The 537,089-nt window shown below is 37.3% G+C and overlaps 3 protein-coding genes across 22 annotated transcripts; 1 reads left to right on the forward strand and 2 right to left on the reverse strand.

Annotated features, from left to right (window-relative positions):
- Positions 1 to 9,802: 9,802 nt before the first annotated feature.
- VPS13B (vacuolar protein sorting 13 homolog B) lies at positions 9,803 to 446,549 on the forward strand. Of its 11 annotated transcripts, XM_061373223.1 has the most exons (63): positions 9,803 to 10,052; positions 10,739 to 10,916; positions 17,036 to 17,179; positions 50,195 to 50,318; positions 52,568 to 52,735; positions 53,821 to 54,002; positions 56,647 to 56,821; positions 63,747 to 64,015; positions 66,671 to 66,766; positions 67,122 to 67,244; positions 69,766 to 69,903; positions 71,111 to 71,198; positions 75,704 to 75,895; positions 76,510 to 76,679; positions 78,921 to 79,115; positions 80,684 to 80,808; positions 99,257 to 99,441; positions 141,658 to 141,792; positions 142,682 to 142,855; positions 201,155 to 201,264; positions 208,602 to 208,749; positions 219,751 to 219,878; positions 228,380 to 228,614; positions 236,772 to 236,992; positions 241,469 to 241,675; positions 248,823 to 248,994; positions 249,975 to 250,089; positions 252,038 to 252,179; positions 253,949 to 254,357; positions 259,378 to 259,489; positions 280,781 to 280,984; positions 290,844 to 290,970; positions 292,673 to 292,816; positions 329,289 to 329,991; positions 339,632 to 339,769; positions 352,370 to 352,777; positions 364,584 to 364,783; positions 367,357 to 367,564; positions 367,903 to 368,087; positions 383,635 to 383,831; positions 390,683 to 390,864; positions 392,635 to 392,984; positions 400,079 to 400,240; positions 409,319 to 409,474; positions 410,684 to 410,947; positions 411,102 to 411,185; positions 411,341 to 411,516; positions 412,021 to 412,191; positions 412,837 to 413,038; positions 413,683 to 413,871; positions 414,269 to 414,415; positions 415,497 to 415,780; positions 417,303 to 417,430; positions 418,013 to 418,212; positions 420,785 to 420,903; positions 422,096 to 422,919; positions 427,331 to 427,507; positions 428,417 to 428,587; positions 434,932 to 435,108; positions 437,561 to 437,663; positions 438,300 to 438,549; positions 444,496 to 444,753; positions 446,104 to 446,549. In XM_061373223.1, the coding sequence occupies exons 2-62, from the start codon at positions 10,770 to 10,772 to the stop codon at positions 444,739 to 444,741; spliced, it is 12,105 nt and encodes a 4,034-aa protein (XP_061229207.1). In that variant the 5' UTR covers positions 9,803 to 10,052; positions 10,739 to 10,769; the 3' UTR covers positions 444,742 to 444,753; positions 446,104 to 446,549. The 11 variants fall into 11 exon arrangements, 10 of the variants coding, with proteins under 10 accessions (XP_061229207.1, XP_061229212.1, XP_061229206.1 ...); XM_061373228.1 differs by lacking the exon at positions 252,038 to 252,179 and adding an exon at positions 251,229 to 251,295 and having other exon boundaries at positions 444,496 to 446,549; XM_061373222.1 differs by having other exon boundaries at positions 444,496 to 446,549.
- A 2,378-nt stretch (positions 446,550 to 448,927) lies between these two features.
- LOC133222995 (cytochrome c oxidase subunit 6C) lies at positions 448,928 to 454,753 on the reverse strand. The gene is made up of 4 exons (XM_061373250.1): positions 454,615 to 454,753; positions 453,640 to 453,767; positions 451,882 to 452,020; positions 448,928 to 449,050 (listed from the first exon to the last, which is right to left on the reverse strand). Exons 2-3 carry the CDS (start codon positions 453,751 to 453,753, stop codon positions 451,901 to 451,903), a joined length of 234 nt encoding a protein of 77 aa, XP_061229234.1. The 5' UTR covers positions 453,754 to 453,767; positions 454,615 to 454,753; the 3' UTR covers positions 448,928 to 449,050; positions 451,882 to 451,900.
- A 12,277-nt stretch (positions 454,754 to 467,030) lies between these two features.
- On the reverse strand, positions 467,031 to 530,784 carry RGS22 (regulator of G protein signaling 22). 10 transcript variants are annotated; one of them, XM_061373234.1, is made up of 29 exons: positions 530,507 to 530,783; positions 529,814 to 529,842; positions 527,227 to 527,289; positions 519,216 to 519,437; positions 515,684 to 515,769; positions 514,104 to 514,269; positions 513,594 to 513,756; positions 510,075 to 510,744; positions 509,361 to 509,522; positions 508,206 to 508,386; positions 506,813 to 506,952; positions 503,461 to 503,566; positions 501,482 to 501,607; positions 499,821 to 499,922; positions 493,739 to 493,933; positions 489,425 to 489,517; positions 488,749 to 488,915; positions 485,542 to 485,704; positions 484,769 to 484,927; positions 482,912 to 482,971; positions 480,741 to 480,902; positions 477,727 to 477,906; positions 476,067 to 476,207; positions 474,779 to 474,850; positions 473,888 to 474,022; positions 473,236 to 473,370; positions 471,697 to 471,816; positions 470,059 to 470,161; positions 467,031 to 467,216 (listed from the first exon to the last, which is right to left on the reverse strand). In XM_061373234.1, exons 1-29 carry the CDS (start codon positions 530,529 to 530,531, stop codon positions 467,197 to 467,199), a joined length of 4,146 nt encoding a protein of 1,381 aa, XP_061229218.1. In that variant the 5' UTR covers positions 530,532 to 530,783; the 3' UTR covers positions 467,031 to 467,196. The 10 variants fall into 10 exon arrangements, 9 of the variants coding, with proteins under 9 accessions (XP_061229218.1, XP_061229217.1, XP_061229221.1 ...); XM_061373233.1 differs by having other exon boundaries at positions 471,697 to 471,819; positions 530,507 to 530,782; XM_061373237.1 differs by lacking the exon at positions 473,236 to 473,370.
- Between the last annotated feature and the right edge of the window lie 6,305 nt (positions 530,785 to 537,089).

Raw genomic sequence — 537,089 nt, forward strand, 5'->3', positions numbered from 1 at the left:
AGACATTTGATATATTTTCCACATACCTTTTAATGATTGATGGCATGGTACAATCTCTGTACCAAAACTTAAAGAATGAAATTAACGTTTGATGATTTTGTAATGCAATACTTTTGACTCAGTTCTGTCCAGATTTACTACATGCAGGGCTCAGTTGTGTCCTGATCCTATTGAGCTCATCAAGACTCTTAATGATGAGAAAATGAAATTGCTATCTTCCTTGCCTGGAAACAAATTTTCCATTCATCCACATTCTTTCCTGTAGGGAAACTGCCTCAGATACAGGTTTGTTTGTGGTTTTTTTTACCAGGTTTAGTCTCATGGGAGACTTATGTAAATTACCATGTAAGGTAATTTATTTTTTGGCATCAATCTGCAAAAAGTACGTTTTGTGACTGCAACATTCTTTTTTTCCATGGCAGTAAAGTACTTAAGAATTGAAGCTATCCCTTGAGCAAGAGAAAGATGTCCAAAAGCAGCAGTATCATGCCTCCTATGACACAAATATCTAAGAGGAAGATCTTACATCTTTGATGATTTGGAAGCAACTTACAGCAAGTACCTGAAAGACACTCTAATGACAGAGACCAACCAAACTCCAGGAGGTGCACTGGACACACAGAACTCTCTATACCACCCTTTTAAAATGTATAACCATGGGAAAGGTTGCAGAGAAGCAACAATGTAATTTATGCTGCTCAGTTTAAAAGCATCACATTTTTATACAATAACAAAAAAGCAAAGAGTCTGAGTCATTACAAAAATACTTGCACAGCTGGTAAATTGTATTTTCTATGGACCCTATATATGTGATTCTAAGCGCTAAGTATACACATTATTAGGGTCAATCCAAATCCAGGCTGCTGAAAAATCCAAAGTGTTGGAGGATTTAGGATCTTCCTGTGGATTTTGTTGTAGCCTCCACAATCTATGCTTTCATTAAAATAATATATGTTCTAACTTTCCAGGTTCTGAAAGGAGCCTTTACAATGTTAACCAGTACACTGTCTCCCGGACCATACAGCCAACAGACTGACACAATACTACCAGGATATGTAGAATAATAACAATATTTATTCTGTATTTTTTTCTTGTTAGAATGGATTAACCACTGATTCAGAAGCAAAGAACCACTGTGACATGCCCCTGGCTTCTCACCCAGTTGGAGATGGTAATGTTTAAGTGGCTTTAGTGCTAACCGTCTATGAAGGAGCACAAAAGGTAGCATACCCCTGGAAAGCAAGACTGTCAGTGTCTTTGTGTTTGTTACAACTCTGTTAAGGGTGATTGTACTACATTCTGTTCTTTCATCTTTGCAAAGTGAGAGTGACCCAGTCCATCAGAAGTTTGCTTAGCTGGGAAAAATGACACATCTGTTGTCCATTCCTTTTTTGCCTCAGTGTCTTAAAAGAAGTGCTTTATTTCTTGTTGCATCTGGACAAAGACAGACCTACTGGAGGTGCTCTCAGCTCCCTGAAGTTTCTAGGATGTTTTGGTTTAAACTCCTGCTCTACTCAGACTTGTGTTCACTTACTTTGTGAGTCGTATTTACACACCACATTTCTTTTGGCTGTATTTCTCTGCAGTCACTATATCCCTTTCTTTATCTAGTGTACAATTCTGAGAACTGCAGTGAACAGGAAGGCTTTTAGTCCTCTTGCCAGCTCACATAGTCTGCTGCTGAGAAGCCCTTGAGCTGGAAGAGATTAGAAGCCATATAATCCTCCATGAGCCAATGTCCACTGCTTTTAACTCAAAGAGTTTTAAAGGCCATCCAAGTAATGCAAACTGAATTTGCATGACTCCAGTCCAATGGGTTGGATCTCATTGAAAGGGTTTTGCTACCAAAATTATTTGCACTGCAGCAGAGCTAAAAGCTGCAGTCAGAAATCAAAGTAATATGTTACAAGGCACTGCACAAACTCAGAAGACAAAGATGGTCAGTGCCTGAAAAATACACAACATAAAGATGTCATCTAGCTTTATACTTTCCCCAGATGTAACAGTTGGCATGTGTTTTGCACATCAGCTTTGCCACAGGAAAAAATGTTGCACCTAATTACATCCTAAGGTAACAGGTAACATGGAGATATGACTGATGGATGGGGAGCCCAAGGACATAATCGTATGACAGTGATCCACCAGACAAGGGAGGGTATCAGTTCCCTTGCTCCTAGCTGTTGTCATTTTGGTAGACATCCTGGTGACGGTGAGTTTTAAGAAAGGAGATGACAAAGTATAGTGAGGGTCTTTGTAGATGTTTAAAACATGTCTTTATGTATGAAAGACTTGCTTAGGTGGTAACACATGAAAAACTTAGTGTTGGAATGGTGACTTGCATCAGTGTCAGAGCAGAAGTGAGTATGGATCTGCTGCAAGAATAAAGGAGAGAGAGTAAAGGTAATGTGCTTAAAAGAAATGCAAAACACTGAAAATTAAAACTCAGAGAACTTAATGGAGGGATGCAAAGGGAAGTTGGTACTTTGTGGAGAAGAGGAATGGTGCAGATTTGTAATTGTCAAGTGCTTTAGAAAAAAATGCTGTGGTACCTCAGACATGACGTGATGAGAACATGAACTTCACCTTGGCTAATTAACAGCAGCTGCTCCATTTTCAGAAGTTTTCCATTAGTGAAGTTTAGATTACTTTGGTAATTATTTTGTCCAGCTGCCCTAAAACAAGTATTCATCCTTTCTCAGTATCAAATTTGTATGTCTGAAAGAAGCAAATACACTTACCTATGAAATACAAGTATTTCTCTCTTTTCATGTAGATTTATTTCTTGATGAAGAAGAAACTGTGTGAAACAGAGTGGAGGTACAAACAGAAAATAGCCTAAATTGGCTCATTTCACCCAGAATTAAAATCAGCAGCTATGTTCTGTTCAGAAGTGAACACCTTTTCAGTATACTAAATTTAGACCTAATTTCAATTTCTAGAAATGTCATGTGTTTGAGAACATAATAAAGGTGATGACAAAACAGCTGGATATAAGGTTATGAGACCTGCATCTATGTTTACCATAAAAGAGGTGATCATGTGTGGTCAATCTTTGAAAGAGAAACTAAGAATTAATTTTTTAGCATTCTTTCCATCTCATAGACTCATACATACTTGTTCTTAGGCATAAGATGTCTATCTAAAGCTTGAACAAGCTATCAGAAAACTAGTGTCTGGAGGCCAGCAAGCTTTATTTTTGCAGTCTGCATCACAAACATAAATTACTAACAGGGTTAGTCATATTTCCTTAATTTCTCACAGAGAACTTCAGAATCTCCAATATGGAGCAAGATTCAGAAAAGAGTAAGAGCCATCACTAATAAAATTATTTGCAATACCTTATACAACATTGTAACAACTCACAGTGTCTCAAAACTTTGAACAAACCCCAAAAACATCTCAAAACTGCAACCTGATGAATAGATGGCATCCCTATTTCCTAATTACCTTTTCCAAGTCTCTTCTACAACCTCTGTGTTGTAGTCACCTGTTCTGTCTTTTCAGTTTAAAATTCAATTGAACCACCAGGCTTTAAGCATTGATACAGTCTCCTTTCTGGTGTCAGGGGATGGCCACTCTTTGCCTACCTTTTCAGGCTGTAATTTCCTCCAAACCTCCTGCTGTGTGCAGATACTTTTCTGAGATTCTAAATCTTGTTTCTCAGGGGCAGAAGGAATCCTGAGCACTCCTTCCATCATAAGTGGCAGCCTTGCAGAGCTTTTATTGATTTTTGTAGAGGTGTGAAACAGCTACTTAATTTCATAGAAAATATGTAAGAAAATAATTAAATGCTAATATATGTGTATTTTTTTTTGAGAGAGAAAAAAAATATGACTACCTAAGGCTTCTAAGTTATATGCTAGGATGGAGAGCTAAACATTACCAAAAGAAGTTCTGTAAATGACAGAAAGCTTCCCTCACATAAAAGACACAAATAGCTCAATTACATGCTTTACATGTCCTCTTTTCAGTCCCTTGTCTCTTTTGCAGACTGATTTCAATTTATACAGACTGATTTCAGTGTTAGGACTGATGTTTAGTTATCTATAAAGCCCAGGAAACCCAGGTGCTGAAATAACAAAGATTTTATTCACATGGAGCTGTGGATGCCAATCAGGTTCCAAGGGTGGCTGGAGCTGACATGTTTTCTTGGCTTTGCAGTTCTTGTAGCTGTTCAACATGTCTGATATTTATTAATATTAGCTCTACAATATACAAATAGAATCTAAGGATGTTTTCATTTATGTTAAGAAGAAACTTTAGAACAGACTTCAGCTCCTGCAGAAATGCACCCAGCTTCAGCTGCAGGAAAAGTCAAAGAAGGGGCATCACAGAGGGTTACAGCTTCACTGAGAAACTAATTTTCCTGATAAATGAAAAAGGGAACTGGATTTAACACAATTCAAGCAAAATACATTCCTGAGCTTTGCCATTTCTCTTTTCACCCTCTAAAGAACTAAACAATGATACAGAAAGAAGCTGTCAGTTATATTTTATCTTTTGATAACATATACTATTGTTAAAATAAATATGTATTTGAAACATATTTTTGTATATTCATGTATTTATTATTTATTGGAAATTATTTATAAATACAAATACATATAAAATTATATACTTCTAAAGTTTTGTAAATAAAAATGAATAAATATCAGAGAAGTGTGGTCATTTAACTCTTGAAACGCAGGACTATTTTAAAAGAATGTAAGCTAGAAGTTGTCATTAGAAATACATATGTTTTGCATGAACAGTACAGCAACAGTCAAGCAAAACCTGTGTGAAACTTTTAGAGCATAAATCTCTTTGTGCCTGGGGGCAGTAATAAATTACATGTTTCTTTACACAGACATTTAAAATTGTCAAACATACATTTCATGTACTAGAATCAGAAATAGTATCTTCTTGGCTGACTTTTTTTGATGTATTCCATAATTAAGTGTAGAAGTCAAAGGTACCTCTTTATACCCAAAGGATACATAAATCCTTTACACATATTAGAACAGGTCAAATGTCTTTATATACCCCCAAATTTCAGTGCTGCAATACAGGTAATTGTTCTGCTTTGTTACCAATTCAGCAAAAACTTGGAAGACACTTTCAAGTTTCAAGTTCCCTGGTTTAGATGGGAATGCATGCCTCTCATGATTTACTTGGAAATTATACTCCCAGAAGATCAAAACTGCACTGCTTGTACATTCCCATTCTGTTCCATTCATGTTTCCCATCTTGTCTTTCATTCATTCTGGTGTGTGAATAAAAGTTCAGTACCACAGGTATTCTGGAAATGCAATATTGCCTCTACATCAGAGGTTTAATAATTCCCAAAGCAACCTGAACGTATCAGAAAGTATTTATGCCTGCAGTTTACATTTTAACCCACCACACTTACTGTGGTGGGTTAAATGCATCCTTACATTTGCGTGCACCATCACTATCTGGACCAGTCCCTTTTCAAACCAGCCATGCTCACAGGGGTTAAATTGGTTGTTAGTCTATTGTACATCCTTCTGAAGAGGGGGTTCATCAGATCTTTGCCCTGTTAACTCAGAACGAATGCTCCCTGACAGAGGAAACACGGGGGGAAGCTGGTAAACCCCCTGAGCTGGGTTAGCACCCAAATCTGCATAAATGTGTCTCGCACCCCTGTGTCCTGAGCATTCTATCTCCAAGCTGCTACAGGGATTTAAATTTACCAGATTGAGAAAGCGTTGGGAAAAGTGATTTCCTAAAAAGCCAGATGAGGCAGCAATGAGCTGGATTATATATCAAAAAGCTAATTCTTCCAGAACTTTGTGACCTTTGTTCACTGAATTAATACTTTCCAATTTTACTTAGCGTGAATTTAACTGTTTCAACAGACTCTTGCTCATAACCACAGTTACAAATTCTAAAATTTTACTTTTCTTTTAATACTGATTTTCCACTTTAAAAGTGCCACAATTTAGTCTATTTTCTTTAACACTCGAAAAAAAATTACCACTGTAAGCCTATAGCTGAAAGTTTTTTCAGTATAATTTAAGGAATAGAAGAACAAACAAAACTTATGATAGACAATCATTTGCACCTTTAAAACTAGAATACACCTAACATTCAGATCACAATGAAAACCTATGTGCAATTTAATTTTTTTATTATTATTATCTGGTTTTATTTTTTTTCAGATTTCAAATCTGTGTGAATTTTGGTCAACTGGAAAATAACTTCAAATAATAAAAGTGGTATGGCAATTTTTATCTCCCAGTTTTTGATAGCTATACATGATTTAATAATTAAATAACATCACATTACTAATAAGCTATTCTAATAGTAAAACATTGATTTATACTGCTTGCTTTTGTTGATGTAGTTTTTAAATGTCTGGAAAATATTAGAAGATAAATAAGTTTGGTCAGTTTAGTCATGAGCTCAGGAAATTCCCTGTAAAACACAGACAGCAAATCTTAATATATTTATGTATAATAAATGCACATTTATATACATATATATAAGATATATAATGCACAATATATTTTGCTACAGATAATAATTTTTAGTAGAAACAGAAAAAGGAACCAGGAAACATTACAAATTAACTAGTCCAAGTTTTAGCACCCAGAATAGGAGAGGAGGAAGAAACCCAAGTAATTTTTATTTCCTTCACAGGTGTTTCTAAAATATCTTTATTATATTGACTATTTAGCATTACCATCTCCTTCATGCTGTCAGACTCCTGCTGTCTACAGGGCACCTCAGTAGGGCATAAAGAATCACAGAATAGCAAAGTCTTCTCCCACTGCCCACATTCATGCCACTGTATTTGGAAGCATTGAAGCAGGACAGGCAGAATCAAGGCAAAGATACACATAGACATCAGTAAGCTAACTCAGTAAAGCATTCAGTATTAGCTAAGGAACATAATGATGGAAAAGGCTAGAGGACTGAAAACTTTTTGCAGTGAAAAAAAGGAGCTTCTTACAGGTTGTCTCTCAGCCTTCCTCATCAGTAACCCCAGAGTCTCTCAAGTCCTGCAAAGAGCTTGGGCCAAACATTAAAAAATCTGTTTAGATGTCTAATTTCCTTGTTTTTCCCCTTGACTCAGATAGTGGGACAGTCACTTAATCATTCTCTACCTTTTCTTGACTTTACTAATTTTTTAGGAACTCTTTTTTCGCCATCCGTTTTGCACTTCACTGATCCCACTTCTGCTGACGAAAATGGCGAATCATCCATAGCAGCAGCAACACTCTGAAAGGTTCTTTTACCAAGCTACTGTCCCCTTCAAGTAGATACATTTCCTGAGGACTCCCCTGAAGCTCTGTTCCCTTTTCACTTCCGGAGAAATGTTACACAATCTTGCCTTCGTCTTCCCAGTCTCCTGTATCTACTTTTGTTAGCTTTTAAGGGCTTCAGAATTCCTCAAATTCTATGAATGAACAAGGTATGTGCACCACTAGATCTGCACTTTTTGCTTATACCTATCCTGCACGTTTTTCACCGAATTGCTGACATACTGAATAGATAGTACTGCCTCAGTCAGATGACATTTCCAGCAGACATGCCCTCGTTACATTTGTGTGCCCAAGTTCATTACTACACACCACCTGCCTGTTATCTTTAATTCCCATGTACTCAGCTCTCATCCCTTTGTACATAGGAGACCTCTTGTAACCCTCTCCAGGTGCTTACATTTCATGCCATCCATTTCCTTTCTGCTAAAGACTGATTCCCTCATGATCCCTTCCTCCCATTTTTTGTATTTATTTTTTTTTTCCTTCTGTAGGAAATAAATTATTCAGGGCGTCAACATACTTGAACTGAAATGGAAGTAGTTATAATGAAATGCTAGCAACTGCCAGGAAAATTACAGAGTTGTTCTGAGCTGCTAGGTCTGCCAAGCAGCTGCCAGGAGCACTACATGTCTCCCCTACTCTTGTTCTAGTTTACTGATTTTTACCAAACTAGGGCGTTGTTCTTCAATTCCAAACTTTCAGAAAACATTCCAGTGTCTGTTGATTGCATGCGTCATTCAAAAGTAATCACATAATGGACAAAGAAACAAAGGAATGCTTTTCTGTTGAAAGGAAGTCTTTTGATGCACGCTTAGTGTGTGCTTCAGCATTGCACTTATCTGTCGGCCCATCCCTCTGTTGTCAATGCTACTCTATAGGGAGGATGTGCTATAAAAAAGGTTGCTTCCATTAACATCGATTAATTCACGGCTTGCTGTGCAGACTCCCCAAAAGTTCTACCAGTAAAATTCACCACTCCCACAACTCTATCAGAAGGGCAGAAACGTGTAGCAGTTGTGTAAAGGAACTCTTTGAGAATATTAGCACTAGATAAATTGTAAGTCAGAAGCACATCATAGAATCATAGAAAGGTTTGGGTTAGAAGGGACCTTAAAGATCATCGAATTCCAACCCCCCTGAAATGGGCAAAGACACCCTCCACTGAACCAGGCTGTTCAAAAACCATCCAGCCTGGCCTTGAACACTGCCAGGGGCACCCACAGCTTCTCTGAGCAACCTGTTCCAGTGTCTCACCACCCTCACAGTAAAGAACTTCTGACGATGTTGAAACACGTCTGTTCTTAACCTACCTGCTACCATCTCTTAGCCACAGGTTACCATGCCACAGCTGCTGAAGAACAGTTAAAACGTAATGCTCTAGTATATGCTGTGGGAGTGGTGACCGTAGTAAGAGGAAAAGAAACTCAAGCTGCTTCAGTCCTTTGTGAAGTGAATACTGTCTTACAAGCAGTGATTCATGAGTGAAGATGGCACAGCAAATGAGGTAATGGTGTTTGTAAAATGAGAGTAGATTCATGACTAACTTGGTATGTGTATACCAGAGGCAGAGCAGACAGCCAACCCATCAGGAGCTGGAGCCTTCAGACCTGGATTAGTTTAGACATATTTCAACATAGGTACTGCTGTGGGAGGTGGACTTCTGCCTCAGCCCTCACTGGCTGGGCCCAGCTTCACACAACCCCACCCTGCGTGCCACATGCTACTCTCTTTTTTTCTGTTTCCAGCCACGTAACACCATGCAGATAGAACACACAGGATTTCAGATTTCCAGGAGGAATGTGTAACTCAATGGAGATACCCCGGGCTTTTCTTCAAAACTCAAATCAGAGGCCTTTGTAAAAAGTTTTTCATTATCTACATCAAAGCCATGCCCACAGGCACTGCCTCCTGCGCTTCACCCTGGAGAAAACGGTTCCAGCTCTTTTCCAGATCATCTGCCCGGCCAACCTGTGAGGAGCCCATTACCTCATACTTTTCCAGGGAATTCACTTGCTCCCTGGAGCAATCCCCAAGGGTCTCAGGGCAGCAGAGAGGGCTCTGCTCTCTGATCAACATATTCAGCTCTGGGAGTGCACAAAATCGGAGGTATTCCTATGTTACTTTCTTCTCAAATGTGGAATGGTGACACTCAGTACCCAAGCTGGTTTGCTTTCGAGTGAAGTTCTGCTCCCATTCTGAGCGGGTGCCTTATTAAACACAGTGAAAACACACAACATGCTTGCCATCACCATGACTGCCCCAAATCCTCATTCGTCAATAGAACACTGTGAAACAAAACCTGGAGCTTCAACACACCCCACGGACTGATGGTGCCACAGGTTGAAAACCAGCCATCTACCCCCTGCTCCCCTGCGCTGCGATTTACACCTCCGTGAAGGAAAGGGCGGCCGCAGCACCTCGGGCCCTCCCTCTGACAGGGATCCACCACAGGTCCGCCCCTCCCACCTCCTCAAGGGCCCTGGCCCCGCCGGCCAGTGCCTGGCAGCTGGCGTCACCTCCGCCGGCTTCACACCCGCTTTCCGGCCTCCTCCCTGTGCTGCCGCCAAACCCTTCCGGCTGAGTCGCAAACCCGGGCCCGCGCGGGACTTTCGGTGGCGGACGCTGGAGGAGAGCACAGGCGCAGGGGAACCCGGAAGTGCCCGTGCGGCTGAGCCGGAGCGGGGCAAGGTGGTGTCTGTGTGGGGCTCCCGCGGCCCGGCCGGCCCGGTGAGGGCGGAGGCACGGCGCCTCGGGGCCAGGGCCTCACACCCCTCGGAGGGGCAGGTAAAGGGGTGATGAGAGGACGTGGGGCTGGGGTGTGTGTGTATATATATATGTGGGGGGGGGGGGGGGTGTCCGGCTTCGTGGGTGTGCCCGGGAGGGGCTGCGGTGGTGGTGGTGCGGGGTGGGGTCCCCTGAGGACCGCGGGTGCTGAAAAGGCGGGAGGGTGGCGGGGATTGGTGGCAAGCGTCCATGCATCTTTGGCTTGGGTTGTGAAGGGTGCTGGTTTGCTTGGAGTTAAGGGTGGCAGGAAGATGGCGTTTTTGGAGTGCACACGATGTTATCAGGTCGGTGAGGTGTATCGAAGGGGGTGTTTTAATATGGATTTCTGTAAATTAAAAGTGACAGGGTTTGTGTCATTTAAGTTTTATATGAGAGCATGGTAGACTGCTCGACCTCCTCTTTTTGGTTCTGTTAGGTTGACTTTTGATGGTGAACAAGCCAGTTTTTAGTTCTAGTGTATGTATGTGTATAAATTGGAACTTTGTAAATGCAAATAGATGTGCTTTCATTTTGGTATGTATTTCATCTTTATATGTAAGTATATGTATATTTACGTATAGACATACACGTTTACAAAGCAGAGTCTGAAATCAAAATTTTCATCCATTCAATGTAACTGTTACTTTATTGAAAATTAGGCTGACAGATTTATGAATAATATCTCATTGTCTTTTTTTTTTCCTTAGTGCTTGCCCTGTAATACAGAAATCTTCCAGAATGCTGGAGTCCTATGTTACTCCTATTCTAATGAGTTATGTGAATCGCTACATAAAGAATCTGAAGCCTTCAGATCTACAGTTGTCACTCTGGGGAGGAGATGTCGTACTTAGTAAACTTGAATTAAAGCTAGATGTGCTTGAACAGGTATGTTTATAGTAGTTGCAGTCTATGTCTTTGTCCTAAAAGAAGTTGACTAAATAATTTAGGTTGGTCTGCACAGATAAATGTTCAATTAGTACTTGCTGGCTTTCTTCTTATGCAAGCCCTTTATTTTCCCTGTATATAGTTATTTTTGCTTTAATTCCATGCCATTTGTTTGGCAATGAATGGTAATTCTTTGCACGCCCTGTAAGTAATGGGGTGTGAAAAGAATGGCTTTTTGTGGACATGTTTCTTATTTCAGTAACTATTGTTTTACAGTATGAACATAAACTTAATTGCTTTTCCAGTCGTATTTACTAATTGCATATAGTAACTAATTCAGAATGTCACAAAGTAGGAGCTCTCTTTAATTGTGCAGATTTGTGTTCTCTGTATTTTATAATTCCAGGTTTCATCATTCCAGTTGTATTTAACTTCAGAGTAACTGAGGGACAGTTATCAACTGGTTTGTGTGGATTAGATCAGGGGCTCTCGGCCTTTAAAAGACAAGCTTGACCAAATAAAATGCTTGATACAGAACTTGGAGCCTACTGTCAATATGAACTGATTAACTCTTAAGGGAGGGATCATTTCCTTGTGTGCTTATCTGAGTTGACAAGGAGTTGGATGTGTGAGACCAATAAAGCTGTTTTATGTTGATGTAGTGAGTCTTAGCTGGTGTCCTGTGTCCAGATGTAGTCCAAGTGAAGGAGCTGAGAGAAACACAGCAAAAATAATGGGAGATTTAGGCAATATGGCCACTGAAAGAAAAATTAAATAGACAGGTAATGTGTTTTAATTTTGAATAAAAAAAAAGTGAGACAAGATACGACAAGAGTTATGGGGATGAGACAAGGAAGAATGGAATAAATTGCATTTGGGAAGACTTAGATTGGACGCAAAGGGAAATTTCCTCGTTTTAATCAGATTGAGGCATTGGAGAAGACTGAGGAGGCTGCATGGTCTCTACTGGGAGACCTTTTAAAATGTGAAAGAATGTGATCTCTGATCCTGTTCTTGAAGAGGAGACAACCTTTCAAGAGATCCTATCCTGTCTTCTGCGCTTTTGTAAAGAGCCTGATTTGTCTTATATGAAGTATCTTGTGGCCTGTGTATTTTCTATCAAGTTCTTCATTTTATTGGTACAGCTTGTCCGTACAGCTGATGTGGGTACTAGACTTCAGTTGGTACGATGTGTTCCTCCCATGAATATTTGAAGACTTTTAAAATGTATATATTAGGAAATCTGAGAAGGGTTGATTGGAAAGGAATTCTGGAGGTTATATAGTCCAACCTCCTCTTCTGAGCAGGGCTCTTACCAGTATTATGTCAGATCAGCTTGCGGTTTTCTCCAGTTGAGTCTTGAAATCTCCTGTACTGGTTTTGAAAACCTTCACTTGTTCTACTGCTATACTGTGTAGAGAGAAGGTTTGTCCAAATAGCAAATGGTGACTTGGGATGGATATATCAAACTTGCTACATTACCTGGTACAGTTAGAATTTTGCTGCTGTCACTTATGTTGTTCCCTCTCAGATAGTTGCAGTTTGCTGGTGGGTGATCTCTTCATCTTTGCCTATTTATCAGCTAGGTACCTAAATGTCCAGTGTGATCTGTTAATGTCATGGCTCTTGTAGAAGCAAATGTTCCCATAATATACCTGTGCTAATGTTCTATCAGCTTAAATGGGGATGTGAATATGCAGCGAATACAGAATTGTTGGGCAGAGAACAGATTCAGAGCAGCCCTGCAGAGAAGGACTTGGGGGTGCTGGTCGATGAGAAAATGAACATGAGCCGGCTTCAGTGTGTACTTGCAGCCCAGAAAGCCAACCGTATCCTGGGCTGCATCAAAAGGAGTGTGACCAGGAGGTCAAAGGAGGTGATCCTGCCCCTCTACTCTGCTCTCGTGAGACCTCACTTGGAGTATTGTGCACAGTTCTGGTGTCCTCAGCATAAAAAGGACATGGAACTGTTGGAACAAGTCCAGAGGAGGGCCATGAGGATGAGTGTGGGGCTGGAGCACTTCTGTATGATGACAGGTGGAGAAAGTTGGGGCTGTTCAGCCTGGAGAAGAGAAGGCTGCATGGAGACCTCATAGCAGCCTTCCAGTATCTGAAGGGGTCTACAAGGATGCTGGGGATGGACTCTTCATCAGGGACTGTAGTGATAGGACAAGGGGTAATTTGTTCAAACTTAAACAGGGGAAGTTTAGATTGGATGTAAGGAAGAAGTTCTTTACTGTAAGGGTGGTGAGGCACTGGAATGGGTTGTCCAAGGAAGTTGTGAATGCTCCCTGGCGTTATTCAAGTCCAGGTTAGATGGAACTTTGGGCAACATAGTCTAGGGTGAGGTGTCTCTGCCCATGGCAGAGGGCTGGAACTAGATGATCTTAAGGCCCTTCCCAACTCACACCGGATTCTATGTTAGTACTTCCACGTCATGTTGCTTACTTATGGGTCACCAGACACTCGGTACTTAGTAAAAGGGGAAAGACTGCACAGAAAAGGAGGACAGAAAGAAATGGTCTTTAATATATTGTATTATGAGCAAGTTATCAAATCTGGCACACATTTGTTTTGTATTGTCTACTGAAATAGCACAACAAATATTTGTCTGCATGGCTTTAAGAAAACTTGGCTGTGCAATTAGGATACTGTCAGGCAAATTCCTTTGAGAAAGAACTGTCTTCTAAGTAAACTGTGCATTTGGTTGTATACCTCATTTTGAAAGAATTCATGTTTCTGTTTCTTTAACTGTCTTACAGTTAACTAGACAAAAATGAGAATATGTTAAATCTATCCAGCAAATAGTGGAAAAATATCTATTCTAGAGTACCTTTTGAAGTAAACTGGTAACTTACACATGTGAACACAAGTCAGGTTATAAATAGATGTTGAGGTATTGATGAATGACATAAAAATTACGTGCCTGCAAGTCTGAAAAGGAATTTATTCGTATTGCTGTTAATAGTAATAGTTTGCTGTCTCGATTCATGAAAGCATTGTGTCCTAAGTTGGAATGTATTTTTAGAGTCCTTATCTTTTTGTGAGTGCCTTCCTCCCTCTCTTCCCCCCAAGCTGCGGGACATAAGGTCCTTTATCATTTATTGTATGACCAGTGTAGTGATGTCTGTACTGAACTGCTCAGTATTTGCTATTCAGTGGCATGACTGAGACTCTGTGGGTTAAAATTTTGCTTGGGTTGACTGTAAGCCTAAGGCTAAATTTTTAGGAGAGAGGCTTTCAGCTAAAATCCTTCAGTATGTTAATGAATGAGATGAAGAAAAAATGTTTTGTTTTGTTTTTTTTTAAAGTGACTATTTACTGTGAACTATTTTCATGGGAAGCCTGTGACTGTCACCTTTTGGACTGGGGACTTGGAATTAGATGTGACTTTCTGTAAGCATGGCTGAGGTAGCAGTAAGGAGGTTCCCTGATACGAGACAGTTGTGTGGGGTTTTAAATTAGTTAATGAAAGCTTAGTAAACCCTAAAACTGAAACCCCACAGACTGAAAGCTTTACGACAACAACAGCAAAACGTATAGCTATGATCTTGTGAGTTGTCTTCTCTGAAGATTTTGTTAGGAGTGAATATACTTCATCTACTATTAGGTCTTGGATGTAAGATGAACTTCTTAGTCATAACAGTAGAAAGGCTAAAGAGTTATCTGTAGAATGGAGAGAGTGTTCCTTAACGTTGCTCCTATTAGGAGCTGTTGTCACTTTGATGGTGCTAGGTATTTGTGGGTAAGAATAGGTGGCTTCTCTTTTGGATGACTAATTAGAGTCAGGATGCTAACCTGTCGCAGTTGCAGTGATAGTTATTTCAACTTGGAACTTACGACATAATAACTACTATGAAAAATATTTTAGCGGGCTTCCAAACATGCTATTAAGATTTGAATACATTTTCAAGATGTTAGGTACATAATATTAACTAGCTTCACAGACTGCAGACTTATATATGCCAAGTATTAAATGCAAAATATATTGTCCTCAAATTTTATTATTGTAGAACTTCTATACAGCAGGGTTAGGACTAAAGTCAGGCAGTGCAGGAGAATAGGCTGTCTGGATCCACTTCTGGATGTTCGTCTAAAATTCCCTACCACCTTACCTGCTTGATCTCAGATTTTCACGGACCTTCTCTATTTAACTTCTACTCATTCATAGGAGTACTGAGTCAAAGCATGCAAGTACCTAGTACCTAAATTGAGCCAAGTGCAAAGGTGCTTAAGTCCCAGGTTGCCAGGGAAATTCTGCTGAACAAAGGTTTATGTCCCTGAGTTTACCAAGAAACAGCAGGCTCAGTGTGCATCAGCAGTGTGCCCTGGCAGCCAAGATGGCAAACCACATCTTGCAGTCCATCAAACAAAGAATAGCCAGCTGGTCAAAATTGGTGACTGTCCTGCTGTATTTGGTGTTGGTGTGGCCTCATCTTAAGCACTGTGTGAAGTTCTGGGCACCCCAATTTAAGAAGGATGTGGAGGTCTTTGAATGTGTCCAGAGGAGAGCAACAAAGCTGATGAAAGGGCTAAAAGGAATGTCCTGTGAAGAATGGCTAGGACTTCGGGCTTGTCTAGTTTGGAGAAAAGTAGGCTGAGGGGTGACATCATTGCTCTCTACAGCTCCCTGAGGACAGTAAGCAGAGATGGAGTTGCTGAGTTCTTTCCATGGTATCCAGTGATATGACCTGTGGGAATAGTTCAAAGCTGAGCCAGGGGAGGTTCAATCTTGACCACAGGAAGAATTTCTTAACTGAGGGGGTGATCAAACACTGGAACAGTCTTCTTACGGAGGTGGTCAATGTCCCAAGCCTGTCAGTGTTTAAGAGGCATTTGGATAATGCCCTTAATGACATGCTTTTGGTCAACCCTGAATTGGTCAGGCAGTTGAACTGGATGATCGTTGGAGGTCCCTTCCAACTGAAAATATTCTGTTGTAAGGGTGAGAACTATTGCTGAATATCTGGGAGACTTAGATTCACTTCTTCCTCAACCTGAGAATATTCACACCTGTAGTTCCCAGCATCTAAGGTGAAGACACAAACACCAGGCTATAAGCAACTCCAGCTAAAGACATCTGTTGTTCTTTCCCCATTAAGACTTAAAACCTTTATAGCCAAAAATGTCAGGATAGGAGATCAGGAAGTACATTTTCATTGAAGCCTTATCATTAGAATATTTAGTATTGAAAATGCTGACTTAAAATTCTGTAATAATATCAAATATAGTTTATTTATTGTGCACTAAGCAGTTATTTCCTTGTTCCAAATCTTCATGTCTAGCTCTGGGACCAGGTCTCTAGCCTGACCGTTTGTCCGATAGGCATGAAGCTCCTGATTCCTAGGAGAAACCCCTGGAGCTACTGGGGGAATTTCAGCACTTTGTATCCAAAAAATTTAAACCATGGTACCTTGTTTTCTGCTGACTCACTGCATGCAGGAGCAGCTGGCTCACTGGGGCTGTCCTATAGAGGTGTGATCTACGTATTGACTGGGTGGGGCCCCAGGCATTTGTTAGGAGTTCTAGGCTGATTTGCACCAGTTTTTAGAGCAGTGTGTTATACACATTAGGCCTTGGTGAGGAGTTATCGAATTTGTGAATGAAAAATTTAATAACTTTGTATTTACTGAGCAATTTGTTGTGAATGTGGCCGCAGTGGGCCAATCTTAAGCTCCAATCTCTTATAACTAAAATATTTTTGAAGAAATTGACTTGCTGTGGCTTTGTCAGTGTTTGTTTAATTCCAGTTTTGTGGTCTTCAGAATAATGCAGGTTGTGTATAATTTTAAGTATTTACTTTCACATGGTTCATTTCTACTTGTCCGTTGAACAGTGACACATTTTGTGGTAGCTTTGTGCAGAAGAGATGGCTTTAAATTGTCTTTGATTATTAAGGACATGATAATCCAAATGTTTCCTTTGAATAGACTAATTGTATGTGTGCAAGTGATTGTAAAGCTAGTTGTCAAGGCCCATGCCTTGACACTGCTAATGTGGGGAGACCAAATAAATTCTGACTTGCGTTTTGTGCTAGAACTGTACTATTTTAAGTTACAAATGTGCCTTCAATTTTGATGTGTTTCAGTATTCATTCACCATTCTTTTTGTTGTTGCTAGGAGCTGAAACTACCATTTACCTTTTTAAGCGGGCATATTCATGAACTTCGGATTCATGTGCCATGGACAAAATTGGGATCAGAGCCAGTTGTTATCACCATCAATACAATGGAATGCATCTTGAAATTAAAGGATGGGGCTCAGGTAAGAAATGTGATGAATGCATTTCTAACATTGAGAGGTTGAAAATAATAGCTTCTATGATGACCTTCTTCAAAGCCACCTGAAGAATCAGGCACGTGAAGGTGCGGTCCCTGCTATTTTTTTAAGAGGCTGATACTGTTCTCATCATGGCTAGTGTCTTCGTTTATGCTTATTTTTAATTCTTTATTAGCTGTAGCCATGTTCTTGCGGATGTAAGAGCATGTTAATAGTGCTTTGCTGGAATTTTCTTACGACTTGACAAAAAATGTATTTCAAGAACAGTGTAGTTTCCTGCACACTTCCAACTTCTTCCTCCCAAGGAGCAGTGCTGCTTGCTTGAGACAGATGTGAGCAGCACCACTGAGTATTGGGCATTTTTCCGAACATGTGGTGTTGTTATTAAAGGAGTGCTTTAAAGATCCAGAAGTGTAATTCTTTTTTCCCTTCAAAAGTTGCAATATTTGCTTGAATGTACTTAGAAGCTTTCTTACATGAAAGGGTCTCAAAGGGCTTTTTGTTTTGTTGCTTGCAATAATTTGCCATTACACTGTTTGACAGGCTCAGGAAAGATTTTCTTCTGACACAATGAAACTGAAATATGCAGTGGCTCAATTTTGTTATATGTGTAACTTAGTTAACAAAAAGTACTTTGGTATTTTAATGTTGAACTTGGTTTTTTTTTTTAGTCAGTATGGTGCTTTAACCCTAGAGGTTTTGTGGTTGGGTTTTTTTTTTTTGGTTGTTTACTTTTTAAAGCCTTGTTCACATTTTAATTTCAACACAGTCCTCCAGCTATATTAAGCATAATGCAAAAGAAAATTCCAGCTTGTGCAAAGCTTTCAAGTGTTTGGTAGGGTGCTTGATGAGCTGTTAACATTTAACATCAATAATTAGACATGAGCCAGCAGAAACATTTGAAAACACGTTTCCATTATGTTTAATATTTCTTGTAATATTCTTTTACTGTTACAGAGCTAAAAAGCTTTTGTTGCTGGAATAGAAATCTTTAGACCTATGTGTGCCACCCACAAAGCATATACTTGCATTCTGTAGCTCACTCCATGTGCATGTGTGCATCTACACACATGCATGCACACCAACAGCCAAATGCTTTTCTAATGGTAAGGTAAGATTTTGAGGCCAGATGTTCCATAAGAAATGTTTTAGAAGCAGCAAATTGCAACTAATTATAGAAGCTGCAGAAGAAGATCTGTAGCCTATGACTTTGTGCAACCCAGAACTAATTGATACTGGACCACGCAGATGGCTACTGCTGGAATGATCAGATTTCCTGCTTGCATGGTATTTGATACTTAAATTTTGTGGTGCATACAGTAAAAGGTCAAATGTCACAAATGTAAAGCACTCTCAAAACAAGTATTTGTTACAGATGTTTAAGATTCAGAGGCAAGAAAGGATTTTTGAAAATTGCAACTGACATTTGAACAAATTATTCAGTGGTATTTAGTGGAAGCTAAAATTTGGGTCTGTGCCATGGGAGGTTTATCTTTGACTAACAAGAATGTAAATGAAAACAGTTTTATGCTGTTTTTTGAGGATGTGTTTCTAAAAGTTGACAGCTTTAATTTTATTTCTTAAATTACTATTTGAAAGTTTTTTGTAAAAAGAAAATGTTTAGACAGATTCTTGTATTCTAACTTCCATTGTGACAATGTGCTTGGCCAAAGCCAATTGTCATAAAAATGTTTGCAATCAGTGAGTAAAAAACCTGAGTGAAATAAAATATATCTGTGGAATATAGTAGTAAAATGAACTTTCAGTGGATTTAGCACCAACTGGAGCTGTTCTGCCAAGAACTTCATATCAGTGAAGAGTGTAATTAGCAAGAAAGTTTAGTTCTCAAAAATTGATTGGCTTGATCCTGCGTTTCCTTCCTCAGGTCAAACTTCTAATAAGCACATGCATAATTTCACCTGAGCAAAAAAGAAACTTTCTGACCTCAGTTTAGTGTGATATGTATTCTTTGGAAAGGGGCTATTTCAAAGGTTATTGATTTTGAAGATCTGTGGGGATTCAAATACACAGTGTTGTTGGAAGCTATTGTCAAGTGGACCCTACAGTTTTTTGTAAGCAAAAAACCCTCTCTCCTTTTGTATGTTTTTGAGGAGCTTCAGCCCCCTGGGGAATGCTTTTGTAAATCTGTGCTTTTACTCTGATGCTGTGTCATAGTTCAGTTTCAGTGCTAGGTTGGCTGGCTTTTTGTTGTTTATTCTATTGCAGCATCTCCTTAGCTGAAATGAAAGTTTGGAGCAGACAGTAATAGCTCAACTTCTAGTTTCATGCTAATAGTCTCCTTTTCTAAGGAGAAATGTTGTATAACTGGCAAGTTTGCCCAGTGATATGCAAAATCCACAGTGTAGAATTAGTGATATTGTCAGCGAATTTCAAAGTTTGAGCCTTTCAAAGGTCATTGCTTTTCCCCTTTAAATTCATATGATGCAAATTGGCCAAGATAAGCCTGTGCGTGTTTTGTTCACCTTCCTGATATTACAACTAACGACAAGACTAATCTTCTCTGTGTTCAACCTTGAATTCTGTGGGTTTTAGTTTTGGAACTGATGCAGATCAGGAGATTCAAGGAGAAATGTTTCATCTGTGTTACTGCTTCACTTCTGTGTCCTTGTCTTTAATCAGGACAAAGTGCATCGGGAGTATGCTAATGCAGATGAAGATGAAAACTTTCCGTACCCCAAGGATAACTAATTATGGAATCATGGAAAACTGTTAGATAGAAGTGCTCATGGGCACAGGGAAGCCAAATAGTTGTTTGGATCAGCGTACAGACAATTAGCCACTGTTCTTTTTATGAGATACTACAAAGGAAGTTTTGAAGGAGTGTAATAACCTTGTGGAAACAGTGGAAAACAGCTCACAATCATGACTGTCAGAATAGCAGACATATTCTTATCTGACAGTCAGTAGAGACTGCCATCAAAGAATACTAAAAATAGAAATTGATCATGACTGGGAAATGGTTAAGATGGTAGATAGGGTATGCAGGACAGGTTATGAAGGACCTTGAAAGTAAAGACAGAAAGCTTGTGTTTAAAGATATAGTTATATGAAGTTTTTGGTTTAGGTGGTAAAGCTAGCTCTAGGTCTGAGACAGTGCTTTGCTGTTTTTCTCTTTCTCACCTGGGCTGTAAAAGTTCAATTGAATGTGGCTGTATGGACAAGCAGTGCTCTTTATCCCTTCTGAGTATGTAGGTATGCTGTTTAGTGACAGCAGAAACAGACTTGAAGTCAGAAGACCAACTGAGTTTGTCGCAGCCCACCATTCTGCTTTTCATCTGCTGATGTAGAAGATCAAGGTCTTTGTTTGTGAAATATTTTCATTACTTATTTCCATAGTGTTATCTTTAGTTCAGTAAATCTGATACTGAGTTTTAATACTTGTACGTGAAATTTAAGGTGAAGGTTGTATCAAGAGCTGTCCTACATGAAGCAAACTGTGTGGTCACTATTGTTGAGTTATGATCTCAGGTTAATGATGAGGTTAATACAAAATTCATCATGTAGCAGCCAGCTCATGTTGCTTTTGTTTGTGTTTTAATAGCTTAATATAGCAAAGGGGATTTTATCCATTTGTCTCTGTGTGTGCATACAAGTAAGTGTATGTAAGTAATAAGAATGGTTTTGCCTATTACTTTAAATGGAAAAATCCTATATGTAAATTGGACTTTAAGTAGTTGAATCTTTTCCAAAGGTTTAGGAAGTTTTGGCAGAGCCTTTGGTTGGATTTTATGCCATTTTCTGTCAAGACTCCAGCCTGAAGAGTTCTTCTCACATCAAACTGTTCATAGAAAACATGTGTTTTAGGTAGGAGATTTTCTTTCAAGGATATTATCTTTCTAAGGGAGAAATACCATGTCCTACAACTCTCTTGCAAAAATATTTAGTAAACTTAGTCTTTCAGCAGAGGAAGCAGTAAATGCACCTGCTAGAAGAGGGCTCGGAGCATTTGGTTAACACACTTGTTGTCTTTGAATATCCAGTGTTTTCATGTGAGTGGCTGAAGAGGAGGTACTGAACAGCTTTGCTCAAAGATGGATTAATATTCATATGTTCTAGCTGGGCAAGCAAGAGTGACCATGTAATTTACCTCTGTTTCTTCTAAGCACATTCATATGAAAAGACTTTAAAAGCAAGGTATATGACATTGTAAATTGCAGCAATTCTGCTGCCAAAATAAGAAATTGCCTTTGCTGTGAATTTGTTCAGATGCCTGTGGACACATTTCTTAATACTCTAGCTGTACAAGTCAGTCCACTGACTGTCCACAGTCCAGCCATAGCATTGCCTCAACCTGAATAGCTGGCTTGCTTACCTAAGTCCCTGTTACCATTTTAGTAATTTTGGGTGCTTTTCTGACCACACAAACTGTAGATGACCAGGCACAACAGGGAATGTAGGAGTGCCCAGTGCAACTGAACTTTGTGGTTGTTGTAACATTCCCCCAGTTTATCATAACAGTACACATGTACATGAAAGATGGAAACAAGATATGTTTTCCTTTCTTTCTGCCAGCTTGTCTTCTAAGCAGTTTCCAACTGGCTGAAAATTAAATGCTTGTTAGAAAGATTTAAACTTGATAGTTTCAGTCCTTGAAATATTTAGGCCTGAAAATGTCAACATTATACATCTCTAAAAAGAGAGGCCAAGTACACTGTGTCAGGCATATTTTCTGTGGGACCAGATTCAGGAACAGAAAAGCAGTCAAAAATGTAGTTGGGGCTATATTCTTGCTAAGGAGGTTGGATTTTTGAATACAGTTCAAGAAGGATATTGTCAAAGCTATTAATGGTTGGACTAGATGATCTTAAAGGTCCTTTCCAACCTAAATGTTCTATGATTCTAAAACCAGCCTGGTTGTTATTACAAAATTTATTGAGATTGTATAATAGCAATGATTTTCAACAGGTTGTGGGTTTGTTTGTGTTTTTTTTATGTTCAAATGGATGCACTTCACAAATGGCAAGTGTAATGAACAGAATGCAAGGCAAGGGTATGGCTCTGTGCTAGTGCTTGGTGTTGCAAGATAAGGAAGCTGCCAGGAGGTGCATGTAGAGTTACAGTTTTCCCTTCAGTGCCTGTAGCAGTTGGAGCAGTAGTATCTAGTGAGTAAACGTTGCCTTTTCTCAGCTTGCCTGTTGCTTTCTGAACAAGACCTTATCTGTGTACCTCTTGTGCTGTAGTTCAGATAAAATTTGTGCTTTTGAGAAAATCCGGCTGTCCAGTCTTACTGTGCTTTGACCTCTGTCATGGGTTGGTCTTGGAACTAATGAGATGGATCCCTCTTGGATGAAACAAAAAGGAAAATGTATTCAAGGAGCATGATAATGTGCTCCAGTAGTTAACTGAAATTAATAAGAGCAATTGCCTTGTGCAAGTTTTTAATAGAATCAGTGTTCTGTGATCACCAGCCATGGTGTAGTCTCAGATTAGGGGCATGGTGAATCCTACTAGACCAGTTGTGGTCTTTTCAGATGTTGCTCTGACTGACTTGGTTCATAAAATCTCTCTAACCCACACTTAGTGCCTACGTCTCTGCTCTTTATAGTTAACATGTCTGTGCCATTAGTAATCTCACAAAACATCTACTTAGTGACATGGTGCAAACACCACTTCTCTTATTTTCTTTTCTTCTCCTTTATGAAAACACACCCCCTAGCATCTTCTGAGACTGTAGTAAAAGTGAATGTTCCTCTTAGCCAGGGGTTGAGGAAAAAGGTAAGAAAGCAGAATCTAAGCTTCCAGAATGATAGATTTTTATCACTCTCAATTTTTATAATGATTTAAGTAGCAAATGTTCCGCAAACAGTCTGTAATTGCTCCCTCAGAATGTAATTTCTCTTAAACTAGAAGAAAACTAACTGTGGTAGTCAAGCAGGTCCTGTTATGCAGGCAAGTACCAGCACTTGGTATCTATGTATTTGGCATGGACAGGAGATGGCACATTAATATTCATATCCTACTTCCAGCAGTGTCCTGAACTCTGTGTATAGAGCAAAACCTTCTGGTATGAGATCACTTGTCAAGAAAACTTCAGAGTTAATTGGAAGAATTTTAGGCAGGTGAGGATGCAGTGATTAACAAGGAAGGTAATGAATAATGGCACAACTAAGCAGTGCAGCTGCACTTCAGACTGTCATCATGATATTTCTTTCTTAGGCATGAACAAGTGAAGTCCTGATGTCCTTCATGTTGACAGACATCAAAGTATAGTCTCATTACTGTGCATAGACACCTCATAAGGGGTGCCACTCTTTGTTTTGTGCTCCTGTGTGCTGTGGGAATCTAATTCAAGTGCTGGTAGAGAGCAGAATGTTTCTGCTTTTCACATTTTGGAAGTGTAGCTCTAAAAATCCTGCTTTTATAGCTCCCTCTCTTCCCTGAATTGGCTCTTTGTAAACTGATGGTTTGTTTCAGTTTGCAAAAATGACGGAAAGACAGTCTTGGCAATGCAGTGCTAGTAGCTCTAAAGCTAATTTGACATGTATAGATTATCTTAAGTTGCTATACTGGTGGAGGACCACTGTTTAAAAACAAGTTTCTTCCAGAAGTAAAAATGTCAACTGCTGGGGTTTTGAAGTTCAAGACCTCAAATTCCCTAGGTGCCTTGTGATTTGTGGTACTTTATATCTTTTGGTATACTTATACAGTTGGTTTGATAGGCATATGGACTAGGCTTCCTGTCATCTGTTCTAAATTGCTTTTCTTGTTTTCTAAAATTTAAATCTTTAGAATTAAAGATTACTTGGTTTTTAGTACTATTAAGCTATATTGGCTTAGACTAACACATTACCTTTTTAAGATGGCTGTTGTGTGTTGGGAAATGTGGCCTACACAAGGAGGAAGGAACACTTCTGAAGTTTTAAACAACCCATTGGCCTCAAAAATTAGTCTACTTGTCCTTTAAATTTGAGGACATAAATATAGATTCATAGAATCATAGAATAGTTAGGGTTGGAAAGGACCTTAAGATCATCTAGTTCCAAACCCCCTGCCATGAGCAGGGACACCTCACACTAAACCATGTCACCCAAGGCTCTGTCCAACCTGGCCTTGAACACTGCCAGGGATGGAGCATTCACAACCTCCCTGGGCAACCCATTCCAGTGCCTTAGCACCCCACAGTAAAGAACTTTCTCCTTATATCCAATCTAAACTTCCCCTGTTGAAATTTTAACCCCTTACCCCTTGTCCTATTCACTACAGTCCCTAATGAAGAGTCCCTCCCAGCATCCCTGTAGGCCCCCTTCAGATACTGGAAGGCTGCTATGAGGTCTCCACGCAGCCTTCTGTTCTCCAGACTGAACAGCTCCAACTTTCTCAGCTGATCTTCATATGGGAGGTGCTCCAGTCCCCTGATCATCCTTGTGGCCCTCCTCTGGACTTGTTCCAACAGTTCCATGTCCTTTTTATGTTGAGGACACCAGAACTGCACACAATACTCCAAGTGAGGTCTCATGAGAGCAGAGTAGAGGGGCAGGATCACCTCCTTCAACCCGCTGGTCATGCTCCTTTTGATGTAGCCCATGATATGGTTAGCTTTCTATTTACTTATGTATAAATATGGGTTATATACATTAATATTTTAATTCTTTATGCATCTAACTGCACGTGAGCTTCATTTTAACTCCTAAATCAATATCCCAGGTTTGGAGACTAAAGTTTGATTTTTAACAGAATGTTTGCAGGATATGTGCATTTTCAAGATAGTTCTTCTAGAGTCATTTCTGTCTTGCTATAGAGCCCTAGCATATTTACAAAAGTAGGCACTTAACATAATAAATCTGATAGAAATTGTGAGCTTAGCACAAGGAACATGTTTGTAGCATACATTTTAAAGTTAGTTGGCCTTATGCAGGACATCATCCTGCTCTTTTGCTGGAACCTGCTGTGTCCAAATAGGAAAGGAATGATGCAAACATTTAATTGCACATTGCCTCCTAGTGTTTACAGGCTATTAAGCTGAATGCAATGGACACATATGTCACTAATATCAGTCGGAAGCCATTAAAAATCCACCAGCATCTTCACTTGCAACTCCACCAAGGGTTGAAAATTTTCTTCGTTATTCAAGCACAAAAGGAAAGGACCAGAGTATTGTCACTTGGATCCGTTAAGGCCAAGTTGTTCCTAAGTTTTATAGATCAATAATCATCCAAAAATCTTACCTTTCACAGAAGGTGAGGGGGATTAGGAATTGTAAATTATGATGAACATGTTCACGAATTTTGAGATTTATTTCATGACTGAGATCTTGTCTATGGAAGGCACCCTGGAATCAGAACTACACAGAAAGCATAGCAGTTTGACTGAACCTATTTTAACCTATCAGGCAAGAAATTACAATGCACTTGCTGGAACTTTAGATATCCCAGAAAAAGCTTACTTTCAGTAGCAAAGTTTGAAATCTAACAATACTTGAGTCGTTCTGCTGTCCAAGACTGAAGAATGAGTATGGAAATTCTGTTAACAATTTTCTGGATGGGTAGAACGTACCCCAGACCGAATGACATAGCTCATATCGTAGAATCATAGAATAGTTAGGGTTGGAAAGGCCTTAAGATCATCTAGTTCCAACCCCCCTGCCACAGGCAGGGACACCAGACACTAAACCAGTTCACCTAAGACTCCATCCAACCTGGCCTTGAGCACTGCCAGGGATGAAGCATTCACAACTTCCTTGGGCAACCTGTTCACTGCCTCACCACCCTGACACTAAAGAACTTCTTTATATTAACCTGAATTTTGCCTGCTTAAGTTTCAATCCATTACTCCTTGTCCTGTCATTACAGTCCCTAATGAAGAGTCTCTCTCCAGCATTCTTGTAGGCCCCCTTCAGATACTGGAAGGCTGCTGTGAGGTCACCACACAGCTTCTCCAGGCTGAACAGCCCAAACTTTCTCATCCTGTCTTCATACAGGAGGTGCTTCAGTCCTCTGATCATCCTCGTGGCCCTCCTCTGGACTTGTTCCAACAGCTGCGTGTCCTTCTTATGTTGGGGTCACCAGAATTGTGCACAGTGCTCCAACTGGGGTCTCATGGGTGTAGAGGGGCAGGATCACCTCCCTCGACCTGCTGGTCACACCTCTTTTGGTGCATTCAGAGATATTTTTGGCTTTCTGGGCTGCAATTGTTTTCTGGGACTAGAGATTATTCAAGATAGGATGTCTGTCTTTTGCAATGCCGTGTCAATGCACTTTGCAGTTTCAGCTCAACATAGGGAATGAGGAAGCAGACTATGTCCTTTTTTAAAAAAGGAGCTGATTGGGAAATAATATCATGAGAATTCAGAATCTCAAAATTTAGTGTTAAATCAACATATGTTCATAAACATGTTCGTATGATTTTTCTCAATAGTATTATTGTTGGTGGAGAATAACTATTTGATGAAAATTGAAGTGTTCTGAGCTTATAGGATATATGCTGCTGTTTCTGAAAACAAGAGCTAGATGTCAATATATAACACTTTGCCTGGAACTGGAGTGTATTACGGGTAGAGATTTGTTGGTGTAGAAGCTGCAAACCCTGCTGGGAATATGTCCTGGCTAAAGTGTTTCACCAGGTCTTAGTTGTGGAAACGTGCATATTGTTGAGAATATTTTATTGTTACCAAATAGGGAACGAGTAATAGTCATTTTAACCCATTTCTCTCTCTCCTTCTCTTCTCTCCCTCCTTCCTCTTTTATTTTTGCGTCTATAACATTCTCTAAAATGGATTCTGGTATTTGGCTGTAACTTGCCAGTGGCAATTTATGTTCTATAAAAAAAAAAAAAAAGGAAATCAAACTATGTACACCAACAGCTAGTAAAGCTCCTTGGCCCCCAAATGTGCACATTTCTCTTTAGTCATGCCCATGAAAACTTATAAATGTATGCCAAATGCCACTGTTAACAAAATATGTGTTGTTTATTTTAACCAAAAGCAAGTGCTTCTCTTTTCTGCATGTTTCTGTGCTCATCTCTGTATGAATCCTACCATGCAATTTCATTTGAGTGAGCTGCTTCTTACACATTTATTTGACACTTAACATCAATACATCTCCCACTTCTGTTATTCCCACTTTACCTGTGAAATCTGTCAGAAGTTGACGGTTCAGTAGTGTTGCCCATGTGGAGGGGAGAAGTTTTTTGTTTCAGAGGAAGCTGATGTTGTTTCTTTTACTAGTTTAAAACTGAAGGTCCCTATTTCCTACTTACTGCTTTAGATACTTAACAAGTAAGGAAGCATCAGACCTACTTACCTGTTGTGCTGCACTGGTGTAGAAAGCTGTTTTTTTCTGTGTGTGTGTGTGTGTGTGTGTGTGTGTATAAATGCACGTTAAAGGCAGCTTTCTATCCAAGTGCTTTTCATTATTGCTTGAGGGTAAAGTGGAATAGTTGGGACAAGAAACATTTATAGCACCTAGGACACAGTTGCTTTGCGTAATCATAATTTCCCTGTTACTCCAGTTTTTTGTAAGGCAGTGGTAGCAGAGTAAAGCTCTTTTCTGACTGTTTTGTGGGTAGACACACTCTTGCCTGTGCCCAGCTGAATGGTAGTCAGTGTATGTTCAACTTATTGTCTTCCTTCCTTCAAACCAGCCAAAACAATTTTTCTTCTGGAGTTCTTTTATGGACCATCGTCGCATGCTCTGTAATCACTAGAAGACTGCAGACCCCAGATTGAGTATTTACGCTATGTAGTACAGCTATTTTCTAGAAAGCTTACATTAAGATTGTGAATGTTATGTTTTTTTTATAGATCAAATCGGCTGAATTTGCATTGTGGAGAGAAAAGGGGAAGAAGACATGCAAGGGATTTTGAGGCTGCAAAATGAACTTGGAAAGTGAATGGCAGGTTGAACTTTTGGCAAAGCATCAGTTAGAAAGTGCATTGTTGAAATGTAAATAATAGTTTTCTTCTGTACCAGCTAGGGTAGTATCTATTACTTTTTTTTTGCTTTGAAGTACTTGGTAATTAAGGTGATTACGTGTAGCAAACCAACATCATAGTAAGAAAATGAATGGCATAATAAGTTAAACATGTAGCAGTGACCATTGTAACTTGCCTTTCAGAACTTTGGAGTAAGCTGTAGATCTCAAAGCTGTGGTGGATTTGAGTATGAGTACACTGGAATTACTGTTAGTGCAGCTGAATGTGGTATGTTTCTGGAAAAAAACAGTCAAGAGATTAGTAGGCTGAAAAAAACTTTTTATACACTTGATTGCTGAAAGTAGAAACCAACAAAAGTATTTATTTATTTTACTTCTGCAGGTGGGCAAGTAGATATAGGAGCTGAAACTAGATACTACAACCTTGCTGATTTATATTCTAGAAAATAGGTTTACTAAGGCAAACGCAAATACTAACATGTAAGTGGTGTATTTCTTTTTATAAAGTACAGAGAAGCTGCTCTGCTGTGTAGATACAGGTGTATAAAGTAGAAAGATTAAGAGTAATCCTTGTACCTTTACTGATTTTTACTTTGCTTTTTTTCTGAACTACTTGCAGCGAGGGAATGCAGTGCCAATAGTCAGTATCTTTGTTCCAAGCTATAGGGTGAAAGGATTTATATATCATCTTTGGCATAATTCCTAGAAGTCTAGGGTCGGATTCTGATTCAGCTTTCCCTGGCGTAGGTCTGGAATACTTCAATTGATTTACTTTGGAGTAATTCCAGATTTGTCCCAGTCCAGCTGACATCAAATCAGGACCCTACAATCCAGCTTTGTTTTATGTAGCCAGGTGAAGAGTTTGGATTGGTATGGTTTAACAGGGAATGAGGTGAGGTAATGCATTTAAAAATATTTCCTTGGAGAGGAAGTAGTTTTTCCTTATTTGTTGATAGATTAAAGCATAGTTAAATTTGTTGGAATGTATTTTAGCTCCTCATTATAGCAAACCCTACTATTTCAGAATGGGCATGATTACAGATTTTGTAGTGGAAAAAACCTGTAATTTATCCACCTTTGGTAAAAGCATCTTAAAATTCCAAACGACAAAATACTCTTAATTCTTTCATGTACAAAGTGTACTCTGAAATTATAGCTTGTTCCTTTTGGAAGGAGTGATATTTTCTCTGAAAGGGTGTGATTCAATTATAATTTATTAGATACAGTGATTAAACTTAGCGGAAAAATTCCCTGTGTTCACCTTTTGCTTGTGACTTACCTTATACTACCTGCACTTAGAGCAGTCCCTGCTAAATAATTTTGATGCATAACTGATGTAGGTTGTATTTTATTTTGAACGCTTTACGAGCAGTAATAAACTCTTATCCCAGTGAGCTGCACTTCTTCCAAAGAACAGGGAAATGTTCACGTTTACATGGGCACTTGCTCTTTGAAGAAAAAAATCCCTGTCTTACCTTTTTTTAGAGGTCTTAGAACCCCAAGGAAATTGTACTGGGCTGTTGGCAATACTCTGGACTATCCAATTGTTTCAGTCAACTCCCTAATTTAACTACCAGCTGTTAAATAAACATGAACTTTAACTGTAAATATTTATTTCTTTACCTCTGGAGAAAATGGAACAAACTTGATCCCTCTATTGAAGTATATGATTTTTCTTTTTTTTTTTTTTTTTCCTTCTGTCCTCTCTTTGGCATGTTTGTTTAGTGGTTCTGCCTCTTGACTCGGTAAGAAACCATGTCCTGAGGCCGCGACCTTGGCTTACTGAGGATCCTAATTTGGTTTCATTTACCCAGGCACCTGTCAGCTTTGGTTGGTGTCTAGTAGGGCTGTTGGTCAAAACACAAAGGTCTAAAGAGCCCTGAATGCTGTTGGCTGTTGTCCTTCTTTTTCAATGTAAGTCCTTCCACATTGCACCTAGGTGGAGGGTGAATAACACAAAGAGCTGCTTTACACGTTTTTATTTTATATGCATGACTCATTCTTCTGGAATATTTTGTCATGTAAGGGGCTCTACTGGTTGCAGTTGCTTAATTTGCAAGTATTTTCAGTTCAAGCTGAAAACGTGTTTTGGTTTCATTAGACAGCAAAGCACCTTTTTTTCTTTCTTTTTTTTTTTTTTTTCCCTTTCTTGTTAGCCTGTCAGCATTATCCAGTATTTCAGGTTAGTGAGGATTCCCTGAAATGAGCTAAAAGCTGCTGCAGCAGCACTAATGTATAATTATTTAGAATTAGGCCCAAAGCTTATTAACCCTGAAATTTTACAATTGTGTGAATAGTAGGGGACTACTTTCCAACAAATCACAGTGGTTTTCCATGCAGTTCTGTGAGCTGAGTAGTCTCCTGTAAGTGCTGCCCTGCTTGTCTGCTGTTGGGAGCAGTTGTGTTCCAGTCCTTTGGGTGGGTGGGCTGCTCTTTGGTTTGCTTTTTATTCCCAGTGGCAGGAGAGTGTTGTATTTCATGGCTTCTGGGACACTTTCTGTAGGTGAGTATCATCTGGACTGTGTTGTGTATGGGTGTAGTTCTGCTGCCTCCTGGAAGCCTCTACATTTCTACTGGATTCCAGGTGTTTAAGCTTTCTGCCCTGCAGTTTTTCCCCAGCAGGGCCTGATGAAGATCTGAGAAAGTGGGCAGACAAGTGTGCTGCTGACTCCATACAAATCATTCAGCCTGTTCCTTATAGACCTCTTTCCCATATGTTCCTCAGATGTGGACAGTGACAGGGCTGTGGGGTAAATGCATTGTTCTGGCAGTGGGAAGCGGCCATCTTTCCTGGAAGCTCTTCAACCCTTTTCCCAGCGTGTATTTAAATATGGGCTCATTATATGATGGGGGAGAGGCTACAAGCCTCTGAGATAAAATGGTCGTGGGGAGCAGCAGGCTGCCTGCTCCAGAACAGTCATCTGGTGTGCAGCTGAAGCTCTTTAGGAGAGGAGGCCAAAAGGAACAAGCTAGATGAATTGTATTGCCATGCTACATATGGCCTGTGGGCTATAGGTTGTTCATCCTAGATACTTGCTTACAGTCGTGAAGATCATTGGGATTTTGCAGTATAACTGTAGAAGAACACTTAACAGCATGAGAAAAATCTGCTTAAGCCACAATGAACTCTCTAATTCTTTTTACCAGTCTTCCACAAGGAGGGAGCATCTGGTGGACAGAATAGATCAGAGTCCCAAGTGCATATGTTAGTGGTTTCATTGTCATCAACAGACTTTACATTTTTGTTGATTTATTTTGTGCAACAAATAAAACTTCATTTCCTGCTCTGTTAAGGATGTTCTGCTTTGCTTGACATGTACAGAAATGAACTATGGTTGTATACATATAAAAACTGAAAGCAATTGGGTGGCATGGAGTGAACAGTGGACATTTTTTCTTATCTACCTATATACACACAACAGTTTTTTCATCTAAAATCCTCTAGTTATCGGTGATGCTAAATCTTAAGCAGTTAACTTTCCCTCCTCAGGACTGTTATCTAAAGGTCAAGATACTCTCATATTTCCTTAATTTATTACGTATCTAAGAGTATTCCAATCATAAATGTGGCTTATAAAACTAGTTTATTACAGTATACTAATTGATTAAGCAGTTCTGTTCTCAGTTAAGTAAAACCAAGTGAACTGTGCCTATAGTTGTTAGAAAAGCTGAGATTAGCTTCTATCAGTGTGTGTATAACCCAAGTTAACTTGAAGAGCATGCTATAGCTGCTCAGTCATTTAATTTTGGCATTTTTTATGAAAACATATTTCTGCAAAATTGTGTTTTCTTTCTAATGGTGTTACAGTATTGTTTTAGCCTTTCTTTCTCTTTTGTCTTGGAGGGGGGGTGGGACATAGAAGAAACAAGATACTGTGTTTGGAAAAACAGAGCAATATTTTTGTGCTTGTCAAAGCAGGACCCTCACATTTTTGGGACTATTCAGTGTTGAGTTGTATCTAAGCTGCTGCTCTGTTGTGTGTGACTTGTAGCTTGGATGTCTGTTTCTCCATTCTGGACTGTGTTTCTGGCTGTGTTTCCTCCAAAACATTACTGGTGTCTTTTTCACTGAAGTGCCTAATAAAGGACTTGAATCCTGTGCTTGTACAGGGAACCATCAGGGAGATTTTATTTGGAGGAGAGCTGGGCACACTCACAACTAGTGTGTCTCGAGGCCACATTTCACTTCCTGGGTTTTTTTGCACACACAGGTATTTTGATCAGGCAAAATAAAGATGTGTCCATTTCAGGAATATTGGAAACATTTATTTGAAACCAGTACCAAAGTACAGTGTTTCAAAAATCTGAAAGTAAACTTTGGTGCTTCCAGTTACTGCTCCCTGCCCCATTCTTATCTGCATTAAAGTACATTAGTGCTAAAAGTAAGTTATCAAGGTAACGAGACCACATGAGTCTGACTGCAGTGAGTTGGCCAGTGTTTTAGCAGTCAGTGAGGAATGAATGTGTTTCAGAATTGCCAGCTAATGAGCACTGATCTTCACTCCAGCCATGCTGGACCTGGCTAGAAGTTGATTGCTCTGGCCCAGAGATTCTTAGTTTGGGATGCAATTATATGATTCTGAGGGTAAACTGCAGCTAGTTTGAAACTGGTGCTTCATGTCTTTATCCATTATTAAGCCAATCTTTGGTTATACTAACACCAAGATCCTGCCAATTCCTTGGCACCAGTGGGGTTGGTAAAAGTCCTCTGTGTGTTACTTGCTCATAGAAGATAGATTACAGCTCTTGAAGTAATTGTTTATGATCTGCTGACACTGGTCTTTTGTGATTCTGAGTTGCAGAACAAATGATGGGTAGTGCCACAAGAAGAGAAAGCTGTGGGGATTGCTGCTAGCAGTTCTGAAGAGATCCCCTGCTAGTGACATTCTGCTGTAACAAAGACATCAAGGAAGTGTGGTCTGGTGGGTTGAGCTCTTTAGTGGTGGTGCCCTTCCACTTCAGACTTTGTCCTGTCCTGCTCTGCTGGAAGGCTGTCAGAGAGCAGCACCGCGCACATACATGTTCCTTCCTTTCCCCCTGACTACCATGTGCCTCATCTCAAAATTATCCTATATTTGTGTCCCGTCGTTCCCCCCCCCCCCCCCGTTCTAGTGTTAACATTTGCTCATTTTTTTGATGTCTGACCTGTGAGTTTTGCCCATCTAAAATGTCTAGTGTATGACATTTTAAATTTTATGAATACGTAGTACTGGTTTTCTTCACCCAGTTAAAAATCTTTATAGTGATGATACTTGAATCTTTAATGTGTAGCATGTTTGTGTTTTATACTGTTGTTTTTTCATTTGAAGAAACACATTTCTTAGATCTGTACAAAAGACTCATGTATAATAATCCTGTAAAGGCAGAAAGCAAGAACATATTTAAATGTCGTGTTCTACTGTTTTCTCCCTGCCCTAGGGAGACATATGGGGGCATATAGGGATGCTGGGGATGGACTCTTCATTAGGGACTGTAGTGATAGGACAAGAGGTAATGGGTTAAAACTTAAACAGGGGAAGTTTAGATTGGATATAAGGAGGAAATTCTTCCCTGTTAGGGTGCTAAGGCACGGGAATGGGTTGCCCAAGGAGGTCGTGAATGCTCCATCCCTGGCAGTGTTCAAGGCCAGGTTGGATGAGGCCTTGGGTGATATGTTCTAGAGCGAGGTGTCCCTGACTATGGCAGGGGGCTTGGAACTAGATGATCTTAAGGTCCTTTCCAACCCTAGCTGTTCTATGATTCTATGACATGTACCATTTTTTAAAGTGATTTCTAAAAGTAGCCTTATGAATACCTGACAAGGTCCAACTGGATAAAACCCGGTGTTGGACATACTTTGCTTGTGATCCCCAGAGTGAAATTAAGATGCAAACAAGGTCAAGTACCACAATCGGTCTCTTTATTTAGTATAAAAAATATTATAAAAATATTGTTATAAAAAAGATAATAATAGGTCAGAAAAAAAAGATAGAAATTAAGCAAGCATTCAGAGAGAGATAGTCAGAGATAGTCAACACCATGGATCCAGTGGTGTCCCAAGGGTCCGTAGTTCTCTTCAGTAGTTGGTGGCCCCACGGCAATTACCTTTTTCCCCTTTTGTAATACGTTAGGGGGAAATACCTCTGTTCTTAATGTCACATACTGCACAGTCCTGGTGGGTCATGTGCATCCAGTTTTGCCCATCTTGCAGCCAACTCTTCCACTGCACATGCCTGGTACCAATCCTTGGGGTAACAGCAATTCCTCACATCAGTCATTCAGTGATGGACCTTGGAGTCTTATGTCAACTCCTCCTACCCATTTCTCAGGTGGAGTCCCATTTCAGCTGCTCACAAGCATCTCTCAGACAATGAACAGACAAGTCCCATTTCAGCTGCTCACAACCATCTCTCAGACAATGGATGGTGGGGTCCCATTTCAGCTCCTCACAACCATCTCTCAGGCAATGGATGGTGAATGGAGTCTTATCTCAGTTCCTCCCACCTATTTCTCAAGACAATGAATGGTGGTGGAGTCTTATCTCTGGTCCTTGCACCCACCTTTGACATAGTGGACCTCAGCTTCTCACACCAGTCTTTGAGACAATGGATGATGGAGTCTGATCTCAGTTCATGTCTCACACCTCGTTCAGGTCATAATAGCTTCCTTTGTATAGAATTATATTATTTTTGCTGGCTGATACAGCTTTTTGCACAAATCAAAATATTTTTGGTATTTATTCTTGAGTATAAATGACATGTTCTGTCATGTTTACTCTTACTACTTGTAGCTGGATTTGCCTATCCCACATTGGCCTTCTTAGTCATCAGCGCGCTTGTAGTAAGCGTGGGTAAATGCCCTTCCCAAATCTTCGTTCGCGAAGTCAAGCCATGATGATGATGACTCTTACTACTGAATAAGAAATAGGTTTGATCATGCAAGGTTATCCTATTTTTTCTGCAGTATAAGAAACAAAATACCCATTCTTCCTTTGCTCTGGTTTTGGTTGTCTGTCATGTGTAGCCCATTCAGGAAGAAACAGTGGCTTCATCTGTCTTGTTCAGCTTCTGAAAGGCACCAAATAGTATATTCCCATGTGTTGGGGTTACACTGTCTGCTCGGTAAATCAGTTCTTTTGTGCCCATGTAACAGCAGCTGTGACAAACTTCCAGCAATGTGTAAGTCTTTGGAAAAAGTCTGTAATAAAACTCATAGGTTTATCAAACCTTAGAACTAGTTTATAGTACGTAAACATATTCAGAGGTAGTCCTCACTGTGGGTCTTAGTCTCTTGTTATATTGAAACTACATACCTCTTGGTGTTCACTGTATAAATAGCTAATATTCTTTTTTGTTTGAGCCAAGCACTGGCTCTGTAGGTTGTGCAAAAGGCTTCTTGTTGCTACAGGGTGTAGTGTTTAAGGTGTTGCAGGAGATCAGGTTGAGGACGGCAATGTTGCTGCTTCACTGCCCTTGTACATGAGAAGTCTGCAAAACCCCTGACTCCAAAGGTTGGCATCTCATCCATTGCTATCTGCAGCCCTTCCCTCACTCTGTGTGTGTCCCAGCATGTTCCCCAGTTGTCAAAACTCACATGTAGTTAGTTCAGTAGTTTTACCCAGTGTGTTTCCTGTATTGCTCTTGATTAATGCAGTTCTGAAACCAATAGTTTTGTAGCCTGAAGATTAGTTCGAACATATTTAGCCATTTGAATTTCCTATGTATGAGTGATGTCTGCACAAAATACCATGTGAGTAGCAGGTAGCTTCACGATTCTCTGGAGGGCATAGTTTGCTACAGCTGGTTTTGCTGTACTTTTATTCAATAAAATGTTTTACTGAATAGTTCATAACAAGGTGCTGTTATACAGTCATGGTGGTATTTTGTAATATAGCTATAATAATCTACCTGCATAGACTTCAGCAAAAGGCTTAATGAATTGAGTCTTCCCTTGTTGCTGGCTGCCTCCTGCTTCCCCACTCTGAGGAGAATGTCCCAAACTCTACTTGGAGTGTAATACTGGGGCAGAGTAACTTGGAAGCTCCTTCCATCTGAGAAACATAGCTCCTTCCTTCAGAAGGTGCTGGTGGGGGAAGGAAAAAATACAACCTTGCTAGGTATGGAGGGTTAACAAACATGCCTTTCATTGCTTATTGGAAATGCTTGAACACAGAAGCTCCATTCTAACTAGATTGTCTTACATGGTCTGGTTTTATATCAAGAATAAAAGGATGTGTCTGAGGTGCATCCTGGCACCCAGTTTCTGAACACTGTGCTGTGGGATATTTGGATGTTTTAAAAGGTACTCATCTAAACAAGTGTACATTAGTATGGTGAAAAACCTGTTTCCAATAACTTTTATAGATCTTGCAGTATTTAATATACATCTAGTAATAGCTGTGTATGTAATTGTCTCTGTATGATCAAAATAAATTATTGGACATACTTTTACGTTCAGATGCCAAATTGAAATTTACTGTCAAATGTGAGTGAGGTTTCTTTTTCCATTTAATAATGCTGAAACTAAGATTTACCACTCTGTGTAGTTCAACTCTAGTATGTTGTAGTTGACTGAAGTATTGCTGTGAGATGCTTACGGGAATTTTCTCATGCTAGTTGGTTTGGCTGTTGTTCAGAAATCCATTTTCGTAACTTCTTCCAAACTGTTTTGGTGAACTTACAGACCTTACATATGAGCCATATAGAAAATTTTAGTCCTTTTAAAATCTTTTAGAGAGACAATTGTGCAATGGAGGTTTACACAGCAAAAGAGATACCAGTGAAAGAGAGGTAGAGCAATACCTACTAGCTGTGTCTCCTCCTCCCCCTTGGATTAAGCCAGGTGCCTGGCCATGCTACGACTCACAATTTTTGGTGAAGATTGTATTTCTTCTATATTAAAGATACTGTTTTAAAGGAGTAGGGGTTTTTTTGCTTGTTTTTTTTTTTTTTTTTCCCCTACCACTCTGCTTTCTTCTTTCCTGGTAAAGAAGTGCTGAGTATGTTTGTGCTTCTTGAGTCCTGTGGGATGTGATGTGCACCATGTATTTCTGCGTTTTCCTCAGCACTGTGTGGAACATGCCCGGTTTTCAGACTGGAGAAATGGCTCTGGTTTTATGTGTTGGATTCAACTGGAACACCTTGCTACTTTTCAGTGCTTGCTCTTTCATTCCCGGCAGTTTTCTATCCTTCATGCCACTGATGCAGCAGTCGGCAAAAATTCCTTTTGGAGGCCCTTAGTTTCTGGTGCGTTTGAAGACTTTTAAAGTTAGAATTGTGTTAAAATTTTTGGTGGGGACTTAATCTTGTTCAAAAAATTTAAACCATGCAGGGTGTTCTGCATTAGAGAAATGTTTCTGTTGTGTTTGGTCATTTGTCCCTTGTGATAGAACACAAAGCTACTGGGAGGAGTGATGCAGAGGGTTGACCAATGTACAGGGGGGTTGTACAAGGGGGTGTTACTCTGTTGCTTTCTGCAGCTGTAAATCAGAATAGATTAGGAAAGAGTATGAAAGCGCAGTAGCCTGAAACTTGGTAATTTCCAGTCTTTCTTATGTGTGAATCCTCAGCAGCCTTGAAGTGCTTTCCTGCTGTTGGGAATTGTAAATAATCAAAGCTGTCGCTATCTATAAATGCAGCCGCTTGAAAATCAGTGCTGTGCACCTTAATTAAACATCCCAGTGAGAGACAACAAATATGATTTAATCGGAGATTTACATTAATCAAACCTCTCTGAAAGTGAAAAGCTAATGTCTTGGTATCTTGACTCATCCTTAGCGCCTAATTAGAGCACAACGCTTTTATTCTAGAACAAATCCCAGTTGGCCCCATCATGTAGAAACAAGAGAAATGTGTTCAGTCTTCTGCTATCTCACATCATGCCTGTTACAGACATTCAGTTTTTGTTATGTTTGGAGCTTAAGAATTTTTCCACCTGATACTAGAAAAGTGTAATATTCCAAATCTTGTTATGATTGACCTAAGTGGTGTAGTGGTGAGAGTGGCTTGCATATTACAAGAAAAATCTAAGCCTCTGTAAATAAATAAATACGATTTTCATTACATATTTTCAGCACTGTTGTTTTATAGTCTTAAAAAGTCTATATTCTCTATACATTTAAAAAACCTGATCAGACAGGGAAATGTTTCACACTGAAGTGTAAACCTGAGTAGGAGGGGAAAACAAACCAGGCCAAGATCTTTAATTTACAAGGGTAGTTACGAAAAGTTACGGATGTTTATTACAAAAGTAATAGACAAAAAATACTTTCCCTGGCCTACAACACAATCCACATGCAGTTTTTTTATTAAATGCAAGGATATTTTTCTAGTAAAATATCACATTGTGAATACCACAGATGAATATCAAGTGATACTTGTCACAGGAAACATTTTCACACACAGTTTTGCTAAGCTGAGTACAGGAACACAGATTACTTGTGGAAAATGTTGTGCTGTATTTGGGCCATCTGTGTTTTTTCTCTAAAATTTATTTTGCAGACAAAATCTAGGGGAAAAACTGCACAGTATGAGTTTTGTGCATGCAGATGTGTATGAGACCCTTTTGTTTGTGGAAGTAGTTGTAAAAATAATGTCTGAATAGATAATGATATTAGAAATCTGACACTTTTGTTTAAAGTTCATAAATATATAGTATGTACATAGATACACAGACTATATGTAAATACCTATCAGTTTAGCTATAAGTATACCCACTTATGCTGTGTGTATATTAATCAGTTTTTATATACTGCACAATATCTTCATGAAGTAGTCTTTCTTGAAAAGCAGTCAAAAGACTGTAATATAATCTATCTGCACGTAGGAGCAGAGGGTATGGGACAAGCAAGACTGCAATGAATGTGATTATACTCCAGGTACAAAAGAGCAAAGGTGGAAGTTTCCTTGTTTTTTGTGATCTTAGATGTGGCAGGTTAATTTTTTTAGTTGTAAGTGACATTTTAGAAAGCTGCATCTGTATGTTTAGAAGTACTAATAATGTAAATTTGGAGATAAGTTTATCATTGATACTTGTCATGTAAAAATTTATAAGGACTTGTAGATGATAGCACTGTGACTAGTACTATTTTTGCTATCTATTGTTTTTATGAAAATCATAAAAGTATATATACAATTGATAACTTTTCTGTATTCTGTGTTGTGATTTGGCATGAAATTTTGGCTTCACATAATATAGGTGTTCTTTTGTTCTGTATTGTTACTGTTTTATTTTTTCAAGAGCTGCTAAACCCCACAGGTAATCTATCTCCAGTATTCCATCTCTTGATTTTTTAACCTTTACATTGAAACAGTAACTTTTTAATTCTATTTTAGATAATCTCGTATATTGTTTTTTCTTTTTTAACTCTATTGTTCATCCTAATGCTTGTAGAGTATGGGGTAGATTTAAAAAAGACTGGTGGAAAAAGGCTGTTCACTTACTTAACATGTAAGTGCACCTTTGTGCTTCCACAAAGGCAGCAGCATTAAGGTGAAGTTCTAACTGCCAGATCATATTTCTAAAAACTGAAAGTCACAATGTAGGAAACACTGTTCAGTCTATTTTAAAAGATGAATATTTAGTTATCATAGTGTGACTATATTGAGACTCATATCGGTATGATGCACTAATTCAATCATGTCCTGTGGTATCTTTCATAATATGTAGTGTATTGTCTACTTGAACCTTGTATATTATACCATAGAAACTGATTTTGAGGGTCACATAGATATAAAATGTCTGTTGCAGCAATTTGTGCTTTAGTTTTTGTTCAGCATGAAGTGGGGGTTCTTCGCACCCCAGCTTTTTGACTGGGAAATTTGGAAATAATGATCTGCCAGCCTGTTAGCTTAATGAAAACACTAGGTGTGTTTTTCCTTATCAAGTATAAATCAAATACTTAACTTCTGTGTGATGAATTACAAACTTGTGTTTCTCCCCACCAGTAAATCTTGAGAAAGAGCAGCTCTTGGACAAGTAGACAACGCTTATTCAAGATTTCAGGAAAAAAACGTTGCTCAAACTGATGTGTTTTAGAACTTTGTATTTCCAGAGCAGTTCAACAATGTGTATCAATGCTATATGTTGAAAAAACACATTTTAAAAATGTTATTTATTCATTTTAATGATATGTAGGACTCATTCAGAAGTGATAGTTGCAATGTCCAACTTTGTAAGCACACGTGTGATACAGCTTAACATACACTGTGAGATGTGGGGTGAATATTTGGTCCACAGGCTGTTTGAAGGGAAAGGAAAGACAGTAGTGAAATCAGCCTGGAGAGAGTAAGTAAAGGGTGTCTGTCTGTGTGTGTTGGTTCCAGGAGTAGATGGACTATGGTCTGTTCCATGGGAGGGTGCTAAACCCTGATCCCTGGGAGGTTGACATGAGTGGATAATACAGGATCGTTTTATGTAATACCAAATCCTAGTCCTGAAGGCATCGGTATTATGTAGAATTCACATTAAGCCTTTTTTTATGAAGTACCTTCTAAGTAGTTGTATTATCTGCTGCAACTGCTCTTCAAGACTGCAGATAAAAAGCGAAAGTCAAGGAAAGCCCTCTTCATTTGGTGTGAATGTAGATGCATTTAAATGACTTCATAGTATTATGGGTAGTATGCTTGAAGTTAGTTTTTGAAGAAGCTAAAACTATCCTCTATCCCAACCAGATAAAAAGATAAACGTTAGAGAAACCTGAATGAGTTCATGACTTACTGGTGTGTTACCTGTGATTACTCATGTCAACCTTAAATTTATAAAACAGATTTCTTAATATAAATTAATAGACAAAAACCTGATAAATTGTAGATGTAAGAGAATATTTTTGTGAGTCTAGCTTTGAATATATTCCTTAGCCTGTGCTATTCAGTAGTTTTGTTACAGATGATGTTCCATGTTTTGATTTGAAAAAGGATACATGATTTTTTTCTTCCACACTAAATTCTTGCTGAGTGTTTCTGCTTGGCAGTGTCTGAGATTAGAGGATGTTTCCAGGTTTTTAACTTTCCCACATACATATTTTTTCCCCAGATTCTTTTGAATCTTATATCTCCACCCTGTTGTCCAATTTTTAATCTCTTACTTCTGCATGTGGCTGGAGTGCACAGCTGAGCACAGCCACAGTCTTGTCTCCCCAGCTCCTTATGTTTTGTACCCTTGGGCACTCAGCTTCATTTCTTGCTGACACTTTCCTCCCTTATTTTAAGCCTGTACTAATTCTTTAATTGCAAATTAGACCAGGAATGCAAAAAAAATAATATTTTCCATTCAAAGTGATTGTCACATATTTGGAAGAAGGGGATTTGCTCTGAATTTTACGTAAAGGAAAAAAAAGGAAAGAGAGAAGGTTCCTTCTGATCAGCTTGTACCAAGGAGGGTACATTCATTTGAGGAATTTTGTATGTCAAAATCTTTGCTAGAAAGGAAGTGGCATGCACATGGTGATCGCTAGAAAGAATAATTATTGTTGGATGCTGATAAAAAGTCCCTACTGCCTGCAAGGAGGCACGCTGTATTTTAGACTAACCAGTGTGACTAAAAAAATTATGTTACGTTATAATTTCAGGGGTATTTTGTAAAACTTTGCAACAGTTGTAGTGTTGACAGCTACACTTCTCTTAATGTGTAGCATTCTGGTAGTTGCATGTGATAGATTGCTGTTTTAGAAGATAAATTATTGCTTGTTTAGGTTTAAGGGTAATGTTTCAAAAGCTTCCTTATTTAAAAAGCAGTACGTTGTAAAGAGCAATAAATTCCTGGAAATGGTGTACACATCACAGACTGACAGTTGCAGAAGAAATGACTGATTATAAGTAAAAACTCCTTAATGTACGTGTTTTGAATACGTTTGTTGTACCTGCATGTACTTTTTTTACATTGATTAACCAGGAAGCTTTTACAGCCACTTGTCCAGCTTTGTAGTTTAGTCCATTTTTAACACTATTTAAATGAGATGTAATTGATAAATTACATATAGTGAAAAAGTATTCTTCCCCATATTGGTGTTGGAAGTTAACTTAAAATTTAGTATTTTATTTTTATTCTGAGTTGTTACAATTCCAATAGGGCTATTAATGTATAATTGGAAGTTTAAAGACAAACATTTTGATAAAATCATGATCTTGCTTTTATAGAAGTTTTGCTTGAGACAACTAAATAGTGAAATCCTTCACTAACTTGGCTTCTGTGTTTAGAATTTGAAAAGTTAAAAATCTAAATTAGGACAAATGATGTTTCAGCCAGGTGTATGGAGGTCTCTAAAATTTATCATTATACTCGCCCAATAGATTTTGTTAAAGCCATTTGAGTATTATTCATATATTTGCATACATGTATGTTCATATAATGCACAAAAAGTATGCTAACTACTGGAAATAAGTTAGGAAATGAAATTTTGTCCTAACATGGCACTAAAAAGCTATTGTAAGTATTCTTTTTTGTGAAGAATAGCTCTTAAAAAGAGGAAATGTATTTTTGCTAGTGTCATGATGATGTTCCAGTCTCCTGCTGTAGATTTTACTGCTTGCTGAGATCTTACTTTTTTTAAATGAAATTCCTAATGCTTTTGAATTTGTAGAATGCAGTGAAAACTGTAGAGTGTTTGAGTATTGCTATTGAGAAATCTCTTCTTGCTTGAGCCTCCCTGTACTGGAAAAAAATATCTTGAAAAATACCATTCCCAACTTGTGAAGAACTCAGTCATTGTTATGAGGAAAATGGCCATAAGCTTGAATTTGACTTGGACCCATCTCAAACAGTAACTGAGGAAGAAAGGACTGATAGGCTAAAATCTGACCCCAGTACTTTTCAGTTGCACTGGGTTTTAAGTTTGGTGTCTTAAGGAAACCAGAATGATTTTTTTATTTTGTCTGTCATTCAGTCCTGTTTTCCTCTTTTTTTTTTGCACTGCTCCAGTGAGTTTTGAAGCTGTTGACTAGTTTAAAGCAATTTTGGTGGAGAACTATTTGCTTTAAGGATAATAACCTATAAATTTGTAAAAATCAGTGGCAGCTGGGGAGACCCTAGAGGGTATACTAATCCTTCTGACACTGACATGTATAATCAATTGCCAGTTCATTGCTTTTCAACCCCCAGTAGCTGCTGAAGGCACATGCTGCCAGAATGATGCCCAGCAATGAAAAGATCTCTCATGGATAAGTTCTTCTGAGGCACAGACTTTTGCCTGGTCTTTCCCTGTCATATGTCAGAATTTGTTGTGATGTTAGAAGTTTGAGAGCTCGGTATTACTCAGTTTGCTGGGTCCTGCTGTAGGTATGCTGCTCAGAAGTGGGATTAGGGGAAAACTTGGTCTGGACAGTATTCTACCTTTCTCTGAAGGAAGTGGGTGGCAATGTTATGTTGTAATAAAAACTATTACTACATCCTTGGCAGGTGCTTGGTGGAGGGAATTCTTGCATGTGGAATCTGGCTTTCTAATAAATTGGAGTAGGAAATGTGTTGGGGTAAAGTACCCCCTGAAGAAAGCGTGAAATGGAGCTGCTACCCACTAGGACAGTGGGGGGGAAACAAGTACCCTTAGTAATCTGCCACCACAAAGGAAAGTGATGGTGAAGTGTCTGGTGCCAGATGAAACAGGGCTGGGGACTACTGCTAGCCTTCTAGCAGGTGGAACAGATTGCAAGAAGAGTGACCTGGATATGCCAAGTTTTTGCTAATGGTTCCCAGATGCTGTGTGATGAATTGCTGAGGTGATTGAGCCATGCTCACCATGGTTGTTTCTGTCTTCCTGCAGTGCACAGGACAACTTACTTGATAAGTGCTAGAGAAATGTGCTATTTAGTATTTCAAAGGATCTGTCACAAGCATGAGAGTATGTCCTGTTTTCAGTACAGGATCTTCCAGAATAGCACACAAAAAAAATATAAACTCTCTTAAATACTATTACTGTACACAGAGGAAATGCAGTGGTTTAAGAAAAATGTGTTTGTGGTGGTGCTGACCAGTTCAGTGTCTGGATTTGTCTGTGGGTGTCATGGTCCTGTAACAATCCGTGAATTGTGTGTTAGGCTGGATGACAGCAGAACAGTCAAAACTGGTCTGGAGTTTTTATGTATGGCAGTAAACTGTTTCAATTTGAATTATATATTCCTTTTTGTTCAGATTAGTTTTCAAGATTTATTTTAATAAATAGCAGTTCTTTTAATGCTGTTAATTTTATTAGATTTGGTGGTTTCTGAGCACAAGTTGAAAAAGAGAACAAAAATATTGTAGGTCACTGCTTTTGCAGTATTTTCCTGACAGGGACCATTTTTAGCCCACATCTATCCTGTATGAAGGATGTCCCACATAAGCAGTTTTGGTGAAGGAGCTTGCCTAACATTAGTCTTTTTGCTGTGTCTCTCTTCCTGAATCTTTTCCTTTCAAGCCACCCTGGATTGAAAATTACTGAGTGACAGAGTTCTGTATACAGGAAGTTTTGTGGAACAAACATTTAGGAGCTGCTTTTTCTGTTTTCATCCCTTCCACCTTTCCTTCTGTAGTAATGCCACATCTTTATTATAGCTGCCAGTTGCTACTGTAATATTTCTTACTCTCTTGTTTTCTTCTTTGTTGCTTTGAGACCTCTAGTCAAAGACCAGGACTCCCCTGTGCTGGGTATTAAACAAGCACAGAATAATGTTACAGGAGTAAGATATCCCTACAATATCACCCCAAACCAAAGCTCAGCTCTGGGCAGATTTCCTGTAACATGAGGAAGAGTGAAATCTTTAAAAATCTTGTCATAGGAGAAATTGCAGAAAAGCCATTTTGAGATGTTTATTTCTATTAAAAAAGCATTTACATCACGGTAGGTGGTCTCATAATTAAAAAAAACAAAACAAAACAAAACAAACCACAACACAATAACTGTATTAAACTTTACTAAATGATCAGTTAACAGTTCATAATGTAACTTTCTTTCCAAAATAGAAGATATTCGTACAACTCATTTCCCTCAAAAAGACTTGCAAAGTATTTGGGTGTTGAAAAATTGGATTGTATTTCTTAGGAACTCTTACTGAGAATAGCCTGTTTTATTTATGTTTGGCTATATAGCCTTATCACCATAGGCTTTCAGGCACTGACAGCTCCCTTCCTTGTAAAAAAAGGAACATTCCTCTCAAACATCTCAGCTAATCAGCTAATGAAAACAGTAGCAACATCACAGGGTGATACTATTACCCAGAAATCAGTAGGCAGACAGCAGACATTCTGCAGGATCACTGCAACAAACTTGCTACAAGCTTCTTGGATTTCATCTGAGGTGCTGTGGTAGCATTTCAGCCTGTCCACAGCTTTCACGTGGATTTTTAACTCATACTTCTGTTTCAGAGTACATTGTGTTATGCTACTATAGGATTAACAGAGCATGGCTTATGATAAGAGGCCAAGAGGTAGATCTAGTGTAGGTCTTTTAGAGTGCCTTGCGGGTCACTGCTGATACTGTTTTCTCTGAATCTGACATCAGCTGAGATCAGATGCAACAAGATGCAAATGCAGGCAAAGACCTTGTTAAATTATTTCTTTGTTGCTCCAGTTTGTCCATTATTCTTAGCCAGGTTACCCTTGTTGGTTCTCCCACTCATCAAGGTGTGTTACCACTGCATCTCTTCCTCAAATTCCTTTGTATTTCTCTTTCATAGTGGAGTACATAATTTGAAGAGTTTATTTTTGCCATGTTCCTAAGGGAAATAATACTGAAAAAAAATCTCGTAAGAAAATAAAGGTCTTCCATGATGTTCTCGTCTGCCTTAGAGAAAGAGAGAGCTTAATCTGTGAACACTCATTTTGTGTGGTTTGCCAGTTCGAAAAGATTCAAAACTGGGTTTTGTGACAGCAAAAGAAAGAAAATGGCCTGTCTTGAATAGATATTCGAAGGTGTAATTTCCATATATAATACAGAATGCCTTAATAATTCTACAAAATAGTAACACAGTCTGATTTGGCTAAATCTTCTTTTCTGTATTTTATACTGTCATTTTTAAGTATACATATAGGTATATAATTTTAAAGTTAATGTGCATTAGACTTAACACTTTCAGAAATACAGATGTCATGTTCAGGTCACTGATTTTTCCCTGTTTCATTGTTGTTATGCTAGTTTGCTGGAAAAATAATATTAATTTTCTGTCTCCATATTTCAGTTTGTTATTAACTCTTAGTAAAGTTTTCCTTGCAGGATTATTGTGCAGTGGATTACTGAGACTGTAGAAAAGTTGATGGCTTGTTTGCAAGTAATGCTTGACCTGTGCCAGGCAGCAGAAATGTTGTTGCAAAGTTAGTGTAATATGATTTTTTTTTTCTCTCCAAGAACTTGTTTTCTTTAACTTGATTTGATAAAAGCAGGACTGTATTTGCATAAATAGCTAAGTGATCCCCAAGGTGAAGCAATATTTTCCCATAAAGCATGCATAAGGTGTGTTTTGGAGGCCTTGCACATTTATGTATTTTAAAATGAGAAAGTGTCATTTTAAAGAGAAAAAGTAGTATGTATTTTGAATTTGGAAAACAGAAAAACAAAGAAAGATAATAAGATCCACCTGTTAGGAAAGATGATAATAACCCTCATCTATTATGTGTTCAGGTGTTGTCAGCTTTAATTTGCTTTAAATCTGGCAATAACTGTTTTATATTGCAGGAGAAAATTGTTTGAAGAACTTGCATGTGAATTTACTAGCCTGGGTGTCTTTAGCAAGTTACTTATGACTCGGATAGTTTTAGAAGTAACCATAGTGCTCTATAAAAACATTTAATCTGAGTACCTGCTGTAGTGCATTTGCCAAAAGAGAAAAAGGAGCAGGGCTGTGCAAACTTCTATTTGTCCTAATCCAAGGTATATTTGTATAACACAGGCAGGACCTCATGTTAAATTTTTTTAAAGTTTTCTAGGCTTGGTTACCTTTTTCCACTAGCTTGTATCATATTTTTGTAAATGACTGACATTTTCTTTAAAAACCATCTCTGAATGCATCATGAGTATTTTAGTTTTCTGATGTTATGACTGTTTTTTGTAATCACTTGTTACTGCTAAAATGAACAGGCATTTGTCAAATCTCATACTATAGCTATAGTTATTAGCACTTTTAGAATGTAACTCCCTTCCCACCCCCAGTATAATTTTGCCTTTAACTTTCAAATGTTTGTCATCTGGTGTGAGGTGGATTTATGGGAGTGCAGTAGTTTTAGTGCCTTTTGGCTGAGTGTTTCTGATGACATCACTGTGATCTAGACACAGTGTGTGACTCTAGTTGGTTCCAGTGTTAAATAGTTTCATAATTATGCTAGTTTTGGCAGTTTGCTTGGAACTTTTCCCCATCTCTTTAATGAACATGTTTTACTTCTGGGCTTATGAGACAGCCACGTTTGAGAAATTAATAGTGTACTCTTAACATTGAGCAGGAGCGTGCAGATACAGAAAGCTTTTGGATATATATCTCCATAGGAATGTAGTTCCTGTAAGGTCATGGCCACTGTTATCATCTTCCGGTAATAAAGGAGTACAACATTTTGTTTTATGAAGTATTAGTAGCTGTGTGGAAATTGGTGTGTGTTCATGAGCAAAAAAAAAAAAAAAAAGAAGCTGTACAGCTCTGAAGGCTTTTTGATAATTGTGTAATATAAGGAGATGAACGGATGTTATCCCAGATCAAAAAACTTATTTCAAATGTTTGGTCAGGTTGAATTCTTCTTAAATGTAGGTATGCTCTGTTATGTGATGTGGATTGATTTCTGAGATAAACTTTTGTGTTTTATTACGGCATCATCTTGGAAGATGTATATTTTTGTTTTGGTTGCTTTTAGGTCCAAATTCTCTAAATGGTTGTAACCATTTTCCATTGCAACAGACTTGTAGATCAGGGAAATATAGAAAGCTTATTGTGCAGAACTTATTTATAGGCTAAAATCGGAGACCTTCAAAACTAACACAATGTAAGGGTTCTCTGCCTCTTTAAAACAAACCTCCTCGAAACCAAGTGTGCTCGTATGTTTTCTTAACTCTCTGAAAGTGGTAAAAGTGTAAACCACCTTTATTTCATCTTCAAGCATTAGTTATACACTGTATGGTTAAAATATCACATAGATTTTGCATGAAGTTACGAGAAGATTCGTTTAATGCGGTCGTGTCAGTATGAAGATAGAAAACTTACTCTTGAATATAGTTGATACAGTTAACAATGCAAAAATAGACTGCCTTCCCCATCCTCTTGACCCCCCTTTCTTTTCCTCATAGCCAACGTAAATATTAAAAGGCAAGCGTAATGTGATCCTATCAGATCAAATCACTAAATAGTCCCACCACAGCATTCTGTGCAATCCATAAGTGTACTCAGGAAAGGAGGAAATGTGCTAATTGAGCTGTTTGGTCACTCTGACATCTTGAGGGTATTTTGCAAGTTCAAAACATAAATAGCAGCATGACTCACCTGAAAAAATATGTTCATGCTACATATGAACTGGTTTCCAAGAAAGAAGGTATAGTTAAAAAGGTATTTTAGAAATCTTAGCTTGAAAGTCTATGATCTAAGTTTTCTCAGTAAGCTGGAGACATGAAGGGGAGCTGGGCTTTTCTAATTACAAAATATACATCGAATCGTAGAACCAACTAGGTTAGAACATACCTTTAAGATCATCAACCATTACTCCAGAACTTCTAAGTCCAGTACTAGACCATGTCACTAAGGGCCTCATCTACATGGTTCTTGAACACTTCCAGCGACAGTGATTCCACCACTTCCCTGGGAAGACAGTTCCAATGCCTGAAATGGTAACTCAGCCTTGTTTTAGAAGCTATCTAGGGTCTGTCTTCTGTCTTCTGCAATTTCTCCAAGTAAACTCGGTTTTATTCCCTGCTCCCCTCCACGTGCCCTGCTAAGATTATTGCTCATCTTTTTTTCTTACTGAAATGATATTTCAGCTTTATCATAGAATTACCCTTTGTGTTCTGTTTTTTTTTTTAAAGACAGACTGGAAGGAAAGAAGCTGTCTCTTCAATTGTTTTTGAAGTTGTAGACTTATTTAAAATGCATCATTACATGTAATGTAACTTTTTATTTTCTTATTCTTTCATGCAAAAAACTCTGAGAGAAATACGAGAAGCATTATAAATACCAGGCAGCATGCAGGGAAACACATGATCTACCCTGTACAAAAACTCAGCAGAGTTTAAGCTGTCTGCTTTTTGGAGATTAGAGGACTTAGAGAATATTACAGTTTCATACTGCAGTATTTGACATTTGCTCCCCAAACCCTTCTTTTGTGAATGCATTGTGATCCTAGCAGTGCCGTGACCCAGAGAGCATTTTGTTCCTTTTCTGCAACAGACTGCATCAGTGGAAGAAATATTTTGGCTTGGGCCAAAAATTGTAATTTGCTTCTTTTATAACCTGCTTTTCTAATACAAGAATATTTGCATTACTTTTCTTGGCTCTCTATTCCACTTGAGTCTTGTAGTTAAACTGTCATTCTGGAACGTAATGGGAATACTAGTGAGGTGTTTAAAACTCTGAATTCAGCAAATTAAGATTTTCTTGTATCTGTGAATTTTATCTTGCAAGGTTCATATAATCTACTCTAATTGAGCTATGTTTCCTGCTTCTGAATTCCTTCAGGTGAATAAGTTATATATAAGCCCAAGATGAGCAGGTGTCCTCAGTTCATGTATCTTTTCTGGAGCTATTCTGAAAGTCTGCAAAAATATTTTGCTTTGTGAATCAGCTTCAATTAGCTGAAGAAGGACATGACTGACATCTTGGAACCGTGTGAGGTGGTTTCATGTGTAGCTGTGTGAGCTCATAAAATTCAGTATTTTCTTGTATTTATTTTGGTAGTCTGCAGGGCTGTCTCTGACGGAATGTTTCAGCAGAAATGTGGCTAAATGAGAAGTGTTCAATTGAAGTTAATAATTAAATAGTTTTTAAAAATAAAAGTGAACTTATTAATTACAAATTTTTTTTAATGTTGTCTAGGTAGTTTTGTAATGATTTGTGCAGTTAGACTCGTGTATAGAACTGGATTGATGGAAAAATAATAACACAAGTTTAGTTTACCACAACTTCACCATGTTGTTCTTCCCATATTTATTTTCTTCTTTTTCTTTTTGGTTGACTCAGCTGCTTTCTTGTCCTCTAGCAGGAAGACCACGAAAGTTGTGGTTCCAGTTCAACAAACCGCAGCACCACGGAAAGCATGAAATCAGCAGTAAAACCACGACGTGTTCAGCAGTCAGCTTCTCCTGACCCTGATTTACCCCCAGGTAATACATAATTTAAAAAGCTGAACTGTATTTGAATGATAGAAAATACCTAAATTTCATTCAGGTGGCCACAGTGTCTAAGTTAGACTATGATGTCTTTGTTGACCTACAAATCATGTAAAGTTGAGTGAAATCCTTGAATATTATGAAATAGAACCAAATTGCAGTAAAATGTGGTTAATCCTTATATCTTTCCTTCCATTTTGTTGAATAAATTTACAGAGCTAATTTATAGTTCATGGTAGATTAGAGTGAAAAATAAACTCTTGGGTTAGTGTGTTAGCTTTTACCCTCTGCTGCTTTGGTTCTTCTGTTTAATACTACTCTGTTTTCTGCTGCTTATTAACTGCTCAGTGGTTCACATGAAGTCCTTTTCTTGGATGTTTTCAGACAGTTTGTTTTCACAACTATTCTTATAATACTTTAAAGGTATGGTTTTTTTTTTTCTTTATGAGAGTAATCATTCTGAGGGGTGTTTCTTACCAAGTCCTGTATCTACTGGTAGAAGTGTTCACTGCCATCCTCCCCACAACCTTCTCACTGATGTGGAATTTGGCTCAGTTGAACTTTGGCATTTTTGTATCATGTAAATATTTCCAAGGAACTATATGTTTGATTACTGTTGTCTCTGAGTTTGCACAAAAAATTGGAGTATGAGGTGTTTTGTGCAGAAGAATGAAATTTGAGAGTACTGGAATGAATTGCAATTTGCTTTCTTGGGGAATGTATTTTAGATGGGTTAAAGACATTACAGTTTTTTGTGCTAGGCTTTTTTTTTTGTCTTTTCATAGAATTATAGAATGGTTTGGGTTGGAAGGGACCTTAAAGATCGTTTAGTTCCAACCCTTCTGCCATTGGCAGGGACACCTTCCACTGGACCAGGTTGCTTAAAGCCCTGTTCAAGCTGGCCTTTAACACTCTTTTTAACAGAAAGTTTATGCTTTGCCTTGAATCAAAAGATAATATTGAAATTTGTCATGTGGAATATAATGTACTGCAGAGCATCATCTTGCTTGGAAGTGGGTACTTGAGGAGCCAGATCTGGAAGCTCTCGTAAAGGTCTTGGATCCAGTAATCTCTGGTGGCCTGGAATTGCAGGGCTCTTGGCATCCACAATTTGCTACCATGGACAGTGCTTCAACTCTGGCAGTTCTGTGGTGCTTGGCTCTTTGGGTCTCACCTATGAGTCAAAGCCTTGCCAAAGAGCTGGGTGATTATATGGCCTTCAGTGACAGTTCTTGTGTTTTGTTTCCTCAAGTTTGTTTCTGTCAGTGCTATCTATGGGCTCCCCAAAAGGTGTAGTCTTAGACAACTGAAGCCTCTGAATTCAAAACTGCACCATTAACTGGCTTTTTTTTTCAGCATAGTTACCAGACTAGATCTCTATGGAATGTGTTGAATGTATTAGATAGAATGTGAGTAATGTTATAAATTTTAAAACATGGAAATTTTTAGTTTTATTTTCTTTTCCCAGCAGAAATGAGTTAGCTCTATAGTTACATTCAGTATACATAAAATGCACGAATATGGGTAGTATTTAATTTCTTTACCATGTTGGTAAAATGTGTTTACTGCATGCTGGGAATTCACAGACAAGATCATTTTTCCAATCACATTATGTCTGTAAAAATGTAAATGGATTTCTTCCCAACAGGCATCAGTGCAGGTGCTTACTATTTGGGTTGTTGACAGAAATTGATTTTGTTACGTCTCACAGGGGTCTTACTGAGCATGATGTGGCTATATTAGCTTTTAGAATTAAAAACTTGTTAGGCATATTAATGTTTAGTTAACTTCTAAGAAACTAGGTGAGGGGGCAAATAGGTGTAGTACATGTATACTTGAAATGTAACCTAGGAAATGCTGTTCATTTTTCCAAACCTATGTCTAAATGTCTTCCAAGTAAAAACGTTACTGTCATTAAAATTCTTCGTCTATAACAATCCATAGTTTTCCATTTTCTTTATTAGTTTAAAAGTTGATTCTTGAACCAAAAATTTATTTTTTATTCTAGGGTGTGTTCCTAGTAGTTACACTTTTTTCCCTATAGTTTATTACATTTCCAGGATTCTGATTGACTTAACTGCTCTGAATGTTTAAAGAGTTCTAAGTCCTGTGATTTTTGGATAAATAAAGGCTAGTAATACTTTGTTTTAATTTTGATTTTGAAAAAAAAGTACAAGTTGGAAAAATGATTTTAGTAATAAATGTCTTCCTTACAACTCCTAAGAATTTGTTTCATTTTATAGGTTATGTTCAGAGTTTGATCAGGCGTGTTGTGAACAATGTCAACATTGTGATCAACAATCTAATATTGAAGTATGTGGAGGATGATATTGTTCTCTCAGTGAATATTACTTCTGCAGAATGCTATACAGTGGATGAGTTTTGGGATCGAGCATTTATGGATATCTCTGGTGAGTGGATGTGTTTTGGTTTTAGGTATCACTGTAGAGGCATTCAAATTCATATCAAAATCAAATCAAATTAAAGTGGCTCTTTGTCAGAAGATACTTCCTGCCTGTTTTAATTTCTTCTCAGTTTTTCCCTTGTCCTTCATTTTGAAGAGACAATTATAATTATATTGATTATTATCTGTAAGCACAAACATCCTTCAGTTTTATGCTTGCTGCTGTTAGTGAGAGCTTAGGGAATCTATTTCTATTTTTGTGAAAGAGCAGTAGTATCTTAAGGCATTCCATTACAACTCTTTGTGATGATCTTAAAACTCTCTAAGCAGGCTGTCTAGAGAGGTAGTAAAATGTGCTGCACTGTAGTGAGCGTGGCATACCACTGCAAGATGTGCTTCATCTTGCTTCATATTTTCAGGGAAAAAAGCCCCAAATGGCAACTTCTTTGATTTTTGTGTTGGTCTTCAGTGTCTGAATGTCTCAGTCTTTGAATTACCAGTGTTTGCACCTAAGTCCAGGTGTTCTTACTGACATTTGTAGAGGTGGAATTTGGGCACAGTAAGAGTACTCTAAATCACACAAGATCTCTGTTAGAATGGAGAATTTACCTGATGGTTTCCTGACCACTGGACCCATTTCTTTGTTCTGGGTAAAATTAATACGACAAAATTACAAAGTATGTTTCTTGTTATGATTGCTGCGATAGCTGTTGTTTGCTTTGAAAGATTCGAAGGAAAACTTTTGGGGAAGACCTGCAAGATTCTTTCTTGGAGAATGATGAGAATAATATTTATTTGTCTTATGCTTGCACATGAAGCAATACTCTTATTTTATAAATAGATCTAAGGTACAGTGAAGGGACATAAATTTGAATTGGGTGTAACTAATTTGTCCTCACTTTCAAGTATTCAGCTGAAGAAGTCTGTGACAGATTATATTATTCTCTTTAGTCACATAAGCAAGTACTTAGCTCATGATTTAAATAATGACCACACATCCATTTTGTATTGCTTTCTTCTACATAAGAACATGTATGCCTAACTTATTTTTCTTATGCATTCTGGTTTTTAACCTATATACTTCTTTTAAAGCCAACGATCTGGTACTGAGGAAGATGATCAGCTTTTCTGACTGCACAGTATGTCTTGATAAGAGAAATGCTAGTGGTAAAATTGAATTTTACCAGGAACCTCTGCTGTACAAATGTTCCTTCAGTACTCGTCTGCATTTTACCTACGATAACCTCAACTCCAAAATGCCATCTATTATTAAAGTAGGTATCCAAAATATTTTGGTGCTTGATTGTGAAGTTTTGAGGGGGTTTTGAAATATACTTTGGGATTTAAAGTAAAATGAAAAGCTAATGCTGGTGGGTTTTGTTAATGAGATTTCGTGATTGTGTTTTGTTCGTCTAACGCAATTAGTCTGTGCACAGAAACAGCGTGTAAAGAGGGAAGTAATGCTCTCTACTATGCTTTGTTTTTCCTGAAGTTTTAAAAAAGAAAACATAATAATTGTAAGGGGAAAAAAGATGTCTACAGATAATCTGTTTAAAAAAAAAAAAAAGCCCAACGTGCCTGTGATGAGATGGAAATGATTTTTTACTGATGTTGTTCTTTCAAATGTAGCTTAAACTCTTATAAATAACAAGAAACTTCAGTGTATTAACACTAAGAAGTGAACCATGTGAAGTGGATTAGCAAGCCAAGCTCAGTTCCTAGTGAGCAGGGGTGCAATATTACTTGTGGACACCTGACATGAGGTGATGTTTCCTTTTTGCAGTGCAGAAGCAAAACACTGGGATGGTGGAGAGACTAAAATACCTTTCCCTCCTACTTTTCTTTTTCTGCTCTGAACAGTCTTACATGTAAGATTCCTCCTTCCCTTCCTCCTTCCCTTCCTCCTTCCCTTCCTCCCCCCTTTCTTGATGAATGCCGTTAGTGGCCATTTAATTAATTGAGAACTCTTCTAAATTAAGACACGGTATACTAGGCTTTTCCTGTTTTAATAAAAAGTAAGCTTCAGGTATATCCACTGCAAAACAGTCAATTTTGAGATAACTTTTGATGGACATTTCTCAAGAATATGATGTCAAAGTGTCACTCTTTCAGTTAGGATACTGTATTTGTTTGGCTCATGATGTTTTAGGAAGTCCTAGGCTGTTCTGAATTTAAGGTTGAGAGTTAATTAGGAATCATGTCCAATTTGGAGAATGCCCCTGTTTCTTGTATGTGCTGCACAGCTGTATGCCTCTGATTACTTTGGGCAAATTTGGAGATTTGTGGATATGATAGTGGCTTTATCCGGATAATAATTGTCACAAAATGCTGGTTATTTCTTTTTTTTTTTTGGCTCAGGGTAGCTGGTAGTAATTTTGACATGTCCTTGTTCCAAGTTTTATAAACAAAAAGTTATGTATTCAGTCGTAATAAGACTTAACTACATGCCTTATAACTATGGAATATCTAGACTATAGACATAACTATGGAATATTTAGATTGGATATAAGGAGGAAATTCCTGTTAGGGTGGTGAGGCACTGGAATAGGTTGCCCAAGGAGGCTATGAATGCTCCATCCCTGGCAGTGTTCAAGGCCAGGTTGGACGAAGCCTTGGGTGATATGGTTTAGAGCGTGGTGTCCCTGCCCATGGCAGGGGGTTGGAACTTGATCTTAAGGTCCTTTCCAACCCTAACTATTCTATGATTCTATGATCTATGAACTCCAGTGATAATAAGGAATCATCATAGGACTGTCTATAGTTTACTAGTTGCGGTCTTTATGTTCTGCAGTGACAGTATGATTATTGCATATGGACAGAGAATCTGAATGTTAAAAAGCCTGATTTTTAAATTAGCCATATAGTTCTGTTAATTTTGGAGACATATTCTGTGCCTGGGTAAGTCCTATATGCCAGTTCTGCAGAGCAAAAGTTTATGGTCGAATTATAAACTTCTGACAGCACACGTTAATGGAAATACTGACACAGTCTTCCATATAGTTTAAAATGATACTGTTGTAAAAATGACGATTATTATTTTTTCATTATAACTTAATATTTTCAGTGGATACTGGACTAAAATAAAACACATACTAGAACACTCTCAGGCAGTAGTAATTTAATTAAATTTGTATTAAACTTTTCTAGATATCTTTGTTGGTGGTCATTTATTGCCCCTGTCCCTTTTTAAGGCATATTTCAGCTGGTTCAAAGCTGTCTTTTGCTTCTCCCCCTGCCCCCACATAAACTCTTAGGTATTTTTATTTTCTACATAGTTTACTTACTTTTAAATCTTTTTTTTTTATGTTTCTTCTTTCTCTTACCTTCTTTTTTCTTCATTTTTTCAAGAAGATACTGTTTCTGAACATATTCAGAGATGCACGCAATTGAAACATTTAGATATATATATGATGGTAGATTAATATTTAAGTGAATTAATATTTGTCTATCATGGTCCAAAGAATAATGGTCCAAAGGTGAAGAAAGAAAAGGTGGTAAAGAATCAAAATGAAGGACCTTGTATATTAAAACCAGTGTATTTAAGTTTTCTTTTAGCATGCAAAGACTTTTATGAAACTGTGTAACAAAAATGAAAGTTTTATCGGATGTTCTCATGTGACTTATGATTTAGAAATTTCTTCAGCAACAGCTGTAAACAAACAAGCAAAACATTCTATATATATATATATATGCGCAAAATGTATCACATCTGACATTTCAGCCTGCAGATTGCTTGTGCAGCAACCCAAAGAGATATGCTTTTGACAGCTGTTGTTTGCAGCCCTTTGCCTTGTGTTGTATTGCAGATTTTGTTTTTAGAAATCAGAATGCTCATACAAAATGAATATGATTTAAAAGTTGGCCTTAATAATGACAGAGCTTTGTTATTATTTGCTTTTGTTCTCTTTCATTTTATAGATTCACACATTAGTTGAAAGTTTGAAACTTTCAATCTCTGATCAGCAGCTTCCTATGTTTATACGTATAATGCAACTTGGGATTGCGCTTTATTATGGAGAAATAGGCAACTTCAAAGATGGGGAAAGCGAAGATTTGATTAGCCACACTAAAGATATGTTGGGAAGTATCACAGGTAAATGCACTTTTACATTTTAAAAAGAAATGTTAAAAACATTAATTTCTTTGCTTTTTATGAGTATAAATGGCAAGGCTAGTCATTGCAAAGTATCTTGGCACTCTGTAGTTTGTTAGAGGCAGTTCATTGTGCTGGATAAGTATGAAGTGCTCTAATATATTTTTTTTTATGTTCTATTCTGACAAGTATTCTGATGGTCCTGACTAAACTAAGGTTAGACATTATCCACGACCACTGTTTTAGGAATTGTGACACAGTAGGGTGCTTTGGGTTTATCTGTCAGTACCATGCAACAGTGATGCTCCTGCTATGTGGAACTGAGCAAATGAGATGTCTGTAAACAGTTCTTGTATTTTCTGTAAGCCTCAAATAGCTTTCTGCACTGGAAACTATTTGCCTTACAAGAAATGTGGAGTTTGTTACCCAAGACATATGATTAGAAGTACTTAATATTCTAATTGTCTTCATGTTTGAACAACTGTGAACATGACTTCCTAGTTTTTAATAAAATAGTAATCTGAAAAAGAAATAGTATCATGTAACTTCACACTGATGTACACACGAGTTGTCAGACTAAGGTTGCAGTGATAACTACCAAGGAGGAAATCTGTAATTTCATATGAAATTTTTGTTCAACTGCATCGTGCTCAAAAATTGTCATTGAGCTTAATTATATGCTCATATATATGTGACAGAACTGCCCCCTCCAGAACACAAGATGACAACTGTTGAGTCGCGAAGCTAGAGAACTGTCGAAACAGTCCAATTCTGGCTTTCCTGCAAAATGTTTTGCCACATACAGGCTAAAACCGATACCATTTGTGCATTCATAACATTTATGTTTGTTTCCTACACAGAGTTTAGTATATGTGTAGGCATACATGCACACACATAAATAAAACTTCTAAATACCTAATTATCCCCCCCCCCTTGTTCAGTGCAGTTAAGCGGGAGTGCCAGATTGGCATTAATCAGGTTACCCATGCTATCAGTTTGTGACTTTCTTTTTTCTTCTGACTTCATATTATGTCTGTGTCCGAGAAGGGAAACCCCCCACTTTCTTAGCACTTCATGGGGCCTTTGTCTGCAATTTTCCAACCACAAATTTGAGCTTTTCTGAAGAAACTTTTGAATGTGCTACTATTTTCTGGAAAAATAAAAAGAAAAAGAAAAAAGTGATCAAGGCCAATCCTAAATGACAAGTGTTATCTGCTGGGCTATTTTAGCTACATTTTTTTTCCAAGAGTAACGCTTCATGAAATCCAAGACTAATTCTACTGGAATTGTGCCTAAATTCTTTACAGTTTAATAATGTACAGACCTCCGTCATAGATTATATTCTTATAACTCTTTGAAAGAGTTCTGGAGATTCATTAAGCAGTTTGACCCAGTATTTATTTGTAAGCAATCCCAACCCTTCCAGTTTAAAGAATTTACTGGGTTCAGCTGTCACAAATTCTTAGTCTTTGGGACAGAACTTACATTTATTATGTTGCTGTTGACATAATAAAATCAGTCACCTATGCATATGTAAGAATATTCCAGCAGCAGTTGGCTTATTCTTGTATACCCCAATGTAATACCAAGACCTAGAGATTTTTCAGCAGGGTAGCCTGTGTCGTGAACATGTATTTTGCTACCTGAAAAAGTCTGCCAACATTCTGTTTAAGCTGAAAGCATTCAAGATACACAGGTAAAATTACAGGTAGAAACTCGCTTTGATGTGGTCTGAAAATTCACTTAATACTGTATGCACACTGGACAATGCTTCTGCTCAGGGCTTTTTTTTCTGATGGGCAGAGGGCTGCCTAAATTGTGGCCCTGGATGTCTGTCCTGGTAATGCAAAGGACGAAATTGATGTATTTCAGAGCAGAGACAGAGAAAAGTGAGAAGGGTTTGGACAAGAGCCTGTGGCAGAACCAGTGGTTGCATTTGTGGTAGGGTTGGCTTTGAGAATAAGCTTTTGCTTTGTGGTGGAAAATTTGCTAATGTAACTAGAAGTGTAAACAGTTTTGGCATGAAAGAGGAGGACAAGAAGCCAGGATGCAAGGGAGAGGCTGGAATTTAGTTGTATAGAACTGTTGAGGTTGATGATCTAAGGCTGAAATACTAGAGCTGGTTGAGTAAAGAATGATCTGAAATGACTGAAGAACAGAAAAAGCTCAGGCAGAAGTCTAGCACTTGTTGGGTGCACAACAGTGGACTAGAAATGGAAAGTTGCATTGCCGAGGGAGGGATGCAGGGCAGCTGGGCAGACAGGTGAGATGGGTCTGCATGGTGATGTTAAGAGATGCTGAATAGGAAGCTTGGGACAGATAAGAGAAGCTGGAATCATGAGCAGTATGAGCTACTGAGCTTCTGAGAGTGGTTTTAAGAGTTTCTGGTGCTACCTACTCTGAATATTTGCCTTAAGAATCTGTGTTATGGAAGTTCAGGTTTTTTTTTTTTTTCTTTCATGAAATGAAATCCATGGCAGATGTGATTCCAGCATATGAAGTGTATTTTTCAAGTGTAAAATGTCAGTAATAACAGTAACTTTCCATCCCAAAGGATGGAAACATCCCAAAGGAATGTTACGGTATTTTCTAATATTTGTAAAGCACACTGACCTTATCATGATCTTTATTCTCAAAAAAATAAGTGAAAGTAAAGTAGGCCTTTGAATGCGAGATGTTAACACTTCTACAACAGGAAACAGAATAAAGTGTTGCATAGATCCTATGAAACTCATTTTCTAATGGACTGATTTGCTCCTTACTGAAAACTTTGTGGTTGGAACAGTAGTGTGAGGAATTTTTTGGATACCAATGGAACAGAAAGCAGGTCATGAGAATGAGTTTACTATATTGTCAGCTTTGGGCTGCATATGAGATTTGAGTTGACTGAGAAAACCAGGTACAAGTAATCCGTTACACCAAGAAATTCTAGGTGAGCATTAGTTGTTGAAGGAATTGATTCTGCTATATTCTAATAGGACAAAAATGGAAGAACTGAAATTGATTGATTTATCAATACTTGATGAGGAAAAGCAGCTGCCCCCTGTGTTAAAGGGCTTGGGTGGGGGAGTGGAGAAACATAAACAGTGGAGAAAATGACCCCTAGTTTGACTGAAATGATGTCAGGAAAAAAGGTCATGTGTGCAGTTACATTTTCCTATGTGTTTTTCTCATCCCTGCACTTTCTGGCTGTCTTCTCATAAGGGTTAGAAATTGACATATATGAGATGATCTTTGTACCAGGCTATATAATATTATTTCAGCTTTTTCTGTTTTCCTGTGTTTTATGGGGTAAATGACCTGTGCAGTAAACCCCTATAATCTTTTTCTACCTCCATTATTGGAGGGTTTTTTTTTGCCTGTATATTTTGGTACCCTTCCAGGAACAGTAGGTATACTTGCAATTTGTATTTCAACAGGCTGAAGATTCAGCATAGACAGATACCTCTGGAATGGGTTTTTTGGAGTCAATCCATCATGCAGGTGTCTGATAGTGTGACAGTAACTAACTCTGTTGTAGTCATCTATAATAACGGATTGTAATAGTTGCTGAGATCCCATTAAAACATTAATGCTTCTTGAGTAGAGACCCCTCAAAATCTGATTAAATCTTTGAAATATAGGAGTCACACATTGGCCTTTAGTTTTTACTTACAAGAGTTTAAGTATCAAGACAGTTTTTCTGCTGTTGATTTTAAAAGTGGTTTCATGTAGATGGCAGAATGCAAGCAACTTTTTTTTTTCAGTGCTTCCTATGAGCAAAGTGTATTTCCAGTTGATCTGCTTGAAATTGTATGTGAGATATAAAAAAACCACTTTTTGGTTTGGCATTGTCAGATAACTAACATCTTCCTCTCCCTATTTGGTATCTACACTTATGTATCACTTTAATATTAACTGCCTAGTGTTTTGTACCTCAACCCAGTGGCACTTGCCCTTTTGTTGTGATACTTCAAGTTATTTAGTCTCCTTTGCCATTAAAAGAGAAAATCCATCTTCTACCTCTTGTCCTGGCTCTGGTGTTTTAAAATCACTGCCACTTGTTTTGTGTGTCACCATTAAGTAACTCATACATCTGCTCTGAATTTTATTGAGGTTGGGATATCGTTTAAGTAATTGGAATTTTAAAGTAACTGATTAGCACCACCAAGTAATTACATGGGAAGTACTTTGTTAGTGTTATTCCAGCACTCCAGAATTGTTGTGGCATCATTATTTATTGGGTAGTTTCAACTTAGAGTAAGACAAGACAGGTAGAGTAGGAGTAGAAGCTTGGGGAAGTTTGTTTAACAGATGGAGATACATACCATGAGAAAGCAGATTCTCTGGAGCTGAACCTGAAGGTTTTTTATAATGTTACATTCTCATTCCATATCCAATGGACTGTGCAACTTGGTAGTAAAAAGGAGTTATGATTTCTTCCCTTGATTTACAGCTGTCTGTAAGGTGGAAGTGTATTCTAGTGTAGGACCCAGGGGATCAAGTTTAAGGAAGATTATATTATCAATGGAGAAATAAGAACTCTCAAAGTTTTACCTGTTTTGCAGTACTGGTACCTTGGCTATGAATCACTGTAGTGGGTTGTTGTCTACAAAATAAGTGTGATACCTCTTAAGTGTATCAGTATACAGTCACTTGAGTGTGCGACTTTGTAATTTGTGCTACAATTATGATGGCATCAGATTTTCAACTAGAAAGTGTTGGATGTACATTTGCTTTTAAAAGGAGATGCAGAATGGCTTTCAGACTAGAGCTTAGTGCATAAGATTTTAGTTTCTACTGGTGTTCATATTATTTCCTCCCTGTATCGTAAATACATGCAAAGGAAAGTCATACAGGAACTGTTTATTACCCTGAAAGCATATGTGGTGTTACATTTGTTCTCCAAGGACAGGTCATGCTGCAAGGACAGATTTAAGGGCTATCTCATTCTCAAGGGCAGCACCAAAAACATCTGTTATCAGTCAGATAACTCTTGTTCCTTCTAAATGTCTCTCTTTTTTTTTTTTAATATGATTTATCACTTTTTTTTTGTATTCATGATTAATTATAGTGTCCTAGCTGTGAGGTTGCAGTCACTTCTTTAACTTATAACAGCTAAAATATGGATGAGGAAATGAATTTAGTATCTACATTACTTAGGAATACAAGAATTAACATCTACAGCTGTGTTCTTGAAGTACTCACCAAGTTTCATTCAGGCAGTTTCATGGTTGATTCAACCGGATGAAAATGCCTTCTACTGCCAGCAGGCATGGTGACGTATTCCCTCCCTCTTCCCAGAGTGCCAGCTCTTGTACTTAGGTAGCTACAGTCTTAGCTGGTTCAGCTTTACCTGTCTGCAAACTAACACAGGCAGTATTACTTTGAAGTATCTAGAGGATTTTGTGGGTTGCTCACTAGACTGATGTGTGTTTGTTCCAAAATTTGACTGTTGATTACATAGTGTTTGTAGTAGTTTTAATTCAGTGATGGAAGATAGGTGTATCTTCCTCTTTTTCTGTCTTCTGTCTCATAGTATATAGGTATCGCCACTGTAGTCTAGCTACTCTTGTGTATGATATTGGCTTCTAAAATACTAAATAATGTTATAAACCAAACTATTATTTGGCATCTTTTACTGTTGTCTCTGTGTGTACACATCCTGCAGCAAGAGGTATGCTAGATGATGGCTGAATTTTATGGCTATATAGACGAAATGTTATGCATGACCCGGGTCCTACACCTCCACTTTTTTTTTTTAACTCTCTTTTGTCAGACCTTCTGCCATTTCTTCTGCACTTGCCAGCTATAGTCTAGGTTAAACTACTCTAGTCATGCTCTTTATCAAGTTCTTTTTCGTTCTGTATCTGACAGTAAGTCTTGGCCATTTCCAAGGCTCTGTGTGCACCTCTTCTGTATTTCCTGTGTTTCAAGATTTACATTTGGGTTGAAATCTGATCTCTGACACATAAAGAGAGCAGGAAGGAAGCTTGCATTACCCTTGTGGGAGGAGGTGTCCTTGCCTCTAAGTATCATAGAATCATAGAATAGATGTGCAGGGAATTCTTATGAGGGGTTTTTCATGTGCTTTCTCCCATTGCACAAGTGTATAAATAATTAGACTGAAAGACTAAGACTAATTTGACTAAAGAGTAAAAACTCTGAAATGCATAGGAATTGTATCTCCGAGTATGGGGTATAGGGGTATGCCTATTTTTGTTCTTGGATAAATAATACATTCAATACTGTATCTGTCCTGTACTGTAGCATTCAGAATGGTAATTCTGAAGTAGCTAATACCCCTCAGGAGTCTCATGAGAGTGGTGATGAAGCCAGACAGGCTAAGCTAATTGTGCTGTTTTCTACATGCACCATGTTACTGATTTGGATCATGAATCTTAGACTTGTATCTTTTGGATAATCCTTATTTTGTCCTAAATATTATCTCCTCCGTTGGTCTTCTATGAAAAAAAAACGTATTTTTTTGTCTTGCAAGCGGCATACCAGCTTTTTTGAGTCTAGACAAACCTGTACCTTTGAATACCTGAAAAGTTACTTTTAAACAAAGTTTTTTTCCTCATCAGGGCTTTTACAATTGAGGTCCTTTTTTAATTTAACATTAAAATTGAAAATTACAAGATTGTAGTAGATCATTATTTAGAAGTCGTCTTGAAAACATGACAAATTCTGGTCTTACTGCAGATGTATGATAATAGAACTATTGCAAAGACCGCTTTTTGAGGCAAATGTTAATGAATCAAACAAGTGTTTGCAAATTTATATTCAGAAATTTAAAATTTGTGTATTTTCTATGATCATAAATCAAGTATCTGATATGTGGAATCCTGTCCTAGATAAATTTCACATACTACAATTTCGAGTATAATAAATTGATTGTCAAGCATGTTTGATTGGAAATTTGACTTAGTTTTTGTTTTAAAAGGTGCGGAAGATGAAACAAGCTCAATAATGCAATATCCTACACAGTATATTAATCAAGATCCTTACTTACATCAAGATGATGACCAGCAACAAGGATGGGTTTCTTGGGCTTGGTCTTTTGTTCCTGCTATTGTGAGTTATGATGGTGAAGAGAATGATTCTGGTGGAACTGATGATGGAACAGTGCTGCATCAGCAGAAATCTCAATCCCTCAAGGATCCTATTGTTTCAGTTGGGTTTTATTGTACAAAGGCAACAGTAACTTTTAAGGTAAGTATTTCCCTATGTTGTATAGGATTTACTTAGCTTGTTGAGAAAGCACCTAAAGGTTATCTGAGTGCTTGTGTAGTTTGACTTGAGACAGGGAATACTACATTAACAAATAACAAAAAATGTGAACATTGAAGGTGTGGTGTTAACGCAGTGTAAGGTGGTTTTGCCATTTGAGCTGGAATTTGAGTGCAGACATTTTCATCTTAAAAAGAAACTAGTTTACTTAGATTTTTTTTCCTTTTTTTTTTTTGGAAGAAAAAGCCTAAAAGGCTTTCTCTGAACGTTTATTGCAGATTCAATCTACCTAATGTTTGTTTATTTCTTTATAAAAAAGCCTTAGTATCATATAGTTCGTAAATTATAGGAGTGCTTTTTTCTTTTTTAAGCTGTAATATGTGCAAATATGCATTTGGATTATAATGTTGAAATTATTTTCCAGGGGTTGGAATTGAAATAAAGAAACAAAAGGCTAAATGGCATAAACACTCTGAGCTATAAATTATGTATGTGGAGAAAGATTTGAGTATTTTCTACAAACCAATCTCAAAACAGTTGCTGAGCTTCTCTCTGGTCCTTTCATAAGTTTGCAGAAGCGAGAATACGGAAAATCTGAATAAGATACTGACATGTACTGACAGAAATGAAAAATTAAGTCTCTGAATTAGCAAAATACTTTTGACACATGTCAAACTATATGCATGCAGTTCTGTATGCAGAGCTATAGTAGAAACTGGCTCTTGGTTGTGCAATTAAACATATGTTAAATCAAGGCCAGAACCCTTCAGAACAGGAAATATTACCGTTTCTATCAGAAGCAGAATAACTAAGATTGATTTTTATGACTTTGAGCCTTTCAGATTAACAGCAGTACTTTTCATAATCCTTATATAATGTTTATGTGCATGATTATGCCCTCAGTACCATCAGCAGCTCCTTTGTTGCCCGTTTGGCTTGTCATTTGTGCAGAAGAGAGTGCTTTAAGGGGCTTCATGGCTACTTTCTCATAACTATTTTTGTTTGGCAGAGCATTTAGCTGCTCAGCAACTGTCGGAAAGGATGAGACAAGTGACTCCGGGAGTTGCAAGCATTCCGTGGGGGAGGCTAATGATTTAAGTCTTCAGTCTTCTGGCAAATTTGATTGCAAAATATAACTTCCACAAACATTGTTTTGTTATTTTGTGTTAGTCTGCTTCAGCCTTAGTTTAAAACAAAGCAAAAAACCAAAACAGCAGAAAAGCCATGCTAAAAATAAATAATGGAAAATAATTTCTTCCTCCTTTAGTTAAAAAACCCCAAACTTAAATCTGAACAATCAACCAAATGTCAAATTTCTCATTTTTCATGGCTCAGAATCTTCTTTCTTTTGTGCTTTGTCATACAGTAGTAATTTTATGCTCTCTTTCCTCACATAAAAAAACTCATTAAAAATAATATTAATTTATCTTTAGAATATGATTTGCTGCATTGGGCTTTTCCAATGTTTCACTGGCAAGTTTACACATTTTATATTAAGAAGTGATAAAAACTACTTAAAATGTGACATCTTGCATTCTGTAAATTTGAAATGTGATGTATGATACTAATATGGTGACAGTTGGGAGGAAAACAGATTTCATTGTTCTGCTTGCATGCAAAGAATGTATGGAATTAATTTGTGGTTCATATTTTGGTTAAAAAATAAGGTCAAGTTTCTGCATTAGCATTCTGAACAGTTGATATCATTCCAGTTAAAAATCATGCCAAATTAAATGTAGCATTTTTGATAATGGTGAAAATTATTCTTGTAATGTCTGAGTTCTTTTAATCAATTAATTGCTTTTCCTCTACAGTAATTGCACACAGCTGAAGGGTGATCAGTGATACTATTTTTTCTTCTTCATACAATTTTCTTGGACATTTGGATTACAAAATTTTAATTTGAAACAACATCCATGTGTATCCACTCTTGAAAATAATGAGAGCTTGTGAATATTGTGGATATTTTTATAGAAAATTGGGAATTTGAACTGTTCAGGCTGCTCAACACAAATAAGGAACTATTTTTTTTTAATGCAAAACATGGCACCTTCATTATTTTGTGCCTCTTTTTATCTTTTTTTTTTTTTTTTAGCTGCAGGTTATATGCTTTTTAACCTGAATGTGGGTTTTACCACTTGAAATTTTTATATTGAAATCATGCAAGAAATATAAATACATATTTTTCTCAATTCCCATGATGAGAAACAAAAATGAGTATGGTTGTAATCAAAATGCTTCCTTAATATTATCATGCTGTTTAATTATTTGCTGGGAAGAGTAAATAATGTATTTATGGACTTTTACAGCAATTTATAAGCTAATTTGATACTATGTTAATAGTGCAGCTGTGTATCTGTTCCATCTTTTCACATCGTTTCTCTTTAAATAAGCAAACTAAAAATACTGCAGTGGATTTAAAACTTTCAGTTATGGCATACTTCAACCAGAAGTTGAATATGAGAAGTTCTAATATGGATAATGTGTTACAGCTGTTTAACTGCACCTGTTTCCTGCTTGTTAATACATTTTGGCTCATAGTTTAATTTGTCTTCATCACTTTTGTGTATTAATGACATTACTGCTGTTTAATACTAATATTGACTTATATAAGGTGTTTATCCTGTTGTTTCATAGCTCACTGAAATGCAAGCTGAAAGTAGTTATTACAGCCCTCAGAAGGTTAAGTCCAAAGAAGTTTTATGCTGGGAACAAGAAGGAACCACAGTTGAGGTAATTTTCCATTGACAGGGTTTTTTGATTCATTATAAATAAAGTCCTAAATAGTTTCCAATAAAATATTTTGAAATTACTTCATTACTGATTTTTTCATATTCTGCTGTGTTGGACGTGTTTGTTGTAATAATCCCTTAGATAGAAATTCCCTAAGGATCTAGTTCTATAGTAATCAGACCCCAGACTAATACCTTCCTTCTAAGTGCCCTCTTTGATGAACTTGCTATTTATTAAAGCTTTAAATAGATAAACTTAACCATATTTTGGTTCACTTTTGTCCATCTTTTCTATTTCCTGTTGAGCAGAATTCTTCAGAGTTCTTCAAAATACAACTTTTTTTCTCCCTCACTAGGTCCTTATGAAAGGTGAACTTTTCTTTGATTGCCAAATAGGTTTTGTTGGTTGCCAAGCTATGTGCCTTAAAGGAATCATGGGAATTAAGGATTTTGAAGAAAACATGAATAGGAGTGATGAAGTAAGTATATTGATGTATCAGTTGACTTGCTGAATAGGCAGTTCTGGTATGCTTCATTAAAATATTTGTTTGCAAGAATTGGGAAGGCTGCTGTTACCAATTGTGATTTAAATTTTTTGAATGTGTCACTTGAATATAGAGCTCAGTGTCTATTGCTTACAGTTGGAAAGACAAATATCCAAGAGTGAGAAGCTGTAAAACATGAGACCTTTTTTTCTTTTTTTGGCAACCTGACTGCTCCCCATCATTTTGTTTATCTGCATGCTTTAATGTTGTATAACAAATTAAAACAGTTGAAAACCTTTCAAAGTATTTAAATCAACAGAAGATTTGAAGGAAAGATATGGGAATACTGTACGATGAAGATGATAGAAGTGTGGCTCAAATACTGAATCATTATTTTGCCTAATTTTTCAGTAAGGTTGGTGAGAACAATATCAAGTGAAGGAGTAAAACAGTATTAGTATCTATTTTAAGCAGAAGCAGAGCTCCAGTTGCTTAAGACAAAATCAGATATCCATATGAATTACTCTTAAAATGTTTAATGAACCAGTGCATGAAATTTCAGTTTCAAGAATGAGGATTTTTGGTTGAATTATAGGTAGAATAGTGCCCTAAATTTCTGGAGAACAGAAACTGTTACCTGTGTTTGAATCAAAACTAATAATGCAGCCAACAACAAACCTTGATGTTAATGCTCTGTGAAGTCTTAGGAAGTATTTTAAGACGAAAAATTAAGCATATGGAAGAAAATATAAAGTGCCTGTATACTAATGTCAAGTATCTCCTCTTTTCTAAAATGATCATATATTTATATATATCTGTGATACGTATGATTGGACAGGTTCTTTTGAAAGCACCATGTCTTGGTGTCCATCTCAAGCATTTGTATACAAATGTATGCAGCACAGGAAACAAACAAGAAGAATTAGATATCCTTACACAGCTGTAAAGTGCTTATAGAGGTGTGTGAGATACACTGCATGACTGGTGTGCTGTAATGGATAGATATAGGCTTTTCCAGAAAGGAAAAGCAAGGATGAGCTAACTGTAAAAGATGCTCTGCTGACCTTGGTGGATATAAGAGAGAAATAGTTGGGGATGTGAAGGTGAACAGCAGTCTATGTCTGTATCACCTATGAGACTGAGATATCAAATAATGAGAAGTGATTTTTGGTTTGGGATGGGGGGGTGAGTGAATGAGTTTCCTGTAGTTTAGTTGTTTGTTTTGTTTTGTTTGTTTTTTTGTTTGTTTTTTCCCAACCATCTGTTCTCAGTCTCATGTAAATAACTTTTTGGACTAATAAGTCTTGATGAAATAGTTGTATTGATTTAGGAAGGATCGAGGTTTTGGGGTATGGAGAAGGGATGTGAAAATTTAGATGAATAAACAAGAATGCTAAGGTAGTGATTTGGAGAAAACTCCAGGAACAAACTTGCCAACAAAGTTTTCAAGCTGACAAGCAGGTATTCTTTATTGCGGCTCCAGGAGACACGGGGGATAGCTCCTCCTAACGTGTGTCCCTGTATCGCTACACAAGCCATCCTTATACAGTCCCTGGGCATACATACGTATTCATGAGGCTACGTATGGATTACATAATTTTCCAGGAAGTTCCCTGCATGCGTACAGAATTGTGGTGGTGGTCTCTGAGGGTTGTTTAATTCTTGCAACAATCTTCATCACTTCTGGCAGCCTTTGAAGCATGCACAGTAGATGCTTATACCAGTTTAATTGGTTCGTTAGCACCACAGACATAATAACCCTCCTGTCCTACTGCTTATCAGTTACTTTAACTGTAGCCCATCCTGGATACCTGCCATTCCCAGATACTCCTTATCCTTGCGTCCCGTTCTTCTAGCCTGTTCTTCTTATATTCATTTTGTACTAAGGTCATAGGGCCTAAAACTACATCAGCTATAATGGTTTATCTTATACAAGAATTCTCAGTATGTTCTCTAGCTGTACTCTGTTGTTTTTTTTAATGTGTATCATGCATCTCAGTAATTTTCCATTGCTACTGTTACAAAGTCATCAAACTTAACGTTACTTAAAACTGATTCTAAAGGTTTATATATTCCATTTTGCAGTTTTGTGCCCCCCCTAGTCTCAGTAGTAAGCAGGTCATACACTGAAATAACTGTTTATGAAGAGGAGAGCAAAAGTCTGAAAGGTGTTGGTCAGCCAGTGAAATGGATTATGTAGTGATAAGCTTGTGTATGGTTAATACGATGGGGCAGAATTTGGAATAACAATGATCTGGGGATTTTTTCTGTTGAAATGAATCTAGCATATTCTGTATTATAGCTCAGGCCATTTTTAATCATTTGAAAATAGGGAGGGAACGGTCAGGAACTGGAGTGTTATTTGAATGACATTAATTTTCTTATCAGTATTCATTATGAGATATGCTCTTGAGGGATGCTACCATGTCAGTAGTGTGTTGCTGAAGCTGCTTTGCTAACTTGATTATATTTTTTTTCTCTCCCTTGCTGTACTAATTTCTACTACCTCATAAAGGAGGCCTACTTCTTTAATTGTGGAGAAAATTTGAGTGCAAAAGGGATGACATACCTTACCAACTCACTATTTGATTACAGAAGTCCGGAAAATAATAGTATTCGTGCAGAATTTATATTGGATGCTGCTCATCATAAGGTCAGAGAGTTACATGTTTCTTAGAAAAACGTTTCTAATGCTTTCTAATGGATTTCTAATGATTATTTCGATTTGTGTACTATTAGAAGACTGATTTTCATTACTTTGTCCTATTTAACTGAGTCTTACTTCGCAGCTGATCAAAAAAAAAACACACAAAAAACCCAAGAAAACTGCAAAGACATGTCCAGAAGAAACCTCTCCTGCTCCCAAAACTGGATTAATGCCATAGTTTCAAAAAAGCACTAGCTACAGAACACCTGCATAGAAAACAGACGTATGAGAGAATGTTAGCAAAAGGTCAAGCTTTAGCAGCACGTACTTCTATAACCCAAACAGGAAGTAGTTCATGGTCTTCAGATTAAGAAGTGCTGTCTTGGAAACCAGATCTTGGGCAATGTTAATCTCATTGTCTAGGTGCTACAGTTGTCTACTTAGAGGAAGTTTTGCTAGTTCTGCCTTTTTTAGAGACAAATTTTCAGTCACTGATAGTCGCTGTTGTAAATTGTGCAGGAAACCTTTATTCCCTGATTTGTCTGCAGTTAATAGAGACTGGATGTGATGACCCATGTGGCCCCTTCTATATGTGTTCATAGGGGAAGTGAAATCACAAGTACTTATATGTATTCAGACATTTCCCATAGTGTGTTTTAGTTTTAAGTTTTACTTTTTCCTTGGCCTGTCTTCAATGCTGCTGTGATTTGCCTTTTTTTTTTTTTTATTTATAAGAGGGGAAGCAACTTTGCTGTGTAGTAATGGATTATGTTATATGTACATCCCAGTAATGGCATAAATTCTTAGTAAGTTTCCTACTGTTTAAAGATAAAGCCACAATATTCCTTAAAAAAGCTAGAATGAATGAGCTTCAGTTTTCAGTGTATTTAATTAGACAGATCTGTTGAATGCAAGAGGTCAAGAATATTTACTCCATTAAAGCTACTAATTAACTAGCTGTTATTGATGAATTGGTCAGCATGTCCACTGGAATTATGGATGTGCCTTTGTGTGGCCTCAAATAGAAGTTACATTACCTATTGGAAGGTGAATTCTTTGGGGGATAACCTCTGTCCTTTGTTTTGATAAGCCTTTCCATGTGTTGATGCACAAATCCAAACATGAATGTATCTTGCTCATACCAGCCTATCAGTTGGTAATCTCAAGATTCTTTCCTTATACATTTTCTTTGTTTGCTTTGCTTTGTTGGTAGGAGACATACACAGAGATAGCTGGAATGCAGAGGTTTGGGGCTTTCTACATGGATTACTTGTACACAGTGGAAAGCACTGGTGGCAAAGGTACCTTTTTGTCTCTGTTTACCATGTTAAATAATAGAAACAAAGACTTTTCTTACCCAGCTAGTCCTTGACCAACTGTCCTCTAACTTGCATTTAACATCAGGTTCTTCATTGAAATGGTTTTATCTTCATTGATGTGGTTGAGATTAGCTGTTCTGGTTAGCTGTTGATTATGATCTTTTTTTTCCCTGCCTAATTACTTACATAACTAATCACAATGATATCTTTTATAGTCAGTTGCTAAACTGAAAATAATTCTCTTGTGGTGAATTCATAAACTATGGTTTTTAATTTTTTTTTTTTTTAATTGTCATTGTTGAGTTTGGGGGTGGGATGGGAAAAGCTCTTCTGGGAGACCCTGGTTGAAGACTCTACTTGGAGTAGAAGAAGAAAAAGGGACTGTAATTTTCTTCTGTGAAATAAAATTCAAGGGTGAGAAAATTAAATATACATGTCTGAACAATGTTGTGAGCAAATATTAGCCTAAAACATGCACACATAGATAGATATTGGCTAGCTCCAAGTAATTTTTGAGATTCATACAAATTACTTTCTAAATCTGAGACAGTACAGTACAGTACAGTTTAATGCAGTAAGTATATCTACTTTTGTGAGTGTCATAGAAGCCAGGACAAAGGAGTTAATGTGTCAGCAATTAGTATGTATCTATCTTTATGTGGATATTTTTATTATGAATTGCGATGTGATTTCCCCCTGCCCCCAGGAAGATTGTCATCTACAACTGCTGCTCTGCAGCTTTATTGCCTGAACAATACTTTTTTTCCCCACCTAAGTGTTTATTATCATGAAGTCAACGTCTGTGGACATCTGTTGGGAACTTCTTGCTGTTTTGTGACTGAACTTTTTATGTGTTCTTACAACCTAGTCCAACTCATCTGGAGTTTTTTGCGTGTAAGAAGTCTCAACTCCTGTTTGTTTTCTGGGCTTGTTGGATGTTAAATTTAAAAGGAGTAAGTAAGAAAAACTTCCAGTTTGGTTAGGGTATGGATCATATAAAGCTTCTAAAAAGAAATAGGTGATGCTATTGCCTTTGATAGTAGAAGGATTCACTAGGTAAATTAACAGCTCTTTCCTTGCTCTGAGGCTTTCCTCTCTGTACTGAGTGTGATGTGAAGTTGAGAAAATGTACACAAAGTCGAACTTCTTCTACAGTCTACTTCTGGTTCTAATAAAAAAATAACTGTTTAATTTCACACAGAACTTTTATATAAAGTTCTGTGTAAAAGTTCTGTAGAAAAGTTGAAGATGTAGGGTAAGCTTTATCCCCTTTTTGAATTTTATTATAGAAATTTTAACACACACAGGCTATTTTATTATGAGGAAAAATTGATTTTGTGCAGTATTTTGTCTTGTTTTTTGAATGCACAAGGAATGTAATGTAATGTGTAACGGTACAGCTTTTCCTGACCCTTTTCAGTTCTGTTCTTCAGAAAAGCAAATGTGACATTTTCTGCTAGTTTTCTAGCTAATTTTTCCATACTACAAGTCAAGTATATAGTTATTGAAAAGATGAACAAGTAGGTGTAAATTATTTCTTTATAATGAAGATATAAACCCCTCAAGATTTTGAAAACAATGTAAATCTAGCTACAGTTTTAATATGTGGTGTCTATGTTAAAGTATTTCTGAAAAAGTTTGCATTACACTATTTCTTGTTTTGACATTAACTATGTTTAAGTTACAATCAGTGCACACCACCTTCCCCTGAAAAAACTAACCCAACTTAAGTTATAGGAGGCAGTTGCTGTGATTGTAAGATTTTTATCTGTCAAGGCAATTTTGGTTTGGCACATTCTTTGTACCTTTAACCTTTCCTGAAGCATAGGATTACTGATTAAACCACAAGTGCCTCCTGGATAACATTAACCTCAGGAGTTTCATCTGTCACTTACAGAAATGCATTAATCACTTCTAGTATTTTGAATGAAAACAGGACAGGTAGTCCTGCACAGTAGTCTGATTTTGGAATTCTTCCTGTTCTTCCCTTCCAACTTTATTTTTCTATTTTCTGCTTTGTATTTTAGTGCAAAACAGTAATTTCCCTGGAACATTGTGTAGCTTACCTGTTTCCTAATCACTGATTTGCATGACCCATATGCCTAATGGGGTATACTTTTGAAGTTACATTTTCTTCATAATGTGTACCCCTCTTATACTGGTGGCAAGTTTATTGTGCAGCACTCTCATTTTTAGATTTTATTTTTTTCCAGTTAGACATATGGTTTATTGAGAGCTCAGTGATCAGAAATTATTTTCCTGTGTTTGCGAAGTTTCAAAAGTAACCTGCACTCATCTACTTCTGTAGAATCAATAGGTTTTCTATCACATTCTCTTCGGACTTAGTTAAAATTAAATGAAACTATTCCAGAAAGTGGTTTGTATAAGTTCTGTCATTTCAGTATATTATTCATATACATACAATATATACAAGTGAGTCTTTTGAAAAGGTAGGCTGTTATTACTTCTAAGGGCTTTTGGCCTTGATATTTTTAATGTATTGTAATATAATGTTCTTTAAACTTATTGGTAGCATTCATCTGAACTAGATACTGTGTAGAACTGGAAGCACAAAATTGCATGTTAACTAGACATTAAATAAAGCATACCCTGTAAGCCTGCTGGATGCTGGCTTTTTAAAAAACCCTGTCTTTTTCAGGATCTGTTAAAAAGGTTATAAGTTCAGCTCCATCTGAAGATTTGAATAGATTTTATCAGGTAGTATCTTTCTGCCCTCTTCTTTTTTCTAGTTATCTTTTTCTTCTTAGAAATAGTAAACAAATCACTAAAGGAAGCAGTGGCTATAAGTGCTCTCATCATCACCTGCTGGGTGTTTAGGGACCAAGTTAATTCTTCTGTTGAGTCTGAAAATGTTAGGGCAGGTGTGCTTTAAATTCAGCATAGTTTTGGTTTATTCAGAACCTTTCTCTTCAACAGTCCTTAGGGGCAACAACATTTTATGGAGTATGATTCAAACATAAGGAGAAAAAAGCCAATCTTATCTTTTCTACCTTTTCCACAAAGCTCACTTCTACCATTAAAGACTGTTTTGAATTAGTGCAGGAAAGGAGGATGGGAAAAGGAAGTGGTCCCCTGAAGGGCGAGAGGCAACTAGGTTCCTCACAGGCAACTGGAAATAAAACATGTTCTTCCACTTGATTTCAAAGTAAGATTTACCTTGAAATTGTGAACCACACCATGCCAGGCTGCTTAACCACAAAGTCTCAGCTACTCAGAAGTTGACAGATCCTGCATCCCTTTGACAAAGTGGGTAGGTCAGCTTTCTGCAGCAGCTGCATTTCCCACTGCCCAGTCTGATGACCCAAGCTTGTCTTGCTGTTGACGTTAGTAGAGGCAGGTTGTGTAAGTGAGGAAGACGGTATAATGGGAATTTGGAATTGACAGATTTTCCTGTCGTTTTGGGTCCTAGCTCTCTACAGGTGTGTTTAGTTTGTTACTGTGACAGAAAGGCAGGAGGTTATTAGATTTATCGAAGGAAATAGGTTGATTTGCACAAGGCATATTGGTGAAAAGAGGAAGGGATGGGATCTGTCTTTCACTGAGTAGGTGTAAAGATCTGCATTGGGTAAGAGCTTGGAAATCACTTGAAAAATATTGCCGTTGAGAAGGATCATTAGGGAACAAGTCAGTCCATTGCTTACAGTCTTTGGTTGCTGTGTCATGACATGATCGTGAGTACAAGGAGAGCATATCAAAGGGACATCACTGCAATTGCAGGTGTATTATATTGTGGAAACCAGGGTGAATTTGATGGCAATGGCTATACCTTTCCTGGCTTTCTTCATTGTCACAGCTTTGACCAGGTGGATTATGGTGTACTGTGCTAAGGAGTATGTGCTATCCAGATTCTCTGTGTCCGTCCTTCTAAAAATGGTCTGAGACATAATGATTAAAGATTTTTTTATTCTCACTGACCATGCTTTACCTAATCAGTGAATGAGAGGAAGGGTTTATCTTCAGTTTTCAGTCTGGTTTATGACAGTGCAGTTGTGTGTGATTTTCATTGCTATTCTAGCCCAGGTACCAGCATTTCAAACATTTGAAAGGCCCTTATCTGTAGTGTCTCTGCAGCACACCTCTTCCATGATTGTTTGGGCTTGATATCTTTGTGATAAACTCTAGAAGGTTTTGAACAGCACGGCTGTCATTGGCACCTGTAAGTTGCCACAGAAATCTGGACACCTCAGAGAATCACAGGCTTAGAGATGCAGAGTTAATGGAAACATTCCTAAGTTGCGCTGTGCTTGGAGTCAGGGCAGAATCTTGCCCTGTTTGCTCTGCATTGAAAGGAATAACGTTTGTTTAAGCATGGCAAGCCAGTCATGGTGTATTTATGTGTTCAATTTGCATTGTTGTATTTTCTCTAGAAGTCTGTGATCACAGGATTTGAAACAAAAGTAGCTGATAGATTTTATTATGTCCAATTGTTTGGTATAATTTGTTGTCATTTCTAAAACTTCTTTTAGTTTCTGGGAATCAGCAAGACCTTTCTTCAGTAAAGAGTGAAGATTTTGGAAATGTTCAGGAGATGTCTACAAAGTGCCTCATTGTGGGCCCACTCAGACTTCGACTGGATAGCAGTGCAGTACATCGGATAATGAAAATGATAGTTTGTGCTCTGGAACACGAATATGAGCCATACAGCAGAACTAAGCCAGGTTTGCTCCTATTGCATATATTCAAACATACAGAATTAAACCAGAATAAGTTCAGTGTTCTTGAATGTGTGACTTCCAAATAGTTGAACTCCAAATATGTCAAGGAATTTTATGAGTCCAAAGGCAAAATCTAAAAGATAAAATTAACTGTATTATCCCCAACAATGTTGGAAATACCTCTGAGATAATTTCAGACGCTTTGGCGGCAATTTGTTTCAATCACAAGCCTCCTTGGAGGGCTTAAAGAGGGCTTATTTCATTGGCAAATCTAGCTTAAATTCAGAGTCTTAGAGAAGAAAGTGTCCCTGGTGGTATGTATATATTTGAAATTCTAGTTATGTAGGGTAAAAATACATGGAAACAAGCAGTGGTAAACTGTCAAAATTAATTTCTAAGAAAGAACTATTCAGATTTCAAAGTAAGAAAAATCCGCTTATGGCATTAGCCTTAGGTAGAACTAGTGTGGAATAAAATTATTAAATATAAAAGGTGTGGGGGAAGCTGTTAATTTTTTGCTAGTCCCTAACCATTTCTGCAACAGCAACTGTAGGAGATGCTTTATCATGGCTTGACTTCGCGAACAATCAGTCATACATAATCTTGATTTACTGTAGATATTGTGGATGGAAATAGAGCTATGCCAAGTTCAGAAGAAGTAGCATCGTTGGAGGAATACATTCCCACTCGACTTACAACGTTCACTGTTCTTAAATGTACAATTATAATCCCTGTGGCAGAATTCAATTTACTAGACCACTTGATGCCAATAATCATGGGTGAGAAGGTATGTATGCACAGATATTTATTCAGGTATTTATATCAAGATGTACTATTTCATTTAAATTTTCTCACTGGGCTTTTATTCCATGTGCCAGATATATTGCTTATCAGTTCGGTGTCCAGGAGCTTTAACATCAAATACCCAAGGCAAGTGCTGTGTGCAGCAAATAGCTAGACTTGTTGAATCATGTATAAATTGAAGGTGTTGTGAAAATAACTGTATTTGTGAAGCATTTATATGTAAGAAAGATGAAAACCATTTGAAAAAGGTGTGGGTTTTTTGTTTTAGAGATAGATTTGAGTAGTATTAGATGATGGAAAGAACGATGACATTCTTGATAACGTAATAGATACATGCTGACTAGGAGAGCACCAACTTGTGCTGTACTTTCTTATTGAATGTGCTTATTTATAGCATATTGATGTGAGTTAAGATCGTGTATGTGCAAGAGGGCAGAGGACAAAACTCTTCATTTATGGTATTTCTTATAGTGTGCTTGTATAGCCATTTTCATTGGTGAACTGGAATACAACATATACATTAGTACTTCACCTGATTCACTAGTTTTTAGGCAGCAGCATATATCAAATGTTAAGCATGTGTCGTTCCATAAGTATATTTAAGGTTGTGTATCTTTAAAATTTAGACTGCTGTCTGGAGTGGGCAAACTGGTTATCTGTTATCTCTTGGGCAAACTGGTTATCTGTTATCTCTTGATGTATTAGGGTATAGGCTTGTGAGTGTTAGAAGATGGGACAATGCTGGGTGCCTAATGGAAGTATTTCCTTTCAGCCTGGAGTAGCCCAATGGGTTGCAGTGCTTTTCACCTTATGGACGTGGACAGGTGGTGTTTTTATAATGGGTGAAGCCAAGCATATTCAAAATAGTAATTTTGAATTGGAAGTCATGCACACATCAATTTATTGTCCTAATTTGATACAAGTTTAATAGGTTAGACCCATAAAATAATTTGGATTGGAAGAGGTCTCTGGAGGTGATTTCCAGGAGTCCAAAGTCCTGTTCAAAGCAAGCCCAAGTGGAGCAGGTTGCTCCTGGGTGTGTCTGGTGTGACCGTGAGTGCATAATAATATATGACAGTGTAAAGGTTAGATCAGCATGTGTTTTGTGATAGTGCTTTGGAGGGATAAAAATGCAAACAAATATTTGATAGAACAAAATATTTAGACTTGCATATTTCTGTAGTGGATTGACCTTGGCAACTTCCAGGTGCTCACCCAGCCACTGTCCTGCTCCCCCTTCTCAGCAAGACAGGGGGAGAGAATAGGATGGGTTGAGATCATGAATGAGGGAGAAAATACTTACGAGTTACTGTTATGAGCAAAGCAGACTTGACCTGGGGACAATTAATTTATTGCCAATTAAAATAGATTTGAGTAGTGAGAAACAAAGACAGGCATCAAAATAAAATCTTTCCCTCATCCCCTTTTTTTCACAGGCTGAACTTCACTCCTTCATTCCCTGACTTTTCTATCTTCAGGCCCACAACACAGGGAGGTTGTGGTTAGTCCATAACTGTTTACCTCTGCCACTCCGTCTTTCTCACACTTTTCCCCGGCTCCAGTGTGAGTCCTTCCCACAGGATGCAGTCCTTGAGGGAACAGTCTGCTGCAGTGTGGGCTCTGCACAAGGCTACAGGGTCCTTCAGGGTATATCTACCTGCTCAGTGTGGGGTCCTCCACAGGCTGCAGTGTGGAGGTCTGCTGTGCTGTGTGTGGTCTCTTCCATGGGCTGCAGGGGAATCTCTGCTCCTCTGCCTGGCACAGCACCTTCTCCCCCTCTTTCTCTGACCTTGCTGTTTCTCACTTTCGGGTTTTATTTTCCTGACTCCTCTCAGCCTGTCTGCTCCTTTTACCTCTTTAAAATACATTTCCACAGAGGTGCTGATGAGCTCAGATGTGCCTTGCGACGGAACCGGCCATGTCCATCACAGGGCAGCCTCTGGTCTCCCCTCACAGAGGTCCCCCGCTGCAGCTCCCTCGCTGCCAGCACCTGGACACTGATGACCAGGACAATTCTGGATAAAAGTTTATACATATATTTTAAACTTTGAAGAAATGTTTTTGTAAAGGTACATATTATAATGACTGTAAGGCCATGGTATCTATAAACACTTTATTACATGTAGATTTCCTTGGGTCGGTGGGAGGACAAGAATATATAAATACGGTAGAAAGTACATATTAGTATAATAATTGTGTGGTTTTTTTTCCTCCTCTCCCTTAGAATGTAAGTGGCCAGTTAAATGCTGCAAGCTTCCAGCCCCTACGGCCTTTACCTTCCATCCGAATTTTTGTGGATAAGGTTAACCTGGAGCACTCGGTGCCGATGTATGCTGAGCAATTGGTGCATAAGGTCAGCAGCCTTGGCCAACCATCTGACAACCTGCTCCATTATTGTTACTCACACTGCTATCTAAAGGTAAAAGAAGGCGTGAGATCTGTTTCTTACTGCAGTATGCTGAGAAAAAGTTAATACCAGTATAGATAAACCTGAGTGTTAGCAGGGTTCTTGGGAGAAGGTTTTCAGCTTATCTGAAAGGACGTAGAATGAACACATTTTGCAGAATGTCATTGTTTGGGATTGCTGCTTCTGACTTGAGCCAAATGTTTTGTAACATGAACAGAGAACTTCACAAAAAGGAACTATGCAGACTGAAGCTCTAAGGTCTTTGTGGCAAGGCTGAGTTAAAATAGTTTGGAAAGAAGCCTTTACCCTCTTCTAGGATAGTGCTGATAGAATATGTAGATGTCAGTGAATTACACTTAGAAGCTTTACGGGATGTTATGAGGAAAAAACATCACTTCTAGCAGTATTGATAGAGCAAAACCATGATGGTGAAGGTGTGCAACCAAAAACTGTTACCAAAGTATTTTTTTTTCATTATAAGAGGAAAAACCTCTGAATGTTCTCAATTAAAGATCCATTATGTGGGAGGAGTTTTTATTGTGAGGTTGGAGATTAAGAAGCTACTGAAAAATTGCTTTGAGATGTTAGTAGAACAAAAAAGTGAAATCTCAAGAGGAGTTTTAAAAAAGGCCTTCCAGGCTTTTAGGATGTGCTCAGGGTGTTCAAAACCTTTTGGGTGCTACTAAAATGTAAATATTTACTACTACCACTACTGCTAATTTTACTTTTTTTTCTTTTTCTTTTTTTTTCCCAATTATCTATTCACTTCTGTGCTTATCTATTCTGTCTCAGAATTTTATGGCAAGCTTTAAGTTTTCTGGGTGATATGTTTACCTCATTTAAAGTGACTGGGATGGCAATATTGCAAATCATCTGTATGTTTTTCAGTTTGAGAGGATTTTTTTTCTATTCAGAAAGTTTTTACCAGTTGTTTGATCAGTTTTTGCAAAATGGGGGCTTCAGTTTTGACTTTTATAGGGTTTATTTGCTAGCTTTAATAAAGGCCAAAGTGTTCTGTTCTTATGTGAATTGTGATACATCATGTTAAAAAGTTAACTCTAACACCATTTGTTTTCCATATTGAACAGAGAAAAATCATAAAGAATAGTTGTGTTGAAACTTTCTTTAGATGCTCTTAATACGAAAAAAGGTTTCTAAGGGAAGCTTCTAATTTCCTTAGATACCACTTTTTTAGGCCCATGTTGTTATAATTACAAGCAATTACTTATTTTATACGAAAGGCAATGGGCAATCTGCAGTTTAAAGGATATAGAATAATGTATTCTAGTTAGTAAATTATAAATTGGCTATTTTTTTTTTTTTTTAAATTCAGAGCACAGTTAACCCTTATTTTTTGAGTGAAGAAGATACTCTTTATATGCATTCCTATTGGGACATTTATTTAGGTAGATTTGGGTAGTTGTATTTGTGTTTGAGGGGAAAATAAAGTATCTAAAAATAATGCACAGTTTATGTCATATTTGAGTATATTTAAAAATGTGTGTATCATGTTATAAAGTAAATTGAAAGTAATCTAATCAGGCAATAGTATACCCTTTGACCAACCCAATTTGTTTCAGATACTTGGTTTTCAGGCATCACTGACTTCTTTGGACAGTAAAGGATTGTACTGCATCCCTGTTCCAGTTATTCCCCCATTCAGTACTGCGGTTTATGGCAAGCTGGTCAAGTTTCCCAAATATTGGTGAGCATTAAGCATATACAATTTATTTACGTAATGTACTCAGTTATGTTGGGGTTTCTAATGAATGATTTAAAAATACCAAGTTCCTTATAAATCCCCTAACTTTGCCATTTCTTCTGCCATATTCTCCTGTTAAGTTTGTTATGAATAACAGATTTCTTTGTAAGGATAGCTGAAACCTGGACACTGTTTTAAACTCAACGAAATAAAAAGCAAAAAATGTGGGGAAGGAACCCAAAACACCACAACCCCACAAAAAGACAGTCTGTTCTAGACTTTTATTTCTGTTGGTCATTACAGCTGGAAGTGTTTTAATATTGTGATCAGGTTCTGAAAACAATTTTATGCTTTTTTATGAAATGAGCTGTATAATTTTTTTTTTCTTTAATGCCACGGAAATTCAGGTTTTAAATTCATCTCTACAGGTTAAATCTTGTGAACACTAATGTCAGTATGTAATAGTTTTTATTAATTAAAAATTCTATTTTTAAAAACTATTTTAATGGAAATGTGTATTGGCAGTACTTTGGGCAGGACGTTAGTTTTCTTTATCCCTCATTTTAGGCAGTAGCTATCTGCTCAAAGACTACATTGTGACTAAATGCATATAAAGAATCTTACATGAAAGAATAAGACAACAGAAAAGCAGATTAATGTGTTAAATATTTTGTTTTCAAGCACTGTGTTGTATAGCTAATTTGTAACATTTGTGAAAGTTTATATACTAGTTCATGTCTCATACGTTGTGACACAGTGTTAAATATGAGGTTTTTAGCATAATCAGCACACCACCAGGTGGTAGTAGCCCAATTGACTTTCTCATATTTGCCATCAATAGTTTAAAAAAAGTATTAACTACTTCAAATTAATTGGTGTTCTGTTACGGCAGTTCGCTAAAAAATAATAGATGTTACCAGGATGATCTCTATAATCAGTTCTAATCAGAGTACTTCAGTACTCTGGTAGGATTGAGAGTCCTTCCTAACATGACCTGATATTTAACACTAAGCTCTGGTCAGTGATCCTTGTTAGTAAACTGAAGAAATAAATTAGTGTTTGGTGGTAATCTTAAATTTCTTTAGTACATCATAAAACCCATGATTAGGTGTGTGAAACAAAAATAATATTTTAGAGATGAAAAGTCGTTGGAAAAAAACTGTCATCTGACAACTTTATGGTATTCAAGTGCTGGGGCTTTCTTACGAGTGCCCTTGTGCTCTCTTTTGTGTGTTTGTGCTTGTTGCAGTTGATCTCTTGCTTGCTCATGCTTGGTTTCTTGTGCTTTTCCACATGTGCTGTTGCATGCTTGCCATCATGCTCTGTCTCATTTGTGCATGGTCTTGGACTAGTGTTCTCTCCCTTTCTCAGCCATTCTCTGTTTCTCTCATGCTTTCTGTCTTGCTCACTTTCTCTTTCTTGAAAACACATTGCATTACGGTGTGTGCCCAGCTGGAAAATAGAGCATGGTAGACTAATAACATACAGAAATAAAAGCAAACAGTAGTTTTGGGGTGTGGAGGCAGGGGAATGGTCCTGACTTAAAATAGCAAATGATCTATCAGCACTTATTAACAGATCTTCTAAGATCAGTGCTTATTGTGGTCTAGTGTATTTTAAAATAATTTTAATAATTTGATCACATTTTTCCCTGTGATAGAATATCTTTCTAAAGCTTATTTATTTATTAACAGTGTGAAATAATTGTATAAAATTAACTTATTCCAACAATTTATCTAAACTAAGCAACACCAATTTGCGGGTAATAAAGTAGAAAAACAAATGAGTACAGCAGCAGCTTGGTTAAATGAAGTGTAGTTTGAAGTGAATAAAACTCCAGATGAAACGCATCAAATAGCACTTGAACTAAATCGAAATCAGCATGAGGACTGAGAGCTTCATTGAAGTCATGCAGTGAGTGAGAATTAGTCTGGTAGGATAACCTGGTAATGTCATTAAACTCGAATTCAGTCCTCCCCCCCCAATTATACCACCTGCTTTATTTGGACTTTTAGATTTCACATTCCAGAGTTTCTTAAAGTACACACATCTGATGCTACATGTGTTCCTCTATTTCTTCATAGAAAATATATACCACAGACCATACCTTTTAAAAACAAAGACATTTTATGAACTGTTATGGAATCCCTCAGGTAGTGTGTTTTGAGTTAGCAGTGAAAATCTCAACTTTATTTCTGACATAAATCAGTGGAATAGCTTTCTTTTCTAGTTTCAATATAATAATCTCAAAATGTATAAAAAACTGCAGTAATATTTATTTTTTAAAACTAATTGATAAACATAGGTAGCATCTTTTAACAGATGAAATTTCAGCAACATTTTCCCAGTAAAGTCCATTAAATAACCATAAATGTTACAAAAGTGTTGTTTCATTTACCTACTAGATTGATGTCTGTTTTAATTTCAGTTAATGCACTTTCTTCTTATAAAAGAAATACGCTCAAGCTCTCTACTTAACTAAGTCATAGACATCTTTTAAATTGTATAGCTAATCTATTTTTATATGAAAGGAAAAACATCTGGTCTTTTTGTCAGACATAACAAGATGCAAAATACAATGTTAATGTCAATATTTTACAACTACTTTATGTAGTGTTGCATGCCAGATTGTAAAGCAGCTTTCAAGAGGATGTCTAAACCCAACTGAGAATTAACAGAATATGGTTAAAAGCCTATAATGAACGACAAGAATGTTTATTGCCAAACAGAAATCTTGAGAGGAATTAGCTGATTTCTTTTTCTTTTTTTTTTTTTCTTTTGGCTACAATCAATGTCTGTGGTAACAGATGAGGTAATTTAGTGTAGGACATTTCAGTGTTACAACACTGTGTCACTTATATCACTTTATTGTAGTTCTGAAGAATATTAAAGTAACATTAAAGAATATAGATTCTGAATAGCCTTCCTTTATTTTTCTCATGTCTGGATTGATAGTGAAGTATGTTGTTGATGCATTTTTAGCTGGATATTGTTCCAGTTATGTGTATTATTTTATTGCTTTTTCTCTTTTCTTCACCTGTCTAAATTCCCTTCCTATGACAAGTGTTCAGACTCTAATTTTCCTTTATCAGGACTATGTGAAGGTTCTCAGTTACTATCTCCACCTGTGACAGGCTTTGAGACTTTAAATATTGGTAGAATAAGGTTATAAATGGGGGTGATGTGATCTATCCCTTCATCTTTTCTATTCAGCTTCTTAGTCCAGTAGTCTACTTTGAAGGAATGTGTTACACTGATAAAGAGTTTTTCTCATTTTGAGACCAAAGCAATAGCTGCTGGCTTGCTATCTGCAAGGAAACATGAATACAGATTTAACTAATAGCTGGTCATGTTAAATTTTAGTGTGTGAATGAACCTTTTATCAAAAAGTTGAGTGCTTGCTGGGTAAATGAGTATCTAGGATTTCATGGCATGCACTTTAATGATTAGAGTACACAGCAGTTAATTGATTGTTCTGAATTGTTACTCTATCAGAACAAATCTGGGATAGACACTTGCAAGTAGATCTTATTAAACAAAATCTTTGGGAGGCTCATGGATACAATTTTTGCAAAGATTCTTTCTTTTGAGCTGTTCTCTGCAAGTAGTGTCTTAGGAAATAAATTTCAGCTTAAACGTAGGCAGTGTGCTAATAGTCATGTAATTCCGGGTGGGGAAGGATTCTTGATAAAGTAAGATTTGAGTTGTGTTGGAACATGAGATCTGAGTTGTGTTGAGATTGAGTTTCTTTCCTTTAGTGTTTTTATTGACAAAAGCTGACAAAAGTTTAAAATTTACTTTTAAAGGAAGTCATGTGTTTCATGTGCTGGGCACCTCAGCTGCTCAGAGACACGATGGCACTTACTTCACTTATGAAAGACATGGGTTTACAGTCCTGATGTAATTATCTTATTAATATGTGGCCTCATAGTACTGGAGGATCATTGTGGAATTGTAGATAAAAAGATCCTCACGTGCAATATATATGTGTATTTTCTGTAGGCTTTGTTTTTATGAACTGTTAAGAACATTTATATAATATGTTCTTAATACTTGAACACAGATTTAACTGTAAAGATAAATATTTACTGTGTGTCTAGAATCTGTTATATTTACATTAGAGTGGCACGTTAGGTCATGCCCTCCTTTTGGCTAACTATTATACAATGCCATTGAGAAACATACTTTGCCAGCAACCTGAACATCAGCAATCTGTGTTTCCTAATCTGACTTCCTAGCTTTTATTTTGACTTTGTCACCATGTAGTTGCCAAATAGAATCATAGAATAGTTAGGGTTGGAAAGGACCTTAAGATCATCTAGTTCCAACCCTGCTGCCATGGCCAGGGATGCCTCCCACTAAACAATCTCACCCAAGGCTCTGTCCAACCTGGCCTTGAGCACCACCAGGGATGGAGCAACTTCCCTGGGCAACCCCTTCCAGTGCCTCAGCACCCTAACAGTAAATAATTTCCTCCTTATATCCAATCTAAATTTCCCCTTTTTAAGTTTTAACCCATTACCCCTTGTCCTGTCACTACAATCCCTAATGAAGAGTCCAACCCCAGCATCCCTGTAGGCCCCCTTCAGATACTGGAAGGCTGCTATGAGGTCTCCACGCAGCCTTCTCTTCTCCAGGCTGAACAGCCCCAACTTTCTGAGCCTGTCTTCATATGGGAGGTGCTCCAGTCACCTGATCATCCTTGTGGCCCTCCTCTGGACTTGTTCTAACAGTTCCATGTCCTTTTTATGTTGAGAACACCAGGACTCTACTGGTTACTATGTACACATAATTTAATTTAATTTTTTTAATTTCTCACTTAACATTACAAAACCTGAATATTCTAAAGACCTTGTGTTATTGCTCTTTGGATTTCTGTTCAAGGTTTCGCTCCTGTAAAGGTCTTTGTGTTATACAGCTTTATGTCCATTTTCTCGTCATGTATCCCTTACAAGGCAAATATCGCTCCCTTAATCAAGGCCATATAGTTGTATTCTATGCAACTGTATTCTTATTGACAGAATTCATTGTTAGACTCCTTAAAGAAGCCTGTAAACTCATTTAAGCTCCAATATGACTCAGGATGTGCACTTGCTCATGTGTGCTTTGTGGGTCATCTTGAAAATCCCATGTGTTTTTAATGGTATCAGGGAATTTATACCAGAGTGAGAGCAGTTAGTGTTGATCTACAAGCAATGTAGTAGATGCAGATCTGGCTTACTGCACAGTAAGAAGTTATTTAGCAAGGAATTTAGCTCCTGCTTATGTGGCCTTTACCAACAAAGTGCTACTTCATTAAGAGCAGGACATTTCAGGATTCACTGTTCACTAACGAGAAGAACAGAAGTATATAATGGGCAATCAGGTGAACAGTCTTTATTACTTTTTTTGATTGAAACATCTTTTATGGGCATGTCCAGTGGAGTAATGTTGCTTAGAACTAAAAATCACCGATTTCTGACTCTGAAAGTCATGGGACCTACCCGTATCATGCAGTTGTTATACTGAGACGCACATACATCTGTGCAGTTGTTATACTAAGGCAAGCAGGCCCTGCTGGCAGGAAATGCAGAGCCAGATATGCTCAGACTGTGAACATTAGATCATAAATCTAGGAAGTTTTCCAATAAATTGACACTTGGGTCTTGATTTTGGCAGCCCCTTTTTATTGACTAGTCACAGTAAATCAAGAGTAATGTCAATTTAGTTTGGATGTGGATTGTGTTTCACATGGGCAGTTGAGGGGCATGCTCGTTTCCTGGGTCAGAAGCAGAAACAGGTTGAAAACACATGAAACTCATTAGGTGGCCTTCAGTTGTGACTATTAGTTATGTCAGTAATTGGATATAACTGCCAGATGAAAATTCAGGGTATCCTTCGAAACAGGAAAGATCTGAGATTACATGCCTGAACAGATGCCATCCGTGTTTGGGATAGGAAAGGGTTTCAGGCACATCAGCATCATGTGAGTTAGAGCTAGCACATGTAAAAACCTGTTTGAACTATTGAGATATGCCAGTGATATGGGCTGTGCAAAAGCAGACAGAAATAGTCATTCTCTTGGGTTCTGCAGAGGTGGTTGTGTAAAATTGCATCAGATGTGAATGGTTAGTCTAGGGAGTACACTGGATTGCTTCAGCCCTGTGTACTTCCCTGCTTCCCTGCCATCACCTAGAAAATGCATCAGAGAACATAAACACTAGATCAGTTTTGTTTGTTGTTTTTTTGTTTGTTTTTTTGTTGTTACTAATTTATTTGTAGGTGTTTTCAGGATGTTTTCAAATTCACTGTTGTAAGCTGTGGATTTGACACTGTAAGAAATCTGGTTTATTGTGCATCTTTGTGTTTGAGGAGTAAGCATGTATCATAGCAACTTGTGAATAGTAATATGTATTGATTTAAGACTTAGTTTTAACAGAATGATTTGTTATTGATAACATGGTTTAACATATCTTTCATTATAAAAGTTGAAGTAGGCCATGTTTGTGTATAAGGATGAAGGTGCGTAAGGAACTTGTGTGACACTTGCTAATCTGCAGTGAAACTGGCATATCAAGTTTCAACATGAACACTTTGAGGCACTTTCTCTTCTGGAAGGAGCTGTTGTCAGTTACCAGGAACAGCCCTCTGTCCAGGAGGCGTTTTGCATTCTGACTGCATGACTTGCAGCTTGATTAGTGTGACTACAAATTAACTTCAGTTGGAAACCCCTAGTTTAATTTTCTTTTTTTTTTTTTAAATCAAGTCCAGATTTAATGTCACTGCTTCTCAGCAGATGTGGCAGGCGGCATTCAGCAAATCTGTTAAAAGTGCACTTTTAATCAATGTAAATTGGAAGCAGTTGTATTTTTTTAGTATTGTCCATGAAGAGGAAAGTCAGCAGAGCTGACAGTAAAGGGTGGTCATCTGTAGAGTTTTTAGTGTAGTTATTTAGACTAACTAATTGTTAAGGCTCTTCACTGAAAGTAAATTAAGCCTGTTAACTAATATCTGTCTGTCCTGGGAAAGTGACTGCACATGGTGAATACTTTATCCAGTATTGTCTGACATTTGCACTGGAAACAAGCAAATGTCATTTATTTCAAAATGCGTAGGATCTTAAGAGTTAAAGCCACATTTTGCTTTACTTGAGACTGGTAAAATGTATGAAAGACTTACTGTCTTAAAGCTGAAGTGCTGCTAAGGAGCATAAATAGTAAAGAAAATTTGAATCCCTAGTATATATTCCTTTTGTATTAGATGTATTAGAAAATTCTGTTGCTCTTAGTGTTATCCTTATATGTAGAAAGTATCTGGTTGGTACTTTCAGTAATATTCTTGGTTATGAAGCTTTACTCTGGACAGAAGGATCCACTGGTGGCAGTTCACACACGTTTTGTCCTTTATTTCTTGAGATTTTTGCCTGCAATTTGGTGACCTCTGCTTCCAGCCTTCCCCCTTGAAGTGAATCTGTGAATCACAAAGAAGAATACAGTTTCTGAGCTGGCGTGTGTTCTACAAAATAAAACATTCCAGAAAGCAGTCTGTGGACCTGAGGCCTGGTGGCCTCTGTGTCTCAGTTGATAGCCACATGCCCACCAGTAGCTTTTCCTTCTGCTCCCAAAAGGAGAGAAAAAACCCCAAACAAAACAACAACAATAAAACACTTAAGAAGGATATGGTCAGACTTTGCACACTGTGGATGGGGACAGCTTCTGGCATGGTTGGTCTCTTCAGCATTGCTTGAGAAGGTGCCAGCTGCTGTGGCCTGAGACTGGCAGGGACCAAGCTTACAGGTAAACTGTATACACAGCCCCAGGCCATTACGGAAGCTTGCGCTTGGCCTACGTTAGTTTGCAAATAAGGACGTAACCTGCTTGAAACTTGTACCCTGAAACTGAAGGGCATGGAGGTCAATGGTGGTGTTATCCTGCTACCTGCCCCATTCAAATGTTGGTTAGCACACAGGATTTTAAAGGAGTGAGCTTTAGTGTTTGCAGTTGTTCTCTTCATCTTTGCATTTCTTTTTAAGAATATACTGTGGGTCTTGATAGGATTGAAAGCACTATTTTAAAAGGTTGTAGTTGTTAAATACTATGACTTGGATATAAGGAGGAAGTTCTTTACTGTAAGGGTGGTGAAGCACTGGAATGGGTTGCCCAAGGAAGTTGTGAATGCTCCATCCCTAGCAGTGTTCAAGGCCACGTTGGACAGAGCCTTGGGTGACATGGCTTAGTATGAGCTGTCCCTGCCCAAGGCAGGGGGTTTGGAACTTGATGATCTTAAGGTCCGTTCCAATCCTAACTATTCTATGATTCTATGAAGGGAAATGTAGATTGTCTTTCATGCTTTAGGACTTCTGGTATAGTTCCCTATCGAATTATGTTTCTGAAATTTTACTATTCATGTTGTGTACCAAATAATCATCCTTTACCAAAGTTGTATGTTTAAGGGCTTCTTGAATCAGTTATATGCTTATTGCACAAGCTGTATAGAATTGTTGATTTTGTTTATCTTTCTAGTTACCTTTGTTATGCTTATGGAGCCTTGTCGTGTTGCTGGGCAGCTGTAGTGTATTCTTCTTTGACTTGCAGAGCTTCACTCTCAGGTGGTAGGTGTCATTTCCACATGGAGTGAAGTTGCAACAATTTAATGGTATGAAATTGTGCAAGCATAATCTATACAATTAAATTGTACAAGCAAGTTAATGTCACACTCAGTTGAATTTGGTAACCATGATAGGTGGTGACTAAACCATTTTATTAAAAAGCTATATTTGTCTTCACTTGGAGCAGCAAATAAACCAAAAAGAAAAGCTTCTGTGGATGTTCAGCAGTCCATAATACCATAGAAGCTTTACTGCACCTGTGTTCATCTCTAGGCAGGAGCAGCATACTGTCCTGTGTCCAATATCTTTTTTTTTGTTGTTGTGTTCTCCTCATGCTTGTTCCTTTTGAGACATAGACAGGCTTTTTCTTTTCCATGAGATTAGTCCTTATAGATCAGGATCTGTCTTTGGTCCTAGGCTAAGTGCTAAGATTAAGTATATTGTTTTTGTACAGGGGAACTTCCTGACCATTTTTACTCAAGCACTTTCATCCTAGTTGTTTATAGCTTTGTATTAATTTTTAAAATTACTATTTCTTTAGTAACACCTTTAAAAATAAGTTTAAGTAAACCTTTCAGCTGTACATACTGAGTAACAGGTACTGTACTAAAGACATACTAATCTTTGGACCTCCACTGGGCCTATATATCTGGAAGGCACTGCCTGATTTTCGTTAGGTTTTGATCTTCTATGTTATGTTTTGATCTTCTAAATGGTATCAGCTCCACTTTCTGAACTATAATTTTAGTATATGTTTTGGATGAGAAACTTAGAGGGCAACTTGAGCAAAAAAGGAAGAATGAGAGAACAACTGAAGTTAGGCTCATGTGAGATGAGGCCCTTGAAGAGTAAACTGTGAGAGTAAAATCAGAACAGGTTTGGAAATCAGTTATACCTGTTGCAGGTGCTTCTGATATTGATGCAAGAGATGGAAAGGATTATGTTGACTGAGACACTAATAGAATTAATTTTTTTCAACTAATCAGAACTTTTATCCATTGTGAAATGTATTAAAAAAATTCTACAGTATTCTATAATAAATTTAAATTAGTTTTATTTGCTGATGTCTAAATAGCTTTTCCTTTGAATTTAAAAGCTGATTCCAAAATGAGTAATCGAGTAGAAGGAAGTGTATTTAGTAAGCATGATGTGAATATTCTTTTGGTAGTCAAGAAATGTGCACGTACATGCAGAATGGCAGAACTAAGAATCTGATTTTTGTGTTTTAAAGGGGCAAATTGAAATGGGATGGTTATAATGCTGTCAAGGACTTAAGTTGCTTGCTCTTAAGTACATGTATTTGTAATACTCAAACTTCTATTTTGCATAATTCTTGGATTTGGCTGTGGACATACTTTACAACAAGAAAATGTTTTTCTTACGTGTTTTACTGACCGTATCTTTTCTTCAGTATGTGTGTATACTGTATACAATGATTTTGATGGTCTTGAAGACTCAGTTGGGCTTGTGGAGGTTTTTAAGTAATGAAATAGAGGTAGTGAATAGACCAAAACTGAACACAAAGCCCCCTATAGCCATAGAATCTGCCTGAAAGTTTTTGTATTATATTTAATGAAAGAATGGTGTAAAGTCAATGCCAGAGTCAGTGCTTAAGATGGTAAATTTAGACTTAACAAAGGTTGTAGGCTTTGAAGTAAAAAGTGCGTGCGTTTACTGGGATTTAATGTTTTGTTTTAAATAGTTCTGGTAGCCTTTAAAATTCTTTTGAGGTTGCAAATTAGTGGGGCCACAATATAATAATTTTAACAGCCTTTATGCTTTTTCTGCTGTTGTGCAGTGTATACACGTGAATCATTGTCTTCTGGGATGACAGCTTTTCCTCTGCATAAAACACAGCTCTGCACTCAAGTTTTTCCTTCCACAGGGATAAGCTCATCTGGTCAGCTGTGCTGGCTCTGGAAAATGGAAAGGTCCTCACCACAAATAGGGTCCATGAGCTGGGCTGTAGTCTTGTAAATAATGTGTATGTAATTTTTGAACATGTTTGACTGGTAATTATCAAAGTGGTGGAAGAAACAGGAAAGAAGAAAGTCTCATTGGAAATTTGGAGTAGAAAAAGAGTTTGAAATTTGAAATCATGACTAGAGTGGAATAGACTAAGAAATGAAATACCTGTGCATTTTGAAATAAACTTGTTAAAAGATAACTACTTTTTATCTAAGATGCCAAATTTTGAGCTGTGCTAGGAATAAGAAAGGTAATTTGACAGTAGCTTAAAAACAAAACAATGACTGCAATTTAAAAAGATCATAGAATCATGTTGGGTAGAAATCTGTATAAAAAGTCCTTATTTGTACTCCTAGTAATTCAGCAAAATTCTATCCTACAATATAATATCCTGTACCATACAGAAATATTTTGTAAATAACGATTATTAGCTACTGTATGAATTTCCCTCAGATTGAAGGGATGGCTTCTGAGAGCTGCTGCTCTTACTTCTGACAGCATGAAAGGATGATGAAAGTAGATGCTGTTCTCAGCATCTCATGGCTGCAGTTCTCTTGCTCTCCAGATAACACTAGATGAAGTGTTCATCTCTTTGCCAAATGACAGGAGCCTTTGTGTCCTATTGTTTTGTGGCATCGTGTTCAACAGATGACTTTGCCAGTGTAGTTTTCTTCACTGAGCACCAGTGTGTTTCTGAGCCCTCCTGGCTCCCTGTTTTACCTGCTAATGGCAACCAAATGGCCCGTGTGGCAGATTTAGAGGATTGATTTAATAGCTATTGCTGCTGCTTCTGAGTGAAGGGGGAAGGAGTAGAGGAAAAGGGAGATGATGAGCTGCTTCTCTGGACAGTAAAGCAGGCTGCTCTGTGGGAAGGCATTTTTCCAAACCCTGTTCCAGCCCTGTGGCTATTGAGATGAGATTCCACTGCAGTATCCAAAGCAATGATACTGGATTTACAAAAAAATACAAAGTTTTAGTAAACACAGATCCTTGCTGTTTGGAGGTTTATGGCCTCTAGCAGTTTTTACCTTTTAAGTAAGCTCTAGTGGTTTTGGTGGTCTTGGTCATCTCTAGCTGTTTAGTTACAGCGTCTCCAAGTTCCAGGTGATTTCACCCCCGGAAACTACCATTTACCAGGAGGAAAATGGTAATGATTACATTTATTTTAGCTTTGCTGCTTTACTGAGTAAGAGCTAGTTCTCTGAAACATATAGTAGATGTAAAAGTGCTCTGCTTCTGCTTTGATTCCCTCTCTACTACCTTCATCAAACCAGTGGTTCCCTATAAGAAGTCCTTGCTTCTTTCCAAATGTCTTTCTGGTGGTTTTTCTTTTGTTTTGTCTTTTTAATTATGTTTTATCTTTGGTCACTGTAATGCGTACCAGTTTTTCTCATGGACCTTGTATTTGGATCTCTTTGAACATAATGCAGCTAAATGTCATATCCCTTCTACTAATATTCACAGTCAATGGCAATAAGTTTCCTAAATTCAAGTAAAAAAGCTACAGACCTCACAGAAGTAAAGAAAGAATAGATGCTTAAAGTGAAATAAAAAAATGGCCTTAATTGGCATTAATTGCCTTCCATGAGGAGACTTCCTTATTCTTTGTTTTCTGATTTCCCATAAACACCTTGTGGAGTTCTGAAGATGCAGTTCTTCAAAGATGTAACTTTATGCACAAGATTCAGTTGGTTGATAATGTGTCTAAAGCTAGCCATATATGTTAAAGACAGAAAGAAGGCTGAGGGCTCATATTGTAATCTCCTCAGAGCAGAGAACTTTGAATTTTAGTCTTTTATAGATTGTCTGTATCACTTTAATGGTTCTTTCTGGAGAGGAGTATTAACTAGTGGTTAGGAAAGGATTTCTTCCCCCCCTCCCCCCCCAAGGAAGAAAGAGTACTTAGTGTCTGACCTCCACTTGCAATCTGATGGGAGTTCACATCCTTAGCATCTGTCCCATTGGTGAGTTTTCCCAAAGCCAGTAAGCTGATTTTGATCTAAACATCCTAAATATGTTTTTCTAATGCAGCTGCAAGTTTAACATGTTCCTGCATTACAGTTTTAGCAGCCAATTTGGTTTATTGCGTGTCCAAAATCCTGAAACCTCTCCCCTTGTTAGTATCAACACATTTTTATTTCAAATCCTTTGTATTTTGAAGTGCATTGGCAGTAACTTAACTCGAAGTGGAGATAGGCTGCTTTCTTGCCTTTTTTTTTTCCTTAAACTTTCAATCCAGTGGGTGGAAAGGCTAATCTGATGCTCAGTGTGGTTGGATTCAAGCTGAGGGAAATGAAGACTTTCCTACCCTCACATTCCAGGTCATTTGTTTTTTCTTTCAGCCTTCTACATTTTTCTCTTTGTGTCTCACAGCAGATAAAGTTACAGTAACCACCCCACTGAGGTCACTGCTTCTTCGCTTCCTTGTTGCTTCACAAACCAGTATTGTTATCTGATGATGGTGCATGCAATGATCATCAGTTTTAATCTAATGATAATAACTTTTAATGTCCAGATGTAACAAAATAAACTAAGTTATTTTAAAACCAAAGTTTAGAGCTCCTTACATGTATGTTCAGAGTCCTGCATTCTTTTTTCAAAGGGTTTTTTTTTGTAAGGTTTCTTCCTTTTAGAAATTTGATTATATTAATTATTTTCCTTCATAATAATGCATTTCTATTTGCTTTGCTGAATAAAGCTAGGTTTTATTGTTCCATTAAAACACAAACTGTACCAAAAGTTGAGAATGGATAATCTCTGTTAATCTAAAACATATTGAAGCTTGTACTTGCCTGCATTACTTTGTTACTATCATTTCAAGTAAATCTGTGTTTTTACTGAAGTTCAGGTATGAATTAACACTTTACAAATGTGTTTCATCACTGACAATTTCAATTCCAGAACTCATATTAAAAAAAGTAGTATACAGAAGTGAGTTTTCAAATGATCATCTTGTTCCCTTCTAACCCCTTATTTAAAGTTCTCAGACAGAACAAGTTGTTTCGTTTTATTCATTAAAAAAAAGAAAAAAAATGGTGAAACTTGAAGTTCTTTGTTTTCTCCCTTGTAATAAATTGTATGAGTAGAAGTGTTTCCTACAAGAGGCTAAGGCACCTGGAGCTGCTGAAAATTCCTCTGTGTAAGACAGGACAGAAGATGTCAGGCAGCCTTTAGTGAAGCCTATAGAAGAGAAGAAGAGGTTTTGAGGACATCAGTCTTGCATATATTTTTGAAATGGAGAGTTCCAAAGCAGATTTAATTATTTATTTAACAGTTATTGATTTATGACTTCATTCTTGCATTAGAAGAAGGAACAACAGCTAAATAATTCCAGGATTGTAGTAGTTAACTTCCTTTCCATTTCTTCTTCTCCGTACAGGCTCTCTTCAGATTTTTGATATTTGTCATAAAGTAGGTAGGCATTGTTTCCCTTACCCAATTGCTTAAATATTAAGTAAAAGGATCAATGTTATAATTTTCTTTAAGATGGTGTGAAAGATCAGATTAAGTAGAAATATGGATTTGTTATAGGTATGTAGATGAAGCCTTTGGTCATGTCAAATATAAAATGAGCATAGGTTGTTTTTTTGCCTAAGAGGCAAGGAGTGCAAATGGTGACTGAAGTTACTTAGGCATTTAAATTACATTCAGGTTCTTCTGAGACACAGTTGCTGGGTTCTAGTAGCAGGTTACTGGTTTTGTTATTTTGGAAAAAATGAACTAATCGTATTTTACTGTACAGGATATGAGTAATAACAAAAATTAAATTTTTGGAAACATTTTGCAGGTTCCAGCCTTGCAGTTGGGGACACTATATAAACCTCTGGACCCAGCTGTTCACCACTATATTCTTTCAGTCACTCCGAGTGTTGATTTTAAAAGAATGAGTTGCTGTTCCTGAAGTCTACAAACTGAAGATATTTCATAGCAGGCCTATGAACATACATGGATTGGTTATATTGGTGCCTATGCACAGGGTATAATAAGGACCAATTCCTGTTTTCATTCAAAAACAGTGAAGAAAACTATTTTCTTTAATGGTATACCAGATATATCCAAATATTTCAGCAAGTCTGTATTACAGTTTGTCAGCAAACTGGGGTACAACCAAAGTGTATTTAAAAATCATTTAATTAGGACAGATTCATTTTCACTCCATGCCACTACACAGCAAGACTTGCTTGTTCATATTTCCTTAAATTTATTCTGGAACTTGTCCAATTTCAGCTTTAATGAGTAGCCTATCCTGCTAGTTACATTAGGATTTATTTTCCCCTAGAGAAGAGTGTTTGAATTGGTAGGTTTTTAACCTGTTCAGTTAAATGAACATATGTTCAGAACTGCATCTTAACTCTTGAGTGTAAAGATTTGAGAAATAATTATTTCTGTTGTTGTTAAACTTTTAAAGTGCAGTTTAAATAGTGGTTTTAGACTCCAGCTATGTGCCATAACTGTTTTAACGTGGTGATGAGTTTTGATATGAAGTTATATTCAGATGCTTAATACAAATTTAATGATACAATATAGAAACACAGATCTGACTTGGTTTACTGAAAAAATTGTTTGTACTTTTATTTTTCACTTATTGCTCGAATATATCTCTTGGGTCATAAAACTTGGTTAAATATAGCTCAGTACCTTATTAATGATGGACTTTCTGTATTAACAGATGCAGTCTGGTAGCAAACTTATATTTTAAGTTCTTTTAAATGCATTATTTTTTTTTCAAATCTATTATAATAAATTCTCAATTATAAATGTACCTTCATCACTAGCCAGGTCTAGTTAAAATTTCCTTTAAGCAACATTTGCTGCACACATGGTATAGTACTTCGCCCTGGTTTGCTTTCTTTTTTTTCTATAAAAATAGCTTTATTTTCTTCAACTTCCCATTCCTTCAAAGGAATGAAATGTACCTGAAAAGGACCAGTAGACTTTACTCCTATGATATTGTTAAAATAGAGTAAGTGTAGAATTTGCATATTATTAAAAAAAATCATACACTGTTACTACCTCTAAGGGACTATTTTATGTGAAACTTTCAAGTTTCAAATTTAGCAAATTCAGTACAGTAGCTGTAATATGTATTAAATGAGTAATGAAACTTTTTAAGAGAAAAACTTTTTCACTGTCATATTGTCACAGTTTTTCACAGATGTTCCTCTTCTTCCCTTAAGTACTTGAATTTGTTAATGCAAATGTGTTTTTTCAGTTGGAATTATTGCAGAGTCATGTTCATCCTGAATTTTATTGAAAAAAGTTTTCTACCTTCTTCCTTCCCCATCTTGCATCAGGGAACTTGTCTTTTGAAATATTCAGCAACTTTTTTTCTGAAATGTTTAGTTTTAATCCTGCAAACTATTATGCAGAAATAAGAGGGAAATAGTAGAAAATGTAAGTTATCTGAAAGGATAACAAAAGGAAAAAGAACATGTCGTGATTTAAGACCAGCCTGTTGCTCAGAAGCCACGCAGCCATGAGCTCACTTTGCCCCCCCTTCCTCTCCCCGCTCCTGGAGGGATGGGGAGGAGAATCAAAAGAACATAACTCCCACGGGTTTAGATAAGAGCAGTCCAGTAACTAAGGTATAACACAAAACCACTACTGCTGCCACCAATAATAATAATGATAAGGGAAATAACAAGGGAAGAGAATACAATCTCTTGGCATCTGCCACCCGATACACAGCCCGACCCAAGCAGTGATCTAACCCTTCCGGGTAACTGCCCCCAGTTTATATACTAGGCATGACGTGCTGTGTTATGGAATACCCCTTTGGCTAGTTTGGGTCAGGTGTCCTGTCTCTGCTTCCTCCCGGCTTCCCCTCCTCCCTGGCAGAGCATGAGACTCAGAAAGTCCTTGGTCAGACTAAACATTGCGTAGCACCAATTAAAAACATTGGTGTTATCAGCGCTGTTCCCAGGCTGAAAGTCAAACCCACAGCACTGCACCAGCTGCTAAGAACGAGAGAAATGACTGCTACTGCTGAAGCCAGGACAGAACAGAAAGGAATGTTGAGTGCATTTCTGTAATGAGATAAATAATAAAAAAATCACAATTCATGGCTTGAAAAGAAGCAATACTGGAAAAAAAATCTGATTGATATCATAGAAGCACAGAATGGTTTGGGTTAAAAAAGGACCTTAAGATCATTTAGTTCCAACCCCCTGCCATGGGCAGGAATGCCTCACACTAGACTGTTGCCCATGGCTTACTTTTGGCTGTTATTGGCTGACTGATAGTTTTACTGAAACGTCAGGCTGCTCTTGTTGTTTTGTTGTTGTTGGGTTGTTTTTTTTTGGTTTTTTTTTCCCCTTCCTTCTGAGGGTAATTGCTGGTACCAAACACAAGGCTGAGTTCTCCCTGTGGAAGATCATGAAATGGTTTTCCTTAATGGTTTTTCTGCAAATGGCATTTGAAGGTGGCAGCACAGTTGTGTTGTTAGCTTCAAGTGAATTCCAAGTTGGAAATTCTTGTTGGTGGTTTCCTCCCCCTTTCTCAGCGTTTTTTCAAACAGGTAATCCTGACTGCAGGCTTTATGAGGTTGAAAAGCCTTGGTGTATAGAATACTGATTACTATTACAGAAGTCTACAACATCTGTTTTTGTTTGTTCTTTGGCCTTCATTTGTATTAACATCCATTTTCTGCGAAGCTTTCCTGAATATCCTTCTTTCATTGGAATCAGTTATTCTTTTATTCCCTGGTTTTTATTTTTAGTGAGGAACAATGGAATTGGCTTTTGTGGATGGGTTTGATCTATGAAACCTTATTCTACGGTGTAGACATCCGCACCTGAGATAATTATTATAATCTTTGTGGGCAGAAATAGTGACCTGTAGGAAGCAGTTAATTTAATCTTCAGATCTTGAGTGAGTGGCTCTGTTACATATATACGTGCTGTTTTCCTTCGTTTTACCTTAAAAGGGTCTGTACAGCCAATTTAGGTACGGATGTTTGTTTATACTATAGGTATCCAACATGTGATGAGATTAATTACTCTTGCTCCAGATAAAATGGTTTTCAGTTAGCTGTACTGACAAGGAATTGAGGGAGAAGATCTTTTGACAATATGACAGTATTAAAGGACCTCTACAGCTTTTGTTGGATGTAGTAAATGAACCTGTTGCTTATTTTCAGGTAATAGTGTAGAAATGAAGAGGAAAAGGTGACTTACTGGATTTCACTATAGTTATGGCGGAGCCTTCTTGTTGACAGTGGACTGTATTTTCACAGAAGATTTTATTTCCAAACACAATGTCCTTTACCTTGTTCTACTCCCGCAATGGCTGTTCCCACCACTTCCTACTCCCCAGTTATGTGGAAAAAGGGATTGGAGACTATCAGAATCACTTAATGAGCTCTGTGTCAGCCAGATATAGAATATGAGGACAAATATGGAATGCAAGGCTCTTTGTATTTTGTTGTATGGATTTTGTCTGTATGTGATTTTCTTTGAACACTGAACATATCTAATTTAGTGATTCACTGTAAGCTTTTAAACAAAAAAATTCAGAAAATTCAATTTTTGAACAGATTTCTTCTGTGTTTTTAATAACTGCATGATTTTATGAGTAGCTCTTACTTTTGTGTGAGCATCTGGAATTGCTTTTGTTAAATATTATAAGCCCAGGAGATAATTAGATAAAAATATGTTATTTTTTTCCCTTTCATGTTTTGGAGAGAGATGCAAAGTTAAATCATGTAACGGAAGTCCTGTTTAGGGTAAATTTCAGTATTAGTAGAATTAGGTTTTAGGAGAAATTTAACAGGGGCGCAGCTCCAACCTAACAAACTGACTGCTTGTAGTCTGGTATTTTATGACTAAGTTTTTAAATTGTTGCTTTTATGCATCACAGTAATGATTTTCCTTTTGTTTCTCTTAATATTTCAATCAGGACCAAGCGAGCTCATGTCCCGCTGAGAGAATGCATATTTGAGCTTCCTAATTTGACGCTTAAAGCAACTAGAGCTCAAACCCTTCTGCTTCAAACTGTTTATCAGAGCTGGTGTCATCCTGTTGGAAATGTCAGTTCGGTGGTGGTAAATGAAGCTTTACTGAGTGAGGTTTTCCGAACTTCAGGTAAATATGTGATGCATTTGGTTAAGTATTTATTATTGCACAGAGCACTGCTAGTGAATGTGCATACTACTATATCCTTTAAATCCATGCTTTTACTTGCAGTAGTTAACAGACAGAATGTTTTTTGTATATATATGGTATTTATAGCTTATGCTTAAAATTCAGGATGTAAGCTAAGCCACCAAACTTCACTCCTTGGCACCAACCACTGGATGTATTTAATTTTCCCATATAGGATAATTTTTCCATGCTTCCCTCATCTGAAACATCCACCCTTGCTGCCTTATATGGTGCAATGTTGTAACTTCAGATCATTCAAAGATGAAGCTGGATTATTAAGGGCTTTATTAATCAATGGTATACACTGAATTTTTTAAAGGGCTGCAGGTGTTTCTCATCCAGTTTCGTAAATAAATGTTACTGAACTGTTGTGAAACGGCTGAAGATATCGAAATCTCAATGATGATGGTGATATAAATAATGAAATTTGTTGCTGTCATACTTTTGCAAGATACCTATGGATTTGTAGAGTAAATTCAGGATTTTGACCACCTTACTGTAGTCTTCAAGAGCATAAAGATCATCCAGAAGAATATAATACTTATTTTTTAATATTTCTGTGTAGGCTAGAATAATTTAGACCCATTATTGTTTATCTGTCATGAATAAACAACAAGAATAATTGAGATCATTTGGAATTTCATTATCAGTCTTGGAGAATGTGTTAGAAGATTGTTTCAGATGTAGTAAATCACGACTTGAAGCAGAATAGTAGGTTAGACTACTACTGGAACATTTTATCAGTTGTTTTTCTCAGTCCTATTTTTCTTTTTCAATCTACTTGTTTTTTCAAGTCAAATCTGTATTGATTTAATGGTGAAAAAAAACCTGTTATATTTCTAGGTGTGTAACCCTTGGAATAACTGTTTTAAATGCCTAGTTTTTCCTTCTTTCCCAAAAGTCACTGATTCTCTTCATTCCTAGATTGTGTGGGTCACCGAAGGATGAGATTGTCATGTTCTAATTTTCAAGTAATGGTGCTTCTGAAGGTAGCAGGTTTACAATCCACACTTCAGAGAAATGTGGAAATACAGTCATTTGATAATTTCACATGGTCCTAGGGTTTGCACAGTTCCAAACTGACCCGTTCCATCATTTGACATGTTTCAGTCCTTCAGTACAATGACCTGTGATACAACCATGGAAGCAGTGTATCAGCAGAATAGAAATCTGGAGCACATATTTTAAAGTAAATGAACAGTACAGTACACATATTTTGATCTTCTTTTGTTTATGGCTTAATTCTTGACCTGGTAAATTTTACACTTCTGTCCTTGCACTCCACATAAACTAGTGAAGGTAGCTTTTAGTTCATGGCTATGAAATGATTGCTGTCTACCGTTAAGTCTTAATTCTTAGCTTTGTTCTTTCCATAAAACTATCGTTGTATAAAACTTAATACCATGCCTTGTTGAAAATCGTCCTTGTACTTAGTATCACCTTAACAATATTATGTATGTGTATAAGCTTCTAAAATAACCTGACTGTAATTCTACAGGTAATTCGGAATTTCAACTTTCTTTATCCTCATAGTTACTTCACTAAAAAACAATAAAAAAGTAGTCAACAAGGAACTTTTCTGTGAACAAGGCACATGTGTTAATCACTGATACTCTTTTACTAATATCCAGCATAGTTTCTCCAGCATAAATCAACAGCTGATTAATGTTCCTCAGGAGTCCTTGATTTGGGTTTCCTCTTGCCATTGCATGGCCCTGTGCAGCCTTTGATGGGCTGAAGGCTCCTGTGATGGGCCTGGGAGTAGCCTAGCAGAGTTTTATTTGGGCTCCCCCTCCTGCCTTTGTCTCTCTGAGCATTTTTGTGGGTGTAGAGATGACCTTTTCCCTAATACCTCACAGGAATAGCTATCTTTCTATCACTGGTACTGTGTTTTCCTTCTGATCATAGCTTGTGCACAGCATAGCTATGCACAGCAATAAAGAAAATAGCTTTTGATCCTGTTGTGTTGTGGATGTTGTTTCTTTAATCAGTTTTGTACAAATAATCCAAGTATTAATATATTTGCTTTATTTTCTTTTATAGCTCTTTCACTTTGTTCCTTAGCTTTTTCTGATATTTGTTCCTATGAAACTAGTATTTTTGCAGGAAAAATTAACAATAGGATTAAAGATCTCCTTACCTTCACTTTATCCTATTTTCTGTGGGATCTTTCTTGAAATTCATTGCTTTATTCTGCTGTTACAAATATCAGAAACTGTGTGTTTCATGAGTACTGTTGCCCAAGTTATCTTCCAGCTTTATATTTTCGAACTTCCAAAAAACATCTTTCAAACTAATTAGAAATATAGCAGGACAGCTATTTCATGATCTAGATTATTATGTCTCTGTTAAAAATAATTAAGAAAGCCCTGCCCAGACATGACATTATTCTCAAGAACAGAAAAAAGAAGAAGAAATGGGTTGTGTAGTTTGTCTTTCTGTTTTTAATGGTCTGCTGTTAGCCAGAGATTTCCAGCAACCTTGCCTTCCTAACGTCTGGATCACAGGATTTTATACATTCTTCATACACAGCACACTACCATTCTTTTTTGTCCTTTGTGAACAAACTGTGCCCTCCTATAGAAATGTTCTAGTTATGCATTGCCATTCCTGATGCAATTTTGAAAATGTACTGAGATGTCAGGTTTTTCTTCTATAGTCTAACTCCTTGTACGTAGGTCATCTCAGATGTGTTTGTCATTTGTTTACATAGCCTACATGTTTCTCAGCTGCCTCTGTCTGTATTGCCACTTTTTGTGTGGTGACTGAAGAGACTTAATGGTCCAAAACAGTTATTGCTAAGCTCCCTATGGCTCTATTGCTGCTTCGTGTCAGGTGCTTCTGGGGGTGGTGTGTCTCCATAGCATTGATTTAGTATTGCTTGACTCAAAAGTGATACCACAACCCTTTGCATCTTCTCAGCATAGATTTTCATTTTTTTTAGCAGGAATTATTTTCCCTAGTTTTAGGCTTTTTCCAACACAGCCGTCTCCAGTTTTAAAAATCCATCACTGAAACTGTGCTTTACAATATAAGATAAGACATGCTGTAGGGAAAGAACAGGTGAATTAGGGAAAAAATAAAAAGAAAAAATGCAAAGGAAAGAAAAAAGAAAAAAAAAAGGAAAGAGATATGCAAGGGAAGACAAAGCGAGAGAGAAACAGGCAGAGAGAGTCAAAGTAGAAAAGCAGTAAAAGATAAGAAAGCCAAAATTTGATACAAGTACAGATACAGGAGTTGCAGGAAAAAGAGAGAACATCACAGAAGAACACATGACTGTTGGCCCTTTGACATGTTGTGGAGAGTATCATAAGGTATGAATAGGCCTTTTTGGGAACCTGTCTGCTGGGTAACTCCTGAAAGATTTTCTCTGGACGTAGTTTAAAAAGGGGGCTCTGCACTGTGCAGCTCCAGAAACAGGATTTATAGCTAGTATGTGGGGCTCTGTCCTATGGTTTTGTCTTTTGTCTGGAGCAGAAATGTTTTTTGGAACTATTTTATGCTGAAGATGGTGTAGGGATTCAGAACAAACTCAGTCTCTTTCCTGTACAAATTCTTGTTGGGAATAAATGGAATACCAGGAGGGCAAAATGCTTCAAGATTAGCAGACTTGTGTTCCTCACCTACCTTCCTCCCCCTGCTCTTCAGAAACCTTTTTCTACTAGGACAAAACCCCTGTCGTCAAATAATTCATAGTTTTGCTGGTTATTAGACTTGCTGCCTTCATCGTGATCTGAGACTTTCTCTTTTGATTAACTTGTCCAGAGGCAGGCTGTCTGAAAAAATAAGTTTTGAAGTCTCAGAAGGAAGTTGTGTGTGTTTGGTTTCTGACAGAATTTAAGAATGAAGTGCCTGTTCTACTTAAAGTTTGTGTTTGTCATACGTATCAGTAAGGTCTGTTATCTTAAAACAACAGTAGAAAGATCAGTATGGTACTGAGAGCAGCTAATTGAGATCAGAATTTGTGAAGAACTCATTATATGAGTATTTCAAGAAGGTTATATGGGTTTGCACTAGATACTTATTGTAAGCTTAAATATTATGCCTGCCTTAGCTTGAGGCTGTTTAATTTTGCTAAGAACACATTTTTAATTATGACTGATTTGGAATTCAAAAATACAGGTAATGACTTAATGGGGTTTTTGAAAGCACCTAACTCTTCATTGGAGTGACACGGTAACACTTTTGTAAGCCATAGTTTTAAGTGTCTGCATGGCAAAAGATGTTTTCAAATGTCAACTGGTATTTTTGGGGTTCAGAGAAGCCAAGACAGTAAAAAACTTTATGTAAGTGTAAACCATGGAACTTATTACTTGAATGAATAGCCTTTAACATTAAAAGTACAAGAAAGAATAATGCTGCCTAAAATAGATGTTATGCAAGAACAAAAGCAATAGAAAATTTAAAATAGTAGATAGGAATACAAGGTGATAAAATGCAAAATAAGAAATGGATAAATAAAACAGCTGCAAACAACTCCTTGCTCTGTTTCATGAGTGAAGAAAAAGGCATTAGTAAGTTTTTGATAATGCATTACATATAGAAAAAAAAGAACAAAAGCTCACACAGAGCTCTTTGGAAACTTATGTTTGTGTTGTGGTTTCATTTTATAATCCTTTTGGTATACAACCACAACAGTAGGTTCCATGTCAGTTCAATTATATGTTAGTTCTTATGATTGCACATGTTTGAAGCATCCTGATTCTGCATTTCATCCACTAAAAATGTGGAAATAAATGTGAATCTGAAATGCATTATGCTTTCTACATTTTTGCAAGTTGATATATTGGATGCACTGATGTTTATAAAATCCTTTTACAATTATTATTGTCCTTTATTTTTCAAAAATAAGTGCACAAAATACCAAAATTTTAGAACAATAGTGCCAGTTAAGGTCTTCCAAAGGTTGAGTGTAGTTAATCACATGGAATAACTTTACTGTATATTTTTTCATTATTTGTTAGTAGGTACCTGAAGCGCTCAGTTCCTAACCATTTCAGCCAGCCAAGAAAACATATACACAGTCACACATGGCTTTAGTTTACTCTGAAAAACTGGAACTTGCTACCACTTTTTCCTTGTCCTATTCAGGTAGTTCATTATTTTGTTGACAGTTCGGTTCCATTAATCTGGTATTTTGGGGAAAATTGCTTGCAGACCTTACATTTCTCTATTGAAGGTGATCAAATAGGCATTTGAATCCCTCATGTAAATGATGTCTTAAAGTTAAAAGAAAATCTACTTTCCAGAAAGTAACTGTAAAACTATTTTATGCAAGATTTCATGTGGGATACCTTAATGGTTGAATAATAAATTTTACCTCATAAAAATGAAATTCAATAATACAGTAGCTTTCTCAGCGCAGTAGCATCTGGTTGAATCTCATGAGAGCCAATATTTTCCAACTCATTAGGATCATGTCGTTCTGTATGTCGTCAACATTGACTTAGCCAAGCTACCTTTACTTACATAACCGCCAAACTATTAAATAGGTCTCTTGTGGAGTGAAGTCAAATATTCCTCTTATTTTGCTTTTGCCTTGGAAGAAGAGAAGAAAATGTACATACTGTAACATTTAAACATCTGGTCTAAACCACATCAGGGTAACGCTGAGGAAAGTAACAGGATTCAGTATTCTTCCCAGGTGTACATATAAAAAAGGGTTGTGGAGCTGTTGCATAGTTTTTTTAACCACTTAGGAAAAAAACTGAAATAAGTGACTTGCCTTTCTAATACCACTGTTTTAAAAACTATCTTTTTTTTCCTCTTACCTGCTCCCTGGCCATGAAACCCCCAAACACAAAACCCACCAAAAGCCCAACATTTTGAAGCTGGTGATAATGCAGGTTGTTAAACTGTAGTCATTTCCTTGCAGCATATTGGCATTAATCTCTCTTCCATGTAATATAGCCAGGTTTTGCGTTCATTTCTACTTAAACTTTCTGATTAAAATCAAAGTGTGAGAGTGTATTCTGTTAAGTAATTGCTGGAGAGTGGCAGGACACAGAGCTGTATGAGACTTGCACAGTGTAAAGAGTTGTCCTGGGTTCAGCAGTAGTAGTTTTTTCTCCTCCTTAGTGGCTGGTGCAGTACTGTGTTTTGGACTTTCTGGTTCTGAGTTACCAGCTGGGCTTAAACCATGACAACAGTTTACTGTCTTGCATGGGTGATTGTATCCACATGTGTCCTTGGCCTTCAGGTAGGATTCTAAATGCAGTGTGTAAATAAATTTATTTTTATGCATTGTAAATGTCTTTGGAAGTCTGATAGATTATCAGCTCTAATTTCAGGTGGAAAAAGACTGTGGATAAGTGATCTAGTCACAATTTGGCCCTTAATTATTTGAACTCAATATAGTTGTGTAGAATCCTTTATCTCCTCTTCTTGTAAACATTTTCAGTTATATTCTTAAGTCATGAACTGACACTGAACATGGGATTGGCGGGACATATCATCTCTTTGAGATGTAATCTGTGGAGTTCAGCTTGTTGAGTAGCTTCTTAGTAAATCCTCTGCTTGAAGTAATGATTCTGTAGTGGCCTGAAATGAGGAACTAACATGTGAAGTAGGCATGTAAACCAGTCATTAGAATTGCCTTTTTATTTTTTCTGGTTAAATTAGTATATACTATTAAGGTTTGAAATTGAAACATACAGCATTCTGATGAAAGAATGGTGGTAGGCATACTTAGAGCATTCACACGAGCTTGATTCTGATTTGTGACATCATGCTGAAGAATCTAATGTATGTAAGAATCCACTTGAGACTTCTAAAATGTTTGTTGTGTTGAAAGTGGATGTATACTGAGAGTCAACAGCAGAATCACAGAGAAAATGAAAAGCTAAAAAAAATCCATAGGTTGTGAAAGCGATACATGAGATCTATAAAAGTACATATACATATGTAAGCTTCTTAAGTTGAACTGTGTTCCAGAACTGCAGGAGAGCTCAGTCCAGTGTCTATGTTGAAATTAACAGGGAACTCTTGTTGGGTATGTTGGTGGCCTACAAAAAACAAGACACCTAAGCCTAGAGCTATAAATAGTCCCCTTCCTCCAGAGCCTGTAGTTTATTTGCACAAATAGCAATGGAAGCTGTGACTGAGAGCACCTGTTTAGTTTGTTCAGCTGTTAGCTTTATGTTACTTCTTGCTGCATTAAGAAAGGTGTGTTTGGACAGCAGGGAGGTGGGCTGCCTTTTTACCTTGTTCTAGCTGCCATGTACTGTATCAGGTGAAAAACTCCACAGGGAGGTTGAGCTGGTAGCTTCTTTTCTAAGCAGCAGAGCATGTTGAGGCTAAACTACTGGAATTCAGTGTTAAGACAGTTGGGAAGAAATAAGTCGTGAATCTGCTGCATGATAGGAGCTGCAAAATACGAGAAGAGCGTAGAGCAGACATGATAAAAAGCTTCAGATAACAGAAGGAAATATTCTTTTCTGGGGGATGACCCAGAGAAGTTGCTGTCAAATTTAGGGTAAACCAGGAAGCCACCAGTGGTTGCTAATATAAGAGTAGAATGTGAATGAGAAGGTCATGTTTTTTTTTTTTGGTGTCTGTTTTAAGAAGAATGTGCCTGCAGAGGTCCTGCAAGAGAAGTATTGACCCCAGTCATGTTACCATTAGCTGAACAGTGCCTTTCAGAAGAGCAAACGGAAACTTTTTCTTTGGTCCTGACAAAAAATAATAACGTCATCAGAAAATTCAAGTTGGAAGGACAGTAGGAAATCTCTAGTCTCATCTTTTGCTGCAGTCATGGATCAGGCCACGTTCCTTAGGGCTTTATTCATCCAGACTTTGAAATCTCCAAGAGTAAAAATACCTTGCCTCTCTGTGCCACCTGTAGCCTTGCTTGACTGTTCCAGTGGTGAAAAAACTTTTCCTCCTATCCCAGCAGAACCTTTTTTGTTTCAGTACGACCATTTTCTTTCATCATCCTGCTATGCACCACTGTGAACAGCCTAGCTGCGTCTTCATCACAATCTTCTTGTACATATAGGAAGGTCGCTAGTATGGCCAGTGTATTACTGCGGGTTATTACCTTTTTAAGCATTAGAACAGAATTATAACAGAGGAGTCCAAGCTATTTAAAACTCAGTGATGATGCTCTGGGATCTGTTTCCTGTTCTGGTTCTCAGGCCTACTAGATATAACCTGAGCTTTGATGCTATAAGTATGTATAATATAAACTCAGTCTCGCTGTTGTTTAATTAGGAAGCGTACTAATTTATGACATCAAATACTTCCGATACCATCACTCTGGTAGTTTGACAGTTGTGGAAATTTCAGAACTCAGCATCTCTCCTTTTCCTATTCAGATTAAGGAATCCTCCTCTGTAAGATATTAAATCACTTTATATAGTGAGATATTCTGAGAGGGAAATGAAAATGCATGCAGGTGATACAACAGGAAGAAATGATCAATAATTTATATCTAGTAATTGTATAATATTTTCTGTTTATGGTTTCATGGACCTCCTTTCATCTTAAAATGAATACAAACCTGTTGTGAGGTGTTAAAACTGCCTGTTACAGGGTTTTGTTCACAATTTTCTGTTCTCAGGCTTTTGTAGTTGCTATTTACTATTAAACACTATTAAATACAGTAGAAGCATGTTCTCTGTTTGCAAACATGCAGTATTGAAGGATGATCTTGAGTAGTGAGTTTGCATAATGTATGTAGCCTTGATCAGCTAGAAGCTGAAATAAGTTCAAATCATGTGGCAGATTCCAAGTATTGGACTGTTGCTGAAAACTCATAACAGTGCCTACAATGCAAATAGTTTACGAAATACTAGTATGCTGTAACATTACTTTCCATTTGTGGGAGCCTTTTGGTTGTTGTGACAAGGTAAGATGATAGGTACTAATGGTTTTCCTGCCATAGAAAATTTCCAGAGTATTAAATACTGCGATAGCAATTGCTAGTATGATGCCTCCATATGATTTATTATTATATTAAATCAGGCTTTGTAAAAAGCTACATATGATTATTTTAAGACTAGAGATTATAGATTCAAATCCTACTTTGTAATTGCATGGATAGTCAAGGAAAGTATATTTTCCAGTATATATCGTGGGAGATTAAGCTGTTAAGCTGTTCAAATGCAGACTGAGGAATGATTATTGTGACCGTTGCAGTAAAGAATAATGTTTCTCCTACATATATAGCCCACCTCATACAATAAAATTAATGCAAGGTACATCTAATAAAGTAATGGTCAGAACAGAAAGTGAATTTTTACTGGACAACACTAGCTGACAATTAGAGTGGTGCTTTGACCATGATTTTTTTAGGTACCATTATGTCCCTAAAGGTGTGCAGTTCTTTTGGAGAAAAATTCTACCAGTGGTAGAAATAAATAGGAATATTAAAAAGGTACTAACAATAAGGCAGACAAAGTTAATGAAATATTTGAATCTCAGGAAGCAATAATATGCAAGAAAATTTTTAAATTAATATTTTACAATTTTGCTTTTGCTTTTGGAATTACGGAGGAATAAAGGAAGAAAGGGAGGTGTTCTGTTATGTTATTATTTAACAGTGTTCAGTGAATGTCCCTTCTGTTTGTGTGAAGCATTATAGGAAAATTAAATATGGCACAGCAGATGGAACTGCTTTGATCTTGCTTTGAAGTGTGGCACTATTGTAGGAAAGCACTCCTTACTTTGCAGTACTGTTATGTAGGTTTTTTTTACATTAATAAAGATATGTGCCATTCTATGTGGTATGTTAATTAAAAGCTTGAATTCTAAAGAGATGTCATAATTCTATGTATAACCACACGTCTTGAATTTTGGGAGATTTATCTTATGCAGAATAAAGAGCTCCTACATCTGCTTAACATACTCCAAAACATGCTTTGCAACCAGGGCTGCTGTCGATTCAGGGAAAGTAATCAGAGCTGTTTCCAAAACCACCTTTGGTTTAGTTGGAGATCATCTAAATAAGCATAGTCCCCAGTCTCAGCTTAGTTTTTCTGTTATGATTATATCATAAGGCTGGTATGGATACACATCAAAACAAATGTGTGGTTTACATTTTCACTGTTTTTCCCCTTTTCATCCTTATTTTTTGCTTCCCCCTCTCCCCCTTTTGTTTTGAGGGCAACATGGTAAATAAATCCAGATATAGCACCTTCTTATGCTGATTTCTCCTGTCTTTACACCCTCATTTGTTGCTGCATCTCATTCATGATCGTGATTTTCCTCCTTTCACTGTTTTTATGTCACATCCCTGGATGTTCAACCTGCTTTAATGGTCTTTTGTTTTGATTTTTTTTCCTTTCTCATTTTGATTTGGCTGTTTTTCTGCTTTAATAAACAGCAAGGGATCTGATCAGTTAGGTATGGAGGGTAAAACTGTTGCTTTGGTGTAGCTTCAAATGTTTTTTTCATTAAAGATGCTTATTCTGGGGATTTTTGTACACACTGGGGGCCCCCCCCCCCCCCGATTATCGCAGGGTATGTGGAGTAGCTATATTGAAAATACAGAAATTAAGATGAGATACAATCATAGAATCATAGAATAGTTAGGGTTGGAAAGGACCTTAAGATCATCAAGTTCCAACCCCCCTGCCATGGGCAGGGACACCTCGCTCTAAACCATATCACCCAAGGCCTCACTACAGTCCCTAATGAAGAGTCCATCCCCAGCATCCCTATAGGCCCCCTTCAGATACTGGAAGGCTGCTATGAGGTCTCCACGCAGCCTTCTGTTCTCCAGGCTGAACAGCCCCAACTTTCTCAGCCTATCTTCATACAAGATGTGCTCCAGTCCCCTGATCATCCTCGTGGCCCTCCTCTGGACTTGTTCCAACAGATCCATGTCCTTCTTATGTTGAGGACACCAGAACTGCACACAATACTCCAGGTGAGGTCTCACGAGAGCAGAATAATGGGGCAGGATCACCTCCTTCGACCTGCTGGTCACACTCCTTTTGATGCAGCCCAGGATACGGTTGGCTTTCTGGGCTGCAAGCGCACACTGCTGGCTCATGTTCATTTTCTCATCGACCAGCACCCCCAAGTCCTTATCCGCAGGGCTGCTCTGAATCTCTTCTCTGCCCAGCCTGTAGCTGTGCCTGGGATTGCTCCGACCCAGGTGTAGGACCTTGCACTTGGCATGGTTAAACTTCATGAGGTTGGCATCTGTCCACCTCACAAGCGTGTCAAGGTCCCTCTGGATGGCATTCCTTCCCTCGAGTGTATCAACCGAACCACACAGCTTGGTGTCATCGGCAAACTTGCTGAGGGTGCACTCAATCCCACTGTCCATGTCAGCGACGAAGATGTTGAGGAAGACCGGTCCCAACACCGATCCCTGAGGGACACCACTCGTTACTGGCCTCCAGCTGGACATTGAGCCATTGACCACAACTCTTTGTGTGCGGCCATCCAGCCAGTTCTTTATCCACTGAGTGGTCCATCCATCAAATTGATGTCTCTCCAATTTAGAGACAAGGATGTTGATTTGGATGGTGTCGAACGCTTTGCACAAGTCCAAGTAGATGACATCAACTGCTCTACCACCGTCCATCAGTTCTGTAGTCCCATCATAGAAGGTCACCAAATTGGAAATGCAGCTCTTGGGTAGTGTTACAGAAATGCTTTAAGTCTAGACTGATAAAAAGGTGGTAAGGTGTTTTTTTTTTGTTTGTTTGTCTGTTCTTTAAAAAAAAAATTGCAGTAATTTTTCAACTTTTTCTATTTAAGATGTGGACATGGTTTTTCTCTACCTGCTATTGGAATAAGAAAAGCTTCATTGCTCTGAGGCATCTGGTCTTGTTAAGAAACATTTGGTTCTTCCATATGAATTCTCACCTTAGTAGGAGTATATTCTCTGGCTCTATCTTTTCTGAAAAGTGAATACTGGATGATTCTGAGGAAGATGCAAGAATCATAGAACCTAGTGTTGTATTCTTGCACCTCTGCAGAAACTTTTGAGTTCCCTTCTGCTGTTAGATGTCTTGTTTTTACCTTGCTTGAATAACATATCACAGCTGAATACAGCAGCTTTGTGCCAACTACTTTTTTCTTATCTCTGCTGTCTTTTTGTTCTCTTGTATGTAATCTCAGATTTATGATGTAGCAAAGAAATCTTAAACTAGATATTTTAGTAACTGAAATTGCTAACTAAAAGTTTCTAAAGGAAAGTAATAACATGTAAAACTACTAATAAACTAGTCACATTTTACTACAAGCTGACCATGAAAAGTTTCTGTGCTCACTTAATGAGCTGCTGCAACTTACCATTTTAGGAAGTCAAGGAGTCCTTGAGATTTTCATTTTGATATATGTTCTGTAATGTTTTTCTTATCTTTTTACTATCTTCTCAAAATCCTGAAAAATCCCTTCCCTGTTATCTCTGCATCAGCCTATTTAGTGTGCTCTCAGTGGATTGTACTCAGAAGCTGTATGACATCTTTCAGTTTAGATAGCAAAAACCCATCCTCTAAGTGTAGTTATACCCCTCTGTGTGATAACTGGGTCCATTCAGCTTTCTGACTTTGTATTGTCTGATATTTTGACCGTCAAAGGAATATGTTAAATTTTGTTGCTCCCCTTTAACATATATGTCAGCATGCCATCTGAGAAATCCAGACCCCAACTAAATTTGGGGATGCAGACTTATTCTCTTTTCTGAGTACCTTCAGATTTATTACCACTATGAAGAATTAGTCAGCCATCCATCTGCTGTGAGTTCAGCAACAGGAGGAGTTTAAGTAAGAAATTGAGTTAGGGTTTTACTTGGTAAAGGATAAGGTTTCAAACTTCTGCACTTCCAAAGGATGACTAGACTTAGAAATAAAATAGATGTTTTTCAGAGGCTTTGGACATCACATGAGTCTGTTGTGACTTGATACCAGAAGTCAGTCCATTTTTACCCAGTAGAATGGAGACAAGTGGTAGCTGTGCCTGCCAGAAGTTAACAGTCTCTCCTTCCATCCAAAATGTACCAAAGTGCAGGGTTCTTTTGGTATGATCTGTTAACAAAACAAGGAATCGGGAACAGGGATTATTTTTATCCCGGGGCTTAAATGCAATTTTTGAATGAGTGCTTAACAGTGAATACTTGCTGTTTAAGTAGTTACAGTCATGTGCTTGGTACACTCTTAGCAGTAAATGCCTGACTGACTGGCAAGTTTAGAATTGTAGGGTACACAGTTCTAAATTTACGCAGTGTAAAACACCTGTTAGATAGCTGTTATACTTAAGTCTTTTTCCAGATTGTTTTGAAGTCCCACTATCTTCTAAAGAATACAGTTTCTGTATGTATTCAGTAGCTTTTCAAATGCTGTTAAATTGTGTTACAACGAAGATAAGGTAGAGTTCAGAAGGATGAACTGCACTATTCTGGGCATGCTCATAGGAAATTGCATCTAAAAATATACTGTTTGTGCCAACAAACCAGATCACTTCAGAAGCATTAGGAGTTCATAGATATTTGTCTACTCTTTTTAGACTGACTGTAAGCTTTACAGCAAACATTTGAGGCACTGACATCCCAGCATTTGTGGTTCTGTTGAAAGCTCATATGATTGCATCTTGCTATAGCTCTCATAGCTTCTGGTTTCATAAGCTAACTCTGTATTCCGTCCACTGAGCTTAGATGAGGTGGTTGTGATCACCGAAGTGCTAAGCACTTGATCTTCTGTCTTTCAAGAGAGCTTTTTATAAAACTTGCTTTGATGTGTACTTCGTGTCCAGGCTACTTTCCCAGTGGGATCACTTTTATGATGCTATCCATTCATATGTTGCAGTATCCCATATGTTATCAATGAAACACAGCTTGCCAGCAGATTTGTGCTTATCACCAAGATAGTACCTCTACCATATTCAGCAAAAAGAACAACTGCTTCTTTAATTCATAAAATTTGCCTTCTGTAAATTTGCACAAGGGCTTGAAAAACTACCCTTGCATCTACAGAGTATTTCCTCAATACAGAGAAAAAAAAGCTGAAAAAGGGACTAGTACTGAACAAACTGTTGTTATGATCTCAGTCTTCCCAGCTCATGCCCTTCCAGTTCCTTTTTTATCTTAATTTGAATGATTTGTCTGACTTTGAATATAAACCTTTAGGGATTTTTTTTTTTTTTAAATGATGTCAGTGAAGAGCTGTTCTAACTTAAAAACTGGAGGGGAAAATGATCAAGAGAAGGAGCTGGTGATCAGTTATTAAGGCATTGCAGGAAGCACTGTAAAGTCTACATGTATGGTTGTGAGATGAATAAATAAATACAGTTCACAGAAGCACAGATTGGTTTGGGTTGGAAGGGACCTGCAGGATCATCCAGTTCCAGCCCACATGCCATGGGCAGGGACACCTTCCACTAGACCAGGTTTCTTAAAGCCCCATCCAACCTGACCTTGAACACTGCCACATATTTTTTTCTAATATTCATCTGTTAAGCATTCAGTCATATGCTATATTTGCTATGGTAGCTTTTGATGAGAAGACTGGGCTGCAGAAAAGAAGCTGCAGACTTCATAACAATACCTTGAAGCACACGAACAAGTAAAATGGATGAATTCATAGAGAGCTAGATTTGTATATTTCCCTCCTTGTTATATTCTGATGCTCATCTGAGTTATGAAGATTGTCATATGTTTCTATAATACTGCCTGGTCTTTTCTGGAACCTGTCTAACAGTACAAATCCTTCCAGGATGAGCATGGGACTGTTTTAATTGCATCAGGTGGCTTTGTTCTTAGGCTTTCAAAATGACATGGTTATCTGTGTATTAATTAGTTTTTGGTGAGGTTTTCTTTAGTGTTCTCTTGAAATTCTTAGTTGCTGTAATGCAGTCAAATTTGTGTGTGGAATAACAATTTCTATTGCAAAGACCAGTGAAACTTGAAGCTTTAATGTGCCAGCCTCAGTATTTGCCTGAATACCTATTTGGAATTCCAGTCCACACTTCATCTAAGAAAGTATAAGCTTCTGATAAATCACAGAAATACTGCAGGAGTCAGTTTGAAAACATTTTGAAGAATGGCAGAAAGAAAAAATTGTTCAAGGTGGCAGGATATTGAAAAGACTTGATATAAGAAAAGAAAAAAGGAAAGACCAAAGTGATAATGAAAAATGAGCAGAATGTGTTTATAGGTAAAAATAGTGAAAAATAGGTAAAATAGCACCATTAACTAGAGTGTAGTTGTTTTCTTTTTAGCCAACTCTGACTTCACTTTATTGCTGTTTAGAAACTTTTTGTCATTAAGAATACACTGTTTAGTAAGTTGTAGTCAGAACTCAGTACCTCAGTAGACGTCTTTCTAGCATCTTATAATCTAAAGGGAAATATGCCCTTCATTTCTGTAAAACTTTTGTAAAACTCTTAAATATTCCCCTCTCCTTAGAAGTAATTTTCTATTTCATTGAGGTAGTAAAGAGCTTTTTTGTTCTAGTCAATTAGAAAATTACTTCTTGGTGCAGTTCCACTTACAATTCAGAGCCTAAGTGCTCTTATGGATGCTTCCCTGTTTGGACAAAGCTTACCAGGGGGAGCTCAAAAACTTGCTGGCCATAGAGTCAGGATGCTTTGTTCTTTTCACAAGGCATTGAGTTATTATTTAGATGGGAGTGTTCAAATATGTAGAATTTTGTAATTCACTGTTACCTATATAAAAGATACACACATACACACACACACACGCACACTCTTTTGGGTAAGTCTTTGTATTCAAGTGGGGAATATCTTTTCATTCCTTGCCCTTTTTTCGTGGCTTTCAGTGATTTTAAGCATATGAACAGAACCAGCATATGCTGAGAAACAGCTCCAAGGTTGCTTATGTCAGGTTAGTGCTGTACATTGTTTTGTCCTCCCTCAGAGAGCAGCTTGACTTCCAAATGTTGGTCAAACCACCATTTTGGCATTTGAAAGGCCACTGATATTTAGGCTTATGTGGACTTTGGAGTGGGAAATGATATTCACAACAGAAATTACTTGCAAACCTGTAAAAGTTGCTTTGTAAGAGGCAAGTCTACTGACAGTTATCTGCATCGTGTATTTAGAATAAAACATTTCTGTCTAGCAAATTGAAGTGTAACAAATTCCGGCAGCCAAAAGAAATTCCAGCTAGAAGATGCTTTTTTATATTGACAGTAGTTAATGACTGCAGCAACTTTCTGAGATTGCAAGGGTTTTTGTTTGATAGATGCATGCTGCTGTTTAAAACACAGGAGAAGAATTGTGTGGCCTGCATTTTAAAAGAACTGAGGCTGGATGATCACAGGGCTTTTTTCCTTTTACTTTTCATTCTCTGTTACTTGATGCTTCACAAATTATTTTCTGTTTGAAATGTTATTTCCCTCAGATCTCTAACTGGAGCCAGCTGATTTCAGAACTGGCCTCTTGATCAGGCTGTGTCTGTTTAATGCAGTTGACCTGTGTTAGCTTTTGGTACTAGCTGAAGTTTATATTTTGCTATTGGTTTAGATTGAATTTGTATCTTGTGTATATGTTTTCTTTATGTGAGGCTTCTGTTCATTTTGTTGCATATTAACTTTATAGCTTTATCTGTAGTGAGCAGTGATTGAAAAATGCAATGTTTCATCAGTATTATGAGAATCCAGGCTTACAATGCCTAAAGTTTACAAAGCTTGCTGCCTGTGACATGTTATCGAAGTTGTCTTGTCTTTCTTTTGCTTTGCTGTTTTAAATACAAGTTACTAAATGCTGTTAGAAAAAAACCCATAAAAGTGACTTCTTGAAGTTAAGTAGGTCTAATACGAATTCCTGATGATTGCCATGTCATTCTTCAGTGTAATCTTTAAAATAAAAAAAACCCAACAAAACAACTACCATACTCTCATATAGTGACTCAGCCATTTCATAAGCTACTGGAAAAATTCTTTAGCTTAGAAAGTCACCAGGCAAGAGCTATTGAATCTGTATTTCCAGTAATTCAGAGATATTTTGTAACTTTAGACAGTGGCAAGAATGCATCTCTCCTTTTAATTGAAGATTTTTCAGTTGTTTCCAGTTAATTCAGTGGTTTTCAATTGTGAGGCATTTGTATTTAGCTGACTAGCTGAGATATTTTTCCTGGTTTGCACAATTTCTCTCTGGCAAAGGAAACTTTCTGATAATAAGAAAGAGGAAAAAAAGTAGATAAGTAGATAAAGTTTCAGCACCGTTCTGCTTGCTCAGTGTGTTCTGCTTGCTCAAGGGTGGAAGAGATAAATTGTGTTTGTATGATTTCAGAGATTTCTAACATGGCTGTTCGTACTGTTTCCTTGCAACAAAAGTTAATGGGTTTATAAACTGCCATTGGTTATCACTTGTCGGTTATCCTTGCTCTTGGGTTTGAAATGAGATTGTCTTGGCACTGAAACCTTTGATGTTGGGAAGGTCAAGTAGCGACTTCTTCACTTTCTGTCCTTGATGTGGGCGATCAGCTTTACTAGCATTGGAATCTAAATGTGTCAGAGGAATTCCCTGAGCCTCCTGTGAGTTGCCTGTGTTTTATCCTGCTTTTCACTGTACAACATAACGTTGTGCAGTGCTACTATTTTTATACTTTTAGTTCTATGCCCGTCTCTTTGTAAAAAATAATTAAAAAAAAAAGACTTCCAGTATATCTAAGTACAGTAGAGTTGTCCTTTAGATCATTCTCATCTGTGTTAAGAACTGTTTGATATTTCAGTTGTAGGACTCTGTTTCCCAACAAAAGTCATGTGACATCAGCAGTGAGGTGCAATAAGAGCTCTCTTAGGATTACTTTAAATAGAATGGAAGACTTTGGGCATATAAGGTTGTGTGGCCTTGAATGTGATTTTTATTTGATATATGAGCTGTGACATAGCTATTGCATGACTGAGATGTGCCTGTAAGCGATGTAGTGTACAGATGGGGTTTCTCTGAAACAAAGCCAGCGACTAAATCTGAATGTGTTCATTTAAAGAGTAAAGAATACTTCATAAAACATATGGAAACATTTCTATGTTTTTTCATTAAATAAGCTTCTTGCTCTTTATGCATTTTTTATGATTGTTCATACTAATATGTCACTTACCTGACTCAAGACTGCCTGTGCATCTGTTTGGTTTAGTGGCATTTGCATGATATTATGAATATTTTATTTATAAACACACTGAATATACTTTTCTATTTTAGTATTCAGAACTTTTCAGAGGTGAAATACTCATTTTCACAGAACTGTTGAAATAAATACCTCTCACCATTATATATTGCAAAATATATGATTTAGTAAGAATGTCAAATGATAGTAATAGGGCAGTTGCAAAGTATGATTTGAATTATATGGTTAATGGGATCCATTGAAGTAAAATTGAAGATTATGTACATATGAACAAGAATTTTAGACCAAATTTATAGAAAGAGTATCTCTTCAAAAGTATGGATGCTGAAAATGTGCAGGGATCATAGCAGCCCACAACTCAACAGGGACTTTGTGTCATGCTATGTCAACAGGAGAATTGAGAATCCAAAGCATCTGAGCTTCCTCTGAGCATATGTGATCTGTAATTACTTACAGGGACCCTGTTGAAAAAATGCATGTTATTGATTTTTGTCATTTAATTTAAAAAAAATCAAATCCAAAATTTCTGAGCACTAATTTCTAATATTTTTCTAGTTAATTTATTTGCAGGGATGCGAGGTGGAAACTCCTGAGTTTGTCAGTCTTGCCCACACATCTGTCTCTTCACTTCCCTGATTCCAGATCCTTAGACTTCAAGTGCTTTAAATTCAAAACATCCTTTACTAATATGTGATAGTATCTTCTGGATGTAATTTTTTTTTTATTTGCTATGATGGTAAATCCATAATGGTTCTTAACATTTAAATATTATATTAATATAGTGGTGGCATTCATAGCTGCTCTTCAGAATCACTAGTTCAGAATCACTAGAAGTACAACAGGGCTCTGATGCTTGACAGTAGCTCAGAACAAATACTTTCTAGGTTTGTAAGGAAAGATATTAAGTACATTTTCCAGAAGCAAAGCAGTAGTTTGTGTTCTTTCTTGGTAGTTATCATCTTTCATTTATAACGGATTCAGAGTTTTGCTTTGTCCCCCTTCAGCCCCATGGTTATAGTGTGTTTGAGCCAGTTTTTTTTTAAACTATTTTTTTCAGTCTAGTCATACTCTTAATGGAAGGCTTTAAGGGTTCAAGGAATAAACACCTAAACCCTGGATCTAGCTCTTACAAAGATACAGTCTTTTTTAAACTTTTGGCACTTGTTTTTTCTTGTATACACTGTTGAAGTGTTTTGGTGCCAGATTTTGATTGCAGGCATTTTCATGAGGTTAAGAGGGTTTTAAAACCTCTCCTGTACTGTCTTACAAAGGATGCAATTTCCTATTAGTTTTAGCTGATGCAGGAGCATACTGCTGTGTTAAGAGGTGATTCTCCTTTGCACTCCTGACAGCAGTTTTCCCACACCTTCTAATGATCAGGCAGATACGTGAGCAGTTAGTTCAGCTTTTGTAGATCCAGCTGGAAATTTCTCCTTCTGAGGAGGGGTTGTTTTTCAGTCAGTATAGCCATTTATCTGGCTTATAATGTGCCCACATGAGAACTAGAGACAACTCAAGGCAGAGCGAATGATGGCATTGCCCCAAGAGAGAGACCTTAGAGTTGAATGAATGTCTAAGCTGATCTTGTTATTATGCTCTGCAGTAATCTCAAGCTCTTGTTTTAAGGCATCAGTTTATTTCTTTTACTTTCTAAAAGTTGCATAATTTTGCAGGTTAAGATTGTTTGCAGTCTTTGTGTGTTAAAAATAATTACTAATACCCACTTATTGTTTGTGCTCCACTAATGTAAATTGCATAGGATTCTTTGTGCCTTGTCTAGTACTACTGAAGTCCATACTGCCTCAATCACAAATATGTCAAAGTTGATGAAATTCTACATTCTGCTATGCTGTAACATGCTTGTAGCATTGTGCCAAAAAATACTTGGGGCATTAGTCTTGAGAGGTAAACCAGCTGAAATTTCTTTTAATAACATCCCTACAGTGAAAATTTATGAAGCAAGTATCTGTAGTCAGCATGTAGGTAAGACTTAGTCCTCAATTTTGAAGTGGCAAGTAACTTTCTGTAAAGTGTTTTCTTTTATATGCTACTACTATTTGGTGGTCATTTTACAAGTTGTCACTTAGCCAATCTCATATGGTGGGATTTCTGCAGATAAAACAAAATCAACTGGGTTTTTTTTCAGGCCTTGAGGAGAAAAAAAGTCAACACTGAAAGATTGTCATCTTATCTAGGAGATGTAAAAGGAGAAATTTACAGTAGGAGTCAGAAGAGATTTTTGATTATGGAAGGTGCATATGCAGACTGTGTTTGCTATGGTATCTTACAATTGTAAAGAGTTGTAAAGCAACCTTTCTACATTTGCATGGGTATGATGTGCAAGGAAAGCTACTATTTGTATCCAGAACCATTATCCACGTATAAAAGCAATTATAATGTTCTTTGTAAGAGCTACCATACCTGGCCTGTAGGTAATTCTTAGTTAAAAAGAAAAATCCTTCTGCGGAACAAATACAAATTTATTCAGTTTGTAGTCTGGTGTTTTTTGAGGGTTTGGGTTTTGTGTGGGTTGTTTTTTTGTTTGTTTGTTTTAATTTTCTTTTTGAGGCTGGTGGTGGGGTTAATTTAATTTGCTCTGTGTTCTGTGCAAATAGGTAACCTACAGTCTCCTTGAAGTCTCTCAGTCACATCTTCTAATTAAACAATTGATTTCAGTGTTTTGCTGTATTTGCTATCTGACAAAATTTCTCTGTACATCAGGCTGTATGGCTGTATTTTGTGGTATTTCTTACTGAAATTAGTAAATACATTACCTCATCTCTTAATCAGCCAACTGTGCTACTGATGACCCCATACTTATGGTGTAATACTGCTGCTGTTGAAGCTCAGCCAGACTCTAGGGACCTCTCTGTAATATGCTGCTGTAGGCAATTCTTAGGGTGTAGAGCCAAATACCTTTTCCCTTGGTTTCATTTCCACTTTCATTTCCTTTGGGATTTTTATTTTTAAGGAAGGTTGGCCTTCAGTTGCTTGAATACATAAATGGTCTACCTGTTTAGTGATCACTGGGTGCAGTTTGACCAAGAGTGTTTGTCTTCGTTTTCATCCTTGTTTTTTTCGTTTTTTTTTTTTTTACATTCCCCTTGAGTATGCCATGTTTTTTCTACTAGCAAAGTAACTCATCAGCAACGCAGATGAAATTTCTTCAGGTGGTACTCTTCTAAGATGCATAGCAATACTTTTCTTGATTTTCAAATTTCTGCTGCAGTTGCATAGACTTCTGCAAAACTTTAGGGAATGTAACTGAGAATTGTCAGCTTATGTGTGGCAGAAAAGTAGATTAATGAATTGCAAAACTGCTGTGCTCCCTTCTTAAAAAAAAGTGACAAGTGCATTAACTGAAAGGGATTTGTTGGAGTAGTTCTAAATGAGCAGTTTTCTAAAATTGCCATCAGTTTTTAACTCCATTTTTAACATATGTCTTCTGGAAAAACAAAATCTGATCAGTGAGATTATTCTTAATCTTTCTTATTAAAACACCTGGGTATTTTTGGCCTCACCCTACAGTGATGGCATAGTTAGCAAGAAAATGAAAAAAAACCGAACCCCAAAGCCAAACAGAACACCTTAAGAAAATTCCTTATACAGGATGTCTGTCTTATTTTTTTTCTTGTATTTTACACACTGCACATATGTTTGTCCATATCAGTACAAACATATTTTATTCTTTAAAAGGCATTTAAGTCTTAAGTATTAGGGTAGTATTTCTATTTTAGCTTTGTCACCAGTGTTAGAAATATTTACTATTTTATTTTATATGGGTCACTGTTATGGGGCAAATTGACTTTCATAAATCATGTTAACACCGTCCTCTCTTTCCTTGGTTTCGTGTTGTAAATAGTTTATGCCTTTTGTATGATGTATTTTTAGTGTATTGTCTTCCGCTGTAGTGAAATACTTCAGGTTAGCAAGATAGCAACCCCTATCTTTCCACTTGTGAATGTATTGACAGATGTATAGTTTCCCATGATAGGCTGAAACCTATTGAAAGTTTGTGGGTTTAACATCAGTTGCCATTTCATGTAGCTGGTCTACAAATTGCTTCTGTGTACTCTGTGAAAAGGTTATTAGTGCACTGTTTCCTCTGGGAATTAATTTGAAACATATGTCTTGATTATTAATTATGCATTCTGGTCAGTGTGTTGAAAAAAATTTTGTTCCTGTATTTATTGACATTGTCTGAAGTCTTGGAACTACACTCTGATATGTTGTGTAACCACTACAAGAAGTAGTTAGCACATTGTACATGGAGAAGCGTGACATTAGGATATTTTATTTATTCTGTCATATAGCTGAACTTACCCTTGCTCCTCCACATCTATACATGTTCTTCAAAGCATGGATGTAACTTGAAAAGTTTCATTATTGTAGTTTATTATCTATTTGCTGAGTAGGGGCTTTATAGCACTGTGAAATTAATTTCCGTTCCCATGTGTGAAACTTCTGTGTTTGTTGTATCAGTATAAGGAGAAGTCCCGAAATACGATGCAAGTTAAAGCTTAATTTAACCTATCTTGTAGTATGATCTTCAGGGAGAATGTCACATAGGTCTACTTGCCTCTTACTAATCCTTTGGTGACTTTTCACAAGATAACCTGTTTTTTAAAAAAAAAAAAAAAATCCATTTCTTCACAGTGAAGGGCATAATAGTTGAGCTCAGTTTGCCATGGTGAAAAGAGCCATGGGTTTGCTCTGGAAATAATTATAAATGAGCAAAAATACTGCTGCTGCAGACTCAGTAATTTTATTTTTGTTCCCTATGCAAGTGCCCTCAGAGTTGAAGTTAACATGAGCATTGAGTATGGATAACCCAGATACAGACTGTATCTGGAGCAATTTGTTTCCCTTCAAAAGTCAGCATAAAGAAAAGCAATATTCACAGCAATTCCTAATTAGCATTCTTGCATGGACCCCTTAGCTCTGACTTCTGCAACGCTAGCAAGTATGGATTCAAGATATGTATATACATTAAATGTAGGTTTAAATTTTTTTTTGTGGGGAAAGAATCTGGTAAGAAGAAATGTTCTCTGATGTGTGTGTTTGTTTCTTTCTTGAAAGTGACTGGAGACTATTGAGATCAAAGTCTGTCAGCAGGAGTAGTTAATGTGAGGTATGTGGAAATGCATGGTAAAGAAGTTTCCATGTTGATTTTTATTTTATTATGTTTTTAGGATCTGTATATGTTTCTTTTCAGGGAAGGACTTATGGCTTACGTTGTTAGAATACAGTATTCTAGACACGAATGGCATCTTTCTACAGCTTCAGTGTGTGCTTGTGCCTGTAGGACAAAAATAAGGCAAATGAAATAATAAACATCTTTTTAGTTGTTTATTATGTTCCAATTTTTCTGCATTATGAGAGAGGGAGGTTTTTTCTGAGTGTGACATGCTAAATATTGAATTAATTTCCAAAGGAATGTCTGCCTTTCATTTAGAAGATGGTACTGTATTTAATGCATTCTAGACATGTGAAAATGATTATGGAAATGAGGGTATGTGATCTGAGCTTCACCACCACTTTGGTGTGCAGTGTAACTTGTGTTAAAGACCATGTTATTCAACACTTCTACTAATAAGGACAGTTTTCTGTTAAGCACAATAATTGTCTAATTTTATTTTTCTTTAGGAGACATAATTAATATATCCAGAAGTTATAGTCTCAATATTGAAAGTTGTACTGAGAACACCACTGTTGACTTTTTAATGTTTTTATCTGGAAAGTGATTTGTCGGAAAATATGTTCTGTTGTAATTGTAGAGTCTTGTATCTTCATATTTCCCTCTTTCTCCCCTTCACCTCTCAAAAAAAAGTTCCAATTTTTGTATCAGTGTTTTTGCAAATATTAAGTAGAAAGTTTCTAAGTAGCAAACAGAAGACAGTAGCTCTTCTGATTTGGGATACTAGAAGGGCTGTTGGCGTTTGCCTTTCCTGTTATGTATTGTTTTTGACTAATTTCATGACTAATCTCTCGCATATGAATCTTCTCACTCTGCTGATGGCTATAACTAGCAAAATTGTGGTTTGATAGTCCCTGGGGAAGAATAGTAGCGTCTTCTTACAGTGAAGCTGTGTAAAACTGACCTGAACTCTTGACCATCCCTTAGTTTACTGTTAACTGATTATGGTAATTGGAAAAGTTTATTAATTAACATAGCTTAGTCATAAATTAACGTGTTACAATACAGTGAGTGAAAAACTTCATTTGGAAAACTTGAAGGATTTATGAGAATTGAGTTCTTAACTTGGGACAGCAACAGGTTGGACTGCTAGAAAGAAAATAATTCTCACCTGTGAGTTCTCTGTCTTAAATTCTGAGAGGAAGCTCCCCTGTGTTTTCACAGATCTGTTGATTTACATAGAAGAATATACAATGTATTGTTATATAATGGAGACATTTAGTCCTCTTTAAGGATTTAATTTAGCTAGGATTTAACCACAGATTTATAATTAGTATTTAAATACTTAAAAATGCTAGAGAAGCAAATGGGTTTTGAAAATTAATTATCTGTTTGTTCTTCAGGACTTCAGAAGAGAGAGGAAAAATAGTTTTATTTTGGTAAATAAGCCTCTTCATTGTCGTGTTGAGGAACTTGTACATAAAGACTACAGTTAAGGCTTTAAAAATCTACTGCATGGAAATATATGCCAGGAGATTTTTTTCTGTAAAACTGTGTAAAGAAAGCATTACATTAAGCCCAGATCTCATGGGCGTATTGTGGAAGGAAACTACTTATCAATGAGCATCTTATGCAGGTAGGTAGTATGCAAATACATTATCCTGTTTTCCTCACAGTCATATTTTCCCTGGATCTTTTGAATAAGGAACATAAAGTTAGAATTCCATTTTATGTGGAAACAGAAAGAACATTATTTATTTATTGAGTTATTTTGCCTTAAATAGTATTATAAAATACAAACCAGTGGTAGTTGCTTACTGATTTAATTACCAGTAGATGTAAGAGATACAATTTACTACAGAAAAAAGTGAAGTCTCAAAGGCAAAGCAGTTGTGTAGTTTCCAAGCAAGTAATACAGGACACATTTTAAAAAACCCGTAAGAAATGGTTTAATGTCATTAACTCTGGTCTAATATGTTGTGTATCCCACTCTTGGTAAACCACAGCAGCATTTACTGGCTATTGCTTCAAAGCACTACTGTTTTTCATCCCTTTTCATTGGCCAAATGTGTCATAAGAGCATTAAGTGAAGTCTGGAAAACAGTTCTCATGGATTTTGCTTTAATGATAAATCTAGCATATAGTGCACTTGCTGATATAATCAAGTGAATGGAATTTCCAAAATCTTGGCTTAATGTCTTTTAAGTATGAAGCAATAATGTTTTTATGAAGTAGCTTTTAAATGGCATTTGTTGAAGTGGAGAGCAGCTGGATTAGAAGGGCCTGTTTCTAACTGCAATCAGCAATGATCATAGTATCATATTACAGTCACCCTATAAAATAGCTTGTATTTTAAGAAAAATGGGAAAAAAGTGGAGGTAGAAATGGAGAGAGAAGTAAACATGGTTTGTGTGATGCCCAAAGGGTCTGGAATTGGTTACAGTTTGATAATGTTGCTTCAGCTGTTTGGGCGACAGTATATTCTCAATATAGGAAGTTCCATTTAGGTTTTATCAGTTTTTTTAAATGTTGTGGAAATGCAGTCAATATGCATTTCTCAAGCATTTTAAGATGTTAGGTGGCATTTTAATTTTAATGTTTACCAGGTTAAGATATAACTGCAGTAAAGACTAAAATTACAGAATGTGTTGCAGTTCTCCCTTCCATTTCTCTACTACAATATCTTTTTTACTACTTTTGTGTTTATATCCATTTGTATAAATGGACTGTATCTCTGCCTGTCCCACCTCGATCAAGACCCTTTTTCAGTTGATAAGCTCTTTGAACAGGGACAAAATTTTCTTTGGTTTCTTACAGAACATTAGTGATGGTAGTGATGGCGTGTTCTAAAATTTGAAAGTCACTGCTGAGACTCAAACTTTAATTTAGGAAACTACTGCACCCTTCCAGTAATTGTTTATGAAATTTCTTCTTTAACGCGCTGTATGAATGGATGAACTTAACAGCGAGCCATTTTTTTTGTTTCAGCAAGAGCTTGTAGCTTTCCAGCAGTAGGCAAGATGTATATACCTTACAAAATTCTCAAGCTTTGCTGGCCTACATTGTGCAGGAATGTCTTAAGTATTTTAAGTAATTATCTTAATAAAAATTAGCTTAAGTAATTTTCAAGCTATGATATCCTCTTATTCATCAGTGCTCTTTTTCATCAGTATTCTTGAGTACTTCTCAGGTGGGGGTCTTATATGCTTTGTTATTAATTTGATAAAAAGAATTTTATGCTATCTGCACCAGTTTTGATTTATTCTAGAAGGGTTTGACACAGTCTTAGGCAGGAACTGATTAAGATACATAGAATATAACTGTGCCTAAAATCCCTGCCCACTAAGGTGGACAAATTGTCAAGTTTGATTTTTAAATGAAAAGTGTAGATGACTTGATTGTGGAGAAATTCTGAATACTGTTTGATTTGTCCAGGCAAAAAAAAAAAAAAAAAAGCACTCATCCCTGCCCATTTAGCTGTACAGATAGATATCCTTCATCATCAGAGTAAAAACTGCAGTTCCCTATCAGTTATCTCAAGGTTTTTTTAGTTTTTTTCCTTCCTGGAAAGGATCTTCGATTGAAAGTACTCCCTTGCCTGAGCTGTTTAGACTTAGAAAGATGGTCTGTGGCTTGATTTAGTTGTACTGGAATGTGGTTACATGGAAAAGAGTAATTCCATTGTTAAAGCTTTAGGCATGCCTTCTTTTGCAAGCTGTAGATCCAAGATGGGTGCAAAATACGTATCCCTGAAATTACAGATCTTTCTGTTTTGATACAGAAAGATAGATTTGGTAGCATAAAGGGAATAATTAATTGTGCCATTTCTGTTTTCCCTGCAGTCTAAATATCCATTTTTTTTTTGTTTTGAAGTGTTTCTTTACAATTTTGTTAAGCCACGTTTTAGTGGCTCTAATACTGAGTATGTCTGAGTATTGTTCGTCTCTGTCTTTGGTCCCACGTGTGCCTTTTCAGCATTTACTACAACCTGTTGGGCTTTAAAGAACAGCTGCCTTTATGTCACATGATGAAATCTTTATGTGATTGTTACTTATCTATCAGTAATTTCAATAATTAGATCTTATATATTACTGTAATGTTAACACAACTCTCATGTACACTACTGAGACACCAATAGTGATATTTCTCGTGGAAGACAAATACATGGTCATGAAATATCCTTAGGTCATGTTTAAGAAAGCGACCTTTAGGAATACCTTCTTTCTTGGAATTATGCAATTATAACTCAATGAAGAAAGCCAGTTGGGATGGATTCCTGCTCACAGTGTTCCCAGGTGCTGCCGAATACTGCTGTACACAAGGAAAAATGTGGTAACATTATCAGTGTTGGTGGACGTCCACCCTACTGATGTGTTGAAATGACATCTTCTTCACAGCACGTGAAACCTGAAAGAGTTATTATGAATGTGTAAATGTATGGTCTTCAGAGAAGAAGGCTATGGGTAAGATCTTGTGATTTTTTGTGATTCTAAACAAACACCATGGAGAAGCAAACACATGTGCTTGCATGGTATCTTAACTCAAAGTTTAATGGATGAAATGTATGTAGGATTTTTTCCTGATAGTGTTCATAGTTTCTTATATTTTCTGAGACAATTTTTAGATTTAAAAATACATACCACACACTAACAATCTGGATAAATATATAGCAAATTGTTTAAAAAGTTTTATTCATTTTCTCATTGATTTATTTCATAGTTGCTTTTGACATATGAAGTCTCTTAAAGGAAACTTGCATAAAATTAGGCTTACTGGTTTTTCTGGTTGATTAAAATTCTTTTAACATCTGTATGACCACCATAAAATTCTGTGGATGCTGATGTCTTCCAAACAGTTCTGAGAAAGAGTGACTTTTGTTGTGTTTGCAAGCAAGCAAGCTAGTTACAGTAAAGTGTTTATTCTGCATTTTTTTATCAAGTGTTTTTAAGAGCTCACCTGTGATCTAAGCAGTTAGAACAAAAAACATAGAGATACAAAAATGCTATGTAATTATAGTAAATGTGACAAAGTATAATATATAGCTAATAAGAAACTTTATGATACACTAACTATAATTGATTCCAGTGATTTGTCTGTTGAAGCCAATGCAAATAATTGTAACATCTGTCAAAAACCAACCACTAGCATAAAAAACCTTTTAACATTTTGCACTTAATAAACTATTTTATACATAAACTACCTTATTGTTTATATTAAAAACTAAAAAACATTCAGTCTGTTCCAGCCATTCTAACAAAAACTTTAATAAGTAGACATTGCATAAAAATGACACAATCCAGCAGTTATTTGGTAAGTCCAGCATAATCATAAATTTACCATCCACGCTTTTCCAAAAATACTAACCCATATTGTTCTCCCTGGACCTGTTGCAGGGATGACTAATCCAGCTGCTGAGGTCTCCCTTTATGTGTTTGATGGAACACTTGGCTTGCTAGACTACAGCTGTGTGTTTATGTGCAGTGCACACCTGCAGAGGCCTGACAAATAGCTGTAGTATGCAGAGTATACAAAATTACCCTGGCAGTGCTGCAAATAAGGAAGTTTCTGTTTTGAAGTCCATATGTGTGTGAGCTTGAGATGCCAGCTGGGGTATTTATGTTGCATTGCACAGATGTAAAACTGCCAACTGATTTTATACCAAATAAAGGCTAATCTTTTTATACATACTTGGTGTCAGAGTTATGAAGTGGTACATAAGAATGTTCTCACGACTTAGCTCTTTTAAAATAAAAGCTGATGTTAAAAATGCTCTGACTCACAATATGCATAAAGGGTAAAGATAAAAACATACTTTATTTACTTAGATATCTGCTAAAGCACAGTATCTTAAGGGTTTTATTATTAGTGATGTATAGTTATTAGCTGCACATAATCAGGGCTTGATTTATGGTATGCATATGCACTGTACTATATATTCTTTTTTCCAGGTCACTTCAGCTCTGTATTGAATCCAGTTTATTGGTTCTGAAATGTGAAAGCCCAGTTTATATAGCTACTTAAGTTGAAATCTTTGCTTTTCTGTTTTCAAATGTGTTTAAGCACAGTGATAACTTCTCATCAAATTTAATACATATTCTGAAAATTGTTAGTAGATCTTATTTGTGAAGATACTTTTAAAAGTAATATTTGCTTTCAAAGACAAGCTAAAATGGAAGTACTCATTTCATTTGCTAAAAATAACAAATAGCACAGATATGCCTCGATTTGTTTGATCATTTCAGTCACTACCTTGACTTTTAGTATGAACTAGTTGCAAAGAAAACAAGGTGAAATGAATAGTTTTCATTGTTCACTTCATATACTTTAAAGCTGCGTGCTTCATGCTTTTTAAAAGCATAAAAGGAAGATTTGGGGAAGAAGGGGTTAATGTGCAGATATGAAAGTGAACAGTTTCCGTGCTTCTGACTGCAGGCTTTGAAAGTTCCTTAAGCAGTTACATTTTTAGGCTTAAGATGCTTTCTCTTCAATTACTTTTTTTGTTTTTTTAATCATTACTGTTTTTTTTTTTATTTTTTAATATTTTTTTTCCCCTGGGCTACTAAAACATTTGAAGATGTGTAGAAATCTGCTTTGGCTTACTGTGTCACAGCGTGTACTTGAAACACGTTTGTGCTAACTGTGTAAGAACAAAGGAAATGGGAGCAACATTGAAGTAGAATGTGTCCCAGAGGATTTAGGAATTTATTTTGCTAAATGTAATTGTACAGCTTAGAAATGACTAGCCATCACACACAGCTCCCGGGTCTGGTGGAGCTTTTTTAAACCAAACGAATTTCATACATACACACATGTGCACGGACAGGCTCACCCTGAGATAGCAGTCGTGGACTTTCTGAGCTTAAAATTAACATCTGCAAATATCACCCAGAAACTCAAACATTATCCAGGTTTACAAGGTTCAAAAATAAACTTTCGTGCTTGGTGAATTTTAGAGCAGAAGTTCAGGCGTTAAAATTAGTTAGCTGAAGAGGTAATGATGTTCTGCAAATGGAAGGAAGAGGAGCTGAATCCCGAATATTTAGATTAGACATGTCTCTGTGTCTAATGGAGTGAGAGTGGCTGTGGGATGCTCAAACTACCATTAACTGCTGAGAACCAGTCTACATAGCAGAGGAGGCCGAGAAACAGTACAAAATGCCCAATTTCAGTGAAAAATGGAAACACTTCAAAAGAAGTTACTTCTGCTAGATGAGTATAGGAAGTCCTAATTGTTGTTGTATCCTCTATTTAGGAAGTATATTTAAGACTGAAAAAGCAGAATTCTGTTGGTGTGTGAGGAAATATGTTGCAAAGATGGTTTAGTTATTTTGTGTCAGGGCCAGCTGTCTTATAGAAGGATATCACTTCAAACAGATTGCCGCCACTGCAGGTTGCAAACACACAATTGAAGGCTTCTAGTTCTCAGCTCATGCACAGATGTCTTTCAATAAGTTTACCCAGTAATTTCTTCAAATTGCTCAGTTTATCAGCAGCACATGTCATCAATCCTGGAGTGGTTGCTCCAGTCAAACTACAGAATCCTTAGCTTACAGACACAGCTGCAAACAGGTGAACAGGCAGAAAGTAATTTGTGCAGCTTGGTGGCTGTCAGACAAAAGACAGACAATCTGTGTTTAAAACAGATTGCAGGCCTTGCATGAGCCAGACAAAAGGGATTTCTACAACTGCAAATAATTCCAAGGTTAACATATTTTCCTTTCTGCCATTAGGTGATTTGTTAAAATTGGAAACAATGAGCATTATAAATCTACACAGAAACTAGAGATAAGATGAAAGAGAAAAACAGATCGCTAAATAAGTTTACATCCTTCTGTTGAAAAGCGTACAACTGGCATTCATATAGGCCTCCTTTTATGAACTAAGCCAAGCTATAATACTTATAAGGACATTCAGTACATATTTGAAATTATGGTAAGGATGTCTAATTGGCAAAAGAAACAACATTGAAAAAAGAGTAAGTTCACTGTAATCCTCCTCTGTGTTAAAAAGCAGACTTTTTTTTCTTCTTTTCTTTTTTCTTCTTTTCAAATTCTCCCTTTGGTATCATTCTAAGACACTGAAGATTTATCAGGATTTCATTTTAACTTTGAAGTCCTCTGTTCCTCAGATGTTTCAATAGTCAGTAGATTTACCAAGATTTACTGTACTAAGTATATTGGAATTAAAATTTGTAGCAAACAAGCTTGCTGTAGTGCTAACCTAATTACAATAAGTTATAAAACATGTACTTCTCCAATCACAGATATTACTTCTTCAAATGTGTGGCTGTCGAATATCTCTTCCTTCCACTTCTCATGGGGTCTGTAAACTTGCCTTGACCTCAAAACTTCTTCTGCAGCGTTCCATGAGGTACTAATCAAGCTAATGTTCATGGGGCTCGAACCCTTTCTTCCTGTTTAGTTCAGTGAGTAAGTACTTAAGTGCAGTAATATTGACAGGTAATTCTATGCTTGGTTTAAGTTGGTTTGGCAAATGTATTTTCCATGTTATTTAAAACTTAACAAGATAGAGATATGTGCGTGAAAGAAGATGCAAAGAGTAACTGTTTAAGGTAGCAGCTGGTTTTGTGAAGATATGATTTTGTGTGTAGAGGATAAACCAGTCTATTAAAGACACACATTGAAATTGATGGACTTTCTTAGAGTAATGTAATAATAAGTAATACAATGAATTCATGAATACAATTATATGACTGCAGAAGTGTTTACAAAATTATTTAAATTGACCTGTCCAAATTTACTGTTGTTTTTTAAATGGAAAACAGGAGCTTACTTAAAAATAATGTATTTTTCATTATGTGGTCCTGCCTAAATTACATAAAGTCCATTATGAATATTGTCATAATTGAAGAACACTACTGTTAGGTGATTGCAACTATCTACTTGTATCAAAATACCGTACTAAAGAATTCTGCAGGGAAGCCTTATGCTCGAGGGCGCGTGGAACTGTTCCTGAAGTTTCTCAGCTATAAGGGCGTAAGTCCCAAGCATGTGCTTTTATAAGCTATATATACAGAAGTATCCTTTTTCATGTTTTTTTTTGACAAAATGCTGCTTCTGAGATTGAATTGTGTTATTACTTATTATTGTTTTGGATTTAGATTTTCTCTCTTATATGATAATAGGAAGATTTCTGAACCCTTCAAAAATTAATTATACTAGTGAAGATTTTTAGATACTTTGGCCAGGGAAGATAACATATTATCTTTTTCTTGATAATGCTGACTGTGTGTGTGTTGGTTATGCAGGGTATATGCTGTAGATTGTAGCCTGACGTTGTTATGGTGTTAGCATGTATGGGCTTCATGTATTCACTGTGAAGGTGAGATCATCATCTTTAAAGGATGGTTTTAATTTGCATCGGTGAATCAAGTGGATACTGTATTTAAGGAGGGGAAAAAAGTGTACTCATGCAGGTTGCTGTCTGCAGTCCAAATTGCTGATCAGAGAGTCTTTATACACATCGGTAATGTGCTGTGCAATATAAGCTGAAATATATTCCACAAGGGAGGAAAACGGAATAGGTTACATACGCTGTTCCTAAGTGCAATGAATATAAAACTCCATTACTCACTTTAAGCAGGTGCTTTTTATATGAGGCTTTAAAGAAATATAAAACTGCTGGTGAAATGATTGGTTTGTACAGACACGACTTAACTTCCAGTACTTTGACCAGATAAAGAGGCTAAAAATATTTCTACAAACATTTCTTTAATGATTTCAAAGATTAAAGGTTAATATCCTCCTAGTGTAAGAAACTGCCATTCCAGACACTAAATGTACTATTTCTCTTAAGTCCTCAGTAGTTCAACAGAATATTAAAAAAAAATAAACATTTTTGTTAAAATTAGAGCATTGTGTTTTTAAATTTATATCCTACACAATGTATATTTAAATTGCTGGGAGGAGCACAGCACTATAAAAGAAATGCAGTGAAATATAGAAAACTCTGATTAAGAATGATACTCCAGTTGGAAAGAAAACTTCTCTTTAAAGAAAGTGAAATCTTGTCATCTATGCACGTGGAAAATTCTGGGTGAAGGGGTAGCTTCAGATCTTTTCTCGTCTTTAAAACAGCATATATGGCCTGAGAAAGAAAATCATGGGTAGACTGTTCAAGATAATACTGGTTTACTGTATTTTAATTTTTCCGTGTAATCTGTATCATGTTTTACTTGCCCACCTTGTCTGAATTAGCCTTCCTCACATTTTCTACTCCTTTATAGTCAGCATCCCCAGCAGCAACCTCTGCTGTCAGTCTTTTAACCATGTGACTGCTGGCTTTCTTCACCTCCCAGGTGAAAGATGTTAGTGTTCTCTTTTGCTTCCCCCACTGTCCTCAGCAACTCAGGAAATAAAATTGTTGATTATACCTTAGATGTTCTTTCTTATTTTTGGTAATACTGTTACTGAACACATCTGCCCTTCTTTTGAATTTTTATAAACCTTTGCAGTTTCTTCTAAGGAGTGACTATGTCCATCCTCTAAAATCCTCAATCTGTTGACTTTTTTATGGGTCTATAACTGTTCTGTCCTAAATGCAATTATCTCAAATTGACCTTGTGAGAGATTTCAGTCACTAGATACTCTGTTTGACAGCAGGCAGGTGGTCAGGTGTTATGTGTGCTACAGGGAAGCTCACAACCATGTGGATGAGATCTGGCATTTCTTTTCTCCTTCATAGTAGGTATGTTACATAGCACTATAAAGTTTGTATCTTCTCTGTTGAATGAAGCTTTTTAACTTCTGAGGAATACAAACTTGCAGGAAACCAGGCTTTATTAGTTTCATAGTTGCCAAATAGCATATTTAAATAGATGTGTCTTTAAAAAATGAGCTTCACAGTTGAAATGGAAGGTGATGAGATTTGAGATGTCCTCAGGTTCCTCTAAGACTTTATTCTTTCATCCTACATTTTGCTGTCCTAGAAAGCTGTAGATGCCTGTTTTCTCTAATTGCTACACACCATTTTTTTAAGAGAGTTGTGAAATGCAGGCTTTTTTCAAGAGGCTATGATGTAGTGCAACTTATGCTCAGCATATTTGAAGGTAAGGCGTTTGAACTGGTACTGGATTGAACTTGAACTAGACTTAATAGAATCTCAGGACAAAATGCAGCTCATGGTTTTTGTGATTTTATTACCATATATTAATAAGAAATAGTGTTTTAATATACTTCATGTGTTGAGTTTTTTCATGAGCTGTTGAGCTTATCCTCAAATATAGCAAAAGTACTATATTTGAAAGGGATAGAAGACTTCTACAACTAAGATGGAAGCAACCAATTGTGAATGCATGTCTCCAACCAAAGGGTGTATTACTAGGGATGGAAACTGTAAGCTTTTTCCTCTATCCATCTGTCTGTCTTTTTCAGGATTTTGTTTCAAACACTTCATGGTAAAAGTTTCTCAAGTTCTTATTTATCTGTATTGTGGAAGCATTCCACACATTCCAGCATGTCACTTCAAGCATTTGTCTCCTGACAATGTATAACAGAAGGATTGATAGGCCATGATTTTTGAGTTAGAAATTCAGATTCAGATGGTTTTTTCTATATTTTCTTGGAAGACAAAAGTTATTTTAATGCATTAACTTGGGCTTCTATGATTTGTCTCAAATGATATTGCAGTATCCGAAATGCAGCTCTTGAGTTATGCAGAAAGGAAAATCAATCCTTCTTTATGAACCTCTGTTTACAAGAACAGGAACAGTGCCACTAAAGCCACTTTAATCCTGTGTCCTGACCAGTATCATGTTGTCAGATCTAAAATGATAGCTTCAATTAGGAATGCTTACAATTGGGAATGCCTAAATAGCCTGAGTGTTAGCAATAATAACTTGCCCAAACCTACAATTTTCACAGTAAGGTTTTAGAGATACTTGGAAAACTATGTATTTTTAAGGTGGAAGGTGGTATTCCTCTCTGAATGTTGGCTACTTGGATCAAAAAGAGCAGTAGTCAGATTATGCATGGTTTATATGTCTGTACCCTGCCCTGAGAATGGTTAAGGATGGTCCTTGTCCTTTTGATAGGTTGTGGTAGGAGGCCCATCAGTATTTGCTGGCTGGCTTTAGTATGGTGGGTAAAGGGAGTTTTGAACCATTTCCCAGCTCTGATGTATTTTCAGAAAAGTTGTTCTGATCTTATTGCAGCTATTTTTTTGTGTGTGTGTTTTGTGTTTTTTGTTTGTTTGGTGTGTCTGTGTCCTGTTTTCCTCCTCCTCCTCCACCCTCTCCATCTGAAGCAATATTTTTGGAAAATCAATAAGTTTGTGGATTGGTAGATGAGACCTGTATGAAGACCATTGCGTGGAGTCTCAAAATGGGAGTGTAACATCAGGGACTTGCCTACTCCTCGTAGGTAAAATACTGTAATACCTCATAGGTAAAATTCTTTAACAAGCTGGGAAATATTTTTGCAATATGTAAATCTCCATTACTAAATGATGGTGCTATATCTGGTTTAGTGTTTTGGAAATGGAGAAACCTTAATTACTTTACAGGCAGTTTAAGGATTAAAGTGGTTAGTTACAGAGATTTTAATACTGATCTCCAAGGTGGAGACCAGTGTATAACTGGCTGTGTGCTTGGCTCTGGAACCTGCCCACGAAAATACTGGAAGTACATGAAGAGATTCATTTTTGTGTTGTGCATGTGTGTGCATCTGGGTTTTGCAGCTTATGTTCTGATGAAGAGAATGGTAGATACACTGATAAATATTTTGTCGTTACATATTTCAGTCTGTCAGTAACTGTTTTCACACTTCTATTCACTTACTTTCTCTTTGAGTGTCGCGTTTGAAGAGAAAATGGAAGCAAGAGCTTTTTTTTGGGACAGGTTTCTTTTAGCTCTGGAACTGTGGCACAAGAAGCTCAAGATAGTACAAAATCGGTCTAGCTCACTGTACATTAGAGGCAAGACAAGCCTGCCACAATCCTCTTGTTATTGCCCTTGAGTTTTGGAAGTGGGTGGGGGTGAAACAGAAATGGCCTAGAATGGAGGAATGTAGACTGAAAACTCGATTGACACAGATACAAGAAAATAAATAATTATGCTAATCAGAATAGCAACAGTAATGCTAAATAAAGTTCAGTTATTTTAAAAAAATAATAAAATAGACCCATCCTTTGACACCTCCTTGAAATAAGCTGCTTGAATTACTCTTTTGAAGAAGAAAGAAAATAGTAGCCTGTGTACGTCTGTGGGAGGGCTGCAAAATGTGGTTTGCGGACTATGGTGACAGGTGAAACATGGAATTGTGAAGACAGTAAGATGTTTGGGGAACTTCATCACAAAGATTTAGTTTTACTACAGAAAACTGAGAAAGTATTTAGAAATTTATAACGTGGCTTCTACATTTTAGAATCTAGCTCTCCTTTGTTCTGTTTTTCTGATTTAAAAAACCTGAGGCAACAAAACCTCACAAAATCAAAGGAAGAAAAAAAACCCCTAAGTGTTTTCTCTTTATGTGTTGTATGTGAGGAAGCACAGGAATTGAAAGAGATGTTGAAGTTCCTATGCTGCTGCTGTTTTACTGCAACAAAGAATGCAAAAGGTCATGTTCCCTGATACTTCGAACATGAAAAGTAGGACTGATGCCAGTTAGATCTGGTCTTTGTGGCTTCTGTTATGTTCATACTGCAAGGAGGAAGGAATGAAGTTTGGTTGGTTTTAGCTTCAAGTTCTTCAGAAGTGCTGTCTTTGTAACAAAGTTCACTACAGGCTTTTAGTAAATTCTCACTGAGGGCAGTGCTTAAGCAGGGACTGAATACAAATGAATATCTCTCATGAAAGAAATCAGGTTTCTCTTATGCTTTAATTTGATAACTAGTTTTTCTGTTAGATATATAAAGCTTAAATATATGTTTCTCTGAAAATAATTGAGTATTTTTTCTTAATTCCAGTGAGACGTAGGCCTGGATGTTATTTCATTTGGTTAATAGCTCCTTGCTTATTCATGGATTCATCTTTTTACTGAGTTTGAAATCATTTTGACATGTATGAGACATTCTTCTACTATACTGTGTGGCCAAACCATAGTTTATTGCTACTTAATGCTTTAAATATTGAAAATTTTCTTTCTCAGGCCATAGCCTAAATATGAAGAGAATTCATGTGGAGCTGCTTCTAGAAGTTTTAGTCATGCCTTATTAATTTCCTATTTCATGTTTTGCAGTTCTTTCTTTTACGATCTTTCTGAAGAATTATTTATTGTATCTCAGGGATTTGGTGTCACACAGTCCTGACTCTTGTCCTCAGAATCAGTAACACACCTCTTCTGCTGATTTCCTGTCTTCTGTTAACAGTTTAGATTTTGTCTCTTGGTTTTCCATTAATCATTGCAAATTTGCCTTATTATGAATGGATTGGTGAAAGATGTGTAGGCCATTGGTAAAAATCACTAATTAGTTAACTTCATTAACAGGTCTTAAATGATTGCTCAGGATTAATAGGCTTGTTAGTATAAATCCTGGACTGATCTAGAAAGGTCACTGCTGTGACCTGCCTTTAGGAATGTAATTCCCTCCTGCTTGCACATAGAATGTCACTGAATGCAGGTACTTCAGGCAGGCTGCATGGTTGGGTGGGTTATATACATGCAGAGAGACAAAGCTATGATGATCAAAGTTGGGGGGAGGATGTGAATGCCTGCTATAAAGTGTGGGAGAACCTTCCTCAACAGTGTGATACCTTTGTGAGTGTTTCTAGATCAGAATGGCTCTACTGGCTTGGAGTTAAAGTGAGTTAGTGTGCACCAGGTGTAAATTGTCAAGGTGTAGTAGATTTTTAGGTCAGAAAATCTGTCTGCCTACTTTAGGTTTCTGCAGTATGGAAAATCTAGCTTTTTAGGAGTTTGAAGATGTGTTGTATTCTATGTGTGATAGACTCATCCACCTAACACAGATAATACTTGATCACCAAGTATAAATAGGGTTACATCTTGGGAAAGAAACACCTGATTGTTACGCCAAATAGTTCTCCAATGGGCAAGATGTTACCAGTACAAAAAACACAGCTATAAAATTGTCATTTTCATCTGAAGCAGCCATAGGCTATATTTGGTGGAGACAGGTGTATGTGTCTATCTCCATAAAGTCTCATTACCATGCTCCTGATGAAAATACTAAATGAACTGAAGAATTTGAGGTGTACTGGAAAACAAGCATGATCACTCTGTTCTCCAATTTTGTCTACACTGAGCAACAAAGTCAAGTAAATGACAGTGCTGGCTTTTGAAAGTATGATTCCAGAAGAGTGAGTGTGGCACAAATTTTGCTTTGTTGTCTCGCACTATGGAAATAAGCCTTCCTCATGCTTCGTTTCCAGGTCATTGAATTTGAATAATGTTGCTGTTTGCAATGATAGCTTTGATTTCTCTGGTTCCTCTTTGAATTCATGTTCAAGATCTTAACTAAGTGGAGTGGTTCTCTCCATACTAAGTTTGAGTTGGTATTTGGAGGCATGGAGTATTTCTTATCTAGGAGTTTTAACATTTTCCTGCTCAATCAATCCCTTGAGAAGACACTGCCTCTAAAAAGATGAACATAGAGAGGAGGGAAGGGAGCAGCAGTCTTCACTCGCTTAAACATTCGTTTGCTGAAATAGATGTTTAAGGAACACTTTAGCTATTTGTACAGCTGTTAAGACTTTGATTTACAGTGATATTCTCATAATGAAAGCGATAATAAAGGAGATTATTTAGGAAGAGCTAAAGTTACAGGGATGGAAACTATAGATAGTCAGAGGTATGCATAAGAAACAAGGATTCTTATCTATAGAGTAGCTTCCCAATTTGACAAGTTTACGAGGAATGGTTCATAATTTCAAAAAATTTTCAGAGAGTGAAGAAAATGTGCTGCTTCCCTATATTAAACCTGTTCATTTTAGATGGTTCACTAGAAGTTTCCAAATTTCCTGTGATTTCAAAAAGAGACTTGTAACTTGGCAGGGAGAATCACCTTAGGTTTAGGTGATTTTTGTCTTTGTGGTGGAGGTCTTTTAGGCCTCCTAAAGTCCTTATTCCTCTTATGTAGGTTATATAACCATTAATAAATTGGTTTTCTGAGTATCTCTCATCTTTTTCTTGGAAATTCTTCTTGATTACTGTGGAGTGCTGTGGTTATCAGATGTTAAAATTAAGAGTAGGATTATGTTGCCATTTGATGTCAAAGCAACCTTGAAGAGGAGGGGCATGGTTATGCTATGTTCTCCTAATACTGTTCTACTTTCAAAAAATTGAAAACAACTGAGAAAGTGTTAATCCCAAAAGAAAGCTTATTACTGCTGTCAGTTACTTCTTTGTATGCACTAAAATGTAGTTATTAATTGTATGATTATATATTGAAGGTTTGTGGGTTTCTGCAAGGCCAAGCCATTCAGCTTTCCTAGCTGCCCATCATGACCCCTAACTGCTGGCTGAGTGAAGCACAGTGCACTGGCTAGTTTTGAGTGATGCTTTCCTGACTGTCGTGAATATGCTGACTGACTGGTCAGCTAAAAGGACAAACATACCCACAAGTTTATTAAAATTGTAGGAAATAAATGTCTTTGATAACCTTGCATATCTTGCTGAAATTCCAAAGGTCCAGAAGTTATTTGGTGAGGGAATAGGAGTGAAAACAGAAACAAATAGGAAGCATGGTCATGTGAAACTTGGTTCCTTGTTTTCAAATATGATACTAAAACAAAGTTCAAGTTGCTCATCTAACTAGCATGGGAAGTTTTAATCTTAAATGCAAAGAGATTGGCCAGGGCAATGCATGTAAAAGTAGACTCCATTATGAAAATATTTAGTTTTAAAAGTACTTAATCTTCCATGGTGAAGTGAAAGAAATGTATTGGACATCACACCTTGTATTTTAAGGGAGAAAAGAACTGCTGAAAGATGGAAACAGCAAGAAGCTACCAGTTTTGAGAAGACTTGAAAGGTGGGGGTCAAATTATGAACTCAGATTTGTTTTGCTTTGACCATAATCTTGGCTGCTACTAGCAGTATTTTATAATCTTTGTTTTGGAATAGGCAAAAGACAGGGAAAAACTTTTTTTTTTTTTACTTCTCTTTATATATATATATGTGTGTGTGTGTATATATATATATATATATATATATATATATTCCTCAACACAATGGCCTTTATTTGCACAAGTTTATAGGAAGTCTGAAGAGCCAGAGCCAAGACTGGGAAATGCCTACAAATACTGTATCTGCTTTTAACAAATTCATGTGTTGTGTCTGATACTGTGCCTCAGATCAAGGGGGATTTTCAGCTTTAAAAGAGGCTTACCCCAGGCAGGACTGGGAATGAGAGTGTATTCAGGAGACTAAAACTGGTAGCTGATCTTTCAGACTAAGAGCTGACGGGATGTTGTAGTGACAAGCACACAAATGGGTTGCAGTGAGCCTTCTTTGAGCCTGAAGCCTTCCTGCATCACGTGTTAGGAAAAGGCTGGGTATAGCTTGAACACAGATCAAATTTTGATACGAACGTATGCTTATGTGTCCCTTTGTATTATGCTTCTCCCTCCCTACCTTGGAAAGTACTTCTAATTCAGAAATTATTTTGATGTCTTACCAGAGCAAAAGTTACATAAATACGTTTAAGAAGTACATCAAGAAGTCTGCTTACCAAATGATTTTATATGGACCACCAAATACACTTCAGTGTTTAGGAACTGGAATAGGCACAGTGAACTAACACAGTTACCACGCTTAATCCTAAATCTGGTATTTCCTATCACATTTTAGGAATTTTTCCTTACTAGTTAATATATATTAAAGGTTGTTCTTTGCATTAAGTCTTTGAGAGATTGTGGAAAAAAGCTAGTGAGTTCACTCTGTAGACAATATATTAAGTTCCTTTTAATGTGTGTAACTATCTTGAAATACATAGCAAAATGCTTTTAACTTTCTTTTTTTTTTTTAACCTGATATTCCATAATAACTTTCCTTGCATAATTATGGATTTTGGAACACATTCTATGTTACATATGCAAGGAAAGGGTTCCATAATTATACTAACATTTGCATAATTAACAAGCTGTTTGCCAATTTTAACGGACAAATTCCAAGTCACTTGTGCATGAGGGGAAAAGAGCCCATAAAAAATGGTAACTTCTGTTAGTTTTTCCTTTCGTATTTCTTACAGGTGCTGAAACTATTTGTAATTTGCAAGTAAATGTGTGTGTTTTTTTCTGATGGGCAGTGCTGTACAGATAGGAGGGCTGGCTTCCTCCGCCCATGCTCTGGGGCTGTTTTGGGGGCTGCCCTTGAGCTCTGCCAGCATATCTCAGTCCTGACTTGTAAGATCCCCTGCTGCTGCTTCCATGGTTCTAGGCAGCTCTTTAGAAGTGACTGCCAATAGCACTGATTTCTTCCAACCTGTGCAGTAGTTTTGTGGTGTGCACAAATGGGGGCTGCTGAGGGAAGACCACCAAAACTTGTTTCCAGTTGTGACCTAAGAACTCCAGTTTCCGTTGAAAAATGGCAAGTGCGCCATTGGCCTTCTGTGCTGTTCAGCTGTACAGATTTAATGCTTTATGTTGCTACTGAGTAAAATGTTGTTGTCTAAATGTAAGCTGAAAACACTTAAGTCATTTTGAGATCCTGAAATGAAAAGGTCACAATAAAAACATGAAAGAGAATAGCAGAGGTGGCGCTTACGAAGTGAAAACAAAAGTGAATGTATATGTATATATACGTATTTTTATTCCAATTTCTAAGTGGCCTTGTGTTTTCCTCACAGTACCTCTATATATTTTATGCGTAACTGTTTGTATTAAAATGCCCATATATGGCATTCTCTCACTTCCATTTAAAAACTGTGAATCACAACAAAAATGCTATAAGAACATCTAAGGTAGATAATTAAAGTATAATTAAGTTTAAATGCCTTGGTGAAGGAATATAAAAATATTTAAATTCAACAGGCTAGTACATTTGCAGTTTTCTTTTATTAGGTGTGAAATCTAAGAATCTCCTGCCAACTCTTGAGGGCTCAATCCAGAATGTTGAATTGAAGTACTGCGGCACATCATTGGTCAAATGCGCCTCTGGGACCGTGGGATCAATAAAAATTTGTGCCAAAGCCCCAGGTATGTGCAGCTGGACCATGTAAAACTTTATTGCCTGTATAGGAGAATTGGCCTTGCTTTTTACAAGGAGAGTTACTGAAACAAGAATTTACTCATTGTTCCTATGAATCAGAGAGAGGTTTTTGTATTCTGGTTTGAGGGTTTTTTTATTGTTAATTGTGCCAGGATGATCTAGTCTGGGCCCAGTATTGTCAATTTTTACACTGAATAAAAGCTTAAAGGTGTTTTGGTGTTGTTTGTGGTTTTGGTTGTTTTGTTGTTATTTCCCCCCCCCCGCTGAGAGTAATGTTAATCTAAAAGAATTAAAGAAACTGGAATAACTGCATTTTTGTATTGCACAGAATAGTTGCATTTTGCTGTGTATGTAGCATAATTTTGATATATTCTGTTTATTGCCTAAGGTCTCATTTTCCATTAGTGCTACAAGCATATATTTTGATTGTGAAGTTTTTGAGGGCTCTGTGATAAATAGTTTTGAAATTTCTTTAACAGAATTTTCTTGAAGAGTATGCAGGAACTTTTCTGGTCAATGTCTATGATCTCTTTATATATATAAAGACAGCTAATGTCAAGAACATTAAAAATATAGTGTATCGAAGTCTAAATTGTGTCAGTGGTGATTTTTAAAGATACTATTTTATAAAGTTGGGATGGAAAGTACTATTTTAAGGAGAATTGATTGTTTGAAACCCTCCTGAATGTGAAGACATTTACAAGATAACATTCGGGAAGTTGTTTAATAGTTTATATGAGATTGCTCTTTCTGTTTCCTATTTTGATTCTGCACTTACAATGTTAATAGCTATTCTCTTTGAACTAGTGAATGTTTCTGTGTTGAAAATTTATCTTGTAACATTAATAGCTGTAACAAGTCTAATCTTTATTTTAGGTGATGGTGGAAAATATAAGCTGATTCCTTTAATTCAAGGACCTTCTGACACCAGAGACTTGCACAGCAGTAAATGGCTCAATGAGAGTAGAAAGCCAGAATCTCTCTTAGCTCCAGATTTGGTAGCCTTTACAATCCAGATTCCACAGTATATGGACTACTGCCATAATTCTGGTAAGTGCAAAACTCTTGTTAAGCTGGTATCACATTACATTTTTCCTATCCAATGTAATTTTCAAAAGAGGGCTTGATATAAAATGTGCCAAATGCCAAAGTGTCTTTTACACACACTGGACACGTTATAACTGTAGCTCACTTTGAGATAGAAGGCATAAAAGCTGTATTTTGATGTGTCCTCTTCAATAAGGAATGTTTGTTGATTTTGGTTGCCTTTTAAATTATTTATACAAAACCTCTTGTAAACTTTTTTGGGGCAGGATCCATGCTGAGAAGACAAGTTTTATTCTTTCTTCCCTGTGTCTATTAGGTGGAGCTTCTTACACAGAAATTTACATACTGAATTCAAAATGGTTCATATAAATTTGCAGCATAATTTATAAATAAAATAAAGATTTGACATAAAATTTGTTAATAATAAAATAGTTATTTAAAAATGCTACAGAGCACACATTTGACACCATCAAACTTGGTGTTGTGGTGGATTTGAATGAGAAACAAGTTCATATTTTCAGAGAGTGGATTGGATAAATTTAAGGGTGTTGTTGACTTTGTGGGCATAAATACTTTTACCTGACATTCTTATCGTTTCTGTGGGCTTTAAACAAAACACTGGTCTGTTTTAAGCAACATTGAGAATTTTGAAATGATTTTGCTGTTGGTATGGTGCATTTTAAAAACAATGCTTTCATGTTCTTTAAAGTTTACCCTGTTGCTGTGATAAGAGTAGAATCAAATAGGGGAAGAAAAACAAACCCCAGAATAATCTAGTTTAAGGAAAGCAAAAGAATTAGCTGATCCCAATATTAAGAAACATGAAAATAAACTTTGAAAGTGCTTTTTCCCTCTAATTTTTTTTCATGTGTAAGGGCGGTTGAATGCCATTAGTCTGAAAAATAACAGTGAAGTTATGACCATCTTTGTAATTTTTCCGTGCCTATGTAAGCAGTACTTGATTCCTATGCAAAGTAAATATTTGTAAGCGCTATGCACTCCAGCAGTTGTTAGGTTATTTTTTCACGAACTCTACTTGTATGTTTCTTGGAGAGCATCATGTTGGAAATGTTTACAGCACTGTTATTATAACAATTATCTTAAGTTCCTGCCCTTAAAGCATTGCCCCAAAGCATTTCATGATTCAACAGTCTCTGTGTTAACTCAGATGTGGGTTTTTTTGTTAAAGAAAATCTTTGTTGCACCTGTTGCCTTAAGTAGCTTTTAAATACTCATTATAATAATACTTATTGTTATTGATTGTTGTATTTTCTGCCCAGTTTTAGGATCTTTTCAGTTTAACTTTCTGATTTTTATCTAAAAATATTAGTTACATTTTTAAAGGAGCTGTGCATACCTATACTACAGAATTACTGCTTTTTGTTACAGGTCACAGTGATGACATACATTTTAGCTCATCAGTATTATGGGTAGTCCAATTAGATAGTAGAGAGTACTTGATAGTTTGTGACAGGAGATGCCTAAGAGAATTAAGGCACTGACAAATGAAGTGCTGGCCAGAGTCATATGCAGGGACTTTGAGAGGCAGAAAATTGGTTTGTAATGGACAAGTGTCTTTTGTAGATGAATGGAGCTACATTTTAAAATGCTAAGGTTTTAGAATGGAAAATTTACTGGAAACGTCACTCCCTCTCCCCCCCCCGCCCCCCACCAAAGTGCCTCAGGAAAGTTGTACTGATTCTGTGCGCTCAGTGGTAGTTGCTGACCTGCATGTTCAGACTTTAGCTCTGCTTCTCTGCCATCTATAAGGTGGCACCTGTGACGAGAAGTGAAAGGGAAAATCTGACTACTATGCTAAAGCTTTGGTCCCAGTAAACATGAAGAATAGTGTACTGCAAATGATTTGGTAGGATTTTTAAAATATAAATTAAAACTAGGAGACATTAATGTTTAAATTGTCTCAGCTTCAATACAAAAGATGAGGGAGTTAATTAAAGCCTTTGCTTTCAAATACTTGCTGAAGTAATGAAGGCAATTTAATACGGAGATATGGCTATCCCTTTCATTATGACTGTGAAAATTACATGGAGAGAAAACATGAAGTGATTTGAGAGCATAAAAATGCTTTTGCTGTCAGTTGCAGTCATTTCTGGGAATTAAGAAAGCTATACTGTATAATTTCACAGCAAATTCAACTTATGGCTCAGGGGAATAAAAAGGCTGTCTAAAGCTGTACTACTAGAGATGATTGTGCAGTACTGAAGTTGTGCTATTTGAACAGTTTATCTTAATGATGTTAGATACAATGTTCAGGAATAGGAATTTGGACTGCAGAGAAGAGTGAAGAGATTAGTGCAACCTGCTTATAGAGATAATAAAACTATCCGGGAGAGATGAGAGAAATCATCTAGAATTGTTCAGTGATACCAGATTGCTGGAAGTAAGGCCAGTGTTGGACAAATCTGCTGACTCTACAAAGTACATATACAAATACCTGTATAGCTGGTACTTTACAAATACACACACTATTTCTCAAAAGAGCCAAGGGAGACAGCAGTTCCGGCTGAATGGGATTTGGTATGTTGTCAAACAGCACTCGGATAAATCAGTTTACTTCTCCCCATATACGAGATTCGGAAAACTGCAAGCTCAGTGTAAATGGAGCTGATGGTCACATCCCTGCAGCGGGGCAGGAGGTGCATTGGAGCTGTACAAAGCTAAAGAACTGCAGGTTAGCCTCCTCTGCTAAGAACTGAATGATACAATATTTTGTTGAGTGTAAAACCAAGAGAAGCAATTTCAGGAGAATTTCTGGGTACTCTGGAAGAATCTTGGAATACAATACAATGGCTGTGTAAGTGATTTTTAATAATTTTTTGCTTGTATAAAAATTAATGCAGGAAGAGTAACCATTTCATTATACATCTGTGAAGTTGAAGGGAAAACAACGTGATCTAAAATCAAAGCTATTATTTGGGTATAGAATGCCAAGGAGAAGGTTGTGCAGATGGCATGAGGTTCTTGAATTTAGCTGGAGAACAGGTAGGGGACCTTTCCTATCCTCTCCCTGTCGAGTCAGCAACTGTCTACTGTCTTGTGCCACTTGAATTGTACGATCCAGGCTGATCAGGATGGTTGTGCAACTTCCTTTTACTGCTTGCCTGCAAAGATTGAGGGTATATTTATAGTTAGAGTGATAAACACTTTAGAGTAGTGTTCTTCTATTTCACTTCTTGCTACTGAGAGGAAGAGAAAAAAAAAATCACAATTCTAGTAGTGCTGTGCTGCATTGAGGATGACAAGTTAAGTAAAAAAACTATAAAATGTAGTTCGAAAAAGGGCAGCATTGAAGTGTGTGATGTACAGCATATACAGACAGAGTAAGTATTATATATTAGAAGTGCATGTACTCATGATTACTTAGCAAGAGTGTTTTACTGTTTGGTGCACAAAGTGTCATTAGCACAGTGAAAAACTGAACCACCTATGTTAGAGGAAGTATTTAGCCACGAAGAATATAAATACGATTTTGTTCAGTCCTTAAATACTGGTGTTTAGTTTAGGATACTTTTTTCTTATATGAAAAACTGTCCCAGAAATCACTGTGCATAGCTGTAAAAATCAGTTGATATGCTTCCTAGTCTTTATCTCAACTACAGCATATAAAATAAGTACAAGAGAGGAGATTATTCCATTACCGCAGGGCTTTAGAAGGTCATCTTACTTCTTCTCTGAAATAACGCTGGCTTTATTAACCCTTGGAGCAAGCTGCAGAGCTTGTTTGTTTCACCTGGCCTTTGAGAGAGCAGGGGAGATTGCAAAATGAACGCTGGTGTTAGTATTTAATTATGAACAGCTGTTGAATAGATGAGGTGAGCTGATTAAGCTCTGTTGGCTTTGCCATATTGAATAATTGGGAGTGCGTGCAGAGCCGCTGTATGGAGAGCATTGTTACATCTAAATCAAGAGGAACTAAAATGAAAAATACAGCTAATAAAGTTTTCTTTGAGCTGATCTTGAATTCAGTAATGCAGCAGTGGAATAAGGGAGTAACCAGAAGTACCTGTATTAATATTATGCTTATGTGTGGTAAATTGATACACCCAGTGGAGTAAAGAAAGAGTGAGAAGGCTTCTCTAGTTTATGAAAGCTGCATGAAGGCTGAAGAGCAAATATGCAACCTCGTAAAAGTTGTTATTTCTCATTTGAGTGATATGTTTCTTAAATGTACAGATTTTTGGATTTTTTTTCCCACTATCAATATTTTGTAAATTTAGATAAAATCACTCCATTTTCTTCCTGTCCTCAAAAGGAAAAAATAATTTGTTAAGTGAAAGTGTTTTTAAGACTGAAGGAATCATATCTTCAAGCATGAAAAAAGTACCATAAATGTACCAGGAGGAACATGAATTTTTTTCTGTAATAAACCAGCAGATTTTTATCTGCTAGAACTTACTTGAAAGCAGTTGAACGATTTTACATATGTTCGTTTTTATGCATGCACACTTGTATATGCCCCCACTCCCCCTTTCTTGCAGTTAAAAAAGCCTGTCATTGGCATTTTTTTAATTGAATTTTGACTGCCTAGACTGGGGATACTGCAAAATCTGGATTTTAAAACTGGAACAATGATATTTTTCAAGTTCTCAGTTCCAATTTAAGTGAATGTTTGTGCTAGTAAATAAAAAAATAACACTTGTAAAAGAGAATTCATAAGCCAATATGGAGTATTTTGGAAAGATTTGACACAGTGAATGAGTAAAAATGCTTAATATATTGGAGTAATTAAAGACGAGTCACATTTGTGGTTTGGGCATAAATGTGTAAAAATTATACCCATCTATCTTATTACATTTCCTTTTCTCTCCCTGAGGATTTCACAATGTACTTTATCTGTAATTGTTGCCAGTTTTCTATCAAGTTCCCACTGGGCTTCTGGTGCAAAAAATCTTATCCTCTCGATGACAGAGCTTGCCTGAATGATTTCATGCTCTTAGCATTTTTGTTCACGGGAATTAGGGGCAGAATGTAGCTGCAGCTGAACATAGCATCTATTTTTGTAATTTTGAAGTTTAGACTCTGTTATTGGAACTAAATGAAGAGATGCAGGTGTTCTCCAGTTCAAGTCCTTTGGGATTTTTGATGGTAGATGCTTGAAAAGAAAATGCATGTGTTTCCAGAGTCAAACAGCAGCTGTGGACAAGGATTTATGTTTTTCTCAGAACTTTGGGATTTCAAAATGTTACATTTAATCACATGCACAGAAAGGAGAGCAAATGTTAAAGATGTTACATATAAAACTAGGGGACTGATCTTTTTACCATACCAACTAGTTGTGGGAATAGAGGAACAAAGTGATCTTTAATCTTAATATGCACGATTTCAAAAGGATTATGATAGTTGCCAGGACTCCGGTCTTTTGAGATCTGTGCTCTTGCAGTGCACAACATTTATATCCTCTTAATTGCTTTTAAAATCTGGCTTATTCTCATGTTTTGCCTTGGAAAAATATGAATGCTAATAGTATAAGTTACTGAAAACACAGTATTCATGTAGTCTCAAGTCGGAGCAGGGTGAATTTAAGTATATGCTTTTAGAAGATTTTTTCTGGTGGAACCATAGAATAATTAGGGTTGGAAAGGACCTTAGGATCATCAAGTTCCAACCCCCTTGCCATGAGCGGGGTACACCTCACACTGAACCAAGGCTCTGTCCAACCTTGTCTTGAGCACTGACAGGGATGGAACATTCACAGCTTCCTTGAGCAACTAATAATGTCCTCTAGTTTTCAAAATTGGATTAAAAACAGCAGTTCAACTGCTTGAACTGTAAGGCTATATTTAGAAGCTTTCAGAATTATAGAAATTGTGGGTGGAAGTATTTTGTGGTAATTCAGTTTTCCTCTCCCTTTCTCTCTATTATGGTTTTGAAATTAGTTGTAGTAAAGAAAATCTCTGACATCTTTTCATTTTATCAGAAATTGAAATGGGGGCCGCAGATAGTGATGCTACTGAGCAGTTCAGGAAGGGAGATTGGTGTGGGAAAGAGCAAGCTGGTAAATGCAATTTAATACCAATCTGAGAAAGGAAAAGCCTCTTTTTAAATGCATTTAGTTTTCCACGTTCACCAGTTTGTGTGTGCCCCATCCTCCCCATTCCCCTCACAGCTCAATATGTCATGCACTACAGCCAAGATAAGTATCAAAAATTTCTCCAGACCTGAATGACTTTTGTATATAGTGCCTTACAAAGATCCAGCACTTAGTACTTTTTCTAAGAGGGAAGTGAACTTGTCCTCAAGTGCAGTCTGTTGCTCTACTGGCTTGCATTATAAATTTCATGTCCATGGGAGTAGCATCAGGGAGGGACATACTATACTACACTAATATTTACATTATTTCCGTTATTAACATTACTGTTGGGTTGCATAGCTCTGGCAACTGGTGTTAAGTTCTGGTTATAGAAAGTATACAGTGCAGAAATAAGGCAAGTTGTTCAATTTTCCATCATGTAATTGCAAATCCTCTTGGGGGAAGAGTTGTTCTAATCTCTCTGCTGATGTTGCATTCAGTTTCTTGTAATATGCTATAAATCAGTCAGCAATACGTGTACCCTAAAATTCTGAAATTGTAACTAAATAGGATTCTGAGTTTTGTAAAATGGTAGTTGAAAAATTTGTATTGAAGAAAGAAATAGACTGCTCTCTGTCCTATCAGTTGTTAGGAAGTCAGCCTGTATAGTTAAGTCCCCTGAAAATATTTGTTTTTCCTTCAAGCCTGATTTTGAGGTGTACTGTTCAGCTGCACTATGGAAGCTGAGAAGTATCTTTAGGCCAAGATGTGCTTTTGCCTTTTTCCAGTTTCCTTTTCTTAACAGTAATATGTCAAAATAAGAACAAAACTTGAACAGTGAAGATGAGGACTCCAAATAGCAGGAGCCTGAGACACAGCATTAGGAAATCTTTTGAATGAGGGACTTGGAACTCTGGGTTCCTTTTTCATTATAAACTCATAGCCTGATTTTCTAATTTTTTCAAACTCAGGATGACAGCATTCTGCCTATAGGTAATGTAGTTGATCCTTAGGTCCTTGGGATAAGAGTTTGTGCTTCAATACTGGCAGCTGAAGATTTGAGGTCTTGAGTGGTGGGTATCATCAGGTTTACAGGCTTTAAAGGACATAATGTAAATTGTACCTTCTCTTTAAACAGCACATAACCTAGAAAATTCTGTAGGAGAAGCTAAAAAGAAAAAAAAAGCCTTTTTTAACTCATTCAATGTGTGCAAGTTAGGGAATTGCAGATACGGAATTATTTCTGCTGCCTTTATTTTGTATGTATGCATGTGTGTTCCATAGGATTTTTGTTCACTTAACAGTCTGGCAGCATCAGAGTGTTTCATATGGCCACCAAAATCATATTTAACACTTCTGGCATGAAGCATAAAAAAAAAAAAAAGGTGGGCTCAAATGATAATTTCTGTTTCCATAACAGTATAGGATAATGTCGCTGTGCTTCACGTGCTTATGAGAATACATTCACCTTTTCCACTTGAGCGTGACTAGATACTTATTGATGGTGTAGAGAGTTTTGGAAATGTCACAGGCATAGGCTCTTAGCAATTGCTGACACATAGCTTTGGACATTGAAATCTGTTTTTAATTGAGAAAATACATGTTAGCCAACATATTGGGATAGCTCCTACTCATTTAGAAAAAAATGCCATGAGATCTCTAACTTTCATTTGGATGCTTCCCAGACATGGGCATAAGGGACTGTAACTGTTTGCTTTCAAATGGTGTTTAAACTGTTTCCAGCTTTTATTATTGAATAATATTGGTCTCAGTACAGCTTTGATGATCTAAATGATTCATATAACATGGCTATTTTTTTTTTTTAATGAAATGATAAATAGGTATCACTGAAAATGAGTAGACTTTTGCTGATAAAATCTAAATGCAGTTTGGCCAGGTCAGTTTTTGTTTTTCAAATTTTAGTAATAAGTGATTAAGTAATATCTGAACAGAAATATAGCACATTTGATGAAAACCAGCATTAAATGAGTTATCTCAATTATTTTTAATGCAGAAATGATCAAAATTTGTATTTGTTTCTAAACCTACAGGTTGCTTTCTCAGTAATTTTAGTGGTTCTGCTCTATAGTAGATTAAAAAGAAACTACAGGTCATGCCCAAGATTTCAGTGTTCTGGATATAATCATAGAACCATAGAACAGTTTGGGTTAGAAGGCATCTTAAAGATCATCTAGTTCCAGCCCCGCACCATGGGCAGGGACACTTTCCACTAGGTCAAGTTGCTCAAAACCCCATCCAACCTGGCCTTAAAACACTTCTGCAGGGGAGGGAGAAATACACAATACAAACAAATGTACTACAGTTTCATTTATATAGTTTAGGAAGCAGTCTTAAATACAGAGAGTGAATATTCAACCACATTGTCCCCTTCTGCCCAAGTATTACTGTCCTGAAGTTCCCACAGAAATTCCTTTCGATGATGTTAGAAATAGCTATTGGTGGTCAGAAAATAAAGTTGTGCCATTACCAAGTGACTGCCTAGTTAGTATGGTGAAGAAAGCAACAGTTCACAGCCAAGATTAGACAAAGCAGATTAGAATCTTAGTAGTATGTTGATTTTTTTTTTTTAATTCCATTAGACAACCCCAGTGATGAGCCCCAAGCTAAGACACATTCCTGTAGCTGGCCAAACCAAAAGTGATTTTGCACAGATTATCTTTAATGAATAAAACTTCGGAAACATTTAAATTAGTTTAATTTTCTTCATGTGCTGTGAAGGTTCTGAAAAATCAATCTCTTTTTTTATCAAAAGTCTGCAAACCGTATAGAAATTGGTACGGCAGGAGCCATTAGCCACTTTTAACCTTTAGACCATTTAATCACTTCTGTGATGTATGAGCTGATTTAGTTTTTCTTTTCCCTGTGCACTGAAATAGAACTGGTATGTGCAAGTTACTTGTGTATATTCTTTGATGTAAGGTGGCAGAAGTACTTAAAATCAATATGATACACAGTACACTGTGTAACTTTTCTATTTAATAACTTCTGTAACGAGCATTAGATGTTGAGTATCTCTGTATAACACATTTTGAAGTACATCAACTTCAAGCATAAATACTGTATATTTGAGGTATCTTGACATTCTCGGTATCACGTGGAGTACTAAATCTATTTGAGAAATGCAGTGATAGGATTAGAGTGAGTGGGTATATAATTAAATAGCTAAATATTTTGGATTCTTAATTTTAATCTGATTTACACACTTCAGTAGAGGAAAGACGTTTAGAAAATAAAAAAAAAAATTGTTTTTCTGAAGCTGTGTCTGAAAGAGAAGATTTTAGGTGTTGCCCTAATCTAGTTGAAAAAACATGTGCTGGAGTAAAGCAATTTGCAGTCGTGAGTCCTAAGTACTCTTTCAAACACTGTTCTGCTGCTAATTGTTAATACTGTGCTCCACACACAGCTTAGCAAATTAATGCAAAGTCTGGTTTCCCAAGTGTTTTCCCAATTCCTGATGTATTTTCAAGATGAAGTAGGTGGGTCTGGAAAAAAAAAAAAAGAGTGATTTTCCCCTAGAGATTTAGAAAATTGATTCTTTGTGTCTGCAAGCAAAATAGTGAATCACTTTGGGTTTGTGCTATCTGAAATTAATGAGAACATTGCATGGTTATGCATGCAGGAATGGCTGGCCTGACAATGGGAACTGAAGGGAGGGGAAGTCCTGAACAAACATGTCAGCACTTACAGCTGGCACAGAAAGAGTCTGCCTGCATCTGCCAACTCTTTCACTTTTAGCCCCTGTGAATTATCTGTCACTTCTTGGGCCATTTGCCTGGGATCGGTGCCAAGGTGGAGAAGTAGCTTTGACTATGCTGCCTCATGTCCAGAAATCTGTGGAAGGTAGACTTGAAAGGGGTCAGACTGATCTGAGTTTGATCTGTATCTTTGTGAATATCAGTGTTGATAACTGTCATGCCAGAGGGAAAAAGAAATCCCAACCCAATACCAAAACCCCATGTTCTAATAATATGATACAAACCATAAATGAAAATAAGGTGTAATCTGAAAATTAGTGTTCAATATTGTAGCAGTAGGACAAGTGGTAATGGGTTTAAACTTAAACAGGGGAAGTTCAGGTTAGATATAAGGAAGAAGCTTTTTACTGTGAGGGTGCTGAGGCACTGGAAGAGGTTGCCCAAGGAAGCTGTGAATGCTCCATCCCTGGCAGTGTTCCAAGGCCAGGATGGACAGAGCCTTGGGTGATACTGTCTAGTGTGAGGTGTCCCTGCCCATGGCAGAGGGGTTGGAACTAAATGATCTTCAGGTCCTTTCCAACCCTAACCATTCTGTGATTTTTTTTTTGATTCTATGAATATCAAATAATAATCTGAATAATTCGGGGTCTGACTGCTTCTTCCCATCTCCTCCCAACCTCAGAAGTGCTTATTCTTTTCTTATTTCTGGAATAAAAATATTTAAGCTATTCAGAATCTTTGCTTAGATACAAGATAAAATGTAATATTAGAATTGGTTATCATAGGGATTCAGACACCACCACCACTCCCCCCAAAATGCAGACAATAATGGAAATTTTGTAAATAGATGCAGTTTTACTTGAAAAAATAAAAGATGTGATTGGATCTAATGAAGCATTAAAATACAGTGTTTGGCTCAACATTAGTCACTGAACAGGGTTATGGAGCACGTGATGGATTTGTCCATGGCATAGAAGGTAATCAGTCAGATGTAATCAATCATCTTCTAAACAAACAGGGCATTTTTTCCTCTCTGGGCTTTGAATAAATTCTGCAATATATGTTTTATATTTAGTGTAACTATGTTCATATTTGGTTATCTATGAAATGGAAATATGTTAAGGAAAGGAGAACATAAATTTTCTTCTCCCTCTAATTTTGATGTCTCTTACAATGACCCTGCTGTGATAACAGGAAAAGGAACTCAGTATTGATCAAATCTTCTTTCCCTGTTGTGATCTGCAAATGTATACAATAGAAGATACTTGATATGTATTTTTGGCATTTTAAAGATATTTTAGCTCAAGCCCTGGATTCATATATTCAGACATTAAAATTCTTGCATAATAGTTGTTTTGTACATGTTTGATAATAGATTCATTATTAAAGGGTAAGCTTAAAATTTATTTATTATATTAAAGTTTTGTTTTTAAATCAACTTTTGCAAAACTTGATGGATATAAAGTAATCTTCAGTATAATGGAATTATCTGAAAATAGATGTGTGTGTTTTAAAGAGAACATATCATTCCTTTAAGTTGCATGCCAAAAGTAATGAAATGAAACTTGAGTGCAGATTGCAGTCAGTTGATAAAATTGTTTTTAATTGAAAACCAGGAAATAAGAAAGGTTTATTTGATTGTATTTTGATGTTTTAAGGCAGGCATAATGAAAATATAATAATAATAATCTAAATACTTATTATATTTAGTGTAAAGATTTTTGTAATAATATACTCTTTTGTTTCTTCACCGATAACATAACACAGAATGAGTATAAGCCTGTGAAAGGGATGACTTAACACAACTGTTGATGCACTTCGAGTGGAACATCTTTATCAAGTTAATACAAGAAGCAGTCATGCCCTCCTTGAATTACTCATTTATATTGGCTGAGCAACAGCCTGGATGTGGACTTTGAAATCCTGGGAAAATAAGAATGCATGCATGCATTCAAATGTCTAAAGTCTTTGCTTTAGAGCAGCTGTAAAATGTTGAAGTGAGATGTCAGCTTCTAGCTGTTCTCTACATTTTTAGTCTGAAAGGAGATGTGATCATTTACTGCTAACCAAGTTAGTGTTACTTTAATCGTTGCATCCTCAATTCAAGACTTTCTGTTTTAAAGAGCCGTTTCAACATCTAGGGCCTAAGTATTTAGGTCCTAAATCAGAGTATTTATTTGCTTTTTGCACACTTTTAATGCACAGATTATTCCAACTGTAAGACCTTATTTGCTTTGTTATAAATACACAGATTTTTCTGTAACTTTTATTGTGCTTGTAATGAGGAAGTAGTGATCTTACAGAATTATAAACTATCAAAGCACATGTAAGGGTAGCAGTTTAAAAAATGCTACCTGCATCTTCACTAAGAACGTAAGGGTATAATAGCCTGTAAAAGCCATGTATTAAAAGGATGTCTGCCTCTTTGCACTGTTAGGATGTTGCAGCTAGCAAAATTTTTTGCAGATGCCTGCATTGCCAGGTTCTTTGTCTTCACAGCATGATCCCATGTTTCCTTTGAAAAGGTAGACATGTAGGAAATTAACTATTCAACTTTAATTTTTCTTCAGATGGTTGCACAATGCCAAAGAGTGTGCATTCCATTACACTTGAATGGGATCACAGTCACAGATATTTTTATCACAATCACAGATTTTTGATATGAAGTGCCAGATGTTGCGTCTCAAGTATCCTTAGACTTTCCAAGTCAGCAGTACAGAGGTAACCGCTCTTCTGCTGCAGGAATTGTAGGAGCTGCCATGGCATAAGGTGAGTGAGAGCAGGAACATCCACTTTTGCTTGTTGAAGCATCTGTAAGAACAACATGAACTTTGCTTTTGTGTTGTGCTTTGGGGGCAGACAACAGTATCCATGTTGTATCTGTCCATGTATACTCATAATAATCTTGCAGCAGTTGAGACTGCTGCTGAAACTGCAGGGATGCTTACTTAAGGACCATTCAGAGATTGATCAAGTAGTTTTTTCGGGTTTATGTCTGTTACAAGTAGAATTAATGATTCCTTGTCCTTAATTTCAGTCTGTTTTCTGGAACTGGGTATCTCTAACATGCACCATACAAACTTGTTTTTTCCTCTGGAAAATCACTATCCCAGAATAGTGATGGAAGGAACAGGTGTTTTCTACCCAATGGCAGCAAATTCGGTCACGAACTCAGAGATCGTGCATTCCTTTGTGTTAATGGGAAAACTGAGATGCAAGAATAATCCACCTCAGAGGTAGAAGTATGACGGTTAAAATCTTCATTTATGTTTGTCCAAGGTAGCACTACTTAGAGGGGTTGGAGATATCTCTTGGAAATTACTCTTTGCACAAGAATTAGCAGGGCTTATTGAAAGATCTTTAAACTGGATTTGAAGGGGGAAGGAGATAAACCCAGGCTCACTAGAGATGGCCATGGGGGCAGCACACCAGTGTTTGAGGGGTGGTGTGCTATCATGTTCTTTTGATCTGCCATCTCTGTGGCAGAGGAATCCATACAGTAGCAAAGATGCAAGAGTTAGTGGTGTGTTAGAAATAACAGAAGCACCTGAGAATGGAATGTTTGCATAGGAATTAGGGCTTCTCCCCCCAAAAAGGTGGTGGGATCAATAGCTCAACTGAAGCGCATCTACACCAATTCACACAGCATGGGCAACAGACAGGAGAAGCTGGAAGCCATTGTGCAGCATAGTTGCTGTCATGCAAACATGGTGGAATGACTTGCACAACTAGACTGTTGCAGTGGATGGCTACTAACTCAGTGGATGGCTGTAATCCCTTCAGAAGAGATAGGCAAGAAAGGAGAAGCAGTGGAGTAGCCCTGTGTGCTAGGGAATGTTTTGACTGTCTCAAGCTTAATGATGATGATGATGATGGGATTGAGTGCTTATGGATAAGAATCAGGGGAAAGTACAAGGCAGATATGGTGAGAGTCTGTTATAAACCACACAACCAGGATGAAGAGGCAGATGAAATACTCTGTAGCCAGCTGGGAGAAGTCTCACAATTACTAGCTTGTGTTCTCATGGGGGACTTCAACTTACCAGATGTCTGCTGGAAATACAATATAGCAGAGAGGAAACAGCCTAGGAAGTGCCTGAAGTATGAGGAAGATAACTGCCTGACACGGTGAGTGAGCCAACTAGGGAAGTCACCCCACTGAACCTGTTTATGCATAGAGAAGGAATTGTGGGTGGTGTGATGTTTGGAGGCTGTCTTGGGCATAGTGATCACAAAATGATAGGAGTTTTCAATTCTTGGACAAGTAAGGAGAAGGGGGTCAGCAGAACCTATTTAAGGGCCTGGTTGACAGAGTCCCTTGGGAGACAGTCCTGAAGGACAGAGATGTCCAGTAATGGCATTGAACATTCTTCATAAAGGAAATCTTAAAGGCACAGGACCAGGTCCCATGTGCTGGCGGGGAAGACTGACCTTGGTGAACAGAGAATTTTGGCTGGAACTCATTAAAAGGAGGAGTGTTTATGACCTTTGAAAGAAGGGTCAGGCCACTCAGGACTACAAGGACTTTGTGAAGTTATGCTAGGAGAAAATGAGAAGGGCTAAAGTCCAATTAGACCTTAATCTGGCTACTGCTGTAAAAGACAATAAAATATATTTCTATAAATACATTAGCAACAAAAGTAGGGCTGAGGGGAATCTCCGTCCTTAATTGGATTTCTTTTTTTGGGTAAACAGTGACAATGGATGAGGAAAAGGCTAAGGTACTTAATGCCTTCTTTGTCTCAATCTTTAATATTAAGATCAGTTGTTCCTTGGGTGCCCAGCCCCCTAGGCTGGAAGACAGGGGTGGGGAGCAGAATGAAGCAGAATGTAATCCAAGCGGAAATGGTTACCAACCTGCTACACCACTTGGACACACAAGTCTGTGGGGCAAAATGAGATCCACCCAAGGGTACTAGGGGAGCTGGCAGAAGTGATCACTGAGCTACTTCCCATCATTTGTCAGCGGTCTTGGCTAACTGGGAAGATCCAGTTGACTGGAAGTGAGCAAATGTGATGCCCATCTACAAGAAGGGCTGGAATGAAGATCCAAGGAACTACAGGTGCGTCAGCCTGACCTTGGCACTGTGGAAGGTTATAGATCAGATCAGCTTGAGTGCCATCATGATGTGCAGCATGTGAAGGACAAGCAGGTAATCAGGCCCAGTCAGCATATGTTTATGAAAGGCAGGTCCTGCTTGACTAATCTGATCTCCTGTGGCAAGGGGACCTGCTTAGCGGAGGAGGAGAAAGCTGTCAATGTTTTCCACCTCGACTTTAGTAAAGCCTTTGACCCCATTCCCAACAGCATTCTGATGGAGAAACTGGCTGCTGGGTGGATGTACTGTTTGCTGGGTAAAAAACTGGATGACTGAGCCCAAAGCGTTGTGGTTAATTCCAGTTGGTGTCTGGTCACAAGTGGTGTTCCCCAGGGCTCAATGTTGGGGCCAGTTCTGTTTAATATCTTTATCAATGGTCTGGATGAGAGGATTGAATGCACCCTCAGTAAGTTTTGTTGGGCAGGAGTGTTGATCTGCTTGAGGCTCTACAAACGGATGTGGACAGGCTGGCTGGATGGGCTGAGGGCAATTTTAAGAGTCTCAACAAGGCTCAGTTCTGGGTCCTGCTCTTGGTTCACAACAGCCCCATGCAATGCTACAGGCTTGGGGAGGAGTGGCTGGAAAAGGACCTGAATGTGAGTGTGCACAGGTAATGCACACCAGCACTGTGTGCACAGGTAGCCAGGAAGGCCAACAGCATCCTGACTTGTGTGAAATAGTGTGGGCAGCAGGGCCAGGGAGGTGATTGTCCCCATGTACTCAGCCCTGGTGAGGCCGTACCTTGGAATACTGTGTTCAGTTCTGGGCCCCTCACTACAACAGAGACATGGAAGTGCTGGAGTGGGTCCAGAGAAGGGCAACAAAACTGATGAACAGTTTAGAGAACAAATCTTATGAGGAATGGCTGAGGGAACTGAGGTTGTTTAGTCTGGATAAGAGAAGGCTCATGGGAACCTTATCACTCCCTACAACTACCTGAAAGGTAGCGAGGTGGTCTCTTCTCCCATGTTACAAGTGGTAGAACAAGAGGAACTGGCCTGAAGTTGTGCCGGGGGAATTTAGGTTGGATATTAGGAAAAATGTCTTCACCCAAAGGGTTGTCAGGTATTGGAACAGGCTGCACAGAGAAGTGGTAGAGTTACCATCCCTGGAGGTATTTAAAAGATGTGTAGATGAGGTGCTTGGGGACCTGCTTTAGTGGCGGACTTGGCAGTGCTGAGTTAATGGTTGGGCATGATGATCTTAAAAGTCCTTCTCCAACCTAAACAATTCTACGTAGCTTGGGAGGACAGTGGTTATCTTACACTGTCGCGAAGAGTGGAACATTTTGGAATGGTTTGCACTGCTCTTCTCCACCGACGTACTCTTAACGGGCTGCCCCGAGAAGATGATGGAGGGATATTTCCAAGAAGGATGTACTAACCTATCTAGCCTTGACTGTGGCTTGGCTCTATTTGGCTTTAGCTGCCACAGCTTGTCACCTCTTCTCAAATGGCAGCAGCTCAGCTAGCTTCAATAAATGGTTTCTGTATATTGAGGTGTGAATATACTTGAGTAAGTGACTTCAGAACATTTGTTTTTAAGAGCATAGAAATTAGTAATTAAGAAGTGTACTTGTATAAAAATAGTATGAGGTAATGTTAAGGGAACAAGATGTTTTTCATTCATTTTCTGTGAGGTCCCATAGTGAAGCACTCGCAAGTAAATGCTGTTATACTGGGAGCCACTATAGCTCGGTATTAGTTACCAACATCGTTTTGATTCTGGCTTTGAGGAAATAAAGCACCATCTGAGTTCCTGCCACACTTTCCAACATGGGGCCAGTGTTAGAAAATCTCAAAGGTCTGCCACTTCTGTCTAATACAGATACCTCTGTGTGTTCCTTTTTCTTAATGCTCTTTCTAGGGGAGGTTATTGGCTCATAGTGTAGCAGCCAGCATGTAGGACTGCTGTTTGCATGCTTCCAAGCCTTTGACCTAGCCTTTGTGGATAGTTGTTAGGGGTTCATGCTGCAGAGGGCTTTGACTCACAACAGCTTTGGAACATAAAAGCCTCCCTACAGCTGCTACTTCAAGGAAGTATAACCAGTGCAACAAAGTTCTTTTAACTATTAAAAATGTGAAGGTAACCCACCTTACAGTCTCACTTATTCTCACAGTCCTTATTCTTTTTCCCGAGATTTTTTTTTCTTTTTTTTTCTCAGGGAATGATAAAGACATCTTCCTACCATTAATTTCTTAAACTGGAATGCCAGAATTAGAAGTTGAAACAGCCAGAGTTAATTTCTTAATTGCAGTTGAGAAAAAGTGAGAGCACTCAGTTACTTCTTGTCAGACAGCTGTCATAATTTTCCCCCAGCTATCTTCATGTTTAGATGTATGTATATATAGATGTGCATGGGTAAAAGTGTAAGGAGAGAACAAGATAGCTATTCTCAATGTATCTGTGAATAGGATGTTATCAATATTGTTGAGATTTGGGGAGAAAGCTTAGAGAAATGATCTTGTGGTCCACAGGACATTGTTTGACCTGCCCCTATAAATATTTCAGAGAGCTGCAATGTGAGAGAAAACAGAAGTGTTTTCAGCTCTTGATGCTTGTTTCCCAGAGGATTACAAGAAGAACAGGAGGACAGTTTCTTTAATTCCTTTATCCATAACTCAGTCCCTTTGGAATATCTCCAGTTGGTTTTTCACACCCCAGGAAGAATGCCAGCCAAACACTTGGTGTTTTTTTGGCAAATCCTACCTAGTTTCTGTCAGTACCAGGGCAGCGTGGTTGACATCTCTTGGGGAAATGCAAATTCTCCATATATATACAGCAGGACAGAAAATAGAGTGGTAGTTGATGGATGTTCTTCAGTAGTTTGTTCATAAAATAGGACAATAATAAAATATTTTATGACATAATAGTTTCTTCACAGTTCTTTTAAGGATTTTTTACATGACTCCACATGGCCTTGAGTTGTCATGACTATATGACACGGGCAACACTTCAATGAAGTTTGCATGCCACATTATTTTATACATAATAGATGTAGTTTATGTAAATCTGTATCAATGCTGTTGGCTGAACTTTAAAGAAAATCAGTATTTTGAGCTTCATATGGCTTCTTTACTAAATTTCTGGTGTGCTTTTATAAACTGATTTCCAAACAAATAGGCTGTACCTCATAATGATATATATCATTCCACTAGAAATTCCAGACAAAAGCTATTAAGTATGGTACCCTGAGCTATGCAGAAGGTGGCTAGGAGCACTGCTTTTATTGTGGTACTTTAAGAGTAATGTTACACTGACTTACAGTGGTAGAATGTGCCTTGCAGGTCAGTGTGCCAAGGCAAATAATGTTCAGACTTTTCTAAGGCTTTCTAGTATGTTTCTTCTGTGAAGTGCCATTTAATATTAAGTTACTGGTAGTGTCTATTATTATTGTTATGCTTTGGATCAAGGAAAAGATAAAATAATCTGAATTGCAAAGTATTCAATAGCTTGAGTTTTCTGCCTAAGGAGTAACAGAATGTAGCAGGCTGAAGTGCAAATTTATATAGTGAATAAGTCTGAGTAGTTTTCTGTGCCATTAGCGGAACAAATTAAACTTTCGCTGGTTGAGTGCATGTACCTAAACATTGTAGTGTGGGAGGATTATCAGCCAGTTAGTCTTATTGGTTTATTGGCAGCAGAGCAGATTTAAACCAAATTTTCCCATGGCAGAGGTACTGTATCAGTGATCCCAGAAGTTTTCCTAAAATTTATGAAGTGGTATGAAAGTAAATTACTGAAGAGCCATCAAAGCAAGTATGTTATTAATTGACAATTTATTGACTTCATCCTCACTGCTAGTTAAAAGAAAGGGATTAGGATTCAGCCTACACTTTGAAAACTGCGTGAGGTCTTTTGTACAATATTTCAGTTAAGCTGTAATTAATTAACTTAATTAAACAAATATTAGTAAAAGAGTAAAAGCACACTTATTCTGATGCATCTATAAAAGTAGTCATAAGATCAATGTAAATAAGTAATGGAAAGTGTGAATCTGGGTCTGGTTAGGGCAAAGTGTAACACCAGTTATCTTTGATCTTCTGAGAAACTTAGTCCTTGCTCAAGCAAATCTCTCACTGACTAATTGCTGAAGAACTGCTGGGTCTTTACCCTTCAGGTCAAGGTCAAAAATATATTGCTCTTTATTACACTGGTCATTTTTTTCCCTTAGTTTAATGAATTTAATTCAAGCAACATTTCAATTTGCTTTTATTGTTTATTATTTTACCTATATTTAAAAAAATTGGCTAGTGGTTACAGTAGAAAGATGGTGTCTTGTTTTAATTCCTTTTTCTTCTGTTGACTTACTGGTCCTGGCTAATTATTTAACTTCTCTGTGTATCATTTAATCTGTAAAAATACATGTTACCATCCACACAAAATATTATGGGAATTACCATAGGAATATTGTCAGATTCTCGCTTGGAAGATTTTACATGAAGTCTGAAATTTTATAGTGATAGTAGTTATATTTTAAGAATTAGTGAGCATGCTGTAGGTTTTTCAATGCATCTTATATTTGAGATAGGAATTCCTGCTTATGATATGTGGAAGTGGAGGTCTTCTTAAGCCCTAAAAATAAATCCAAAACAAAACAAAAACCAGCAAACCCAACCCCCCAACCCTAAAGCTGTTTTACTCAGATTGATCATTTATAATTTAAATTTATAGGTTTTTATGTCAGTCTTGATTAAGACATGTAAGTTTAATGAGGAATATTTTTCCTATTACTAGTAGTCCCTAAAGCCTACTGCATGTAAACCACATGAACTCTCTCCCCTTCTGCTTTTCTGATGCCTGTGAACTTTTTCTGTTGCTTTAAATGTCTGATAAATTGTTCGCCAGGTAGGAGGGAAAATGCTTGCCTTTGACTTAGAGTTGAATTTCTTGAGAAAATACCATTCTGAGCAGTGTGTCCACAATGGGAGCTATTACAGGATAGTTTACTTCACTATCAGGTTTTTTGACCAGTTTACCCATGAAAGCAGTCTCCTAGAAATCAGTTTAATCAGCAATACTGTTTTGAAAATAAACATTGTGTAAGGATCTGTCCATTTCTATTAACAGCTCCAAACATTCTAAATAAATCTAAGTAGGTTTTTTTCAGTCACCCGTGATATACTTCCCTTCTTTGATACTGTCAGTTTTACCTACTTTGTTCACGGTACTTCAACTTTGATCTCAGCTAATTGCCATTAAATTCACACTGCTTACTGACTTGGCAGGCCAGAGCAAGTTAATGCTGTTCATCATAGGAGACCAGTTACTTTATTCTGTCCCCTCTGGGCATGAGCTTGTTTGTTTAACAGCAAAATGATTTGAGCAGTTTTACATATGCTGCTCATACATTTTCCATATGAAAATCAATAACGTAGTAGAATTCTGTAGCTGAACAGTTTTAAATGTGTTTATTGCTTAAGACATAAGTATATTTAAAGGTATTTTTTGTGCTGTTTCAAATGCTGCTTCTACCCCACAGTGAGATTTCACAAAAGGGATTTGGAGCTTGTCCGTGTGTTAAATAAGGATTTTTGTTTGTTTGGTGGTTCTTCTCCAGAATAAAGATTTCTTTTGCCTGCTTAAGGTATTAAAATGCACTTAAATGAAACAAATGCAGTTTTTTTTCTGTGGTTATTTTTTTCCTTCTCAAATGCCAGAGACTGTCCAATCTTCGGTGAGGAAAAGACAATCTCCTAAGTCAGTGTCTATTCTGGGTTATAGATACTGTCCTCATCCAGCTGACGTTGTGATAACTTCTGGGTACTGCATTATTTACCAGCATAAATAATGCTGATAGGGAGGAATTAGTTTATTAAATGTGTATTTATTAATTTTAAGAGTACTGATGAAGCAAATATGTTGTAAAAAAAATATCAAATATATTAACTTAAGCTTTTTTCTCCAAAAGGAGGAGGACTGTCTTAGCTGGGAACTTGGATAGTGGTTCTTTTGAAACCACTTTCTGGTTTAAAAGTCTGATAGTGTGCAATTATTACCAATAATACCAATAACAGTTCCTTTCCCATAGGATGAAATGACTGTGTACATTTGCAGCAAGGTGTAGCATTTAATGTATTAATAATGAGCTAAGAATAAACAGAAATCATGAAGTAAAATTTTATAATCTGTGTTGTTAAATTGATTCTTAGTTTGAAATCGAAGAAAAACTTCAAATGTCATTACTAAATCCTCCTGAAGGCAGCTGGGGAGATAGTAATAGCAGTTCACATGTTTGTTACTGTGTTTGTTGAGTCTTTCAGAACTTCTTTGACCTTAGTTAATAATAAATTTTCTGCATTGTGAGAGGAATCTTACTAATATAATCATCTCTCTTCAGGGAAAAAAGAAGGGTGAGGGAAGTAGATATGAAAAAACACATTTTTGTTTGTAGAAAAATGTAGAAACCCTGCTCACCCCCAAACATTCAAATTGGATTTTCTGATTTGATCAGAATTACTTGTTTGTGGGTTGTTTGGTTTTTTTTTTTAGTAAGCAGTTGTTCTTTGGTGAGGACTTTTTTTTTCTTATTTTGGTCACACACCAGTCCTTATTTCCTCTTAATGGTACCGTCTTGTGTCCTTCAGTATCTGCCTTAAATCTGAAAAATTAATCTTACTGGAACATTCTTTGAATCTTAATCTGCCTAATTTTTTTTTAATGAATGTTTATATCACTGTGTGGAACAGCTGAGCTGTCTACTGCAAAGTTTTACGCATTTTGATAACTAAGACAATTTAATTATCTTTAAGTCTTCATGTCCCATATATGTAATGAATAAGAACTTGGAGAGGGAAAAAAGTTAACGAGTATGATGGGGAAAATAAAGGATAAACCTGAGCTTGCAGTAGACCCAGCAAGAGCTATTAGGCAATAGTTCTCAAGAAGTGCTGGAAAACTGCAGTGTTGTGAACTGCGTCCAGACGCAATGTTATTCTCCATTACTTGGTTAAGTTGTGGGGTTCAGTAATTAGTGCAGCTCTGTTGTTGCTGTTGTTTTTCTGAATAGTAACATGTCTTAAGGAACAGTTTTAGAAGAAGTGCTCCATCATGCCATCATTGTTCAAACAATTTCACAGCACACCAGTTTGCATGTAACGTGCATGCAGTGGAAATCAAAGCAGAGCTCAGCCAGGAGCAATATAGCCAACTGTGGAAGTAGAAACCTTGCCTGAACTGACTTACTCTATTCCTTCTAACATCCCACACTAATAAGAAAAAGAAATGATGGAAACAAGAGTTCTGTCAGGTGGATCTGCTAGAAATTGTAGTTTGAGAACATTAGTAATAACATCAACATTAAAGATTACAAACTACTGTGCAGGTGTATTGCATGTTCAGGACTTGTTTGGGTCCTTAGGGTCCTTGATCTCATTTTGGAATGATGTAGTGTAAAAGCTTTTTGTTTATTTGTTTTGGTTTTGTGATACAGTTTTCTCGTAAGACCCGTGTTAATGTTCAGGAAGCAAGATTTAAATAAGAGACTGTTTCTTGTTTTACTAAAGTTTGGATTCTTTCTCTAGAAGAATAAAATGTGATGTGAGACAGTTAAATAGAGTAAAAACTGAAATAAGCTCTCCAAGCTAAAATTACTAGACCACCCAGGTCTTGGACCACCCAAGGGACCAGCAACAGGCAGTTGCCTAAAAGAAGTGGCCTTTTACTTGAGGTTGAACAAGTTGTAGTTCAGATCTTGGAAATACTTGGTAGTGATTTCTTGATGCAGTTGGCTACCTATGGGAGATGGTCCTTATCCTAAGTTCCTACTGTATAAGCAGTGTCTCTGTGAAAATACATCTCTTTATTTACTTATGACCTTAACCTTTAACATTTTTTTTTCCTCTTTTTAGGGCAAAACTAAAATTAGTAGTTTAGCAATGTGTCTACTGAGTAGGGATTTCAAATTATTTCAAGTTACATAGCGTTTGTGTAATGTCACATGCAAATGAGATTTTTGAATGAGTGATATTTTATCCATGCCACATTTAGGACTTGCAATGAGAATCAAATCGGTAATGTAAGTAATCTTACTTGAACTGCTTGAACAGTTCTTGTGTTTGTGAGAAATGGTACAATATGAAACCAGGTAACCCAAGATTAGAATTACTGTGTTTCCAAGCTTAAATGACCTTTGGAAAATACAGAATATCTCTTTGAAAATTATTGAAACTAGTAGGTTTTCTCCTTAAAACCACAGTAAAGTGACGTATATGAGCTGTGTAAATATTTTCCATGATTGAAAATAGACACTGTTGGGAAATTCCCTTGAATTGGTGTTTCCTGTGGCAATCATCATTTCAAGATGTTTTCACATTCTGTTCTTTTTTGAATATTTGAGGTAAAGTGTAAATTATGTAATGTAACCAACCCAAACCAACATTTTCACGTGTCTTTGTAGCACGTGGTGTTGGAGTGATGATAATTTAGACATAAAGGTTTGCTGAGAAGTTGTACCTGAATAACAGTTACGTTGTTATTTGGTTGAGAATTCCTCCATAAAATCTTACATTTCTATAACCTTATAATTTTATCAGCTAGATAAAATACCTAAAAGTGAATATTGTGCAAAACATCTCTAAAGCATATTGCTTTATTTCTTTACCATTCTTTTCCATTATACGTGTTATTCAGCATCTTTTTTTTCCGATTTTTCTTTTCATCCTTCCTTAGAACTGAAATAACGGTAGCACCCAATATCTCCCTTTTTACAAGATGGGTAAAGCACTGGCCAACTCCTAAGGGAGTGAAATTTATTTTATAGATAAAAATCTGTGTAATTTTGTAGTGTTTTCTTCAGTCTAAAATGAATACAGGTGTTCCTGTGGCCCTGTTGAAAGATACAAAGAATTGCTGTTTCTTCGCAAAATAGGAAGAAACTTTTGAATAAAGAGGACTTCAGTTGGAGTCCTGTAAGCACCTGAGGTGCTTCTAGAGCAGCAAGATACAAGCAACACAGGTCAGATGATGTGGGTGGTGTGGAGGGAGTACTGATGCGATCCAGTGTAAATGCATGTATGTTGTGCCTGTTTATTACTGTGGATGTATGTATAGGTGTATACACTAATTATGATCTGTGCATTAATAATAGTTTAAGTATCAAATTAATATTATTTATACATAAATTCCAGAACTATTACTTTCTTCATTTAATTCTGTTAAATACTAATGAGGCAGACCACAGTATAACAGACCCAGCCTGGTTTTTATTGTCATGATGATGAAGATGTTACATATGTGGTGTATAAGAATATGTATTTGGGTCATCTGTATCACCAAATGAATTGCAGGTACCAATGTAATAATATTTTTTTAAGTCAGAACAGTTCACAAAACATTCAGTCCACATGTCCTAAAAGCCATAAAGCCTTTCCTTTTACCACCGTATAACAAACTGATCAAAAAGAAAAAGAAAAAAAACACTCACATGAAGTAATAGAGTATACTAATTATGTTTTTAATTTCTTTTAATAAACAGTTACATCATTAAATAATAACAGTGATGAGGAAAGTGGTCAGCATTATTTGTAGGTATAGATGAGTTGTATATTTTTATTACAAACATTTTAACTTTTCTCCAGTTCCATAATGCTAATAATTCGTTGCAAATCTATGTAAACAGACTCCCGATGAACAGTTTTACTGAGGGGAATGTTCTTGGCAGGGCTTTGTTAACCTGACATTCTGTGGTTTCGCCTCATAAAACTAGCAAAGGGCTCTCTGCATGGAATGTTAATGGGGTGAAGTAATGAATGCAGGATGGGATGTAAGATTTGAGCATGCATGAAGTCCTTACTTGGGGCTTTTGGAGGAGATCCTTGCAGACAGTAGCTAAGATAAAAACATTGGGATTTCTTATTTCTTAAGCTAACACTTGGATCTCTTTCCTGGAAAATGGGCTTTGAAGTTTACTGGTAGTATGAATGGAAGAAAGTAATTAAAAATTAAGCTCCATACATTTCTTTTCATTTGGTGTTGGCAAAAGGAGCAAAGTTGAAGGTCATCCCCTTGGTTGTAATGCAGTCCTTAAAATTGTTTCTGTTTCAAAACGTCCTTATAAATTATGTCCTTTTCAGTTGTGCGGTAATATACTAATGTGATTTTCCTTAAGAGGAAGGTTGCTTGTGCTGTACCTTTCCATTTTTTTTTTTTTTCTTTTAAAGTAGTACTTTGGGAAACATTTGACTAAACTAACTTAAGTTCCTGGAATTTGTAATTGCTTTTCTGGGGAAAATATATTCACTACTTTCCTTCACAGTTCCCAAGGAACCAAGCAGCTGAAATTTTTATACCAGTGCAGTGCTAATTAGTTATATTATTCAGACATGACCTGGTCTTGAATTTGGTGTAAGGAGAATGAAAACATGCTTGGATGAGCTGTTTCTTGTTCTGTGTAAGAGTGATGCTTGTTAGATGAGGGCCCAGATCAGGTCTGGTGAAGCAGGTGTACTTACTTGTGTTAGAGTAAAGCTCACTGTCAACTATCAATTTGATCAGATCCTCTCTCCTTAACAACTTGGTCACGTCATCATCTCACTACTCAGTTGTCAACTGCTTCTCGTTCAGAATGGCTTACTTGAAGGGCCTTAAGCTCTCTGTGTAACATCATTAGATACATGACAGTGAGAAGGGATGGATAATTGTGATCTGAAACAGATAGTCTTTGGTTTGGAGTGGGAGTGCCTTTTTCTTGCTGATGTGTTGTTTTTTCTGGGTATATGGGTGAAGAAGAGGAGGGGTTTAAAGAGAGCCAGTATAACCTTTGTAGTATTGGCATTGCTGGCCAATACCAGTTCTAGATAAATTATGGAATATGCATGTGGAATTTCATGTGCATATAGAGTACAATTAATGCTAGTAAAAATGATCATGAGGGAAAGGGAAATGTGAGATGCTTACTTCTGTCAGCCAAATGCTGTAGTAGTAGCACAGTAAATATCACATTGTAATGCTGATGATATGTGGGCTTGTGTGATTTACCCGTTTTAAATAATGATGCCTCAGTTTATTAAGATTATTAAAAAGGCAGTTAAGAGACAGCTTTAGAATTGATGAATTGGTAAGGAAAGAGATTTTTGATTGTTTTCAGAATCTAGCAAATTGAACTGGTTTAGGACAGTTTAAACTCAGAGGTGTGTATTTTAGTACAGGTAAGGATTAGAACAATTTGCAAAGGACCATCGATGTATTCTCTATTACTGGAAATGTTATAACCAAGTGGGGGCTTTTTCAGAATATGTGTTCAAGTACAGTTGTATGTTTCAAAGCTAATTTTACCACTTGCTTTTCAGTAGAATTAATTAATTGAGTGGTTGGATATTACTGCTCTCTCTCAGTACATGCTACTGATAGGATTTCTATATAATTAAAGACTGTAGTAAGTCAGCAAATACAGAGCCATTGCTAGTCTTCCTCAGAGCTCTTTTTCTAAATTCTTAAGCTGTAGAATTCTACAGCATTTGCTGTTCCTCATGGATTTTGGAAATAAAAAATACATGAAGAAAAATCTTTAAAAGAGTAGTACGTAACAATGTCTTGGAAGTTATGTTTTACATGCTAACACAAGGAAGATAGGTACTGGAGAATATGATTGCAGCTGGCACCACTCTTGTAGGTGTTCAGGTGTGCTTTCTGTAAGAAGCAGTCAAGTGTCACAGTTCATTCATGATTGTTTCTGGTCACTCAGATTACTTCAAAAGTTTGGGTTTTATGGTTTTTTTTTGTTTGTTTTTTTCCTATGCAATAGCAAAAGTTAGAAGTTTTGTTTAAAATGCAGGCTTGAAATACTTGAATTTTAACAACCTGTTGAGTATGGTTGTATACTGTTCCATGGAACAGTGATTGCATTGCACCGACAGCACCCAGTTACATATGTTCCCTTTGGATAGTGCCTTTGTCAGTGCCTAATGAAGATAGGATTTGGATGTGAACAAGCTGGCTGAAAGCCAGATAAGATGAGGTGATGTCAATTGTTTGAGAGAAGCAGCTGGAGGAACCCTCAGAGGTCATGTTATTCTTGAAGAAATGTAATCAGTATTGATTCTCAGAGCACAGTGTACTGACTGGATGCTTATTAAGCCAAACTGGGCTAATTTCTGGTTTTACCTCCAAAAAGAGGTGAGTGGGCTTAATGGGGTAACTTTTGCTGACAGTGATAAAACAGAATATTATAGTTTCAGAAACCAGTGAGATGGTAATGGCAACTCCAGATATCGTACAAACTGGTCTTAGATTCATAAAATAAAAAATAGACGAAGTTCGTTCCTTCGGGTTGTTGTTTTTTTTTTTTTTTATTTGTGGGTTTTTATGCTTAAGTATTTAAGTCTGTCTTAAATATAAGGAGATTCTCAATCACTGAAATGTTGGAATGGGTCTTTAATCAAGTGTTCACTTTTACTTAATGATTATAAAATCTGGGGCATGAAACCTTTTTTTTTTTTTTTTTTAACTTTCATTAAAATCATAGAATTATGTAATGGGTTGGCCTGGAAGGGACCATGAAGATCATCTAGGCAGACACACATATAATGGTGCATTGTTTCTGTTGAGGCTTTTAATTTGCAAGATCCGCTCCTTAATTAGAATCTTTATTACTAAGGATAATTTATCTGTATAATTTACCTTTAATGTAGATAATAAAGTAAAATATTAGCTAGCTATTCTTAAAGAACAGTTAAAAACGGGGTATAATGATTTTGATAATGTATTTCGTCATCTCTTTGAAGAATTTGCTTCGTACCCTACTTCAGATAAAGCAAAGAATGGTGGTTACAGATGAATATTTTAGAGGTTGTGCTTCACATTTCTTTTAAAAAGGTATATTTATTGCTTGAATGATGGCAAAACATAGAAATAGTATAAATTGCATACCTTAAAACTTTTACTAAAGGATCAGTGATATTTCAGTTTAAAAACTGTTGTTATTTCAAAGCAGAATCTTAACTAGAATGTGAGACACCACAAGAATAAGAGACAAGCAGACAATGCTTAGTTATATATTTATTCCTACTTCACTAGAAGGAAAGAATCAGTGTTAGTTTTCATGGGTAAAAGATACAAACCTTCAGCTAATGTGACTTTTTAATGTCTGTCCAGGATTGATGGCGGTACAGTCTGGTTTAAAACTGGATGATAGAGCTTGTCGTGAGAGCAGAAGCCTAAAAACAGAAGACAGCCAAAAGTGGATTGCTGCCCAATCTCTAGCCACATTTAATTTGCTTGAATGTGTGGTATTTACCAATAAACCCACTTCGCTGGCAAACCTTCAGTGATTTGAGCAAAAAGTTTCCTTCACATGGAATTTAATAGGGGATTTGAATAGTGTTATATTATTTGTGAAAAAGCATTGTATTGATTTGTTCCATTTGGAAAAAAAAAAGTGAAGAAAAAAAAATTGTGTACACAATTAGTTTTTTAAACAGTGTTACAGTACCTCCACTCTATCCATCGTTTAGAGTTCTTGAGCTCACAATCCCCATTCAGTGCTTGTGATTGTCTCCCACTGAAGTTGTGGGGAGGTTTTAGAAGTCTTAGAGCTCATGCACTCCCCTGAGCACTAGCACTTGGGGAAGACATAAAAAATCCCTGCATATGTACTCCCAAGGCTCAGGAGTGAGCTCTTTCCCAAGGAACTAAAGATAGTTCTTCAGCTGTTCATAGCAAGAGCCTTTCTATAATACTTTTAAACTTTTCATCAGGGTTGTTTAATGCCAATACTAGTAAAACTTATATTTGTTTGCTGAAAAGGTCATGAACCTAGTAAGATTTGGGGCCAGAAGAGAACATAGGAAGTCTCCTAATGATAGTACGGGTTGGAAGGCAAGCTCAACAAAAGCCAGATTAGTCTACATGTAATGCAGGGAGCCTCGTAAAAGGGGAATGTTTCCAGTATTTTCCTTTACCTCTTTCTACTGTGCTTCTCTAAGCCCAGCAATCACTGTATTTTTACCTTGTGAGTATCATATATACCTTTTAAAAATAAAATAAGTGCATTAGAAGGTTTTAAAAAGAGAAGTTGGGGGCTAGTAAGAAACTTGCAGAAACTGTGAAGTTATATTGCATCTCAAATTTGGAAGCAAACATTTAAAATTAATCATCTGAATCCTCAGATTCAAGTTGTGACAAATATTTTATGTGGTGACTGTCATTTAAGAAGTGTTTAATATATTTACGTTATTCATACAGATCTGCTCCCATGTTTTGTTTAAGAAAGAATAATTTCTGGAAGATATATATTGCTTAATCATATAAGCTATGACCATGGCATCATAGGAGTCAAAGTATCAATCTACAATGAATATTTAATCTTAAAATGGGGAGTAAGCAAATTATTCAGCTGCTTTTCTTTACCCTTTTACTGAAGCAAAGATTCAGCAAAATTATTTTGATTATTTTGTTTGCTTTTTTTTTTCTTTTTTTGTTTTTATTACATTGGGAAAGGAAAAAACATAGGAAGCTTGGCTGTAACAATTCTTTTTTGTAGATAATCAGAATTCAGGGACACATATTTCAAATTTGACAGAAAATTAAGTTAAAGCTTAGGCCTAATATACCAATTTGTATGTTCTTTTTATCTTGAATTTATTGGACAGATCCTAAATGTCTCTTAAGGAGGACTACTTTCATAGTCCCATAATTCAAGTGTTAAATAAGTAGAAATAGTTGGATTCTGTGATGCTTTTATCTCTCTTACTATTAAGTGCCTGATGCTCAGAAGATCAGCTAGCTGCTGGTAGGTTTGCTCTTTCTGACTTCTTGGTTTGATAATCCCAATCAGTAATAATTCTACATCACATGTCAAAGGCCTAGATCTGTCTTCACCTGATAAAGAGCAGGCATTCGGGTGTTAGAGCTGTCACTGCAGTCTCATTGGATTATGCAGCTAATTTATAGATTTGTCTGTGCTACAGCACTTTGACAGCAACGTCCTTTGTTAACACCTTTCTTATCAAGCTTTTCTTTCTCTCCTGCTTATTTGTTTCCTCTTCTGTGAGGTCTGCTAAGGAGAAAGTAATAGACATTCTGCTGCTGTGGGGAGGAGTGTAATCAGTAGCTGCAGTGATAACATTAGCAGGGTTAGGGCCGTGCTTGAAACTAGTGGCATGCAAGTAAATTTGGTTTTATTTGGATAGAGTGAGAAGTTTGCCATACTTTGCCAAAATAGTGATAGCACCCTCGTAAGTATAACATTAGACATTACTGTCTTGAGAGGTGTCCTCAAGTGCTTAGTTGGTTAATTTGTGCGGTTGTTTTGTTTATACTTCTTATGTTCTTACAAGATTATAAGGGGGAGAATCCTAAGCCCAGATGGTAAAGAAGGCAGAGTGAAAAGGAGAATGATATAAAAATAAGGGGAAATTATCTAGTAGTATTTTTACTGTGATAAGGATATGTGTTTTTTATAGGAGGGTGGAAGGGAAGAGAAGGATATTTATCTGGTTGTGAATCCACTAGTGAAATTAGTGTAAATTTTAGAATTGCAGACTGCAGGGCAGGCTCCTTACAATATTTTTGCAATACTGGGAAATGACAATACTAGCATAGTTATTTATATGCTTCTGTTTATGAGATTTGTAAGAAAAGATAAAAAACCTTATTACAGGATTGCAACAAGCTACTTTTCCTAACCAAACTTTTACTGGAAAAGAATGGGGATGTGGAACACACCTTCTTTCCTGGAAAATAACTTTGATTTTTATAACTGAAAGTATAAACACTCACACTGCTTTATCTTAAGTAGCAACAATGACAGATTGTTACTTATTAATTGTATTACTGGAAAACATTGTTGCAACCTGAAAACTGGTTTCACACTTTCCATCTATTATTTTGCTGAATTATTAATAGATCCTTGGCTGTATTATATTGCTCTGAAAGTGAATTTTTTGTGGTGATAGAAAACTCAACAATTATTAGTTCTAGATGTGTAAACCCACGCCTGTTTTCTAGTCACCAAAGAGATTTCAACTAGTGAATTTATTTTTTTAAATGGTAATATTATTTAAAATTTGTATTTTGTAGTGTGGAAAGTATATAAGGGCAAACCACTTCTGTTTCATCTCTTGCTGAAAAGATGCTGAAATGGCCAAGAAAGTCACTTTCCTTTGAAGTAGGAAGGACTGGCCAATCTCCCAAATGTCTTTTGTTTTCATGAATTTCTTTATTCTTGTCTTGTTGTGCATTGCATTTCCCCATCTCCGTTGAAATTCCTTCCAAAACCTCTCATTTTGTGAGCCTGTCAACACAGAACCAAGAGGTGGAAAAGGCTTGTTAGGTCACCTAGCAGCCTTGCTGCTGGTCAAGTGACGAGGGGTCAGCAAAGAGGGAAGTGTTTCCTCTGGTATGTTTTCAAGTAACTACTTTCATATTACAAGTAAAGCCCAGCATTTACCTGTGTTTTCTGCTAAGTATAAATGGACCTGGCCATGTAACCATAGTCAAAGTTTCCAGCATCATACTATGAATAAAACTTTGAGATATAATAATGAATCTGAGATCTGTGAAAGAAACTGAATGCTGATAGTAAGAAGCATCTCTGTGCGGAAGATGTAGATAATTTATATACGGTATGTATGCATATGTTCCTATATGTAAGGTGGGAAAGCTTCTTGTCCATATGTTGTATCCGAAGAGGCTGGAACAGTGTCTTACAGCTGCTTGGGATATAAGATGATAGCCACCCTGACTTGGGGGGGGGGAAGGGCAGAAGGCAATCTGAGGTGCCCAGAAAGAGAATCAAGCCTAAATACATAAATGATATGGTGCCTAATTATCTCACATGAATAATGGATTTCATTGTTCCATCATCTGATAAACACTCTGCACTAAAGATAAAAAGTAATGCAATCTGAACTGGTGGTTTGATGCAAGTGCATTATTTTCATGTATGAAATTGTTTAACTGTGTAATAAAAACCAGGTGGATACTAGACTCATTTAAAGGGGGGACAAAAACTTTGACCAAAGTACATGCTCTATCTATATATATGTATGCATTTGTGTGTATATTTACTTTTAAGAGAATAGGCAGGGCAGTATCTAATCCTATAATTTTGTTGTTGGGTTTAGCTGATATAATTAGCTGTCATTATATAAGGGTGATGCTCTCATTACTGTGAATATTGCGGGTGCTGTGGTTGGGAGCACATAGGTTGGTCACATCCTGCTGTCAGTGTCAGAGCAGTCCTAGGTTGGGTTAAATGCATATGTAACCTGATTGGATAATTAAGAAAATTAAAGATACCTGATAGTTTCATCCTGTCCCTGTGAGAGTGGGAACTCTCAGCGTCTTCTGAAATAAATTGGAATGTCTGACAAGAATCAGAGACAAAAAATCACTCTACATTCCACTCAACTTGGGCAGTAAATTTTATAATAGCCTGACTTACAACCTCTGGTGGAGTTCAGGATTGATTAATTTATTGTGGTGTGCTTACAATTACTTCTAAACCCTGAATATGCTGTCTTGTAGGTAACAGCAAACTTTCTGACCTGTAGGAAAAACTGGGTGATGTGTTTTAGTTCCTTGCGGTAAGGGAACTAGCCTAAATGAAAAGTACATATGCCAAAGTTTGTTCCCACCCTCTCCTCCTTCTCTTTCTTCTTCCCACTCCTCACAGGTATCGCTTACCAAGAAAAATTCAAAGAATAATAGTACCTGGGGCCTGTTGCCACATTGTTCTATTACTTAAGGAGAACACAGTATCTTTCTGATTTAGGTAGACAAGTTAGTGCTCCTGAGTTTTTACCAGGACCCGGGGCCCCCCCCCCCGTATTAATATATAGTGAGATTTCTTTCTTTCAATATGAACTTGTGCACCAGGGATGTTTCATGTTTGCTTTTCAAAGCTGAAACCTTTCAGCACCTCTTTTCATAAGCAAAATTAGAATTGCTGGTGCCAAATCCAAAATGTTTATCTGAAAAATCCTGATTGAATAGGACAAACAAATGTCTGGGGAAAGAATTTTATCTGATACAGTAGCTCTGCTAGTCTAGATCTCTGTGGGTATTCTGGTCAGAAGTGCAATTAAGACAGTTGTTAGCATTCTCTCTCTTTGTACAGGTTCTTAGCATTAACAACCAAGATCCTTCTCAAATGTCCAGAAAAAAAATCCATCTGCCTTAAGAGGAAACTCCCTGTTAGTTCCAAATTATGAAGAAAGCTGATACCTTTGCAGCCATAAAGTCAACTTCATGTGTAATGCACCCCACAATTCCCCCAGCTGTCGGCGGGCATGATAGCTATCAGCGTAATCACTAGACATGCTCTGTGGCTCTGACCCTTTTCTGCCCTTTATATAGGAAAGTGTCTGTTCCATGAGCTAATGATCAGACACAGATAATAAGGCTTTCCTTTACTTGCCCGGAAATCTGCTTCAAGGTTGTCATTCTCTTCTAAGTAAGGGTGCTGTTTAGTCCTAATACAGTCCCCACTTGCCTCAAAAGTAAAAGAACTCATCACTGCTGGTTTGAAAACTGCATGTCAAGCTTTGGGTTTGAGCAGTTACTTCAGAAGCGACTCAAGCTATTGGGTCTTCAGACTGACTAGGTGGCTCCCATGTATTTGTAATGATATTGAAAGTCTTCTCCTGTCCCGTTACATATTTTCATTCTTGCTAACTCTCAAAATTTTCATGCATCAGAATCACTGGGTGACATTGCCAGGCATAGTTACTTGTCTAATACGGTAAGAAATAAGGAAGTTTTCTGCTCTTTTTCCGTTTAATTTTCTATGGAAGCCACAGACATTCTGATAAGTCCCTAGGAAAGAAAAAGTAAACAAATATAAGCCATCATCATCAAACACAAATTTATTTTTCTCTGGGGATTGAATTACATCCAGTACCTTGTGGTACTGCATGTCATTTTGCAGATCTCATTAGAATTTTTCAAAGCTAGGTTTTAAACTTTGACTTCTGTTTTCTTGTAGAGACAACTAAATAATTTTTCTTCTTTTCAAGTGGCTGGGAGATCAGCAAGCACATCTTGTTGATAGCAAAGCATTTTGTGTGGTTGTTCCACATTTGTATCAACTACTCTATTGCTTTGTAGAGTGTGTCAGCATATTTCCCAGTGTAGTGGGAATGAAGAGGTATTTGGGATTTTGAGTCCTGAGGTAAAATGAGTTTTAAAATTAAGAGTGATTCTGTTTGTAGTATCATTCCTGGAGTCTGATTTTCTCTCTCTCTCTAAATATTTAAATATATAAATTTATGAATATATAAATGCATATGAATATATAAATGTACAATATGAATTATTACATATAAAATAATATAAATACATATATTTGCATAAGGTGTATCTATTTACACTTCAAAGGAATCTTATTTCCTTTTTCCTTACTTTCCTTTTTCACTCTGCTCTGTGAATTTGTTGAGAATAAACAGAAGAAAAATCTGTGAATAATCAAATGAAAGGTTGAGAGAGATTTATGATGGAGGAGATTGCAAGGTGAAAAGACAAGAGATTTTCCTCAGGAAATGCAGAGTAAGGGAGAAACAGGTTCAACTTCATTGAAGGGTAATGGGAATGGGCTGTTTTCATCCTGAAATGTATACACATTTGGAAGCATGGAGCATTAATGCAATTGGAAGCAAGGAGCTTCCAGTCAATTTTTCAAAATTAGATATACCTTAAATAATGTAGGTTTTAGGATATGTTGATTTTTAAGTCAATCATCTGATTCTTTGTGAGTCAGACTCAAGATCTTTTACCACCAAGGTTGATGGTATTCAGAGCCAAGAAAGCATTGTATAATTTTGGAAGATTCCTTTTTCATTTCCATTCCTTTTATAATTTCCATTTCCAGGTAGCACAGCTATGATAGTGGTTTGGAGTTCTGTTGGTATGAATAACTCCCCTTTTGTATGATTTCTGTCCTGCATAAGCTACTAAGTAGTTGTCATTGAATCTTGAACACAAAAGAAAGTTTTTGTGTTAAACTAGAGGGTTTCAAACTTCTGAGTGGTATGAAGACTGTGTCTGAGTGGGGGGCCCTTTCTCACAGAGGTGCACCTCCACAACGCTTTTACCACACAAAGCTGAAAACTCTTGTGCTAGAAAAGTCAGAAAGTTGTTTTGGGGATTTTAATGGTAAGTTTTAATGAAGGGATCAGGATAACGATCACTGTATGTTTGACATACTTTCTGGGTTTTGATTTTTGTGTAGAATTTTCTGTGGAACATTGCAAACATTTACGCTTCCATAGCTCATATTCCTGGTCTGTCTCTTTGAATAAATTGCAGAGTTGGTTGTTGTGCTCTTACAGCCTTTTACCTAACAATGACTCCTTCCCTGTTGATTACCGGTACTTTTAGGAAACCATTTAATAATTGGTGGTGATTTAATAATCGAGTTTTGTGAAAAGGTTGTCTTTTTTTTCAGAGATACGTGAGAGTGTTTTTTTACATCTAGTTTGGAAAAGTGTGCCTGAGGGGTACAGGATGACAGTTGAAAGGACATTCGTTTGTGAGTCTGCAGGGCTGTTGATTCAGGCCAGCTTCAGTTCAAGAGAGAAGATGATGCTCTGAATGTTTAGGCAGAAGTTATCCCACCAAAGTTCCCCTCCATGGAGGGGAAAGGCAGGTGATCTGATAGAATAATTTACATTGAGATAAAGTTATCTTAATCCAGGAAGTGTTACTCTGGTGACAATACATAATAGCTATTTCAGCACCTTTTTCTTTCAGACACAGTGGATGAACAAGTTCTTCCCCATCTGTTGCCTGTCCTAGGGTAGTGCTACATTATAGGTACTGCTTTAGGTTTAGTAAGTACGATGCAGAGACAGTGATAGATTATTCATAGGAACAATAAAATACACCAAGAAATAGATCTAGGCTCTGGATGATGAAAAGAGCCATTACTCTGTGGTAGCCCTTTAAACAAAGTTCTGAGGAGCAGTAGCCTTCAAATTTATTTATTTATTTACTATTATATTCAGAGCCTCCTGTTTAAGAAATTGTCTGTGAACAACTTAATTAAGGTGACTACTTTAGGGTGGTTTATTTTGTTTAACATTACTGCCCCCATATGGATATAGTCAGAATGCACAGCGATGTAGGGAAAGCATTTTGTATATAAAGCAATTTCAAAAATATTTTTTGGTCGATTCTAAGCTCTTAGATTTCAACTTCCTCTTACTTGCTTGGCATTCAAACAAAACAAGGTATGGCAAGGGAGGTGCTGATGCTCGCGACAGAGAAGTTGAAAAGAAATGCACTTTAAATGTAATTATAATTGGTAATTTTGCAAATGCACCTGTAGCCTACAAGTTTTCTAGGAAATTGTCTTACTGCAAAATGGAGATTCAAGTACTTAAACTTTCCCTGTAACTGACTTTTATGTAAGTGTAGCTGCAACCTCTTAAAATCGGTTTCAAGATTTTCAAAATAAAATTTGACAGGTCATCTAACAATATTTGAATGAAGTCATATAACTGGTACATGTGACTGAGTTAAAGGTGATTTTTGTTAAAGCTAAGCATGGTAATAAACTGCCTCTTCTCATTTAGGTTATGCAATTATCTATTGTTATTTATTATTATGCTCAGATTATTATGTATTACCATGCTCAGTAATAAACTGAGCATCTTTGCATTTAGATTATGCTAATTTTATTGCCACAATTAACTGGTTTCTGTTAAAAAAAATTTTTTTTTACAGTGCGTTTGTGTGGTTGACTCTATAGTATATTTTCAGTTCTGAACTGGTTGGATGGAAGGATTATTTTTAACAGGCCTCATGCAGGAAAATCCAAAAATGAGGAATTAATAAAGATTTACTATTGCCACAGCAGCATTTTTTTAAATGGCCATTTCCAGGCAACTGGGGGAACAGTTAAAACTTTTTTTTTAATCAGTTAAAGTGTTACAGGCCAAGTTGAGTGTTCTTACAGGCCAAGTCGAGTGTTCTTTATTTATTCCAAGTAGCTCATTCAGTAAATTCTTTGAGTGTCCCAAAGGGCTCTGTGTGGAAAGGATGTTTACAAGTACAAAGTCAGTGTTATACTTACACTATATGCTTGCTTAACTCCAGTATGTTTTAAACACACTGATATACGTTACCATTTGCAACATTAAATTTGTTCTGCACAGTGACAACAATTTGTAATCTATTAAATGTAGTCAGTCATTATTTTTTGGTTTCTTCTACTTTTTGAGAGCATAAAATTTGCACTGAACAACCATTTTTGCTGCATGCTGTAATATCTTTCTCCCGTTTGATGTCTAGGACATCTTTCATTCTCTTCAGCTGTATATATAGAAATTTTTATTTTATGTTCATTGAGTGTGTATTTTCATAAAATTCATAAAAGGCATGATCTTGCCTCTGAACTGTGAATTTATTTGGAAAATAGGTGGTAGTGTTTGTTCATTGCCTGTAGGAGAAGGAATGGGCATATGTAGGCATTTACAACAACTTTTATATCTACAGTAAACTTTTGTAAATACTAGTAAATTATCCTTTCAGTAACTCAATTCACTTTTCAGATTTGCCTTAAGATTGAGGCTTTCATTTGCAATATTGGAATTAAACTAACATGAGATAATGTAAATAAAGATGAAATGAAAAAAGGAATTAGAAATGTCCCCTCATTGTAAGGCTAGCAAGCTCTGCATGTTTGCCTGTTCGCAGCAAAAGTGTTCGTTCTCTGTTCCAAACAGGCAGTGCTGCAAAGTGGCACAGGTCAGCAAATCATGTGCCTGCCAAGTGTGTACTGCTGCCTTTTACTGCAATGAACAGAAAAGGAATGGAAACATTTATTTTCTTTTAAACTATGGAAAATGAAACAGTAGCTCGGCAGCATATTATCCATGTCCCTACGTACTGATAATTAAGGTACGATATGGGTTAGCAGGGGTAATAATATTTCGGGGAAGAATTAGGTTAAAAGAATGTTTACTTCTGAACTCACTATGTGTCCAGATAAAAATTAAAGTCATGTTCAGTGCTAATGAATCTGCTGCTTTTCTGTGCCATTTTAAGGCAGATGAAAAGCCAGTTGCAAAGGAGATAGCAGTAAAATGACTACAGAGAAAAATTAGCTGACAAAATGGAGTGGAAGAACAGCTGTTGAAGCGGAGCTGAGTGACATACTCCTTGTCTTGTGCTTTCTTATACCTAAGAGAAAAGACTTGAGATCCACACGGTCTGAGTTAACTGATTCTTCTGCAACACCATTCCAGTGCCTCTCTGAAGTGAGAGTCCAAAATATGTAGAAGTTTCTTGCCCTATTAACCACATTAATTATTACATATATATTACATATATTAACCATAACTTGTATTGAAAAAAACCAAAATACCATATCAAAGTTTTGCTCTCTTTCCCTGTTTCTGAATTTGTGGCTCTTTTAATTCATGTTCCAGTTGAATCTATTCAACTGACAAATATATTTGAAAGGCCATTTTGGTGTGTGGCTTACAGCATCAAAATGTATGCAGGGCAGCAAATCTGCTTCCTTCATCATTTTTGTTTAAATTTCAAACAGAAATAAAACAGATCTAGTAGGAACTTAATACATGAAATTTCCCAAATAAGACTTGTATATAATGATGGTTAGAAAACTTCAGTTACCAAAATTGATTTTCAAATTGGATGACAGTAAATTATTTGTCATACTATAAAAGTAAATGATACATTAAAAAAATAAAGTGTATTACAGGGTCACAAAGCTCAGCATAGTGAAGAAACAAAAATGACGGGGTAGATGTAGGACAACATGTCTGTAAGAGTATGGGGTATGCTGATGGGTCAAAAGTAATTATGTTAATATTAAATGTACTTAAGGAACTACATTTTAAGAAATAGGGAAAGATACTGATGAGAATAAAGGTGTCTGGTGTGCTGGGAATAATATGATGTGAGTTTGCAAAAGGAGATGAGGCAGGTAGAAGAAGCCTGTTGTATAACAGAGTGGATGGAAGAAAGGTTAGAACTGCACAAGACATAGTTAGAGAGAAGGTAAAAACATGAGTAATGATGTTAGTATATTAAGACCCTGAATTAATTATGCCTTAAAAATTTGTTTTTAAAGTTTTCTTTTGGGGATCCAACCCAGTAGATCTTGCTGTACACTTAAATATTTTGGGAGGCTTTTGAATTCTGGATTTCCACTGAGATCAGCAACATTGCCAGAATTTCCCAATCTGCCGTTTTCCATTGTTTCTCCCAAACTCATGAAAGGACCGAAAAATAATACAAGTCTGCTGCACTTAGTTGATTTAAATCGCATCAGCCTATGATGTTCTTATGGGAACCTGCCATATTTTTGTGGGAATCTCTTACATAACGTTTTTTTTTTCAAAAAGGGGAGGGGGAGGCAAACAAGAAAACAAATGCCTCTTCTGTTGTCCCATCCTTTAAAACTGCTCTACCTACTGCTGTCATCTTCAGTGTTAGCAAAGGACTCACAGCGTGTGACAGGTATTTTAGACAAGATGCATATTGGTGCCTTTTTGCCCCCAAATGCAGATATAATTTCTGTTCATTCAAAAAAATTAAATTTTGTAGCTGAAATGTCCATGGCAGGAGGGTTGGAACTTGATGATCTTAAGGTCCTTTCCAACCCTAACTACTCTATGAGTCTATGATTCTATGTCACAGAACAGTACATAAATACGCAAATCGGATGTGCCTCTTTGTAATTCCTCTGGAGCTTTTTCAGGGGCACTGGTCCATTGTTCTTCCCATGTAACACAGCTCAACTTGACCTGGATCACCAGAGGGCACTGCTGGGTCTCTTTAGGGGGCCATACTGTTCCCTTATGCCTGGGAGATAGTCTGCAACTATAGAGGAAGTTGGAACTTTTTCATAACTTACTGTCTGGTAATACTTCTTTTACTTTTTGATCTAATAAGCAATCTGGAAAGAAAAAGATAGAAGATACATTTTTTTCAGGTTTGATGTGGTGATGTTCTTCCTCAACCCTGTGCCGTCCCTCTTACCATGGAAGCCTACCTCATGTGTTCCTACTTAGGCACCTAAGATACGATACATGGGCTGACATTTAGGATCCACATTTTCCAAGTGATCGATTAAAAAGTGCGCTTCTTTGTGGCAGCTCAGTGTTCCCATTGGACAATGCAAAAATTGCATTGCCTGTGAAAAATACCTCAGTAAAAGGAAATTATAGGTTCTTTCAATATTTTTAATCTGTTTTGCGCATTATGCCGACTTGGTAATGAAGGAATGATGAGGAAAAGTTTCTTTCCCAAAGTCTATCTGTTAAAATCTTCATCTTATAGAACATTTACAAGCATTTTGCACTAATGGAAAATACTTAAAGGATATTCAGAACTGTAGGTTGCTTCCAAGTGTGGTAGTAGTGACAGAAAAGTAAACTTCCATATAATAAAGATTTACATTACATTTGAGCTTTATTATTAGACTTAAACTATACAGAAGCTTGAGTACTGTGAAGTGTGTGGCTAGAATAAATGCCTTTTTTTTTCCCTGTGAGACATCTAGTGTGATTGAAATATCAAATCACAGAATAGTTTGGGTTGAAAGGGACCTTAAAGATCACCTAGTTCAATTCTTGCATATACTGTGAAAGTTACTTTTGTAACTTCACTTCAACCAGCTACCTGGAGATAATGCTGTTTTTGGTGTTATCTGCCATAGGCAGATAGGCACAAGCAGTGCATCTGTTACGTGTTTTGTTAGAACAAGATTGCTTCTAGCATATGAGAGTGAAGGAACGTTCAGAATTAGTATGTGCCAGCCAGAGTGCTGCAACAGGGCCAGAGGCTTGTGAGTCTGGGAGGATGGGCTAGTTCTGCTGGGAACTCTGTTTTTCAAGTGGCATCCATGGAGGATTCTTATCCTTTTCCTGAATGTAATGGTCTTGAGGCAGGAGTCTTTCTTAGGGTTAGAGGAGTCAGTCTGCAAATCCTGTGAATAAATATGGTATATGATTTTTGAGGAGTGTTTTAAATAGAATGTTATCTCTTCAGTTGAAAAGAAAATAATAAAAAAACCCTACATCTCAGCATTTCTGTATGTTACAGTATCAGTGGTATCTCTGTAAAATACATTACAGCAATTAATGCTAAGTGCCTTTCTGATACGGGGAAGAAACTGTTCGTGGATGTTCTTCTGTAGAATAATACAAGACTGAATTAATTTGTGAGTATTTTTTTTATCCGTAAATGGTTATTTAATTGCAAATACTGTGGGGATTATCCCCACAGCGTTCTCCTTATCATAATAATGTTTCAGAGTATAAAATGTGCTGTATATCAAATACAGGATGTTTCAAAAATCATCTGTGCAATGCTGTCTTTCTTTCAGTGGCTGTAACTGCTTCAGAAGCCACTGCAGCTTGGAGAGTATAAGATATGGGCACAACTAAAAAACAGATTAGACCCACAGATGATGTAGTCATTAATTTGCTTTATTCCGCTTAAGTGAAAATGTCATGTTTAATATAGAGGTGTATAGTAGGTCCTTTGATGTTAAAAATACTCATCTTTCATGTCCAAGAACCCTTTTGCCTCAATTTTTAAGCACAGTTAGTATTCATTAAGTTGTGGTCTGACACAAAATAGATGTTTAAGACAGGTTATTTTTAACAGGTGTATTACCTTTATACCATACTTCTGTGTCAGGATACTTACAACTTTCATATATTATGTATTATATTTAAGGAATATCTGATCTGGTTGTAGCTGGTAAGTGCATGACCTAGGACAGATACGTAAAAGTCAAAGTTTAAATAAGGCTACTATTGCCATCCATTTTTACTTTGAATTTTGTACTTCAGCATCTTTTTTGACATTGGATACATTTGCTTATTGTATTCTCACAACCAAGATTCATTTACATTTAAATAATACCTTTCTGTTTTCTTTCACTCCGACTATGCTACTGTGATTGCATTGCAAGTATCACAGTATTTCTTTTTAATCACTATTAAAATTTTGTCAAATATGGAACATCATTTTCTTAGTGCCTGGGAGTTTTAATAAAATTCCGTTTTAGCCTGTTTTAATCAAAAACATCCATTAAACACCCAGTAAAATCTGTTACCCTGCTCTTGTTTAGCAGAACATATTGACAGAGGAGAACTAGATAATCATATACTCAAAATTACAAATTCTTGAGGCTGTGAGATAATATTGTTTGTAAATTTGTAAGCATGCTGCAGATTGTTAAAACACAAAGTCATAATGGAGTTTTGTGGTAAGGATTTCCTGCTCTGCAGGAAGATGTTCTGAGTTGTGTGCTCTTGTGAAAGGGATTAATACAGAATTCAGTTTATAATTGCCTTGAGTTATAAAGGATATGTAAAGGTACTAGGGACACCTCTATTTAATGAAATAACTTCGGGTACTATCAGGTCTTTAGAGATTTGACAGATGCAGACACTAATGTAAACACTCTCTCCTAACCAGCAAGCAGTACAAGCACAGTAAGGTGCTGGCTTGCTTAGTGTACCTTGCTATTTTTGTAGCAATCCATGCAGGAGCTTTCTGGCTGAGGGCACGAGAATTTAGAACAGATTCTATTAGGTAATGTACTCCCAGTATGTCCTAACTGTACCAGACTGCTGTTGTGAACTTCCCTGTTTCTGTCTCTGAGGCACACCACTAACACAACTGGACTGATCTGAATAGAAGCTATTTTCCTTAAATTAAGGAGGTATTCAGGTTAGTTACTGTGGAAAACCAACTTGGATATTCCTAGCTATTGGCGACATTAAATTATTTTCTGGCAAATGATATGGATTTTAAATAGAGACAAAGATTCTTTTCTTTACATATATCTGTAAAACAAGAACATGAAATTGGAAACGTTCAAGGCAGTCATGTTAACTATTCATCTGCTTTTGTCTTGGACTGAAACCAGCTAAGTAAACAGAGTTATTTTGAACTATCTTGACACGTTCTTCTGTTGGACACACACAACTGTTTAGTATCTAGCTTGTCACTCTGGAGATAGCTGAGCATAGATTAATATTTACAGAAAATTTAGTGATTTTAATAATCTTTGAAATTGATATAAATTTACATACAAGGAAGAACCAGCTATGCAGCAATAGTAACAAAGCAGGTGAAGCTTGTTCTATGTAAAAGAGGGAGAAGCAACTGAAACACTGAAACACAGCATGAATGGTACAACTCCTTTTGTTAACAGTATGTATCAGCTGGTTTTCTCTTAAACCCATGACTTAATGAAACTTAAAAATTGCTCAGTCCATGATCTAAGGTGGAGTTTTGCTACGATGACGACTGCATGCTTGAAATGCTTGTGTATCAGTCACTTTTTTAACAGTTTTTAAATGTTCTCACCAGTTAAAAAAAACAACACACCAAGAAGCACAACAAAAAAATAAACTATAACCCCCCAAAAAGCCCTCAACCCCAAACCAAGTATCCTCTTAATATCAGAAAATGTAAAGCTATAAACAGGCACAAGACTTTCTCCATGGTTTCTACATGCAGTGTTATAATTGTAATAGAGAATTATAAGGTTAATGAGCTGGGGAAGAAGCAGCTGGTCAGAATTATTTCCCTTAATATCAAGAAAATGAGGTAAAATCCTCTAGGTTTTTTCTTCTTACAGGTACAGAAATAATGGTGTGTTTGCTGTTACGTTCACCTTTTGGTTTTAGAACTTGAACCTCTCCAGCCCAAGTACAGAAATACAGCACTAAGATACATGGATTAGCAAAGAATTTGTTTAGCTAGTGCTATGTTTACATGGTAGGGACCATATATGTGGTGTCAGGCAGAAAATGTGAAATTGCGTGGAGTATCTAAAGCACGGTTGTAACTAAACATAAACAAGTCTTTTAACGCTTAGAACTCTGATTAATTTCTGATTGATTTTACCTGATTTGCTTTCTTTTCTGTTACAGTTTTTAATCTGACGTGTACCTTAAGAAATGCAGTGAATGTTGATCTACATAGTTTGTAGCAGGTACAGGTTCTGCAGGTCTCTAAAATATGATGCAAGAGCACAAACCGCTTTTATGGAGCACATCCCAGAAGATCTGCTTCGAAAATTAGTATTTTGAGTACATCATGATATATCATTAGCCATCTGCAAGAATATTTGCTTTGTAAGTAAACTCCGTGTTCTTATAATGCTTGTGCAGATGTTTTATACACTTAACACATTTTTTGCTAAAAATCTTAAATGAGCTTTGTGAAATCCTAAAGCTGCAGCGTTCAAGTTACTGCCAAAATAATACTAAAGGTTACATGTTTCTGTTTATTTGTAACATTACTCTCAGAAGACATTGTAAAAATGTGAAAGCTGGTTTCACTTAAAAATCAGTTTTTCAAGGCAACATATTTAAAAACTCCCACTGTGGCCTGAATGTATGACAGCAGCTTTCTGCACTTCTACTAGTTAAGAGATGCAGTTTTGTAATTTGCCTTACCTTGGATTTTCCAGTGCCTGTACCAGAGAAGTATCTGTGCTTTTTAAAACTAACTATAATAAATAATTTTTTTTTGGTAAATAATAGCCAACTGGACAGTGCTGTTAAATTTAGTGAAGAGAACCACTCAACCCCAAAAGTGAAAGTAAAATTCCTGCTCTCAGTTTTACTAAGAAGGGATTTTAAACACTGACCGAACTAAAAAGCATTTTGAATACATTAATCAAAATATATATAATCAGTTAAATTTTACCTTGTTTCAAAGTTTTTAAAAAGTTCAGCAGTGATAGAAGAGGCTAAAAAGCAGGTTTGAAAACAGGTATATTCACATAATAGTATAACTAACTGTTTAATACATATTTAGAATAGTTAACCTAGTACAGATTTCTTGTAATTCATAAATATTAGTTCTGAGATTTAGCAAGCCTTTCACAAATAAGTTCTTGATTAGATCCCCATGAGTAAGAAGATACTGATCATAAATCTTGACACCATTCAAGAATGTGTATTCAGTCTAAAAGAAAATGAGTTTACTATATTAGGTATTTCAGTTCCTTGGATGCATCATGTTTAGCTCTTCTGAATTTTTAGAATAATTTATCTTAACAGCTGATGTTAACTGTATATCTGAAATTTACAGACATGCTGGCATTGAGAAGAATAACGTAATTCTGCATCAACTAAGTGATATAATAATTTGGAACAACTAGTTAATACTAAATAACCATCTCCCTGATCACTGCAGGTAGAAAGGGACTGCACAGGCTTTGGCTTTCTTTGTAGTTTTGTGCATTAATTTCTTATGTGAAAAGATTTGCTTTTTATTGTTACCTTTTCTGCTGCATTGGAGGCTCACAGCTTTGTTTCAGGCAGAAAAATAAAGTGACTTTTATAATCTAGTTTGGCAATTTGAGTATCTTTAAGGATATTATGATTGCTATTTTTCTTCTTTTTTTTATATAATACTCTATGAAATTTATACTGTCCTGCATTGTGAATATTTAAACGTTAACCGTTAACTTAATCGTTTGGTTTTATGTCCTCTATGTGACCTGTAAAGACATTCTTTTATATTTGTCTGCTGGTGATCATGGTAACAGTCATTATAATATTGAGTAAAGTTATTTCAGTAATTCCAAATTTGTGTTAAATTTAGCTGTGAACATTTATCTCTATGAATTGAGAGATTATTTAAGTTTTTAAAAATACTGTAAAAATATTAAAAATGGCCCAGAGTAATAAAGGCAGTATGGTCAACAGTCTCCAGTATTTCTCATGTTGGTGCTTTCTGTTAGATCCTTTATTTTCTGTCATTTTTAACATTATTTGCTGCATCTCTTTGAAAGAAATGTGACAGGCTTTCCCTTGCCCTGTTAAGATTCTTCTTTAATCTCTATCTGTAACATTCACAGTGACCATCACCATTGTCTATAGAGTCTGAATTACTGTACATCTCTAGCAGCATAAATGCTGGTTTAGAATGGTACCACATAATTAGAGGACATGTCATATCAATTTCTCTTTCTAACCAGTATGTATGAAGCTATTCTAGAAGGGGATAAAATTGCTACCAGTAAAGGTGCAGTTTTGCATTTCATACAGAGATGACTAAATCTGTGATTAATAAGGTAGTTGTTTATTCTAGGGTTTGTGTTTATTTACAAGAAGATTATACAAAGGAAAGCTATTTATTCTGCTGAGCTTGCTGGCATCCCAGATGAAAGTTAGAGAAGTAACAAGCAAAACTGCAGGCAAGGAATCCAGATTGCACTATATGCATTCAATATGCTGATGTGTGAATTCAATCTGTATTTTAGGCAGTTTCACAATATGAAGCAACAGGGCAGTTCTCCTGGGTATTTATGCTGTGTAGGAATGTTTCAGTTAGTAGTACACTGTATATAGAAAAAGTTCTCAAATATGTAAAGTAGTTAATTTAAAATCTTATTTCTAGAATCTCTTGAAAATACAGCACGTTCCCAAGACTTTCTGAAGCTGGCACCCCTCTTCTAGGTGTGACTTCAAACCTCCTGTGTGAAGACAGGCTGAGAAAGATGGGGCTGTTCAGCCTGGAGAAGAGGTGGCCTGTGTGGAGACCTCATAGCAGGCTTCCAGTATCTGAAGGGGGGGCTATAGGGATGCTGGGGAGGGACTGTTCATTAGGGACTGTAGTGATAGGACAAGGGGTAACGGGTTAAAACTTAAATAGGGGAAGTTTAGATTGGATATAAGGAAGAAGTTCTTTACTGTGAGGGTGGTGAGGCACTGGAATGGGTTGCTCAGGGAAGTTGTGAATGCTCCATGCCTGGTGGTGTTCAAGGGCAGGTTTGAAGAAGCCTTGGGTGATATGGTTTAGAGTGAGGTGTCCCTGCCCATGGCAGGGGGTTTGGAACTAGATGATCTTAAGGTCCTTTCCAACCCTAACTATTCTATGATTCTATGTAGGTTTTATAAGCTGAGGAAGGATTTTGGTTTTGCATAACAGGTGTATGTGTATCAAAATGGTACTCTAAAGCTCAAAATCAAATTATCTTTAATAGACTTGTGCAGTTGCCTTCAAATTTGGAGTTAATACGTTACTAAGATTACCTCTGACATGTAATTTTCCTTTTTTTGTGTGAATTGAGCGCACATTGAATGAAATGGGTTTTTTATTCACGAATGCAAGCTCCTTCTGGAATTACTGCCTATGCAGACATCAGCTGCACAAAGGACCAGGATTGACTGCCATTAGAAAACATGCCACTTTTATCTTCATAGTATCTAAAAATTGTGTTTGTTTCCTACTAAGTAACCAAGGACTACAAATTCCGTATTTTTGAAAGTTGTTTCTTTGAAGAAAACGTTTGCTTTCAGCTCGAGTCCTATCTATCAAGCTTCCGTTGGACTGCACGTATTAAAAAAAATAAATAATTAATGTTAGAACTGCCTGTGTAACTTTACCTATCTCGTAGTGTCACAACTTTGACAGTGTAATATACTGCGACTATTTTTGTTCTGGCTCATTGTTTGGCAACTCATTGGTATACTATTAATTTCAGTCTTAAATCCTTGGTGTAGAGCATGGAATCTTCTTAAGCAATATAAAGGAATATATGAATTAAGATTTTCTATTTAGAAAATACATGTTTTCCCATACTTTCTCTGCTACAGAAAAGAATAACCTTATGTAGAATGTGTACTGTAAAGCTTGCTTGCCTTCCTAAATAATTTTCTGATTTCCCCAGCCTCTGCCTACGGGTGTATTAATTTAATTGAGCACATAAAAAAATTACGTGAAATCTTCTGTGTCTTCCCTGTTGCCTCTGAGAGGCTGTAATGTTCAAGAGAGAAGAAGGCAGAAATCACAGCTGTATATTATTCAGCTTACTTTTAAGAGAAGGCACACAAGACATCTACTGCTGAAAAGAATTCCATTTTATAACTTGAAGTGCAAGACCAGTTGGTATCCATAGTCACAACACTACAAATCTTCAACTGCTGAAGAAGGAATGAAAATAGCTCCCTTGGTGCCGTGTTGCCATAGGGGAAGAATCCTGTTGCAGTTCCCAGAGGAGTACTGCTGTAAGAAATTGCAAAATAGCATTTTGGCAGATGATAGTGAGGTGTTTATAAATACAGAAGCTGAACTTTATTAAGAAATTTCTTGGCAGTGTTCAAAGCAGCATTTGCTGGTTTTAGTTTAAAACCCATATTATGAAAGCAACAAACTGGAGATATTGAAAATCACTTAGAAGGAGATATATTGAGGCACTGCTGCTTGTAACTATATCATTAGTTCACAATCTTCCTATAATTTTGTATCACAATAGAAGAAATGGTGTGATAGCACTCTACCAATCTGGGCCTAGAGAAAAGGAGGATGCAGTCCTGGTATCAGTGTGCTTACACTGTGATGTCTCATAGAAATTATGTGTTTTAAACTGTATATAGTAAAGCTTCGCTCTGCTGTTGTTCATAGTAGAAATACTGAGCTTATTGTCATTCTGATAGCTTAGTTAAGGTTAATACATTTGGATCATGACTGATAACATTGAGAGATGGTAACGTGTGGTCCTCTCTTTCCTGCCGGGACAAGAATGAAATCAAGTATTCCAGCAAAGATTAGTTTCCCATGATTTCAGAGCCCTGCTTTTTTCTGTTTTTTTTTTTTTTTTTTCTGTTTTGTGCTTTTTTTTTAAGCTGAATGTGATATTGATAATTCTAATGTTATATTCCTGGCTGTGTTTCTGGGCTGAGAATTTACCCAATGGAGATGTCTTTGTTAGTAAGTCAGGGGGAAGTCTGACCTTTAGAGATATAGGTAAATCTGTGTTTCTTTCCTGATGTCCTCCTGCCATATCTTGATTTTACAGGGTACAGTACTAAACTTCACAAGTTTAAGAATGGTTCTGTATGACTCATCTATGATCCTGAACCTGCTGTTATGCAAGCTTTCAGCTGGAGCATTCAGGCTGTCTTTTAGATCTTGAAGCTTAATTGTTTGTCCATAAGGATGCTTTAATTTTTGTCCACTGCCCGGCTGGTGCAGAGTTATTTGATTCTTACTGTTGGTACCATCCTGTTGTTGTGGAAGAATAAAAAGGTCATTTCATAAAATAGGCAGTTTGAGGCTTTCCCTTTCCTAAAAAAAAAGTTTTCCTGATGTCCAGGATTCCCTCAGAGAGGGTTGAGAATACCTGTGAGCGGCTAGTTGGTTTTGGACAAAGCTCCTTCATAAGCAACTGCAAGATTTAATTCAGCAATCACACTGTCAGAACATTATTTCTCTCGCTTGCAAGAGGTCTTTGTCCACTGAAATGTGTTTCTCAGTGGCTTGTGTCTCCATGGCCCTTTGCCCTTCAGCAGAAGCCCTCTGTGCAGAAGTTTCTGTGTGGAATTTTGAGGTATTTTTAATCAAACTGTGCTGCAGCGTTGCCTACAGTGATTAAAACTCACTTGTTGCATGTCTGAAAACTCTGGTATTTTCATCAATTAATGGTTGTGTAAGCAGTATGTAAAGTACAGCTATTGGTGGTACTTAGACATCTGTATACATACTTAACAACAATGTGATCATAAAACTCTGCAAATAATACTGTATTTGGAAAAGAGGTTCTGCTGTTGCAGTTAGTCTAAGGCCCTGAGGTCCACATCCAGGTGGTTTGGACCTGGAGTTGTTCAAAACCCATTTGCTTTGGAGTTCACTGTAGTAAATAGGCCATCATTTAAAACTGAAGAAAATTACTTAACCAGTAAGTGAAATTCAAGATACATGTGTGTATACATTTTTATTTCTGTGCTCTCTGCTCTGGGATTTGGAGAATGTATAATGCTTTTGGCATGGAACATAGAATGAATCAGGGAGTATAAATACTGAATGAATGGTATTGTGAAACAGAAGTTTCCAAGTTTTGAATGCTCAAAACTGATCATTTTGGCTGACTGGGGCTACATGCAGTCTTCTCAGTATCTGTGTGCACAGTGGATTTATGCAGTGGTGTAGATGATATTTTCTGTGTTATTGCCTGTTCCTTCCTTCCTACTGAACATTGAGTTAACACTTTTCTAGAATAAACAGAAATCTTGTTTTCTGAATCACAACACTCAGCTAAGTTATGATTTTACATGTAAAATTAAGATATGAGGCAGCAATATCAGTAGGAAAAGTATGCTTATCTGTACTGAATCAGGTGGGATACTTTGGGATTACTTTGGTCATCCCTGTTCTCGGTTACTCTGGAGAGTTCAGCAGAGTTGGTCACCGCATTAATCTCCTGGAATGTCTTGGACAGCACTGGTCCTGCAGGGCTCTGCCTTCTTCCATAGTGAAAATTACAGTGTTTTCCTATCACTGTTGCTTTTCTGCTATATCATTTATCTACTCTCACATTCCTTATCTATTTAACTTCCTCTCTTATACGTTACAGGTAGCATAGTTTCTTTAAAAGCCTTTGATAAAACACTGGAATTTGTGTTGGGAATTCCAGTAGATTATGTAATTGAATCTGCATTCATAGAATCAGAGAATTGTTAGGGTTGGAAGATCATCTAGTTCCAACCCCCCTGCCATGGGCAGGGGCACCTTGCAGTGAACAATGTCACACAAGACTCCATCTAACCTGGCCTTGAACACAGCCAGAAATACTGCTAGTCCTTATGCTGTTGATTCCTTAGGAGAACATGGGGTTTGAGCCATAATATTTCTTATTTTATAATTAAATCTGTTCACATTTTTCTTGCAGAATAGAATATGATTCAAAAGTAGTACTAGACTCCTGACATTAAGCGAAAAAAGGATTTGCTGCCTGACTCCTCTCATTTCTAATCCCAGTCCTTTAAATGTAGTAATTAGCAAAATTCTTGTTTAACAAAAAATATCCACATAGAATTTTTGTCTCTAGTCTGTTTACAGTAGTTCAAATGTCTGTTTACAGTGGTTCCTCAGAATGTCTGTTTACAGTAGTTCATCAGAAATCCATTCCGTGGAATTACTGCATTTTATAACTGAGATTAAAATTCATTGTACTCTGAAAAATATCTACCACTGCCTTTAAAATAGAATCGAGATCTCAGCCAAACAGAGCAATCAGAAAATTAGGGAAATTACCTCATAGTTTCTGCAGAGCACCAAACAACTTTTTACTTTAATGGAATGTACAGTCTCCTCTGGATCTGCAAGGGTGAGTAACTGCAAGTTGTACTGGTAGGCATACAGTAAATGAACAGTCCTGACATTACAACACATATTTGAGTTCTTTTGTTGCAGAGCTAAATGAGATAAAACTCTTAAACCTTTGCTAGCATTTTGAAACCTTGTCAGGTATGATCAAGTGGTTCATGGCATTAGAGGTCTAAACAATCTTTGTCGTACGTGTAATTGTGGTGGTATCTGATACAAAGGCAGAACTGCTGGTAGCCTGAGAGCTCTTCTGTATGTGAGAAGGCTCTGTAGCGATACTAGCAGAGCAGGTCTTATCCATGGAGTTTTATAATAAACACAGTCTAAGGACTTAGAGTCAGATTGATGATCATATTTATAACATCAAGTGCTAGGTGGATGTCTAGTGGGACTTTTGGGGACAAAAAGACAAGGGGCCAGACTTCAGTAGATACCTTTGTAAACTGAAGTGGTTGTAAGCTCTACAGGGTTTCTGAATGCCTCTAGTAACAGTCTCTTCCTGGAGTCAGTTTGGGCCACTCTTCGTTTCCTGAGTGGAAATGCAACTTTCTGGGCAACAGGAAAGTTGTATTTCTCCCAATTTTTTTAATGAATAAAACAAACCGAGTGTTCTTAATTTCATGTTGTCTGAAATGTTTGCATCATTTTATTCACTCACTGACGGTATGGTTTTGCAGTCATAATATACACTTTCTGTCTGTGTAGTCCTTTCTGTCAGTTAAATTTAGAGCTCCTTATTCTTCTTATTTACAGAATAGTAAGTGTGATGGTTAAATATATAAAGAGGACCTGAAAGTGAAGATGAGGAAAATACACTTCAATGAGATGTTCTTGCATTAAATCCTAGAAGTTAAGAAAGAGGTTCTTTTCAGGTCAGCATAGGAATATTGCTGTTATGTTTTCATAGAGATGATTCAGTAATCAACTGGATATAGCTGATGTTTCTGTATCCTACAGCTGCCTACACATTTCCTATTTTTTTTTCTTACTATTGTTGCCTATTAAACAGCTTCCCCGAGACCACATCACCATATTCTCTAAAGGCAATTAAAGTTTTGCTCAAATGAATTTTGGAAAACAAAGCAGCCTTTCAAGATTTCCTCCTTCTTCCTTCCCCTCCCACCCCCAAAAATACCCAAACCAACCAACAAACATCCATATACCAAACCAGTTAAATATGAGTATCTAACATTTTTTGTGAAAATTTGCATCTCAGCATGTCATAAAGTTTTTCCTCAGTAAGAAAGAAACAATAATAAATGGACTCGCTTCCACTCTTAACATCAAAGGGCAGAGATGACATGAAATAATGGAGGGTTGTTACCCACACCTTGGTTTGATAGACCTTGCTTCAGATTCATTGGCAGAAATATAGCTCCTTGTACTTCAGAGAACTGATGCCTCTCATACAGACCAGAGTGTACAGCAGTTCTGTGTTTTGCCTCATTATGTTATGTCTGACTATAATTGTATGTTATAATTCCATAATTCAGCATTTGTGAGTATTTGGGTGTGTGTGTTGATGGAGATAGGTTCTTTTCTTTAACCTTAATGACGGCTTACCAGAACATTCAGTTGAAATTAGCCCATGTAATTTAGAGTTAGGATTAACACACGTCACACACCAACTTTTGCTTTTTGATACTAGTTACAGTAGGTATGTAGCTCTGGCTCATAGGATCTGAATTCTGTCCTGGGTCTTGCTGTCCTGCTGTCTGATGAAATAACTTCACTTCTCTGCCTCACTTTCTCTATTTTTGAAATAAAAATAACAATGCTGACCCCTTTTGTTTCAGCACTTACTGCTTTTCTGCTAATAAATCTAAGTAGGAGAATTACAAGGTCACAGTAGCAGTAGAAGTACATTCTTACTGAATGTTTCCAAAGATCAAAAGCTCTTTATATATTTACTTCATATGGAATAGTGTTAAAACATTCTGAAGTGTGTATTCCTGAGCAAACAATAACTGTTGTGTAAAGGAGTTGTGTTTGATGTTACAGACCAAAGCGCCTTAGTTCATGGAAAAATGTTACCCCACTACTTCTGTTTTAATGAATTGCTTTACTGTTGGTCTAAGCAACTAAATTAATTGATCTTAGACTTATTCTAAGCATTTGGTGAACATAAAACTTCATCGAAGTACAGTAGACTTGGAGATTTTTCTCTGAGGTAAAATTGGGATAGCACTTATGTAAAAGGCCATCTGTAATCATTCAAGTCAACCTTGAATAGGGAGACATGCAGACATATATTTCAGTTGTTAGACAAAATTTATTAACCTATTGTAGCTGGTATAATGTAAAAATAATTTTTCACAGTCACATAAACTTTGATGTAGCTTGAAATATCTGTTTCCCTTGTCTGACTTGGCAATTCAGGATGAAATGCAGGACTCCATGTCTTAGATAAGCTGATTTTTTTGCAAGACATAATATTGTCTTGTCATTGGTACTCCAAAGTGGACAGAAAGGTTGCTTAATTTAGTAACTTAATTTTTTTAGTTACTTAATTTTTATGCTGTGTAGCTGCTATCTCTAACTCTTACTTCAGCTCTCATTCTTCAGCTTGGGATGTGGTTGAGAATGGCTGTTGCCATAGGATAGCTAGTTGATAAAGCCTGTTTGGAATGTAGGTAAGCGAGGCATTTGGGCAATAAGGTAAGTATGAAGGGCACTCTTTTCCCCTTAGTAGACTCCCAGGCTAAAATTAAACTGTGAGATGTTTCCACATTTGATGATTTACAATGCATCTGTTCCAAGTCAGCTAGCAGAAATAACTAATTACCTATATACTTCTATAAAAAAGAACTCTTCACTTGACTGTAATATGCAGAGATCTGCATTTTTATAGTATGCCCTAGTGAAAATGCCCTTCAACACAGTAAGATAATGTGTAAAAAGATTATTTCTTCTTTTTCTTAGCCTTTAAAATAATTGGATACTAAATAATGGTAATGATACTAATTAATAATGATCAAACTGTGTAAGCACCTGCTTATCATTCATGTTTCCTGAGACCTCTAAGAGTCATAAGCTCAATGCTAAAATAATTCATGATGCAGTTTATGTAGCAAGATGGTAATGTTTTCTTTAGTTACTTAGTTACTAAAAATAAACAGAGCTTGTCACAATTAGTTTTTATTGTAGATCATTCCCTTTGTTCATATTTGTGATCCTTCCCCAACAGAAAGTATACATTAACTGTAACTTAAACTTCTGTTTCCTGCAGAGGGTTTTCTGTTCATTTTATAGAGGAATATCAAATATGTGTTACTGAAAGTTTTTACTGCATATAGCAATATGGATGTGTTTGGATACTGCACACACACAGACTAGAGAAAGAATTCTCTGGGCGTGATCAATAATTGCTTCAGAGAGAGAATGCATTTTACACAATGCAAATTTATGCAGTTTACATTATGTAAATAAATTACACAAATAACAAGGCTGCTTCTCAATGTCTCGTGCGTCATAGTATGTTACTGTTGTATGCTGAGTTTCAGTAAGTAAATTTATGACTGAACTATTAACGTCTGTGCTTCCTAGTAGATGTTTTTCACTAAACTCCTGTGATATTTGAAGCCTTTTCTCATTCTTTTATGACCACTGAGCATCCCTCAGGACCACAACTCTGCTGCTTGGTTCTGCTCCATTTCATCTGTCCATGACAGATGCCTTTACCTCTAGCTTCTTTTTCTCTGCAGCTGCATCCACCAGGTGTTTTCTTCCACCCCACCAGAAGGGTACCATATTCCCTTTTCCCCCTAGTTGTTATATGCTTGAATTTCACTTTGGAGGAGAGGATAGGGCTAGAGCCCCAGGCTAGTGACCCTTCTCCTCCCTGTTCCTCTAGCAGCCTTTGCTCAGCACTCAAGGTGGGAGGAGGTGGTGGCAGAGCCAGCTTAAGTGCAGGAGGCCCCACGTTCTCCTCTGAAGCGCCCCCCGGCCTCAGTCCCTTGGGAAGACCAGTGCTGTTGCTGCAGCTGTTAGCATCCAGGGAAGCTTGTCAGGAAAGCTTGTCTGCAGGATGAGAGTGCCAAGCGCAGCTGTGCTCTGCTGCCTCCTCTTCATCTTCTGCTGCCCGCCTGCAGCATCCCCTTGGTTTATTCCTTCAGGAGGGAGCTGAAACATAGGGAGAATATAAGTTATTTGCCCAAACTGTGCCTCACAAACGACACCATGACATTTGAGGAAATTGTCAAATGTTCAGTGATTACGTGGCGTTGGGTTCAATTCTTAGTTTTCAAATAATTTACTAGATAGATGTAATAGATAATTGGCAAGAGCTGGGATCTGGAAAGGAAACCTCATATGGTGTGGGACTAAGGTCTGTTTTTTCTGAAATGTAAATTTAATTAAAAGGAGAAAATGGGAGGGGAGAAAACACCACAATCTTAATGAAATCCAGGAAACTTGAGCATTGCATTTTGACAGAGACAAAATAGCAATTGATTTTTTTTCTTAGACGTGTAAGGAGTCTGCTGACAACTTACAGCTCAGTCCTCACATCAGTGAGATCTTCCTTGAAATCTGGGGGAAATTCTTACTTCTTGGCAACAAAACACAAGTTTAAGACTTTTTTTCTTGGGGGTTTGAGAAACTTTTCTTTGACTACTAGTTACTTATTTTGAAGAAAGCTGTTACACAGAAAACAACTCTACATAGGTGGTGGTGATTGAACTGCTCTTAGAATGTAGTGGCTGAGTAGTAAGTATGCCAGTAAATTTCAGTAATTCAGTGTGACACAAGTGGCTTGGTAGGAGGCCAGAGTTACCTGATAGTCAAATTGAATGACAAATAATGTGATTTCTTATCTGACTACTTGTACTGTTTTTTTCATTTTTTTCCTTACAGATGCAATCTGTCAGGGAAAAAAAGACAACTGAAAAAATAAACCATTTTGCCCTCTGTGATACCTTACTTCAGAGTTTTATGGGGCTGTGTTAGTGTGACTTCATTGAAGTGAAAAGATAGTTTCAGTTCAAAGAAGAACTTAATTGTATTTAACCTTTTAGTTTAAGTTTACTTTTTTTGCAGTAAACAAGAAGCTGTACTGAGTAACTAGCATCATGTGCTGCAGTAACACTGTGGGGTTTTTTCTTTTCAGGAGTCTGTTATAAATGTGGGATTTTTTTGTTGACTTTGCCTGTAGGCTGACTTTATTCCTCACTCTCTGGGAGGTCTCTGACTCCCACTTGTCATATCACATACACATTAAACCTTTCATTATGTATTGCTGACAACAGGCGGTATCTCTTAAAGATGCAGGATTCTCTTATTTTGGCATCCAAGTATCTTATAAAAGCTAATGATTGTAGCATATACTTTATGCTGTTACCTTCTGCTTCCTTTTTTTAGTCTCTTCCAGATCTTGCCTCAAGGCATATTTACTGCTCTTCTTAATTGCATGTTACCCTTTTACTGTATGCTTGACATCGCCTTTGCCTTAAACTGCAGATTTATTTCTAAGGTTTATTACCGACATTTAAAACCATCAGCTTACAGACACTAGTTTGTGTATAGGAGTTCCTCACAGTGTGTGTTCCAACTCCAAGCCTGTGCAAGGCAGATCATTTGTCTTTGTGTATTTCTTGACTGCCGTTTACCCATTGTTCTTGTCTGGCTTTGCATGCGTCATCCCAGGTTGGTGGCTCTTCTGCCATTTAGAATTCAGCTGGTTTTAAAATTTCGTTATATACAATAAACTCATGACTTCTTATTTTTCCAGTTGCAGTTTTGATGATGTGTTACTTGTTTTGAGCTGTATATTTTTTCTGTTTTTTTTTTTTTTAAGTACGCTATGTGACAAACTCCCTGAATTTATTTGAAATTATCATCAAGTTCAGATTGCGTACTACATGGCAAATATAATACAAATTGCTTTGAGAACTAAGATTCTTTGAAATTATAGAACTACTCTAACTGTCTAGAACTTGGTGCTGGGACCATTCAGTAACCAGGATTTATCATAGAATCATAGAATAGTTAGGGTTGGAAAGGACCTTAAGATCATCAAGTTCCAACCCCCCTGTCATGGACAAGGACACCTTCCACTAAACCATGCCACCCAAGGCTTCATCCAACCTGACCTTGAACACCATCAGGGATGGAGCATTCACAACTTCCCTGGGCAACCCATTCCAGCACCTCATCACCCTAACAGGAAAGAACTTCCTCTTTATATCCAATCTAAACTTCCTGTATTTAAATTTTAACCCGTTACCCCTTGTCCTATCACTACAGTCCCTAGTGAAGAGTCCCTCTCCAGTTCTGGGTTTGAGTTTATTTTGTTATTTGTTTCATTATTTAATTTTTTTTGGGTGTAGAATTGCAAAGCTTATGTGAAAAGGTAAAAATCCCGATTACTATTTGCCACACTTTTTCAATATATGTGGTACCCTTTGTATTATATATGTGATACCTTTGTTAATCCATTTGCTTTTGAATTTTACAGCTCTGCAATTACGTTCTGTTGCAATAGATACTATACCTGTACTACTAAAACAAAAGCTTCACTAATACATCGTCAGATTTTTAATGCAGGTTTAATGGAAATAGTACTTCACAAATTTGGTTTTGATGTCCTTGTCTTGACGTATAGGCTAAGATTTCTGGATACTGAGTTTTTCTTCTATTTTGAGCCTTAAGATATAGTAGACCTATCTTCTAATCCTAGGACTTCAAAGAGATATAAAGAAAATTATATACATTTGTAAAGTTAGGATAAAATCCTAAGAACTCACAATACCAAGAATTGCCAACATTGCAGAGTTCAAAGATTTCCCTTATTTTGCCTAACTAGTCCACTAAAGAATATTCATGGCCACATTTACATGGAAAACTTTTATCCTAAGCAGCTTTGAGCAAAACACTAACCTAAAGGTGACCTATCTTTCTTAAATGAATCCACTGTCCTAGACCAAGTTTTTCTGTATTGAGGCTGTGGGAGTCATGCATTATGTTTTTCTGTTTCTTTCAAGGGTCTTACTGACACATTTCTTGAATAATGTTATTTTTGCCTGAGAATCTGAGGCAAGGTGTTGTGTGTATTGAATTGCACATACAACTTCGTGAAAACAAGTATTTTTCTTGGCAAAAATTGTAATAAGCAAAATCAGAAAGTAATATTCTGCTTTTTTCTTTCCATTTTTTTTTTTAATATTTTTTTTTATTTTTTAATATGTGTGTGTCCCTAACTGGCAGTGCTGGCAAGTTTCTCCCTTTAATGAAGTTACTGAAGATTATGTTTTAATTGCTATTCTTGATTGGAATTTAAAATGCATACGTAAGTCCAATCCAAACAGAAGTCTGCAGCACGGATGATTCGTGTGCAAGAAAAATGAATGCATACATGGAGATTCTTTAGGAGATTACATTTTCTTTTCTTTTCTATGGTGTATAGGTGCAGTGCTCTTGTCCAGTATACAAGGAATAGCAATTAACATCGATCCAGTCTTGCATACTTGGCTTACCTACCAACCTCAGAAACGAGCTGGTAGACACATTCAGCAGGTACGTATTTTTGGAATGGGGAGAGGGGAAACTTTCCTTTATGCCAGTAGTGCATTCTTACTGCATATATTTTTTTTCTGTCACCCTGTTCTTGGTAGTTCACTGCCTATACCGTTGATCTTATTTCAGATTATTAAAAATGCTAGCTTTTGTGTAGTAAAATCTTCATTTCACGTTATTTTAATTTATAATGTTTAATTAGAAGAATAGAGAATTCTTTTTGGTGGACACGGCTTAGGATCCATATTTTGCAACTATTTTTAACTACTAAGACCTCATAAGCCTCCCGTGTCTGGAGAATAAATCATATTTAACTGCTTGGGATGGTATTTTTAATAATTGCATAATTTTTTATAAAATCATTACTCTTCTTAAAACCCATTTTAAGAGAAGATGACTCATACATTTCCTAATTTGACATAAGTAAATACTGTAACAGATTCTGTATATGATGTTAAAAGCATGTATTTGTATGTGAAGTGCTCAGAAAAAAATACAAGAAGTTAAGGCTGTGGGTCTGCATAGCATAGGGATTTCTTTGATGTATTCTTGACCTAAATTTTCATGCCCCATACTGCTTACCTGGAAGGAGCACAGGCTTTGCCTGATTTTAAACTTATTTTAACTGTTGTTTGACAAACCAATAGAATATTCTAAAACTGAAATTTGTCATCATTGAGCCTAACGTTCTGTCTCAGTTACAAGTGGTCTATTATTAGGTGGCCAATATAAGAATCTTTTGGTATTTCTCACATAAATGTAGAACACTATGAACGTCAGGGAAGTTTCATACAGGGCCCTTGAAGTGGGAGGATTAATACGATCTGTAAACATTTCTGTTTCTTGTGAGTGAATGACCTTGGCAGGTAGTTACTGTCAAACATTGAGTCCCATTAAGCTCATTTTGCACCAGCACCATCTGAGCAATTCAATGTGTGAATTGTTGCTTTATCATTTTAATAACTTTACACTGGTTTTAACTTGTTGAGTTATTCTTCATTCCTGCATCGTTACTGGAGCAGTGCAACATTTCCTGGTATACCTTTTTTAAGACAGACCATTTATTTACTTTTGCAGTACTGTTATGTATACATCTAAAATATAATTGAGCCTAATTATTTCAAACATTCATATAAAAGTCTTAACATTAATATATATAATCATTTGTTACTCAGTGTCTTCTCTTTTGATTGTGCTTGTGTGCTGTGTGACATGAAAGGTTCAGTGACTACCTTAGAAACTTACCTGTCCAGGGTTTTGATCACCAGTGGCAAATTGTTACCCAAATTTGATTAAGTAGTTATTTTGTAATTTGTGTCACTGTCTTATTTGGCCTTTTAAATTTGTTTGTGATCTAGTTACTGTATCACGTTTCTGAAGTTATTAGCATTTGGAGTTGTGTAGTCATTTGAAATTATTTTCATGTCTGCTTAACAGAATTTTTTGCTCTGTCATTTTGAGTAAGTCAAAATTGAGAGTTTTATCGAGCACAGAGAAAAACTTTCAGTACATTTGGATGTGTGTGTACATTCTGTCAAGTGATACACTGAGTTCAGTAAGTTAAATCAAATTATTAATTTATCTGGGACCACAGCTATAGCCATATAAACTTCTGATTGCATACAGGATAGGCTGGGATTGTCTGGCTCCCCACAGAGACAGGTATGCATTTACATACCAGAACTTCTTCAGGTTTGTTTGCCTAGGGGATTCTCAGGTTTGTAGTGCCAGTTTGGTAGTACATGCATTTTATATATTTACTGCAACATTTGCTATGTGTAATACAAGCATGGGGGCATGGTTTTTATGAAAGCATGAAAAGTTAGAAATACCAGAACATACTTAACTGAAGTAGGGGAGGATAGAAGCATAGAAGTAAATGTATTTTTACAAAAACCATGGATTTTCAAGTATTTTTCCATAAAGCTGTACTGTGTTACCTTCTATGTCATGAAGCCACCAAGAAATGTAGTTCTGTTTGGCCTTACTGAGATTTTATTCAGCTGGAACAGAACAATGAATGTCTGCTGTGTTGGAGTATGGGGGCACATGCAGCTCAGCGAGGACAACCTTTTTTCATTTATTGCTGTTAGACTCTTGCTAATCCTACCTCTGTTTGCACCTTGGCTCCCAGCAGCTCAGAACTGTACATCTAGTGTAATTGCTGGGGCCATTTTATTACGTGGTTCATGCGGTTACTTCTTTGCACTTTCTCCCCTCCTTTACCCAATGTGTCTGTTTTGTACAATTAGATTAGAAATGCTTTAACCATGTTTATGTAGTATACAGTATGCTGTATCTTGTGCCCTGATATATTCTTAGATGGTGTCTGCAAAATGAGATGAATGATAAATTGAGGATTGTGAAAGTCTGATTGAAAGTAAACACCAAAAGGAAAGAGAAGCTATTTAAATGAAAAGTTAAGTTTGGCACAACAGTCAGTGAACTAGTCTTTAAGGCTTCAGTATATTTTCTTAAATGCAACAGAATATTTGGTGCCAGATGCTTTCAGCAAATGGCATTGCATGGTATTACGTTTTTGTCACAAAGCGACAGTGCATGCCAAAGTGTGGCTGCTGTTGCATATTTGAATAATGACCCCTGTGGTTGCTGTTATGGCTATATGTTATGGTCAGTGCTCTAGGGTAAATGGATTTAAATAGAGCTTGGTTTTCTTTATCCATTCTGAATTTCAACATTCATCTACAAGTTTTCCATTATCCCCTTTGAAGTACAGAAACAATGAGAACGTTGCAGTCAAAATCCATGAGGCGCTTTCAGAGTTTGAACTAATGGGCATATTGCTTTTGAATTTCTGTCATGGCTACTAGAAATACATGGTGTAATTCTTCAGTTGCTTTGTTGAAATGAAAGCATTGTGCAAAATAAGCCGCTTCTATATCTATAGTCTTGTCCATTATTGCCTCTTACCTAATTGGTGGTGCTGGACGCAGGTCAGTATAATGCCATTCTGAGGAGCATAAGTGGATATTAATCATGAGTAGTCACACTTCTTATAAGATTCAGTTTGGCAGAAATTAAACCACAAACCTACACAAGCACAGACTTTTTGTCATTTCAGCATAAAATGTTATCATTTTATCATTTAGGACAGGCTTTGCTAAAACAAATGTTTTTACATGATAAACATAATTCTATTGATCTGCAAACATTTCTCAAACTATAATAGATTTTGATTTCTGATGTTTCTCGCAGGCCAAAAGCACTGTGTTTATCCCTGTCAGGATCTGTCACTCTTACCCCTAGGAAAGCAATCGAGTTTCTGAAGGACGTGCGAATGGAGTTACTGCTTACTTAAGGAGCTAAAACTACATGGGACTTGAACCTTATATCATCTACTTTCAGAGGCCCCTTGAAAGTGCAGGCAGAGAGCAATTGGTGAAAATGTGGGGATTCTTGGCTAACAACAGTTCATCACATAGGTTTGGAAAAATCACAGCTAATCAGTGATTGGTCTTTCTTATCAGCCGAGCAGTTTTCCAAGCATACCTGAAATTCCTACCTGAAGCACTCACTTGAATTAGCAAGATCGTCTGCCAGGAAAGATGACGCTTTTGTGAACCCCAGGGGTTAAGCATGCCTCATCTTTTTAATTAGGAATTAATTTAATCTTAATTCATGTAATTTTATTAATTAATTTAATTTTAATTGTAAACCAGGCCTATTGCCTAATTTTTTGAGCTTTCTGAAGCAATTTAGATGTGTGGTTATATTGCTTATCTCAGATATCGAAACAATGAAATGTAACTCTGTAGTCAAGCAGTGATTATGATTTCATGATACTAGAACTTGTTGCAAGGCAGGTAGGGTAGATCCTCCTGATAGTTGGAGCTTATTCTGGCACATCTTGGACAGTCTTGCAGCATACATTAATATTCTCTGAGGCAGGTAGTGTGACTGCATGGCAGTGATCTTGCATTTCTTGAGTGGAACTGCCACCTGTCCCTATTCCAAAGATTTTATTAATTTTTCTTCCAGCTTGCAAGTTACTGCACATGTACACATCAATCCTTGTGCACTCAGTATCCACTGTATTGGATAGCAGGCTTTGGTGCCATTTCAGTGATGGCAGCCCATGTCCGAGCTGGTGCTTCTGAATTCAACATTTCACAAGCCATTGCTTCCCCTTTTTTTCCCCCCTTTAGTAATAATATGTAAGTTCTTGGAGTATTCTTTTGCCTTTGGTTTGTTATCAGGGAGGTGACAGTTCAGACATCCCTCAAATGAAAGTTACTCATCTGCTCAGTAGGTCAAGTTTTCTTTAGAACACATTCCTCATGTTCCCAGCTCTGCCTGAATCCTCTGTAGCCTCACACTTGTGGGAACTTGCAATTCAGAAATAAAATATTTAATTACTGAAAATCCCAAGTAAAGTAAAATATTAATTTATTCTACCTGGGGCAAATTTCCACTAGCCCTCTTTACAGGATATTTTAGCTTCAGTTAGTTGGCGTATCTCCACATACATCAGGAAATACTTAGGGCTTGGTATTGTTGGCAGGTTGGGTTTTAGCTGTTACTGTCTGTGCCTTTCTCTGATTTTAGATCTTTATAATTTCCAAAGTCATGTTGACTGCACAGTATGAAGTAAAATAAAAATACAATCTGTACCTGTTGATCCATTTACATGCATGAATAGCATATATGTATGCGTGGTTTGTGTACACGTCCTTAACATGGTGTGTGTTAGATTATTTCTGTCAATAAACTTTAAATCAGGAAAAGGATAGCTTTCCTGTAGATTTAGCACCTGCTTAAAAAGTTAATTGTAATAATTGTACTGGAAAAGTAGTAAGTTTTCTTGGTTTGAGTACCATGAATTATTACTAATCTAGTATCCAGTGTATAATAGCCACAAAATATTATTGTATTGATAAAACTGTGGTCAGTATTCTAGAACAGAATCTGATTTGACTTTTTGTCAACAAAACAATCTCATATGAATGTTGCCATTGTCATCTGCTCTGTAACACTACCAATTCGTAACCATAAAGCTTACATCCCAAGTAGGTGTACTAAACTTAAAATACTACATATTACTTTATAGCTATCTATTTGGATTCTTGTGATGAATGCTTATGATAGCACTTGCCTGCAATGTTTCCTTTCCCATCAGATACATCTTCTCGTACAGCTGTGGGGCTCTTGTCATCTGCTATTTCCCAAGCCACAATTTCCTCATTGGTTTGTGGCTAAAACCCAAATCTTGATGATCCTTTTCCATCTAGTTCAGTGTTGATCTTTCATCTTCTGCATTCTTTTAACCAGAAATCTTATGCCAAAAACCTGACAAGATTGTACTGGGCGTCATCAACAGCAACATCAGGCTTGATTTCAGTGAGCAAAGATGAAACAGCTGTTTCATTGTCCAGATCAGCACTCAAGCACTCAAGATTTGGTCATAATTTTTTCCAGCTTTGTCTGGCTGTGATAGCCTTGATGTTTTTCAGTATATGACTAGTGGTGTAACTTACTACATTTTGCTGATCCATTTCTTCAGGGGTTCAGGAATAGATACTGCTGCTTCAGACAGTATTTCCAACCTGTTGTCTTTAGTACTGTCTTGCACTGTCTGTGTTTGTTCTTCAGAAACTCTTGCTTCACTTTGGCAAGTCAGTGTTCTTTCAATGTTATGTCCAGAATTGCCAAATTATGGCTCAACAGTTGCTGTCATGTGAGAGCTGCAGATGGCTTTGCCTTATGCCAGGTTGTATCAGATAAACTGCGGCATTTTGAAAATAAGTGATGCAAAATGCCTGATGAAAGTTTATAAAACTTCAGCTTCTCTCTCTGTATGCACATGGGAAGTATCTCTGTGGTGTAAAGCTCTTCTTTTCAAAGTTGATGTTTTTTTATTGTTGTTGTAGTGGCTAGAGAACACCAAAGTGGCATGTTACTGTATAGTCCAGAATGACTTCTTAGTGCTTTTGGAGACAAAGCTCATGACTGTACATTCAGAGGGAGGAGGAGAGATGAGAACTCTGTTTGTCATTGACATTAGTATTTTCCTATTAACTTTGCATACCACTGTATATATAAGTTGATTGTTTTCATTGGAGTGGGATTAAATAGTTAATTGTCTTTCTTATTTTAATTTACTTTTATAGTGGAAAATGGTTAAGGCGTTTGGAAGTCATGCTCCTCCAATTAAATGCTTTTTCTGTTTGTTTTGGGGTTTGTATATGTGTGCACGTGTTGCACACTGCTTGATTCAGTGATCTGTTTTCTATTGGAGAAAATTTACAAGCACATTGCCCGCCTCACACGAATTTGTTTCCCACAGAGATTCCTACTGCAACGTGTGAGGTTTCTCGTTACCCTGCTATATGGATTGCATTTTCGCTTCAATACCAACAAAATTAAATTACACAAAAATTGATTAAAATGCTTGTAAGCCTAATGTCTGATCTTCAGGAAAAAACTTCTGTCATCTTTAAATGATAACCCTCTGCAAAATCAGTGGTAGAAATATTCTGCTTTTTGTCAACCATGATACATCTACATTTTATATAGCAGCTAATGCTGTAGCAGAATGGTAACAGGCAACTGTTATTGAGGATCCAATTTTTTTGAATTATTTTGTCTTTTCTAGCTTACATTAATAAAAAAAGTAACAGCGAAGCCAGTAGACCCTACTCATTTGTGAACCTCCAGTTCCAGAACCCATGTGCATTAAGGCATGTCACTGTTTCCTAATCTTAAAACAAGGATGTGGTGTTTCAAACTGGATTTCAGTGTCTTCAGTTTTGTTTAACACTGTTGTATTTTGAACATTTTTTTATTTACTGATGTGCTGGAAAGACAAAACAATTCAAAATTGGTAGTGGTCCGAACTGAATTTTATATTTGAAATGTCAGGAAGAAATACAATAACGTATAAATACCTATGCATGTTTTTCAAAGTTTAATGACGGTTGATACATTTCTTTTCAAAACTTTAATTAATCTTCATATCTAGCTACAATTTTCCAGTTCCCATTAAACATTTAGATAATGATTTTGCTTTGGTGATCATCCAGGTTTATTCACATGCATTTGATTGGTTAGCAAGGATGATAGTTTAAATTAATAAAATATATTTCACTTTTTTGCTATTGTTATCATGGAACTTCAGCTTAACAGGACTAAAATGATTACAAGTGCAAGTCTGACTGTAGTGTTTGATAATTTGTTTTCAAAGTACATGTGCTCCAATCATTGTTTCAAGTTGTCTTCTATACATTTCAGAATATGTAGTTCAAGTTATGCTTCTGACAGTGTCTTGAGTACTAACGTGTTTTGGTTTTGAGTGGTTCACAAGGCATTTCTTTTTCTAGCAGTCTGTAGGAACTGTTCCACTGGGTGTGTCAGTAACTCGGAAAAAAGAGGATGAAACATCAGTTGGAAGTGCACCTCTGGCAAGGCAGCAGTCAAATCAAGCCTCTGAGTATGCCAGCAGTCCTGTCAAAACAAAAACAGTAACCGGTATGATCACTTCATTCAAACTAGCCCTTCTGCTATTACAACCTCCCTGAATTACATGTGTCTGCAGTTGAAGAGCATCAGCTGTGCAAATACTGTGGGACAACTTTCAGTTTTAAAGAAATATTCTCCCAGAAAATTTATTTTTTTAACATAAAAAATAGTCAAACTTGCAATTTTGAAATATATGTTTAATTTTCTTCTCATTGTCATTTAGGAGCCATCTTTGAGGCCCTAATAGTTTCAGGTAGCATGTCTTCAGAAATGGGGTAAAGGAGATATGCTTCAAATGGAATATCTGCTATTTGCCTTGATATTAATATTTTAGTCCATAATTTTATCAGGCTTTATACACTGTGATTAATCTCCTTGATTTCAGTCCGTCTGTTCACACTGCTGAAAGCATGTATGGAAGTTAAGATTTATGCAGAAATGGTTAAAATTCACTGTTTTCAAAATCACTTTCCCATAGAAAATGGATTTGTTGGCACTTCTGTTTCTGGAACTCAAGCAGTTACTGCATTTAACAGTGTTTTCTGGCCCCTTAAGAGTGCTGAAGTTAAACTTTATCGCTAATCAAGATGATAAAGCTTTCTGGGATTTTCTAGGCTATTTATTCATATCGTACTGTCTGCAAGTAGTAAAGTAGGAGATCGTCCAAAAAAAGTGACTATCCAGCTGAGACTTTTAGTAATCCTTCTGAAATACACTGAACAAATGATCTTTTCCTTTGCATTGATGTTTATTTCCAGATAACCATGAAGTATTTCAAGATGTTGTCTGCTGAAGCTAAGATTACAGTCTTGTCTGTTAGTGGTAGGGTAATTTGTTATTTGGAGATTAAAAAGGACTAAACCCAGAAAATCTGTTTGCTTAGTATTATGTGGGTTGCCATGTTATCACTGGTAGTAAAAGAATAGTTTCATTTTGGAGGCCTCTTTCTATGTCATTTGTGAATATCCTTTATTTTTACAATTTAGCATTTTATTTTTACCATTCATTTATGGATTTCTTTTTTTTTTGCCTGCAGTGAAATGACTGTACTAAGTATGTTCTTTTTTATCTATATTTATCTCTTCTACTATATCAGCATCATAACTGTTAGTATGATATCATAAATACAACTTGTTTGTTCTTGTGATTAATTCTACCTGTGCCAATTAACAAAGCACAAAAATATAATTCACTAGAGAAACTTAAAATGTTGAAAATTCGACATACAGACCCACCTATTTGCCTGAACAGATGTTAGATTAGTTTATATAAATGACCAATTTATAAAATGATGCATTTAGTTTGCAGAAGCACCTTTGATTTTTGAAAATTAGCATCCCAGTCTTATACCTGCTCAGCTTGGTAGCCAGCTTAGATCTTCAGCCTTTGTTATTCTTCACCTTGAATATTGGCTTTTCTGCAGTAACAAACACTAAAAGAAAATGTTACTGTTAACGATCTACAAATTTCATAAATGTCAGTTTTGCTTTTGTTTTGGGTTTTGTGTGTGAGAGCAGAAATGCTAAAACCAAATGATAAATTATAAATAACATCCCAGAAGCAAAGGAAGGATTTTTGTGCATCACAACTTCTCCCACTTTTTTAATTTAAAGTCAATATCAAGATGTGTTTTCAGTTACTTAGTACAGCGCATGTTAATGCAAAAATGAAAACTTCATTTTTAGGTTTCAGTTATGTTAGCTACCTGTTAGCAACCATTTACCTTACTCATTCAGTTTTACAAATATGTTTAGCCTAAATCCTGGAGGGTTTCGTCCTTAAGTAGGTACTTGGCTTCACCATGAAATAATTTTGTGGCATAAAGTTTGATACTAATAAATGAAAGGTGATAGTACGAATTCTTTCTTTGATTACAAAAGCACCAGTTAAAGTGGTTAGAAAAGGTTGGAAGGATGCAAGTGGGAAAGGTGAGAGTTTGTTTCTCAGAGAAGTTTCAGTGGATCCTTTATTTCGCAATTCATTTCTTTACAGGAATATAATGTGCTGGAATATGATGAATGACTGACTAGTTTATTAAACTTAAAATAGGGTGCCTGTGATTCTTCCCCTTTCTGATTTTTCTGGGTCCATCACTCCCACTATTTTTCACTTTATTTCATATCTTTTAATTTCACCTACTTTTTGCCTGAATTTTCTTTCATTATTTGTTTAATCTTTTTAAACCGGCAATACCAGCAATTATAGGTCTAGAATGTATGATGCTACCTATGCTACAAAAGCATTGTAGGTTAAAGGGGCAATGATTCTTATCAGCCTTGTATTTCTTCATCATCAAGGCTCTATCTACATATGCCTTAAATTGTCAGAGAACTAAGGTTCCTACATTAGTAGCAAGCACACATGCATAGTCTTTTCAAAGTGAGATTGTATCTCAAAATCATGCTGTTCAGGTGGTGATTTTGGATTTATCCTTTTTAAAGTCTAGCATGATCTCAGCAGTCATTCCCCTGAGAACTGCTAAAAAACCAACCCTATGTATTAACTGAAAGCAGTTTGTAATCACAGCTGTAAAATGATTTAAAACATTGATCTTGAGTTCAGTTTATTAGTTAATGGCTGTTGAGACCTTGCCAAAAATGAAGCATGGGAAAAGAGCAAAACTACTATTTATATGGTATCTGTGAAAATCCAAGGTTTCTGTTCTTAAGTCTAAAACTGTAATTATTTATAAATCCCCTTAACCACAGAGGCTTCAAAACCAGAGTGCAATATTAGAATATATGGTTTAAATTTTGTGTGATGCAGCTGTGATCAAACAAGGTGATAATTTTTTTCTTTTTTTTTTTCCCAAAAAGGAGTATTTACCTCAATTCTTCCATCTACGCACTTCTCCTCCCCCCACTTCTCAGCAATTCAGCAGTTCCCTGTTAGTTGAGTGAAAAGGGATTTGCAGACCCATAGCTTTACACAGGTGTGGCTCTTACATCCAGATAGTGGCAAAATGATTGCTATGTATGTGTATTAATATGCTATATGTGTATATATATATGTAGCATATATAGCATACCTACAGAGGAAAGTATTAGGGGCTGCAGTAGATGGATAGGGTGATCTTTGAAGGCTGCCCTTTGCACTCTATCAAACAATGATTAAACCTAGTGTGTGTTTTCACACATTCAAGGTGAGTGCTCATAAACTACTAAAGTGATTTGTAGATTTCATTCACATTAAGCCATTAAATGATTATAATTATTTTTATTTTAACATTTACCATACCTAAAAATTAAACTGCTTTTGGCTGGGGGGGAATGTTAGTGCCTTAGGTCTTTATGTAGCCATTACACTGAAATTTAATTTCACCAACATCTACCAGGACATCCAACGTTTAAGCAGTGCTTGAAAGTAAGTGCTTTATGTTCTAAACACAAATTTGATACAGTCTTGTGAGGTGTAACCCAGTGACTATGGCATGTAAGTTTTCAGTAGCAGTAGAAAAGTAGCCTTGCACATGCAGTTTAGTATGAGGAATGCTTTTAATGAAATAAATTACTTTAGAGTATTGTGTGAGAAGTCACGAAACTTAGAGCTGCAGTGGGTCCTGAAGCCTCTTACAAAGGCACCTGAAGACTAAATGCCCTGTCTAATAACTGAAAGCACACTTGTCACATAAAATTTCGCTGTTTCTTGTTAGGCAGCAGCCAGGTGTTTGGTCATGGTACAGGGGGTGACTGCATTTCAGCCACATTGCAAGTGTACACAAGGGCATATGACAGCAGGCAAATGGTTTTCATTACTAAGTCTTGCACCAGTGACCAGACATTACTCCATTTTGTTGCCCAGTGGACAGATTACAAGGGCATTTGCAAGAGAGAATTAAACAACGGTGGGGTTTTGACAGCGTTACGATAGGCCAGGTTGATCAGCTCCACTGGTCAGATTGTGCACTGGTTATTTAATTCCACTACAGTTTAAGTATTACCATGGAGCATCAGTCCCAAGTTCAAAGCTGAGCAGAGAATCCAGCATTGGTTTGTCCCACAGGAAGTGTATGTGTGGTGTATAAGAGCATCTGCATATGGGGAAAATGGTAGGTAGTACATGAAATCATTCCAATTTGGAAAAATCTCTTTATTTGTGTTTCTGAAACATCGATATATTTTTCTGTGTAGCTACTGTTCATGCAGAGAAATAATTAGAGAATTTTAATGTTTAAGTGCAAAGTTATATTTAGTCCACTATCCATTTGCATTTCAAGCAGGTGGAGGATGGTGTCATTACAAGAAAATTAAAAACTCTGTCTTAGATGGCCTTTATATTCTCTGTCCTGTATAAATTGTCTGATTTCTAGTAAGGACAGAGCTCCAGTTGCTGATTTCTACCTGCTTTCCCTTGCTTATGTATTTTCTCAGATGTTGTAGAAATGTATTTGAGATACTTATGTCTCTATTTAGACCAGTTGATGCTGTATTAGTGGTTTTAGTTGGTTTCATCTAAAGTTAATAAACTTTATATTAGGTACAGTGTGGCAGAATATGACTTTTACTTAGCAAAACTGGATGCAATTGCTAATTATTTTTTTTCCCTAAAGTGCAACTAGAATGCTGAACTAGATAAAATGAGCTGTTGGAATGCAGAAATCTGTCAAATGTGAAAGTCTGGCTGGTAAGAAATCAGTGGATTGTCTGAAGTATTTGAATTAGTAGGTCAGTATTTCTGCTCAATGAACTGAATGATTATCGTTTAGTCATGCCTGCTATGAACTGTATGACTGACAATTTATTTGGGAAAATGAACTAGCTTAAATAGATGTTAAATAGGCAAAGTAAAATACAGGACTTGAAAGCTGCCACGCATCATACCTGGGGTGCCTGCAAACACTAGTTTTTTTATATATTCGTAAATAGCATTTAGTTTCCTGGAAGAGTTATTTAAAAGGAAGGTCTACAGGCACAGATGATTTATAGTAGCTTTAAAAATGGCTGGACAGTCACATACCTAGCATGATTTCTTTAGTGTGGATGTCAAAAACTTTAGTAATACAAAGCCAATGTAGTGTATCAAACATGCCTTCTGTATGGAGAAAATCAAAGTAGAGATAAAAGAATGGGTGTTTCTTTTTAGATATCTGAAAGACTAAGAAACTTTCAGTGAATTTTTAAGAAGGCAGAAAATTAGCCAGGATTCCTCCCGCATTCACCGGGAAAGTTTTTGCAAATTCAAAGGCTGATATTCTTACTCCATAGTATAAAATTCATCTGGAATGATAATTAATATTTAGATAAATTCAGGCATAGATTTCAGATATGAGCACACATATAACACATTTTTCTAATTACTAATGTAGTAGCTCAGTTTTGCATGTGAATGGCTGTTACTGATTTGTGCAGAAGCATCAGTCATTTTTTATTTTTGTTCCCAGAACTAAATAGGTATTTTTTACCAGAAATAGTGCAGCAATTGCTAAGAATTTGGTGGAAGAAAATGCTGACTATAGCCATTCCCTAGCCAATCCCCACTTTGACACAGATCCTTTCTGCTTGCAAAACAATGTTATGATCACATTTGTCTTTGTTTACTGACATATGTTTACCCTAGGAAAGGCATGTTGGTGTAAAGTCAAAAGCCTCTGTATTTTAACACTTATTCTGCTGCTAGCTCATTGAATGGCCCTCATGATTTAGTTACTATACCTCTCTGCTGCTGTTTCCCTGGGTATAAAGGACTTGCTCTGGCTGGTTGTGAAGGACTGTGTGCCTCAACTGTCATATCGATTGATAAAAGTCATGTAGTATCTGCACTGCTAGTGAAAGTAATGTAGAATACAAAAATGCTTAAAGCCCAGTAAAGAAATTATTTATGCAAAGACTATTCGCCATGTGGGCAAATATAATGCATATTTTTCTAAGCTTAAAATGGACTAAGCTAAAAGGACTTCTTGCTGTTCTTTAAGTTACTTAAGTATTACTTTATTAAGTATCCTGATGTTTTTCTACATAAAGATGATCGTAGGCTACTCTTATGAAAATAACATCTCTTACCTGAACAATTCAGGTATCAATCATCCAGGAATGGGGGTATAGGGAATAACTTGTAATATTGCAAAAATAAACTGAATATTCTGAAACACTTCTGATGATACTGATGGTTCAGAAAGTATTGGTAAATACAGCTTTGAGCTTCACCTGATGGTTTCAGTGAGCCTACTATTTAGATTAACTTTCTATTTTTTAATTAATTGTGGGGAAAATTGTATATTAAGATATGAAGTATTTTTTTGCAAGATATTACTCTGTTTTTGCAATTTCTTCTGTATGTTCTAATATTAAATCATGGAACATAATTATTGTATGGAAATACATTCTGTTGAGAACACAATTTGGTTTTTTGGCCATTGTACATATGTACATAAAAGTGTGAATCATTTGTAATGCCTCCTACATCTCTCCCTGTATAAATATATTTTTAGTTCTTTTTTGCTCTAAATATAAAAATATGTAAACTTAGGAGGAAAATTGGAATGCAAACCTAAGGGAAAAAAAGCTTTTATATAACAAGCTTCACTGAATTTTTACTTTTTCACAATATTGTATGTAGATACCAAATACTGCTGGTTTACAGAAAGGACCAAGTGAGTTTTAAATAGGTGGTGGTTTTGGTGTCTTTTTTGGCGGTGGGTAGTTCTTGTTTTGTTTTACATATGAAGAACCCAATTAATCTTCTGAAAAGAACCCCAAACAAAGAACCCCCAAAAAGCTGTAGGCCATTTAGATATTTAGATTTTTTTGAGTTGTTTGAAGTTTGAATTTTCTCCTCCACTGCACTTTAATCTCATTTGTAATCCCTTGGACCCCTTGATCAGTTCCTTAATGGTTTGCATTTGTCTCAAACACCGTGGTATTTTTATTTCTGATGAGAAGCCATATCTAATACATGAAAATGTGAATAAATATTAAGAAATCCCAGTGAGTTCCTTGCCACTATGGAGACTACTTCTAATTTGAGCCCTGGAAAAATCTTTCCAGAAAGAGACATGTAGTAGCAGTTTACCTTCCTGTGATTGTTTTTCTTCTTTTCAATACTATTAATGTTCATGTGTTTTGCTGTCATGGCTTCTTAGTAACTATGATTATTTAGCAATGGGTTTTTTCTCAGCTTAACTCAGTTCTGATGTGTGAGAAGCTGTTTGGCAGATGATGTGATGTGGGAAGGAAAGCTTGCCCAGCTTGTTGAGATCAAATGACAGGTGCATTTTGAGTACAGTCGTACAATGAGATAGTGGAGAGGCATGGCTTTTTGACAATGAACCTTGTCGTTCAGTAGGAGCTCTCTAAGCTTTTGGGTATCACTGAAAGTACAGGTTTGCCTGCAGCAGGATAACCTTTTCCAACCAGAAGGAAGCCCTCTTAATGCATGAAGTATCTGAGGCACACAGAGGGCTGGGAGAAATGAGTCACCTTGAGACTGATAGATCTGCACCACATACACATTAGGAATAAGATACTAGCTCTGTATTTTACCTCTCTTTAGTTCAGTGGCTAGCTGTAAGGAGAGGAAGAACTGAAAGCATGGGGCCGGCTGTGAGTACAGGTTATCATTAGTCCTCAACCCAGTAGTGGAAAATCTGTGGAAGATCTGTGGTCTTTTCCGCTTTGATCTATTTGAGGAAATGTCCATTTGCCACAAATCTTTACAGATCAAAAGTTGTGGTTTTGCTTTTGTGTTCCTTAGGTCACTGAATATTAATAGCACAGAATAGCACCATTTTCCCCAAAGAGCTTATCTATTTTTAGAACTTCCAAATATTTTATGGATCAGACTTCTAAAGCAGCCGGGTCCCAGTAGGCTAAAAAAAAAAAAAAAAACAACAAAACACAAAAGAGGAAGAATATGTCTCTATAAGAAAGACACCTCTATCTAGAATTTTTACCTGTAAGTCTTGCTTAGTGGCATCTCCTACAAAGACAGTTATGATTAATATTGCAGGATTGTCACTGGGAACTCCCTCTATACTTTTAACCATAAATTGTGAAATGAATTATGAGAACTGCTACTTCTGATAGCTTAATTCTGATTGATCTCATCAGCCCTTTCTGAAAACTCAGATCATCACCAGTGTGTGTTCTGCAATTGAGGATGAGTGTGGCAGGCTCTGAAGAGATTGGCTGAACTTGATGATCCTAAAGGTCTTTTCCAACCTAGTTGATGCTATGCTATGATTGAAATAATTGTGGTGTATCTTTTTACAAAAATGGGACTAGAAGATGTGAGTAGGAAAATTTTATGTTCCTGTACTCTGGTTTTCCTAACAATTCCATTTGTACAACCTGAAGCAGTCCCCCCTCCATTGTTTTGTGGGTTTTTTGTTGTTGCTGGGGGGGTTAGTATTTGTTTTTTTTTTTCCCCACATCCATTTGTAAGTATTTCATACAGTTCATATTTCCTATCCAGCTATTGCTGACTGGCTCTGGGCTTCAACACAAGGCTCATTACTGTGCCAGGAAATGTTCCTAAGGTTTTCAGTTCGGTAGTAGCCGAGTAGCATAATTATTTTAGGAGATTAACCTTCATAGTGAGACAGATGGAACTGATCCAGCCTACATGTCTGCTATAGAGGACTAGCCAAACACACGCAATAGCCACACCAGAGTACTACGGTCTCTTAGCAACTGTCATCTACTGATGGCCTTGCCTAATAGGGAATTAAGACATTGTTCTCTCTCAGCATCCCTTCAGACAGAACTCTGGGACAGGAAAAAAATGAACAGAAGACTTCGGGAGTTATTTCTGTGCTTGTTTCTTCTTTCCACTGTGAAACACTTCTTATTGCTTCTCTCTTTTCCAGGATTTCTGGTTGAATGATTCCTTTTTGGTTTGCCGTTTTTTTGTTTTGGTCTTTTGATCGAGTATAGTGTGTTACAGGGAAGATGTTGTCTATTGTGGATGTTCTACTTTGCAGGTTTGAATTGCACGTATATGGGGAGAAACAAGTGGTGCTTCAGCAGCTGATTTTGTTTTTCATTCACAGGTAGTTGTGGCATTAGAAAGTCCATTTCCCTAATTGAGAGAGAATTAGCAGAGTGTGTTTCCCATGGGAGACTTGACTAAAATCTAGCTTTAGATCCCACTCACAAAGAATGCACTTCTTCAGTGATGTAGAATGCTGATATTCCCTGCTGGTTGTGCTGTATAGTTTTACACTGTATTTATCTGTTCTTCCTGACCTGAAGCATTCCTGCCTTTGAAATTTCCTGAATTTCAACTTGTATTCTGGAATTCTATGATGCAGTAACTCTTTTATATTAATATTTCTTGATACTCAAGCTGTTCCTCATTCTTACCTTGTAATACGTGGAGCGTACAGCCTGACTACACAGAGAAGGTGGTGTGAACTGAATTAGGGTGAGAAGTTAGAGCAGCTATTCCTCACTGAATGTTTTTAATTTAATCCATTCATAATGTGGATGGAATACTCACTGCATGTCGTGAGTGTCCATGTGATAAAAAACTATGAAGTACCTACTCCACGCTGCTTCTCCATACGAATAGTTTGTTTGTCTCCCCACCATGGCTGACAGCAGACAGTCCTGAGATGTCATGTTTTATCTTTTCATGATCCAATTTTCATTCTTTGTCATTCTAATAGATGCATAATTGGAGCCAGCAGTATCTGAGAGGACTAATTATACTGCAGCCATAAAAATTCTGTTTCACTCTTTTGACCATCCCTCCCTGAATCCTTTGATTCCCCATCAGTTTAATAAAATTAATACTTGTTCTTTTCAGGTCATTAAAAATACTATTTGTTAAAGGATTTTGTCTAGAATATTAATCAACTCTGGTCTTTTATGGCCTTGATGAGAAAAATGTCACAAAATTATTCCTCAAGTGGCATTACCATTGCATGCTCTTGGCAGAAATTCACCTCAGATGTTTAATTTAAAAATCTGCAGGTTTCCTTGTGCAACCAAAACGGACTGAAGACCCAGTGATGCATCTCAAGGGGCATATACTTTTGCTTATCTGAGTTCAGTTGGTAGCTTAATTTTGTTTTGACAATTTTTCTGTAGTTCGTATGCCACAGTTTTCTCCTAGCTGTATAACTGGGAGACAAACAGTCGCCTTTGTGCCGAGTTCAATCAGTTTGAAATGAAATCACGAGGACTTCATAATTTATTCCTGCAGTTTTGTCAGCTCAACAACATGTAGGCCAAAACTGGAAATGTTAAAGAATCTGACAGTAATTTCGTGGGTATCCCAAAACATAAGACAGAGGATATTCTGTAAGAGATGACAGGAGGAACTATGTACCATTCATACAGTCTGGAATGAATGTGCTCTTGCTACTTGGTCTCCTCGTTAGTCCACTTTTGTACTTCTACTGTGCTTGTATTCAATTAAATGCCTCTGTTACCGAAAATCTTCTCATCTTTATGTTACTAGATCACTAACAATTTAAGAAAATTTCTCTTTTTACTAAAAAATATTTAATTTTGCTGAAATATGTCATACTTTAGTACCTTATGCTTGACGAAGAAAATGGTTTAATTTTTATGATTTTTTTTTCTTTTTTAAGCATACTCAAGTTTTTAAGTGAATTTTTAAAAGAAAACTAATCAAAGGTTGCAATTTAATGTGGGCTGTCTTCCATTTCTTACAACAAGTTTAGAAAACTAAAACCTTTTTTAGATTAAACTGGCAGCAGTGTATGTGAGTACTTCTTGTGTTGCTATTCTGTCACCAAATAGGTTATCACACTTTGAAAACTGTCTTAATTTGCTTAGGTCAAGAATTCTTAATAATATTTTCTTGGCAGTTTACATAAAAAAGTTTAAGCATTTCATTTCATTGTGTTTCTCATTGGCCTTAACTGATACCATTGTATTGCCAAGTTTAAAACTCATAATAGACACGCTATTATTACATCCATAATGAGTTACATGGTGAGAGAAAATCTCTTTTAGAATTTAAGTAATCTTTTTCTTTGCTACAAGTAAGCATATTACTTAGTTATATATTCTGTCTGTAACTGAGATTTGATGTTTGCATTAGAATCTCGTCCTTTGTCACTTCCTATGAAAACCATGCTGAACTCATCTGAAAGCTGCAGAAGTCCTGAAGAAAGAATGAAGGAATTTATTGGAATGGTGTGGAATGCAGTTAAGTGCCTTACACTTCAGGTAAGATGAAAAGGAAGTGAAAAAAACCCTGTCTTTCCAAACTTTATGATTCTTTTTATGCATCCTAGCACTTTTTATTAGAGGTTTTTTAAAGGAGCTCCCAAGTTTTATTGTCTTATTTCAGTAGTTTCAAAGTCTTAGAGAATGAAAAATAAAATACGGAATTTTTGTAAATTAAGCCAAGAATGCTTTGGTTTTAGAATATTAATTTTTGAAGTAGATTTTATATCTAAGAGGGAAGATCCTTAAAAATTAAATGAAGAAAAAATGCTTATAATACTTTTCTGTATTATAAACATACCTATACACCTTTTTATCCATTGTTAGATTTGCAGAATATCTTCCTTCTGAAAAAGTTGAGGAAAGTATGTATGATACACACTTTCTTGGTATGTATGATGTTATACAGTGATGTCTCAACTGCTTGTCTACCTTTTCATGAAGGACAAGTAGATGACCACTTGAATTAAACCTTTTCGTCCCAGATTCTTCTAGATTGTGATCACTGATCAGTAAAAGCAGAGCAGTATCCGCAGTATATATACACAAGAAGGGCCATGTTTGAAGTCCAGTGTTAAGACTGCAAGAACAAAAACTGACAGGCTTTGGAATGCTAGGATTAAGACTCTGTTCTTCCAAGTATGAATGAAGTGCCTGCTTAGAAATTACCCTAACTTCAATTATTATAATTTGTTCCTCTTGAACAGTGCATTCTTTGAGATTGGTATTTTATGGTACTCCAGTATATAGTAGCAAAACTAGTTTTGTCTTAAAATAAAATTTAAAAAATACAAAGGCTCCTTATATCTGACAGAAAGTAATTGCTGAATCATCTGTTCCTTCCTACCAAGACATGTATTTTCTTATATATGGTGGTGTCCCAGAACCTCTGTCTGTTTTATGCCCCTTTCATGCAGAAAGTACCTTGGGTTCAAAATATTAGAAATTCTGAAAGTTTTAAGTTTTGCCTGAGCAAGAACTTCAGATTTGTGACTTGATTGCAAAACATTGAAGTTGAGAGGATCCTTTCTGTTAACTGTTCAGTTTTCAGCCAGCTCTTCCACCATTATTTCATGAGTATTTTGTTTGTTTTCCTTTCTTTCTTAATGTCAGCACTGGAGATTGAAATGGCTAGATAAGGAGAGTCAAGAGAGATAACTTTTAAGCTGTTTGAAGAAAGCAGTTCATTTTTGTTATGTGTCTGGGTGGTACCTATCACAGTGAGACTCCCTACCTAAATGAGGTTACGGTTTGAGTCATAATAAAAATAATAATATCCTAATGAGGATGTTGAAGAGCTGGTCCTTTATAAATGGGAGAAGTTGAATCAGGCCTGAGATATTCTGCCTGTACATTTTTCAAGGTACGCTTTTTTATGTGAGCAACCAGCAAACTGAATTTGTTTCAAAGAATGTTGTAAGATACCAGCTAAAAATGAAGTTGGTCAGTTACCAAATACAAACAAGAAAACAAAAAAACAGTTGCACCCAAAATAGTGTCTTTTTTGTGGAGATGAAAGCTGGTGACAGTGATAGGCACACGTTTTCTCAGAGTAATTTGTAAATGTATTTCTATTCTTACATAGCATAAACTCATGGGTTAGAGTTAAAACAGTTAGTGTGGGCAGGGGATTTTTTGTGTTAGATATTCTTTCCGGTGTGTTTGAGGTTCTACATTCATTTGCTTTTTACAGCTATTTTTGGTAACATACTCATGCTTTCTATTTTCATCAATATGAATATGAAATTATATTTTTAGTTTCTGTGTTGAAATTAAAATGACCCTATGAGTTCATACAACAGCTTACACACTTCTGATACGTTTCATCCTTATGCTTTAATCATACTGGGTAAAGTACTTGCCAGGGTCTTGCCAGAAGGATATTACATGTTACCAGTGAAAAGTTTCAACAGACTCCAAGGAAACACTAAAGTCCAAGAACATGCTGCCAAACAAGCACACAGTGCTCCTTCCTGGTGAAATATGAAGGATTTATAGATTTGCTTGCTGTTCTTTTTATTATTCCTAGCAGTCCTTGTGGCTATTTTATCTAAATAGAATCATAGAATCATAGAATAGTTAGGGTTGGAAAGGACTGTAAGATCATCAAGTTCCAACCCCCCTGCCATGAGCAGGGACACCTCACGCTAAACCATATCACCCAAGGCCTCGTCCAACCTGGCCGTGAGCACTGCCAGGGACGGAGCATTCACAACCTCCTTGGGCAACCTATTCCAGTGCCTCACCACCCTAACAGGAAAGAATTTCCTCCTTATATCCAATCTAAACTTCCCCTGTTTCAGTTATAACCCATTACCTCTTGTCCTATACCGTCCCTAATGAAGAGTCCAACCCCAGCATCCCTATATGCCCCCTTCAGATACTGGAAGGCTGCTATGAGGTCTCCACGCAGTCTTCACTTCTCCAGGCTGAACAGTCCCAACTTTCTGAGCCTATCTTCATATGGGAGGTGCTCCAGTCCCCTGATCATCCTCGTGGCCCTCCTCTGGACTTGTTCCAACAGATCCATGTCCTTCTTATGTTGAGGACACCAGAACTGCACACAATACTCCAAGTGAGGTTTCATGAGAGCAGAATAAAGGGGCAGGATCACCTCCATCGACCTGCTGGTCACGCTCCTTTTGATGCAGCCCAGGATACGGTTAGCTTTCTGGGCTGCAAGAAAAAAATATATTTTTTTTCAAGACATAAATGCACATACATAGCTTTTTACCTTCAATAGCAGCCTAAATGGGAAAGCTGAAATTTGTGCAAGGCAATGTATTGGGGATATGATGATCAGAATTATGAAGTCTCTTTTTTCAATTCAAGAACGGTATATTTATTTTATTAAACATAATACTCATTTTATTAAACACATAAATAGATTTTTATGTTAAGTTCATCCTGATTTTCTGTGTTTTTATATAATTTGGCATGAAAAAAGCAAATTTCTAGAATGTTTTGTCTGGTTATATGCTGAGCGCTTTGACTCTTATTTTTTTTCTAAAGCTAGTTTCATGTTCCTGGATCTTTTATTAACATGATTGTAGAACAGAAAAGTCTGTAGTTGTCATCAGATAAAACAGAACTTCATAACTTAAAATCATCAAAGGATTATTCTTTTAGTGGAAGTTTGAGTAAGTAAATGTGTTTGGAACCAAAGTAACTGGAAAGTTTATTTTGGATCCAAGGCTGGTACTTGCTTAGCCTTAGCCCTGTCTTGCTCATGATAGAATATTGCATGAAAATTTTGTGCATTAGAGGTGTGGTTACCTATTAGTATTTAAGTGAAAAGACTTTCATACTTAACTATAAAAAGTTGTTTTTATTATTTAGTTGTTGTAGGATTTTATATGCAGCCTTGAAGTGTTTTTGGCAGTTGCACCCTGTAGGAGGGTACTGCTCACTTTTCACGTGTTCTTCGTCCTCATAGTTGCTAAAATTGTGGAGCAATATAAACACAATTATTTTTAATTGGTTGTTAATGCTGAATTCCATTGAGAACAATGAAGGATCTGTATTAAAAGCAAATGAATTAATGAGTAATGTTGCAATGAACGCCAACTAAATAAGGGTGTAATTATTACATATAAAACTTAGCCAGGTATTCCACATGCCTTTAAATATCCCAGAAATTATTTGACAAAGTGAGTCTGTTTCCTGAAATTATTGAAAATAATATTTTATTTAAAGCATAACTTGTACAAAATTTTAGTCGGTGGAACACTGATTGAAAGAACAGAATTGAAAGGATGGAGTTGACTAAAGTTCCTAGTCTTTGAACAGTACTCTTTATTCATAGGTCAGGAAGAGACTCTATGACTTGTAATTTAGCAGTTCCAACTACCAGAAGTTATTCAGGAGTTAGGAGAGAGGATGGTTTCTTAAGTTGTTTACTCACCACAAACTGACAAAAAAATAATTTTTCTATTACTAAATAAAAATTTTTAATTAAAAAAAAATTTAAAATCAAGCGTTCTTAGAAAAGAATAGGAATACTGTGTAGAACTGAGATACAGTGTTTTAAGTGGTCAAACAAAATGCAGCTGATCCTCGTTTATACTCATTTGTGTGGACAGGTAGTCTGCTCTCTCAGTTTTCTCACTCATGTGCTCTGCTTTCCATTTATGTAATTTGTACTTTTTGTCTAATTTCAAAACACAGATTTCTGGCTTACCTTTTTAAATTCTAACACACAGCGTGGGGCTGGGTCAAATGCATATGGTCTAATTTGGTAGAGCTAATTTGGATGTCAGCGGCTGAAGGATGGTCTTATAATAATGACCACACCAGAACCCCTACATGAGATGTGTAGTGGTGGTTCTTTTCAGTTTTGGGAGTCATTGGAGGGTTACCTTTTTTACCTGAAACTCCCAGAAAAACATATTCACCTCTCTGCTGAGAGCATGGAATGGATGGTGATTCATGCACACAAACACCACTTCTGAGGAGACACCTTTATGTGAGTGTTACTTGTGGTCGTTTTTAATGCCTTTAATTGGTCTGTAGCTACAAAATACGGGTTTGTGAAGCTATCACTATCGTGAAAGGCTGTAAAGACTCTTGTACAACCTGTCCCTCTTTGTTGCACTTGCACAGGATAACTATGGCATGTCACTTGTTTTGTTTCACTCCCTCCTGCTCACCCTCCTCAGTTAGGAAGACCTGCAGTATATAATCGTTGTTCTCTCTATTGAGCTGCATTCTCTTTTTATAGAATATGAATTAAAAACACTCCATTTATTCCAGTAACTTAATACTTTTATTTCTGTACAAAAGTTTTAAAGTTATGGCACTTTTTTAGGCTTATATATTAGTAAAAGCTGAGAGCAAATGCCTTGTGCAACATTTTAAAAATAGAAGGGAAGATACCGCTTACTTCATTGGTTTATCATTAGTGTACGTTACTTAGCATATATAGGCCTTGACATAACAGAAATGAAAATAGGGAGTGATTCTGTTTCAAGAATTTGTAATAATTCCTTCTCTTTAACACATGAATGTGTTCAGTATTGGCAAAAGAACATGTTGCTACCAAAACTGAAATAAGATCCTTGAAACAGAAAGGATGTTGCCATGGAAAAATGAAGTAACACTCAGTGCAGCTGTGAAGCATTAATGAATAGGATATTTTTTTAAAAGATCATTTGTGTTTGGTGTGGCTTGGAGGGTCCCAACCAGATGGTTTCCATGAATAGGATCTGACCCCCAGCTTGAGGACTTCTTACTGGCAGATTACTTCATTTTCTTTCCCTTGGATTGTCAGATCCTTACATTAATGCAAGATTTACTGCTGCAGATTTATATTCAGTTACATAAATCAGTCACATTTTACATTAAATTCACAATTTTAGACACACCGTTTAACAGTTATTTAAAAAGTGTAAAAAGATTTATATGATAGCTTTAATATATGCTATTGATGTAGTTTAATTTTAAGAATTTGGATTACATATATTTTAAAGCGCTTTCCGATTGGTGAAGCAATCTGTAGCGCACATTCTCACTTTTGTTCAACATAGAGTTCCGTCATTTTAGGTGCACTCTTCCATTTCTTCGCTGGAACTTGTTATTAGACAGATCTCCAGATTCTGTCAGATAAATGTGCACAAATGCCACTGAAGTTGATAGTTGTTTGTCAGCAGAATCTGCCCCTGAGAAATTCAGCAGGTGCAGTTCAGTTCTGCACTTCTTGGGCCCTTGTGCATCCAAGTTCGCTATTTCTTATGTAATTATAATAACTGCATGACTTGCACTAAGATGTGGAATTTTCCATGTTCATTGTATTGGCCTTAGAAATCCTGCAATAATATGATGCAAAATTCTGTTATTTGTATAAAAATTTAAATGAAGCGCAAGGAAGCAAACCATATCTGTAAGCAAAACTGTAATATTACATATGGAGGGCCTGATGCAGTCATGTGAACCCCAGCAAAATTCATGGTTCAACTGCCATTAAGTTGTTTGAAAATGAACTGCAAAGTAGCTGCCTGTGTAAAGAGTAATTTCCATCAGGCATTTGAAGGAGTGAAACTGTTGTGATTCCACTTCAATATTCTTGACATGGCAAAGTAAAATACAACAAAAATGATCTAATGAATTTTCTTCAGTACAAAGCTGTACTGAACTGTAAAATTAAGTGTAAAAACCCTACTGAGTATTGAGAACTCTTCTCAAGAGTACTCAGTAAAACATCTCCTGCAGATCCTGCTGCTGGTAATATGATGAAGTACAGTATCTCTCCAAGGTGGTGGAATTTTTTGATTATTATTACCATATGGTTTGTGGCAGCATTTAATGTTAATCCTCATGGGTACATATATATGGAGAATGGATGATTTGCTATAAATTGTTTATTCAGCAAATGCACTTATAAAACAAAAGTTACACTGATCATAAGTCCCCTTGTCATCTATTTATCATTATCCCACAATGGCTTGACCTGCAACCTATTACTAATAGACCAGAAAACGATCTAATATGTCACTTTAAAAATCTTTGCAAATTGACACAATGACTAATTTACCATTTAAAAAAAATAAATCCAAATTTATTACATCTGTAACAATACACCGTTGCTTTTCATCCAGTATAAATAAAGTGCACCCTGCAACCTTGGATCAATAAACTACTTATCAAAGATGTAATTAACTTCATTTTACAACTCAAACAGATCTAAAACTAGAAACAAACACAGACTTCATGTAACAATGTATTTATTTTTGCAAAATTATACTTATATTTTTCTGCAGTAAATTCTTGTCAGTTTGTCTAAGCAAAAGGGCACAAAAATGTTGAAATAAAGATGAATATCTGTGTTCTCTTCACTAGGCTGGCAAAGCACTTACGGTGCTGGGGAATTTCATCTTTATTGCAAATTATTATTTCAGTCTTTGGGGACTGTTAGCCTTTGGGGGAGGGTATGGAGTACAAACCTTGGTTATCAGCTTTAAGCTGTGATGTCTTCAATGATGTCAAATCAAAAGACACTGTTGAGTAAGTTTACAGCAAACAAATGTTCTTTTGTCACAGCTACAAATAACATCTTGTGTCCAACATTTCATACACTAGGTTTTTCCAAACAATGTGAAGACATGAACTGAATCATAGCTTGTACTTGCTTAATAAACCATTCAAGTGTGCAGGCTGTTAGGGCTATTTGATATCCAGGTGCGGAATATTACATGTAAGAGCCAGTAAGACTAACAGACTGCAGCTTACACTGCCTCTGAGTTAACAAGTCATGATGAGTTCAGTTCTTGGTTTGGGTTCACTTGGCCTTGCTAGAAGCTCACAAGGAGATGGCACAATGATCAGAAATATTTCAGAGTAACAGCACTGCTTGAAAATAAAGAACAAGAATGTGCAATTTCACATTGCACTTTTTCATTTGCACTACTTGCTTTTTGCAGTGAAAACAGGAGAAAAGCTATATAAACTTTGTGAACTTTATTTTTCTCTTTCATAGAATCGTAGAATGGTTAGGGTTGGAAAGGACCATAAGGTCATCTAGTTCCAACCCCCTGCCCTGGGCAGGGATGCCTCACAGTAGACCATGCCCCCCCACAGATTCTGTCCAACCTGGCCTTGAACACTGCCAGGGATGGAGCATTTACCAGTTCTTTGGGCAAACTGTTCCAGTGCCTCACCACCCTCACAGTAAAGACCTTCTTCCTTATATTCAATCTGAACTTCCCCTCTTTAAGTTTAAACCTGTTACTCCTTGTCCTATCACTGCAGTCCCTAATGAAGAGTCCCTCTCCAGCATCCCTGTAGGCCCCCTCCAGATACTGGAAGGCTGCTATGAGGTCTGCACGCAGCCTTCTCTTCTCCAGAGTGAATTGCCCCATTTTTTTCAGTCTTCATATGGGAGGTGCTTAAGCATCCTTATCATCTTTGTGTATGTATGCACCCATCCATTTGTTTTAAAGTCAGTTTTCCACTGCAGTTTATAATTTTTCCTAGTTTACCTGATGGCCAGACTTTTTGTACATGCTTATTACTGTTGACAATGTAAAGATGGAATTTTCCATGAAATAAGTCTTAAAAGAAGTCTTTATAGAACATAACAGCATATAAAATGTTGGGTAGTTTTAGAGACTTAGCTGTTCCTAACAAAAGCTAACGAACTAGAAAAAGAGAAGGCCTTTGTCAGCTTTATTGTGAGAACATTTTCTGACTCAATTATGCTTCTTGTAAAAAGCTGTTGAAATGTAGATAGAGGTATGTTCTGTTTATATGATAACACCTTTCTGATCAGATTTACAGACCAAAATCACACTTCTTCCCTACCCTGCCATAATCATACTTTGCAAGAACACATTTTTTGCCAACATTTTATACCATCTTTCCTCTTAATCGACTAAAAGCCAAGACTCTTTTCAGTGAACTGGGGTAGATGAGTAACTTCAGGCTTTGTACCACGATGAATACTTCACACTGGGAGGAAAAAATGGAGATCTGTTTCTTAAAAATTGTTCTTGGTTTTGTTTTTTCAGCTTGAAGTGCAGTCTTGTTGTGTATTCCTTCCGAACGATAGCCTGCCTTCCCCAAGTACAATTGTATCGGGTGACATTCCTGGGACTGTGCGAAGCTGGTACCATGGGCAGACCAGTATGCCTGGCACACTTGTCATCTGCTTGCCCCAGCTAAAGATTATGAGTGCTGGACACAAACACATGGAACCATTGCAGGAAATCCCATTTGTTGTGCTGAGACCAATCCTGGAAGAAGGTAGTGTAATAAATTCAAGTACACTTACTCTTTAATTTCCAGTTGTTACTGTTATGAAAATTATCATCACTTTATTTTGAAAACTTCTGGTGCTATGCTGCTTTTTTAGTATAATGTCATGTATTATTAATGGCTAGAAATACTAATGACAAGGTTTGGTCCTCAGAGATAAGAGCAAAACTCATCATCAAAGATCTAATTTTGTCATGTTGTATGTGTTTGTTGAAGCCAAAAGAATTCAGAAGTGCAGTCTTTACCTGCATTAGCTTTCGTCATTCAAGTTTCTGTGTACCTAAAATTGGTTTGACATGACAGAAGGAGGCAGTGAGTTGTGAATTCAGAGGCAGAACTGGGGCAGGTTAGGAAAACTTTATGGTTTATGGGTTTCTGTTAATGCCATAATGCGTGAGATAGTATCTCATAATTAAGTTAAAAATGTCATGGAAATGCCAGTGTTTTAACCCCAGTGGGCTGCTCAGCTCCATAGAATAGCCACTCACTTGCTTCCCCCTTCGCTGAGTGGGGAAGAATCAGAAGGGTAAAAGTGAGAAAACTGGTGGGTTGAGATAAAGACAATTTAATAGGTAAAGCAAAAGCTGCACATGCAAGCAAAGCAATATAAGGAATTAATTCACTACTTCCCATCAGCAGCCAGGTGGTCAACCATTTGTGGGCTTTCGCAGTGATCTATCTCACGTAACAGTTACTTGAGAAAGCAAATGCCATAACTCTGTCTTTCCCCTTCCTCCTGTTCCCAGCTTTTTTTGCTAAGCATGGAACCATATACTATGGAACATCTCTTTGGTCAGCTGTCCCAGCTGTGTCCCCTCCCAACTTCTTGTGCACCCCCAGCGTACTTGCAGGTGGGGCAGTGTGAAAAGCAGAAAAGACCTTAACACTGTGCAAGCAATGTTCAGTAATGACTAGAACATCCCCATGTCATTAACAGTTTTCATGACAAATCCAAAACATAGCACCGTACCAGCCACTATGAAGAAAATTAAGACTATCTCAGCCAAAACCAGTACATTGGTGTACAGTTAGTTCATTATTGTATTCTTCAACTACTATTATTTGGGAAGAATTGTTGTGGTTTTGTCATATTAGAGATGCTGCCAACTGAGAAGAAAAAAAGAAAAAGAGAAAGGTATGTTTTTCCTAATAATTTCCAGTAGTAATGATCTAATTTGCCAATCAAAGTGACAGATAAAAGATAAAGAAATAAATAAATTTAACCAAACTATTTTGTTTGCTTTAACCGATAATGTAATTTAAACCATTTATGAAAGTAAGAAGACAGTTGAATTTTGTTAAACCCAGATTTGAAGAAAAGATCCTAGTGAGAGAAAAGAATCCCCCTGGTTGGGATAAAGCCTATGGTAAGGAATTTATTTGTGTGTGGCTTTGTGTTCTGGGAATAATGCCAAACAGAAGTTCTCACAATCTTGATATTTTTGAGTCTCTAATGGAGCTGTTGCCTTCTCCCATGCCAAAACTCCCTCTTCAACAGAGTGTTCTTGTTTCCCAAAGCTTCTAAGTCACCTCCTTTGTTTGTTCCCATGTAGAGGTAAATAATTTTTATGGACTTTTATTGGGAGAGTCTCTCAGTTTGCATTCTATCTTTGAAGAAGTCTTCAGGGATGTACCATCATTCTTAAGACATGTTACCATCTCTCTGAAATTATATTTGTTCAACCTTGCTTTTCCTGGAAACTGTTTTTGGAATCAGTCCTTCTTTTATGAAGAAGACCTAAATAAAAGGCTTGTTTACAAGGATGCATAGTTACTTTCAAGAAAGCTGCGTGATCACTCATTTTTCTTATTGCATGAATAACTAAAAGCAGAGAAAGAGGGAGCATAGTTATACTGTCACTTGGGGATATTGGAGCCTACTCACAGGGACTTACTGACCTCAAGATGTCAACATACTGTAAAAATAGCATATAAAATATCCCACAGTCAGGTCTTTCTGTTTGCTTTCAGAGCCCTGATATGTTTCTTTTCTGAGGTAATTGTAGTTTGTAGGTATACTTAGAAGAACATTTTAAGTACAGTACTTTGATTCAAAAACCTAACAGCTCAGGTGTACTAAGTAACATATGAACAGAAATGGGTTTATCTATGTAAGGCATGAAATACGCTATTGAACTTCTGTTGAATGGCAAATACACTAAATAAGTTCATAAAGGTATTAAATTACACTAAGTATTATCTTTATAATTCAAATAAATCAGATTATAGATCCATGAGGTAATATTCACTGATAATATTAAAATAGAATTGCCGAATTGTAGAGCAGCCCAAGTTGGAAGGGACCTTGAATGATCATCTGGTCTAAACTTTCATGTCAAGGGAAGTCTAGATGATATTGATTATAACCAGCAGCCTGTCCAGTCACTTCCGGAAACCCTCCACATCCCTGCGGAGGTTGTTCCAGTGGATGATTGTTCTTACTGTAAAAAACTTAATTCTTGTATCAACATGAAACCTTCTCTGGTGCAGCTTGTACCAGTTGCCCCTTTTCTACCTCATTTTTTTCTTCTTGTGGAAGGGAGGACCTCTGTCCTATTTGTAGCTGCCCTTTGAGTAAACTAGTTACTAAGAGGAGATTGAATACTTAGAAATTCAGTCCAAGCAGAACTGAAATGTTTGGAGAACTATTAAGGTGAGTTGTCACTTTCTGTGCACACTATGTCCCACTTCAAACACTTGACAATCATCTCTATATTCTCGAAGTTCCAACCTGTAGTGATAGTTAGTAACTTTACAGTTTGACAAAATATGTTGTTATGATCAGGACTTCTGGACTTCTGAGTTGTCTTCCAAAAGGTAAAAATGTGGTAATAGGAAAATAAATCAAAGACATGATACTGGTAAGTTTTATGAATTCATCTTTGTGAAGTTCTGTTGTTGCATCAGACACAGTAGATACAGATACTTAGGTAAGACACAGTAACACACATTTAGAAACCAGTGTTCAGAATACCTTAAAATTGTTGTTGATATTGATACCTATCATATTCACATTCTCATATGGATAACAGTAAACTGACAATCATGTGAATCACTGTACTCCAACCATATAAATCTGAGAGGTGGCTTTTGTTTGTGAAATATGACAAGTTATATACACACAGTGGTTTTTTTAGCATATGTTTAAACTCAGTAAGTTCTGACTTGTAGGGAAGTAGAAAATTAGGGCTTCTAATACTAGTGTGTGAAGAAATCATGATGAAATGTATTGGACATAAGCTACTCCAATATAATAAAAGCATATAGATTTCAACCTGCAAAAAATGGCAGCGGAATGTTTAAAGTAGAGCAGCAGCATACTGGCATTCTTAGAAGTTATTGTCTTGCATTGTATTTTTTAAAAAAGTGCAACTTTAATATTAAACAGCTGAAACATAATTTCTGTAAATTGTAAGATGAATATTTGACATTCAAATTATTTCATATAATCATAAACTGGTTTGGGTCAGAAGGGACCTTAAAGTCATGGAGTTTCAACTTCCCTGCCATGGACAGCTTCCATCAGACCAGGTTGTTCAAAGCACCATCCAATCTGGCCTTGAACATTGCTAGGGATGGGGCAAACCTGTACCTCAGGTACCACCCTCATAGTAAAACTTATTCCTAATGTTTAATCTAAACCTAAGTTCTTTCAGTTTGATTTTATATTCAATGTCACTATCTGTAAAACTCGGTAATTATGGCATTTAACTTGTTATGGGTAATGACGATATAAAATCAGTTGTCACATTTTAATGACATTCATCAGTATCTGAATAGCAATGAAGTTCTGCATGAACAAGTTGTTAATGTTGAGTTCAGCTGTTGGAGGGCTCTAGTAGCTGGATTTAAGTTAGAAACGCCTGTGGGTTTGTGCTTACATTTGAAGTCTTGAACTAAATCTCATCTGCTGAATGCGGGCTCTGGACTTGAGCCCTTACTGCTTTTGACTGGGTGCACCTAGGATTATGCAGACGTACAACTGCTTCCGTGTTGCATAACTGGAAGTTCAAAAGTGACCTAACATGTAATGACTGCAATATTTTTTTAAAAGAACATTGTATGTTGCATGATGACGTGGGCATGTTGGAAATCCATGTAAAATGCCACAGTGTGGGTGCAGAAAGGCAAATAAGACAGAGTTGTCAAGATGCTTTTTGAAGATTGCAGAGGATACCTTTAGGAAGTCTGGGAATAGATCCCAGATTTTATGCATGATAAAGCTTTTGTGATCTCTCTCCTACCATTACTGATTTGAAACAAATGCAGTTTCTCTTTTTGTACAAGTGTCAACAATGTATACACAGCACTGTGTACATCTGCCACTTCTGCAGCCTGGATTTTAAAGCAGAGAAGTGCCATATGAAAGCGAGAGCAAATATGTAACTGTTATTAGTAAAGTACATTTATCAGTATTATATGTCATGCATTTGAAAAGGCTTATAATGGGCATTACTCTAGCTAAGAAACAGAGTGCATCAAATAACTACCAGAGAAAGTGCTTTCACGTAACAAAAATTTGTTACTATATATCATATAATCATAGAATGGTTAGGGTTGGAGGGACATTAAAGGTTAAATACTTATTTATATCTTGCAAAAATAACTCAAACACTCTGTAGGAAGGGAGACTTGTTGAACTGTTGGAAATAGCAGATAAATGATGAATGCCAGTTCTTTGCAAGTTGTCTGATGACTGGGTCAGATCTGAAAGTTGTATTTATACATTTAAGAAGTTATCAAAGCACTTGAAATATCTTAATGAACACTTTTTAATCCGTAATGATGCTTGAAAAATTTTAAAATACTGATCTATGTGAGTGGTAGATCAGGAATTATAGAATCATAGAATAGTTAGGGTTGGAAAGGACCTTAAGGTCATCTAGTCCCAATCCCCCTGCCATGGGCAGGGACACCTCACACTAAACCATGTCACCCAAGGCTCTGTCCAGCCTGGCCTTGAACACCACCAGGGATGGAGCATTCACAGCTTCCTTGGGCAACCCATTCCAGTGCCTCACCACCCTTACAGTAAAGAACTTCCTCCTTATATCCAATCTAAACTTCCCCTGTTTAAGTTGTAACCCATTACCCCTTGTCCTGTCACTACAGTCCCTAATGAAGAGTCCCTCCCCAGCATCCCTATAGGACCTCTTCAGATACTGGCCAGCTGCTATGAGGTCTCTACGCAGCCTTCTCTTCTCCAGGCTCAACAGCCCCAACTTTCTGAGCCTGTCTTCATATGGGAGATGCTCCAGTCCCCTGATCATCCTTGTGGCCCTCCTCTGGACTTGTTCCAACAGTTTCATGTTGTTGAGGACGCCAGAACTGCACACAATACTCCAAGTGAGGTCTCACGAGAGCAGAGGGGCAGGATCACCTCCTTTCATCTGCTGGTCACACTCCTTTTGATGCAGCCCAGGATACAGTTGGCTTTCTGGGCTACAAGCACACACTGCCAGTTGATTTTGGGTTTTATTTTTTTTGTTTCTTTTGTTGTTTTTTTTTTGGGGGGGTGGGGTGTGGGTTGTTTTTTTTTAACAAATAAAAGGAACACAGTTTCAACCACAAAATAAGGATTTATCAGTTGATTAATTCCAGTGTAATTTTAGAATGGTCACATAGTTTGTATAGAACTGAAGAAGAGGTAATTGATAACAGTAGGGGGAATTTTGTAGTTCTAAATTCGCCATATCTTTACTACAGCAATTGTTCAGTGTACTGTGGTTTGCGCGCATTGATAAAATTTGATTGGTGTTTTCTATTTAAGGTAGATAAGGAATCTAGCACAGTAGAATTAACATTTGGTATTTTCCTTGGAGATTCTTTCTTTCTAATCCATGAAATAGAAACAATGTAAATTTACTGTGGCGGTCACAGAAAAAAAGAAAACCAACAACGTTCATGCGTGGTAATTAGAAACATGTCATTAGAGTTGACTTCACATTTGAATTTTTTCCATCTATTACAATTAGCATTTTGTACTTCTTGGCTGACTGAACTTGGAAAAAATACTAGCTACTTTAAAACTTCTAATCTGAACCCTTTCCAAAATATTTCCAAGTTAATTGGTTGAGCTGAATTTTCAGTATGTAATAGCTTCAAAATAAACTACTGAAGTTTTTAGTTTCTTAGAATGAGACACATTGAGTCTTCTGGTATATGCTCTTGACCATGTACATTTATTGCAGTGCCATCTGTGGAAGAAACAATAAAACTCTTACTAAAATAATACAGTAAAAAGAGTTTGGATACAGTTTTATTTTAATCTCAAAACCTTTCTAAAGTTTCTTTTAAATAATCACTGTTAACAATTTGTGCCATTTCTTAGTGTTGTCATTTCTCAGCAGGACAGTGTTGGCCACCCCAGGCAGCTAACAACTCTCCATATACCTTTTAAATATACTGGTTAGAATTCTTTGTTGCCCTGTGAGACTCCAGACGACCATCCCATTGTATTTGTCTGTCATCTTCTGTTCTGATTCTCGATACTGGCTCCCATGCCTCGGGTATTAGATTAATTTGGACTCTTCTTACCCATGGCTTCAGGCCTAAATCTTGAACAATAAAACCTCATGCCAAATAATCTTCTGAATTTTGATTTAGGAAGGAGAACTTCTCTTTCTCCAAGTGACTGCACTTTGTACAAAGTTGAAGGCTGTTTCAGCCCAGGCTGAAATCTGTGGGTGCCCATCAGCCTACTCTGTTTGGATCTGAGGCTGCATTCCACCATTCTGATGTTACTTTGAATTGGGGCAGGAAATTTCTCTTGATGGATAGAAAACTCACATACTGGGCAGAGGCTCTCTGTCATTTTAAGTGGAGACCAAAAAGGACCAAATTCCTCAGCAGAAAATCTGATAAATGGAATTATGAAAATTTTCCTTAGAGGGAAAAAAAAACCAAACCACAAAAAACAAACAAGCCCAAAATCTGAAATAATTGTTATGCAAAAAAAGTTTCAGTAAAAGGAGAATTACTCACGTATCTGTCACTGTCTCATATTCCTCACTTCTGCTGACCATGCTTTGAGTTTTAGTTCAGTGTCTGTTGCAGAGCCTCTCTGTGACCCATTTATTGTATGTGGGATTGTATGTATTTTATGTGGCAAGGTTTTGGTAGTGGGGAGGACTGCAAGTGGAGAAGATACCCACCTGCAGCCCGTGAAGCTTTTCGTCATATTTTTCTCTTCGCTATCCAGTTGAGGAGGGGAGTGATCAAGCAGCTTTGGTGGGTACCTGCCATCATGTTTCCATAGTCTGTGGAAGATTTTCCGTCACTAAAAAGAATTCCTGATGGTCTTTTCAGGATTTACCCAGATACTTCTCTCTGTGATCCTTCTTTTGAAATTCCCATCTACTGACAATCTAAAGAAAACTGATTATACCAAAGTTTCAGGCTTTTTGTAATTCAGCTGGACACTGCCGGTTCTCTCACATGTTATTCTTGATAATGATTCATGGTAAACTGCCAGGCACTTCTCTGGGTAGGGTCCCTCATACATATAAGAAACAAAATGCTCATGTATGTCTGCAGTAATTTGTTTTTACAAAATCCGTCACCATTCTGTTCCTAGGAAGTTAAGTGGAAGCAGTAGAGAGCTGTACTGCGATCAAGGTCTTGTTTACCTGAGCAGTGCATTGGGATAGGCTTTACTCTGTGGCACCACTCTCTTTGGATGCAAGCTGTGAATTTGTGGAAGAACTATTTTAGTGCTAAAACCTGTAAACACACATGAATATGTAATGGAAGGAACTTCCTCTGCCATCTGGATGCTGAAATAAGTGGGGAGTGGTTTCTGGATCTTCTTCAGTTTGAGGAAAATGGTATAATGCAAAAAAACTTCTTTAAAGACTATGTTGTACATGTTTTGTACATGTACATGTCTTGCGGTTAAAATTACCAATGGATTTCAATTTTTAGAAAGTTGTAAGAAATTTGTTGCTATTGCTTAGACTTTGAGGTATAAAATGGAATTGATGGTTCAATTACATTTGTGAGAGATTGAGATCAATGTAATGATTGTTGATTTTTCTGACTTCTGAGAGGTTTTAGGATAATCCTTTTAATGAGTTTCGAGAAAATGATAGCATACTTTTTTATTCCACAATTATTTAACTGTTTCTCCTTCTTTTTAATCATTAGGTGATGCTTTTCCATGGACTATTAGTCTGCATCATTTCAGTATATATACTCTTCTTGGGCAACAGATGACACTTAATTTAGTGGAACCAATGGGCTGTACTTCTACTTTAGCTGTCACTTCACAGAAACTGCTTGCGTCGGGGCCAGAATCCAGACACTCGTTTGTTGTCTGCCTCCATGTTGACCTTGAGTCCCTTGAAATAAAATGCTCCAACCCCCAGGTTTGTACATTTAATTGATTTATGAAAGGAAATTAAAAATAACTTGATTTAAGTACAATTGTGCATTTTGTGGAAGAAGTTCTATCTTAGTTTTTTTTAAATCCATCAAGATCAAGGTGCTTAGATTAAGATTTGCTTTGAAGCTCTCTCAAGTTTTGTAATTTAAACTCTTCTCAAAATGTAATAGCTACAGTATAAATGCATCTTCTGGCTGATGGAGTGAAATGAATTGCAGATGTACCATTAAATGCTGTTCTTCTGTCACTGTGGATTCATACATTGAAGTGGTTTAATGTTATTTTTTACCACATTTTCATAGAACTAACATTTCTTCGAGCATAAAATGTTTTTTAGGCAGACAATGGTATAAAAAAAGATGAACGTGTGTAAACAAAAGTTACGACCTCAGTTATGTTTATTAAAAGGCAGAGATGTTGCTAGATTTTCGGAAAGTGCACCCTGTATTTTACTGACTTGGATCAAGTTTGCTGTAGTTCCAAATAGAGTAGGATTTCTATGCAAAATTTTGAGTAATCTTTACTACAACTCAAAACACATTCCTGACAGTTGCAGTGTTTCAAGCAGTGCTGAAGAGAACACTCTGCTTGGGAACTGCAAGTCTTTTGAGCTCTGAGTAGGGGTCTGCATTCATATTCTATCTGCTCTGAAGTTCTAGTCATAATGAAGATCTTTCAAAGGACCTTATGGACTAAATGGACTGTTCATTGCTTCACTTAATAGAAGGAAAGGGAAAGAACACAAACTATTATAATTTTGATCTGATTGACAGCACATCACATTTGTAAATTTTTATGGACCTATGGCCTAAGTCTGGGAATACTAAAGCTAAGGTGGCTCGTGGAATTTTAATGCTATTCCTTGTGTGTATTTATTACAATATGTTTCTCAGTTGCATGCAGTTTTTCCCTTTGCCTCATTCCATATTCTAGGAATGAAACAAGTGATTTAAACTATGTATTTATTTTACCCTTAATGTGGGATCTCCCTCCCTGTTCACTACTTTCCATACAAGTTGTTTTTGGACTCATTTGCTTTATGCTGTTGTCTTCTGCACCAGGTAGGCTCCACTCAGTAGCGAGAGTAGTAGAGTGAGATTGCTCACTGGACATACCAAATTAAAATTGAGCAGCCTCAACAAGATCTACTCAGAATGATTAATCTTGATATTGCAGCTATTTAGAGAATTGGTAAACATTTTGTAGAAAAACAGCTTGCTACATTTGATCAATACACTCTCAGTGAAATTCCAGCAAACTGTCAGATCAACTCTGATTGTTTTTTAAATCTCCAAAAGGATCACTCATGGCTAATATACATAATAAATCAATAGTATTAACTTATAAGTGGAAGTCTTATCTAAATTTAAGGTGCAAATTAAAAAGAAAAATGGAGCAAGTAAAATACATTTTCAAGCTTCGAAGTGTGATCATATAATTCACTTTGCAAACTATGCAAAAATATTTGTACTAAAAGTTTAAATTGGAAGCTCCATGTAGATCATATTACGGGTATAGTGATATGTTACAGTGAAGTTGTATGGTAGAATATCAGACCATATATTGTTGTCTTGAAGGATATTCTTTCCTTTGTACATGGTGGTATTACTCATTTACTGCAGTATTATGGTGACCAAACGGCTGAGGACAAATTACTGGCATTTAGCAAAAGTTCTTGAATTGCCCTTTCTCCCTTATATCTGCCTTGCTTGTTCTTTCTGATTTATGCATGCAAAAGGGGAAAAAACCTATCCCAACATCCGTTGTCTTTAACTAAATGTTCAAGAACAGAATATGGAAAATACAGTTACATAAACAGCATTTGATAGTTACAAATTCATAATAGAATATAAAATTTGTTTCTTTAGAATGATGGACTGTATTTTGTCCATAGATGACAGCCTTAGAGTAGGTGATACTTAGTGAATTTGTTAAATGGCAACAAAGGTGAAGAATTTTACTATTTGACTATTATGATTTAAGAGGAAACCATGTTCTGAGGATTGTTAAAGTCAAGAGATATTTCCAGTGTGCAAAATTGCCAGGATATTGTCTTTTGTTATAATTTTCAATTTTGTAGTAATGTGTTTTTCTTAAGTATAAAATGCTGTAACATACTAAGCTTCATAGATTTTTGCCAAGTAGTCAGTGGGGTCTTACTGAGTTATGTGTGGTTTTGCTAGGCAGGGAGTAGAAACAGCCTGAGAGGGAAACTTTTCTTACAAATACTGGCAGAGTTATTCCTATTTTTGTCATACCATTTTTCTTCTTTTGAATAAAGAGTACTAAAAATAATTATTATATAGTAACTGTTATGCTCAGAAATACTTAAAAATGCAAAAGGCCTTGCACTTACATTAGCTCTTCTAATAAAATCAGAAGTGGATTTTCAAAATACTGAGACTGATCTCTTGAAAAACTTCAGCCAACAGGAGAAGTAGAAATCCTTCCAGTTTTACATTTAACAAGTAGTAACCAGTGGAATAAAATTAAGTGGATTAAAAACAATGCAAGATATAACTTTAGCTCATTATCTGAAGTTTTAAAACTTTATTAGCATGCAGACTTGCACCTTCTTTTTTTGTTTTCAAGAAGTTTTGGTGTGAGGATTTTTAGGTTTTTTAACTTTTTAACTTATCTCCATGAAAATTATCCAAGTGTGCAATTTATAATTGGTGAACTTGTTTTGCCTCTGGTTTCAGAGCAGGGTGGAGTATGTGTCATACCACTTAGTGTCTGGTTGCTGGCAATATTTGGAGAGATGGCTACTGCTGTCTGAAATAGTCACTGCTTCAGAGTGGCTGGAAAGATTCTAACCCAAGCAATTTTAAAAGATAACATAAGTAATTATTTAATTATTATGACTGTTGCAACCTCACTAAGAATTTAAACTCTTAAATGTTGGATTACCCGATGACAAAGCTCTTTACCTTGCATATGAGTATGTATATAGACACACAAGCTCCTTCTTTTGTGTTATTTTGTGCCTTTGAGAACAGTAGCTCAATTAAATTTCTGGAAGCCCTGCTTCATGAGGACAAGTATAGCTGAAATTATCCTTTGGTTTCTTGACCAAAAATATCGGGCGGGGGGGGGGGAGGAAGAGAGAGGGGTTGCAAACATGTATGATTTGGATATGTGCCTGTGTCCTATTAATTTTCTAGAGACTCTTTGCCAGCAAAGTGTCAACACCAGTTAATGTTATATTACTCAATCAATCAGATGGACATTATTAGTTGATCTTCCGGTGTTACATGGAAAAGACTCGGGAAAACTCAGAAATTTGTAGCTGGGAATTTGAAGGTTACCAGTACATATCAGAGTGCTGCAGACACAAAATATTTTAAAGGATAACTAAAAGAACTTTTTGCAACAGCCAGTTATTGTTTCTCTGTAGGTTGCTCTGTGTACAAAATCAAAAAGTGCACTAAAAAGTTTATGTCCTTTAAGGAAAAATTCTGTCAAAAGAGTGTATGACCTGCTCATTGTAAGCCTTGAAACTTCAAAAGAAAATCCAAGATGAATTAAGAAGGTTTTTATAAAATCCCAGCACTGTACCTCTGAAGAAAGAACTGTAGCATGTACTTTGAGACTTCATCACACATTCTCACGCACAAAATCAAGTACTGTTTTGTATCAAATGTAGATTGACAACAGTGTTTTTCTGCATCTGTTCTGCCCACATAAGAAGCCAGCTTCATAGAGTAGATATGTCCTGAGGCTTAAAGTTCTTATAAATATGAGAATTTCCATTTTTTATAATGGCAAGTTGGGTATGGTATCCAGCTGTGGATCTGCTTATATATTGTTTGCAGTTTTCTCTGAGCTTGTTTTATACAGTATATTGCAGTGTGTTGTCATACAAAATCTGTGATTAATGCTTATTTACAAAAACTTGTGTAAATATCTTAGATCTGAGTCAAACAATGTACAAGTTAAACAGTGTGTTTCTGAATATTGGAATGACATATGCCAGGAGACAATTGAGTTTGATAGTGGATATTCTTCCAAAAATGGAACAGTTTCATATGCTGTGTGTGATCGTTATTTTAATACTATTTAAATGCATAATTCTTGCATTGTTAATATATCATAAAGTTTTAATATTTTCCTTTTTCTTGAGGCAGTACCTATACATATGAAATGTACTATAAATTACCTTTGTTGACTTGTCAAAATAGATATTAGTAAATTTTTACACGACCGTATTATTGGTTATGGTTTTGAGCTACATACCATATGTCTAGAGAAAGCACAGATTATTTTTATCACTGTCATTATACTGTAACTGATGTTAATTATTTTAGTTGCAATGTAGTTGCTTATCAGAACACCATAAATGGTGAGAAGTTCATTTTTGCTGCATTCTCAATCTCAGTGGAGGACTTTTATTTCTCTTCACCCCTTTAAGGAAAGCTTCATCTTAGAAAAGGTTGGTGTTGGTTTTTTTTTCTTTTAGGTGCAACTTCTGTATGAACTGGCTGAGATCACAACTAAAGTTTGGAATAAAATTCAGAGGAAAGGAATTCTCTATCAGTCATCTGTGTATACTGAAACCATGACAGGACCTGCTCCTCCTAGCTCTCCAGTTAAAAGCAGTGTTGGTACTGCTCCACCAGATACCAGCACGTACAGCCCATCAGCTGATATTGGGACCACTACAGAGGTAGGCTTTCATAAAAAAATGTAAGAATTTAGATATGCATCTTCAAATGCAAGCAAGATTGGCCCCTTAGTTTTACGTATTTCTGCTTCTCTAATTTACAGCACTGCATAAGTGCCTGAAGAAATCTGGTATCTGATCTTAATCTCTGTGTGCGCCTAAGACTGTAAAATACTGTTTTGAGGCATAGGAAGGTGTTCTGCTTCTCTGACATGCCAAGGAAAGAAGGCTGATTTTTTTTTCAGCATCAGTACAGTGTTAAACTTTATCCCTGAGTATCATTAGCTGTGAGTCACCAGGTAGATGATACATAGTGGAATATGGGGGTCATAGGAGGCTGTGCAACTGAGTAGGCCTAGTATTTGTGATATTCTTAGTATCCCTGTCAGGCTTACTCGTTAGAATAATGAGTTGGCCTTGTTTGTGCTCCAGGAGAGAGACAAAAATGTGTAAGATGAATTGAGTTTGTATCAGTGGTGTGTCATACATTCGCAATGCTTCATTCTTAACATGAAGCTATTAAAATGCAGGGAGACTGCTCTGAGAGACTGGGCTTCATTTTTAGGATAAACATAGCAATTCTGGGGGCACCTCATAGAAGACTTCTGGAAGACAGGCAAATACACAGCAGTTTGAACACTGAGTGCAATTACATCTTCAACAACATTTGGCCAGGATTGCTTTCACCCTGTGTATGGTTTATATTAATTCCTGGGTTTGGAGAAAATTAAATGGTGATTGCTAATGCTTACTTTTTATATGCATCACGCACACACACACACAGAGGGGTAACTGTCACTAAAAGGTATTTGAGCTAAAGTTTTTAAGTTGTTTCATTAAAATGTTTCTAGGTTATGTAGATAACATTGGGCTTGATGTGTTCTATGTGTATGTGATCTCAATTCTGAAAAATTTTACCATGGATACAGAATTGAAGGTAGGCAATAATAGAAAACAATATGGTCACAAAAATAGTGGTTTTCCACCTACTCACATCAAATCCCTTTTTCATTAATTCAGAAACCACCAGTTTTATAAATAACGATTTGGTTTTGACCCTCTATATAGACAGCACTATTTGGAGTACATGCTGTACTTGGAGCATTGTTTGAAAGTGATTCAGTAATTGTTTTAATCCATATGTTACCAAGACTATTTTGGTAATATAGCTCCAAGTTTAGCATTCATATCCTACCCCTTTGCAAAAAACATTTATTTAATTTTCTTCCCATTCTCAACAAATGTTCTGCACTGGCTATCTAACTTTTCTCCTGCACTAAATGAAGTTTAGTGAATTAGCCATCAAAGGGCAATGTTAGGATTTGCATTCAGTCTTCTCCACTCTAAAACTAACACCATAATTTCTATTTTCTTCAAATAGAAAGTTATATTAAAACACATGGCATTAATATGGGATTTTTTTTCACAACAAGAGGCTTAGAGTTGACATAGCACTTCACAACTGAGATTTGAAAACTGGTCTGAAGGAAATGTATCATTGTGCTTAGACAGGATAAATAAATTTAAAAATTGACCATGGTCTGAGGATGTTATTAAAGTCATGGAAGGAGGAAGAAAGTACAAGCAGGAGAAAATGTTTGCATGAAGCCGTAGTTCATATGACTGAAAGACTGAGGAATAGAACTCCTGTCCATTATCACCATTCAGAGCCCTCAGCCTAAAGTGTTCTGTCTGTGCTTAGGAAGGCAGTCCAGAAGGAAGAGCCAGCACAAGGGATGTATAAGTGCACAGACAGAAAAGCATAATGAGGCAGGTGTAAATTGCTTAATGGAGACAGTGAGGTAGGAGAATGTATGCATGGACAGATATTTGAGATTGTGAGAAGTTCTTTGTCAGGAATTGAAAATAAGGATTAAAAGGGTAATTTTTATATTGTCAGGAAAAGATTCACAGGGTTGTTGAAGTAGGAGGCTAGTATTTTTGGCTTGGCAGCTGAGAAAAATTTTATTCCATTTCTGGTTAACTGGATGGTAGTATTAGTTGTATTGAGGTGATTGAAATAAAAACAATATGTAGGGTGCACAAGGGCTTTAATTAACAGTATAAAAAATAAAAGAGAAATGCGAAGGTTTTGAATTACCATGACTAAAAAAAAACCCACACTTGGAGAGATTCATTGTCATGGGAAGAGTTTAGATTCCTGTAAGATTACAAGCTAAAAAATGCTGTGTTTGAATTTATGGGTACTATCATATTTATGAATTTGTGAGTCAGTGTTTACACTTTAAGACCACCTTTGATGTCGGTGTTGAAAAAGCTTAACTGGTACTGTATGGTGAAAAAGAAGGGTTATCCAGTGGAGGATTCACCTAAATGATTTGATTGTTAAGGGACATCCAGTGTTGTCTTGACCTAGTGCTTTCTTATTATTAAAGACAGGTTTAAAACAAAACAAATTTTTAAAAAATATTATCCCTTCAGTCTTAGAACTAATTTTATGTCAAGGTACCAGTTTGAGTGAGGTGAGTCACCTAGTTGGATGACCAAGTTAATACATAGTGGTGCATGGAAGCAGAGGATGACTGTAAAAAGGCATGATTTCAGTGAACACTAGAGGGGAAAGAAGGCGAAGCCAACTGAGAAGAATAGAACAGCATTCTACCATTTTCCTGGGTCTCATTTATCACTTTCTGTGGTTTTGCTGCTAGTTGGAACTAGACCACTCCTTTCCCTTCTCACAGGCTCTGAATTTCATCAAGGGAGCAATAAAAGCAGATGAGGCAGTTACAGTGCAGGCACTTACTGGCCAAGAGACCTAACACCAACAAAACCTTGGTTGATTGCTGTCTTGATACTGACAGGGCTGAAAACAACTTGCAAATCCTCAGTGAAAGAGAAAAATACTTTAAATCTCTTGAAATACTGTGTATTTTATGTCTTTACACTCTCTAAAATGGTAGTACTGATTACTTATATATATTTTGGTTTTTAGAAATTTGAAGGTACCTAATGTCGACCTAATGTTTCCCGCAAAGAAGTCAGTGGGAGCAAATCCACATTCATGTTGTTTGATTTGGAAAATACCATCCTCTATTTTTAAACTAAAATTTGTTTTCAGACTGTTGTAACAATAATTTTTTAACTTAAAGAAATAGAAGAAGTGATGTATAAAAATGGAGTACATCAGCCACAGTCAGCCTTGCAGCTGTATATTTTATAGTCATTACTGCTGAGCAGCAATGAAGTATATAAAGCGATTAATAATATTTATTTCTGCCATTTTGACTTGTGGAGGTTTTTCAGAAGTTTATCAGCGTCTGCATTTTGTTTATGTGTTCCTGTATTTTTAAATCTTGAAGTCTGTCGAGCAACAATACTTTGCTGTGATAGGTGCATTTTTTCCTGAGTTTAGAGATTTTTACAGTTAATATGTTATTTTGTGTGGTGGGAGACAAATGATTATTTTTAAAGCTTCTTTCAGCTTTGGTGGGCTTGCTATAAATGAACTGGAAGAAAGCAAACTCTCACAGATGTTTGTATTAAACAGTTAAAAAAGTAATTTGTTTACGTGATCTATAGATGATTTATATTTTAAGCTCTGTGTAATTCTTTTCATGCTGTCAAGTTGACAGTGAGCACCACAGGCCTGTGTGTGGGTAAAGCTACCTAGCTTACTGAATTTTAGTCTGGGTGGTGATAAGAAAGGGAAACATGAGTGAGAAGTTGAAGTGCTGGAGGGCTGCAAACAGTTAATCATTTTTACCATCCTTCCTTGGAACAGCAAAAGCAAAGGTAGTACAGACTACAACAGGCCACTTGTTACTGTTTACTTAAGCACAAACAGTGGTAGAAGTGTTTAGTCCTTGGGGAAGCTCAGTGATTGAGCAAGAAGGCAGAAGTTATTTTGATAAGGCATAGCATTAGTGTGGCCAAACTGTGATCATCCCTGAGCTGTAGGCAGGCCAAGGATGAAGGCCTCATATGTTTGGATCTTCCTGATGAACAAAGATAAATTCTGCTAAGAAAATAAACTCTGTATATTGGTCAATTTGCAACAATTGGTGAAAGAATTAAATTGTATATTTTAGGACTTGGCATGAGAAGTTGTGGGAAAATAGTTCAGGGTTTCTGACTCTGGCTTGATTTTTCTGCAGATCTGGAAACAGAGCAGAAAATTAACGCATAAACATATTTAACAATACCATGCTGGGTGCTGAAAATCCAAAATGAAAATTGAAACTGCATGAGAAACAAGAGCACAGTCTCTTCTCGCTTCAGTTTCTTAGTTTTGCACTGCAAAAAATTTCTAAGAATTTGACCTTGCTAAAAAAAAAAAAAAAAAAAAAAGGAAAAAACATCAGCTACTGCAGACCATTCGTTTTTCAGCCCCTGCGACTCTGCCCAGTGGTTCTGGTTACAGTACCATGAACAGAAGGCTAAGAAGAAATGCAGTTGCTTCATTTTTCAGCTCCCAAAGGATAGCCATATAGCAATATTTGCCTCTGGAGGAGCATCTGCAGTGCTTCTGCCACTGAGAAACAGAATGGTCCAATTGCACAGTTTACATATGTTTGAATGACAGAAAAATATCAGAGAGTATGTTCACATTGAACTGCTGAAGGAGGGGGAGGGTGGAGCCAGTAATGCAGGAACCACTGCTGGGGACATGGTGTTGAGCAGCTGGGGATGTCTGTTGATAAGCTCTGCAGCTGGCACACTGTGAAGAAGAGGTTATCGCTGAAAGCCTCAGCTTACTGCAATTAGAGCTATGCTGTCAAGCTGGCTAGCAGTAGTGCACACAAGTTGAGACCCTGGCAAGGACTTGCAGGCTCTGTGGTAGAACAGCTTCCGAAACCCTGGCAATTGCAGGTCCAGGTGTCTGACCCCCAGCTTGCTCTGCGTCTGTTTGTGTACAGAGGTTCACAAATTCCTTAATTTCTGGTAACGTTGTTCTACATCAACATCCTCCTTTGACTTTGAAATTCAAGGACTGCTTTTATTTTTCAAGTTCACTTCCAGAAATACATGCATGCAGAGGCCTTACTTGTGCATTGACTAATGGAGTTTTGTTCTACAGCCGTGCAGTTGTGTGCTACACATTTTGAATATGATATAATAAAGCCACCTCTCATGCTACTTAAATTAAAATGTGAGAAACATCTGCAAATCAGACAAGCATCAGCATCGCAAGCATCATTGGAATGAAGCCAGTGAATGCTTAGCTTCAGCAGCAGTAACAGAAACTGCAAGCATGTTGGCCACTTTTCCTCACCTGTGAATTTTTTGGTTAAAGCATATCAGATATTCATTATGTATTTAGAAAAGGAGGAAGCAGTTTCTAATGATACATCTGCGCCTGTACTGGTAGCTCTGGGTTTTTGTAAACTTTGTAGATTTAATAAGCTTGGAAGTTGGTAGGGAACCACACTCCCTAAAATTCAAGATTTGCTCCTTTTAAATTTGATTGCACATTCCTGGGTTAGTTTGCTTTTTACATATGCCTGGGATTATGCTAGGTACATGCAGTTCTTCAAGAATCTCACAAATACTGTTATAAGTAACCTTGTGCCAAAACTGTCAACTGGAAGATTCTCTGAGAGCCATAGTACAACATTTAATATCTTCAGAAAACTAATCTTAAAGGAAAGTGTGGGAAAATTACACTGTCAGTTTTCTACAGAACAAAGTTATCTGTGTGCTCAAACCACTAAACAAGAACAGCTCTCTATGGAAAAAAAAAAGTTAACAAAATGCATAAAACATCTGAAGACATTAAATTGTGAAAATAAAAGAAACCAATTATAAAATTCAAAACTTGCCATGGTGGCAGTGCATATTTGCTCTTAACCATACCCTTTCATTTACCATTGTTGTCTTCTTTTTTTAACTATCAGAAATGTAGAGACCTGCCAAACTTTTAGAACAAAGTCAGTTTTCATACAGAAAGCATTTTGGAGCATGTCCAGTGGGAGAGTGAGGGTGTGTGTGGAAGGCAAGGAGAAAACTGACTATGCTTCCCACCCCCTCCATCACAGTTTGTGAGATACAGTTTGGCAAATTAAGTGTCTGAAGTGTTGTCTGAAGTACAGAAAGAACTTGAAAAATACTCCAGCTGTAAAAAAAAAAAAAAAAAAGAGGAGGACACCACAGGGTACTTTAATATAAAATAATAGTAAATAATAGTAAATAATTTATTAGGCTTAAATAAAATAGGTTGCTAACAGAATTTCTGTACTCACATTCTCTAGTCGACAGCAGAATGACTCAAGTATTGTCAGATTTTAAACTTTGCTACTGAAAGTAAGCTTTTCTGGGATATCTGAAGTTCCAGCAAGTGCATTGTAATTTCTTGCCTGATAGGTTAAAACAGATTCAGTCAAACTGCTATGCTTTCTGTGTAGTTCTGATTCCAGGATGCTTTCCACAGACATTGTCTCAGTCATGAGATAAATCTCAAAAGTCCTGAACATGTTCATCATAATTTACAATTCCTAATCCTCCTCACCTTCAATGAAAGTTAAGATTTTGGGTGATTGTTGATCTGTAAATCTTAGGAACAACTTGGCCTTAACGGATCCAAGTAACAATACCCTGGTCCTTTCCTTTTGTGCTTGAATAATGAAAATTTTCAACACTTGGTGGAGTTGCAAGTGAAGATGCTGGTGGATTTTTAATGGCTTCTGATTGATATTAGTGACATATGTGTCCATTGCATTCAGTTTAATAGGCTGTAAACACTAGGAACCGATGAGCAATGTCCATTGCATTCAGTTTAATAGGCTGTAAACACTAGGAGCCGATGAGCAATTACATGTTTGCATCATTCCTTTCCTATTTGGAGGCAGCAGATTCCAGCTAAGGAGCAGGACGAAGTCCCATTGCTGATAATATTTCAGTTGTGCCATCAAGAACTATCAGAACATGCCTGCAGGGCTTTGGTAAGCCACTGTAACGGGATTTTCAGTTAAGCTTTCATTTGTCATGATCCTTTCCTGAAAACATTAATCTTTGTGTCATCTTTGTTGAGTCCTGAATGTTTTAGGGAATGAACAGAGATAATAGATGGTACAGAAGAGCATCACAAGTGACAATAACCTTTTTTAGGTGATTGTGGCATTTAGACATAAGAAAAAAGGAGTGGTGAAAAGGAATACTCTTTCTTTCTTCAGCTGTTACATTTGTTTCATAGGGTGATTCTCTTCAGGGTGGTGATGATTCTCCATGCTCAGACTCCATTACACTGGAACAAACAACAAGTAATATCGGAGTCTCGAGTGGACGTGTCAGCCTATGGATGCAGTGGATGTTGCCAAAAATTACTATAAAATTGTTTGCTCCTGATCCTAGAAATAATGGCACAGGTATTTAGCATTTTTTTTTCTATAGTATATACTATTTTAAAGTCCATACATTATTTTACAACACAGTATTAACTATTCGGAACATTTCTTCACAATATTAAATACTGAAATGCAAAAATAATGGGTTAGATCTATTTTTAAACTAGAGCAACAAGCTGTAGTTAGGTTACTACATGTAATCTGAATTCAGTACTGTTCTTCGGCATGAACTTCCCCTTTGTGGAAAAATCATTATATTAAATTGGAGATAAGTTGGTTGCTTTACTTGAGTGCTGTCTTTATTGCCCTAGAAGCAATCATATTTTATTTTTTATTTGATTTAGTAGTGTTTTGTTTATGTCCATGCATAGACATGTAGTTTTTTATTGATAATTTCAAATATAAATTTAACATAACCATCATATTATAATCCTTAAAGTCACAGGAAGTTTAATATGGAGTTCGAGTAGAAATTTCTGCTTTTGTGTTGAAACAAGAAATATGTGCGGTACAAAGCTTCTCTTTTTTCTTCGCTATTAGAATTGGATTGTCATCCGTACAACAGTTTTTTGAAAGGAACTCAGATACTGTAAATTTACTGCAGGACTTGAAATTATGTTGGGTTTTTTTTTTTCGTTAGGAAACGCTGTTGCTTAGCAATTAACATTGTTACTCATAGAAATATGAATAAATAAGGAGAATAATGATTTAAAGTAATTTTCAGAGAGATGTACATGAACCTTTGATTTTAAAAAACTAATTCTTGAGGCAAATGTCAAATATTGTTAGAGTAAGTATCTTGGCAAATATGTCTTTATGAATTTTCAGGAATTACGCTATGAACACCTGAACTAAACCCTCCGAGTTTCTACACTTTTGTAAAAAATGATTTTGATTCTAGGGTGGGTTTTTTTCTCCTAGCAGTGTGACACTTGATTCAAAAAAATAGATTAAAACCAGTCAAGTTTCAGATTAATCATTTTGTTATTTGTCTATTGCAGAAGTTTGTGTTGTCAGTGAAGTAGAAGATCTCAGTGCCTCAGTGGATATGCAGGATGTCTATACCAAAATCAAATGTAAAATAGAAAGCTTCAATATTGACCATTACAGAAACAGGTAATTTCTGGAAGTTATTCTGCTTTTATTTCAGGTTGGAAGAAAGAAGGCAGCAGGTGTTTTGGTTGGTTTGGGGTTTTTTTCTTTATCCTTTTTAATTGTTTTCTTGAATTGAAGGTAACTGTTCAATTTCAGTGAAATTATTTTAATCTTTTAAGTAATAAAAGTCAGAATTGCATTTTCTCAGAGTTATATCTGATTCCAAAGAAAACCACAGCAATCAGTACGAATCCAGACAGTGGTTTTTCACACTTACTGCTCTGTTGGTCTGTTAGACAAAAAAAAAAAAAAAAAGTAATTAATTTTCGCCAAACTTTCGAATGGGAAATTCCTTAAATATTTTTTCATGATGTGTTAAAAAAAGTGCCAACATTTAATGACTTATAGCACCATATTCTACACTGTTAGACGTAAAAGAAGTTCCTAAAAAACTGAGCTGTTCCTTTGCTGTGGCTTAGCAACACTGTAACACAGGGAACTACACTGATTATCTGTGACACAGGGCAGTGTTATCCAACGTGTTCTAGCAAGAGCTAGTGTCTGCAAGGTCTTATTGGACAGCTGTTGTTCCCTATATATAGTAGGAAGGAAACATAGTATCAGTTTAGCAAAGTTATAAGCATTTCTGAGACTTTTCTTTTGTATCATCTGCCTGAAAAAAAGACATAAATTTTGAATTCCTGTTCTTTTGCCCAATGCAGTTATTGTTTGTACACATTCTATTTTGTAATATTTTATAATCAGGATTTGTACTTTATTTTAAAAAATCTTTTTAAAATCAAGTCGTGATGCTTTAAAATGCTTTGGAATCCCAGTAGTTGCATGCTCTTAAGAAGCTGCTTTGTCCACAGATTTTATGGAAAGCTTGAGGGAAGGTACTCCATTCCCAGGAGCCGAAAGTTCCCTTAGAAATGTTTTCAGCTTGTGGGTGTACTTGTTTGCTAAAGTTATATTGAGGCTTTAAAATAAAAAAAAAACCCAAACAAACCAATCAAGCAAAAACTTATTCTACTTGACAATATTGTTACAGTTGTCATTTATATTTTGTAGTATCTTCAGAATACCTTTCTCTGTCTTTAAATCTTTGTAGTCTAAAACCAAAAGCAGAGAATAGATAAGGTGAACGTTCTGTCTTCCAGGCCAGGGGGAGACTGGCAGTCAGGACATTTTGAAGGAATATTCCTACAATGCAGAGAAAAGCTTTTGGTGAGATTTCTTTAGTAAACTAAGGTGCTTACCTTGAATAACTCTTTTTCAGCAACACATTTTTCTTTATTCATATGTTAAAAAGAATGATTACAAGAATTGTAGTTCAAAGCACTTTTTAATACTTAATAGCTATTTTTTTCTAAATAATGCAGTGATTTGTAACATATATTAATGTAGCTTTTCTTTCAGTTTTTTAATTCTTGTAATCATTCTCCTCCTCGTTCTAATGAAGTTATCTGCTGAAAATCCAGGTGTAAGTCCCTTTTCTGTATTCAGGATTTTACTATACTTTTATTCTCATGGTCTGAATCTCCAACCGCTGGCCGATACCCAGCCCAACCCAAGCAGCAGTCTAGCCCTTCTGGGTAGCTCCCCCAGTTTATATACTGGCCATGACATGCTGTGGTATGGAATACCCCTTTGGCTAGTTTGGATCAGCTGTCCTGTCTCTGCTTCCTTCCGGCTTCCCCTCCTCCCTGGCAGAGTCCTTGGTCAGACTAAACATTACTGAGCAACAACTGAAATCATCGGTGTTATCAGTGCTGTTCCCAGGCTGAAAGTCAAAACCACAGCACTGCACCAGCTACTAAGAAGGGGAAAAATGACTGCTACTGCTGAACCCAGGACAGTATGGCAAAGGCTTTAGCTTCCAGTTATATAGAACCATGCAAGTTCAATGTATTTCAATTGTTTTTTCTTTTTGTCTTTCCCTCTTCCATGCCTTGTTCATTACCTCAAGTCTTGGGGAAGATTCTTGGTCTCTGGGGCAATATGGAGGTGTGTTCCTTTCCTGTACTGACAAGCTGAACAGACGTACTTTGTTGGTTCGACCCATCAGCAAGCAGGACCCTTTCAGTAACTTCTCTGGCTTCTTTCCCTCTGTAAGAATCTTTAAAAAAATTTTTTTACTACAGAACTTCCACTAATAAATACCAGTTGGATTAAAAACCCAAATCCACACAAAACAAAAAACCTCAACAACAAAAAAGCTCAAATGGCTTTAGTTTCTTGTAATCTCTTTTTGATGGTACAGAATACACATATTGCTTATACTGATTGTATTAGTTGTGTTACTTCCCTCTTAGTCTTTAGTAATAGTTGTTTTAGTAGGTTCAGGAATGAAGGTTGATGTTTCACCACCTGGCATGTAGCAGCAGCCCACTGCAGTCAATGGGATTCATTTACATTACAAGTGAGCACATAGAGTAATGTTTGAAAACCAAATATGTAACAGCCACTAATGAGTACCACATTGTTCCTGTAATTTGGATATCTACTTAGGGATTTTAGTACTTTGTATTACTGCAGTATTCCTTTATGCAACCTTTTAAAATAACTTCTATAATTCTGTAATGTAACAATTTTATATTTGAGTTAGTCTTTTGAATGCTTGGAACATTAGTCGCTGATTCAGAATATCTCACACATTTAACCTCTTTTTTCTTGCCTGTTTATCCTTGAAAGACTTTATGTGTTATGACATTGGACTATTTAGCTTCACAAATGCATGGCTGTATAGAATCACTTTATGTTAGTGGAAGTTCTGTGTGGTCTGATTTATTTTCATCAAGAATAGTGATTGGTAATACTTTCTCCTTATTCTGTTTGTTTCAGTTCTTACAGGAAATTAACTTACCAATTTGTTTTAATTTACTTAATCATAAAAGCTTCTAGTTATTCAGCATTTAAGCTCTGTATCCTGTTTATTTAAGAGAAGATATTGTTCTATTTAAAAGTTTAAATAATATTAAATTATTTTAAATCAAATTTTAAATGCTGAAAGAAGCGACTACTTGCAAAATGTAGTTGCTTTAATTTGTGCTCACATGATTATAGCTAGTATTTAAACAAACTTACGGAATTCTATCAAAATGTTTATTACAGTGTTAAAATAATGGTTTTCTTAGTGTTTATTTTTGCATTTTTACTCAGTAACAATGTATTGCTGAAAGACTTTCAAACATAATATGAAAACTGTACTATGCATCTTCTGAGAGCTAAGCATACAATTGTCACATTTAGCTGGGAAATATGTCTTGAAGTAATCTGCTGTTTCTAAAGTACAGTACAGTGTAGCTTTATTTAAGTGATGTACTTTAGCATGTGGTACTGCTGTTCTCTTTAAATAATCAGAGGGGACGAGGGCAAAATCAGCTCAATTCTTAGAGTACTCAGTTGACTATGGGTCATTTTTACACCCATTTTTAGATGGAGCAAAGGTACCTCAGCATCCAAGAGTTATTTTAGCACCATTTGCATATATGGAAGGAATAATGCAAGAGACTAAGAATCTACTTTTGAAATGTCTAAAGTGAAGGAGAAATCAAAATACATATCTGTGTGAAAAATTAACAGAAAAAATGGGTAAACGTTGACCCTTGAATATGTGGGGGTTTTGGCTGATTAGATTTGAGTTGCATATAACATAAATTAGCAGAAAAAAATGTTCAGCAAATCAGTTTTAGCTGACACAGTACAGTGAAGTGTGGATGCACTGTGGACAAATTGTTCCTTCAGAAAAATGAAAGACAATGGAAAACTATTAGAAAATATAGAACCAGAAACAACTAACAGGATATGATTAGCGATGGATGTTATATGTGTACATTTTTGCAGCAGTTGTTTGTTTTTGTTTTTCCCCTTGAAACAGACAACTGCAAAGCTTTTAGATGGCTCACACCAGCAACATGGATTTCTTTCTCTCACTTACACCAAAGCTGTGACAAAAAATGTCCGGCACAAACTGATATCAAGAAATGAACGAAGAACATTCCATAAACTATCAGAAGGTCACACTGACGGTTCTCCTCACTTCCTCCATGAGATCCTTCTCTCTGCTCAGGCCTTTGATGTGGTCCTCTGTTTTCCTTTGCTTAATGCGATTGCAAGCATTTTTCAAGCCAGGTTGCCAAGGAGTCAAAAAGAGAAAAGAAAATCACCAGGCCAGCCTATGAGGACTCATGCTCTAACCTCCCGCAACTTGCCTCTGATTTACATTAACACTGGTGTAATAAGAGTCTTCTTTCCCAAAAATGAGGAAGATCGTCACACTGCTGAAGGTACAGTATTTATATTAGAGATTTTTTGCTGTTCAGTATCGCAGACATGTACTCTGAGTTAAATCACTGTTGCTGGGGCCTTCAGTTGTAAGAGCAGAGTTAGGAAACATCCAACATTCATGCTACTTCTCCACAGACATGCTGAAAAGTTTGTTTGTTGCTTTCCCAGTACCTATATGGTGAAGAATTGTGGAAAGTGAACCCAATTTTGCAGTGGTGATTCTTGTGTTAATCTCATTATGCTGATACCAGCTCAGTCTTCCATAGGCGCCTGTTGCAGCAATGGAGTTTAATCAGGGAGCCTTAGCTCTTGTGGGAATTGGCACCTAGAAAACCATGCAGTAGTGAAGCAGGTTGATGTTCTAGTTCAGTTTGGAGAATGTTATTAAAGTGTACCTTATGGACTGATGCCCAAAAGATGGTAATGTTTCTCATTTATTTAGTAAATTTTAATTGAACAGTTCAGACTTTATGCAAGAGGCTTTCAGGTGTTTAGAGGTGTGGATAGCATCAGCTGTTCTTGCAAAGAGCAGTAAGTAGCTACTTGATGTATGGTAGTACTTTTCTCTGTAATAAATTGTTTTCCATTCATGCGTAAAATATATTTACATCCCTGTTGAAATATTTGTATATGAATAAAGAGATTCTGATGTTAAAATTCCAGCATGTAACAGCTAGCAGGAATGTGATTGCTCCCATTGCCAGCAGTTCTAGAGAAAAGTTTTACTGGTATCATGATATGTTTACATAAGTCCTGTAGGTATGGGTGGTTGGTGGGGTTTTTTACCATTATATACAATAGCACACAATATAATCCTAAGAGTATAGTCTTTAGATTTTTCTCATAACCTAATTGCAAGAAGTGCAGACAGGGAGAATTTACATAGATAATTTTTTTTGCCAGCATCCTCTACAATTTTCCAACTGGGAATCATGAAAACACAGGAAAATAAAATTAGACTAGCTGTGTTGGCAAGAAAGAATTATGATTCTGGTTGGAAGGGAGTGCTGGGGCGTGCTGTCAAGGCTTATTTATTTTTTTTAGGTATATTTTTGTAGCTTTGTAGCTGTATACTTCGTTACCAGAAATGATAAAAAAACTTTGTCCTGTTGCTATCCCTTGCTTGAAAATGCAAGCAACAAACAGAATTGCAAGCAAAGAACAGAAATGCTACTGTGGGAACAAAATGGGTAAGCATGGAGATAGGAAGAAAAACTATGTATGCTTTTGAAGAATAAAGCTAAAGATTAGCTTTACTAAATAAGTAAGAAATCCATCAGACCTCTTCCACTGGAAAAATCTGAAATATGATCACTATGAAAATTAGTACCATTCTCCTTTTATTTCTTTGTTCACTCTAAATTTTCCAAAACTCTGCTTCTGAATGTGAAATTAATAGTTTTTCTCTTCTACTGCTTATTGTCTTCAAGAACAATAGAAATTAGAAACAATAATAAGGAATAAGAGCTGAATATGACCCATGTTACTGGTGTACTAGATTAGAAACTCATTACATGTTGTGGAGATACATCCCCAACATCATCATTCATCATTTACTCATTAAGAGGGGTTTTTAATCCATTAAGATTTGGGTGTTTCAAGTTGTGATCACTTCAGTAAAAGTAGAAAAACACTGACCTCAGTTTCTTTTCTTGTCAATGTTCTGCTGTTTGTACCTTGTACCTAGTGATAGCTACTGCAGCTGTCCTCACCCTCCCCAAAATGCACGTAATTGTAACTTTTGGGGTAGAGTTAAAAAAAAAAAAAGGCAAATCTGTTCTTTATTCGTGCCATGCTGTACCAGACTTGCACAGTTAACAGTGGTACATATACACTATGAAATAAGCAACATCATGGTTTTTATGCTGAGGAATTTACATTTGCACAAGCATGAATATACCCACACACTTTTATAACCTTTTAGTTCCATGTGTTTTTGCACCAGCATGAGATTAGCATTTCTTTTTGTAATGGATTTGAGGGCTCCCTTCTGTCCTAGGCAATAAGCAATGCTGCTTTCCATCACAGTTTGATTTGTTAATACATTAGGTAGTGTTTCGAGCTCTGGCCAACAGCCCACACTTAGTAATGAAGTAAAGGCAACAAAATATATAAAAGCAATATATAACAAATAGAAACAAGAATTGCTGCTTAGCAGAACCCTGTAAATAAAAACCATAAATTGCAAAAAACTGATAAGAAGTGGTAAAGACAGGGAAAATCCACATCTGGCTGTTTTGAGGACAATAGGAACTTTTTTTAGTATGTACTAGGAGTAAAGTATCAGGAGTCACTAGAAAGGCCATGATAAATTTGATGATAGTGAAAAAGGCGGCATACTGAATGGTATATGCCCTGCATTTGTTGAAGTGATAAATTCTTGTCACATGAACATGACTCTACTTTGAAGTCTGTCATAACATATGGTCTGTAACATCCTCCTTGCTTATGGTTGAAGAGTGTCAAATCAGTCAGAGTAGCTTGTGCTCAGAGATCTTAGTCTTCTGCAGGTTTTTAACAGCTGAAGGTATATCTAGTAAAATGAAAAGTGTGATGTTCAAGTAAAATGAAGAGAGGTAGTGTTATTACTCTCCCCCACAGAATGTAAAGGGCTGTAAACTGTACCTCTTATAGGGTACAGTTTACAAAGTATTACTTATTTCTTGCATAATACCAAATAATGGCTTTATGGAAAATTATTTTGTTCAACACATCTGATTTCCATTCTCCATTATGGTTTCAATTCAATGCAAGGATTTGATAATCTTAGACTTTTGTAAGGAGTCTGACATTGTGTCTCATGGTATTCTAATTTAAATACATCCCCTTACAATGTCTTTGGAAATGTTAAATGAATTTAAAATGGCTAGCTAGTAGTCTAAAAGAAAACTCCAAACCAACTCAAGTTGTCAATTGGGAATAATAAGTGAAATTGGTATTTAATAATCTGAAAGTAAATGTAAAACCATTGCTGTTAATGTCAACGTATGTTGCAAAGAATTTCCTGAGGAAAATAGTGTTAAGTACTCAATAGGCCATGCATCTGAATCACTGTACTTAAATCACTGCTTGCAGAAAATATACTAAATCTTGTAAAGCTGAGTGTTATATATCAAGGAAACAATTTATGTTTAAAACTATATCCTCAGGCTGGAGAGACTATCCTGGGAAACAGTGGCTGGAAACATCTCAGCAGTCACAGTGGAAATAGTGAAAGGAAATAAGGGAGGTAGCTGTGCTTCTGCATATTGCAGCTGTAATACCATGTCCATTTTGCTTTTTGTTATAAAAATGGGTATCGATAAAACTGGAGAGGGTGCTGAAAAGCACCAAAAATCTTAATCAGGTGCTGGAGAAGCTATACAAGAAAGGATTAAAAGAGCATAGTGTGTTCGTCTCAGCAAAAAAGAAGACCGAGATGAGTGGGTAAAAACAAGTTAGATTGTGAACATTATTACTCTTTGGTCTGTTAGTTTTTCTAGATTGCACTTATATTGTGTAGTGTAGACTTTTTTCCCCCTCCAGTTTTTACACATTTATAATGACTGTGATTGTGTTTACTACATTATTCCCAGATTTTGAAAAAGTAATGGAAGAAGTCATGGGTTAATATATGGAGATCAGAATTCATAATCCTAAATCATGATTTAGATTACCACTTGTTAGAAATTAGCTGAAAATATTATCATGAAAATATCATTTCTGGTCTGAGTTAATTTTTTGACCTTACAGGAAGAACCACACACAAAAGAACCATATCCTAAAACCTTTACATAATAGAGACTCTGATAAGTAGTCTTACGTTTATTTGGCTTTGCTAAGTGTCAGAGACACATTAAAATTCTCAGCCTAAGATCTATTTTAAGAACCAGTTCTCAGAATTAGACATCTGCCACCTAATTAAGTTGCAGTTACAATCTGAAGTATATTTGGTAACTTTACTCCTTTTTCTTATGTATCAGGGAAAAAAAAAAACAACACCATAACAAAACATCATGTGCAGTGGCAGGAATTCTAACACTTACTATAATGCCTTGCCCATATTTTAGATCTAAAAGTTGAAAATGCAGGTTCTGATTTGGTCACAAACAGGATGTTGTTGTCAGCTTAACTTTTCTACCTTAGTTCTGGTAAGCAAACCATCTATATATAGGTGGGGACTAGAGGGTTTGACTTTGGGCAAAATGTTGTTCAAATGCTTTGTGTATGTCTGTGTCTGCTGAGAGGGTGATGCAGTTGACTCAGTCTTTTCCTCTAAGGAAACTTCAGAGTTAGTTTAGTACGAGAAATGTGTTGCTATTTTTTTCTGGGCAGAACTTTGGTTTTCTATCTACTATGACCACTGTTATTTTTTTAAAACTGAAAATTTGTAGATGTGGCTGAAACTTGACAATGATGTACATGAAGTGGAAAGCGGAGATCTTTCTTCTTGTAGTAACTTTGCTATTGATGTGGAATTTACTGTCCACTGTTGCATGTTGCTCTTTGTATATGTGTCAAATTTCAGATTCTCTTTTTCAGTCCTTGTGTTTGAAGTTTTCATGTGTGTTGCAACTGATACCAAATGCTACTGGGATGGTTACAATAAATATCCTACCACGTTTTACATTTCAAGCACCATATTAAAAACGGTGCATGATTCAGAGTGCTTTACATGCTGTTGTTTCAGCAGATAAGAAGAAACAGGCAAATCACAAATAAGTCTGTGGAATACAACCATCAGACAAAATGAGAAGTCACAGACAAGGCTTTAGTTTTGTGATAAAACTCTGTGGGGAAATGAAATAACAATACTTTTGTCTTTTATGTATTGCAAACAGCAGTGCTATTGTTTTTATGGGGTTTCGGTTTTGGGGTTTGTTCTGGGGTATTTTTATGCATTAGTTGTTGCTCCTGTGCAAAACTGAATCTTTAGCAGACATTCGCATTTAGATTTTTTTAAGAAATAGTTTTTCAGAGTTTCTGCTATGAGCATTTGACTTTTAATCAAACACATATTTTCTCTTTTCCTGACTACAGCTAATCCAGCAGTTAAAGAAGACACTTTGGTTCTCAAGATTGGATCCGTGTCTATGGCTCCTCAGGCTGACAACCCTCTTAGTAGAGCTGTACTCAGAAAAGACATTTACCAGTAAGTGTTGGAGAGGGGGTTGGGTTTTCATATATGGTCTCAGAAAAATTCATTTTGGGAGAAGTTAATTGATCAATAAAATGGGTACGTGCAGCCTGTAAAAATACTTTTCACATACAATCTTTTGATATTCAAAACCAGGTTTTTCTGATTTTCTTCACTTGTGGGCTTTCAAACCCATTTAGACAAATCAAGTTCTTCTGTGAAGTGCTGATGAATACCAGAATTTAAATGTCAAGTCATTACGAAGCTTAAGCTCACAGATGAGAACATTTTAAGAGGCTTTCTTTTATTCAGCTACGACTAAGTTCACCTAAGAGAATAGGAAATTTTTTGCGACTACCAAAGTGCTCAGTAGCCATATAGTGTGAAAGAGATAGATCTTAATAATATAAATGGTGAACATATATTCAAACTGTAGGATTCTTGATGTCATGTAGATCAAAGCTGAAAGGAATGCAAACTTCTAAGGAACACTTTCGCAGTAAACACATTTTCTGTGAAAATGCCATGCTCTGGATTGTGTCACTAAGTATGTGCAAACCACACTAATCATATATAGGCAGCAAAACTGGTGAACATATGTAATCAACATGATAAAAGTAATATATGATCCTTAGTAGAGTTGGCACTATTGCCAGACATGAAAGTATGGTTGCAAATAATACCAAGTGAGAAAAGTCACAGAAATACAGATGAACAAGTGTCTTATACTTCCCGTTGGTCTGTTTTTCAGATGTGGCAATATTTTTAACTACTTCATAGTGCTCTTCAATAGAAATTACAAACATCAAAATCTTTTCCCAGCAGTAAAACATTTACTGCCTAGAAAATGACAGCAAGTTTTACTTTTTGTCAAGACTGGGATTTTTAGGAGACCATGAAGTATCTCCAGTTTCACTTCTGATCACTTAGAAGTTATAAGAGTCTTTTTCTTCATATTTCCATGTGGAAACATTTAAATTAGTGGTTTTGCTTGTATGTTTAGTTATAGTAGTTGATATCTTTTTTTTTTTCTTTTTTTTTTTTCCCTCTTTTCCTTCCTTTTTTAAATGAGCATTGTATCTATTGTATTACTGAGCTTTCACGGAAGAAATCTTACAGCCTGGCACCAACAACAGCTTTGGGTGGCAGGTCCTGATCCAACTGTCTGTGTGCCCACAGATAAGAGATCTTCCCAAGATTTTTACAGGTTTTACCTCCTTCTGCCCTCTCAGTCCAAAGAGACTCCCATCCGATATCTGAACCAAGTGCAGGTTACACTTCTCATAGCAACCGAAAACTTATGAGGAAAATCCCCAGTCATAAAGTGAAATCTGCAAGTTCCAGCTCCCATAAGGCTGTTCCTGTCACCTAGAAGGGACCTGTGTAATGTTCCTTGTACACACAAATCAGTGAGTAAGCAACAGGAGGGGTGCAGTTTACACCTAAAAACAGTGAAGCTAAGCCAGTTTATATTTTTGAGTACGATATCTTTGTAATTGTGGCTTTACCTGTAATGCAGGAATTCAATGCTTTTCAGACCAGAAATCACCCAGTTCCTTAAAGAGTCTGATACCCTTCTGCATTATGGATCTCTGGGACTTATATAAATTATAAATTTTCCCATCTAGATTTGTGCAGTGTATATTTGGCTTTCATAGTTTTATACAGTTACAATATGCTCCCGTCCTCCTTTAGAAATCAAGACATTAAATGGGTAAAGTAAAAACAAGCACTGGGCTACAGACGTCTCTCATCTGACTTCTAATGACTTCTTTGTGACCAGTATCACAACACCATGCTTCCTGTATCTTTTTCTGTAATGTCTGCCATTTTCAATAATTTCCTCTAACTGCTGCTGTCACCATTCTTCTAATTTCTCAGCAGCTGCCAAATGATTCAGTCTTATCTTTGTTCCTTTAATCATCCAATTATACTAGCTTTAGTGTTTTTAAAATACATTGGGCAGAGTGTCGAGTTACTTCGCAGAGTTTTATGAGACAATATTGAAGTTGGTAGTGGGTGGTCTTTTGGTTTTGGGAAGAGGGTTACTATTTTGATCTGTTCAAGGAAGCTTCAATGCTTTCAAGCAATATAAATTAATATTTTTAAGTAATTATATTAAGATTTAAGTTTGGAGTCAAAGTTGGTGCATTTTATAATTACATGCAGGGGTTTTTTTGATCCAGAACATACTGTAGTTAAGGTTGAAGACAAACATTCATTTTCTTACATGGCAGTCACTGCTACTAGACCAGTGGACTTGTGAGTGGAGTTAGTTTCACCACTTCTCATTTTTTCTTTGGAAAATAAGATAAATACAAAAGTCTTTGTATTGTTAGGGCAGGGGACATGGTCTGTCTTCAATGAAAAAGAAAAAGGTGTCAGGGATATTTTTAACACATGGGCCTGATGTTAGTATTTGTTTCTCCAGATACAAGATTTCTTAACTTACACAATATTTACCCTTTTTAACCTGCCCAGGGGAGATGGTACTAGATAGCAAAAATGTGTAAGAGGCTAATATAGAGTGTTTAAAATTCAGTTAGTGAAATGAGCAAACCCACACAATGTGTAACTCATGTGTTCTGGTGAAAGATTTTGTAGTAAATGCCAACAGAGGTAGAAGTAGTACAATATGCAGCTTTAAAGACTCTAAAAGAAAAAAAACATTACAGCAGCCTGTTGATTACTGAAGAATTAGCTGCTACAACATTCTAATAATCCCAACATGTTGTCTCCTTTTTCCAGCCTCTCTTCTCCTCTAATTTGCTTCTTCTGCTTTTAATAGAATAAAAGAAAATAAATTGTTGTCTGAACCACTGTCTTTACAGTGTTTCTGGAGTGGGGATACAAACTTAATTTGCAGTGTCACTTTGGTTTAAAGTCTTCTGTTTAGGTCTGAAATACAACCACATGAAATTAATGTCACTTTTGTACTGTTTCATGAGAAAGAATTTTTGCTTCTCATTTAGAAGCTATTCTTCTAAGAAAGGCTGAGAAACATTTTCATGGATAAAGGCTGAATAGAATTCCCCCAAATCTTTTGAATTTTTCCCATAAGTTCATGCAAAAAAAACCCTGAATGTGTTCCTATTTCATTAACAGCATGCCAGTGCATGAAAGGTAAATCTGGAATGGCTGCAGGTCATACTAAATAAACCAGGCCACTTCTGGCCTCTAAGCTGAAGTGACTCCATCTATGTCTTAGGAAAAAATATCTTACTTGCTTAAGTTTGAGAGAGAGCTAAATTGGAAATGGAATGTTGAGAAAACCATGTGCCTCAAAAGTTTGGACACAAATATTTTTGCAGGTGATTATTGAAAGTTGGAAAGAAACATGTTGACATGGTAACTTCAGTTTTCTTACAGCATATAAAAATTAGTCTAAAACTAACTATTTCCTCCAGCAGAAAACAGGCTAATTTAATTATGTAGTAAACAAAGATGCATATACCATAACAGTAACTATAGGTCCCCTTGAAGAAGTTGACACATTTTCAGCTGTTCACAGTAAGAGACAAATTTTCCTTTTCAGTTTGCCCCCTGTACCACTAAATCCTATAAGTTGGTTTGTTTTAATGATTTTTCATGAACTTCTGATTCTTAAACCCCAGCTAAGGTATGCTTCTCTTCAAACAGAATTGTATGTTACCTTCAAGAAACCACCAGTTCTGGAGCAGAACTCTTGTAGATACCAGAAGGGTTCGGGATGGGGAGCAGGGTAAAGGAGATGCTGGGTAAAGATGCAAGTGAGGCAGCTGCCTAGCCTGGCTAAAGCAAGGGAAGAGCAGTTAATTGAAACCGAGGAGAAGTCAGATGGTCGAAGTTTCTGCCAAGCAGTGAAGGAGAGAAACATGTTTTTGTGGGTTTTAACTACCTGATCATATTAAACTTGGGATTTGGGAGCAGGGGATTGTTGCTTAGAGACAGCTCAGCAAGCTATAGAAAAACAAGGTGCTGTGGTCATTTCCTGATGTAATCATGCTGTGTATATTAGAACTTTTGAAGTGGCCAAATTAATGGTCAAATTACACTGTGCAAAACAGAGAAAGGTCTAGCACTTTTGGGGAGGAAGAGTACTGAAATAGGAAGATTATCTTAATGCCCTGATGGAGTGAAAGTCAGCCAGATTTGATCTCATAGAATCATAGAATGGTTTGGGTTGGAAGGGACCTTGAAGATCATCTAGTTCCACCCCCCATGCCATGCGCAGGGGCACCTTCCACTGGTTCAGGTTGCTCAAAGCCCCGTCCAGCCTGGCCTTGAACACTGCCAGGGATGGGGCATCCACAGCTTCTCTGGACAACCTGTGCCAGTGTCTCACCACCCTCACAGGGAAGAATGTTTTCCTAATATCTAATCTAACTCTCTTTTCTTTCAGCTTAAAGCTGTTCCCTGTTGTTGTGTCACTACAGGCCCTTGTGAAAAGTCCCCTCCCAGCTTTCCTGTAGGTCTCTTAAGTACTGTAAGGCTGCTCTAAGGCCTCCCCTTTTCTTTTCAGCCTTCTTCAGGCTGAATAGCTGAAGCCCTCATAGTCTGTATTCGTAAGAAAGGTGTTCCTTCCCTCTGATCATCTTTGTGGCCCTCCTCTGGACTTGCTCCAGCAGGTCCATGTCCCTCTTATGGTGGGGATACCAGAACTGTATGAAGTACTCCATGTGGGGTCTCACAAGAGCATTGTGGAGGGGGAGAACTACCTCGCTTGACCTGCTCGTCAGCATGTCAGAGAAAGTGCATCAGAAAGAAATCTTATAAATACTGTAACTACAAGAAAAATGAAGCATCTCTTTGGAAGCAAAAAATTGAATTTCTTAGTCCTGGACTCACTCTTGTCTTGCTCTGTGGTGTCTAATAAGATAAAAATTCCAGCTGAAGTTTTTCTTTTTCCTTGAGATCTTTGTAAAGCACTGTCATCTATGGATTTCTTGATACATAACATCAAAGGTATGCTTCTGCTATGGTGCTAGTGTTATGAAATTAGGATACTTAACTGTATGCAACTACACAGAGACTTGTCACAGTTGAGGTGTTTGTAGCATTGATCACTGAGGGGGACCTCAGTTAAGATTTCTTATTAGCAGTGAGCACTTCTTTAAAAAATGAGCAAACCATCACAAGACCCAGTAATTACATTTCTCTGAAAAATAAGAGGAAGTAGATGCATGTCTCTGCTTAAGTGTGAATCAGCTCCAAGTACAAATTGAGATGATATTTAGTTCTATTTCTCTGTTGGGATAAGGGCCTTGTTATACCAAATACTGTGCAAGTTGCCTGTTCAGTTATGTAGGTAATTGCCATTGGCTGGTTTTGGCCTCCTGTGACATGAAACATTAATTAATAGAATTTTAGGGAATAGCCGTGAACAGATGGAGTATAATATTGGTAATACAAAAATGAAACATCTGACAGTGAGCACAGGGAATTCAGGCTGTTGGAAGGCTATAGTAAAAATCTTTTGCTTATGAAGTCCAGAATAAATATTGCTAAGCTATTATGTACCAGAAGTTTAGGTGAACTGAATCACAAGCTTTCCTCAGCTTGGCCAGTAAGGAATCTAATTGTTGTCTATGCTCTGGATTCATCATTTTTGAGATCCAAGGATTTCATTCATGTCATACATCAAAGCTTAATAGTCCAGGTCTGAATGTTCCATGGTCATTTTCATGTGTAGATCTTTCATAGATCAAAGCATAAAGCTGTCCTTAGACTGTTTTCAATTTATGAATGTAAATGGAAATTCTTTAAGCACCACCACCACCCCCCATCTCCCTAACCTTCCATCCCCCAAAGAAGAATTACATGGCAAAGAGTTTAATCATTAAAGGGTAGTTGTAAATTATTTATTCTTTCATAAAACTTTTAATCCATACAAGTATTTTTATCACAAATCTATCTAATCTACTATGTTTTTAATTTTTCTAGTGTACTGTTTTCCATTGTTTAACTCTCAAACATTTACAAATAACAAAACAATGCTATTTATCTTTATTTTAAGGACCTTTATCTAGAACATGCTTGTAATAATCATGTAATGTGCAGAATTAGTTAGCAAAAATCCTTCAGTGAAAAAAGGAGTGATAGACAATCTTGTGTGTAAGTGCTGATAGTGAGGGGAGGGAAAGAATGATGGAAGGAGTTTATGTAAGAAGCACATACATAGCCAGCAGTCTGTGTGGAAATCTGGTTTTTCTTTCAAATGTGGTTTAGAAAATCAAATGCTTTTCAAAACTTTTCAGCAGTACCCACATCTATAAGCATCTTCTCTTCAGAAATATTTTTTGAACAGTATTAAATTGCTGTGCACATGTTTATATTCAGAAAACTGTACTTTAAAATTATTGTTACAAAAAGCCTGGATTTTCTGTAACTGTAGTATGAGCAAAGAGGTTATTTTTTGATGGTTTCCTTTTCAAGCCAATTAACAGCTAAAAAAAAATACTCTTTTTTGCATGGAAGTTTTAGTATTCGGATAACTACATGTTTCCCAGAATATGGACCTGATATGAATAATTTCCTTTGAAGAGTTGATTATTTTATAAAGGTTATAATAAAATTTATTTTCCATGCTTCATTGAAGTTTATTTGGTAGGTAGAAAAGGAATTAGCCAATACTGATTTGAATTTCTTTATTTTTCCTTGAATAACGGCAACAAAGATAATCGGTGAGTCAGCTTATTAAAATGTGCATATGTATCACAAGAAACTGGAAAAATTAAAAGTTACAATGCATTATAAAATCTCAATCGCAGTTAATTCTGCAGAGGCTTTCCTATTGCATAGGAAAATATGTTAGCATTTCAAGGAGAGGTATTGTGTAGAAGTTGTGAAACACGGACACATTGGCACCATGTTCAGTTCTTCCTCTGTTTAGGCAAAAAAAATATAACAGCGACTGTTTTAAACTTAATCCTGTAATTTATTTTCTGATTTTTCTGATTTTAGACCACGATAGGGGTTTTATTGCTCAAGATATGTCATCTTTTTGTTTGTTTGTTTTTAACAAATTCTGTCTACGTTTAATTTGGATTTTTCATTTTGTTGGTTTTTATTTTTTTCATTTAATAATCTTTAACTTTACTAATTGTTGAATTGGGGTTTAAATCAAAATACTCATATGAAATAGCAAGTTCTAAATATTGCCCTTTGCTGTTGTACCTGAACCCATGGGGTTTTTAGCATAATGACCTTAAGAATGTCATCTTTATCTTCTGTAAGTAAGCTGTACCTCTCTCTGTAACAGGGCTTGGGAGAAGTCTTTTCCTGCCTTCATTTTTTTCTCTTTCTATCTTTAGCGGGGGAGGGGAATAAAAGTCTGCTTAAACCTTTTGCCCAGTAAAATATTCATATATATGGATAGCATTACATGGAAACACCATTCCTAATTAACATTGGCATGTTTGAAGCTATAGCAGCAGTTATTAATTTAAAAGCCTCAGTGGAAACTAATTGTAAAATAACAGCTGGAACTGCCCATTTAGTTTCAGAAATGTAGCTTGTTAATTACCAAATACCAAAAGCTATTTAAAGCTAAATTTATATTCAGAATTCAACTTCTAAAATGTTCAGCTTTAACTATCAATCTTATTTTTACTTGGAATTTCTGTAATTGTCAATTTTACTGTAATCTGCAATAATATATAACAAATTTTCCTAAATGCATGTATTTGAAATTCATTTCTCAAACTATGACAGTCAAAATAAAATAAATTCCATAATGAGCATTTCTGCAACTGTTTTGTCTTTAATTCTTCAGTTTAATCACTGTATGCTCAGTACACGTACCCGCTTTATATTTTTTCCTTTCACTTAGCACTGAATCTGGTTCTTACAATAATTGTTAATTTCTTCACTCAGTTCCTTAAGCAAATTGGAATATATTTTATAGAAACATTCCTATAAAAAACTACTGGCAATACTGTGTCATTTTAAGCATCCATTTGTTTGTTAATCAAGGCAACTCTTTTTGAAACCTTATTAAACATGTCAGGAAAAATACTAAATAGGTCAGGAAGAAAAGTAAATGGCAATAATAAAGGAATTATAATTCATTCAAACAGAGCAAAGTTGGAGTATGTAAAACTGTTGAAGTTATTTTTTGAAGTCTCTAGTAACTCTCAAACAACGCATGTGTTTAAAAAACTTTTTAATATTAAAAATAGCATCCCTCCTTAATGATACATTTTCAGTTTAGGTTTGGGAACTTAATATGCATTCTATCTGTGAAGTTCTTCTTTTCAGTTCGCACACTGCTTCTGACTTGGCTGAGTTATTTGCACAACTGTGTTCCTTACATTAGCAGCATCTCAGCCCTTGGTGAGGAGAAGTGAGGAGGGATGAAATCAGTTTTTATGGAGGTTCACAGAGATGTGTTTATGTGTGCCCAAGAGTCCTGCTCTAGAGTTAGGCAGAGATTTTGAAGTGCAGCTTCATAGATCTCTCAAATTCCTTCAAGTTTGACCTGGAAGTTCATGGGAACTTGCTCATGTGTTTGGGAGGGACTCCAAGTAGTGAGGCATGATGAGAATAGCCCCACGTTGTGGAGGTGCCTGTTCTTTAGCAGTGCAGTGCAATGCAGCAGTCTTCCCTGGCCACATCAGTCCCTGGCTAGCTATGACTGACTTGCACTCACACTTCAGTGGGTGAATATGATGATGATAACCTCATGTTCAGGCCTTGTTTTGACTATTTGCCTCACTCTAGACCATTTGCCAAGAGGTGAAGGGGTTGAAGTACAGTGAAGGTCTCAGTGCTCAGGGCAACCACAGTTTTTCTGGTAAAGCTTTTGAGCTTACACTGTGGTTATGATTGTTTCATTATTCAGGTAAAGTTCATTCAAAACACATATGATTTAAAACTAAAGTGGAAATAAGTTTTCAGCTTGCCTTTAAACTGGCCTGTGTGTTCAGGTCTTGGAATTCTCAGGTCAATCAGTTCAGCTGTGAACTTGGGAGAGGGGCATGAGAGAAGTATCGCTTCAAAAACGGAGGCTACAAAGTGTTCAATACTATATTTTTGTATGATTTATTGTAGCATGTACTCCATGTCTTTGTTTAATAAAGATGCCATCATTTAACAGCTTAAGGTCAGAAGTAAATAGCAGTTGTAAAGTAAAACTTTCACAAGGCCACTGCTTTCTCTGTTGTGGTAGTGTGCTATACTTTGTTCTATAAAAAGGTTTCTCAGCTGCGGGTGATCTTAACTACGGTATGTTCTGCAAAGTCAAAGCTAAGTTAAAGATACACAGCAGCCTGAACTCAGAGTCTCCTTGGTCTTCTGATATTTCTTTGCTGTTTCAAATACTGGTTTAACACAGATAATTAGCATTTGCTGTGTGGTATAATGGAACTTGACGTGTGAAGTTCACACAGCTTCAGTTTTGAAATCTGTTGATTTCAAAAATCTGTCTGAAATGTTTTTGGTGACTGAGCGGAGGAGAGATTAGGACTTCCTTTGTACTGGTTTGGGGTGCTGTTTAATGTAGTTTTTTCTATTTCTTAAAAAAAAAAAAAAAAACCAAGCAATTCTGGCTGTGATTAAGCCTATTACCTATTATGCTGAAGCCAGTTAAAATCAAGCAAATCAACAGAAATTGTTTTTTTTATTAGCTTTAAACATTCAAAACTTTTATTGTGTTCCGTTATCATTTTACATACTGAGAAACTCACTATTTTTAGCTACTTGCCTTAATGTTTCCTGATCTTTGGATGATGAATTGTTGTTATGCATAGGGATTTTTATTGAGACCTTAAGGTTATTGCAGTTCTTGTTATCTTCTCCCTAGAAAGAGTCATTTCTTCTCTTTTTTGTTTCATAACCTTTTGCACGTTTAAAACAAATGCCTCAGAAATCTCATGTCTCTTTCTCCTCAAACAGCACCGAAACACAAAACCTTCATTGAAATCAGGTTGTGTAACTGTTTGCTTCCTTGAACTGTAATAATGGTCCTCCATCCCTCTCATTTGAAAATATTTTTGAACCTGTTAATTTTCCCCAAAATTAATTCTTGATTTACCATGGTGAACAGAAGACATGCCAGATGTTTTAAGAGCGCCTTAAGAAGTCAGCTCACCCTTTTGCACCAAAGCAAGTGATGTGCAGACTGGCCATGCCCAGTGAAGGGGCTAAAGGAATAAAGCATGGCCCCCAGTTTCCTTGTATCAGCCCAGAGTGGGGTGGATGTAAATGTTGATTTTTAATGTTACTTTAGGCACGGTGTTCCTTGAGCAGTAACGGTGGCACCTGTGTTACAAATCTAAAGTCAAGCTGTTCTAAGACCTTCTCTGTACAGCTCCACGGTGTTGCTGGTAGAGCTTGTGTATATTGTGCTGGCTGAGGGAGCTGAAAGAGCTGAAAAATTTTGGGGCATCAGGTAATTTTCTTCAGTCAGGTCGTTACCCTGAGCTTGTTTATTGTATTGTACACACAGAGTAGCCCTAGCAAAAAAGTAGCGTTGCAGCAGCCTGGATTTGAATCAGCTTAATACGCCATCATGCTTTAGGCTTTTGAAACACAATACAGAATCTGACAATTTGAACTAAGAATTTTAATAAAGTTCTCAGATTCAGCGTTAACATTATTAAACAGAGTGTAACAGTTTGAAAAGGTAAGCAAAAAAAAGGCACAAAGACATTAAATACCATTTAAAAATCCCAGGATACATTACACAGCTTACGTACTGAGCAACATGAATGCAATGAGAAATATTTCAAGTAAGCTGTAAAAATGGAAAATAAAAGGTAATCTGAAAGCTGGAGTTATTTTTTAATGTGAATTATGTTGTATGTTTTATATTATAAAGCAACATTATTGAAGTTTTTACATTTCTTCTTTCACGTTACCTCCCTTTAATCTTTCTTTTTCTCTAACCAAGTAGCTTTATAGTCTGCCCATTAGTGGGGAGAAAAAGGAATGAGGGGAGGTGTGGGAGAAAATAATTAATTAATCCTTAGGAATTAATGCTGTTTTAAGAGTTGTAGTGCTTCCCCTATACAAGTTACTTAAGTATTGTTCAGTTACTTTACACAAACTCCTAATAGTTTCTTCCCAGGGTTTCCTTTGCTGATTCTTAAAATAAATCTATATATCAACATTACTTTTCAGTAACAAATGTTCCTAATAATAAAAATTAACATCCAAAAGTCTTGGCTGTGATAAGAAATTTCTCCTAAAATGATTTGGTAAAGCTTTAAAAAACTTATTATTCTATGCAGTTTTCTTCTTAACTGTTTGTGAGTAAATATAATTTTTATTAGATTTGGTTTCATCAAATGTTTTGTTTGTTGAAAAGCATTTTTCCAGTAATATATAAAGCAGATGTTTTTACTTTGTAGCATTTTTTACTATAACAGCATCTCAAGGTAAATATAATTCAAGTTGTGTGCTTCTGTTACTGGGAAAACAATATCCCATTTGTAATGAGACATTTGTTAACTTCTGTATACAGATTGTGGTTCATTCCATAAATATTTGTGGGCTCTCTGATGTCCCTCACAGGGTTTTATCTGTGTTGAATTCATACCACAGTTCTTAAACTACTTTTTGGATAGATTTCTTTCTTTTGCAAAACTGTTTGTGAGTGTCTCTTTGCCATTTAATGTTTTTGAATGTTCCTAATTCATTTTTCAATTATTTAACAAAAAGGATTATCAGAAATATACAGAATAGTTACATGTTATTTGGGCATATTTCTGTATGGGCTGCTATTCAAAATTCCCATGGCAAAATCAAGTCCTTGTTGCTGTTATCCTGAACAAATCAAATTGTATTGTTTAAGTGAGTATGAGTCCCTGCCCTTACTAATTTTTCAATGTCGTTTAGCATTCAGTCACCTTAGGTACAGTTAGAAGTCACGCTTAATGTTTCTTGTGTTTAAGCTTTCACTGTGCACACTATATATTACCCACTATTTACAGCAGCATAATTGCTCCAGCTGATTATGCTGCAGAAAAAAAAAGGAAACAGATTAAAACCAGATTAAAATGTGATGTACAGTGCTTGAGTTTCGGATTTATTTATTTTTTTCCTTAAAGATCTGAATCCATCAGTACTATTTTTTTTCTTTTAGGACTGGTTCATATTCTTAGGGTGTTTATTAGCTGTAGGACACAAAATTATATGTAGTATTTTTCAGCCTCTAAGGACATTTTTCATGCCCTCTGATGCTTTTTGTTGTTAGGGTTTTTGTTTCCTGTGAGAAGGCAGTGGCTAACACTGGTATGTTAATGGCAAACACAAGTGCATGTTGAGAGTAATAAAATACAGAGATAGTATCAGGCATCTCCATAGAGATGATGATTCAATGTCAGTGGTTGGCATAAATCACAGATACTCCATTTTCTAGAGGGATAGTATGTGTTCTGAAATGAAAAATAAACAAGTATCGAGGTGGTACAAACAGAATGCAGGAGTATATATACATAGATACATCCTGTAAAGGCAGGACAGGGACAGAACAGATTTGAACTCTTCCTGATAGCCAAAGTTATTTAACTACTGAATAGTATCATTAATTTTTTCTGTGTCACAATTTTCAAGGAACAGGAAGAAGCTTGCAGATTAGCAAATCCACCTGCAAAGCAAATCTCAAGTGGTTATGTTTCCCAATTTAAGTTTGGATATGTGTGTGCATATATATTCAGGAAAAATTCAGAGGGGTGCAAGTCTCTGGTGTGTGTTGAGTCACACTTTCTTTCAGTACACTGTATTCTGCAGACAGCATTCAGTGGTTGATTTTCCATGTTCTTGGCATAATCAAAAAATGCCGATATATTATGTAACAACAAGTGTTGTACAAGTTGCTTTCTAAAAATGATTTTTAAAACCTACGTGTTGTATTCTTTACACATCGCAGCTCATTAAAAAATTGAGGAACTTCAGTAAACTGGACTCAAACTAACCACAGATGATAGAATTTGCTGTTTCCCAAATGGGCAGTATAGTGAGCTGGGTATTTGTGTGTGTTAGTATCTGTGTAGTGTCTTTGCATATTTTTGTTTAGCTCCAGGCAGAAAACAGCACTCTTGAGTTTTCTTCATAACCAGGTCTGTCTCTATGTTTTGGGTGCCTCATGGAGTAGGTTGAACTACTTGACATTGGAATTTGCAGTTTGCATGGTCAGTGTGAATACACAAGGGTATTTTGAGTTTATGAGGATGACTCTTGCCAGGTATTGCCCTGTAAGTAGAGATTACTTAAAACCTCTGATAAAAAGCATCTCTAATAAGCTCTGTTTACATGCTGAATAGTAGGCTTTATCCAATTTAGTGTGAAGGCTTTAATGTTTACAAAAGCAATGGTGTATTTTATGGCTTCCTGTGGCACGATGTAGGTTTTTAAGCTGTTGTCTCCTGCCACTAAAAGTTACCTGAACAACAGTTTAAAATGAGTGAGAATCCTCTTGAGTTTGATCTCTGCCTATTCTTTCATGTCATTTACTTGTTCTTTCTGGTTTTCCCAAGATGTTTATGTCTTTTATACTTTTTGTCCTAACAATGAGTTTTGAGGTCAATTTCCTAACAGTTTTCATTTGTTCTGTTCTTCATCTTTTAAAGCATATTCTAAATATGTTAAAAAGCCTTTGCAGAAATAACCCCTTTAAAGTGGTGCGTCTGTGCACATGTAGAAGTATACTTTCACAAAGTTCAATATATTGGTATCGCAATTTAAGATTTAGCAGTGTAGAATGCTTTTAAAACAAAAGCTACCAATTTATTCTTCATTTAGAAGAAACTAAAAGATACAGTCAGTTCAACCTGAAATAATTATTTGTAAATTTAAGTTGCAGTAACTATTTAATAATATGGAGGAAATAGTGGGCTTAAAACTGTAAGGACAGGACTCAAAATTTGTGGCTTGTAGTCATAGCTTGTTACAGACTTTAAGATGAGAATATATGCATCAGGATTTCTTTGTAAACTGAGCTTTCAAGCAGATATCTCTTGAAGTTCTGCTGCATCCTTTCATATCTTCTGCATGTTTCATGAAGTTAATTAAAGAAGTTTGGAAAAAAAAATCAGTCCTTTCAGTGATGTGCACAATACTCATCAATAGCTTTAGTCCCTTGCTTCTTGTAGAAAGCCTTCCTAGATTTCTCTGTGGAACTTTTCACCCACTGTCATAGGATCATAGGATAGTTAGGGTTGGAAAGGACCTTAAGATCATCAAGTTCCAACCCCCCTGCCATGGGCACGGACACCTTGCTCTAAACCGTATCACCCAAGGACTAGTCCAACCTGGCCTTGGAAGTCAAGGGGAATGTTCTTGATTTCTAGGTGTGACTCACAGATTTTTTTAAAAAGGATATAGTAAGGAGGTGAAGTCTCTAGTAATAACACACCTAACAGCTTTACCTTAAGTCCCTAAAAGAACTGGTGAAATACCATCAAAAGGTATACTATAATCTCCACAAAGTATACTGTAGTAGAGCACTTTCTTCCCCTGCTTCAGTCCTCCTGCGGTGCTAGAACAAACTGGAAAATAGTGGTGGGGAAGTGGTTTGTTTAGGAGGGTATTTTACTTTCATAAGGGAAGAGATGGATGTTTCTAAGCTTTTTCTGAGAAGAAAAAACTGTAACAGATTGTAGGGAAGCTGGAAGGCTTGGGTACTGTGCTTCATCTGGTTCTCAGTCAGTTGACATGAAACCTATAAAAATCCAGTAAAGAATAATGCAAGAAAAAGGAGTGTGAGGGCACTCTGTACTTTGTTATGTTCAAGAATAATTCTCTAAGCAAAAGAAGGAGGTAACCTACCAGATAAACTGCATTTTGTGTTGTATTAGTAACACCAGCTTGATTGTTCAAGTTGCAATATTCTATAAAAAGAAGAGAAAGACCAGCTTGAACAATTGTTTTTCACCCCTTCATTCCTTTAAGAATTAGAATGACTGTGCTTGCATTTACACTAAGCAAACTGGGAATGCTTATTAATATGTAGTTGGTAGTAACTTTATTCTAGAAACAGCTAAACTCGAAAGTGGAAGAATCATTTTCTGTGTAACAGATCTTGCCTGTTTGTTAGCTTCTGTCTGTGTAGCAAGAGATTCTGCCCGCAGACATGTGAACTCAAAACTGTAATTCAGACTTACAGGTACAAAAATATTCAAGAGGCATTTTCAGGAACATTAATTTTAGCGAGCTATAATATCTTTTAAAATGAGAAAGAGCTGGGAGGACTTGGAGTCTGGAAGTTCCTTGCCTCAAAATACAATACGGTAGATGCAATTATTATGCAGACATGCCTCTGAAGAGGAGACTGTGGCAATTACCAAACAAAGTTGACTTTCACATATGCATCTTGAGAATACAGTTGATTTGCAACTTTAACTAGGAAGAAAGTAGGAAAAAAATGGATGTCTGTGAAAATATTGTTCTATCATGAAAAAAATTCATCATTCAGGCAAATCTGGATTTCTCAAGTAGCTAATTGTGTTTTGACAGTAAATTTATGATCTTCTGAATTGGGTGATCAAACAGTCACTTGTTTTTTACTTCCTTTACTAAATTTCTCTGGAGAAAATGTGAAATACACATTATTCAGTGTATCTCTTATTTTGTTATGAACAAGAATAATTTCTGCCTTTTGCAGTCGTAAGAATCACTGAGAGTAAACTAAGAAATTTATTTATGTATTTTTTTCTTTCCCTTTTTTCCCCTCTTCAAAAGTGTATTTAGATGGAACCTCCCTTTCAATATGTCTTGTTAGTATGGACTCATACTGAATTTGGAAGTGCCATTAATAATAGTATAGTGGGGCTTTAAGGAAGACAAAATACTGGTTTTGACATGAAAGGTAATATATTTCATAATGAATATAGACTGGGTTTTCTACTAGGGCAGTTTCACAGTGATATGTAAATGGAAAAACCAGTGCAAGGACTTCAGAAAAGAGGAATTAGAGGTAATTTTTTAAAGACCTTGTTATTGACGTATTTTAAAATATCATATACAGTGTTTTAAAAATGGTTCCATCTTGCTGTTATTAATACAGTAATTCTGCAAAAAGAAAATACAAGTGGAAAACACATCTTGAGAAGCTGATTTAATCATTTCCAAAGATTAAATTAAACTTACTTAAAGTAATATTAAATTAACTTTCCAAGTCAATTACAATCCAAGTAAATTGACTTGGAAAATTAAACATTCATATTTTAGGGTAGCTTCTTGTTGTATTATCTATGCTATAAACATCATCTATTACAAATATACACATCCTGAAAATATGCATCAGTACATATTGTTTAATATAAAGGGAAAGCTGGTATTTATTTCTGTTCTATTTTGTATAGAATTTGAGTGATGTCCAGGTATGAGTTTGATATACTGACACAACAGCAAAAGGAAATCCTGTCCCATGTCAGCTTACCAAACACACTGTGGACAGCATGTCTTCTAGCTTGTTCCTTTCTACCAGGTTGTACCACACCATTGAAAGAAACTCCATGCATCAAATATGAAGACTGTTCAGTGAAACTCAACCTCAGTATTTCCAGATGAATTTATACAACATCTGAAGAGACTGAGGTATTGTACCACTAAACTAGGTAAATCAATTAAAACAAAGTAAAATACAGGATGAAAGCAATGGGAAAAATCACATTATTTACCTTAGCTCTGTTGTAAACCAAGTACACATGAAATATTTGAAAAATCAAAGAAGAGATCTTTCATTGCTGAAGAGCATAAAATTTTGAGATAAAATTATTTCTACCATGAAACAAAAGCATAAAAGATTATGGTTATATTGTATTTTGGCTTTTTTTGCTAACCCCGACCCCAGATTTCCCCTCCACCCACTTAATCTCTTCAAGCTCTCTTCTCACCGACTCTGTTTAAGGAAACTCTACTCCACTTATTTTTTCTAGACGCATTTGGCATCCAAAAATATCATGCAGACCTTCCTTTGGAATTGTGCATACTTATCATTTATACAGTCTGTCAACTGTATATTTATACTATGCTCCCTGAATTTTATTGAATGCTTCAAAGCTATAATGATATTTCTCAAACTGTCTAAACATTAAACAGTATAAAAATGAAAAACTGATCTTTGAAAGTTCAGACTTGCTCATGCTGTTATTTTTGCTGAGGAATTTAAACAATAAAATTACAAAAGTAATTAAACAGATGACATCTACATGCACAGCTGCAAACTTCAGCTTTGTTTCATTTTATGGTTTTTTTTGGAGAGATGGAGACTGAAATTACTTTATAGTTTACCATAGCATACCTTATCATCATAGGGATCATTCATACTGTCTTCCAGATACAACTCTGGAAAACAACTGTGCTTCCGAAGTTCTTCAGCTTCTTTGCAGGCAGATACTGTGCCAAAGCCTTTTGAGCAAGGGGCTACTTTTAAATGTCTGGTCACCTCACAGGATATGTAGAGCATTTCCTGCCCGTAGGACTAGAGGAAGGAAGCATATGGCCAAAATGTTTGATGTGTGATCTACTGTGATTCCTTTCATGTGTTTAGTAGCTTTTATATGATCAATGTAGTGCTACCAATCCTGACCTTGGTGTGGTCCAGTTCACTAAAATCTGACCTTCCTAAATGGCTAGCAAATGAATTATAGTAACACCCACCTGGCACCAGCACTGTAATTAATGGGTTCAGAAGGGTGTTGTTATTTTTAGCTTTGAATATGTACCTACTAGGTTTCAAAATAAGAATTGTATCTTGATAGAACATCGCAATAGTTAATTTTTATATGTGTTTTTATGTATTTGCATTCTTATAGCACTGTATATCAGATGATCTCAAAATGTTTTCTGTGCAATTGATCATATTCACAACATTGTTTTGGCTTTGTGCCCACAATATATATGAGTAAACTGTTGAAGAAGTTGGTTTTGTTGCTTAGTCACATAATAAGCAAGTTTAGAGAGAATAGGAATGAAATCTGCCACTCCTACTTTTCTTTGTCATGTTCTAGCCTTACGGAGAGGGAAACATGTCCTGCAGGCCCGCAATCTGCCCTTGTCTCAAACCTTCTTGTGCACAATATATGAAGATCTGACAGATGTAGCTCTTCTACTTGTCTGTGCATCCAATTAAGTTTGTCACCTCAAGTTCTGACCAAGACAACATTTTCTGTTCCTTCTGAGACAGCATCAGATACATGTGCAAAGTAGGCACAAAACATTGAATTCAGTTCTCCAAATTTCTTCTTCTCTGTGTTCAAAACCAAATTTACTTTCTCTTGCATTATGGTAGCTTAGTGAAAATCAGACCTTTTTAAAATGGTTTTGGGTGAAAGTAAATATCTGTATGACTCAATAGTTGCAGTTGATAAAACTGGTCAAATAAAGGGCACAAAGTAGTTAGCCAAAAGAACTGTTGTGTTCTACATCACCTGCTGAAAGGTTCAGGTGGGATAGTGAAATTACTTACAGAAGGAGGGAGCAATTGCAATCATAACCAAGCAATGGAAATCATAACCCCTACGGTACATTTCAGCTGTAAAACAGTGTTTATGCTAGGGGTAGAAAAGTAATGAATTTGACTTACTCTGTTTCTCTGGTTTTATTTGCCACAAGGATTTTGAAAGCTGAAGAGTTCCTACACAGCATGTATACTTAAGATTAGGCCAGTTCTGTTGTGGTTTAACTTACTTTCAACCTCCTAGGAAGTATACAACTAATAAATTGGTGGCATACTTAGGAAAATACTTGATATGGAAAACCAGAAATTAGTGTTAATGTAAATGACTGTATGTATATAATTTCTTTGGGAAAAGAAATTTTGATCCTTGTATAAACCTGGCTGGATGTACTTCCTGAAAGCAATAACTGGATTAGTTGAAACATCAAGGCATTAGTAGCTAATCCTCGTATTTTAAACATATGCATAAAATGTGTATCTTGAAAGGGGTAATCCCTAGAAACAGAATTTTTTTGCTTGGGCTTCAATGGTGTCTCTAAAAGATCAGGGGAAGAGTTTTGTATATAGATCATTGATAGTAGAGAGGGAAGAAGAGAATGAAAAAGAGCATGAAAATGCAGGTTTTATGCTAGTGGGAAGGTATTAGGCTGTGATAACCCAAATCATTACAAACAGCCAGTCCTTGAGATTCTACAGAATTGATTGGATTGAATAAGAAAAGCTCCAATAGACAGATAAACCTTATATTAGCAATGCAATACACTAGTTCCTTGTGTCTGAATAGTACCTTTGTGTATTTTGCTGCATCTAAATATGTGTGTCAAAGACTATCTTCATTGTGATTTATATTTCAAAAAGTAAATTTATGAGGGGGAGAAAGTCAGTGTCACAATGATGAGTATCAGGTTGGCGCGTACAGCAGCATTTTGCTCTAAGAATTTGTTTCACAAGGTTGTGGTTGTGCTGAGCAAGCCTCAGGAATATAGTGCTAAGTGCAGGTTAATGTATGTTATTAAACTGCTTATAAAACAAACAAATGGAAAGTATTCTTTGTGCTCAAGTACAGGAGGGAAGCGTTCATTATGCAGGTGCAATTAGTCTCATATTCTGTATTTTAAGTACTTCGTTTAATTATGTTACATACTCCATTACATACTTTGTACTTCATTGCATTACATACTTTCTTTTCATTTCATTACATGCTTCATAGATTTCATAAAATAAGTACATTTTCCTTATTTTCAGTAATATTTAAAAAAACCCCGTAATATTTACTTGTATTAGAAAACGTATGTGAATAGTCACTGTGTCATACAATAATCTGTGGGTCTTTTTTGTGTGTTTTGTTTTGTTTTTTAAAGAATTGTGTTCAAATTGATGAAATAATGCCTAGAAAGAATAATAAATGACACAGTTGTTGTGGTTAGATCTCTCTATGTGGAAAGTTGACAAACACATTCTTGAGTTTTAAGAAACCACATTTAATTTTGAAATAGCACTACTGACATAGCAGATTTCCAGTGTATTTCTGCTAAGCATATAAGGAAGTTCTTAGGGCTACTGAACAATGCCATCACACTGCCTCACCAGGAATGATGTGATCAAAACGGCTTTCCTGCCATTCACATGACTCTGTAGGTAGATACAATTAATTACTGAATTTTCTTAATTGCTAGCCTACTCCATTAGTGACGATGCAGTGGTGTCAGCAGTTTTAACCATGTTTGGATTTGGGCAGCATTGGGATTGCACCTTGAAATTGATTGCATGCCTATACTTGTAGGTCGTATGCAGTGCATGCATCGCAGGTTGAGATGTGCTGCTTTAAACTTTATTTATTGTTTGCTTGTTAGCATCAATAATGAACCAAACTGCAGAATTATTAAATTCTCTGTGGAGACAGCAGTTATATACTGAATAACTATTCTGGCAAAAGACAACAACCTAAAGTAGAACAGTAGATTGGATGGCACCCGCAAATAAGAAGCTTAAACTTCACTGGGACGTATGAAATCCGTAAAAATAGACTGAAATTTGATGTGATCAGAGATTCAAAGCAAATAATAACTAAGATACCCTTATTCCCTTGTTTTGAAAAACAGTGACTAGATCAATTGTGTATTTTTATTATAATATCAAGTGAGCAGTGCACATAAAGCTGAATTGTTCCCAGTGTAGAAAAGGCAGGATGATTTTTTGGAAGATTTACTAGTGCTTGTTAGTAAAAGACAAATGGTAGCAGGAGACTCCTCTGGTACTGGTAAAACCAAATGGTCTCACCAGCTTCCACTCTTTCAGTAGCTCTTGAATGTTTTGTTGAAGTTGGGCATAACAATTTCCCAAGAATTTAGAGGTATCCGCAAGTAATGTGGTTCACTAAGAAATGCTTTTTCCTCACTTGTAATTATTTTAATAATAAAGAACTGTACTGAGATTCCACGTTAGAAAGATCCATCATCTTGGAATGTTCTTTTTAATTTTCATTCTTTAATAAATTTGAATAGTGCAACAATTGTCTCACAATAAATTTGTTTGTGATACTGGTATGTTGCTGTTCTCTTTGATGAGTTGAGTGTGACATCCTCTATTCAGTAGATCTTGCTTCCCCTTAGGGCTGCTCATATGAACCTGGTTGAAAGTGCAGTAAATTCGGTGGGTTGAAGTCGTATCCGTTTTGGTGGCTCTGGCTAAATTTTGAAATTTATTTATTTGCGTACTCCGACTGAATTCCATAGGAAAGAGGCAGCTGGATACATCTGAAGATCTAGGCTTAAAATAATGCTTATTTGTAATCAAGAATGGCAAAATTGATGCCTTACTTTTCTTAATTTTGTATCTTAATGTGTATCCAATTGATCTAATTTTGACCTTTGCTGCTGATTAATTTTTCCTTTTTTAAAATTTTTTTTCCTTTGGCATTACAGAAAAGCACTGAATCTAGGAATACTTCGAGACCCTGGATCGGAGGTTGAAGACAGACAGTACCAAATAGATCTTCAGTCTATAAACATTGGTACTGCTCACTGGAATCAGTTGAAACCAGAGAAGGAAAATGGAAAAGGAGGGGTTTTGACAGAGAGTGAAAGAAATTCTCAAAATCCAGCACTTGAATGGAACATGGCCAGCAGGTAAGAAGGTTTTTTAATTTATTCTTTTCTAGAATTACATAGCACCAACACTGCGGGTACAATTTGCAGCATATCTGAATCAAATAATTCTGCAATGGTTTTGTTGTACATTACAAACACGTTTCCATGGAGTTTTGTATTCTACATTTGCAATGCACATTACTATTATTGTTACACATCAGTCACTGTCTAGTTATTTGTTTCCATTATAAGCATTGAGTGGCTTACTGTAGATCCGTAAAAGTAATCTCAGAGGCTGAGACTTCAGCTTCCCAGTCTACAAGCAGTGGGCAGGTTTGGATTTATTTTGGGTTTTGGTTTTTTTTAATTTATTTATTTTGTATTTTTACAAAGCTTGAGGAAACCACTGTAGACATTTCTGAGTTAGAGGAGGATAAAGCTGAACTTTTACCGTTGGTTCTGAACTGGTTTTTACACTTCTGCAACTAAAACCAGCTGAGTTTTGAGAATGTGTATTGTATGATACGTGCATGCAAAGCCCCACCCTCTATCTAAACAGGATTGAAAGATAAAGCATTAAAATACACTTGCACGGTATTTTAAATTTTAATGGCTTTTAATAACCAATTTAAAACCTGGATTTTGTATTTGTGAAATTTTGAAAATTTTTCTTTAGCTTTAATATATTTTTTATACTTAAAAATTCATACAGGTTGTTTGAAACTAATTTTTATAGACTGTGTAGCAGTTGAAGTTATCTCTTTAACCTGACTGGAATAATGTCTGATGGCCAAGAGCAGGCTTTCAAAAGTAATTTTGTGGATTTAGAAGCATTTCTGCTAGAAGATGTCTGCCCACACATTTATTCATTTTCATTTAAAAGATCTTTATATCTAATTCATACAAAACCAATACTATTTTATGAAATGCGTGCGTAATTTCATGGTTCTTAAGATAATTGAATCAAGGGATGTGTTCCTAAAAGTGGTACAGAAAAACAGGCAGAATCATAAGGAAAGACAAAAATTGAACTATTGCTGGTTTAATTTTTGAAGAAAGGTGGGAGACATGAGGACTCAAGAGATTTTTCTGAAAGCGTGGCAAGCTGTAGCAGAAGAAGCTACCTGAGGATGGCAGGCAGACTAAGCTTTGTAAGTGTTGTGTTTACGAATCACCAAGAGAGCAAATAAGCTCACTCTGGAGGAGCGTATGCAGGAAAAAGATATGATCAAGAATGAATTCCACTTTATCACTGAAAAACAGCAGGAAAAGCAGATCTAACCAAAATAATGATAAAACCACATGGAGTGACATGAGTACAGATAAAAATTTAAACAGAGTAATGGTATCTGTTCTTAATTTACAGGATCACCTGCTTCTTTCCTGTCTTTTAATAATTTATTTCCTTTTTTTAGCTAATGTAATTCAATAGACAATTTTTCTTTTAAATTCTCAGTCTTGGAAAAAATACATATGACCTTCATGCCTCAATGTTGGGCAGGTTGCCCATGAAGTTCTTTCTCACAGAATAGTGTAGAGCCACTGGCATTTCTTAAAAGATAACATTAATCTCCCAAGGAGAGAGTTGAGCTAACTGAGCAAAACCAGCCACTGAGGAATTGTCTTTACTTTTCCTTCCCATTGGTGACTGGAATCATATTGCCTGCACACTTTTGAGCATTGTGGTTAGTAGATTTGAATAGGAAATTTGGTGGGATTCCTGAACAGCTATTAAGATAAGGGAAACAGCTATTGCAGATAATCTGAGTTCTCTCTTTTTCTTTTTTTTTTTATAACTGCTTGTACATTCTTCTTTTCCTCAGTAAATGTCCAAAATAAACTTTTATTACAATATTTGACAAGCAAGTATGTTTGCTTTGAAATTGCTTTTGAATGAATCTTCTACTTGGGTTTTAATCTCTCTCAGTTGTAATTAGCTTTCCCTTTGTGGTATACAATACAGTATTTTAATTCAGCTTGATTTTTTTTAAAGAGAAACTATGAGTGTTTTCTCATCCTTTTGGCTTAAAATTTTACACATTTACAACAGTTCTTTTTCAGGATGTTTGCATTTTTGCCTTTTAGTTGGCAGTCAGTTTTGCTGCATCTGGGTTTATTTTATGATCTGTGGAAGTGTTGTGCTGAGAACTGGAAGAACCTACATTGAACTCTGCCATCCACTGAGATGTTTCCAGCATGCACCAAGAGGGTGGCTGGGTGGTGTTTTACATTGTGCTTAGTGTTTCCAGGATGAAGTTTATCTTAAGATTTCCTGCAACTGCCACAGAAGCTTTATTCTGTCACCTATTTGTGATACCATTTTCTTTTTTAATTCTTTAAGTTCCTTGGACACGTTTATCCTGGAACATAATGAATTATTTTTACTGAGTTATTTTAGGGTTAATTTCTTTGTTTGGTTTTAATATATTTCTATTTGGTTTTACTTATGGTTTAGGCCCAGTGTTATAGTTTATTAGGTTCACTGGGTTTTAAGATTCTTTTTTGAGATCTGTTTCCATCATTTTTTAATTCTTAGGCGCTGTGTGGTGCAGTATGGAATCCAACCTATATCCATGTATTTCATACAGTTACTTTACAGAAAACTATTTCTATTCCTAAAAGCATTAGTGTAATTTTTTTTAATTAAAGTTCTAAATACTGTGATAGAAGCTATATTGTAATTTAGCCTACTGGGTTGAAATTTGGACTTGTTTTAAAAATTTGCATGAAAACCAAATGATTCTAAATATAACGTCTATGGACATATGAACAGATGTGAAAGCTTGTGACATAACTTATCATTTAAATGCTTTAACAATCTTTACACAGAAAGTCAATCCTTCGCATTTTCCCACCACTTTTTCAGAGTTCAGTGTTTCTAGTACTTAATATCGCATGGGTTTGAATTTTTTTTACTTTTACATTGTAACTTTGAAAGCAAGGATTCCTGCTTTGTGACTAAGTGTTAAATATTTTAACGTTTTTAGTGTAAAATTCTTCAGGGGGGCAGAGGGGGGGCTATTGTGAAGTGCTCGTGTGACGCCTCCTGTGCCCCTGCAGGTCACCTCAAGAAGAATGGGGGCACTGGAGCACTCTGGTAGGGTGGGTGCTGTCCCCTAGAAAAAAACATCCAAATGCTGTACTGTGCTGAGTATGAGGGAATCATAACTCTTTCCATTATGAAATGTTTATACTTCACTGTAGATGTTATAAAAAGCTCCCTAATGGTGTAATATATAAAAAAGAATACTGGAAACAGTCAGACAGCTCTAATAAGGTTATGTACAAATGAAACCTGTCCACATTTATTCCCTTTACCAAACAGCATGTGGGGAACTGGGAGTACTTAACCAAAAGAAGTTTTCTTCATTGAAAACTGCTTTTTCAGCTTGCAGATATCCTCCTCCCTCTCCCTCCTCTCAATGGAAAAAACAACAGCCCTGAAGGAAATAAAGAAATATATCCTCTCTTGAGGCCTCGCCCCCGTCCCTGAACAATCCTTCTACAGCTCCCAGCAGCAACTTCTGCTTCCTGCAGCCTGAATAAACTCTATTTAAAAAAAAATTAATTGACCTTAAAAGCATTATTTCTCTGTGTGGTAATGAATTGAGTGTGGCAATATACTGCGTTACAGTTTTATCCTTGGCATGCCACCATCTGGAACAGCTCTCTGCGACTCTCATTGAGTACGTCAGGGAGCCAGTGATCTGTTGTACAAAACTGAACAAAATACCAGTCTGGCTTTGCAAGGATCCTCAGAAAGGTTTCCTACAGATTTTTCTTTGAATAGTTTTCATTTTCATGCTTTTTGGAAAGTTGAAGTGTAGCTTGCAAAGTTCTAATAAGAAAGACGAGATAAAAGTGATCTGTAGATCCATTTGTAGGGAAATATGGCCATTCCTTATGGATCTTTTAGAATATAATGCATTTATATAATAATACATTTATATTCACTCCTGTATTTTAATTCCTGTACCTATTGTTCCTGAAATCATGGTGTGTTCATATTTTACAAAGCCTTACTCAGTAAGATGGAATATGTTGTTACTCCACAGCAAAGAAATGTTGCATGGCATTTTTAATAAGATGAAAATTAGTTTTACTGAGCCATAATTATATAACAATACCCATTCTGTAAAGCCAGATGTTGTATGTTTGTTCATTGTCTAATTTTGCTCATTAGATAGTCCTCACGATGATGCTGTGTTTCAGTGTCCCACAGTGTGTCTTTGCAACACCTCAGAGAGCTGAAAGGATGTGAACTGTTTTGCCCACTGGGAGCTGGAGCTTTCAGGCATGATGGTGTTACTAGTAGTTAGATATCCTAGTACATTTGTGAGTCAGTGATTAACTTATTTATGCAACTACATGGGAAACCTGCAAGTCAAAGTTCTAAGTTAGCATGCTAACCAACGTAACATCTTTAGTTTTGCATGCCTCGCACTACTAGAGAAGCGTTTGATTTTGTGACCTATGCCACACTAATCATAGAATCATAGAATAGTTAGGTTGGAAAGGACCGTAAGATCATCAAGTTCCAACCCCTCTGCCATGCGCAGGGACACCTCGCTGTAAACCATATCACCCAAGGCCTTGTCCAGCGTGGCCTTGAACACTGCCAGGGATGGAGCATTCACAACCTCCTTGGGCAACCTATTCCAGTGCCTCACCACCCTAACAGGAAAGAATTTCCTCCTTATATCCAATCTAAATTTCCCCTATTTAAGTTTTAACCCATTACCCTTTGTCCTATCACTACAGTCCCTAATGAAGAGTCCCTCCCCAGCATCCCTATAGGCCCCCTTCAGATACTGGAAGGCTGCTATGAGGTCTCCACGCAGCTTTCTCTTCTCCAGGCTGAACAGCCCCAACTTTCTCAGCCTGTCTTCATATGGGAGGTGCTCCAGTCCCCTGATCATCCTCGTGGACCTCCTCTGGACTTGTTCCAACAGATCCATGTCCTTTTTATGTTGAAGACACCAGAACTGCACACAATACTCCAAGTGAGGTCTCACGAGAGCAGAATAAAGGGGCAGGATCACCTCCTTCGACCTGCTGGTCGCACTCCTTTTGATGCAGCCCAGGACACGGTTGGCTTTCTGGTTGCAAGCACACACTGCTGGCTCATGTTCGTTTTCTCATTGACCAACACCCCAAAGTCCTTTCCTGCAGGGCTGCTCTGAATCTCTTCTCTGCCCAGCCTGTAGCTGTGTCTGGGATTGCTCCGACCCAGGTGTAGGACCTTGCACTTGTCGTGGTTAAACTTCATGAGGTTGGCATCAGCCCACCTCACAAGCGTGTCAAGGTCCCTCTGGATGGCATTCCTTCCCTCCAGTGTATCAATCGAACCACACGGCTTGGTGTCATCAGCAAACTTGCTGAGGGTGCACTCAGTCCCACTGTCCATGTCAGCGATGAAGATGTTAAACAAGACCGGACCCAACACTGATCCCTGAGGGACACCACTCGTAACTGGTCTCCAGCCAGACATAGAGCCATTGACCACAACTCTTTCTGTGCAGCCGTCCAACCAGTTCTTTATCCACTGAGTAGTCCATTCATCAAATTGATGTCCCTCCAACTTAGAGACAAGGATGTCGTGTGGGACAGTGTCGAACGCTTTGCACAAATCCAGGTAGATGACATCAACTGTTCTACCCCTGTCCATCAGTTCAGTAGCACCATCATAAAAAGCCACGAAATTGGTCAGGCGGGGGGGGTTACCTTTCTATGTTACAGTATTCTTTGTGAGGATGTATCTCTCTGTAGACAGTAAACTTACATGATATAAATGAGCTACTTATGGTCATTCATGAACTGAATGTAGGAGTTGCTTCCTGTGTGTATTTTTTAAGTATAAAAGGGCTTAAACTCTAGATTCAGTAAGGTATTATTAATTAATAAAAATATAATTAAGAAGAATGCTTAATTTCCAGGTTTCACATCTAGGTTATGTTTAGCTCTTACTGGCCAGTATTTTCTGTTTGTTTTGATTATGTTTTTTCCACATGAGAAGGCCAAGTTATAGTCCTTCTTGTGCATTTTCACAGCTTATCCAGCCTCACATCATCATGTCTCTTAATTAGTGCAACATCATCTTTTTGGCAGTACTTCCTGCTCATATAACTTAAACGTGCTTCTGAGAGGATGTAATTAAATGCTGATGATTTGATTTGATGTAATCAAATGTTGTTGCTTTGATTACAAGATTCTATTATTCACTTTTTTCCTCTCTTCTTTCCACAACATTTTTTTGTCATATTAATTATTACATATGTCTTTGCTTTCAAGGTACTTCCGGACTCCTGTTATCTATACGCTTCCATTTACATGTCTTCTCACATTTATTTTGACACATCTATGCTCACTGCTCATCAGACCTCATCATACCAGTTACCAGGGCTGCCACATTTCATTTTCAAAGAATCACTTTCTTGCTTACACCTAGGCTAACCTGTATGTTATAAAAGCATTTCCTGTGAACATTCACAAAGTTATTGCAATGTCTTCTTCAAAATCCTTCCAAAAAATTTATTTCTACTGTACTGTAATATAAAAACTCATAAGACAGCTTTCAATTTGCCACTGTACACATATTATTACCTATGGTGCTGTTAGTTGTTCCCTTGTAGTTCCCTGAATGTGAGCATTTTTTTTCTTATACTTAAATTGTAAGCCTTTGAGGACAAAGACCATTTTTGTCCCATGCTTTTATAGTCTGGATCTGTGCTTCATAACCAGAGTTCATGTGATCATGCAGATATAGCCCAAATTCAGCACTGAGTAAAAGGCACTTCCAGGCCTGATCACAACTGCTTTGCTGCCTTGTTGCTTTCTGTTAGCATATGGTCTTTCAAATGTGCTGTTCTTTTAAGTATAGATGATCAAGTGCTTTAACATCTCTAAAAGTACTAGCTTTTCCTTTTTTTTTCCAAGACAAATATATAACAGATGCATAAATGAACCATGGAATGAATGTGCTGCAGACATAGAGCCATCATTACGCTCTTCACAATCAAGTTTTTTCATAAGCTCATGTGGCGTACACCTGTGTTAAGTTAATGGTGCACTTAGGTGCAGTGTGGAAGACTTAATAATTCAAAGTGGAATTTGTTTCTTTGTTCCTTTTGTGCTCTTTCTCATATCCTCCCCATTCATTATTTACCGTGCTCTGTTTGCCTTCTGTTTGTACTTACAGTTATTTTGCTAATACTTGATTTGGCTGAACTTCAAATTCACCAACTAGAAATATGAAAGCAGGACAGGGATAACACATAGGATGATAAAAAAAAATAAACCAGCAAGCAATCTATATTACGGAAAATGTGCCTTAATATTCACTGTACTGAATATCTACTAGAATAACATTTGAAAATTAATAAATGAGAATATATATGAGCTGAAAAATAATTTAAACAATGATTGAACAGAGCTAATTGTACATTTGGGGTTTAATGAGTAACTTGCTACTACAGCTGTTTTGTATATTACAATCATACTTACTAGCATTTTTATGCCCCTTCAAGTAGAGGTTTCCTAATGTATAGTTGTGTGTTCTTTCATAAAATAGTTCTACTACTTAGTTCTTTCATTTTCCTCAAAAACAAAAGCATTTCTTTCTCATCCAATTGAAAAGGGGAAATAGGAATTGGATAGAAAGCCATCTGGTTTAAATTTAAACTGAAGGTGATGGCAGGGAGAGAAACATTTGTAGAACTTGCAAAATCTAAGGCCATTTTCTCAGTTGAAGGTGTACACTAACCACTAATGGCTCTGCTTTTTTAATTTGGGGATCTAATTGGACTAATCTTGCTTTAAGAAGCATTGTTAAAGGTCAGCAGAACTACAGCTGACCAGGAAGGTAAAGCTTTTAATGTAAGATAGTAAGTTTCTCAAGCTCAGTAATTGGCTTGCTCTTAAGCATGCTGCATACTACATACAGTAGCTTGCAGCCTGCCCAGCAGTGTTTGTGAAGGTCATTTGAAGCGCAAGTTTATTAGGCTTGTGCTCAGTAATTACTAGCTCTGTGCCCTATAGCATCTGCTGTTAACTTCTGTATGCTGTTGCCCTTAATGAATTGAAAAGGCTTCAGGCCTACCCACGTCTGATAGTTCATAATCCTTATAGATTACCATGCTTTCTACCTGTTTTGAGGACACTTATGCAAATTGTTAGTAGAATTTGGAACATCAAAATAGTCTAAGCAATAAATTGTCATCTATGGATTTTGAATCTTTTGAAGGTGACAACATTACAGTCATGTTATGATACCTATTGGATTTATTTTTAGCCTAAGTTTTGGCCTACAAACCATCATCATTTGAGCTTGTTTACTTTTCAACAGAATCCATTTCAGAACCATTACCTTTACTAGACTGTATATATCAATACCAGTCTTAATCAAGAGATTTAATTACCTATTCCACATGCAGTCCAGAGCTTTCTGCATAGACAGGCATACAGCCATATTGTTTAATGACATTAACAAGGATAACTCTAGATGATGGTAGAGACTAATTGTCTAATTGCACAGTATGTGCACCTGGCTCACTTGTGCGATTTATGCTGAAGTCCAAACCACCATGTGTCCACTACTGGCGATAGATAAAAGGAAATACAGGGATACCTAACTGACATGCAGATATATCTGAAAAATTCTGCATAGATACATATTTTTTCTTCTATATGGCAGTGTAGTTTGGTCTTTTCTTTTATACCGTGATAGATATCTGCATAATTTAGTGTATACTTTTAGCTCGCGTTGTTTCACAGTTCATGACTTTCTATCTTGTAAGCATAGGAAAACTTACCATGGACTAAAACTTCTTAGAGTTTTTTAGAGTCCTCCTTGGTGAAATGCAGATATTTAGCATTTCTATAAATGATGTTAGCTGAAAAGAATTACCTATTTTGATAGAAGGGTTCTCCCAGAAATTTGAACTGTATCCTCTTTTAGGGCTGAACACCATCTTGATCTCATTACATTATTTTTTTTTCCCTGATCAGAGGCTCTCAGATGGCATTTTGTGGCAATAGTTTATTTGACCTGACCCAGAAGATTCTGGCTATTTGGAATGTGTTGTCATAAGCTATTAGTGATCCATCTACAACAGAGTTGTGCCTCTAGGCTTAGCATTTGGTTAAAAGGAAAAAAAGAGAAAGAAAAAGAAAGGAAAAAAAGCCAAACACCCAGCTGGAAAATAAATGTAATTATCAAGTTGAATGTGCGAATATTATTGGCAAGGAAATGGCGATATTTAGATTGAAAGGTATCAACAAAGAAAAAACAATGACAGAAGCACTGAAGATGACTGACATGTCTCAATTTTCAAGGCATTTTAAACAGTGGCCAATATTTACTATAAATTTAATGTGTGAACCCCTGAGTTTCGTGGGATTTGCTAGTTTAATATTTCATGTCTTTGATTTTTGTGTCAGTTATGTTTTTGCATGCAGAATATTTTCACCACAGACTTTGAAAACCATGAATTCAGATATTGTACAGACTTAAGGGCAGCATTTTATGAAATGAAGGGCATGAACAGACAAGTTTGAAAAATGCTGATAATAAAGTTTGTATCTTTGTGCAAATGATGCATATAGTTCTTTACACAGTAGAAGAAGCAGTGTCAAACTTGTCTGCCTGGAGATGTGTTGAAGAGTCAAATATTTAGACATACTTTTTCTGTGAAATGAAGATAGAATTCTGCCTGCAAGATAGGAATTAACATGATTTATAATGAAGATGATGTTTAATGCATGTTGAGGAAGCAATCAAGTGCCAAACTGGTGCTGAAGCAGTTTGGTACCTATGCTGAATGTAAAGAAGAATGTAAGAAGCTTTTCCCCCTCAACAATATATAATGTATAATCATCTTTTGTTTGTTTGTTTTATTAGCATAAGGCGGCATCAGGAAAGGAGAGCAATTTTGACTCCAATTCTAACAGATTTCACAGTTCGAATAACAGCAGCTCCTGCAATTATTTTTACAAAAATTGATGCTGCAGAGAATTTACACCAAGAGGTTAGTACAAAGCATGAACAGAAAAAGCATAACTTTTAATATATTGATAATCTTAATTTTACTGTTCTACCATTTGCAGTGTCCCAGTGTGTTTTCAAATACAGAGATCACCCTGGCAATAGGGGGAGGGGTAAGAGTGTTAGTAACTAACTGAAATGTTTGTTCTCTACTGGAGAAAGAATTTGTGTATAGTATTTGATATTCAAGGCAGCCTGTCTAGAGGTAGATAAGCCTGTTTGCAAATCGGCAAATGGCAATCCTTTAATTATTTCCAGCAGTATTTTAAAAGGATTTGTGATGGAAAGGTTTGAGAAGAGGTGCTGTTACGAAACATTGTATTCAGTGTAGTCTCAAAGAAGCCTGGAGAAGCAATCTGTACGGTATCTGTAAGAAGAAAGTTGAGTTGAGTTTCTTTAGCCAGATTTTCAAGCCCACAGATTGCCACAAAGCATCTACTCCCAACCATTACTGTGGACACTTCATGGTACTCCAGATTTAGCAATCACCATTACCAGTCTGTGGGTCAGCTTGTTAGTGATTAGTCTGTGAATCATATTACAGACAAAAGGTATTGGCTCACTTTTTGGCATTACTTTGTAGCTCAAGAATTTAAAAGATTTTATTTAGGGGAAATACCAGAGAGATTTTGTCTGTTCACAAGAAGTATTTCTTGTAACAGCTGCCTCCTGGGAAGAGCAAAACTGGTACAGGAGTTTGAAAGGTATTAGGTATGTATTGTAATGTAAAATAGGTGTACATTGTTGGAAAATAATAGCTAATGGGTATAGAAAGAAAAAATGACAGCTTTGTATTGTGTGTAAAGGGTCATCCCAAGGGCAGATGGAAAGTTATTTCATGTAAAAATGAAATAGAAAGCTTACGGGGTAACTAGGATGCATAGAAGTTATTTTAAAAAATAATCTCTGAGTTTTACTAATCCTTATGTTGAAGAATTTCGGTGTTTTCTGTACATATATTCTTCTTGTTACCTGTTCCCAGGATGATGTTCCCTGATGGAGAGGTCTAGTTTAGATTATGAAAAGCTTGAAATTATGCAACCTTCTGATGAGAACAGGCAGTATTTCTACTTATTAAGCAATCCTTCTGCATTGGTTCTGGTTTTCATCTCTCTATCGCTTGCCAGCTGTGGTGAAAAGCTTGTTTTGTACTAGATAACACCAGTAAAACGGTGACCATCCAGCTAGCTTTGCCAAGGTTTTAATAACGGCTTTACAGGCAAGAAGAAATCAATTAGCTTGGTTATCAGTGAGTTCCAACACAGGATTTCATTACACATTGAGCAAATTTTATGTTTAAAAAAATATCCTTTTCTTGAAAGTAAAGGACAGTAGGAGTTATTGCCAAGGAAGTGTAAAACAAAATCTGACAGTCCACTGTTTGGTACTGCCAAGAGATGGAAACAAGACCTCACACATTAGATGATTTCTTGCAAAATTTGTCTTAATAGTTATACTGCTTAAAGCAAAGGAAAGAATAAGGTGCATCCATTTTTAGAAGCCAGAGACAGTACTTTCTCCTGAAAAGACCAAATTAATACTGTGTTATATGTAGTATTAATTTGTCATAGTAAGTCAATCTTGAAGCATTGACTACAACAGAGAATCACAATATGGTTACATGGAAGCTGAAAATGATTTCCAGAATGGCTGTTATTTTGTTTTTTCCCTTGATTTCTCAACAGGAAATTTTGGTGTGCGGTCATTCTTTGGAGGTAAATGTAACAACAAACCTGGATTTCTTCCTCAATGTAGCTCAAGTACAACTTCTTCAGCAGCTGGTACAAGCCAATATAGTTGGACTGGAACCTTCCAGTAGTACCACTGAGGTAGGTTTTTTTTCTGGTTTGCTCTTGGGCTTTTTAGAGTACCACAACTCAGGTGTTTGCATCATGTAGGTAAAATTATAAAGGTAAATGAAATACAAGTTTTGTTATTGCTTCTTTGGTCAGCTTTAAAATGCAATCTGAGTATTCTGACAACAGGATGAGTGATATTTTAACAAGAATATTATTCAGTACATTAGACTAAGGTGGTTCTACAACATCTTATGAATAGAATTATGTAAACAATGAAGGAAATCAGTTTTGAGCTAGGTTTTTGAGGCTGTTTGGTGTTTAACTGTTATTGAAGCTTCAGCATCATCTTGTAAGTTCACATACTACACTGTACTTCACAAAAGTCAGTAAACTATAAAAATTTCTCTGTGTGTACTCACATTAACTGTCTTCACTCAAGTCCCTAATATTCAGTCCACCTCTGAATATTCTTATACTTGTCCTGAGAATGGGGGTGTGTACATCATGAAGGGTCCTTTATCATCTGAACAGTTAATGTCTCCCTTTTTTCTGGAGTCTTACTGTGTTCAGAAAGTATATTTTGAATTTGTCATTTTTTATCAGGAAATTGATACCTCAGTTTGCATTGAAGACCAGTCTCCAACTGTGACAGATTTTAAATTAAATTATTAATTTCAATTGTTACTTTAAATTATTAAACTTCTGCACTGATACAAAAAAAGAAACAAGAAAAGAAAGTTAAAACTTTCCCCTAAGAAAAAAAAAGTGTATTTCTTCAAAACCAAGGATCTAGTCAGGCTGACAGTATCTTTAAGACAATAGAAGTTAATGGATGACAAGACATTAGTTCCAGTGGAATAGCTGTTGGACCATTGAGAAATCTTCATAAATAAGAACAAGAGCTAAAGAGAGAGTTAAAGAGAAATACGCAATCAACTGTTCCTTTCAAAGAATCTGGCTAATGGGAGACCTGAAAAAACTTTTCTTCTTCTTTTCCTGAATCTCTCAGATTTAGCATTCATGTGAATCTGGGTGGAAGCGAGGAATGCTCTAGATCAGCCAAACTACTTATATTCCTCTCTCCTCATCCTGTCAAAATCCCCAAAGTTGTTTATATCTGCTAATTTAGGCATCACATCACCCCCTGCTCCTTTATCCCTTCCCAAGGAGAGAGAGAAATAAAAGGTATTTTATTAACATGTGAAGGCATGAAAGATGCAGAAAAATGCTGTGTATCTTTCTTTTCCTTGAATACTTCACAGACACAGGGCCTCTTTTGGAGATGAACATTATAAATAAGTATATATGGGAATATCTTCAATAAATAATTTGTGGAGCACTGTTTTCCTGTTTTCTGTGGAATGGGTGGAATCAGAATATTTAAATGGTGCCAAGAATTTTAATTTTGAGTTGGCGCTGTGCAGAAGTGCTGCATGACTGATTTGACTGTGTAAGCTTAAAAGCAATTTGCTACGTGTTTTCAGACAGGTTTTTTGCTGACTACATCCAAGATGCCTATTTGTTCTTCATTGATATCTCACTTAAATTATTGAGGTCACCTGTAATGAGTAATGGAATATTTCTTGTTCAAGGCGGTGGCTTCTCTTAAATAATTTATAAAATTTAATCTTGATTTACTATACTGAAAACACAAAATCCATTAGTCGGTTACTTTTTGTCCAGTTCTTCAGTGTTCTGTAGTCTTTTATGCCTATATGAAACCATCCGCCCTCTGATACATGCACATTTATTATTATCCTCATGTTTCTCCTTTAGTTAGCAGAGGGAAGCATAATACAGTGATTGTATCCTGCTGTTTTCACATCTCAGTGAGTGAAGTCTGAAGCCTCCATGTGGCTATTTGTACTTCACACCCACTAATTATTTCATAGCAAGAATCGAAGCATATTTTAGGCTACAAGATGCCTCTGGACACCATTCTTTTGCTAAGAACACTAACATCTAAAGCTAGATGAGCTTTTCAGTGTATCGTTCCATCAAGTCTTTCTGTATCCCCAAGGAAGAAGGTTGTCCCATACATCTTGATAGTTGTCCTGTGATTAACTACCCTCTCTTCTGTCACATTTTTTGTATTTATATCCATTCAGAGTTTTGCTCAGCACAAATTCTATCCATTGCATCTCAACATTTCACTATACATCTCCAAAAACAGCTGGCTCCATTTTTGTAACCTTGCTTAGCTGACAGTAAACAGCGATACTCCACCACCATGCTTAGCCTTCTCTCTTTCCATCTGAACAAACCACCTACCTATTTAAATCCTGTGCTTTAACCAGTAACTGTCTTGATCCTCTGCTCGCTCAGGTTTATTGTCAGTCTTCTTCTGTTGAGCTCAGTTAGAGACAGTACTCTAGTTGTGGACTCACAAGTATCTAATAAAAGGTAAAAATGTCACCTCTGATCTGCTGGCTTTGCTGTTGTTAATGCTGCCCAGTAAGTGCTTAGCCTTCAACTCTACAGGGGCATGCTGCTGTCACATGTTCAATTTGTTGTCCACCGGAACCCTTGGATTGTTTTTTGCAACGCTACTCTGTAGCAGCTGACATTCAGCTTGTATTAGTTTTGGGATTTTTCCATGTCAGGTTCAGGTCTTTGCGTTTTGACTTTCATGAGGTTTCTGTTAAACCATTCCTTCATTATGTCGCTGTCCCTCTGAATGACAACGCTACCCCTCACTGATCAACATCTCCCTCCAGTTTGGTGTCATCTATGAGCTTTCTTGGGGTACGTTTTGTGTCATTGCTAAAGTCTTTAATAAAGATGTTAAACTGGATCAAACCTTGAGGAATGTCACTCTATGACTAGAGTTCAGCTACTCTTTGGGACAGTCACCATTAGTCTCTGATTTTAGCAATCCAGTTTGGTTTTTACACACTTTGTCATCTACCCATTCAGTTCACACTGGGTGCAAGGCTGCTGTGGAAAACTCTGTCCAAAGTTTCCTACGGTCAAAGCAAAGGGCATCCCGATTCAATCATTATAGGAGGCAGTTAGATGGTGGGAAGGCATTATTTGCCTTTTGGTAGATATATGTTATTTGTTCCCCAAAGCTTTTTTGCCCTTAAAGTGCCTGGCTCTCGAGTAGTTCCCTAAATCCTCCTCCGTGCTCTTATTTGAAGATAGGCATGACATTTACTGTTTTCCAGATATCAAAGGCTGTCCCAGACAGCATGTCCTTTCACACATTATAAGGAAAACCCCAGCAGTGGCACTACCCAGTTCATCAAACACCTTTGGATGCGTTATGTCTAATATTTTAAGAGAAAAATTGAGCTGAAGTTATCCACCCTCCAAAGGCTTTACTAAGGTGTTGCAAATTACCTAGGCTGTTGTGCAGATCATAGTGATACATAGAACCTGTGCTGTTTCTCCTGCTGTAGTGTTCATTGTGCAGTTGCATTCAACACAGTCTTATTCAGCAGGCCAATTCATAGAAAACAGATTTCCCTCCTACCCACAGCGCCTATTTTCTTTGCAGATTTAGAGCTTCTTGTTTGTAGTGTTTGAGGATTTTCACCAGTATTTCTATTAGATGCTTAAGCATGATTAACGGAAGAGTAGGAAGAAACTGTATTCCCCATGGGAAAGTACAAAATAAAATGGAGAAACCGAGTAAGTTTAATTTCCAAATCAGAATGTATGAAACCTGTTTTCCAAACCTACCCTAGGATAGCATGGCAGTGATTTTTTATTTTTGTTTTTCCTTTTTTTTGAAGTTGAAAGGAATAGAACATTTTTTAATAAATATTATATTGGTACATTACACCACTGAACTGTGTTTGCAGTAAGTACTTACTCAGTTATTTTCAAGGGTATTCAGAACCTATGCCTATTACATACAGTGCTTCTCATAAGGGACTTTAGGAATGAATGAGTAACTACACAATAAATGGAAGTATGTAAAAATGGTGTACATGGGCATTCTCTAAATAGGAAAGAGGATAAATGAATGCCTTGAATTTCTTGAGATATCTGACCATAAGTGAAATTAGTTTTTTGATTGTCCTGTTTTGTCTGCTACAATAATAAGATTGAAATAGGTTCTTGTTAAAGATTTTGTAGAGTATTTGTCAGAAAGTGTACTTTTATGCTGAAATGAACTGTAACAGAAGCTGTAGGATTCAAGTTGCTTAAATGGAGGAAGAGAACAAGAATGGAACTTTTTCACGGTTTTTTAATGCATTAGTGCCACTTTAAAGGCACTGCAGATGAAATACTGAAAAATCTCTTAGAAATGCATTTGAATTTTTATAGATCTGACTACCGAAAGTTACCAGAAATTCCTGTTTCTGAAGGAGCGCAGCTAATGAAAATTCCACATTGCTAGTAGGGACTTAGCCTTTTTAAAGAAAAAAAAAAAAAAAAAGGCAAAACCGAGCATATGGAATACACAGTCATTGTTCAGACTTAGTGGAAGGCTTTAGTGCAATTTAAGGTGTGAGCACCAGGGTTGAGAGACAAAAGGAAAGTTAGGTTGGAACTCAGGTTATGAATGGAATTTTGTATGACAGTGATTTAAGGCAATGAGTGTATTTGCTTGGCTTTCCTTTAGGCACTCCTGTTATTACTGATTAAGATAATAATCTAGATTGTGTAAATCTCCTGCAGGCAAGAGATGTTCAGCCACATTTCAAGATGTGGTGAGACCTGTTTTCAGGAAGCCATTTTTACGGTATGAGGTCTTATTTAAAGGAAAAGTCAGTAGTGATGAATTGTTTATTCATCTCTTATTTATTTCCTGGTTGTGTCTGTTCAAACACTGTTATGGATATGTGTAAAGTTATGATTGATTTGCTTTTTAGCATACAAAGCTTAAGATAGGATGGAATAATGGAATAATTTAGGTCAGTAGGGACTGAACAGAGTTCGTATACTCCAGCCCCTGCATACAGCACACCTAATTACATCAAGTTGCTCTAGGGCTTAAGTCAAGTCTTAAATACCTTCAAAGATGGAAATCACAGAATCTCCCTGGACACTAGTTGACCACCCAAATGTGGGGGTTTTTTTTAATAAATCCTAATATATAATTGGAGTTTCTTGTGTTCTTTCTTGTGTCCATTGCTTCTCGTCCTATTACTGGGCATCTCTGAGAAGAGTGGCACCATCTTCTCTATGGACTACAATCAGGTAGTTGTACACATGCCCATTTATGCCATCTGATTAAACTTTTTGGCATCATCTGATATTGCTGTCTTAATTTTGTAGCCATCTTGGTTGCCTCCGATACTTTCCTTCTACTGTGAGGACCAAAACTGAGCACAGTATTCCAAATGTGATTTCATGAGTGCTGAATAAAGGTCAATAATCACTTCCCTCAATCTACTCACCACGTTTCTGTGGATACCATAGAAAATACTGATGGCCACCTTTACTGCCCATGCACATCACTTGCTTATGTCCACCAGGACTGCTCTGCAGCAGCTTCTGTCATTGCTGAGGTTCTTCCTTCTCGCATAGAGGACTTCATATTTCTCTCGTTTAACATCCAAAGGTTCCTGTTTGGCTCATTCTTCTACCCTGTCTAGGTCCCTGTGGATAGCATCCCTGCTCTTGCACATACACACTGCTTCCCATTAATCAATACCCTCTGAAATCAGTCATTTGTCTAATTTTCATCTGTCAGTTCACCCACCCAGACTGAAATGTCCAAATATAGGTTCAAGAATTTTGCAGAAGTATTAAAAGCCTTGCTTTTAGATTTCTGCTGTTCTACCCATGTCCACAGATCCAGACACTTTATCATAGATGGTAATCAGGTAATCTGATAGATACCTTCTTCGTGGGTTCTGAGGAAGGGCAAAGCATATCAGAAGCTTTGTTTTGTTCATCTTAGCTTTGTCACTTAGCTGTGTTCATCTTTTTTGGCACTTAGGAATGCTTTGTATTTTTTCAGATCAAATAATTTCTGCTGCTGGTTGTAAATGTCCAACTATGAATATATAAAGCTTGACTCCTTTTCTGCTTGTCTCTAGCACTCCTCCTGTAGGCTCCCTGCTGATCCTTTCTCTACCAAGGTGAGCACTCAAGGGTTCCAACTATGTGAGCTGATGATAGCTCTTCCATCAAGCAGCCCTTTGAAGCTAACCAATATTCCAAAGATAACAAAATATTTAGGGATTCTGCTTATGATTTGTGGGGTAGGTGGTGGATTGTAAGAGTCAAATGCATGCACCTTGGCTGCAAGATTAATGTTTTGGATCTGCGAAGCCACAAATATTTAAGAAGTGCAAACATCAAGGCTGCAGTAGAATCATCTAGACTTGTGTAGACGATTACAGAGATATACAAGTAAGTAAATAATTAAAAATGAAAGGAAACATTATTCAAGTCTGGATGTTAGGAAGAGTCTTATTTGGTGTAGAACACTGCTGAGGGACCTGACAAGAAGATGTTGGCATCCTTTCACTGATTTTTCTGTCAGAAGTCTGAGTATCTGCTGTCATTTTATAATTGAATTGGTTCTAATGTTATAATCTCCAACTAACCATAACAACACCCTATCAGTTTTTAATCTATGTGATTTTGAGTTCAGTAAACCCTATTAATCTGTCTTGGATTTAAAAAAATAAGCCACAGTTAAAATGGCAAAAAATTAGTGAATTCCATTCTCTAAAGCCTAAAAATCATCAAGCAGGTAAATCTCTTTTTATTAGATACAGAGGAACTTTGGTGTATTAAGACTACCTGGGGCATGTTGTTTTACCAATAGTAATAAATTTTGTTATTCATTAATATCAAGTAGTCATCATATTAAGTCTACTTTAAAACCAACCATATATAAAGAATATCTCATGACTAATTTTGAAACCAGTGTTTTCAAGCAAGTTAAATCTTGGGCAGGAATGAACCACATATTAGGAAAGCCAGAGATGGGGATGCTCTTTGTTCCGTGTATATATTCTAGTATACCACAGTAAAATACCCACCCTTAAGTGATGAAGCAAATGTAACGTTCTTTCCTTTTCCCAGTCTTCTGACTCTCTTCCTGCTACCTCTTTCTTCTTGGTCTCCCACCATCTATTGTAATCTTTTCTTTGTGCAGAGTCACTCTGGTTTAGAAATTATGTAATAAAAGCAAGAATAAATGTGGTTTTGTGTCTTCTGAAATTATTTGAAGACTTGTCTTTTTCCTCACACAACAAGAAAAATTCTTTAGAATGTCATGGTACCTTCTGCTGTTGGGTGGGGATTTGTTTGTCTGTGTGTTTGTTAACTTTAAAGAAAACGGGTAATAAAGAAACAGATCTGGTGCTTGATAGTTACAGTTGCAGATTCGCTTTTGTTCAGAATTCCCAAAATTTCAATTTATTTTTCTTTAAAATCTGTTGGGTTTTTTCTGTATTATCTTTTGGAAGGGATGGCGTGCTTACTCCTTTCACTGCTTTTGTCCCATATTATCCAGTTTTTTTGTTAATTCTAGAAAGCACCATTACAAATTTACAACTTGGTGGTCTTCTTTGCTTAAGTACCTGAAATTTTCACAAGTACTTCCTGTGACAGATTCATCAATATTTTTGAATTTGTTGCCCAGAATGTAGATAGGGATTAATAGAAAGATTTCAGACCCAGTACTAGGTAAATATGATTGACATGCCTAGATAAATATAGTTCATATTTGCGCATGGTATAGTAATGGCCATAGTGACTTGAACTGAGGGTCATTTATTTAGCCCTATATTATCATATGAATTGAAAACAATATAAGAATAGATGCATTAATTATGCATCCCTACAATATTTTCCCAGCTGTAATGTAGTATTTGCAGCTCAGGCACTTGCAGAGATAGTGGTGATGTCTGTGTACCTGATAGTCTTCAGTGGGTTTTTTTGTCATGGATTTCTTCGGTTGCCCTTGAAATGAACTACAGAGAACCAGCAGGTTTCTCAGCACCTCCTCTCTCTGTTGTATCTGATTGGGGCTTATGCCTAGAAAGCTTTTTCTTCAGTTATTTAGTCTGTTTTGTTGGAAAGCAAGCAATCTTTAATGGTATAGTTGAACAGCTGAAGAGATTGTGGCTCTTCAACAGGAGGAGTTGAACAGTTTGTTCTTTATTTTTAAAGGAAAGAAATGAAATATTTTTTATGCAAGCTAACTTAATGTAATTAAAAAAAAATAATTGCAATGACATTTCTGAATATTCTTGCCTGTATTGTTTTAAGTTGAATCCTTGCCATTGTATAATTAATATTTCATTTGTCTTTTCTAATGTGTAAGTGAGGATATACTAAAAAAAGGGATGGAAAGTTTTCAAAAGACTGAATTTAAGTAGATTGAAAGCAGGTGGTTATCCACATTGTATCACAATTTTGGCACAACACTCATTAAGGAAACCTATGCCACTGAAATTAATTCACACCCAACAGATGTTCAGTACCAGAAAGGGATATGACCTGCTTGACACCAGTCACTGGAAGGAAAACATTTTTTCCTTTGATGTTTTCCATTAGGTACCATGGATGTTACACGTCTTACACACTAAACATAGAAATTATTTTCTTATATAAATTTTACATAAATGCACACTCATCCCTGCTGTTCAGCCAATATAATGAATGTTTTATGGAGAAATGCAGAGTTCGCCAATAGTGTGGGAGTTCATTTAGCATGGACATTGCATTCAAAACCAAAGTAATTTCTGTATCTAAGTGAAATTGAAAAATCTTAAAACTATATAGTTCGGTTTTGTCTAATTGTACAGGTAGTAAAATTGTAGCAGTAATTTAATGGGATGCTAGACATTTACCTTTTTAAAATATCATGATTATAGTAAATGGATTTTTTTGGAGCCCAGCTTTTAGCCCAGAGCTATAGGTACGTATATGAATTTGAAGTGTAAAATTTCAGGGTTTGTAGATTATAATAACAATCCATAATTATCATAAACTTATGGATGGAGTTTTAAACAATAAAGTAAGTAAGACTGGAATACCCTGAGTTTGCAAGTGTCTGTTTGGATGTGTTAATAAGCATTTGACCTTTGGAGTCAGGAAAGCAGTTGTGGTAGGATTTTTTAAGGTTTTAGACAAATAGGAAATTTGTGTTTGTGCTTTTCCTTCCCCAGCCTCTTGTGGCAGCGTGATGGTCTAATGCTGGGTTTCAAATAAAATTAACTTTAGGTTCAAGTGTTGGAAAGACAATAATCTGCTTATCATCCAGTCCAAGACAAAAAAAAAAGCATGTGTGCAGCTCATTGTTTACAGGAATAAGTAGAATCATAGAATAGTTAGGGTTGGAAAGGACCTTAAGATCATCAAGTTCCAACCCCCCTGCCGTGGGCAGGGACACCTCGCTCTAAACCATACCACCCAAGGCCTCGTCCAACCTGGCCTTGAACACTGCCAGGGATGAAGCATTCACAACCTCCTTGGGCAGGTTTCCTCCTTATATCCAATCTAAACTTCCCCTGTTTAAGTTTTAACCCATTACCTCTTGTCCTATCACTACAATCCCTAATGAAGAGTCCATCCCCAGCATCCCTGTAGGCCCCCTTCAGATACTGGAAGGCTGCTATGAGGTCTCCACGCAGCTTTCTCTTAAGGAAATGTTATTACATGTCTGTCTGTGAGCAGTGATGCTCTTTCTCTAAAGAGAAGAGGAAGAATGAAATGGTTGCCTTTTCCCATATTCTTTTCAGCTTACAGCAAATTAGTGTGAATCATCAGTATTAAAATGGGTAAGTATTCAGTACAAAATACTTCTACAAGTTTCTGTCTGGATATAAATTATGTTTTAATGCCTGGTGATACCTGCTAAATTACATGTGAGAAATGCCTTATACATGTTCTAAGAACTTGATAGTCTTTTTTGGGACTCAGTATATATCTGTAATTTAGAGTATGCTTGTCTTTAATAACAGATATTTCTGTAATCCTTGTGTTTGAAAACATGACTAAAAGCTACTGATGTAGATTATCTGAGATTTATCTTACTCTTGATAAAATGCACTGCTACTTGGAGTGAATGGGAAGATAAATTAAGGCAGTTATATTCTAGTAACGTATGTGGCTATCTTGATGATATTTCTAATTCTGGTCCTCTTTAGTGCAGAGTAGGAGCAAAACAAAAAAATCTTCTCCCCTTAAAAAGCATGCAAACAGAAAATTAGAAGTCTTTCAGTGCCTAATAGCTGTATTTTTCCTCTGGTAACTTCTCAAACTGAAAACACGTAGGCCCTGTTTTCTAAAGACTTTCTGAAACAAGGAAATAATGCTGAGGTCACATTCTGAAATTATTTTTTGTGATAGACAGCAAAGCTTTCCTACAGTCACAATACCATTTTTTCCTGGTTTTTTTTTTAAACAGGGGCAGTACTTGATACCTGCTAGAGAGGATCTCATTGGATTCCTTTTCAATTTTATCTCTCTTTTTACATTGTATGAAAAGGAATACTGACCCTCAAGTCAGGCCACTGTTAAAATATTTCTATGTCTTTACATGTATTTGCTTTTGTTATTACTAGGAATCTGTTGCAATCAGTTCTGCAAGACAGTCTTGAAACTGAATTTATAATTTTGCAATTAGCCATGAAAGGGAAGAGCTCTCCTAGTCCTTTCATACTACTAAAGCTAGACAGATATTTAGCACGTTTTGATTTGACAGAACTCTGGAATTTATTACGTGCTATTTGCAAAGACATCTGAAGAGTTGTGAAAGTAAGTATAGTTAAGGAAAGTCTAGAAAGAACATTTAATAGTGCAGGAAATAAAACTCTTATCTCTTTGAGTATTTAGATAAAAATAGGCTCTTCACCGTCTTTTCTCAGTAATTATAACAGTGTTTTCTTTTAAATATGTTTATAATTTGGAGCAATCTATCCATGGAGCTCAAAATCCACAGGCATACCTTAATTGAGGGAACTTGCAGTTATTCAGTTAGTAAGACTGCGACTTCTCAGAAAATGTTTTTTCTTCTAAACGTGAATTCAGCCAGAACTCTGATTCTGCTGACATAAAAAATTGTTTAGTTGGGCTAGAAGACATAATACTGTTGTTTTTTTATCAGAACATTGCAATTAAAAATAGAATTCTGTACATGTGCCTTGAACATAAGATCAAAATGTAAGTTGTAGTTGCTCTGTTACTGAAATAGGAGAGTTGAAGTTTTGGCATTGCTGAATTTCCTGGAATATTTATTGTGGTTATATAAGCAGAGTAGTAAGGATTGCTAGAGTTCTGTTTAATTTACTTGAAAAGCCTGCTATAACCTTCCAAGTGCCAAGAGCTATTGTTAACTTTCTTCTTTCAACAGTTTAGCATTGTGGGTTAGAATGATATTAGATCGTCACAGGGACCAATTCTTATAGTAGTGATAGGACAAGGGGCAATGGGTTCAAACTTAAGCAGGGAAAGTTTAGATTGGATATAAGGAGGAAATTCTTTCCTGTCAGGGTGGTGAGGCACTGGAATGGGTTGCCCAGGGAGGTTGTGAATGCTCCATCCCTGGCACTCAGGGCCAGGTTGGACAAGGCCTGGGGTGATATGGTTTAGAGAGAGGTGTCCCTGCCCATGGCAGGGGGGTTGGAACTTGTGATCTTAAGGTCCTTTCCAACCCTAACTATTCTATGATTCTATGAATTCTATAAATAACCAATAATGAATTCACTAACTTAAGCTGATCTACTTGCTCTTTTTTTCCAAGCATAGTTACATTGAATGACACTGTTTCAGCAATCACAATGAGTCTGACTTTATTAAAGGATTATCTAATCATCAGTGCTTTGCTGGAGGCATCAAGTGGGTTTTGAAGGATTGGTATTAATACTGGATTTTTTCTATTTTAGTCGCTATATAAGGTAGAACTAATGACTGGAATTTTTACTGATTTATGAGCTTAAGTAAGTAGGAGATTTAACGAATTTTAATGAAAACAGGTTAATTGGCAAAATCAAAAGTGTTAACTGGAAAATAGATGGGGTGCAACTTCAGAAAGAGAAGTTGTATGAATAGCCTGAATGAGGCAAGTACTGTGTTAAGGCTGAAAGAAATGGCGTTAAAACCAATGTGGGCAAAGAGAGAGGATGTCCTTCATCAAGCTGTCAAACAGTGGAAGCAAAGTGCTAGCTTTTCTGTCATTAGGGAGTTTTGATAATTCAGTTTCGTAAAATCTTTGATTAAGGTGACAGTGGAAATAACTGTGATTGGAATTACTTCAGACTGTAAGATTTCCTTCAGTTCATCTTAAGATGAGATAGTAATAGTTCAGTGATAGAGAATCCTCTATAGTAATACATAAACTTTTCCAAGAAGTGATTATTCTCTAGTTTTAACTAGAGAAGTGCATCTTATTTCTTGTTTAAAAATTGACAATCTATGACTTCACAGATTCACTAATTGCTTTTAATGACAAATGTCAGAGTGGCAGCCTGTGTTACCTCTTCTCCCTTTTGTCTGGAAACCATATTTGAAATAGCAAACTATACTTTTATATAGTATTGTTTATAGCTGGAATAATGAAGAGAAAATAAACTGGATAGATACTTCCTTTGAATCTCATTGGAATTTTTATTTTTTATTTTTTAACGTGTATTGAAAGAGAGGAATTGGAAAAATGGAAAAAAGCAGCATTTAAGACGTGAAAAAACCTCACTCTCCTCCAAATATTTGACTAGATAAATCCTGAGAATTGTTGAACAACTATAAACATAATTAATCTTAAGTTAGGAAGCTTGATTTCACTGGAAGTTCTTGGTAAATAGAAGGATTAAAGAATTGTCTCCTGCCTCAAAAGTAAAATACATTATCGTTCTCTGTTTTATGAATTGGTTACATAAATACAGGCGGTCATTAAAGTAGCAACCCCTTGTTTAAACCAAAGGTGTGATTTCCAAATGGACTGTATTTGGTGGTTTATAGGGCAATGTTGTAAAGATTAGTGTAGACAAAAATAATAAAGAAGTGATGATTTATGGGTAAATCTTTTTTTAAGTGTTTTAATATTCTATAAAGAGTTTCATGCCAGGTCTCCAGTGCTGTGTTTTTACTTATTATAAGCCTCAGCTTTATACTCTTTTATAAATTCATCTTTGATGTACAGTAGACCTATTCTACTGACTTCATAAAGTATAGTCTATTATTGCAAAGACTATTGCTTTGATCTGCTTGACAGGTTTAGAGGAGGGACACACATGTGGTGTCTGATAAATTACCTGAGGGGCAAAGAATGTTGCTGCCTTTTCATAATTATTAATTTTTTTCAGAATTAATATATGCCAAATTCTTGCAAGAGCATATAATACCTGCACATGGAGAACAGAAACAGAAGTGCTAGGAAAAGAAATGCAACTATATGAGTGAAGTTAATGTCACGATTTTGTTCAGTGATGCACCTAAGATTATAGGTGCAATGTTAATAAGAGGACCACATTTCCTGATTCTTAAAAGAATTTTTAATATTCTGGTAATGGTCTTTCCAGTGTAAACAATAACTAGTTTTACTGCTGATCAGTGATAGAACAGGTGAATTCTCAAGGAGTTTCCTTCTTAGTCTGGCAGATCCATTTCCTGATGTCCATCACTTGCCACCTGGAGATTTTTGGCAAGAGAGCATTTATTTGTCCTGTCAGCATTTAGAAGTGGAAAATAGAAGAGCTTCTCTTTGAAAAAGAAATTAAATACAAACCAACACTCATCTTGGTCTGCTGCTGTCCATGTAGGCATGCATGGATAATAAATCTTGCTGAAAGTCAGTGCATCTTACACTCCTCCATCAAATATGGCCATTGAGGTCATTACCAACTATCTTTTTGTACAAAGTATGCCCCTGTAAGCTTCAGAGTAAGGCTAGAGTTTTGGGAAAACATTAGTTTATGCACAAATAATCGTTTTGCTTAGAGGTACCCCAAATAATGTTCCTGGCTAATAACTATCTAGATGGGAGGTACTTATGAATACAAAACAGGGTTATTTTGTATCTTCCCTGAAGAACTTAAAAGGTACTTCTGTATTCTTACTTTTTCTTCACAAAATCTCTGTGAGGATTATGGCTCAAGGAGAGTAATCAGTTATGCTAGTGAATGTAAGATGCTTGCTTTTAAAATTCAAGGCAAGTTAGACATCCGAGGTATTTTCCAGAGGATGTCATCTGAAGTGTTCACCCATTTTCTGTCCCCTATCCCCTCCATCCCTTTTTTCAGGTTACATAGTCTTGTTTATTTTCTGTTAGCCTAAATGCATGCTTCAGTATGCTGCAAGGCCATTTCTGTCCCATAAAATCTGACATTCAGATAGGTAGCTAATAGACTAATAAAACCCAAAATAAGCTATTTCTTGAAAGAATCATAGCCAAATCATCGTCTTTTGCATCCATCATTCGTTTCTTATTTACAAGTTTTTAATTGCAGGGAGGAACTCAGCACTTAACAATCAGTTGTTGCAAATACGGAACCATTTGCTCACAGTATAAGTAGAAACCAAAAAAATTGTCCCTGTTTTGGATGGCTTTCAGACCTCCCTGTTCCTTTCTGGCATTCTGACATTTCTGCCTGAGCAGCAAAGAAAGCTTCCAGAATTCTTCAGGGTATTTGCTCCTATTTGTATTGATGTGTTGCTAGCCATCAGAATACAATAGCTCCTGCACAAATTTGATGCTTAAAAAGTTTTTTCTTCCCCCCAAAACATATGAAAAAAAAAAAAAAAACCTTGTTAAAGTTGAGGAAGAGCTGCATTTAATGATTGAGCTGGTGAAGGATGGGGTCAGAGGTACTTGTAAAATGGTCACACAAAGAAGGACCTGGGACTGAAGTGTCTGGTTCAAATCTTTTGTAACTGTTACATATTTTAAGCACAATTTGCAGACAGTCAACGGGCACAAGCTGTCAGTCACCTGGGGGCAGTGTTGAGCAAAAAGGGGTAAAACCTCGTGTGGGCAGAGTTTTGTCTTCTCTCAGAAGTTGAAGGCACAACCTGGTGGCTAATGTTTTCTGCTTTTGTAATAAGTGCTTCTAGATATTTGACTTTTGAGCGCTCTGTCTAGGCTGCCCAAGCACTGGCCTCAGTGGTGCTCATCAGCCTCACAGATGATATTTTTCTTCTAGACCTGTTTCTTGGCCAGTCACTTTGGGTAAACCCCACCAGCAGATGCGACATGTTCCACAAGGCTACCTCCCATGTTCTGATAAATTGAAAAAACATTACCAGCTTCCCTAATAAATGAATAAATGATTTTACTATGGAGAGCTTGGGGTGGGAAAGGAGGGAAGAAGACAGGGGAGAAGCAAAAGTTGTTTCAACCTTGGCATTTTATTCTTTTATCACAAAAATAATTTTTGGAGTCTTAACTAATGTAAAAATTGGATATCTTACAGTGAACAGTTTGTAATTATCCCAGTAATGGGAAAGACTGGGAGAAGTACAGCTCCGATCTGCTCAGGTACCCAAACAAAATCAGCAAATGCTTCATGAGTAGTAAGCAACATGCTAATTACAGCAAACTAATTGTTAACTGAAAGGCCTCCAAAAGGGAGAAGGCAGAGAAAACTCATCTGGAGCAGCTGACTCCTTTCTAGCCTGGTTGAATCAAACTGTGTACTGATTTGTCATACAGGAATGTCTGCAGAAGATGTAAGCCATTCCCTGTTGCTGCATATTAGGCGTAAGAAAGTGTTTCTGATAAGTTATAATACCCTGTAATATGCTGGCTCTGGAAGTCTGGAACAGTATGCTGAACTATAGGCTTGTTTTATTTATACTTTTTCCCTAAGCATCCACTTACTGCTGCTGTCAGAGAACAGCAGTCTAGAATGACTTTTGGTCTGACCCAGTGGTACCATTCTTATGTTCCCTTGTAGTTTATTTCTGTTTACAGAAATCTTGTCAACCCTCTGTTGTTGCTGTAACATCACTATAAAATAAAGAACATGATCAGCAGGCATTTTCAGAAGTGCTATTACAGTTATATCACACATAAAATTTGAAGGAATGATAGTGTAGTTTATAGCAATCTTTCTTGCTGATGGTAGTTCAACAGAGTAATTTAATTAAACTTCAGTCAAGGTTATCAATGTATTACTTCTGTGGAGAATGAAAAAAATAATCAAATAGTACCATATTTTTTGTTTAAAGCAAACATAAATTTATTTTCCATTTTTTATTTTGTTTGGAAATAATAACAATCAGAAAACTGGTAAAATAAGTTCCAGATAATACTACTTAAGAAGCCAGACAGCCAAAGTGTGAAGTGGCAGATGCACATGTTGCACAGATGTTGTGTTGACTGGTTAGTATCCTTATGGAAAGCTTCTGTAATTTGAAGTATTTTTAGTATGTTGAAACTTTGAGAAGTTGGCATCCTCATTTACAAGGTTCTTTTGAAGAAACTGTTTATCTTCTGTCTTTTAGTTACTAAGGTCTAAAGTAATCAGTGTTAGAGGGTCTTTGTTTCTGTATTTTATATAGATCAGATGACTTTAGGTGTGTCTTGATATCTGAAACTGTGTTGGCACATAAAACAGGTAATGTTGTGTGAAGATAGCTTCCTAAGGCTTTAAAGACTTTCATCATTATGCATTTGAAATTTGTTGCAGTGACTAGAAGCAGAGCAAACTTAACATATGGTAACAGTAATGTCCCAGAAATGGTAGGTATTGAAATGTGAACTAGTAAAATACTTCTCAGAGAATTTCATATTTCTCTTAGGCTGCACAGTTATTGATCAGTTCTTGCATATCTGCTCAGTTTTTCCCCATGTTTTAAAGCTTCAAATTTTCATTTCAGGGCATAGCAGATCGTGCAACATGTAGTACTGTATCTTTGATATCCTGGGCTCTGAGATGCTTTCTGGCGAGCTAACACTACAGTAGTTGGAGAATCACAATTTATTGCAGCTGGTTAATCGGTATAATTAATAAAATTGTTAGCAATTATCTCCCAAGATGTGTTGCCTTCATTTTTGCATTAATAGTTAATCAGTAAATGTAGCTTTCTTGTTTTCTTGTCATAATTGTATGTATAAAAGCATGAGATATTATAAAACTTCAAATTAGGTTGCAAACTGTAAAATTTAAGTTAACAGCACTAAGAAGCAAGGTAAAGAGAAAGTAACAAAATTTGGATTATTTGGATTTGAAGCCTTTTGACAGAGGATCTCAAGATTATTGTCAAAGGGTTAGCTTAAAATTAGGCTTAAAATTAGGCTTCTCACTGCATTTGTTTTGTGCCTTTGGAAATAATGGACTATTTCCAGGGAAACATTTTCTCAGGTGAGAAGGATTGCAGAAACCTGTAGTCCCTAAGCACACACCACAACTAGATCTGCAAAGTAGCTCTGATTTTTGTCACCTGCATTAGACGCCTTATGCTTCCTTTCTTGTATAGCAAGGCCACTTCTGTGTGCTTTAAGTCCAGACTATTCCTTGTACACCCCACACAAATTTTTAAAAGTAAATCACTTCATAACCTAAAAGTTCACAAAGTTTTGCTAAGGAGAAATGACATCTGCTATCAATCTAAATAATGTCCTTAGAATGTGAAAAAGGAAAGTGAAGAACTTGGAAGCAAAAGAAAATATGTTTTAATGTTAATATGTGTGATAGTTCATAGAATAGTTCATAGAATAGGGTTGGAAAGGACCTTAAGATCATCAAGTTCCAACCCCCCTGCCATGGGCAGGGACACCTCACATTAAACCATATCACCCAAGGCCTCGTCCAACCTGGCCTTGAACACCGCTAGGGATGGAGCATTCACAACCTCCCTGGGCAACCTATTCCAGTGCCTCACCACCCTAACAGGAAAGAATTTCCTCCTTATATACAATCTAAACTTCCCCTGTTTAAGTTTTAACCCATTACCCCTTGTCCTATCACTACAGTCCCTAAAGAATAGTTCCTCCCCAGCATCCCTATATGCCCCCTTCAGATACTGGAAGGCTGCTATGAGGTCTCCACGCAGCCTTCTCTTCTCCAGGCTGAACAGCCCCAACTTTTTCAGCCTATCTTCATATGGGAGGTGCTCCAGTCCCCTGATCATCCTCGTGGCCCTCCTCCGGACTTGTTCCAACAGATCCATGTCTTTCTTATGTTGAAGACACCAGAACTGCACACAATAAAGGGGCAGGATCACCTCCTTCGACCTGCTGGTCACGCTCCTTTTGATGCACCCCAGGATACTGTTGGCTTTCTGGGCTGCGAGCGCACACTGCCAGCTCATGTTCATTTTCTGATCGACCAGCACCCCCAAGTCCTTCTCCGCAGGGCTGCTCTGAATCTCTTCTCTGCCCAACCTGTAGCTGTGCCTGGGATTGCTCCAACCCAGTTGTAGGACCTTGCACTTGGCATGGTTAAACTTCATGAGGTTGGCATCAGCCCACCTCACAAGCGTATCAAGGTCCCTCTGGATGGCATTCCTTCCCTCCAGCGTATCAACCAAACCACACAGCTTGGTGTCATCAGCAAACTTGCTGAGGGTGCACTCAATCCCACTGTCCATGTCAGCGACAAAGATGTTGAACAAGACCGGTCTCAACACTGATCCCTGAGGACACCACTCGTCTGGTCTCCAGCCGGACACTGAGCCATTGACCACAACTCTTTGTGTGTGGCCATCCAGCCAGTTCTTTATCCACCAAGTGGATAACATCATCTGTTCTATCCCTGTCCATCAGTTCTATAGCCCCATCATAGAAGTCCACCAAATTGGTCAGGCAGGATTTACCCTTAGTGACGCCATGCTGGCTGTCACCAAGCACCTTGTTGATTTTCATGTGCCTTAGCATGCCTTCCAGGAGAATCTGCTCCAAGATTTTGCCAGGCACGGAGAGGAGACTGACTGGTCTGTAATTCTCTGGGTCATCTATTTTCCCCTTCTTGAAAATGGGGTTCTATTTCCCTTTTTCCAGTCGTCGGGAGCTTCACTAACTTCTTTAGCTTCTGTTCTAGAATTACTAGGAAAACCCCCCACAAATGTTCTAAACTGATTCTTGCAACTAAAATGGCTGTATTGAAGAAATCTTTATGCTCAGACTCTGCAAACATAAATAAAAAAAAAGGGGATTATGGTCTTTCTTTGAGATACAAAGCTAAGAAAATTTTACAGTGAAATGTCTGTTTAATAAACAATTCTGACTTATGTAGTTAGGAACAATCAACAAACAAACGAAATAAGATAGATATTAAACTTACAAGGTAAGGAATTGTTAGAATAGTAAAACCAGTCGTGAAATTATAGAATCAAAGTGTGTTTTCTTTTTGCTATTAACCATTTTATCCTGCTAGTTTTGGATGTCCACAAGCACGCAAACTATGTGGAAGAGTATTGGAAGTTGTAGCCCATAGTCACTTAAACAGTGTGCATAATTCAAGACCAATTTCTCTTACATTTTCCTTAATACTTTCTGTTGCTGCTTAAATTAAGCTGGTAAGATGTTCATGCATATTAACATTACACATAAAATATAGCTGGGAGGAATTTACCCAAAACAATAACCTGCAAAGAAGTTTGTGAATTATACGTATGTGTCCAAATCTTCCTTTTGTGGACACTCCAAAGAATATTGCTTCAACATCGAAATATATTTTGTATTGTTAATGAAAGGAAACGTACAAGTATTTAATCAGAATACCGTGGAGCTTTGTATCAATAGTGTTTGAAGACTTCCTGCTTTCGTAAAGTAATGAAACTGCCATGCTGGAACATAGCTAATGGGAAAACACCTCATAGGGACTGTTGTTTTCTGGAAAAAAAATGAAACAGCAAAATAAAAAACTTGTAATAAGAAAGAAACAAACAAAAAACCCCAAAGTGTTGATTTTCCTCTATGTTCTCAGTAATAGTAATTAATCTCTCAGAGTTTGTGGGGCTTGGGTGGTTTTTTTCTTTTCTCTTCTGATATTTTTCTGAACATTTTTAAAATGGAGCCTCATGAGATAGAACAATTTTTACATGAGTTTTAGGTGCAAGTTGGGGTTCAGTCCACTTCCTCCCACCCTCCTTAGCCTGTACTGTTTGATTATCTGATCCATACCGTCTTGTCTCTGCTCAATGAATTACATTTCTTCTGCCTCATAATACATTTAGTGGAATAGTGTAAAAGACATAAATGTTCTGTCCACTCTCTTTAATACATGTTTTACCTAGCAATATTTTGAACATAACTTGTTGATATTATTTTTATTATCAGTAAATTAAATACTATTGTACCTTTTTATCAAAATAGAATGCTTTTAATAACTAAATGGTGTGTAAAGTTAATTTAAAACACTGCCATTTTGAATCATTTAATGTGTTAAACAAAAAATCAGAAATACTGATTACAGAGATAATGCAAATGCTATTATTAATTGAACATGTCCAAGAACACAAATTGCTTCATTTCTGCAAGAAGGGATTAGAAAACCAGAAACCATGTAAGAATTATTATGGGTTTGCCATAAATAACAAATACAGTTGGTTGTTGAAATGTAGGCAGGACAAAATCAATAAAGACAACACGGTGGCTCAAAACCACCCTAAACAGAAGTGTGAGAGAACACGTGCTTGGACTTTCTCACACTGGATGTTGAATGTGTCATAGTGATGATTTGCTTAATCGTCTGATGAGGAGACGAAAGTTTGAGTGCTGTGTCACACGATGTATGAATGAGGGTTCTGTATTCTTTGATCTTGACTAATCTTCTCCTTTAAGTCATCTAACACTTGGATACAGTAGTTTGACGCTGTGGCAACGTTACCATTAGACAGCACTGGTTACAGTTTCTTCCCTACATGGAACATCACCTGCTTGGTAGTGCAGAAAACTTGATTCTTGACAGTAATTGTAAACATATGGATTCTATAATTCTCTTCATTTTAGAGTGAAATAATACAGGGGAATTTTTTTCTTAAAGGGGAAGCTGGGAAATAAAAGGAGAAAGGGTAGCTGAAGCCAGTAAAGAGGTAGTAGAAGTTGTAGTCGGTGAGCAGTGAGCGGTTTTGATGTTCAACTTCCCTGTTTTCTTTGCGGGAAGGATCCTCACTGTTTTCTGGCATTCCTTCACGAAAAACAGTCTTTTTCATGCAATTCAGCCTATTTTTAGAAGTAAATAAAGTTAATGTGATCACTGTATATGTCATTCTTCCTCAAATAAGATGTAATATTTTGTCTTCTCAGCCAAATTAAAAACAGAATGAAGTTTCAGGGTTATTTATTATTTGTATTTGTCAAGATCAGTAAATGGGTGGTGAGAAACTAAAGCAGGTGTTGCCACTGAGGGAAAGCTGTTATTCAATAGTAGGTACTGGCCACTTGTGTGACTTGCATGGACTGGGTGGTCATTTAGCGATAAAGATGTTATTTTTCTTAAGGCCAGAACTTCACTTTAGTACCCCACAGCCTCTTAAGCAATGAAGCATATTTTTTTTTAGAGTGTACTGCTATTAAGCATATTAGCTACCTTCCTACTTTTTCCGTCTTTCTGGCCAGCTGTTGTCTGTTTGCAGATTCAGGTACTGCTGCAGCATCTGAGACTGCCTACTAGAATGATCTATCCTGTAGATCCTGTCGGAGGTTTGGGCAGGGAACAAGTACAGATATTTTCTCAAAAAATCATTTGCATGTTGTAGCAGAAATTCAGGAGCTATTAATACTGTTTGAAGAGTGACAAGACTACTTATTAGTAGATTTTCAGCCTGGAGAAGAGAAGGCTGTTTGGAGACCTCAAAGCAGCCTTCTGGTATCTGAAGGGGGCTTATAAGAATGCTGGGAAGGGACTCTTAATTAGGAACTGTAGTGATAGGACAAGGGGTAACGGGTTAAAACTTAAACAGGGGAAGTTTAGATTGGATATAAGGAAGAAATTCTTTACTGTTAGGGTGGTGAAGCACTGGAATAGGTTGCCCAGGGAAGCTTTGAATGCTCCATCCCTGGCGGTGTTCAAGGACAGGTTCGTTAGAGCCTTGGGTGATATGGTTTAGTGGGAGGTGTCCCTCCCCACGGCAGGGGGATTGGAACTAGATGATCTTAAGGTCCTTTCTAACCCTAACTATTTTATGATTCTATTTTATCAGTAGTGAGTTTAAACATTAAAGACAACAGGCTTCTATGTGTATAAAATCAATTGGATGCAGAGGTGTTCAAGAGGTCAGGTTATTTTATTGGACAGAGTTAAGTGGTGTTTGCTGTTTCCTCTCAAATTAATTTGCCTGAGCTGCAATAGTATGCTTGGGCCATTTACTATTAGTTGTATGCTGAGCAGGATTAACTATAGCCATATTATAGTTCAGTAATTTTTCTAATTAAAAAAAAATCCAATCTGTGATTAGAATTCTTTATTCATTAGGCCTTAGTAAAAGAATGGCATCTGAATCGATCTCATCTAAATCTGAAAATCTCTGTTCTGCAGCTCCTTTGTAAAATGGTCATTGCTTAATTGTAAGGTGACATACGCTTCCTATTTCTCTTCACGTAAAGGACCCGAAACCTTGAAATGTGAAAGGAAGCTGTGTGTGTCTTACGAGATTGGATCCTACAAATTGCATGAGTTCTTCATGACAAAGATCGTAAGAAAATTAAAGTCCAAATATCTTGATCTCTAACAAACGTTTTCTTTAACTTGACTTATGAGAAGTATTGCCCTCTTGGGTTTTGCCGTGTTTTTTGATGTTGTGCCGTAAGTCAAAATTAATTTTAGCTTGCTAAAGTCTAATAGCATGCAGTACAGTGGATGCTTATATAGTTGGGACACTATTCTAGCAGTACTGAAATTGTACCACATGCAGTGGTACATTCTTGACCTGAATGAAAGTCACAGGCCAAAGAGAAACTAATCTTGAAAACCTGTAAATAATGTACATGCTGCATGAAGAGAGTTTCTGACACTGGTGAATCTGAAATAAGTTCTTATTTCAATTGAGGAAAACATAATGAAGATTACTCCCTTTCTTGGGAAGTCAAAACAATGTTTCTCCATTTTTCTTAACAGTAGATGTAAATTCATTGCATTAGATTCTTGCTTTACAATTTCCATTGAGCCAAATTGTCTTCATTTCTTTGACAAATTGACATGTTAGTCATGAAGGTAAAATAGACTATTTGTATTACTATTTGTATTACTTTGGACAAATAGTCTATTTTGGGTTATCTGGTGGTTTGGGCATTATTTTGTTTTCTGTCGAGTCTTCCTTTTAATATAGTACTTAAAATCTATGGAATAGCTAATTTTTTTTAAATATAAATTACATTAATTTCTGGTGATTTATACCATTGCGCTATTTGGTTCAGTTTTAAACATAAACTTGTAGCTTGATAGTTTCAGAGATAGTGCCAAAAGTGTAACTTCTTGATGATGTCAGTGAAAACCATTAGCTGGAATAGCTGAGTAACTCTTGCATCATTTTCCTGGTAGTTTTACCAGTACTTGGATTCCCACAAAGCCGCTTGTCGGATGTTTTCCTGAAAATAAAGTGATTTTTGGTTAGTTCAAGAACACTATCAAAATAAAGTCCTTGCCAGTATCTGAAGTCATTGCCTTACCACGTTTCCATTGTTAGGAAGCTTTGTCTCATCATTTGATTCTGTTGCCAAAAACAGCAGGGAGATATCTTTTTGAAGCGCTGTGCAGTACTTTTTGATACTTCCTATGAGCAAACATTTACATTCCGGTAGAAACGTAGATGCAGTTCTTGTACTGAGAAAATAGCTGTGATTTTGCTAAGACTCTTCAAAGCAGAAATCTTTGGGATTCAGGGACTTAAGTAAATTCATACTAATATCGGAACTTGGAGGAAAAGGGTCCATTTTGCAGATATGAAGGCAAAACACAAGAGGATTACTTGAAAGGACATGCACATGTATGTGGATGTCACAGGTTTCACACAGTGAAAAACTCTTGTGACAAATACTTTGAAGTGTGTGTTAATCTGGAATTTGTAAAAATGCACAATTGCGTTTTAGGTTTCAAATCTAAGCATTTCTTTTAACATTTTAGATTGCTTTATAGAGTTTCATTCATCCCTGCAGTGCTATCCAAGTTGTAGTCCACAGTGCAAAAATTTAGAGATGGCTGAATTTGAACTAGGTATTTTTAATGCAAGAAAATAGTTGGTACTTTACACTTCAATTCAGGTTTCCAAAACTAGACAACAATTCTTTGAGATTAATGTCCTCACCTTGATTAGCCACATTAATTTCTGGAACTATGTGGGCTTCTAAGCCTCTTTGAATCGCAACAATTCATTTTTGTTCTATGTTCTGCTTGCAGGGAAGTTCACTTGTCTCAGTAATATAAGTTTTCACTTGCCTTGAGCATTTGAATATTGCACTGGATTTTCCTGGAATGGGGTAGAGAATGTAATAGTGTTTCTTCCTAGACATACACTGTTCAGACTGGAAAGATAATAAAGCCTAACTCTTAATTCATTTATTTCTATGTTATTTATTTCTAATATTTGACGTATTCTGCCATCTAGCACAAAAACCATTATAGCAAAATTACAGTGAGTTACATTTTAATACAGTGTCACTCTTTGGTGACAAGGCCACAAAGTACATGCATAGGATCTCTGACTTTGATAAGTATGATAAAATCCAGTAGTGTTTCTATTTCTATTTAGATAATAGAGGTAGTTGTCACGCTGATTTACGCTGCAGAGTGTTTGTGACAAATAGGGAGGAGATTAAAGGTAATACTTCAATTTTTAGAGCTAACTTCACTCTGATTGAGTTACTGGTTGCTATATCAAACAGTGAAATCATAGATTATGATTGTGATAAGACACTCATATGAGTCATGCATATGATACTAATAACATTTACTGAATCAAATTCAGGTTTGCATCCATTTCCAATTACTCTGAACTTCTGTGGATAATTGGCCACCAGTACCTATATAGAGGGAAGACATTGTAAAGCTTTCAGTTGTTTATACATAGTATGCACTTTGGTGTTTCTGCTATGTTTAAAGGGGTTGCTTAATAACTTTGCATATTAGCAATTATTTTCCTCAGTGTAAGTTTCCAGGCAGTATTTCCAAATATTTTAATTTCAGTTAAACTGTACTTTCCCCCAAATTGCCTGTGACTCATTGCATGAATCAAGAATGAAAGCTTCATTCTTGACATCTCCTAAGTAAAGATTTCCACTAATTTTAACTTTCTCCATCAAAGCACAAGACTAATAGTGACTTAGTATACTCGGAAATTAACAGGGAATACAAGGATAGATCTGTGTGTTCGCAGTAGTTCGGCTGTATACTTGCAGTAATTTATATGTCTCTTCTTGCTTTTCCAGTAAATATGTGATCTGGTCTCCACAGATCAGCTGCTTTTGCTGATTCTTTGCTTTCCAAAACACGGACAGAAGAGAATAGGAGAGATTCAGAATCACAAATTATCTGTTGAACTCTTTTTTTCTCAGTGGGAGATGGGCACCTAACTGTTCTATGTGCCTTTGAAAACATCCCTGTTTTTCATAAAATTCAGTCTATCTGGCAGTAAGGCCTTTTCACCAAATGAATGTTGATTACACCTTGAATGTGCCTATTGGATCCTTGGTGCTTATCAGAAGTAATCGATGGACAGGTCTGGGCTGGGTGACTCACTGGGTCTTTGTCCAGATGCGTCCACCATGAAGTCCACTGTAGTAAATGGATTTATGCCTAGGATCAGTATGACCCGGCTACCAAAATAATCAAAGTCAGAAAGTTGGCATAGCTAACTTGTGCATCCTGGCTGTTTGAACAGGGCTTTATGAATTTATCAGCAAGCTGAACCTGAATTCAGCAGCAAGTTTCCCAGATTTTTATGTGCTGCATTCTGACAGACTTGGAATTTTCCAGTGCGCACAATAAAATTGAAAATGTATTAAAAAAAAAACCCACAACTTTTTTTTTTGGATATATTTGTATATATGACTATATATGTGTATGTAAAAATGATCATCACCCTAAACAGTTAAAATTTGTTAGTATTTTATGTAATAATTCAAGTGGAACATTGGCCCCTTAGGTGGAGTGAGGGTTTTGTTCTATTCATTACTTTTATGCTTCTCCCTTTTATTTTGCTATAGATTGAAGATATGATTGAAAGTTGTTCATAGCGGTGTCGTACCACTGCATGCACTGTAGGTTTGGTATTGTGAGAATGCTTTAGAGACAAACAGAAAATGCTGATACTTCCTCAAAGACTGTTTTTGATAAAAAAATCTATAGCAGTACACTAAAGTATGATCATTTCAAATTACATCATTTTACTACCTGTAAATAGACAAAGCAGTTCTGTCCAATGTTTGCCTGTCTGGAGGTTCCAGAAGATGGACCTTCCTGAGCTTGCTTTTCAGTGGTCATTTTTTCAGTACTAGGAATGAGAACCATTTTTTAAATGGTGTGCAAAAAGGAGTATGTTGCACAGTCTGTGTAGCTGAATTGGAAGGTATTTGGAACACCAGCTTTAAGGCAGCACCTCACAAATATTTGGAAGTGTGGAGCACAGACGTAATGTTCTTATGCTGTGTGCATTTCCTTTTACAAGAGTGTGCATTTTCTGCATGGCCACTGTAGCAGTTGCATAATTTTAAAAACATTGTACTTTGAATAATGTTAGGAAGTATTTCAGTAACATTTAACAAATAAGGGAAAAAGCAGGGAAAAGCAGCAATTGTTCATGAACCAACAGGAGCTCCGTGGCCCAAAAACTGGAAAAACATTTTTATGAAAAATACTACAGTATATGTAAATAATATTCAGTAATACCTGCAATATTTTTTCATCTTTAATATGATGTGCCATAATAATGCTGTATAGAAGCATGTAAAGGCCAAGAATGTTTTTTCATGAAGAAGAAAACTTGTCACTATAACTAGGCCCTCTAATTGCCTTTAATGTTATTTCAACCCACAGTGAGATGGCTCCAATTAAATCTTGGTGGTGCAGTTACAAGCTTTGAAAATGGCAGACTGCTGCAGGATGTGTTTCATAACAACTCTCCATTGATTTTCCAATAAGGTATAAAGTCAAATCTCAGCATGGTTTGAGTGCTGGGTGCTTTGAAGCAGCCTCCTAGCACTGACTAAGGCAGTTGGAACATCGCCCAGCTTGATCACTCAGAAGAGCCTGAAGATGCAGCTCTGTGTGTCATCTATGCCTGAAGTGGGCTTACAGAGGTCCTGTTTCTGACCTTTTGTTCCTGCTCCAATACCACAGTTCTTTTCTGTATTTTAATTATTTTTAAACGAGTTCAGAGGGCACAATTTAGGATGCAATTTTGAGGCTCATTAAGCTAATCCAAGCTGGGCTGCCACAATCAGTCCTTTTCCACTTTGTACAATGAGCCAGTGCAGGAAATGGAACAGGCCAAAAAAACAAGTATATTTTTTCTCAGGTTTTTAGTTTGATTTTGTTGTTGTTCGGTTGTTTTTTTCCTGGGATTATTTTTTGGACGTTTCAAGACCCTGAGCTGGTTGTTTTACACAGTCATACAAGGCACAAATGAGGAGACGCAAGTTCAGTCTGGCGTGGAATTGCACACCAAGGCTGTGACAAACAGCTTGCTGAAAGTGGAGATATTTTGTGATGATCTTGTTACCAAAAGCACATATTCTGGAATTCTCAATTTCCTTGTCCTTAGTTCACGTTACTTCTTATGCTTTACTTCCTCGTGTAGTCTTGTTATAAGATACTCTTGGCAAATTGAAACATGATTTACTTAAATATTAGGCTAGATACAACACTAAACCATATCACCCAAGGTCTCGTCCAACCTGGTCTTGAACACCGCCAGGGATGGAGCATTCACAACCTCCCTGGACAACCTATTCCAGTGCCTCACCACCCTAACAGGAAAGAATTTCCTCCTTATATCCAATCTAAACTTCCCCTGTTTAAGTTTTAACCCATTAACCCTTGTCCTACCACTACAGTCCCTAATGAAGAGTCCATCCCCAGCATCCCTATAGGCCCCCTTCAGTTACTGGAAGGCTGCTATGAGGTCTCCATGCAGCCTTTTCCAGGCTGAACAGCCCCAACTTTCTCAGCCTGTCTTCATACAGGAGGTGCTTCAGTCCCCTGATCATCCTCGTGGCCCTCCTCCAGACTTGTTCCAACAGTTCCATGTCTTTTTTATGTTGAAGACACCAGAACTGCACACAATACTCCCAACTGAGGTCTCACAAGAGCAGAGTAGAGGGGCAGGATCACCTCCTTTGACCTGCTGGTCACGCTACTTTTGATGCAGCCCAGGATACGGTTGGCTTTCTGGGCTGCGAGCACACACTGCCGGCTCATGTTCATTTTCTCATCAACCAGCACCCCCAAGTCCTTCTCCGCAGGGCTGCTCTGAATCTCTTCTCTGCCCAACCTGTAGCTGTGTCTGGGATTGCTCCGACCCAGTTGTAGGACCTTGTACTTGGCATTCTACTATTGTAGACGGAACTTTTTTTAGTTGGGCAGTATTTGCACGTGGCATCTTTTAGTCTGCTGTGTATTTAGTTAGTTTAATTGCCTTTAAGATGCTCAAAACAGATAAAGGCTATAATATATTCTAAGGAAAAGATTGTAGAATTTGATTTTGGGGATAGTTAATTTAACTGTGCACTAATTCAGTTAAGAGGTTGTAGGTAGATTCTGTATTATGAAAGTCAAGTACCAAGCTACTTTACTGCATTACAAAAACAACTCTTCATTGTTCATACATTCATTCATTCTCTCCTAAAAATGATGCTTAAGTTTGCATTCTGGGGCTTTGCTGAATCCTACTTTGAATCTCTGCCAGGGTATTCGGCATTTTTTTCTACATATTTTCATTTATTTTACAGAACACTGAATATTAGTCAATGGGAGAATATTCTGTTTACTCCAAGGGTAGTAAATAACTGTCTTGAATTTCTCATCCCTGGATGTTGTAACAGTGAATCATCTAATATTTCCATATTTAATATCATAAGATTATTTAAACTGTTATATCTAAGAATTGTTCAGTTAGTTCTTTAAAATTATTCATCAAGTGAGAAAGTCTTTGATCCATGGTGGAACATCATGGATCAAGCAAACATCAATGTGTAGATTCCAGAGGTTTGTGCACCTAAGCCCATTACTGTGGTAGGTGCTACCCAGTAATAGCTCTGTGGTTTCCCAGACTGGTCACTTAGAATAATCCCACCATGGGCTGTGACATGCCAGTTTCAATGCCAAACTTTTTTATACAGCCAATCTGGGCATTGAATTAGGTAATTAGTCTGTCTAGTGTTTGAGGGCAAGCTTTCTGTTGTGAAACCACAGCCTTAATGACTTAAAAATGTAAGTCCTTGAATGTTTTTTGTTGTGTTTTCGGTTTTCTCAGTGTACTTAGGCACACCAGTGAATGAGAGTTAATTTAGCCTTCTGAAAGGACTGAAGTCTTGTACTGAAACCTTAACAGTGAAATGTTAGAGAATGTTGTGCAAAATCAAGCTGAAGCTTCAACTGCTGCTTTTTAAAGTATACAAAGTGAAATGTGCAAGTAGACTCCCATGGAAAACCACTGTTTCTTGGCTTTAACCAGAAAAAAAAAAAAGTGCAAAAATGAACAAACCTTCACCTTGTCTAAAGCAAATGTGTGCTTATTTTAATCCAGACTTTTTCGTATAAAAACAAAAAGATGAACTTAAAATTCTGAAATTAAATTTGAAAAACAACACAAAAAAGCTAATACTTCTAGTAAAAATGTTAATAAAAATTACTGTTGGGCAAAGTACTCAGCCAGCTCTCAGGCCAGTCTTTTTAAACTGAAAGTATTTCTTTTGAACACAAAAGTTTCTTACTGGCATTTAACAGAGTAGCAAAACAAACATATGGTTTGTATTAAGATTAAAAAAATAATCCTGTTGGCATTAGAAAGGATTTAGCATTTGCATATACACATTACAATTGGAACATTTAGCACAGCTTTGATTTATGAATATTTGGATCAGTGTTTAAAAGAATATAGCCTCTTACTGACTTTTGAAGAGTTGGAAAAATATTGCACAAAGAAGCTGAGTTTGTATTGCTCCTTGCCATCACATCTTTCACATAATTCCTGAATTACTATCAAAACTAAAATTGAATTCCTGCCAGAAGAATATCTGTAGATTTGGGAGCTCCTATACACCATTGTGCTTCAAATTTGTATCATTTGTTTTGCAGCAAATTTTTGTTAAAAAGAAAGTTCCTTGGTGGAAAAAAGCCTCCAAACATTTGACTGTTGTATGAAATGCACTATTTCAGACATCTCTGATATTTTTGTTGCCTCATTTTGGCTTGATTTAATAGTTCCCTTTTTGGAGGACAGCTTTAGATTCATGTTTCTGCAGTTGGACTGATACAAGTAGAAATAAGTCTGCTTAGATTAAATTGTAGGACTGAAGTTTTAATTTAAAACTTAAAAGAGGAATTTTATTAGACTGTAAGACATAATTGAGCAGTCTGATATGCTTGTATGTGTGTCGTATTTTCTATGTGAGATTAATATGTTGATTTACAAAATTATTTTTATAATTGTGAGAATTAAAGCAAATAATGTAGGTCATACGCAAAAAAAATACGGTATAGTTTTAGCTGAAGTGTTTTAGTTGCGGTGTTCAGTAGAACAATGTAGCAACCTTTGATTAACCAAAAAATAAAAGGTTCCTTGGCTAACAATGGTACGTCAAATAAATTTCTAAACTGTTGGGAGACTCATTCAGATGGAGTAGATTGAGTTCTTAGAACAAAGGTAGAAAAGATAGAAAATACGTTCCTTTCTGTAGCACTGCTACAGAAAGGAACATATTCCTTTTCTGTAGTTGAGTTTCTCCGGTAGTCAAGATTTTTATTTCTGGAAAAACAGTACTACTTTTTAGCAAAAGAAATAAAAGTAGGTCACATGCCACAGTGATAGAGCAGATGTGATTGGCACTTTGATTCTGTGGTTTCACACTTGTGACTCTTCCCGTAATTTATGCAATGTGAAGAATGATCTCATGATTGGCTGAAGGGTTGTGATCAGAGTTAAGGAACAGCTATTCACAAGGATGGAAATTTTACTTCAGTAGTGTCATTATATAACCATAATTAATATGAGAAGCTGGAAAAACTATGCAGATGTAGAGCTTTTTATCTAGAGCAGTTCTAGTTCCAGAGATTATGTTGCTTACAATTATTCTATTAATTAAATAATCATAATGTGAAGTATCAGAAAAAGGAACTAAAACCAATAGAAACATTTATAGTGAAATTTGCACGATTACATTTGTTAGTACTGAAAACTCTTGAGAGATTAAAAAAGTTAAAATATAATGGAAAAAAAACATTGCCAATCGTTGTAAATCACCTCTCTGATTTGGAAAATGTGTTAATTATTGGTCTAAATCATTAGGTTGTGTGTTTGCCTTCATGGTTTTACTTGCCTCTCTTTACGGAGTGAAAACTTTGAAGACGTGTCTCTACCATCTAAGTGCTTTTATCAGGAATGGAAAATAATAAAGTTACCTGGTTAAGATTTAAGTCACCTCAGATAGGACTGCTTGCCAATTTTGGAAAGCAAATCTATTTCTTTACCCTTGATTTTATGATGTATTTACCTCTGTGTGTTCTACAGGACATGCTATTTCCATGTCCTTTCACTAGATAGATATGTGTCATATGCCCTATTGAACTCAAAGGGTTAAACTAGTAAAGTTACCTATCTCAACACATGAAAAGGAAGAATTAACCACAGTTCCCTAGCTACTAGTGTAGCTTTCAACACCTTTTCTATGGTGTCTAGTATTGATAGGATATATAACTGTGAAAGGACGAGAAAATGCACCGAAGTCATCTAAGAAGTAAACTATCATCTTGACATGTTTTTTCTAGCTATTGAAAACCTTTCCATATTGCAGCTCATTCTGACAGTGAAACTGTAGAATACCTCTGATTTAAGTACCATCTGGTTGTGCTCAAAGCTTTAAAGCTATTATCTCAGCATAAAATTTCAGCGTCCTATACTTTTTTCTTCACCAAACTATCCATTTTTAAGCCACAAATATTTTTCCAGTCCTTTCAGATTTTATCTAAAAGTATATTTTAACAGCATTTAAATAGTTCTTAAACAATAACAATTTATCTTGATAGATGACATGCTGTGTTTTTTCATTTTATTTTAATTAGCCATTGTGGAACCAAATTCCCTTTTGTTTTATTCCTTTGAATACTGTTTAATTATAGTTATCATGCCAAATATCTTAAAGGTTATTTTACCAATACAGTTTCATTTAACATAGGCCATGTGGAATCAATAGTCCTGTTTCCTAGAGTGAATGCTTGGAAAATCTTACATTCATATGTTAAGAGTACACATCCTTTCCTCATTAGTTGGAAAGTACAGGGATTTTGGCACAGGTTCTGTGTGGAAGCATTGTGCAGCTTTTATATGGATTTTGTTTTTAGCCTTTGATGACACTGTTTAGAATAGGAAGTATCTAATAAGTAAAGCATTTTGTCTAATGTGCTGCCAGTGCATTTAATATATGCCTGGAGGTCTGAAACATTATCTTCTCCACTACAGTAATATGCATTTAATTCTCTGAAAGCAGAAGGTCGAACTTTTAAAAGGGACTCAAAGTACATTTTCAACTAAAATAATTTAAAACACATTGGATAGGGGACCAGAGTAATGTACGGTTGGTTTTTATGGTTTAATCATGATCATGTTAATGCACACCAGTAGCTAATTAAAGAAAACTTTTATTGTTCATTTTCAATGGGTTATGTGAAGACTAAGAGAACTGATATAATACAGCCCAATGATAAATGTTACCATTACGTTTGCTAACAGCAGGCTGATATTGCTGTTCTTGGTGTTTTTAAGTATTGGACCATTTATTCCATAATAAAGCAAAGAATCTTTTTAGATTATACTGAGAGTGTAACCTTTAGAGGAATACCTAAATGATTCCCAAATTTATTACTATGTTTATTTTTGGGTAAACTGTGATATTTGGTTTGAAGGCTTGATGCTTACAGAGCTGAAATTGATGCAAGAAGATATAGTGGTACTTCTGCACCTTTATTTTGTACCAAGTTGTGTTATATAAAGCTGTCTTGCAAATCATTACTCACTTGTTCCAACTTTTATAATATATGTGGTAAGAACACACATAAGTCAAAGTTTCATTGTGGAACCAGGTGGCATGGAAATCCGAAATAGGATATGGTGTCTTTCACCTTTCAGGCACTGGTTCGTATTCCATACTGCTTAGCAGTGAGCAAAAGTTACTGCTGTTCAGTGACCTGCATGAATTGATTTGGGGTCTCAGTAAAGTTTTTGTAGTCAAATGTCCGCATAACAGGAAACTCGGCAGTTGGGACCAATTAGCACCCTTGCAGTAGTTTTCGCAGAGAAACTATAGTCTGAGTGCGGATGGAGGCAGAGCTACTTTCTTACCTTCTTTGAGGTGCTTTACACAGACCAGTGCATTTAATGAATACCTGATTATAAAAAGAGGCAGAAGAAAAGAGCTAGGCTTCAAGTCAAATCTGTTTAAGTATGAGGAAGGAGGACCCATTCAGAAACCAGAAGTCATAGAATCATAGAATAGTCCTGTGCTTTCTTCCTCTAGCCAGTCATACACATGCAATGGTTTTCTCCCTGGAAGATTGTCCTTTAGTGGATGGCATTTTATTTTCAATCCCTCTAGCCAAGACAAGCATAGCCTAAATGTCAGGTGGCTGTAGAAATTTCTGCTGCATAGAGAACAAGAGAATAATGTGTAGTACCCATAAGAAGGTCATTCACTATAGAACCATACTTTCTAAGAAGATTTTACATCAGATTGAACTGATGCCTATGGAGCGATTAAAAACTGCTGGGTTTAGCAGCATATGCCCTCTAGTTCATTTCAGGCAGCATTTCCATGAAATGATAGAGCATACTGATTCAGAGCTCCATCCTTTCTGCTTTCGCTTGCCCTCAATTCATCAGTGATATAAAACTGTCTATACCATTTTTGAAAGTTCCATCAGTGCAAGATATGGGCAAAGCACTTAGTAGTTTACCAGAGAGGGTGAGGTATAAGTAGCCTAACTTTGCTAAGGAATCAGAAGGAATCAGGATTTCTTGGCTCACAGTATAGTAATTCATTAAAATGGTCTCTAGTTATTTTTACAGAGGCTGCATTAAAAGTGGTATCACATTTACAAGTCAGTGATATGAGTCTGCCATAGAAATCAGCTGCAAGGAATTTTATTAGTTATTTGAAAAATATGTACAAGAGTGAATCTGAAAAGATTGTAACCAGAGCTGGCAAAAACCTTCTCAAAGAAAATCTCAGCTAGTTAATGGTTCTGTTTAAGGATTTCCTCTGTAATACATTTTTTCTAGTGTGTTCATTCATTTAAAGAAGAGGAGAGAGGGTTGCTTCCTTTGTTTCATAAAACACAATATAAAGGAACCTTTAAAAAATTGCTTTTCTTTAGCTCTCCCACAACCCAGTTTCTGCAGTATACATGGAATCTATTAATATTGCTGCAGAAAGACCAAAGTTTGAAGAAATTCACTAATTCACTGCCCTTCATTTCTGTATTTAAGTTGCTGGTAAATTACATAAGTACTTGTAATTCATTATTATATTTTTCAAGAGGATGTTAAGGTATGGTTTTCCCTAGTTTCTATCTCCCTTTTGAAAGATTCAGTGGGATGGAGAAGGTAGGAAGAAGCTAATGAAGTAGGTCTTGGAACAAAGAAATCATTGGGTTAATGTGCAGTGGCAGCCAAAGAAAACCAACAAAGTATTAGACATCAGGATGGAGATTGAGAAGAAGACAGAAGTCATCATTTTACTGCTGTATAAAACCATAGTAATCCCTCTGCTTTGAGTAGTGTGTAGAGTACTAATGGAGTTACAGACACAGATAAGGGAAGCTAAAATGTTTAAAGGTAGAAGAGAGACTCAAATGGCTGGGATTTCCCTTTCTGGAGAGGAGAAGGCTGAGGCAAGCTATGATAAAGGTTTACAAAGTCATAGTAACAATGATAAAGCTGAATGTGGACCTGAATATTCAAATCATACTGCAGAAGATCAGGGAAGTGCTATGACACTAGTAGGAGATCGGTTTAAGGCAACAGAAAAAAAGAAAAAAAAAGTGAAAGAAAAATGGAACTTGCTTTCCCAGAAGTTTGAGGAGCCCAGACACTGTCAACATGTTGAAAAAGCAGATGAATTCATGGACAAGAAGTCCAGAAATAGTTGCTAAAGCAACTACACAGGCGTGTACCATTGGCATCCTAAATGCAACAGCTGTGGATGCCTGGGGAGCAGGAGAGGAACAGATTGCAGGAAGTGGCCAGGGTCCATGGTCTCTCTCTACAGTCTCCTCCTAGTGCTGTTAGAATCTGTGTACTGGGCTAGATGGGTCACAAATCCAAGTTGGGCATTTCTTCTGTTAACTCTTCTATGGAGCAGAGCAGAAACACTTCTGGGCAGCAAAGACAGAAGTATTAGTTGTGCTGTGGAAGCTATACAGGGTGAATGCATTACTCTAAACTCCATGTGACTCTGAGGACTTAGGTACACAATTTATTATTATCATTATTGAATTTCTACAGAGAAGTCCAAACATTTTAGCATATGCTTCCCATATTGTCCCTAAGCTCTTTGTAGGATTTCTACTTGCTTCACAAGCAGTATTGAAAGTGTTTTATTTCTGAAGCGCTTTCTTATCTTTGCTGTCTCAGTTTCCTGGCGTGGTGCTATTAGTCCCTGGACACAGACTTGCAACTTTTTGCTTCACTCTTATATTTTCTGTGATAGAAGTAACTTTCTTTTTCCTGTTTATCAGTGGTATCTTTTCCTTTTGAAATATTTCAATATGCAATTATTTCTCATATGAAACCCCGTGAACGTCACAGCCAAAACCATATGTAGCCTTGGTGATCCTTGCTAAACTAAGAGCTCTTACCCCATCACAGAGCCAATCTTTAGATAATGCTGAAGTTTCCTTTAACTTTGGTGTTTTATCTAAGGCAGCTGTCATTTCCACGTCTCTTAAGAAAAACATTTTTTCTACAAAATAGTATTTATACATTTCAGCTTACAATTTCCTAATAGGCTTTGTGATTTTTGCAGTAGATTAGAATTACATCTATTTCATCTAATCATAGTAAAATATTTTAGCGCCAAAGAGGACTTTTTGACCATCAGTGCTCAAAACTGGAAAACAATTCTGACTAGGCTTTTTACTTACAATGCATTATTTCACAAAGATATGGGTTAATATTAATCCATACATTTCTTGTAGTTTCTTTAAGGAAAGATTTTAAATTGAAGAAGGAGTCATTTAAGCCTAGAAATCATTATCCCCCTTTTTTTTCCCCTTCACATGTTCTTTTGGCACTTCATCTGTTGTGAGTCATCATTTCATTGGAACAGACACCTGCTGTGTTTTCCTGAGTGATTATTGTGTTAAAGTTAACTTGGCGGATATTTTTTTTATAATTCTCTCTTTTGACATCATGCTTATATAGTGATTGTTTGCTGCCACTGACATGGCAATAATTGGGATATGGGCATCCTGAATTAATATAATATTTTCCTTTGCAGGTTTCCAAACAAGAGCAGAAAAAAATGGATGTGTCTGATGGAGGAACAGTTGAGACCTTGTCCCGTTATAGTGGGGCACAGGACAGTGGGATTGGCAGTGACAGTGTTAAGATCAGAATCATTCAGATCGAGCAGCACAGTGGTACCAGCCAGCACCGCATTGCCCGTCCTTCCCACCAGTCTTCCATCGTGAAGAACCTCAATTTCATTCCTTTTGACATTTTTGTTACAGCAAGTCGAATCTCCTTGATGACTTACTCATGTATTGCCTTACCTAAATCAAAATCAGTACAAGATCAGAAAGATGGAGAGAAAATAAGCAAAAGCTCCTTGAACCTTCCAGAAGTGGGCTCAGGTGGCAACCATGATACCAAGAAGCCCAGTCAGCCATCCATTTCCTCCATCACAGCAGATGATCTTTTGAACAGTAATGTTCCCCTGTCTGCTGGGAGAAAGACAGGTCTTCTGTCACTGGAAAGTCTGCATGCTTCTACAAGATCGTCTGCTCGACAAGCCCTGGGTATAACTGTTGTTCGGCAGCCTGGTCGGAGAGGAGCTGGGGACATAGAGCTACAGCCGTTTCTCTACCTCGTCATTTCACAGCCCTCTGTGCTACTGAGCTGCCACCACAGAAAGCAAAAGGTAGAAATATCAGTGTTCGATGCTGGTCTTAAAGGAGTAGCCTCAGACTACAAGTCCACAGGTAAGAGCATCTAACTTTCACTCCTGGTTGCAACTACCAAAATAACTGCACATCTTGAAGCTAACTAGAGTGGTAGAAAACAGCTGGGAGACTTTTAACATGTCTTTGAAAATCATTCAGTAAATATACATATTTTTAAGATTATACCCCACAGCTGAATCAAGTGTGTGAAATGTTTGAAATTAATTAAGATCTAACCTTTTAGCAACCAGTTCTTTCTGTTCCTCAATATTACTTTCTCATTACCAGGTTACGACAGGGATTACCCTAACTTCTCAATGTTTGTAAGGAAAAGTTGTAGCCAAGGTGATTTCATAAAAAGCATTTTTTAATGACTGAAGGTCACAATATTTTCCTATACTAACCTACTGATAGAATTTAAAGATAAACATTGTAGAAGCACCTGGTGTTTTGATCATAAACTGTAAGAAAATTATAGTGATCTTCCAAATGGTATCTAATGATGTCATATATTTTTAAGTTTTCATTCAGCTGAGTAATAGTGTTTTGCAAGAATTTCGTTCTCTTAATGAATGCATATGTGCAAAGCTTATAATAATAAATATCAGAATAACTGTTCAGTAGAAAATATTCTGGAATTTTCTTTTTCTGTCTTACCTGTACTGCAGGAGAGAGAAGTCAAATTATTGCAGTTCATCTATCTGATAGCTAATATTGGGTGTAAGAATTAGATGAGATACATCATTACAGAGTGTGTTAGCCCCCAGAAGTGTAAATGAGGATATAGAGATATGCTGAACACACAGTCAGAAAATTATGGGGGGTTTGAATGAGACCTGTAGGTAAAAACCACTGCTAGTTTTCCCTTGCCAGAGGTCGTAACACTAGGTGTGAAAAGTAATATATATTTTTTGTGCAGCTATACTGAATCTTTGCTGAATCTTTTTTTTTTTTTTAATTGGCATTAAAATAATGTCCTTATGCAGAAGACTAAACTGCTGGTTTTAATAGATCTTATCTTTTGTTAGAAATCCAAATTACAGTGAACTTTTAAGAGGGATTAAACAGTGAGGAAGATTAGACAGCCAGAGAGAAGATACTTAAAATAGGGTGAAGATTCATTCTCTGGTACACTTTATTTTATCATTCTTGCATTTTCATTTTTGCTGTTGCCATCCTGTCTTAAAAGAAGCACAGCTGTCGTGAATTTGATTTACTTCAGGTTCTCATGTATATTTGTTAAATATGATATAGAAGGTGGACATTGTAACAATTAAAAGAATTAACAAAGCAGAGCTTGAAGGCAAATTGGGAGTACTTGTAAGTTAAAATCACAACTTCATTAACTTAGTGTTTTGGAAAGATGCCATTGGACTTCTCATGTCTGAGGCATTGAAGTGTGTTCTTATACAAGCTGCCACTACATTACCTATGCACTGGGCAAAGTTCTCTCCATTCTGCTCTTACAAGGAAGTCTTTCACCGTCACGTTTTTGGGAACAATTCTAGAAAACACAGGCTGAAATAAAGTCTTCCTACAAATTGAAAGTGGATCAGAGAGCACATAAGCATGGCGGAAGTTTAAATTATAAAGATAGTAGGAACATTCAGCCAGAGAGCTCCTTTGTCAGCAGCAGTTCACGTGAAACCCAGAGGAGTCGTCTTGCAGGACTAAAAATCAGCTGTGCGGGGGGTTTGCCCTTTTTCTTTAGCTTTTGTCCCCCTGTCAGGCAAGGGTCAAGGAGTGTGGAGGCAGGTGTCAGACATTACGTGAAGGCAGAAGTTCTGGTCTCATCCTGCTGCCTTTGTGAGAGTTAGGAATTACCTTGTTCATGTATCAGACAGAACTCTGTGCTTGCTACTGAAGCTTGCTCTTTTCAGAAGAGTTTGAGAGGTGAGTACCAAAGTATTAGGGCCTAAAAACACTATGCTAAATGCATTAATGAGTTAATGAAACTAATCCACACTTCAAGTCACAAGCCAATTCACACAGCAAAGTAGGAGAATACAGTTTTTATTGCCTCTTGTTTAGGAAGATGTGCTGTGCCTGTAATTGCATTGTTTGGAATTAATGTCATACCACTGTAGAAGCATCTTAGTTTTGTAAATTTCTAATTTTCATTTCTAGCATGCCTATTTGAGGGAAAATAGTAACGAACTATGTGTTTCATATATATGTATACGTACATATAAAATATATGTATATAACATAGAATCATAGAATAGTTAGGGTTGGAAAGGAGCTTAAGATCATCTAGTTCCAACCCCCCTGCCATGGGCAGGGACACCTCACACTAAACCATGTCACCCAAGGCTCTGTCCAGCCTGGCCTTGAACACCGCCATGGATGGAGCATTCACAGCTTCTCTGGGCAGCCCATTCCAGTGCCTCACCACCTTTACAGTAAGGAACTTCTTCCTTATATCCAATCTAAACTTCCCCTGTTTAAGTCTGAACCCGTTACCCCTTGTCCTATCACTACAGGCATATACACATTCTATATATTACATACCTTATAATACAGCATCAGAAGCTCAGATAGCATTTTCTGCATTGCTGCAGTTGATTTCATCAATCACACCAATTTGTCTTGATGTTGTGACTATCTGCTTAAAGTTTTATCTGAGAGAGATGTGTCATCCAAATCCAGAACACTATAAAGTTTATTTGAAAGAAATAAGCTTCTCTGCCTTTGTATACTACATTCTTGTATTTCTCTATATATCAAAGTCTGGAGTGTGGGAAGAGGGCATAAATAACAGTTAATTTCCATCAAATATTGCTTAGGAATATTTCCTGTTAAACTCTCAGAAGACTGCTTTTCTTCTGTCTGTATGTGTGCATGCAGCTATCTCTGTAATCCTGAAGTAGGATGGGAAAGTGGACACAAGGTAAATATAAAAGATGTATTTAAACTGCATTATGAAAAGTGATAGAGTGTATTCCTCCTGGGGGAAAAAAAAAAACCAAACGAAAAACCCAAACAACAACAACAACAAAAAACCCACCCCAAAACCAAAAAGCAAACAACAGACATTTAAACAGTGGGACTAGGCAAGCAGGTCTGTGGACAACACTGCGTGCATTACATCACATGATGGAGTTAGGCACCAGCACAGCAACAGTGCAGAAGATCAGGCATATGAGAAGATTGCAAATTTCATAATAACCTAGGAAAATAGAGATTTCTTTGGGCAAAAGGAAAAAATACATGATGTTTGTTACAAGTTTTTATTGGTACTCCTGTGGGGGTGGTTTCTCATTACTTATACTAATATGGTTAAGCTATATATGAAATATGTAATTACATCCAAAGCATACTAATAAAAGCTCTACCGTTTCAAATCGTCATTCTGTGTGTGTGTGTGTGTGTGTGTGTGTGTGTGTGTATGCATATATACACACCATATACACTGCATACAAATATTTTAGGAATGTTTTAAAGCATTTAATTTTTTTTCAGTCAGTTTTATTGTGTAATTCTGAAGACTACTGTCAGTTTAACAGCAGTAGATTCAGGTCTTATGAAATATGTGCTATAATTTCTTCAAGTTTTTCTAAAAGACTAAAAACCCAGTTTTGAAACAACTCTCAAATCTTGCAAGGCAGAAGCAAATACAGAATTCTGTCGTGAAATTAGGAGGGTCTTATTTTTTGATGTATGTTGGTTCCAAAAAGAAAACCTCTAGGGTAAAAAAAAATATGTTGGTAATAGTTTGAATCTAGTTGTTTTCCATCCCTTACCTCCCATTAGTGTATTTCTAAGAAATGTATTGATCAGCTGTAAATCAACGAAGAATAGAATCCAGAAATGGTCCTGACAGGTAGTGTGAGGAGAGTCTGTTCTATGAAGATTTTAATAAAACTGTGAAATTACACTGTAAAACTGCACCAGCATGAAATCCAAGGAGAAAATTGTTAATCCTGGGCTGATGACAAAATTAAACTTACTTTAGGATGGTTTACTCTTTGAACATATATAGGAATGAAGTTTTTAATACTTTTACAAAGCCACATATATTTTATTTGGACCATAGAATCATAGAATGGTTTGGGTTGGAAAGGATCTTAAGATCATCTAGTTCCAACCACCCCTACCATGGGCAGGGATGCCTCACACTGGACCATGTCACCCAAGGCTCTGTGCAGACTGACCTTGTACACTGCCAGGTTTGTTCTTGTTTTTGAAAGAATTTGAAGTAATAGAGCTTAAAATTCAAGATCTTGCACATTAAGCTGTCACTGGCTTTGTGAGTATTGCACAGGGGCTAAAACGCGAAGCTACATTCAAAGATGTTATCCCCTCTGTCACTAGCTGTGTTATTTTAATCTCTGAAACATGCAAGAAATGAAAAAAATAAAATAAGAGGAAATAGGCTATTTAAAAGTATTGTTAGTGTGTTAATTAGCAGTAGCAGCACATTTCCATCAGGCCAGTGTCTGTATGTGGGAGAATTTGTCTGCCTTGGAGCTAAAGGCTTGAAAGTTGTGCTTTCAATTTCCTCAGTTCTTCTCTCCAACCAAGTCTACTTGCAAGACAGGAGGAGGAGGAGGAGGAGACTTTTTAGGTTACTAAAATGTTAGCTCAAGTTTATTATGGTTGTGCTGAACTGCTTCAATTGTGGTTTTAAATTATTTTTGTAATTGCACAGCTAGATCGCAATTATGCTACTGCCAGCTATAGGAACTTCAAATCAGAGTAAATAAATTAATGCAATAAATATTAACTGCTTAATAAGCACTATTAAGAAGACTAGTTGCTCCCTGAGTTTACTTGTAAGATTCTGTATATATAGCCTGCAAGATACTATAAACCAACCTTTTTTTTTTTACTCAGTGCTCATCTTATATTTAACAAAAAGGCATCTGCTAACTGTTAGTTTTTGCAAACAGAGCATTGGTCATTTCCACTTAAATAAAAGTGGGTGCAATTGTTTTTAATGTAATCTCATAAGCCGCTTTTATAAATATTGTTTTAAATCTTTATTTGCTTTGTTTCAGGTAATGTAATCCAGATACAAAATTGCCTCATTTCCTGACCATTGTGCTCTGGGCATTCTTGAAAAATCTTTTTTCTATTTGTTTGTTTGTTTACTTTCAAAGAGGACATTGTGGTGCTTGGTTGGTCTAAGGGAGAGAAATTTCTCAGTAAATAACTGCTATGCATGGAATTTCTTCAACATCCGCCAGTGAGGCATTTGCAAAAAGCAAGCATTGTGAGGCCATCCAGAATTAATCTTGTTTTTTATTTTATTTTATTTTACTTTACACCCACGCCTTTGATGGCAGGAGGTCCATGAAGAGCAGATGCAGTAGCTAAGACCACATGTAACCTCTGATCTAATGGAAAGCCCAGGCTGCATGGAGAGCAACTCAGGCTGGCTCTGGCAGGAAGTCTGATTCAGTCAGTCTCTCAGTGAGCCTGTGCTTCCTAAAAGGCAGAGACAGGGTTTAAGGCTGTTTCCTAGCATAGGATTGAGGGAGTTCTGCTGGAGTGTCACCTGTTCCCCTCCAAGTATATTTATTGTCCAGTACATTTGTATCCATGGACATGTAGGGGTACAGCCCCCTCCCGTAAAGACAGGCTGGCCTGGGAATGTGCATTCCTCAGGTTACTGTAAGAGCTCATTTTTGAACTTCCTGACACAGCACTTGCGAGTACACTCGTAGAAATGTTTTCCCACTTGTGTTCTTTAAATTCCAATGGAAACCATTTTTAAAACAAGACCAAACGTTCCACTTTGGAGTTTGAAATGCAGAGATGATTGCAGCATCATACTGGCTTTTAAAATTGACTGTAGACCAAAATATGATTCATCCATTGAAATAAAAGCATGTTGCAGAGCTCATTTGGTCTGGGTTAAGTTCCAGCTGAACAGTCCAAGTTGCCATTCCACACACACACTCAGCAGCCCGGTCCCCTGCCTGACTGCAGGGATGCTGTGGATTGCTGAGCCCCCTCTATGAAAGCCTCCCAGGAGCTATTCCCCCATGAGCTGCCCTGGCTCTTAGCTATAAACTGGAACAAAACTACATTCTGGAGAATGCAAAGCTTCAGGATATGAAATTTATCCTGCCTCCCTTCTTTCCCTTCCTCTAACTAACTCTCCTTTTAATTCAGAGGTTTGTGTTTTGCTGTCTGATGTTAATATATGAATGATGGGATAGCAGCTGAAATCAAAATCTTTCAAATTCAAATCAAGTTTAGGAAGATACTTCATAAATTGTGACGTTTGAAGCTGAGGTCTGGATGTTAGCAAGACTGAAAGGGTTTGGGATGTTTAGGTGGACTCAAAAACAGCTAGACTTTTTTTTAGGAAAAAAGAAAGAGGGCTGGAAATGTGCAGGTATTGAAGGCCTCAGTTTCTCAGTCTTACAGATTTTGAATTACAGTCTTGGTTGCAGTCTGTGATAGTTGTCTCACCATTTTTCTTTTGCTGCCACAGACAAATTTTTCACATGATGCAGAGGATAGAATTTCTGGCCGTCTTCACGACTCTTGACTTCTCAGGCCTTTCTTTTCTCTCTCTCTTGGCTGGCTGTGGAGTAATTCTAGCCTCTCCTTTTACTTATATATGCATCCCTTGGGTTTTCTCCAGCATTTTCTTTATACAAATAACTGCAAATTTAAGTGTTGATTTTTGGGAGAATCATAGAAAATGGAAATGGAAATGACCTATTATAATACATTATTCAGACCAGTTCCCTGCTGATGCATAATTGTTCCCTATTGTATATTTTATAGTGTTCTGTCAAGTGTATTTTTAAACATTCTGAATGTTTCCATCATTTCCTTGAGGAGAAGAGTCCTTTTCCTGACAGCTCTCCCCATCAGGAATTCCTCACTTTTCAGTCTAAATTTTCTCTTGTTCATTCAAACGCTTCTCTGGAGATTCCCTTGGCATAGGGATTGATTGATTGATTGTTACTGTTTTCTTCCTTTTCCGATCCTTAATCCTATGAAAATGCATATGCTGTTTTTTACTTTAGAAGTTGTTTTAATTAAGGTACACATATTTCAGTCTTTTAACCTTTGATGTAAAAGAATTTTTCTTATCCAGATATATAAGTTCTGTTTGGAACTTGCCTCAAGTTTTTGAGGTATACACAGTCACAGTCAGGGTTGAAACCTCTGGATTTTAGCTTTCTTTTCATTATGTAAAAGCTTGCTTATTGATCCATATCTGGCATATTTGAATGTAGGGTCAAGTCTGTTAAAACCACGTACCAAATTAACCGTATGCCACAGACTTAGCGGCACTCAAACTTGCCTGGCCCTGTGGGAGTGTTACTTCTGAATACAAATCATATCAGAGCAATTATCCTGCTTCCAGAATTAGCTCAGTTTCAGAATAAGAATATTAAAAAAAAAAAAAAAAAAAGAAATACTTGAAATCAGAAAGGCCAGTGCTGGGTTAAAAGTAATATATTTTGTTGGACTCAGTGCCCCAGGTAATGAAGAGGTAATGGTTTTGCACTCCTTGGAGACCTGACAGAGCAAAATAATCTCCTGAGAGCCCCATGGTTCCTTCAGGTTTTTTGATTCTGTGCTTACATGCTGCCATTCTCAGTGCCCTGAAGGCAGTGTTTGTATAGCTAATGTATTATGTCATGCAAGGATTTTCTGCTATGTAAGTTCTTTTCATCAGAGATATTTTCATCTTGAAACAGCTTGAACTTTGAAATAACTATTAGGTATTTTATAACATAAACACATCTTAGGATAATAGGAATACCTGTAAATGCATTCTTCAGAAGAAATGGTTGAATATATTTACTGGATTTTCTGAAAAGCCAGTGGGTGATCTAGGTTGCTGTATACAGTTTGTGATTATATCTTTCAGAAATGAGACAAAACAATGCAATATTGCAATATTTTGGCCCATATTGGTACACATAAATGTTTATATTAGTACTTATGAAGGAACAATAACTTAGAGATAATGTAATTGATTCAGTGATATTTATTGCACAATGTTCAGTAATTTTTACAATGCTTTACACTATATATTCTGAAAAACATTAGCGTGTTATTTATGATGAGCTACTAGATATTATATATAGCTCTATACCTATATATATATAGATATAGATCCAAGTCAGAGATAACATCCTGTTCAGAACAACTACAAAACTGTATTTTGGAAAAGATGTGTACTTTGGTGGTAAAGTTTTTTTATTACTATTAGTTTCAGTATACTAGACAAACCCCAGACACAGGAAACAAGATATTCCCTAAAGCATTTACTATAGAAAAGGGAGTGTGCCACACCATTCTGGTTAATGTAATTAAAGGAATGGGCTAAGAACCATAAAGATGTAGAAATTCACATGGAAGATATACAAATCTGCTGTATGCAGTGACAGCTCTTAAATAACCGTTAGGAGCTGACTTTATAAATGTATAGCAGGAATAAAGGGAAGGAAAGGCTGTAATGTATACGCCATGCAGTACAACTACTGCTGTAAAGTCATTGCCTGAAAATTGATCAAATAAAAACAGAAGAATGTGCTAACTTTTGATCTTTTCCATAGATCTAAAGTCATGATCAATTGGTTTCAGTAGGTTCTTTGAAATCACATAAGGGTTCATATGTGCCAAGTTTTATATGAATCACATGATAATGTCAAGAAATACAAATTCCAAAGCTGACTTTATATACCCAGTCCACATATGATTGTGATACTACAATACCATATGTTGACTATAATAGTGGATATGTAAATACTGTTATGGAAAGGAATCCACTCGGTAAAACTCAAACAAAGCAATTATAGCAGGTTTTAATTAACTGTAAGTGGGAGGAGAGAATAACATCAAGAAAATCTCCTTAGTTAAGGATGAGGCAGACATTCAGTATTTAACATAGCAGCCTGAATAATATAGGGTAATTGATTATTTAGAATTTAAGACCTGTAGTGCCAGAATTGAGAGCTGTTATAATGAAGGTTATGAATTGCTTAAAGATGAAAAAGCCTTTTTATACTACTGTTTTAGCCATTTGTGTTACGTGAAAAATGAAGGCAAGAATAGCACTTGGAGGAAATTATTAATGTAGTATTATGTTGTCATATTGCAGACTGATCAAAGGAATATAATTCAAGGTGGTATGCAAGAATAGCTACTGGCTAGCTATTGAGTGAAACTCCAAAGAGAATTTTATAAACACATTGTCATTGTACTCTATTCCTGAGATCTGGTAACATTTCGGTCTTTTAGCCTTTATAATTTATCTTTCCATTATTTTTTTTTTACCTGGCTATGAAAACACAATCTAGAAGTAGCAGGTTTTGAGTATGATTTCTCTTTTAAGGACTGCTTAAGTATCATCATAATCAAAGCTAAAATTGTGTGCTATTTTAAATCATCTTATGGTAACTGATGTCTTTTACTCATATTTTACTTGATATTTTTGTGGGGTTTCTACATTTTGTGTAATTACAGCTTTGCCCTTTTGCCTGTGTATGCATGGTTATACACATGCATCTGTCTGTAGGCACAAATGCTATTTATAGCAGTCAAATTAGGAGTAGTATTTACTGTGATATATTTTAAACTTTTTAATTTTGTTTAATCAGTTTGTATGTAGAATTTTGTTTAATCAGTTTGTATGTAGAATTTTGTTATGTATTATCTTCCTGGAATATCATTAATGGCTTACAATCATTATCATCTGTAGATCCTGGGAAGACTCTACCAGAAGCTCTGGATTATTGCAAGATCTGGTTGCAAACAGTAGCAGGAGAGGCAGATGCTAGAAGTGGTATTCCTCCACCTCTTATCACTGTGCAAATTAAAGACTTCCTTAATGGACCAGGTAAACATTGCACTTTAACGTCTATTTTCTAATGTATTCTCTTTGTAGATACGCACATACAGACACACACACATCAGATCATCAGAAAAATTTACTCTTTGCTAATGAATGTGAAATTTTCTTCCAGGAATTGCCCTGAATTGAAGCCAAAGCTGGGGAATGGTCAGTCTGGGACCAGCCATAGGTTTAAGCTCTGATTATTCATTTTCTTCCCAGGGTGAAATTAGAAATTTTACTCCTCACAGAGGCTGAGGAATTTCCAAAGGAACGAAGCCCACCTGCTTCTAGCCCTGGGACAGCTGAAATTGTGTTACAGTTATGTTTATTATAAAAGCTGACTTTTAAAATGTTTCTGAAGATTTTTATAAGCCACGTTCTCTGGGGCTCTTTGGATACCTGGCATTGCAGATTCCTGTCATCTAATGTGTTGGCACAGTGAAATTTTAAAAATATTGATACTGTGTTTCTTTCACACACAATATTACGTGGTGTGGTGTGAAGGTTTATTAGTATTTGCTTAAAATAATGTGACTTATATTGAGTAATATGGTTATATCGAATAATGGGACAAGGGGTAATGGGTTAAAACTTAAACAGGGGAAGTTTAGATTGGATATAAGGAGGAAATTCTTTCCTGTTAGGGTGGTGAGGCACTGGAATGGGTTGCCCAGAGAGGTTGTGAATGCTCCATCCCTGGCAGTGTTCAAGGCCATGTTGGATGAGGCCTTGGGTGATATGGTTTAGAGCGAGGTGTCCCTTCCCATGGCAGGGGGGTTGGAACTTGATGATCTTAAGGTCCTTTCCAACCCTAACTATTCTATGATTCTATAATATATGGTTATATTGATAGTTAGATAAGTCGTTAACATTTACCTGTGCCACCACCATTCCCCTTGTTATATTTGTTATGATTTGTTGAGTTCTGTAAGTATTTTCCACTTTCTTACTTCACTCATTACACAGTATGAATTGTTGTCAGTCAGTCACTTAGTGAGCATCTCTTCAGTACTGGGGTTTACTTTTCATTCCATGACCTTTTCATACAGTCTTACAGCACACTATCTAAACCGAGCTCTAGAGCAGCATTTCTTTTTTTCTCTGTGTTGCTTACTACTTTAGGATCCAAGCACTACAGAAATACTAATTTATCTGCACAACCCTCCCATGGGTGGTAGAATAGCATGCCCTTGCCATTTCACAGAAGGCAACTGAGGCATAGGGGAATTCATAGAATCATAGAAGGGTTTCTTGTTATATTAAGGTTACCAATTTAAAATACACAATTTTAAAGGTACTTAAAAATACAGAAATTTAGATGTTGGAAGTACAGTTCATGCTGTTCCTGGGTGCAGCAGTATCACTTCTGCAAATCATACCCCAGAACATCGAATTGAACAGTCATAGAATGAGACATACATACTTAACTGCTGACCATAAATACTGTGGTTACGTAAACTGAAAATCCATTTCTTATATGCAGGCAGGCAGGAACCTTGAGGAAAGAATAAAGTACATGAACAACCTCCTCATTGCCCCTTTTTTGTTTTTTTCTCTGCTGTCTTTAATGCATCATTTAGGAGAATTATAACCACATGATAATGCAGAGCTTTTGTTGTATTGATCCTTATTTGGCTTCATTAATAAGACTTGGAACCTTCAGACCTACAATCATTAGAACTGAAAAATTAATTATTAATAATAGTGTATTTTCATTCTAGTCATAACCAGCACAAGAGAGGTAGAGACAGCTACTGTCAGTGGCCTTTTGTACACTGCTGCTAGATTGGTTTTCCTTTATCCATCCTTTCCTTTTCCCCCTTCTCCCCCAATTCTTCTGTCCTCTCTCCCCATATCTGTCAGATTCCCATATTCCCAGATCCTTCTCCTGTGCATTCCCCTTTCCTCAAGATTCTCACTATAGTTTCTTGGCTCAGCCTGTATATTTCATTTATTACACACTTGAAGGTGTTTCCCTGATTCTCTCCTGTCAGTAAGACAGACTTCTAACTTTCTGGAAAGCAGAAATCACATTTTTTTTAAGCCCATAATAGAAGGAACATGCGATTAGAAAAGGGACTGTTCAACAGTCACTGTCTTCTCTATTGCATGCGTCTTTCCTCTTACAGGCCTTGCTCACACGAGCTTAAAAGGATCACTGGTGCTGAGGGCACACCCATCCTTTGTTGCAAATACAACCTTTACACAGAACCACATGAACCACATTAAGCTTCCAAATGGGAATGCGCTAGGTCCACCTGCAACGCAGCAATGTGTGCCAGGGACAGAAAGCTGTCAGTCTCTGGATGTCTCATATTCCAGGCCCAACTATTCAGTTGTGTCTTGCATATTCCCTCCCAGTTCACTTCCCCTCCATCAAATCTCTGAGCCAGACACATCTGCTATGTCTCTCAGCCACTGCCAGACCCATACACTGTGCAGGTGAAACACAGGAAATAAATTCAGTTTCTTTAAGAGGAAGAAGAATGACACCAGTCAGGTTCTGCTACATCATGTTTGCCTGCAACAGTAACTTCAGGTTGTAGACCTGCTGCAGCAACAGCAATAATTTCATTCAGACATAGCACCCTCAGCGGCTGCACAACAGAAAGGCATGGTATGAGAAGGAGGGAGAACAGGCCTCAATGTCAAGTACATGTACAGTCAGTGTATGTGCATGGTAACATCATGCAGCAGTATAGGTTACAAAAATCCTGTCCACACTGATTAGAATGCCTGGCAATATTTTGTAATTATAGAAGTGACCACATATAGAGGTCTCATATACAGACCTCATAGCAACCTTCCAGTACCTGAAGGGGGGCTATAGGATGCTGGGGATGGACTATTCATTAGGGACTGTAGTGATAGGACAAGGGGTAATGGGTTAAAACTTAGACAGGGGAAGTTGAGATTGGATATAAGGAAGAAATTCTTTATTGTTAGACTGGTGAGGCACTGGAATGGGTTGCCCAGGGAAGCTGTGAATGCTCCATCCCTGGCAGTGTTCAAGGCCAGGTTGGACGAAGCCTTGGGTGACATGGTTTAGTGGGAGGTGTCCCTTCCCATGGCAGGGGGGTTGGAACTAGATGATCTTAAGGTCCTTTCCAACCCTAACTATTCTATGATTCTGTGATTCTAAGCGAGCGAACTTGGGAGTTGTACCAGCGTGCAAAGTGTGTATTCAGAAGTAGCCTAAGTGTCTAACCCATTCTCAGCAATTCAGTCAGATCTTGAATCGGTGTTAAATCTCTCCCCTCCATGGTATTTGGCTAAACAGAGAACCAAAAACCCATAAATTAATGCATCATAAACTTCAGTCTACTTCTTCTCACAAAGCAGATAAAACTTCAGAGATTTCCTTTAGGATCTCTTCTTAGCCAAAATGCTTTTGTATCATCTTTTTGCTGCTAATTGGAACTATGATTACACAGAATTCAACAGTAATTAGCCTGAATTTTAATGAAGTGTTCTGCTGCTGTAATATAGCAAAACAGCTCTGCATTCCTTTGCGGATTTTTCTGAACTCAGCTACTGCCACTATGAGATCCTCTTCAAATAAACTAACCTTTACCAAGAAGCATTCCTTGGGGGCTGGAGATTTCACTGGATGAGTAATGATAGGCGCTTTCTGCATGTGATTGCGTCAGAACAGCACATGCAAAGAGTTAGGAAAGCTTGACAGCTCCTCAGCAGGCTACTGGAAAACAAGTTACTAACTCTCCTTGGGGAGAAGAAGTCCTCTAACCACAGCTTCTTCCATGGTGAGGTAGCTTGGCTGTCAACAGGCCTGGAGAAAGTGTCCACTTTGCCAGATCCTAACTAAGCTGGCTGTTGTTCACTGGGGACAAGAACCTCAACAGAACTCCTGAGAGCTCTTGTAAGGTCATCAGACAAAGGATATTTGTGATGGGAGACATCACGGTTAATAAATTGAATAAATAAAGGCACTTCTGGATTATGCTTATGTTGCAGGACTGAAAGGTCTACTCTTTTTTGGTGAACATTTGGCAAATGCTGCTGCTGTGCTAACTGCATATTTTCTAAGGACATACTGTGTGTTTTCATAGTTGTCATGTATGTGTGTTTTATAACTGCGGAAAGTAAATTATTAAAATGCAGTGGATGCACCAGTAGGTGCTACCTGTTGGATACAGCTGATGTGCTGTTCTGAAAAGTCAGTATGTGTGATGACAGCTGTGCCTAGGCAGACAAAAATCTGGATGTAGCAGTTGGAATAACTATACAGTTTTCTGTATGTATTTTAAGAGTGCAAAGTTCAGGGGTTTAATTTTAATGTAATTTTTCTTACAAAATACATTGTCACTGTGCTGAGGTTAAATTCCAAATGCAGCAATCAATCATGCCTATGTTTTATGATGCAAAGTACCATGTAAGCAGTTGAAAGAAATGGGTTCCCGGTGTTTGCTGTGTTAGATAAAACCAGTACTCCTTGTAAACAGTTTGTTAGCTGAAGTAAATAAGTAGATAGTGTTCCATAGAAAAATCGTATGGTTTCACCACAGAGGAAACCAGGTTGTCAGTCCGTATTAGCTCGGAGATCAAAAAACTACAGCAAGTAGCAAAACTTGGAAACCACTAATTAAATGAGAATAACAGGATACATTAATGCAGTTCTTGCCACATGAGTTGATTATTTTGTACATTTTTGGCAACTAAAGAAAAATGATATTTCTTCCAGATTTAAGGTAATAGGATCCTAGGAGAAATAAGCATTCATCATCAAGCCTGTGGGAACAGACCTCAACTTTAACCCCACAGTGTATTAAAGGACTATTCTTTCTCTTTCTACAGTAACTAATTATTTAAAATTTTTAAAATTCCATCTACATGACTTTACATGACCCTCTTTTATATTCAGTCTCTTACTGGATCGTACATCTAATTCTTGTTGAATACGTAAGTGAGCTATTTATTGCTTCAGCATTAGATATTATTCATTAGGTGAGGAACAAATATGACCATCTTGTTTTAATGGGTTTTGAAAATTTACTCACTTTGCCCTCTAGTCCTTTCATCGGATTATTTTTTTAAATCAACTGTGCTTCTTGGCTATAAAAGCTGTCTTTCTGATGTGTTCTTTTTGCATGCAAATGATACAGAACATGTTCCTGTAAGTGCAGCTTCATACAAATTGTCTTAAAATACTTACACACGCAAAATGTGGCTGGTTTATGCCAAAGTCCTCTTCCCTCAGTAGTTTCTTGAGAAGACTGCGCGGTGTGTAATAGCTGCAGTCCTTGATACTTCACCTTTGGAAATAATTTCTGCAGAAGAAACTATCCAGGCAAACTAAGTAATGCCGTGCCCCACTGAAAGATAAAGTGAGAACTAGGGGGGCCCGGGGGATTGCTCTTTCCTGGCAGTCCCTCCGTGGCAGCATTTAGACGCCATGGGGGGCACAGCGCTGGATCTAGGGCTGTGCATACAAAGCAGCAAACAAAACTGTGCCATGGCACTCTCTCTCCAGCTTTTCTCCCCCCTGTTTGCAGAGGCAGCAATTGTATCCATTAGCAAGGTCAGTGGTTTGGAGAAACCTGGAAAATAGCAGCTACCAGAAACCCACTATAATAATATCTCCAGCAGGTGATAGATTAGTTGGAACAAATTGGAACCATTGCACTTCAGCAATCCTGGTTTCTTTCAAGCTGTTTTAAAAATGTCGTCATTTTAATACACAATATCAGCCCTGCGGAACAGTCCACAGCAGGTTAATTTGAATCATATGATGTATCACTGCCCTCAGCTGACATGAGCTCCGTTCCATGTGTGAAGCCATAATAAATCCATTCCCAACCGAGGCAAATTCCCTGTGAGAAGGTGAACTAATCCAGGCCTCACACTGGCATGTTAGCCCTCCGTAATTGAAAGCAGGGCCACCTGTTCCCAGCACAGTTAGCCTATAGAGAGAAAATTAGCATTAGATCAGATACTTAATATATTGAAAAATCATTCATACTACTTGCAAGTTCAGCTGTGGGCTGCTTAGCATGACATCATATATAAATCTAGGAATGTGCCCACTTGATCCCAGTTTAACAGTTTTGTTAACCATGGTGTTTGTTAACTTTGAAATGAGAATTTTTTGATTTAATGAGAGCTGACACGTGAGAAGGGAACTGGCCAGGGTGCAGACTTTTCTAATTAACTCTGGGTCATTTGCAAAACTTTTGAGCTTTCTAGTAGGGTTTTTTTTTTTTCCCTTTGCTCTTTTGCAAGCAAGTTTTTAAAGCGCTGACACTGTAGCCATGAAATGATATTTATTTGATTAAGAGGGAAAAGAGAAATATTCCAAACAGGTGTAGCAGCCTGTAGGTATTGCCTTGGTTTTGACACATCTGCTGTTTGTAGTATCAGTGTATTAATGTACCTTCCTAAAAGCAGTGTCTGCAACAGTTACTTTAAATTTAGTTTCTTAGACTTCTAAGTACTAGAAATGAACCCTGCGCACCAAAGCCACATGGATAAGTTGGAAAATATTTTATTGGTGTATTTTCAGTGTATTGGCATTCTTTTAAAACTTATTTCAAGCATTTGCACAGTTTTCTGAAATCCTCCCTCCCTCCCCCCCCTCCCCCGTATGTCTTAATATAGATGTGTTATTTGGCTTCTAAGCAGATAATACAGAGTTAGTACTTATGGGTTCATTTCCATAAACATGCTCCATGACCTGGAACAATTTATTTTTTCTCACTGTAGTGTGCTTCAACTTCCCTGACTCTCTGAGGATTAGCATTGCCCTTAGCTAGGGTATTCATTTCACAGTACAGATTTTGGCCTCACCACCCAATCCTTAACACACTTCTGTATTGTATTTGGTAGCTGCATAGTTAATTTCAGTCAACATCCTGTGAATAGCAGTAACCCTCCATCATTTATTAATTGTATTTTTGGTCTTCTCTACATAAAACAATTTGTTTTGGTACAGTTGTGACCATTTAAAAAAATTCATAGAGTAACATCACTCTGACCCTTGTCCAAGCTCTCAAGCCCTGGCACTGGCTAGCTAGAGCTGTTAATGTTTCAGTGTCACCTTCACATAATGTGGATGACATACTAGATCATGGAAGTAGGAGTTATTATTGCTGAGAACATCCCTCATGGCTCAAGTTGATTAAGCTCCCTGAAGGCTTTAGTTTGCCATATTGGCATTGGAGAGCTGCTTCCTTGGGGCTGCAGCACACAAGACAGCAGTAGGTAGAAATACTGAGTAGTGACTACCAGCCTCCCCCAGACTAATTGGCATCTGTCTCACAGAAGCAGAATACAAGATGGACTGCAGATGGCCTCTGAAGCCCTGTCTCAAGTTTCTTGCTTCTTTTCCCTTGATCCAAATTGGGAATGATGAATTAGAGGATAAAAACAATTCGTTTGGATTCTTCTTGCTTTTCAATTTCTTTTAATTTGTCTTTCTTTTGATGCCTGACTAGGGACAATTGAGAACAGTACAGCAAGGCTTTTCTTTACATGTCTCTCTCTTTCCTATTTTTATAAATTTAATTTTTGCAATTCAGCCATTTCCCTGTTACTGAAGGGCCACCCTGACTCCAAATCAGAATCAGGGCTCAAGATTACCTTTACCTTCCTCAGATTTCCTCTGTTTAAACTCTCTACATCAGGATGGGTGGCTTCCAGAGAAAGAATGTTACTGGTGGTAAAATGTTTCTTGTCTGTTGTCTGCTCTTCTACTGTTTAGGATTAGGATATTCAATCCTTCTAAGAGTTAAGGGCAAATAGTAGTTTCTTTTATAGCACTACAATTTATTAAGAATTTTAATATTTTACAGTTTTCTGGAGAGCAAGACCCATGTCCAGCTTGAGGAAGACATACCTGGGCTTTTCTATATTAGCTATAAGAAATAAAAGATCTACTGGAGAATGAGGGTTATGAGAACAAATTCTTGGAAAATGCTGTATTTTTCTCTCTCATGGTTCAACATTTCTCATAGTCTGTGGAAAGATCCCAATCTTATAAATAAAGCTTATAAATAATTTTAATGGAGTTTACTTTCTGGTTTTTCAGATTCAGATTATACTATGGTAGTTTATTAGTCATAGAAATAGTTACCTGGTGTACATTAACTTAATGGGATATATTAGAATAAGCTCACTGACTTTAGTAATAGCTGGGATTGACCTAATGCAACTTGCTAGGGGCTCTGTTATTTTTGTGTTGCTTATTCATTCCTAGGCCAACAATAAAAAGTCCTTTTGAGTAATATCATTTACCCCAAATTCACAGAATAAAGGTATATCTTCACAGTACAAATCTGAATGTTATGGAGAGCAAGAGTAAAATACTCATAACCCTGAAATTTTTTTATCTGCAGCTCTAAGTAATAAAATGACAAAGAAATTGTTTCAGACAGAAGTTTCAGAGTGCTGCTCATAGGTTTTCTTTTATAGATGTTATGATTTTGTTCAAACAGGCCATATTGAATCCATTGGGTTTTTTGTAATAGATTTCAAAATACATAATAAATGTAAGTAATATGATGACTAATGGGTCAAGTGAAGTTGGAACTTTTAAAATGAGAAAATAGCTGGAAACGGTTTTCAGGAAACTATTCCAGTTTATTTTTTGGTCCCCCACAAGGTGTACATTAACATAAACTCCATAGAATCTCCTCTGGGACCTGAATTCCCTCTCTGATTTCATTATTGCAACGTGATTCTTTTCCTTTCACTGTTAAGTCATCTCCTGGTGTGGTGGGAGCATATAATAAGTGTAATTTATTTATATTTATCTAATCTCCTTTTAACTCAATAGTTATTTCATCATTCTGTTTCCTAGTAGCTGTTCAGAAAGTTGTGAAGGGTAATTAGAAACTAATAATTGACAGACATGGATTTACTGGATAATCTAAGAAGTTGTAGTGAAGAAAACGAAAGAAAGACAAGTCAAAATCTACATTCAAATGCTACACTGTAATTAAAAAAAAAAAAAAAGAGCTTTGATATCATCTAGTTCAGTCTGATTTAAACATAACCAGAAATAACTCACTTGAATGCAACCTTTACAAGCACAGTCATTTCTTTACTATTTATTTGCTGGAAATAGATGACATCAGCGCGGGGCAGGGGAAGGGGGGAGTTGCTGCTATTACATATTATGTCTTAAATCTGAAGAAAACATTGGGCTGTAATTGTGGTAGCCAGTCACTGGTAGCCAAAGAAGAGACTGATGTAATTGAGGAGTTAAAGCTTCAGCTACCTTTTGCCCTGTTCCGATTCTCATGTAATTTTGGACAATTCAATGGCTTGTTTGTATTATAGGAACCTGTGTTTTCCTACTGGTACAGAACCTTTACAGTGTTCTGTGATGTGCTTCCCAAGGTGCTTAACATCATCTAAAAAGGCTGGTACCCTTGGATTTTGCACCCTGGAAATTTTATTCCAGCTGCATCTGGGTGACCCTTTACATCATAACATCTCTTTTTAGTCCATTTTGAGTGAATGGAAAAGCTGCTGCACATCTGTCTTCATCATCTGCTATAAATAGCTCTTCACATTTCATCGGTTTTCACTAATTCTGTCCATTAAATATGTTTTCTTAGAAGAAATGTTACATTTTCTCTTATAGTGATAATTGTAAAGCAGGACAAAAACTAGAAAGATGTTGATTGCTCAGCTGGATTTTTATTTTTTTGAACATTTTACTTAAAATGCCAAAGAACCTCTTTACATAATCTTTCCCCAGTTGTGAAAATAACCTGCGTCACTATGAGATAGTTAAAATATTTGCACTGACAGATCCAGAATTACATTTTCTGCAATTATCTATGTGTGTGCCACCACCTTCATTCAAGGCTGATGCAGTTGATAATAGTAACAACTAAAACAAATCTTTAAGTTATCAGTCATTACAACATTTTTCTGTGTGACATGTACAGCTTCCAAACAGAAAACAGGGAACTCATTTGCATTTATCTGGTGTCCTAGTGTCCATTTTTTTATTGCTCTCTTGTTTATGAAAACAAGTGACTAACAGCAGTGATAAACCACAGGCCAGGACAGAAGGTGCCATATGCTTGTTCCACTGGTGAGCTTCCCCAGAGCCCTGCGTCTTCTCTGCCCTATCTTGAGGAAGCCCAAGAGAGAACTGCTGCTCTCATATTCATCTCCTTTTAAATCTTTCTCAATCACTTTACTCTATGGCTTTAGCTTGGCATTTGTTCTGTCAACTTACGTCTGATAGGTTTGGGGTTTAGAATCATAGGTTGTAGGGGTTTTGTTATTTTTTCCTCTTTTGGGCAATATTACCATAAGTACATAAGAAAGTGTTTACAATAAAATGCGCCACTGACAAAGCAGTTAGATGTGAAAGATGTAACACCAAGCAATAAGGGTCCTTTTCCTCTATTTACAAATGCAATTCTGTAGCAAAGCCAAGAACACCTGTTTTATTCCTGTATTACTACGTCACTAATGGACAAAATTAAGCTGATAAAGGACTTGTTTTGAAAGTGCCTAAATGGTTCAGAAACCCAAATCCTAGTGTAGTTTGGATTTCAAACTTGGGTCATTTTAAAAATGCCACTTATTTGTTTGTTGGGTTGTTTATTTTAAAACATTTAATTAGAATAACACTACTTTCCATTTGAGTATCATAATTAAATAAATATCATAATGTCACATGGGTGTTCAATTTCTTTGTGTCTCTTTTCTCCACCCAAAGGGAGGAGAGAACCAGTGATGTGTGCAAAAAGGCAGGGGAAACACAGGGTATTCTTTACTGCCAAGAAGGGTGGAGAGATTTTCAAAAGTGTTATGACATTTCTCTTCCCTTGGTTTTAATTAAAAATATCAGTGCATAAGCATTTTGAAAAATCTTCCAAGTTGATCATGTGTGGATTTTGGATGCCTAAAGATCTGTTCTTTTGTAATGTCCAGCTTCCTAGCTTTGATGTTTGCCTTTTTACTAGGCCCATTCACTAGCAACTGTTTTGCCACAGTTTCTAGTTCAGCATGGAAGACTAACACAAGAGAAAGCATTTTCAGAAAACCATTAATTAAAATTCTAAGTTATAATTAAAATAGATTTTTAGTCTTAAATTTCAGTTATCTGTGGTTTGTGGAGTACTACAGACTTCAAGATTCCTGGGGGGGTTTTAGTGCAGCTGTCATAAATATTATATGGCCATTAATAAGTTGCACTTACCATTGTAGAAAAAAATGCTCATTTGTAATTCAGAGACTTACCTGTTAAGATACCAAAGAATCTAACTGAAATTTAGAACCCCACAGATATTTGGGGGGTCAGAAAAGTGCTTTGTCCTGTGCTTGGGACTCTCTGAAGTATAAACCTACGCTTAAGAACAGCTTTGAAACTCTGTTCCTGCAGCCCTACCATTGTTTTAAAAAATGGTATTTTACCTAAAGAGTGGGAGAATTGAGCTCATCGGTTTGCATCTACATTAAGGGTAGAATGTGATCCTGGACAACTTGAAACTAAGTCCTAATTTTGGTGAAATATTCATTCATCTGTGCAAAACCTTGAACAAACAGTGTTTCTCAAATACATCTATAATGAAACTTGAAACTAAGTAGTGCTGTTTTCTCTGAACATTTAATCTGGCTTAGATATATACACAGAATTTTAATCATTGTGGGTTCTTGGGGGTGGGGCAGTGGGAATGAAACAGGAAAGTGAAAAGCAAACTTTTTCCCCCTGCCCAGGGTAGCTGTCTCATTGCTGGCTCAATTTGAAATGAAGACTTTTTAAAACTGAGTTAAAGCTGGATTTCTGTAATGAAGTGTAACATACTGATAAAAAGGTAGTTAGCACAGAAGGGAGTTTCAACCGTCATAAAATCCTGCTTCCCATCTGTGAAATGATCTTGGTAATTGCAACATCGCAACTGCTATAATGTCACTTTTCTCGATATTGTTCATCTTAGTTGTGATTTCTAAAAATTCTGTGAGATTTTAAACAGTCTGGGAAGTTCTAAAATCCTTTGCTAAGGAGACAAAGAACATTTTGAAAATATTAGGTTATTCCAATCTCCCTGAAAAACAAATTTCAACATATATTGGCTTTTATATTTGATTTTATTTTTGCATTTCATCATGAAAATGCATTGAAGAATACTGCATGTTAGCTGTGTAGAAAACAACAGAATCTACACGTTATTCACTCACTTAAATGTGTTTAAAATGTTTGCTGTTGGCTTTGGAGTTTAGTCAAATAGTTTTACTGGATGCAAAACTCAAGAGAATGTGAAGTATATTTTCATTCTGACACGAAAGGACTAATGTATTTACCCTCCTACACGCTCAGATAAAGTGTATGTCTTTTAGATAGCTGTGGTGATCCCTGGGTAGAAACAAAGAAATAAGATCCACATTGAGATACGTTTCTTCCTTTAAAACTGTGTTTTGTGAAGATTCCTTGTAGTATTTTTTATGATGTTTTAATTCAGTTTTATTAAAAAAAATAGTTTCATTATGTTTTAACATTCAGTCCTTTTCATGAAACTTGGTACAAAGAATGTTATCCCGACGAAATGACTAATATTTTTACATTGCTTGAATAATTGCACTATAGAATTTCATATTTTTTTCTCCAACTCTCTCTTACAGCTGACATAAATGTGGACATATCAAAACCTTTGAAAGCAAATCTCAGTTTTGCCAGACTTGATCAAATAAACCAGTTTTTGAAGAAAATCGTAACCACAAATGATGATGAACGGAGGAAGGAGGCTGACCCATCAGCTGGCATTATTCCAGACGAGAATGCCACTTCAATAACCAGAAACCCCACTACAAGGGATGTGCTACCTGCAGCGCACACCCACACTGTGCAGAAAGCTTCAGTACAAGAAAAGTTGTGGCAAGCCCTTTCCTGCTTCCAGAAAATTTCTGTTCACACCGTTCAAATGGTTGTTTCGATGGAAACCGTCCCACATCCCTGTAAACCTTGTTTGTTACTCTCCGTATCAAACCTCAGAGGGAGCCTGAATATTAAAAGTGGACATAAAACTGCAGGTAAGAGTTTTTGAAAGCTGCAAGTGCTACTGATTTGTTCAAGTGGTGACCTAGTAACCATTTTAAACTGTGGGGCTTTGAGAGGAACTCCTCTAGCTAACATTGTAAATCCACAACAGAAAATAACAAATCCCTGACTGACTCCATTTCCTTTCAGTAAGGCAGCACCCAGGAGTGCTTAATTTTGTAGTTAATATTCCCCAGCTTGTAATTACTAATTTATTGATGGAATTCTGGCTGGAATAGTGGTTATAAGAACCACTGTTTTGGTATTCTGATAATTCAGCACTTCACACTTCAAAGGACAACATTTTGATGGTTTTCACTCTACAATTACATTTTCTTGTTAGGACCCTATATTCCTGCTTACAAAAATACAAAAGTAATTGTTCAGAGCCCTGAGGTACGCTTCTATGTAAATGTTGGGCCATACTGTTACTCTTCTTCAGGTTTATGAACTTTTCAGTTTTTACATGCTTCCTCTGCACAGCTGAGAATCACCCAGGGAAAATGGGCACTCTGGCCTCATTACTGCAGAACTGCAAGGAAACTTTACACCTTGGGTACAATTAACAGGATACCAGAGACTCATTTAAAATGAAGACATTTTGTGTGTCTTTGTAAAACCTTGTGTTAGTCTTTTAATAAAATTAATAAGATGGTACATTTACATGATGTGGAGATGAGCCAGATGTAGGTAGTTGGCAGAACGGCTTGCAAGGTGAAATGGTCTGTAGCTGAGAGGAACAAGTTTTAAGCCAAGCAAGGTGGTGATTTATTTCTTTTTCATCAGAAATATTTCTCCTCAGGCCAGCAAGTTTTAGTGTTTCTTTATTGTTTTAAAAGTTAAAAATGAAAAATTTAAGGTTCATAGGACATGAAAGCCTGTAAATGTGCTGGAGCCTGAAACTCTCGATTTATCCATAAACAAACAGCAGTGCAGGCAGGAGCAGCGCCTGTGTTCCCACGCTTTTCCAATCGGATCGCAATCTAGCATAGAAAGCAATGCAATTGAGTAAAAGGCCTTTCTAATGTCCTTTAAATACTTCTAGTTTTCTTTCTGTGTAATAATCCTCTTTCCTTCTGCATCTTCCCCTCTGTCATTTATACATTATCTGTCCCATGGTACATTATGGTGTCCACAGCAAGCTTCGATATATCAAAGCCAAGCCTGTTCCGTCACTGTACTATAAAGCAATTTGGCAAACTCAGCAGTGTGTATCACTTACCCTCGAGTTTTTCATCCTCCCAGGAGAAGGACATACCTTGTCTTGCACGTTAAGCCTCAGAAATATTCTGCAACGAAGTTCTGCTTTTTAATTCTTCTGGCAGTCTGAGGAAGCCAGTCTTTATTTTTCATGTCACAAGCTATACATGAATCTTCGGTATGTTTGCAGTCTGGCAAGCATTATTAAGTAAAGCAATACTGATGCTGAATCTAATGAAAATGGAAATCAGTCATTCTATATGAATAACTTATGACGAGACAATAAATAGGCATCAACAGATTTTTTTCACATTTTTTCCAGTTGAAGTTGCCTTATCTTTGCTTTATGAAAAGAAAATACATGTGCATGAGGTTTTGCGTGTTATTATGGTGGAGCAGTAAATTGTTCTAAGTGTCAAGAAGTGGCAGACACTTTCACAAAACTGACTGAAACAGTGGAAAAATCTTTAATATTTTTTATCTTATTTTTATTTAAAACTATTAATTTGAAATTGAAGTGCTGATAGAAACCAAAGTGGAAATTATAACTTCAGGGAAGAAGACAAATTACTCAGTGTGAGGAAAATGGTGTTATAATCTTGTGTTAAAAATACAATAGAAGAATACCACAGTTACTAACAAGATTGTTTTATTATTGCAAAGAAATTATGCAAGCTAACTCAATTAAACAAGTGTAGTAGCTGTGTCTTGGGAGCAAGGAGTATTTAAATATATCAGTTCTTCGCTATTTTTCTTTTTACAAAAGGTTTATAGATATACCTTTTGAACTGAACAGGGTTAATGTCAGCTTTTTTTTATAGAATGAAACTAATACGCAAATACTTCACTGTGGCTTTGATTTTACAGTCAAATAACTATTGTGACCATCTGCAGCAGCTGCATTTTACGAATTATTTGCTGAACCAAACTAAGCACAATGACAAAAGTAGTCATCTCAGATGTACTGTTAAAACAGAGGAAGAAAAAGGAGCATTTCTTGCCTTTTGTACAGTATGGCCATCTGCTGTACAGATGTTATTATATAGAATGACTTCAGATACAATAATTGTAGAAAATTTTCATTAAAACCTCAACAATTTGCACTTGTTTACTTGAATCTGCATAACTCCCCAGTGAGACAACACAATACGCTTGGGGTTTCTTTGGTTCTCACTAGCTTTCTCTTTGATCCTTTTTGATGTGCTGACTTTAATAAACATAGTTAAAAACACTGTTCAAAAACATCTTGGAAAAAACTACAAAGGAACAATTATAGCAGTAGAAACTACTCTAATCCCTTACTTACGCAAGCTATTTTTAGTGAAATATGTTTTTTTACACATTTTATGTGGCAGTATTTTATAAACAGTGTAAATGACCCCTTTCCAGATGAGTTTTAGTGTAGGAGAGGAGGTTGGTTTGTAACGAATCCTATTTGCTAGGAATTATTTAGAAAAAAAACCTTGCAAGAATGTATTGTCATCTTTTCCTCCCTTATAGGGGGAAAACAAAAGTGTGTGACCTTGTGTAATGCTTTGATATTTTTAACTGAAATTAAGAAGGAAGCTTGCTATGTAACTTTTTTATATATAATTATCAGTTTTTCCTCTGGACTTCCCTGGTTTAATTGTGGAATCTCAAGGCCTTCTGTCTTGATTTTTCCTCTTAATTTATCATGAAAGTGAAATGATGTAGCTTCTGAAAAATTGAGGGACTAATTAGCTGAATTATTTCACTCTCAACAAAATAAATTGTAAGTGTTGAACACTTGCATTCCAGTTGGATCAAATTAAAGCTCCACCATTTCTACATATTCTGGTGCACTGCTATACAGCCCTAAACCTTTAGTGTGTCAAGGGGTTTCATTTTTTGGACATTTTTCATGTTTTAATACAATAGTTACGTATAACAACGTGGTTACTATTTCTGCTAGAATACTTATGTTCACCTCTGTGCTTATGGTGAAATCCCAAGTATTTTGGTTTTAGTAAAGTAATACTATTGTAGAATGTGATGCAGCGTATTGGCAAAAAACAAACCAAAACAAAGTCCACTTTAAAAAAATATATATTATTAATTTTTATAAGAGGCTACACTTAAAAAAATATATATTATTAATTTTTATAAGAGGCTACCAGTATTGTTTTTCTGATACTCTTAAGGGCAGCATTTTAAGTCATACTGCTGTTAAATAGAATATTTATCTGTAGTCATTTTATACTTTGTGGTTTAAAGTTGCAAATTAAAACTTGCATCCATTTTGTACAAGCAAATAACAGACATTTAGCTCATTTTGGTAGTCTATTTGTACTGCTGCCGAAAACCCCAAGTTCAACAACTATTGTTAGACCTGGTTTAGTTATTCTTGACTTAGGAAGTATGTAACATCTCCTATAAAGTGGCTAGAGCCCTTGAGTTCCATGTACCCGGTCAGATTTGAGATTGCTTGGTATCTCACTTGAGATATGTAGCTCACTCCAGAGCAGTCACATGACAGTAAAGTTGAAACAATTTTTAGCAATCAATATGAACAAGTAGAAAGCAATTACATAGTTTTCGGTTGATTTAGATTTAGTGTTGAAATTAGCACTGCCTACCTGCCAAAAGAGCAGATAATGAGAGAGGTTGAGGACTGTACTCTCCCCAGAGTAAAAGGCAGCAAGAAGCCTGTAGCCTCTCAGTGGAGCCTTATTTTGCTCTGGCTGGATACAGGAGGGAAGTCTTGCTGTTCAGTGTCTGAACCGAGAGAGTTACGGACATAAAATATTCCAAAGATCATAGACAGAATTCCCCAGCTCTTCATCCCATTTGCAGAGATGATTACTTTAGCATAAAAATGAAGGGAAAAAAGAAACGCTAGTTGAGCATATGATAATGGCAAGTCTTTTTACTAAACCTGAAAGAAATTATGTTCTTCAGATACTTTTACAGAAATACTAAAAATTAAATGAAGCTATTAATTAGTGTAGAGCAAAGACCAAGCTTCATTTTGGAGTTAACTGACTCTCTTGAGGAAACTCTGCTAAGGCGTTTTCATAGCCTTTGGATGCTGCAGATATGCAAGTTAGCCCATGGGGAAATAAAACATTAAATTAGATATGACTACCTAAAATAATATGCAGCAGTAACAAGCCATTTACAACACCCAGAAGACATTTGTTACTTTTAGAAAGAAATATAAACTCTTTCTAACACTTGAACAATAGGAAATTAATTCTTTGTCAGTAAAAGCCAGAGGACAAACTAAATATTTAAATGGCCACTGAGGACTGAGGTGGAAGTGCAGCTTGTAGACAGCTATACAAATCACTAACAAACCTTAATGAATATTGGGTGTGGGCATCAAGGTCCTGTCAGGTTTGACACCATGTCCCAAGTAGCTTAAACCCAACCCTCAAGAAAAGGTGGAGACCTCATCAAGCCTCTAACATCTGGGATTTTATTTGTCATTTTGGCATACCCTGCAAGCGCAAAAGGAAGAGTAAAAGGGGATTATCCTGACAATGAAATGAGTTACTGAATCTTGTGATAATGAAAAGCAGCAGAATTCTAATTCCTTTCTATAGTCCCTGAGGTGGAGGTGCGTTTATAGTTCTGCAGGACTATAATGTAGGAGAGAAGAACAGATGGCCTAAAATCCATGAAACAAGACACCACCTAATCCCAGGACTGAGTACCACTATTAATCCTGGTCAGATTCCCTACCGGTACTTTGTAACAGGGTTCAGAATTGCTACTGATGAACTGGTATGTTAACTTTGGGGAGGGGGGGGAAAGAAAAAATTACTAGTTGTAGGTAGTTGAATCAAGGCAGTATGCACTAATTTTGTAGAACTGCATTTACAGTTTAAATAACTTTACTTTTGAAAGTAGACTCCAAATGAATTTTATTCAGAACAAATACAGTTGTTTTTTAATCTCTTTAGCTTTTGTTGTGAAAGCAATTACATATTTTTTTGAGACTGGGATTTCTTCTGTTATGTGGATCCCAGTGCTGTGTACGTGGCAGTAGTAGGTGGTGCGGCATTTTCATGGATACAGTCAAGTCTATAGAATATTTACATTCATGAGGAGATACAGATAACAGTGAAAGATGAATGTTTTCTTTATACATTTAATGATTTCTGTGCATTTCCTCCGGTTCAGTCTATACTTTGGAGCTTGAGGTAGAGAACACAGATATTAGGCATTACTGCCCTGTCTTAAGGACCTGTTCCTTAAGTTGTTTAAAATTGTTGACATACTGACAACATGTTTCTTGTTTTTCTATGACAAGAATATTTTTTATGGGATGAGATCATCAGCTTGCTGCCCAAACAAAAGGTGCAATTCCATAGGAGGTTCACGTTACTGTGGCCACACATTTCCACACTCTGCCTTGTGGTAGCTCTGTTCCTTGGGCAGCTGTTCATTGCGTTGAGTCATGTCACCGATCTGTCTGAAAACTAACCCAACAGGAAAGAAGGCTTTCCAGCAAGATTGTCTCCTTCAGCTGGCTTACCGGACAGGTACATTTTAAAAACCATGCCAGCACAAAAGAGGATTCAGAGAAATATGTAAAGGAGGGCATGAGAGGAAGGATTAAAGGGGGGAGAAGATAGGAACATCAGAACCTGGACCTGGACTGGCCTTAATCCTGGGGAGCCACATCCAAAGATTGCAAGGAAACCTGCTCAGTTTGTGTGGCCTGGGTGTATCTGTCAAGCCTTAGTCTTCCACAACATAATTTGCTGGGTTATAGAGGCTCAAAACAGCTCAGGTGCTGTCAAGCATAATCATCAGGAGGGTTTGTTTATAAAGAAAAGTTACCCTCTGGTTCATGGACCATTTACTTCATTAAAGCAGTTGAAATCCACTGAATCAAGTGTAGAGCAGAGAAACAAGAGACCAAAGCTGCAATTTTAACTCAACCTTGTGGCAATTATACAGGGCTACGTTTTGAGTGGCACCCACTGTTTTGTAATTCTTTGTTTACTGTGCAACCATTCAGTGTCTGATCTTCTAATAGTGAGATGTATTTACTATATATAAATCAGTGACAGTTTTAGGTACCAGCTATCTCCTGAAAATAAGTTTTCAACCAGCCATCTGAACCAGAGATACAAAAAGACATAGATTTTGTGGATTTTAATTTAAAAAACTCTCCATGCCCATCTGTAACCCAGGAGTAAGACTGTTCAGTCACTTCTCTGAAAACTGCTGATAATCTAAAAATAAAATGTTTATGGTACAAGAAACAAATGTTACTCATGTCAGTATAGCATTCGGTTTTGAACGCTGGACTCATGGATGCAAGGCGAACACAATATTTGTTGTTTTCCGTTAGGTATTTTTGTCTAGTTAAGAATATAAGAGGTCAATAAAGACCTTTACAAATATATTCTAAATTCTTGTATACCAAAGATGGCCTTGACCAAAAATGAAGATCCCTTAAGATATTAAGTTTAATATGCCCTCTCTGATCAGGCATTACAAAATCCAAAATTGCCAAATCATAAGTGAATAGAGATTTTTCAGCTATGTAGTATGCAGCAATGAACATGATGTACCTGCCAGTTATTCTTTAAGGGAGATGAGCTCATTTCAAATAGATAACCATCTTTGACTGCTCTTCTGATTCATCACTGACCTGAACTCCATTTGAACCTTGTTAGACACAAAACAAGCAGGATTCCTGGCCTGAGCTATAAAATATAATTAAGCCCTTTTGAAATTATGTGTAAAAGAACATAGCTTTACCCCCACTATAACTACTACCACCACCACAACCAATAAAGTTAAATCAAGCACTGCCTGTAATGGATTAAAATAATAAATGTTCCTGGATTTTAGTGTTTGAAGTATTTGAAGAAAACAGGCTCCCAGCAGCCAGGACTGCTGAATGCATGGGGACATTTATTAGTGACGAATTCAAGGGTTTGGCCTGTTTAAGATCATTACTTTCTGTTTGCCGTGTGTTACACATCTCATGTTTTTACAGAGTCCATATGTGTCCCTATGTAATGCTGAAAAACTCTATTACTAAAGAATAGTTAATTGGTAATGTGTAAATATTGTTCTCATGGGGAGAATGAATTATCATAAGATTCAGCTCAACACTAATGAAAAATCCAGTATGGTCAGTGGATTGTTAACTAAACCTTTCCTGGAAAATTGTCCTTTACTACATCTCACCATTTGTTTGCTACTACTGTTTCCAGACGTGAATAAATTGGCTGACTCTTAAACTAACTGCAGGATTTCTCCTGTAATTATTTTCGTAGCTTTGTTACCCTTTCTTCTCAGACACTGCTTCATAGAGGATATCTGTCAACAGAGCAGTGTAACTTAAGTATAAATACTGAATACTTGATCTATCTGAAATTTCCTTAGAAGGAATAAAAAAATCATGTAGATAAATGTATCAATATGTTAGCTATAATAGCATATTTACATATTAAAAGCATAGTATCTTTGGCAACTTTAGCTACTGAAGTTGCAGATAAGAAGAGTGAACACCCAGAAGCAAGAATTATCACTTTAGTAATATATGACATTAAAGCAGAAGGCAGTAAGGAAAATCACTTGCTAATATACCTTCAGCAGCCAGATTGTATCTCTGCCACCCAGGCATGGAGGGCCCATGGGAGAGCCTGGACTTCGGAGTGCATGGTGACCTTTTGGGTGGGATTGAAGTCTCCCAGCTGCTGCAGTTAGTGCAGACCACATCACTTGAGTGCATCTTGCCCACTGGGAAACAGCTTGCCAGGCTCTGTGCTCTGGGATGCGGGCTTGCTTCTGAGCTACCCCAAACTTAGAAAAACAGTTTTCTTCCTAGCACTGCCATTTTTAGCAAAGCTAATAGCTTCAAGAGACTTTTTAAAAGATAGCTCGACTGTAGTCCAGCACCATTTCCTATACTTATTGTATGTTTTTCCATTTTCTTAAAACTCTTTTCCCGTACTGAAGCTTCCCAATTACAGTCGTGCTCTGTGTTGTATTAGGTGACAATGCAGTGAACCAAACAGGACTGGCAGCTATCTAAGGAAGGGCTAATGCACAGAGCATAGTAGAAGGGGAAAAACTCCGGCTGCATTTCTACTTGTTTCATTTGGAGTTGGTCCAAATATCAGTATTAAAATATTTTTGAAAACAGTCTGTAACGTCAAAACATTATCTGTTCCTTTGTCTATGAACCAAAAAAAGTAACAGAACTCTTTCTTAACACCTGTTTTGCCTAAAGACCGAGTGATTGTTACTGTAAGGCAGGGTTGTTTTAATGTATTTTCTGCATCTATTAACATCAATCAGCTCTTTTTATAAAATACGCACAAATGAATTTATGCACACAGGGCAGTTTAACAAACACGGAGCCTCCTGTGATTGGTAAGTGCTATTACATGTAAACCCTAATACAACTATATTTATAACTCTATTAGGTACTCATATTCTGTGAAAGATCTTTGGAAATGTTAGCATAAATCAAGTCTCTACTGCCTAAAAAAAGGATCTTAGAATATCAAAGCAGTGTTTTCCTTTAGTAAATTTTATTCACTATTCTATTGTAATGATACACATCTTTAATTTCCAATCAAGTTAATTTCTTGACATTACCAAGCAAGTACTTTTTTTCAAACCCTCCTACATTATTTCCAGCCTATTAAAATACCTGGATATTCCTTTTGCCCATATGTCATCATAAATTCTTCCAATGGCATGCAGAAGTCTGGTGTAAATTGCATTTTGATCAGTTAGCGTGGCAGCACACTGTGATGCTGTTGTGGGTCTGGGTGGAGGCTGACAACAGAGGGCTGGCAGCATTTTTTAAACACTGTCCAAAGCAAGTGCTTCATATTTATTAGTCTCTTGGAGGAGTATTTTAAAAGTCATGAAACTGTTTGTTCCTAGAAGTAAATTATTGCACGTACTGGAAAGTGCATTGGTGCTTATGAACAGTAATCCAAACAGAACAAGTTAACTTTCACATATGACAGCAATCGTTTATGAAGATGTATTACTTCTATATGGTGCCATCTCAAGTTCATTTCAGATGAGACTTTCATTTAATCTGTTTAAACTGAAGTTAGAATTCTACAATAGAAGTTTGTGAGAGGTGCAGAAAAGGAGACTGAAAATAGTGTGTGGGAGGGAAAAAGACAGGAGAATAGTTTTGCATCTTTCGCTTTCTGAGGTCATTGCTTTAGTCATAGGAAAGCAACTTCACTGAGTATATACTTTCAGTGTTAGTATGGCATTTAGCAATCTTAAAATAAGCTCCTTTCTAGAATGATGATGTGATTCTTGCCTATACAAGAGCAATCTGGGTTGCAACAAGAAAAAAAGCTCTTACTGAATCCCCAAACTTTTCCTGGTATTTGTATGTCACAATCCAATATGTGTCTTGTAATATCTTACTTAGTTAAAATTTACCAACACTTCCTTATTTTTAATTGTGTATTCATTTATCATTGTTTGCATAGCATTTGAGAAAGGCACTGCTGATTTTGAACCAGCAGTATTATGTGCTCAGTTTTGTTTCTAAGCCACTGGATGTTGTGTTTTCTTTGTACTTTGTGGAGCGGAGATGACAACAGAAAAAGACTGCAAAGTATAATCCTTTCAAGTGTAATCCCAGTGAAAGAAAACATAAATAAAACCACTTGTATTTTGGCATTCCTTTTTCCCTTTTGTTATTTCTGTAACTTGGCACATATTCCAATAAAACTATAGAACATTTCTGTATATTGCAGAATTGTGCAATACTTACTGAGAATTTCTCCTCTTTAAAATCAAAATTCTGTGTACAGTATATAAAAACAATTAATTTCCAAATATTGTACTGCCTCTTAAAATAACTGGACTGAGCATAGCAGGGTGAAGGTGAGCCCTTCCTGTAAAGACACCTCTTTTATTTTTCAGTTTAAGACTGTAGGTGAAGGTGCTTCAGTCCACAGTTTACAGAATCAAGTCTAAACTAATACCAAAAGGAGAGGTGTCAGGGGGTGCTGGTGTTAAGTTTTCTTGATTATCGCTGAAGTTCAGTGTCAAAAAAAGACTGAACAGATTTTGTCATATAAACCTGCTTCACACGAGACCAGACCCAGGGGTTCAGAAGCCAACCTAAATAGCCCAGAGCTAAAGCGCATTTCCCAATCGTTGACAGCAGTCCTGTTGATCGTCATAGGATGAAGTTTTGCTCAAGCCCTTGATCATTCATACTGAACTCTAAACTGCTCAAGGGGGAGCTTCTTCTTTTTTGTGGTTCCTACTTGGGTTGGATGCAATTCAGTGCCATTATCGCTATAGGGAATGTTGCACCAACTTCCTAGTAAATGCTGGGTTTAAAAAAAAAAAAAAAAGGTAAAAATCCAATATATCATCACAGAATATTTCTTGGTATTATAAAGCATAACTCCTGTAACTTCTGATTCCAGGAGAGATTTGTAGGAGTTTTACTGCATGTATTCAAAACAATGAGTTGTGTTTCTGTGGGATTTTTCTAGCAGAAAAAGTGTGAAAATATGAAATGGGACTGTACCTTGAAAAATCTACATGTAAGCCTTAGGTGTATTTTAATCTTTTGCCTCTTGTGAATAATCCTGTTTAATTAGAAAAATAAGCTGTGGGCATTGTAAAGTATGGTGACATTCAGTATTCAGTCTTGAGTCAAAGTACGAGCACCAGAAAACAAAAAAGTTAACCCAAACTTGATGTAGTACTTCTCATGTAAATATACAAAAGAAATACAGATATACTAAGTATGTTTTGTTTTATTAAACAGTGATTTGTAGTAAGTTCAATTCACAAGAGATCTGGCATTTCTAGGTAGCGTTTCTTTCCTAAAATATTTGTATCTAATGAGAGTACATAAGTTCTGTCAGAAATCTAACCTGCCTTTATCATTTTATGTTTCATAAAGCTATGTAAAGTGCAGGTGATCATGATGTGAAAAGTTTAGATTAAATGGGTGTTTTTTTTGTAAACACACATTATATATTATGAGTAACAGTAATTGTTTTGAATTATTTAAAGTCAAACATTACCCTTGTTCTCCTGCTCAGCTCTCTAAAGTCTAGCAAGGCAATATTTTATAATAACTAACCTGAACAAAAGCAGAGAGAATCGTTCAAAATAGCTTTTTCCTATCAGTTTAAAATATAATCAAGTGAAGCAGCTGTTCTTGTTCCTAATGTATTCTTTAAAAAAAAAAAAATCATAGTTTAGTGAAAAACGTCTCTTCTCATAAACCTTAAAATACTCACACATGTAAAAAGTCGTGTTTTGGCAAATAGCTCTATGTAAGGAATGCGCATGAGACATACCTGCTTCGTAACTGCAGCACTATATAAAGTATTCTTAATAGGATTGGAAGACAGAAGCTAAAATAAACCCAATGAAATTTATAAAATCACAAGTCCTGTGGCCCACCTTTGATGCCCTCACTTGGAGAGGAGAGCAATTGCTCACAGAACAATTTCCATGGAAGTCAGTGGGACTAATTGTGTGCATTTCTTCTGGGCAGAGATTCCCTGGCTCATGGTAAAGTGCATTCAGGAAATAAACACATGAATGTTGCGAGAATAACTATGAGCAGCATTAATTGTCTCTCTCTCCTTTTAGGAATCCATGGATCATCTTTCGTCCTTGACATAAAAGATTTCCTACTTAAAACAAGTCTCAAAGAAAGAGCCAGGTCTCTGGTGGGCCCTTTCTGCTGCTCGGTTAATGTGGAAGCCAAGTGGTGTAAACACAGTGGTGATCCTGGCCCGGAGCACTCTATTCCAAAAATATACCTCGATCTGAGAGGAGGACTGCTGCAGGTCTGTATAAGCTGCTTATGGTTCTGCTATTGAACTGGACTGGCTTTGGATGATTGAGATTTTATGAATAAATGTCATGAAATATTCATAAATAAATTGCAGGCTACAACAGTTCATTGGGTTGGTGGGGTTTATTTAACCTTTTAAAAGAATTATCTGTTCTTTCATGTAAAACTGTTGATTGAAAAATTGTGTGCAATGTTTTGGGTTTGTTTTCTCTTAATACTGCTTAAGTCATGTATTGTAGCTGTATGTGTGTGTTCCCTTTAAACTACTGGGTCAAATTACTAACACTTAATATCTAGGACCCTGTTCTGTTACATGTGTGTTTGTCTATGAGCTATGCATCTGTAATGCTTTGGGGTAGCTTTAAGAAATACATATCCTTTCTTTTTTAAACTTACACCAACTTCTCATGGGAGTAATTATAAGCTGTTGTTTGTAGCAATTAATGCTCAGTTTTCCCTGCTATCCTCTCCTTTTTGGAAGTCCCCACAACTTGAAATCAGTCCAAGAAGCGTGGGAGTTCTGGAAATGAAAAATAGATTCTGTGAGGCTTAAGCAAGTGGGCTTTAAGATATGTCTTATTTTAATTATTTTTATTGTAGTATCTATACACACCAAATGTTTAAAAAGAAATACATAAATCAAGCATATAAAAGACAAAAAGGAAATTTTGACATTTAGTCGTGTTGTTAGGTCTTTTCCCAGAATTGGCATTAAAAGTTTCTAAAACCAAAGCCCTGGGAATAGGGATAATTGAGTAATATACATTTTTAAAAACTATATCTTTAAAGTCAGTTTGTTTCTCTGCTTCTTTTTTGTTTGCTATTTACAGGTACTTGGCTGACTAGATCTACTTGTTGTTAATAATAAAATGTTGGGGGTCTTATCCCAAAATTTTGGGGATTTGAGAAGGACCAGAAAAATATCTATACATCTGAGATAGCCCTTTATTATTAGAGCATACACTGGGGTAATTAGCTTTTGAAGAAAACTTTTAAGTATTTGGTCTGGCAGAATAAATTTGAGAATGCTGACAAAAGCATTAGCAATTCTGTTTCAAATTAATTTATTTATGGCTAATGATATTACCAGCTCTAAATGTGACCTCATCTTCTACCACTGTTAATTTGGATTGCAGCCGAGCCTAGAGAAGATACGTGAAATCGGTGCCTCATCTGTGAATGTTGTGGTAGGAGTTCCATGCTCTGGAGTTCCAGCTGCCTGAAAATAAAACTAACAGAAGTGGGAGAGAAAAAGCATTGCTCCCTCCTCTGTCAACTGGGGACTGAGGCCCCCGAGATCAACTTAAGTGACACGGGGCTCCTTTGAGGTGGTGCTCAACCAAGGGTGGGACCCTGGCTTGGGCGTACTCAGAAAATGCAGTTGATGCACTAAATTCGTGCCCTAGGAGCCCAGGAGTGTTTAGCTCAGGACTGGCTGTTTGGCTGTTTCAAGACTCTTTGTTCTATGGGCTTACATGTACATGCAGGGGAAGGAAATGCTTCCTTTGTGACAGATGTACTACACTCCCTTTAGGCATCTTCTGAATTGTTTTTCATATTTGAATATTTGCACTGTTCTTTATGTGCACACCTGACCTGTTTACTTTACTCTTACCCAAACCATGGACTTCTAAGTTGCTGTCTGATTATTTTTATTTGATCCCACACTGTTGCTAATTCTTACTTCTTTATTAATTACTGGTTGCTTCCTTGTCTTCCCTGTTGCTTCTGGGTCCCCTCCTGCACATGACAACTAAGGGACTAGCCTCTGTTAATCTGATTCTCTCAAACAGGAGTTTGATTTCAGAAGAGCAGTGCTGCTTCTCAAAGCTGGGAAAGAGGGATGTCTACTTGCCTTATTATTTTGCTGTAAAATGTATGAACCTTCTGGACTTTAAATGCCACTTTTTATGAAATATTTTTCTAAATTTCTGGTTTAAGCTTCAGAACTTTACACTTTTAAATCTCATTGTGAGAACTTGCAGCACATCCCATTCATATGTTGTATATACTCAGTATTTGTGGCTTAGACGATCTTTTGTACGTCGTTTTAGTCATCTTCTTGCCATTTCACTTAGTTTTTAATGCATTCCAGAATTCCACTTTTGGACGAATAAGCTCTTTGAACAGCTTAAAGTTTGCATCTTTAAGGTTTTTGTGTCATGTCTTAAACTGAAAAACCTGTGACCAGCCCTAGCATTATGTACTGCACTCAGCTGTAAGTTCTTGCGTATGACTTCTAAGATCTGTGCTCTTCCAGGCAGCATCAGTATCAGTGTAAGTGGTAATAATTAATACTTTCCTTCGATTGATGAAAAGAACAAATTTGCCAAATGGTTCTGTAGAGATTTTTTTGTTGTTCCTGTTCTTTATCTTCATACTAAGGATACTTGCAAACAATTGAGGTATAGGTAGAGCAGTCTGAAAGCCATATAAAGTTTCTATTGGTTTGGGGAGGGTTTTTTCTGTCAGAAATGACTAAATATTTGTAGTTGTTTTCTCTTTCTCGTTTCTATTCTTCTCCTTCTTTATTTTTTTATATTTTATTATTTTTTTTTTTTTTAGGTTTTCTGGGGTCAGGAGCATTTGAACTGTTTAGTTCTTCTCCAGGAGCTTCTGTGGCAGTACCTCAATAAAAAGGGCAGTGTAGAAAAATTGATACCTAAACGTACACACCCCACTTGTTTTTCTACTGAAAGGAATCAGGCCTCAAAAACTGAGCATACCTCGGATGACCTGAGAACTGGCCTGTTCCAGTATATACAAGATGCAGGTAAGAAGAAAATGATTGCTCTCATGTTTTTTTTTCTTTCTTTTTTATTTTAAAATAAATACAGTAGTAATCTCTTAAAGATTATTTGCCTCTTCCAACAAATAACTTTATGGCTTTTGGAAAAGCAGTTGAAAAGACATCTGCTAGAATTAAAAAGAAAAATACTTTTTTGATTTCTTTCCATTAAGCTGTAATCTTTTAAAAGTCAGGGAAATTGCTTTTTTATTTTCTCTCCTTTTGATCCTGAGGGGTTTGTTTTCAACTATTTTGGTCTCATAAACCAGCATGCTTCTATCTAGAAATCATATAACAGATTATAGCTTTTGTTCATTTTACAGAAGCACAAAAACTGCCTGGTGCCTACGAAGTTGTGTTTTACAGTGAAACTGAGGATAGCCCAGGGATGATGCTGTGGAGGTATCCAGAACCCAGAGTGCTCACTCTTGTACGAATTAACCCTGTTCCTTTTAATACCACTGAAGACCCAGATATTAGCACTGCTGACCTTGGAGATGTTCTTCAGGTGGGTAATGAGAGTTTTCTTCTTTTATTAACAAAAGAAAACATTACTGCTGTAAAGCAAAAGTTCTCAAACTCGGGTTTGTTAAAAATGAGCACAAAACAAATCTGAGGAGCTCTGTAAAATCACTAGGAGGTAAATTCCACAGCTTGAGCACATCTTTAGTTTTAAAACTACTTGTGCAAACATTTTAATCACTTACCTGTAGCGTTTTTCCATGGCATAAGCTATAGCCAAATTTACAACTTCTGCTTTGCAAGCATATAGAGTTTTTATTCTGGCGTCCTGTGATTTCATCCATCAGTCTTTAGAGACTTCATTTGATTTGAAACTGAAAAATTTGAGGAATGACCTGGTCTGAAATTGCCAGGACTCAGTGAAATCATTGAACTTAAATCTCCAGTCCAGCCCTCCTCTCATGTCTCCACAGTGACAGGTGGCTGTCCTTCTTCTAGTAAGATCCATGGGGTAGAAAGAAACAAATCTGTTTTCTCTCATTCTGCTTTGAGAGGGTTGAAGTGGTATTCGGTTTGACTGCGTGAGATCATGGAACTGGCCTTCAGAGAAGGGCTGAGTGCTGCAGCTATGTGACTCTATGCCCCCAAAATAGACCATAACTCACAATTACACTTATCTTTAACTCTGAGAATTTTTGTTTTCCAAAATACACAGTCAGGTAGCTACATTCTGTCCTGTCTAGTGTAATTCATCTTTATAAATTCACTTACTCCTTGCATAGCTATTTTGATTTTAGCTCAATTTTAATTTTGTTAATCTCAGATTCCTTTTTGTATTACAAATTTGGTCTATCACTTTATTTCAGTTCGCCTGTTAGTCAGAATAGTGTTGTGAGTCAAGGGAAATAAGTATCTCCCAGTTCTTCCTATTTGTTCAGAAATCTTGAATTATATTTCATTATTGCTATAACATTAAAAATTGCTTTTAAAATTGAATTATGCACCAATATGCTTTGAGTTATGGATAAGTAGGATAATCTTCCTCAGATAAATGGTATAATGTTATTACCATGCACATACAGTTAGTGAGATCATGTAAGTGTCCTGCCAATTTCTTTGCCCTCTAGACAGTCAAATGTCAGCTCCTTTTAGTTATATGAAAATTAAAATTAAATGGAAAAAAATCAGCACCACTTGGCATGAGGTTTGAATCAAAGATCAAAATTGTGTTATGGTATGCTGTCTTGATGACCCTATTAGGTTGCTATGAAAGCCAGCAATTTACCTTCTTTCAGTATGGTATTTTCAGAGCACAGCACACCAAATTTTTGGTATAATTACGTTATGCTTCCATTATAGATAACAGACATCATGCGCATAATGTACGTGCCTGTGTAATAGTATGATCCTGCATAGGGGGAACATTGGTCCTTAAAGTGGGCATACACAGCTGCATTTCTAGTAGCACACCCGTCCTGCTGCTTTGTACTTCCATGCTGCAGTCTAGAGAAGAGAAGGTGGTTGTAGTCATCTTTCATTTCTCCTATGATTGCCTTGGACAGTAAGACAGAAACTGGGAAGCACTCAGCTATCAGTGTTCAGGTTCTGTCAGCTTCTACTGGTCTTCATGTAATTGTTGAGATTTGCATTTAATCTTATACATTGACCACAGAGAACTATTTCCATTAGTCTTGTTTTAGGTTTGTGGTCAAGCGTTCCTGTATACCTTCTCTCTATAATGCTTTTTACTGTGGCACACTTTCTTCTTAAGGTCTGTTAATTTTATGACTGATGAATTCTTAGTCTTATATTACTACCTTGGACTTTTAGTTACAAGGAAGAGATGAAGGATGTCAGCCAAATTAGAGGGCATCTATTTAAAAACTGTGATTTGGGGCACACAGAGTGCAGAAATTCCTGCAAGACGATCCATATTTTGGTAGTGGGCCATTAATTATGGCAGTAACTGTTGCCTGGTTCTAGGTGGTGATTTATCATATTTTCCATATTTTCCATAAATGGCCATGTACCTACACAGAGGAGCTCTGCACAGTGTATATAAACAGCCATTTTAAAAGTGGACAGTATGCATTCTTCTAGTAGTCTAACATAGATGGATGGAATAAGTAATATAGAGTTGATTTTCAAATTCTTTGGGTAAACTGCATTTACTAAATACTCATCACAGTCTTTAGATTCTGTTTTATTCAGGAGGTCTTTTGTCAGCTCCACTTTTTTTCCCCATATGGATATATGTCTGTTTCTTAATACACTGCGTAGTTAGCACATAATATGGAAAATTCACAAAATATAAAGAGAAAAAAGACAAAACTTTTATTCACTTTGTGACATGAACCATTAGATGAACATCTGCAAGACAAAGGCTTCAACTGTTTTGAAAAAAGGTTCTAAATTTAAATACAATGATAACGAAGTACATTAAAAGTGCATTTTAAAACTTTCCCTGGATTGTGTATATGTTCAAATGCTAAGAGAACCCATAATGTCACCAGCTGTGTTACCAGTTTCCCTCAGTCTTTTACTTTGCGTAAACACAGGCAAAGGTGCACTTCTGTAGTTTGTCTTGATTTAAAAGTTTGCCAGTTACATGTTCTTTCTGAGTAAGTTGCTGTGACATGTTGCCAAGCTTTCTATCTTTGTTAAACTTTAGGCATATAATTTTGTTCATGAGTAGGTTTTAGAAGTTTCTTTGCTTTGATAGCTATTTAAATTCCTGAAAATTGCAAAAGCATCACCATAAAGAGAATTTCTCTATATACTGAAGTTGCGTGTCATCTGCTGTAGCCAAAGGGTAAGTGAACAGCTTCAGATTATAAGAGTTAATATAAGATATATTTCTCTTAACCTTACCTTGCTGCTATCTCTAGATTGTCCCAAGAGCTTATTCTTGTCCTTTTACTTGTGTTGTTGCAAAGGCAAGTGTTTCACTGATTGAGTTTGTAATGCTATTTTACAGTCCCAACATTGTTGCTTTTATTTGTGAAGGGAAAAAAGCAACTGATGTTTCTGCCATGGCACAGCATGTTGCGTTTTCTTTAGTGATTTGAAATAGAAGTTTGATCTATTTGTTTAAAGGAAGTGAGAGAGAAACCTAAATGCACTTGCAAGAAACTGCATCAGGATTGTTTCTCTGGGGAGATTGAGTATCTGAACTTATTGTTCTCCCTGTTTACCAGACATTGCAACCCCATTCTATTTCATTTTTCTTCCTTCACTGTCCCATTTGCAAATGCTACAAATGTTCTTTGGCTGTCTGTGATTTACCATTCTTGAAAACACCTTTAGACTTCCCTGGTACCTCTTCCTACATCACTGCCAAGATCTGTTCTGAATATACCTTCTCAAAGTTTATATGGTAATATTTGCAAGTTCTTAGTAATGAAGGACATACACAGGCATTATTTTCAGATCACAAAATCAATCAAGTAAACCAAAAACCAGTTTGCCACTGTGCTTGTGGGCGCAACCTTGTGTAGCTAACTGGAAAAAAAAGTTAATACTGAGTTCTCTATCAAGAAAGAGATGTGGTATTGATGTAGAATATTCCTTAGTCTTCTAAACTGAACATCTTTCTAGTTCCTTGATCAAAAGTGTCAGCTCTTGTCTGTTCTATCAGGTTTCTTTTTTATTTCTACTAATGGCTGTCTGTGTTCCAAGTTGTGAGATTTTTTTGGTTGGTGTTTAGAAAGCTCTAAATAGAGCTAAATATCTTAGTAAAGATCAATGTGAGGTGAAGGAGTATACACACAAGAGCAGTAGTTTCATGTTCTTACCAGAAGAAGAAGTAAATTGGCTGCATTTTGTCCAAGTTATGTGATTAATACTTCTCTAAGCCACCACTGGTGTGCCACTTGCCTAAGGGGCATCTACAGAAAAGAAAGAACTTCAACAGGAGCGCAAATCTTGGTAAAGGCATACCCTTTTGATCTTGACTGCTGCTAAGATTATTTTTAAAATACATCAAGAAGAAAAAGCATGTTCCACTGATAACTTTACTTAAGACAGCACAACTTTCATAAGAGTGAAGTTAATCCCAGTGCTGACTCCATTAATGTCAATGTAAACCAGGGTAATCCATTACTGCCCAAATCAGCAAGGGCAAAGGGTGGAACGGGGTTGATGTGAGAATCATGTTCACACCATTGGAGCAGAGGAAAGTCCAAACCTGGAAAAAAAAATAAAAAAAAATAATTCAAAAGACAATAAGCAAGATGAAATATCAATGCCATTAATTTAAATTATTGAAGATTTATATTGATACATCAAAAAAGATGCTCTCTGAGACTTTCTCAGTTACAGCAGGTGAAACTTTTCCTTGATTCAAGTAAATTACTGGTAAGAGAAAGTCTTGGGTTGAAGATATGTGGATAAGCAAGTTTAAAAGCCTATTTTATTGTGTGCTGACAGAAATTATGCACACAAAACCAGGGAGACGAAGCCTACTGTTCTTGCTCCAAAAGTTAGTGTTACTTTTAGGACACTCTCTTATGCAGATAGTGTCTATAGCAAAAATTGTGTAAAAGGTCTGTTATTTGCTCCATGATGTCCGTGTTCCATAGCAGTTAAAAGTTGGAATCTGTTGGTGGTAATGATTCTTGTTCTTGTGAATCTGTGCATAAAATGGCTTCTCCTGAGGACTTTGAAGCCTGGTAATAGCCTTCAAGCAAAATATGATTTTTACAGTATATAGTGACTTTAAAATTGTACAGATACAATATGGAGTTGGGTATATTTAGGCATTTAAGCTCAAAGAAAGTGCTGTTGGGTATCTTTCCCATGGGGCTTAAAACTGTGCTTGCATTATGCACTTAGTTTCTTCCCGTGTCTTCCTGCATTCTGAGAATCTCAGATTTACATTTGCCTTCATCTCTGGTTAGTGTATTGGTTTACTTATTTCATCTGGGCCACAAATTTATATCATTTATGTTTACCAGGAATGAGGTTGACAAGTTTGGGTTGGCAGGGGAGAGACCTCAGCAAAATAGGAAAGCAATTTCTAATACCGTCAGGGAATTATTCTGCTTTTCTGTGCAGGCAGATGAACAGGACATGCAAATGATTTTCTGTGCAGCTGAAGGCCTATTTTTGGCTCGTGAACTTTTTACAGAGGTGCTTAGTGTTGGCCATCCATTGTAGAGGTATCTTTCCAATAAAGGATATTGCTGACACTGCGCCATATCTCAAAAAAAAAAAAAAGCTGTGTATTGTTACAAGATCATTTACACACGTGGTTATGGATTTAAAAGGTGATTTTGTTTAATCAAAGTGATCACATAATGTGTAATGCTCCAAATTCTGAGCTCTCAATTTATTTAAGCTACGTCACCAACAGAGACTTAAAATTCTTCTGGATTGTCATCCAGTGAAAGATGCAAGCTCTTAAAGCTTACAAGACAAAAGGAAGATAATCTATAAAATTTGTTCGTTTCTCCATATGAAGTTAAAATAAACTATCTACTGAACTATAACCCTGACAAGTTTTTTGTATTTGAGGATGTTTCCCTTGTGTACCTGCTAGAATTCATATTGCATGCAAGCATAGTCAGCATTATAACAGCTAATGAAAAGATGAATATATGCTGAGGTCTTTCTTTATATAGTGTCCTAATAAACAGAGTGCTTCTGGTTTAGAAAAGTGGTGATTAAATTAACCAGATTTCAAGGTCTGTTGGAGAAAATTGGGGCAGTGAGTGTAGTTCTGAGGTTGCAAGGACTTAACTGAGATTGAATGAGGAAAGACTAGGTAAATAAAACCACTCTGGTAAAATTCACTCAGAGCGTTTGCTGAGATGGTGAGATTCCTTGTAAGAGAACATAAAAATTTCCAACTTCAAAGATGTGGATTCAAAGAATTGTCTGTTGCATTGCCTTACGTGCTTAGGTTATTTAAATAAAGCATTGACAAGCTCTGCACTCTGGAATCTCATTTTTTCAACGCTGTCAGCCAATAAACAGTCATTTTCTAACACCTTGTGGTTGTTTAAACAGTGGCTTAAGGAAGCATGAGCTTAAGAATGACTGACATTAAACCTACTGTAAGTCATTATTCCAGGAAGAATTTGACATGACAGTCAACAGGAAAAGAATTATGATCAATGTCAAAGACATTCATTTTTCCTTTTAACAGAGAATACCTCATTTTTGGCTGGCTCTGCTTCCTTTTTACTTTTCATTCCCTGTTGAGGCTACAGTGTTCAGTTGGGCATTTGAGAGTCTGGGAAAAGAGCTTTTTGGGAAACCACAAATTTTATTCATGTTTGATTTATTTCTTACGTTCCCAAAGCAACAACTATTTTGGAAATCCAGATGATTTGTGTGTGACAGGTTACTGATTTAAGTTCATAGTGTTATTAGATAATAAGCCATAAAGTTCAACTGTGCTTATCAATAAACCTTTCAGTTTGAAAATTTTTAGCTCTACTGCCACGCAGTTCAGCACATGTCTTCAAATAGTGAGATTTTTTAGATGGATGGTGAAATAATTTGTCTAGCTGTTGTGGATTACTCGGAAGGCAAATTTGGTGTTTTGACTTGGATTCTGCTTTTTAAAACTTCAGTTTCTTGTTAATTCTACTTTTTGATGTTACTCAAACTGACTGTGCTAGTCCTACTCCTACTATGCATAGACTGCATACGGAGTTTCTATGAGCGCTCTGTTGTGTGAAGAGTTGCAACAAGCTTGAAACAGTACAGTGTAATTAGTGAGCATATCTGATGATAAACTGGAACTGTAACAAATGCCTGTAATTATAATGTAGGAAACTGCTTTCCTGTCAGTAGAAAGTGTTTACATCCATCCAAAATGTATGCAGGTCATCATGTAAACAACTGGTCTGTATAAAAGGGCTTGTAGCCTGATGCTAGCAAGTTTTGTGGTGCTGTGCAGAGTTCTGCACATTTCCCGAAGTTAAGACTCTGACTATTAATGATAAGCACTGTCTTCATTTTCTTGCAAGGAAGGAAGTAGGGGCTAAAAGAGTATTATACAGTGAGTCTTAAGCAGATGGTGAAACAGAGCCCGTTCTCTTTAGAAATTCCAGCTTTAAACATTATTTTTGAACTTCCTTGCCTGAGAGTAGGATTATCTCAGACTTTACTATTTTGTTACTGCATTTTGTGTGTATAATCTTAATTATTTTGCTGTGTGATCTTAGTATTCACTGCATCAGGATGAGACTGTATCATTTGGCCTGTAGTTTCTGTGCAGTCTGCAGGGAGTTAAGCGTAACTTGTTGGGAATGTTAATGGAAGTTGTGCATAATTTGCCTGTGCATCACACTGAAATTTACCCTTTGGGGTTACTGAGCCAGTGAAAATTCTACCGGGTGCCAGAGGACTCATGAAACCATCAGATTATCTTAATGACAGATTTACACTCTCCTCGTGTTCTGTAGTTTTTCAGATTTTGTAACTCTGATTTATGAAACTTTGCAAACCCAAGTCATTCCTGCTGTACACTGATCTTGTGACATTTCTTGTAGGAATCAGGCTTTACTGTGGTGAGAATATGTGGTCAAAATAGCCTGTATCTGGAAATTGTGCCATACTTTATGTATTAATAGACCTCAATCCCGGAGGTGACTACATATCAACAGCATAATGCTTACATTATTAATAAATACTGAAGCTTAGAAAATTAAAAGACTTTAGAAAACTGTGTCAGATTGTCCCTTTATCAGAAAAAGAGAATAAGGAGTATTGCAAGGGGGAGGTAAGTCCCTAATGTAAGAGAGATCTCTTCTCTATATACTTTTTGTTTCTCAATACTTGCAACAATAAGTTGACACTAATAAATTAAATTAAATACTGTGGCTTTTGCTATTAGAAAAGCAAGTGATCTTCACATAAACTCAGTTCATCTTGAGAGATGAATGACAGTAAAAAATATGGGCTTGACATTTAGTGTATCATTTTCCTGTTTAAAATGTGCTGCAGAAGTCTCAATTATAGCGTAGCGCTGTTCTGTGCTTTCTTAACAAAAGCTTTTAGTGTGTTTAGAGTAATTTTTCCATAATGAAAAAAAGCCAGTATTGTGACAGATTACATTACTATACACACCTGCATTTGCTCTGAACCTGCTAGCCTGATAAATTGATAAGTTGGCCGCATGTTGTTTTAAAAAGGCAAAGAACATAATTCCTAATAAAAGAATGCTACATATTTCTTCTAAAAGGTTAAAAAGCATTTCTCAGGGCTCTTAAATTACCATATTCTGATACCAAGGGAAAATAAAACCTGGGCTTAGAGTCTTGTTTGTACTTAGAGGGCTTTCCGGACAGGAAGGCAGTCTTGATGCAATTCAGTAAGCCACAATACCAGTGGGGCATTACAGGTGAAAAAATTGCAGCTGTACCCCTCACCACAATGTATTACAACTGTACAGTGGAATATTTCCTGTACAGAAATAGGGCTTGGTTAACTTTGTTTCCCAAGAGTAGATCACATTAAAATGTTATAAAATCATGATTTCCTGCATTTGAATACTTGTGGTTTCTCAACTGGTTCCAATATTACAAAGGGTTTTTTATAGCTTCTATTAGTTGAAGATGTATAGTTTTTTTCCAAAGTCAGCTAAAAGGCAGTTATGTATTTTTAAAGAACAGTTTCTCTCAGAAGACAGGAGTTTTCTTTCACATCTATTACACACATTTATTATAAGTATTTCATATTTATTTTATAAATTGCAGTATAGATGTGAATTGAAATAAAATGAAATAAATATGCTAATAGGACCATAAATAAATTTGTTAAATAGAGTTGAAACAGCTAAGGTATATGTTATTACTCAGGAAGCAAAATAGTAGTTATTTTCATTATTCAGATAAAGACCTCAGTATGAATAGGGAAAAAAATAAATTAAGCAGATATTGCAAATTTGATCTTAGAGTATTTATAATTTAAATGTTCTAGCTTTAGGACAAGATTTCTAAATAGAATTCAAAGAGAAGTCAAACAAATCCAGTGAAGAAATTATATTAGATAATTTTGAAAAACTTTTACAGTTGTGATGTCTGATTATTCCCGAGTCTTGAAAATTGAGAGTGAACCGCGTAATAACTTTAACTGCCCAAAATATACGAGTATGTAACAAGTCAAAATGGTGTCAAAGTACAGAAAACCATAATAAAAACACAAAGGGGATTGAGCTGGGGGGACAGCAAATTCTTTGTACAGCAAGAATGTTTTTAATGCTACTACTACTGCTAATCTTGATACTACTAATACTCAGCTGAATTTTTACCTCACTGTAAACCACTACATCTTTTTTTTGTTGTTGTTATTTTATTTGGATCTTCATGAAAAGGGAAAATTGGTGGTCTGTAGCTGTGCCAGGGGAGGCTGTTTTCCACACGGATATGATACAATCTTAGCCCTGAGGAAGGCTAAAAAAATGTTATCCAACGAGCAGTTTGGTTTGTAGCACGATTTCACAATGTCAATCACATAAAATAAACAGGAGCATGGATGTTGAAGTATCGTACAGTTGTTCAGAATGTTGTTCCACTGGTCAGATTGGACTGTGTGTGTTGTGTGAACAGGCATATTAAAAAGGTTTTATTCCATTTAATATTGCTTTTCTTTTTCATTTCTCTAATATATTTTTCTACAGGAAAGTATATTTCTTTTGCTATTTTATGTAAATAATACTTCCAAATCAAATTTAAAAGTAAAGTTCTTGGTAGTTATTGCCAGAATTGTTCCCCTAATAAAAATCTGGATAAAGCTTTTTATTTCCTACTACTACTGTTCACCTAAGGGGAGAATTGTATTTTCAAGGCAGTTGGCTCTAAAACAGTAAAATATCCTAACAACAGAATAGCTTTATGACAGAGCAATCAGTTTACTCATGCTCAGGAAGCTGAAGTTAAAATCTCAGCATGGGTTGGTGTCTTACACAAAGTGCTAGTTTGTACTGTATTCTGCCTCTCATTCACTTAGGTGGCCCTGCTTGGAGGAGATAAAACACACACATGCTTCCTGTCTTCTGTGTGCATTTTCTTGTACAGTAGTTGTTTCTGGAACAAGAATAACTTCATTTCCAAGAGGAAGCGCCCACGATCTGAGGGACTGAGATTCAAGACATGAACATTTATTCTGTGAAAGCTTATTTTATAGGAAAAACATGAATCAAAAGGAAGCATCACTGAAAACAACATTAAGCACATTCTGCAACCCAGCTGTTAATATCTTTCGTTCTCAGCTGGACAAGATGTACTTTGCAGCCTAAGAGATCTACACATGTCTAGTTAAAAGCCCATTTTCATATTGATTTAAAAATTATATGTTCCAGTATTTAAGTAATAAAGCAATGATACTTTTATATAGCCATCATTCAGCAACCTCAAAGCGGTAGGCAGATATCCATAACTTTTTCCTAGAGGTGAAAAAGATGTCTGTGAAAAAGATGGGATTAGCTGAGAAATTGAGATATTTTAATTATGTCTCTCGCAAATGGCAGTGATGTCTCTATCTGAGATCTGTTGGCATTATGACAATATGTATAGTGATGACCATTTATGGTAACATAACATCTTGTGGAAGTGCACTTGTATTGGCCCTCAGCTCAGCTAGAGAGCTTAGCTATAGAAACATACCTAGTGGTAAGTGGTGTGTACCCAAAGCTTTTTAAATCCAAATTAGCAAAGTATTCTAAAGCTGGGAGGATAACATCAGGACATGGGAAAATCTAGAAGCACGTTGTGATTATGAAAGCCTTTAAAAAACACATATGGATCAACAGGCATTTGTCTCCCATTGTGTTTTATTATTACACATAACTTTATGAGGGAACAAGGAGTATCCATATGGTCAATAGCGTGTACAACACATGGATAAAAATATTGGTATGTAACATAGCATTAACAGATTCTATAGGATTTCTTGACCCCTGGTTTCCAAAAAGGACTTAATTGATTCTGGTACAGGTCATATGTAAACATTATATGAAGAATAAGAAAAAACATGATCTATCACATTGCAGTTCATTAATGGTCATACTTCAGTTGGTTATTAACAGTGACTTGCTAATAGGTTGACAAAAGTGGGAAATTTCTTGAGGGATACAGGTTTTTAAGAGCGTTTTTGAGTTTCTTTTTGGTTTGGGGTTTTTCTTTTGTGAAATGGATATGATAAAGGTTTCAGCTCTGCTCAGGTTGAGATAGCTTCTATTTGTGGAGAGTTGATGTGGGTTCACAAACGTGATTCTCATAATGTCTATGTTAATGTAGTATATATGTGGGGTTTTTTTCCATAAAATAGGACAAAACGAGAAATTCATAGGGAACAGGAATCCGCACACTTCTAATTCAAAAGATTTCTGCTCCAAGGCAACTATTTCAGCTGAGTCGTTTCTTTGTGCCTGTACTCGCATTGGGGGCAGGACTGAAACTGTCACTTGGAGGAAACTGCTTTCCTTCATATCAGGATTTGTTAATACACCATTTCCATTCTTCATCAGAACAGTGCCAAGCAATTATCAGATCTCCCATGTCTATAGCTGACATCAGTGAAGAGAAAAAGGAGGAACTTTTAAAACCTATGCTTCGTTTTAAATGTATTTATTTTATTAACAGTTTTTGTTATAAGTACTTAGTGTTCAGGCTGTTTTCATGTAGCTTTTGACTTCTGTTTCTGCTCTGTGTCGTTAATGCTGCTGAAAAAATAAAGCATTTGACTGCTGTTATGCTCTCTGTTGCTGTAATCATCCTTCTAAACAAACGTTTGTGTCATAGTATATGGTTTTCTTGCAAAATTAAACTAGGAGATTCTTGGTTAAATCTGAGTTAAATAACAGTTTTATGCACATGTAAGTGACAGGGACTGTACAGTGATGGTGCTGTTTGCATTTTACAGGTGAATGAAATCCTTGCGATTAAAACTGTCTTCGAGATATAGGAAAGAAAATAAAAAGCTGTGGAGAAGTGTCTGTTGAAGAAACATGCTTGGGTTTTGGCAGAGAAGTTTGTGGTTAGCTATGCTTTGTTAGTGTTCGGTTTTATAGGGGTAGTGCTAGCGCTCACATTTTTTAACAGATAACAATTGTCTGAATTATAGCTTAGGTTTTATTAAAATATTTAAAGGTAAAAGCACCATATTTAATTCTACATGTGGGGAATTTTTTGTTGCAGCTAATTCACTTATTCCCACTGCCTATGACTCAGTTCTGGCATTATAGCCCATTTCCAGGCTTTCACAACTATTTTTTTTGGCAGCTAATATTGCCCAGAGCTACCATCTTTCCTTAAACTTATCCAGGTCAGGCATTAGTAATAAACCCCATAGAACAAATAAAGCTAGATATGTAGGAATCAAAGACTCTAAGTCAACTAAGTCTTTTGCAAGCTTAAAACTAGAAAGCTTACAGTTTAGACAGTCCCAAAGCATGAGCTGTATTTTGCATAGGCAATCACATAAAGCATGTCTTTGACCTTTTACTTCTAATGATGTGCAGGCAGCATCTCGAAACATGCCGTCTCTTGCTCTGGTATGTTTCTTGGCATATTACAACACAGGACAAAATCGGTGAGCAAAATTAAGGAGGAATAATCTTTTTCAACAAGCTTAGCAGCCTGCTTTAACTGTTAGGTGATATGGTCTTCCTGGCTACTCATACTGCTGAGTCCAGCAGTCATTCCTGTTCCATAATTCACTTAAGAGGTTACCCTGAAGTTCCTAAGTGGCAGGAATATTGAAGTACCTACTTTTCTTAGGAAAAAAAAATATATATATACACACATACATATATATATGTATATATTTAGATATGTATATATAAAGAGAGATGAATGGCCTTACTGATAGTTTTTTTTCCTATTGTAGTGCTACTTACAAAATTCCTTTATTGCGCTCTTCAACTTGTTCTTCCAGATCATTAATCTTAGTGGGAATAGAATTCATCACCTTGCTTAGTCTCTTATTCAATGTCCCCTACTTGCCATTATGATCCAATTTTGTGAGATTCACATTAGGGAGACTTGCATATTGAAACAAAGGAAGTTTTGTTTGAGGTGTCATTTAAAAGAAATAAATAACCTAAATAATAGGATAGCTTCATGGGACTTCTGCTGCACACGTGTTACTCATTAACAGGAGAAGATAACTTGGGTGTTGATAGGCACTAGGAGGCACAAGATCAAACCAACTATTCAAATATATTGAATCAGAATCCAAAAGAATCTCGAGGTATTTTAAGGACTGAGATTTAAAAATACACAGAAATACACACTGCTGTATGTAGACGTACCCGTACAGCCATGAAAGTCTGCAACCTTCTGTAAGAAATTATTCAGATAGGAAATATGCTAAGTATTGCAATATTTAAATAAAATCAAATATAGGCTGTAGAGGTTTAAAAAAGAAGTATGTGAGTGTGAATGACTTCACATTGTATTCTGAAAGACAGCAAATGATGAAAGTTGCTGTTTATGTGTTCATAGTTAACATAGGGGAATTCCTTGGGTACATCTGTAATTGAAGAGTAGGAACATTGTGGTATTGTGGTCTTGAGTGTTTGTCCACAGGCATTAGGCATTAAACATTAAAATAATTCAATACTGAGAAATATTGAAATCTAAAACTATAGTGACACAAAGAGCAAAAAAGAATATGACTACAAACACAATAATATAATATCTCATATTGCTGCACAGCATTGTTGTAGAGTTAGCATGGTTCTCTTAGTTAACAGAACCAAGAAAGATGTTTTCTGGGTCATCAAGCCCAGCCTCCTTCCAGTGATTATTACTGTCTTCAGCTTATTATCAGATCAAGCTTTTAAAAGCAGCTGTTACAGGCACAAAGGCAGTCCTTTAACCTCCCTATCCGTTTCTTTTTGGGGTTTTAGCCGTATACTTTATTCACAGAGCAACTCTGTTTCAGTCCGTATTTCTGCAGAGTTTTTCTGCCATTAATTACTTCTCTCCTGAGTTTTCTGTGTAGAAAAATAATGTTCCGTTTGATGTCCTTTATTTGGTCCTCAATTCTGCACAGATCCCAGTGTGAGTTAATACACTTTTTACATGAAAAATTGGAAATGTGTGTCATATCCCAGATGAGGCCCCACTGTTTTTTTACACAAGTTAATTCTTATTTGCCTCTTGCTTTTGGAAGTATCTCATGTGACATGTCTCAGAATGGCATTTGCTTTTTCCAGGCATTGTCATAGTGCCTCACAATTTTCCAGCTGATGTTTGCATATCTTCACCATTTCCAATTGAATATGCAGCTTATAAACAAATGTGTTGCTATCTTTATGTATATGATGTGTGATTTTTGGTGTTAAAATAATTCCTTTTACTCAGACTGTAGTCTTTGAAATTAAATCAGCACTCCTGATTGATATTGCTATGCTCCTCTCTGTTATATACATTACTGGCATCAGAGTTTTGCAGGCAGTTATCAGGCACTTTTTTGTTTGGTTAGTTTTCCTCCATCCTGAACTAAAGAATGTTAGTGACTGTAGTTGGTTTTTGGAGTCTTCAGGTATCACTGTGACTTGAGACATGCAGTAAAAATCCATGTTTCAGGCTCTGTGGTTCCACATGTTAATTCCTCCAGAATTCTTTGGTGATTATTTATGTTCCCCTGCCCTCCCCAGCTTGAACCACTGAGCTCCCTGAATTTTCCTTCTTAACCTTCATTCCTGTTAATTAATCAGCCTGCTGTCGCCATCAAGTGCTTTATGGTCCTTACTGAGTAGCAAGGAAGAATACTTACACAGCTCTTTCTTCTAGCTGTGCTGAGATTTTCTTACAACTGTACCACATTCTTACTTTCTTTCCTGGTTATTTATATATGTACATCTATATAGACACACAGGGATACAAAAAAGTAATAGCAATTTTTTTACTATTTGCTTTATGTCAGCTTGATTTTTATTATTTCTTAATCATGTGCAAATGCCATAACTGGATTTCTGCGTCTGAATTTTAAAATCTTCATACCTCACTGAGTTTGCATTTGTTTTAAATTCATAGTTTCATTCATTTCCATGCAATTATTAAAGTAAAAATAAAAGAAAAAAAAAGGAGGCCTAAGACACAACCTTTTAAAATCTATGCTTCTATTAAAATTTTCTACCATCTTTAGAAATATCCCTAATAACATTCTCTCCAGGTCCAGTGATACATCCAGAAATAATCCAAGTGGCTTATATACAGATTTTAAAATAAGGGATGTAATTAAACCGAAGCTACTACGTATTTATTGGGTTTGCGTTCTCAAAATAGTTTGCCTTGATACCATAATGTGATCACATCTGATGAATTTTTTAGCTGCAAAATATAAGTAACAATCAGTTTAGTTGTCTTGGTTTTTGGTTACTGTGGAACAAGTAGCTATTTCTGTGCCTAGCAAGAAAAGGTTTGAAGCATTATATTGCAGTGATGTTGTAAAAACATTTTAAGTAAAGATAGCACGAATCTGAGTAGTGGTTAAAATTCTGATTTTCTGTATGACAGCTTTTATTTAGTTTACTAAATAGACTAAAAAAAACCACTTTTAGTGTGTACAGTAAATCCCATTATATTTGTAATCAAGAATAAAGTAATTATGCCTTCTCCCTTTTATCACAGATTCCTTGCAGCTTGGAGTATTGGGATGAGCTTCAGAAATCATTTGTTGCATTCCGGGAATTCAGTCTGTCAGAAAGCAAAGTCTGTGAACTACAGCTACCAAGTATCAACCTTGTGAATGATCAGAAAGAGCTCATAGCCTCCGACCTGTGGAGGATTGTCCTGAATAGCAGTCAGAATGTGGCTGATGACCAAAGGTAATTTTAAAGGAGAGAAAAACAGAAATCTGATGCTACACTCTTGAGACATCTTTTTAAAGAGACGTAGGAAATAAGATATTGTTTTCATGTGCGGTAAGAGTAGCTGGTCTTAAATGACGCTCAGACTTGTAGTTCATCTTCATTCAAGGGCATGTATTATGTACAAAAAGAGCTCTCTTAAATTTATAGGCAGCCTGGCAGCATTACATTCGTCCATTTTCTGAATACAAGGATTACTGTAGAATGAAGACAAATAGGCCATGTACTGAAACTTCTTAGCTGCACAATGCAGTAAAATTAGCTAGTTAACAAAAGAAGGGTGAGGCACAATCCGTTGTATAACATAGTAATAAACATTCTTCTTCCATGTACTCCCCATACATCACCTTTAATTTGTCCTCAGTACAAGTCAATGAGTAAAATAAGCCAAGTGACTATTTTAAATATATTAAACAAAACTTGAGTACTTCAAGAGCATCGCATTATTATTTACAAAGCTTGCTTATAATGCTAACAGTAAAAACAAAAGAAAATTAATCAGTGTTTCCAAACACTGGGATCCATTTTTCATTATGTGTACAGCTGCAAACAATGTACATGATAAATACTCTGTTTGCATTCATCCAGTTTTGGTTAATGTATAAAGTGAGAAGAAATGAGTAGAAGTTCTCTACACAAACAGCAGTGGAATTGCTCTCAAAGATCTTCTTAATATTGTATAGCTAGAGCAGAAAAGCCAGAATGACCCTGTTGAATCATTGCTTTTTGCTGATTGTTGCTGCCTGTATATGAACACATGCTTGAATGAATGTGCAGTATCCAACATGTATGAAATCAGAGAAATCAGGACATATGAACATGGCTAACTAAATCAATGAAGAAAACTGAACATCTGTTTTCCATTAATAGTATCAGGTTGGAAATGATTTCTTGATGTTAATTGTGAAAGAATGCAGTTTCATCATTGAGAAGTTAAGTGTTTTAGACAAGGTTAATTCCTCCGAATGTGGGACCTTGGCAAAATTGCTTTCCTGGTCAGCTTAACACCACAGAAATGTGAACTCGGTGGGAACTGAAAATGAAGTAGTGAAATTTAGTAGATCTTTTTTCATCAAAATTTTGGCAGTTTAATTGTGTTTACTGTTTTCTGCTCGAATAGGGTTCATCACGACATGCAATGTTTCATTCAGGGAGATCCGATAATCTAATGCATTGGAATTGTTCAGAAAGATGTCCCTGTCCATGGCAGGGGGCTTGGAACTATATGATATTTAAGGTCACTTCCAACCCAAGCCATTCTATGATTCTGTGACCAGCCTGAGGTTATTCTTCTCAGAGAAACTTAACAGGTCAGAAAAACCTCAGAGATGAAGCTTTGACCTATGGTGCTTGAGGCACGCTGTTGCTTTGTTGAAGACGCTGGCTGTGCCTTCAAGCAGATCATGCCAGTCACATGTCACTGACCTGGAGATTTTGAGACTCTTCACAAACACTGAAATGCATATAGTTACAGCTACAAAACAAGTTTAAGGTCACAGTTAAGCCCCAAAGAATCACGTTCTATTAAAGAAAAGCCTTGTTAGGAGGTGGTGACAGATGCTGTGGACCCGTAGAGAAAGCCGACTTTTCTAGACCCTTAGTAGCTGATAGGAAGTCTGTGCTGGCAGTAACTTTGCTGAAACTTTGGCTTCATCAAACAAGCATACTGCTAACAGTTTGGATATTTTCTTGTGACCAAGAACCCTAAGATGTATTCTGGATTCTACTTGGCCAAAAATGCCAAACTTTTTTGGTTTTGGGAGAGACTACCCCATGTCACGGTAAATGTCAATGCTAGGCTTGTTCCTGAAGCAGACATTTAACATGAGATGGAACAGACTTGTGAGAAGAGCCACAAGGAGCCATGCTCAAAGCTAGTGCCAAGTGTTAGACTAGGGAACTTCAAGGCTGAGGGATCTGCAAGTTAGAGGATCTTTGTTATCCTGGACACTCCTTATTTGACATTAATTACATGCCGTAACTGTGATTGATTAGCAGACTTAATTCACTATTAATTATAAAATACAAAAATGCTTAATTTGTTGAAGTTTATTTTCTCAGTTTGATCTTGCATTTGGGGTCAGACTAACAGCTGCCATATGCATGCAGCTGCTCCTCAAGGATATTTTTTCCTTCAGATTCTGCAGAGGTGGTTTTTTTTGTGGTAACCTCTATGATATGCTAATTATTAATAGCAGAGAGCTGGTCCCTTGTGGTTTAAGTACTTTATTACTGATTCCTAGCATCAGTTATAAAGTATGAAATTTATGTGGCTCATGTGACAGGAAAACAACAAGGTTTGTGAGAAGATGTAGATCCTGCTGATATGTTCAGCAGTAGCTGGCAGGCTGAAGTATATCAACCAATAATGAATATAGGAATATGCAAGGATGTCATGATCAAAATCTTGTGGTATGCAAGCTTTTTCTGGGTTTGATCAGGAGCTAATAGAAGTATAAAAATCAAGGAGCTATCTGTTTAAGGACATAATTTTATGTATATATTGTTTATTTTTAAGAATTTTGCAGACCGTTCATTAGTCAATGAATGTATAAGGTTTGAATGAATATTTATCAATGTTTATTCAATGAATGAACAAATCTGAAGTAAGAGCTAAATAAAATAATTTTGCATTCCCTTGGAGATTCAGCATAGTGTGTCTCAAAGGAATCATATATGGCATAAATGACTGTTTATGGAAGACCTTAAAATAGGGAATTAAAAGGAAATTATCATAAAATATTTTCAGAGGTTGCATTTTTGTGTTGGAGTACTAGCAAATTATAATCAAAATTACTTTTGTTTAAAGTTGTGTTTGGTTGGTGAGACACTAAAGCTCCTCCTTAGTTTGGTTGGGAGGAGTTTATCATTCTTTGTTTAAGTGGGTTACATTGCAAGATGTTTTATATATTTGTGCATCTCCGGTGTAATGTAAACAGTATTTTTATAATTACTGACAAACTAATGTGAAATAGTAATTGAAAATGCCTTAAGATACGAACCGTGAAACAAGTACAAAAACATTTAAATGAGCCTTAAATTGCTACTTTTTAAAAATTAAAGTAAGGAATCATGATCATGTTTCTTGCTAATTGTTTCAGCTTCTATTCAAAGTAAATGATGTACTGGATTTTGACCTCTAACAATTTGGGTTCAGACCAGCAGTTGCGTCATAAATTAAATGAGTTAAGTGGTCTCTTTCTTCTTCCCAGTGGATATTTTCCCATGTTGCGGTTTCATCACAAATGGCAGTTTTGGTTTAAATATTCCACTCTTAAAATAACAAGAATAATGCAGGTCACTGTTAAGTCATTGTTCCCAGTTGCCGTATATTTGAATTGAACTGTTTTGCTTGATGTGAAGCTATCATACTTTATAATATATCATTATTTTGAATGGAGGTGTTTTCCATTTTAAAAATTTTGTTTCATAGGATTAAAAACACAAAGGAAAGGCACAAAGAAATTTCTAGTATTAAAGTCAGGAGTCAGGTCAGTTTTGTGTAGAATTTTCTCTGGTTTTGCTACACCCATCTCTCAGCATGTGTTTGTGCTAAACACAAAGCAGTAGAAGCTGGTTATTCCTTTTCTCCCCAGCTGAAAAATTGTGGACAGTTGACAGTTCATTTTGTAGCTCCAAAGCGGCCAAGAGAATGTTGGAATTTTTTTAAATACTGTATTCATTTCATGCACAGATTTTGATTTCACAGTCAGATCTAACTATGATGTTAATGCTCCTACTGCTGGTCACCAAGACTTAATAGAAAGTTGCCTGGGTTTTCAGTAGCGCTGCTTTAGTTTCTGTTTGTGCACAACGTGTGATGAAGGACTGTGTTTTTTATTTCTGTGCACTATGTGAGGTAAAACAATAAAGTAGCAGTGCTAAAGGTCTCACGGAAGTCTACTAGGCAAAAAGTTTAAATGGGATTTAATTTAAAATCGAAGGGTCACGGTAGTGATTGTAAGGACTGCAGTCCTCCTTAAAAAACTGCTCACTCTATATTGTGATCTCTTATTACAGTTCTATTTTAAATCAATACTATAGTAATTTGGATGCTGCTTTCAGTATATTTTGTACTGTAACTGGTTTATACTGTTACTGTATTTTTATTTTCATAATGACATGGGGGCTGTAATTCTTGATATGGTTTCTAATTGAGTAAAAATCAAATGGACTCCTTCACAGATAATAATACTTGAACAAAGTCTGAACAGATAGGAACACAGTGATGAAAGAATCCTCTATGCATTTCTTTTTAAATGATTTCTAGAAAGTGATCTTGTCTCTGAAGAGTGATTTTCCCTTCTAAAACGTAGCTTGCCCCACATTGTCCTGCTTTTCTCAGTCCTTCACTGCCAGCATTTGTCCCCCCCTTGCATGGGAGAGGATGCAAAGCCAGGTCTGTCCCAGGGAGCAACATTGTCCCATCCTCATTTGCTGTTTCACTCTGATTATTTTTTTAAGCATATGGTTAGACTCTGAAGTTTGTTAGGGAATCATTTTAGTGGTGGGCCTTTTTGGTTTCTATAGTGATTGTCCATGAGTCACTTTGAATCTTACTGTTCCAATCATTTTAACTTCCAGAATATTACCTCTTCTTGGTCTGCTGCTTGTGGGGCAGAAAAGGTCAGAGCAAAGTATGGCTAAATGCTTTAAATTATTTCCCTGGTGTGAAGCTCCTGCCACATTTCCTCCTGCATGAGGCATGTTATTTGCCCTGTAATCATTGTGGTTATGAATGAGAAACGAGAAAGGTCCCATCACAGTAAAATGCTTGATAAATAAAAATCAGGTATATAAAATTTGACTAAGTAAGTATTTAGAGATTTTGTTTGGGCTTTTATTTTATGGAAAATATCTATCTCCAAAAAACATCTTTGAGGAAATTAAAATGCTGAGTCACTGATAGGTGACTCGAGCAATAGGCTTCTAAGGAAAAGAAATTTATCGTTTTAGAATAAACTTCAAATTTTAGAAATAAATGTCCTTCTTTGTTAGTGCAGGTAGTGCTATAGCTGTTTGATGCAAATTAAGTATTAACTGAAAGTATTAAAACAATTAAAAGTAAAGTTCCTCATAGTTCGATTAACATTTGCTTGCACCTCTATACCCTTTTTCTGTTTTAATTCCATGTGTCCCTGAACTTCTGTTTCTAGTCAAAATGCAGTGATCAACAGTCATTAAAATGTGAAGTTATGCTAAGAGAACTAAGCAGTTGCATAGATTCTGAAGTGTTAAATGGTCTAAATCAGCCTATGAATTTTGGTGGCTTTTGGATTTGCTTCCATGCTTTGGTTCCAAACAATCTAAGGAGTATCCATGGCAGAGCAAAGCAAAGCATCCCGTTTCTTTGACCCTAGTCCAGTCCCACAGATGTTTTGTCATGTAAACACAAAGAATAATTTTATTTCCTAATATGCCAGTTCTTAAAAACCTGCAACACCATTTTTGAAATGTGAACGGGCAATTTGAAGACGTAAAGAAGCACAGGAAAGCAACTAAAAATCTGATTAAGTTATCTGTCTTTCATCCTTCACAAACCTAATCCATTCTTGATGTCTTGTCTTGATTCTTTGATAACAAGCTAATTTTAGTTATGTTTTACTGTTACACAAGTATTTTAATTTATGTCCACAAATCTGAAGTTGGACTTGAGCTCCATAAATAAATACCGTGCTAGCTGGCTACCATAACACAAAATCATAGTGATAAATTTACTTATCCATGGAATTTTATGCATTTGCATCTGAACATCTTGAGTATCTACTATATTTGTACATAATTTTGTATTAACATGCATGGAATTATGAAAATGTTGGTCCTAAAGGCATAAGACATTGTTTTGAAAGCCAATTTAAACTTAAGTTTGCATTTAAAATACCTTTAAAATGTTTATTCATAGTGCTTTGTAAAAGCTAATTACTTTCTAACAAAAATAGTAAGTTGGCCTTAGTTAGTCCTTCATTAAATTTTATTTTTAAAATAAGATCATTATTTGACTGAGGATTTGACCTTAGCTTTCTTGAATCAAACTAAAACTCTTTAATGCCAAACTGCAAAGGGAGTGAGAATAAGGAACATTAAGGGTAGATTTGGCTTAAATTAGAAAGTTTATTTGTACTTCAGTGGTGTCTTAGCAACCTGTAGAATTGTGATGTAGTGTTAGTGTCTCTCAGGAGACTGAAAGATAATGCTTGGAAATTCATGGCGTCAGGAGCACGGCTATGGAAAAAAAATCAGCGGGATGGCATTTTAAATATATAGTTAATATGTTGTAATAGGTGCTGGTAAAAGTCTCCAGGCTGAGCTTACGATACTTGGAGATGTTTTTTAAATGATGACTCTATAGAGTGAGAAGGACAAAGGAAAGAAAGCTTAAAGGTACAAGGTTTATACATAGAAGTAGTTTGATGGTTGTGAGTTGGTTTCCTTAAAATGAAAGAAATGTTTCTCTTGACCAGATTAACTTTCAGCTCATTCTTACGGCTTTAGTAACAGTAATGTACTCTGTTCAACTATATCAGCAATTAAAGATACCTGGTATGTTTTGGTTTTATTTTCTGTAAATACACTTTGCTTCTGCAGTTACAGTTTGTAAATTGAAAGTGCAGCATGATAAAAGCAATGTTGAATTGCAGACTTGTCTGCTATGTTCTGCTTGGGAAAAAGCACATACACTGACGTTAGCAGTTAGAAAACTATGACATTGGCTGTGTCGGAAAACCAGCACCGCACATGGCCAAGTCCTGTTGTAAAGTGATAAAATCCTGCAACTGCTGAACTGCCATTTTGTTATGTACCTTCCACAGCTCAGAAAGTGAATCTGGCTCACAAAGTGCATGCGATCAGCTTGTGACTCCCACAGCATTAGCAGCCTGTACCAGGGTTGATTCCTGTTTTACTCCTTGGTTTGTGCCATCACTAAGTGTGTCGATCCAATTCAGCTATGTGGAAGTCCACCTCTGCCATCATCTTGATCAACTAGGCACAGGTATGTATTCCTTTACACAGAATAATTAAAATATATAGTTCAAACATGCTGCTTAATCACTCTTCTGCTGCAGGTATTCCACATTTCCTCATTCAGACAGTCATTCTTGCAGTAAATTATCACCAGCAGCCACTGGTGGTGCAGACTTGAGGGTAAAATGGATGACTTTGGTGCATTGAGAAAGTACATAGGGTAGGCAGTGGGGCTGCCTGATCAGTCCCCTTCCTCCCTCCAGAATGGGTAACTGTAGAAGCCGTTGTTTTCCACAGTCTGATCAGTGGCAGCAGGTGCCACTTCAGTTTTGAGCCATCTTAATGAATGAATTTGGTCTTTTAAATTTTCCAGCGTATTAACAGTACTATTAAAATATTTGAAGATTTTGAAAGCCCCTTATAGTAAGAATTCCTTGGAAAGGCTCTGAGAACTGCAGATTTGTTATTTCAGTTACGATCACTTTTGGAGCTACATCTGGTTTTGTTCAGTGCTCTCTGTCATTGCATTAATGGCAAATACATTCCAAGAGATCTTTAGATTATTGTCTGATTTTCAGATGCCAGGAATACTTTCTGTGGAAGATGAGCAAATATCTTAGATAATTTTGACAGGAACAGCTTTCTCCATGAGTAGCTTTTGTGTTTCTGCAAGTATTATAATATATGCATTATCAAATCATACCAAGACTGACACTCAATGTCTAGCAGATAATTTCTTGTCTATAGGCTTGCCTCTATCAGTACATAATCTCCTTCACTATTACACTCCAATTCCAGATGCTCAGTCTTTAAAATTACATGTACTGGAAAAGGCAAAAATCAGATTGAAATCAAACCCAGCTGTTTCATTTTTCAACAGCAACCGAGTTTATGCTGATGCTGCTGTTGTTCTTGTTATAGACCTTCAGTTTTGGGGCTCTGTTGTGTTATGTTGTACACAAAGGGAGCACAAAACTTACTGTATCCATTATGCGTTTGTAGAATAATGGGGCTTGATTCTGGGAAGTGATGAGTATTTTAGTTCCAAATCTGTAGAGCACTTGAGCATATTCTGATTTTAAGCATGTGAGTAGTTCTAGCAACATAAATAATAACATCAGTGGAAATATTCATATGCTTAATGCTGCAGAAGTGGCATATGTGCCTTGCAGTATCTGCTGCCACAGTGCTCATCACTTTGCAGGACTGAGACTTCAATGGACATGATAAAATAGTTTTTTTATATATATTTCTCATACTTTATTCTCAGGGTATTATTTTGTTTAATTTCTAATATTATGGGGTAATGTGTAGCATCTCAGTGGGTTTCTGGTCTTGAACTCTGCCACTGCAGCAAAGACCATTTTCATTTTGAGGCCTGTGAGCCTGCAGTCATGTGTCAGCAAATACTATATTGCTAATTTTTATTGTATTCTAAACATGCTATCATATATATCTACTACAGCAAAAAATTCTCACAGAAATATGGTCTCTGCTCCGAATAGGTGGCAATCTGAAGTATTCTGCAGTGTGCTGATAAAGCAGTTTGGGTGGCTAGTCTATTTATGGTAAAAAGATTTTGGTTTTCAGATTCTTTTTGTTTGCAGCTGCTGTTAATTACAGTTCCATTTTACATCTAACAGTGTGAACAGGATTAATTTCAGATTTCAGAAAAGTTGACTCTTACAAATTTTACTTCTTTTCATCATATGTACAAACAGTTAAAACACAATTTACAAAACCATACAGAATGTTTCAATGGTGAGGCTCTGATTTTTTTTGTTCTTTTACTTTTCAGCACCACCAAAGTTTCTTCAGCCATTTTCCTCTGATAAGAACATGCCATCTGAACTAGAATACATGATAATTTCCTTTGTTGAGCCTCATGTATATCTTCGTCAGTGGAGCGATGAGTCAGTGTTCCAGGAGATCCATTTTTCAACTCAAGCCGACTGTAAACTTCTGGAGTGCCGAAACGTGACTATGCAGAGTGTTGTGAGACCTTTCAAAATCTGGGGGCAGATTGCTGTTTCCAGCAGCACAGTAGGAAGGCTCTTGGACTGCACAATAATGGTGGACCCCGTTTTCATCAACTTTGGCCAATATGCACTTCATTCTCTAAATACAGCAGTTCAAGCTTGGCAGCAGGTATGCAAAAACAATAATGAGAACAAATACAGCTATTGCGATTAACTGCATATCAAGTTGGAATACCAACTGCATTCATTAAAATTATTCCAAGGTTTAAAAGCTTTAATTTAAAAGTGCTTTTTGCTAATAAACATTCAGTCCGTGATAAAAATGAAAATTAGAAGGCAATGAATGCTTTATGTAGAGGTAAATGTAGCCAGAACTGCTTGTGTTTCGGTGAAACTACACGGATTTATATCAAAATAATCAGGATCTTGGTCCTGAAATGCATGATGTTCCACTAATTTATGAAAAGGTGAATGATGAATGGTATGTAAGCACAGCTCAGTCTGAATGGTAGAGCATATTGTTTCCAGCTACTACTTCTATCCTTATTGAAGTTCAGCACTAGTTTTACATTGCACTCTGCGCAAGCAGCATTGATGGCTGAAGCCAGTCCCAGCGTAAGGAACCGTACTTATTCAGTGACCCCACGGAGGCCTGTAATTCCCTTATTCCACTGTAGCCTTGAAATCAAATCATTCTCTTCATCTGCCTGAAAACCTATGTGGAGCCTGGGAATTAATTACCTATCATGGCACTACAATAACAAAGCCCCCCAAAAAGGACAGAACATGTGTTTTATATCAAAAAATTCTTCTTTAACGGCATTCCATGGTTTTCTTGTTGCAAAAGGACATTCATAAAACAAGATCTAGTGTGATTTAAATCTTTACAGCTGGCTCAAATATCAATGTGAACAAAAACCTTTGTAGCTCCAATTTCTGGTTTTTGTCATATTTTGAACAATGCCTTTAATAAAAAACAAACATTGAAAGTAGAAGAGAGTCGTTGATAGGCTGTTTAAACACAGAATATTTCTGACTTAGTACTAGTCCCTCATCTAAGACATGTGTGGCAACTACTGCAAAATGGCCTTTGGAAAGGTCAGTTTCCTCTTAGGATGGAAAAAAAAAAAAAAGAAAAGACCTCTCAGACATAACTATACATATAAATAAAATATGGTGCATAAATATTTAAATGTTTTAAACCACATCAGAGTGTGAATGACTGACTGACTGCTCTGTGCCTTGAAGGAATATTCTGAATTGAAAAAATGGAATTGTATATTTGATTAAGTAGAGCCATATGTCGCATAGTATATTGCTGACAGGTACATTCTATGAATAGTTGGTACTGATTTATACATGGATTTGGCAATGTTAACATGAGCCACAGGAGGATATACTTCTGTAATTGTTGCTGTAATTTTCTCGTTTCCTCTCATGTCAAGGGTACTTGCCACCATGTTCTGATGTGGTGGGTATCTAGCCCTGACTATTCAAGATTAAAAACTTGCATTACTTTGAAATTAGGGAACAGTTAACACACAAGTGAGTTCAAAACAGCTTATTAAGTTAGTTATTACTAAGATGTTTTGTATGTGGCTTTACCTCCAGACCCAGAGGGGGGCACGCACTGCACCAGGAGGGAATGAATTTCCCAATGATAAGCATTATTTGATGTTTGCTGTTCACACAAAGTACAGTATAAATGCTGCCAACTAGAAGCATGAATTTAATAAGCAGGAAAGGTTATTTGAATTCTCCACATATTTTTTTACTGGATTAATATCCGAAATAAGTAATGTTGTACTCAGTGGACATACAGATGAAGCATGAAGCAATTTGACCTTGCACCTTTAGGTTAAGAGTTCAGGATTACCAGAAGCCTCTGTCAGTGTCTTTGTTTCTTAGATGTGGACTGATTTTTTTGTTGTTGTGGTTTAAGTAATGATGAACATTTTGAAAGAAGATTAGGTGTAAAAAACACCAGGCATACAACTTCCTTTATACTTCTAAATCACATGCTGAAAATCTGAGAGGATTAGCACTTTTTAAAGACAGTTTCCCCTTTTGACATATTTCACTGTCTGATCTGAAATCCCTGTTTAACTACAAGCAGAAACGGACTAATGTACATCTAAATGCAAAGCTAAAGTAATTGTTTTAATAATCAAATAACTGGGCAGGGAACATCAGGATTTTTTTAATTTAGTTTTATTATTTAATAATAACATGCAGAGTGTCTAGTAGACAAAATGCGTGTCTCCTCTTAGTATACCTGGGGGTGTTTTGTTTTTTCCCATTTACTTGGTCATTTAAGTTATTTTATAGCATTAGTGTCCTGTGGTATCTAGATACACAGGGTCAGGTGAGAAAACAGCTCCCCAGGTACAGTTCTAAGTGAGTGTTCCCAGGCAAAAAAACTTTGTGGTCTCACACGGCAAGTGTTTTCCCAAGCCCCTCAGAAGTTATAAAAGCTCCTCTTTTAAACCTGTTTTGAACCATTAGAACTTCTTTTCTTTGAGGTCTGTGTGGTGCTTAACCTTTCTGTTGGCAGTTGCATAAGTTTTCTTAATGAGCTGGGATCAGTCAAAATGACATCTGTGATCACAGTAGTTTACCCATATTTTTACCATGAGCACAGAGAACCAAGGAAAAAGGTACAGAAAATTTGCATGCAGCTTCAGTTTACCTTTCTAGCTGAGAACATCAGGATACTGCCGTAAAAATTAAGTTTAAACAATCAGAAGGAAAATGTTCTTTTCTCTCAGAGGAGTTTTGAGGGAGATGAGAAATTGCTAAAAACTTTAAAACTTTTGATTCAAAAAACATTACTAGGTGCTAGAGAGAAAGAATGTGTGTATGTGTTGGAGAGAGAGAAAAGGCTTGCATAGGTCTTCGGTAGCTTGTGAAGCACACAGAAAATAACTTTATGCATATAAAGAAGCCTAGGCTTTTATAGTGGTGTGTTTTTTACCAGATCCAGAAATGCTTTGAAATAGCTGTGAGTTGAGATGTGTGTCTTGATTTAAGCCCAGCTGGCAACCCAGAACCGTGCAGCCACTTGCTCACTCCCCCCCTTTCTCTCCCCGCTCCCAGAGGGGTGGGGAGAAGAATCAAAAGAATGTGACTCCCACGGGTTGAGATAAGAGCAGTCCAGTAACTAAGGTATAACACAAAACCACTACTGCTGCCACCAATAATAATAATGATAAGGAAAAAAACAAGGGAAGAGAATACAACCCTCACCACCTGCCGACCGATACCCAGCCTGACCCGAGCAGTGGTCTGCCGATCCAGGTAACTGCCCCCAGTTTATATACTGGGCATGATGTGCTGTGGTATGGAATACCCCTTTGGCTAGTTTGGGTCAGGTGTCCTGCCTCTGCTTCCTCTCGACTTCCTCTCCTCCCTGGCAGAGCATGAGGCTCACAAAGTCCTTGGTCAGACTAAACATTACTGAGCAACAATTAAAAACATTGGTGTTATCAGTGCTGTTCCCAGGCTGAAAGTCAATACCACAGCACTGCACCAGCTACTAAGAAGAAAAATGACTGCTACTGCTGAACCCAGGACAATGTGAGCAGAAAGGCCTGCACCAGGGAAAGCTTGGTGACTACTATTATGTGGGATGCTTTTCTGCCTCTCAGAATAGAATTCACAAATGATTTGAAAGCCCAGTAAAGGAGAGACACTTTCCTGGCCTCTCTGAGAGAAAAGAACAGATGAAAAATGATCTAAAGAGGGGCAAGAAATTGTCCCCCAGGAACTGACCCTAATCTGTATCTGATTCAGGCTGTTGGTCTGTTGCTGGTTCTTTTGATTTACTGTTTTAATTCAACGAGAGAATTTTTTTCCTAATCCACACTTAGGTATTTTCAGCTCCTGGAGTCATCATGCAGCCCTTCAGCATCATTGCCACACACATGGCCCAGTTCTATTTGGTTTTATTATGTCTAATTTCTCTGCACTCTCTTTTATCAATAAAAATTTCCTCACTCCATCCTTTGCTATTTTTTCTTTAATTTTTTATTGTTGTTGTTGTTCCTTTCTGCTTACCCTAGAAGCTTCTGCAGTCAGACTTTAGCAGCAAATTTGGGATCCAGTTACCTGTGATGGGTGCAAGGAACTTCTGTAGTTCCTCGGGCAACAAGAAGTTTGGGAGGTACTGTCTGGCAAAAATCCCTTGCATTTACTGCAATAAGAAGAAAAGTTGCCTGGAAACTTGCCTGTACAGTGTGTAGTTGCCATACTGAGATAAAGTATTCCCAGGCTTCCTTGGTGATCCTTTAATCAGCTGTTATTATCAAGACTTGAGGCATCAGTAGCTCTCTTTTAAGCCTGGCAGCATGGAGCAATGCCTTATTCATAGAATCGTATCATAGAATAGTTAGGGGTGGAAGCAACCTTAAAGATCATCTTGTTCCAACCCCACTGCCATGGGCAGGGACACCTCCCACTAGACCAGGTTGCTCAAAGCCCTGTCCAACCTGGCCTTGAGCGCTGCCAGGAATAGGGCAGCCACAGCTTCTCTGGGCAACCTGTGCCAGTGCCTCACCACCCTCATAGTGAAGAATTTCTTCCTCATGTCTAATCTAAATCTACCTTCCACCAGTTTAAAGCCATTCCCCCTTGTCCTATTCCTGTGTCCCATTGTAAAAAGTCCCTCTCCAGATTTTTTGTAGGTCCCCTTTAAGTACTGGAAGGTTGCTATTATGTCTCCCCTGAGCCTTCTTTTCTCTAGGCTGAACAAGCTCAGCTCCCTCAGCCTGTCTTCATAGGAGAGGTGCTTCAGCTATTTGAGCAGATTTGTGGCCTTGTCTGGACTCACTTGAAGCAGTCCATGTTCCTCATGTGTTGATGTTTCTTTGATTAAAACATTGGAACTGTTATAATTTGAGATGAAAATACCTCTTTTGGTTTACTTTGAGAAATATTGCTGTTAAGAGCAGTAGATTCTAGTAGCAAATATAGAATTTAAGACTAATGATTAACGGCTGTCATTATAAGCACCAAAATGTATGCAAGTCTTGTTATAATTCCTGATGGGATAACATTCCCCCAGTACAATTTAGGAGTTCTGTACATGCCAAAAACTTACTAGATTCTCTTTTCCCTCTGGAAAATGCAAGAACCTACAGTCTGTGTTAACTTACTTGAAACTAAGTTAGCTAGTCAGGTAAAAAGAAGGAAGTTGACAATCTTCCGGTATTGTTCTTCCAGTCTTGTGTAGTCAGCAAGAAAATGTATTGGAGTAAAAACAATAACCAACAATTTCGTCAGTTCCCGTGGAGTTATAAATAGGTTTGACTATAACAACATGTTGAGCTCTGTGAATAGTAAATCCTTCCTTTTAAAAAGAACGTTTTGCAAAGCTGTAACAGGAAAATATATATGTTATACATGTGGTAGACCTATGAGTATGTGGGTATGGCAGCTTGACAGTAGAAAGTCATAGATCTGCCACTAGAAAATGCCAAAATAAATTCTGCACTCTGAAGTGGCACTGTAAATGTCAGCCTTTAGCATACCCAGATCTGCTACTGGATGTGATACAAACATATTGCTCTGTAATGAGTTTTACTGGTTTGAAAAAGTGAGATTTTGGTTATGCTTGCCTGAGTCTTGTTTCACAGAAGATACCTGATCTTATGCAGAAAAACTAATGAGATTCGAAGGGAAGCTTTAATGTAAATATTCTTATGCTTAAATCTGCTAGGGTGAATATGGTTTTTGCACAAATGCTCCCAGCCAACCATTCTGACATCCAGTCACAAAAGGAATCGCAACCTTCCTGTACCTTATGTTCTTCTAAAGTTAGTAACAGTTGTGGATGTGCATTCAAGCTCAAATACCTTGCACACTTCACTTTTCAGAAAATCTGTTCCACGTGTGTCACCCAGCAGTGTGCTACAAGCAATGTACGAAACAGTTTTTCATGGATAACTAATGATTCATAGGGATCTATGAGGAAAAATTTTTCTCTCTCTCTTGCTTGATCTCTGAATTTCTGCATGCTTCCAGGCACATTGGTATCAAAGAACTAGAGACCCATATGATCGTAGACAGAGGAGGTGCTAGCTTCATTTTGTCTGTTTAAAATGTCCACTGAGAGAGCAAGGAGGGAAACAGAATCAGCTCTCAAAGACCATGGAGGGCCCATAAGTTGAAGAAGACGTCATGGGAAGAAAGGATGAGAAAAGACCAGCTGGGCTATATTGTGGAGAGAAGGGAACCAACCAACAATAAAGCATTGTCAAAAGTATGTGCTAGGAAAGATGGGTCAAAAAGAGGTAACAAAAAGCAGAAGATGAAGAGTTCATTGTGTTATGCCCATTAAATTGCATGAAGACTATCCAAATGTTGCCTTCTTGGAGTAATTTTTATGGTTGCTAAGTAGTTGCTTGAAAGTGGAAGGTGCCAGCCCAGTAATGACTAGGACAGAAATATATGAGAGATGATCTCCAAATCAAATTGTCAGTCGCACTTTGACCTCTCCTGTATAGGGGATTATAGTTCATGCCTTCAGGGGCGGAAGACCTGTAGCTCTGGTAATTTTTATGACTATCATATAATCTCACTGTGTCAACAAAGTGACAAGCAGCCAGATGAAAAACAGAAAGAGAGGGATGGAAGGATGTTGCAGGCAGGAGAAAAAGTATTGTGGAATATAAAATGCATTAAAACCTGTAACAGTTTTTTGGTTTTCCTATTAGACTGTCAAACCGCATGGTGCATTTTCATACTAGCCTCGTAGAGCTGTTTTTTTTCTTTTTCCTTTTTTTAAAGTGTTGTGGTATCAGGAGGGTGTCTTCTGCTCCTGACCCACCGCAGCATCTCAAAGTCAAAGCAGCAGCTGGGGAAGAGGAAGTGCAGCCTGTTGGCCTGAGAGATCAGTTGTCAGCATGGAGAAACCTCTTCATGCTGTTCAGCCTGCAGTGCCCCATCTGCCCTATGTGATCTGTCATTTCCCACTGAATTTAATTTCATTAAAGTCTTTTACATAAATTAGGAAATCAAGTTTTTATTGTAGTTTTAAATCTCTAAGTATTACAAAAACACAAAGTAAAATATGTTAAGTCTTAGCATATATTTTGTCAACCCAAACACTTTTTTTTTGTCAGAGTAGAGTACTATGAGACCAAAGCTAATGGCAAGAGTTCTTGAAGCATTTCTGTGTTGTAACAGTTGCCACTGGGCAGACAGCTGCCAAATGTCTTGCAATTAACCTGATGCTTACTGGCTTTCATATCCCTTTCCTTTCAGAACCAATGCCCTGAGGCAGAGGAGTTGGTCTTCAGCCATTTTGTGATCTGTAATGACACACAAGAGACACTGCGGTTTGGCCAGGTGGATACTGATGAAAATATTTTGCTGGCTAGTCTCCACAGTCACCAGTACAGCTGGCGCTCTCACAAGTCCCCACAGGTATGTCAGAAACAGCCCTTTGAATGCAGCAGTTACTCAAACTGGCTGGTGGCTTTTATGTCTTTCTCTATGGTCTCGACTATCTCGAAAGCTCTGGTTCCTTCAGGAGTCAAATGCCAGGGCTGCATCAGAGAGAAAAGGTAAACAAAGAGTGAGGAAAGCCAGAAGTGTTTAGAAGTTACTCGAGGGTAGAACTGGATGTGCAAGACCGCTTTCTGTAAAACTGAGCGGTTGTGGGAACTGAAGCTTCTGAAAAAAAGCAAAGGAAGATCGCTTGCCAGGTTTTTATAACTAAGTGATCAGTGTCTGTTTTCTGTGATGTACATTAGAGGTTTGGGGAATTTTTTTAATGAATTGTTTTTACCAGAAGCATCTGTTCACTGAAATTGTTTGCAGAACAGGGTCAAACTGGACAAATCTCTCAACTCAGCATGTGCTTGCATTAGAAAAGATTTTAAATTGTCAGAAACACGCCACTTACAAAGTTTAAATAATGTCATTTCTGTTTCTTGGGTGTTTTTCTAAGGATAAACACTGAAACTGAAGTAAACTATTTTAAAATTATCATCAGGAAGTATTTCAACGAAACCATGTTGTTGGTTTTTGTGAGTGGTGGTGAAAAATGGATTTTTCATCTTGATTCAAGACAGGGCAAGAATTTAAATCTAAAAATAAGCAAAGCCATTTCTTCTCTTTTTTAAATATATACCCATCTCCTGCTGAGTGGGAGACTAGAGACCTGTGCCACCCTACTTGATGAGCAGTAGTCCTGCACTGCACAGTTGCTAAAACTTTTATAGGTCGTGGGAGAAGTGTAATGGATGGGTGTTCCTAACTCCTTCAGGGCCCTGGAAAATACCAGCCTTAGCATGTGAAAAAGGTGAAATTTGGCTGGTAATTCTAAACAGGAGCTGTGCCCACTTTCACTGCTGACAGGTTTCAAGTTTCTTTGGGAAGCAGAGATGGCAAATTTACTGTGTTTTTCTTTCATATGTCAGTTGCTGATATGCAAAACTACTGAATTTTACATAAATACAGTAATCTGTGCGGAGCAAATTCATCCAGACTAAACAGTTGAAGTTGACACTGAAGTCAAGGCCTTAGTTAAGAGGAAGCAGCCAAATAAAGGACCATCTCACCCCAGGTGTCATAGTACACATAGGGGGGAACTTTAGAGACAGAGACACTGGAGTACTGCATGTCCCTTGTCACATTTTCAAAAAGGACATGTGTTTTCTCATACAAACAAATGCCTGTGATGTCCCATAACAATTTTTCAAATCCGTTTTCTGGTTACTTATATAAAATTGTTCAGTTGGGAGAATCCTATTTTTGACCATCGTTCTAGGTAGTTCTACTAATGGTGTAGTTCTGATTATGGTGTATTTCTAATAACAGTGTATTTCCGATGATGGTACAAACTCTAAAGAGTTTTGAAAATGAAGGTTAATGAAGGTTATCTCAAGCAGAGTGAAAACTAGAAGAGTTAAAATTGCAGTTTGTTTACTGATACTTCCTATCCGTTCCAGCCGAGCTGCCAGAGACCACCAGCACAACATATGGCATTAGCCATCTTAATACCTGCAGAACTTTAATATTTAAACATCGATCTTTAGCTTGTCCTTTCAGTCACAGACTTGGGCAGTGCAAAATATATTTTTCCATGGCTGCTATGTAAGTCTGTTATTAAATGAAAAATAGAAGTGTAGGATGAAAGGTGGAGAAATCCAGCATTAAAGCAAATCACACATTAGGGAGTGGGTGAGGTGACAATAGGAACTTAAGAGTCATTTTTCAGATATTAATTCTTCAGCTACAAGTTGGTGATGTCAAAGGGTTTCCCTGTTCTGTTTTGCTCTGATCAGATTCATATTCAGGGAACAACTGGGCTCATAAACAGTCAGGAGTGTCCTGTTGGATTCCCATGTCCCAGGAGATGGTGAATCTAGCAGCTCACTCCTCCTGACTCAACCACATTGTTGGCAGCAGGCTCTTCTAGTAGAGGGGCTGTAACTCCCTTGTCCCAGCCTTTGGAATCATTTCAAGAATATTTCTGCTCTTTAAATGTTTTTAACAGCCATCTCTTGATGGGAAATTTAGAGACTAAAAAATAGCACTGAGGTAATTTCACTGAAAAATTTAAGGCTTTCCACACACTATTGAGATAGAAGCAAATTTTCTTTACAAAGGTCAGGGAATCTTGGCATCCGTCTGTAAGGTTTGTTCATTTGGTTAATGCTAAATATGAATCACTAAATTTAGCATGCTTCTGAATGGCAGTTCATCTAAACAGTCTAAACAGCACAATCCTTTGTCATTTTAGATCATACGAAGTAAGTTTGTTTAAATATTATTGTCGTGTAACTTTTTTCAGTGATTAATACAAATCCTTGGAATGAAAACAAAGACTCAATTAAGACATCAGGTTGTCCCTATTATGCTACAGCACTTGTCTAATTGTTTCCATGCAAGACTATCTAACAGCTTGTTATCCAAAGGTCAGAATAATGCCCAAGCATGGACAAACCCTCCAAGTGTCATATTCATGGAATGCTAGATGACTTCATAGTTATGAAATTATTTCATTTCTCATGATAATTCCTGACTTGCCAAGTTAGTGAATTTTAAGAACTCTGAGAGCAGATTGTAAGATAAATGTGAAATAATCCATACTTCTGGAGTCAGGGACTTCCCTCCAGGCATTAGTTCATACTTGACTTACTTGACTTACTCTTGGGGATAAAATGAGTTAGGACAAGGTCTTAGATACCACATTCTCTTACTGGGAAAGAAAACCAACTTGCACAACTTCAGCTGGCTCATGTTTCTTGTTACACAGGCACTAAGAAGCAGCGGTTGCCATGAAATACTTTATTTAACCTCTGCAAAATGTTTTTCTAGTATGGCAAGGCAGTTCAGTTAAATGAAAATAAATAGTTTTAAAAGGATTGTATTTCTTTTACATTCACATCAAGAAAATTCTCCGTTTTTCTTTTGCTAATAATTAAGAATAGTGAGAGATGCAGTAATTGCCCATTTGAATTATTTAACATCAAGATATATACCTAAAATAAGTTATTTTTGTAGTAGCACATAGTTATATTCTATATAATGCCTTATTTACATTTAGAATTAATATGAATGAAGCTACAATAGTCTGTAATTAAAAACTGTTTTTCATGTTACAAAATCAGCTACAGCACACCAAGGATTTGGATTTATCAGCTATTGGTGGTGTCCCTCCAACTGTTTGGCTTAACTTAAAGCTCCTTCCTTCCTTCATTTTTTCACAGCCCGGAAATTCTACATTTCAGGGAACCTAACCGTTCCCTTTTAACTTTCACTCTGATTCCTGCAGGTCTCGCTAGTTCGGCTAATATTTCAGTAATAAGTCTGAGGTCCAATGCTCACTCTTCTACTCCGCTCCATCCCCCATGTTTTCCTCAGATTTCATGAGGTTTTGTCCTTCCTTAGGGATAAGACACCCCCAGCTATGTAGTCCTTTTCAGAGTTGGGGTAAGTCCAAAACTGATGATATTTAAGGCTTTAAGCAATTCTAGCAAAAGTTGCCAGACCTTAGGAGTTCCTTTTGCAGATTTAATGAAAGTTAGGTCTGTTAGATATCATTAAAAGGGAAGAGAAGCTACATCACTCCTGTGCCTTACAGACAACACTGGCTCCTACGTTATTATTGGATCCAGTCTGCAGTCCTTATCTTGATCTTCAAGTTGCTTTGTGGGATGGGCCCCAGTTATGTCAAAAGTCACGTTTGTCTCCAAGACAGCTGTGCTTTTTAGGAGAACTGGAGCATATGATACATAGGGTGAAACTCTGAAGTTAGGAGAGATCAGACCTTCCTATCAATTTACTCAGAGTTCAGGAATTCTGTCTTGCAAGACAGTAGGCAGTCAGAGGGTCCCACTGGGGATCACAGCAAATGTAAAACCCAGCTATTCACATGAGAGTCCCCTGAACATACTCGGCAGAGATCATTTCCTTGTGAATAAACAGCAAAAATCTTCTATAACATGCTAATTATTACTAGGTATTTTCCCCACGCTCAAACTTCAGCGAAGTCCTCTGAAAAAGCAAAGAATAATGGATCTATATTCATCATTTTACTTCCTATGCAAAACATAATGTTGCATAGGAGAAGTCTGCATTTAAAGTAGCAGCTCCTGACCTTTCTCCAGAGCCTTCCTCCAAGGTTATGATGCCCATTTTCACTTTTCACCATCCTTGACTTGAAGCAGTCGAGAAGTATAGGGGGTAAAAATCAGTTCCTGTGTTGATTTGGGCAATGGCTTCAGTGAGAATCTGGCCAAATTACTGGTTAAAAACATTCTAGTTTTATTTCATATCAAAGTAGGTAAATATGCCTGAAACAGCTCTCTGTCACTTTATTGCTACTTACATAGAATTTGCGGGAGAGTATCTCTTACCATTTGCTTTTCTGTTCTTCTAAATGCACTTAAAAATTCTTGAATAGATATTAGTAGTGGTTAGTATATTAGTAATACCTTCACTGAAACCCTTTTAAAGTTGTTTTTCTCTTATTTCAAATAGTGTGCCTCCATAACACAACTTCTTCTAGATTTTTATAAATATAATTTTTAAAGGTAGATTTGGAAATAGCTTTAAGAATCTCCTCCTCCTACAAAGAAAAGACTGAAGCCAAATTTTCATATATGTTGCATGTCCATTAGGATCATAATTCAATGTTACTTATTTCAAAGTTGCCATTCTTTCAGGTATTGGGTTATATAAAGTATAAGATGATATACAATACTCTGTGGAAACTGTGAACTTAGAAACTAACTTTTATTTTGGGATGTTTTCCCATCTTATTGTTTAGGGATCTTACAAATTCTCTGTACAACTTTTTGTACTTTATATAATCCTTCACATGTCAACAGGAACAACATCAGGGAAAAAAAAAACAAAAAAACAACAAAACAACAAAAACAAAACCAAAAAAAGCTGGTTTATGCTGTTTTACACTTTTCGAGTAGTGAGAAATGTATTGTAGCTTTCCTTTGGAGTCCTGCATCTGAAATCAGTGGTTATACTATGTTATATATAATCGACTTTCTAGATAATATCTGGAGCAGATAAGGATTTGTACTATCCATGAATCACACGAGCCCTTATAATTTGGTTACTGTTCCTTAATCAAAAGACTCTCTTCCACAATGTGTAGAGCTAGGTTTACCCATGAGGTTCAGGCCGGCTTCGCAGACTATGTTGAGGCTCACAACATCTCCAGGACACCCCAAGGCTCAGAGTTTTATCTACCAAGTGCGACATTTTTTGCTACTAGCCAGCATGGAATGATGGCAATTGCTTTCTCCCATGCTCTGTACTGTCTTACAAGGCCCAGTGATGTAGAACCAGTCAGATCTCCCAGGTCCATGAGAAAATTAAGCCAAACTGAAATTCAAACTGAATTGGTGGTCATTGTATCTGACAATGTGGAGAATGAACATTTCAATCATTGTTTTCCCAAATACTAATTGATTTTACTGTGGCATATCGTGATCCTGGTCAAGAGCCTCCTTGTATCCTGAACCAAAAACCAAAAAATACTGATCATTCTTCTCGTTTAATTTTTCAATTAAAACTTGCTATACCTTCAAGTCTTGGAATTCAGCTCCCATCTCCAGGTCTCCATTTCCTCCATGTTTCTGTGTCATCACAGCTTTTATTTTACTGTCTTATATCTCTTAGAAAAAAATGACTACTTCCACACCATTAACCAGGTCCTCACTTGATTCCTCACAGTCTCTCAGAGTTGAGAGTAATAACCCTTATTCTTCCCCAAAAGCATTTTCTAGTTTCACTTAGAAGACAGATGTAATCTAACTACAGTGAAACTAAGCTAACTTTGGTCGATCTACAAGCAAAGTAAAAATCAAATTTGTATCACTAAGCATTTTGAGGCCACAAGCTTTAAATTACTTACACAGCTGGAAAATGCTGCCTTTTCTGGACAGGCTCCCTTCTTAGTCTCATTTTTAATCCCCCATTTTAGTCTTCATGCCTTGTCATATGACACTTAGCCTTATTTACTCAGATCTTATCCTTCACTCACACATCTAGCTAAAAACTTAAATTTTGAGGAATACATAGAAGCATTCTGTAAAGAGACATTATAAAGAATACAGCTTTTCTAGACATTTACTCCAATAGGAGCAGCTTCATCTTAGTCTGCCTCCCTGAAGGTAATTTCTTTCCTTCTCAAAACAGAAATCTATAATGGCTCAGATTTAAAAATCCAAACCCCTCAAAATCTAGTCAAAACAAAAAACTCTGTGTTATCTGTTTATCCATTTTCCTAAACGAAAATGCAGAAATCAAATGGTTACACAAATGAGTGCCTGTTTTCACATGTACAATAGACAGCCTGTTTTAAATTCTCTCTAGACTATAAATTGCCGCTAATCACTGGATTATATTTATTAGAATGCTTTTGAAGTCCATTGAATATTTTTTTTTAACTTTATGCAATGACTTCTCTTTTCTCCTAATATATGTACCATACGTAGCTGTACCTGTTGAACTTCCTCTAAGCAGAGTATTTAATAAATGCTTAGAATTTACTTAAAGTGTGATAAATGAAAGGGAGTTTCATGGCAATTACTGTGAATCTGTAGTATTTGGTCAGGTTTAGAGCTCTGCCTTGTTGAGTATCGACATCTTCTGCTAAAATAATGTTAAACCTGATTACTTAATTTTCTAAAATTGCTTCAATTTTTATTTCCTGCCATATATCTCTGTATCGCTTAGTGTCATTTGCTAATTACTTCTAGGCATGTTTTCCAGAAATCTCACATTTAAATGACTGATTTGCCCAGAAATCCCTTTGCATTTTCATGGAATGCAGTTTCTTGGCTCAGAAATAAACTTGTGCAGTACCCAATTCTTACATTGTTATGTCACTAATACAAATATATTGGATATCTTTAATTTACAGAGGCTGTTCCCGTTGTATGTAGCATTTACCAATGCATGTATGTGTATATCTTTTTTGTTTCGCTTTCTGAACCATTAAGTTAAATGCAGTCTAATCATTATGTTACAAAGAAAATTAGTAAGGCAACGTTCGTGTTCTAATGACTGCTCAGGGAAAGCTGACAGCGCCTTCCTTGGGAACATTCAGCTCGTGAGCAAAGCTGTTTATACAGGGTGAGAGACATCCTAATGTTGGAGCTACATAAAATTGCTAAACATCAATTATGGCATTTATATGACATCTGTCTTTGGAGCACATCATGTTTTGTGTGCCTTACAGCTTTAGTACCTTTTCTCATTATTTGGCTGTCATTTCCAGCTACCAGTCTCTCCAAAGTAAACAGTTTTCTTGTTTCTCTTAGTTTTCATATGTGATGAGATTTATTCCCAGCTGCCTCTGTAAGAAACTGAACTGATTCCAACTACTGCAGTTGGACTTTTTTGTTTTGTTTTGTTTTTCCTTTTCTGTAACTAATACTTAAGAATCAAAGTGATGTGTTTGTTTACGACTTTGAGTGTCCTAGTGCATAGCTTCCCTCAGTGTATTCTAGAATATAAAGCTCTGCCCAGCCATGTGCACATCCAGATGCATGCCCATGTTCACACTGGCACATATTAGCCTTTGTGCTTCCAGCATAAAACTAATTTGAATCTGAATGCAACAGTCATCACTCTTGCAAATTCAAAAGCCACCCACTGAATGGATGTTATTGTTCTGTGTGTAACTTGTGCTGAGGATACCACAAATTGCAAACAGTCTACTGAGTTGTAATATCTTTGAAAGTTGTTGCTGTGGTTGTTTCTTAAAACAATGAAAAAACCCATCATCCAGCCCTTCACTAAGTCCATCTGGCCAGACCCATGGCCAGTGCTATCTCTTTCTAGAAACAAATCATGTGAGAACGTAATATTTACAAGTTTCAATTTTTGCTAGTATAAATAATTTGGGCCTGATCCTGGTCTCAATTACTTAAATTAATTAATGACAGATGTCCAAAATCAGAGTGAAATTCAACCCTCAAGAGAGAATTCCCACAAGGCCTTTATATAACTGTTTTAAAGGACTTAAGTGATGCTTAGGCTCTCTGCTGGCCCTCTGCAAAGAATAAATTTTACCCAGAATGCTTATTGCTTTGATCCCTTATATGTAACTCACATCCTTAAGTTTGCACAGCCACAAAAGATCTACACAGAGCTAAATAGCCAGATCTTCAGCTGGTGTAAATTTATGTAACTTCATTGACCTACATGGAACAGTACCAATTTTCACTACTCTGGCTTAAAGAATCTCCATGGGATAGAGGTAAGTGCGTATGGTGGGTAAATGGATGAAAGGCTCTTCAAATGATGAAAGACTATATTGCTCTGGAAGTGATTTAAGTTAAACTGGAAAAAAGCCACTCCTTTTCCGGAATAAATCACACAGGGAGTATAATTATGCAGTTAAATTTCTTCTCATGCAGTCAAGCTTGAACTTGCCACCACATTTGTGTAAGAAATGAAATATTTCCCATCTCTCAGCAATATACTAAGTTCTACATTTAACACACATTTATATGTGAGCTGTACACGTAGACATACAGGTTTTCATCTTTATCTTGAAGGGAAGAGTATTTGTAATTTTCTCTCTTATTCTGAAGGCCAGAAATTTCACCTGGACCTGCATTCCCTATCACCTTGCTGATAATTAAGAGGGTGGATTTATAGAACAATTTCAAGGGCACTAAAGAAAACCTCTTATTTCCTGTTTTATCTCTCTAGTCTACATACTGGTTTTTTCTTAAGCAGTTGTGTGCTGGATTTTTACCATCCCAAATACATTGTTATGGCAGGTAATTTCTAGACATGCATGATGCAGAGCTATCTTACAGTATTTTTGATTCTTCTCCTTGTATCTGAAATCACAGAATCTCAGAACGACTGGATCAGTCAGCGAACTGGTGTGCTTAGCATTGCTGAGTTTTAAAGCCAAGAATATTTTTCTGTCATGGGAATTCCTAGCCTACTGCAAGGCTTTTTTTTTTTTTTCCCAGTTATGTATTGAAGCAGTAATTGCTTTCTTTCCAGCTGTTACACATCTGTATTGAAGGCTGGGGAAACTGGCGGTGGTCTGAACCATTCAGTGTGGACAATACAGGGACCTTTATTCGAACCATTCAGTACAAGGGCCGGACAGCATCACTTATTATCAAAGTTCAGCAGCTCAGTGGAGTGCAAAAGCAAGTAAGTATTTGATCCAGTTTGGAAAAAATAACATGGGCAATTCACAAATTAGTCACCTTGTTATTTATTCTCTCCTACTGTGATCTGAAAAAAAAACACCCCACACTAACTATAACAGTCTTCTGGGGACATTCTGGGGAGATTTTACAAGTTTTTCTTCACTTTCATATGTATATTAGCATTTAAAATTTCAGTTGCCACCATGTATTTTACATGTTCTAGTAAGCATCTCTGCATGGTTTGTAAGTTTTGACAGTTTTGTTAAAGGAGAAAGAAGTAATGACCCAATTAGCATTTGAAAATAGGCTTCTGTGCAGTGACTTTTCACATACTATCTTTGTAAAGAGATCTTTAATAACACTGCAGTCCAGAAGCCTGCATTGGCAGAAGCCAGAGCATGTGATGGACGTAACATGTTCAGCTCATGGATATGACAGAGCATCTTATGTTGTGCAACAGAAATACACCTTCTCAGATGAGAACAGTGCCTGGTGTTTTACTGAAAGCCCTGCTGAGACTTTGCTTGGTAGGTTGTAGCTATAGTGTGCACCCTCCTTAATGAAAAGCAAATGAAGGTGGTTACACAGGGATACACATGGAATACTGTTTCTTCATATAGCTGAGAAAAAGTCAGCTATATGTTCTATGATAAAGAATTTGTGTATGATGGACAGCAACAACTCTGAGTCTAATTTGATGATTTTCTAGGTGGGTGCACTTAAATACAGAAATAGGGTACAGCCATTTAATGGAATTATAAGCATTAAAACAGGAAACATACTGAAAGGTCTGGAACGCTGGATTGTGCCGGGAAAGTGGGGCGTCAGTAGAAACCTTTCACAGTGTCTGCTCAAAAAGGGCTCAGCATACAGAGACCATCACGGTACTCTTAAAATCCAATCCAGAGCTATGTCAGCCTTGGGCAGTACTGCTGAGTTCAGTGGGAACGAAAGTGGATACGTTACATGTTTCTCTCAAGCCCGGATACTGCGTTAGCAATATTTCAGGCATTTTAATGCCTGCGTTTCTATGAAATTGCACATACATTTGGCCAACAAAAATAATGTTTTACCAGTCATTGCCTTCAGCAGTGCTTGGGAAAACCTAAAATAAGGAGATCATTCTTGTACAGGTTTTCAGTCTATAATTCCATTTTGACCTTTTTTTTTCACCGTTGTTATATGTGAGCTGCATATTTTTGTGTTTTAGATCCTAATCTGTGGAAGGCAGACTGTCTGTAGTTACCTTTCCGAAAGTATTGAACTGAAAGTGGTTCAGCATTACATTAGCCAGGATGGACAGGCCGTAGTAAAAGAACACATCAACTGCCTCGCAGCCAAGCAGAAGTTGCCTTCATATGTCCTAGAAAATAACGAGCTCACTGAGCTGAGTGTGAAAGCTACAGGAGATGAAGACTGGTCCCGAGATGTATGTCTAAGTTCTAAACATACAGAACACAGCACTGTCATTCAGGTATGGCTAGAAATAGGTATATGAAATATAGCATTAAAAATGTTTGAGAAAGCCGGGGATTTAGCATTTAGACTTACGCTTAATATGATAAAATGTTGAACATTATCATCCTGAAATAATTTTAGTGTGATGCTGCTGATCTCTCTGTATACAGGTACCATCTTCAAAGAGTTCAATTACATATGTGTGGTGCACCATTTTGACTTTAGAGCCCAACTCTAATGCACAGCAACGACTAGTAAGTACACTTAATGTCTCTGAAATCTAAACGTTTATGCCTTACATGTCATATAATAAGAGTAGAATGACCTACTTGAAAGATTTATTAATAGCTTGTTTCAACAGCTGTAATACTGGAATAAAATTAGCCTTGAATTGTTTTTCTTTTTGTAGATTGTTTTCAGCCCTCTTTTCATTGTAAGGAGCCATCTTCCAGACCCAATTATCATACATTTAGAGAAAAGAAGTTTGGGACTGATTGAAACACAAGTGATTCCAGGGAAAGGGCAGGAGAAAGCACTGCAAAATATAGAACCTGATCTTACACACCACCTGACATTTCAAGCCAGGTAAAATACTCGCTTTCCCTGAAAATGGTGCATTTGTATGGAAAAGAAGGAATAATTTACACTGTAACTTCTGGTGAGTTGTTTCTGAGAGCATAGCATATGCAAAGGAGATAGAACAAGCATATCTGGCCTGAAATTATATGACAGAACATACTAAATTTGGTATACCTGTCCTAAGCACATTAGCATTTTCTGTTTAAGCAGTCCACAGGTTTATGTTTTGAAAAATAAATTCCTAAATGATCTTGAAAGATTTTTTGGGGAATACTGAAGAGTTTCTAGGGTCTCAGACACAAAGGTCATCATGGTGTCATAACAAATTCATGTGTATCATGAAAAGTTAATGCTCAGGAAGTTGTTAGACATTGTAACTTGATTCATCTGTGATTACCTTGTGATTGTTCCTACTGTACAGTAAGCTTGGAAAGCTTCATTAAAGAAAATGTTCATGCTACTAATCCTTAATTTTCTTGTGTGAGTGACTGAATCTGTTTTTAATGACAGGGAGGAAGATGATCCATCAGAGTGTGCAGTCCCTATTTCAACCACGCTAATTAAACAGATAGCGACTAAATCCCATCCAGGTGGCAATGTCAACCAAATACTGTCCGAGTTCTATGGCACCACTAATCCTCCCCAGCTTACATGGCCATATAATAGGAAGGATTCCGACAGGTAATTCTTTGCTAAACCTTCTTCATTGTTATTTCATTGACTTTTCAAATAAATTTAAATCACATTCAAGAAGACTATATGTGATCAACATTGAGTATGTTTTCAATAATTACATGATTCCTGTATGTAAGCTGCAGAATCTGTTGTGGGTAGGAAAAAATAGAAGTCAGCCTAGGGGCTGCCCTTGATTACATTGTGAACATCAGCATGGATTAAAAAAAAATTAATCTTTTTGTTGTGAATGCACCTTCTTTACTGCAACTCTAGAGGCTGTTGTCTATTCAGCAGCTGTTTCAGTACAGAAACAGGGAGTTGCTGAAAAAAAACCCCATGCAAATGTTATTTTATTACTCTAAAAGTTACAGGTTTAGTTCTGAAGGATAGTGATAATTCTGTGAACATATTTCTTTAATTGACCAAATTAGGTTGAGCTTATCCAGTTAAAAATATGGCTTTGTAGCCTGCACATAGCTAGATCAGTCTGACAGCATCTGGGTATGTTCCAGGATGATAAGAAGAGGTTGTTTTTCTATTTCAGAACCAGAAAAGCCTTGCAGATTTCCAAAAATGACAGCTTATCATTTGTAATCTTGAATTCATTATTGCTCTGACTATATTTGTTTGTTTGTTTTTGCTTTGGAACAGCAATGAGCAACTCTCCCAGCAGGATAGCCCAATGCGGGTAAAGTTGTCGGTGTGGAAACCATGTGTTAAAACTCTGCTGATTGAAATTCTGCCCTGGGCTTTGCTTATCAATCAGTCCAGGTGGGACCTGTGGCTGTTTGAAGGAGAGAAGATTGTTCTTCAAGTACCTACTGGGAAAATAATTATACCTCCCAACTTTGAGGTAACTTTACCATTGATGTTAATAGGCATAGTTCTGCTAAACCTTCTGATTCTGAAGAATGGTTATTAATGCCGATGATTCCCACTTTCCAGTCACTGTTAGTCATACGATGAGTAGAAATAACAGTAGAAATTTGCCATGCTGACTCACCAAGTGGGTAGCACAACATACTAGCGATGTTTGAAGAACAACATGTCTTAGAAGATGCATAGTTAAAAATTTTCACTGCAGGAACAAAACCTGCATGCCATCTGATTAAGCAGCCTACTCCCTCTCAATTCAGCCAATGAATCTGTAATGTGGGCATAGTTTAGCAGCCCAAGTAAATTGCTGTAAAGGCCAAATAAAGGCTTTGGCCCCTGCTGTGCTGACCGGCCCCTGGGAAGTGGATTGAGCACAGTAGCAAAGCTGACCACCTGGAAGGAATGTTTGGCTTGAGAGCGGTTTAGATTGAGTCATTTCATATTTCATATGCTAGCAGGAAACACTGGATAATGAGATAGGATGAATTATAAACAAAGAAGATTCTTTGGGAGGAAGAAAGGGAAAAAATGAGGTTAACTTCATACTGGAAATTACATTTAACTCTTGTAGAACTGTATCAAACTGCCAACAAGTAATAATTGGTCATTTTTCACTTGCAGGAAGCTTTTCAGGTTGGAATATACTGGGCAAACACTAATACTGTGCACAAATCAGTGGCAATTAAACTGGTTCATAATATGACCTCCCCAAAATGGAAGGATGCCGATAATGGGGAAGTAGTAGCACTGGACGAAGAAGGTTTTGTTGAAGCTGAGATAAAACTTGGTGCTTTTCCAGGTCATCAAAAGGTTAGAAGAAAATTATCCTGATTTATAACTTTATCATTTAAAAACTAAGTAAAATAGAGAATGAAAGCAATCAATTGTAAGCAGTGTGAAGGCTCCTCCCTAATTATGTTACTGAGAGTATAAACAGTGTATGAAGTATAATTTAAAGAATTACATCTCCAAATCATTCTGCCCAACTCATCAAGATAATACAATATTTCCTGCAAAATAATTAATAAATTTTCCATCTTGTTTGGCAAACACTGAGAGATGCAACTTCAAAAGTATTTGGTGTGACTCCAGCTACAAAGTGTGTGGATATAGATGGGATTTCCATAGTTAAAAAGAAAATGGCAGATCTGCCAGTATATTTTATGGTTTCGTGTGTGACCTCATCATCTTCTTTATTATCTTACAGTTGTGTCAGTTCTGCATTTCTTCGATGGTTCGACAGGGTATACAAATTCTACAAATAGAAGATAAGACAACAGTGATCAATAGTACACCATATCAAATCTATTATAGGCCACAGCTTTCTATTTCCAAAACCCCCTCAGGAGAAGAGGTAAAGCACTGTGGGTACTAGTTTGCTTGTCATCTGCAGTATGTTTAGATTTGTATGGTTTCAATTGCATATAGAAGAGCTTGAACAGAACTCTTTAGACATAATAATGCTGAAGTATTTTATTTAAAGTACAGAATCCTGGGTACATTCAACTCCAGTAATTAACCGGGATCAGGAATCTGTGCAAAGCAGGAGATTCTTGCACATTGCAGAATTAGTTCTGCCTGTTCTCCATCTGTTCAGGCACTAATGGCCATTTCTGTAAAACAGGCAGCGTAATCCATAGTAGCTGTTGAAATTGTTCTCAGAATTTTTACTGAGTTCGCGTGTAAAAGAGGTGTATTGGCCTGGCAGGCTGAAAATGTTTTGTTATTCTGTTGGGAAGATTCCAGTTATCTGAACAAAGCTGCAGAACTAGAGACGTGCCCAAAGTTTATGTATTTCAGTGAACTGCATCAAATCATGACTATCAGTTTTCTAATAATCGCATAGTGTATCTGAGGACTAGCTTGCAGGGACCAAAATGTATGCATGGTCAATATATTTTAATCGACCATTTGTACATATTTATTGAATATTACATTTGTAGTAAAATATGTGGAAAGAATTCTCAGGGTTGAACTTGCTAGAGGAGCTGGCAGGTAAACAAATTTTTAAAGTTCCCTATTTGTTTTGTTTTCCTTCTGCATTAATTTTCTTCGCATCAGTATCTACATTTGTGCATCACTCATTTTATGGCAGTCTTACAGGTTGGGGAACTGGAAAACTGTTAAGGCTAAAACCTGATTTTAGCTTTGTATCTATAAATGGATTTTCTTCTCATGGTTTTATTACAGTGATATAACTATTGGTTTTGGTAGAGTGATATAGACTGGACTGTAGATAACTGTGCTTAGTTAACTGCAGAAGTATACCTAAAGACAGATTTTTGGCCCAACAGCTTTTAATGCAGTCAGCTTAGTGCAACCTTTAGTTGGTTGTAGTCATTAGCTACTTGAGATTGTTCAGTGCAAGGTCACCATGAATAAACTTCCTGTTAGAAGCCAGTACATCATGCTGCCACCATCTTTTTTCTTCCCAGGACTTCCATTCGCCAGACAGTACGGTGTTCAGCATCAGTCCCGCTGGGGCACCACCCAGCGAGGTGCTGAGTGCTGTGCCCTGCTGGGACCTGATGTCAGACACCACTCCCTTAACTTCAGGGGTGCCTCTTACTGAAAAACGCATGCTGCTGAGTTTCAGTCCAGGTGGCTGCGCAGGGAGCTGGGAGCTGTGGAGTCTACCAGCTGTCATTAAACAAGAGTTCGCTAGACAGAGCGTGGCGGTGCCCACAGGGGTCTTTAGTGAAAGTGGATTTTGTACCAGGTACTGTATGCTGAACAGTCATGAATAATGATCTTTGCGTGTTGCTATAAAGCCTCAGCTAGGCCATAAGACATTAATGCAAAAGTCAGAGTAACACATGCCCCCCATATGTAGAGGCAAGCCTTACTTTAATTTAAAAATTGTTATCTTTTGATGGGTTTGATGCTTTTATTATAAATGGTTTCATGTTATGACTGTGTACAAGTTGTACAATTTTTATAATGTATGGACTGCTATTTTTTATATGCATACAAAGTAAGAGCTTGAAAAGGGGGGGTTTTGAGATTATGGTCTTTTTTCAATTTGTGGGTAACAATTTAAGTGCTCAAGGACAGTATGAAATGATACAATACAGAAATTTAGGTTTTGTTTATAGAAGGTAAAAATACATTTTAGTAAGAATAATAAGAAAATAAGCAGGAAAAGCAAAAAAGGAATGAAACTGTTTTGAGACAAGGAAAAAATTCCACATTTTAAAGCTTGAAATAATCGAAACGTGCATTCTACTTACAAACAAATGCACCCAGCTAGTTTAAAGTAACAGTCCGATGACTTGTCAGATGCCCGACTTCAGTTCTCAGACCTAGTATCTGAATCTATTTATCCTTATACTTGTATAAACAAGAAACAATCTGCTGAAATTAAAGAAGCTACATCAGTACATATTACCAGCAATATGATCTTCCTCTTGCCTGAAGTGCTTGATATCATTCAAACCCTCATACTGTTCCTCTGTAGTCTAAGAAGTATCATTGTGGGTACTAAAGATTCTCATAAAGACTCAGATTAAAAAAAAAATAATGGGAAGAGCAAGGAAAAGCTTCTTCATGATTGTGAGATGGATACAGAAAATCTCGTGATCCTAATCCCATTTGCAGACTGCTTGGATTTTTAAAATCACCATGAGGTGAAGTTTTTTTAGAAAGAACCAGTAAATTTGCACAAGAAAACATGAACTTGTGTTTATGCATGAGGACATTTTATGTAGCTAATAAGTAGAACTAAATTAATTTATTTTCATTTTAGAACTTTATGTAGTGATGATCCATAAGATTAACATTTGAAGGGGCGATAGCATTGGGGATCATTCCAGGCAAGCTGTCAGTTACGAATCTATGTATTTGTTAAAAAATATCTTCATGCGTATCAGGGAAGTATGCGTGCAAATTCTTCTGGAAAAATTTAAAGATTTATGTTGAAAATTTGGACCTACAATCTCATGTTTTTAATTTAATATAAATCTCTGCTGGCCAGGGCTCTCATCTTGTAAGCACACATACTTGATTTAACTCATGAGTTGTCTCTATTAAGTGATTTCTTCTCTAATACTGTTTTTTGTGCTATTTCCACGCATTTCTCTGTTTCAGTATAATTCTCAGTGGAGATACGTACTTGTGAAAAAGAACTTGATTATAAAGAATCTTAAAGATGTTAATTTTGAATGTTTCTATTGTTCAGAGTAATGATATGTAAAGATTTCATCCAAAACGTGCATAATCAAATATATCTGCTTCTGTTTTAGAGCTATAGCACTCACTTACCAAGAGCATCTTGGTGTGACATACCTAACACTTACAGAAGATCCTAGCCCTCGTATAATTATTCACAATAGGTGCTCTGTTCCATTGCTTGTAAAAGAAAACTTCAAAGGTAGGTAGTATGCAGAAACAGTGCAGTGTTATAGTATAGATTTTTTTTTCTGTATCTCCAATGCAAAATTGAGTTCAGTATGTGTTTTTGATAAAACAAGAACTTGATGCCCTCATAAAGATCCATGTGAAAGTGACAGACTCTGGAAGATACTGAAACCTGGAAGCTATTGGAGCTAAGTATGAGGTCAGAAGTATGAATTTACATGACTCCAGACTTTTGGGTCTCCCTAGTTGCAGCCATCAAGGTGACTCAGCTGTAGGAAACTAGTAAGCAGTTGAGTCCTTTTGACATCAGTTCAATCCCATGGAACATTTTAATTTCCTAAGATTCACAAGTGTAACACAAAATATTAATGTTAATGCAGTGATAAGTAGAACATTATTTATGTAAATCTTGGTGTATTGAAAAAGAAAGGGAAAAAAACCCAAACATATAGAATTGTCACCAATAGAAAAGTAATGTTTTTATTTATTAGTAATATTTTATACAGAAACTTCCTTGTTTGTGTAAGCGTAGGTGAGTTTTCATTTCGTGCAGGTTTTAGAAAGTTTTAATCTTGTATATTTTATGAAATTTCAGATACACCCAAGTTTGAAGTTTATTGTAGAAGGATTCCAGCTGAATGTTCAGTTCATCATGAACTTTACCATCAAGTCTCCAGCTATCCAGATTGCAAAACAAGAGATTTGTTGCCCAGCATTCTTCTGAAGGTGGTGTCGTATGATGAATTAGTAAATGAATGGAGTGATTTTGTGGACATCAACAATCAAGGAACACAGGTAAATCATTATAATCTCTTTACTAGCTCACAGCATAAATGGTTGTCTTTCTGACCTGCAAGTGTATTGTTGCTTTACAAGAAGCATACTCTGTTGGTTAACTAAACTCTGTTGGGTTTAGGGGTTTTTTTTAGGTAAGTGTTTGGAGCTCTCCCTCCTCTAAGTGCTGTTGGGGTTTTTGGGCTTGGGGTTTTGGGGGCATTTTTTTTGTTGTTGGGGTTTTTTTTTTTTAATTTAAGTTTTGGGAGTTCTCCTTTCGAATCCCCATCCTGTGGAAGTTTTAGAATAGAGATTACCTTCTTCACTGGCTGTTTTTTAAAATAGCTACATAAAAATACAGGCTTTCTAACACTGAATTTTTTCACTTCTTTTTCATCAACTTGGTGTTCCCTGGAAAGATCAGTCCTGACAATTTCTGTCCCCTGTAAGCAAAGAATCCCCTGTAAGCAAAGGATCCGGGAAAATCCTTCTATTTGGTAACTTAATTAACACAGGATTTTTATCTTTACATCTCGTAAGAATCATCACTGTCATTCTCCCTCTGTCTTCACAGAAGCTACTCGTGTCTTTTTAAAACAAAACAAAACAAAAAAACCCTTTTGTTTCCTTCTGTTATTTTTCTCCTGTTTTGAGGTAAATGAAAACTTCCTTGACTGGAGTAATTCTTTTTGATGGGAATTTTTTCCATCTTTGAAGTCATTAGTTTACATGGAATCAACATAAACTGCTTGGCCCTTTGAAAGAAATACTAGTTTCAGATGTTTTCCCTGGGGACCAATCACAAAATGCTCTTGATTATTGAGTGTTATGTTATATTGCAAGTAGTTCAGTTTCATTCAGCAAGCCAGTCAAGCAATGCGAGGTTTCAAGTTTCAGCCATTAATGTTATGCCAGACCAGGGTTCTTTATAAGTATGTGGCTCCTACAAGGAATTAGATGCTAAGACAACATTTGGGGATCATTGTCTACTTGAAGAACTCTCCAAATAAGAAGTGTAGCCTTCTGTTAACAAAGTTTTAGGGTTTACATGTAGAGAATTTCCCCAGGATTTCTCAGTCCATCTTTCTCTTAGGAAACTATGAGTAAGTAAGGAATAAGCTAATAGCTTCACATGCTTGGTTCAGATTGTGAAACAACTGGGATTTATAAGATCTTGCTCTTTCTACCTTAAGTACCTTTCTAGTCACAGATAGGGACTTACTCTATTAAATGAAAATGTTATTAATTTACAAAAATTAATAACATCTGAAATTGGAATTAAAATTTCCAATCTTTAAGATCAGTAAGGGTTTTTTTAGAATAAGGGTGTATTGAAAATTCAGTGTCCTTTTTTTGTCCACTTCCATCATGCATGATTGCAGATCTCTTTCAGATAAGCAGAAGTTTAAAACTGAAATATCAACATTATGAATTCTTGTGTAGTAATTCTCAGAAGAATAAGACATAATTTGATAAATGATTTAATTATCTCTACAAGGTTGTTATATGTAGTGTAAGGAGAATCTAAGTGCTGATCCAAGTGCTTTCCTTCTGGTGACTTGTTATCAGCAGTAAAGATTCTTCAAAGCAAACAACTGTTTATTTTACCTATGCTAGCCCATTATCTTTATGTTATCTCTTGAGTTTGTATTCCTTTAAATTATATCTTCTGTCCTTGCAATCTTGTAAACAATTGTGTTGATAGTAGCCTTACAAAATGGAAGTTAGTTTGCTCTAACAAAGACTGCTGTGACTTTCCCAAGCCTGAAAATACCTGTCTTCTCTATTGTGGAAGAACACAAAACTTGCTCAGAACTATTGTAGAATTAAGCTACAAAAACAATATGTTATTTCTTTAAGTAGAATATTTATTCCTAAGGACAGCTTATTCAGAATGAAAGTTTGCTCATCTGTAAGCAAGACACAAACCTGTTGTCAAGTTCCCATTTTCCTGCCTTTTTAAATGTTTTATGCTTTCTAATACTTTTGCCATTTCTTTGTGGTAACACCTTGTTTTTGAATGTTGTCTCTCAAAAGCAGGTTAGATTGTTTAAGAATGTGTTCAGTGTTGTTAAACAAGTCTTCATGAATCCAGAACGTTACTTTAATTTTTAATCTTCATGTGTTAAGCATCATGCTATCAGCCACTCATCTAACCAGCTCTACCTAGGGCATAGCAACATAATGTTAATTTAGGGTTGGTTTTCCAGAGGAGGTGTTATTGTGCAGAGCTTTAGGAATGTGCCTTTCTTCTTCATCTAAAATCTCAAATTAAAATTTCCTATTTATTCTCATATAACTTCTTCCCTCTCCACCACATCCTGCTTATTTCTGGAGAAGTTTCTTATTAAAATATATTCAGTTATGCAGTTAAAGATTAAGGTAAAAATTTCATCTTGCTGTACAACTGAAATACTTAAGGTATCAGAGCTGCTATTTTCTAAAGTATTGAGATCTGTTTCTGTTTTTCCTGAAGTGTCATGATTTGGGTAAGAAATCTCAACCAGAAAACGCTAATAGGATTAATTCTTATTCTGACATTAAAAATAGTAATTTCAGTGGCATTCCATATGTTTCTAACTCTCTTCTCTAGATTGTGTTCTTAACTGGCTTTGGCTATGTTTATGTGGACATTGCCCATCAGTGTGGAACAATAGTCATAACCTTGGCCCCAGAAGGAAGAGCAGGACCTGTCGAGATCAACCTCAACAGGTACATAAAGCACGTAAAAGGTGATGAAAAAGCATTGCCAAAAGTGCTGACTGGTCAGTCCGCTTTCTAAGTGTTAACTAACAAACTTTGGCTTAACTGTTTGTTTTGTTTAATACTGCTGCATGCTCTGTGGCATATGTTTAGACCAGATGTTATGCTTTGTATGTCGCAGTTAAAAAAGGACAATCTAACACCAAAGTCATGTCACTTTAGGGTAAACACTGGATGCCTGGTACAAAAAGAAGTCCTGTGTTGTTCATTAAAAAAAAAAAAAAGCAACCCAACAAAAAGCACAGATTTTCCCTTCAGAATTAATTTTGTGTGTTCTTCAGTATAAAATGTGTTTAGCCAGGTCCTGCCATCTGTAATTGTACAAGCTCCCACTAAAATTGGCAGGAAATTCGAAGTGCAAGGGCTGTAGAAATAGTCTTACAGTCAGTAAATAACTGTACTTGATTATAACACTCTTCTTAGAAGACTTCCCCACTTCCATAACACGCTGCAACTTCAGCTCCATTCAAGTGCAATTGTAACACTACCTCTTTCTAAGATGCAAAAAGCCTGGCCTCCAGCAATGCTGTTACAATTAGAGTGGAATTTGTTGTACTGTTTTTATTTGCACAGTAATTAAGTATTAATCCCCAAGAAACTGGTCATCAGCGGTACATGATAGCCCACTTGCTAGTTAAACTTGGCAATGGGCAGTTAACATTGCATGAGGGAGGCTCTCAGTGCTGTGGTGGCTTTCTTGGAGGGCACTCATTGTATGTGGTGTGAAATGAATTATCCATAATAGTAACCTTCAGTAGTGTCTCTCAGAAAATACTGTAACATCTGAGGCTGTATGTGAATTATCAGAAAATTGTAATATTGTCTTCTTTAACATCTAGCTCTATTGCTAAAAAAAATAAAATAGGAAATTACTGTTTATATAAAGATGTTCCTGTCCAAACTATCCTCTTGACTGATAAGAAAGAAAGAGGATAGATGGAAATATCCCATTTCTTAGAAGACCTCCTGGGTGTTATCCACAGTGGTGGCTGAAGCTGACAGATCCCATTAAGAGTAACGGGACTTGCACAATGAGTTTCCTGTGTATTATAGAGAGCATCTCTTCTGACAGCTTTCTAGAAAGTAGGATGCTGGGTGAACTCAAAGTACATGAAGTAACAAAACTGCTTTTCCTTCCTAGAAGTCAAGAGCAGACCCTATCACTGAAAATGTTCATTGGTCAGTTAAGTCTTGCTGCATTTGACGATATTACAAACCACAAAGTGTCATCTGAACTTTTGCGTCTCACAGCAGACCACGTTTTCCTCCACATGGCTCCAGCCACCAGCTACCTGAGACCCCTATCACAGGAGTCCCAGTGGGACGCCATGGAAGGCCTCCCACAGTTTCATAGTCTCCAAGTGTATTGTGAAGACTTGCAACTAGACAATCAGTTGTACAGCAAATCCAATTTCCATTTTGCAGTCCTGCTGTGCCAAGGAGAGAAAAATGAGACTGTGCAGTGGTCCAGAGTGAGCAGCCTCACTGTTTGTAACAAAGATTTGGAAAGCTATAAGGAAAACTGTTTTATAAAACTCTGCATCGCATTTTCTGAAGAAGAGAATTTCATGTTTCACATAAATGACCTCAGCTTTGAGCTCAAACCAGCTAGGCTGTATGTGGAAGACACCTTTGTTTACTACATCAAGACTTTGTTTGATACATATCTTCCAGAAAACAAAACCGCTTTTCTATCGATGTGTACTTCAGATACTACCCTGATGCTGCCTGAACAAGTGAGAGAGCATGCAAGAGCTTTGGTCAAGCCAGTGAAGCTAACAAAATTAACAATACAACCTGTTAATCTCCTTGTCAGTATTCATGCTTCACTGAAACTGTATATAGCCTCAGATCACACCCCTCTCTCTTTCTCTGTGTTTGAGCGAGGACCCATCTTCACCACTGCCAGGCAACTTGTCCATGCCTTGGCCATGCATTATGCTGCTGGAGCACTTTTCCGAGCAGGTCAGTACTTCTCCTTAACACATAACATTTTTATTAGGTACCAGGATTCTGTGGCTGTCTCTCAAGCTGAATAACCTCGACGTTAACCATACATTATTGTTTTCCTCAGACACTCTTTGATAATGATATTTTCAGACACCTTTCATGTTCTGCCATACAACAGAAGGGAAATAAAATGGCTGAGCAGACACCAGTGAAGGTTTGTGAGGTTGTGCTAAACATTAGCCAGCCACCTGAAAGCTTTACAAAACCCTGAACACAGCATAAAATTGTATTCTAGCAGGCTTAGGTTTTGTCATTTTGTATTATAGCACTAGTCAGAATCAACCCACATTCCTCACATAAACTCCCAAAACTACATTTAATCAAATTATTCAGCATGTTGCTCTGCATTCAGAAGTAAATTATAGCCTTGGATGTTTTTTTGTTGTTAAAACTCCTTTTGGTTGCAGTTTATGATTAGGACTCTGTCTTTCTTCATACAGCCTTCATGCTAAACTGGCACACAGATGTTTGTTGTCCTTTGATCCAAGAACTATGAAGTTTGCTGTTACTAACTTTTTCCCATATAGGATCAATAGTGAGCAGTTACTCTATTAGGTTAGCAGGTGCATTGTGTTTCCCATAAATACTAATTTACAAATTATGAAATTTGGTCTCCGACATGTCTTAGTCTGGAACAGAATTTTTACCTGAGACAGGAGAAGGCTTCTCCATGTTCACATGTAAGTAATGTAATCTGCACTGAAACATGGGATTTATTTTCCTGCAATACCAATGGTCAGATTTTCTGGAATCCTGATGTGCTGGAAGCATAGCTGTGACCTGATTTCTGTGCACAATTTCCAAATTGTACACATGCATTTCAGGTATTTATAAACAGAAATAGTGAAATGTTGATCTGGTCTTTCTCACAGTTTTGCACCAGAACAGTGTGCACTGCTTCACTAGTTTCTTGCATTATTTTGCTTCCAAAAATGTGCAGGTTTTTCTTTTTACTACTTATTTGGATCTGTTTTACAGTCAAATTCCATAGTACAAAAGGGGAGGTGTAGTTTCTTGCTAATTAAGAGTGAAACTATGGCCCAATGTGAATGTTTCTCCCCACAACTGCCTAGGAGTGGTGATACAAGTGGTGATAGACTGCAACAGGAAATTGGGGTTATACTGGCTTTTCATCTGCAACATCCCAGGTGAGGCATATATGAGAGTTAGGGATTCCTGAGCCTAGTCTTGGGCTTACCTCCTCTGCTACCCTTGCAGGGTGCAGTGCAAAGGCCACCATTTGCTCTGGGCTCATGATGTAGATGGAAGCAAACAGGTTTAAATATTACGAAGTAAGGTTTGCTTCAGTGGAACTTCTTTTCAGGAAAATACATAAGCATATATTTAGTCACTGCTCAAACCACACTCAAAGCACTGAAACGAAAATGTATTTTTTGAAAGGGGTTACCATTATTAAAATGGTGAATTATATTGATTAATGTGTGCTTGGGCAAAGAAGATGCTGTATTTTGAAGAGTTTGCGACACCAGAAAGCTGTGTCAACAAAATTAAAAAGGAGGGAAAAAAATTGAGCAAAAACCTTATATGGTCTGTAAACCCTGAGACCTTCCCTCACCATCAGGTGAGTTACACTCCTTGCATTGGTCTCTTGTGGAAAAAGGACCTTGCTCTCCTGCATTTTAGCCACGTTAATCTGCAAAATGATGGGTTGTTTGACCCCCTTCTGCTAACCACTGTCCAATGCATAAATCATTGTAACATCTGCACAAATGGCATTCCCAAACAGCTATGCCTTATGCTCCAAACAGGTTATAGTCTCATTTTGCCCTTAGCTGTGTGAAGGATCAATGCTGCCTATGGGAGAGGGCAGGATTGACCCCACAAGCTTGCTAAAAGGGGTGTGTCATGCTGCCCCCATATGTTGCAAAGGAGTGGCTAGAATATATGTCTTGTAAGCCGTGAGTAGGGCTGGAGAGCTTTCCTCAGATATGCTGATGAGCATTGCTTGTCTCAAATTAGCAAAGCTTGCAGTGGAAATCTCCCATCCTTTTCTGACCAAGTTCCCTTCTATTTAAAAGTTAATAAAATTCTATTTAAAAAGATCACTGGTATCAGCCAGATCTAACTCTATAGTTGCCTATAAAGAAACTGCAGTGGCGCCCTGCTAATATAGTCATACTAGTGGGCATAATTACTAAGCGTACTTTGGGAAATGGTAACCTGACATGATACTATATTTCTGCAAAGTATAATGCAGCACAGAGCTTCTGAATGGAGGGGCTCTTCCTGATTCATCACTCTCCTATTCCTTACTTACTCCCACACCTTCTTCCTTGGATTGGGTGGTCCATGCTGGCAGTGAGGAGCCATTTGGTTTGCTCTGAGTATTGGCCAAGGAGGGCCACACTTGCTGCAGGTTGCACGTTCCTCCCATGTGCTCTCCAGAGGAGAGCATGCTCCTTCCAGAGCTTCCCAAAACTGACAGCCTACCAGCCAGGGCCAGACTGTCACAGCTCACCCCCAGGATACCAGGCAACCCCTCAGCTTTGTGTTTACCTGGTTTCATTCATGCATTTAATGTGGTTTTCGTTCCTGAACACACTAGCTGGTCGAACAGGTGAATGGAGTTGGAGTCTCCCATGTTCCAGCCTGGCAGTGTCTGCTGGGGGACTTGGAGGGCAGCAAGGCACTAACTAAGCCATGGTGACATTCAGCCGCTTTCCATTGCACCACCACCTCAGGACAATGAATGACGAGAATATTTAGAGAGAAAAAAAAACCAAACAAGCAACGAAGGCTGTAAGGGATTATTGTACCGTTATTGATCTGAGCAAGCAGAAAGAACCTCTCTTCCATCTGCACACACCTCCCCAGCCCTCCAGCTTTTCAGCACTTCACACAGTGGCACGGATAATTTATTAAAAATCCTACAGGGAGGGAGTACAGGCCCAGCCTGAGCACTGGCTTCCCGTGTTCCAGCAGGGAGGGACTGCCAGGGGATGCTCCTCTCCAGGGTAGGCACTGCGGGGCCACAGTGCTTGTTGCTGCCTTCCTTGTTGCATTGCCAGTAGTACTTGGTTTTTGTTCTCATAGTCCATCCTACCCTCTCCCTTATGTCTACTGTGGTTCCCGCTTTTTATGCTACGGATACTGGAGTTCTCAAGCTGCCAGGGCTGAAATGTGGGACAGATTCAACAAGAATAATAGCTTTTCCAGGAGCTTAGAATGATAGTATGAGATTAATTCATTGCATATGAGTAACATTTTCTCTTCTGTTCAGTTTCATGATTCAGCCTTCCACAGGAGTGACTGGGAGGGGCTAACAGAAAACAAGAAAAGCATCTGGATAGCAGGAGTTTGCAGTGGTGAGATGGGAATGAGGAGGGCAGCGCAGATCAAGGGCCCTCAGCGGGAGAGCAGGAGGACAGTCTGTCCATCTTTCAGTGTCCCAGCCCTGTCACACCCAGTGTCATTCTCACAGTGCCAGCTGGAATTCATGGTACCAGGACTCAAAGACCAGGCAGTTCCCATTTAAGGTTTATTGCCATTTCTGAATCGTTCTCTCAGGGCTGAAAGTTATGCAGCACTATTTCCCTAATAAATCTGCTGCCAACCAGCCTGAGAAAGACAAGACCTGCAAACAGCTTTCCAGCAACAGATTGCTGCATGCTTGGCCATCCAGCAAGCTGCTGGCAACCCTGCATTTATATAGGAAACCAGATCTGCAGATAGCTCTCCTGGGATATGCATAAGGAATACTCCCCTATGAGTAACCTAATCAGCATGTAGATGTCATTGCTGTTTACACAACTGTACTGAGCAAAAGACGTTTGTCTGGCTTTCACTGCACTCTGAAGGAAAATGATCAGCTTAGAAGGGCTGGGGTGGATTTAAAATAACTTCTTAAACACTTGTCAAAAATCTGCATCCCCTTTCCTAACACTCCATCAAGCAATTGACCTGCACACTCCCCTAAAGCAGTACATTGTATCAGTGTAAACTCCCTGTCACTATTCTATCACATAAGGATGTGAGATCACCAGGCTGCCTTATAGCGTCTAAAACTGACCTGTAGCTCTGAACTTGCAGTCCCATCCCTCCGTAGCTGTGAGGCTCTAACATCCGCTTCCCTATCACACTTTTAGCAGGAATACGGGAAGCTCCTGGAAGGAAGTCATTCTAAAGCTATTTGTGAGTTTGCCAAAAGGATTTCTTTGATTTACGAAGTATGAAAGATTGCAATTTCTGAATTCATAGTGGATGAGTTATTTCCTGTGTTTTGCTCAAAGGAAGGTCAGAATGCGATGAATACTGGTGTGAAAAAGATAATTAAGGAATAACCTTTTCACAACTGCTGCTCCTGCAGGTTTTGCAGCCGTAACATATGTCTTGTTTTTCCATGCAGGCTGGGTTGTCGGATCGTTGGAAATTCTTGGGAGCCCGGCTAGCCTGGTGAGAAGCATAGGGAATGGCATAGCCGATTTCTTTAGGCTCCCTTATGAAGGGCTGACCAGAGGCCCGGGAGCATTTGTCAGTGGAGTTTCCAGAGGAATGACCTCATTTGTAAAACACATTTCCAAAGGTAGAGCTTTCACTTTGTTGCTCCAACTACTGCTTTGTTGTCAGGCGTTGTTAAAGGATGTGTTAAAGTTTTAAACAATATTGCTTGCAGCTTTGTTTGGCTTGCTAGGCTGCAGCGAGCTGCTGGGAGGGTAACAAAGCTCACATATAACATCGTATGTATTAAACAGATCACCGCTTAACTACAGCGCGCAAGAACATTTCAGAAACTTCAGAATTTTAAACCTCCCAGTGGGAAATGGAGATTGGCTCAGCCGGTATTTCATGTGATAACTGCAGAAGTATGAAAGGTGTTCTGTACTTCTGCTAACCATCAGAAATTCTACACTCTGTCGCCTCATCATATTTATTATTCCTTTAAAAAAAAGAGAGAGTAGATACAGTTGTCATAGCTGTGTAAGTGCGTGGATGGGTTTTGACAGCAGGGCTGGGCTGGCCGGAGAGCAGGAGCAGCTTTTGTGTTGCAAAGTCTGTACAAACAGTGCCATCGCGTGGCTCTGCCGCCTGCAGAGACCCCAGCGGGACCTTGCTGCTCCTCCTGGGGGGCTCCCTCAGGACACGTCCTCCCTGGCTCCTCCTGTAAACGGTTGTTTACCTTTCCTTCGCACACACACCCCCCTCCGTTTGGGTCAGCCCTACAGAAGTTTGGGAGCTGGGAAGTGATGTTTGGGTGAGCTGCTGTTCCCACCGGACAGGCAAACCTGGTACAGGCTAATGTAAAAGGCGTGACGTAGACCGTAGAAGCAGTGTGGTGATGCTTAACAAATAGTAAAGCAAGTTACACATGGGTGACTTCTCAGCTGACTTGCTGTTCTCATAAGCTGAGTATTGCAGTGAGGCATAGAACGCCTCCGTGTTTTAAATTAAATCATTTTGATCCAGACCCAAATGTGTATCTCCATGTATTTAGGTACACTGACGTCAATTACCAATCTGGCAACAAGTCTTGCTCGGAATATGGATAGGCTGTCACTGGATGAGGAGCATTACAACAGACAAGAAGAATGGAGAAGGCAGCTTCCAGAGAGCCTGGGAGAAGGACTGAGACAGGGGCTCTCTCGTTTAGGCATTAGCCTTCTAGGTAATGTACTATTAAATATCAAGTTGAGTGATGATACTGTTTTCTGATCTGCTCACCAGCCTTTTCAACATGTGAGTTATACTTGCAAATTCTGTTTATTTTGGTATTTTCTTGTGAAATAGCCTCATGGTATGTATATGAGATACTGTTTCTTTTTATCAAGTGAATTCTATATAGTGAATTTTGTGTATGTTTTTTCCTGATAAAATAATTGCAGAGATAAATAGAGCGAGTTTGCACTCTATTAGTGAAATATTTTCATTGGTACACAATGCACCTCTGAGAAGAAGTGAATAATTCTGCACAGGGCAGGGTGACTTGTAACTAAGCACAAAGACGTCATCGTGCTGATGTTTACTTTCCAGTGAGTTACAGGAATGCCTTCCAAACCTGCTTGGTTTTGCTGCACTGTAGATATTGGGGATATTTGGTTTTGTTTGAAAACCACTTGAACTTAGTGCAGATGTTAAGTAAGCTTTGATGAGGAATTCTGCTTTTACAAAAAGACCTAGATTATCCTAATTCAGTGTAATTGTATTTGCTGAGCAGCCAAGGGGTTTGGTTAGTTAGAAGTGAAGATTACTCTGGCCTTTTCAAAATAATACCTAAAAATTCAAAAACTAACCCACATTGGAAAAAGATCTCTGGGAAGTTTTGCAGTAAGGGGCTGTATTTTCTAGGTTCCTTCTACTTGTCACACAGCAGAGGAATGCAGAACTGTGTTGTTTGGCAGAGTTCCTCAGTACGTATTAAAGAGTATGAATCCCTTCGAGATCAAAGTGACCAAAAGCAGTACAGTGCAAAAGGTTAGGAGAGCTGAAGCTTGAAAGGATTTGTCGTCTTTCCTAATCTTCACTAGTGTACACAACTCCTAAATTTGCAACCGCAACCCTGAAAGCCCTGAAGAGGAAGTGGTAAAAATGTTACAAGTTTGGGTAAAGTTACTGGAAATTATTTTGAGCAATAACGTTAGATGATGTGAAGCACTGTCATTTGATAATGCCTGTAAAAGCTGCAAGCAAGTGTCCTGGGAGAACTGTGTATGAAGGAGAAATTTCATATATTAGTAGCTACTTTCCCACTAGTAAGCTGTTCCTGGTGTTGCAAATCAAAGGCACTTTGGAGAAGGTTTTATTTTTCCTTCTTGTTTTATTGGGCTAAGGGCAGTCAGGTTGAGTAGCTGGAGGAAAGACTATACTTTTAGAAGCACTGTGTCAGCCTGGTGTATATCTGCTGATGAAATGCTTTGGTGATCTTGGCTCAGTCGTTAATAAAACAGAGAGTTAACGTGGTGGTTGTCCCCTTCAATGACACACCAGAGCTCTTCAGAACTAAAAGCATCAGCTGTACAGCCTGCAGAGCAAAACTGGTCGCTTTTGGCTGCAGCAAAGCAAAGTTCCTGCTGTTCAGAAGAGCGGGGAACGCGTACCATGCTTGCACAAATACACCGCGCCTGTGCCTCCCTGCGCATAAGGCTTCCGTTGCCGCTGGAGCATGCCTGAGTTAAAAACAAAAGCAGAAAAAAACCCTTAGAATTTCAGTGTCCCTGAGTTCCTGGAAAATCAGACTTCATGTTAGAAGCTTAGAACTTCATGGTAGCACTTAAGACAGTGCTCCTCTGCAAGCTAGAATCTTGTTCTTACTCCTGCCATTACAAGATTCTTGCCTGCTAAATTCCTCTGTTCTTAGCAGTGGAGGCAATGAAGCACCCAGATAAACAGCTACCGATACTGTGTAGCTGGACTTGACAGGTGTGGGACCTCTCACTAAGGGAATAACTGGAAATATTCCACTGAATTTGTATCAGGCATAATTATTTAAACTGGATTTTTAAAAGGCGTGTTTTCTTTGTGTGCACAGCAGCGTTCGTGTAAATTGTGTTGAGACCTAAATTATGACTAGACCTGCATTTCAGTTCTTGCAAACACATCAGAAAGCTGTTTCTGTCCTGATCATGTAGTTTAAAGAATATTGTGGCTTTCCCCCCAAAACCAGTCATAGTTGAAGGGGAGTCATCATCGTGCTGCTTTCTTTTACCAGCATGTTCAGAGTAACATGAAGATGCTTACTCTAAAAATACTTCCATGTTCTTCATACATAACAAAATGAAACTGCTGTCTTATCTTCCTTCACAATCATGAAGAGTTCAAATGAGCACAGGAACGCAGGGAGCAAGACCTTTGGAAGCCACAATTTCTATGACTTTCTAATGGCAATAATTGAGACGTGAAAAAGATGTCTGGGATAGTCACAGGACTGTCATGTTTGTAAAAGCCATCTGACTCTGGCAAGCAGCTTTAAGAACTGCAAATGCAGATTTCGTGCCTAGGCACGGGCGTGTAAGAGCCCTCGGTTCACCGATACGTTGTGGTATCTGTGCAGAAGAAAGTGTTGCTTTTCTGATTTTTCTGAAAATCTGGCTCATGGTGGCCTAGATTCACTTAAGCACATGCTTAAGTGCTTTGCTGAATGCGGGCCAAAATCATGTACTCTTGTCTCCTCCTCAGTGCAAGTTGTTCCCTGTGGTACATTCTTAAGTGCTTTGTCCTGTCTCATTTTAAATGACTCAAGCACTGTCAGGGTGTTGTTTGATTTGATTGTTATCTTTGGCTGGTTGTCGTCTTCTTTTCTGGTTTGAGGGAGACTTCTGGATCACTTTAGTAATGTTTATGCATGAAAATAAGCAAAAGCTTTGGGATAGGTGTGTTTTTTCTTTCATATGATTAGACAAAAATGCAGTGGAATTGTATGTAAAATATTTAGTTCATTGGCACTCCCCACCAAGGAGGTGGGTTTTGCATTTTGCATGCTGGGTTCAGGCTTTAAAATAATAATTTATAACTGTATAAAAGAAGAGGTGGAAACTATAAGCTTTATTTTCAACTATTGGTCCTAGTGAAAAATATCATATTGAAGTAGCTCCCTTTAGGAAGTTGAGCATTTCAGAGTAATCAAAAAGCTGACAACTATTAGAAAAGCCATTTCTCACAATGGCAAAAGTGCTCAACATTTCAAGTACTCCAGCTTGCTTTTGGGGAAAGTGAACTGATAGTAATAGCGACTGACAGTGCAACTGTGCTGCTAGAGAAGGTATGGCCTGGATTTCAGTAGACTGGGCTTTAGCTGTGTTTTCAGCGTGAAATGCTTGTGGCAATCCTGAAGGACAACAGAGAAAAGGAAGCAAAATGGTTTCAGCTTGGCTACCTTCCAGCCTCATGGCAACGCATGGAAGGTTTCTGCTGGTGGGGGATTTTTCCCAACTAATTCTTGGTCTGAAAGAGTTTGTCACAAGCAACCCGAGCTTTGCCGAGCTCTGAAAGCCGCGCTACATTTACCAAAGACTGTCAGTCTGCGTGCAAACCAGTTGCTGCCCATAATCAAATTCTCCTTGAAGTAATACAGTGATATATTCTGAACTATCTGAATTTTGTCGTTATCAAAGTATCTTTTTATGCTTACTGAGCAACATGTATTAACCTGATTGCACTCCATCTGGTGTTTAGCAGATGTTACGGTGTTATTGGAACTTCTTTGTCCGGTAATGGAAGAATATGTTTTTGTTTTGTTGCTTTGGTGTTTAATTTTATTGAGATTTTCTTTATACATACATAAGCTGTGTGTACATATGTGGACATGCATATAAAATTAAATGCCTAGGGTAGGAATGAAAACAAAAATAGAGAATGGTTTCATTTAAAAAATAACAAAGGGCAAAAGACATTACAGAGAACAGACAGGGACAGAAGTAGGACACCATAGCTGTCTTCGGACTGTGCTTCCTTGATACCCTACTGAAATCTTGGAGGAGAGACCTGCTGTGGTAAGCCCATCCAGCGTGGTCCTGCTACCACTAACTTTATGTTCACAAGAAAGAAGCCACATGGACCCAGGGAACATCTGCTTCGCACAGTTCCTGGTACTAGGAGATGCAGGGAACCTCACATGTGTGTCATCATTTTCCCTTTGCTGTCGGGTTTTGAGGTTGCTCAGCCTTTGACCTTTTTGTGTTTTTTTCTTTCCGTTGCCCACACATGATGCACCCAGGAAGGGAGCTACGCAGATCTGGCCTCCAATGCAAGGATGGTAGAGCCAGTCACTCTTGAATGAAAGAGTAAAGCTATAGTTTATTATATGATTTGTGGGCATGACAACAGTACATGAATGAGTTGTCATTGATTTGCAGTTCAAGATAAGAGATTAAAAAGGGTGAGCAGAGAGAGAAGAGAACATCATTGGTTGTATTTTTTGCAGGTAGAAAGACAACTTGCAATAGGATTTCAGGTACAAAAGGGCAATGGCTTCACAGGCAAGTTCAGAGCATGCATAAAATGGCAGAATAACAGAAAGTGTGGAAGTACTAAACAACTGGTTAATTAAGCTATATATTATTTGGGATACTATATAAATAACGTTATATAACACAGTCACAGTAGTTTCCATTCTGTTTCCTTGTCCTCTGGGCCTAATTCCAGCTGAGAAGTGCCTGGAGCATACCGCAGGTCCTTTGGAGTAGGCTCTTATTTATTATTACCTTATAACATTGCTCAAGTGTATCGCAGTAAATAATTTACTAGTGCTAGGACTTAGGTGGATTACATTTAATAAGGCAATAACTTCTGTTCTGAAAGTGCAGATGCTGTGGATGACCTCAATAGATAGGGTGACGGAGGTCACAGGGTAACATAATACTGTAACTTAGCAGAACACCAAGTATTGTTTTATGTCTTCAAATGCATCACAATTGTATAAAAGAAAAGACTGGATGAACAATCCCAATTGTGTAGTGCCGTGTTGGGGTATTATTTTAGCCAAGCAGCAGGAGCAGCTGGTGAGTACTAATGAAACAGAACTGAATTGAAAATTGTATCGTTTCCATGGCATGGCATTGAGGAAGCTTCACAGCCTTTGTGGTGCAGAGGGTGAGTGTTCAGCTGCACGCTCAGCTTCAGTGAGGGAGCTCAGTAAAAGCTGGGTGTCACGTTAAAAATAGACCAGCATTTTCTTGGGAAATACTGTACATTTATCAGTAAAGGATATACATGTAGAAGTTGGAAGCAAGCTCTCTTAAGAGGAGAGGAAGGCATTTATAGGGAATACAAGTTTCTTGAATTGCTGATAGATAGTATCTCAGGGACAAGGATTTAGGGGAATGTGTACTGCTTCTCATCCTTGTCTCTTTTTTTTTTGTTTGGACAGGATACCACTGTCCAAGTATATTAGTTCTTGTTGTTCAAAGTCAGCAACTTCTCCATTTATCCAGTAACAGTAACTAAAACCATCTGAAAACTGGTTAGCAGCTAGCTGAGTAGTGCATTTCACACTGGTAAACACATGGGGCCAAATACCTCAGCTGTGGTTGTCCGAATCTGTGGAATTATGCCTGGATTTGCTTCCACATACAAAGCCGAATCTTAACTTCTTAAATAGTTGTTTTATCTTGATATTTGCAGCTGAAGCTACCAAGGAGCCTGCAAACTTGATTTTCACTGAGCAGAGAACCTCGGATCAGGCACACTGTTTCCTAACTGATGTCACTTTGTCCAATCCCTGTACTCTTAGCAATTTCGAAATAGCTTATCTATCAAAATTGCAATAACTAGAGACATGTCTGTGGTTAAGTGGCTCGCGTAAACTCAAGATCAAAGAAATGTACCACCTCACATACCTTTTTACATTTAGGAAGATTTGAGCTAGAGTTCTCTGTTGATACTAAAAGCTGGGAAGGTCACTGTGTCACTTGTAAAAGTTTGACCCATACACGTTAAAGTAAAATATGATCGTTTTCACAAAATGGTAACAAAAAGTCTCAAAGTCTAATTCTGCAAATCTTAGTAATATATCAAAAGTTGCATTAGCTTATGAACATTTCTGGCAGTGGAAGAGGATATAAAAATGATGTATTGAATACAGGCAGTTTTTATTCTCATGAAGTCAATCTGAGGCTTACGTGAAAATCTCATTTCCATAGCAGCTCCGGTCTTCTAAAACTGGTGGACTTTATTTCAAGCCCAGCATTTTCAGAATTGCTACACCAAATGAGCTAAATTAAACTAACTCAGCAAAAGGATTTAGCGAAAGTACTTGGGAGATGAAAACACACTGTCAGGTTCAGTGATCTGAATGTTTGAAAAGTAAAATGTGTTTATAAAAAAAAGAGGAATCTGAGACTTATCTTAAACTGCAGCTAAGGTTGTGTTTAGCTAATTGGTTGCATGCTAAATAGCTGTAATAAGAAGGGTGGGGTACAGTCTGTAATCCAAGCAACATTCACGTCCAGCAGGAAGATTTCCTCTTATTCTGGGGTATTAATCTTCACTAATTGCTGGGACTCTTGTTTTTTTCAGGTGCAATTGCTGGGATTGTGGATCAGCCGATGCAGAATTTTCAGCGAGTATCTGAGGCCCAAGCTTCAGCTGGGCATAAAGCCAGAGGGGTCATCTCGGGTGTGGGGAAAGGAATCATGGGGGTCTTCACAAAGCCCATCGGGGGAGCAGCTGAGCTCGTCTCCCAGACAGGTTATGGTGAGTTTCTCTATTTCCATCATCTCCATTTGAATTCTAAAATGCTTTTCAGGCACAACCTGCTGTGTCTTTCTCACCTGGCTCAGTAGCTGTGTGGCTTACTTAGAGAAAGGTTAAAAATGCCAGTGCTGAATAGCTATAAATGTTGTGCTGGTTTCCTTAAAAGCCATCCTGTTCTGCTTCTCTGTTGTGTTACTGATCAGCGTTGTACAGCCACAGCAACACAGAATGCAGAAAGCATGAAGTAATTCTTGGAATACAGTAGAATTAGTTACAGAAACATATGTGCTTACAAAAGAGCTTTTGACATAAAAGTATTAGAGCAACACTACACCCAATTAGAGTGTTATTTTGAGATTGCTTTGTTATAGCAAGGAAAGAGTTGTGCTATCTCTACGCAAAGAGAGAGTTATGTTCCTGGGAGAAAGAAGTGAGTCATGTAGTGGGAGCATCCCTTTTAAATTGCAGACTTGTGAGAAGAGAGTCCTGGTTTTGGAGACATGAGTAACCTTTTAATAACCAGAGGTGGGTTTTCCAGCTAGGCTGAGCACTTTGTGACAGCAGTGATGAATCCTTTCAAAGTGATGTGAATACTTCTGAATGATCAAAAACTAAAAGATAAAAATATGAAAATGCACTAATTTATTTATTTCCAGTATCCATAAATCAAAGCTGTTGGTCTGGATGTTTAAAAGGCAGCGGGGGTGTCAGGAAAGAAAAGGAGGGTGACCTGTTGATATAAGAACAATGCGTCAATAATTTTGCTTCACTAATTACACAGGATAAATCTTAAAGATTTAAGTCTTTAATTGCTAGCAGTATTTATGTTTGTGATGTTGATTAGTGTATGAGTATCTCTCCCAGGGCTTAAGTTCAGGATATTGTTTCCATGCTTCCCATCACATGCAGAACTCATTCCTTGAAGCAACCTACTTAAAGAAATAATGAAACAATTATTACAATTCTTTCAAGTTAAATTTATCTTATTTGAGGAATGTAAATAATAACCGTTCTCCTGAATTATGCATCCCATAGGTGTAAAACCCGTATCAGTAAAATCAGAAACTTCAGTCTGTTGCCGGCTGTGTGTTAGTTTTGCTGCCTTCAGCGTTATTCTTTCTAGGTTTACTTCTGCTGTAGTCTTTATCAAGAAACTTGTAACGGTAGAAGGTCACTTTCATGGCAGATACGATATACAAGACATCATGTTTTCCATGAGCATGTGACAAAAAGAGTTAGCCAGGAAAAAACATAAAAACTGTATCAATAATAGCTGATGGTGCGTGAGAGGGAAACACACAGAGTTCAAGTAACTCTTACCCACAACTGGATTGGAAATGGGACCGTGCCTCTTGGGGGAGACCGAGGGGTGGGGGACCACACAGAAATAAACACATGTTCTCTCTTCCTCCATCTGTAAATAACATTTTCACGCACATAATGCTGAGAACCTCGGTAAGCCAACTGTTACAACTGGGATGCTGCTTTTAAGTACTACCATCAACATCTGTGCTAAAAATTAAAGGGGTTTTTTTTTTCAGTGCTGATGTTTTGTTTAAATTATTATCCATTGTGTAAAAAGGAATCTGAGTTATTGACACCCTTATGCAAAAATGCCTTTTGCTTCCATGGAATGCTTAATTAGACAAAAGAAAATGTTTTTCTTAAACGAGTAACTTCGCACTGAGCTGTCTCACTGCAGTGCTCGCTGCGTAACCTACTGCCTGTCTGCCTTGTGAAACTTTTAAAAACTACTGAATTTGTGATTTTTTTTTTCAAGCCACTCATTTTTTCTGGTGACTGTACTTCATCTTTAAGAGTTCTCAGGCTATCTGGAAGCATACATACCATACCGTGTTCAGCTTCGGATAGTCTGTTCAGAAACCTGTGTAACTGCTGCTTGTAGTCTCTGTTCTCTGCTGGCATTAGGAAGAATTCACAATAAACCAGATGCCCCGGGAGATCTCATAAATGTATACGGATCTGTTTAATACCTGGATTAAATAACTGAACTTTTAGATACAGTATCTAGGCAAACTTGCCTTCTAATTTGTACCAATCGTGACACATATATGGAAGTATTTTAATATTAAGCAAGAAAGTTAACAAAGGTCTTGAGTTTTCTACATAAATGCTAAGTGATGTGTCCGATCCTACTCTGAAATGACGGCTCTCAGGAGCATTGTGTTTTTCTTGATTGCAAGTGTATGGCTGGTTTTTAGAGCACACAGTGGAGTTTTTTTTGTTTCTTGCTAATGCAAGATCACTGGGGTTAAGTGCACAACTCTTGCGTTGTAATATTTAATGAATTATCTCGACTACAGCTTCCAAAGATGTGACGTCATTTTGGATCTGCACTATTTTATGAACTGCTCTAAACAGATGACATCACTGCAGCACGTAACTGTTCTGTAGAAAATAAGTACTAAAAACTTACATTCTCTTACCACAGGTATTTTGCATGGAGCTGGACTTTCTCAGCTTCCCAAGCAGCGCTCTCATCCAGATGATCAACGTGTTGAGCAGGCTCCAAATAGCCACGTCAAATATGTCTGGTAAAATTATTTAGACACTTGCTCATTTTTATATCCACGTTGTTTATTAATAGGTTCTGGCCTGTGGTCAAGTTAATAGGCTGCTTCCCTAGGAAAGGCTGAGTTATGGCAGTTTGTTTAGGAACATTAAACACAAAGGTAGTGCATAGAAACCCAATCTGCAAATGATGGGCTGCTGACCTGCTTCCAGCTTTGGAACTACAGAGCTGATCTTTATTTAATGGCATTCAGTGAGTTCTTATTTATCATTGCGCTGAACCCAAGAAAAATACTGCACATCTCCAGAAACAGCTGTTAGTGAAGATAGCTTTATTTTCTGCGCTGAATTTGTAAGCCACTTCTCAGGGTAATTTTTCTATTAGGATGGGAAATAGGCTGACCTAGCACAGTTAGTAGGCCAATTTTGCAGCGAAAGATTAAAGAGTTTTGATAAGTAACAGTTTCACATTCATTCTCTAAATCTTAAGTCTTACATCTTTCAGTAATGGAGATTTGAAAAATATTCCCTGGCTTAAAGTTTGAGGTGATAGTTACAGGCTTAAGTGTTCAAAAGAAGTCCTGGAGGAGCCAATGCATAACACTGACTACTTTTTTCTTCTTCTCTCCCCTGCCTCCACCCTCCCCTTGATAATGCAGGAAAATGCTGCAATCTCTGGGAAGGCCAGAGGTCCATATGGCCTTAGACGTCATGATTGTGAGTGGATCAGGCCAGCAGCATGAAGGCTGCCTGCTGCTCACCTCAGAGGTACTCTTTGTGGTCAGCATCAGTGAAGACACGCAGCAGCAGGCATTCCCCGTGACTGAAATAGATTGTCTGGAAGATGATCAGCAAAAAGACGTGCTGAAGGTGCAGCTGAAACAACAGCGAGTGCCTTCTGAATTGGAGGTAAAGACCTGAGTACGGTGGGTTTTTTGAAGATAAAGTTACACCGATGATGAGGCTTTTAGCAATGGGCATACTCACCTTTGGGTCAGGAGGCCAGAGGTCTCAGTGCCAAACCAGTAGCCCTGCTTCTTGAATGCACCTCATAGTTGACTTCAGTCAACTTTGGATGAAAGGGACTTGTCTTCTCCCTTCTGTCCTCTTATTGACCATGACATTTCATATCTGTGACAGCAATAAAGTAGAGGAAGTCTGGGTTCTTGGTAAGCACCACCTCTTTTCTTAAGAGGTTCTCACGACTATATGTGCATGAGCTGTCTATTGTTTGGCGAGTTACAGGCTGCCTGTGCCTACAGAGTCACAGTGAGAACAGTTCCTTTTATTGTTCTGTGACATCTAACAGCTCCTTTCAGCATGTTTCTTATCTTGCTTCTTCCAGTGCGGTGGTCTTGCTTGGCTGCTAGCTGTATTTACTTGCTTAGATCTTCCTTCTTCTGCAAATGTTAACTTTAAAACGGATCAGTTCTTTTGCTGAGTTTGGATGCATCAAGTTTGCCAGTAAGAGCATAAATCCTTCATCTTCATATTGAAAGATCTCTAAGCCATTTGAATACTGAGGTTTTGGATGAATTATCTTCTTTTAATGGTAGAAGAATGTTATATTTTTACACTTTCGGGAAACAATGTTTATTATGTTAAATTCTCAAGTGGAATCATATGAGAGATCATTTCAAAAACAAACACATATATCCCAGTTATTGTTTTTCTAAATCTATGTCAGGTAGTTTGTAGATTACTTAATTTCTCTGTTTCAAATACAAGAAAAAAGCATGTAAAACCCCGTGAAGTATGGGGTGTACCAAAAAGTAAGGGAGGCTTCAGCACCTTCAGTAAAATCCTAACTTCGCTGAAGTCACTGAAGAGTTTTGCCATCAATTCCAACACAACAAGGATTCATCTGTGTCATGACAGTGATTAGATATTTTCGTGAAAGCCTTTTTTAGTGGTGAATTCTCTATTTACGTGTATTGTCTTTCCACTAACCTCAGTCTCACAGAGTGCTGTTGAAGTTGCCTTCTCTCACCGCAAAGCTGCATAAGGCATTACTTAAATTTTAATGCAGGTGGGCGAAGCTCAGCTTTTTTTATCCCTGAGTGGTGAGTGGTTGCCGGAGGCACAAGTCAGACTGAATCCAGACTATCCTGCTCAGTCCAGAGCTACTGTCCTGGAGCGAAGAGGAATATAGTTTGTTCTCCCTAAGGCATTTGAGGCACTCAACCCATTGTAACCCTAACTTTAGCACCAGCCCAATCTTCTTTTATTAGTGTGATGGCTCTTGTCTTTGTATCTGTTTTTGCAAGGGGTGAGGAGTAAGCTACTGCCCTGAGTTTAGGGCTGCTTGCCCAAAAGGGAGAGGGCAAGGTGAGGGACAGGGAGCCTAATTCTAGTCCCACCGCTGCTGCAGCTGGGAATGTACAGGACTTCTGGGCAAGTGGCTCCAGTACATGCACAGTGCAACCGTACATGACATGTGCAGAGCCCAGCATTCCCATACACACATGCTAGTACACACACTGAATGGGACCTGCTTTGGAGGCCCTGGACCAAATACATGTTTTTTTCTGAAGTTCTGGGTAGAAATATGGGAGTCCTACTCCAGCAGTGTAGCAGTGCCAGGAGCTGTAAGCTTTGAGCCACCCAGCCTCATCACACAATCTCTTTTGCTGGCACAGGCTCTTGGGAGTGCCGTGAAAATGTATGACATGTCACAAGCAGTGAAGAGTGCCAGTGTTTCAGCTGTGCAAAGTCAGTGGTGGCAAGACAGCAAAAGCTGAGTGAGGCTCTGCAAAATAGACCTGGCAAAATATTCCTTCAGAATGCAGACGCTGATGCTGAAATCTGTGTGAAAATTTAAAGAAAGAGATGTGCTGTAAGGAGGAGAGTTGAAAGTAACGCAAATAAGGAAGTTTTAATTTTTTTATGCTAAGGCAGCTACACAATAAGAGATTCCAAAAGCTTCATCAAGTTTTACTGATTACTTAAACTAATGTTCTTTTATATAAAGTTTATTATAGTGGGTTTTTTTCTCAGTGGATTGGGAAATGTCTTATTTAGTAGCTTCCTTTCTGTGGTGCTTGCGGTGTTGTGTACAGCACTGGTGCTGGCAGGAGCTTCCCAACAAGAGCTTCTAAAAACCCTTAGAACATGATTAGGAAAAGGAACCTTAGGAGCAGCAAGCTGTGACTTGCAGTGAGCAGCCTCAGAGCTGGAGAGCTACACCTAAACAGACATGGTCCCGAACTATTAATGATGGCCATCCTGTTGCGTTGAAGCTGTCCTCAGCTGAAGTGCAGGCACATCTGTACACAGTTATATTAGTGAAGATGGCCAGAATTTTTAGCTGGAAAATGCCCAGTCAGGTCAACCAAAATATTATGGTAAGTTTAGCAAAATGGAGGTAATGTTACCAAATGTAAATTGTGTCTATTTTTCTGACTAATTTAGTCAAAGATTGAACCGTTGAGTTTCAACATTATAAAAAACCACCTTTTTGTCTTACTGCTCACAAAACTAATTGCCAAAAGTTTTGTTTCAGCTCTGCCCAAACCTGTTTCTTCCCTTCCTTCTCCTCAGTTTCTTGGAACTATTAGGAAACAAAACATGAGTTATTCTACAGCTGTAATCACCAGAGATGTTATAGAGCATATTTTGACTTGTTCAGCAACAGGTTTGCCTGATGGCTTGTTCGCTTCCACAATATGTAACTTAATCCATCTGGCTAAGAATAGTCTGGACGGAATCTTGAAAACTCTGGCACTAACAACATTGTTATTGAAAGGGAAGCATTAATTGTACTTGGATTATCTTCCAGAGTAATTGAGACACTGCTTGCTTCCAGACAGATATCAAACTCAAAAGGCCTGTTCTTCCAGCTGCTCTTGGTAGAGCTCACAATGTCAAGACGACAAAAAAATTAAGGCCCCTGAAATTTCAGATACTCCAGAATTTCTTTGTGATAATCTGCAAGAGGGTTTCCATGACAGTGCTACATGGTATCATGGCTGGAGCTGAAAACCAGCCTCAGGAGTTTTTGAAGCAGTGAAAAAAACCCTAAAGAACCAGAGTCAGTGTGCACAGAGCAGCCCACCAGTGCCACACACATCTGAACTGCACCATGAAGCTGCTGTAGCTACTGTAGAGTTAGAATTGTTGAAAGTTTATAAGCTGTAATGGGAGGAATTTTGGAAAAATACGGGAGTTCTTAACCTGAAAGTATGGCCCTGTAGCATGACAGCACATGGTAACTTTAAGATTCCTCTTGCAGGTGCATTAAGCAACTCTTGATTCAGTTATGATTCACTGAATGTTCTGGCTATTAAGAGTGTTCAGAATAGTGGGCTAAGGCACTTAGTGACAACATTAAGTCCCAGTTGGGAAAAAAATGTATAATAACAACGATTCCAAGTTTGTGGTGTTGTCTTGACAATATAAGGTAAACTGAAACTGTCTGGAGAAGCAGACGGTTGCAGTCATCTGAGAGCAAGTAGGGTCCCAGTTACTTTGGAAAACCATCCAAGGACAGTTAGTAGTATTTCCTTCTGAGTAATTATGCCGTATTTGTGGAATATAGCCTGGGGGTGAATGAAGAATGGGTCACAAGTGCAGGTATGTGGGATACCAGCACCCTTTCCAAGTCCTTTAATAAGTAACTTGGGTCTTTAAGTTGGACTGTAACCCAACTTCCCAGGGCTTACCTGTCCTGAAGTAGAAATCAGAAAAAATGGTGGAGCCGCCTACATGCAAGATTTACCCCATAACTTAAAATCTACTTACATAGATGGGACTTCAGCATGTTACTCTCTTTTCAACTGGTAAAACAGACTGCCGAGATGATACCTTTTTTGTGTCACCAGACTGAAGATGAAGGGGGCCTACAAGGATGGTGAAGAGGGACTCTTCATCAGTGATTGTAGCGATAGAACAAGGGGTAATGAGTTAAAACTTAGGCAAGGGAAGTTCAGGTTGGATATAAGGAATGTCTTTACTGTGAAGATGGTGAGGCACTGAACAGGTTGCCCAAAGAGGTTTTGAATGCTCCACCCCTGGCAGTGTTCAAGGCCAGGCTGGACAGTCTTGCATGACATGGTCTAGAGTGAGGCATCCCTGCCCATGGCAGGGGGTTAGAACTAGATATCTTATGATCCTTTCCAGTCCAAACTATTCTGTGATTCTATATGGCTCAGACACCATTCTCCACTGTTTTTCCCTCCCTTTAAGGTCATTCATGGAAACCACACTCTCCTCTTCCTATTTCATCATTTCCACTCTTTCTAGGCATGTGCTCCAGCTTGAGCTTCTGAGCTTGTTCATGAGCCTGCTTCCTTTAGCATTTTTGTGGTGATGATTGAAAACAGAAGTGTTTCTACTTGCTGAGCAGCAAATGTATCTCCAAAGGCACGGTAAAAAAAAAACAGAGGAGCTGGTTTTGATGTGGGTGTGACATCTGTCACTGTCTGTCAATCAGTCATATTAATTCTTTCTTCAAATAAGCAAGGGTTTGTTTAAAATGAGCCTTGCAGTCCAGAGATGTGACAAGATACTGATCATGGAGGTTAAATTGAATCCAACGGCACTGTTTGAAAATGCCACCACATCTAGTGAGGCATGTGTAAAACTCCCTGAAAAACAGTCAGAAAGTGATAGCAGTCTTTGAATCTTTACCATGACATCTGACAAAAGACATTTTAAACCCTCCAAAAATGAAACTGGTCAGCAGTTGTCTGCCAACGTGGAAGCATCAAGCCCTAGGGTAGCTTCTGCCTTTTTGCTCACTGTTGTATTTTGGAAGTAACTTTTACTCTGGATGACTTTGTTAGTGAAACCTTTGTGGCATACATGGTGGTATTTCTGAAATACATTTATTTGAAACTATGCAACTAGCTTGATGCCTGCCTGCATGCCTTCCGTTCTTAAGCTGGTCATAGTCATCTCCAATTTCTTCTTCAAAAAGGGCACAGCAGATTGATCTTCCAAAGCCAGGTTTGCCTGTGGCTCTTCATCTAATACTTTATCTGGAGTATATATGGTAGAAGACACCTTTCTGTTGACAGCATTTGTTTTCTTGTACTTTTTCCACTAGAGGTAGCTTATTTGCATCCCTCTTGCTAGAACCTTGAACCTCTATGTATTTCAGCCTGCAAGCAGGGATTTCTTCAGAGGAGCCCTACCAGTTCATGGTGGTGGAAAAGGCAGTTTGCACAGACACCTTGATTTCTTCTCCACCCCAAGCCATCTTTAGTAAAACCCTTTTGTTTAAATTAAGGAAAAAAAAGGTTTTTTGGGTCCTCTGACCCAGGATGGCTTTTTTGGTTACCAGAAAAAGATGGATATATCCCATCATAGAACGTTCATCTGGAAAGTAGCTTCTAGTCTTTATTAAATCAAGGTAAAGACTTACTTAAACTTAACTGCCCAGATATGTCTATGGGCTGTCTTTAATTGGACTTTGTGAGAAAGGGTTTTTGCTAATTAGAATCGCTATCTGATAAGCACTGCTGAGAGCTACCAACATCTTTGTAAAAGGGGTTCAGATGCTTTTCCTGTCTAAAATTAGAGTTGATCTGTTGCAAAGATCTACTTTTGACCGAAGTGTCCATCTCTCAAATTGGCAAAAGATAGTGCTTAAATTTTCTACGGCAGAGTTAGGGCTTCTCAAAACAGTAAAGGAGAGGACTAATCCACCAAGCACTAAACTATAGGAAAACACTTAAAACATCCATTATAAGAAAGACCATTAGGCCATTATAAGAAAGATCCCAGGGACGAAGATTTTTAACTACAGAAAGCAATGTGGAAGTTAACTGCCATTGTACCAAGTTCAGCTACTGTCAATTACTCAGTAACTGTATTATCTATATATTACTGTTTAATACTACATTTGCATTTCAGGCAGATGGAGCTAGAGAGAGACTATCAGAACAACAATACAACCGCCTTGTGGAGTACGTCACAAAGACATCATATCACCTCACTCCCAGCACCTCAGCAGTGCCAGTGTTGCAGACCGTGGCTACTGAACACCTTCCAACTACAACGAAAACATACCAATATGTAGTTGATCCAAATTTTGCCCAAGTATTCATTAGCAAATTCACTATGGTGAAAAATAAAGCCTTGAGGAAAGGATTTAATTAATAATAATTTGTGGTGAGTAATGTCTTACTGGTTTGAAAATAGTGCTTTCTCTGCAGTAACCTCCATCAAGTAGAGCTGCATACAATTTTTGAGGAGGTAGGAGATGATAACAAAGCCCAATAGCTTTTTCTAATCTTGACAACATTCCTGCTCATTAGCCAAAATACTAGTGCTGGAAGGCAAGTGTTATAGCAGATGATTAAAGGGAAAAGGAACAGCCTTGGACTGTAGCTCTATCAAAATTCTTTTTCCTTTCAATAGCCAAAAAATCAGAGAACAAGGAAAAACTGTGTGCATACAGTTTTGCCACACATACACAATGTGTGTCAGTACCCTTTGTATCATATTTTAGGGTCTGCCAGTTTCTGTTATAAACAAGCTTTATAACTGGGCTGTAAAAACTTGCTCAAGGCCGAGCCTTCCCCCCACCCCCCCCCCACCCCTAGCAACATGTATCTCCTGAGGTAAAACATTTTCCCCCACTAAATCTGAAAACCCCAATGTGGCTGGTTTAAGTAAGTTACTAGTGACAGCTGGGTTGTACCACCACTTTAACCTTACAGTGGCTGCCTTTATTTGACTGAAGTTTTGCAGGACATTAGTCCTTAATGTAAACTAGTGCCTTTGTGTGGTTTGGAGAGCAAAACATGAACTACAACATGAATTTCTTTTTAAAACTCTCTGTATACAGAAACTTTATCCACTGTCAAATGTTCAGAAGGACTTCCAATGTATATATGACATCGTGCATTGTCTGGGCATTAGTTCTAAGCCAGTAACATGCAGTTCAAAAATTTAAGAAACAGAGCGTAGTCTCTTTAAAAATCTACCAAAAACCTACAAGTACAATGTAACATAGATGTGCAGGTGGTAAATATAGCCTTGCTGGGTCTTGCTTACTTCTGATCAGCTACTACTACACTTGAGCCCGGATTCATTTCGTTATCATCTTCAAGCAGATAAAACCAGGGATATTTAGAAACATGACCTTTCAAATGTGTGCTAAGCAAAGTGAAATATTTTTTTTCAAGTTGAGTGAGTGAAAACTATGGACCCACAGGCACCAGTTAAATTAACAGTTCATGCTGCCATGACAATACACTTATGAATATATGTTAAACACATCAAGATGAAAGACCTTTCTAAGTAAGTAAGTGTCTTATTTTTCAGATGCTTTACAGTTTGTTAGACAAAAAATGAGTCTTTCTGGTCACAGTTTGATTACTTTCTAAACCAAATACAATTGTGGCAGTTTTAAAACCCAGAAGCTTAGCTGGTGTTCAACTATGTGTCTTACTTTTCTTCTCTTTTCTATGTACTTATGGACATGAATTTTGTATGGGGATTCCTGAACATGGCCAGAATTGGAGACAAGAACTGGAATAAAATCTGATCATCATTTGAAGCAGATGCATATGCTTTATAGTTAATAACTTCTATGCATACTTGATATGACCAAATGCACAGTGAATTAGTAACTGAAATGTTTTTCTCACGAGTTCTGTTTTGTTAAAGGGTATTTGTAAAAGCCATGTCTCTTGTGTACTGAAAATACAGAAGCCTGGGATCTGCATTGCCCTTTTCTGACTGTGAAATAAGCCCATCCATTATCAACATTTCATACAGTGATTTAATAACTTAGTCATTGTTGAAATAACACTGTTTAAAAAATGTATATGTATATACGCACACATGCTTAATTCCTTAATATTTTATGGAAATAGTTTAATACTTCTAATTTTGCATATTGGTGGACAAATTGTAATATAATAAGATTGTTTAGAGATAATAAAGCTATTCCTATAATACTGGTTTTGTGAGCTATTTGGTAATTTGGTTACAGGGAATGAACAGGTCATTGTGTAGAACAGGACAGACACACAAGCTTCGTGTAAGACCCCATTAAACTCATGTCCTAAAAAATGCAATAGAGCACAACAATACATGGTAAGTAAAAACTGATGATTAGCTTGCTGAAAAAGAGTGCTGAAAAGTTTTCTGCTTCTGTGACTGAATCAAAACAGCAGTGTAGTTACTATGTGAATTAGTCTAATCTGTTCATTATTTATGTAGTACACAGACCAGCCAAGAAAATGCACACACACCTGTTAAAAAAAAGAGGGAAAGCAGCAGTTTAATTTCTAAAAGTTGGTAGACTGCAGACTAAAGCCATTGTTTAAGATACATTTGTGTTATTCTGAATTATATTCTCCTGAAATAAACACTTCCTTAAATTACACTCCATGAATTACACTCAGTGAATCAAGCTGGCATCTTTACTGTGTTAGGCAGGTTCCTTCTCCCCCTTATGACCACATGTATGGAAACATGTGTGGAGATGGCATATAAATGAGACTCTCCTACATGTGGGCTGTGTGAACTATGAAAACAAAGTTGTCCAAAGAGCAGCTGCCTATACTTGGCGGCTAAAGCACTCCAATGTGTACTTTTAAAACATGCCTTCTTTCATAATGCTCTTTAGACCTGGAAAGCTCACAACTTCAAATGTCTTTTTAGTTTTTAGCATTGCCTGCTGAAAGGAAGCGCTTGTTTTATACCCATCTATACACACAGAAAGCAACAGTTCTACCCTGCAGCCCCTCAAAGCACAGACACAGAAGTTGAAGCTCACCTGTCCTTGTCATGGTTGAACAGATTTAGCTAGAAACAGATCTGATGTAGGGTCAAAACCCCACCGTCAGTCACAAAGCTCTCATTTCTTTAAATCAGCACATGCTGGTAACTGAAGGAACACAGACCACAGTAACTGCTGCTGGCTGTAACAGTTTAGAAGAAACTTGGACTTCAAAAGTAAATTAATTCACAGGAACGGGAAAGAGTAGAGGATAGAGCTGCAAGGGAACACAGGTCTGCTAGCCAGCACACCTGGCAGTAGCAAGTTTCTTTGCCTCAGAAGCTGTCAGTATGACTGAAGACCCCCATCTATTTAAACCTGCAGACAAGCCTGAGAAAACGCTGGTCAGTACTCAATGGCACGCAATGTTTATACTGTACATTAGGAAGATAAATGGGTATCATTTGCTATTGTTAATCTCTGGTTTACATTTATAGGAGCAGGGGTATTCTGATTACAAGATGGTTTCCCCTGCACCACTGATGTCAAATTCTTTCTTTGCTTAAAGGAAGCACTGCCTGTATGAAGAATTCAAAAATTCCACGTTGCTCTGTAATAGTGCTCTCGATCAAATACATTACCTACGTGCTTTCATTAGTCCAAATGTTGCTCACTGATACCTATTAAGTGTTAAGTAGTTAATGATCCATTTAAAATAATAAGAGTTACTCCAAACAGGATTTGAACTGGAGACCTTCAAATACAACACAGATGGCCTAATTTGTCATGCTGCTCTGTACAAAGCCTTCCCTCCCTTCACACCGTCAGCTCCAACTCCTCTCTCAGAACTCACACTCAGCAATCAAGAGCCACAGTCCCAGTACCATTCATCATCAACCTCAGCAACAGCCAATGCACAAAGCATATTTCACATGACAAGTACCGTGGAAGAATACAGATCATCAGGTCCTGTACTACACAGAGCATAGCAGAGATTAAAACTACACTTAAAAAGGAAATAATACATGTCTAGAAGCAGCATGCTAAGATAGTCATTACCGTAATACCCTAAAATATTTATTTTATCTACCCTAAAATATTTATTTTATCTTTCTCCTTCCCTATACATCTAATACCTGCAGTTTAAAGTCATTTTCCCATCAGAGTAGCATACCATGTGTAAAAGTGGGCATTTGCAGTTTTTAAGTCTTGATATAACAGTTGGCTTCTGCAACAACAGCAACACAGTGATGACAACAGAGATAGGAAGGTTGGCCAGTGTACTTCCAGAATTCCTCTCCAAAGACTTTAATCTCAAGGCCAGTTCAACCCTGTGGAGCCAGAGGCCAGACCCTTCCAGAAATCCAGCCTTTCCCTTCCTACAACAACTATCCTCTTGCACATTCCCATCAGCACCTAGGACAACCTAGCTGTAACTGCTTAAGATGATACACTTTGTTATCAAAAATGGAATTTGGCCAAACCAGAAGCAAGCAGTTCCTGGGGAAAAGAAAACGAGACTTAGTCACCTTGAGCAATTTACGAAGACTTTCCACCACTCCTCCCAGCATCTGAGCAGTTAAGTATTTCAACATTAATGAAGACAAGTAATGCCACTGTGATGTATTTTATTTGAGTTACATTAGAGTTTGCCATGCACTGAAGCGCATTACACTTTCCAATTCAGTGAACAAATAAGGTTCAGTCACCATATCTCCTTAGACTGACGGGTATCTGCAAGATAAAAAAAATACTAAGTTAAGTTGGACAAACTTCAGGCTGTAAGTAAACATTATTAGCATGTATGAATGCAAAGCAAGAGAGAAACGTTTATGTGGTAGTTTTGTCTAAAGGAATTCCCCGTTATTTCCTTATGGGTTAAGATTCACACACTCTCCATGTGGCAAACAGAAGTGAAACATGGAACAAATCAAGAGCTGGAACAATACTGCACAGCATGTCAGACCCACTATACATGCTGCACCGATAACTGAATCAATCTTGCTAAGGGCCTGAAAGAGAAAGGAATGTAGCTTTCAGATAGAAGCCAGAAAGGAAACAAGTGGTGTAGGCAACCTACCAAGGAAGGAAGAAAACCAAATTCAAATTGCTTCTCCACATTACTGAGCACAACCCAAGACTAGCTGTGCTCCATGACAAGTCATGCAAGTGGGGGTTAGCACCAAACTCTTAGCTTACCCCTTTCTTCTGTTACTGAGCATACTTTAGAGGTAGGATACTCCTCAAATTTATACTTGTACTCAATATCCCCACACAAAGTCCATGCCAATTCACCCATAGGTACCAAGTTGCCTGCATGCCCAGCAGGAACAAACTCCATGCAGCGTGCCAAGCTAACACCTTAGCTAAGGAACTCCCCTCCCTTTCCGCAGTTTTGGGGCTAAGTGCTAATTCCAGAGTCAGTATTCAATGAGGTTAAACCACTGTATTTACTGCCACATACAGAATATGTTCCGGTAAAATGGGAGATGTACAGCATGCATGACCACTATACCCTTGGGTAAGTACAGCAAAAAAGCATCGAATTCAACCTCCATCCAATCTCCATAGCCAAGATTTAAACTACTGAGGTAAATGAAAATGTCCTCCATTTGTTCTGTGTACTTGTCATTTTCACAGCCTTCCCAGAACATCTGAAACACTGGCATTGCTTTTCCCTATTCCTACTTAAGTATTCATGTGCGTACGTTAAAAAAGAACCCGAAAACTCTTTCCACTGTAAAGAAGTGAAAAGTATCAGTTATGATACAAACAGGCTAAGGAATAAGAACCATTAGCAATTCAAACAAAATCCCACATAAAGCCTTGACTTTCACATTTTCTTTTGAGCTGGTGTAATTACAGAATGGAAGAAATGTTTAGGAAACATTTAATTTTAACAGGTGCTCACAACGTGCAATTTTTTTTAAGCTGCAAACACCAGCTAATAGAGAGCAAAGCTCTATTTGCACTGAAAAAAAGTCCTGCTCATGATTCCAATTAAATATTCAACATGCATCCTTGTTGACAGTGTTTGTTTCAAATGATTTTAGCACCAGATGGCCTTTCAGAACACTCTGATGAAGGCCACCTGACTAAAGAATGCAATTCCAGTGTCTAAGAAAGTTTAGAAGTGCCAATATATTAGCAATGGGACCAAACCAGAGGCAGAATTAACAAAAATAAAACCAGGTAAATGTAGCATTTCATTATTTATCTTTGTTGCAGTCACAGCTAAAGGACAGAAGTTTCCCTCGCACCAAAAAAAAACAAAACAAACCCAAAACAAAATCCCAAACCAAAGGGACTGTCACAGAGGTTTTTTCTTTTTTTAACTTCTAAACTTTTCAGAAGACCTCTGCTTTTTTTAATGTAATGGTGTTACTCAAAATCAGATAGTTCTAGCTTGTCACACAACAGAATTTAATATTAATAGTGTTGAGTACAAATCCTTTATTCAATCTTGTTGCTTTATGCAAACAGACTGAGAAAATCCAGCTGGCCGGCATAATTAGAGCCACAGATTATCACGTAATGATCACAATATGAAAACATTCCAAAAGAATGAAAAAGCTATCATCCTAGATTAGTTAGAAGTAATTTTAAGAGAAGCAGAGAACTCAGTGTAAGAAATCTGGATCAAGAAAGGGGGAGGAATTCTTTATTGAGCTGTCACACCATGAGCTCGTGCAGTTTAGTGAGTATGGTCATTAATAACTACGACAAGGTTGAAATCAGGACTTTTTTCCTGGTGTTATGAAGACTAAGCGAGGACAAAGTCTTCAAACAAAACGCAGCATTAAGTGCTAGGAAGACAGTACTGTGAACACAGCTCTATTCAACCTTAATTCATAGAATGATAGAATAGTTAGGGTTGGAAAGGACCTTAAGATCATCTAGTTCCAACCCCCCTGTCATGGGCAGGGACACCTCAGACTAAACTGTGTTACCCAGGATGGCAAAAATCTGAATATCAGTACACAGAGCTGTGCACCACTGCAATTGTTATATGTGTGTGTGTATATATTTAAACGTATTTCCTCTCAGGACTAGTTATCTTCCCCCATCACCAACTTCAAAAGACAAAAGGATATGTGGAACCTGCCTTTATCCCTTACATTCAGATGCATGCTATGAGAGACAAACAGCCTCTCCATCCCATTCACTGTGCTACCCCAATTACCCAAGTAGTACATATAGATAGCCTAAAGCTAAGTAGTTCAAGGTGTGACAGCAGCAGCATTAACAGTGGTATCAGGCACATCTCTCCGTGGCTGCGTGAGGAGTGAAAGGCCTGGCATCACTCTTGGGAAGTCTCCTGTATCACAGAAGTTAAACACATTATCCAAAAGGTATCAGGAGCTTTGTATTCTGCCCTTACTTCCTCTCCCCAGCTCCCATATTTCTTCATATTTTTATTACCCAGAAGTATCTCAAGTGCAATTTATATCCTATTTCTTTAGGAGCACCCTTCTATTATATCAAAAGGAAAGAACCTCCAAATGAAAGCAAGATGTTTCACTGAACCTAATTTATTCTTGTTCTACTGCACAGTAGCTTACTACCTGTAAATGCAGGATGCAATCATTTGGGTGGTGCAGACTCAAACACACCGGCTTTTCTCATGGCTTCAAAGTCCTTCATGGGATCATAGTTTTTGTAGAACTCTGCATAAGCTCGTTTTCTGGGCTCAGCAACTCCAAACTGGAAAGTGACATACATACAGAAAATCAGACCTTGCCAAGGTTTACAACCAGGACTTTTTTTCTGTTGGCACTATGATTTGTATCAGTGGATATTGGTCTTAAAAGCCTTTCTCTCAAATTAGTAAAATATTGTTTCTGTTGAAATCCACGGTTCAGTCTACCTGACCACAGGTCAAGAAAACAACTATCTGAAGTAAAAACTTAAAAAGAAAGTCTGTTACAAGATAGCACATCATACTTTTAAGATCCAGAAATGCTCCACCTATATTGACACTTAAGTGTCCAATAACCTCCTTGTTAGTATTTTTGTATGTAAAACATGCCATTATGGCAAGTTTTATGCTTGCGGGCAGCTGCAGAACTCTAACTCGAGATAAAAAGGTGCACTGAACAATCACATTTGAGCTACACTGTAGATCAGCTACAGAAGCTGGTAAAATTTTACGATACCTCCAAGCCACTCATACAGCTCACCAACACAGAAAGACACAGTCCTGACTCCTTGGATACTCATTCACATGAAGCACACAGACATGTTCCAAAAGCCCCCCAGACATGAAGGAAAGTCCAAGGCGGGTTTGTCCAAAAGTATCTTAACATGTGATAAAGTAAATCACAACTGAGATCCATGTTACTCAATTCTAAATATGGTCTGCTGCCTTACTATTGTATTAATGTGGGAGTGCCAAAAAAGGTATAAAAACTTCTATGTTTTACTAACTATTTAAAAAAAAAAAAAAAGTATTGTAAGTCTGACTAAAACCAAGCTTGCCTACCTCTTAACAGAGGTGTTAAGTAGATGTTGAACTTTAACTGTGCAAACTTTTTTCTGAGATGTTTGCTGATCTCTGAGAAGTGCACGTAGATTGGGATATTTTTGTGATGAACAACCTGAAATCAACTTAATTTCTGGTCACTTTTATCAATAGCTTCCTGAGTACTCAAATGCTGCAAATCACATATGCATGAGTTCAACAAGCAAACCAAGATCTAATTCTTCCACAGTAACTCTGTGTTGCTTGCTGTGTGTATGAGATCCAAGAATCATTTGTTAAAGGCACACAAGAACAACTACCACTCTTATCTTTACCAGAAGTCTCTTAAGGACCATGAAAAGTAATCTATAAGTGGGTGGGGTTTTTTTGGCAATGTAATGCTCCATTTCAAAAGAAAGAATAAAATGACCACATCAGCCTTCCCCACACTGACAGCTTCAGTATCAAGGATGGGTTTTCCAAATTGCTTTTGAGCAAGTTTTCTGAAGTCAGCCTAGAAATAAGAATCTGACAACACTCTCGAGTCTTAGATACTGTGACAGAGACACAGGCTATCTAGAGTTAATGTGCATGATTAAGAGTAGTCTAGGACAAGGAGACTCAAGGTTAAGTTGTCATGAATTGCATGATCTTGATCGCACAGCTTAAAGCATCAGGTTAGTCATATAATTTCTTCAAATGAAAATTAGAAGATTTATTTATGTTCTGGAAACATGCTTACAAAAATATATTACTAAAGCTTTCTGATGAATAGCTCAACCAAATCTCAACAAAGAAATATTATGAATTCTTAAAGCACTCTAATGAGGCCCATTTATAACTGAATGACTGCAGAGCTCACCTTGTATAAAGCTGCACATCCCAAAGATACAAAAAATGCTCCAAATAGGTGAAACTTCATCCGCCTGGCCAGAAGGCGCCGCATTTGTGGCTTAGGTAACAGTGCAGATGACATGGTGATTGTATTTCCTAAGAGGAAAAAAGGAAAAGGAATTACGGGACAATACGCTTTACTTAAATAATTTTCTGCAGCTCTACTCTAGAAAGATTGTGCTTTTTGTATGGTGTAATAATTACTCTCACAGCACAAGCAACAGCTCTCCTATCAGACTTTTCAATGAGAGTGTTTAAGGGATGACATCCAAGGGCAACCTATTTATGACATGAATCTATATAAGTTTTTTACAGCAAATCAAGACTGGCTTTCACTGTTCATACTAAATCCTTCTATTCCTGAAAGATCTATCATTTCAGGCTTGCTGTCCTGGTGTTTACATCAGATGACATTCATAACACTGATCACATTTTATTTATTTCTAAGGAAAAGCACATGCCTCTTGAACTCCCGAGTGTGTGTAGTGGTTTGGGCTTCTTTTAAGTAACTGCAACCTTTATTGCATTAAAGGATGTTTTCCTATCCGGTAAGATTTTACTAAAACCCCACATGGCCTAAAGCAAGGTTCAGTCAGGTGTGGCTGCCCGCAGGGTGCTGCCCTCCGCGCTGACACGCGCACGGAGCGGTAGCGAAGCCCGGGAGAAGACCAAGTTGTCCCCAAAACCCTTGGTGCTGCCCACCCTCCTCTCACACTTCACAGGGACCATCCCAGCGAGGCCCCTCTCCCGCCGGGCCGCCGTTACCGGAGGAAGAGGCCGCAGGGCCCGTACCCGCACTCTCAGGGACGCGCAAAGGTCACGGGCTGCGGGGCTGGCGCCAGACGGCACACATGGGGAGGGCGGCGGCGGCCGTTGGGCTGTGGTGGGGCAATGGGGGCAGGAGACCCGGCGGCACGAAGAGGGAGCGCGAACACGACCTCACCTCAGCGCAAGCCCACCAACGTCCTTCCGCCCCGCCGGCCGGGCACCCTCTGCGGCCCCGCTACTCCGCATGCGCGCGAGGCGGCGACGAGATACGGTGAGCGGCTCGGCCCAAACCCGACAGTGCGCGATCTGCCGGGCATGGGAGGGAGCGCCCAGGCCAGCGCGGAAGCGGTGTCCCCTGCGAGCCGTCGTCGGGGGCAGGCTTGCGCCCACCGAGCGCTCTGCTCGGGCTGCACGTTGCTGTGGTGCAGAGCAGAGGGAGCGGCACGGAGCAGCCTCGGCGAAGCCTGCTGGGCCAAGACGGGTCGCAGGCCTCACGCCCACCAAGAGCCCTCATAATGCTATGTGCCCACTGCCCCAACCATTTCCCACACAAATCGGTGCCTTCTGCCCTTCCAGCAGACATCAGTGGCTTTTCCAGATCTCCAGCGTGGCTATCAAACCCAAACGGCAGGAATACCAGAGTGCATGAAATAATCTTTTATAGTGTTTGCTAAGAAGGTTTGGCCAAGCCTAGAAACAAATTAAGCAATTGGTAATCCTTTCTAGCTATCCTTTAGCCAGTTTTTGTACCTTTCTCGGAAATGAGGCACATGAGTGCTTTGCCCATGGATTCCACCTGATCACCACCTGCCTGTGGTACTGTTTTTATTCCTGGGGAGTCTGTGGGATTTACACTATATGCTGTGAATTCCTGCCTTGAAGAAACTGAAGCCCCTCCTGCACAGCAAGATATTCATTCAAGCCTTGCACTCCCTTGCCAAAGTCAGCAGATCCTGACATCAAATGACAGGGAGATGGGCCCTTTAAACTGAAGTTTCTCCTCCTTTGATGGGAAGAGGAGAGTGTCAGTAGAAAAGTACAGAGAGAAATCATACAGCCATGGCTACAAGCTGGGAGAGTGTTCTTTGCGAGAGCAGTCTGTATAGATGCAATTTGGACAATGTTCCTTAAAATGAAGAGAGGTTTGTTACAATAGTTGAGACCAAAATGAAGAATGTTTGTCCAAGAATTCTTCCAATGTGGATTAACACAAAAAGACAAATGTTAATGATGTCCTGCAGAAGGAATGGCAAGATAGATATGTAACTTGATTGTGGGGGTCTAAGGGTCCACAAGCATACTGCTGTTCTTGAGGAGAGCGTGTGCAGTCATTCAGAGAGACCAGGAAAGAAATGGCAGGGAGAGTTGTCTAGGGGATCTTAAAATCTGCACTCAACTTGCCCTTGTATTTCACAATGTCAGAAAAAAAGAGGGTGTGAAATCAATTAGAATACAAGCATAGCAGGTTTTGTGGTTACTATCGTTATAAATTATAGATGAAGAATTTTCTTATAAATGCCAGTCTCGGTGAGAGAGAGTATTTTGGTGTCTGGACCTAGGTCTGCAAATAAAAAAATCTTGATCACTGTTTTCAGTAGCTTACTTCATGGCTGGCCAGGTCATTGAATTCTTTTCTACGTATGTGAAAACTGGTCACATACAAAGAAAGGATGTGCCTGAGACAGTGCTGGCTAGGCATCTTTGTGTTCTAGTTAAGATGGTAAACGAAGTGCTAATTGTTATTATTCTATGATGTCATTGGTGTGGAATATAAAGCCAACTCCTTATTGTTCCGTATAAAGGGCAAATGTTGCAAATAAGGGATAAAAAAAGGATGGAGAGTACATTGGAAGGAAGAGCCATGAAAGGAAGGAAGGGATAAACAGCTCCATTAAGTCAGTGCACAGAGTTGCTCCTATAACTCCAGTTTCTGAAGGAATTATAAATCTGAATGTGGTTCTGGACCTGAGCAGACCTCATGCATCCAAACACATCAAAGCAAATAAACACCGAGGCATACAATACAGTAGTTATTTCCTTCCCAGTCCATCCAGTCTCTGGGGTTTCTGGCACCTGCTCCAGTTGCGTTTTGGACATAAATATTAGGACTGTTTGCTCAAAAGGTGCCACAGTTACCAAACTAGAATCCGCAGTCCTCTTTTCATCTCCAAAATACTGTAGCACCAGCAACAGTTAATACTTCTTCACAGTATCCTTGAAAGGGATCATCTTTTGAGGAGTGCAGGAAGGCATCAATGCTAAATCATTTCTTGCTTGTGCTTCATTGAAATTTAAAATAAAATTTACCTCTGACTTTAGTGAGAGAAAATTCAGGCAGTGGATCCTTGTTTTTTCCACAAAGAGTGCCAGCTGTGTTACTTAGGACTGCACTTTCTGTGGTGTGGACAGGAGCCAACTAGGAACAGGACTGTGACAATCAAGTGATTTTGCATATGCCACAAAAAGTCTTTAGGTAATCATAATCTGGATAAAATTAGAACCAATCTACTGGAAAAAGATCACATAGGACATCAGCAATCCCCTGAGCCAGATACATTCCTAAATAGTTTAGTTTATTATAAAATCTACCTCTCTATCACAGACGAAAAAGAGAAATCAAACAATGCTATGTGCCACATACAAAAGCACATACGTTTGTGCTTCTTCTCCCAGTTCTGTGACAGAAATTAACTAATCAAACACTCTTCTGCCATGGCTTTGTCGACATCAGTCAGTGGTGCTGTGGAACAAAGATACTGTGGCACAATAAGTTATCTAGCAGAATTGGAATGACAGCTGTACAGAAAAATGAGGGTGAATCAATGATTCCTAAGTGGAAAAAGTCAAAATTAGTAGTGGGGAGAAAAATATTTTTATACTTCTAAAAGCTCATTATAAACAAAGGAGGGGAAAAAAATTAAACAAAAAAGCAAGAGTTCAGATCAGAATAAATGAAGCAGACAGGGATTTCACAAGCCTTTGCTGATTTTATGCATGCTTCTAAAATAGAAAAATCTCAAAAAAAAAAAAAACAAAACCCTAATTTTTTAAGTTTGTTCAACTTATAAAGAGACAGATTTTGGTAATTTTATACACATCAAATAGTGATATAATTATGTGAATGATCGTGTTTGGTACCATCAGGAATTATATTGTTAAGGAGAGACAACTATTTCTCAAGTTCCCAACTTGCAGTCAAGACATAATGTGTGTATTCAGGCCCAAGAGCTAGAAAACACACCAGGTTCCACAGCTGAGACATTTTCATGTGACACCCACTTTCTTTTCTGGAGTATGGTTTGTATTGTTCTCACTCTGAAGTCCTCCATGTTCAGAGGCCTTATCTGAAACAAGTTTACCCTGATTATTTTAGCAACAGAAAAACCTTGTTTAGGTTAATTGTATTTTTAAACAGGCTGTGAATGCTTCATCCCTGGCAGTGTTCAAGGCCAGGTTGGACTAGGCCTTGGGTGAGATGGTTTAGTGTGAGGTGTCCCTGCCCATGGCAGGGGGGTTGGAACTAAGTGATCTTAAGGTCCTTTCCAACCCTAACTATTCTATGATTCTATGATTATTCTGTCTTTTGCGGTTTAAAACATTATGTAGCCTGTCTGCTTTGGAAATAAAATCATCAAAGGCAAACTTTACCACTCTATATTTGCACAGAGGTACCTTACCTGATAAGAGTTTTTTCATTCCTCATCCTGTTTTTTTCAGGAATATTTGGAGTTAAACCACCTTTACAGACAAATACTCCAATCTGCAGTGTAACCAGTCAACACATACACTTGTTACATGTAATTCAGTCCCTACACTCCCAGCGCAGCAACGGGCCACCCATCAGATGTAGTCCACAAGCACTCCTATACTGGGTCAGCTCCAGCAAGTGTCCGGGGGAAGAACAGCACAGGAGCAGAGCTCCTCCTTTTGAAAATGAAAGCAAGGACTATAACACAAAGACAGAAGGCCAAGCTTCTCGCACTCCTTTCAGAGCACAGTTTGGAGGATGTGCTGTGGCATGGTTTAGTTTCACACAAGGTGAAACTTTCCTATGGAAATGATTGTATGGTGGAAAATGGCTTCATGTCCTGTCCAGCAAACCTGGTGAGTCTGTACATGCATGCATCTGGTACCTTCCCCAGTACTCTCCTCCTTGGTCATGGGTGCATTACAGCAAGTCTAAACAGCAGATTTGTGGGTGCCCTTCAGTAGTCCAAAGCCACTGGAACAAGGAGTGTTCTTCGTACCTTCACAGGGTTTAGACCAGACCTTCTGATAGCTTCTGTTTTTCCTTGATGTGACCAGTGATTATCTGACCTCCAGGATAGGAGAAAGTGGCCAACTGCTGCTGTTTGTACATCTACATTTTTTTCCAAGAAATTAATTCTTACAGAAAATGACAGACCAACGTACCTGTGGGTATAAAACAGTGGCTGTGAAGTGGGAAAGTCTCCTTCAAATAGAAGGGTAGGACTCACTTTCCACAAGGCACTGTCTTTAGCCCTTTTCTTGGTTAGGTTCAACATGCTTGCTGTGGGCAGGTCCTGGCTCAGTGTGCTCCCCTCAGAGGAAGAAGCTGCATGGAGAGGAGAGGCCTTGCTCAGGTATGGACTGCAGCCTGAGAGAATGACCGTATAGGATTTAACCTAGAGACGTCTGTGCCCCTTACTCAATTCACCCAGTACAGCGCATTCTGACAAGAAACCTGGCCCAGGTTATGTATAAAATGCCACTTTGCAGTTGTTTCCTGTACCAAGTTTTTAAACCTTTTCTCATAGGTTTCTAAACCTCTCATTTTGGTCTGTTTTCATTTGTGTTGAGGTGATGATGTGGTGTGTGTTAGGAGATGTTGACAAGTTTTCTTTTCTGGGTCTGAAATGACAGTCTATAGAAGGGGGGAGGGGGCGTCTCTTTCAGGTGTGTTGTGACTTGTGTCATCATAGTGAAGTCATGTCAACCAAATTGTGTCCATTTGTGAAAAGAGAGTACATGAACAGAGTTAAAAACAAAAATAAAATAACAAGAACCCCAGGGATGATGTATTTCTTAACATGGTGAATGAATCGTGAGCCTGGAAGCTCGTCCATTATTTCCAATTACATCACCAGGTCTAATAAAATATAACCGCTCTTCCTAAAAAAATGCCATTGCTTTTGTTTATTTTGGTGTTGGAAGAACCTATCGACTTAGGATTGCTATGTTGTGTAAAGGCTTCATAGCTTTTATTTCATATTTGTTGATATTTGATGGCCGCAAATATCAGTTTACAATTGTAACTTAGGCAACACTTGGAATTCCAGTCAAGAGAGTCCCTGACTCCGAAGTCTCCAGTGGAGCTAAAATCCATGTCAGATTGTGGTCCCTGGTTTGAAAGGTGAGGCACAGTCAGACATGTGAGGCTTCCAGAAAGTAGTCAAATCATCTGTTCGTGTTTTTTTAGCAAACTTGTTATTGGCATAAACTTTAAAAAATATGTATACTTAAACCAGCCTGTTTTAACTTCAGTGTTTTGTTTGAAATAATCTAATTAGGAAATCGTGACTCTCAGGTTTCTACTGCATTGACATTTTTGGGCTTCATGATTAACAAAACTGGCAATAGATAACAGCATAAGAAACCTTGGTTGAATATATTTTGATTAAATGAGTCCATTTTCCTAAGACAAATTTGTTCAATACAGCGTTACATGTAAATGTCTGGAAAAATTGCGTTTTTCCTAGCAGGAGGCATGAGATTACTATAATCCATAGCCTCCACCACAGTATTAATTAGCATGGCTCACTAACCAGGGACATAATATTTGTAAATGAAACTCTAGAAGGGCATCAGTAAGGAACAGGATGTTGAAGCCAAATGGAAAACATGAACCAATAAAAAGGCTGAACTAGCTAGAAGTGCAAGCTCAGCCTTTGAAGTTAGTTCAAGTACTGCATGCTTTAATTTTGGTGTAATCTTATGATGGGGGTACAAACAAGAACTCAGAAACAGATTTTGTAACATTTGGCCCAATTGTAGATGAATCAGTTTGTTGATGGTTACCAACAATTGCCCAGCCAGAGAAGCTGTGGTCTTTGTTAAATTAGATTGAATAATTGGCTTCAGTGGGAGTTTCGGGTGCAGAGCAAATGAAGTGTCACAGCCCTTGACTCTCATAAGATTCCTCAGCAAAGTCTAAGCTTTTGCATTCAGAACAATGTGAATATGGATTCAGAAAAAGTAAGTCCCTCAAGAGTTTGTTTACTCAGTCCCCTGCCCCAGTATGAGTCTCAAAATACATTCCTGGCAGATGGGTGTATCTTATCTGGTTTTAGAACCCCTCTGATGACAATAAGGACACTAAAAGCTCTCTGAGCAGTTTGTTTCCAATGCTTAAGTATTGTCTTGGAATACAATCTGTGATTAGTACTACATTACCTTGGCAAGCCTTGAGTTTTGATTTTGTTTTGCTTTGGGGTTTTTTAACTTAGTTTTGCGTGGAGCTGCAGGAACAAAGCCTTGCTTTCACATTGTTTCTGAAGGCCTACCACTGCCAGGTGCTGAAGCACCTCTGGAGATCCGAATTAAGAGAACAAGTTTCAATACATTCAGCAAATTTCAGGATCAGGCAGCCTGGAGTTAAGATGATCTTTGAACTGAAAGGTCATAACTGGAAGATGAACGCAATCACACAATTTTCATTTTTAGAGCAAACATTCCATTCATTAGCTTGAAAATAATAGATCATTTATCGTAGCCTTTAGTGAATGGCCCAACACGTGCTGTTAATTACTTTCTCATTTGGGAGAAAAAACACAGAGAAATTAATTTTTTTTCATGTATATAATTTCTAGAGGGAGAAGAACTCCCCAAAAGTGCATTATTTTCTCTTCCAGCAGCCATGCAAACCTCTGGAAAGAGCCATAATCCTCAACAAAGCAAGTGTGATGGCTGCATCCTCTCAAATGCAAGTGAGCACGAATACAAACATTTCAATGAAACACGAAGACCTTTCTTTAAAAAAAAAGTACACATAAGAAAATAGTTGGAATAGGAAAAAGATGATATACAACAAAATTAAGCCCTATGTGATTATGACAGTAAAATAGTTTACCAAGCAAGGTAATTTTATGCATATATGCGTATAATGTATATATAGTTATATCTGCACAGAAACACACATAAGTCCATGAAGTGCAGATTTTATAGGTGTGTAAATGCCTGCACATACACATATGCACTCTAGAGATGTGACAGACTCGACTGCCAAAGTACCTTTTTCAGGAGTGTGTGGTATTCAAACAGTCGTGGTCTGGGGTTTACAAAACCAGTACTGATCAGTTGGGTCTTGCAGCTGGGATGAAATTAATATAGTTGCCTACAGGTGAAAACTACTAAGAGTGCTGTGAGCTTGTTGATTACATTTACTGATCCATAGGCACCATGGCTGATCATAATGAATATTTCCAGTGATATATCTGTATTTACTGATTCTGACAGATGGGGGATATTGCATAAGCTATTGTGTGTCTGTGCATTCCTTGAGTGTGATGATGTGTTTTTTTCTTGTCTGCCTTGTCATTTGTTTCATTTAACTTTCTCATTAATGGCACAATTGGTCTGCTTTGTTCAAAAATCCTTTTCTGAGAAGTGAGTATTACTTTCTTTTTAAACTTCTTGCCAACACCAGATTTTCAAACGCATATGGTACAGAGGAATCATGTACAAGATTGCTTTAGAAGAAAAAAAATTTATAATTTTAATCTAAAATTAATAGCACAAATCCACTTACTACATTTCAACTTCTTCTTTGACATGAAATGAAATCTTAACGTGAGAAATGCACACTCTGAACAAATACATAATTAACATGTGGAATAAGCAATACTGTTGTCAACACTTTCACATATGTTACCATGAAAGTAAAATATTTCAGTTAGTAGAGAAATAGAGGGAAACCCAAGTAAATGCAGCCTGTGACTGATATATAAATTATCTTGGCTCCATGAATCTTAAAAATAAGAGAATCTGCGTGTTGACTACCCTTACCATACTAGGACAGCTTGGTGGGTCCTGCATCATTCCAGTCTGCTTCAGCACTCTGATTAATTATTACTTGGTGGAATGGCCATTGTGCAAATGCTTTCTCAAATCACTGGTAGAAATCAGAATGTGTGAGTTCATTAGCAGGTAGGCAGAAAATGTAGACTTTGGTATTTTGTGTTAATCCAATCTGCTGGACTGGCAGAACCTTATTTGAAGGCTATGTAATAAAAGGGAAAACGAAAAACTACATAGCAATGCCATGTGGCGTCTGATTTGGGAACTACAATTTAGCCTGTTAGACATGGACCTGTTCCAAAAGTGCACGTTCAAACAATCATGCATGAAGGAGTTAGAAACACAGATGTGAATTATAACTCTCTGAAATCCTGAGTATGCTCCAGATCAGGCCATTAGAGGTAGGCTTGAACTGTGAGCACAGATTCAGATCTAAAATTTTTGTTCAAACCTGTCTTTCCCTAACATTTTTACAGCAACTGCTGAATGTATTAAACCTAGCAATGTTCCATAAGCTTAAAAAATAAATACCAGTTAACCCCATCTTAGCTGCATTCAGACATGATTCACAGTGACTGACTAAAAGCATTTCTACAAAAATCTTCTGTTGAATGTAATTGGGCAGTTTAAACAGGTTAAATTCAAGATGGATTTCTGCAGCTCCACTGGCTGCGTACAGCTGCACGGTGATCAGTATGGCCCAGTATTAACATTAGAAACATAAATAAGTTCGGGATTTTCTTTTCCGAGTTTGGGGGAGAACTTTGAAACATCTGGTCTCTTTTCAATCATTTTTACACACGCATAAGCTAAAGTAAATAGTTCTGACTAGGGCAATAGCACTGGGTGGGATTGAGGCTGGCTATTTCACAAGCATGTGAGTGGTACAGGATAGAAAACGTCCCCAGGTCTGTAATACCGCACAAGGCTGAAGGTACAGAAGGAGCAATACACACCTTCCATTTTTCAGTACTCAGCAGGGAGCTGAGCACCTTGCATTTATGAAAATACCCAGTTCATTGGTGCTTTTATCTTCAGACTTTATTAATGCAGGTTTCTCTTTAAGTCAATCTTATTTGCAAAGTGAGTTACACTGACTCTTCTCATGTAAAAGATGTAGAAGGTGTGTCACAAACCAGTCTAGCCTTTGCCACCTAGTACTGTATAAGAGAACCAGTAAATAGAAGCTGGGTCTGCTGAACCTGGTCTATTGCTGTGGCTGCAAAGTACCTCTCTGCATTCATTGGTCTCAATGCCTGATGATTAAATACTATATTTCCACACCTTGGAAGGGGCAAATGAATTCACAACTTACTTTTAAGTAAGTTTTAAGACCATTCCCTGTTAACAGTACTTCAAAAAAGAGCACCTCAAAAGAAAACTTGAGGAGTACAGAGGCAATGGCAAAACCAGCATTTTACAGACGCAAATGAGAAAGCATTTTGCCCTGTTTTAAATGACCACTACCACTGTCATAAATCTGTAAGTGTGCACCTTAATAACATAATCCAGTGCTACATATTTTCAGGAATTCATCTTGGTCTGATACTTTGTGCCATGCAGTAGCAGGACAGAAGTCAAAGCAAAATGTATAAAGCCCTTTCCTGAGTTGCACAGGCATGGCTTGTGTTGATACCAACAGTATTTGCATGAGCAACATCAGGACTGCACCCTCAAAGATTATAAAGTGTTTTAATAAACATGCCAAGTCTGATGAGAGGAAAGTGAAATGCACACTACTAGCATCTAATCATAAATATTTAAAACTCCAAGTGATGGCTTAAAAAAAATTCTAAAATAGTCCCAAGATGTTGCATTGCTTTGGAGTAAACAACAGAAGTAAGCCTGAATGAATGTGATTGGATTGTGTATTTTGAATGCCACTAAAGCATAAATTTACCTAGAATTGTTTCTAGGTTTGCAGGTTTCTGGAAAAAGAATTGTTTTTATTGTCCGCAGTAGCAAACTCCACAGAGAACTGTTGCTCTGCTATAGACTTCCGAAACTCCCAAAGTATACATACTTAAAATAAACAAGGAGTAACAGTTATCTAAAAGGAGAGGTATGAGAATCTTTGAATAAAACTTTCTACCCCTTTAGAACTGCTGAGCTCACATAGATGTAGATCAGCAACCTGAGAGAGACTGTTTCTCCAGAACAAGATAAAAAGGCAGTAGGAGTGCAAGCTTTCTGAAGTGAGTCTTCATTTAGAACAATAAGGTTTAGTTAATCTCTGTACCTCTTCAGTTCTCAGACTCTGTGATGGAACTGGCAGTAGTCATTACTTGCTCCCTCAGCATAAGACTAAAACCACGGTTCTGTTACAGATGTATCACCAAATAGCAGTTATGGGGTATTTACCATTGCATCAGATTAGATTCAGTAACCCAGAAATGAAAGGGTCAAGTCTCTTAATATATTCCTTGTCCAGTTGCTCAATACTTCTTCAAAATTAACACATTAAATGGGCATAATGGTATGACCTGTGTCTCTAGCATTACTAATACATGTTATCCTCCTCAGTGGCATACTAGAGACATGGGCTATAAGTGACTGTGCATGTGTGTGTGTGTGTATGCACACATATATACATGCATATATATTTTAGTTAACATGGAAACAGAACTGAAAACTGGATTGAGGGTTGTCACTGGTTTGCAGAACTTTGCATAGAGCCAGTTTGCGAAATTTTACTCACTCATGGAAGTACAGAAAGTACTTTTTTTTCCTTTGTTTTTAAGTTTGATAGATGTGTATGGTATTAATCATAGGAACTGTCTGGGACAGTAGATTTTGCATGGGGGCTGGTAAATTTTCATTAACAATTTGGCAAGGCTGGAGCATAGTCACAAAGACTTGGTTTTATCATCTGTGACAATATCTCAATAATATTTTTCATTTTAGAAGTAAACCAAGTATGATACAAGTCAAAGCTACCAGCATAAGATAAGCACTGTCTACATATTATTTGTCTCAAAATGCCACAAAGGCAAGAATACAACAAAACTGAAACTGACTGCTGCACTACAGCATTTGGTTGCGTGCACTGTTCTGACCACAGCAGTAGAAGGTGGCCTTCCACATGTTTTTTAGACTGATATACATCACTGCATTTATGGTATTTCATGATTCTTCTTTGCCTTTCACATTAATGAGTGGTAGGCCACACAGTACCACATGTGCTCTACTTGCTACAAGATGCTATATTCCACCCTCTTCGTATATACTGTGCATTTAAAGTTTACTGCTTCTGTTAAATTTTGGGAAAACGTGAAAAATGGGGACAAGAATTTTATGTTTTACCCCCTTGTGGCTTCTACCCAAGACATCTTTCTCAGGTAATATCACACAAGCAAACAATCCAGACACTGAAGGAATGGAGATAAGCATGAAGCAAACTCTGCAGATTGTGGGGAAAGTAGGAACTGAACCAGTTATCTCCATTGCTCCTTCTGCAAGGGTATGTGAGCAGGGCACTGTTTCCATAAAAGAGAATGTCTTTCTTCTCTGCCAGTCTGTTTGAAGTGACTCCTGATGGAAATCCCATACAACTCTTGGTCATTGTGCCAAGACACATTGTGTCACTTCACACTGACAAGGAAAGCACTCATGAATGGTCCTTAACAGTATGGTCTAAGAGCTCCAAGTTAAGAAACTTTATTTCTGACAACTGAAACAGGGCTGTATGGCTCATTCTCATTGCCCAAGAGGTTGAGAGGGATGATGGAAGACGATCCCATCCATAACACAGGAGTAGTCCTCAGGGACTCAGCAAGCTGGAGCTCACTGAAGTGCCTTTTCTCTTACATGCGTTACACACATGTAGAGATGAATGGAGCCAACAACTCTGTGGCTAGGGACTGGTGTTTAAAGTGGTCTGGAAAATGTGGAGAGGTCTATCGTCATCCTGTCCCCTGCTTAGCAGTTAATTCTGCCCCTGTCCCCTCTTAACTTCCCAATTAATCCTTTGGCCCTAGTCCCAACATAAACTCTAATCCATTTCTTTCTTGAACTCTTAAAATTGTGAAAAGAAGCAAGAAAGTAGAGAGTGCTGCGCAAGAGCTAAGAGCTCCTGCAACCTTCTGGTAAGCAATGCCTTGGGACTAATGACATTTTACAAAAGTTCTCAATCACATTTGTCCCCTGATGTGTTTTATGCCTTTCAGGTGGATCAAAATCAGAAATGAAGCAGAAGATATACTTTGGACCAAAAATCAGACAGGATCGGGAATAAACCACGACAGCATTTGATTTTATGATAGCTCAGACACCTCTTGAGTTATCTTTGATGAACAGAAGTTGCGAAAATAGCAGTACTGAGATCATAGTTTGCCAAGACACGCAGCTTCAGGGCTGTCAGTTCAGTGCAGTGTTTCACTTATTCATTAGATCACACACTGAAGAACTGGGTTTGATTATAAGATCTTTAGGCCCAAGACTGTTTATTTGTTTGTACCATGCATACTTCAGTGGAATCTTACTCTGATTTGAACCTCAAGGTGTAGCGTTAAACAAATGAGTAACACAAGAGTCAGCATCACAATCATGCTGATATGGAATACACTGGAAGATGTTTATTTTCTATCCCTGACTAATGTCACATGGTTCTTAATAATATTCCAGGTCATCTTTGCTTCGGAAATGTAAGGACAAACCTTCCATGCACATTAATTTTGTGTCTCCTGACCACCTTCATTGAATGTCTCTACATTTCCTTCCTTCAGAGAGATTTTAATTTGCCTGCAAAAGATAAAGGAATGTCATTGTTATGTTGAAGCCAATTGAAATCATCAGAACAAATGCATCAAAAAGAGGGAAACAAGGTGTGGTTGTGTTGACCCTCACTAGCAGCCAGCCTCCCACCCAGCTGCTTACCACCTTACTTCCCCCACTCCCCCCAGCAGGACAAGGAGAGAAAAGATGAAAACCTTGAAAGAGAAAGCTTGTGGATCAAGATAACGGTTGCTCACCAATTACTGTCGCAGGCAAAACAGACCTGAATTGGGGAAATTAATATATTGTCAAAATAAATCCGTACTGATTCAGGTAGTGGGAAACAAAAACAAGAAGAAACAAAAACATTTACACACTTAGAGAAGACACTTTTCCTGCCTTTCCCAGGTTCAAGTTCACTACAAGCACCTGTTCTCCTTTCCTTGTTATTACCACAAGTTGCACTCATTTCCTTTGGTGAGGCACTGGAAGCCCCTTCTTCCTTCACATTCTTTTCCTCTACTGCAGCATGGCTCCTCCCAGGCTGCAGGGAATATCTGCTCCACTGTACAGCACCTCCTCCTCTTTCTCTGGCCTTGGTGTTTCCTATGTTGTTTTTCACTCTTTTAATTCTTTCCTCCTCTCTGTCTGTCTTTCCTTTCTTAAACGCATTTCGCCAAGGTGCCACCATGGGGGGCTCAGCTGTGTCCTGTGATGGGTCCATTGGAGCTGACTGGAATAAGCTGTGTCTGGCGTGGAGCAGCCCCTGACTTTCCTCACAGAGGCTGCACCTACAGCCCCCCTGCAGCCTGCACCTTGCCATTTATACCCAATACACAAGGTCTGGACACCTTTGTAGCAAAGTGGAGAGAAGCTGTTCCATCAAGAGCAGCAGCAGTCATCTATAGATATCTCACCCTACCAGCAGAGCGATCAGATCACTGCAGAGCACGGTTGAGGACAGCACCAGGGGATCATGATGGAGGAAGACGAAACTACTCATGGGAACACAAGCTATTGGGAGGGACTAGGCAAGGCTGACAAATCTCCAGTGGTATTGCAGAGTGAGCTGCAACTGAAGCTGTTGGAAGAGACCTCTCAAACAGCCCAAGACCACTACTTTATCACTGTGTTAGCCCATAGCACAGCCTGATGGCTGGCAGGAATGCAACTTTAGGTTTTGAGTACAGGGAGGGCCAGGGACTGCTGGGTTGTCCAGCAAGAGCTGCAGCTGCCTTGGAGGCCCTTGTTGAGCTTTGGGCACAGCTGGGAGCTTCTCATCTACAGAGGAGGGCCAGAGCCCCCGCACAAGGACTCACCACAGTGATGTAGCCATGTGTGAAGCAGAACTGCAGTACAAAAGGCAAATGTATGAAATACAGTAACACCTGCAGGGGTGCATAAGACCCAATGTGACTAGATGACTTTAACTAGAGGAGGTGATAGGAAGACAATAAAAGAACATGAGGAAAACCAAGAAATGCTGCAGTTATCCCAAAGCCGCATAAAGAAAATGCTGCCATGGGAAGAGTGTGCTCAGACACTGAGAAGTTCAAGAGGACTAGGAAGGGCAGGACACCAACTTTCCTAAAACAGCAGTGCTGAAGTACAGAATTAGAAGAGGAAAGGGAAGCAGAGGAGGAAGGGCTGCAATAGTCCAAGTTCTGTTAATTTTTTCAAGTCCATTTAATTTCATCATAGGCTTAAGAAAACAAACCAAACCAAAACCTCCAGGGGATACTTCCATCTAGACATTCAAGCTTTCAAGCAAAATCTGGTTTTCTGTCTTTATCAGACCTCTTTGCTGTCCCAGTTCTTTCTCCCATTCTAATATTTAAGTGGCTTTGGCAGAGACGATCTATTACTAGTTCTGTGTCAAGCCTTTGCCAGTAACTCCATGGGGTCTGAGCTTCCTCCAGTTATCTCACCCTCCTATTTAAAATACTTTAACGGGAAAGCTTACTTAACAGCATTTCAGAGACTACCATTTTGTAACAAAGTCCATCTGGTCAACATTAAGTCCGCTTACCATGACTGAAGAATAATCTTGCCTTCATGTTGAGGCTGTAGAGCTTCAGTTAAACATGATTTGGAGTGGGATAACTTACTACTAATAAGCATCAGCACTGACAGCAGGAAAACTAGCTTTTAAGAACCCAGTTTTCAAAGCTCACTTGTTGGCATCTGGTACTCACTTTCTACTTCTTGGGAAGATTTGAGTGTTTCTCCAACATCACACTGATCTTTGGAGAAATAGTGGATTTTTCAGAGTTTCCAGGCTTGGAGAAGGACATAGATGATGTATTTGCGTATGAAAAGAAAATTAAAATGATGGGAAACTGAAGGGGTTTAATATTACATAGTGCTATTGCTAGCCCTACTGCTAAATTGAGCTATTTAATGAACAAACAGGTCATCAAATCCTTTGGGAAGACCTAAGAAGATATTCACAGCTGAAACAAGGATGAAGCAATGACTCTTACATCCCCCAAAAGCACACTGACAAACTGGTGAGAAAGAAGTTGCATCTCTCTGGTTGTGTGTAAGCTGATGAAGCATTAGAAGCCAGGGAGGTGAAATGCGTATGTGAACCAAATAGGATTGTCATGTCACTCTGTAGAATGAAGAAATGTCCATATTCCTCTCTGCAGTAAAAGCAGTGCTGATACCCTACAACTTTCACTTTCCCTTTCTTAGAAAACCTACTGTCACTCACAAGTATGGTGCAGAGAGCAAATCCCCTGCAGACAGCGTAAGAGAGGCAGAGGTTTATATCCGCAAGTCCAAAGGAGAACAAAATCCTTACACTGTGAGAATTTCACCTAAGCTACAAGCTTGTTCTCCTAAACTGCAGAGCTTGGTTAATAACCTGTAAGGACAGATGATGAAGCTTTCTCCAGATCTTCTTGCATTTTAAGAAGTACTCTCTCCTGCTCCAAGGCTTCTATGTACTTGGAATAGGACCAGGAAGCCTGAAAGAACCATGAAAAATGATCAGCCTCTAGATCATATCACTTGCAGTTCCTTGTCAATTTCAACAGTAAGACAAAAATCTTGTTTATGTTATATCCCCGATATTGAATAATTACAATTATTAAGAAGAGAAATTCTGTCACAATAATATTGGAATCCTGGGGAAAAAAAGAAAAATATGTTGCTGCAAATAAATGAATCTTGAAACACCATGAAAGGCAATTTAAGCAAGTTTGACAGATATGATGTTTATATTCATTTATTCTCCATCCCTGATCTGAATGCTGTTCTCTCTCCTTTTTTCTTCAAAACCTTAATACAGCAGACCTTTCCCTTCCCAAAATATCAGTCTTTTGTGCTATTGAGGACTTAATTTAATCTCCCTGCCACATCCTTCCTGTGTGCCCTTCCTCAAATCGTCAAAGGTCTCATTAATCTCACAGTTATTTCTCCCTGCCCTCTCCAGCAGAATGCTGCTACTGCTACAGGCAGATAAACTGGAGATTTCATCCTTCCCTCTTCTAAGGAACAATTGCTCTTTACATTGCAACAACCACAGTTCAGGTTCCATGTAAATTTAAGGTCACTCTCAAATCAGTATGGGAATTGTACTTTGTCCTCTTCTTGAGGGCTTACACATATGATATTGATATACTGGCTCACTCAACTCAAGAGTGTTTTTTTTTAAAGTAAGTATGAGCAAAGGTAAAAAGGTCTGTTTAAGGGATAACAGTGTGAGCTTAACTATGAAGTTTGCAAGGTGGTTTCAGATTTTGGGGGTATTTCAGGCTGCCTATTTCTATGTTCTGCTCATCACTAACATAATGCCATGGGCAGAGGTCTGTGGAATACAAGGAGCGACCAAAGTGCAATTTACTGCTGTATCACATCATAGCTGTGATTATGTGGTTGCACAGATTCCCCATTATGGCAGTATCAACTCAGCTATAAATGATCCTTTGATCTGCCCAAGGTGGCTTGTCTGTTCTTCCTGTTTCTCCAATAAAGTGACTGTTACCTTTTCACTACAGATTTGATACATCATGAGAGTTGTTCTGGAATACTAAAAACCTGTTTTCTGACAGGTTTTCTATTCAAGTATCTGGATTTCCTAAATGAGTTCAGCTTCTGTTTTTTGACATATGAGCAGAACAGGACTCAAGCCTAAACCAAATTCTTTCAGGATGTGAAATTCACAAGTAATTTAAAGCTTCTTGTTCAAGAATTGAACTTAATTGTCTTCTATTTATCTTTAAATTAAAATTATCTTTGAATCTACACACATAAAGAGTTTAATATGTAGCTGGATATTAATACCCCTCAGAACCTAAATCTTAAAAAAAAAGAAAAAGAAAAAAAATAGCACCTATAAGGTAGGTAAACTTATAACAGTGAAGTTAGTTGTAGAAGAATGAATAATTATTGAAGAACCATGTGACAGTAGCATTCAAAACCAAACTCCACCCTCCCATTCTTCCAAGACATTTCCCCTCTCTTGAATGATGATATCTATAGCAACATGTTTATTATTCACCTCTGACTCACGTCCAACTGAATATGGTGCTTGTCCTGTCTCCACACCAGTTTCATCTGTGAAAGCACTGCTTAGCAAACTGATGGGTTTTTTCCCAGGTTTTGTCTCCCCTTCTTTACCCTGCTAATAAGAACTCATAATTAGGTGGAAATTATAGTTACTGAGCTAAAGTAAAAAGCTAAATCTGTGGAAGGAGAAATTAACATTGGTAACAAGATAGTGTCATATGCAGTGATGTTTTGTAATGCCCAGTTTCATAATTCCTCACATTGGCATAATACGAAGTAGCAGAAGATTAAAAAGCATTTCTTTGTTCTAAGCAAAGTTTCCTGACCTCTACACTCCTGCAGACTACCGTCCTTTCAGATTCAATACCTGCTCCAAAATATAGCTAAGTGAGAGGGCAGATCTGAAGCAGAATGCATTTTAAGGACAGAGAGGCCATTGTGATCCTCTAATTTGGCCTCAGGTATAAATATAGAACATAGGATTTGTCATGATTAATTCCAGCTTGGTCCAGTATCTGTGAATGAACTACAGTATATATGTTAAGAAAACAGGCAATCTGATTTAAAACATTCAAAGTGAAGGACAAGGCATTGTAACCCTTGGTAAGCTGGTCTGGTGACTAACTATTTGTCATTTTCATGTTGGTTTAGTGTTTTACTGAGGCTGCATCTTTGCAAATTCTGTCCAATGATACCAAAACTCTAAAAAGGTGCCTTTCCTTCCTCCTCACAGCCACTGTCTTATGAGCCCATAATCTATAAGGATGACTTTTGGGTATAGAACTGCCCAGGCAATGTGATGTTTTTCTTCTCTCTAGAAGCACGCTTACTAACTTTTGTGGCCCAGTCAATTGATGGAGTGGGGATGCCAAAGCAAATATAGCAGTAGCATGTATAGTAATATACTGCAGTTTATATTTGCTAGGTTTTTCAGTGGAAATGGTGAATTAAGTGAGGTCTTCAATAATGTCTTGAATAATAAATTAGGCAATGTTATGGCAATGTCATATCCCATGACATCGCACCAATGTCTTATCCCATGGCATACCACTTATTAACAAATAAACTTATTGCTAAGAAGATTAAACAGAGGTAAGGGAAATAGTGGAAAAGGAAAATCAATGCTTATGGTTTTACCTTTCTTTGCGAAGGACATGGAAAGAGTAAGTACAGATTTACAGTGGAAGCTGAAACTATTTTCTACACTTGAAAGTAAAAAATCCAAAATGTACTTTGGAGGTAAAATGCAGTTGTACATGCAACAAATTACAAATACTGGCATCAAAGCAGTCTGCAAAAAGTGACTAATGATACTTTTTTAAGTATGCATCATGTGGATCTAGCAGCTAAAGGAACAAATCCACAGATGAGCCAAAGGTGAGTCCATATAGCTGGGCAAATATGTGAAAACGGAGAAGCAAACCAGCCATACTCTCCCAAGGCAGTATCTTTCAAAACAACTATTTCAGCTCTATACTGAAGTAATCACATTATATTGAATGTTCAAGCTTGAACCTACCCCTGAACCTACCCCTTCCTGCTTTCCAGATAAGAGGTCTTTGCGTTGTACCGTGCTTGGTTGGCGTCCCTCGCTGTGGGGAGAGCGGCTGTCAGCCACTCCTCCCTTGCCCTGAGTCAATTGCCGGGTAGCCTTTGATACAGTTTGCTCCATAAATAAGAAATAGGCACACACAAAAATTATTGAGATAGTCAAATAATACTAAGTCATACTAAGTCAGGCATCATTGTCCAGTGAAAACTTCCTTATCTGCCCATTTTTTCCGTTATAGTACATGAAAGTCCAACACCTACCCAGTCAGTTCAGAAATCAAGGTGAGCCCAGGTAGATTTGGTACCCTAGGGACAAATTTGTGAGGAAAGCGAAAGTAGTATTTCTCCCTCACGAACATGATTGTTCTGTTTGACATAAAACCAAAATAGCAACTGATTTGTGGGGCCGGGGGTGGGGGGGAGGGATATATGCAAAAAGTATTTTAAGTATATATCATGTGGATCTAGCAGTTAATAAAGGAACAAATCCACAGATGAGCCAAAGGTGAGTCCATATAGCTGTGCCACACTAAGGGCATATATGTGAAAATGGAAGCAAACCATACTCTCAGCTCTATACTGAAGTAATCACATTATATTGAACATTCAAGCTTACTTCACCCTGTACCTACCCCTTCCTGCTTTCCAGATAAGAGGTCTTTGCGTTGTACTGTGCTTGGTTGGCGTCCCTCGCTGTGGGGAGAGCGGCTGTCAGCCACTCCTCCCTTGCCCTGAGTCAATTGCCAGGAAGCCTTTGATATGGTTTGCTGAATAAATAACAACTAGTCACACACAAAAATTATTGTCAAATAATACTAAGTCATACTAAGTCATGCATCATTGTCCAGTGAAAAATTTCTTGTCTGCCCATTTCTTCCATTATAGTACATAAAAGTCCAACTCCTACCCAGTCAGTTCAGAAATTAAGGTGAGTCCAGGTAGATTTGGCACCCTAGGGACAAATTTGTGAGGAAAGAGAAAGTAGTATTTCTCCCTCAGGATCCTGATTCTTGTTTGACATAAACCCAAAATGGCAACTGATTTGTGGGGCCAGGGATGGGGAGATATATATAACAACATATTTTTTCTAACCCTTCCCAGAGCTTTACTCTCCTTCAGCATGAGCCTGGCAAGACCAGTGAGTGCAGACATTATTTTAAATGCCAAGAAATCATCACCTTCTACAAGATGCCAAGTGAACCTGCTATCACTTATTTTAGATGAACCTTATCAGTATTCTTCAGGGATACTGAATCAGTTGAATAGTTTTGTTACCGAGAGGACAGAAATCTTAGGCAAGAGAACAGGAAATAGCAAATTCCTTAAACACTAATAGAAAGGGAAAAGGGTTTTTAAAACTTACCTGTTCCACCTATTCTTTCAGGAAATTTTACAAAGTAATTGGTTTTCTTTATTTTTTTTTTTTGTGAGAGTAGTCTGCAGACTGTTTACTAAAGTGCATTCTCTGCCTGTCACCTTCTAAAATTTCTTATCCTATTTCCCAGCTTAGAAGGGTAATTCACCTTTCCCATTTGTTCTCCATAAAAGCTGAGCTTTTGTCCTCCTGGCCAAGATTTGCTCTTTACTTCCTTGATCTTAATCAGAAATCTTATAGAGAGGCAACAAACAGATGGAAAATGTAAGTCTGTGAAAACGCAGAAGTGCATTACTTTGAAATATTGCATTCTTGTACTGTAAGTATTGCCAATGGCCTTGCCAGATATATCTGTATGGAGGCAACGTGCTTTGGAGAAAGGAACATGAGTTCCTGGGTTTTAGGCTTCACTTGACACTGGTGTGTGGCCTTGAGTAATGCTTCACTGGTCCTCAGTTTTCATGTGGCTGAAAGAGGACCACAATGTGTACATGTTCTTGTAGACATATATGTCTTTATCTGTCCAGGTACTCATGTGGTTCTCATCATGAGTAACATCTCAACACATGTGTACATAGTATTTAAAATATGTAAAGGTCTTTTAATGCTACTTATGACGGTTTTCAAGTCCAATAATTTCTCTGCCCTTAAATGAATGTTCTTTCCTCAAAGCTGGCCAAACAATTGCATTTTGTAAAAAATAAACTTTTGCAAAGCCTATAATCAATAGGAAAAAAAATCCATTATATTTTAATAACAAAATTCCAAGAAAAACAATTTTACAAGCAAGCATTCCTCTGTAGAGGTCACAGTTCTGTTAACACACTGAAACTGTCTGGAAACTCATTGTGAACAGTCTAACAAATTCACTGTCAAAGCTGAGAAATATTCAAGGAAAGACAAAGACAAAGCAATTATCACTTTGGGGTTTTTTTTTTTAGTAATGTGCAAACTTTTCAAATGCTTCTTCTGAAAAATAGATATTAAATCTGGTTTGGTTTTGTTTTGTTTAGCTTTCAATAATGACCCAGAACTGTATATTCTAAAATACGACAGTGCATGCTGAAAATGCAGACAGGGCTGCAGTTACCCATTGTACACATGGACCATACATAGATTTATATTTTTTTAAATTCAGCCCTCTTTTTCACTCTTCTCTTGGCACAAAAGATGACTAAAATACATTTTCCTCTCTGCTTAACGAAAGGAGTGTTCCACTGGCTCATCTGCTTCAAGTTAAACATATGTATATGCATCGGCAGGATAGGGAACTAATCGCCCTAGGACTGGGTTGCATGTAAAGCTTGAATTCTAACAAAAAGATGTTGGTAGCTTTGGATCAGGCTGAGAAAGGGATGTTTGAATTCATGTGTGCTTGCTCATGAAGGACTTTTTATGTGGTCGTCAACTGTCACCCCAAACTTTGCGAACCTTACCTCTGCTGTTCCATCTTCCTTCTTTTGCATCTTTTTTCCCTTTTTTCTCTCCAAGGCAAGTAGAATTTTGTCACTAGCCACATTGCTTTGAAGCTTACAAAATTTTGGCCAAAATTTAAACAGAAGAGCAAAAATACTCATCTGTGCAGAAGGAAAAGAAAGTCAATCTTGACTATATTAAGAAAACAGAGTTTACTGTAAAATAAAATGTAGTTTACCATGAGAATGAAATAACTATTTCTTTTTCAATATACAGCCTTGTTCCTCCCACGTACTGTGTCCTGACATTTCAGCCCAGCTATGCTCGGCACATGCTTTTCATCAGTGTGTTTATTATTGGTGAGAAATCTTCCTAAAACACAGCTAAAAGGCACTTTCTTTTTTTATATATTCCCCTAAACAATTGTTTGCATTAATGAAAACATCCATCATTTTTTACAAGTATTCTTGATAACATATACACCAGTAGAATTGCTTTTGCACCACTGTTCTGCTCAAGTATTTCAAATATTCAGTTCATTAGGAAGAGGGCTTTTTTCCCCTCCTTAAGAGAAAGGAAATACTTTTTTGCCTCTGGAAAGGGTCTTAAACCACATTACAGATCTATGAGCAAATCTTGGATAATTTCTAAATGATATAATCTCTCAACGGGTCTTTTTTGAACTAGAATAAGAAAAACAATTTTAGAAAAGCAAACAGAGGGGCTCAGTCAATTCTGTTGCTGCACGTACTAAGGCTCACATTTTTCAATTTGTTTAGATGTTTAATTCTCATTGAGAAACTGGGCTTCAAAGGAGCCAAACATGCTCAGCACCTCCCTGCTTCTGGACTTGAAAGTGACACGTGAGTCCCTCTCATGTGCCTGTCACAGCTTTTTGGCCATGTTCTTCCCTTGGTTTTGTGCCATGTTTCTGGAGTTCAGTGGGTTTTACACGGGCTGAAATGACACTTCTATTTCTCTTAGGACCTATATGTACACTTTTCTCTGAGAAACTATTCGTCTTTTGTGGTCCAAACACTTTATAAACTCACAGTTGATGCTTAAAGGTGTTGGCGATGATTTTTAAGGAAAACAAGAACTAGCTTTCTTAAGTTTAGAAGATTGAACAGAGAAGACAGTATAGAGAAATAAGAAAATAGTAAGTCTATAGTAAAGTTAACAAATTCCTGTTCAGTCTGATTAGTACAAAGATCATAGAGAAAATTGTCTACAGTCATTTAATACAGGCTTTCTGTAATAAAGGGAAAGACATTCAGTGAGTGAAGCTGTCTTGTGCTTTACTCACATCTGTGGTTTTTTCACAAACTACAAAAACTACAAACTTTCTAACTACAAATTACTTTGCTTGCATTAACCGAGTGGTAAAGAGTGAGCAATTAAAAACATAGACATAAGTGATTTCTACTGCCAGAATTCCTAACACAGTCTTGGGTAACACCTTGCCAGCTGTCAGAGATTGCCCACTTTATTGGGCAGTAAATCTGAAGCCTTTCTATCATCTCCACATACAATCTTCATTGAAATGCATTACTATACTGTTCTTCATGCCCATGTTTATCTATAGAGTCCAAATTGTCACATAAGCAACTAAGACTCTCCTTAAAATCAGACACACAGACTCTAGCCAGACCCATTACAGAGATTCTCCCAGCTGCTTACCTGTGCCTCTCTAAAAATGTAAGGTCCTAGCTCTCTCCTGTGCTCCAAAATCTTCTTTGCTTGTTCCATTGGGATGTCAATCTGCAAAGCTGGAGGTACGGCAGAATTAATAAAGCAGTCAATAATAGTGGTGATCTTTTTCTGGATTGTGGTTTCATCACAGTGAGAATGGCACAAGTCCTGAAAGATGAAAAATAGCATATTCAGTCAAGAAAGAGAGAGAGGCAAAACCCTTTCCAGGGGCCCAGTGATCAAAGAGTAATAGTCATACAAAAATAATTACACAGTAGATCCTTTCAGTATGTAGGACAAAATTCTTTTAGCAAATGTGCATGGTCAAAGACATAGTTAAGACATGAGCAGGCCTTCTGGTTTGCAAATGCAGATAATAGCAATCTTTGCTTTTAGGTAACAATCTCTGCCTGCACGTTCTAATGAAACAGGATAGTATTTATTCTGCATTCAGTCTGTTACTGTCAAATAGGAGGCATTTCTCAAAAGAGAAACACACCTACAAGCGTGAAATGCACTGATTCTCACAATGAGCCTGCTATGACTAGCATACCCATGGTAACTAAAAGACAAAGCCATGCCCTAAACTACCAGTATGATCTTCCATTCATTGAAATCTACTAGTTTCACCATTCATTAAGATTTTCTAGTTTCCCAAAACCTCAGTGTTTGAAAAAACTCTGGGCAGAACAGAAAATAAAATAAACCTGAACTTAGAAGGGTGAGATGTCAAAGGAACACTGGGGGTTTGCTACCTTTTTTTAATGTGATCCTATTGTTCTTGTAAAGCCTGTTATTACTGTGTCTTCACACTCTGACAGTGCTACAATTGTACTTTGACAAGAAGGAAAAATAATTCAATGAACATCCTTCAAATGCTTTGGAACACCAACCTTCCATCTATCCATAAACACCAAGAAATTTCTATAACATTAGGAGATCATCTCATATATCTACTAGAGACACAATGAGCCCTCTAGAGAATTTTCAGAGAGAGAGCTCTAAATGAAGGATACACAGTTTTGGTATAGGAGGCTGGATATTTACTTTGCAAAGAAATTAAAAACAGGGCTTTTAACCAGAAATGTGGTATGCGAAAGAGCTGGCTTCTATTATTATGAATAGCTTTGTGAAGGAAAAAAAGAATGATAACAGCTACAATGAACAAAGAAAGGCAATACAAAAACATATTCAATATATCCCAAGAATATATTATGGCTTCCTTTGCTCATCTAACATAGAAGAAAAGGCAGAGAGCTGGAGTAAGAGAGAAGACAAAAAAGCGTATGATATGAAGAGGGATGAGACATGAGCATAGAGGAGCAGATGGAAATGATCCACAGAGTTATCTTTTTTTGCATTTGTTTAAGAAATAAAAAATGTTTTGTGATTGTCCCAAGATGTGCCGCCAGCCTGATGGGTTACAGGGAACGACGCAGTCATTGACTCCTAGAGGGAGTTCTGTCTAAACTGATGGCATGATATAGCTCAGACAATACAAGCATGCACTGTGCAAAGTGCTGCCCACGTCTTTGGCAATGTGCCTCCAGTTCAGCCTGACCCACAACACTCCTACTACTCTAGCCCTTTGCTTCCATAAAGAGCATCAACTGCCAACCACGACAAATTGCATGCATGTGAAAATATGGTCAGATTGTACTTTATCTTGATAAGAAGACAAGTAAAATTAACAAATGAAGGAGAGGGGGTGGGACAGAAAAACAATGAAGCCTTTCTTCAGAGAGTAGATCCACAAAGAAAACAGTCTAAACTACACTCCACGTGTCCTCCACAATGTAGCAATGAAGAGTCATAAATCTGAAAACGGTTTATGCCATGGAACTTCAGGTGCCTTCATGTCAAGCTTCTAGTCTAAGCTATTCACTCTAAAAATGAGAGACAGCAGCACCCCCAAAGAGCATTTCAGCCAATGATTCCTTGCTTGGGGATCTGAGCCTCTGTGAGGAGGGGAGATTGTCCTGGAAACAGAGGAGCTTCAGCTTCTTAAGCAGACCCCAGATTCAAATGTGTAAAATTAAACAATGAAATTACACCCATATGCCTACAGCAGGATCTCCAGTGCTGATGCTGATGCATGTGCTACTGCAGCATCAGCTGTGTTTACCTCCTAATTTCTCCATATGTTCTAACCTCATGCTTCTTGCATGCAATGTGCACACAGCCTATGGTTAGGAGCTCAAGAAAGGCTCTGCGCTTTTGCATCAGGTAGCACTTTTGCATCAGCAATATCGCAGAAGCAAAAGGAATGAGGAACATGTGAAAGATCCATGGTGTCCCTGTGCTCAGTCCAGGGTGATGCTAGGAGACTGCAGCGTGATTTTAAAGCTCACCGCAGAGTTTTCCCATTGTGTTTCACCCCACAGAGCAGCAATTTCACAAAGGGTCATGTGTTTGGGAGAGTGGAAATCCCTGCTGACCTTCCCCATCACATTTCATCTTGGCCATGTCTTCAGCTGCAGTCAAAAGTAACAGTACAAAATGCAAGGGAGCTGGGTTCTGCATTGTACATATAAGCTTTTTGTGGAGATACTGTCTTTACATCTGTACATTTGATTGAATTTAAAAGTTTTCTCTGATTTTTGAGTGATTGCTGGATTCAGCAATAATCCCATCATTTAACACTATGCAACTAGAAAGACAGAATGAATATTTTAATGCTTGCATATTTTCTACTGCTCAGCAGCTGTATACCAAAATCTGGGCATTAGCTAGTTAGTAGTGTCCCTTTAGAGACTCGGAAGAAAATTACAGTTTGAAAAACATAAAGAAATCGAGGAATAATACATTCAAGTAATTTAAAACATCTACCCTTAAGAAGTGAGAATTTTCGTAGAAGAAAAAAGGTTTAAACAGTGAAAGAGTTTTTACAATGAACAAAAAAATACATAGAGATATTTTGTTAAAATTCTCCTAATATGCAGTATTGAATGCGTTTTCTTACAAATTGACTGGTACTCCCTTGCTCCATTTTGCCACTGTACCTTATACTTCTGGACCTCTTGCCAAAAGAGCAATCCATTCGCCAGTAGATCTCCTTGCAGTGACACAAAACGTTGAAATTCATTGGCTGTTATTGGATTCAACAGTGCTTTGCGGAAAGCAATTACTTCACTAGATGAAGAAACACACTTATTGTTCGCATGCTGTCAAAAGAAGAAATAAATGCACCAAATAAACTTTGTTTCAGAAAGCGATAACAAAGGCAATAGTTAGCATAAACTGTCTGATTCATATCTGCGCTGACCCTAGCTTTCAGTAGTTTATGAGTTTATGGCATGGATGGAATAGAATGTGGCAAGGTTTCATTTCTTTCTTTCCTTCTTTCTTCTTTTTTTTTCTTTTTCCAGTTCAGTTTGGGCAGCATTTTTTGGAAGACGTGATGGGAGAGGAAATGACTGACAATGATTTAGACCATATGACTACATACTATAAAGTATGGAAACAGCTATTGTTATTGATTATGGCAACAGGCTACTTTTCTAGAGAACAGTTTGAGTTTTCTGCAAACAAACAACAAAGAAAAAGACACAGAAAAACCACATAGCTTAAAGTTGGAAAATGCTTCTGACAGGGCTCTCACCAACAAAATGAGCTTTGAAATGTGTTGCCATGATCACCAACAGAAGCTGGAGAGTTTGCTCTCTGTGGAATAAAGCCACCAATAGTAAAAGAAAATTTAAAGCCATCGAGACATTTCAAAATCATTGAGACATGCTGCAAAGCACACAGTGGTAGGCAGCCAGGAAAGGGTGGAGAAAGAAAGACGGCTTATTCAGAGACAGTTTGTTTGAAATGAGTTCAGGCTGGCCTGCCTTCCTGAACAAACAATTCTTGTGTTGTCACTGAGAAGTAAGCCAAACAACCCACTTTTGTTATCAGATGGATGAATGATAACTGTCTTCTAACAGTGGTATAAATTCTTGAAGTCCTGAAGGGATGGAATGCTGTTCAATGGTCAGCATAGGACAAAGGCATTTTTAGTTCTTGCAGACAGCCCTGGAAATCTAACCTGACTCTAACCTGAAGGTCTTTCTGCAGCTTCTCTTAAGAACAGGGGTTATACTTTGCATCCTGCTACAGAGGCTGCCAGGCATGGGAGCCTACCCTAGTAAAAAGGTGAGTGGTGGCTGTCCAAAAGGTCCTTCGGTTAAAATAAAGTCAGCTCAAATTAGACAGTAAGGTGGGATCTTCTCACCCCTCTTCCAATTCGCCAGTCATGCTCTGCCCCCTGTGACCAGGATTTAGGCAACTTTTTGGAGAACGTATTTCTGGGGCATGTGCATGAAGGGAAGAACAAAATGTTGCTCTCATCCCTATACTAATATATGAACACTGCTTATTTTATGGGTCAACCTTGAAGCAGAACAGGGAAAATAACCATCTTCCTGACAAACAAAGTGAAAACTCAGCTAACAGAACCCACATGCACTTCGGATCCCTTTTGAGCTGATGGTTTGCATGAAAAATTGGTGACCGGGTCTCCAGTTTGATTTCAACAGACAATAAAAGTTCAACCGAATAAATGTACACAACTTGTGTGTTGGCAATCACAAAGAGTTCAGTGCTCTTCAAGAGGAAAAACTGGCAAACATCTGATGAAATCTATTATTACAAAGGTTTAAGATGCTTAAAATTGATATTATCTCAGTACTATAAGATTAAAATACAATTCTGAATGAAACAGATACTGTGAGATACGATTAAACCTGCCCACTCCACTGCATACTTCACATTCCCTTTTGTGTCTGCACGTAATCCACTCACAATAATAAATAAACTACCAGATGCTGGAATGAACAGCTTGTCCCAATAAGTCCATTGCATGCAAAATACAGATAAATGTGAATTAAAGGTATAATATCAGTTTGAGGAGTGTTAGTTTTCCATAGCCCAAGACAAGAGACATGTTTTTTTTCAAGTGTGACCTCCCTATCCGGGAAGGGAGAGAAATTTACCATGAACACCCAGCAGGGATCTAAATTCACCAGTGATGTGAGTAATCAGTCCACTGCAGCCAATACAATCATGCCTGCTTTCAACAGCATTACATTTGGGTCACACACTGTCAGCAGGGAAATTATGAAGGATGTGCAAGGTCCAAATGAAAAAGACAGTGAAACTCCAGACACAAGAGACAGGAAACTTCACTTACCTTCCACAGCCTAGTTGTCTTCTGGTTTTGTCGTGAAAGATCTTCACTTATGTCCCTTATCTGCGATTGAACAGAAGATTATAATTGCTTTTTTTTAACTCCTTTTGTTTCATGTTCAGCCCAGTAACTATTATAGTTGATACATCTTCATATGGATGCTTATATCTGAATCTTGTTGTGGACCCACACTGAATGCCATCCCTCATTCAGCTATAAATGAGCACATGCTCATCAAGACAGGAAAGTTAAAGAAGACAACAGGCAATAGCAGTTAGACTGCACTCTTCCACTGGTTTACCTTGTCCATAATGCTCTGAGGGATCAATTACATTAGGAAGAAATTTGGGACTTTTGTTTTTCTTTTTTTGGTATGAAATTGTTTTGGTTCCTTTGGACAGCTATATCAGAAACACAGACTTGACTCCACAGCTTCTTTGTGGGAAGTATACACCTCAAATCAAGGGCAGATTTTCTGAGTAAGGACTACATTGCATGGCCACTATGTTTGGTCACTGTGAAATGTGAAGCCAATTTGAGAATGTCATCTGGTTTCATTTCTTCTGAAATACTTTCTTCAAAGGACGTTTTCATCCTCTGAATTTGCAATAAGAAAGAGAGAAGTCAGACATTAATGGAGTAGAAAGACTAAAAGCTCATTAGAAATATGTATTTCCTATAAACTGTTGGATACAGCATCTTCCAAACTGTGTGGGCTATTCTCCCTGCCATCACAGTGCAGCAGGTGCAAGAAGATGCATGAGCTAGCTTCCAGACCTGGAAGCAGCTTAGCCTTAGTGCATGGTCTTGTGCCAGGGCTTGGAAAGGAGGCAGAGATCAGCTGAAAAGGGCAGAGGGTTAGGAAATTTTGCTCTAACTAGCATATTCTTTATTAAAATCACTATTTGTCTTATCAGAACCTATACTTTTCAGATTGCTTAGTGCTCTGAATCAATGAAAAGAATTACAGCTCATCTGCACTTCCAACAACACTTTTGATAACCTTTTTGATATTAAAAAGAGGATAGAAAACAAGTTTTATGAATCACCACAGTGTGCATATGTGTCTGCTTGGTGGAACTGTCAAGTTTCCTTCTGATGTGACATTTGCATTTCAGAGCTGTTGTGGGAGCGCAAAAAGCCAAGTCATTTTGCATCTGTCACCATCAGGATGATCTCCCTACATAGATTCCAGCCACATAGGCACACTCATAAAAGGCAGATGTTAGCTCTGCCCATTCCCCAGTCCTAATGAGCCAGCAGGAGTGAAAGGCTCCTCATTCCCAATTTTCTGGCAACTTCCTGAAGTAACCAATTGGAACAAGGCTTGTAGCAGTTAACGTCCCCACTCAGCAGATTTCACAAGCCCTGGAGTAATTTCTACACCACAGCTCCAGATGGGAGAATACAGGCAGCATAAAAGAAGAGGAAGAGAGAGAATACAGCATGGAAAGCCCACTCATTTGCTTGTGTTCTTGTCCCCTTGGGCAAATCTTTTACACAAAGCAGCATTTCTTCTGTATGTAAGGGTATGGCTAGGGCAAAATGTCATATAGCCAGCGAAGCACTACGGCAAAGATTAGATTACTCTTCTGGCAGCCTGGCTGGCAGCAAAACTAACATCAGGTTCTTCACATTTAGGATAGAACAATAATACTGTCATCTAGACTAAGCCTTCGGAGGAGCTGCCTTCAGTTATCAGGCTAAATGCTTCAACCTGTACATGCTATAGTGTCTTTTTAAACATTAACTGAATGTGAGTTGTGAGCTGCTTTTCCTCTGAACCATTTTATCCCAACAGGGAATTATGAGCCAAACAACAAGCAATGTCTGGATGTGTTGCTGTTCTCAAAAAATTACCTTCGCTTGTCCCTCCACCCGATGGTGTTCATCTGCCAGGAACAATGGCAGCCATTGTTCTTCTAATCTCTTCTGAACACATTGTTGAATTTCTAGCAGAACTGTTGCCGAAAGTTGATCCTGAAGGATTTGTTCCCATCCTCCACCTGAATGAATTATCTGAGCAATCCAAATACAATAACACATTACATAAACTTCTGTGTATACCAAAAATCCTTTATCTTTCTACACCCTTGATTTAGCAAAGCATGAACTTAACTGTAAACAAAGCATTTAATGCATGCTTACCCAAGGCTCATGTGTACTTTTCATAAAAGGGAACAGATTACTTTTGCCCCTACCTATAATAGAATACAGACTCCAGCAAATACTACCCCAGCTTGACCAAGAAAATTTCTGAAGTATCAAGACGTATCAGAGTACCACAGCTCAGCCTTGCTGTCTGCAGCTTTACTGACGTACTAAAATAGGAACCTGGAACAGCTCACTCTACCTGACAGCCATTTTTACACTTCTTCTGAGCTTTTTTGTGCATGCGCTGGCTGCAGCCTCAGATCAGGGTTTAAGAGAGATGTTCTGTAAGGAGAGTGGGAGGAAGAGCCTGAACAGGAAGGAAGGGATTGCCACAACCAGAACCAGATTTCTGGCCAAAAAATATAGGTAAAATTTTAGGAGATAGCCAGGGGAAAATCTGGAGCAAAGCTGATTAGGGACTTTTATCTCAGCCATATTCAGTGTGATTTTTTTTCTATGAACAGTTTTTTAACTGGTACCTGTTCTTGTTGTTCGCTGGTAGCTGGGCTGTTGGGTCCAAAGAAGTATTGTTTGTTGAAGTACTTTTTTTTAATGTCTTGAGATTTTTCTTCCCTATTTTCTTTATCCTTGTGGAGCATCTCTCTGAACTGTTCCATATCTAGCCAGCACATGAGATCCATGCTATAAACAAATTTAAACAGAATGTCTTTTCAATATTGAGTTAATTTCATCAACATTCTGGAGAGTTATTACTTTAACCACAAGCCACCAAAATGTTCAAGTCCTAAATACCAGGTCAGATTGGACTGAAATTTTATGTCATTTTTAATTTGCTAGTACCATCTGGTGAGACCATGCCACTTGTTGAACAGTCAGATCAAACACATATTTGGGATCTCTTTTAGGGTCCCTTGTGAGGCACCCTGAAAGAAGTAACCTCCACAGTGTGCTGCTGATAATTCCAGCAGGGACTGTGAAAACCCGAGTCATAGTGCAGAGCTCACAGAGAGAATGAAAAATGAAACAGATGAGAATTTGAAGCAGTACTGAGGCTGTGAGCCACCAAGAGATGAGTTGGCACTTTCTGTTCTGCCTCCTTGTCATATTGCCTGAGAAAGGCTCAGGGGTGACATCTGAAAACATCAGCCCCAGAAATCACACCGTTCCTACCCCGTGTGAAGTGCTAGAGCTTAACTCAGTTTGCAGTCAATCAGACAGAAACAATTTCTGGTAGGTTTTGTTTCTATGGCTTTGTGTAGACTGCCTGTCCATAAATCACTGGTTCTACTACTTATTTCAATATTCATAGTAAATGATAATTAATCACCATATGCAATTCTTAAATCTATATATTGTTCATAATTGATTATGTGTACACTATTAATTTAAGTTTGTTTTAATGGAACATATACTGGTTTTGTTCTTTAAACCAGGGGACAGAATAAGTGACATACCTACAGTTTCAGTTTAATTTATAGACTGTTGTCTGATAGTATCTTATTAACTGAAGTTTTGTGAGCAGTTTAATGAGGACATTCACTATATTTGCAACAGGAAATGTGAAACATTAAATTAAGACAAATCTGTTTCACTTTTCCATTCAGTTAATAACTGTTTTTTCCAAAGCATTAATCTAGAAATAAAATTTTCAAAAGCATCTAACTGATTTAAGAATAGATGTCCACTTTCAAAAGTATTTTGAGACCTAAGTTCTATTGAGACTGAAATTCTTTCATTTGCTAGTTCATTACAATGTAAGTTCACCCAAATGCAAGGGATCCAAGCCACTGTGGTTTATGGAGTTACTCCTTGGCATCTGCCAATGACAAACAATCAAATATGTCCATTTTATTTAAAAAGCAAACTATCTAATTGGAAAGTGTGTTAGGTTAAACTGTTTACAGTGGTGGCTTGTCTTACCATACTCTACTTTTTCCTTTCAACAGATTGGGAGCATGTGAATAGGCAGTTAGTCTGGCAAGACTCATGGGTGGTAAATCACTAACCCAAAGTAATGGGTAAAGTAACTGTTTTGCAATTATGTGAATAAGTCCTATATATTTAACAAAATATTAATTGATGGAACTCTGTTCGTTTCAAACAGGAATTTGTGCTGAGGTACTCAGCCTGTCCTTCCTGAAACTTGGATCACCTGTAATTAGGCAATAACAAAAGTATACATTTTGATTAAGAAGCAAATTACGTATTTGTTGGGTTTTCCTGAAATTTTCTAGACTGCATTAATTCTTGGATCACTTCAAGCTTATAGTACCATTAAGTATCTTAACTGTAGCATGCCAGTTACACTTCAGAGTTACTAGGTCTGGACTCAGCTCTGAAACATGGTTTTGTGAGACTTTTTAAAATTTTTATTTCATTATGAATTTTTCCAAAATAAAATTTCTCCATAAATTAAATATTTCTCTGCTTGGGTTGATCACATAAAATGGGACTTGCCTGTGATTAACAGGGAGGCAGGAAGTCCCGAGGGTAATTCAATGTACCTGTCCAAGACCTGATCTTAGCCAGTGACCTGTTATCTGATGATTCCTGCCATTTACCCAGTTAGAGGCAAACTCTAGACCAGTGGTCTCCAAAGCAGGGTTTGCAAAGAGATGCACATCATTTTTATCAGCTTTGTTCCCAGCCCAAAAGTCAAAACACAGCACTGCACCAGCTACCAAGAAGGAGAAAAAATGACTGCTGCTGTTAAACCCAGGACAACTGGGGAACAGTAAAAAAATAATAGAACTTCAGTAGGAGATGTGTATAATTTATAAAAAATAAATATACATATATCGAGGGTGCATGCTCAAAAATTTTTACTGATAGGGTGCACAATCAAAAATGTTTGGAGACCACTGGTCTAGATAACTAACTCAGAAGTCACTTGAATATAGGGACCTGCAGAAGTGATGACACTGAATTTTGGCCAGAGGAGTTGTCCTAGATGTCTATCTCTGGACACTTGCAGAAGAGCTGACCAATATCTGGTCTAAAATGATAGCAGTGCTTGCATCAGCTTATGGGAACCCAAGTTAAAGGAAGGAAGTGACAGTTTCAGAACTTGCTAGCAGTCACTTAAAAAGTGTATTTCCCTTTTCCTAAAACAGAATAGAGATTAGTGTGGGGCTGGGAGGGAGGGGGAGGGGCTGGAGGGGGAGTGACAATGTCACATTTACTTCTGCTAGAACTAGAACTTCTGTTCAGATGCTCACTTTTAAACAAATGGGCTCACTTTTTCAAAAACCCTGTATGAACTGTATCTGCTACAAGCTGGTCCTTAGGTCTGTTTAGATCACTGCAAACACAAAACTACAGTTGTTCTTACACTGTAAGAATAATGTGTCTGTCTTCTACTTGTACATTTTTATAATACCCAGCTTCAATTTTTAAAATGTACTAAATTGAATCTGTACTAAAAAAAGAATATTTTTTCTTCACTGTAGGCTAATTGTTCTCCTCAGGGCTTTGCCACTAATCAAAGCAGAAACTGAAAGCAGAACTGTAATACAAACATGTTATGTAGGGAGAATTTTTACCCCAAAATGTTAAGGCAGTTCAGTTGTATGAACAATGTGCATGTGTATTTCATAAATATACAAACACATTTTTTAAAAAGACTAAAATCTATGAATATTTAGATAGCCGAGATAGCCGAGATCCCCAGCAAAAATTTCTTCTAAACTTAGAAATGGGAAAAATAATAATAACAAAAAACTTACCTAGCAGAACGCTCATTAAGAAAAGCCCAGAAGTGTTCTAACTTATCTTTGTCATGGATGAGGTCAGATAGATTAGGACCTGTCAGTTCTTTGGGAACTTGACGCAAGTGCTCGTCTTCTTTGAGAGCATCAGGGCAAGATGGCAGACCAGTGTCAGCAACAGTACTCTGAGGGAAGAAATTCTTTCACTTACATAACTGCTTTTTTTCATCCCTATGTTTTGCTCAGTCTGATAATCCTTGCATTAGATAACTTCTATCTCTGTAGAACAGCTTTTGATTGCTGAGAAAATAAATTAAAGCTCCAGCTCTTAATCAGCTTTAGTTTTATATTTGCTTTAAACATACCAGGTTCCATAATCAAATAAACAAATATATACCTGTGATTTACTTGAAATGTAGGTATTTATTCAAGATTAAGGACCCAAAATACATTCCACAGACTTTAGTGGAAACTGTTATTGTCTCCAATCATACAGTGGTCTGATGCTGACGTTACTGACAGAAGACCTATTTTTGTAATTAACACAATAGCTGTCAATCATTCCCCAGAATTAAAGGTAGAAGTCAGACTACTAGCTTCTCCAAACTGGCATGTAGTCAGCCTTTCATTGCTGATACTCAACCCTTTCTGATAGAAAAATGAGTTTGTTTTTGTTAGTAGGTATTTGTCTTACCTCATCCTTCTTGGAACCACTCTCTTGATTCAAAGCCTGGAGCTTTCTAAAGTACACAGAGTCCAGCTGTCGACTTTCCTCCACCAGCTCCACCTAATAAAAATAATCTCTTATGTCATCCCTACAGTACACGTTATAGAAAGATGGAGAGAACTGAACAGGCACCTTGCCAGTGACAGGGGATAGAAAAGGGTACATTTGGCAGTAATGAGGCTGATGTTTAGAAGATACTAGACATTACATCTTTATGAGAAACAATTCAATTAGAAGCTCTAATAGAAAAAAATCTTCATATCTGTGTAAGATAACGTGGATTTCCACAGGACACCATGAAAAAACAGTATCTTTTAAGAAATAGATTTGTATTAAAAAAATTGCTAAATTATATTGTGCATACAATCTATTGTGTATATACTCTGTTGTGTATATTGTATAAAATGCACCTAATTGCTTATACCAGCAAATTATGTATCAAACTCTCACTGAGAATCAGAAAAACAGTTTTTGAAACTGTGACTCTCAGTGGGAAATGTCGAAAAGATAGAGCAGCACAGATTTCCAGAAATGGAAATTTAAAATAGGAATGCTAAAATACCTAAATAACAAAGGTGAAAGCTTTCAGAGTTTCTTGGCACCTTCTTAGTTTTATACCAGGTAATGCTTTAAAATAATAAGTTGCCCATGGTTAGAACTCACAAAGTATTGGTGTTCTTTAATTTAATTAGAAGCCTCATGTATATAACTAGAGCAGTTCTCAGTGTTACATGAAAACAATCAGTAACTGCATAAGGAATAGTTTGATGAGCCTCTCAGCTGACTAAACCATTCAAATGCAGTTTTTAGGATATTTAGCAAAATTAAGCCAATGTGTTATACTGATCAGCACACCCACTACAAAGATTAGAAAGCCATGGTCTTATTATACATGCATTTATGCGCAAGAGAGAGAAGGCTGATTTTAAATTAGTATTCATTATGCTTTTGTCTACATGTGAACACCCACTAATCACAGTGTTATCTGAATGTCTTCAGGCTTGAAATAATTCTATTCCACTGTTATAAAGTGCTTTTGGATATTCTTTCCTTTGAAAGAAAACATAGTTTAAAAGTAAATAGGAAAATAATCCAGAACATTTTTTTATATAATTTAAACAGAAAGCAGATAGAGGCAGGGTAAGAGTCAACAATAAAAAGGGACTCTCCTGCTTTCATGTTCATTTAAAGATAAAAATGTAGATACATACTATGTCCCAAATAAACAATTTTGGACTCACCTAATTCTTGTTAAAATATCTTGTTTGATAATGGGCCAAATACATCCTCTTGTATGGTAGAACAAAAGGGAAGAGTAGAGCCAGGGACTGAACAAAATATAAAGCAGACCTTGTCTTTGTGCTGAGGTGTGTGCGCCTAAGCATCGGTCTGTGCTTAGTACAAAGAGACTCTAGTGCCTCCTAGAACAGGTCGTGTTATATCTGTGTATTATAACTCTTCACAAACACATGTATTGTGCACTCAAAAGTATTTAGTTTTGTTTTTTTCATGCTGATTAAGATGCTTGTGTTATTAGGGCACTGAGAAGTCTGCACGTAACTACACGTGCAAAGCAAAGCATCATCTAAACTGAAAGGGCAATAGGCTATCCCTCAGTTAACTCAAGGAGGTATAAACTGACAAACATTAATTTAAAGCAAAAGTTTATATTTTCAATTCTTTCTTTGGAGGAATTCTTCGATCACTAGAAGCAGTGAAAACACTGTATTTGGAGAGTGCTCAAAAGCAAAGTCCTTTTTGTATAAAAATAATGTATAATAATACTTGGCTGAGTCCATGACCTGACAGTGAGGACTGGCATTAACGACTAGACTACTAGTTTTGATAATACACATGGAAAATACACATTTACAAAACACTAAAACTAGTCTGATAGAAAGTAACCAAAAACTTCGTATTAATAAAATCATAGATCAATTACATGGTTTTCTGCAGTTCATCAACAATTACAGCTGAAATAGCTTAGAAAAAATAATTTACCTGAAAGCTGAGAAAAGATGCTGAAAAGTGAAGAGAATATTTTGCAGATGTGTTTGGATTGGTATATTTCATTTTTATAAGGTTTTTTCAAAGTTCAAATTTTCAACATTTCCGAAGGAGATTAATTTATCACAGGATGAGAGGGAAAGCCCCTGTGTGGATTAATTCTAAGGTAGAAAGTGCAAAATAAAGAAATAAATAACTTTCATTATGGGGTGGGGTTCCTATTAGAGTCTCACAGGGATCTGATCTGAGGTCGTTTTCTTTAAATATTCACAAATTATCTGGAAAAGGAAGTGAGTGAGGATACAGCAAAGTTTGCAAAATGATTCCACAGGGCAAAAAAAATTGTATTGACTTTGAAGAGCTGCAGGATTTCAGGGCACTTCAGTGTCTGCATGATAAAAGGGCAGCTGAGTTCAAAGACAACAAAAATTAAGTCATTCTAATAAACTCCAAATTAGGCTTTAGATTAGCTGTTCTTACTCTGTTAAGAGATGTTGGAATCATTGCAAATGGCTGTTAGCTTACATATTGCACATCCACTCAAAGTTCACCAGGAGTCAAAAGGCAGTTAGAACCAAGGAATAATTAGGAAAGGAACAAAGATCAAAACAGAAAACATGATTCTGCCACTGAATAATCCTTAGTGCATTCAGATCTTAAGCACTGCTTACATCTCATCACAAATATATGAATTAACAGATGGGGGTGATAAGTGTAACAAAGGTATGGAATGCCTTCTGTGGGAGGAAAGGCCAAATAGTCTAGGGTTCCAGAGTTTCAAAGAGATGTGACTGAAGTGGGATAAAACAAAAACATGTGAAAGCATAACAACATTAAGAATACAAGATAACAGTTGTACACTGTTCCTCATAAAATACAAAACTAGGGCACCATATGAAATTATCAGGGAGAGGTTTGCAAGAAAACCAAGATACACATTTTTTTCTCCTGTTGTATGGTTAAAACACAGAACCCATTACTGCACTGAGGCTGAAGATAGAAAGTTACTCAAGACACATTTACGTAAACCCATGGGGGGGAAAAAACCAACCTACTCATCAAAGACTACTAGACACAAAAATGCGGATAAGACCACTGCTTCATTCATCTCCTCAGTTTCAGAGTGCTGAAGCTGGCAATACTGCCTTTTTTTTTTTCTGTTCTTATACTATATTCTTAAATGTTTAATATTGGCCACCATTTAATAGGCTTAAAAGATCATTGTCAAGTTTTATTTTGGGTATCTGTTCTCTTGGTTATTCATACATGCATGCACAACATAGTAACAAAAATACACTGTACTACAAAACTGCCACAAAAGGGATTCAGAATCTTTTGTGGGGTCAATGCATGCGTGCACATTCTTGTTAAATGCTGACATAAGTATCAGCTGTAAGTAACAATATTTACTGTAAAAATTGAGATGCTAAGGTCATAGTGGAGAAAAACAGGAACAAGAACTAACTTCTGCTCTCAAACTCCTGATTTCTCATTGTAAGTTTCTCCTTCTGTACCTAAAAGATCTTAAAGACTTGGAATAAGAAGTTTGACCTGCAGCTGGTAACTTGTAGGAAAGTTTATAAACTGCAGAGAGCCACAGCATCCACCACTGCTCCACCATTTCTGATTTGTCAAAAGCACAGTCAGGATTGCAGCCATTTCCTCTGACCTGCATGAGCCTGCTCAATTCAAACCTTCAGAGGCTTTCTGGAATTAGAACTGAGTAGACCACTGAGCCACCTGCTTCAGGAAGCCTGTGGGGCACAGTTAGACCTTACACAGCAGGGCAGCTACCTAAAAAGTGTTCAGGGCAAATACAGCTGCATCACCATATCACATTTCCTCTTATGCTAAGCAGTAGCTGCACTTTAATTCTGAACACCAGGAAATAGTTGGTAGAATTAATATGAGCCTAACATCACAGTATTAACGCTCTAGACACACAGCTTATTTTTATTTGATCAATGATAAGATTGCAGAGACATGACACTTCCTGAGTACAAAGAGAAATTTTGCCATAGTAAGGTTCATTCCTCCCTATTTCACAGACCAAGGGGTCCATGAAGCTCGCACCTTCCTCTCGGATGAGAAATTTGCTCTCCACAAAATGCCCAGCTTGCTCCACTCATCAGTGTAGAAAGGAGTGGGTGAGCAAAACACCACATAATACTTCTCCCTTTCTGACTAGAAATGTAACAGGGTTGCGTATGAAGGCTTTTGTGGTTTTCTTTCACCATCATAAGAATTTTTCACTGTATCATCCAGTTGAGTTACCTTTCTGTAAGTATATTTGTCTTCTTCCATCATCTTCATCCATGGTTCTATCAGAACAGTGAGGATATATTCTTCTGCTGGGTCAAAAAGATCTTCAAAAGCTGGGTCAATTTTCTGATAAATCATGTTTCTCTTCCTCTGATGAAGTCCAATGTCCATACTGGCAGATGGGGCAATGTAAGTTGCATAAAGGAACTACAGTAAAACAGAAGAAAACTTATTCTAAGCCATCATCTGTTCCAATGGTCACAGTCCATTAGAGGAGAGAATGAATGCATATTTGTCCCATACTGCCTTGCTGCATATTCTAAACATATATCTAGTTTAGATACTAACCTAACATATACTAACCTATTTAGATAGATACTAACCTATCAGAAACCTGCCTTGTTTTCACCAATATTACAATTTTGCCTGAAATTCAGTTGTTGCCATAACTGACTTCCCTGCCATTTTTACTTTTTCAACTAAAGTTAGATCACAAATTAACACTTAATGTAATTTTTATTTGGAAATATTTGGCTGATCCTTGTTAGATTCAGGAACCACAACCATTACAGCAACTGCATTCTTCATGAAGTTGCATTGCTGTGTTGCAGAATACGTGCTAGGCCAACTTGTGAAGGTGTCTTCTTCTGAATAGATGGGAATTTGTAAATCTAAGGTTAAAATGAGTGAAAAAGTGATTTAATTCTGTGTTGAGATTCTCATGCACAGTTCTTTGGCATGAGTGACACTATCATGAGTGACACTATCATGGTATAGGATCCATAACATGAGATAGCACTGCACAATTGAGTTCTAAATACTTAGCAAAGCAGGGATTACAATATGCTTTTTTGTGGAGCACACGGAGTTTGCCATATACAAACAGAAGAAAGCTGAAACTGGAGTGTTTCATTCTCTCTATCAGTTCATTCTTGAAGCATAGGGTAATTTTTTTTTTTTTTTTTCTTTTTTTGGTCCAAATAGTCCCCTAAGTCAAATTCTTGGTTTTTAAATGTTTCAGAAATTGCCATGAAAAAGAACACAGAAAACTCAGTGAAAAACACTTTCTGCCAGGAACATCTTGGAAGAAGATATTCTAGAATATCTTTCTAATACATCATGATTCTGACTGCAGCTAAGAAAGCATGTGAAAAAAAGATTCTGCCATAGTAGATGTCATGTACTTATAAATGTTTTCTCTTCTTCATATTTTCAAAGTCTAACTAATAGTCAAACATATGTTCAAGGGATCAGATTAGTAGCATAATCAAATTTCTCTCTATCATGGTCTTGAGGAGCCCACCTTCACTGTTTATTATCACACAGTTTTGACAGTGAAGAATGGACGTTTCTGATAATTCTCATTTTCCTTATGTTGCTAAAATATAGCTGTAACTAGCAGATGTACAAAGTGGTAGAGAAGAAAATAATATATTTACTCTGTGTTCAGCAGTAATAAAACTGTTGTGTTTAAATTTCAAGCATAGAGAATGTTTGCTTACATTGAATAATCATGTTTCTGTTTGTTTTAAATGAAATTCTGACCTATTAGACTCTTTCTTTAAAACCACCAGACTACATTCCTATTGTTCTGGACCTTAACAATTTGAAACACACCCTTTAGACTCTCCTGATACCAGGTCACTGAGGAATACAGGGCTATGATGGCTGACATCCATTCCCCAGTTAGAAGTTGTTATGATTACTATATTCACTCTTTATGCAGCATTCCACCCCCTTTCTACATCCCTGAAAACATGGCTATCCATGTTATCAGTGCAATAAAAACTCCAGGTGTAGGGGTAAGGTCAAAGAATGAGGACATCCACAAGAAGAGTCATAGCAAGTTGAGAATAATATCACATTTGTCCTAAATTATGCCCTCCTCAGCAAATCCCCAAATATATTTAAATTTAACAGAGACAGCATTAATTAGATACAATTAGTGATATCAAAAAGTTGGATGTTATGTTGAAAAACCCTAACACTAGAAAAGTTTCATTTACATCATGTTCAACTCTGATCCAAAACATTTAACATATAAAATAGCCAAATTAGAAGGGACTAGTCCAATGATACCAAGTATCTTCAAAAATAGAGGGCTTAACTATTTTGTTCGTCATTAGGGCTACATTGCTCCACCTATTATGGAGTGGAGCATATAATCACACAAGAGATCTGTAAATTGGTGAAAAGGGTCATATAATCACACAAGAGATCTGTAAATTCGTGAAAAGGGTCCAAACCAGGTCCTTAATATTTTAACCTGGTTCCTTAAGTGGCTGATCATTTTTAGCATAGGTTTAAGAATAAAATCAAAACAAACATTGCACAAGTTTCTTGGATGAAACTCTTTTTTCCCCTTGTAACTTCGTATGAAATGAGTTAACTTGAGCATATTTGCTACTTTTCTTTAGAGCTGACAAAAACTTTCAGCCTACAGAGTCAGAAATTGCCCAGACTAAGGAAGCTCTGGTCAAAAACTGTTGGTAATCTGTTCACATAAACACTGTCACAATATATTGTCATTTTAAGGTCTGCTTTTGCAGGGTGCTCTGCCTGCAGAACTCCTTCTCCCCCCCCAATCCCCAGTCCTGTATCATTTCACACACAAAACTGGAGCATGGTAAGTACAGACATTTTTTTTCCCAGAAACAATAGTTAGGGCTATTACATGTGAATAGTTAGGTCTAATACATGTGAAGCAGAAATTTAGAGGTGGTTAGGCTAGCTACAGGAGTCCACTTTTCACAACATAAAGGACCAGACCCTCAGGGCTGTTATCAGGATGGCCTCTTCACTTTTGAAGGATGCAGATTTACAGTGTCTGAGGATTTGGCATAATGCCATCTTTTTCTTGAATTCTGGTAAGAATCCATTGTTATGGGATTCGGCCCACCAAGTAGAAAGATAACTTCACAAGGTGACAAAGTGAATGCAGACGGGAGAAAAGAGAAGGAGCATCCATCCCTGTGTCCCTTGCTGAGGGTTCAGGTGCATCTGTAGATGTAGATTTGAATGCAAGGACTGCAGATAAGTGACTGATACAAGTTCCAGACATGCCAAAATAGAGGAAAAGTGGCTGTGTTCACAGACTTTAACACTGGGAAATGAACTTAGCAAGATATAGTGGGAAAATACATTTTATCCTTTAAAAAAGCATATTCATAGCCTTTTTTGACTCCCATGTCATGGAAGTCTTGTGGGTTTCTGAATCTCAATGAATTAGTGAAACTGTTTTACTGGCTAATCTCCTAAAGCATCAATGGGAAAAATGACATTAAATGAACTTAAAGGTTATCGAATTCATACAAAAATCTTACGCATGTGACATCAAGAGCACATCATACTTTATTTATTCAGTGTTTTGCTCCTTTTGTAACACACAAAGAATTTTCCTACCTGCCAGCTATACATTTTCCTATAATTGCATTAGGATAAGTGATGGATTAAACCCAAAAACCTATCTGGAAATTTGATCAGAGCTTGCATCTTATAATGGCACAAATCTGAAGATACAGAATGTTTAAGAAATTCAGATTAAGTCTTTAACCTCATTTATGACTTTCCATATCAGGACTTGTTTAGGCCTTGGGTTTTGGTGTGAATTCAGCCCCCACATGAGAAGACTTTGGTAAGCAATTGCAGAATGACTAGAGTGAAGCAAGAAACACGAAAAATATTGAACTCCAAGTGCCTTGTATTGCTGCCGAAGGCATGAATATTGATCTGATCTAAACAATGAGCTTGTGCAGCTGCTCAACAGAATCATATGATGGAAGAATGCAATGCACTGGCTGGTCTAAAATGGAAAGGTTAAACTGCCTTAACCCTGTCATCACATTCCACTAACATAAATCTTATGTCTGACTCTAAAAGTTAACAGTAATGATAATTCCCTTTATCTGAATTGATTCTAGTGTTAAAATATTGTGCTTCCTATAACTGCATTAAATCTTCTAACTATAAATAACTATTTTTTTATCCAAAACTACAGTATCTTTTTCTTTATTGCTTTTCTTTCTCAATTTATTTTACACTCATGTGTGTATGTTTATAGTGAATAACCATATGCGTTCCTGGATGATTACCTCTACTCATCGTTATTTTTATCCATCAGATTTCATTCTTACTGTAGTTTCTGTTCCTGGGTGAATGAATACATACCTTGGAATGCATTTTCTTACTCTATCATAAAAACGCCTAACAAATGAAACAATGACTAACAGATACACAGCAATCCGGGTTTGCTCTCGTTTCTAACAGGAAGCAGGCAGAACACATACAGAATACTTTGGATGTGTCTTTCTGTAATAAATAGTAAAATATACATGATGATGTGTTGCGTGAATCTGACCCACATTCTCTTAGGAATATTTGGAATGACTATCTTATTGTGCCAAAGGTGAGCACAGAATTTGGGAAGGCATCTCTTCGATAAGCAGACCCTGTAGATTGGTTGCAGCTTGACTCTTTACAGTGTTCCAATGAAAACAAGAATTATATTTGTGCAGCCTTAAAAGGCAAGCTACAGAATGATACCAAATGTTACAGCACATGTGTTGATTTGTTATGTTACATTTCAGCTGTTAGTTATGCTAATGGAACAGTTTCACATATTTCGTTTTGATGTATTTACTTTAATGGCCATGTGTATGGAACTCTCTGTAATTGCCTGGTAACACTGATTGTATGATGTTCTGCTGTCACCACCAGGCCAGCACTGGAAATAAGTAAAAAGGACCTGGGCCATGCGAACACTGCAGAAAAAATATGAGCTGGTGTGAAATGAAACCAAATTGAAACTACCATGGACAATTAGCTAAGATTTGGCCTACAACAAAACATACAGGAAAATGAAGACAATCTAGGTATGGTTAACTTGTACACCTGTTGTGAGCAGTGTCCCTAGCCACTGGGCTGGGCTAACAGGGGAGACAGTCAGCCTCAGGCCATAAGTAGAGCTGGAGGGGAAAACAACTAAATAGAGTAGCAGTTTAAGTTAGCCAGTGTGTGACAGAAGGGAGCCTCGGCCTCTGCTTGGTGTTTCCATACAAATAACGCTCACTCAAGTGGTAATTCTGGACAAATACACAAAATTTTGTCATTTGCCCCAGTAAAACCTCCAAATAGGAAAAGAAGACAAATAGAAGGAAGTCCAGACGCTCAGTAACATAAACCATACAAAGAGATTATTCTCCACTGCTGTCTGTGATATTAATTTCAAAGACATGAAAGACATGAGGTAGCTTTCCTTATTACAGCATATATTGAAATACACAGATACGATATACTCCTACACAAGGTTTGCAGAAGGAAAACAGACCAAAGCTTCACAAAGTAATTTTAAAAGTTGCAAGTTCTAATGATATCACACTGCTGAAGCCTCCTTCCCTGGCAGTGTCAGACTATTCTGCAGTTGTTGACAGCATCAGCATGCATGGCCTGTGATGAGCCAGTTAAGTTTTGGTTTATTCCCTGACTCACAGTGCATGCTCAATTTAGGGTGCTTGTTTATAGGAAATATCAGTTCCACTCAACAGTTAAGTGAGGGTCTAAAGATCAAATGGAAAGGATGACAACTGCAAAAAGAGCATATCGATGCCCTGACAATTGGAAAAAGCAGAACATACCAGTGAAAGATCCATTTTCATGACTAAGGTCATTATCTAAGGTCTGGACTGTGAGACCTGCAATTCTAACTCACACAGGTCGAAGCAAAGGTAAAGCACAATTAGATGATTTAGAAAAATATTATCTCTGATCTTAACACTGAGCAGATAGCTTCAAATATGACACAGAATAACAAAGGGGAGATTAGGTAAGATGAGTGTAATAGATAAAACTGGAACAGGCAGCAGAGCCTAGAAATCAAACTATGCATGTTTAACATTTAAATCAAGAAATACCATGGAAACAATCCAAAGAGCTTCTCTTATTGTCCACAATCCAGATTTGCTTTGGTGTGGGTTGTCAAGGTTTGGAGAATTTTCTGCTTTCTATCTTCTTTTCAGTCTTTACACTGAACAAACGTATTTTTGAAGGGAATGAACAAGTGTATTTTTGAAGGGATAACGCATTATCTACAACTTACTTGAGCTTGTTTGCAGATTTTGAAAGGATGAAGAGTTTCTTGGTAGAAAAGCTGATGATAAGCTTGTAGGTCAAACCAAAAGTACACGCTGTTCTTCCACAACTACAGATGAAAAATATTGTAAGTTATTGCTACCCAAATATCACAGCTTTATAAAAGGTTCACTTTCCAATGCAAGTAGTTATTTATCTCCTTGGGGTCACCTTAAATCAAGCTCAATCTAAGATGGATTTAATCTTCTGATGCATATTGGCAGAAGGACAACATATTTAATGGTATCATCACTGTGATATTGTATCTTTTATTGAATCCTTTATGCATAATTGGCCATTAAAATTGTTAACATTGTAGTTAACATTTGAAAAGTAACCACATTTCAGTGGCATAAAAGCCAGCGCTAAAGAAGAAATGCTGATAACGGACATGCAAAATTTGTACCCTGGTGAAATAGCATTTTGCAGCAGTAACCGAAACAATTAAATATTGTGTACTTGATGTATGTTACTGGGACTATCATTACATTTTTATTACATGCATTTCTGAGGCACAGTGTCTTGGCCTCATTTCATAAATTCAAACAAACATCAAAAGTTATTTCAGAAGGAGGAGTCTTTCCCCCTGTCCTCTCTTTTAACCATGTGCTTATGGGGTTTGGATCTTAAAAATACCCTGAAAACCTTATTGCTGAACAATAAAGATAGTGTCCCAAAAAGATAGGGGCAGGGAACTTTGTTCCACAAACTGTAGGCTGCCAGACCTGGCATATGAGTGAAATAGGCTCCACAGTTGTAGTTGAAACTAAAGGAAATAATTTTCAAAAGAGTCTGGCACCTGCAAAGACTAGAGGCCATGTGGATAGGTGCTTATCTCTGATGAAAAAATAAGTTACTTTTATGTAGATTTCTATCTATACACATCTAACAGTTTTAGATGAAGGTATTCAGCTTTAGAAACATTGGCTCTTGCCTTCTGGTAGCCAAAGGCATTTTTAGCTACTGCTGCTGGATTCTGGGTTGTGCCAACAGTGAAACAGATGTCCATCTTGATTGCACTCAAATTTCCCCTAAAGACTCAATTTTTCTGCAAAGCCACTGAACACTGACTCAGATTCATAACTTGTTCCAACCAATCCTCAATTTACACCCAGCAATGAATGATGGATCTGCTGACTACAGAGAAGAAATAGTGTTAAGTTTCCCAGAAATCCAAGAAGCTTCATGGAAGCAGAAGAACGTTTTTAAAGCATTGGAGATTTTGGGCATCACTAACCCAACAAGTAAGAAGGAGGTATATTATAATGAGTAATAGCAGAGCAGATTTTCCATCTTTATAAAAAATGTTTTTGTGGGTTAAGACCTCATTTTTTCTGCCAAGTTAAAGGCTAGTTTTTAAGAACGATTAGTCTTTTTTTATCCCTGATGGTACAATCAGATTTCCAGTCGGTCTGAGACAGTTAGGATCTGACAGCTTGGTTAAGACCTGTCATTAGTTTGAATATACACATGAACAGTTTATTGTTGTTGAGGGATTGAAGTCTCATAAGTAATAATTCATCCAGTCATCAATCTTTCTCCATTTTGTTTTCAGTCTGGCTGCCCTCTATAACTTGGCATTCAGTCAATTGTAGACTAAATTATCACAGGGTAGGAAAATGCTCATACCTTATTCCCTGACTTCTCACAGAACTGTGTGAAGTAGTAGCCTGCTCTGTTGTCCAAATAAAGAGACTGCAGCATGCTTTCCATTCTTGATCTCCTTAAGACAGCACTGCCAGCAGCACTTTCCCCCTGGACAAATAAAATACAGTTATACAGCAAGAATAAGAAGGTTTTATTATTTTCAAATGTCAGTACAACAATGGAGGGCCATGCAGTGTGTTCAATTAGTATCTTCATTTCAATAAATTAGACTCCATTTTCTACTACATATGCAGTTGATCATAACTCTCCATACCTTTTCCCCACTAGGTACTCACATCCAATGGAATAAGTTTAATGACTGAAGGCATGCAGAGTAGCAAAACCGCCATAGTATCCTTTAGGTGGCTCTTCAATACTTGAAACAAAAAAGCAAACCTGGCCTTATTTCTGTCATTAACTCTTTAGCTCTGAATTCACGGAATTCCAGTGATACTAGACCATATTACTTAGCTGTCAAAAGCTGACTGAGGTCAGGCTACCATGCTTGGGATTAAGTTAACAGGTGATTATTTGGTCAAGCCTCAAAACAGTTAACTATCATGGAATAAAAGATTTGTTTCCTGGGCTTACACACTGACATCAGCAACAAAATCATGAGCATTTAGGGGGCAAGAAATCCATGCTCTTTAATCTGGCTAGCTCCTGAAGCATTTGAGGAAGGATATATCCATTTTAACAATGCTCACAGAGAAGCTGGAGGAGGTTACAAAATGGTAAGTTTCTGATGATCACAAGAGGGAAACTTTCGCTGATTTGATGTCTCTGATAGCTGAAGTGGGAGCAGATGAGTCTGGTGGCTGACAACAAGCTTCTTTCCCAACAGTAACAGTGATGGAGAAGGGCAGGAGAAAGCCAGATTTCTGAAGCAGAGTAGGAATAACCCCCTCCCCAGTATGAAGTTGAACTATGAATTCCTGCATTCCCCTTTGCATCATGGCAAACTGGGATAGTGACTGTAGGCTCCCATCTAGCCTTGTACATGTAAATGGGTAGTATTTTCTTCTCTCAGCTAGAGGGAAACTTTGAATTATGAAGTTGTATAAAAACTAATAGTTCATGGTGTGAACATTTCCTGAATGTAAGTTTCTGACTGCAAATGTCCCCTAATTGCAAAGACTAGCCTTCTGTCAAAATTAACAAAGAAGTAAAATGGTTTCAGTGAAGTAAGAAAGTATGATTTTGATGTAAAAAAACAATCAATCATGTGCTCAAGTGATCAGTGAACTCCATGCATATGTAAACAAGCCCAGATTTCATAATATGGTGGGCTGTTCTAGTTGTGAGACCATGGGTATCAATATCTCACTGAAACAGCAGGCTGTTTTAAGACCATTCCACAAACATGAAAGGTTTTGAATATATTGTAAATTGCCAGATCTTGACACCTCATACGTTCAGTTTGTCAGCATTTTAACAACTATTGAAAAGAGGCTCTACTGTGTAGCCTACGCCTCCTGAAGTTTGCCGGATTGAGGGCCTGCTTAGCAGGCAATAATTCAACAAAGAGTGGATTACACAAGCAACAAAGAGGAATAGTACAAGTGAAGCATTTTTCTCTTCAGAATTTTATTATTTTAATGACTTTCTAGGGCAGATTCAGTTTTCACTGTAAGTCTGGTATGATCTTCTAGGCAGTGATTCTACTGAAGCATTTCTTCAGTGAGTTTTCCATAATAGCCTACTGAACACATGGTCACCATGGAGAAGATCAACATTTTCTAGTGAAAATAAACCTCTGTATATGCCATGATTTCCTACCAGATAGGTGAAAGATACCACACAAAAATGCTGACATTCTAATTATACCTCTGCATAAGACATGGACATTTAGGTAATCAAAGCAATTTCTCCCCATCATTGACTACTTCCCCTTTAATACTAGAGAATAAAGTGTTTTAACCCATGATTCAAGATTACTAACGTTTTTAAATAGTACTTACTTGGAGCAGCTCAGCATAGGTGTACTTTCTACGGCCCTGGTATTTTGAGTCTTTGGTGTCATCCAAAGCTGAGTAATGAATCATGTCTCTGTTGGCTGACTTTGCCCTGGATCCACAAACAAACAAAATTTTCAATACATACTTAAGAAAAAATTTAAGAAATATTTAAGAAAAAAAGGGGCATGGAAAGAGGTAGAATGACATAGTGAACAGTATAGGAAAAAGTACATATAGAGTTCAAACTTATAATAAATGTAAGGAATGTAGAGGACTACTTTTTCATGCAGCCCTGTGGAAATCACTGATACAGCATGTCTTTGAGGGTAAGTGCTTGAGACAGGTTAAAAGAATATTAATATATGTAGAGAATATCAACTATTACACAAATGAGGGCAAAACACTTGTGTTTGGAGAAATAAACACTTCTGTGTGGTGGCACAAACAAATGGGAAACTAATCAGCCAGGGAGGAATTATCCATGCATGCAATCTCTACCATAAGTGTGCTTCCCTAAGCAGATCATTATATTAAAGAAAAATATTCATTAAAACAGTAAAATCTAAAAGTCTTTCATAAGTATTTGAGGTACACTGGTATAGAATCAGAGTAGTTAGGGTTGGAAAGGACCTTAAGATCATCAAGTTCCAACCCCCCTGCCATGGGCAGGGACACCTCACACTAAACCATATCACCCAAGGCCTCGTCCAACCTGGCCTTGAACACTGCCAGGGATGAAGCATTCACAACCTCCCTGGACAACCTATTCCAGTGTCTCACCACCCTAACAGGAAAGAATTTCCTCCTTATATCCAATCTAAACTTCCCCTGTTTAAGTTTTAACCCATTACCCCTTGTCCTATCACTACAGTCCCTAATGAAGAGTCCATCCCCAGCATCCCTATAGGCCCCCTTCAGATACTAGAAGGCTGCTATGAGGTCTCCACGCAGCCTTCTCTTCTCCAGGCTGAACAGTCCCAACTTTCACAGCCGATCTTCATATGGGAGGTGCTCCAGTCCCCTGATCATTCTTGTGGCCCTCCTCTGGACTTGTTCCAACAGATCCATGTCCTTTTTATGTTGAGGACACCAGAACTGCACACAGTACTCCAGATGAGGTCTCATGAGAGCAGAATGAAGGGGCAGGATCACCTCCTTCGACCTGCTGGTCACACTCCTTTTGATGAAGCCCAGGATACGGTTAGCTTTCTGGGATGCAAGTGCACACTGAAGCCGGCTCATGTTGATTTTCTCATCGAACAACACCCCCAAGTCCTTCTCCGCAGGGCTGCTCTGAATCTCTTCTCTGCCCAGCCTGTAGCTGTGTCTGGGATTGCTCCAACCCGGGTGTAGGACCTTGCACTTGTCATGGTTAAACTTCATGAGGTTGGCATCAGCCCACCTCACAAGCGTGTCAGGGTCCCTCTGGATGGCATTCCTTCCCTCCAGCGTATCAACCAAACCACACAGCTTGGTGTCATCGGCAAATTTGCTGAGGGCGCACTCAATCCCACTGTCCATGTCAGCGACGAAGATGTTGAACAAGACCAGTCCCACCACCAGTCCCTGAGGGACACCACTCATTACAGGTCTCCAGCCAGACATCGAGCCATTGACCACAACTCTTTGTGTGCGGCCATCCAGCCAGTTCTTTATCCACCGAGTGGTCCATTCATCAAATTGATCTCTCTCCAATTTAGAGACAAGAATGTCATGTGGGACAGTGTCGAACGCTTTACACAAATCCAGGTAGATGACATCAACTGCTTTACCGCTGTCCATCAGTTCTGTAGCCCCATCATAAAAGGCCACCAAATTGGTCAGGCAGGATTTCCCCTTGGTGAAGCCATGCTGGCTGTCACCAAGTACCTTGTTGTTTTTCATGTGCCTTAGCATGCCTTCCAGGAGAATCTGCTCGAAAATTTTGCCAGGCACAGAGGTGAGACTGACTGGTCTGTAATTCCCCGGGTCATCCATTTTCCCCTTCTTGAAAATGGGGTTTATATTTCCCTTTTTCCAGTCGTCAGGAACTTCACGTGACTGCCATGATGTTTCAAATATGATGGCCAGTGGCTTAGCAACTTCATTTGCCAGCTCCTTCAGGACCCGCGGATGGATTTCATCAGGTCCCATGGACTTGTGCACGTTCAGATTTTTAAGATGGTCTCGAACCAATTCCTCTCCTACCGTGGGCCCAAGGTCTTCATTCGCACAGTCCCTGCGTCTGCCTTCCAAGACTTGGGTGGTGCGGTCAGAGCCTTTGCTAGAGAAGACCGAGGCAAAGAAGTCATTCAGAACCTCAGCCTTCTCGAAATCCTGTGTAGCTAGTTCATCCAAGAGCTTCCTGAGGGGGCCTACGTTCTCCCTAATCTGTTTTTTATTTGCTATGTACCTGTAGAATCCCTTCCTGTTATCCTTAATATCCCTAGCCAAGTTTAATTCTAACTGGGCCTTAGCTTTCCTAACCTGGTCCCTAGCTTCCCGGACAACATCCCTGTACTCTTCCCAGGCCGCCTGTCCTTGCTTCCACTTTCTATAAAACTCTTTTTTCATTTGAATTTTCCTCAGGAGTTCCTTATCCATCCAAGGAGGTCTCCTGGCCCTCCTGCTGCACTTCCTTCTGGTTGGGATGCAACACTCCTGAGCTTGTAGCAGGTGATCCTTGAAGACCAACCAAGAGTCTTAGCCCTCCTTGTCCTCTACAGCTATATCCCATGGAACCTTACTAAGCAGGTTCCTGAAGAGGCCAAAGTCTGCTCTCTTGAAGTTCAGGGTAGTGAGCTTGCTGCATGCTCTTTTCACTGTCCGTAGGATCTCAAATTCAACCATCTCGTGGTCACTGCCTCCCAGGCTGCCCTGCAGTGCCACATTTCCAACGAGCCCTTCCCTGTTGGTGAGCGCAAGGTCAAGCATGGCGCCTCTCCTTGTCGGTTCCTCTATTACTTGCAAAAGGAAGTTGTCTTCAATACAATTGAGGAACCTCCTGGATTGCTTGTGCCAGGCCGTACTGTCATTCCAACAGATGTCAGGGTGGTTGAAGTCACCCATGAGAACGAGGGCCTGTGAGCGTGAGGCTTTTCCTATCTGCCTATAGAGTGCTTCATCCACAGATTCCTCTTGATCAGGTGGTCTGTAACATATCCCCACAGTAATGTCTCCCATTGCTGTTTTCCCTTTAACCCTGACGCACAAGCTCTCTGTTATCTGCTCACCAGTCCCCAGACAGAGTTCTATACTCTCCAGCCTATCCCTAACATAAAAGGCAACTCCCCCTCCGCGCCTGCCAGGCCTGTCTTTTCTAAAGAGTCTGTAACCTTCCATTCCAGAAAGAAGTGCAAGGGACTTCTATACTTACCACTTTCTACTGGTAGAAATGTCATCTCTTTGGGGTCTCTGTCTTGATGGTAGGGTAGGTGATAATCTTGACGATTTCTTCAAAGAGAAATTTGGCATAGGTGGTTTTAATAAAGTTGTTGGTGAGCTCGTTCTACTTTTCTAAAAGACACAACAAACAGAAAAATAAGACAATTCTAGTTATTTTTCCGCCTTTGTGTTTTCTTAATATGTTCTCATTAACTACTAAAAATATTCAAGAGTTTTCAGGTCTATTTTTCCTTGCCAATCACAGTATGCAAAACTGCAAATTGCAAAAAGCTTCTCTGAATATTTTGCAAGATTTTTCAGCACATTGTAATAACCATTATAGCTTTAAAATTGTTTTTTTAACAGGTAGAAATGGTCCATCAGCTGATTCTGTGAGGTGCATGAGTGCTAGGTCATCGTTTTCTTCAAGTACTGAACTCAACAGGGACTGGAAAACCTGCAGAGTTAGGGTCCTGTCTGCCTAACCTACAGCTAGTCCTGGATCATTAGCACACCTTGTGAAGCCAGAACTGGTCTCTGTAAGAGGCAGCCGTGCCTGGCTCCCATTCCTGCTGTGATCAGCAGGAATCTGGCTCCTGAACCCAGCTTCTTCTGAACAGGAAATCTGTCCCACTGCTTTTCCTCCCCTGTCTCATGAATTTGCTTTCTAAAAAATAAAATTGTAGCCTGAAACTATCCAACTCAAAGTAACAGATGTGTGTGTGAACAGATCCATGGCATAGCCCATCCAGTTCTTGATACTGGAACCACAGACCTGAGTCGCTTTCTCCAGGTACATTCTGTCTTGAGCCTTAACACTGTGTTGCTGAAAACCAGAAGCTTTCATTGCAGTTATCTGTCAAATTCAGGCTTTCAAGCAAGAGTCAAAACTGAAGTGGCCACCTGCAAGTGACATGCTACAAAAAGGTCTGTGTTGTGTGTTTTAAAACCCTCTATAGAAGTAAAAATCGTGTAGCTGACTGAAGGATTCAGGCAACAGAAGATGAGAACTGTGCCCTTTTTACAAACATAATGGGTAAATTCAGGGTAACTGCAGTGAAGTAAGGATTAATCTGAATTAAGATAAACCTGGTTGAAGGGCATAATCTGTGCCAATAGATACTTAATTTTACATTTCAATCCAAAAGACCTATGAAATAGCCAGGATGTAACTGAAAAGATAATTTGACTCATTTTATAGCATCCTGTTGCATATAGTAAAATAGTGTTGCATTTTTATATACAACCATCTGCCACAGACCAGTTTGCTAATCTTGACTTCATAAGAACCAAGTACCGTATTCTTATTCCACTGAATTCAAGGAGTTTTATCGCTATTTTTGATGGGACAAGCCTTTGTTTTTCAATTTTGTGATCCTACCTACCTGAGAAAGGGAAGGTGGTATCTTGGGTATGGAAGACTTAAGTGTCAATGGTAGCAATGATACTATATGTGGAAAAGGATCAATGTCCACCCTTGGTCTCTGTTGGCATGTGTGCCACATCTTCAGTTTTGCACTGGCAGTTTGTATTGCTGTTGAATAAGTGACACAAAATCTGGGACCCCTAGAAGGGGAAAAAAAAAAAAAAAGCAAAAAAAAAAAACCAAACACAAATCTAAAAGTAGAAATTTCACAAAACATTAAATAGTGGGCTATTTGGCTTCTTTCCCCTCCTCCATAATGGTGTTTCTTGTATCAAAATATGGAGCTATGTGCTCCTCAATTTAAAAAGCATTTAGTGTTAAAGATATATTTAGACATTGCACTCTTCCAAATCTAAAACCAAGCCAAACATAAATAAAGTTAGATTGCAAATTCTGTACCATTACGTAGTTGCCCTTGTGTGAGTCTACAGTAGGATATGCCCCATCCACCCTACAGCAAATAATAGGGAAGGTTTGTAGGTCATAGAACATACACCACAACTCTCCTGAGGCTCCACAGCAAAGTTCACAATTGCAGGTACTTGTTCATGTCTGTAATTGGTTGACCCCCTTGGGGAGGAGAGAATATGTTCAAAAATGTAGCTTATGTTTTGGAAACAGGTTAGAATTTATATCATTGCTTAAGCTGTCAATAAAGCAAAAAGCATTTTGTATGACAGACATTGAACAGTAAAGTCTCAGGGTCAATTTCCACATAGATGTATACACAGAGCATCCTCAGAAACTTGAGAAGGGCAGTATGGGAAACAGCTTAGGACAGAATTAACCTTCTATGCCTGGAGGGGTTTCTCTGACCTCCAGCCTAAGGTTTACTTGATTGGTATCCAAGATAATTATACACAAAGTAGCTCAGGCACTTTGGCAGTAAGATAACAAGGGCTCGGTAAGGCAGATCTACCTGACTTGTCAGCAGATTGCAGTGTAGTTTAGGATCAACTAAAAATTCAGATGCAACATCTGCTAGTATTTATGATGACATTGCTCCCCATAATTGCCATGGAGTAAGTGAAGTGAAATAAACCTAATAAGCTTATCAAAGAAAAGGAAAATTTATTAAACAATAAAATTTTAGTTCATGTTCACTTTTTCGTACCAGTAAAGAAGCAGAGGTTTCACTACTTCAGGCTGAATCCGTCTTAAATGCCTTACATTCCACTGATCTCCATGCAGCAAGTTAAGCCTGAGTAACACTTCTGAACTGAGGAAGTAGTCTCCACTGCTCAAAAGATACAGTTTCTTCATCTTATTGAGTTGCCTTGAGTCAACAAAAATAGTCATAAGCATGTACCAGATGCTATACAGAACCAAGTACAGTTCACCCTACTGGTTAAACTGCTGTCATGCAAAGTGTTTTAAATAGAAAATGGCACAAGCCAAAAGAAAAAAAATCCACAAATTAGAGACAAGTTGTGTGTAAAATGTACAGTGCTTTAGAATAGACAATCTGAGTTCCACAGAGCCATTCATTAAAAGTGGTTTGCCATACTGAATGCCCTACTTGTGGATTTAAGTTTTTAGGTGGTTTGGTTTTTTTTTCTATTGTCACCTGTTTTCCAAATTTCTTTCTAAACAATGCCATAATACTATGGTAATTCTGACTTCATGTAAGCTTTGCAAACATGACTGCAAAAACGGTTTTATCAGCTTCAACAGTCATTCCTAACTTGTTATGACACTCATGATTACTTTAATTGTGTCTGTACTATTCAAACATTACAAGTTATTCTGAAATCTCAAAACCTGCATTAATCCAGCTGGGTTACAAGTATTAAAACAATGGGAATAACCATTAAATAATGAGAAGTACCTTTGCTGCCTTGTTGTATTTTTGAGCACCTTTAGTCTTTCAATATCCATCCAGAGGCACCAGTACCTCTCCCCAAGTGTTCCTTTAATGAACTTCTTGAATCTCTCAAACTCATGTCTGTTGCCAGTATCAGAAGTCCTGTAACTAATACACCAGGCTCTACTGTCTGACTCACCACTTTCAGAACTTGATTTTAAGCTTACTTCTTCAGTGTCTTGTTCTCTTACATCTCTGTGGGAGTCCAAGACAGAAAATGGAGAACTTTGGGAAAGGAGTGACTCTGCAGTGCCATGGACAAATTCATTATTTGATAGCTCATGTATAAATAGTTCAGGCTGTTTGTGGAAATCCACATTACTGTGAATGTCAGCAGTTGGCTGGTGAGTCGATTCTGAAGCAGGTTCCTTCATTACAAGTTGGGTATAATCTGGTATGAATTCTCCTGGTGTCTGAATAGTTACGCTTTCCTGTTCATTTTTTTCTTTTGCTGCACTGTCCCATTTCGGGTCTACATAAACTCTTAACTGAGTATGAGCAGGTGGTTCAGCAGTGGCCACAGAAGAGCCCTCCTCAGCCTCTCTGCATGTCTTCCTTAAAATGATGGCTTTTGCTTTCCTTGAAGGGTGAAGGAAACTCCATTGGTGGCCTTCCTTAGACAGGGAACCTGCTTCTGCATTAAATCAGAAAAGATCATTGAAGACTCTTTAGATTCAGGACCATTCTGTTGCATATCAACATTTCCAAGTTAAAAAATGCAAAATATTTTTATATTGTTCTACTGCAGAACAATCAGACCATGTCACACTGCAGAGCAGGGAATAGCAGTGGTCATTCTGCTGTTGCTATGGGTTTAGAAATTCAGCCCCATGACTCAGAAACTCATTCCCTGTTGAATTCCAGCAGAACATGAGAGTTCAGGAGTAACTTCCTCTGGAGTTGTCTTATTTACTCAGCTGAACAACCCAGCTCCTCAGCACTTGTTAAACCACCTTGTTGTGCTGCAAGGCCTGGTTTCTTCCTGGCCTTTGTGTGTGATCAAAGTCACAGTATGTAGCAGGATTGGGTTTTGTTTAGGCCTGAGAAAACTAGCAAGTGATAATTCTTGTCTATTTAAGTTGGTTATTGGAAAAGACTAAAGCATCAAACAGGCCTCTGTCAGTTGGGTAAATTCTTGACATATAAAGGATAACAAAACAAATGATTATGTCAAGGGCTCTGGAAACATTTAATAATCCTGCAGTCCAGTCTGCCAGTCAGGAATGGCTCATTTAGATTTAAAAATATTTTGTAACTAGCAGCTTTATAACAGTGACCAGCCCTGGTTGTTTTTGTCTACACTTCTCTATTTAATTCCTTTTTTCCCCACCCCTCAGTGTCTCCATGCTATTTATTAATCATGCCCCATCATCCTGGTCTGCTGAGAAAGAAACTCACTGATTTAACTTGCTCAAATACATTTTCTACTTCTGCCAGACTTTCAGCAAATCAAGTAGTTCTGGAGCATGTGAACAAAGATGACCTTGACTACGCATGCTGCTCAGCTAGGTTAATGCTGCTGTCACTGTACAAGTCAGTCCTATAAAACTGAGCAGAATAACTACAGGTATTATGAACAGCAGCAGAATCTAAGTGAAATAAAGAAAAAACAAAATGTCAGAATTCAGCTGTGGCTCTACAATATCTTCATATCAATCCAGTGTTTAAACTACAGAATGGACTGAATCTTCTGTATTTCCCTAAAGCCAAGATGCATGCTATTGTATCACTATTGTAGGTAGGCAAAACATTGTCAGTGAGGAGACTGCTACAACCTCTGAGCACATGTACTACATAAGGTTGCAACAGAAAAGGGCTAAGTCTCTCAGATCCACTGAATTCACATTTGTAATGTCATCAGCTAGTGCAACCATCTATGGTGGCCTGGTCAATAAATGGCAATGGTAGTTAAACATTTTTCCATCTTTCTCCAAAAAGAAACTTCATATAACTAGTGCTGGCCACTGTCACAGACAGACAATTGTATTCAAATGTTTTCACTTGACAAAGAAAAATTATACCTTCTCAACACATTTCTGTGAAATTGAAACATGAAGAATGATTTAATGGGACCTGAGGCCATTAGGGAGGGAGAAACACAGTTCTTGAATAATCAAAAGTCAAGTGGCTCAGGGTTTTGCTTGACATTAATTGATAACCTTGATCCAACTGAAGCAGTGAGCAAGGAATTCAAACCCTTTCTAATTGCAGGCTGACTCAGAAACTTAACTGATGCCCTTTACTGTTTCCAGTGCCTGAAACCAGGTGAATACTGTGCTTGAATAGAAATTCTGACAAAAAATGCTGGATTTACCATGAAATTAACATAAAGGAGGATAATAAGCACAGGGAAAATGAAGGTCTATGTTATAAAATAATTTTTTTAGATGCAAAATATTAACTGAGGCAAAATGCTGTTGACTGCAGGACAGCTTCAGGCAAACAGGGCAGAGAGGCTTTCCGTAGGCTTACAGCCAGCCCATTGCAGTACAGAGTTACATAAAAGCTCTGCAAGAGTGGTGCATGTGTGATCTCTCTGCTCAAAGCACTGCAAAAATTAGTGGTGAAGTCATGACCTACAAACAAAAGCAGCTTCAAGAGCTTCATTAATAATCCATGCATCAGCAATATATATCCTGGGGTGATCCTCATGGGTCTGAGGAAGAAGACAGACTTCTGGAGTTGCCATGTCTTCCAATTTTCCATCCAGCCATTAGACACCAAAGTCCCATCAGAACAAGCCTCAGAGTGGAATGGCAGCTTTTCCTCCCAAGAACTGGGGCCAGAGAACTCCTAACATAAGCTGAGACTTCCCTGTTCATCTTGCTACTGCCTACCTAGCAGAAGCAAGGTTATCAGGTATGCCCATAATGTCCCTAACCTGCAATCGGGTATATCCATAATTCATCTCTGTTCTCTCACACACATTCTCTCTCTATGCTCTCTTTGAAACCTGCTGAACAAATTTGACAGGAGTGTCACAATTACATTCTGTAAGATTCATAAAAATTGGCAGCCAGAAGGCCTTTGAAAGTGCCTCTCATAAATACCCTAAGAAGATGGCTGCAACACAAACCATACACTATCAAGTACCCAAGGAATCCAGACAAGAAGGCAGGGATAGGGGAGGTTGGAACTAGATGATCTTTAAGGTCCCTTCCAACCTAAACCATTCTATGATTCTATGAAGAAAGTCTTTCAAAACGTATCAAATGGAAAAACAAAAAAATCAGCTGAAACTTACAGATATTTATGAAACAGAAATATGTAAGAAAGGAGGCTTCTACTATCACAAAATTTCTTGATTTCTAGCTCAAAATTTCATTGAACATTGTGGCTGTGGAAACAAATCCCTGTCTGAAACCTAAGATATCATCTGATACTAAGAAGATAATGAGTTAGCAGCAATTTCTTGGAATGCCTTTTCTTTCCACATAGTCAGAGTTCTGTTATAAATACTATGGCTGAGCCTCTGTTACTTACCCAGAAGACTATCTTTTTCACTTAATGAATCGTCTCTTTCACGCTGTCCAGGCAAACACTGAATTTGATTAGAAGCTACAGGATGTGAGAATGAATCTGTAGTTTTCATTAATTCACTTCCTTTTGCTAATGTAAACCAATCCTTTGTCTGAGAAACTGTAGCCTAGGAAAAGAAATGTCATAGAACAATTCAAATTTTTCTGTTTATTGCATTGTTTCTGAGAGCAGAGCTTATGGTCTGTAGTCATTTTGTGCAGTCTGTGTATATTTCTGTAACGATAATTCCCAGTGAAGAGAGCTGTATGAGGGTAGCTGAGCATACTTCTAACACAGCTTGTGTTTTAGCTATATTACAAACCAACAACCTTCATCTGCAGTACAAAGAGCTTTGAAAATGAGGGATATGCAGAGAATCAGATGTCCAATAATGTTGTGACCTCAGTTACAATAATTTCACCCAATGCATTCAATATATCTTGATGTTACAGCCACTAAACATTTTTATTTTACCTCTCCAAGCGATATATTTAACTTTCTCATAGTCGTTGAAGTGTCATCCTCCTCAGGAGGGGGAGGACTGGGGTCTTGCTTCCTTATCCAGGGGTAATAGCCATTATCAATAATGAAATTAATGCCGGTCTTGCTCCATTCTACCTGTGATATCAATTTAGCTAGCCTGAAATTAAATGGTGAGACAATAAAATAGCTAATTTTAGCTTTTAATCACAGAAAAAGTTGAAGTTTTTTCCCCAGAATAGGCAATAAAACCCATGACCAATCTAAAAATAAGTTGTTACAGAGAAGGTCATGATCAGCAGATCATATTATCGATCATATTATCGATCATATTATTTCACAGATCACATTATTTCACATATCATATTATTTCACCCTTAGTATGTCATATTCATAAACACCAGTACTGCCATTCCATAGTCCACCAGCTTTACAGATGGTGACCTTCCTTGCATTATCAGTCTTTATCAGTAAAACCAATTTCTGTCAGGATGCTCTTACATGTATCTATGCAGTTCCAAGCCCTGCCAAGAAGCCCTGAAATATTTTGATCATTAAAATGGAACTATTGTTCCAGATTGCAGAAGTCTGGTATCATCACCAGACACTACACTTTCTGATACAAACAATCTTCCAGCAGTGATGCCACAGCAGTGATCATATTAATTAAACTTTCAGATGATAACTGACAACTGGCGCTATTGTGTTCAACTGGCAGATGTCTGAGGACATCATAGGACTGAAGAGCTCTCTGGTGCTGTCTTGTGTTAGTGTGAACATCAGGATGTTCAAAAAAGGCAATCTTAGAACCATACATTGATAATGTCGGTGTTCCAGGCTCAAGAACTGGGGCAAAACTTAGCTAAGTTAGAAAGCAGTACAAAACCAACCAAGGTGCATGTGAAGGGAAAACAAAGCCTATGCCTGAGCCTATGCCCATGAGTGAATGCCCAGTTTCATTTGTCCTCACTATTTGAAGGAAAATAGGATTTCATTCTAGGGTTGGGGTATCTTCATCTATAAACGCAAGTTTCCCTTTTAGCATCTCAGCTTATCTTGATCTAGACAGAACCTTGAGGGATGTAGAGGCAGATCCTCAAAAAAGCATACATAAAGAACATCTGCTGAAAGGACATCTGGAAAAATATAGCAGGTGTATAACAGTGCATCATCCAACTATGCCACAGCATCCCACAGAGAACCTTGCAAAAGGAAGTCTGACAGTGGGTCCCACAGACGCAAAGCTAGTAATTGAAATTAAAAGGACTGGCTGATTTTTTTCTAAATAGATTTCATGGATTCATAACTTCCACTTATATGGCTTATATATTGATCAGAGAAAGATGCATTACTACCATGATATCCTGTGGAATGCAGATTCAGAAATCAGTAATTCATGGTCAAGGAAAATTACAAACTGCTGAATGAAAAAAAAGGCTCTGATTTTACTTTATCAAGGTCACTAAAATTAAACAGACCTAGAGCTGGAAGAAAATATATTAAGAGTACCGTCAAGATAAATTAAACAGAAAACTACACAAATTTAAAACTGAAAGCATAAAAGATTGTAATACCTGTATTCAAAGTAACAGTCGCTTTCAAGAAATGCTGGAAGCCTTTCTTTCTTAATCCACTGAATTGCTTGTTCTCGATCAAGGCACTATTAAAAAAGAAACACCAAAGATTTGTAGTTTTCTTGACTTTCTTGCTTTGTTTGCCATGTAACTGATTCTCTCCAATCCCCTTCTACAGAGGCATTGTCTCAGGAAAACAAATATGCAGTGGACGTTATCACTGTTATAGAATCATAGAATAGTTAGGGTTGGAAAGGAGCTTAAGGTCATCTAGTCCCAAGCCCTCTGTCATGGGCAGGGACACCTTACACTAAACCATGCCACCCAAGGCTCTGTCCAACCTGGCCTTGAACACCGCCAGAGATGGAGCATTCACAACTTCCCTGGGTGACCCGTTCCAGTGCCTCACCACCCTCACAGTAAAGAATTTCTTCCTTATATCCAATTTGAACTTCTCCTGTTTAAGTTTTAACCTGTTACCCCTTGTCCTGTCACTACAGTCCCTAAATTATTTTATGAATCAGGCTGGTAACAGATTTCTGCTTAGGCAGTCCAAGCATCAGTGCCTCATCAATGCAGAAAGGGAGGTGCCTTCGAAGAGTGGTCTGAGGTGTGACAGGGATGTGTTGAACAGCGAGCAATACAGAGCCAGCTAACAAAAACGATGCCTAAGAACTTACACAGAGAGCAAGATCTCTGACTATGGGCCACAGTGATCCATGGCTGTTTCCCTTAGAAATGACAGACAGCACACTTCAATATTTTTTTTTAAGAGTGTACTTTTTGCATTCTTAGGGGGTGAGCTGTTTTATTTATCTGAGGTGCATTTTTCCTTCTAGTGGTAGTGAGACTGATGGTTTGGAAGAATGCAGTAACTCTTCTTGTCCATAAAAACAGGTGAAGCTGGGGTAAAGACGGATGCTACTTGCTATATCAAATAATGAGTTGTGTAGATTACATTTTAAATTTTATTTCCATGAGCTAATATTCCATTAGGTACAAGGGTTATTCTGCCTCATATATATCTGCAGGGGATTAAAAAAAATCTGAATTACTCAGAAAGTGGGTGGTTTCCTTTACAGAGAAGAAAATATTTCAAAATATGGAAAGCTTATGTTGGCAATGGCTCATACACTGTAATTTGTGGAGATGGAGACTAATTAGTCCCATTAGTGTATGCCTCTTTCTGGTAACTGACAAGCTTTTTTGAAATACAGAAGACTGTCTCTTTATTTTGGCATTTTATATTTATGTATTTACTGAGTAACAGCCCAGTTTTTTATCTTAGTGATTCATAACATGTTCGCATCTGTACATGGCTGGTACACAAAATTATATATACTATCAGAACGAAAGAATCTCTACTCTTTCCCCTTCCCCCAGAGAAAGATGCTACATTTAATCTGATGAGTTTTGTTACCTTGGTTAGCTTCCTTACTCAGTCAGCCTTAGGCCTTGCTGGGACTCAATCCAGCAAAGCTTTTAGCACGTGTTTAAGTTTAAGCATGTGTTTAACTTCCCTTGATTAAAGTTAAACACATACTTAAGTGTTTTGCTGAACTGGGGTTTCTCTGAAGTAAGGTATGTGGGATGCCAGCCAGGTTTTTTCCATAGTTGTGATCAATTCTACCCAGCTCAGCAGGTTTATTTTCGTAATGTATTTTACACCAGATTGATTTTGGCTGTTGATAAGAAGGTATTTACCTCCGTATCAATAATTTGCAAGTGTGCATGCACATGTGCAGAGAACTTTTGCTTATCTGTAAATTTGTAACAGTCTAAGAGGGAAGTAAAATACAGAGAAAAATACCTGTAGGTGTATTTCTTAGGTAAGATTTGTTTAAATTCAAGCTGTAGCCTAAAACGCCTACTAGGACTCTCCAACCACAGCTCATTTTCGTTAGAAATGCCCCAGTGATGGCCTCTTGCTACTTTTTGTAGCAATGTAACATTCAAAGCAACTGTTAGTCTCTTCAGTCAGCGTGAAGAAAGTCAAAGGAAACAGGCTAGCATCAGCTAATGCCTGAAAGACCAAATCCTATTTGAGTTGAACTGAGCTACTTGATACAGTTGGTCTGGGATGACTTCTTCTGGTTCAGTCACAGTGTAGCACAATGAATGAAGCTGGCTTCTTTCACCTTGTGTGGCTGCAGTAACAATTTTTGGTATGCTGGTTTGCAGGCCCTTTTGTTCCAGCTCAGCTTTGAGATGCCAGGGCGTTATAAACTGGGTGAGGAATGTATGTTACCTACCCAGTGAAGAAGGAGCCAAAAATAAGAAAAAACCTCACCCTTTTCTCCCAAGAAGAAAGCATACTGAGGCATATCACTCCATGAAAGACCATCATCTATGGAAAATGGCCCAGAGAAAGCAATGTATTCTTAAATAATACGGGAGCTGTGTTTCTCCAAACCACATGAAAGTAAGCAATAGTGAAATGGCTTTGAATTTGTCAAGAAAGGCCATCCACAGTTGCAGTGATGTAAGGTTATCCCACAGAGTGTTAACCACACTTGCACAGGCACACAATGTTTCCTCAGTTTAATCCTGAGAGCAAGTAAGAAATCAAGAATAGTTCTTCCAGTTTTGTGCTCTCAAGCAAAATATTTGTGAAAATAATTAAGCTTATACTAGGCAAAATAGCAGTTTGCTACAACTCCTTGCTTTTCTCTCAGCTTTCCAGCTATGACATAATTTAGAGCAGCCACTTCTAAAAATACAGCAAGACCTTAGCCTGGCCTTGAATGAAGCAAACTGAAGTCACACCAATGCAAAGTAAGCAAGAAAAGCATAAACCAAGTATCCCAGTGAAATGCTTTTCTCCTCAAAAGCTATTGCTTAAAGGTAAAGTCCCACAACTAATTATACCATCTCGTATTCTTTCAGGTGCATATGATGCTTCAGCTCCTGATTTTTACCTGAATAATTTGGTGCTGAAGCCCTGAAAGTAAACAGGTAAGAATACCAAAATCGATAATGTCTGAGCAAGTCAAAAACAAGATTATTTTTCTAAAATCCAACCTATCTTTCCATTAATTTTGCTTTCTTTTTGCCAAATATTATTTTCTCTGGCCATTTCAATAGATGGTAACCATGTAAATCCTTTGGGAATTAATAGAAGACTTATGTGTTGCCAGACCACAGATGAGCTCATATCCACACAAGGAAATTAATTAATAAGGAAAGACTGAGATGCATTAGTTTCAGTCAATTTGCACATTCCAGGGATCACTAGTAAAGTAACTGTTGTCATAATATTTTTTCTTTTAATATTAAAAAGTATTCAGACCACACAACTGAATCCTGCCCCACGGAATCTTCAAATTTCTGTGCTACAGGATGTACATCTGTAATTCCATTCACTTGTCTGCTAGACACATGTGCATTGCAGGGCATAATTTGGCCCATCATTATGTTTTCCTAACATAAATTAACATTTTTCCCAAGCTACCAAGCCAAACACAACAAAAACTACTGCCAGTATCTCTACAGTAAGATCTAAATATAAACTCAGGGGCTATAAGATGCTTACCATAGTGTTGTAATTTGCATCAATATTGAAGTTTGGAGAAGCACTGCGCATTTTGGAGAGGTGCCCATCATTCTTTACTTTCCTTAGAGCATCATAAATGGGCTTTGGAGATTTCTGCTCATGTAGACTTTTTTTCAGCTGGTTTTCAAGGCATTGTGGGGCATCATTAACAACTTCAAAAACCCCAAAGTCAGAGTTAAACTTAACTGGCTGGGCAAATGTCTGCAAAAAAATATTTGGAAAGTTTATTACATTGTAATAAGGGAACTTTTTAATGTAAGAAAGTTACTTTTTATAGTATGGGAGCATCCTACAGGATGCAACCTGGTATTATGAGGTTTCCTTCTCTTGCCCACAGCAGCTTATGTTTGGGGCCTGGATAATAATTTTCTGTATTCTTGTTCTTTAGTCTCTTTGCTGTGTAGTTTTCCAATGCATTCCTACTTTTTATCTCAGCTACACTTAATTATGAAGAATTTTAATTCATTCTAGATCACAGACCATTCTTTTTCATATGCAAATAATAGGTCCAGTACACAGATGTCTGGAATATATCATTCACAGTGACTTTAGTAACTGTTCAGCAGGGGGCTACTTACCTACAGGATGAGGTCTCCAGTGCTATTCTCCTATTCATTACCACAAACAATCAAGGCTTGAAAAGATTAGCAATGAAGCAGACCTTTTAAATGAGATGCATTTGAAGAGGATGAAACTGAAAATTTCCATATGTAAGAATGGTTTGTCACCATATTGTTAGTTTTAGGTTAAATACCTACCAGAACTTGTAAGTTCTGTACCAGAACTTTTAAGGCTTGTAGTAAGTTATTATACATCACCAGTTCAGATCGTGTCTGACACATGAGGTAGACCAAACTTCAACTTCTGCTATATAACTGTGACTTCTGTCAACTCAAAAAAAAAAAAACAAAACAAAAAACAAACAAACAAAAAAAAAAACCACAACACACTACTGCATGTGCACACATTAAAACAGAGCCATCTTTCATCTTTTGAGCTCTGGTATTAGGTATTTCCCCGAAAGACCATCTTTCAAATGCTCTTCCTTGAAATTAAGAGGGAAAATATGGATGGATTTTACAAGTAATGGAGGATACCCAAGACAGTTGTGAATATGAGATGATATACAAGCAGAGCATATAAGCGTCTCCACACAGAGCTAGAAAAGAAGGCATGTCGTATTTAAGAACTGAAGAAAATCCTGGCCATATCCAGACCCTGTGCCAAAATTCTTTTTGGCTTCATTCCAGACAGGATCCCACCTGATGTTTGTACAGTTGTCGTTCGCCTACACTTAATAAGATTATTTTATTTTTTCAAGCACTGTGGTTTTCATTTCCTTGAACTTTTTATATATCACATGTATAAAAACATAGACATAATTCATATACATACTATAGATGCTGAATACATGCTACATATAACATAGAAATATATTACAGATAATTTTCTTCTCCATACCTATAGAAGTCCAAAGTAACCGTGCCAGTGTCAGCTATTTTGTTGCTTCTGTTTGAAACCCCCTTATTGATCAGTCTTGTAGAGTAATGCCCACGATCGAACCATGTGGCTGCAACATGTGGTTACAACATTCCCTACTTATCCCATAATGTTTCACTGTGGAGGCTCAGCCTGGCGAAACATGTAGCATGTGAGAGCTTTAAGTGTATGGTTAGTGCCTATGACATCAGACTGTCACTGCTCTGAATCATGCATTGAATTGCATTGGTCTGTTTAGTTACCTAACTTCAGCTGAAATCGTGGCTTGGGTTTTGTTCTCTGACACCTTTTGCCTCTTTTAGCATTAATTTTCTCCAGGGTACTCTACAGGTTTTAGTGGGTTTTCTCCAGATGTACTGAACAGCATTTTAAAGAGCCTTTTATGTGTAGTAGATTTCTCTGTACTTCGTTCAGACCTCCTCCCAGTTTGCTATGTGTATATTTCATTTACTTTCAAACCTAATTTGGGCTGCTAACAACATTCATGTGACTAACTGTGCAACCCTAATAACCTCCAAATGTATTCTTCCCTATTTATTTTTTCATGTTTTTTAAAAAAGAAACAGATTTACACTAAGAAACAAGGTGCATCAGTCTTTCAGGATTTGAAAATCTCTTGCTTGTGGAAAAAAAGCAAACAAAGTACAAATTCCATAATACAGGGCTATGTGACTAGATGTGATCAGATTTAGTTTCATGTTGTTTAACTTTGAAAACTAAGCAACAACATTAGTTTATCACACACATCTATTTTTACTTAATCCTTCATAACTTACTCTAGATCTCATTTTTTCAGCATACATTCTAATTACCTAAACAGAAAACACACAACAACTTAAATGTAGTGAAACAGATGCAAGCAACAATTTTTCAAATGTAAAGTGTGTTGCTGTTTTAGGAGTCTGACTACAAATCCTTTGTAAGACAAACACACTAGCGGAACAAAGAACATACACTGATAGGATAAGAAGATTAAGACTTCATACACTACATACTTGACTGAAAAAGGTGGCTCTTGTCCAGACTTTTGGGGTTAGGATGAAGGTTTAGTTACCTATACCTAAGAAGATCAAAGAGGCATTGCATACTTCTTGTATCAGTGAGAAAGTAGCCAGTAGATCCTCTTTACTTGACACTAATAAGTCTGCATTTGGAATACGGCATTCAGTTTTGGGTTCCCAGTATAGGAAGAATGTTCACATATTCAAGTAAGTCCAGCAGAAGACCATCGAGCTGGTCAGAGGCTGGAGCACTTTCCCTGTGAGGACAAGCTGAGGGAAGAGGGCTTATTTAGCCTGTAGAAGAGGCAGCTCTAGAAGGACCTAGCAACAATCTAAATACTTACAAGATTACTGAGAAAGTAGACCAGGCTTTTCATGGAGGTGCATGGTGAGAGGACAAGAGTCTGTGGTCCTACACTGAAATAGAGATCTCAACTGGATATAAGAAAAAAGGTATTTGAAACATGCTGTCCAGAGAGACTATGAAATCAGTTGTTGGAGGTTTTCAAAATCAAGAGAAAGTACCAAGCAGCATGGTTTCAGTACTAAAGGGCTGTCTCTGCTTTGAGCAGGAAGCTGGACTACAGACCTCCCCAAAGCCCCTTCCAGCCTGAGTGACCTATGATTCTGTACAGATACCAAATTCTACCAGAGAGATCATCTCATAAAGTGATCATATAAAAGCATTTTAGAATAGTTTGGAATAGTTTGCTTACTTAGGAAAACTAGAATGATAAACCAGAATGTCTTTATAAGCATAATAAAAGAAGAGGTAAGTCCTGACCTCCTTAACTCATCCCAGCCACAAAAATAAAATGATAATGTTAAGAGAAAAAAACTCAAATGGGAACAGAAAAAAAAAAAAAAGTGTGATTTCTTGTAGATAGCATTTTCCCAGTTACAGTACAGGAGAGAGGATCAGTCAATCCATTTCCCTTATGGTATGTGAAGAACTTTGGAGCAAAACACACGATCTAACCATTCCAACACATTACAAGCCACAAAAAAAAAAAAAAAAAAAAAAAAACCAAAAAAACCTGTTCAATACCCTGTAGTGAACTTAAAACCTTTTCCACAGAAGCCAAGACCTGTAAAATCATACAATGTTTCACAGGACAGTAATGAGAGAGATTTATAGCACCAGCAATATTCTAGGTCATTGCAATAATGATGAATCTCTTCAGTGAAGATGCCTGTATCAATGAGTGGGTGATAACCTACACTAGGAAGGAAGGGGAAAAAGTCATCCGTGCCAATCTAATATACTAAGAAATATCTTTCTTACCCCACATTTGGCAAGTGCTTTGGCTTTTTACAGACAAGTAAAATACACTAAGGAAAGACTAAGTGTATCATTCTCTCTCTAGTTTGGGCCAATTTTTGATCCTTTGAAGATGGAAAGGGAAAACTCCAGAGACAAATTATACCTCAAGATGTTAAGAAAAAATAAATATGGTTTGGCAGGAGGCTTGAAGCTTGGGATTCATACATTATCAATTTAACACAATAAATAGGATCAACAAGGACTTGAGAATACCAACAAATAAGAAGTCTGCTGATTTTGCAAACTGTTTCACTCAGAAAATTCTCCCCTTGAACTCAGTACGAACAATGTAACTCAGTTTGGTAACCTCAGCTTCAGAAAAAATCTTTAAGCAAACAACAAAAAGCTGTTTTCGTATTGTAGTACAGCAATACTATTAAAGAAATAAACCATTGCATATACATTATTTACAACAAAGAAATTTAACTGTCAAATGCACATTGAATATGGTTTCAGCTGAAGAATAAATAGAATATATAATTCTGAAACCTGAAGTTATACACTTAACTGAAAGGAAAGCAAATTTCTCTCAGTCCTCCCAAAACAGAAACCAAAACAGCATCCATCACCATGTTACCAGGATGTCAGGCGTATAAATCTCACTGTTCTCTGCTTTAACAGTTTTCAGCTATACTTAACTTCAGATACAGTTAAGAAAGTGTAAATACGTTCACTACATCCCACCCCAAATAATGTAGTTAGATCCCAGGAGAAATAGAATGACCACAGCTTGGCTGCCTCTTAGGTTAAGACCTTGAAAGGGTGGGAATTAATAAAGACCTCATCCAGGAGCTTTGCCAAAACTTCCTTAAGACAGGTATGTTTGTATCATAATTAAATGTCAGTAAGAGTCCAGACCAGGAGAGAATTTGAGCAGCTCTATGAAGTATCTGGAAAATTCACACTGCAAATGGTCAGTGGCAAATCTCCCATTGACTTTAATGAGTCCAGGATTTCCTTTCCATTGATGAGTAAGACACAGGTCACAATTACATATCACAATCTAATTAACATTTTGAATAAACCCACTATCAACAAGTAAAGGAAAAAAAGTAAAACATGCTTCTTTTGCTTCCTTGAATGTCAAAGATATCAAACAAGTTCTAGTCCTGAGTCTCAACATAATATGCATGTGGGGCCTTATTTATGTAAAGCCTTTTTAAGGGAGGTTGTATTGGCACCTGCAGCCTCCCTCCACCCACCTGGAAAAGACAAGAGGAAATTAATGAGCGTGCACTGATGTTTTGAATTGATGCATTGATGCATCGAATTAGTCACAACCATCTTCAAAACAGAGAAGGCCTGGAAATATACAGCACAGTGGATTGCTTTTTGCTTTCTGCCCTTTCCATCTTTTGCTACTTTGTAGATCAGGGCTGTTTCTGCTCTTGAGAGCACTAAGTTTTTGGGACCATTCTGTTTTCCGAAAGACCAATTAACTCAAACTTTATTACTTGGGCCTTAATTGTTTTCAGAATCATCACCTGCACCAAATCCTGGTCCTGATTACTCAGCAGAGAGCTTTTATAGTGAGAACAATTTCAAAAGAAGTAGTCTTCAAATCTGAAGCTGATGAAACTGTGATCACTTGGTAGCTTTCTGCTGCAAGCAAAACCCACAGCCATGGTTTGCCACCAAAAGTGTCATCTCCTGAATATGCTTCAACTGAGGTACAGTTAGCACTTTTGTTGCTAGTGCAACTCCCTGAGTTTGCAAAGAGGAGGAGTGTGTCTTCACCAGGATCAGTGGTAACTGGAAAATGAGGAGGTAAGGCCCCAGCAGGGACTTGGAGTAGAACAAGTAGCAGTCAGCTTGCAAAGTTCAGGATAAATAAGTTGACATCACTGCACATTCTTACTGAAGCCTCCAACACTGAGTTGGACGGCCATTCTTGACTTCTGAATTATCATTCCTGGCTTCTGAATTTTCATTCCTGGGTGAATGTATTAAAACTGGATGTTTTAGATCCGTGAATAAAATATTCAAATTGTAGGGATGCCTATCAGGCTAGAAATGGAAGTGTATCCTTGCCAATGTTTCTCTCAAATCTTTCATTTTAGATTAGTTACTAAGGAAGGTGTAACTAGTTTGTGTGTCACATAATTGGTTTCTGCTATTGTGAAGTCATTGTACTACTGGCAACAAGTGCCCTCATGAGGGTTTTTGTATTATTTTATCTTTCATAAGTATTTTCTGTACAAAGTATCCTTCATTAGAGTATATAGAGCTTTGGAGTACCTAGATATTCATGTCAGATTGTATTGAATATTATTATAACAACAGGATCACTTAAAGGATATACTGTAAATCAAAGCAAAAAAAAAAAACAACCACCCACCCAATCTGCTGCTGCTACAGCAAGTCCCCAGTAATACAATTTTCCATACACTACTGGTGCATTATAAATCAATGCAGAGGCAGTCCCTTAAAATAAGCATATGCTACCCCTGATTTCTGGTATCAAGTCACACAATATTTTCAGTTTAACTTGTTGCCTAACTACTAGCACACCTGGGTAATACTGTTCCCAGGCAACTGCATATAAATACAACAAGAATAAAGCAATGGGAATTTCAATGTGGTGTTTTAGTAGAAGCCTTTTGAGAAGGAACCTGGGAATATAAGGTATTCAAACTACAGAACTCAAGGCATTAATAGAACTTAATCCTGAAGAGGGTAAATCCTCAGGAAAAGGTCAAAGAAAATGAAAACATTTATGAGAACAGTACAGATAAAAGTAGCTAATAGAGCATGCTTTCATGAAGATATGTCAATATATAGAAAAGAGACCATGTGTCATCTTAGAAACCTAACAAGATTACCAGCATAAAACAGTGTTTACTCAAGAGTGTCTGTAAACTCTTTTCTGTGGGCTTCCAGAGCGGTCAGGAATGCCTGGACAATCACTGTGGTTCAGAGCTGCTGAGCTGCGCCAAGACTAGGGGCTGAGGAGCCCTCTGAGGCCAAGGAGAATTTTGGCCTCTAATAAACGTTCTGAGATCTGTGCACATCCAGGGAGACCCAGAAACTAAGCAAGCTGAACTTCTTACCCACTCCATCCTTTGTGATTTGGGGAAAACTTGAAGCATAGTTTCCAAATAAGCAGCAAAGGCATGGAGGATGGTATTCCTGTGCTAGGAACAATCTGGCACAAGGAAGGAGGCCTGGGTTTAAAAGCTATGTAGTTAGGCTTGGACTTAGACAGATATTCTAGAACAGCTGCAAGGGGGGGGGGAGGGGGGGTGGAAGAACAAAAACCAGCCCTTTCACACACATTTTCTTCCATCTGTGTCTCCCTAGCTTTGTAAAAATTATTCTTAGGAATCTTGCAATGTGGTGAAAGTATGAAAAGGCTGAGCTCCTCAGGGAAGTCAGTATCACTGCTGTGCACAAAACCCACATTCTGATACAGAGTTAATACCTCCAGATTTTATTTTAAGGTAAAAAATAGGTATGTAGAGTCCATTCTGCCATCCTTAGTTCTGCAAATCTCATTATGTGTACTTTTACACAAATCTGTCATGTGGCTTAGAGAGCACATCTGTGTCTAGTTCAGTTTGGTAAGCCTGAATCGTAACAATTTATTCTAATGGTGGCTACACCGTAGTCTTAAATTCAAGGAGCATCAAAAAATGTACTGCCCCTTTCTAATGCTGGTGGTGGTTCCTACCAAGCAAATTGCAGAAGTAGGTGTTTGTTTTCACAGTACAGGCTGTTGGACTGCAGTGCTTTGGGAGGGGACAGGCCATGGGACAGCTCTGTCACAGATTAGACCCCACAGGAGCCATGAGTTACGCTGTGGAAAGGTCTGTGCCACTTTGAAGGAGAATAGGGATGTGAGGTATGGAGATGGAGAGAATGGGAATAATCAGGGCCAAGACTATTAAAATGAAGTTTTTTCATTTCCTGTCTATATTATTTTAGTGCGCCGTGATTTAAATATGTTAACTTGCAAGACAGTATCTGTCCCCAGAAGTGCAGATACTGTGTTATTTTTCTTGACACTGATAATAACATTAAACAATAAGAGTTGCTACCATTAAAACACAGATTTATTGTATAAGTCATTTAACTACCCAGTAGAAAAGTGCAAAATATTCTAAGCTGGATTAATCTTAGTAAGGTGTTTCTTATGTTTTGCAAGGGATTTCTGTAAGGTACTTACCGGAAGACTCAAAAATTCATTAAAGTATTCCACAAGCATATCATCTGTGGCTAAGAATTCCTCCTACAGAGAAATAAAACCACAAAGCAAAGCTTGTACTAACGTGCACTAACATGGTTTGAATGCACTATTGCCTCAATGTTTTTTCCATGAGATATGACATGGAAACTTTTGCAAAATGTTGTTTCCCACTTTTGAGAATATAATCATTGCATTGTTGTTATATTCCAGCCATTGCACACTGCTGAGGCCCTTAGCAATTTAAAAAACACACATGAAAGTAAATCCTTTGCCAAGAAATTTACAGATAAAGCCTTCATAAACCCAACAGCTTCTAAGTGCTGGAAATCTGCTCATTTACATTTGAAAAAATGTGCATTAAGCTAAGAGTCTAGAAATTACCAATATTAAACCTTTCTCTCTTGCATCTGGGAAGAAGAGGAGTCTAAACATTCACTAGAACCTGCTTCTGCTTCCACACTGCTGCTTGGAGATGTTTTGGCAGATGTTTGGAAATAAAAGGGAGGTCACTGATCTATAATTTGGCTCACCAAGCAAGCAGTGTATGTCATCTCTTTGACAGAACTGGGATGTTTCCTGTTGACCTCATCAGAAGTAAAGAATACATCTGCATGTGGGTTTTGTACCTGTTCTGACCCCTGCATTATAAATCCTGCTAATCAGAGTAAAAAACTGCACAGTAGAAATCAATGTTTTTTGCTGCTGACAAATCACGAAGCCCCCATTTCCATTCAATGGAAGACAAAAGTAGAACATTATTTCATTGGTCTTCAGAAATCAGTCTTCAATATAATGAAGACTCCTAAATGTTTGTAACAGTTTCAGATTCTTGAATATTCTATTATTTCTGTCTTGCAACACAAGGAGAATTCACCTAGATCAAATGTATTTACCAATATCAGCAAAGGTCTTGTGACACAAATCCTTTTTCTCTGTAAGTTAAAAGTGTTTGTCTGGCCTTAGTCTGACAACATTTATTCCTTGGCATTTGTGATTGCTGCTAGGAGTGATACAGGACAGGCAAGCTAGCTCACGCTTATTCCTGGAAGATACTGACAACACTGAAAGCAATGCTTTCTGCATTACAGAGATGGTGGGGTTTTTGGGTCACAGGACCATGGTCCAATGCACTTGCAGTACCGTGGACCTAAAGATGTTAGGGCATTGATTAAACAGGAGAATTTACCAAAGTGTCTAACCCAAAGCATTTTGAAGTCAACAGAAAACCCTCTCCCTAATGTCACTAGGCAATCAATCAGACCCAGAAATCTCAATTCAGCAAGTGTTAACATAATTAATAATAACAACAGCAAAAAAAAAAAAAAAATCTAAACAAGCTTCAGTGTGCCTCATGTTTGATTTGGGCAATGCACAATTAGATTTGACACTGATAATTGATAAGCATCAATCTGAAGACAGACAGATATGATAATACCTCATGAAAATATCATTTCAAAAGACTTACTCAAAGCAACTCATTTATTACTGGCTGAAGTATAAGCTCCTTAAGAATATACAGGTAACATGTGTTTTTAATTTGCTAAGGATATAATTCTCCACAGTCCCATATAACAGCAAGAAATGTAAACACAGTGGTTGATTAATCAATAAAATGTTTATGATCTTTTTAAAGCAAGCTTTGCTACTTACTGATCTTACTGCATCTATGCACAATACACTGTCCTCTGGTGCTTGAAGGGTTTTTTTGTCATCGGTCTCATTTTCATTTGGAAGCATAGTTGCACTTACATATTCACACGTTCTATGTTATCAAGTCCAACCATTAACCTAGCACTATCAAGTTCACCACTAAACCATGTTGTTAAGTGCCACGTCCACACTTCTTCTAAATACCTCCACGGATGGTGACTCCTTCTGAAGGTATTTACCACTACAAATAAGTAAGTATGGAGTACTGAGTAATTTCATAGTATTTTCTCAGACAAAAAAAAAAAAAAAAGTTTTAAAGACTAACTTTATTCTTGGGGAGGGGGTATTGTTTTTATTCTGAATACTTAGTTTATTCTTTATTTACCACTTCCCTGGGCAGCCTGTTTCAATGCTTTACAGCCCTTTCTGTGAAGAAATTTTTCGTAATACCCAATCTAAACCTCCCCTGATGCAACTTGAGGCCATTTCCTCTCATCCATTGCTTGTGTCACTTCAAATAAGGTAAAACAATAGAGTAACAAATAAGGTAAAAAAGGCAAACAACAGAGAAATTCTACAATGAGCTATGAGCAAAGAGCAGAAAAGATAAATAAGATTGTTAAACCTGTTATGTCAAAGATTCCAGCTCATGATTTCATTCCTTCATCATATTTCACTTTCTTTTTCATTTCCATCCTTCTTCTCCATAGTTTCCTGTTACTTTTTACTTTCTAATTATTTTCAAACTAAGTATTTTTTTTTTTGTCTGAGAAAAATACCAAGAAATCACTCAGTACTCCATACTTAGAGGAAAGAACTGAGAAATCAGGCAACAGTTTCCAAAAATGTGTTTTGCTTTTTGTGTTCTACAGTTGCATAACAAAATGAATCATCAAGCTTTATAAAGCATACTTACAAACACTTCTTCTGTTATACATGGAGGCTCTGAAATACAAAAATGAAGTATCATGTTATTCAAGTAATACAGTCAAGCTTGTTCAACTATGATTACTGAACAGAAACAAAAAGTAGTGAGGCATGACAACCTTCCTGGATATTTTTAAATAAAATAACTTAGCCTGAGGAAATAAAATAAACTCTAAGAACATGCAGTAATGTTGACCCATGTATAAAAAGGATAAAAGTATTAAATAAAAAATCTACCACAAGAATGATTTAAATATAATTCAAGTATCATTTAACTTGATTATTTCTCATACATATCAGTTAACTTCTTGTCAGCTTTGTTCTGCAAAATTGATTACTAGAATCTTGCTGGTTTTAATGAAAATATAGATTTCTATGACACTGTGGGAGCCTCTAAGAGCAAATATTATGAATCATATGATAAAATTTATAAAAATGTGGTTGGTGTTCCCAGATATCAAAATCCCACTCATTCTAGAAGGGTATTCTGCTTTCCGTGATTACATCTGAAGGGAATAAAGTTCTGTTTTGAGATTAAGGAATTTTACTGAATTTCAACCTAGCAGTTCAAAATCCCCTCATTTTGTATCATCATCTCCGTACCTAAGGCAATCACCCTAGGGTCAGACCCTCTGTCTGACGTAGTTTCAGTCCATCCCCCTGCCTGGGAAGCACTACATACCAGTGGTTAGCCTCTTCGACTGCATCCTGGATCTACACACGTAAGGGCCAGCACCCACACCTACAAGATTACAATCTCATTTGCAAAGGCGAAATCCTTGACTGCAGACCAGAAATAGAAGCTGCAGAGTTCCTGGACCTGGCTGGTGAGTGCTGGTCTGCACCAGGGCAGCCTGCCTCTGCTGCATGTCTCCCAGCAAAGTGGGGTTGCTATGACACTGTAAACAATGCATGGGGTGAGCTGAGCAGTAAGCAAATACTTCTCTTGCTGATGCAAATCTCCCTGAAGCAGACTTGGATATCAGGCATACTGATGATACGGTCCCAAAAGAGATGCCTGTGAACTAGTAATTTCAGGATGCTTGTAGCAAGAATAGAAATTAAATGCTCTTTTCTTGACTGACCTAGGCAGTTCTTAGTCCACAATGATATCTTCTCCTACATAACCAAAACTCTCCAGCCACATGGGATTTTGCCTTAAATCCCCAAACATATGACTAATGACCAATGAATTTACATCATGTATCAAATAATTCTGCATCCACACATATACAAACAGCCCAACAGTGATGTGCTAGAAACACAACCTGCAGCCTTGGTAACAGCCTTCTTTGCTTCCTCCTGCTGCCAGGGCCCAGAAATCCAAAGACAGCTACATGTTCCCACAATTAGGGAAAAGTTTATAATTAGGCCAGGAAGAAGGAGAAAAGACATTAAAAGACATAGAATAGTTAGTTTCTTTGTTGGCTTGAGAGGGTACTCCAGGATATAAAAAGTCACATTTCTGTTATGGTCAGCAAAAGCTAAATACGAAGAAGGAATTCAGGTTCCTATATGAGGATTTCAGTAGAATTTAGGTGTTCCACAAGTGGGATCTGAAAAACACCCTACCGAGCAAGTCTGTGATCCTAGAACTGAACAAATGCTTCAGGCTTTTTTTGCATGCAAGTTCCCTCAAAGATTCTGTTCTATTGCGATTATGAAATGTTTCAAATAGGTATACTTAATGTATATGAAAGAGGAATAGCATGACAAGATAGCCCATTGTCGTGGTTTAAACCCAGATGGCAATTCAACCATGCAGCCCTCGCTCACTCCCCTACCCTTTCCTCCCCCCACTCCCGGAGGGATGGGGAGGAGAATCAAAAGAATGTAACTCCCACGGGTTGAGATAAGAGCAGTCCAGTAACTAAGGTATAACACAAATCACTGCTGCTACCATCAATAATAATAATGATAAGGGAAATAACAAGGGAAGAGAATACAACTGATCACCACCCGCCAACCAATACCCAGCCCGACCGAGAAATGATCTGACCCTTCTAAGTAACTGCACCCAGTTTATATGTGGTATGGAATACCTCTTTGGCTAGTTTGGGTCAGGTGCCCTGTCTCTGCTTCTCCTCCTCCCTGGCAGATCATAAGACTCAGAAAGTCCTTGGTCAGACTAAACATTACTGAGCAACAACTAAAAACATCAGTGTTATCAGCGTTGTTCCCAGGCTGAAAGTCAAAACCACAGCACTGCACGAGCTACTAAGAAGAAAAATGACTTCTACTGATGAACCCAGGACACCCATAAAATGTGAAGTTAACCCTTTCCAACAGGTAGAATTGCACTGAACTGTACATGAGACTGCATTGTCTCATAACCAAACTATTTAATATGATTTCAAATGTTTAAGCTAAAGTTCATTGCACTTCTTTACCCCCTTCCCCTTTTTCTTTTTGATGCAGGTTTAAACATAGTCTTTGGTGTATAATATTACTAAACCTCCCTAGCTGCTTGTAATTTTTGAAAAAAAAAAAAAAAAAATAAAGACAACCCACAAAGAAACCTGGTGAATGCGTTCTTGGGTTTGGTTTTTTTGGTGGTTTTTTTTTTTTTTTTTAATCAGAAGTGGAAGCCACAATTCAGCTTAGATAAAATTCAAGTTTGGAAATGAGTCCATTAGGAAAAAAAGTCCTTTTTCTCTCCTGTCATCTGGTATATTTTGGTATAAAACTCTTATGGTTTTTGTTTTCTGTGTAGTGTGCTTCAAAGATTGCATTTTGGATTAAGCTCATCAGGAAATACTGTATTCTCTCATGAAGAATCTTATCAGTCATTATTTTCTCATTATCTTAGTTAACAACATAGATTTTAGTCAAGTAGTGGGGGTGTGTGCATTTCAGTCTTGATTTTATTTTGCAGTTAAAAGTTCACCAGCAGGTGAAGCAAAGATATGAATCATAGAATCATATAATAGCTAGGGTTGGAAAGGATCTTAAGATCATCTAGTTCCAAACCCCCTGCCATGGGCAGGGACACCTCACACTAAGCCGTGTCACACGAGGCTCTGTCCAACCTGGCCTTGAACACTGCAAGGGATGAAGCATTCACAGCTTCCCTGGGCAACCCGTTCCAGTGCCTCAGTACCCTCACAGTAAAGAAATTATTCCTTATATCTAATTTAAACTTCCCCTGTTTAAGTTTTTACCTATTAGCCCTTGTCCTGCCACTGCAGTCCCTGATTAAGCTGATTTACCCCCTTTTCCACATTTTTCTTTCCTTACTCTTATTTTCATTTTGATTACTATTTAACTTAGCAGAACTGCAGATCTACAGAATGTTTCATAAATACAGTAAAAGCCATGATCTATCCCAAAAAGCATCTGACCTTCTAGAAAAGATGAATGGCTAGGTGTGATAGAGAATTCTAGACAAGAGAAAGTAAAAAGAAATAGGTTTCAAATTATTAGCATAAGGCCAGTATAGAAAGAGATCTGCACAGGAAGACAAATGGGAGGAAAAGATAGATTGATTCTCTCCATTCCTGCTGACAACTCCCTCCTCTGCTCCTTACTAAAGAGCCATTTGTAAAAGTGGACTTTCAGTGAGGACTTTACGCTGTCACTGTCCCTTTTCTCCACATTTCTCAGAAATTTAGGCTTTCAGGAATTTACCAATTAAAGTATCACTCAGGGAAATCAGATCAAAACTGCTGGGACAACTTTGCACTCAGAGAAACAAGCATGTAAGCTATGCCAGATTGCTGGGTGAACAAGTCGCCTTGTGACTTGCTCAGTAAAGGCATAAATTGGATAGCTTTATTAAATCTAAATGTGCACTCGTGGTTTTAGGTGCTAATCTGTATTTGATACCTGGCAGTGGTCACAGTGAAGTTATGAGCATCCCCATAATTAATTACTCATTCAAAAAAGTAACAAATACAATACCTGAAAGGAGGTTGTAGCAAAGCGGGCATCGGGTTCTTCTCCAAGTAACAAGAAATAGGACAGGAGGAAATGGACTTAAGTTGCACCAAGGGGGGGTTAGATTGCATATTAGGAAAAATTTATTCACAAAAAGGGTTGTCAGGCATTGGAACAGGCTGCACAGAGAAGTGGTGGAGTCACAATATCTGGAAGTATTTAAAAGATGTGTAGATGTGGCACTTGGGGATATGGTTCAGTTGTGGAGCTGGCAGTGCTAGAGTTGGACTTGATCTTAAAGGTTTTTTCCAACCTAAATGATTTTATGATTCTAAACTAATAAAGAAAAAGATGTGACAAAGCTTTAGTCTGTCAACATCAGAAACTTTTTACTAGTAGAGGAGACTGTCAGAGAGAAGGCAAGCCCAAAGCCTTTTTGGATAGTCACTGGAGAATACTCCTTGACTTGTCCATGTCACCAACAATCAAAGGATTCCTATAATAATCTTATTCTACCAGGACAACATCAAAGTTTTAAGTTTAAAGGGTTTTTAGAGGTTTTTAACTTTAAAGACTTTATATAAAAGTTTCATATAAGTCTTTGTTTTATATAAGTCTTAGAAAAGACAAAGGGAATACAAGGCACACTTGGAAAGTGAATTAGATTTGGAAGGACGACTTAGCAATTTGTGGTATGATTTAGTGACATGGTTTAGTGTGAGGTGTGCCTGTCCATGGCAGGGGGTTGGAACTAGATGATCTTAAGGTCCTTTCCAACCCTAACAGTTCTATGATTCTATGATTCTATATACATACCTGCAGTCATCTTATCTGTTCACAAATTTGTGTGAGTGTCCTAAGAAATAACTGCTGGAACTCTGGGAGAGTATCACACTACATTTTCTAAGTTTGGAAAAGAGCATTAAGACTTAATTGAAAAAAACATTCACCAAGATTGCTGCAGTTAGAAGAAGAATGTTAGAAATAAAGTCATTCTGTGAAGACAATATGAAAATTAGGAAAGAACTACTAGACCCACAGCTATCAAACCACATACAAGATAAAAGAACTGCCATGGAACATAAGCATACAGCAAGCAGAGAGATTTTTTACCTAGCAGCCCGTTACAATTAACATAGCATAGCTCTCAACTGAAACAGAAGATAGAGATCAGAAGAAATTATGACAGTTATTTGTCACAGAGATTTTGCTATCAGGGGATGTACCAGAAATTTTGGCACTATGTACAAAAGATTGCGCTGTCACTGTCTATTCTAAATTTTTCACATGAATAAACTAGAGCCATGGTTTGTAATACATTTTGGCTGTGCTAATTTAAGCTTTGCAGGTTTACCACCATTTCTTTCTTTTAGTTGTGGAAGCAAATGTCATGACTTTTTTTTTTCTTTTTTCTGGGGTTACTTGTAGCTTGGTTTAAGTCAGTCAGTTCCTTGAACTTGGCTTAAAAGCTGTTCCAGCCAACTAAAGGGCCAGCACAAGAGGTGTATGAAGACTATTCAGCAGACAGGAATAACATACACCAGTAATGCCAAACACGTCCTTTAACAAGATCATCTCCTGACAGTAGGTGGCATATACCAAACAAAAAACACTAAAAGCGTGCATGTCTTTCTCCAGTCTGTTTTCCATCTTTTTTCCATCTGTTACAGTCAAACAGGTGTCAACAATAGCCCTCAAACCCAGGATTCTCCGGCTAAGACCTAAGTTACCAATGAGAGATACTACTGGTGCATCAAGCTTGTGGATAGCAGCAGCACTGTTTGAAACAACACATCCCACTGATCATCACCTCCCACCTTTTTGTGTCATGCCACCGTGGCTGCTTGTGTAGCAGCATAATGAAGTAGACTGGGAGACTGATCTGCTTTGGGGGAGGGAGGGTGGGAGAAGAAAGAAAAGAAATCGGAAGGAAAAAGGAAACAGATTTCATGGACATCAGCTCCCAGAACACAGCAGTGTCAAGCAATAGGTGTTAAGAACGGTGTAAGAATCCATAACTAATTAGTGTTCCTTAAGATTTCAATAATGCTTCAGAAAAGCATACAAAATTACAGTCTTCTTATTTTGTAGGTATTCTACTTTCCTACTTATTGTTTTCCTAGACTCCAAAAGTACCTAGTTAAAGGATAAAAAAACACATTAATTTTCCAAAATTCTCACCTGGTCTTCATTTAACAGAAACCTAACAAAATCTTGCCATTCTGATATTGTTTAAAATATCTTCCATGGAAATACTTAGTCCCTTTCCAGTTTTGAGATAATAATAATAATTTCGTTTCTTGTTCACTAAAGCCATCAGAACATCAATTAAGTAGAAGATGCACACAATAAGTTATTTTTCCTGTGATCATTTTAAATCATGGTAAATTGAGGAGGGACTTGTAAATTATCCATACTTTGTAAAAGTATATTGGATTTTATTATTTTATTTGGGAAATAAAATCCAGAGTATCCAGCTCCTGAAACTATCACTTTTCAAATACTTCAATTGCAACACTTCCATGAGAGAGTTATGTTTTGTAGATAACACCAGGCTGGCATGGAGACTGCAGGATAACCTAAGCCCATGGCTAAGAGAGGAACTGAGCCAGCAGCCACTGTTTAGGCCAACCTATGATTCTATGAGCTTGCCTGGTTTCTGTAGGACCTGGCTGTGTGCCCAGCCTGTAAAGGAAGCTCCTAGGGACTGGAATTATGGCCACCCTTGCTTTAAGCTATTCAAAACATTTTGCATTTGTATCGTTCAGTTAGTGTGTAAGGGTTAAAGCAAGAGGGGAAATGACTAAAGTTCTCTGTAAGAAAAATCTTTGGTGCCCCCTTCTGATAAAATGTTTTTATCAACAGAAAAGCATTTGAAATCGAGGACTGTTTTCAGTGAGAAAAGCAGTTCAACACTTAAGATAGCTTTACATTTAAGTTAGTTAACTGAGCAAAGCATTTCAAGAATTAGTTTGTTTTCTTATTATCCATTCTGTGTTGTATAATGTTCTCCCTGGACAACTCTATGACAATTATTTAAAATAAAGGAAGTCCAGAACATAAACAGTGCACCACTAAGCATTTCTGTTTTGAGCAGAAAACAGGACTCATTGTGCTCCTTCACTATTTGTGATACAGAGTCTTGGAACAGTATCTTGTCAGAAACGCTTCCAACAGCAAGGCATCCCAATAATAGTTTTTGCACATCAGAGTAGACAATGGGAAAAGTATAAAGGAAAATTGAATCTGAAATTCCAGTATTTCATGAGAGTTCTCCTTGTGTATAAAATTTTTCAAAAAATGGAAGAATGTTGCCAGTAGAACTGAAATTCACATTTAAGAGACAAAGATGTTGCCATTGCCACAATCTGTGCAGCATCTGATCAATT

The sequence above is a fragment of the Neopsephotus bourkii genome, unplaced genomic scaffold (assembly GCF_033783945.1).
Source record: "Neopsephotus bourkii isolate Nb327-2 ecotype Australia unplaced genomic scaffold, CSIRO-AGI_Nbou_v1 NB_1630, whole genome shotgun sequence".
Taxonomy (NCBI): Eukaryota; Metazoa; Chordata; class Aves; order Psittaciformes; family Psittacidae; genus Neopsephotus; species Neopsephotus bourkii.

Bases quoted from the DNA above. Each gene is read 5' to 3' on its own strand.
- VPS13B (XM_061373222.1), top strand. From the start codon at position 10,770: ATGCTGGAGTCCTATGTTACTCCTATTCTAATGAGTTATGTGAATCGC. The intron at 413,872-414,268 runs GTTAGAAGAAAA...ATTATCTTACAG, and splicing joins CTTTTCCAGGTCATCAAAAG to TTGTGTCAGTTCTGCATTTC. The intron at 437,664-438,299 runs GTAAAATTATTT...TTGATAATGCAG, and splicing joins AGCCACGTCAAATATGTCTG to GAAAATGCTGCAATCTCTGG.
- LOC133222995 (XM_061373250.1), bottom strand. From the start codon at position 453,753: ATGTCATCTGCACTGTTACCTAAGCCACAAATGCGGCGCCTTCTGGCC. The intron at 452,021-453,639 runs GTGAGCTCTGCA...GTCACTTTCCAG, and splicing joins GATGTGCAGCTTTATACAAG to TTTGGAGTTGCTGAGCCCAG.
- RGS22 (XM_061373233.1), bottom strand. From the start codon at position 530,531: ATGCAGTCGAAGAGGCTAACCACTG. The intron at 508,387-509,360 runs GTACGAAAAAGT...TTCCCCTTCTAG, and splicing joins AAACCTCTGCTTCTTTACTG to GGGTCCCAGATTTTGTGTCA. The intron at 476,208-477,726 runs GTAAGCAGCTGG...CCTTCTGCACAG, and splicing joins ACATTTTTAGAGAGGCACAG to ATGAGTATTTTTGCTCTTCT.